Below are 532,662 nucleotides of genomic sequence, written 5' to 3' on the forward strand. Positions count from 1 at the left end.
AATATAAAATAAAAGAAAAAGAAAAAAAGAAACAACATCCTAGAACTGATATAAAAAGATGAACTAGGGCCATGGAAGCAATGATGTCAAGAGACAATGAGGCAAAGAGAGCAGCTCACTCTGTCAAGACTGTGTCTGGAACAGCCCTTGCCCTAGTTTACCTGACATGAAAGCTGAGCCCACACAACAGCTCCTCAGGAAGTCTCCCTGACCAGCAGTGTTTGGGGGCAGAAAGCAATGTTCTCTGAAAAAAGGATCATAAGCTTCTTTCTAGCCCTGAATACCAATCCCACCTGATACACATTGTAAGAATTCAGAGGCCAGGCACAGTGGCCCACACCTGTAATCCTAGCACTTTGGGAGGCCAAGGTGGGTGGATCATAAAGTCAGGAGTTCAAGACCAGCCTGGACAGCATGGAGAAACCCCATCTCTACTAAAAATACAAAAATTAGCTGGGCATGGTGGCGTGCACTTGTACTCCTAGCTACTCGGGAGGCCGAGGCAGGAGAATCACTTGAACCTAGGAGATGGAGGTTGCAGTGAGCCGAGATCATGCCACAGCACTCCAGCCTGGGCGACAGAGCAAGACTCTGTCTCAAAAACAAAAAAAAAGAAAAAAGAAACGACGTGCTTACAACAAAACTTTCCATAGCCAGTTTCCCATTATGTTCTATTTTAACATCACTACTCCAACACCCTCCCAGCCCCCAAGGGAAGGGAGAAAGGAAAAAATATATACAAAGCATATGCAAGGTGGGGATGGGAGGTCCTCCTGCTCTTTTTCTGAATGTCTAAGGCAGCAAAGGTAGAAATGTGAGCCTCTGGTGAGAGAGCTGAGGAATAAACAGGCTGGGATGTGAGTGTGGCTGGGGGTATGATGGGGTGATGTAGGTGTGGAATAAGAAAACCAGTGTCGCAGTGTCCTCTTGGCTCACCCACTTCATTTTGGTAACTGAGGGATTTTACATTGATTTTTTGTATGTGTGCAACAAATCTTGCAGTCTATGCAATTTTGAGAACTTTAAAAAATGCTTTTATTTTTGAGATAGGGTCTTGCTTTGTCACCCAAGCTGGAGTGCAGTGACAAGATCATATCTCACTGCAGCCTTGACTTCCTGGACTCCAATGATCCTTCTGCCTCAGCCTCCCAAGTAGCTAGGACTACAGGCACAAGTCACCACACCTAGCTATTTTTTCTTTTTCTTTTTTTGTAGAGATGGGGTTGCCCTGTGTGCCTAGGCTGGTCTCAAACTCCTGGACTCAAGCGATTCTCCCACCTCAGCCTCCCAAAGTGTTGGGATTATAGGCATGAACCACTGTGCCTGGCCTAAACTCTTTTTGAAAAAGAAGAAATACAGGCTTGTGATGGATTGTTAAAAGCTGTAATAAAGACAGCACTCTGACCAGGTGTAGTGGTTTACGCCTGCAATCCCAGAACTTTGGGAGGCTGATGTGGGCAGATCACTTGAGGCCAGAAGTTTGAGATAAGCCTGGCCAACATGGTGAAACCCTGTCTCTACCAAAAACACAAAAATTATCCAGGTGTGGTGGCGTACAACTATAGTTCCAGCTACTCAGGAGGTTAAGTCATGAAGATCACTTGAACCTGGGAGGTGGAGGTTGCAGTGACCCGAGATTGTACCACTGCACTCCAACCTGGGCAATAGAGCGAGACTCTGTCTTAAAAACAAAACAAAACAAACAAAACAGCAACAACAAAAAAAACAGTGCTCTGATTTCATTTCTTATATATTTTGACTAATGTGAAAGGAAGGATTACATGGTGTATATTCCTGGATACCCAAGTCCCAAGTTTTTCCCTGATTTCCTCTGATCTTTGGGCTAGGTGAACTGCCTCCTCTGGTCTCTCATGGCACCCTGTGATTCCCTCACACTGTATTGCTGTTTACCCTATACAGACTGTAAACTCCCAGAGATGAAGACCATGCTGTCTCCCCATTAATCATGTAGAGCCTGGAATACAAGCGGCCTTTAGCAATGTTTGTTGAATGAATAAGTGATGTAATTATTAAATACATTTGTGTCAACAAGAAATATGTTTGTGTTAATTACTTCTTTTTATGTTTTGTTTTGTTTTGTGTTTGATATAGGGACTCACTCTGTTGCCCAGGCTGGAGTGCAGTGGCAGGGTCTGAGCTCACTGTAACCTCCATCTCCTGGGTTCAAGCGATCCTCCCACCTCAGCCTCCCAAGTAGCTGGGATTACAAGCATGGGCCACCACACCTGGCTAATGTTTGTATTTTTCAGTAGAGACAGGGTTTTGCCATGTTGGCCAGGCTGGTCTCAAACTCCTGGCCTCAAGTGATCCGCCTGCCTTGGCTTCCCAAAGTGCTGGGATTACAAGCATGAGCCACTGAGCCTGGCTTTAAGATTACTTCTTAATCTTACATTCCTTAGTTGACCTGTTACCCTGCTTGGAATGTTACCTCAAATAAATTTGTGGTAACCCTGAAGGCCTGGGCAATAAGAGCGAAACTCTGCCTAAAAAAATACATATATATATATATATATACACACATATATATATACACACTTTTTAAAATTGTTTTTTATATATTTTTAATACATTTTGGGTTTTTAAATATATTTTGTTTGTTTTTTTGTTTGAGACAGAGTCTCAAATCAATAAACATTTATTAAGAAGCTATTAGATGCTAGTGGTGGTGCTGTCATTATTATTCTTATATTAGGATGAGGCTAGTTCTTTTTTTTTGGTGGTGGAGGGGACAGAGTTTGCTCTTGTTGCCCAGACTGGAGTGCAATTGCATGATCTTGGCTCACTGCAACCTCTGCCTCCCAGGTTCAAGTGATTCTCCTGACTCAGCATTCCAAGTAGCTGGGATTACAGGTGCCCGCCACCATGCCCAGCCAATTTTTGTATTTTGAGTAAAGATGGGGTTTCACCATGTTGGTCAGGCTGGGCTCGAACTCCTGACCTCAGGTGATCCACCCATCTTGGCACTCCAAAGTGCTGGGATTATAGGTGTGAGCCACAGCCCTGGCCATGGATGAGGCTAGTTCTAAAGTCCTACTTAAAGTCCTACTTAGAGGCCTACTTAAAGTCCTGCTTATTTGTTTAAGCAAATCTTGTCTTAGAATTTATATAGAATTGTTTTCTATTCACTCTTTCCACTAACAATGTAAAATTGTTCTCAAATTTGGGCCCTTTTTGGGTGAAGGGATAATTAAGGCTGACAAGATTGGTTGAGGATTAAATGAGCCACTCTAGGTGAGGTGCTCAAAACACAGTGTGTGCTCAATAAATGATAGTTATTATCATTCAAGCAATATACACAATCTGAAAGACTTTCCTCATCTAGAATTTATGGAAGTAAAAGTACAGAGGAATCCTCTTTTCTGGTTTACTTTTGACCCTAAAGTGAAACCTTCAGGCATTATCTAAATAAAATACTAATCTCCTAGACACAGTACTAAGGCATCTTCACAGCATTTGCTACCTGTAGTTCCCTTCTTAATCTAATCAAAGGTCTATACTCCCCACTACTTTCCCTTACTTCCAACACCAGACCCCAAAACTTTCAAGATTAACTTTTGTTTGCCTGGACTCTGTGTTGTTATATCATGTGATACTTAACATATCCCATTTGTTACTTGGTTTCTACTGAAAGCAATTCTCACTTGACTGATGTGCCCAGGAATCCCAAAATTCTGCAATAAAATATGTTAGCGTTCACTGTACTTATTATTGGTTTCATATGTACAGTTGTAAACTAATGAGATGGCAAAACGCAGTGTTTAAATCATGGATGGTACAGCCATCCATGATTATAACCCATTATGCCTGGGTTATAATTCTAGCTCTGTTGCTTTGTGTGACCTTGAGCGAGTTATTTAATGTCTCTGTGACAGAGTTTACTTTTCTGAATAAAGGGAATAATAACAGGCTTTACTTTCTAGGGTTGTTATGCAGATTAGATGGGTTAATATTTGTAAAGCACTTGGAATGGAGCCTGTCATATATGGAGTGCTTAGTTATCTCCAAGGCACAGAACATGTTACTTTCAACCTTCTCAATCATTCAAGGTAGATAGATTATTTACAGTGATGGGCAAGAGCTGGTACTTGCTTATGAGAGCTGAGTGTTAAATTATCAGAAAGTTTGCAAGTCAGTTAAACAGCCATTACTAAAAGTTAAATTATATAAATGTACAATCAAATTATATTAAAAACAAAGACAACAAATTTTCAAATTTCATTACTTCTTAAGTATTTTACTACTATCTATGTTCTTTTTTTGTTTGTTTATTTATTTTTATTTTTTTTATTATTTTTTTTTTTTAAGAGAGACAGATCTCACTATGTTTCCCAAGCTGGTCTTGAACTCCTGGGATCAATGGATGTTCCTGTCTTTGCTTCCCGAAGTATTGGGATTACAGATATGAGCCACTGTGCCTGGCCTATCTATTCTCTTGAGGTTATTTATGTTTATTGTGCCTGTATGGTGGAAATAATGCGGTGATACTGTGCATCTCTTCCTAACTCTGCATTCTATGGCATCAATATCAGTAGCTTGAATTCTGCTATGTGGAGTATTTATACCACAGAAATGCAACCACTACAACTCAGGGCTTTTTTATTTAGCAAGTTTATTATTACACATTTATCTGTACATCACTGGATATTATTATCTCTTCTTTTAAGATGTTCGAAGAGATTAAATGATTTGCCTAAAGCCACACAGCTAGTAACTGGTAAAGCTGGGATTCAGGCCCAGATTTTTGTTTGCTTACTTGCTTTTTAAAAGAAAAATTGTTGGCCGGGCATGGTGGCTCACGCCTGTAATCCAAGCACTTTGGAGGCCAAGGCGGGCGGATCACCTGAGGTCGGGAGTTCAAGACCAGCCTGACCAACATGGTGGAACCCTGTCTTTTTTAAAAAAAAGGAAAAAAAGAAAAAAAAGAAAAATTGTTGCCAAAGCCCACATGCTTTCCATTCAATTACCCTCCAAATTGGAATAGGAATAATCAAACTGAGTAGGCCTTAGACACAGAAATGGAAAAGCTATCTCTTCTCTTCCCCATCCAGCTCTCTCACCTTAATGTACACACCCAACCCCCAGCCTACCCAATCCTGTGCAGAGCTGTAGTCATTCCTTTCTAGTCCCATTATCCTAACCCAGATTTGGAGATACCTTTCATTACCTATCTTGATTTGATAATGCAATTACTGCCTTGCTTTGTGCCACTTTTGCCCATTATCCCTTCTTCCCAGAATCTCCTTTCTTTTGTCCAAGGTTAAGATTGAACCCTTTCTTTCTAATACCTCTACCAATTTTCTGTTTTCCTAGTTTGAGAAGGCTTGACACTGTAGTTAAGATTCCTCAAATGATCAATGTCCTTAAACTTTTGATTAATGCAAACATCCATATAGAAAACTATATGTACATATCAAAAGTATATACCCTCAAATCATTTCCACAAACTCAACACACCCATGTGTTAAAACACGTGCTCTGAATGAAGAGACCCCTTAAACAGGCTTTGTGTGAACAACATGGCTATTTATTCATGCAGGTACAGGCAGGCTGAGTCTGAAAGGAGATTAGCAGAGAGTGGAGTGATAGGAATTGTTTTTATAGGTTTGTGGTAGGCAGTGGAAAGTTACAGAAGTTACAGTTCAGGGCGGTTTTTGCAAGCTGGATGGGGGTCATAGGGTCTGGAGTCATGAGGTTTACCAAGGTCAATTACAAAGTCCGGTTGCCTTACCAGTTGAGGTGGGAATAAGGAACAATAGAAGAATGTCTCAAAGGTAATTAGATGCCACAAGGGTTGATCATTTCTTCTCCTTTTGTGGTTTTCCAGTTATTTCAGACTCTCTAATTCTAGGAGCTCATCTGGAGTATATGTGCAGGTCACAGAAGTTATCATGCCATCCATGGCACAGTCAGTTGGTCTAAAAGACCTTACAACTCCCTTCCAGTTTCTACTCTCCCAAGGTAATCACTACTCCAGCTAGGTCATGCAACCCTAATATTGGCGTGTCCATTGGATTGGGCTGGGTACTCTAAACAGTATGATTGATATAGGAGTTAAGAAGAAATCACTTAGGCAGTTAGTAAGGGTATGAGAGTCCACAGTAAGACTTTTCTTTTTAATGAAAAGCAGACCCAAATCATTTCTAACAAAGAACAGCCTGTAAAATTGAGCTGCACACATAGACAAGCAAGCTGGGAGCTTGCATGGGTGAATGGTGACGGAACTAGGGACTAGATATGTTCAAGATGGCAACACCATCTTCCCTTCTGTGCCAGTGAGGAACAGATCAGATGGCCCTGGCCAATGAGAGTTCATTTGCATCATAAGATTAGGGTGGGGCTACCAGCCTTCCCCCTGGGCTATGTAAATGTCATACCTGATCAAAGCAATCTGTGAGCCCTACATAAATTAGACACTACCTTCTCAAACTGGACTATAAAGTCTAGTGCATCTGCCAGGGGTGCTGGGAGACCCCTCTCTCTCTACAAAGAGAGCTGTTTTTCTTTCTCTATTAAACCTTCACTATTAACCCTTCCCTCCTAAGCTCTTTGTGTGTATCAGTGTCCTAAATTTTCCTGGTGCCAGATGAGGAACCCCAGAGTATATACCCCAGACAACATAGCCACTTCATTGTCATCTGCTCCCTTTGGCATAGGGATAGTATCAAGACTTTTCCCTGGCCAATTATCCTGACTTAACTGCCCACTCCTGTGGAGCATTGACAAGAGGTTTGAGTTCTGATCCCACAGCAAACACCTAATAATCCTGGAAAATCTACTCTCTCTGAGCTTTAGCAATCTAGTCTCTAAAATACGGACAATGACCAGGCCCAGTGGCTCACACCTGTAATCCCAGCACTTTCGGAGGCCAAGGTGGGCATTTCACTTGAGGTCAGAAATTCAATACTAGCCTGGCCAACAAGGCAAAACTCCCTCTCTAACTATAAATACAAAAATTAGCTGGGTGTGGTGGTGGGCGCCTGTAATCTCAGCTACTCTGGAGGCGGAGGCACGAGAATCACATGAACCTGGGAGGCGGAGGTTGTAGTGAGCAGAGATCATACCACTGCACTCCAGCCTGGGGGACAGAGTGAGACTCCATCTCAAAAAATAAATAATAAAATAAAATAAAATATGGACAATATAATACATTTGCAGTATTGCTATGAGGACTAAATGAAATATTGCTCTCAAAGTACCTGGTACAGTGTGTTGGGTACATAATAATGCAATAGCCAATGATTATAGATTTTATTGTGTGCAGGTACTGCATGAGGGTTTTATGTTTATTATCTTATTTGTAACTGACCGAATAGAATTATTTGATTTTCTCATCTGCTTCAAATCTTTCATATCTCACTCAAGGGAATCACCATTTACCTAAAGATTTATATTCCAAATCTAGGTATTTTCCTTGATTCCTGTTTTTCCCACATTCCACTCATCTAATTAATCAGCAAGTTTTGCTGATTCTGAAAGAAAACTCAAGTCACTCAGTTCTCTCAGTTTCCACTACCACTACTCTATTTTTTAAAATTTATTTATTTATTTTTTGAGACAGTGTCTTACCCTGTCACCCAGGCTGTATGCAGTGGTGCAGCCTCAACCTCTCAGGCTCAATCTATCCTCCCACTTTAGAGTTGGGACCATAGACCACAGACTTGAGCCACCATCATGGCTTTTTTTTTTTTTTTTTTGGTAGAGAAGGAGTTTCACTATGTTGCTCAAGCTGATCTCAAACTCCTGGGGCTCAAGTGATCCACTCGCCTTGGCCTCCCAAAGTGCTGGGATTACAGGTGTGAGTACCATGCCTGGCACTGTTACCCTATTTTTATTTATTTATTTATTTTGTGCAGGAGTCTCACCCTGTTGCCTAGGCTGGAGTGCAGTGGCAGGATCTAAGCTCACTGTAACCTCCGTTTCCCAGGTTCAAGTGATTCTCCTGCCCTCAGCCTCCCAAATAGGTGGGATTACAGGTTTCTGCCACCACACCTGGCTAATTTTTGTATTTTTATTAGAGACAGGGTTTTGCCATGTTGGCCAGGCTGGTCTTGATCTCCTAACCTCAGGTGATCTGCCTGCCTTGGCCTCCCAAAGTGTTGGGATTACAGGCGTGAGCCACCCCGTCTGGCCATTTTATTTTTAGACTGAGTCTCACTCTGTCACCCAAGCTGAAGTGCAGTGGCATGATCTCAGCTCACTGCAACATACACCTCCTGGATTGAAGTGATTCTCCTGCCTCAGCCTCCAGAGTAGCTGGGACTACAGGCACGTGCAACCACGCCCGGCTAATTTTTATATTTCTAGTGGAGACAGGGTTTCACTTTGTTGGCTAGGTTGGTCTCGACCTCCTGACCTCAGGGGATCCACGTGCCTCGGCTTCCCAAAGTGCTCCCAAACAGCTGGCACGAGCTACTGTGCCCAGCCTGCTACCCTATTTTAAACCACCACTATCCTTCACTTAAATATCTCAGAATGTAAGTAAGCTACATGTGAACAGGCTTGGTTTATTATTGCTCACAGCTGCAGCCCCAGCACCTCGGCACTCAGAAAAGTGCTTGGCCTTTCTCAGGATTTTGCTATGCCTTGAATGAATGCATGTTGCAACAAGCCTTTGAAGTAGGTACTGTTATTATTCCCATTTTATAGATAAGGAAAGTTTACACAACAAATAGCAAAATCAGTATTCAAACCCAGTAAGTCTGACTCTAGAGCCCGCTCACTTATGCACTACGGCTACGGTACTGAACTGTACCGGCTTATACTGAAGTTATTTATTAAAGACTTTTTGGGGGGTGATACTAGGAGAAATTTGAGTTGAAATTCCCCAACCTGACAACTTTTCTCCAAGTTTTCCTGAGAACACAGCTCATGCATCTCTTCACAGTCTCGTAGGTACAACGATTTGGTTTCTCCCAAATCTCTTTCATGCGCCTCTTCCAACATTCCAGCGATATAATGAACTCTCTTCCAGCAGCAAATGCTCCTGCCTTCTATCCGAAACAGTCCCCGTCTCTCATCCCCTCTGGAAAAACCCTCCCTAATTTCTCAACTCTGAGGGGTTATAACAGGCAGTACATTTCCCCAGTTGGCAGCGCTACTAAAATTTCTTGTTTTCAGTACTCTACCCTGCATCGGGGCTTTCCCGGTTTCAGTCACCCGCGAACAATCTCGGTAGGGAAATATTATAACCAATAACATATGTTGAGAGAGGGATCATATTAACTAATGTTTATTACAGTCTTTCATAATAGGCATGAGCCACCGTGCCTGGAGGAGTCATAGAAAACTTTCTTTGAGCCATAATATAACCTAAATATAATAATTGTTCTATTTTATCGTTAATTGTTTTTGTTAATCTCTCACTTTGCCTAATTTATAAATTAAATTTTATCGTAGGTACGTAGGTATAGGAAAAAACTAGCCAGGAGGCCCCTCACTTGCGTGTTTCCTACTTGCTCAGCCTACTTCAGCCTGCGCCGTCTCCGTGACTATTTTGACCCTCCGAGGGCCGCCGTAGTGCGTCGCCTCCGTTGCCGGGGAAACGACCCGGGACCTGGGAGGGAGCAAAGACGTTTCCCGCCGGCGGGAGCTGTGGCTGTGGTTGAGAGAGGGGCTAGAGGCGGGTCCCAGCGCTGCAGCACCATGGCGGACCAGCTTTATCTGGAAAATATAGACGAGTTCGTCACGGACCAAAACAAGATCGTGAGCAGCTACGACTGGGGAACGCGGGCGTGCGACCGGGGTCCTGGGCCCGGCCAGGGCGGCGGGACCTTGATTCCTTCTCTGCTTGTGGCTTCGTGGGGACCAGGGGGAGACAGGCCCCCCTGAGGGGACCTGGGCGAGCTCTGTGCCCCAGGGCGAGCGAGGACTAGCCGTGGAGGTCCTTCGGCACACACGGAAGTCCGCGTCCCTTGGGTGGAAGTGCTTCGAACACAGCCTGGGGCTGGAGCCGCCGAGACCGGGCGCGGAGGGAGGGCCGTTGGCTGAGAGTATTTCTAAGGTGTCCCTACACCTGCCTTTTAAGGTGGTTGGCGTTTAAAGTTTCAGGTTTACAGTTGAGGAAATCGTGTCTTAACCGTGTTAAGTTACAAGCTGTGTAACCTCCGGATACTGTTTCCTCTTCCTGGAAATTTAAGCATTGATAGAGGCTTGACCCGCCTCACAGGGGTGAGGTAAAGATCGAGCGAGATGATGGATGTGAGTGCGCTTTGCAAACCGTGATGATTGGCCTGCTGTGTGCCAAGGCACTTTAATCTTTACAGTGACCTCCCCGCACCCCATCCCAGGTCAGTGGTGGTATCCCGAGAGGAGGAAGTGGAAGCTGAGGGGCCAAGTAACTTGTTTATTTGCTGTTGGTAGGGATAGGCAGTTTTTCAACCTAGGTCTGTTTTCTTACTACTGCTTTCTTCTACATTACACTGCCTTTGCCTAACCTGTGCAAGTCTTAAAACTATTGGAATCTTGGCATTTAGAATTGGAAGAGACTTTGAGAGAAGAGAGTGCAGGCATCCTGGGTCCAGGGAAGGATGAAGGCTTGATGTTGGTAGTTCCCAGTTCAATCTCTTATAAAAATATTTACCCACTTTGTTCATTCATTTCCTGACACCTGCACCACCTGCGCTCTTTAATGTTTACGTGGCTGCAACTTTCTTTAGAAGTTTCTGAGACATCACACTTCAAAGTCACCTAGCTTCTGGATGAGCTTTAGGATAGCTTTGACTGGTGGCCCCAGAAAAAGACATCCATGAGGAAAGGGCCTAAGTAAAACGAGGAATGTGAGGAAAATGAGAGCTTTTTCTGTTATATATGTTTAATCTGTCTTTTTAGATTATTTTTCACTAGTTCATGAAACAAACTGCTTAGCATTTTTAAGATAAATAACTTGGTCCTGCCTACCTACATAGATGGTTCTTGGCAAAACTGCAGTGACATTTATTGTAATTTATGAGGCGTAATTATCTACGAATAGGAATCTTTAGGAACAGGCCCTCGGGACTGATCTGCACTCTGGAGTCATCTAATAAAACATTGAAAAAATTTCTTCTTCTTACAGGTGACGTACAAATGGCTGAGCTATACACTAGGGGTTCATGTAAACCAGGCCAAACAGTAAGTCCAATTTACTACCAATTTTAATCACATTTGAGTTTTTTTTTTGTTGTTTTTTGTTACGCTTTGCTTTTAACTCTACAGATAGCCTCTAGGCCAAACTGATTTTCTGGGTAAATGAAAATAATAATGGTTTTACTACTTTTTACTACTTTTTGTATCTCTTGAAAGATTGGTGGACTTGTATTAGGTTGGTGCAAAAGTAATTGTCATTTTTGCCATTGCTTTTGAACCAACCTAAATATATAAATGTGTGATGGTAAATTTACTGGATTTATTTGCAGCCTTGGGCTCTGGTTAACATCTCTTTGTTAATTCAGATTTATTAAATGGACTGCCCCGTTCTGTTTACATCTCAGATTTGTATGTTTGTTTCTTACATCTTCACTATGTTTTCACATGTTCTCCTTAGGCTCAGTTTTGGATGTTATTGAAATACTTCCATAATGAGGTCAACAGGTGTTTGACACAAGCTGTATGACAATATAAGACATTGGAGAACTATTTAAGTAAAACTAAAAAGAGTATGTTTAGGATGGTGCAGAACATTGTTGTTCTTGAATTTTGCCACATCACTTTTTCTTACTGAAACCTGTGATCCAACTTGAGATCAGAGGGGAAAAGGCAAGCATTTGAATTAACTTTAGAATTTTTTGACCTGCATAGGTACAGTATCATGTGTATCCCAAGAGAGGAATTGGTGAACAGGTTGAGGACACAAATATTGGGTTAAATGCTCATGTAGTTTGTTTCATTCCTAAGGATGGTCTGAGTTTTCCCTATTCTTTGAGTCATAGGAACTTTCTTTTTCTTTTTCTTTTTCTTTTTTTTTTGAGGCAGAGCCTCGCTCTGTCACACAAGCTGGAGTGCAGAGGCGTGATCTTGGCTCACTGTAACCTCTGCCTCCCAGGTTCAAGAGATTCTCCTGCCTCAGACTCCTGAGTGTCTGGGAATACAGGTGCCCACCACCACACCTAGCTAATTTTTATATTTTTAGCAGAAATGGGATTTCACTATGTTGGCCACACTGATCTCAAACTCCTGACCTCAGGTGATCTGCCTGCCAAAGCCTCCCAAAGTGCTGGGATAATAGGCATGAGCCACCGTGCCTGGAGGAGTCATAGAAAACTTTCTTTGAGCCATAAGAACATTCCACAAGTCTTAGAAAGTTCCTGGTCTCTAGAATGGGTTGATCTGACTTTATCTGGTTAGTGTTAGACAGGTTTAGGAGTCTGATTTTGGCGGTGATGTTTAGGCTTTCAAACCTGAAAGTCTTAGCTTAGGGATAGATTGGGACTGGTTTTTACTAAGATTGCCCAAGACCAGTTCTGGCCCAAACCCAAGAAATTCAGGAAACTTTGGGAATGGACACCTGTGAGTTATTGTTCATTGTGGCTATAGATGTTTAAATGTCAAATTAGGCAACTATTTATTACTAAGCCTATTGGAATTTAAAAATGCATACTGTGGACTAGAGTCCCTAAATGTGAAATGAAGATGCCTGCAATTATACTGTAGCTATCCTGATTGCCTGTCATTTTTGTAGCATTAATGCATTGTCTAGCTCCGGCCTATCTACCCAACATCATCCCATACCACTTTCTACCTCAGTTATTATATTCTAGCCATATTTGCCTTTCTGTTCTCTGAATATATCAAGCTTATTTTCTCACTCTAGGATCCTTCTGCCTGGAATGCTCTTTCAGCTGTCCTCATCCTTCAGATTTCAGCTCAGATTTTATATGATACCACTTGTAAGAAGTCTTACTGATCCTCTATTTTAAGTATCTCCACTCCTCCTTAACTCTGTCATATCATTCTGTTAATTTCTTTAGTAATTCTCCCTTAAAAAAGATTTATTGAGATATAATGTGCCCATTAAGGTATATAATTAAGTGGCTTTTAGCATATTCAGAGTTTTACCTACTATCAGTCACTTACCATTTCTCCCCAACCCCCGCAGCCCTAGGCAACTGCTAATCTTTCTATCTATAGATTTGCCTATTCTGGACATTTTGTATAAGTGGAATCATATATAGTCTTGTAATGTCTATTTTTAGTTTTTTTTTCAGTACTTAATTTGTTCTTATGGCTAAATAATATCCCATTATACAGTTTATTAGTTTCCAAGGGCTGCCATAGCACTATACTTCAAATGGGTGACTTAAAACAACAGATATTTAATATCTTACAGTACTGGAGACTGGAAGTTAAAATCAAGGTGTTCTCAGGGCTGTGCTCCCTCTGAAATCTACAGGAAAGAATCTTATTCCTTGCCTTTTCCCACATTTGGTGGTTTGCTGGCAATCATTGGCATTTCTTGGCTTGTAGCTGTATAGTGCCAATCTCTGCCTTCATTGTCATGGCATTCTCCCTGTGTATCTGTATCTTTCCATGGCCATCTTATATGAACACCAGTCATACTGAATTATGAGTCCACTCTATTCTAGTATGACCTTGTCTTAACTAATTACATATGCAATAAGTATTTCTTTTTTTTTTTTTTAGATGAAGTCTCACTCTGTTGCCCAGGCTGGAGTGCAGTGGCATGATCCTGGCTCACTGCAACCTCTGCCTCCCAGGTTCAGGCAATTCTCCTGCCTCAGCCTCCTAAGTAGCTGGGATTACAGGCGTGTGCCACCACACCCAGCTAATTTTTGTATTTTTAATAGAGATGAGGTTTCACCATGTTGATCAGGCTGGTCTCGAATTCCTGACCTCATGATCCACCCGCCCTCGGCCTCCCAAAGTGCTGGGATTACAGGCTTGAGCCACCATGCCTGGCCGTGTAATAACTATTTCTAACTAAGGTCACATTTTAAGGTATTGGGGGGGTTAGGGCTTTAACATATCTTTTTGGAGACATGATTCAGTCTGTAATATGGATATAACAAATTATGTTTATTCATCATTAATGGACATTTGGGTCATTTCCATATTGACTCCTGTGAATGATGCTGTTATGAACATTTGTGTATCAGTGTTTATATGAACATATACTTTCAGTTATCCTGGGTATATGTATTAGTCCATTCTCATGCTGTTATGAAGAAATACCTGAGACCGAATTTATAAAGACAAGAGATTAATTGAGTCACAGTTCCTCATGGCTGGCGAAGCCTCTGGAGACTTGGCAGAAGGCACGTCTCCACAGGGTGGCAGGAGAGAGAATGAGTGTCGAGTGAAGGGGGAATCCCCTTGTAAAACTGTCAGATCTCATGAGAACTCACTATCATGAGAAGAGCATTGGGGAACTGCCCCCATGATTCAGTTATCCTCACCTGGTCCTGTCTTGGACATGTAGGACTTGTTACAATTCAAGTTGAGATTTGGGTGGGGACACAGCCAAACTATATCAGTATCTATACCTAGGATTGGAATTGTTGGGTCATGGGATAATTCTGTATTTAACATTTTGAGGAACTGACAAACTATTTTTCAAAATGGCTACACTGTCTTACAGTCCTAACAGTGTATGAGGATTTCAGTTTCTCCACATTCTGGTCAACAGCACTTTTTTTTTCCCTCAGATTTCTCATGGATGAACTCTTTTTTTTTTTTTTTAAGATGGGGTTTTACTACGTTGCCCAGGCTGGATTTGAACTCAAGGATCTTTCCACCTCAGCCTCCCAAGTAGCTGGGACTACAGGTGTATATCACCACACCTGGCTAAAATTTTTTATTATGTCTTATTTTAGACATCCTAGTGGATATGAGGCAGTATCTCATAAATGATGTTGACTTGTATTTGCCTAATGACTAATGATGCTGAATATCTTTTCATATGCTTATTGGCCATTTGTATATCTTTGGAGAAATAGATATTCAAAACTTTTGCCCATTTTGTCATTGGGTATTTTGGTTGTTGTTTTAAGCATTTTTTATATATTCTGAATATAAGAATCTGATCGATATATGATTTGCAAAAATTTTCTCCTATTCTGCGGATTGTCTTTGTCCTTTCTTGATGGTGTGCTTTGACCCACAGACGTTTGTTGTTGTTGTTTGAGACAGGATCTCACTCTGTTGTCCAAGCTGGAGTGCAGTGGTATGATCTCAGCCCACTGCAGCCTTGACTTCCTTGGACTCAGGTGATTTTCCCACTTCAGCCTCCTGAGTAGCTGGTACTACAGGCATGTGCTACCACACTTGGCTAATTTTTTTAAGTTTTTTGTAGAGATGGGGTGTCGCCATGTTTCCCAGGCTGGTCTTGAACTCTTAGTTTCAAGTGACCTGCCCGCCTTGGCCACCCAAAGTGCTAGGGTTACAGACATGAGCCACCATGTCTGACCCATGGAAGTTTTTATGGCTGAGGAAGTCCAATTTATTTATTGTTTCTTTTGTTGCTTGTGCTTTTTTAAGTTTAAATTTTAAAAGGATTAAACATTTTTTAACTTTATTATTATTTTCTTTAGTAGAGACAAGGTCTCACTATGTTGCCCAGGCTAGTCTCAAACTCCTGACTTCAAGTGATCCCCCGCCTCAGCCTCCCAAAGTACTGGGATTACAGATGTGAGCCACTGTTCCCAGCCTAAAATTTTTTTTTTTTTTTTTTTTTTGAGATGGAATCTTGCTCTGTTGCCCAGGCTGGAGTGCAATGGTACGATCTTGGCTCACTGCACCCACCGCCTCCCGGGTTCAAGACATTCTACTGCCTTAGCCTCCCAGGTAGCTGGGACTACAGGCATATGCCACCACGCCCAGCTAATTTTTTTGTATTTTTAGTAGAGATGGGGTTTCACCATGCTAGCCAGGCTGGTCTCGAACTCCTGACCTCAAGTGGATCTTGGATCTGCCTGCCTTGGCCTCCCAAAGTGCTGGGATTACAGACGTGAGCCACCATGCCCACCCAAGATTTTTTACATTGACAAATAAAAATTGTATGTATTTATTGTGTATAACATTATGTTTTGAAGTATATATACATTGTGGAATAGTTAAATCTAGCTAATAAATGTATTACACAGTTATTTTGGTAGTGAGAACATTTAATGTCTACCATCTTTGCATTTTTCAAAAATATATCATCATTAACTATAGTCACCATGCTGTACAGTAGAACTCTTGAACTTATTCCTGTCTAACTGTAATTATATATCCTTTGACCAACATCTCCCTATTTCCCCTCTGCCAGCCACCTCAGTCTATGGAAAGAAAATTCTGCTTTTCACTTCTGTGAGATCAACTTTTACAGATTCCACAAATGAGTGAGATCATGTGGTATTTGTCTGTGTCTGGCTTATTTCGCTTAACATAATCTCTTCCAGGTTCATCCATTTTGTTGCAAATGATAGGATTTTATTCATTTTTATGCCTGAATGGTAGTCCATTGTGCATATACACTATATTTCCTTTATCCATGTATCCATTAATGGACACAGGTTGATTCTTTATCTTGGCTATTGTAAATAGTGTTGCAATAAACATGTGAATGCAAATATCTATGACATACTGATTTCATTTCCTTTGGATATATATCCAGTAGTGGAGCTGCTGGATCATATGGTAGTTCTATTTTTGATACTTTGAGGAACCTCCATACTGTTTTATATAATGGCTGTATTAATTTACATTCCCACCAACAGTATATAAGCATTCTCTTTTTTCCATATCCTTGCTGTGTTTTCTTTTTTATGTGTTGCTTGTGCTTCTGACATAGTATCTAAGAAGGCTTTGCCTAACCCAGGGTTGTAAAGATTTACTCCTGTGCTTTTTTTTCTAAGATTTTTTTTTTTAGTTTTTGCACTTAATATTTAATTGTATAATTCACTTGGAGTTTTAAAAAATCATTATCACTATATTTAAGTTTTCTACAGATCACGTGCTTGTTAACATCATTATTACTACTATTATTTTGAGACAGGGTTTCACTCTGCTGCCCAGGCAGAAGTGCAGTGGTGCAGTTTTGGCTCACTGCAACTTCAGCCTCCCAGGCTCAAGTGGTTCTCCCTCCTCAGCCTCCCTACTAGCTGGAACTACAGACGCATGCCACCACACCTAGCTATTTTTTTTTTTTTTTTTTAGAAACGGGGTTTTACTATGTTGTACAGGCTGGTCTTGAACTCCTGGGCTGAAGCCATCCTTCTACCTTGGCCCTCCAAAGTGCTGGGATTGCAGGCATGAGCCACTGCACCTGGACATGTACTTGTTAACTTTAGAAATGCTTCAGTCGGCTGGGTGTGGTGGCTCAGTTGTGTAGTCCCAGCACTTGAGGAGGCTGAGGTGGGAGGATTGCTCAAGCCCAGGAGTTCAAGATGAGCCTGGGCAAAATAGGAAGACCCCCATCCTTACAAAAAGTTTTTTTCAAACATGATCCTCAGGTGGTGGCATGCACCTGTAATCTTAGCTACTCAGAAGGCTGAGGCAGGAGGATTGCCTGAGCCCAGGTGTTCAAGGCTGCAGTGAGCTATGATCACATCTAGGTGATAGAGCAAGACCCTGTCTCTAAAAGAGAGAGACCCTGTCTCTAAAAGAGAGAGAGAGAAGGAAGGAAAGAAAGAAGAAAAAGAAATCCTTTAGTCCCTACAGTAAGACTATACTAAAGTTTTCAGATTAGGTGTTAATTCCAGCTAATTTTTAAATGAATCACTGGAATGTGTAAATATTGACTGTATCTTCTAGGAATCACTTGGATTTAATTTTTTGTTTCTGGTATAAGGAAAGGGTCCAGCATCATTTTTTTGCACATGGGTATACAGGTATCCCAGCATTTTTAATTCATACTATTGTCTTGGCATTTTCTTTGCTTATTGTATCTTTCCCCTAGAATATAAACTCTATGAAGGCGGGAAATTTGTCAGGTTCATCACTGTTCTGATTACTATTGCCATGTCAGAAATCACCCCAAAATGTAGTGCCTGGAAACATTTTATTATGCACATAGATTCTTTTGGTTTGGAATTTAGATAGGGCACAGTGGGAATGGCTTATGTCTGTTCATGATGTCTGGCAACCGTGCTGGGAAGTCTTAATAATTGGAACCTGCTCATCTCTAGGCATCTTTATGCACATGTCTGGCAGTTGATTCTGGCCATCTGCTGGGACTTTAGCTGGGGCAATGGACTAGAGTGCTTGCATGTGGTCTGTCTATGTGGCCTGGGCTTCCTCATAGCCTAGTGTCTCCAGGTATTCGGACTTCTTACATAGCAGCTCAGGGCTCCAAAAGCTTGTGTTCTAGCACCATGTAGAGCCAACTGCCTTTTCTGACTAGCCTCAGAAGTCAAGCATTGAATTGCTGGCTCTACCAGATTCAAGGGGTGGACTCTACTTCTCAATGAGAGAATGTAGAAGAGCATATGGAGTGGAAGATGCTGTCTCAGCCGTCTTTGGAAAATACGATATGCCACAATTAGTGTGTCTTCAGTGTCAGGTACACAGTGAATGCCAATGCGTATTTATTGAATGAATGCTAAGCACTATGGTTTATGTTTGTTTGTTTGTTTTGAGATAGAGTCTCACTCTATCACCTAGGCTGGAGTGCAGTGGTTCAAACATGGCTTCCTGTAGCCTTGACCTCCAGGGCTCAGCCTCCTGAGTGGCTGGGACCACAGGTATGTGCCACCATGCTAGTTGATTTTTTTTATTTCATAGAGATGGGATCTTGCCATGTTGATCAGGCTGGTCTTGAACCTCTGGGCTCAACCAGTTCTCCTGCCTCAGCCTCCCAAAATGCTGGGATTATAGGCATGAACCACCATGCTCGGCCTCACTATGGTATCTTCACAAACATTTCTCTCACATAATTTTTATAACAATCCATGATGATGGGTGTTATCAACTTTCTACTAACATGAGAAAACAGACTTAGAGATTCTCTTGTACCCTTTTTTGTTTTGTTTTTACATATAGTGGAAGCTTTCATCACTCTTTGCACTAAGGGCAGTGACTGGGCATGGTTGTTAATAATTTGCTTGGATTCATTCAAGAAGTGTTTTTTCAATTCATACTGGGTTTTTTTTGTTTTTGAGACATGCTCTTGCTCTGTCGCCCAGGCTGGAGTGCAATGGCGTGGTCTTGGCTCACTGCAACCTCTGGTTTCCAGGTTCAAGCAAATCTTGTGCCTTAGCCTCCCGAGTAGCTGGGACCACAGGCACATGCCACCATGCCATGCTAATTTTTGCATTTTTAGTAGAGACGGGGTTTCACCATGTTGACCAGGCTGGTCTTGAACTCCTGACCTCATGATTCTCCTGCCTCGGCCTCCTAAAGTGCTGAGATTATAGGTGTAAGCCCCTGCGCCGCACCTCATACTGTTTTTTAGCATTATTTCAGGCTATGTCATACAACAGTAAACCTGACAGATGGGGTCCCTCCCTTGATTGATTTAAATAAGATAATTTGAAATTGTGAAAATGCTGTGAAGGAATTAAATTGGGTTAGAGAAACCAGTATGGACAACACACTGTACTCATCCTGGGGGAAATTATGGGTGGAACTGATCAGGAGAAAAGATTAATGAATTAAAATGAGAAGCTATAGTTAATCATATGTGTAGAAAATACATATTGTAAGAAGTCATGTATGTTGTCATTCTTTTTTTTTTTTGAGACGGTGTCTCACTCTCTCGCCCAGGCTGAAGTGCAATGGTGTGACCTCAGCTCAGTGCAACCTCCACTTGCTAGGTTCAAGCATTTCTCCTATCTCAGCCTCCCAAGTAGCTGGGACTACAGGCGTGCACCACCATGCCTGGCTAATTTTTTGTATTTTTGATAGAGACAGGGGTTTCACCATGTTGGCCAGGCTGGTCTTGAACTCCTGACCTCAGCTGCCCGCCTGGGCCTCCCAGAGTGCTGGGATTACAGGCGTGAGACATCGCGCCTGGCCTGTTGTCATTCTTATTTAAGAATATTTTACATTTTGTTTATTAAAAAATGTTTGGTTCGGGCTAGGCGTGGTGGCTCACACCTGTAATTCTAGCATTTTGGGAGGCCAAGGCAGGCGGATTGCTTGAGCTCAGGAGTTCAAGACCCGCCCAGGCAACATGGTGAAACCCCGTCTCTACTAAAATACAAAAAAATTAGCCATGCGTGAGACTCCATCTCCATACACACAAAAAAGTTTGGATTAAATTAAATAAAACATGTTTTAAAGACTCAAAAAGTAGGTAGGAATTCTTTTTTTTTTTTTTTGAGATGGAGTTTCGCTCTTGTTGCCCAGGCTGGAGTGCAGTAGTATGATCTCAGCGCATTGAAACCTCTGCCTCCCGGGTTCAAGTGATTCTCTTGCCTCAGGCTCCTGAGTAGCTGGGATTACAGGTGCGTGCCACTATGCCCAGTTAATTTTGCATTTTTAGTAGAGAACGGGTTTCTCCATGTTGGTCAGGCTGGTCTTAAACTCCTGACCTCAGGTGATCCACTCACCTCGGCTTCCCAAAGTGCTGGGATTACAGGTATGAGCCACTGTGCCTGGCTGCAGGAATTCTTTTCTAAAATAAGAGTTTGCTTTGAACTTTATGTTAATAATATAAGAGAGAAGAATTGGGGTCGACTTGGGGACACATGTGAATAAAGGATAATGACTGATGATATGGGCAGGTCTATTACTTGTGGATAAAAGATAGTACATTTGGCCAGCAAGCTTGAGAGCATCTTGGGCATGGTACCTGCCTATCATGTCTTCTTTTAGCATGGTCCAAACTAGCATCAGTAAACCAAAATGTTCATGATCTGTTAGCTCATCTGTCCTAACACAGTCATTGCAATGGAAAGAAACAGAGGGCAAGGAGGAAGAATCAACAAAAATCCTGAATAGAACACCTTTTGTATTCAAGGAGTTAACAGTCTGGAGGGGATGGCTCATATGTAAAATAAGTAGTTAGAATACAGGGTGATAGGTGCTGTAATAATAGATATGGGACAAGTTTTGTTAGCGCTTAGAAGGCAGAGACTCATTGTCTAGGCATGATGGCTCACTCCTATAATCCCAGCATCTTGGGAGGCCAAGGCAGGAGGATCACTTGAGCCCAGGGGTTTGAGGCCAGGCTGGGAGATATAACAAGAGCCTGTCTCTACAAGAAAAAAAAAAAAATTGCCAGGCATGGTAGTGTGCACCTGTGGTCCTATCTACTTAGGAGGCTGAGGAAGGAGGATGGCTTGAGCCCAGGAATTCAAGGTTACAGTAAGCTCTGCCACTGCACTCCAGCCTGGTCAACAGAGTGAAACCATATCTCTTAAAAAAAAAAAAAGATTAGAGTTTTCTGGTGACCTGATGGTGTTGGGGAAAGGTTCATACTTCGTAGAGGAGGTTATAACTGGGCTGCTGTCTTGATGAGAAATTAGGTAGATGAGGCCTGAGAAGAGCCTTCTAGGCAGAAGGAGGGGCATATACAAAGGAATAAACAGAATTGTAGAATGTTTCATACGGATGAAAGTAGTGTAGGTATGATGGGGAATGGTCAGAGATACAGGACCCAGAACAAGAAGGGTCTTACCTATCATTGCTAGAGATTTGAAGTTGATCCTTAGGGGATGAGAAGCTACTAAAAGCTTTGTAACAAGGAATTACACTTCAGACAAGACTCGCCAGCGACCTTTTCAACATCAACAGTGACTAATAGGCATTGCATATTTAACATGCCCCAAAACCTAACTCCTGACTTCTCCCCTCAACACCTGCTTTTCCTGCTTTTCCCCCATCTCAGTGAATTACAGCTTCATTCTTTAACTTGCCTAGTCCAGTCATTTTTGACTTTTCTTTCTCTTAACCTCACCACAGTATATCAGCAAATCCTGTTGTTCCTCCCTTTAAAATATGCCCAGAATTCATCCACTAATTGCTACCTGCACTGCTACCACCCCAGACTGAGCCACCAGTCATCTCTAGGCTGGGTTATTGCAATAGCCCCTAACTGGTCTCCTTGCTTCCTCCCTTGCCCCTCTACAGTATATTGTCCACACAGCAGTCAGGGATCCTTCTGGAAGGTGAGATCACATTACCTCTGCTCACAACTTTCTAATGGCTTCTTAAAGTCTTGTGGTAGCCACAAAACCCTGTGTACCTGGCATTGCCCTCTCTCTCCTACTACTGTCCTTATTCCACTGCAGCACAGTGGCCTCCTTTCTGTTCTTTGGACCTCGCTGACATTCCTGCCTCAGAACCTTGGCATTTGCTGGACCGTCTACCTAGAACATTCTGTCCCAAGATACCCACTGTGCTGGCTCTCTCCCTTCCTGCAGGGTTCTGCTAATGAGGCCTTCCCTTATATAAAACAGCAAACTTCTCTCTCAGGTACCCTCTGTCCTCCTTACCTTACTTAATTTGTTTCCATAGACTTACTGTCATCTGAGATTATATATTATATGTTTATTGTGTGCCTCATTTCTAGAATGTAAGCTCTAAGAGGGTAGGAACTTTGTTATATTCACTGTTCTTTCCCAAGGCATAGAACATAAAGTAGCCACTCCGTAAAGCTTTGTTGACTGAATGAATTGGTTTGCATTTTTTAAACTTCACTCTGGCAGCATCATGGATAATGAAGATGAAGTGGGGAGGAGAAGAGGAATTGATACTTGGAATTGAAATGTCTATTTAAGAGATTCATTTGGAAGGCATGGAGTCAAGAATTACTTGGGAAGGAGAGCTGATGCGACTTGGCAACTCACTGGATAGGAAGAAGTAAAGGATAATGACTCCCAGATTTCTGGCTTGGGTGATTTGAGCAGATGATGTTGTTGTCAGGGATGGATGAAATAAACCAAGGAGAATATGTAGTAGGGTGATCAGCCACCCTGGGTTTGACCAGGACTGTCAGTTTTGTCACTGCAAGTTCCACATCCCAAGAAACCCCTCAGACCCAGGCAGACTGGGATAGTCAGGCACTCTAATACATAGAGTAAAGGTAGCTGAAGACAGGAACACCGACAGTTAAGGAGAGGGAGGAGGTAGAGAGGTCTATTCAGAAAGTGAAGCAGAAGCAGTGAGAGGGATAGCAGGAGACTCAGGCGAGCTTGGTTTTGTGGAAGCTGAGAGGGGAAGCTCTTCAAGAAGAGAGTGAACAGCAGTGTAGGTTGAGCTGCTCTGGGGATTTTTTAGTTTCTAGCTGTGCTTGGCAGAAGTATGATATCATAGAGAGACTGCAAATGTTTCTCGAAATAAAAGACACAAATGTTATGTCTCTTTGGTGTTTTTAAACTGGATTGTTGAAGGGAGCCAATGTCTGATACTTGCTGGGTCATAGGGTAAACATGAATTTAGAGATTTTACTAAAAGCAACATTATGTCTGCATTTAGTATTTGACTATCTTCAGGTTAATGAATTATTCTGAATACTGGGCAATGTGAATAAGCTGTTAGATTCTGCAATTCCTAACTAGCATTAAATCTAAGTAATCATAAAATTAGAATTTCAGAGCTGGACATTTGTGATCATATACTTAGTAGTACTTAATGTTTTGAAGTAATTCACTCTTCAGAATTAATTGAAACCCCTCACCTATCTCCTCCCAAAAAAGCACATTAACATTTGCTGAAACTTTAGGGTTGGAGGGTTATAGATGGCCACCTGAATCCCAGGTTAAAAGAATCACTAATCTAGTATAACCCTCCTATTTATACCTTGGGAATTAAGAGGCCTAGAAGTCCAGGCAGGGTGGCTCATGCCTGTAATCCCAGCACTTTGGGAGGGCAAAGTGGGCAGATCACAAGGTCAGAAGTTTAAGACCAGCATGGCCAATATGGTGAAACCCCATCTCTACTAAAAATACAAAAAAATTAGCCAGGCGTGGTGGTGCATGCCTGTAATCCCAGCTACTCGGGAGGCTGAGGCAGGAGAATTACTTGAACCCAGGAGGCGGAGGTTGTTGCAGTGAGCCAAGATCACGCCACTTCACTCAAGCTTGGGCAACAGAGTAAGACTCCATCTCAAAAAAAAAAAAAAAAAGGAGGCTTAGATATTAACTTATCCAGAGCTCAGACAGTTACCATACTACTTCTTAATTCAGTGTTCTATTCATTATGTATCATTGCCATTGTTTTAATGCAAGTTCAGTCCCTCTTGGTTTATTATTAATCTTATTTCAGTTAATGTACTGGTCACTGTGTCAGCTCCATACAAGTTGACTCTAATCCCCATGTCCTGTCTAAAGTCCATCTTTTTTTTTTTTTAACTCTGTCCAAAGGCCAAACAAAAATGCTACTGTTCAGAAAATTTGAGGGACTATCAGATTTCATATATCTTTTAAGTCATTAATTAAGAGTTGATCATGTAAAAACTCTTACTGATGACTTACTTGTACCTTCTTTTTTTTGGAATAGGATGCTGTACGATTATGTTGAAAGGAAACGAAAAGAAAATTCAGGAGCCCAACTGCATGTCACCTATTTGGTGTCTGGCAGTCTCATTCAGAATGGACATTCCGTAAGTTCTCAGAATCTTGTAATGAGCTTAAATGTGTTTGTGTTATGAAGAGTATTTTAACATAGTTCAGGGGAGAGAAAAAAAACCAAGATTCTGTGTTATAGTAGTTTTAAAGAGCTATTTGATGGTGATGATTATTTTGGATTTTTAGACTAAATCTAAAACAGAAGTTTGGGTAATATCTTGGCTGTGATGCAGAGACTGTATCATTATTATGCAATCAGATGTTAGGAGACTGCTTCTGTTATTTCCTATACCTCTTTTTTCTTCTTGAAAGTATATTGAGAACAATGGTGCTTAATTTTCCACCTCTTCAAATTTCACACCGCAAATACAAGTGTTCAAAAATTATAATTTTTTTTTTCTTTTTTTTTTGAGACGGAGTTTTGCTCTTGTTACCCAGGCTGGAGTGCAATGGCGCGATCTCGGCTTACCGCAACCTCCACCTCCTGGGTTCAGGCAATTCTCCTGCCTCAGCCTCCTGAGTAGCTGGGATTACAGGCACACGCCACCATGCCCAGCTAATTTTTTGTATTTTTAGTAGAGACGGGGTTTCACCATGTTGACCAGGATGGTCTCGATCTCTTGATCTCGTGATCCGCCCGCCTCGGCCTCCCAAAGTGCTGGGATTACAGGCGCGAGCCACCGCGCCCAGCCAAAAATTACAATTTTTTTAACTGAACTTCATTTTAATTTTGAACATTCGTTTGGTAGGCTTATGTCTAAGTGCTTGAAGGGTAGGAGTTGTTGGCAGGAGCATAGCTGATGCAGTGCATAGGCTGGGAACATTTTATTCTCCTTCCTCTTCTTTTTGTAGTCCCACCTGGTATCTGGTCATCTGGCAACACAGGTGACTGCTGGATTTCATCATCCTAACTGTAAAGCTTTCTGAGGTCAGCTTAACTTTTCTCTTAGCTATTTTCATGTTCCTGTCAGGCACAGGGATCATTCTGTTATTCTCATGCCTTGTTGGGGACCAGAAGCTCTGCTGAGATATCTTGTTCCTTCTCCTGCACCAAACTGGGCCTTGGGAACTTTAATAATCCTCCCTCTCCGGCTTCCCCCCAAAAGTAAGGCGTAGCTCCTCTGTTCTCACTTCCTCAGACTTCCTATCTGAAGGTTCTTTTGGGCATAAAAAGCCCCGAGGGAAGTGGCCCAAAGGTCAGGTGGCCCCTTCTCAGAGATCGACTGTTTTCCTCTTTCCTTTGATTTTTCCCTCAGAATCGTAGGTTCAGTGCCCTGATTTGTCAAAATATTGACTGGATTTTTTTTTTTTTTTTTTAGCAATTGAGTCCCCAAGCATGTGAGATTTCAAACTGAAATGTCAGGCTGGGTACAGTGGCTCGCTCTTGTAATCCCAGCCCTTTGGGAAGCTGGGTTGGGAGAATCCCTTGAGCCCAGGAGTTTGAGACCAGCCTAGGCAACTTAGCGAGAAACCCCATCTCTACAAAAAATACAAAAATTAGCTGGGCATGGTGGCATGCGCCTGTAGTCCCGGCTACTCAGGAGGCTGAGATGGGAGGATCACTTGAGCCTGTAAGGTCAAGACTGCAGTGAGCCATGATTGTGCCACTGCACTCCAGCTTGGATGATAGAAAATAAAACTGGAATGTCAATTTAATAATTTACAAGGAGCAACAAAACTACTAGCAGGATCAGATCCTTATATTCTCTAGCTAACATACTCTTTTCTTGTTTGCAAGCTATTGATAACCAAAATATGTGCAAGTGTAAAATAAGATGTCATTTATATCTCTGAAGCAAAATTATACAGATGTGACTCATTTACTTGCAGAGATAAACCTGCCTCCAGAGTTCTGCCACTGTAAGAGCCCTTGAATGGATACTGTCAAAGTTTATAGCTGATTGTCATATTTTCTTCTGTTACCAGGGTCAACTAACCTTCTGTCTCTTTCTTTAGTTATGTCAGTGCCTTCAATGTAGTCATATTTTGAAGCCTTTACTTGGGAATCATAAAAGCAGTGATTTTTATTCTTTTTTTTGGTCATTGATCCCCTTGAGAATCAAAGAAAAATGCATATATTGACATTCATAAAATTTGAGTTTATGGATCTTCTGGAATAGGATCCAAAAGAATTTGTGTTTTAAGATAATGCAGATTTTTACTCATACTGACCCATTATAACAGGGGCTCTTAATTTAGGATTCTTAGATGGTCTTCATGGTTGGTCTTCAGAGTCCAGGGTTTTCTTGGATGACATTGAAAGTTCAAATTGTGTTCCTCAGTACGTATTTCTGATACCATTTTTCAAAATGATGTGTAACCTATAATCAGTTAAAAACTTCTAAGCCATGGCTTGCTTATAAAAAGGCCTTCTGTTTGTAAGTGTAAGATGGGATTTAAATTCTGCCCATCTTTTTTTAGCAGGAGAATGCTTTTTCAACCGAAATCTTAACCAGAGTCCTGTATATAAAATTTATTAAGAGTGGGGTTGCTGTGGTTGAAGTGGTTGTGAGGATTTCTGAGTCCTGGACTTGCCCTCCTAATAGCCTTGCTGGGAAGCTCTGTGGAACCCTGTAAAATTAACTGACCAAATGTGGATGCTTACTCATGCTTTTTTTCCTTAAAGGGAATCCTCCTAAGGAAAGACAAATTATTAAGCATTACGATCAGGCTTTGTTCTTTTAATTCTTCTGTTAATAATTTCTTTTTAAAGTTTTTAGTGTGTCTAGAAAGAAAAAAGGCAAGGCTTCATATGGAATTTTTAATTTTTTTAATTTTTATTTATTTATTTTTGAGACAGGGTCTCACTTTATCACCCAAGCTGGAGTGCAGTGGCACAATCTTAGCTGACTGTAGCCTCGACCTTCTGGGTTTAAGCCATCCTCCTGCCTCAGCCCCCCAGGTAGCTGGGATTAATCTTTGTATTTTTTGTAGGGACAGGGTTTCGTCCTGTTGCCGAGGCTGGTCTCAAACTTCTAAGCTCTACCTCCTCGGCCTTTTAAAGTGCTAGGATTGCAGAAATGAGCCACTGTGCCTGGCCTGAATTTTTTTTAATGTAAATAATTTTTATTTTTTGAATGATTATTATAAAAAATGTTTAACAATATATAGAAAGTGAAAGCTTCCTTCAAATCTTTCTTTTTCTGTGAACTGTTCATACCTCTTGCCCATTTTGTTTCTTTCTTTTTTTGTTGTTGTTTTGTTGAGATGGAGTCTTGCTCTGTTGCCAGGCTGGAGTGTGGTGATGCTCACTGCAACTTCTGTCTCCTGGGTTTAAGAGATTCTCAGCCTCCCAAGTAGCTGGGACTACAGGTGCGTGCTGCCATGGGCAGCTACATTTTGTATTTTTAGTGGAGATAGAGTTTCACCATGTTGACCAAGATGGTCTCGATCTCTTGATCTCGTGATCCGCCCACCTTGGCCTCCCAAAGTGCTGGGATTACAAGCATGAGCCACTGTGCCTAGCCTGTCTTGCCCACTTTCTAAAGAGTTGTTAGTCTTTGATTTCTTTATTTTTAGAAGTTGTGTATTAACCCTTTGTGATATAAGTTGCAGATTTTTTTCCACTTTATCATTTGTTTTTGTACTTAAAGTTTTTTTTCATATAAAAGTTGGTTTTCTTAATACATTATTTCAGTTATTTCTGGATTTTGAATTATACTTAGGAAATGTTTTCTCTTTCTTGAGTTATAGCAGATTATAGAATTCACATATGTTTTTATGTGCATGTATGTTTTCTTTTTTTTTTTGAGACTGAGTCTCACTCTGTCACCCAGGCTGGAGTGTAGTGGCATGATCTCAGCTCACTGCAACTTCTGCCTCCCAGGTTCAAGCGATTTTCCTGCCTCAGCCTCCTGAGTAGTTGGGATTACAGGCACTGCCACCACACCCAGCTAATTTTTGTATTTTTAATAGAGATGGTGTTTCATCATGTTGGCCAGGCTGGTCTCGAACTCTTGACCTCAGGTGATCCACCCACCTCGGCTTCCCAAAGTGTTGAGATTACAGGTGTGAGCCATCATACCTGGCCTCATTTTTTACATTTAAATCTCTGATCTGTTTAGAATTTATTTTGGTATATAGTGTGAGGAACAGATCCAATTTTTAGCTGGTTTCATGTGATTATACAGTAATTCTTATTAAATCAGTCACTAAAAAGCCTTTGCTCACATTTATTTGAGATGCTGTATTTTTTTAGTTGCGGTACTGAAATCTGTACTAGATCACTTTCCTTAACCTTATTGAGATGTTTTAAAATAAGCAAATTATTATTTTTTTCTTTTTTCTTGAAGGTAAGCAAATTAAAAGTGAGTCTGACTTTATTAAATTATAACATATTTTGAGGAGTGCCTGGTGTTTTTCTAATTTCACATCTAAGCACAATTGAATTATTGGGGCAAGAAAACTAAAACTGCAAATTCTTACATTAAACACTAATAAAGTGTTATTTTTTTACAGTGCCACAAGGTTGCAGTAGTGAGAGAGGATAAATTGGAAGGTAAGTGTTTTAGTGACTTAGCAAGTTTTTCCTCTTATGGCATCAATTTAGGTTCAATAAAAAATCTGCCTCTAACATCTGCACATAATATGCTTAGCTATTTAACTGAATAGCCCAATATTAATTTTATTAGTAGTTTTTGAAGCATGTTAAAATATGATACTACATCTGCCTAACTTCCCATTTTTAGGGCCAATAGCTGCTGACATTTATAAAGCACTTTTATCATGGAATTTCAAAACTCATGACACATGCAAAAACTGTTATGAATACTCTGTGAGCTACCTCATCAACTGTAAAAAGACAGTGGCAGTTTTTTTAGGAAGCAAGTTAATGCTTTTCTGGAAGTCAGAAAGACTTCTAAATTAAATAACTTCTAAATTAAATTTGTCTAACTGTTTCAAGACTATCAGTGCTACTGTTCTATTGTTTAAAAACCCAATTCAAAGGAATTTAATAATAGTCAGGGTCCTCATGATCTTGGACCTATATCTCAAGACAAAACCTGTACTGTTGTACTTCATGTATAAAGGCTCCTTGGCCTGAAGGCCCCATTGCACAGACTAGGGCTGAGGAGGGTGGGGGGCAGCCACATCAGGGACAAAAAAAAAAAGGATCTATTTTAAAAAGAAAGAGCTCCTGCCAATGGGGTGGGGGTATTTTCTTACCAAATGTAACTCTGAAGTTTACAGAGTGGTGTGTTTGTCCACTTTGTACTTTCTGAATTACCACAGTGTTAAGCAAAGCAAAATTTCTTTATTCTATAGATATGTAATGATTATCTACTATGTGCCAAGCTCTATACTAGGCACTGGGGACATGGAATAAGTTAGTCACAATCCCTTCCTTCACAGAATCTAACATTTGTTCTCTTGTGTTTTTCCTCCATAGACTTATCTAGTTAGTAGTGTTTTCATTATAGAGTTGCTTTCTTTAAACTAAAATTGAAATATATAAGTGAGTCTTCTCAGATAGAAATTGCGTCTCCTCTTTAATTATATGCTATAGTGTAAGGCTATTTTCTGAGTGAAAGAAAAAGAAAAAGATCATTGTAGTCATCATCAATCATTAATTAGTATTTACCGAGTGTCCACTGGATGAGTGATACCCTCACAGGTGCTGTACTTAGAAATGACTCACCACCACCTACCTTGTCATAATATCCCCATTGCAGACAGAAGGGTTGATGTTTTACTGTATATGTGGCTATTTGGCCTTTTAGAGTTTTTTGGACCACCACAGATTACAAATGCTTTAATGCAGAAGGGTTTCTTGTTAAAGTCCCCACGTGTTATGAAGTTTATGTATTAACAGACTGCTTTTCCTGTTGACTTGTAGCAGTGAAGTCCAAGCTAGCTGTGACTGCCAGCATCCATGTGTACAGCATCCAGAAAGCCATGCTAAAGGACAGTGGGCCTCTGTTCAATACTGACTATGACATCCTTAAAAGCAACTTGCAGAATTGCAGCAAGTAAGCTTCTTAATGTTCCTTGTGGGCTTCTTTACGAATTGATTTTGTAAGATGTTTACACAGTGGCTGCCTCTTAAGAGTGAATGCCAAGTCTAGTAAAACCCCATTTATCTTGCAGTAAGACACATGCCTGGTTTTATTAGTACATCATAAGGTGAAAAATAGCAGCCACAACCCATATTGAAAACCCCAGTGGACTCCCCATAAATCTATTTCTCATATATTTATCCTGTCACTGCCACCAGAAATGTTTGCTGTGCCCGTTCTAACTCCCTTACCCAGTCTCTGCTTGTCTAAATCCTACCCATCCTTCAAGAACCAGTTCAAATATTGTCCTTTGAAAAACAATTCCTAATTTGATATCCCTCTACTTTTCATCCAAAAGCAACTTTTTCTTGAGCTTCCATAGCTAAGATCAGGTTTTTTAAATCTTTTGTGTCCTTAACAGCACAAAGAGGTAATGGACTATACTGCATGCACATTTGGAAATTGGTGGTCACAGGCTTGAATTGTGGCTTTGCTGCTTAATAGCCCAGTGGCATTGGACAGATTAAACTCTTTGAGCTTTGGTTTCTTTGCCTTTAAATTAGATGTAATAATGCCTACTTCGTGGGGTTGTATTGAGAGTTTAGGTCAGTTCCCTAGACATATATTGAATACCTACTATATTGATAGGTACTTAGCAAAATTATTTAAATTAATTCAGTAAATATCTCATGAGTACCTATGACATACCACACAGTATAGAGTGAATGTGCCCATGTACCTTTTCATAGAACAGGCAGTTATGGTACATTGGGAGACAGGCAGTTATGGTATAGTGTAAGAGTGCTGTAATAGGAGGAATAGTGTGGGAAGATGTTGGTGGGGACACTTACCTCTTACTTTTGGATGGATAGAGTGAGGGGTCAAGACAGTTATGACTTAAGACAGTGAAGGTTATGACATCTCAGTTGAGGCCTGAAGGCCCAGTAGAAATAGCCAGGCAAAGGAAAAATGAGAGACTAAGCACAGAGCTAGGAGAGAAAACATGCTTGTGCAGAACCGTGGTAGTTTTCTATGGCTGCAACTTAGAGTGAAAGGTAGGAAAAATTAGATAGAAGACTAAAAAGGCCAAGTAGGAGTTACATTATTCTTTGACTACTAGGATAAAAATTTAGACTGTATTCTGAGAGTAGTGGGAAGCCACTCAAAATATTTAAGCAGATGGAGTGAAATGATCAAAATTGCATTTTAGAAAGATTGCTGTGACTGCAGTATTGAAGATAGATCAGAAGAGAATAATCTGGAGGCAAAGCCATCAGGGAGGAGAAATGTGGCAGTGATCTAGGGTGGAGATGACAGTTTTCTGATGTAAAGTAGTGCTTTTGATGATGGAGAGGTACGAAGGTTAATGAGGCATAACCATCAAAAAACCTCAATGTATGGTAATGGTTGGGGACAAGGTGTGTGGGGCTAGGGGATGAGGGGAGACAGCCTTTCTTGGTATTAAAAGGATGATACCCATGCTTCTGGCTTGGGCAACTGGGTACTAAGAAGGGGAATATAATAGGAGGAGCAGGCTGTAGGAGAGATAGAAAAATGACAAATTGGGTTTTAGACATGTTGTGTTTGAGAAGCCTGTGAGAAATCCAAGTGAGAATGTCCATCACAAAAGATAGGTGAATCTAGCTAGAGCTAAGGAGAGAAATCTAAGGTAAAGGTAGAGATTTTGGAATCAAAAAGAATAGGTTAGTAACTGGGCCATAGAGTTACGCAGAGAGCATGTATAGAATGAAAGAAGGGCAGAAAGTAAAACTCTAGGCCAGATTACTAGCTGTGTGACCTTGGGCAAATTATTTAACCTCTCAGTGTCTCAATTTTCTTATCACTAAAGCTGACAACAGTACCAGCCAAATAGGGTTGTAGAGGATTAAATGGACTAATATATGTTAAGCACTTAGAATAGCACTTGGCACATAGTAAGCACTATTTAATGATAACCTCTTTTGAAGGGAAGAGCAGAAAAAGAGGGGCCCAAGAGGGAGCCTTCAGAGATAAAAGGAAAATCACGAGAATATATGGGGTTTCAGCCGCTAAGGAAAGAGATTCAAGTAGGAGGAACTGGTCAACAGTGTCAGACATTGCTGAGAAGCCAAATAAGTTAGGAAGTGAAAATTGTCCATTGGATTTAGTGATGGCCTTGGTAAGAGCATTTTCAGTAGAGTGACCAGATTCTGGTCAGCTAAGTAAATGGGGACACAGAAAGTGAGACAGCAAAAATGGACAGCTCTTTCCAGGAGATTTGACTGCAAAGCAGAAAAGAGGGTGGTATGGGCCAGGTGCGGTGGCTCACACCTGTAATCCCAGCACTTTGAGAGGCCGAGGAGGGTGGATCACAAGATCAGAAGTTCGAGACCAGCCTGGCCAACATGGCGAAACCCTGTCTCTACTAAAATACAAAAATTAGCTGGCATGGTGACACGAGCCTGTAATCCCAGCTACTCGGGTGGCTAAGGGATGAAAATCGCTGGAACTGGGAGATGGGGAGGTTGCAGTGAGCGGAGATTGCACTACTGCACTCCAGCCTGAGAGAGTGAGACTTCCTCTAAACAACAACAACAAAAACCCACTAACACTGATAGCAGTGAACTAAAAAAAAAAAAAAAAAAAAAAAAAAAATTGCAAAAATATCTTATGATGTTCGTTGTGGACTATGAATTTTTTGAAGAGAAGAATTAAGAAAAATAAGTTAAAAAAAAAAAAAGAAAAGAGGGTGGTAGCTAAGGAGGGATTGAGACGGGGGAGGGATATATGCATTTTTAAAGTTGAGAATGACTTGAACTTAGGTTGTTAGGAAGGTACCATAGAGAAGAAAAGGTTGAAGATCCTGGGGAGGTGAGATGACTGATAAAGATGGGTCCTCAAGGAGAGAGAGATACAGAATTGCTATAATTTCTATAAGTCCCATAAGAATAGGAATTTGGTCTATTTTGTTAGCTATATACCCAAAATAGTGCCTGGCACATGGTAAGGATTCAAAAAGTAGTTATTGAGTGAATTAACAATAGACATTAGTTCTTTTTTTTTCTTTAGCTCAAAATCTTGAGTATAATAGGTGTATAAATATTTATTAAATAAATATATAGCCGAAGAGTAATAATTTACAAGTCTCTTTTCTTTTAGGGAAGGATTTCAAGAAAATATTAACACCCTGATGTTTATTTGAAATATATTACTAGATTTCAAAACTAATGTGTCTTAGAATCTAGTTGGGTGTTTCAGGCTCTAAAAATCTGTTCCTTTGTTGTATCTAGCAAGTAAGCAAACAAGAATAAAAGTGACGCAAAAGTTCAAAATGAAATTTGCCAGGCCCACTAAAATAAACATGGCAAGTAGAAATGTGGTAATAGGAAGCACTTCAGTGAAACTACCTAAATACTTAAAGTATTCTCAGTAGAAAAGTGATTTTATCTCCAACAGATGAGTTTGTATTTGGTCCTGAGAATTATGGGCCAACTGAGATCTGACTCATGATTTCGTGTGTTTTAAGAAGTGCTGTGACATGAAGAAAGTTAAAATTTTAGGATTGAGCAGAGATCTGTCATTAGACATGCTCCCAGCCTAACTCAGTCTCTTCCTCATTGCCAATTCCTGGTCCTGACCCTAAGGTGTGGAATGCAGACCAGAAGGAGCAAGAGTTGTTTTAAGGCCAACTTTAAGACATTGACAATGAAATAAAACATTACCCTTTTTCTTGTATGTGTAAGCACCACAAGGCCAGAGAGGAAGAGCAGTGGGTGAAAGAAAATGATTTCCATTTGTTCTTAACTCTGATGCACAAAAGATGTGTGTAAACAGAGAGTTTTCTGATGAAGACCATAATAAATCAGTGGAAGATTTTGGGAGCTTTTGACTCTAGCTTTGGGGCTGCCCAGTCTAAAGTTTCTTCTGAGATGATGTATCAGGGATTTTTTTTTTCATTAAGCCAGGTATTCTAGCAGTTAATCTTGAAGTTGTGCCTGGTTGATCTCTAAGATAAATACTATCATCATATAGTTTAGAAATCTCCCACCCCAAATTGAAGGTGATACACTAAAGAAGGGAAGGAAGCCAGAAGCCTCACTTGCATTCACTTAGTCATTCTTTCAACATGTTGTTCCTAACACTTTTCTATGTTCCTAACACTTTTCTATATTTCTGGGCGCCTGAAATATAAAAGATAAATAAGACTTCAAGGAGGTCTTACTTATGCTCAATAAGCAAGACTGGGAAAAATAAAATATTTTTCTTTGTTAGAAAAAGCTGGGAAACTTTGCTTTAAGTATAATCCTTTGGGAAGGCTAAATCAATTACCCATTCACAATGTGGAATGTTACATTATGGATTTGTGTGAAAGGGCACTTCTGTAATGATTAGACAGGAGATGTATGTTTCCTTTAATATGCCACGCAAGCTGTTCCACCAACTTTCTTCTCTTGGCCTTGGGCATACTTATTTGTTTGGTGCCGTTAGTATTATTAGAAATTATTAACAAATGGCTGTAAAGGGCTATAGGTTATAGGAGCCAGTGGCTCTGCTCCCAGCTTCTCCCATGTTTTAAAGCATTATTTATTTATATATTTTGAGACAGGGTTTACTCTGTCCCCTAGGCTGGAGTTGAGTGGTGAGCTCATGGCTTACTGCAGCCTTGACCACCTGGATTTAGATGATCCTCATACCTCAGCCTCCCGAGTAGTCGGGGCTATAGGCATACGCCACCACACCCAGCTAATTTTTGTATTTTTTTGTGGAGACAAAGTTTCACTATGTTACCCAGGCCAGTCTTAAATTCCTGGGCTTAAGTGATCTGCCCACCTCAGGTTCCCATACTGTTGGGATTACAAGCGTGACCCAACACACCTAATCCTACAGCATGATTTACTCTGGCCAAGAGAGTTACCAGGAAATTGGTTAATTTTTAAAGCTTAGTTTTGATTCAGTCAATATTTATTGCAAATCTAGCCCTTGTAGAGGAAGGTCTTTAAAAACAAAGACTATTTCATTTCCCAAGGATAATAAAATTACGAAATCTTTTATAATTGTTGGTTGCATTCTTATTCTTTTGATTAGCATACTTTTTTTTCAAAAAAGCAAGAATATTCAATTTGTTGTGGTAGAAGATGCCTAATTCCAACCCTGTCTATTACTAACTAGATGTATAACCTCGTACAAGTGACTCACTTCTCTCCAATATTTGTTTCTTTATGTAATACAGGGTTTTGTACAACGTTTTTCTAAAAATGATTCTAAACAATATTAGAGTTAAGTATTGTGTGGAAGAAGCAAGAGTTTGAAAATAAGGTTTTATATTGACATTAGTTTTATTCTTTTTTTGTTGTTGTTGAACCACCCAAGAATTGCATATACTGACATTAACTTAATGCAACATTCTTGTCCCCAGATTTAGTGCAATACAATGTGCAGCTGCAGTCCCTAGATCTCCTGCTGAATCCTCTTCATCTTCCAAAAAGTTTGAGCAGTCACATCTTAACATATCAAGTGAGACACAAGCCAACAATGAGCCGACCACCAATGGTCATGGCCCCCCTCTGTCCAAGCAGGTTTCCCAGCAGCCCAAAGGAATTATGGGACTGTTTGCCTCCAAAGCTGCTGCTAAAACCCAAGAAATCAACAAGGAAGCGAAAACAGAGGCGAAAGAAGTAACAAATGTAAGTCTTCTTTGAAGATACCCCTTCACTGCAGCTCAGAGTGGGTAACTAGAAAAGCATTAATAGTTCCAGTGTTAGTAGTTTATTAATATAAGGTTCTGATATCAGTTCTGATTTTTCTACGTTAGTTTGAACCCTTTAATACTTGATACTGTTATCTGAAAGAGTTCTTTTGCTTTTGATATTATTCTCGCCAAGCCTTAGATTTCCTTTGTAAAATGGTAATGTCTACCTTGTGCACATCACAAGATTGTTGTGAGACCCAGATGAAAAAATGCATGTGAAAATACCTTGAGAATTGTTATGTTAAAAAAAATGTTTGTTTGCAATATATCATTCTGAGGAACATCTTATATTTCCCATTCTTATTCTACTTTATGCGTTTTTTTTGTTTTGTTTTTTTGCTTCATTTGCTTCCCTTAGTTTTTTATTGTTCAATCATCTGAACTAACTTAAGGGCATTGACATAAGAAAAGTATCATTAAGATACTATTTTTAAAATCCAGAAGAGTATAATTATTGTTACTATTATCACTGTCATTTTCAAGCTTCTGTCTTGGGAAGGGAAAGGGATGGAGGAAAACACTAACGTTTATTGAATTTCAATTGTGTGCCAATAGTTTGGTCTTTGTTTAAATCCTCTTATCAGTTCTGTGAGGGAGATATTAACTATTTCCCTTTGCATATGGTAAAACTGAAACCTAGATTTAAGTAATTTACCTGGAGCCCATATTGCTACTAAATGGTGGAACCAGGAATTCAGATCTACTTCTGATGACTAAAAATGTAATGTTTTAGGTTTTTCCCCCTTTGTGTACATACTGCCTCTGATCTGTTTTAATTCTGTCAAAATAAGTAGTTTTAAAATGTGGTCAAGAAAAGTTTAGACGGGAGCCGCGGTGGCTCCGGCCAGTTGTCCTGGCGCTTGAGGAGGCGAGGCTATGCGTTCAAGGCCAACCTGGGCAATATGAGAACCTCTCATTCATTAAAAAAAAAAAAAAAAGAAAAGTTTAGATAAGATCTGTAAGAAACTAAGCTTTAGAGATTAACACCAGTTACTATCTGGTCTGGATTATCGTTCTAGGTTTGTTATATCTAATGCCTACACATTTTGGCATGATTGTATAGAGACTATACCTTCACAACAGTGTGCTATGCTGTTGAATAGATTGTTTGAGACTGCTACTTCATGAACAGCCTAAATGCTAGCAAAAAGTTATGTGTGTTTTCTATGCTTGTAGGCATCTTCGGCAGGCAACAAGGCACCAGGGAAAGGGAATGTGATGAGCAACTTTTTTGGAAAAGCTGCTATGAGTAAGCATGTTCTTGCCTTACTTTGACTAATGAGTGAATGTTAATGTAATAACATACTATATCTGAAGTGAAAGCCACTTTGTCTAGTTTTTGCCTATCCAGGAGACTACCTGCATCTAATATAAATTTGCAGTGTACTGCCCAATATATTGATGAAAGTAACTCAGCTGGAACTTTATGGATGAGTTAGGCTCAGTTAAGATCACTTTGAGAGCAGTTTATTATTCCTGGTTTAATTTCCTGCCTTGAAAAGAGAATGAGATGTTTGCTTCATAGGGCCCTTGAAAATGGATGATTAAAATAAAAGGAAGGCTGCCTGACTAAGCAGTAAAGTGTTGAGGTTAATAACATGGATGCTAGAGTCAGTTTGCCTGGTGTGACCTTTATTTCTTCTGTCTCTTAAGGGGCCACAAAAGTAAATCTTTTGCCTTTCTTCAGTTATTTTTTGCAGATTACTTCCAGTGTGAATTAGAAGGGCTCAAGTAATAATGGATATTTAAAAATCTTTTTTGAGAAAGCAAAAGTCTTCTTGATTTTTAAAAAGATGTTTAAATAAGAATTCTTTCATATGGAAAGAACCAGTAGTCACATATTTTCATACTTCTCATATCAAGTGTACATCCCCAGAGAGTATGTGGTAGAATACCAGGAAGAATGCAGGAGCCACAGGATAATTATGGAACACTCTCTTGGAGCATCCGTTTTACAAAGATTTTTAAAGGAGGCATTTTGTTACATGCCTATGCAAGCAAAATTAGCCAGAATTCTGCCTTTCTGTGATGGCTAAATTGGTGGTCATGGGAGGGATTGGAGTGGCTTTTTTTTTTTCATATTCTGCTTATGTAAGGGTGACAGTTTTTGTGTTTACCATAAAAGCTATCAGAGAACATTTTTGTGTTCTTCCAGCTCAGAATGTGTAACTAGAAAAGCACAGGTAACCAGAAAAGTATATGGAAAATGTGCTACTTAAAGGTTATTGGGAAGCATTATTGTATTACTGCAGGCACAATCGGTGCACAGGCAATGCTTCCTACTTCTGTTAAAACGGATTCCCAACCCACAGGCCACTGAGGGCTAGCAGTCTGTGGCCTGTTGGGAAAGGCTGCACAGCAGGAGGTGAGCGGCGAGTGAGCATGCGTTATTACGCATGAACTCCGCCTCCTGTCAGATCAGTGGTGCCATTAGATTCTTATAGGATTGTGAACCCTATTGTGAACTGTGCATGTGAGGGATCTAGGTTGTGGGCTCCTTATGAGAATCTAATGCCTGATGATCTGAGGTGGAACAGTTTCATCCTAAAACTACCCCCTCACCCACCACCACCCCTGTCTATGGAAAAATCATCTTCCATGAAACTGGTCCCCTGGTGCCAAAAAGGTTGGGGACTGATGTGTTAAAGCATCATGCTGTCACTGGCCTGCCTGGTATGGGCCACTGTACCCAATCAGATTATGGTTTCTTGGCAACTTTGATGAGACCTGCCTGTTTGTTGATATATATTTTTTAATGCATTTGTAATCTTAAAAACCCAGTGAATTTAAAAATTCTTATTTTTAAAATACATAAAACAGTGATTATTTGTGAATTGTAAAAAAAAAAAAAAATCTTTACAGAAGTATGCTTATTTAAGTCATGTGTTTAGTTAGCAAATAGATTGAGCACCTGCCATGTGCTTGGCATTGTTATGCATTGGTGATACAATAGAGAAAAAGACAGAGTCCCTGCCTTCAAGCCCTTACATTCTACTGAGACAGACAAATAAAATGGAAAAAAAGCCAGGCATGGTGGCACATGCCTGTAATCCCAGCTACTTGGAAGACCAAGGCAGGAGATTTGCTTGAGCCCATAAATTCAGATCCAGCAATAATAAAGCAAGATCCCCATTTCTCAAAAAAAAACAAAAGGAAAGGAAAGAAAGAAAACATTGAAATAGTGGATGATTTTAATTGCTAGGTAGGAATAATAGGGTGTTACGATAGCATGTAATACAGTGAGGGTGAAAACCTGGATAAAAGAAAATACTATTAAATATTCATCTAAAAAAAAGAATTGCTTACAAAGTTAATTTATTTAACAGACATTTCTTGAAGGCTGAATGTTCAGAGTAAAATTATGACTTTTTTATTGTATTTGACACAAGACAAGATCATTACAATGAAAATCAAGCTTGAGAGTTGGATGAAGAGAGTTTATTGTGGGGACTTGAACCATTTAAAACTTAATACTGGACAGTAACAAGTGTTGGCAAGGATATGGAGAAATTGAACACTCATACTCTGCCAGGCATTAAAAGATAGAATATAATAGAAAGTAAAGGTCTTGCTACAATTCTGTTATTACCATTTGTAAACTCTGTATTGTTGGGAAACATCTTGTAATACTTCTGATTCTTGATTTTCCCCATCTGAAAAAGGAGAAGGATAATATCTCATAACATTGTATTTGTTTTTTCTGAGCCTTCCTTTTACTATCATTTAGCCTGGGGCTGTGATATAATGAGGGATTAGCAGGAGGCAGAAATGAAAAGTTACAGTTAGAGTGGTGGTTGGAAAGGAGAAATGTTTTCTGGATAATCCATGAGCTCCTTTTTGCCCCTGGTCCTAACGTATTACCTGGCACATGGTAGACTGTCGAAAGAATGAAGTATTAATATTGCATGATGGGGTCATATGTCGTCTGCTTTATTTTATTTATAGATAAACTTAAAGTCAGTTTGGACTCAGAACAAGCAGTGAAAGAAGAAAAAATACTGGAGCAACCTACAGTGTCTGTCACTGAACCAAAGCTGGCAGCTCCTGCAGGCCTGAAAAAATCCAGCAAAAAAGCAGAGCCTGTTAAGATGCTGCAGAAGGAAAAAAAAAGGTAGGAAAATTTTGTTGCTTGTTGGGGAAGAGTCTCTACTGAGGGTGAGAAGGTCTGTTTGGGCTTATTGACAGCAGGCAGTTTTCACTTAAGTACTAAATCCCACTTAATGCCTTAGGGACACAACTATACAAGCAAAATGGAGAGAGAAGCCCAGTAGCTTATCTAGTGAAGTAGGACTGTGGAATCAGCCAGTTTGGATGATTTAAGGACCAAAGTCATTTTTTTGGTCTTATTGCTCTAAATTGATTGTTATTTTTTGTTTTATTATTATTATTATTTTTGGTTATTTTGTTACGTAGCACTTTCAGTACTTTTTGTTTTAAATTTGTGGTTGTGGCATAAGTATGCCTAAGTGTGTGTGTGTGTGTGTGTGTGTGTGTGTGTGTGTGTGTTTCACTTCAAATTGCCAAATGAAGGGTTACTGTTTCCAGTCAAATTTAAGAGAAAAAGTTCTTTTTTTTTTTTTATATCAATGAGTTTATTTTTCAAGTGGTAAAATGTAATTAGAAAAGAAAATAAAAAGCACATAAGCTGTTAAAACTAGATCCAGGAATTGGAGACACTACCTCATAGTTGGTAGAAATAGTCTGTTGAAAGAAATTCTAAAGGACACTGTCAACACTGATAGGCCCAGAAAGACGACTTTTGTGGCAAGGTTGGGACTACTCTTGTTGAAAACATCAACAAAATGGTGAAATTGCAGAGGGTTAAAGTTCTGTCCAGTGGACCTCACCTCCTAGGAACATATGACTTGGGTGGATTAAAATGTCCCCAACCATGAGTACAACACTCACTGTTGATTCTTATTGCCAGGAATGCATTCAGTATTTCACTACTAAATGTGATGTTAAATGTAGATTTTTAGTAGATGCCCTTAACCAGATTGAGGAAGTTGTTTTCTGTTCCAAGTTTACTAAGAGGTTTTATCATGAGTGGGTGTTGAATTTTGACAGCTGCTTTTTCTGCATTTATTGGATGCTCAGATGGTGTTTTTATTAATGCGGTGAATTACACTGATTTTAAAATGTTAGGCCAACCTTGTGTTCTTGGGATAAACTCCACTTGGTTATGATGTATTATCCTTTTTTATATATTGCTGGGTTAGATTTGTTAATATTACACTAAGCATTTGTTGCTTGTTAATGAGGACTGTAGGTCAGTTACTTTCTTTTCTGGTAATGTCTTTATCAAGTTGCTGTGTCAAAATTGTACTAACTTCGTAAGATTAGTCACACGTTGCATAACGAAGTTTGGGTGAACAATGGACCACATATACAACAGTGGTCCCGTAAGATTATAATGGAGCTGAAAAATTCCTGTTGCCTAGTGTCAGCATTGCTGTCATGACATGGTAGTGCAACACATTTTTCACGTGTTTGTGTTGATGCTGGTATAAACATACCTATTGTGCTGCCAGTCATATGAAAGTATAGCATATATATTAATAGTTATGTGTACATAATACTTGATAGTAAAAATGACTGTGCTCCTGTATTTACTGCACTATACTTTTTATCATTTTAGAGGGTTGTCTTTCTACTTATAAAAAAAGTTAACTGTAAAACAGCCTTGGGCAGTCCTTAGGAGATATTCCAAAAGAAGGCATTCTTATCACAGGAGATGACAGCTTCATGTGTGTTATTGCCCCGAATAAGACCTCCCAGTGGGACTAGATGTGGAGGTGGAAGACAATGATAATTGATGATCCTGACCTTGTGTAACCAATGCTAATGTGTGTTTGGGTCTTAGTTTTCAATAAAAAAAGTTTAAAAAGTAAATGAAAAATTAAAAAATTTAAAAATAGAAAATAGCCTATGGAATAGGGATATAAAGAAAATATTTTTGTACAGCTGCACAATTTTTTGTGTTAAGCTGTGTTATTACAAAGAGTCAAAAAGTTATAATTGAAAATAAAGTTACAGTAAGCTGTTTATTATTGAAGAAAAACATTTTTAAATAAATTTAGTGTTGCCTAAGTGTACAGTGTTTATAAAGTCTGCAGTAGTGTACAGTAACATCCTATGGCCTTCACATTTACTCACCACTCACTCACTGACTCATCCAGAGCAACTTTCAGTGCTGAAAGCCCCATTCATGGTAAGTGCCCTATATGTGTGTACCATTTTTAATCTTTTTTATACAGTATTTTTACTGTATCTTTTCTATGTTTAGATATTTAAATACACAAATACCATTGTATTACAATGGCCTACAATATTGAGTACAGTAACAATGACGTACAGGTTTGTAGCCTAGGAGCAGTAGGCTATACCATCTAGGTTTGTGTGCATATACTCTATGACGTTCACACAGTGAAATCACCTAACAATGCATTTCTCAAAATGTGTCCTTGTCATTGGATGACATGGTCCTTGATCCATGACCACAGTTGGGAGAAGTTTCCTCTGTTTTCTGAAGGAGTTTGTATATATGTATATATTTTTTAAATGTTTAATAAAATTTGCCAGTGACTCCAGGGCTGGATTTTGTTTGTGGGAATGGTTTTTATTGTGACTTGGATTTAACTAGAGCTGTTCAAATTCTCGAGTACTTCAGAATATGTCTATTTGATCTAAATTGTTGAGTTTATTGGCATAAAGCTGTTCATTATATAACCTTATTCTTTGAGTTTATAGAATCTGTACTCAATGCAGATTTCTTCACTGTTTCATTCCTGATTGGTAATTTATATTTTTCCCTTTTCAAAATGGGTTTTATAAAAGGTTATTAATTTTATTAATCTCTTTTCCAAAAATAACAACTTTGGCTTTGTTAATTTTCTTTATTTTTCATCTCATTGATTTCTATTCTTATCTTTATTATTTTCTTTTACTGTGGGTTTAGTTGTTCTCTTTCTAGTTCAAGGTAGAAAGAAGAGTTGATATTTAAAGTTATATAAGACATAAGGTACTTGATGGTAAAGATTATGTTTTGTATATATTTGTGTCTCTAACATACAGTAGGCCTTTGATAAATTACTTGTTGGTTGCATGAGGAGTATGATGGAGTGTCCGTCTGTCCAGAGGAGCTAAATAATGTCAAGATGGAGTCTAGGTTTTTTTTTTTTATGTCATTAGAATCACCTTAAAAGGATATCTGTGCCTTTGCTTATGTTCTTTCTCTTTAAAATATTTGTTTCCCCTTTCTACATAATGAACTTCTACTTAGCTTTTAAGTTTTTCAAATATGAATTATATTCCATAAACATTTTATTTGTCCAGTTAAATCTACCACATTGTATTATAGCCAGTGGTGCTTGCCAGAGCTTCTTGGAAACAGTATTTTCTTCTGTATCGTTGCATTCTCAGTGGCTAGCAAAGAGCCTTGTATGTATGTAGTAGCTGCTTATTTAATGATTGTTGAATAATTGAAAGGCCAATCAGGGAAGTAAGAAGGAATTTGGAAAGATTCTTGATAACCTGGTTGTAGCTTCCAGTAGTCTTTAGAGAACTACAGAAATTTTTTATTCAAGTCACCTCATGACATGACCTAGTTGTGGTCAGGTAGCAGAGTATCCTTAACAAGAGTCCTTATTGGACTATCTGGCTATTCTTTTCTACCCTCTGGAATTAAGACCACAAGTTATAAAGCAAAACCCATAAGAACATATGAATACTTACATTTTTGTTCTGTATAACATACTTAATTTATTTCTGGATGGCAACAGGGGGAAGCGAGTAGCGTTATCTGATGATGAGACAAAGGAAACTGAAAACATGAAGAAAAAGAGGAGAAGAATCAAACTTCCTGAGTCTGATAGCAGTGAAGATGAAGGTGGGCATTACCATTCATTTTTGGGTAGGGGGATCAATTTTACTTTTAATGCTCAAGGAGCTAAAAACGTAATGGATTAAGGATCACAATGAGAGTAGTAATTCTAGCATTGAGAGACACCGTAGCACCTCTTTCTGTTTGAAATCTGCTTTAGCCTTTTGGCCAGAACCATGATCTTTCAGCAATTTGTCAAAATAACACAGAGGGAAAGAGGATAAGAATTAATATTATATATGCTATCGAAGACATTTTCTTTTCTTTTTTTTCTTTTAAGGGAAGGGGATATTCCTTTGGCTACCTTCATGTGAATCTTTTAAGAATTGTGACATTCTAGGCAGCCAGGGTATTATTGGTGGCATTCCACACAGGTAAAACTAGGGTTAACTGGAACAATCTGCAGTGTCATTGTTGGAAGGGAATGACACTGTGGACCCTTCTAGTTTTAGGCTGTGGGCAATGTTGTAAGATAAGCAAACCTAATAAGGGCAAGAGTCTTACCAAGAACATTAATATGCTTTTTAAAAAATATCAAGTTTAATGAAGAGCCAAGATCTTGTCCCAAATTTTATAAAGTGTATAGAAAAAGAAGGAGGCTAAAGAGAAAGTTAAATGAGTTGAACTGATGTGCTGGATGACTCTGCCCTGAAAAGCCTACTTTGAGAAACAGTGGTGAAAAGTTTGAACTGCTAATCAATTCTCCATGAATTCATGGCATAATGGGTATAAAACATTTTAGGTAATGAGGGGAAATCTATCCAAAGGATTTCAGTATCACATGAAGATACAGAGACAAACACAAACAGATACTAAAAGGGAGGGTAAAGAAGAATATTGTATGCAAAAAATGAACCTACTGTGCTATCAAAGGACAAAATTAAGATTCTACTCTTTCCAGAAACTTCTCTAAGAGGAATTGAAAATGGTAAGAGAGACTTTCGAAAAAAGGATATTAGCTCAACTATACAAGTGAGTGAAAGAAAAAAAACAAATTATATATACATATGACAGTAATGCAAAAGAAATGAACAAACACAAGAAATAGTAGGAGGAAGTTGAATCTGTGATAGAGGTATAAAATCTTTGACACTTCTGTGAATTTAGAGTCTACCATTCATGCTATGTGTTTAGGATTACAGCCTCTGATATCCTGTGAGAGGTACAATGTTTTTCATGGTTTTTAGTGGCTCTTTAGAATGGGTAGGAGTAAGACCCTGTGAGCATCCCAGAGAGGCAAATGCTATGTTTTCATTCCCTTGTCATTTATCAGAATGCTTTGGCCACAGCTAATGAAAGGAACAACTCCATGTGGACACATGGGAAAATAATTAGAAAGTAAATTTAGGAATAGGTGCTAATTGGAACAGTTTTCCCTATGTCCAATCAGTAAAAGACCTTGGGAAGATTTTGGAAAGGTCTTTGAAGCCATCAACCTCTAATATACGTTAAAAAGGTAAACTAGATACTCTAGTATTAGTTAAGGAGTCAGTTCTAAGTTAAGGAATTACTGTGGTTGGTTGAGCACTCATTATATCCTTCTGAAATAGTCTCTGTAGTTCTGATCTGTAGCCTACAAAAATAATACTGTTGGGTGATTAGAAATCTGAGTGGAGTTATTTCGTTTTGAAAGGAATGTGAAGAAATGTGATAGAGGTGCACAGCCTATAACAGATGATATAGAGCAGAAGCTCTTAGATTTTTTTTCCTCCGGCAAAGATAATTTTTGGCATTTAACTTAATTTATAAACTTCTGCTATTTTATTCTTAAATTTCATCTTTGTCTCAAAGCCAGTGGGATTTTATTTTAAACCTTTACACAGTCTCTAACTTATTATTGCTTTATTTCTGTTACAGTGAATATGTCATATTAGTTCAATATGCTGTCTTTAGTTAGAAGTTAGAAGAGGAACAGCAGGAGTAGAGAAAATACAAGAACTTTGGAGTCAGGCAGACCTGGGTTTAAATTTTACATTGACCACTTATTGTGTGGCTTTAAGAAGATGAGTTAACTTGTTTAATTCCTTGTTTTTGCATCTCTAAAATGGGAATTTTTATCACAAATGGTATAGGCTTTTTATGAACATGAAATAAGATGATGTGCCAAGACAGTGCTTGGTACATGGTTTTCTTGTTTTGTTTTGTTTTTTCTTTTTACCTGTGTCTGGAAACAAGTTCAGTTAGTTTTCGTATTACTCACTCTACTCTTCTAGCTGAGATGCCCATACTTGCAAGTGCCTTCAATTTTCTCAAAAAATTCCCTTCAACTTCTGTTTGTAACTCTCTACCCAAGGGACTGTTCCTTTCTCCTTTGCCCCTGCAGGGTGATAAGCACCATTAATAGTTCTACATATTCTCTTTGCAAAGCAAAAAAAAGGCCAGACCCAGAAATAAATAACATTAAGAATAGTATCTATATTGCCAGGAAGAAATGTAGTTTCAACTGATATATTTAAGGCTTTGCTAATATTTTCAGTCCTTGCAAGTTGCTTATGGAGAATGTTAAGCAAATGATCCCCATTTTTAGGTAGAGATAGGTATTTTTAAAAAATACTGAGTCCTAGGAAGCTGTGAATGGTTTCCGGGAATTCTAACTACCTGTCTCTGCCAGAGAACTCTTTGACACACTGGATCCCTGAAATTAGTTTTATTGCAGCTTTTATTCTGTCCCAATAAAGGTTGCTTTCCTGAAATAAGTGATATCTCCTTACTTGACTTTTGCTTGAAGAGCTTCAGATTTGCTACAGATATGTTTAAAATACGCCAGTGCATCGAACATTCTTTGTCAGCAAAAATGTATTGAGTCAGGATGTTTGGCTTGGTAAAGGCTAAGGCAGACAGGCATATATTCTAGTACATGAACGGGGGCAAGTTTAAACAAAGTAATAGATATTTACAATCTTAAAAGTCAGATAAAAATAGCAGTTTTATAATAGATAGTAATCTCTACTATCTGACTCATCTAATTTAACTGATGCTTCTTTTGTCAACTTTCTCCCATCTGCCTTCTATCTTCCAGGGATTTGTTGAAATTCCTTAATCATTAAGGGCTTTTGACTCCTCTACTGTTCTCTTCCCTGTTTGGGGGAGTTACAACATTTTACTCCTTTATTATCACAGTGTTTCTCTCAGGGAGTGTGTGGAAGGAAGAGAGAAATACATGTTGTCTTCCTTGACCTGGACATTCTTCATCCCAAATTTAGTTCAAAAAGTGGTGGTTTTCCGTTACTTATATATGTGTATATTTACTCTGTGTTCATGATGCCAGGGAAATCGTGGTGTCTCTGCCTTTTTGGAGCTTAGAGTCCCGAGTGGGGCTCTAGATAAGCATTTGCATACACAGTGCTGTGAGAGGGATCTTAGAGGGTGTCACTAGAATTGTTTTCTTTGGTTAAGTCAGCTGGTTTCAGAACTGGAAGTAGAATAAGAATGCCTCAGTTTATTACTGTGAATCCTAAAATTCCTTCGTCTTCCTCACTGCCTAAACTTTCCTCCTCCCAGTATAACACATCTACCATTGTGGCCCAGGTTTCTTCATAGCTGTTCCTTCAGAACAATGGGGGCTTGCTTCTGGGGTTTGACTTTTCTCTTGCCTGAGCTCCCATCATGTTCTAGCCTCCCAGAGCTGCGCTAATAGCTGGACTGCTTTCCTTTTATGTTTCTCTCTCTTGTTTCCCAGAGCTTATAAAGTTTTGGGGGCCCATTTTATACTTAAAGTGTATAATTTATTGTTCTTTCTGGCTCTTGTTCTACTTCACCTCTTTAGGTCATTTGGCTTTGAACTCGTCACTGTCATAATTTTTAACACTGACCTAATCAGTTGGGAGAATTTCAGATCCAAGACTTGTATTAAGAATTTGAATACAGCCAGGAGATTCAAGGAGCAGGTGAGGCTAAGCCGCTACCCAGTCCCCTGACCAGCACTTTCTTTGTGGTGGTTAAGTAATAGGTCAGTTGAGGATTTTCACTTCCCCTCTCATGGGCCCTTTACTAAGATCACCAATTCTGCAATTGTTGAGAAATGATGGGATCCCTCTGGTGGTGCTCATTTCTTGGGTGATGCCACTTCCACAGCAGTATTTTTTTTCTAAAAGTGTTCTTTCCTATTAACCTCAGTGTAGCTGAACAAGCCTTATCAGTGGAGCAGTCACTAGAAATAGTTTCCATGCAAAATATTAAGCAGGTCATAGTTGTTAGAGCTTTAATTATGATAATCATTTAAAAGATGATTTCCCCCACCTCCAAGTTTATACTCTAAATATCAGCTGGAAATTTTTAGTCTAGCAAGCATCTCAGGTGTTTAAAAGTAATCCTTAGGTCACAGCGAAAGACTCTGGCATGGAACATTTGTTATAACCCGAGGATTATCTCCACTTAGATCTTGAGAGAAAATGTCTTATTCTGAATGATAAGGTGGCATAGTATAGTTGGAATAGCAAGGCTGTAGAATTGGATTGACGTAGGCTTAAAACCTCCTGTCCCAGTTATAAGCTGTGTGACCTTGGCAAGTTTAGGAACCTCTCTGAACCTCTATTTACTCTAATATGCAAGTAAGAAAATCTGTCTCTTAGCGTTTTAAGAATAAAGCGAAATACATGGCATATGGAAGATGATGATAGGATATTCATAAACCAACTTCATAACTTGACTTAGCTATGAAAGAAAACATTTAGCTAAGATACTTCTGGCTGTAATAATTCTTGATTCTCTGATTTTATTTGTATAAAATTAATAAAATATATATTTTAAAGATAACTATATAACTGCAAAGTTATTTGTTATCAGGAATTACTGCTTGCGAAATGCCCGTTGCTGGACATGTAAATTTAGAGAACCAGTGGAGAAAGCATTGTACTAGATAGTGCTTGTAGTTTTCTGATCTAAGTCTGTTTCATTATTTCAGTCTTCCCTGACTCTCCTGGGGTTTATGAAGCTGAGTCACCATCCCCACCTCCTCCTGCGTCTCCACCTCTTGAACCAGTGCCAAAGACTGAGCTCGAACCTCCTTCTGTCAAGGTAAAATTGTACTGGGATGCTTGCATATCCATGTGTCCTTTATGTCTGAAGGACCTGCAACCACTGTGCTAAATCAGTTCCCTTGCTGTATACTTCACAAATGCCAGTAGATGGCTCTTGTCTCATTCTGCTCTCCTACAGGTTGTACAGAATGACATTCCCTCCATTCCCACCTGAAGGGAGATTTCGCTATAGGGTATAGTCTCAGGAACGTTGCAGAGGTGGAACCTGGGAGCTGTTCTGTTTCCATGACCTTTAGCATCTCTGCTGTGCTGTACACCTCCTGTTAGAATGGTGCAAAAAGAGATCCCCTCTCCATCAGAGCAATACATAAAAGACAGAGGGGAACAAACAACTTACACACATTTGTTGCTCTTCAGAAGCAATTCTGGAAAAGGGCTCATGTGAAAACTGGCAATCAATGGGGAAATACAGCTTTGAACGCTCTTCAGCTGCATCTTATCTACATCCATTAGTGTAGATAAGAGTTGAAAAAAATAAGTGGTGACAATTTTTTTTCCTTTGAGGCTATTAGTTTTTCTTAATTCTTTGTGTTAAGACTGTCCTTTAAATATTACACTGATTTACTCATTAGCTAAAGAGAAAATGGGATGAAAGAGACCAGTGGAGATAAAAGGAAGTTGGTATTAGTAATACCTTTTGAGACTAAATTAGATAGGTGTAATGTTGAAGTGTCAAGGCTGGCCAAGCATGTTGGCTTACACCTGTAATCCCAGCACTTTGGAAGGCTGAGGTGGGAGGAATGCTTGAGTCCAGGAATTTGAGATTGGCCTGGACAACACAGGGAGACCTTGTCTCTACTTTTAAAATATCTGGGCATGTGTTGGCTCACCCCTGTAATCCCAGCACTTTGGGATGCCAAGGCAGGTGGATCACTTGAGGTCAGGAGTTCAAGACCAGCCTGGCCAACATGGTGAAAACCCATCTCTACTAAAAATACAAAAATTAGCCAGGCATGGTGGCTGTCGTCTGTAATCCAAGCTACTTGGGAGGCTGAGTCAGGAAAATTACTTAAACCCAGGTGGCAGAAGTTGCAGTGAGCCAAGATCGTGCCACTACACTCCATCCTGGGCAACAGAGTGAGACTGTTTCAAAAAAAAAAAAATCTGGGCATGGTGGGGCGCATGCCTTTTAGTTTCAGCTACTTGGGAGGCTGAGGCAGGATGATCATTTGAGCCCATGAGTTGGACTGCTGCAATGAGTTGTGATTGCACTTCTGCACTCAGCCTGGGCAACAGAGTGAGATCCTGTCTCTAAAAAACGAAAAAGAAAAAAGAAATGTGAAGACTGATATAGCAGGTGTCTACAGCAAGGGCATATACCACAGAAACTCCTTGTCTGATTTAGGGGCCATCCCTTTGTACTCCCATAATATCTGCCTCAGCCCTCCATTGAAGCCACATTGTATTGCAGTGGTCTGCTTTCCTTCTGTCTCTCCTCCACTAAGGTCCTTGTCCTATCCAACTTTTTAACCATTTTGCCTTCTCTACCCAACAAAAGTTTGTTGACCGAATGAACAAAACATAGTTCTTTCTTCAGCATGTTACTTTCCTTCTTATGATTAATGAAATATCAGATCTGTGTAACGGGGTTGGTTCTCTTAAAACTAATGTAGTATTTCTCTTTCAACTTTTTATCATAATAGAATACTGGAGGGTGATTAGTATAGATTTAAAAGCTTTTGTTATTTTTCTGTATAACATAATTGGTCAGCTTAACATTGTATCCTCTGATCTTTTAGAGCTCAAGTGGAGAAAACAAAAGAAAACGAAAACGTGTACTAAAATCTAAAACTTACGTGGATGAGGAAGCCTGCATAGGTAAGACAAATATTTGGTTCCAAATCCAGAGATAGAATCTCTTATTACCTCTTATTATAGAGGCACCATAATCCCTTATAGAACAGGTACATCTCAAAGTTTAATGTACATGTGAATCATCTTCAAGTGGTGCTAATGTTATTTGTCTGTGGCACACACTTTGAGTAGCATAGTATAAGTCAGAACACCTTGGTTCTTTTTAGGTCATACACTATAAAAATAAGCACTGAGATCTTGGCTAAAAGTTATATTGTCTCTGTTGAGGAGTTTCTTATCTGTGAAATATCCATTTTGCCTATATGTGGGGTTGTTATGAAGAGTCAAGTGGCATAAATATATCTAAAAACACTTTCAAGATGGAAACCACAGTACGGACTCAAGATATAAAGGTTGAGAAGCTTTTTTTTTTTTTTTTTTTTTTTTTTAATTAAGAATGTTTGTTTTTATAAATTTGAACAGTGGAAAAGAAGCTACAGATGATTAGACTGTATCAAGAGTCATCTTTGGTATTTGGTTCCATTTGTTCTTCAGAAGGGTATGACTCATCCAGAATGCTTCCTTTATGTTTCCTATTTGTAAGCCATGTTAGGTAAAAGCATGTGCTTGTTATGAAGGCTTAGGGAGGAATTAAGAGTTCAGACTTTGGGTCATTGGCTGATTTTTCAGCCAGCCATGTTCTAGCTTCTTCTACCCTTTCCATAATCAAACCAGACTTCTGTGGAGCTTTTAAGATAGCACTTGAGGTTCCATGGGATGCTCAGATCCTGGTATTGTGCTTTTGTGTTTGAAAAGAGTTGTGGGTTTAGGCTCTTAACTTTGTCAGTTGGATAGCCCATGGTTGTCATTTTGCCTTTTGTGGCACCTGCCACAGGTTGGCTCTTCAGAGGTTATTTTCCCCGTTCTCAATTTTTTTTTTCTAGTTCAGGTTTCTGTTTTTAAAAGATTGGCTCTGAAGAATCAACTTTTCCTGGTTCTTAAAACAAGTGCAAACGTTCTGTCGGCTGTTTCCCTGTCCCACTATTCCCCACCTCCCAGTCCTCTGAAAAGGCCTCTGCCATTTTAATTGTAGCATGTGATTAGGGAGTAGAGTTCTTTACATGTGGGAATTCTGTCTTTTCAGTGCCAGATTTCTTGTGAACCTGTGAATTCTGGACTTTGAATGGGTTTTTTTTTTCTTTTCCTTTCTTTTTTCTTTTTTTTGGCTTTCAGTCTTTTAATAGTTGCCATTTTTCAAAAAATGGCAAGCCTCTTGGTTTGGCCATGGGTGGTAATATATGTATTTACTGTTGAATTTCTTAATTCAACAGTACATTTTTTAAATTTAAGAGGACAGAAGCATTGGTGCCAGTTTTTTTTCTCTTCTTTCTGCCCTAAAAGAAAAAAGTCAGATGTCTTTGTAAGAGTTCATTGGGAATTTGTGGGTAATTATTTACTGCTTTGTTTAAAACATAGTACTCGAGTTTTGGCCAGGTGTGGGATGTGGACTTTTTTGCACTCCTGTCTTCAGACAGGGCTGTTAAGAGCCTTGGATGCAGCAGTGAAAACTGTGCTCACATTGCACTTTTTTTTTTTTTAAGTTTTTAGTCCAAGCTGAACCTAATGAATCTTGGCTTTGGTTACCAACAAAGGAGTTCTGCTTTCCTCTCTACTCAGACAGTTCTAAATGTACCAGCATAGGGGGCTTGTCCTGTCCTGTGCTGGATCAGATTTGTTCTGTGGGTTTAGAAAACTCATCTTTCCCTCTTTGTGAGTTTGCAGCAGAGACTGGGGAGTTGAGCCCCTGAGATAAGTTTGGAGTAGACTCATGGAAAAGAGGGTGGGTTTCTAAGAGCAAAGCAGTTGAATAGAAAAGAAATCTGATGTTACCCATGAAAACCAGGTTTTTGGGTTTTTTTAATGGCAACCTAGAAAAGCGGCATGTTGTTCAGCTAAAATAAAGGACCTATATTTTTAGTGGAAACCTCCTTTGTCCTGGGATTTGAGGTAGCTATAGCTGTGAATATAGAAATATTTCTTTTCGCTCTTACAGTATACTGAATATGCCGCTAAAGAAATTTTGTTGGTGCCGCCCTGTTTTTTTAACTCCCCCAAGCAATGTATTACACAAAATTGGCAATTAGCCAGTGGTTTCATTAATGATATAATGAGCTAATTGATCCTGAAGTGTAATGTAGACATGCTGCTATTTGAACACAGAATATAGCTTATGAAGGAGCAAAGTCTTATACCACCAACTAGTAGAAAAGCATTTTCTTTCTTTATCTGTAGATGACTCTTCAGACTTTTCTAATTGAAGATAATTTATTGAAGATATTCAATAAATAACAGCTTGTAATTTTGTCCCATTAATTCAGTTACATGCTTTTGAAGATGCATGTGAAATGGATGTGGTGTTTTGAGATCTAATTGTTGAATGAATAGGTATGCCATGGGAATTCTCTAAGTATCTTAGAGCAACATTTTTCAAACTTTGCCGACTATGAGCATTACTTGAAGATCTTGGTAAAATTGAAATTCTGCATCAGTAGGCCAGGAGTGGGAACTGAGAGAGCATTCCTAATAAGCTAATGGGAGATTGTGATGCCTCTGGTGTGTGGAGTACAGTTTGAGTAGTAAGGCCTTCAGAATACTTACTACATACCTAAAGTTCATCAATGTTTTTTAGCCTCTAAGTGAGCATCAAAGTGAATTCTGGGCTCTTACAAAATTAAAGACAAATTCCCGGAACTCTCTGGGAAGGGATTGTTGATTAGCAGTCTTAATGGGATTAGCTGGATAACAGTGAAGGAATACTCCAGTGGCAATTGCACTTTAACATTTAAAACAGAAGGAAAGAACATTAATTCCTAGAGTGTGGTCCCAGACCAGCAGCATCAGCATTATCTAGGAGCATGTTAGAGAAGCAGATTCTCAGGTCCCACCCAGACTTGCTGAATCTGAAACTTGGGAAACAGAATCTGGCAATTTGTGTTTTAACAAGCCCTCCAGGTGGTTCTGATGCACACTAAAGTTTGAGATGTATCTAAGTAGCAGAGTAGGTTATTAGGACACAGATAAAATTGATTGCTAAAGCTTATGCCTCTAGAACAATGTGACTGATATATTTTATTAGAAAGAATTATCAATAAGAGCTTGAGACTATCATTGTTCTTTAATGGGAAAAAAAACCTTTTACTTTAATCATTTGAGCATTTATTATGCATATTAGGTCACTCTTTTCAGCTGAGAATGAGATCTTTTCCTTCAGTGTTTCTCTATCACTTGCTGCAACCAGGAAGGCTGAGAAATAATTTAGATGGTATTGGTTATACAGCTGCCACAGCTCTCTAAAATTATAGAAAGGTGGCATGCTGTTTCTTATGGTTGGTATATGTGTTGCAGTAGTGTAAAGTAGACCCTCCTCGGTTTTGTGACATCATGGCTGGAAGCCACTATCTGTACCTGTGCCCTTCAGGGCTTCCTCATAATAACTGCTTACTGGTATAGTTCTTTTCCAGGTTTTCCTTGGGAAGGGTTCAATGAATTTTAATAGAAGGGGAAAGGCAAATTATGCCTTTGGCTGATAGGGAGTAAGAAAACTGGTAACTTTGTTTCTCATTTTATCACTGTCATTCCTTAAAACTACCAAGTGTGTCATCTGATAGAGTTTGCTTGAGATAGTTAACCTTCATGATATAGACTACTACTAAATCTTGGGTTAATTTGCAGCCATTAAGAACTAGGAACTGAACAGCTGAGTAACTGATCTTCAATTCTCTGTACTTGGGATGTGCAGAGAGTGGGTGGCATCAGGATAGAGCTAGACGGGAGGGTCCATGGTGAGCTTGACTAGACAGAAGGGAGTCAGGCAGATAGACCAGAGGTTTAAGACCAGCAGTGGGAATAGACAGGCGTTGTAGGTCAGAGAGATGAGACTTACTAAGCTAGTCAAAGCATGGAGTTAGAAGTAAGTGTTTGAGATACATCTCAAACACTTCTGATAATAGACAATTCTGATAATAGAGTTCAGGAAGTTAGCTAGCATAGGGCAGGACCCAATTAAAGGATTTAGGCAATTAACTGATAAAGGGCCATTAAAGGCTTGGGACGTAGCAGTGAGGGAGAAAAGTGAATGTTAGTTAATTCTAAGTATCAAACAGGCTGCATGAGCTCAGGATTCCACATACTTACCTCAGTCTAGATCTGATCTCCCAGTGGGAGAAAGATTCAGTCCTAAGTAATCGTATTTGCCTTGATCAGAGTCTGAAATGATTGGGTTAGCAAGACATTCCATTTTCTTGTTAGAGTAAATGATTCAACCCCACCCATGTTCCATTTTTTTCTTATCCTACCAGTGACTGAAAAAGTCTACGAGAGTGAATCCTGCACAGATAGTGAAGAGGAGCTTAAGATGAAGACATTCTCAGTACACAGACCCCCTGCCATGACTGTGAAAAAAGAACCCAAAGAGGAACGAAAGGGCCCCAAGAAAGGGACTGCTGCTCTGGGCAAAGCCAACAGACAGGTGTCCATTACTGGCTTCTTCCAGAGGAAATAAACTGCCATCTCTGGTAGATCAGAGACTTGGAGTGGTCAAGGGAGAAGACCAAGAAGTGTACTCCTCACTTACTATGTAAGTTCATCTAGATCTCCACCTCACCTGTATCAAAAGACTGTTCTTTCATCCTGTGAGGTTTATACTATTTCTGGTTTTTAACCAAAGGGAAATCATCTGGAAGCAGGAGGCAAAAAGCTGTTACCTTCTAATGACATTTAAAAAGCACAATCTTTGACCTGTCCAGGAGAAGGATGTACTCCAAAATTATACTGGAACAGGTTTCAGAATCCTCACTGAAGCCATTTAGTGGCTGATCTACTGTGCCCCACTCACCCTATGCCCTGGTCCACATATGGCACAGGAATGATTCCTTCTTGTTCCTCCATATTCTGAGAATTGGTGTGGGTGTTTCTTATCCTTAAATTTTACTGGATGTGTTTACCCCTCCTGTCTTCCTTCAGTACCACACTTCTGTCCCTTAACCTCCTGAAGCTGTTCTCTGTAAGTCTTTTAAGTCTTGGTTGGACTAAAGGCTGAAGCGGAAATCTTGCCGTAATCCTCTTCCTCCATTATGCAGTACACGGACACCTGGCTACAGACCAGGACATGGCTTGTGTTCTGTCCCTTTTGCAAAAGCTCTCTGGGACCTTCACTCGAAATTAGTGGTTAGGGAAAAGCCTCAGGCAGAACACAAATAGAAATTTAATGATATGTTCAACTCCACCAGAAATTACCTTGAGTCAGCATTGACGATGTTGGAGGAGCTGCTGTGCTGCTCACACGGGGTGTGCTTTATGCTGCTCTTTGTGGTTTGTTGGTCCCCCTCCCCCACTTTCAATACCTAGAGAGTGAAACCCGTACAGTGAGATAAAGACTAAATAGAGAAATCCCTTCCTATATACAGTGTACTACATTTACATAAAATTTCTCCTCAAGAAAACAGGATACTCAGAACCAGCACTTTTCTAGGAAGTTACCGAGGAAGATAAGGCATACATTTATACATGGATATTGTTCCTTTGTATTTTTAGCTCCACTGTTTGCTTTAAATTACAGGCTCTCCAAGAGGAGATGGACTGAATTGTTGGTAGGTCTAAACAGCAAAGAAAACATTTTTATTAGTTACTTATGGAAAATCATCTATTCCAATGATAATCTTCAAGTGACTTCCATTATGGCTGTACAGGTAGTGAGCTCAGTGGATTGTGGTGGTATGCGGTGATCTTGCACCGTGAGCTCTATGGAAGGGGTCAGACTCCACTGCTGATGTGTCTCACGTAGCAGACAAGGGGTGTCTGACCAGCTCCTTCCTCCTCAGGCTGGTGTATGTCGTAAGTCATGCAATCAGTTGTCTCTGCTTTAAGGCTGGGATTGTGCTGACCTTGGGATTAACATGAGCTTCTTTAGCAACCAAGCATGAACTTGATTAAGACCAGAAGTTTGAGAGATGAGTCCTGGCATTATGTCTAGAACTAAAGCAGTGGCTTTGTATAGCAAGCTGAGTAAAGGTTGACATACTCCAAAACCCTTTCTTTTTAAAATGAAAAAGGATGGAGAGAAGGATGGAAAGCCTGGACTTAAACCTTTACAAAAAACTTCTGGAGAGAAATCCCCTTTAAACAGTTATTTTTGTCATTGCCTCTGGTCGTTTGTCTAAATAGGAATGGAAAATTAAAAGCAACGATCAAATTTTTTTTTTTTAATTACTATGCTGGGGTCTTGACTAAAACTGAATTTGAATTGGAAAATTCTGGTGCTGGCTGGAGTTCCATTTTTCGAGGGATAATACAAATGCCCAATACACTGCCTCAACTCTCAGCTGTCTGCAAGGCTTAGTAAGTATTGAGTGGTGGGTTTTTTTTTCTTTTTGTACAATACCATGTTATCCACAGGAGTTAAATAAATTTGAGAAGTTGTTTTAAAACAGTGCTTCAAACTGAATATCTGATGAGTCTATTATTTGACAGACGGTAACAGTGTTGCAGTTATTTGAACTCTGAATGGGAAGAAGGCTGCTTTTCAGTTTATATTGTTAAAACTGCAAACCCATAGTCTGAGATGAACAAGTTATTTGCTGCCTTCATCATTTTTCAGCCCTGGGGAAATCTTAGTTTCAGCCAACCTCATTTTTTAGTTCATTTAGAAGAAAATCTAGCACATTGTATTAGTTTGGCTTCATCACTTGCTAGCCGTATAACCTTGGGCAAATTTCAGAGCCTCAGGTTCTGTATCAAAACCAAAATGAGTTACCAAGGGTTGTCAAGACTAAAGTCAAGTGTATGTAGCATGAATTCAGTACCCGATGGCAGTTGCATAGGTGCTCTACAAATGAGGGCTTCCTTTCTGATGTCATAAGTGACGTAAGCTAGCAACTTCCTGAAACATTGTCAGTTATATGACCCAGGTGGTATGCTCTTCAAAGTCATTCTGGCTGTACATGTGGTAAAAAGGGGAAGATAGTTGTCCTATTTCATGAAAGATTTAAAGAGAGTATTTTCCTGTTGAAAGAGTTATGGATGGCTATATTTACTATTCATTTATTGTTTATCTACTGTGTGTCAAGCCCCTGACCTGGGCACTAGAGGATATAATAGAAACCATAGAATTTGGCACTTGATCCTCACAGTTTAGTAGAAGGGAAAGCCAGTAAAATGAAATGACAGTGCCATATGTGAATGCAGTGACAGATAGGTACAGGGTCCTCCAAGAGTTCATAGGAGGATAGGTAGGTATCAAGGCAGTCCTCCTGGAAGAGAGGAAAGCAAGCAGTTCTTTGAATGATGAGCAGGATTTCACCAAACAAAGAAGAATGGAAACGATTTTCCAGGGAGAGGAGCATGGTTTTTGGGAGAGGTGAACTGTAGAATTTGAGAATAGGGAGGGAAATGTATTGAGAAATGAAATTGGGATCTTGCTAAGCAGTTTGGATTTGATTTGTAGATAATGGGGGCCAACTGAAGAAATTTGCGAAGAGGAGTAACATTAGGAATTGGTTCTCAGTTAAGAGTGACAGCTAGTATTCACTTTGATTTTGTATCCATGATAGTATTTCTACCCTTGCATATGCACATTGTATCTTAAAATTCTAGCGGGATTAAAGAAAACCATAGTGGTTAAAACAACACTGCTTAATTCTGGCAGTCGGCATAGACAATTGCAGCATCTCCCTTGTCTTCTCCCATCAACATAGATTTCTGTAGCAGAAGCAGTTTTTTAAAGTGATTTCAAAAGCTGGTATTTCTTCTTTGACACTCTCAGTGATGAGCCTTCACTCACCTCCCTGGAAAAAAACCGAGGGAGTTTGGGGGCAGAGGGGGCTGGTAAACGAGTGAAACAGTTCTCTATTCCTTTTCTATCTTTGTTTCTTTAAGAAGACATTAGTTATTATACAGGAGAGAGCTGAAGAGAAGGGCCATATAAGGAAACTAAATAGTTTCTCCAGGACATGAGTAGAATGAGTGCCTAATAATGTATTTGCCAGAAACGTACTCTGTGTCAAGACTCATTTTGGTAAACTTGTCTCCTTTCATTGGTTCCAGGATCTCAGTATGCTGTAATACAGCTTTTACCACCATGAAACATTCTGGGGCTGCCTCGTTCTGTTGTGAGAAGGCAGTATTGCTTTCTGAGTTATTGCCCTGGCAGCTCTGTAAATTAGCCCATGCTGTCACCATGCCCTCTCTGAAGGGCACATTGTACCCAAATGACTGCATTTAGGATTGACTCTTACCACTCCCTGCTGCATGACACTTCTCTCCACTTGTATCTGTGTCCAGTTTTTTGTGTTCTTAAGTGCGGACCACCCACAGATTGCCACCCAGGCTCATTAGCCAGAGAAACTTGGTAAGGCTTCTGATCCAATATTTTTCCATTGGATCAGAATCCACCTTAACTCTACAATTCCCCTTCTCCTTCGAACGCTGTTTTCTGAACACCCACTCCCCTTAATTTTTCTCATTTTCTCTTTCCAGACTCCATGTTTCTTGAGGTTTCACCTTGGCTCCCCCCACTTTCTTTTTTAATACTCAGTCATGGCTAGTTCTTCAGCTTCTTTCTTTTGGTGTTTTAGGCTTTCTCAAGGCTCTTCATGGCATGTCTTTTACTGAACTGCTCTTGAAGAATGGAAAAACAACTTTGTTTAGTGTCTGTTTGGAATCAGTCAGATCCAAAGCATAAAGCAGTTATTGGAAGCTAGTTATGTTTAGTCCTGGATAAGATACTTTGGGGATTGTAAGAGCCCAGAAGTTACCATTTTGGAGTGGCAAGACAAACATACTGAATAGCATTTAGCATCTGAGACAATGCTTAGATGAGTGATAGACAAGGGAGGTAATAATTCAGGAAAGAATTAGTATAATCATAATGGGCAAAATGTTATAATCCTATGCAAAAAAATAAAATTGAGGAAAGAAACAGGCTAAGGTAGGCTCACCATTTTACTGGGTGTTATTTAGCTATTTGAACTTCACTTGTCACTTATACATTCATGGTATAAGTGAACCATGATTTAGTGAATCTTTAGTTAACGGAATTATTTCTGTTGTGCTTTAAGCATGAGAGTATTGATGAGAAAGCAAGCAGTTACCGGGGATTACTTCAACAGGCAGTTTATACAATAAAAAGTCAGCATAGGCTTCACTCAGTTTGGTACACACTCAACAATTTTGACCTACTAGGGAGGCAGGATGCCGTGATAGAAACAGCATAGGCTTGGGAGACAGAGGGCACTGGATGCAAACCCTGTCTGAGGCACTGACTTTAAGCAAGGTATGCATCCTCTCTGAACTTGTTTCCTCATCTTTAAAAATGAGCTACCCACCTACCTTAAAGGGTTGTTTTAGGGGTTTAATGAAATAATTCATGGAAAGTCACCAGTATTTTGACACATATTAAACTTATGCAAAGCAGAGTAACTCACATTTACCTCTTTTAATCCTTATAGCAACCCTGTGAGATAGGTACTTTTATTCCCATTTTGCACATTTGGCTTCACAATTTGGCTTCATTACCTACAGTCTTAACCACTGTGCTATATTGCCTGTTGGCTATATATTAGTTCACATTTCCATACTGTCCAGTGATGATTGATTTTTTTTTTTTTTTTTTTTGGAGACAGTCTCACTCTGTCACCCAGGCTGGAGTGCAGTGGTGCGATCTTGGCTCACTGCAACCTCTGATTTCCAGGTTCATGTGATTCTCCTGCCTCAGCCTCCCAAGTTGCTAGGATTACAGGCACACTTCACCACACCTGGCTAGTTTTTGTATTTTTAGTAGAGATGGGGTTTCACCATGTTGGCCAGACTGGTCTCCAACTCTTGACCTCAGATGATCTGCCTGCCTTAGCCTCCCAAAGTGCTAGGATTACAGGTGTAAGCCACCACGCCCAGCCTGATGTTCATTTTCATAAGTGAAAGTACAGGTAGTTGTTATGATATTAGACTGTCAGATTTGAAGGCAATCTTAATGTTTATCTAAATCAGCCACTCATCTGATGTCTGCATCTTCTCTACAGCATCCCTGCCAAGTGGTCTTGAATCTATAAACAAAGATTCAATTATGTTCAGTATACTATACTTCCTAAATTACAAAGTTAGATTAGTAGGCTAATAAATGTTAAGAATTTAAGGAGAGGTTGGAATAAAATTAAGTTTTCTGATTAATTTTAGATCACTTGGAAACTTCTAAATAGAGCATACTGACCTAAGCAATCTATTTAATTGGTTTCAGTTTAAGTCAAAAACATTGTTTTCCTTGAAAAAGTTTGTCCAGTTCTTGGCTTTGCCTCTGACTTAACCTTTATAAGTAAATCAAGAAGACTTTTGGCATTTGTGCCCTATTTAAGCCATGCTGTGGGTTCATAGGTTGAAAAGTGGTCCTGGGGCACTTGCAAGTGGGTTAGGCCAGGGTGGTGGTCTCCATTTTGAATATCAAGACTTTGTTTTCTTATGATACTTCGTGTCAAGCTTATAACGTATGTGACGATTACATAAACATAGCATAATGAATGATGCTATAGTTCAGTGGTCCCCAACTTTTTTTGGCACCAGGGACTGGTTTCATGGAAGACAATTTTTCCATGGCCGGATAGGGGAGATGATTTTGGGATGAAAGTGTTTCACCTCAGATCATCAGACATTTCTTAGATTCTCATAAGGAGTGCGCAACCTAGATCCTTGCAGTTCACAATAGGGCTTGTGTTCCCATAGAATCTAATGCTGCAGTTGATCTGACAGGAGGTGGAACTCAGGCAATAATGCTCTTTGCTTGCCTGCTGCTCACCTCCTGCTGTGCAACTAGGTTTCTAACAGGCCACAGACCAGTACCAGTCTGAGCCCGGGAGTTGGGGACTCCTGGTATAGTTCTTTTTAAAATTCTATCCTGGAATGGGATGTACAGAAGGAAGAACCATTTTCCTGTAAACCATAAAACCTGATAGGAGTGTTTCCTTGTCCCTTTTAATTGTATTCTATGTGTATTTACATGGTGCTTTACTTTCTCTTACTTCATCCTTATGGGAACCTGCAAGATCTTTCTCTCCCTCATTTTGCAGAAAACAAGCCCAGGGAGTCAAGCCAGTATGGCCAGCATCTCACAGTAAGGAAATAAACCAGGGCTAGAACCTAGGTCTTGAGACTTTGCGTCTTCAGGCTCTGCATCATGTGACTTTCCCACAGTATAGCAACCCCTAAGAAAAATATATTGGTCCATTTATAAGTGTGGCTTGCATCCTTAAACGCTAACTTATTTGCCTAACAACTTTGGTGGCTACTGTGGATTCAAGAAAAGTACATGACAAGTTCTCTGCCTTTCTGGGACTGACCATCTGTTGGGAAGGCAAAAAAAAAAAAAAAAAAAGTATATATTTGTACATTTCACAGATTTTGACTAAAAGTTTACGATGTGCCCAGCACTGATGCATTAAATACTGGGGATACAAAGATGAATTTCTTTCTTTTTTTTCTTTTCTTTTTTTTAACCTCTGGACAAAGATGAATTTCTTGCCCTTGATAAATTTACTATCTAGTGAGGAGAGAGACAGACAAATATGCTATAATTTTATTATAATAATATTTGTAGGAGTGCTTACCATGGGCCAAAATTTTTGCTAGATATTTAAATACACTTTCTCTAATACTCACAACACTTTATTTATACATGAAGACAGGAAGGCTCAGGGAGTTTAAATGATTTACCCAATAAGTGGCAAAGGTGAGACATGTCTCTGTTTAATAATTTATAGTGAAAAGTTACAGAAACTAGTATATTTGGATGCTTGTGATTAGCAAACCTGCATGAATGTCAACTTCCCTTCAGGTAGATCAAAAGGAGCAAATGAATTATACCTTTAAAGTTGTCTTTCTCTCTCATCTGAGTCTAGATGACAAAAAAAAGAAAAAAAACAATAAAATAAACTTGTCTTTCTCAGGTAGGCATGATCTTGCCAATGAGTCTGTGTCTTTTGGCTACAATCCTGAGCTTCTATCTCCACATAAGGAAACCCACACCAGTGGACTACACATTAGGCTAGAGATGAAGGCTTTCTTCCCTCTGCTTGGTGTTCCAGCTGGCCTGGAGAGAGGGCCACAATTTGAACTCTAGTCTTTCTGACTTGAAACCTATATTCTGACTACGATACCATATCCCTCCTCCTGTGTAAAGGAGGTATGTGACCATAAGTCAGTGTGGACCCAGTAAAGGGTTGCCTGTGGCTGCCTGAGGGATTAAGGGAAGATTCACAGAGGAGGAAGTGCTTAAACAGGTCTTGAGAAAAATAGAAGTTTGCCAGATGGAAAGTGAGAAGGGCATTCCAGGCAGAAGGAACAGAACATACAAAGGCATGGACATGAGAAAGCACGGACTGTTTAGAGAGTTATAAGTGGTTTAGTGAGCGGCAGAATGGTTGGTTATGAGGCCATATAAGTAGGCAGAGGCCAGCTCACAGAGGTCTATGCTAAGTAGTTCAGACCTTGCACTATAAGCAATAGGAAGCCACTGAGTTTTAACATGTCAGATTTGCACATTAGAAAAATCAGTTTTAGTACCCTGAAGAATTATTGGTATAAAGTAGATCATAAGTAAGAACCAAATTGAACCTACATCTTGAGTTAGAGCAAGCAAAGGAAAATCATTTGAAGTTAGATCTAGTTCCATTTGAGGCAGGTGACTCCTTTGATCCTCTTGGAAACTCAGGAGAGGAGACTATTAGGAGTGACTTCAAATGTGGAATGATTAGTCTTTTGCTAGGTTGTCTCATGCTTGGAAATTCTCTGGCTCTTGCCTGAGCCATGGTCCTAGTTAAACCATGGAGATGGGATTGGTTCCACGGTTCCACTAAGGATTCATGTAGGCCATTCTGTGACGCACATACACACACTGATTCAGACCTGGAACTGACTGCATCTCCCTGGAATTCTTTGGGCCAAAATGACCCATAGTCCTAGACTGATAAACTAAATTCATCCTAAATCCTATTATACCCCTGATCTATGCCAGATGCTTTCATATACTTTATATCATTTGATCCTTAACAACTTTGTGAGGTATAGGTATCAGCCCAATTTGATGAATTAGGAAATTCAGTGCTAGAGAGGCTGTCCAGCTAGTACATGGTAGAGCTGGGATTTGAGAGGCAGACAGAGTATCTTATTGTCATCCATTCTTAGTGTAAGAGTTTTTTCCAGTGATGTAAAGTGTAGTAAACACTCTTGCATATCATAATGGTGGACATTTGTATTAGACATTGAATGACCATTATACTTGAGCATGTACCAATGATTTGATTCTTCTCTAGCAGTGTTACTGTGAACTCCAAAGCTCACCCCTAAAATACCTAGCCTGAAGCTCCTGCACGAAACCCCCGCTTTTATCTTAGAATTGTGCATAGTTCATGATATGTGTTATGTGTCTTCCTGGCCTGTACACTTTAGAAGCAGCAGAGCAGCAAGAGACAAGTTGCTTTTTGGCCACATGTAGTAGCTCATGCCTGTCATCTCAGCACTTGGGAGACCAAGGCAGGCAGATCACTTGAGGGAGGCCAGGAGTTCAAGACCAGCCTGGCCAACATGGTGAAACCCCATCTCTATTTTAAAGAGGGAGAGGAGATTTATATTTTGGGAAGTGTACTCTGGCTGCAGTTGGAGAGCAGACTGGGTCACTTTTTGGTGTTGTATAAAGTCCTTGGACTTTAGAGCCAGACAAACTGGAGCTCATGCCCTTTTACTATCAGTGTGACTCCCAGAAAGTCACCAAATTTCTCTGAGCCTCAGTCTGCTCATCTGTAAGATGAAGCTTGTGTCTACCTCAAGGTTATCCTGACGATTAGAGATAATAAATGTAAAGTGCCCAGTTTATAGTTGTTAGTCAGCAAATGCTATTATTATTTCAGAGTAATGCTTTGGGCTTTAACCTTACCTGTGTGAGAAAAATGAGTTGTCATACTTTGTTAATTTTTTTGCCTACTAACCTTTATTGGAGTGCCCACTTCGTAAAAAACACAACGGACTGTCAAAACTGAGTCTCACAAAGTGAGGAGGGAGGGCTAATGGACCCAGTGTTTTAGTGTGTGTCCTTGAGGAGTCACACAAAGGGGAGTCGAATTCCTGACTCCCCTTTGCCCCACCAGCACCCCTTCCTTTCAGGTGGGCTGTGTCATTCTCTGTGCTACACACACCCTTGTTTCAACCACGTTTCTACTTGAAGTAGTTTAGAGGAAAGCCAATGGTCTGAGTATGCATTCTATTTCCCCAAATACAGACATCAGAGAATGCTGTTATTAATGAAAAAATAAACAGATCTTTAGCAGCAAAGAAGCCTCTCCCAATGATGTATGGGGTGCTTGGGCTATAGTCACGCCTGCAGTTTGAGCCCATCTGTTTTCTCTGTTCACCTTCTGAGCGCTGTCCCCTTGTGGTTTGCATCATTCCCCAAGACCAGCCAACTCCAGCCCTCCTCAGTCCACTCATTCAATAGCTGTCTTATTTAAACACACACTCTCTCTTTGGGTGCCAGATGTGAAGTTTCAAGGCAGCAGAGGCCTGGCTGGCTAGTGCCACGACACCTGCTTTAGCAGGCAAGCCAGTCAGCTGCTGCTTCTGATGATGTTGGCTCTTCTTCATGGACAGCATGAGGGTTTTACCCCACCAAGTGCACACACAGGCAGCTGAGGGAGCCTCATAAATTATGGTTTTGTTTGTTTACTTCGGGCAGACAGCATGGTGTAGTGGAAAGAGCCCTGCACTTGGAAGCAGAAAGCGCGGGTTTGAGTGCTTGCTGGTTATGTGCTTTCTGTCTACAGAGCACCTCTTCATAGCACTTATCACTTTCTCTGCTAATTGTATATCTATTTGTTTATCTTCTTATTGGCTATCTCCTCCACCGCAATATAAGTTCTAGGAAGTCAGGGACTGTAGTCCATCATTCTATCTCCAATACCTAGGACAGTGCCTAGGACAGAGTAGGCTCTTAGAAAATATTTATTGAACGAATGAATGAATTATTAAACTCCCTCTTCTACAGAACCTCCCCTCATGGAGTTTTGAAAAGAGACAACAAAATAAATAATCACATGAACAGTTATGTAATGACTATTGTGATAAGCCTTACAAAAGGATCTGTACAGGGCACTAGGAGAAAAACCTCATAGGAGAGCCATGTTGGGGGTTATCAGGGATTTCTTGGTGAAAGTGACATTTAAGCTCAGACTTTACAGATAAGTAGGAGTTGACCAGACAAAGGTGCTACAGTATTTCAGGGAGAGGAAAGAGCGTTTGTGAAGGTCCAAGGTGGGCATGTGGCTGGAGCATGGTGACCATCAGGGAGGTCATGGTCAAGATGAGGCTAGAGAGGGAGGCTGGGCCAGATAGTTCAGAATCTTGTGGGCTATGCTAAGGATTTTGTCATATCTAAAGATAATGGGAAGTCATTGAAAACATTTCCTATCATTACAAAGGCTTTACTAGCACATACAAAGGGGAAAGCTGGACCCCACCTTACCTGGCTGTCAGAGGTAAATAAAGCAGATAGTACCTCCATTTTGTAATTGAGGAAATAGGCCCCAGGAATGATAGGTAACTTACCAAGACCACAGGCAAGTCAGTGGTAGAACTTGATCTCTAAAATTTTATTCTACTCCTCTCAATACTATATCACATTACAAAATTGAGAGGGTTTTTTCCCCTTCATATACTCTAAATGGCTAAATTTTAAACCTAAACACCTTGTAATAACAGCTCTCATCTGCAAATTGAATGTTTCGTAAGCAACTTTTAAGCAGGTGTGTTAGAAACAAATTCCTCCAGAGCATTATGCTTGCATTTTGGATAACTGCAACCATATCTTTGATGCCCATTTTAGATTATTGTTAGGATAGATTGTTAGGAATAGAATTACTATGTCAAAGGATATACATTTTAAGAAATTTTTCATACATATTGCCAATTTGCCTTCCCAAAGGTTGCTTATCATCACTATATGACATTGACTTTCTCAGTGCTTCAAGTAATTGAGACCAACTCTAAGCAAAACAGAATAGAGCTTACTTTCTAATCTACTTATTTTGTTCATTTAGAGACAGGAAACACAACCAGGCTTTGGCAATTTGAATTGAGGAAGAAGATGACGCTATAGAGATAGTGCCCAAGGGAGGCAGGAAACTCCCAGAGGCACATAACATAGATACTAAGGACAGGAGAGTGAAGGCAAACTATTGTATTCTACTAAAGGAAGAAACTTCAACATTGTGACATTTCTGCTGAAAGTAACTCCAACTTTGAAAAGCCCTTCTTCGGGCTTGCTAGAAAACTAATTGGAGATTCTAACTTGGAGTTTCTTGCCATGCTAGCTGTTGCCCCACCAGAGGTCATGGACCAAGCTTTGGCAGCACAATATAGCATGATTTACAGGTTGTTCAGATAGCTGCTCTCCCAGATGAGAATGAAGATCTGTGAGAAAATGAAGCTGGAGCCCAGTATCAGAAGTCTAGTTTTATAGGGACCTATGCTGTGCTGTCAGTGGCATGATGTGTTTGCCATGTTATTATGTAGCTAAGCAAAATATTTGCTTTGTTTTTGGGATGCTGAAGGAGATGAATGGACTTCAAACATACCTTTGGCCAGGCGCAGTGGCTTACGCCTGTAATCCCAGCACTTTGGGAGGCTGAGGCAGGCAGATCACGAGGTCAGGAGATCGAGACCATCCTGGCCAACATAGTGAAACCCCATCTCTACTAAAATACAAAAAAATTAGCTGGCCATGGTGGCACGTGCCTGTAGTCCCAGCTACTCAGGAGGCTGAGGCAGAGGAATCGCTTAAACCCGGGTGGCGGAGGATGCCATGAGCTGATTGTGCCACTGCAGTACAGCCTGGATGACAGAGCAAGACTCCATCTAAAAAAAAAAAAACTTCAATTTTTGAACATGAATATTTAGTTGTTTTGGTTGTTTCCTTCTGGAGTTTCATATGTATTAGGTTGGTGCAAAAGTTATTGCAGTTTTTGCAATACTTTGGCAAAAACTGCACTTACTTTTGCACCAACCTTATATTTCACATCATAGTATTCAGTGGTGAAATCTTGTTTGTTACTGCCATTCCCATTCATTTAGAAACAGAATAAAGTTGTATTTCAAATACCTGAAATACACACACACACACACACACACACACACACAGTGGTCTATAACATAAGTAGAAATAAGATATTTGACAAAACTAGCACAAAGAATGGGAGGAGGGAGTATCGAAGTACAGTATACTCTTCTCGTGTTATACTTGAGGTGGTATATTATTTTTAAATTAATAACTATTTTTAAATAATTTTACTGTTATAAGTTAAATACGCATATTATAAATCTGAGAGCAACCACTGAAAACAACAATGTAACTCAGAAGTATAGTTAATAAGCCAATAATGGAGATGAAATGGAATACTAAAATTACAAACCAATGAACGTTAGAAAAGGAAAAAAGGACAAATAATAGATGGGACAAATAGAAAGCAATAAAAAGACATCAGACTTGACCATATCAACATTCAATATAAATGGAATGAACAATTAAGGCAGAAATTATCAGGCTAGATTTTTTTTTACAAATAGTTACAAATATGCTGTGTGCTAGTCTGTTCTTGCCTTGCTGTAAAGAAATACCTAAGACTGAATAATTTACAAGGAAAGCGGTTTAATTGGCTCACAGTTCTGCAGGCTATAAAAGCACAGCAACAGCATCAGCTTAGTTTCTGGGAGGCCTCAGGGAGCTTTTACTCATGGCAGAAGGTAAAGCAGAAACAGGCATATCACATGGCCAGAGGAGGAACGAGAGAGAGAAGGGGAGGGGAAGTGCCACACACTTTTACTCGACCAGATCTCATTAGGACTCACTATTGGGAGGACAGCACCAAACCAAGAGTGATTCCCCCACCATGACTCAAACACCTCCCACCAGCCCCCACCTACAAGATGACAAATCACATTTCAATATGTTTTGAGGGGATAACATCCAAACTATATCATGCTGTTTACAAGAAAGCATGTTAAACATAAAGATGCAGATAGGTTAAAAGTACATACACAAATCATAAGAAACTTGGAGTTGCTGTATTAATATCACATGAAGTGGACTTCAGAACAAGGAGTATTACCAGATGTAAAGAGACATAATACGAGAATTAATCAAGAAGATATAATACTCGTAAATGTGCACACACTTAATAACATGAAATAAAACTGATGGAACTAAAAACAAGTAGATAAATTTGTAATTTAGGGGAATATAGGATGATGAGGCAGGACTTCTGGAATGACAGAGTAAGAAGCTCAGAAAATCCTCTTTAAAAAGAAAAATTTAAAAACTGGACAAAATTGTCAAAAACAAATTGATTAAAGGCTTACAACAAATTGAGAAGCATTTATGCATGAAAAACTACTGCCCCTCAGGTAGAAATAATAGGAGTCTGTGGTGTTTTAGCCTGAGGCTGCTTCCAACCCACCTCCTCTTCTCTGCTCCCCTCCAGCTTGGTCACCACAGTAATTGTTCTACAATGAAAGACAAATCACATAAACCTGCAGTTTTGCTGTGGGAAGGGACTCACTTGATTTGGAACAGAATTTGAAAAACTGCATGTCCAGGGGTATTGAAAGAAAGAATAGCAGTCTCAGTGACAAACTAACAAAAAAACAAGACCAACAATTCAGCTAGCCTGAAGTTGAGGTCCTGGTTGGAGCAAGCAAGGGACCAGGGAGATATTGGGAATGAGAGCCATAATGAGCCTTGATAAGCTGCCACATATTCCTGGTAGAACTTGAGGCCATGCACACAGGTAGAGGAAATGTGAGAGTGCCCAACAGAAAGGAAATGCTGGAGCAAACTTGTGAACCGCCTGAATTTTTATTCATTTCCCAAACCACATGTAGATGTGTGACATTGTGGAAGTTAGAAGTCTTACTGGCTCAAAGTATTTGAGCACAAACTCTGATCAGTCATTGGCTGACCACTAAGCAATGCTGACATGAGTGTAAGCCCTTGTAGCAAGGCTTAAAAATAAAGACAAGAATTTAAGAACAAAAATGAAACAAACAAGAGACATTAATGGTCCCGCACCACAGACTCCACAGGTTTAGTCTAGGCAAGTTACTAACAAACAAGCAAAAACAATCCTTAGATGATGTCAGAATTCATAATTGCTAGAATATATTATTTAAAATATATTATTTAAAATATTCAGTTTTCAACAAATACTATGAAATATGCAGAGAAACAGGAATGTGTAACACATACTGCGGGAAAATAAAGTTATATGCAAGACTTGAAAAACTTACCAATCAACTTGACCTAATTGATATTTACAGAACACAACAGTATCTGCAGAATAACTGTTCTTTTCAAGCATGCATAGAATTTGACCAAAAAAAAAAAAACTATTAAAAAACTAGGAATAGAAGAAAACATCTTCAACCTGCTAAATGGAATCTGCAAAACACTAAATACCATATATCATAATTTTTGATGAAATATTGAAACTTTCTAAGTTTGGGAGCCAGGCAATGATGTCTGGTATCAGTTAAGGCGATATTATGTGACTGGAGATTTCAGCAAATGCAATAAGACGAGAAAAGTAAAAGTCATATAGATGGTAAAGGAAGGCATAAAACTGTCTTTATTTTCAAAGAACACCATCATGTACATTAAAAAAACTTAATCTACGAAACAACACCACAAATCTACTAGGGGTAATATGTGAACTTAATAAAGTGACAGGAGACGAGGTCAATATACAAGATCCAATTCTTTCGTATACCAGCAATAAGTAATTATAAAATTAACATTTAAATGCCATTTATAATAGTGTCAAGAACATTAAATATGTAGGGATAAATTTAATGAAATATGTTCAAGACCTCTGCACTAAAAACTAAAACACTGATGACAAAAACTAGGTTATTTGCAGTTTTTCTTCTTTTTTGATGTGGGTGCTCGCTATAAACTTCTCTCTTAGTACTGCTTTTGCTGTATCCCATAGGTGTTGTATGTTGTGTTTCCACTGTCATTTGTTTCAAGAAATTTTTCAATTTGTCATTTCTTCATTGACTCAGTGGTCATTCAGGAGCATGTAATTTAATTTCCCTGTGTTTTTGAATACTTTCCAAAATTCCTTTTGTTATTGATTCCTAGTTTTATTACATTGTGGTCAGAGAAGAAACTTGATATTATTTGTTTGTTTGTTTGTTTGAATGTTATAAGACTTGTTTTTGACACAACATATGGTCTATCCTTGAGAATGATCCATGTGCTGAAAAGAAGAATGTATATTCTGGAACCATTGGATGAAATGTTCTCTAAATAACTATTAGGTCAATTCTGTAGTTCAGGTTAAGTCTGATGTTTCTTTGTTGATTTTTCTGTCTAGGAAATCTGTCCAGTGCTGAAAGTAGGGTGTTGAAGTCTCTAGCTATTATTGCATTGGGGTCTATCTTTCTCTCTGTAGCTCTGATAATATTTTCTTTATATATCTGGGTGCTCCAGTGTTGGGGGCATATATATTTACAATTGTTATACCCTCTTGATGATTTGATGCCTTTACCATTATATAATGACTTTCCTTTCTCTTCTTAAAATTTTTGTCTTGAAGTCTATTTTTTCTGACGTAAGCATAGCTATTCTTACTCTTTTTTAAATTTCTATTGGCATGGAGTATCTTTTTCTATCCCTTTATTTTCAGTCTTTGTGTATCTTTATAGATGAAGTGTGTTTCTTATAGGGAATAGATTATTGTGTCTTTTTAAAAATTCATTCAACCACTGTGTCTTTTGATTGGAGAACTTAATCCATTTACATTCAATGTTATTATTGATAAGTAAGGATTTACTTCTGCCATTTTGCTGTTTTCTGGTTTTCTTTTCCTTCTTTCCTTCCTGTCTTTCTTTTAGTGAAGGTGATTTTCTCTGGTGGTATGACTTAATTTCTTGCTTTTTATTTTTTGTGTATCTGTTGTATGCTTTTTCATTTGAGGTTATTATGAGGCTTGCAAATATTATCTTATGATTCATTATTTTAAACTGATGACAACATTGTCATCCATTTGCATAAACAAACAAGCAAAAAGAAAACTACACTTTTTGTCTTCCCACTCGTTAACTTTTTGTTGTTTTCATTTATACCTTATTGTACTGTCTATGTCTTGAAAAGTTATTGTAGTTATTTTTGATTGGTTCATCTTTTAGTCTTTCTGCTTAAGAGTATGTTATACACCACAATTACAGTGTTACAATTGTCTGTTTTTCTGTGTGCTTACTATTACTAGTGAGTTTTTTATCTTCAGATGGTTTCTTTTTGCTCATTAACATTCTTTTCTTTCAGATTGAAGAACTTCCTTTAGCATCTCTTGTAGGGCAGATCTGGTATTGATGAAATCCTTCAGCTTTGAAAGTATTTATTTCTCCTTCATATTTGTAGGATATTTTCACAAGATATACTATTCTAGGGTAAAAGTTTTTTTCCCCCTTGGGACTTTAAATATGTCATACCACCCTCTCCTGACTTGTAAGGTTTCCACTGCTGCCACATATATTGGAGCTCCATTTTATGTTATTTGTTTCTTTTCTCGCAGCTTTTAGGATCCTTTCTTTAATTCTGACCTTTGGGAGTTTGGTTATTAAATACCTGAAGCTTCAAGTTAAATGGACTTGGTTTTCTAATAACCTTGTACTTGGGTATTTATATTAGTTCATTTTCACACTGCTGATAAAGACATATCTGAAACTGGGAACAAAAAGAGATTTAATTGGACTTAGAGTTCCACATGACTGGTGAGGCTTCAGAATCATGGCAGGAGGTGAAAGGCACTTCTTACATGGTGGCAGCAAGAGAAAAATGAGGAAGCAAAAGCAGAAACCCCTGATAAACAGATCAGATCTCATGAGACTTACTATCATAAAAATAGCACAGGAAAGACCAGCCCCATGATTCAATTATCTCCCCCTAGGTCCCTCCCACGACATGTGGGAACTCTGGGAGATAAAATTCAAGTTGAAATTTGGGTGAGAACACAGCCAAATCATATCATTCTGCTCCTGTCCCCTCCAAATCTCATGCCCTCACATTTCAAAACCAATCATACCTTCCCAGCAGTCCCCCAAAGTCTTAACTCATTTCAGCATTAACCCAAATGTCACATTCCAAAGTCTTATCTGAGACAAGGCAGGTCCCTTTCACCTATGAGCCTATAAAATCAAAAGCAAGCTAGTTACTTTCTAGATAGAGTGGGGGCACAGGTATTGGGTAAATACAGCCATTCCAAATGGGAGAAATTGGCCAAAACAAAGGGATTACAGAGCCCATGCAAGTACGAAATCCAGTGGGGCAGTCAAAATTTAGAGTTCTAAAATGATCTCCTTTGACTCCAGGTCTCACAGATGCAAAAAGCAGGTTCTCATGGTCTTGGGTAGCTCCGCCTCTGTGGCTTTGCAGGCTATAGCCTCCCTTCTGGATGCTTTCACAGGCTGGCATTGAGTGTCCATGACTTTTCCAGATGCACAGTGCAAGCTGCCAGTGTATCTACCATTTTGGGGTCTGGAGAACGGTGGGACACTGTGGCTAAGCTGGATGTGTACTATGAGACCTTTTCTCACAACTCCACTAGGAAGTGCCCCAGTAGGGACTCTGTGTGGGGACTCTAACCTCACATTTCTTTTCTGCACTGCCCTAGCAGAGGTTCTCCATGAGGGCCCTGCCCCTGCAGCAAACTTTTGTCTGGGCATCCAACATTTCCATACATCTTCTGAAATCTAGGCAAAGGTTCCCAAACCTCAGTTCTTCACTCCTGTGCACCCACAGGCTTGACACTACATGGAAGCTGCCAAAGCTTGGGGTTTCTATCTTCTGAAGCCACAGCCTGAGCTGTACATTGCCTTCTTTCAGCCACAGCTGGAGCAGTTAGGACGCAGGTACCAAGTCCCTAGGCTGCAAAAAGCACGGGAACCCTGGGCCCAACCGGTGAAACCACTTTTTCCTCCTGGGCCTCCAGGCCTGTGATGAGAGGGGCTGCTGTGAAGGTCTCTGACATGGCCTGGAGACATTTTCTCCATGGTTTGGGGACTAACATTAGGCTTCTTGCTACTTTTGCAAATTTCTGCAGCCAGCTTGAATTTCTCCCCACAAAATGGGTTTTTCTTTTCTGTCACATTGTCAGGCTGCAAATTTTCCAAACTTTTATGCTCTGTTTCCCTTTTAAAGCTGCATTATTTTAGCAGCACCCACGTCACCTCTTGAATGTTTTGCTGCTTTGAAATTTCTTCCGCCAGATACCCTAAATAATCTCTCTCAAGTTCAAAGTTCCACAAGTCTCTAGGCCAGGGGCAAAATGCCACCAGTCTCTGCTAAAACATGACAAGAGTCACCTTTGCTCCAGTTTTCAACAAGTTCCTCATCTCCATCTGAGACTACCTCAGCCTGAATCATATTGTTCATATCACTATCAGCATTTTCATCAAAGCCATTCAACAAGTCTCTAGAAAGTTCCAAACTTTCCTGCATTTTCTTGTCTTCTTCTGAGCCCTCCAAACTGTTGTAACCTCCATCTATTACTGAGTTCCAAAGTTGCTTCCACAGTTTTGGGTATCTTGTCAGCAACATGCCACTCTACTGGTACCAATTTACTGTATTAGTCCATTTTCACACTGCTGACAAAGACATACCCAAAACTGGGAAGAAAAAGAGGTTTAATTGGACTTACAGTTCCACGTGGCAAAAGGCACCTCTTACATGGCAGCAGCAAGAGAAAAATGAGGAGGAAGCAAAAGTGGAAACCCCTGATAAACCCATCAGATCTTGTGAGACTTATTCACTAGCACAATAATAGCACAGGAAAGACTGGCCCCCATGATTCAATTGCCTCCCCCTGGGTCCCTCCCACAACAGGTGGGAATTCTGGGAGATACAATTCAAGTTGAGATTTGGATGTGGATATAGCCAAACCGTATCAGTGTTGATATCTTTCTCTAGGTTTTGGAAGTTCTCTTTTATTATCCCTTTGAATAAACTTTCTACTGTTATACTATCTCTTTCTCTACTTCCTCTTTAAGGTCAGTAACTTAGATTTGCCCTTTTGAGGCTGTCTAGATCTTGTAGGCATGCTTCATTCTTTTTTATTCTTTTTTCTTTTGTCTCCTGATACAGTTTGGATTTGTGTCCCCACCCAAATCTCTTGTCAAATTGTACTCCCCATTGTTGGAGGAGGGGCCTGGTGCAAGATGATTGTATCATGGTGGTGGATTTCCCCTTTGCTGTTCTCATGACAGTGAGTGAGTTCTCATGAGATCTGTTGTTTAAAAGTGTGTAGCACCTCCCCCTATGCACTATTCCTTCTCTGGCCATGTAAGGTGTGCCTGTTTCCTCTTCATCTTCTGCCATGATTATATGTTTCCTGAGACCTTCCCTGCCATGCTTTCTGTACAGCCTACAGAACTGAGTCAATTAAACCTTTTTCTTTATAAGTTACTTAGTCTCAGGTAGTTCTTGATAGCAATGCAAAAACAGACCAATCCATCTCCTCTGACTGTGTTTTTTTAAGTACCTGTCTTCAAGCTCACTAATTCTTTCTTCTGCTTGATCAGTTCTACTATTAAGGGACTCTGATGCATTCTTCAGTATGTCAATTGCATATTTCAGTTCCAGAATTTCTGCTTGATTATTTTCAATATTTCAATCTCTTTGTTAAATTTATCTGATAGAATTATGTATTCCTTCTCTGTGTTATCTTGAATTTCTTTGGGTTTCCTCAAAACAGCCTTGAATTTTCTGTCTGAAAGGTTATGTATCTCTGTTTCTCCAGGATTGGTCCTTGGCACTTTATTTAGTTCATTTGGTAATGTCATGTTGTCCTGGATGGTCTTGATACTTGTGGATGTTTGTCAGTGTCTAGGCATTGAAGAGTTAAGTATTTATTGTAGTCTTCACAGTCTGGCCTTATTTGTACCTGTCTTTAGGAAGACTTTCCAGGTATTCGAAGGGACTTGAATGTTATGATCTGAGCTGTACTGCATTAGGGGAAACCTCAAGCCCAGTAACACTGTGATTTAGACTGATAGAAGTACCTCTTTGGTGGTCTTAAATAAGGTCTGGAAGAACTCTCTGGATTACCAGATGGAGACTCTTGTTCTCTTCCCTTACTTTCTCCCAAACAGAGTCTTTCACTCTCTGTGCTGAGCCACCTGGAGCTCGAAGTGGAATGACACAAGCACCCCTGTAGCCACCCCCGGGACTGGGCTGGGTTAGGCCTGAAGCCAGCACAGCGCTGGGTCTTGTCCAACGCCCCCTGTTACCTCTACCTGGCTTTCACCTATGTTCACTCAAGGCCTTAGGGTTCTGCAATCATCAGGTAGTGAAGCCAGCCAGGCTTGTGTCTTTCTCTTCAAGGCAGCAAGTTCTCTTAGGCCCCAGGTGGGTCCAGAGATGCTGTCTGGGAGCCAGGGACTGGAGTTAAAAAAACTTTATAAATCTACTTTGTGCTCTATTCTACTGTGGCTAAGCTGGATGTGTACTATGAGACAAAGTCCTTTCTGCTCTTCACTTCCCTTTCCGCAGGCAGAGAAGCCTCTCCCCATGGCCACCACCACCACAGGCCCATGGGGATTGCTGCCAGTCTACTACTGATGTTCACTTACAGCCCAAGGGCTCTGTTGTCAACTTATGGTGAATGTTGCCAGGCCAGGGACTTGCCCTTCAGAGCAGTGGGCTCCCCTCTGGCCTAGGGCAGGTCCAGAAATACCATCCAAGAGCCAAGTCCTGGATTTGGGGATCCCAAGAGCCCGCTTGGTACAGTACCCCACTGTGGGGAAGCTGATTACCTAAGGTGCAAGACAAAGTCCCCTTTACTTTTCCTTCTTCTTTTCTCAAGTAGGAGTCTCTTACCATAGCCACCACAGCTAGGAATGTGCTGGGTCTCACCTAAAGCCAGCATGTCTCAGTCTCACCAAGGCCCATGATATACTACCTGGTTATTGCTGCTCATTATTCAGGGCCCAAGGGCTCTTTAGTCAGCAGGTGGTGAATCCTGCCTGACCTGGGTCCTTCTCTTCAAGGGAGTAGGTTTTCTTCTGGCCCATGGTGTGTCTAGAAATATCATCTGGGAGCTAGGGCCTGGAATGGGGGCCTCAAAACTGTTCCCACTGCCCTATCCTGTGATGGCTGAGCTGGTATCCAAGATGCAAATCAAGTTTCATTTTACCCTTCCCTCTCCTCAAGCAGAAGGAAGGAATCACTTTCATTGCAGAGAACTGTGGTGCTTGGAGTTGGAGGAGTGATACAAGCACTCCATTAGCCACCCCAGGTGGTGTCTCACTAGGTCACATTCCCCCAGGTCCGCAGGCTCCAAGCCCAGCACAACACTAAGACTTGCCTAGGAGTTGCAGCCCTTATGGCACAGACTGCCTTTCAGGTTTACTTAGGACCCCAGAGCACTTTAGCCCATGGTGCTGAGGCTTGCCTAAACTCAAGTTCTGACTGCTGGGATAGGTGATTCCTCTCTGGCAGTGGCTAGTCTAAGTGTTCCTTCCATGGACAGACATCTTCTGAGTCCAGCCTAGTTTTGCTGAGTTCAATACAAAGTCCTACAATTGCTGCACTCTCCCTTCCCCAAACATACAGATTCTCTCTCTGCACCACAGGGTACTGCAGGGGGTTGGGGGAGGGGTGGCATTGGTGATTCAAGACTATCATTTTTACTCTCTTCAGTGCCTCTTTCAGTGATACGAAGTTAAAACCAGGCATTAGTTTTAACCAATACCAACTTTAAATTCCTTAAATTTTGCATTTCTATATAAATTTTAGAACTTCAACTTAACCAGTTGTTGGTTTTAACTTCGTATCAGAGTTACGAAGTTTGAGGTTACTCACCTGATTTTTGGTTCTTATAAAGGTGCTTTTCTTATGTAAATAGTTGTTAAAATTTGGTGTTCCTTTGGGGAGGATAATCACTGAAAGCATGTATTCAGCTATCTTGCTCTGCCTCTCTGGTGAGGGAAATTAAAGAAACTAAATTAATGGAGTGATATGCCACATTCATAGATTGGAAGAATGCAATGTTTTTAGTTTGTCACTTCTCTCCAAATGGATCAATAGGTTCAGAGCAAGGCCAATCAAATTTCCAGTAGTTTTTTTATAGAAATTGATAAGTTGAAGTTCTAAAATTTATATGGAAATGCAAAAGATGTAGTATAAAACAGTCTTGTAATAAGACAGAGGTGAAGAACTTACATTTGATTTCTAGACTTACAGTAGTGCTACAGTAATCAAGACAGCGTGATGTTGACATAAAGATAGAAAAAAATAATGGGACAGAATAGTTAGTCCATAAATAGTGGTTGATTTTTTTCCAAGGAGGAAAAGCAATTCCATGTGGAAAAAAAAGTTTGTTTAACAAAGAATGCTGTAAAAACTGGCTATGAAAATGTTTTTTAGAAGAAAATATATAGAATAACATCTTTGAATACTCAGAGTTCTTTTAGGACCCAGAAAGCAGCAACCATAAAAGAAACATCAATAAAATAGAATTCATCAAAATCTAAAGCTTCTGTTAAGCAAAAGATACCATTAAGAAATGAGTAGGAAAACCACAGAATGTGAGTAACTTATCACCATGCATATATTTCGGTCTCTCTATGTCTATATATTTGACAAAAGCTTTTATCCAGCATATATTAAAAACCTCTGCAGCTCAATATTAAGAAGACACAATTAAAATCTAATTTTTAGGGGCTGGGCACAGTGGCTCACGCCTGTAATCCCAGCACTTTGTGAGGCCAAGGTGGGTGGATCACCTGAGGTCAGGAGTTCGAGACCAACCTGACCAGCATGGAGAAACCCCGCCTCTACTAAAAATACAAAAATTAGCCAGGTGTGGTGGCGCATGCCTGTAATCCCAGCTACTCGGGAGGCTGAGGCAGGAGAATCACTTGAACCCTGGAGACAGAAGTTGCAGTGAGCCAAGATCACACCATTGCACTCCAGCCTGGGCAACAAGAGTGAAACTCCATATCAAAGAAAAAAAATCTTATTTTTAGAAAATGGGCAAAATATAAGAACAGGCATCAAATAAAGGAAGATATGCCAAGGGCCAATAAGCACATGAAAGTGTTGTAGTAGTATTCAACAAAATGTAAATGAAAATGACATTGCAATATCACTACATGCCCATTAGAATGGCTAAAATCAAAGGGGGCAACAGCTTAAGTGGTAAGGCTGTAGAGAGTAAGCAAAAGTCTCATACATTGCTGGTGGGAGCGATGCAACCACTTTGAAAATTGGTCTGGAACTTTCTCATAAAGTTACCATGCATCTACCAAATGATCCAGCAATTCCACTGTAAATATTTACCCAAGAAAATGAAAACATACATCCATACAAAGATGTACGCTAATGTTTATAGCAGGTTTATTCTAAAACTGGAAAGAACCCAAATATCTATCAACAGGTGAATGGATAAATAAATTGTGATATATTCATATAATCGAGTACAGCTCAGCAATAAAAAATATAAATTCTACCAAACACTTAAAGATTTAATACCAGTTCCTCACAAACTCTTCCAAAAATTGGAAGAGAACATTTCCCAACTTATTCTATGAGGTCAATATTACTCTGACATCAAAACCAGACAAAGACATCATAAGAAAACTACAGACTAGCCGGGCGCGGTGGCTCACGCCTGTAATCCCAGCACTTTGGGAGGCCGAGATGGGTGGATCACGAGGTCAAGAGATTGAGACCATCCTGGTCAACATGGTGAAACCCCGTCTCTACTAAAAATACAAAAAATTAGCTGGGCATGGTGGCGCGTGCCTGTAATCCCAGCTACTCAGGAGGCTGAGGCAGGAGAATTGCCTGAACCCAGGAGGCGGAGGTTGCGGTGAGCCGAGATCGCGCCATTGCACTCCAGCCTGGGTAACAAGAGTGAAACTCTGTCTCAAAAAAAAAAAAAAAAAAAAAGAAAACTACAGACTAATATTACTAATGAATATGGATGCAGAAATTCTAAAAAAAAAAAAAAAAAATCACCAAGCTGAATCCAGTGACATATAAAAAGGATTTTGTACTATAAGAGGAATTTATCCTAGGAATTTAAGGTTGGTTTAATATCTGAAAAATCAATTAATGTGATAGACCTTATCAATAGAATAAAGGACAAAAAAACACATAACCATCTCAATAGAGTCAGAAAGAGCTGGGTGTGGTGGTTCACACCTGTAATCCCAACACTTTGAGAGGCCCAGACAGATCACTTGAGGCTGGGAGTTTGAGACTAGCCTGGCCAACATGATAAAACCCTGTCTCTATTAAAAATACAAAAATTTGGCCGAGTACAGTGGCTCATACCTGTAATCCCAGCACTTTGGGAGGCTGGGATAGGTGGATCACCTGAAGTCAGGAGTTCAAGACCAGCCTGGCCAACATGGTGAAACCCCATCTCTACTAAATATACAAAAATTAGCCAGGCATGGTGGTACATGCCTGTAATCCCAGCTACTTGGGAGGCTGAGGCAGGGGAATCGCTTCATCCCAGGAGGTAGAGGTTGCAGTGAGCTGAGATTACACCACTGCACTCCAGCCTGGGCAACAGAGTGAGACTCCATCTCAAAGAAACAACAACAAAAAATTAGCTGGGCATGGGGCTGCACGCCTGTAGTCTCAGCTGCCTGGGAGGATGAGGCATGAAAACCACTTGAACCCAGGAAGCAGAGGTTGCAGTAAGCCAAGATCATGCCACTGCACCCCAACCTGTGCAATAGAGCGAGACTCTCAAAAAAAAAAAATGAGATTAATAGAGTCAGAAAGAGCATTTGACAAAATCTAGCACCCTTTTATAATTTTATTTTATTTTATTTTATTTTTGAGAAAGAGTCTTGCTCTATCACCCAGGCTGGAGTGCAGTGGCAAGATCTTGACTCAATGCAAACTCCTCCTCCTGGGTTCAAGCAAGTCTCCTGCCTCAGCCTCCTGAGTAGTTGCAATTACAGGCGTGCACCACCACACCCAGCTAATTTTTGTATTTTTAGTAGAGATGGGGTTTTGCCAGGTTGGTCAGGCTGGTCTCAAACTCTTGATCTCAGGTGATCTGCCCACCTTGGCCTCCCAAAGTAGTGGGATTACAGGTGTGAGCCACCATGCTTGGCCCCTTTCATAATTTTTTGAAACACTAGAAATAGAAGGAAACTTCCTCACCTGATAAAGGGAATCTACAAAAACCCACAGCTAACATTGTACTTAATGGTGAAAGACTGAAAACTTTTTCATAGGATCAAAAACAAGACAAGAAAGTCTGCTGTCACCACTTATATTCGACATTGTACTGGAGGCTCTAACTAGGGCAATTAAGCAGGAAAAGGAGCAAAAGGGATTCATTTTCGAAAGGAAGAAGTATAACTATTTCTATATTCAGATGAGATGATCTTCTATGTAGAAAATCCTAAAGGATCCACTAAAAAACCTATTAAACCCAATATGTAAGTTCAGCAAGGCTTTAGGATACAAGCCCAGTGTACAAACATCAATTATATTTTTACAAACTAGAAATGAACATCTGAAAATGAAATTAGAAAACAATTGCATTTACAATGGTATCAAAAAGTTTAAAAGTACTCAGGAATACATATAATGAAGCGCAAAGCTTATATTCTGAAATCCACAAAGCAGTGTTTAAAGGGCGCAGTGGCTCATGCCTGTAATCCCAGCTTCCTGGGATGCCTTTCCTACCTTGTTTGTCTAGGAAATGTCTTCTTATCTTTTAAAAAGCCATTTGAAGGCCAGATGCAGTGGCTCACGCCTGTAATCCCAACACTGGGAGGCCAAGACAGGTGGATCACCTGAGGTCAGGAGTTTGAGACCAGCCTGGCCAACATGGTGAAACCTCATCTCTACAAAGAATATAAAAATTAGCTGGGCGTGGTGGCAGGCACCTAATCCCAGCTATTAGGAAGGCTGAGGCAGGAGAATCACTTCAACCCAGGAGGGCAGAGGTTGCAGTGAGCTGAGATTGCACTCCAGCCTGAGCAACAAGAGTGAAACTCTGTCTCAAAAAGAAAAGAAATTAAGACTGAGCTGAGATTGCACTCCAGCCTGAGCAACAAGAGTGAAACTCTGTCTCCAAAAGAAAAGAAAAGAAAAGAAAAGAAAAGAAATTAAGACTGAGCTGAGATTGCACTCCAGCCTGAGCGACAAGAGTGAAACTCCGTCTCAAAAAAAAAAAAAGGAAACTAAGATGTAAATAAGTGGAAACACATCATACGCTCATGAATCAAAAGACTTAGTAGTATTCTTAAGATGGCAATACTCCCTAAATTGATCTACAGATTTAATGCAATCTCTATCAAAATCCCAGCTGGAATTTTTTTTTTTTTTTTTTTGGAAATTGACAGGCTGATCCTAAAATTCATATGCAAATGCAAGGGACCAAGAATAGTCAAGACGATCTTGAAAAAGAAGAACAAAGTGGAGAAATACTTCTTGATTTCAAAACTTACTGCAAAACCACAGTAATCAAGACAGGCTGATATAGCATAACAGTAGATACCTAGATCAGTGAAACAGTTGATAGTCCAGAATTAAAACTTACATTTATGGTCAATTAATGTTTAAAAGTGCTAAAAAAAAAATAAAATCGGGGGACCCTGGGCATCAATGGGGAAAAGAACAGTCTTTACAACAAATGATACTGGGACAACTGGATCTCCGTATGCAAAGGAATAAAGTTAGGCCCCTTTCTTTTTTTTTTTTTTTTTTTGAGATGGACTCTTGCTCTTTAGCCCAGGCTGGAGTGCAATGGTGTGATCTCTGTTCACTGCAACTTCTGCCTCCTGGATTCAAGTGATTTTCCTGCCTCAGCCTCCCCAGTAGCTGGGATTACAGGCACGCGCCACCACGCCCGGCTAATTTTTTGTATTTTTAGTAGAGACAGGGTTTCACCATGTTTGCCAGGCTGATCTTGAACTCCTAACCTTGCGATCCGTCTGCCTTGGCCTCTCAAAGTGCTAGCATTACAGGCGTGAGCCACCACAGCCAGTTAGGCTCCTTTCTTAAACCATGCATAGAAATTAATTGGGTAAGTGAGGGAAGAATGAAGAGTCGTTCAATATACATAGAGTTTCAGTTTTGCAAGATTAAAAGTTTTAGAGATTGGTTGCGCAACAATGCAAATGTTCTTAACACTGCTGAACTGTATATTTAAAAACAATTAAGATGGTAAATTTTATGTTATAGATATTTTACTAAAATTTAAAATTTTTTAATAAAATTTAAAATTTTAGCTAAAAATGGACCATAGTCCTGCATGTAAAAGCTAAAGCTATAAAACTCTTAGAAGAAAGCAGGGGTAAATCTTTGTGACCTTAGGTTAGGAAAACCTTTCTTAGACACAACAGCAAAGCATAAGCAACAAAAGATAAATTGGACTTCAAAGGACACTCTCAAAAAATGAAAAGACAACCCACAGAAAGGGCAAAAATATTTGCAAATCATTTGTCTGACAAGAGAATTATATCCAGAATCTATAAAGAACATTTAAAACTCACAGCAAAAAGACAAGCCAACTGAAAAATTGTCAAAGGGTCTGAAAAGACATGTCTTCAGAGAATATATACAAATGACCAACAAACATCAAACATCAGCATTGTTAGTCATTAGGGAAATAAAATCACAACTAGAATCACAATAGAATGGCTGTAAACAGAAAGAGACAATAATAAGTGTTGACGCGGATGTGGATAAATTGGAACCTTCATCCCCTGCTTGTGGAAATATAAAATGGTGCAGACACTTTGGGACACTTTGGCAGGTCCTCAAAATGTTTAATAGAGTTACCCTATCACCCAGAAATTTCATTGCTATATATGTACCCCAAAACAATAAAACATACATTCGTGCAAAAATTTTGTACATAAATGTTCATAGCAGCATCATTCATAATAGTCAAAAAATAGAAACAAGCCATATGTCCATAAGGTGATGAATGGATAAATATGATATATCATTAGAATGGGATACTGTCCAGCCCTAAAAGGACTGAAGTATTGATACATACATTACATGGATGAACCTTGAAACATCATGCTAAGTGAAAGAAGCCAGACACAAAAGACTACATATCACATAGCAAGGGGACCCAGAATAGTCTGGAAAAGTGTAGCACACAATCAGTATTTGCTGGATGAATAAATGTGTTAAGTAAAATACCCAGGACAGGGCCAACTGGATTTAGAAGGTGAAGGAAAAATAAGACTAAGATACTACTGAGCTTTCTAAGCTGGGTGAGTAAGGGATGGCTGGGAACATTAAAGGGGCCAGGAGGAGCCAGGAGGGAGAACGGGGTCAGGGGTTATCATGGGAGAACATAGAAGATACATAGAGTCTTTCTTTCTGTCCTGTGTTGTTTTTGTTACTGGTGCTGGGCGTGCAGCACTCACCAGACATTTTGAAGCCCTACATGGAAATGGCTAGCCAGCAGTTAGGTAGGATAGGGCCTGAAGATCTCAGGCCTCAGAGGGAAACATAGATTTGGGAGTCACTGGCTTAGAGGTGATAGTTTCAAGTGACGTGATGGTTAAGTTCATCAAGAGAAAAAGTTTAGAAATAAAAAGAGCTAAGCCTTCTGCCCTTTCTAAGAAGAGGGTTTCTGAGACCCTGGGCATTCAAATGGTAAGAGGGGTGTGTGGTGCAGGGGCAAGACTTGAGTCAGAGGACCCAGGGTCTCTGCTTTAGCTCCATCTTGCTGCATGACCTTGGGCAGCTGACCTTACTGTCAGTGCCTCAGTTTCCTCACCTGTAATCAGGGATGCCAGCCCTCTCTCCCTCCCAAAATTATTCCACGGACCAAAAGGGAGAATGCATAAGAAAGTGCTTTGTAAACCACTCAAAAGACTCATCAAATGTAAGGAATTATTATTATTGCAGTGGGAGATGCAGGAGTCCAATAAAATGGATTTGGTTGCAGTAAGTACAGGGGTTACTTTCTGTTTCTTTAAAAAAAAAGAAAAACCAGCAGCCACAAGTACTGCCAGGTGCAGGGCCTAGTTTTTCCAACTCTGAGAAGCAAATAACAGAGAGGGGCCAACTGGCTCATCCCAGGAGGCCTGTCTTCACCAATTGAATCTGAAATCACCACCCAGGGAATGGCTGCAGGCACAGGCCCAGGACAGCAGGCCCTGTCCTGGCGGGATGGGACCCAGGGAGTACAGGGCCAACTGAGGCTGTCCACATGGCCAGAGACCTGGGCCCTTCGCCCCTGCGGTTTGGAACTTCCATCAGGCCCTGCCCAACCAGATGTTCTCCTCAGAGCCCCAGGTGGCCCATGAAGGGTGCTGCCCAGCCCCCAAGCCATGTTCAGGAGCACCACCTCAGGGTCAGGCAGAGAAGAGACCATGGCTTTATGGCAAAATTGGCCAGGCCAGGTTTCTATGGCTCCCCAGTTGGCCAGCCTCATAAATGCTGAGGGCCACATTGGGCCTGCCAGAATCACAGGACAAAGTCCAGTGCAGGAGGCTTGGGGAAACTGCTTCCAGTTCTTTCCAGGCCCAGAGACACATCCCCCAAATACCTGGCTGGATATGAGCCCCAGAAATCTGTGTGCCAGCCCCAGGGCAGTCCTCTCAATTGCACCTTTAAAGTGGCTACATTTTCCCTGAATCTTCCTGGCCAGGGCTACAGAGGACCTTAGGGACCTTCTAGTCCAGCTGCTTCATTTTCAGTTGAGGAACCTGAGGCCCAGATGGGGCAGAAACTTGGCTAAAGGTTAGAGTTGGGGAGCTTCTCAAAGGCAGCACAGTGGAGCTGGGAACAGAAATCAAGTCTCTGGCCTCCCAGCTGTCCTACCCTCCCATCCCTGCCCTCTTTCCTCCTGGCTGATATTTTCCAGTCTCTTCCCCTTGGGGCTGCTGCCCTCTCCCCTTCCCTTCCTGGCTGGCCCTACTGCTCTGAGGTCCCCGCCTGAAGCTATGATTCTGCTCCCCAACTCTGCTTGGTGCCCACTGGCCAGCTCCAAGAGCATCCCCTGCCCTGAGCTGCCACAGAGAAGCTCCCAGGCAGCAAGCAGAGGGCAGAGCCCAGTAGCTGAGGCTGGGCTGGGAGCCACGACTCCAGGCCCAGCTCTGCCACTGTGGGTCTGAGAGGGACAAAGAGAATGCTACTTTTTGAAAAACGACTTTTCTACTTTTCTACCCAGGCCCTGTATTAGAGCTTTTCCTGTCCCTCCTAACGCTTCCTCCTGGAGCATTTGTCCCTTCAATGCTCATCCTCCATTCAACACCATCTTGCTGAGGATTTAGACTCTATGCCATGCCCTGTCCAGGTGCTGCAGCACAGACACCCCTTACCAACACAGCCTTGCCCTCGGGAGCTCCTAGATGGGAGGAGGAGCTGTCAGAATGGGCATCTGCCACCAGCATAATGGGCACATGACAGAGGGAAAAACAAGGGGACTCCAGGGGCCCAGAAGATGCCCCCTCTCCCCACAGCTGGGGTGGGTTAAGGGAAGGCCTCAGCAAGCTCAAATGGCTATTGGTTTGTTTGTTTGTTTGTTTGTTTTGAGAAGGAGTTTCGCTCTTGTCGCTTATGCTGGAGTGCAGTGGCACGATCTTGGCTCACCCCAACCTCCACCTCCCAGGCTCAAACAATTCTCCTGCCTCAGCCTCCTGAGTAGCTGGGATTACTGGTGCCCATCACCACACCCGGCTAATGTTGTATTTTTAGTAGAGATGGAGTTTCACCATGTTGGTCAGGCTGGTCTCAAATTCCTGACCTCAGGCAATCTGCCCACCTTGGCCTCCCAAAGTTCTGGGATTACAAGCATGAGCCACCAAGCCTGGCCATCCAATGGCATTTTAAAAGATGAGAAGACATTTCCTAGACAAACAAGGTGGGAAAGGCATCCCAGGAAGCTCATGCTAAGATGAGAGGTAACAGGGATGACGGGCTCAGGGAACAGTGCTGAACTTGGAGTGTCAAAGGTGAGGGAGTGGAGTCGGCAGAGGCCATACGTGAAGGGTGCTGATGGCAGGTTAATGTTTGGACTTGATCCCGTCCGTGATGGGGAAGCCATTGAAGAGTTCTGAGCAGGGGAGATATGATCACATGCGCCTTTTAGAAACACCCTCCTAGCTTTTAAACACCAGAGGACAGGGGACAGAGGAGCGTCCCTTTTCTCTCGTGTCCTGGGCTTCTGGAGAGGTGACAGGGCAGGCCCCATGTGCGCGTGTTCTTTGTGGAGTGCCAGGCCTGGTACTTCTTTTCCTTCCTGGGGGTGAGGCTTCCCATCCAGCAACAGGAAGGATGAAACCCAATCCTATCTCAGGGTTTTTCACCCAAGGATGAATCAGACTCAACCATGGAATTTTCTAAATGACAAACACTTGGGCCCCATCCCAAGTTTACTAAATTATGCATTCATCCCAGAAACGTTTGTCAAGCACGTAGCACATGTGGACACTGTCCTAGGTAGTGGGGCCACAGTAATGGGCAAAGCTCCTGCCTTCATGGAGTTTACACTTGGAATCTCTGGGGAGCGCCCTGATGTCTGTGTTTAGAGAAACTCCAGTGGTGACCCCAAAGCCCAGGATTATGGACTGAATTGTGTTCCCCCAAATTTACACATTTCATTCCTAACTCCCAGTTCCTGAGGATGTGACTATATTTGGAGACAGGTCCTTAAAGAGGTAATACATTAAAATGAGGTATTGGGGTGGGTCCTAATCCACTATGACTGGTGTCCTTATAAGAAGAGATTAGGACACGCATGGGCACAGAGTGAAGACATGTAAGGACACAGGAGAAGATGGCCAACTACAAGCCAAGGAGGGAGGCCTCAGAAGAAACCAGCGCTACCAACACCTTGATCTCAGACTTCCAGCCTCCAGAACCGTGAGAAGACACATGCCTCTTGTTTAAGTCACCAGTCTTTATCATGGCAGCCTTAGCAAATGAATACGCCCAGCCTCACCTAGGAACCACTGCTTAAAAAACCTGAGAGGATACAGAACGCAAATAGAAAGCACCTCTGGGCAGTGTCGGCTGCATAACCCAGAGCTTAGAGATCTCTCTATATGTTTGTCCCTGACAGAAGCCAGTTCAATTCACAGAGGCACCACTCTCCTGGAAGTGTGGGTGTTTCAGAGCAGCCTCCTGCTGGGGCCCTGCCTCAACCCCTGACTGGCCTGCTAGGGATCCTCCTTATCCACAAAGGGCCACATCCACAGAAATGATAAGAAAGGGCCCTGAGGTTCTTGCCTTCCATGAGGAGGCTCCAGTGGGAACAGGCCTTGGGAACCAACAACCTGTGTTGCCCAAAGAGATCCGGGATGGGCAAGGAGCCGGCCAGAGGTCACACAGCCTGAAGGACAGCATCTGAGCTGGATTCTCACCCCCTGCTCTGGTCCCAGCTGCTTCCTTCTCCAGCCCTGGCACCTCGCCCAAATCTGCTGCCACCCGCTTTGCTTTCCCAGCCTCTCCCCTCCACCTCTCTGGCTCTGACTAAGGCCAGAAGCATGATTTCAAATGATGAAACCCAGCTCCTGAGGTCATGCCGGCCTCGTCGTCGTGGCTGTAATTTTGCACGGCCTCATCTCCCCCCGGTAGGCTGGGGACGCTGCCAGCCTTTGGCACATGTTTGGGGGGAATGTGAGGATGACACAGTTAGAAGAGATCACTTCAAGTCAGGTCAAGAGGAATTTTTGTTACATACCATCTCCTGCCCCAGCCCTGGTCTGGGAGACACAGATTGATAATGCAACCTTTTGCTCACATCATGCCTTTGGCCATCATCCCACTTAACCCCCTTTATATGCATGGTTTCCAAGCCAACACCACCAAGCTGCCTGCACCTCTGTCCCCACGCTGTGCTGATTCACATCTCTCGGGTTTTGCTTCCGCTGTTACCTCTACTTGGACTACTCTTCTCTCCTCCTCCCCGACCTTCCTTATCTGCTTTGCTAACTCAGGCTTATCCTTTAGGGCCTAGCTGTGCTGTCACCTTTCCCAGGAAATCTTCCCTGACCGTGCCCCCAGCAGGTAGGCCTATATATTTCTCTCTGTACTTGTAATCATCTGTCTTTATGACCTTGCATTGTTTGTGAATTATCTTCTCACATATCTGTTTCCCCATTCAGAACGGGAGCTTTTTCTTCCGTGGGATGGGGTTGGGACTAGATCTGGTTTATCTTGGTGTCCCAGCCCCCAGTTCAGAACTGAACATAGAATAAGTCAGTAAGTGTTGATTGAATGTCAGCCCACTCCCCCCCACCACCACCACGCACCCAACACACACAAAGATCGATAAGGCAGGGAGTGTTTCCCTCCATTTACAGAGAGAAAATTAAAGCCCAAGAGTAGTTTTTTGACCTGTTGAATGTCCCAGGGCAAGTTAGTATCAGAACAGGGATTAGCATCCAGCTCTTTGGGAGCTTAGACTAGTTCTCTTATGCATGAAGGACAGCTTTCATGAGCAGCCAGCCAAAGGGACCCATTCAACACCTGTGAAAAGAAGGGGGTGGGGAAGAAGAGAAACAAAGGGATCACTGAGCCTGAGCCAAACTGGGCATATTCATTTTCAGTTGCTGTTGTAACAAATCACCACTTACCAGCTTAAAACAACACATATCTATTATCATACAGCTCTGAGGGCAGAAGTTCAAAGTGGGCCTCACTAGGCTAAAACCGAGGCATCAGCAGGTCTGCCTTCCTTTCTGGCAGCTGGAGGGGAGGAGGCTCCATATCCTTGCTTTTTCTAGCTTCTAGAAGCTGCCCGCATTCCTTGGCTCATGGCCCCCTTCCCTCATCAAAGCCAGTGGCGGGTAGGGTAGTTCTCACACTGCATCCATCTGGCACTTCCTTTTCTGTCTCCTGTCTTATTTTATAAGGATCTTTATGATTATATTCGACTCACCCAGATAATCCAGGATAATCTCCTCATCTCAAGGTTCAGCTGATCTACAGCCATAATTCCCTTTATCACATGACCTAATATCCTCAGGTTCTAGGGACTAGGAAATTGCCATCTCTTTTTTTTCTTTTTTTGAGATGGAGTCTCGCTCTTTTGCCCAGGGTGGAGTGCAGCAGCATGATCTCAGCTCACTGCAACCTCTGCCTCCCGGGTTCAAGCAATTCTCATGCCTCAGACTCCCAAGTAGCAGGGACTACAGGTGCCCACCACCACACCTGGCTAATTTTTGTATTTTTAGTAGAGACGGGGGTTTTGCCATGTTGGCCAGGCTGGTATCGAACTCCTGATCTCAGGTGAGCTGCCTGCCTCGGCCTCCCAAAGTGCTGGGATTACAGGTGTGAGCCACAGCACCCAGCCATTTGAGGGTCATTATTCTGTCTACCACACTGGTGGGCAAGGAGGTAATGGAATAGATCTGTTGAGGGTGGTGGGACCAGACTTCCAGTGTGCTTAGAACTATCTTGGCTTCAAGCTGTCATCCTGAGAGTGATTGTACATCCTTTTGCTCTCAAAAACATTCTGGCTTGAAGAATAAATTATATGATTACTCTAGTCACAGACTATTAGAGCAGGAAGGCCAAGGCTTCCATTTTGCAGATGAGGAAACTGAGGCAGAAAGGGGAAAGAACATGCCTAGTGTCATATAGTAGAGTTGAGACTAGAACCCAGATCTTTTGCCAGGAGGAAGACAAGTTGGTGCCCAGTTCAGATTGAAATATTCTTGCATCAAGTCAAGAATTCCTAGAGGAAGTGATAGGCACAGTCATCAGTGATGATAATAATGAAGATGATAATGATGACAGTTTATTAAACACTTACTGTGGACCAGGCATTGTTAATTAATGCTGAATGCTTTCAACGTATTATTTCATTTGGTCTTCACATAGGGAAACCAATTTATAGTGGTTAAGTGCCCAACCAGTAGGCACTGAGGCCAAGTTTCAAACTCAAATCTTTCTTATTATAAAGTGAATCCTTTGCTCTGCACTTAGAGGGTTGTTGGGCCTGGGGCCTAAGAGGATTAGAAGCTTGACTTTGGAGAAGCCCAGCTTTCAGGTGGAGATGGAGAAGGATGGCGGGGTCAGGGACTGATTGAGCCTGTGAGTCTGAGAGAATGGGTATGAGCACGCAGTGACTCAGCAGCTTGTGTTTAATTTCCACTGAAGACTGAAATTATGGTCATAGCAGGAGTAGATTATTTTTAAAGATTTATTTTTTTCCGTATCTGCTCAATGTAGAACATTTGGAAAATAACAGAAGGAAAGAGAACATAATAACAATCATTATAATTCCATACTCCCAAAGAACCACTGATAACATTTTGGCAAATTTCCTTTCAGGGATTTTTTTTTCTCTTTTTCTTTTTATCTTCTTTTTCTTTTTTTACTTCCCACTCACCCAGTATCACAGAGATTTTTAAAAATAAAATATTTTAACATATGAAAAAGTATAAGAATAATATGATCAACACCCATGTACCTACCCTCCAGCTTAAGAAATGAGATATTCCATATATTATTGAAGTCTGGCATACCTGTTACCTAGTATATTCCCTTCTTCCCTGTCAAGAGGTCTTTCTAGGCTTTTCTCCATGCATATTGCTTTTGCCTAGTTGACGTCGCTATGATTTTCCAGTTTGATACCCGAAGAGCTCAGGAGAGACATCAGCAGGTCCCCAACCCTGCCACAGTCAGTAGATCCAAAATATCGTCTTGTGAAAAAAGCAGCTTTGGACTGGCTCCTCCTTCCCACGTTTGGTGCTGGGTGACCCAGTGATGTCACTCTACCCTTGGGAGTTCCTGCCCCAGGTGTGCACTGCGGGCCTGGCTTGGTATGGCTCCTTGCTCTTCCTCTTCCCACCCGTCTGACCTCTGTGCCCTCCCACTTTCTCGGCCTCTCCCTTCCTTGTAGCTCAGCTTCTCTGCCTTGTCACATCAGTCCCCATCTCCTCTTTGCTCCAGCTCCTCTTCTATGGGCAAGCAGTGGCCCAGGTGGAGAGAGCAACTCTACTTTCTGCCATAGGCCCTGATTCCTGAGGATTCTAAAGCTCCCCTATCTTTCCCACTAATGCCTGGCATTCCTTCATTTCCATTGTATTCATAAAGTCATGGATTACAGGATTGGAATCACACTTAGAGGCTACCTAGCCCTCCCCCACCCCCATTTTCCAGCTGAAGAAGTCGGCTGGGAGAGGACAACCAATCTGCCGCATGTCATCTGTCATCTAGCAGAGTGGACAACGAGCAAAATCAGAAGCCAAGTTTCCTGCCTCTTATTCCAGTGCTCCTGAGACCTCCCATGGGGGAGCACCCACCAGGGCTGGATCCCACCCCTCCCTGCCCCGGCCCCTGGAAGCCTGCTTCGAGAGGACTGGGCTGTTGTGTAAGAGCACATGGCGTTGGTCACTGCTGTTGTTTCATCTGGAGCACAGGAGCTCCAGGGCATGGTGGGGTGGGAGAAGACCTTGCGGCTGCTTCATTCAGCGGAAAAAGTGTCAGGGCTGGCAAGGCCCTGGAGATCATCCAGAGCCCACTCCTTCCAGACAGGAGTAAACAGCTGCTTGTACAGTGAAGAGGGAGACTAGTCTGGTTGATGCTTTTGAGGTCATCCTGCAAAAGGTTCTTGAATGCCAGATGAAGAATTTAATCTTCACTCAGAAGGCTGCAGATTGAGGCCCACCTCCATCAGGAACTAGTCGTGCGACCCTAGGCAAGTCACTAAACCTCCCTTAGCCACCAGAGCTTCATCTGTAACACTGGATCACAATAACATTTCATGTGCAGATGAAATGAGACAGTGCAGGGGGAATACCCAGTGCAGAGAGTGGTACACACGTTTAACCACGGTAGATGGCAGCTGTGTGACGCCTATAGGTGCCCTGGGCTCACACTGGGTTCTGTTGGCTAACACCTTGAACTGCACCCAGTTCCTCAGACCTGGCTAAGCCTCCCGCCTCAACCCCATGAAGGGTCAGAGGTTAGGGGATTCATTCTCTCTATCCTGTCAAATATGGAACACACAGTCTTTTCTTATTTTTTATTATTTATATATTTATTATTTTGAGACAGGATCTCACTCTGCCACTCAGGCTTGAGTGCTGTGGCATGATCATGGCTCACTGCAGCCTTTACCTCCTGGGCTCAAGTGATCCTCCCACCTTGGCCTCCCAAGCAGCTGCGACTACAGGAACGTGCCACCATGCCTGGCTAATTTTTAAACAATTTTTTTTAGAGACAGGGTCTCACTGTGTTGCCCAGACTGGTCTTGAACTTTTGTCCTTAAGCCATCCTCCTGTCTCGGCCTCCCCGAATGTTGGTATTACAGCCATGAGCCACTGCACCTGGCCGAGCTCATAGCCTTTTTGAAGACATAGCTGCATACACATTGGAGATACAGTTCTTGCTGGTAAGGGGTCAGCTGTGCCAGGATAGGGGCTTGAGACACTGGAAGCTCTGAGATGTGTGCACCACAGGTTCCTCAGGGGTTAAAGCTCAAGATTCTGTCCTGGATGCCCATGCCCAGCACAGGGCCAGTGAGGGACTGACTGTGAGGCAGCGCCCCCCACCCAACGCTCTTTCAACAGCCTCACAAGGAGCCGGGGGTGCTGGAAAGACCACAGGCCTCAGACTCAGCTCGTCCTGGGTTCCAGCCCAACTATGACATTGGACAAGCCTCTCAGCCACCTTCCTGAGCTCTGTTTCCTCATCGTAGACTGAGGGCAGAGGATAGCACCACCAAGCGATGGGGTTGGTCTACTGATGCTAGCATTATGTATACAGTACTTTGCTTGGGGCTGGCATTGAGTCGGTGCACCAAAATACGGCAGCGATTATGTGTGTGTGAATCTCATCATCTCAGACAGACTGTGAGCCCTGGGAGGTTGTGCTGGGGTCTTGTTCTCTTAAACTCCCCTCCCGCCCCAAATGGAGTCAGGCGCCCAAGGAAGACTCTCCTGTATCGATTGACCGAATGGCCTGAGGGAGGGCAGAGGCGAGGATTTGCCATTTGGTGTTTTTGTGCACATAAGGTCATAAATGACGAATCACTTGTAACTGGATGCTGAGTCTCCATGTGTTTTCCAATTTGTGATCTCATTCTATTCTCACAGCCCCTGCCTCCTGCCGACATCATGTCTTGTGGGAGGATATGGAGAAACTGAGATTGGTCTCCCCAGTTTCCAGATGGGAAAATTGAGCTTGGGAGAGACTGAGTGACTTATTCAGATCACCCTGCAGTTAATGCCATAGCTGGGGCTTCTCCCTTCTGGACCAAGGGTTTTTGCAGGAGTCCAGGGGCAAGTTTGGGTTGTTCAGGCTGCAAGGAACAGAGAGCCACTGAGGTACTGCGGGGACAGTGAGGGAGCACAGGACTTCTCAGGTGGCACAGCCTTTTGATGTCAGTGTCTAAACTGCAGCCCTACTGGCCTGGTGGCTCCTCAGTGCCCTCCAGAGCAGCAGCAGCCCTGGCTCCTTCCTCAGCCTCGCACCGGGTCTGCTTCTCTTTCCTTCATGTTTACTGGGTCTCCCACTGGGATCTGATTTCTCTTTGGATCCCACAGATCCAAAGAGAAAGGATCTGTTTGCTAGACCAGCATTTTGGATGCAAGGGGCACAGGCTCTCTCAGGGTACCTTGGGAGTAGTTCTGGGGACCTGTGTGGCCTGGAACTGGGGAAGGCTCAGACACCAAGGCAGCCCTCCACTCCCATCGGCCCAGTGCTCTGAGCTGGCCCCAGGCCAGATCCCTGGAGGAAGCACAGCAAGCTCATCGCCTCACTGGCAGATCCTTCCCAGGGGCCTCTTTGGGCTCTGGGAGCCTGTGAGCTGGGACCCTCCCCATCTCTAGCTGATCAGTGGCCTGCCCGGGGCAAAGACCTGCCCAGCACTGCTTCTGTGAAAGGGAGTGGGGAGCTGTTTCATGAGAACAAAATATTAGGGAAGGCATGGCTACCAACATGCTTCATGCCCTCAGGTTAAGTTTTGCCTCTACTTACCCTCAGTGTTCCAGAGCCGGGCCGCCTCGCAGAGCACACGCCTCTCTTAAGTCTGGCCTAGAGATGTGGCCTTTGCTCAGGTGTGGCTAGGGTGGAAGGGGCATCTAACTCAAAATGACAATCATATGTTCAGAGTGGCCACTTTCATCACATGGAGCTGTGCAGGGAATGGGTCTTCTGAGGCAGAGAGAGCTCTCTGTGGCAGATGGATCTCCAGAGTCTGTGAGCAGAGCAGAACAGCTAGCTACTCGCTGGGGCTGCGGTCAGGGCCCTGTCAGCCCACAAGGTGTATGATGGATGTGAAGACTCAGGCAAGCATTGCATCATGGTGTGATGGAAAGTTCTGGGCAGCAAGCAGGGAGGTGTAGGTGCAGGGATGTGCCCCTGTGGGTATGGGGGCATGGTTGGAGTGGATGTGCAGGCTCCACCTTGAATGAACCCACTGCAGAGAATTCACCATGATGCCAGAAGGAGGAGAAAGGATCACAGGTCCTCACCGAGGGTGAGCCTGGGGTGTCTACAGAAAGAACACAGATGGGCATTTCCCAGGGGTGGTTGTGAGGGCCCAGCACAGACAGGTGCCCTTGAGGGAGGTCAGTGGCTTCACATCTACTGACCGCTATGCCCCTCCCCTCCACAGACCCCGATGGAGCCTGTGTGAGGGCCAGGAGGAAGACGGCAGCTCTTGCCTTATTTTCCCACCCCAGGAGTGGGCATTTGTCTGTGGCCCCTGGAAGGATAGGGAGGACTACTAGAAGCTACCCAATAGGGAGCAGCAGGGCTTCCCCATGAGCTCTGCGAGGGCAGGGGTCTACCTATGTAATGTGTCCAGGGCTGTCACTGAGCCCAACCAAAAGCAAGGTGCTGCAGCAGAATTGTGTGTTTCCGGTCCCGGGGCCTCCAGTGCCCTCTCAGCTCTCCTCTGTGGTGGCATCCAGGAGAGGAGGCTTCCAGGAGCACGACTGGCCTCCTACAGGACTGTCCCCACTGACCCGAAGGCAACCTGAGGCCTCCTGAGGCAGCATGGGGAAACTTCAGCCCCAACTTTGCTGATGACAAAGTTAGTAACTTCCCTGATCCTCAGGTTCCTCAGCTATAAGCTGGGAAACTGTTCGATTCTGTGAATCTACATGAATGCACAGCAGAGCTCTGTGCACACAAGCAGGTGTTGCCATTAGCCTGAAAAGCAGCGGCCTGCCTGTCCAGTTCAGCTTTGTGGGCCCAGTGTGTGGCACATAATAGGTGCTCAGTAAACCTTTTCTCAATAAACTGACAATGGAAAAGGAGCATTCAGAGAATCATTAGTAATGGTCATTCCATCAGCCAGTGGAGAGGGAGGCCCAGGGGCCTGGTAGAAATGGCATGAGGCCAGCAGACCCGTGAGAAGGGGCCTGGGGAAAGGCTCAATAATCTGGGCCTCAGTTTTCTCATGTGTCCAATAAAAGGGTTGGACAAGGTGAGCTTTTGGGTTCCTTCCTGGCTCTGAGGATTTGCTGGGGGGTGGCCATATGCCCACCCCCACCTGGGTCCATAATGATCATGGAACAACTCTCCTGGCTCTGCCCTCCTCCCCACAGGCTTTCCTTCTACGTTTTGGGCTATTTTCATTTGCAGGAATTTAAATGCTGCTTTTGTCTCTTTCGTACATTTGTGTCCTGCCCTCCACCCATTTTGAGAGCTCCCTGTGGGCAGTGCCACCTCCTCGATCCACCTTATCTCCAAGACTGTCCTCCTCCCGGCATCACACATCCTCCCTCTCCCCTCATCAGTTTGGGACAAGCCCCATCTTCGTGAGGGTCTCTCCCCTGGATCCCACCCAAGGCTGTGGCTGCCCTGTCCCCTGGGGGAAGAGGGCAGAGTGACATGTCTGCTGACAGACTGATGGCCCACACTCCAAGGGGAGCAGGCCAGCAGCCGCAAAGGTGCAGTCTGTGCCAGGTGGGCCTTGCCAGCCAGAGCTATTTTTAGAAGCCATGTTTGCAAATTTTGTGTTAATAGTGTCTCTGTCCAAGCTCTGGCTCCCAGGGCTTAGGGAGGGGGAGAGCCTTGGAGAAACCCTCCCTCCTGCCTTGTTCTCCTCCTCACAGGTGGCTGGGATCAGTGGGGGCCTCCTATCCAGGTCAAAGCCCTCCTAGCCAGCCATCTGCAGAGACAGGGCAAATGGGGGTTGGGGGCTAGGTCAAGGGAGGAAGAGAGACACAGAGCTGAGACTACCAGAGGACCAGTCTTCGAAGGGAGGCAGGACCCCTAGCCACAGGACACTGTCGGTGCCATGTTACTGGATGGGCACTGTTAGCTGCCTTGTCAGTTACTTACTTAGGCAGTGAGCCGGGGCCCCCCTCAGGCTTCTGGATTTCTCTGACCATGCCCACTCTCATCCCAAGACCTCCAGCCAGGCCTTGACTGAGCTCTGATCTGGAGGCACCAGAGGAAACACTCCCCCCACTGCATCTTCCTGGGCCCGTTTATGAAGGGAGGGACCTGGTGGCAGAGACGGGAGCAAGCTAATACAGTCCCATCCTCAGGGCTCTGGGTCTGGCAGAAAGGGCCAACGCCTTGAATGCACCATTACTACCGTGATGGGTATGAAGTGATGGGTGCTGGGAGGGTATAACTTGCTGAACTGAGAACTGAAGGATGAGTAATCCAGTGAATAGTGAGTGGAAGAGAGAACCACAAGGCGGGTGCAAGTGCAAAGGCCACTAAGATTTGGTGATTCAATGACTGTAGAAGCCAGGAGATCCTTCCGACCATGGGGGCTCCCAAGGAGGAAGTTCCCATCTTTTTTTGGTTCCCACCCATCCACACAGACCTGCTCCTCGGCCAGCACTAGTGATACTCGGACCCCACCCTCAATGTCCATGCAGCCCAGAAAAGGCAGTGCCACTCCTGCACACTGAGGGACCCCAACTACCCAGGCTAGAAGGAAGCTCAGAGAGCCCCCACTGTTCAGTCTAAGGCTCGGCTTCAATACCCCCACGCTGGGAGCTCACTCTCAACGGGCAGCTTGATAGGCAGTGAGTGGGCTCTGAGCAGGCACATTCTCCCCGCGACACCCACCTCCTGTGGCCCAGCTGCCCCGAACTCTGCTCTCCCTCTGCTGCACTCTAGGCCTTGCTCTTTCCTTTAAAACCGTGAGAACTTGGGCAAGGTGTTCAACCTCCCCGGGCCTCTTCTGTAAAATGGGGATATTAATAGAGCCGGGAGGATGACATACAACCAAGTGGGAAATGTCCCAGCCCAGGCCCTGGAATACAGCAAGCGCCCGATAAGCGTTCATTCCTAGAGACACCGCTATTATCCTGTGAGAGAAGGGGAAGCTGAGGCCCGAGTGGGCAGGGTCTTGCCCAGGGTGGCCCCGGGGAGCGAGCGCGGCTGGGCGGGGGCCGTGGCCTCAGGGGCCCTCCCCGGGCTGGGCACCCCCTCGCCGCCCGGGCACCGCTCTCGGCCGCGCTTTACGAGCGAAAACAAACACGGCCCACAAGCAGCCCCTGTGCGACGCGGCCCCGCGCCCGCCAGCGCCGCCGCCTCCCGGTCAAAGCCGGCTTTGTGCCCGCCCCGCCGCCCCCGCGGCCCAGGCGATTTTAATTAGCGTCTGGGTCTGCGCCGGGAGATGGGAATCAAAGCCCCCGTTCTTCCAGCGCCCCCACCGCGGCCCCCGCCTCCCGGATCCCCGCGGCTCCGCGCACCCCTGCTGGCAGCCGCGGGAAGTGGAGCTCTCCAGGGGCGGCTGTCTCGAGTTCGAATCTCGCCTTTTACAGCGGAGGAACCTGGGGCAAGTTACTGACGCGCTGAGCCTCCGTTTTCCGTTATTAAGAGCATTCCCCCGAGCCAGGCCTTAGAGCGTTGCTGGGAGATTTACATAAGAAACCGAAGCTCAGCAGGTATGCTAGCTCTGGGGCAAGGGACAGAAAGCCTTTCTAGGGGACGGGGGCGCTGCGTCTTAGGTGAGGTTGAGGAGGGGTCCCCGGTGCACAGGAAAAGGCAGCCCAGGCAAAGGGAACGGGGGAGCAAAACTCAGGTGCGTTGCTTTCGCTAGACCCGGGAGCTCAGGTGGGGGAGGCGAACTTCCACCTGTGTGAGATGGAGCCACAGAAGGAGTTTCAGCTGGGCCGTGGAAGGCCAGCTTTGCTCTGGAAAGTTCACTTGGGCTGCTGTGTGAAGGAGGGGTTGAAGGGCTGAGGCTGGAGGCAGTGACTTGATGAGGCCTGTGTTGGGCTGAGGCACCCCCAGAGAAAGGGGCAGGACGGAGTGACCCTCAGAGGTAGGGCTATATCATGGGCAGCGTCCTCCCAAAGGGGTTTGGACCTTACACCCTTGAGGGCTTCCTGAAGGATAGACTGGCCCTGGGTCACAGGGTCCTTGTTTAAAAAGGCCAATTGATGGCCCCACCTCAAATCTGCTGAATCGGAACCCTTGGGTTTAAGGCCCTGGAATCCACAGCCCCCTGCTGATTCTGTTACGTGAATGAGGGTGGATGAGGCTTAATCTGTAGGAACAGTATAATCGCTGGTCCCCAGGCCCCCAGCACCAGGACTGAAGTGCGACATTTGTTCCCACCACTGAGCCTCGTTACCCTCACAGGGCCCTGTGTCTCCCAATGAGCCTCAGTTTCCTCAGTCAAAATGGCCATGGCTTCACATCAACCCTCTCCCCTAGGGATATGAGAGGCTCTCAGGTGCCCTTAAGGGGGAAATGCTATCAGAGGCAGGAAGACCCTAAACAGTCCTGTCTTCCACACACTGCATTCACCCTCAGAAAGGCATTTTTGTGCATGGCTGCTGGGCTCAGCACCCTTTGAGAGCTCCCTGTGGGCAGAGGAGGGGGGTCACTGGACTGTGGCTCTCCGCTATCTTCAGAATAAAGCTCTGACCCTTCAGCCTGGTCTTCCAAACTGGGACCTGGCTACATCTCCAGCCTCCTTTCTCAGTGCCCCCAAAACTACCCTCCACCCCTGTTCAATCCCAAACACCCATGCTTTCCTGCTGCTTTGCCTTTGCCTAACCTGTCCCCTCCTTGGAAATATACTTTCTCCCTTCCCTCTCCCCCATTTTCAAATAGCCATATGTTGTTATTTCTTTATGACCACGTCCCACCCTGCCCCAGTAGGGGTGCTGTTTGTCTCTTGTAAACTCCTGTACTCTCTACTCCTCTGTTAAAGCACTGCCTTCTACACTGGTTAAGATCTTGGGTCTTGGATGTGAGGGCAATCTGGCTGTGACCTCTGTCACCTTAATGATCTCAGGGTTGATTTGGCTGGTCTGGCTGGCTAGGTGGGTGTCCCCTTCCTCCCTCACCACTCCAGTGCATCCCTCCTGAAGCTGCATGCTTTGTCAAAGAGGATGACCTTCCTGATAGAGGAGGACCATTATTCTGTCAAGGGTATATGAGGAACTATGCTCCCCTGTTAGAACCTCCAAACAAGCTCTCAAGATCTTGGGTTTGGAGATTTATTTTTTTTTTTTTGAGACGGAGTTTCGCTCTTGTTACCCAGGCTGGAGTGCAATGGCACAATCTTGGCTCACCGCAACCTCCGCCTCCTGGGTTCAGGCAATTCTCCTGCCTCAGCCTCCTGAGTAGCTGGGATTACAGGCACGCGCCACCATGCCCAGCTAATTTTTTGTATTTATAGCAGAGACGGGGTTTCACCACGTTGACCAGGATGGTCTCGATCTCTTGACCTCGTGATCCACCCGTCTCGGCCTCCCAAAGTGCTGGGATTACAGGTTTGAGCCACCGCGCCCGGCCCGGGTTTGGAGATTTATAAACCTCATTTATGGCCCCGACTTCATTACCGTGTGACCTTGGAAAAGTTCCTTAACCTCTCTGAGCTTCCGTTTCCTCCTTGTGATTTTCAAGGAAATTTGGGGACATAAGGGAATGTACTTGGAGCAGTGTTTGGGCAGTGCAGAGTAACAGTTAAGAGTGCAAGCTCTTTCTTGAAAGGGGAAATGGGTGAAAAAAAAAAAAGTGCAGGCTCTGACCTACAGTGCATGGGTTTGAAACTGTACTCCACCCTCACTCATTGGCAGTATGATCTTGGGTAGAATTACTAAACCCTTCTTTGCCTCCGTTTCCTCAACTGTACAATTTGGATAATAATAGTGTGGCAGACAGATCCTAGTCTGGCACCCATAGTGTTCACACCCTGTATTATCCCTGTTTTTGAATGTGAGCAAGACCTGTGATTTGCTTCTGACCACTGGAATATGGCAAAGGTAAAGGGATTTTGCAGATGTAATTAAGGTTCTAAATTATTAGATTCTGATTTGCTCAAAAGGGAGATTATGCTGAGTGGGGCTGATTTAGTCAGGTGAAATTCCTTAAAAGAGGAACCAGACCCTCCCTGGAGTCAGAGACTCTCTCTGAGTTCTGATTTTGAAGAAGGAGGCTGTTATGCTGCAAGAAGGCCTATGAGAAGGCCACATGGCAAAGCTCTGGGTCACCTCTAGGAACTGAGAGTGGGCCCTGGCTGTCAGCCAGCAAGAATACCAGGGCTTCAATCCTGCAACTGCAAGGAGGTGAATTCTTCCAACAACTTAAGGGAGTTTGGAAGTGGATCTTTCCCCGGTCAACCTTCTGATGAGACCACAGCCCTGACTGATGGACTGTAGGCTGGTGAGACCCCAAAGCTGAGAACTGTCTGTGCCCAGGCTTCTGACCTATGGAAGCTGTGAGACAGTAAATATGCTAAATTTGTGGTAATTTGTTACTCAGCATACAAAATTAATACAAACAGTATACACCTTATAGGGTTCTAATGAAGATTAAATGAGGTCACAGAGGTGAATAAAGCCTTGGCCTGGTGCCTGGCTCATGGGAGATGCTCAGTAATCAGTAGTAATTAGCTGCCAATGCTATTATGTTTAGGATGTAGCACTTTACAAAGATACAGTTTTAATCATCAGCTTATTAGCATGTTTTAAAACATGGTAGATTTTGTAGGCAGGAAACCTACATCAGAAGCATAGCAAAAGTGCTATGAGATCTTTACCTTGCTGGACCTGTTAGAATGCAGTAGGCTGCAAGTACAGAAAACTTGACTAACAGTGGGCTGTCTTAGGTTGGGATTCCTAGAAGCAGACATTGAGATGAGGAGTCATGTGAAAGTGATGTATTAGGAAGTGTTTCCAAGACAAACCAGTATTAGGGGAGTGGAGAAGTGGGAAGGGAAGAAGGCAAGGCAAGGGTGTGATTCAGGCCAAGTCCCACAAAGGGGAGCTTAGCTCAGAGTTGCAGGGGAGCTCCGGGAACCATGCAATCGCTCCTCAGAGTCATCCACATCGGTGCAAGGGAGCTGGAGGATTGGCACCTCCACACTCCTCTCTCTGAGCTAAGGGCCACCTGGGCTGGAGTTGGGGTGGACATTCTCAGACTCTTCTGGTTTTCCATGCTCGCTGGCAAAGTGGGCTCGGACAGCCTGAGGGCAGCCCTCTGACAAAGAGAAGCAGGTGCTGGCTGTTGGGAATAAACGCTCACTGGAGCTGGTGTGCATGGCAATTGTAAAAGGATAACAGGCATTGTGTGTGGGTGATTGGCAGCACTGCTACAGTGGCATAAACCGCAAGGACATCTGTTATTTTCTTAACAAGAAATGTGGAGGTATGTGGTCCCCAGACTGGTTGAGTGTAGGTCATCAAGGTCATTGAGGACTCAGCTCAGGACAGCCTTCCTCAGCATCCTGGCTTTTATCATTCTCAAGTCTCAGGGTCGCAAGATGGCTGCTGCAGCACCAGGGCTCATGCCCTTAACTGATAGCACCTGAGGCAGGAAGAAAAGGGAGGGCAGCAGCAAAAACGCTTTCTCCTCACATGACTCTCCCCTACAGAAGGAAAATCTTTCCTGCTCACTCCACCAGCCCTGGGTCATGTCACCAGCCCCAGACTAGTCAGCGACAGAAGACAGTTGGATTGCTAAGGCTGGCTTAGGTCAGTCCTGGTTCACCTCAAGTGCTGAGCACCCATCCATATGGGGTTCTGTTAGCAAAGAGGAGGTGGGGGGATGGCTGCTGCGTGGGCAGCCAACAGGGTCTGCCACTGGGCATCAGTTTTCCTCATCTGAGAATTATACCTGCCTCTGAGATTTGTGGTGAGGATTTAATGAGATCACGTGCGTGTGAAAGGCCTTTATAACCTGCGAAACACAACAATGCTGATTTTAATTGCTATTGAAATCCATGCCTTTCCTTCCCCTTTGCACTGTCAGGGGCCATGTGTGACTCATCGTGGCTTCATGGCTTCATTGATTCTGTCTTCTAAATAGCTGGCAATCCCACCCACTTCTCTCCCTCTCTGTTGCCACGCCCTAGTCTAGACTGCCACCATCTCTGTCACTGGTAGCTGCAATAACTTATTAATACTAACCAATTGCCCTGCTTCCATTCTTGACTCCTTCCAAGTCTTTCTCCCACAGAAACCTCAGGGATCTTTGTAAAACACAAATCTGTTTGAGTCACTCCCTGCTGGAAATCATTCCAAGCTCAAAAATAGGGGAGATATTCAAAATAACTACTGGTTTGGAATAGGCCCTGGGCAATCAGCATAGGCCCTGGCGTTGCCAGCCCTGCCAGCCTGTCCTTCCTGAATATCAGCCCTGTTCTGGTGGCCCTAGAGAAACTGAGCTCTGCTGCCTCTGCAGGCTTCTCTCTAGAGCCCGTGCCCCTCACCCCCACCTCCTGCACTACCCACCTCCACTGCCCAATACTACTCTCTTGCCAGGCCAGACTTCTTGCTGTTTTCCAGATGTCTGGCATACAGTAGGTGCTCAGTTAATGGTTGTTGAGCTGTGGGATGATCACTGCTACCACTGTTACTCCCAATACCACTGCTACCACTACCATTACTGCCTCTACCACCACCAGTGCCACCCCTCCCATTTGCAGGGCCCAGGCAAGAATGCAAATGGAGACTACATATCATAATATGTAATAGATCACATGTGATGTGACATGTAGTCTCCGTTTGTATCCTTGCCTGTCACCACTCTTGCGTGTTGCCAGGCCTCTGACCTCACTGTTTCCTAGGCCTGAAACACAACTTCTCCACTTTCCCTGAATAATTCCTTAAAGTCTCTATTTGGATGTCCCCTCATCCAGGAAACTTTCTCTGACACCTCTCTGCCCGCCCCCTGGCCGTGGTTTCTCACAGCCCCCCTGCACCTTCTTCTGAGTGTTTGTCACTCTCTCTTGTCATGGTTTGCGTCTCTCTTTCCCTCTCCAGACTGGAGGCTTTTGAGGACGCAGCTGGACGCAGAGGACAGTTACATCCCCTGTGCTGGTAGTAGTAGGTGGTGATGGTGGTGAAGGAGGGCAGGACCACCTTTAAGCCCAGGAAAGAGGGACCCCAACCCTGGGCCATGCCCTCTGGAGGGCCCCAGTCTGACCCATTTTCAGCTACATTCCTACCTACAGCCCAAGAAGTCCATGGAATTGAAGGGATGTGTACCCCACCTCCCTCTGGACCACACTGGGAACCTAGGATCCTGGAATTCTCTGCCCAAGCAGCCCTGAGTCTGCTTCTTATACTGCACAGTCCTCTTCCCTAGGTCTGTTCTCTAAGCCTGAGGGGTAGCTTGCTGGGGCTCTGGATAAAATTTGAACAAGTTCCATTTGCTTTTGCTGCATAAAAAATTACCCCAAAATTTAGCAGCTTTAACAACTTATTTATTTATTTATTTTTGAGGGTCTTGCTCTGTTGTCCAGGCTGGAGTGCAGTGGCACGATCATAGCTCACTGCAGCCTTGACCTCCCGGGCTCAACGATTCTCCTACCTCAGTCTCCCGAATAACTGAGACTACAGATGTGCGCCATCATGCCTAGCTAATTTTTTATACAGGCAGGGTCTTGCTGTGTTGCCCAGGCTAGTCTTAAACTCCTGGGCTCAAATGATCCTCCTGCCTCAGCCTCCCAAAGTTCTGGGTTTATAGGTGTGAGCCACCATGCCCAGTAACAACTGTTTTTTAATGCTCATGAATTCTGTGGGTCAGTGACTCGGGCATGGCACAGTGGGACTGGTTTGTCTCTGCAGGGGAGACTCTAGGCTGGGGGCTGGAGTCCCCTGGAGGGGTCTTTATTTTCATATCTGCTTGCTGTTTCTGATAGCTGGCCAGAGTTCAGCTGGGGCTGTTGAGTGGAGCACATATGTGTGTCACCAGTGTCATCTTGGCTTCCTCACAGTATGGTGGCCTCATAGCAGGTGGACTTTGTACAAGTGGCACAGGGCTCCAAAAGCAATTATCTCTGTAAACAAAGCTGCTGCATTGCCTTTTCTGACCTAGCCTTGGAATTCACCCCTTATAATTTCTGTTTCATTCTATTGGTACAAATGAGTCACAGCCTACTCAAAGTTAAGGGGTGGAGACATGGGCCACACATGGGCTATCTCTCAAGGGAGGAGCATAAAAGCATTTGTGGACGTGTTTTAAAACCACCATAGACATACAGATTGGGGTGTCCATACATGTGTGTACAGGACCCCTTACAGTAGAGGATGGAGGTGAAATGGGGAAAGAAGTGGGCCAACAGCTGGAAGCCAGGGTCAAGGGTTGGCTCTCCCTGGGTTTATATATTCTGGCCAAGAATTCATAAAATTTTACATTTGAATTTGGCCTTCTAGGCCATCAAGAAGTTATATTTGTCAAGGTAGGAATATAAAACATATTCATGTAACAGTGTAAATATTTAGGATGTAGTAGGTAGTCTCCACGTGCATTCTTGCCTGGGCCCTGCAAGTGTAAGGGGCGGTCCTGGTGGTGGAGGGGGCAGTAATGGTGATGGTGGTGGGAATGGCAGTGGCAATGGTAGTGGTGATCATTCAAGGGTTGAGCAACCATTTATTAAGTGCCTACTATGTGTCAGCAGTCAACCACCTCTTACCACGGCTGCCTTTGTCATCACTGTCATGCTTACTTCCTTCAGCTAGCATATATTGAATGCCTCTTGTGGTCTAGGGACCATGCTAGGGGCCGGAAGTGCAGAGATGATAATGTGTGGTCTCTGGTTCCAGACACTTACTGTCCTGTGGGAGAAACAGATCACTGCAATATAAAAGGATGAGTTCCACTGGCGAGGAGCTGAGGACTAGGTAGGGCTTTCCTTTCTTTCTTTCTTTTTTTTTTTTTTTTGAGATGGAGTTTCAAAAAAGGAAAGCCCTACCCCTGCAAAGCCCAACCTCTTGTTGCCCAGGCTGGAGTGCAATGGTGCGATCTCTGCTCACTGCAACCTCCGCCTCCCCGGTTCAAGCGATTCTCCTGCCTCAGCCTCCCGAGTAGCTGGGATTACAGGTGTGTGCCACCACGCCTGGTGAATTTTGTATTTTTAATAGAGACAGGGTTTCTCCACGTTGGTCATGCTGGTCTCGAACTCCTGACCTCAGGTGATCTGCCCGCCTCAGCCTCTGAAAGTGCTGGGATTATAGACATGAGCCATCATTTTATCTTTCCCATCTTGAAAGATAAAATGAAATTGTACAGGCATAAAACAGGGAAAGGCATTCCAGAAAGAGGAAATAGCTTATCAAAGGCATGGAAGAGAGGACACAGGTCCAAGAAAGTTGTAGCAGGCCAGGCGCGGTGGCTCACGCCTGTAATCCAAGCACTTTGGAGGCCAAGGTGGGCAGATCACCTGAGGTCAGGAGTTCAATACCAGCCTGACCAACATGGTGAAACCCTGTCTTTAAATAAAAAAAAGAAAAAAGAAAAAAGAAAGTTGTAGCAGTGGTGGTCTGGGAACAGGGCTCCCTTTGGTGACCACTCCCTGTGTTTGCCACCCACTCCCTTACTTTTGGGGTGCTGCTCTTCCCCCACTCCAATCATGTGATGCTAGCACCTCATCCCTAACTACCCAAGACTGGCTGTATGTCACTCAGTATGGACCAGTCAGAGTTCCTCCCCAAAGCATTTCTATTGGAGTGGGAAAGGAAGGTCCTTTGTACCCAATCTGGTTGGAAGCTCTTAGGATGCTCAACAGTGCGTAGTGAGTTGTCTTCTTCTTGAAAGAGTTGGTTGGAAAGAAGGTGTGGCTATTCAGGGGCAACAGAGTTGAGAAAGAGAGGGAGCATTCTGATAGTGTCAGAGTCCATTATTCAGGTCTTCCTGGAGACCAGATCCATTCTATCTTGGTCAGATGATGCAGCAGGACTCTTAGGTGTTGCTGGGAGATAAACCCAAGGGTTGGACTGAAAGGTGGCAGGGATCAGATCATAAAGGGTCAGGGAGTGCCAGGGAGCTTTGGTGTCATCCTGAGGACAAAGGAAAGTCATTTAGAGAGGGGCTTAATAAGGGAGAGGCGTGGTCAGATTTGTGTTTTTTGAAAGACCATTCTGATAGGCAAGACTTCCTGGGAAGGGGCAGGATTGGGGGAGGAGAGGCTGGTGGCAGGGGAGCTGGTGAGAAGGCTGATCTCATCCTCGGCCCAGATGTCACCGGGCAGGAGAGGCCCGGACTTTGAATTGAGACCCTGTGGGTTCCAATCACAGCCCCATCTCCCAGTTGCTGTTTGACTGGGCAAATATGTGAGCTTGAATGTATGCTGGGGGAAGATAAAGGTGGGATTGGTGAGAGAAATCAAATTTTATGTGGTCATTAAATCAATTTTGAGCTGGGTACCAGAGATCCAGGTTCTAATTCTAGAAAGTCTGAGAAAATGCCCTATACATAGAAATCCATGCCAACCCATCCCCTTTCCAAACTCAGCCAGCCTCCTACAGCAGTTCCTGCTCAAATTCCATGAACTAACTCTGATGGAGGACGTGGCAGGCAGGGGTGTCTTCCTCGGACCAGAGTGAGGGGAAGCAGGGTGGCTGAGCCAGCCCCAGAGAGAGATGCCATTGTGCCTGGTGGGGCCCCAGGCCTTCCCTCACCCCCAGGCTAGCCCTAAACCACAGGCCACGTCCTGTTTCTCAGAAATACTGCCATTTCCCAGAGCCCAGCATTCGTGGGGGGACAAGGGGAGGTGACGTGACAGCTGCCGGAGGAGGAGGAAACATCCCCAGGAACCCTGGAGGCCGGGCCTGACATCATGAAGGATGATCACATTTCAGGGCCAGAAGGCTACCTGGGAAGGCCGAGCGGAATGGGGGCTCTGAGCCCAGGTCTGTAGTGCCTGCCCCTGCCCAGGACCCACAAGGATACAGATTCCTATCACATAAAGGTAGAGAGTGGAAAGGTGGATGACAGAGACTGGGAAGGGTGTGGGGAGTGGGAGGATCAGGAACACTGGGCTGAAGGTACAGACACGCAGTAAGACAGAAGGATTCAGTTTAGCGTTTGATAGCACAGTAAGGTGACTGTATTTAACAAAAACGTATTCAGGTGATGGACACCCTAAATACCTTGACTTGATCACTACACGTTATATACTTGCAACAAAATTTCTTATGTCCTCCATGAAGTTGCACAAAAAAATTAAATAAAATTAAGTCTTTAGGAAATAGAATCGTAGGCCTCCATTGGAATCGAACTGCCCATGTTATTGTGACCTTCTCTCCCTGGAGCCTTACTTAGTTCCCTCATCTGATATGGTTAACAAGCCCCACCTCACTGGGCTGTGTAGGGATCAGATGAGACAATGGATTTGAATGTGCTTTGTTAACCAATGGGCGGGATATCACTACCCCAGCTGGAGCCCACTCTGTGCCCAGCCTGGCCACCAGTGGGACAGTGGATCCCATGGGACGCCCTGATGGAGCCTTGGGAACCCCATGGGGGGCAGGGCTAGTCAGCCCTAGCAGACCCCCACTCCCCTCTCCCTGGTCACACTCATGGGGAGGTGAGCAGGGTTATGCAGCAGGTTAAGGCCAAGGAAGAATGGATTTAACTCATCCCGAAATCTTGTCTTCCTCCATCCTCACTCCTGTTTCTCCTGACTTTCCCTCTCCTGGGGCATCGCCTCATCACCAAGACTTGCTCCCAGCCGAAAAGCTGTCTTCCTCAAGCCCATGTGCACAGTAGCCATGGCCCTGCCTCTCTTCTTTATTGCCAGCTTTTTCAAAACACTCGTCTGTTTCCTCACTTCCCAGAAGCCATCTCGGCCCCTAAAACCCAGCTCCCACCTCTCAGCTCTCCTGACTTAGCTCCCTGCTGTGGCCATTGGAGCCTCCTTGTCTCCTTGAAGGTCACATTTCCAGCCTCACTCCTGGCCCTCTCAGTGCCCTGCTCCCCCACCTGTTCCCTGTCCACCATGCCGACCCTTTGCTGATGCTCCGGGTCCGTCCTGCTCCTACTCTGTTTACTCCTCCGTCTCTCCCAGGCCAGTACACCCCCTCTCCCAGCTTTAGTTACCACCTACAGGCCAATAGCTCCCAACTCCCCACCTCTAGCCCAGCTTTCTCTCCAGACCTATCATATACGCAGAGGGCGGTGGATACTTCCTGAGCCTCAGTGTGTGCTCAGCTGAAACTTCTGGCTTCTCCTCCCAGAAGGTGTCACCAAGTGAGAGGCCAGGTACACACTTGCTCCCCACTCTCCCTCAACCCCAAATCTAGTCCAGTCAGCAGACTACTGTCCACCATTTCTGGGGAGGGGATGGAGGAGCCATGGTTGTGAGAGATTTGAGACCAGCTGTCCTGAGGAGGAAACCCCGCCTGGCGCCGGGACACCTGAGTTCTAGCCCTGGCTTCAGCACACCACTGTGAGGCTTTGGGGAAGACATGTGGTGTTCCTGAGCCCATCTCCCTCTCTCTAGAGTATGGGTAGTGTCTCTTCTGTTCGCCTTTAGTGAAATCAAGGGCATTAAAACATCTTTGAAATTATAAGGATTTGTACACGTGTGCAGGATAAATAATTGATGGTGTTTTTATTTTATTAGGATTATTTTTTGAGATGGACTTTTCCTCTGTCACCCAGGCTGGAGTGCTGTGGCATGATCTCAGCTCACTGCAACCTCTGCCTCCTGGGTTCAAGCAATCCTCACGCCTCAGCTTCCTGAGTAGCTGGGATTACAGGCATGCACCACCACGCCTGGCTAATTTTTTGTATTTTTAGTAGAGACGGGGTTTCACCAAGTTGGCCAGGCTGGTCTTGAACTCCTGACCTCAGATGATCCGCCTACCTCGGCCTCCCAAAGTGCTGGGATTGTAGGCATGAGCCACTGCGCCTGGCCCTAATGGTGTCTTTAATTGTAACTGTTGGGCCTTTTTCTCAGAGCATGGTGCCAGGCTGGCAAGCTGATCACCCAGTCTTGGAAATCCTCTGAGGTGAGGCTACCTGGGCTTGTGACACTGGCCATGCTGTGGAACTGGGGACAGAGTGCTAGCCTGAAGTGAGAGATCTGGCTTCCAATTCCAGATCTGCTGCTCAGCAGCTCTGCAGCTTCGGGCAAATGACTGCCTGCTGCTCCTCCCTAACTCCGCTTCCTCATGTAGGGTGTGAAGACAGTGGTGAGGATCCCAGGAATCTTTGTTGGGAAAGTGCTTTAAGGCTCCGTGAACGCCCTCCCCTGGCTAATTAGAGTCATTCCTCTTTCTGAGGCTCAGTGTCAAAGAGCTGTGGGAGGGGGGCTGCCGGGAAAAGCAGGAGGCGCTGCAGTGGGGGGCCTGGGTGAGGGGGCTGGGGGAGCTGGCCCTGGCTCCGGTGACAACTCACTGTGAGGACCGGGACCATTCTCTGTCCCTTCTGGATCTCGCGGTTTCCACCCCTGTAAAATGGGGATAACCAGGCCTGCCTTGCAGAGTCTCTGGGAGAGCATGCAGGAGACTGGATATGAACCCAGAAGGCAGGGCTGAGGGTAATGCAACTTCTTATTTATTAATATATAATAACAACAATGATAAAGCTCATATCTGCAACTGTTTAGGTCTTTGTTATAATGTCTTGGTCACTTTGTCTGGACTGGCCGTGACCTTCAGCTCCGGGGTCTGGGCTAGGAAGACGTTCCAGTGACCTGCGTGGAGGAGGGCAGAAGAGAGAAGAGGCGCATGTGTCTGCGCGTGCACAACAGAGGCAGTGCTAGGGGCTGGAAAAGCCCCAGGCCGGGAGGAACTGCAAGGGCCAGGGTTTGGAGCCCACAGGGAGCGTGGAGATGACTGTCCCATCCCACAGCTGGGGCACACGACCCAGCTTTCAAACAACTAACACTGGGGGACAGAGCTGCCTTCCTGACACCTGTTGGTAATACTCCCCCTCTGGGACCTCCCCTCCCTGACGGGAAGCCCCACCTGGGTCCATCTTCCTATGAGTAAGGTATAGGAGGAAAGTGGGAAACGTTCCAGTAGAGAGGGAGGGGGCAGCACCCAGGTTTGGGGGCTTAGATCTCCTCTCTCCACAGCCCTGTCTCCCCCCACCCCTAAGACCAAATCTAGCCAGCTCTGCTTCACCTTCCCGCTCTGGAGTTGGGAAATCTCTGGCGCAGACACCCACTGGATTCCTGTGCTGGGAACTGACGTCTGTGGCTGACAGCCCCTCCTCCCGGCACTAGCAGCCTGGGAACTCCCAGAGAGGCTCTGGCCTGTGTCCCTGCCTTCCTCCCCAGGCCCCGTCCCTCAGCCCAGGCTCCTACCTTCGTGGGGGCCAGCGAGCAGCCGGAAGTGCTGTGCCTCTTTCTGGAAGTCTTGCTTCCTGACTTTCTTGATCTGAGTCAAGTGGAAGATTCCTGAGGGCAGAGACAAGGTCGTGAGCAGGAAAGGCAGAAACTTAGTGAAACTGTGTGACTTAGCACAGAACGGACCCAGTCACTCCTTCCCCTACCCATATTCTGATCAGACACAAAATCCTGCTCATGACATTTCCTCAATCTTTTGAATCTATTCTGCTATCTCGCTGCCACTATCCTCACCCAGGCCCCTGTTGTCTTGTCTGGGTCACTACACTAGAGTCCTAACCCCTTTCACTCCCCCTCTAATCTGTAATCCTAGCTGTGATCATTAGCACACGTAGCACCACCCTGTCATTCCCCTTCCCTGATGTCCTGTCGCCTCCACAGCGAAGCCTATGTCCTTCCGTCTGTTCTCTCTGCTGACCCTGCTCCTGTCACCAGCACCACCTGCTCTCACAGCACCCACTGTCCCCAGTGCAGGGAGGGAGGGAGGGGGAAGGCAGGAGGGAGAGAAGGGAGAAGGAAAAAGGAAAGGAGGGCAGGAAGGGAAGGGAGGAAGGAAGGTCAGTTGGCCCCTGTGGACTGGTCACGCTTTTCTCGGGGCGTAGAACGTATGATAAAAATCAATAGGCGTGCTTATTCAGATACCAAAGAACTAGCAATGGCAGAGTTACACTGCCTTGCCTGTGCCCTAGCCCTAACCAAATACTGGACATCCCCCGAGGAGGCCAAGTCTTTTCAAATGCCATTCCCTCTGCTGGAACACTTTTTACTATTGCCTTCTATTTCTACTTTTTTTTTTTTTTTTTTTTGAGATGGAGTTTCACTCTTGTTGCCTAGGCTGGAGTGCAGTGGCATGATCTTAGCTCACTGCAACCTCTGTCTCTCAGCTTCAAGCGATTCTCCTGCCTCAGCCTCCTGAGTAGCTGGGATGACAGGTGACTGCCACTATGCCTGGCTAATTTTTTTTTTTTTTTATCTTTAGTAGAGACAGGGTTTCACCTTGTTGGCCAGGCTGGTCTTGAACTCCTGACCTCAAATGATCCACCTGCCTTGACCTCCCAAAGTGCTGGGATTACAGGCGTGAGCCACCATGCCCGGCCACTACTCCTACTATTGACACCAAATGAAAGCCTTAGCTGGGAGTGCTCCAAACCTTAGCTGGGAAGTCTTCCCTAATCCACCCGAGGCGATTCCTCCTTGGAGCACCCACAGCACCTGGCTTCTATCTGTGATTGTGCCTGTTTCTAATGTGCTCTCATTGTGTCTACTCCTGCCTCCTCTACCAGACTGGGGACTCCCAGCTGGCTTTCTTCTCTGGGTTCCTTGAGCCTGGCCCACATTAGGCATGTAGAATGAATGAATCCCTGGATGGATAGATGGATGGATGGATAGATGAACCCTAGGCCAGGCCCCAAGAGGGAATGAGGTACTAGCTGGATCCCCTGATGTTTGCATCTCATGGGGAGCTGGCCACTGGCACCACACATGGCTCTGAAGCCTTGAGCACATGGGCTGTGAGGTCGCACCAGCTGTTACCCACCAAGGTCGCTGGCCAGAAAGAACAGATGCAACCAGCAAGGCCTTTGCTAGGCCAGCACTGCCTTAAAGAAGACCAAGAACTGACCCTGCTTATGGGAATCAGCGTGGGAATCCCACCAAGGGGAACAGAAAACCCTGATCCTGGCACTGAGTTCCAGGAATCAGGAAATGTCCAGCACTGTCCATGGTCCCCCAGCCCAGATGGCAAGGACCAGGATATGGAAGCAACTCCAAAGACCCAGGGGCTCTATCATACAGCAGGCAACAAGCATGAGATGAGATGGGGATGGGTCCTTCTGCACAGGCCTGCCACTGCATGCTCCCAGATCACAGAAAAATTGAAGAGAATGTGGGAGGGATGAGGGTGGGTTCCCACACTGTAGTCTGTAAAGCGTAATTGAAAAGACTGGGTCTCTGGCCTGGATTCAAGAGCTAGCCTGAGGGTCATGGTTGTGCCTCTTGCCCTTTGAAGGGCTGTGCAGGTCTGAGGGCAGGTAGGCTCTGTGGATCCTCAGTGCAGAGCTGGCACCAATGGGTGAGTCCAGGGACACAGGATAGGCTCAGCTCAGTGTGAAGTCAGATGCCCTTTGGGTTGAGCCATTCACAGTGTTGGAAGTGAAGTCACTTGTCTGGAGTGGGAGTAGGGGTGTGTTCAGTCAGGTGCCAGACACCATCAGGCCATCAGGAGGCTGCAGGGGGGCTTTCTTCTTAGGCAGGGCTTGGAATTGAGAACCCTGACATCTTTTCTACTGTGAAACTTTAGAATCTAAAAGATCCTTAACCCTAAGCCAACTATCTGCTTAGATTCTAGTGTCTGGGGCTGACCCCTCGTGGTGTGGCCTCACCTAGCATCTGCTTGCTCACTTTGTTTCCTCGGATTGGGGAAACAGTGAGTGGTTCCCACTGACAATCAACCGTGGAGAGTGTTTGTTTTAACTCCCATGGTCTGGGACAGGGAGGGAACAGGGAGGGTGATGGGGCATTCAGGCAACCACAGTGTCAGGAGATGGGGTGCAGTTTGCTAGTGACAGGATGGTAGGGCCTGGCATTGTGACGTTAATTATTTTTCCTTTTCTGCTGGGCCTGGTGACGATGAGATTGGCCATGAGCTATGCCCCCACTGTGCCATCTTGGCACACCTTGACCATCCTCAGGCACCTCCCTAAAAGCACAAGGTCACCTCTGTGGAGGTGTCACTGGGGACAGTCAGATCTGGATTTGAATCTTTGCTTTACTGCTTAAACCGTGTGACTTTGAGTAAGTCATTTGACCTCTCAGACTCAGTTTTCTTACCTGCAAAATGGGGGCATTAATACGTACCCCTTGGGTTTCTTGAGGATTAAATGAAATACATTATACATAGTGCCTGCCACACACCAATTTTAGAGCCCAGGGCATATGGGCGTGAACTCTGGAGCCAGCGTTTGAGGTTCTCACTGCCATCCTGGCTGCAGTGTACCCTTCTTGCCTATTTATTTTAATTTTTAGTGACACTATGGTCATTGCCTATTTAAATCATTGAGGCCCGTCCTCCATGAAGCCTTCCCTGACCAGCTCAGCTCCCAATAAGCTCCTGCTGGACCCAGGTCACTAAGCCATGACCTCCTAAGGACAGAGGCTGGCCCATTATGCTCTGTGTCCCAGCACTTAGTTGGGGGCAGCAGAGGGAGAGAGGCCACAGTAAACATGTGACCAAAAGCTGCTCAGGGACTGATGGAATCTTTTTCTTTCTTTGTTTTTTGAGAGGAGTTTCACTCTATCACCCAGGCTGGAGTGCAGTGGCACAATCTTAGCTCACTGCAACCTCCTCCTCCCAGGCTCAAGTGATTCTCCTGCCTCAGCCTCCCGAGTAGCTGGGATTGCAGGCACCTACTACTGTGCCTGGCTAATTTTTGTATTTTTAATAGAGACGGGGTTTCACCATGCTGGCCAGGCTGGTCTCAAACTCCTGGACTCAAGCGATCCACCCACCTTGGCCTCCCAAAGTGCTAGGATTACAAGCATGAGCCACCAGGCCCAGCTGGGGCTGATGGAATCTTAAGCCTCAAAAAATTATAAGGGTTATTGAATCTCTAACTGCCCAGCTACAGACAGAATCCCCACCAACCCCTGCTTGCATGCTTCTCGTAAGTGGAGCTTGCTCCTTCCCTTCCACTGACAGAAGGCTCTAAGTGTGAGCAGGTTCTTCCTCTCATGGAGCTGCAAGCTGCCTCTGCATTTCTCACCAACCCAATGTGGTGGAATGAGAAGACTGACATTTTTAGTGCCTACTCTATGTCAGGGGCTGCACCGATGTCATGTCAGTTAATCCTCCAAAAACCCTCTTTCCCACTTCTGGACTGAGGCCCAGAGAGATCATGTGATTGCCCAAGGCCACACAGCTAAGATATAGCAAAGTCTGGATTCAAACTGGCAGAGGTGGGATTCAAACTCAAAGCCCTGCTTGTTGTTTGACCCTTGCGGTCACTCAGAACACGCCTGCTCCCTCTGCCTGGGGCAGCCCTTCAGAGCCACGAAGCCAGCAGTCCTGTCCCCCTGAGTCTTCTCTTCTTCAGGCTGAATAGCTCCACTTTCTTCGTCCATTCCTCCTACGACAGGGGGCAGAGTAGAACAGGGAAAGAGCCGCATCTGACGCCACAAGACATGGGCTCTAGCTCCCGTCCTCCACTTACTGGCTGTGTGGCCTTGGGCCAGGTACTTCACCTCTCTGAGCCTCAGTTTCCTCATCTGTAAAATGGGGATAATAATACCTAACTCTCAGGATCGTTGAGGATCAAATGAGATAGTGAATGTGAAAGCACTTTGTAAACTCCAAAGTGCTACACACATTGGTTATTGTTATCAACGTCATTTTCTTATCATCATTCCCTCTTCCACCCCCACCCTGCCAGCCAAAACCATCAGTAGAGGAAAGGAACGTTAGAACTAATTCACACTTAAAAAGAGTTTAGTTTGGTTCATGACTTAACAGTTCACTCTACCCAGAGGACTTATGTTTTACAAGAAAGGTCACGAAACTGAATTTTCAGTAATTCCCTTATCAATGAAACTCCTCTCTGGGCGTGCTGGCTCATACCTATAATCCCAACACTTTTGGGAGGCAGATGTGGGAGGATTGCTTGAGTTCAGGAGTTCAAGACTAGCCTGGGCAACATGGCAAACCCCATCTCTACAAGAAATACAAAACTTAGCTGGGCGTAGTGCCTCACAACTGTGGTCCCAGCTACTCAGGAGGCTGAGATGGGAGGATCGGTTGAGCCCAGGAGGATGAGGTTGCAGTGAGCCAAGATCATGCCACTGCACTTCAGCCTGGGTAGCTAAGACCCTGTCTCAAAAAAAAAAAAAAAAAGAGTAAGAAAAACTCCTCTTTACCTTCAACTGGTGATAGGAGCAGACTGGTGAAGAGGGTGGGTTTCTCATAGATTGAGAACTATGGTTCCGATGTCCACTTACCTGGGAATGATAAGATCCACCTCTTAAAAAAGGCTGAGCACAGCCAGCCTCCAGGCCCTCCTACTTTGAGGATGCTGTGAGGGCACTCCTGCCTGAGAAGACCCCCCCCGCCCCCTCGGGTGCTGAAATCCTGCCATTAGACATCTGTCTATTTCGCCAGGGATACATCACCCTGCCTGGCTCCTCGCAAGGTGCAACAGCGCCTTCACCCCAGGAGAGGGAGCACTATTGAGCCTTGGCAGCAGTGAGAGGAGCTTATCAGAACTGTAGAGAACCACAGTCTGGCCCATTATCTCTCTGCATCTTGGAATCGGGGGCTCTTAAACCTGGAGGGGCAGTTAGAGGCACTTGATCAGCAAAACGTCTGCAAGGCCCCTGTGGGGTCTGGGGCACGGGAGTGGGGACCGGCCACCCTGCTGGGAGTGGGCCAACGCTCACCTTTTACCAGCTTCCAGAGGTAGATCTCCACCAGGTCTGAGGCCTCATGTTCCAGGGCAAAGCGACGCAGGTTGTCTGGGCTTGGGGATGCTGATGTGTGGACAAGGACCCGGCCTGGCGCCTTGGGACACCTGGTAGAACTGATCTCACTGTGGCCAGGGTCCGCCTTGTCCTCTGGAGAGACAAGAAGCTTGTGAAATATTCAGTTCCATACACATTGGCTGTACCTCTCAAAAATTCTAATATTCGGCTGGGCATGGTGGCTCATGCCTGTAATCCCAGCACTTTGGGAGGCTGAGGTGGGTGGATCACCTGAGGTCAGGAGTTTGAGACCAGCCTGGCCAACATGGTGAAATCTCATCTCAAAAAAAAAAAAAAAAGCTCTAATATTCTAACATTTTGTGACTTCATGGAATCCAGAATATTATTTGATTCTGTCTATGTTAACAACCTCTGAATCTATTATCGTAACACTGCATGGTTCTATCCATTTAATATTTTCATCTGGCATTTTCCACTCCTGTGTTTCTGACACACCCTGCATCCTGTGACACTGATGTATGCCCCCTTCCATGTCTGAAATGTTCTAAGTGTCTGTGGCCCTGAGGAGGGAGACCCAGGGCTCACTCTGACCAGCACCCTCCCTGCTCCCAGTGCCCCTGTGTACCTGGGCAAATCTTGCAGCATTTCCCAGCCACTTTCTCGGGGTGACGGCAGGGGTACTCGGTGGGGCAGGTCACACGCTGGCAGTCCTGGTGGCCATCCTGACAAGTGCATAGGATGCAGGGCAGGGGGCCGAAGGCACGAAAGGCTGGGTGCCACACCTCCCCGTGGGAGTACGTCTTCCCGCCATGCACGCAGGCTGAACAAGGAGGGTGGGAAGCGGGGAGGATCAGAGCCTCAGACCTGGCCAGGGCCTCTGGTCCAGCAGCGGGTGGGGTGGGCCGTTAGGGAGCCCTTGCTTTACCAGTCCAGCCCAGCCACACTGCCTGCAAAGCACAGGTTAGGGTATAAAACCGTCCCCTCTCCCCAACACCCCCCACCGCAGCACTCAGAGCTGAGACGGGCCCAGAAGGAACTTGCTGAGATGGAGAGTCCTCCCCTGCCCTTCAGGGCACTTTTGTGGGAGCAAAGAGAGTGCTCATCTTGTGGTAGAACTGAGATCAACTTCTGTTACCACCTGGCCATGTGAGTCCTGGCAGGTCCCTTCCTCCCTTTGCCTCAGTGTCCCATCTGAACAAGGCAGGGCCAGCACTCAGTAGCCCCACAGCTCTTCCCTCTCCAGCAATTGGGGTGTCCTGCAGTGAGGTCTCTTTTCTCACCTTCTGTGGCCATGGCTGCCCATCTGGCCTCCTTCTCTACTTCATCCCCACTGTCCTCCTGCAGCCCAGCTCTGCTCCCTCCTTCCTTTGTCAAAATCCTTCCCTCAGCACACTTCCTTATATTAAAGTCATTTATTTACATGTCTGTCTCTCCAACTAGTCTATGAGCCCCTCAAGGGCAGAGACCATTTTCCATTTCCCATTTCCCATCTATCTGTTCTGTCTCCCCGTCTTCCCAGCAAAGACATGGTAGATACTTAAAAAAAAATCTTGTAGGCCAGGCGCGGTGGTTCAAGCCTGTAATCCCAGCACTTTGGGAGGCCCAGGTGGGCAGATCACTTGAGGTTGGGAGTTTGAGACCAGCCTGACCAACATAGAGAAACCCTGTCTCTACTAAAAATATAAAATTAGCTGGGTGTGGTGGCACATTCCTGTAATCCCAGCTACTCAGGAGGCTGAGGCAGGAGAATTGCTTGAACCTGGAGGTGGAGGTTGCAGTGAGCTGATATCACACCATTGCACTCCAGCCTGGGCAACAAGAGCAAAACTTTATCTCAAACAAACAAACAAATAATCTTGTACTATTTCCAGGACTAGTTCTGTCTCTAAGTCAATACTCTGAACCTCAGTGTCCTCAACTGTCAGATGGGGGTTTGAACCTGGTGATCTTTAAGAGTACCTTCCTTCGGTTTTGATGTTCTTCGAGTCTGCAAGCTCATGGCCAAGTTGGAATTGGGGAACTGCTGAGTGGAGGGTGCAGGGGGCTGGGGGCGGGAAGTGGGAGCAGTCAGGGCCCCACTTCCCTGCCTCACAGATTGGAGGAGGGTCTGGTCCCCACCTTTCTTGTGTTTCTCCTTCAGGACAATCTTGACAGTTGTGCTGCCTGCCCCCTTGGGTCGAAAGTGGCGAGGGATGAAGCTCAGAGGGGCGCTGAGGCCAGTGGGGGCTGGGGTGCCTGGACCTCTCCTTCTGCCGCCATTGCTCGAACACGGATCCTGAGGATGTCTCTGCAAGTAGAAGGAAGGATGAAGGTCACTGACTGAGCATGGCAGGCCCCAGCTGGAGCCAGAACAGCAAGACAGGCTGCAGCAAGAGGATGTGGGGAGACCTCAGCATGACTTCCCAGAGAAGAGAGGGCAGAGGCCAGGGATAGAAAGATCTGGATGAGGTCTAAGATGTTTTCAGACAGTCTGACCTTTGAAAACTCTCAGAGGATAGTGATTTGGAAATCCAGCCTCCATGAAGCCCTTCTTGAGCCTTGTCAGAGCCAAGGCTTTGGGGCTGGGGTGGGCAGAGGTGGGCAGAGCATGCTGAGGTCTTAATCTGGCAGATATAACTGATCAGGCATGTGGAGAACTTCATATTTGAATGGCCCAAGTTAGAGGCCATTGCCTGGGAGGAAGGTGCCTGGACTAATGGGAGACACAGGCTGTAGATGGAACAGTGTCAAAGTGTTCCTCGGGAGGAAAATGAGGAAGTTTGGGGCCTGCTGCTGCCCTGCGTGGTGACTTGCTTCCCCCAGGCCTTACCTTGCCCATCAACCATGATGGGACCCATGACGGGAGGCTAGAGAGAGGGGCTGGGATATAGTGGGGGCTCATGTAGCCGACCCAGGGGACAAACAAGAAATGAGGACAATAACTGGTATTGCCTTCCCCAGAGTCATAAGATTTAGGCCCTAGATCACAGCCCCCTGACCCCACCCCATCAATAAGGCTGTGCACTCACCATCCCGTGGAACGACTGTCCACTGTCCTCTTCAGCCGATTGCTCACTTGCTTCATCTGAAAACTCAAAGGGAAGCTGGATCAGCTTCAGGCTCCCCAGCCTTGCTGCCTAGAGCCCTGAGGCCTCCACCTATAGGCTCTGCCCTTTCCCAAGGCCTACTGCCACAGCTGCAGCCCTAGCCCACGAGCAGGCTCCTTTGCCCCAGAGGTGACTTCTACTTCTCATTACAGCCTCTCTTCATCCTGGTTGGGTTGATGAAGTCCCTACAACTGAGTTGCTGCCTCAGTTTCCCTGTACTGACCTCCTGGTCACCATTAGGACTGAACTCCTTGAAACAGCATTTTGTTTGGTCCTTACTGAGAGCTCACCTCTCTGGGACACTGGGCCATACCCTTCAGTATTTACCATGGATGGCCAAAGGCACAGAATCCCATCCCTGCGGACTGTACACAGCCACACTTGAAGTCACCAGGCCTTGGTTTATACTCCTAGGAACCTACACTCCAGCCCCTTGGCCCTTCCAGCCTGAGCACTCTGCCAGTCCCCATTCCCCTGGGAAACCAGCACAGAAAGCCCTTTGGAGCCCTGCAGCTTCCTAAACCCGAGTGGGCCTCTCTCCCTAGCCCTTGCCTCACTCCACAGTCTGGCTCCCACCAATCATTCCCGCTTCAAAGACCCAGAACATTGGAATTAGACTATGTTAGCAATCACAGGGTACAGCTAAGGCCCAGAGAAGGAAAGGAATTTGTGGAGTTAGCTGGAAGAACCAGGACTAAACTGGAGTCACCTGACCCCTAGTCCAGTGCTCCTTCCAAACTCTAACATCTGGGGATGCATCCACTATGGAGCACTCACCTACCTGAGTGCCACCTCCTCCAGGAGGCTTTCCTTGACTACCCCAGCCTGCAGGGAACAGTCTGTCTACTTCATTCTGCTCAAGCCTAGCCTGCCCTTCACTAATCGATGTGTTGCCTTTCTGTTTTATACAGAGGTTCTACCTGGGTTCCGTATAACAGACATGTTCTGAGCTCTGGCGAGCCCAATACTGTGACCAGCTCTGCTGTGAGGAAAGCAGGATGAGACGGAGTCCCTACCTATACTAGACCCCTCTCATATGCCACTTATGGTCCTCTCAGCTCATCTGATGGCAGGGACTTTGTCCCTCATGGCAGGCACTGCAGCAGCAATCCCCCCACTTCCCTCCAGCTCAGCCTCACAGTGCCCTCCTCAAGCCCGCAGTTCCTATCCACATCCCCTGCCCCCACACCTTACCCCAGCCCACTCCTGCCTCTGCTCCCAGGCCTACTCAGCACCCACCCATGCATGCACAGCAGGGAGGTACCACCCATGGATGAGCCTTTGAGAGAGAACCAGTGGCATGTGGATATATTCTTACTGCTTCCTCTACCACTCGCAGACTTGGCTGAGAAGCAGAGACTACCCAGAGCAACAGGTCACACTTGCTTAGCAAGTGGAGGCCAGCCCCTGGACACTGTCCTATATTGCTTCTCTCTCCTTCCCTGCTTCACTCCCCTTTTCCGTCTTTCCTCTCCCTAGGACTGCATTAAAAAATAAGTGGCCCATCGGCTTCTGCCAGGCTCTGCTTTCTTGGGGGTGCAGGCTCAGCCACCACCCTGGAGGAAGGAGCAGTCTGCTACATGCTGGGTGTCCCCTGCAGTTCCTCACAGCTCTAACAGTCTATGGCCAGGCCCATGGAGTGAGCACTGCCAGATGGAGGGACAGACTCACCTTTGCAGGCCTGGCAGCAGGAGTCTGGCAGCGGGAGGGGTGCAGGGCAGCCTGGTTCAGGGCAGGTCATGAGGCCACAGTAGATCTGGCCCTCCTGAAAGATAGAGCAAACTGGCTGGGAAATGAGCTCTGATGAGGACTAGCTTTGCGGGCTAGGAACACCCCCTTCCTTGGGAGCAAATGGCCTTGAGGTCTCCCCTAAGGTGGGGAGAGGAAGCAGCAGCATCTCCTGGGCAAGGGGCGGCCAGCTCAGAGGGGAGGGGGTCCCCCATGCCCTCCCAGCCGTATTTCCAGGCCCTGCAGGAAACATCCAGCCTTCAGCTTCTGACTTACAGCCAGGCTGTCCCTAGGCTCTCACTGCTGACTGTTGAGGTGGGATTCTCCCCATCCTACAGATGAGGAGCCAGAGTGGGGCCTGAGCTGTCTGTCTCAAGTCAGAAAGACAGTCAGGGCCCAGTCTTCAAGCTTTTCCTACTGAAATCAGTGTCATGGGAGGGGGACGGGTGGGTGATACCTGGGCTTATCTTGCTCTTTACTGAAAGCCCTTGGTCTCCAACTTCGGGATCCAGCCTTGAAAGGCAAGACTGCAGGGGAAGGGGCTTTTGGGGGTCAGGAGTCAGGTGACCTTAGGTGGTCACTTCTTTCCTCTGGGCCTGAGATTCCTCCTCTTGAAGTGGGGGTCACCCCCATCTGGAGGGTGCAGATCCAGCAAGGGAATGGTTGTGAAAAGCACAAGGCACAACGTGCCTGGGAGGAGGTGCTATTGCCTTGAGACCTTTCCCTGTTCCCTTTCCAGAGTGTCTGAGAAATGAGGATTCTTGTCCTTTGGGTGAGGCCAGAAGTCAAGGCATCCTCATATAATCAGGGATGAGGAGAAAGAAGGGGAGGCCCAAGCACCCAGGGAAAATGAACAGAAGAATCCTGAGAATGCTCTCACCACCCACCACCAGCATTTCTGTCTCTCCCCACAGCCTCCTCCTCATCCAGGCCTCATCCCACCAGGACAGGCAGCAGGATGTGGGGAGAAGAACATTGGCTTTGAAGCTAGGTGGCCTTGGGCCTGAATTCTAGCTCTGTCACTTACTAGCTGTTGATCTCAGGCAAGTCACTTAACTGTTCTGAGCCCCAGTTTTCTCATCTGAAAAATAGAAATAGTGATATCCTTCTCCTAGGGTCATTCGGAGACTGTATATAAACCAGGCATTTCTATGAACCTGGTGACACAATAGACTTGTGCAAAAGGCTCACACTCTGCAAAAGGTAATTGCTTACTGGGTTGATTTATAAGTAGTCACTCATTATTTGCAGGCTGTTTGCTCTACAGCACAGAAACTTTAAGATTCAGAGACTCAGACTGATGGGACTCTGTCACTGAAAAGATGGGGAGGCAGGCCCAAAAGAAGTGACTTGCTCGAGGTCACACAGGGAACTGGGACAGTGATGGAGCTCAAACACAGGTTTCTGATGCCCAGTCTGCAGAGAACATTAGTGATCACTTGGTCAGACTCCCTTACGCACTCAGAGGAACTGAGGCCCAAGTGTGGTGATCAGGTGGTAAGGAAATCAGGAGGGCAGGGGTGCCTCCTGCCAATTCATGGATGAGTTGCCAAGCCCAGGGTTAAAAATGACGTGCTGAAAGCCACCTGCAAACCTATAGGAAGGCCATACCTGGACCCCAGCTCCCCTACAAGGAGGAGGCTAAAGACTTTCCAGAGCAGGCCCTGCTCAACTTCAGTCTCTGTCCCATGGTAACAGTGTTGAGTCAGCCCTGCCTGTCCCAGGGTCCAGCTCTAACAATAGGAAGAGTTTAAGTAGCTTCAGGTTAATTTCCATTTGCTACAGATAATCAGGCCCTGTCTCTGTCCCCTAGAACTGATAACTGATCATTTGCGCATTCATTCTTTCATTCAACAATCATTACAGATGTCTTCTGTGTTTTAGGCCCTGGACTGACAGCAGCAGAGGATAAAGAAATGAAATGCATATGTTTCCTCCCCTCAAGGAACGCAGCATCTACTGGGGGAAACAGAGGCTCAGGAAGGTATGGCAGCTCAGAGAACGGTCACCTGACCCAGCTAGGGACAGGACATTCCAAACCCCAGATGTTCCCTTCCCCCTGAGCCCATTCATTTTGCTTTGGCCAGGAGGAACAATCCCCCCAGCCCACAGTTCACGCTGCTGTGTTCTTTGCAGGTCCAGAGTGCTGGCCTGTGTCGCAGGAAAGGCAGGAGTCCTTACGGTGCAGCTGCAGAGGACACACTGGTTGGGCAGGCGGGAGGGGAACAGCTCATGGGCACTGAAGATCTCTCCGTGTTGGTACATGGTCCCATTGTGCTGGCAGGACTTTGGAGGGGCCCGGAGCCCAGAGGGAGTATGAGGTTCTGCAGTAGGGGAGGGCCAGGAGGAAGAAGAAAATGAGGTTTCATGTGAATCTAAAAAAAAAAAAAAAACTTTGCTGAAATTAAGAAGGCCACTTTTCTGAAGATTTTGCATTTGACCCCAACCTGACATTTAAACCAAGCTCTGGCCTGGGCCTTGCTAGCCATTCCCCATATCAGCTAACTAAGAAGTCCCTCTGATACCTACATCTGGCTATGTCCCTCCCTCCCATGGCTCCTACCACAGCCCTCCAGCCCCCTCAGTGTCTGAGCCAGCCCCAACCAGAGCAAGAAGAAAGAGCCAGCAGCCTCAGCTTCTGCTCAGTGGGGCCTGAGTTAGTTCATCCAGCATTGAATGAGGGCGCATGAAGCACTTCTCAGTGCCAGGCACTGTTCTAGGTGCTGGGAATACAGCAGTGAGCAGAAGAGTCCCTGCCCTCACGGGGTTACATTCTAGTGGCGCTGGCTGAGATGATTGTCCCTGTGATTGTATAAACTTCTGTCATTCACTGGCCCCTAGAGCCCCCCTCTCCATGACCTGCCTCATCCTGCCAGGTGGAGGGGTAAGCCTCTGGTCCTGAGAGAACCCACTCATTCATTCAAGACCCCTTTACCAAGCACTTCTCTGTTCCAGGCACCATGCTAGGCAATAAGAATGGAGCAATGAGTAAGATTCAGCCCTTGCCATCAAGAAACTCAAACTCAAAAATTAGGGGTGTGGTGGCTCACACCTGTAATCCCAGCACTTTGGGAGGCCTAGGTGGGAGGATTATTTGACTCCAGGAGTTCAAGACTGGCCTGGGCAGCATAGTGAGACCCTATCTCTACAGATTTTTTTTTTTTAATTTTTAAAAAAGAAGTTCGAAGGCTAATTAGGCAGAAAGATAAGCCACAAGAAATGATGCTGTAGCAGGTAAGGGCTAGGGCAGACGAAGGCACAGAAGTTGTGGCAGCACAGAGGAGGAGCCTCTAACTTAGCCAGGGAGGGGTGGCCCGCGAAGGCTTCCTGAAGGACAATGGTTGGGAGAGTCTTGAAGAACTAGTGGAGCTGAGCAGGCAGAGGGCAGGGGATGGAAAGAGAGAGGGAGTGAAGAGCATTTGAGCCACAACAGGCCTGGGCCTAGCACAGGGGGAAATCCCAAAGTCAGCAAGAAGAGCTAAGGCCCCTGGAGTTAGCGTCAGACACAAGGACACTCCCCTACTGTGCAGGATGCAGCTGAGAGCCACGTTCCCCTCAGGGACATGGAGCCAGGAATCTCTATGACCCATGTCAGGACCACGAGTCAGATCCCTACTGGGCTCCCCCTGGAAAAGGAGTCCCACTCCACACCAGCTCACAGGAAAGCTCTGATTCCAGAACCCGGAGCCCAGGCCAGAATCTGGAGCCTCCTCTTCGCCACTTTATGCTTCTAAACATCAGTTTTCCTCTCAACCTCCCCTCCCACCTCCAAGTTGGCCTCCCCTCTGCCCGCTCCTCACTGGACACTTGGTTTTGCCAGTTTCCTTCCCAGACTACCTCTCCTTCCTCTGACCTCTTCTTCCTAGAATCTCATTCTCAGAGGCTCTTAGAATCTTAAAATCATGAAATCATAGACATTTAGCATCAGGACACATAGAGTCCCTGAATCTCAGCACCGGGAGAATTCTCAGAGAACAGGACCCACCTCCTTTTGTTCTTCTCAGCCCCTGCAGTGGTAATTCTAGGGTCTCTCCATAGGACCTTCAAGCTCAAGATCACTTACCTTCACTTCCCAGACTGCGCCCACGCCCTCCAGCTCTGGGCGGCCCGAGAGAGACTGGAGCCCACGTGTGCCAGTCAGCAGGCCAGGTGAGCAGGCCTGTTTCCTGCAGCTACTTCCTGCATGTCCTCCCTCCCTTGCTATGCATGCCTGCTTAAGGACATGATGTCTCTGCTACCCCAGCGCTGCCTGGGGTCTGGGCTATTTCCTCCTTGAGCACCTTTGTGTATCTACACCTCTGCCCTTCTCCTTGCAGGGGTCTCCCTCAGCTAGAAGGCCACATTGGGAGTAGGAGAAAGGCCAACGGGTGGTGGGGAGGAGCATGACTACTTACCCACACACCTGGGACAGCACTGCTGTGGCTCCGTCACGGGCTGGGGGCAGTGGACAGGCGGGCAGTGGAGGCGGTAACAACTCACATGGGCGCTCTGAAGGGGACACAAGGGTCAGTCCTGGTTCAAATAACCATTGTCTCCCACCTGTACCTGTCCTTTCCCAAAACTCCCACCCCAACTGCAGAACTCCGTACTTGTCATAAACCTGTGATTGGACTGAAAACAATTAAGTTTGCCCAGTCCCTCCACATCCCTGGCCGCCAAGGGGATCTCACTTGGCCCTCACGTCCATGTGCCTCCCTGTTCATGGACTTGCTCAAACACTGTGTCCCCTTCACAGAGAAAGACATGTAAAAGCCTAGAACTGTTTGACATTGATCTTGATGCTTTGACTGTGCTATTTTAACTCTGGGGCTTGATCCTTTTAACTGTGGGGCTGAGCCTTGTGGTTCAGAAAGGAATGAAACATGAGGACAGGTGACCAGGAAGGAGTACGAGACTAAAAACCTGCTGTAGAGAAGACAGACGGCTTTATGATCCACCCCCTAGATCTCTAAGAGGTTTGGGCAATTCTGGACAAAGCCTTTGGAGAGGGCACCAAAGAAGGAGGGGCCTGAAGTTCCTTCTCTTTTCAAGTATAGCAAGTGAGAGAACTGGGCAGGGGAACGTACGCAGAGAGAGATGAGCAGAAACCGAGGGAGAGCGGCCACCACCCCTTGTGAGGGTCTTCCCAGCTCTTCAGGCAGGTTTTTGGCCCCTCATCAGCCTTCCTGCACTTTGTTCTTCGTTGTGTTACAAGGGTCACTCTGCTGTATTGTGATGAACCATTTATACCTGTGTCACTGATTCAACCAGGAATTCCAAAGAATAGTCAGCATGGGGCCTTGCTCCAAGTTAGTGGCTGCTGGCGTCTGAATGAATGCATGAGTGAGTGAAGAAATGAGAGTAAGGAAAGGAGGGGTCAATGGGCCCCTCCCAGATGAATCGAGCCTGCTTTGTTCAAAATTCTGAAGTTGGCAAAGTTTGTTTCTAGCCCCGCCTCTTGCCTCCCCACTTGTTCCTTCCCCCTGTCCTCTCCCTGGACCTGAGTTCCCTGGTAGTACTTCTCCCAGAGGGAGACTCTTGCCCTATGGAAGACCCTAGACTGGCCCTGGGCCTTCTGGGGTCACTGCTTCCCAGGATGGCCAGAGGTAATCGTGAGGACTAGTCAGTGCTAAGGGGCATCCCAGGATCCACAGGATTGGTCTGAGCTCTAACAGGCGCCTTCTAGGGGCCCAACACACATGGGTGCTTCATAAATGTCTAGAGGATAGACTGAGGCCCCCAGATGAGAAACTAGGATGGAGTGTAAGGAACTGTGTGGCTTGAAGAGTTAGAATCAGTTCTCTGGATTCTGACCTTGGAGGAGCCAAGGATGGTGATAATTATTAGCACCACGAAGCAGGAAATAAGATGGAGACAGGCTAGCAGCAAAAGGGCAGGTGGGGCCCTTGGAAAAGCCCTTTGCAGCCACAGGGAACCTCTCAGGAAACTCATAGCCTCCATTTATTGAGTGGCTACCCAGGTAGGGGCTTTACATTATATAAAAATCATCCCACTTAATCTTCTCAACACCCCTAGAGGTAGGTACCATATTATTAGTCACATTTTTTAAATGAGAAAAGAGCCTTTGAAAGGTTAAGTTGCCTAAGATCACACAGCAGGTAAAAACTGTCACCAGGGCCTGTGCACTTTCCATGATGCTGAGCTGCCTCTGGTGGGTAGGCGTGGACTCATTCATGCTCAATATTTGCTGCAGATCTACTGGGTGCCAGGCCCTCTTCTGAGCAGTAGGGAGGCAGCAATGAGTGGGACCGACAAGGTTTTCTGCTCTCCCGGAGCTCATATCGTAGCAGTGAAAGGTAGACTTATTAAACAAGTAAGCAAGGGCCGGGCGTGGTGGCTCTTGCCTGTAATCCCAGTGCTTTGGGGGGCTGAGGTGAAAGGATCACTTGAGGTCAGGAGTTCGAGACCAACCTGGACAACATGGCAAAACTTCATCTCTACAAAAAATACAAAAATTAGGCAGCAGTGGTGCGCCTGTAATCCCAGCTGCTTGGGAGCCTGAGGCAGGAGTATTACTTGAATCCAGGAGACGGAGGTTGCAGTGAGCCAAGATTGCGCCACGGCCCTCTAGCCTGGGTGACAGAGCGAAACTCCATTTCAAAAAAAGAAAAAAAGTAAGCAAGTAGGAACAAGAAGGTTTCAGATGTTAAATTTATGATACATAATAAAATAGAGGGCCAGGCGTGGTGGCTCACACCTGTAATCCCAGCACTTTGGGAGGCCAAGGCAGGCGAATTGCTTGAGGTCAGGTGTTTGAGACCAGCCTAGACAACATAGTAAAACCTTGTCTGTACTAAAAATACAAAAATTAGCCAGGCGTGATAGTACATGCCTATAATCCCAGTTACTTGGGAGGCTGAAGAACAAGAATCACTTGAACTCAAGAGGCAGAGTTTGCAGTGAGCCAAGATCGTGCCACTGCACTCTAGCCTGAGTGACACAGCAAGACTCTGTCTCAAAAGAAATAAATAAATCGAGGAATATTATTTCATTAACAGGGTAGACTATTTTAAAAACAGCTGTCAGAGAAAGCCTCATAAGGAAGTAACATGTATGTTATGAACTGGGAGATGAGAAGGAACTGTTTATGAGAAGATCTGGGGGAAGAACATTCCTGGCGGAGGAAACAAGTGGGAACAAGTTTCAAGTGTTGGAACAACCGACAGAGGTCAGTGTGGCTGCAGCGGAGTGAGCAGGTATGAAATGAAATTGGAGAGTAAGGCCGGGCGCGGTGGCTCATGCCTGTAATCCCAGCACTTCGGGAGGCCGAGGCAGGTCAGATCACAAGGTCAAGAGATTGAGACCATCTTGGCCAACATGGTGAAACCCCATCTCTACTAAAAATACAAAAATTAGCCAGGTGTCATGGTGCACACCTGTAGTCCCAGCTACTCAGCAGGCTGAGGCAGGAGAATCTCTTGAACCCGGGAGGTGGAGGTTGCAGTGAGCTGAGATTACACCACTGCAGTCCAGCCTGGAGACAGAGCAAGACTCTGTCTCAAAAAAAAAGAAAGAAAAAGAAAAAGAAACTGGAGAATAAGAGAGAAGCAGAGCCCTCACCGGGGATTTGAATTGTTTTACTGTAGGGCCAACGAAAGGCTATTGGAGTTTTTTTTTTTTTCTCTTTTCTTGCCTTTTGTCCCTGAATTAGATCATGACAATCAACACACAGTCTCTGTATGCCTGTCAATGAGTTCAGCATCTGTTATTGGAGGGTTTTAAGAGTGGAATGACATGATCAGTTTCATGCTGAGAAAAGACCATTCTTGCAGGGTGTGGTGGCTCACACTTGTAATCACAGCACTTTGGGAGGCCGAGGCAGGTGGATTTCTTGAGCTTAGAAGTTTGAGACCAGCTTGGGCAAATCCCATCTCTGCACAAAATACAAAAATTAGCTGGGCATGGTGGCACGCACCTGTGGTCCCAGCTACTCAGGTGGCTGGCATGGAGGATTGCCTGAGCCTGGAAAGTTGAGGCTGCAGTGAGCTGAGACTGCACCACTGCACTCTAGCCTGGGTGCCAGAATTAGATCCCGTCTCAAAAAATCCAAAAAACAAAACAAAACAAAAAACCATTCTCACTCCACATGGAGGATGGATTTAGAGGGGGAAACAGGAAAACCTGTTAGGAGGCTTGTGTGGCAGCCCAGGTAAGAGATGACGGGTGACGGTGGCGTGGATTACGGGGAGCAATGATGGTGGAGAGAAGTGGAGGGATTGAGGGTTGATTTTGCAGATACCAGCTAAAGTCCTCTGGGTTGAAGAAACTGTATGTGAACTCTGAGAAACGAATTAACTCCAATGGCTCAAAACACTTGGACTTTGTCAACTGGACCACATGATATGTCTGGAATTTTCTGTTATGATTTCCTTTCTGTTTTCTGGCTATATTTCATAAAGTTTTTCTTGAAAAGGCTGATTGGCCTCAGATGTGCTAAGGAAAACTGAGGGGAGACAGTCATGGTGGGGGTTGTGTCCCCATTTCTACTTGGGGCCAACACTGTAGAAGCAGTGGGGAGTCAGAGGAAAAGATCCCAGGAGGAGTAAGACCCCAGAGTCAAAGCCAAGAGGGGGCTAGCCCCCCACTCCACCTCCCCACAGGGTCTCCTCCAGAGCTCTTCTCTGCTCCCACCCCAGAGGGTTGTGTTTTAACAAGGGAGACTCTTAGAGGCCTTCTGCGTTCCTCTCTCAGCTCTGTGTGAAGAAAGAGAGGGTCTGGGATGCTGGCTCTGGCTGGAAGCTAGCTACCCCTCCCTCCAAGCACCAACACCCAGACAAAGAAAGCTGGGGACATCTAGACTGGGCGTCAGGCAGCTGAGCTAAAGCCAAGGGTTTTTCAAGCCTCCTAAGCCACTTCCTCCTCTTCCTCCTCTCCAATCTCATGCCTTGCCTATGAATTCTGGACCACGTGGAGGTCTCATTTATTCTACCCAGTTGATTTTACAAGGCCCTGTGGAGGTGCTGGATTGGTGGGGTGTGGTGGGGCAGGAGGAGACAAAAAACAAAGACATGGTCTCTACCCCAGCTGGTTCAGCCTTTGGCAGGGAATCGTACCAGGCGTGAGTGAGGGCCCAGCAAGTCCTGGTCTCAGGGGTTCAGTCTGGGAGGGGCAGTAACCATGCTACCTGGCCAACAGTGATCAGGGAAAGGGGCAGAGAAACTCATGTGGATCCCAGAAGAAGAAGAAACTTCCAGTGGAGGTCATTTTCCCATTTGGGCAAATCCTTGAGGAACAAGTAGTTGGGCTAGTGGTGTTGGGGGAACACATCCTAAGGCAGAGCCAAGTGGCTGGAGGAAAGATACGTGAAGAGGAAGGAATGAGAGATTAGGTCCAAAAGGCTCTGTCTTGGGCTGCGTGGGAAGCAGGGAGGCTGGCACCAGCACAAGGTGGAAAGAAGGCTGGGATATGAGACAGGAGACCAGGGTCCTCATCCCAACCCGGCCACTGATGTTTGTGTGACTTATCTTTGGGAGGTACACTGTAGCCATCTAATCCTATATGTTGAGTACTCAGTAGTGAAGTGGCTTGTCCCGAGTGCCTCAGCTGCTGCTGACAGCAAGTTCTAGAAGGCATGCATGGTCCTCCTTCTGAGGTGATTCTCTGTAGGGTTCTCACATCCCTGACACAGGTGGCCAGGTGGCCAGAGGAACCTACCTCCGAGCAGGTACAGCGCAGGCAGTACATCAGGCCTTGTGGCTCCAAGTAGGGGTGCCAGCTCTCGCCAGGGGAGTATCTCTTCCCATGGAAAAGGCAGAGCATGTCTGGGCCTGGCAAACCAACCAGTGCCATGTTAGTCCCAGGAGGCTCCAGCCCAAAGACCCTGTCTTACTTCTCCTTCTTTCTGGCTCTAGAAGAGATGTCATCTGGGCCACTCAGGCAAAACAGAATCTGTGGGACAACTGGGCATGCTCTCCAGGCAGGGGGCCGAATGTCTGAGTCTGAATCTCGGCTTGACCACACCCTTACTGTGCGACACTGGGCATGCCACTGACCCTCTCTGAGCCTTAATGCTTATCTCACAGGGCAGTTAGGGAATCAAGCAGTGAAATGCTGTACATATTTATGTGGTATCAACGTTAGTTATGATTAGACGAATGAGGCCCAGAGAGGATAAGTTACACCTGAGGGCCACACAGCAAGTCAGTCACCAGGCAGGGATGACAGCGCCAGTCTCCTGACTCAGTCCTGTGCTCCTCTGTCTTCACAATCATACTTATTTCCTTTTTATTTGTCCCATTTGGCCTATTATTTAGTACATTACCACATTCTTCCCTCCGTCTCCACCCCTCTCTTCTCCCATCCCCCTCCCCCGTATACACACACAAACACACACACGCACACAGACAGACACACACACACACTCTCTCTCTCTCTCTCTCTCTCTCTCGTTTTGGGTCCTGTGGCCCACCTTTTGAACAAAGCCCTCCTAGTGTGAAGACCACCAGCCCCTGTATAGAGGAGGGTTGGCAGGGATAGGCCCAAGCCACGCGCTGGGAGCTTTCTTGGGGACATGTACCATGTCCTTACATTTCAGTGAGCCATGATGGAAAGGTTGTTAGGAAACTAACTTTCAAGTAGCCTTAAAAATGATCGTTGCTACTACCGTGATTTGTGATTGGCATATCAATGGACTTTTTTTGCAACCATACATCAGTTGTCAATATTTGGATGTATGCTTCTAAGAACTAGAATTGTTTGTTCCATGGGTTGGCTATCTCTCCTGCAATCCTGCTTTCCTGAAACCTCTGCCTCTCTCACCTCCCATAACCCGTTGATCCACTCCTGCTCGCACCTCCTATCCACTCATCGCCCAGCCCCGGGTCACACCTCCCAGCCTAGCTCTGCAGTCTCATGCCCTGCCTCTCTGCCTCCTGCCCCATCCTCACCAACCCTCCTCTGCACAGGTACCTGGTGCTCTTCACACCAGCAGGGAGAAACACGCCATTGCCTGAGCTCTTTTCAGGAGGAACTGGGAGGCCCAGCACAAGCTAAGTTTTGTGGAATTAAATATGGAGAAGGGAACCAACATTCATTGACTATCTTCTCTTTGCCGAACTCCGTACAGAAGTTAGGTATCTCATTAATATTGTTATTTTGACCATTCCTCAAGTGAGATGAGTACCCAAGGCCATGCCGAAAATTAAATTGAACGCTTGTAAAGTGCTTACCGAGTCCAGTTTCTGACCCTTAGTTGAATGCTATTATTATGATAATTGTGGTAACAGTCACAAAGCCGCTGCAAAGTGGACGTTGTCATCTGGAAGAGATGATAGTATGCGTCTTGCAGTGGCTTTGTGACTGTTACCACAATTACGAGAAGGCTCACAGAGACTACGCCACTTGCCTAAAGCCCTCTGCTAGGATTTCAACCCAGGGCTCCTGCCTCCAAAGCAGAGCTCCTTTCTCTTTACCTCATCTCCTACGGCTTTTCACCCAATCCCAGGGCCTAAAGGCTCAACTGCCTTCTGCTCTCTCTGCCATCGGCCACCATCCCTGACTCCCTATCTTATTCTCTTAGTCCCCTGTTGGTCTAAAATGTAGAAGTTGCCTCTCATGCTTCCTCCTTCTCATTTTCCAGAGTCAAGCATCTTGGAAACATGGGCTCTCACATTTCCTAAATCACATTCTCTCAGACCTTGAAACAGAATCGCAGAGCATTGAAAGCAGTAATGAGAAGGGTGTGGTGAGCAGGGAGCTCACATTCAGGGCAGGAATTCCTTCTCCATCACACTGGGGGTTGGGCTGGTGTGCAGCCCCCGCTTGACACATGCCTCCAGGGAACAGGAGCTCATGGGCCATTCCTAACCATTAGGAAATTTTCTTTGTAAGGAGCTGGAGTTGGCCTCTCTCTGGTTCATGACATTGCTCCTGCTCTGCCCACTTGGGCTTCCCAGAACAAAGATTTGAGACTGCTGTCATGATGCCTTCAGTCTGTGCTTCGTGGGCTGCTGGGAGTAGGAACACATGGTTTAGTTCCCTCACCGTTCCCTGCCCAGCTCCCCAAAGTGGAAGAGCGATCAAAGTTTGTCTCTCACATTCCCAGCAAACCAGTAAGGCCCGGCTGGCCCGTATCAAATGAGCTGTGTTTATCTCTCAGCCTCCACTGGCAGAGAGGGTGGGACACAGGCCCAGCTGGGGTGCTGGTCAGAGCCAGCCCAACTCTCCAAGGAGTGAATAATTTCCTTCTTCCTCAGTCTCCTCCTCCCACCAGGGAGGGGGCGATTGCAACACTGCCACCACCTTAGGTCCCAGCCTGTTGCTGAAGAAGCCTTGTCCTACCTTCCTTGGGGCGGCCCTGTAGCTGAGGTCCCTGTGCCACTTGGCACCCCCTTTACCTCACTGCCTGCTCAGAGCATGAAGACAGAAAGAGTGTCTCAGCCAATGCCCAGGCAGGGGGCCCCTTCCCCCCACCAATAGACCTGGCAGAGGCTGAGAATGTGGGGGGCCTGGCAGGAAGCCTCTGGTGGCCACAATCCCCACCCCACCACACCCTAGAAGGTGACAGGCACAAGGGTGGCATGGCCTGGAGTTCTCCCCTCCTCAAGTGAGATGAGTGCCCAAGGCCATGCCAAAACCAAGCAGGAGGAAGAACTGCCAGGCGGTGACAGGCCGCCTCTGTTCCTGCAGTCCTGGCACTAGCCCCAACCCTTGAACATGGCTAGTGGAAAGAGCTTTAGTTCTTTAAGTCACAAATTCACTGTGTGACATTCAGAGACTCATTCTCTCTTCTCTGAGCCTCAGTTTCCCATCTGCAAAATAAGGGGAGGGGGTAAGCTATGATCTTCAAAGATTTTCTGCATAGTTTATGAATCCATGATTTCAACATTGGAAGACTCCAAAATTCTAGGATTCTAAGCTTCAGGATTTTGAGAATGCCACAAAAGGTTTCTAAGAACCTATATTTCCTTAGAACACAAAGCTACCAGAATTGTCCAATGCTGTGGTTCTAAGATTCCATCATTCCAAGATGCTATGATTCTTGGATATGTTGATAGTCTCCTAGGCTCTCAGAGGCTCCAAAGTGGGTTAGGATGAAGTTCAGGGAGCCAGTAGGACCAGTCCCAAGTGACGCTGTGAAGGAGGTAAAGTGTGTCTCTCACATCTCACTCCCTTCCCATACACTCCCTTTGGTCCTCTGTGGCTTTCCCACCCCTGCCCTGGCCTTGGGCCTGCCCTGATTCCTCTCCCACCCCACCACCATGTCTCATCCCACCTGTGCTCATGCCTCTCTCCCCATCTCAGAGGCCAAGCATGCCTTTTCTCAGGGGCCTTTTGGAGTCAGATCAGCTGGGATTCAAATTGTGGATTTGGCTTTTATTTGCAGCCTGAATTTAGACAAGTTACCTAACCATTCCAGTCTTCTGTTTCCACATCTATTAAACGGAACTAGTAACAATCTCTACCTCTCAGAGTTACTGTAGAATTAAGTCAGATAATATATGTAATACACCTAGTACCTAACATACATTATGTGCTCAACTAAATAGTAGGTTAAAAAAAAGGGGGAGGATCCAAGATAGCGGAATAGGAACAGCTCCAGAGTGCATTTCCCAGTAAAAACAACGCAGAGGGTGAGTGCCCACTGCATTTCCAAACAAATTTTCACTGCCCATAGACCAGGAGTTTCCTGGGCTGAAAAGCGCCATGAGTTTTCAGCATGGTGGTTTCAGCCGATGCCGGCTTGGCACACAGAAACTTACAAAAATCTGGGCGGCCATTTCAACTGGCACCTGGAACACCTGGGAGACAGAGCCACCCATTCAACTGAAAGGGAGGGGGCAGAGACAGGGAGCCAGGAGATCTGGCTCAGCAGGTACCACCCCCACAAAACAAGCAATCTGAAACGCTCTGGATGGAGAGTTTCCCAGCAAGGACAGCTGGACCCAGGAAGGTCCAGCTCAGTGCGGGGAAGGACGACCACCACTACCAAGGCAGTCCACACAGCAGCTGGGCAGAGCCTCTGCTGGCAGACTGTAACTAGAGTACTCCATGTGGGGCACGGCATCTATGAAAAAAGGCAACAGCACAACAGGGACTTATAAATAAAGCTGACCTTCCTAGGACAGAGCACCTGGGAAAAAAGGTAGTTATGAGTTCCGCTGCAGCAGACTTAAACGTACCTGCCCAGCAGCTCTGCACAGAACAACAGAGCTACAGCACTTGAGCTCCTATAAGAGACAGACTGTCTCCTCAAGCAGCTCCCTCACCCTGTATACCCAAAGAGACACCTCATAAAGGAAAGCTCAGGTTGACATCTGGCAGGTACCCTTCTGGGATGAAGATAACAGAAGAAGAAATTGGCAGCAACCCTTACTGTTCTGCAGCCCCTGAAGGTGAGCCCCAGGCAAGCAGGGTCTGGAGTGGACCTCCAGCAGTCCTGTAACAGAGGGACCTGACTGTTTGTTAGAAGGAAAACTAAAAAACAGAAAGAAATAACTTCATCATCATGAAAAAGGACGTCCCCTCAGAGACCCCATCTGAAAGTCACCAACTACAAAGACCACAGGTAGATAAAGCCACTAAGATGGGAAGAAACCAGTGCAAAAAGGATGAAAACACCAAAAACGAGAATGCCTCTCCTCCTCCAAAGGATCACAACTCCTCACCAGCTAGGGATCAAAGATGGATGGAGAACGAATCTGATGAATTGACAGAAACAGGCTTCAGAAGGTGGATAATAACAAACTTCTCAGAGCTAAAAGAACATGTGCTAACCCAATGAAAAGAAACGAAGAACCTAGAAAAAAGATTAGATGAGATGCTAACTAGAATAAACAGTTTAGAGAAAATATAAATTATTTGATGGAGCTGAAAAACAGCACGAGAACTTCACAAAGCATACATAAGTTTCAATAGCTGAATCGATCAAGCAGAAGAAAGGATATCAGAGATTGAAGATCAACTCAATGAAATAAAATGAGAAGGCAAAAATAGAGAAAAAAGAGTGAAAAGAAATGAACAAAGCCTCCAAGAAATATGGGATTATGTGAGAAGACCTAATCTATGCTTGACAGGTATACCTGAATGTGACATAGAGAATGAATCCAAGCTGGAAAACACTCTTCAGGATATTATCCAGGAGAACTTCCCCAACCTAGCAAGCCAAGCTGCCATTCAAGTCCAGGAAATACAGAGAACATCACAAAGATATTCCTCAAGAAGAGCAACCCCAAGGCACATAATCATTAGATTCACCAGGGTTGAAATGAAGGAAAAAATGCTAAGGGCAGCCAGAGAGAAAGGTTGGGTTACCCACAAAGGGAAGCCCATCAGACTCACAGCAGATTTCTCCGCAGAAACCCTACAAGCCAGAAGAGAGTGGGGCCCAATATTCAAAATCCTTAAAGAAAAGAACTTTCAACCTAGAATTTCATATCCAGCCAAACTAAGCTTCATAAGCAAAGGAGAAAGAAAATCCTTTATGGACAAGCAACTGCTGAGAGATGTTGTTACCACCAGGCCTGCCTTACAAGAGCTCCTGAAAGAAGCACTAAACAAGGAAAGGAACAACCAGTACCAGCCACTCCAAAAATGTACCAAATGGTAAAGACCATCAACACAATGAAAAAAATGCATCAACTAATGGGCAAAACATCCAGCTAGCATCAAAATGGCAGGATCAAATTCACACATAACAATATTAACCTTAAATGTAAATGGGCTAAATGCCCCAATCAAAAGACACAGACTGGTAAACTGGATAAAAAATCAAGACCCATCAGTGTGCTGTATTCAGGAAACCCATCTCATGTGCAAGGACACACATAGGTTCAAAATAAAGGGATGGAGGAAGATTTATCAAGCAAATGGAGAGAAAAAAAAAAAAAAGGCAGGAGTTGCAATCCTAGTCTCTGATAAAATGGACTTTAAACCAACAAAGATCAAAAGAGACAAAGAAGGGCATTACATAATGGTAAAAGGATCAATGCATCAAGAAGAGCTAACTATCCTAAATATATACAAACCCAATACAGGAGCACTCAGATACATAAAGCAAGTTCTTAATGACCTACAAAGAGACTTAGACTTCCACACAATAATAGTGGGAGACTTTAACACTCCACTGTCAATATTAGACAGATCAACGAGACAGAAAATTAACAAGAATATCCAGGACTTGAACTCAGATCTGGACCAAGCGGACCTAATAAACATTTACAGAAATCTCCACCGCAAATCCACAGAATATACATTCTTCTCAGCACCGCATGGCACCTACTCTAAAATTGGCCACATAATTGGAAGTAAATCGCTCCTCAGCAAATGCAAAAGAATGGAAATCATAACAAACAGTCTCTCATACCACAGGGCAATCAAATTAGAACTCAGAATTAAGAAACTAACTCAGAACAGCACAGCTTCATGGAAACTGAACAACTGGCTCCTGAATGTCAACTGGATAAACAATGAAATGAAGGCAGAAATAAAGATGTTCTTTGAAACCAATGAGAACGAAGAGACAATGTACCAGAATCTCTGGGACACATTTAAAGCAGTGTCTAGAGGGAAATTTATGGCAATAAATGCCCACATAAGAAGCAAGGAAAGATCTAAAATCGATGCCCTATCATCAAAATTGAAAGAGCTAGAAGAGCAAGATCAAAAAAACTCAAAAGCTAGCAGAAGACAAGAAATAACTAAGATCAGAGCAGAACTGAAGGAGATAGAGACACAAAAAACCCTTCAAAAAAATCAATAAATCCAGGAGCTGGTTTTTTGAAAACATCAACAAAAGGGGATATCACCACTGATTCCACATAAATACAAACTACCATCAGAGATTACTACAAACAACTTTATGCATATAAACCAGTAAACCTGGAAGAAATGGATAAATTCCTGGACACTTCCAGCCTCCCAAGACTAAACTAGGAAGAAGTTCACACCTTGAATAGACCAATAACAAGGGCTGATGTTGAGGCAGCAATTAACAGCCTACCAACCAAAAAAAGTCCAGGTCCAGATGGGTTCACAGCTGAATTCTACCAGACGTTCAAAGAGGAGCTGGTACCATTCCTTCTGAAACTATTCCAAACAATACAAAAAGAGGGAATCCTCATAAAAATCATTTTATGAGACCAACATCATCCTGATACCAAAACCTGGCAGAGACTCAACAAAAAAAGAAAACTTCAGGCCAATATCTACAATGAACATAGATGCAAAAATCTTCAATAAAATACTGGCAAACCGATTGCAACAGCACATCAAAAAGCTTATCCATCACGATCAAGTAGGCTTCATCTTGGGGATGTAAGGCTGGTTCAACATATGCAAGACTATAAATGTAATCCACCACATAAACAGAACAAAAGACAAAAACCACATGATTATCTCAATAGATGCAGAGAAGGCCTTCTACAAAATTTGACAGCCTTTTATGCTAAAAACTCTCAATAAACTAGATATTGATGGAACGTATCTCAAAATAATAAAAGCTATTTACGACAAACCCACAGCCAATATCATACTGAATGGGCAAAAACTGGAAGCAGTCCCTTGGAAATCTGGCACTAGATAAGGATGTCCTCTCTCACCACTCCTATTCAATATAGTATTGGAAGTTCTAGCCAGTGCAATTAGGCAAGAAAAAAAAAAAATAAAGGATATTCAATTGGGAATAGAGGAAGTCAAATTGTCTCTATTTGCAGACGACATGATTGTATATTTAGAAGACCCTATCATCTCAGCCTCAAATCTCCTTAAACTGATAAGCAACTTCAGCAAAGTCTCAGGATACAAAATCAATGTGTAGAAATCACAAGCATTTCTATACACCAATAACAGACTAACAGAGAGCCAAATCATGAGCAAACTCCCATTCACAATTGCTACAAAGAGAATAAAATACCTAGGAATACACCTAACAAAGGATGTAAAGGACCTCTTCAAGGAGAACTACAAACCACTGCTCAAGGAAATGAGAGAGGACACAAACAGATGGAAAAACAGTCCATGCTCATGGTTAGGAAGAGCCAATATCATGAAAATGGCCAAGTGCCCAATGTAATTTATAGATTTAATGCTATCACCGTCAAGCTACCAATGACCTTCTTCACAGAACTGGAAAAAACTACCTTAAACTTCATATGGAACCAAAAGAGAGCCTGCATAGCCAAGACAATCCTAAGCAAAAAGAACAAAGCCGGAGGCATCACGCTACCTGATTTCAAACTATACTACAAGGCTACAGTAATCAAAACAGCATGGTGCTGGTACCAAAACAGAGATATAGACCAATGGAACAGAAAAGAGGCCCTGGAGGCAATGCCACACATTTACAATCATCTGATCTTTGACAAAACTGACAAAAACAAGCAATGGGGAAAGGATTCCCTGTTTAATAAATGGTGTTGGGAAAACTGACTAGCAGTCTGCAGAAAGCAGAAACTAAACCCCTTTCTGACACCTTACACTAAAATTAACTTCCGATGAATTAAAGACTTAAACATAAGACCTAACACCATAAAAACCCTAGAAGAAAATCTAGGCAAAACCATTCAGGACATAGACATAGGCATAGGCAAGGACTTCGTGACTAAAACACCAAAAGCATTGGCAACAAAAGCCAAAATAGACAAATGGGATCTAACTAAACTCCAGAGCTTCTGTGCAGCAAAAGAAACAATCATTAGAGTGAATTGGCAACCAACAGAATGGGAAAAAATTTTTGCAATCTACCCATCTGACAAAGGGCTATTATCCAGAATCTACAAAGAACTAAAACAGATTTACAAGAAAAAAACAAACCCATCCAAAAGTGGGCAAAGGATATGAACACTTTTCAAAAGAAGACATATATGAGGCCAACAAACATATGAAAAAATGCTCATCATCACTGATTATTAGAGAAATGCAAATCAAAACCACATTGAGATATCACCTCACGCCAGTTAGAATGGTGATCATTAAAAAATCTGGAGACAACAGATGCTGGAGAGGATGTGGAGAAATAGCAACACTTTTACACTGTTAGTGGGAGTGTAAACTAGTTCAACCATTGTGGAAGACAGTGTGTCACTTCCTCAAGGATCTAGACATAGAAATTCCATTTGACCCAGCAATCCCATTACTGGATGTATACCCAAAGGATTATAAATCATTCTGTTATAAAGACAAATGCACACATATGTTCATAGCAGCACTGTTTACAATAGCAAAGACCTAGAACCAACCCAAATGCCCATCAATGATAGACTGGACAAGGAAAATGTGGACATATACACCATGGAATACTATACAGTCATAAAAAATGATGAGTTTGTGTCCTTTGTAGGGACATAGATGAATCTGGAAACAATAATTCTCAGCAAACTGACACAAGAACAGAAAATCAAACACCACATGTTCTCACTCATAGGTGGGTGTTGAACAATGAGAACACATGGACACAGGGAGGGGAGCATCACATACTGGGGTCTGTTGTGGGGGGCCAAGGGAGGGACAGCGTGGGGTGGGGTGGGGACGTCAGGGAGAGATAACATGGGGACAAATGCCAGATGTAGGTGATGGGGGGATGGAGGCAGCAAACCACATTGCCATGTGTATACCTATGCAACAATCCTGCATGATCTGTACATGTACCCCAGAACCCAAAGTACAATTAAAAAAAAAAAACACATCTGGGCGCTGACCCCAAACTTCCTTAATAGTTGGTTTCCCATGGTGTTTCTTTGACTCCCAGAACTCTCTGTAGTCATCCCCAGGCACCTATTAGGGGATGAACATCATAGCACACACTGAGGCCAAATCTTCCGGGTCTCATCTACAACAGCACCAACCCTGTTTCTAGTGGCCCCTGCACTCTTCCAGCCCCACTCATAAGCCAGATCAGTCTGCCTCAACTCGCCTCATGCCCACAGACCTTGGGCTGGGATACAGAGATGAAAGTGACTCCGAAATTGGAGGAGAGAATGGGAAGGCAGGAGTGAGAGGCAAGAGACCAGTCTGGAAAGAGAAGCAGAGGCTCATGGAGGGCTTTGAGAGCCCGGGAGGCAAAGGAAAGCCACGGAAAAGCTTTAAACTAGGGAGTACCATGATCAGATTTGCATTTTAGTCATCACTTATCCCACAGGAATGGAGAACAGATTGGAGGGCAAGACTGGAGGCAGAGAGACCAGGGAGGGGCTGTTGCAGTCATCCTGTTTTGGGATCATGCCGGGCCTGGACCAAGATGGAAGCAGTGCTGATGGCAAAAATACAGATTTGGGAAACGCTTAGGAGGTACAATGGGCAGGCTTTGGGACAGACTGGATGGGATATGGGTGGAGAGGGTGAAGGAACAGTCAAGGACAGGATTGAGGTTTCTGGACTGAACACATATGAGTGTGAGGCACTTGGCATAATAGGCATTAAACATTATTATCATTAGTAATACAGTAGTCCCCCTCATCCTTGGCTGATGCATGCCAGGACCCCCAGTGTGTGCCTGAAACCACAACGCGTACTCAACCCTATGTAGACCATGCATGGATTTCTTTTCCCTTCCTTACAATTTCACAGATAGAGAAGTCATCTTTACTGTAGATCTTAGCAACTTCAGTATGCCATTTTTTTCCTTTCCCTATTGAGAATTTTTACCTTTTTACTTAAAGAAAGCACTTGATGGCTTCTCTTTGGCATAACCAAATTGCTGGCATTGCTGCTCTTGTGCTTTGGCACCATTATGAAATAAAATCAGGGTTCCTTGAGCACAAGCCCTGCAATACTGCAGCAGTTAATCTGATCACTGAGACAGCTACCAAGTTACTAACGGTCAGGGAGCATCTACAGCGTGGACATGCTGGACAAAGGGATGACTTACGTCCTGAATGGGACAGAGAGGAATGGCAACAGAATTCCCCATGCCACTCAGAATGATGTGCAATTTAAAATATATGAATTCTTTATTTCTGGAATTTCTGATTTAATATTTCAGACCAAGGTTAATCACAGGTAACTGAGACTTCAGAAATTGAAACCATGTATATGGCGGGGACTGCTACAGTAATATTACTTCCTGTTTATTGAACTTTTTGTATGTCAAATATTATACACATCCATGGGCCTGGTACATGACTTAAATAAAACAAAGTCACCTCCTGAAGGAGCTCATAGCCTAGTGAAGAAGACAGATAGATGGAATACATACGGTCTGACAAATGCTATGATGGTGTGAGCACAGGGTCTTCAGGCGAGGCTTTTCTAGGAGCATGCCTGAGCTGGATCTTGGAGAAATTAACAAGATGCAGGAGGGGAAGGACTTCTCAGGCAGCGGGCACTGGATGCAAAGGCACAGAGGTGGGAGTGGATGTGGTTCATGAAGGACATGGAGGCGGCCTTTCCCATGTGCTGGATACTATCTCCCTTTCCCACGTGAAGTGTCCACTTGGATAGGCCACAGCAAAAGTGCTTTACCTGTCTCAACAGACTTAAAGTGACTGGACTTAGTTGATCTAATCTGAATTCAGGACAGCAATGTTTACCAGATTCCAAATGTCACTGTGTCATCTGCAGCCTATAATCAGCTGGCTCCTGCCTGGTCTTTCAGCAAAACTCTTTGTGGTGGCCCTGTTTTCAGCCTCACCTCCTCTTGCTAAATTCTTCACTCTTCCACCAGCCTCCCCAGCCTCCTCCCACTGTGCCTTCATATATGCTGTTTTCTCCACCTGGAATGGGATTCTCCATCTCCAATGTTTGACCCAACTCCTTCTCATTCTTCAAAAGCCAGCTTAGATGCCATCCTTTCCATGAAGCTGTCCCAAACTCCCAGCCACTGGCCTTTCCTGCAGAACTGAGTTCAGCCCTCTATTACAATTTTCATCACAAATGGATTAGAAGTACTTGTTAAATAAGCTTTGCTTCCTAACTAAACTGTGAGCTTCTTGAGAGCAAGGATCAGATCTCATTAAATTTTGTGCTCAGTGCAGAGCCTACATAGAGTTGGTGCCTAATGAATGAAATCAATGATGAAAGAACAGAGTTAACAGAGAGGGAGAGATTCTGGAAGAGGAGCCAATTGACAGTCCTTAATCCTGGAAGCCTCTTTCTTTTTCTTTTTCTTTTTCTTTTTTTTTTGAGACGGAGTCTTGCTCTGTTGCCAGGCTGGAGTGCAGTGGCATGATCTCAGCTCACTGCAACCTCCGCTTCCCGAGTTCAAGTGATTCTCCTGCCTCAGCCTCCTGAATAGCTTGGACTACAGGTGCATACCACCATGCCTAGCTAGTTTTTGTATTTTTAGTAGAGACAGTGTTTCACCATGTTGCCCAGGATGGTCTCCATCTCTTGACCTCATGATCTGACCTCCTTGGCCTCCCAAAGTGCTGGGATTACAGGTGTGAACCACAGTGCTCAGCCCTGGAAGCCTCTTCGACAACAACAAAAAAGTAGTTCATTATATGGGAAGAGGACCAATTCCCTTTCAGCACTTTTACCTTGCCACCTAACAGAAATTAGCTTCTGACACTCCCCCACTTTCCAGCTCCCTGCCATCTGAACGCTCAAACCACTGGCCAAACCAAATGACAACATGTACAAAAAGATCAGAAGCCCAGAGCAGCTAATGGGATGAGTGATTCCATGATCTTCACGCATAAGTCAAAATTTCCAAACTGTCTCCATCCAAGTTCCAAGTTCATCCCACAGTCTGGCTTGAAACTCTCATGCTGTGATAAAAGGTCTTTTAGGGGGTCAATCAGGAGGGGATAATGCGGTTGGGAATTCTTCCCCAATAGGAAGCAGAAAAGACAACTAGAAAGAAGCTTCTGGGCTGGAGGGGAGGCTGGACAAGACCATGGAAAGGGCATCAGGAGGGGCCGGAGTGAGAGGAGAAAGGTCTGGAATTGTGGCTGGCCTGTCCCCAGCCTGCAAGAACTCAGGAAACCCAAGTGAGCCAGGCTGCCCAGGAATGTTGAACGTTTACGTCTCTTCCCTCACACCCACACAGCCATACTTTCTCTATTTATTTATAATCCCCTCTTCACACAAACAAACTTGCTCCCTTCTGAGACATAAGCTCTGCTCTGGGCTCTGGCACCCGATGGGAGAGGCCTCTTAAGAAAATCAGAAGAAAAACCTCAGCTCCTCAGTGGCTGAGCTGTGAAGCCCAGGGAAAGGAACTGCATTTCTCTGAACCTGACTTCTTCCTCTGGCAAATGACAGACATACAGGAGCATAGAAGAGCCTCTAAGGGGAGAACTGTCAAACCAGGCAAAGCAGCTCTGTTACCTAAGGGGCGGGAAGCAGGGAGAAAACTGTTCACATCCTCTTCTGCTTTGGACATATATGCTTAGATTCATAGAATCATAGAAAGCTAGGGATTCTGAGACATCTAGTCCCCTGTTTCCTCTCTGGGAAATTGAGTCCCAGAGAAAGATCAAGACTTGACTAAGCTTGATTGACTCCAGCGCAAACTTCAATGCCAGTCGTCAGATCTGGAGAGAATGCTTACAGGGACACCCACCCACTAGACAGGGCTAGAAGAAATGGCTTTAACTTGTAAACAGAAGGATTCTGGTGAGATACAAGGGAGAACTCCTGAGTACAGGAATGAGGATGGGGTCATTCTTTACAGCCTGGACAGAGGCAGGGGGACGCCTGAAATGATCTCTGCACTACACCTCCCGGGGGCACCACTGTCACGCCAGTCTTTTCTTTGAGAATCCGAAGGATTCAGGGTCCCTCTCCCAGAGCCCGGCGCCATGGTCGGCGGCTGGGGGAACTTGAGAGGCCAGTCCTGGAACAGGTGCAACAGCTGGAGCAACTGCGCAGCTGTTGCCGGGCTCAGGCTCAGCAGCCTGCACGCCAGTGAGTGAGGCAGCGACCTCTGCTGGTGGGAGAGGAGAGGTGCAGAATGGCCCAGTCAGACCCAGAGAGAAGTCGCCTGGAGCTGGACTTCAGGCCTTCGCTTGGTTGCTCCCCACCACCCTACACACACCTGCACAGGGAGATGGGGATGCCACTAAGCTGAACAGAAGAGCAGGGTCCCCGCTGGCCAGTCTCCCACTACCTCCACTGCCCCAGGCCATCGAGGCACTTTTTTTCTGGTGTCTGAGCGTCTGCCTGTCTACTCCTCCCTGGCAGGGCAGGAGTACCCTCCCCCCAATCCCTATTCCAAAAGCCAGAGTGGACTCGGAATCAAGGCAACCACATCTTTGGATCTTGGAGACTTAGGATCACGAGGTGTGACAACTAGAATGGTCCTCAATAATCATCCACTTGAGTCCCACCATCTCACTTTACAGGGGTGAAACTGAGTTGCAGAGAAAGGCAACTTGTCCAGGGTCACAGCTGAAATTGATGGCACAGCCAGGGCTGGATCCCTGACTTTCTGGTTCCAGGTTTGCCCTCTGCATCACATCCGACCAGGGGAGCTCCCTTCTTGTCCCATGCCTGCCTCTAGGATCTGGAATCCATCACCTGGGAACGAAAGCTTCGATTTCCATAACATACAAAACGCTTGAAGGAAAGAATAGATGAGTTTTGTTTTGTTTTTTTTTCTGAGCAGGGTCTCACTGTGACACCCAGGTTGGAGTGCAGTGGTGCAATCACAGCTCACTACAGCTTCTATCTACTGGACTCAAGCAATCCTTCCACCTTAGCCTCTTGGGTAGCTGGGACCACAGATATGTGCCACCATGCCAGGCTAATTTCTTTATTTTTTCTAGAGGCAGGGTCTTGCTATGTTGCTCAGACTGGTCTTGAACTCCTGGGTTACCCATCCACCTCAGCCTTCCAAAGTGCTGGGATTATAGGTGTGACCCACTGTGCCTAGCCTCATATTTTCACTTGGTAACTGACTCTCTCCTGAAAGCAGGATTGGATGGAGGGAGGGGAGAGAAAGCAGAGCATACTGGACACCTCCAAGGGACAGTTAGGGAAGAGAACAAAGAGAGGAGCTGAGAGGAGTAGGGCAGAGGGTACTGCAAAGAGAGGTAAGAAGCTAGTAGTCCTCCGGTGGACACGCATCCACAAAGGGCTGAGTGTCTAGAGTGACCAGCATCACATATGTCTGGCTCAGCCCAGGACTGGGACCAGTACCGGTCAGTAACCAGGTCAGGGATCCAGACTGGGAAAGGGATCTTGTCTGGGGGTGGAATTGGTGTTCAACCTGTGGCCAAGGTTGGAGGATTAGGGCTTGGTTTGTGGCTGGAATTGAAACTTAGTCTGTATTGGGATTAGGGCTCAGTCTATGGCTGGAAATAGAACCAAAGAGAATAATTTTTTGTTTGAATTGCTTTGTACTTCAACTGTCACCTGTGCTCACAGGAGGAGCAAACTGTCACCTGTGCTCACAGGACTTTGGCATTCTTCAGGGCTTGGACACCTCAGGAGCCTCATACCACACGGACTTGAAATTTCCATCTGTTGGCACTGTTTCTGAAAGCACCTATCACCAGATTTTCGACCCACAACAGGCTTGAGATCTCACTTAAACTAAGATGAGGACCTTTGTAAGAGACCTCCAGATAGTATCTTGGCAAATGACTACAGGAGCCTCTCTAGATTAATAGGTTATCAGCACTAGACAAAATGAGGCTCAGATAAAGAAGCGGTCTGTCCCAGTTCACACAGCCAATAAGTGACAAATTGGAGTCCAGGATCCAGGTCTGTTCTGTTTTTTTTTTCTAGGTGTGAATTTTTATTCTCACAAAAGACAACAATGTCTTCTCACATACAAGTATTTGCTTGTTTGTTTATTTTTTCAAGAGATGAGGTCTCACTATGTTCCCCAGGCTGGCCTTGAACTCCTGAGCTCAAGGGATCCTCTCCCTCTCAGCCTCCCAAGTAGCTGGTGATTGGAAGTACAGGTGTGTACCACTGTGTCTGACTTTTGTTCTTTTCTTTAACAAATTTGCTGTGTGACCTTGGGCAAGTCACTCTTCTTTTCTGGGCTTCAACTTAACTGTAAGTATAGGTAAATCAATGGGTAGAAGCAGATGGTTTTTGATGGCTTCGCCAGCTCTAACAGCCAAGAATCTTAACATTCCCCAATAAGGGCCAGTCCACCTCACCCTAATGAGTTGGCTCCAAGTCTTTTTCTCACATGTCTGGAGCTCTGTATTTACAAGGCTGTAGGGGAGATGGAATACTGGCACTGGCAGCACTTGCTGAGAGGTACAGAGCTGAAGGCCAGGGAGGCACAGAAGAGGGAGATCAGTGGATCAAGTCACCCGGGAGAGTTTGCTTGAAGAGGTGTGACCTAAGCAAGGCTATGAAAGGCCGACAAGATATGGGAAGCAAAGAAGCGGGGTGTGGGTAGGATAACAGTCTGGTTCTAGGACATCTTTCCAAGTTGCATCCAGGGCGATGATACCTGGAGAAAACATCTCAGAGACTAAGAACAAGGTGTCAAGTGGATGGGAGGCAGGCATGGAGGACATCCTGTGCAAAGTCACTTTTAAGAAATAGAAGGCAGGTGTTAAGAGGAAACCCTCAAGGTTCAAGGAAGGGGAAGAGACATTTATTGAGTACACAGTATTGTGCTGGGCACTTTAACCTGTTATCTCCTTTAATCCTCCCAAGAACCCTTCAAGTTCTGGATTAGTATCTCTCTTAGACAGATGAAGAAATTGAGGCTCAGGGAAGTTATGACTTACAAAAAGTTACACAGCTACATGGGGCAGAGCCAGGACTTGAACCTAACACTGAGCTAATTCCATTACTTGTTCTATGTAATGGAAAGACTTCTATGAGTCTCACGCTGCTGGCAGGCCAGAGACACTCAGCCTGCTCTCATGAGCAGAAACAAGACCGAAATGAAGTCCAGCACTACTAGCTCTAGAACATCACATGCAAAAGAAAGGCATAGATGGAGCAGCTGAGCTGTGGAGAGGAAAGAGCACCATACTGGGAGTCAGGAACTCGGGGTCTTAATCGCAGGTTGTGCCTTGTATGACCTGGAGAAACCCGCTGCCCCTCCTTGGCCTCAGTTTCCCTATGGGTATTTCAGGGTTTGAACAAAGCCGTTTTCTTCTGATTAAGAGAATCTGGTTTGGTTTCTCATCCTCACAGCATTCTAAGAGATTGGCCGGGCATGGGCAGGGGGCCCACCAGCCTATTGTGGGGGCAGTGAGGAAACTGAGGCTCAGATTGATGATATAACCTGTTTGATGTTACACTTATCTATGCAGAAAAGCATAATTAAGGATTTTTTTTTTTTTTGGAGAAGCTATCAAGTGCCAGTCTTGTGCTAGCTGCTTTACCTATTTTTTCTAATTTAATTCTATCATCTGTCCTAGGATTTTTACTTCCATTTTATATATTAGGAAACCCAGGGTCAGAGAGGTGCTCTCCATGACCGCCTCTCAGCAGCTGGCATTCCCAGGGCTGGGGTGGTGAAGACCCTAGTCTGTCTCACTGTGCCCTGCTGCCTCCCAGAGTCTCACGCTGCAAATTCAGGGTTCCTTCTAGACACCGTGGGGCAGAGAGTAAAGCATAGGATCTGGAACTAGAGTCCCGGCTTTGGATGGCTTACTAGCTCTGTAAGTTTTAGCAAGTTCCTCCTCCTTACTCAGCCTGTTTTCTCATCTGTAAAGGGCGAATGATAATACCTACTTCACTGGAGGGTTACGAGGATCAAAAGAGAGAAAGAAATTGGAAGCTTATCCTAATTACCCTCATTTCTGTCCAATGACTCTTTCCAAAGGCAAAACGCCTTTTCTTCTCCATCACACTCCTTACCTGTAGCCAGACATACCCAACTCCCTCCTAGGAGCAATAAATCCTACCCCAACCCAAAGCACGGTGCCCTGCCCTCTCCCGCGCTGCCCTCGGTGTCCCTCCTCAGGTCCCTGGCAGCAGCCCTCTCTCAGTTCTGAGTCATGCCGAGTTCCTTCGGTCCCCCGGCCCTTACGGGTCCTCGCAGGAGTCTCCACCCCTCCAGCACAGGTGCTGCCTGGACGGCTGTCAGAAGAACTTGGGGTCCGGGTCCTGGCGCTGTCCTGCACATGCCAGGGGCCACGTCCCTCCTCTGCCCACCCAGCCTCCGGGTCTACTTACGGGCTCGAGCGTGGGAGTCCAGGGGGAACCAGAGCAGCGCGAGTCCCAGCAAGAAGGAGAGGACCCTCACCTCGGGAACCATCCTTCCTTTCCCCAGGGTCAGGCCGCTGGGCGCTGGGCCGGGAGCGGAGTCGGGAGAAAGTGAGACGAAACGGACACTGGGGTACAGGGGCACAGATCAACCCACAGACCCCGGGAGGGCTGCTCCTAGAGCGGGGTCGGAGAAGCGTCGAGAAGCAGCGGTGAGCAGGAAAGGAGGACGGAAAGAGAGATCTAAGGTGGGAAAAAGAGAAAGGTGGAACGAGAACAAGGGAAAAGAGGAAGGGAGATGGAGATGGAGAGACGGAGGAAGGTCGGGTAGAAGGGAGAGGCGATCAAAGAAAGGGGGAAGGTGAGAGGGAGAGGAGGAGAAAGCAGGAGAGGACCGGAGTCTGCCTAGCGCACAGCGCCCGGCGAGGCGCGCGGGACCAGCGGGTGTTCCAGGCGCGCGGGCTAGAGGCGGCCGGCGCCCCCTGCTCGGTGGGCTCGGGGTCGGGCCGCGGGGTCCTGGGGCCCGGCGGGGCGGCGGTCCGGCTGCCGCGGAGGGAGGCTGAGCGCGGGCCGGCTGTGCTCGCCAAGGGCGCCAGGCGCCGCGCTCGGGCTCATTTGTACTTTGCCGCGGGAAGCAGGCAGCCCGGCCTGGCGCTGGCCTAGCGCTGGCGCCTCCTCTGTGGCACCGCGGGCTCGGTGGATTGGCCACCCGAGAAACAGGCCCACTTTTTCCCCTCCTATCTCGTGCGGGTCTCCAGGACGGACGCTCCAGGCGGGGCGCCGAGTGGAGGCGAGGGGGCTGCGGAGGGGGAAGGGGCCACCCGGGCCACGGGGTTTAACCCCTGACTCCCCGCGACGCCCAGAATGCAGGAGGGCAGAGTCGAGGGAGACCTCAGGTGGAACTTTCAGGTGGGGAAGGCTGAGCTGTCGGGGCTGCGGGTACCAGGAAAGCTCTGGGTAAGGTGCTCGGCTGTCTGCCCGGAATTCGGCAGATGGCTAGAATCACAATACTGGCATTCTTCAATCAGTCTGTGGTCTTCAGCACGCCACCTGAGAGTCTGTTTCCCTAGCTCTAAAATGGGTATTTTAAGATTTTAGAATATCTTTACTATCTTCCCACGATTGTGCTAAGATGAAATGAGATAATGAACGGCGAAGCACTCACCCCCTCCAATTAGAAGGGGTCCTAATTCCAGGTGCCTACAATACCAGTTGCCCCAGTCCCCCCTCCGTCTGCCCATGCGCCATTCCCAGGTTGAAAGCCAGCCCAGAGGGATCCTGTGCCTTCCCCTGGAGGTCTTCCTCTGTTCCCCACTCCCACTCCCAAAACAAGGCAAGATCTCTCCTTTGCCTTTGCAGGTGAGGCCTGCATCTCTCTGGGAGTGATGGTCACCTTCAGTCATCTTTAGGGAGAGCTGGTTGTCAGTTGTCTTTCCCGTCAGAAAGGGAGCTCCTTAAGGGCAGGGCCCTAACACCTCCCAGCCCACAACTGGTGCTCCAACTCTTGTGTTGAATGAATACCTGCACTAAAAGGATCCTAAGAAGAGAATAGCCAGCTCTGGCCCGACCAGAAACACACAAGCTCTGAAATCAAAAGGGCAGAGTCATTGTCCTGACTCCATCCCTAACCTGTTGGGCCACTTTGACTAAACACATCCATCCTTGCTTTGGACCTCAGCTTCCTGCCCAGCTTCTCTTAAAGAGCTACTGGAGACTCCAAAGAGTGCCGGAGGGGTGGGAAGGGATGTTGAGCCATATCCCACACTGGTAGGAAATCATATTTCCAAGTTTAAATAATTGGCTGGCTGACTGTAAAGGTATCTTTCTGGCCCAAGGCTGGGCTCCCCGTTGCACTGTGCTTTCAGGATATTACCCTCCAGATCCCCACCCCCCAACAGAGAGCAGTAGGAGGAACCAGTGATCCCCAAACTGGCCCTTCCCAGGGCTCTCAGATTCGGGGACAAACATGATCTGCCCAGTGCCCTTCAGGGTTAACTTCTACTCTAATCTGGCCAGTCTCTTCCTTTCCTTTGGGCATTCTTTATTTTAACAGATAATGCAAGCTTATGCATGTCACCATGCTTCCCTTTTTGCCTTTGCTTTCAGGGAGCTCAGAGTTAAACCCCGTGCTGCTTAATTGCCTAAACAATCTCATCCCAAGGGTCTGGGACAGTGATCTTTTTCTTTCTCCATCTTTGTTTAAAATGTGCTGTGAACATATATTCATGTCTTAGATGTAAGAAGCTGATTAAGATGGGTTCCCCTACATCCTGCTCATCATACTTCAGAAAAGGCCTCCACCATCTCAGCCCTCCTGTCAATCCCCATTATCCCGAGTTCAGGCCATCTTCATTCCTTTTTTTTTTTTTGAGACAGAGTTTCACTCTTGCCACCTATGCTGGAGTGCAATGGTGCTATCTCAGCTCACTGCAACCTCTGCCTCTGGGTTCAAGTGACTCTCCTGCTTCAGCCTCCCAAGTAACTGGGATCACCATGCGCCACCATGCCCATTAATTTCTGTTTTTTTAGTAGAGATGGGGTTTCGCCACGTTGGCCAGGCTGGTCTTGAACTCCTGACCTCAGGTGATCCACCCGCTGTGGCCTCCCAAAGTACTGCGGTTACAGGTGTGAACCATTGCACCTGGTCATCTTCATTCCTTACTTGAATGTTCCCGTCTTAATAGGTCTCCTCCTCCTAATCTGGATCCCTCCTATCTATTTTTCTCACATGTGCCGTGAAAACTATGCTGATCATTTCTGCTGACAAATCTGATCACATTACTTGCCTACTTAAAACCTATTATTAATTCCTTATTGTTTATAGATTACAATCTAAAATTTTCAGCACTGAATTGAACACTGCGCATATTTTAGTTCCGATCTACCATTGCCACCTACCCTACACTTTCACCAACCGCTCACTTCCCCAAACTGGCCATGTGTCATCGTACCTCCATATCCTTGTACGAACTTTCCTTCTGCCTGGACTCTTTCTCTTCCTCCATCTAGTGAATCCCTTTTAACTTTCCAAGGATAAGGATCAGCTGAGTCACCTCCACTCTGAGGTCTTCCCTGGGTTCCCCAGGCAAAGTCAATGTTTAGTCTTTGTATTTCCCATAGCACTTTGAATTGTAGCTGTTGGAGTGTAAGTATTTATTTGCATTTTTACCCTGCACTGTGAGTGCAGGTACCTTTTAAAATTTATACCTGTATTTCTATCAGTTAGCAAAACCTAAATTGCATTTATCACACAAAGATACTGAATAAATAATTGCTACGTGAGTGAGTGAAGACCTCAGTGATTGGAAAAGCCTTCAGCCCTCTATTGGCCTCAGCTTTAGTCAGTGGTTGATATAAGAAACAAACACTTGAAAGTTTCTGTGTCAGGCCGGACACAGTGGCTCACACCTGTAATCCCAGCACTTTAGGAGGCTGAGGTGGGAGGATTGCTTGAACCTAGGAGTTTAGGACCAGCCTGGGCAACAAAGTGAGACCTCCTACTCCGTCTCTACAAAAAGTCAAAAAATTAGCTGGGCATAATGGCACACACCTGTAGTCCTAGCTACTCTGAAGGCTGAGGCAGGAGGATTGCTTGAGCCCAAGAAGTTGAGGCTGCAGTGAGCCGTGTTCGCACTACTGCACTCCAGCCTGGGTGACAGAGCAAGATTCTGTCTCAAAAAGAAAGAAAGAAGGAAAGAAAGAAAGAAAAAAGGAAGGAAGGAAGGAAAGAAAGAAAGAAGAAAGAAAGAAAGAAAATTTCTGTGTCTTCTATAGAATACTATTGAAGAGAGTTGTCCATATGTTATTTAATATCCTTTTAAAAAGAAGACTGAATAAATTCTTCCAAAATCTAGTCAGGAAAAAAAATGCATCTATCCATAGCAATTTGTTGCACCAAGAGTTTATCTGGCATCTGCTTGCTTCCTTCATAGGAACTTGCTCATTGCCTGCCAAGGCAGCCCATTCCACTGTTGGACAGCTCTGTTAGAAAGTTCTTTATATTAAACTGAAATCTGATTCTCTGTGACTGCCTGCTTTGCCCCTTGCTCTGTCCCTGGGGCTATACAGAACAAGCCAAGTCCTTTTGTCTTTTCGAGCTCTCTAGAGATTTGGAACAGAGAACCCCTCTCCTATACCTTCACCTTTACCAGTCTGGGTCCCTGGACCCCTCATGCCACATTAGACATTTTCTTCAAATGTGCCAAGCTCTTGGCCCTCCATGCCTCTGCATACACTATTTCTTTGGCCTGGAATGCCCTCTCTGTACTCACTCTTATTTGTCTGGCAAGCTTACTTATTTTTCAAGGGTTAAGGTAACTGCTAACTCCTTCATTCAGGCAACAATTATTGAGTGCAAATTCTGGGCCAGGCATAGTGCTAGGTGCTAGGGACACAGTGGAGAACAAGACAGACACTGACATGTATATTCTAGATTCTCTGAATCGTCTTTGCTGGTCTCTGAGTTAGCTCCATTTCCCCTCCATACTTCTTCCTTATAGCACTTATTACATTGCATTTTCAATAGGTTTTGTGACACTTCCTCTAGAGTGAGTTCTTTGAGAACATAGACTACTATTTATCTAATATCTTCCCTAGCCTTCAGCACACAGCTTTGCACATATTTGCTGCTAAATAAAGGTTCATTGAATAATATCCTAGATCCTTCAAACAGTCCTCTTTCGACATGCTATTTGTGACGAAAAGGCCGTCTCCTCTGCCGCAGTTGCTTAATTACGTAAACTTAGCATAGCGATAAGGATCATAGGGATCAGTGTCAAGGAGAGACTTAGCCGGGTCTGCTTAGCTCTGTCCATAAGATTCTAAAAGAAGATTCACCACAAGAAGATTACATAATAAAGACTCTACATCAGTGGTATGTTGGTAAATGTTTAACAACTGGTTCTCCAGGGGAAAAAAGTTGTGTTTTTTACAGTTGCCAATGTCTGTGGTGTAAATACTCCCACTGTGGCTAATTCACGCTACAAATGTGACATCACTGAAAGCGCAGTGGAGAAGAGGCACCTAGTGAAATACCGTTCTACGGCAGTTCTTACATATCAACATAGTAGATGTAAATAACTTCAAGAACATTGAGAGTAGTAAAGTAATTAGGAAGTGATGACTCAGTTTTTATTACCCCTGTTTTAAATGTAACTTATTTAATTTTTAGGAATGACTGTGTTCAATAACCAGCTTGCAACATTTCTGAAAATTTAACACCTGGCTCTCCTTAGCTGGTTAAAGTCAGTTCTATGATACACTGCTTTTACATGATTAGGTGCTAAAAAGCAATGAACAAATAGACTCTTTAAAGCTGGGTTCAGCCAGTGATGGCGGCGTGTCTGTAGTCTCAGCTTCTCTGGAGGCTGAAGTGGGAGGATCACTTTGAGACCAGGGCAGTGGTGTGAAACCCTGTATCATTTAAATGAATAAATAAATAAGTAATAAAGAAAGAAAGCTGGGTCCAATTTATTTACATTAGGAGGAAAGTCTTATTTAAAGGACCTTCAAAGTTAATTTATTTGTGAACAATTCCTACCCTACTCCCACCCCTCAACTGAGTCAGTTACTCACCTATATAACAAATATTTATTTAGAACCTACTATCATTTTACTATTTATTTGGCTCTCCAGATATTGTACATATAGTTGGCCTAAATAAAAATGTTTGTAGAATGGATGAGTCAATCCTCAACACCTCAAATAGTGCCTGGTGCATTGTGGGTGTTCAGTAAGTATCTATGTGAGTGAGTGAATGGATCTTCTTAAAATAAGGCTCATCCGTATTTATGTGGGTTTCCATATGACTATGTGAATATTCCCAAGTCTTTTTTCTCCCTCATTGACCCTCTGTACCCAGGACAATCTGTACACAGAAAGAGGAGGAAGTATCAGGAAACCAGAATGGGGAACACAGCCCTTACTGTCAGAGAGCCCTCATGAGGAAAACTGAGTGGGGACATGGTGTTTTCAGCAGAAGACATGGAGTGGGATCATCGTTCTTCTAGAGCCTTAAGCTCTGCCATTGGCCAGAGGCCTCCTCTATTGGGGCATCCTCACTTACCAGGTATCAAAGAGAATGGATCTTGCTCTCTCACCTCCTCCACGTTTGGGGGACTTCTGTAAAGCAGTTTGTTCTCAGAGACTTCTGTCAGTAGGTCTGTGAGGATGCAGTTAGGGCACCAGAAAACAGTGCCGTACAACTTGGGTCACACAGTCGGAAGGTGGCAGGCCCTGTATCCAGTCAAAGGTGGGAATAAGGAGCCACCAGAATTATCTTTTACAAACGTAAATCAAGCCAGGTGCCATATATCATGCCTGTAATCCCAGCACTTTGGGAGGCTGAGGTGGGAGGATTGCTTGATCCCGGGAGTTTGAGACCAGCCTGGGCAACAAAGTGAGACCCAGTCTCTATAAAAATAAAACTTAAAAATTAGCTGGGTATGATGGCATGTACCTACAGTCCTAGCTACTTGGGAGGCTGAGGCAGGAGTATTGCTTGAGCCTGGGAGGTCGAGGCTGCCGAGAACCATGATTGTATCACTACACTCCATCCCAGATGACAGAGTGAGACCCAATCTCTGAAAAAAAAGAAAAGTAAATTAGTGAAGTCACTTCCTTGCTTAAAACCTTTCCATTGCACTTAGAATAAAATCCAAAGGCCGGGTGCAGTGGCTGATGCCTATAATCCCAACACTTTGGGAGGCTGAGGTGGGAGGATCACTTGAGTCCAGGAATTTGTGACTAGCCTGGCTAACATTGTGAGATCTCCATCTATACAAAAAATTTAAAAATTAGCCAAGCGTAGCAGCACATGCCTGTAGTCCTAGTTACTCTGGAGGCCAAGGTGGGAGGATTGATTGAGCCTGGGATGTGGAGGCTGCAGTGAGCCTATATTGCACCACTGCATCCCGGCCTGGGCAACAGAGCAAGGCCCTGTCTCAAAAATAAAAATAAAGAATAAAATCCAAATCCTTTGCCAAATATGTAAATCCCTCCATGCTCTGGTCCCATCTACACTCTGACTTCAGACCACTCTCCCTGTGCTCACTATGCTCTAGTACAAGAGCCTTCTTTCTGTCCCTGGGATACCTCAAGCTGCCCGGTCCCTACTCAGGGTCTTTGCCCTTACTAGTTCTCCTGCTTGGAATGCTCTTCCCTCAACCTTTTCTACAGATAACACTTCATTCAGCTCAATGTCACTTCTTTAGTGTTGTTTTCCTGGTCCAACCTATGTAATGATGCCTGCCTTTGAGTAATTTTCTATCATATTGCCTTGTTTTCGTTCCTTCATGTCACTTATCATTCTCTTGATATATATTTTTCCACTTGTATGTTATGTGTCTCACCCATGAGCATGAAAACTCTGCAACAGCCTAGACTTAAATCTTTCTTTCTTTCTTTTCTTTCCGTCCCTCCCTCCCTCCCTCCCCCTCTTCCTTCCTTCCTTCTTGACAGCATCTTGCTATGTTGTCCAGTCTGGTCTGAAACTCCTGGACTCAAGCCATCCTCCTGTCTTGACATCCCAAAGTGCTGGGATCACAGGTATGAGCCACTGCATCTGGCCATGGACTTTAATTTTTGGTCATTGCTATATCCCTAGTTCCTGGAACATTGCCTAATACATAGCAGATTTTTTGCATGTGCATATGAACTTGACTTCAAGATTTTATTGTCTTCACAATAAAAAAAAGATAAAGCTTTGAACTAGATCACTTGGCTCTTTTCTTTCTAACTCCCCGCAGTTGAAAATGCTTGTATCTCTTAATAGTCAGCCTTCTCTTAGCTCTGTAGTTGGGCTCAATGCACTTAAGGCTCAGCACAATCTTTTTTGTAGTTTTAACCCTTTTCTGGAAAACTGGCTTAGCCTGCCCACCATAGTCACTCTGCTTCTTATAATGGCGCTTTCCCTGGACATACACAGGATCTTTACCCTTCTTGAACTGCGTCAGTTTGTGGGGCTGGTGCTTGCCTCACTTAGTAAGGAAAGTCTGGCAGGTTTTAGGAATGTTCACCATGTTTGTAGAAGTGCTATTGACATAGAAATGAATTTTTTAAAAAAAGAAATGGAGGATGGAATATTTCTCTGTATTATCTGATTCATGTGAGGAGTGAACCCTAGATTCAAGACCCCAAATCCTTGGAATTCACCCACATTAGTATTTTCATCATTATTATGATTACCCTCACTTTTATTCTTATCCCACCACCATCGTTATCAACAACAGCACTGCAGTGCACGTGGGAGTATTTAATGTTTGTTGAATGACAGAATAAATGAATAGCAACTTTACAGCTGACCTCAGACTTCCTTTTAAGTCTTATTTATTCCTCCTCCTCTGCCCTGTCCAGATTCTTATCTATACTATGTGTAGCTACTCAGAACCAGTCATTTTCACTGAACACATCATGTCTTCATGCCTTCATGTGTTGGCTTACTCTGCTATTCCTTCTATTTGGAATTCCCATTTCCCTTCTCTGATGAGTTATCATTCTTCCTTTAGGACCAAATTCTGTATCCCATTCACCTCCTCTTCTGGGCTTCCATATTGCCTTTTCTATACCACTGTTAAATGTTCATCTCCTAAATTATAGGTGTTTGTTGGTGCATCTGTCTCCCTCCCTAGATAGGGAGTGTCTTGAGGGCAGAGATGGTATATTTCATCTCTGTGTTATCAAGAACCATCACTGGACTTGCCACATAGCCATTTAACAATATTTGTTGAAATCTTCCTTTTTGCATTGGGCATACAGGTTGCCTGCAGAACAATGTGCTAGAGGAGACGATGCACAATGTTGGTCAGAACATGGTCCCTTGCCGCAAGTTCTTATAATCTAATTGGGAGAGAATCTTTTCATAGAGAGATAGCATTAAAACTCGATGTATTCTAGAATTAAATATGAGACGGGAGAAAGCTTGGTGTGGAACACGTGTAAGAACTGGAGTAGTGTGTCAAAATATTTGTTTTCTAGTTTCTACTTTACCAATCACTCACTATATGGCTTCAGCAAATTATTTCCCCTCTTTAGACCTTGGTTTTCTTCTCTTGAAACAAAAAGTTTTGATTGGAAGCCTTGGATGATTTCTAAAGCCAGTTCTAGCTAGCTCTGACATTCTGGAGTTTGGAAATCTGAGTGGAGACGACATAGGCTCAGTTTGCCCCCTGGTGGTAAAACTGAGCAACATCACAGACCCAGTAGACAACTGCAGGCGTCTCCCAGGGATGGGATTGCAGAGCAAAAAGCCAAGTAAACGAAGGACTGTGGGACGATGACCATTCTAGAACAGAACCCATCAGGTTTCTCGTTGATCACTAGTAGATTGGTACAGAAGCCTGTCTTCCTTCAGGACAAAGGAACTTGGGAGATCATGCTTCCTGTTCTCAGCCTCCGGATGAACCCATCTCTCCCATTTCTTTCTGCAGTAGATAAAGGCAATCTCTGAGAGTCTATTTTGTAGCTCCTATAACTTTTTCTTCTACTCCCATCACAGTGCTCTCTTCTGAGGCAAATTCTCCATTTTGCTCAATGTAACTATTCGTCTATTTTTTTATGACAAGCAGAGGTTTTCACTCTTCTCATTCTTTTCCTGGGGCAGGTCCATGACCCACTCCATCTTGGAGACTTCGACCAAAGTGAAGGTAGTAGGATTTCTTTGAAGAGACTGGGAAAATAGAGACTCTGCAAGAATAAGAAGTGTGATTTACACTGTAAAAGGTGAGCAATACTAGCAGACAAAGGTTTGTCTTCTAGATATTTCACTCTGAGTGCAGTTGGGTAAGGCCCTTTGCCCATTCTTTTCCTTCATATTCTCTATATCTTGAACCTAAAAGATTTCTTAAAGCCAGCTCTATCCTCTTAAAAAACAAAAAAGAACAACTATACACTATAAATATATACAATTTCTATTTGTCAACTAAAATTTAAACAACAACTAAATCAAAGAGGAAACTAACTGGTTGCTTGGAACTTGGGGCCAGAGCCTAGAGGAAGAACATGGGCCCTGAGTACTGGGAAAAGAGGAAGCAAGACTGAGGGGAGGAGAGGGAGGTGCAGAGAGGAGGAAGACTAGTTGCCAATTATAAGTGGATTTATAGGCATCTGGAGGAGAAATGTAAATAAATTTTAAAAATATTTTGCATCATCAATGTCCTTGTTTGTTAATTAGAATGTTTTTTTTCTGACAATGAGTACTTTGAAACTCACTAAACTTGAGAGTGTAACTAAGGTGATAATATTCATTCACTCCACAGCAGCTGGAATGTGTCAAACACTGTACCTAATGCTGTCCCTTCTCAAACTGGCTAGCATCCAGACTTTGCCTTCCGTGTTTGCTGCTGAATTCTCAGCACTTACATAATCCTGCCACATAGTAGGTGCTCAATAGATATTTGTTGAATGAATGACTGAACATTAGCTGCACCATACTCTCTCTAGTGATAGCTCAACTCTCTGGGGGTGGGATGAAGTCTGCTTAGATTCTTTTTATTATTCACTGATAATTATAGAATCAAATTTATTCTTATAGAACACAAATCCAGGCCAGGCTTGGTGGCTCACACCAGTAATCCCAGCACTTTGGGAGGCCAAGAAGAATGGATCACTTGAGGTCAGGAGTTTGAGACCAGCCTGGCTGACATGGTAAAACCCTGTCTCTGCAAAAATACACATACACACACATACAAAATTAGCCAAGCGTGGTGGTGCATGACTGTAGTCCACGCTACTTGGGAGGCTGAGAGGCAGGAGAATTGTTTGAACCTGGGAGGTGGAAGTTGCAGTGAACCAAGATTGTGCCATTGCACTCCAGCCTGGATGACAGAGCGAGACCCCATCTCAAAAACAAAAACAAAGACAAAAAGAACACAAATCCATTATCTACCACTTCCTTGGACCAAATATTAAATCTTTCAATAAGCCCCTAAGATCCTGAGTGTATTCTTTTGTAAAATGGTGATAATAATATACTTACTTCACAGGTTTAATTTAGGTTTAAATGAGAGAGGTATATGGTTGCCTAGCATGGCACTTGGCACATGGTAGTTGCTCAATAAATTCTAGCTTCTTTTCTTCTCCAATTTTCTAGCCTCATCTCTAACCTGATGTTCTAGCCACATCAAATTCTTTATCAGTCCCACACTGGTCTCAAACTTTTATGTCTTTGTGCCTTGGCTCTTATTTTCTCTCTGCCTTCCCTTGTATCCACGTGGTGAACTTCCTTCCCTCGACCTTCAAAACGGGGCTCAAATGTCCCCTCTTCTCTGAAACCTCCCCAACTTCCTCTCACCTTTGTTCCCTGCTTCCACGGCACTCTGTTTATGTCTGTTGTAGCCCTTGCAATTCTTCTATAACTCTTCTGTTTTCTGTCATATTTATTTCTACTTTTGCCTCTCTGTTAGGTTTTGACTTTGGGGGGCAAGGACCAAGTCTTATTGTATTCATAGAGTGTTTGGAAAGAGCCTGGAGGAGGCTAGGAAGATGACATGACACACACAGGTGGAGGGATTAGATTTGAAAAAAGAATTACCTCTTCCTCTGAAACAAAAGGGAAGGAACTGAAGATGAATGATAGTAAGAAGGTAGAAGAATCTTTAAAGCAAAATGGAAGGGGCCAAATCTCAGGGGGAAATCTGGCTTGAGGAAGGGTACAGGAAGAAGATGCCACCAAAAAGATGAGGAGGCTAATGGAGAGGTGGCATTGGTGTGGTCTGAGGGGCTGAGCCTTCTCCTTAGATGTGTGAGGTCTCAGGATGGACCCAGCAGCACTTAAGCTGGAAGAAGGGGTCTTGGGCCTGTGAGAAGAAACAGCCTTGTTTCCACCTGGAACTAGGCTGAATGGCCTTGCTTATATCTGAGACTTTCAGTCCAGCAAGGAGAATCTGGAGCCACTAGCTGAAGGTTTGCAGTGATATGGATGAGGAGTGAGGAAGGGGTAGTGGTGGTGGTGGAACCATGCAGGGCTATCTGGGTAGAGGTGCTGTGAGAAGGATGGCAGGGAATTTTGACATCATCGCAATCTTCAGAAGGCAGCTGGAGGGGAAGCACTGGTACCTCTAGCTGCACTGATGTTTGTTCCAGTTGGCATCCTGCATTAAAGTGAGTCTGTGAGTCCTTCTGCCCATGGTGGTCTGTGGTGCAGGTGGAGGTTTACAGAAAAGCTATTTGGCTTCGTTCTACTCTAGGCTGGTGGCTTAAGCTTCTTGTATCATTTTATAATCTACCAAGCACCCTTGACAACCATTTTTAGGTGACACTTCAAAAACAACAAGCTAATGTCTCAGTTAGAGTACTTTGATGTAAACAACAGAGATTGTGAGTCATTTAAGAAAAAATGAAATTTACTAAAAGGATACAAAGAGTTGACAGGAAAACTGCAGCATCAGATATGGAGAATGGACTATATAACCTAGCAAGCTCGGCAACAGGAACCACAGCCAAGTCTGTGTCTCAGGTACAGCCTGGGATGGCCACCCTCACTGTTACAGGGCCATCCCCCACTCCCAACCCTCACCAGGGCCCCACTGCTGTTGGATACCTACTGTCTCTGTTGCTATGAATACTTCTGAAATTGTCTCTGTGTTTTCATGTCACTTGCTGAAGATTCCAAGCTCAGAGAATAGTGGCCAGGTGGTTGAGCCTGGGTCATGTGTCATGTGCTAGCCGTTAGCGGGCAAGAAGAGTAATATCCTTTCAGCTTAGGCCAGGCGTGGTGACTCACACTTGTAATCCCAGCACTTAGGGAGGCCAAGGAGGGCAAATTGCCTGAGCTCAGGAGTTCAAGACTAGCTTAGTCAACATGATGAAACCCTGTCTCTACTAAAAATGCAAGAATTAGCTGGGTGTGGTAGCAGGTGCCTGTAATCCCAGCTACTCGGGAGGCTGAGGCAGGAGAATGGCTTGAACCTGGGAGGCGGAGGTTGCAGTGAGCTGAGATTGCATCTCTGCACTCCAGCCTGGACAACAGAGGGAGACTCTGTCTCAAAAAAAAAAAAAAAAAAAAAAAGAGAAAAAAAGAGAAAAGAATATCCATTCAGCTTCAGATTTCCTAGCCTCATCAATACTACACAGAATGGGGAATTCCACAAATAGGAGGTTTGGGCCAGGCATGGTGGCTCACACCTGTAATCCAGCACTTTGGGAGGCCAAGGCAGACAGATCACTTGGGCTTAGGAGTTCAAGACCAGCCTGAGCAACATGGTGAAACCCCGTCTCTATAAAAAAATATAAAAGTGGCCAGGCGTGGTGGCTCACGCCTGTAATCCAAGCACTTTGGAGGCCAAGGCGGGCGGGCGGATCACCTGAGGTCGGGAGTTCAAGACCAGCCCGACCAACATGGTGAAACCCCATCTTTAAAAAAAAAAAAAAAAAATATATATATATATATATATATATATATATATATATGTTACCAAGTTGTGGTGTTGTGTGCCTGGAGTCCCAGCTCCTCAGGAGGCTGAGGTGGGAGGATTGCTTGAGCCCAGGAGGCAGAGGTTGCAGTGAGCTGTGATTGCACATTGCATCACTGCCATCCATCCTGGGCAAAAGAGTGAGACTTTGCCAAAAAAAAAAAAGGCCAGGTGCAGTGGCTTACACCTGTAACCCCAGCACTTTCGGAGGTGGAGGTGGGTGGAGCACCTGGGGTCGGGAGTTTGAGACCAGCCTGACCAACATGGAGGAAATCCCATCTCTACTAAAAATACAAAATTAGCTGGGTGTCGTTGCAGGTGCTTGTAATCCCAGCTACTCAGGGGGCTGAGGCAGGAGAAGAACCCGGGAGGCAGAGGTTGCAAGGAGCCGAGATCGCACCATTGCACTCCAGCTTGGGCAACAAGAGTGAAACTCTGTCTCAAAAAGAAAGAAAGGAGGTTTGGATGTGTTTTTGTCAGTTGTCAATTTTCATCACAACCCCAGGCTGCTAGGCTTGAAACTTTAGCATCATCCTCATTGCCATTACCTTCCCACATAGTGACTCTCTAGATTTATTAGGTTTGCCTTGCTCTCTGTCCCCACTATTGCTTTAGTAAGATTACTCAGCAACAGCATAGAGGAGAGAAGAGGCTGGAAATTGGGAGTTGGACTTCTACAATGTTAGGGCTGGAACAGTCCTTTGAATTTATCTATTGTAGTGGTCTTACCTAGGAATGTTCATTAGAATTCTTACGGCATTAAAAAAAAAATACATATCCTGGTATCCCCCAGCTGGGTTTCTGGGTTCACTAGATCTGAGGTGGGACCTTGATATATACTGGTGTTTCTCAGGTGCGTCCCAGGTTGAGAACTGATGAATTTCAATACTCTTGTTTTAAAGATGAGGAGATTGAGACCCAGAGGGAAGTTGGCTGTTTGAAATCACACAGTGAGTTTAGAAGGGGCCAAGACCAATTCGTCTTCTGGTCCAGTGCTACTCACACTTCTTGCTTTTTCCCTCTGCTAAAGGAAATTTTCTATATTTATTTGTATCCAAGAAAGCATGCTATGCTTCTGTGGCTCAGCTCCTCCAACAGTAAACAGATTAAAAGATCCAAACCATAGAGAGCGAACAGCCTGCAAAAACGGCCCCATTTCTAATGATGGTAGGCTTGATCTCTGGATCACAGACTTCTTTTGTCAGAATCCAGGAAAAATGTCCTCAAGAACCTTAAGTTGGGAGGGAAGTGGGGAGGACCCATCGATAAAGGATAGCCCAGCCAAGGCCATACTTCTATGACTGGCAAGATTCTGTCTGGGCCTCTGTGCAAACCGGTCTTTGTCTCAATCACTCATTGGCCTTTCTTCAACTCTTGACTGTCCTTTAGCATCTGGTTCTCATCTTGGGAATCAATCTCTCTCGCTCTCTTTTTTTCCCCTCTGCTCTCTGAGTTAACCAAATACTCTGCATTGGATTGGTTTACCACTAGCTCTGGGCAATCTCATCAAAACCCAGGGGTTCTAATGCTTTCTATTATACATATTTTTATTTATTTTGAGACAATGTCTTGTTCTATCATCCAGGCTGGAGTGCAGTGGTGCCATTATGGGTCACTGCAGCCTCGACCTCATGAACTCCAGTGATCCTCCTGCCTCAGCCTCCTGAGTGCAGGTGAGTGCCACCATTCCCAGCTAATTTCTGTATTTTTTTTGTAGAGATGGGTTTTCACTATGTTGCCCAGGCTGGTCTTTAACTCCTGAGCTCAAGTGATCTGCCTGCCTTGACCTCCCAAAGTGCAGGTGTGAGCCACTGCCCCCAGCCTATGTTGCTTTTTTGATTTTTTTCTGTTTACAAAATTTGTGTTATCCTATAAAGATTCCCACTAGGAAATGCCATTTATTTAATGCTTTCCTGCTCCAAATCTATCCCTAGGGCAAAGAAAGCAAAGAATAGGAGAGCTACTGTAGCAGAACCACCTTTCCATTAGAGAGGAGCCCTTCTTTCTCCCTTAACCTTTGCATCCAGAAAGGGCACTAGCATCAAAGTCCAAGCACCTCTCCCTGGCTCAAGCAGGGGTGACATGGTCAGAGCTGGCCTTTAGGAAGCAACTGGAAGAGTGTGGAGGATGGATTAGAAGAGAGCTTGAGAGAGGTGAGACAATCAATCTATATCAGCTACTTCAATAATCTAGGTGACAGATGATAAGATCTGAATTGAGCAGTGGGAATGGGATGAAGAAGTGGAGAAATAGTCATTTTGACAGTGGAACTGACAGGACTAAGTAATTGATGGTATGTGGGAGATGAGGGAGAAGTTCAAGATGACTAGGTCTGGAGCTTGAGTTCCTGGGAGGATGGGACCTTTAATAGAATGAAGGACATAAGAAGAGCAGTTTTGAAAGGAGGGTGGGAGACAGTGACATTAGTTTCATACATGAGGGATGCAGGGCTCTAAGAGGACGTTTCCATCAGGCAGTTGCATATGCAGGGCTGGACTCAGGAGACCCGGGCTTCAGAGAGCAATCTGGGAGCTCTCGAGGGAAGAAAATGTGGACTAGGGCAGCACGCAGAGTGAGAAGGGGACTGGGGCCTGAGCCTAGAAAATGGAAGCCCCAAACACGGGAGACGGCACAAGGAGAGCCTGAGAAGGAGCCAAGGGGCTGGGGAAAAAAACAGCAAAGTGTGGTTTTACCAGCTAAGGGGGGCAGTTTCAGGAAGGGATGTGGAGAGGGGGGATGAGGAGGTAGGACTGACAAGATGCTGCTCCTTTTGGCAGTTAGTTACTATGGTGGGCCTGGTTTCAGTCACAAAGCTACCCGCCATTCTTAGGAAAGACGGAGGACCTCATATCAAATGAACACTAAGGTATGTTTCTGAGTAACTCATATACTCCCCACTCACTTTCGCCTCAGTTATAAAGGTACTGCAGGATGAATGTATCAAAGTTTAACATCACTCACAATTGCCAATAAAGCCCCTCAGTTCTCACCTCTTTCAGTTTAGTGAGAGGAAACTGCAAGGATTTGAGAGTGTGACTGATGATCTAATATATAAAGAAAAATTAATAAATATTAATGAAGTGTCCCCTCTAGCCAATCAAGTCTAGGGAGAACCCTCTTTGGGCTCACGGTAGCCTCGCCCCTCATGAATATGTAGATAGCGCTGCCCGCCGCGCACTGCCCCGCCCTCCACTCTTCTCCCTCGCAACCGACTCTCCCTTCAAACGGGAAACAAGATGGCGGCGGCAGGTCCGAGTACTCGGGCCTCTTCCGCGGCGGCAACGGCCGCTCTGAGTCGGCGGGGACGACGGGGCCGCTGTGACGAGATGGCGGCAGCTAAGACTGGGGCCCCGGGCCCGACTTCTGGACCTTCGCTGTTGGTGTTGTCGCCGCCGTTGCTGCAGCCGCCACCGCCGCCGCCGCCGCCGCGGCCGGAGGAGTCGGGCTGCGCCGGGTGCCTGGAGCCCCCGGGGGAAGCGGCGGCCCTGCCGTGCGGCCACTCGCTGTGCCGAGGCTGCGCCCAACGTGCCGCCGACGCGGTGGGGCCAGGTTGCCCGCGCTGCCGCGCCCGCGGCCCAGGCTGGGCCCGCCGTCGGGCCCGCAACGACGGCCAGGCCGACGCGGAGGTGCTGGGCGAGCGCGCCCGCCGCGGCCAACCTGAGCGCTGCCGCCCGCGCCGGGACGGGGGCGCGGCTGTCGCGGGGCCCAGGCCAGAGCAGGAGTCGCGTGCAGCGCCTGCGGAGCCAGGTGGAGCTTCCCTACTTCCTTTTGGGGTCCGGAGCTAGGCCGAGCGCGCCCCGGCCCGGCCTGGTGAGCGGGTGGAGAGTCCCGGGCCCTACTCAGGCGGGTGTGGAGAGTTCTCGTGAGGTTGGAACCCGGGCTCTGCCCAGGTGCAGTGTGTGTTTGTGAATTTTAAACTTCACAGTGAAGGACGGGCACGTTGCAGCGGAGGGCGGTGAGGGCACCCGGTGCCTTACGTAAGTTCGAAGTTTGGAGGGAAACAGAATTGTTGGAACAAGTTAGGGGCAGGTTGGAATTGGTGTGTGGGAGTGGGAGGGGCCTTGGAGGATCAGAGAAATGTTTGGGTTGATGTTGCATGAAGAGTTTGGGGGTCATCTTGCTTGGAGACATGTGGCTTCTGGCCCCGAATAGGTCAGTGAAGGGTGTGGAGTATCCGGAGTTTAGGGAACAGGTTGAATATGAGGATGTGAAGGGAGCTTTTCAGACTCGAGAGCAGAGTGGTTGGGAGCACACATGTGCAGTTGTTTTCATAAATCTTGAAAAATGCATGCTTAGCACAAAACTTGGCACATAGTGAGGAAGCAATAAGTGACCGCTGTTTATATTTGTAATACTACTACTACTAAGTCCAGTAGTGCCTGAGAAAAAAACTGGCTTGGGTTTAAAAGTTTTGGAAACAAAGATTGGGTTGGCAGGGGGTGCTACTTTCTCTTTGGCAGTGTGGGTTTCCTACTGGCTTGCTGGCAATTGAAAGTCTGTTGTAGGACTCTTGCCCTGAACTTCTTGCCCTGAACTTCTTTCTCTTAACACTAGCAGCCTACTATTCCTTGGTTCTGAGCTTTGAGATACAAAGTGCCCTGTTTAAAATACAAGACTGTGTTATAACTTAGGACTCTTTTGGGGACACACCCAGACAACGTAACATCTACTTGATAAAAAACGTTTACATAGAATGAGATTTTTCAAGAAACATAAACTAGGAAAGGCCATATATTTGCACCTTCTGTTTTGGGAATTCTACCATGTGTTATTTTCGGTACGGACAGAGGCATTGCTTTTGTATAGAAGTGCAGCCTCTGGAAACCACAGGTTCCAGAGTGGACTCTCTGTTCTGATTCAAGCTGCCAGAGACACCTGTCACTGCCCTAGGATAGATCTTGGGCTGTTATTCCTGGGGTTGAGAGGGACCTGCATTTCACTTTCTGTGTTCCTCGTTACTCCTTTTTGTTTGTTTGTTTGAGACAGTCTCACTCTGTCGCCCAGGCTGGAGGGCAGAGGCTCAGTCTCTCAGCTCAGTGCAACTTCTGCCTCCCAGGTTCAAGCGATTCTCCTGCCTCAGCCTCCCGAATAGCTGGGACCACAGGCGCATGCTACCATGCCCTGCTAATTTTGTAATTTTAGTAGAGACTGGGGTTTCACCATGTTGGCCAGGCTGGTCTCGGACTCCTGGCCTCAAGCGATCCTCCCGCCTCTGCCTACCAAAGTGCTAGGATTACAAGAGTGAGCCACCGCACTCAGCCCTCTTTATTCCTTTTAAGCTTCACAACATCCCTATGAGATAGGTACTTTTATTTCCATTTTATAGATAAAACTGAGGTACAGCGAAGTGAATTAACTTGGCTAAGGATGAAAACCCAGTTCCATCCTATTCCTGCATATCAGGGTTGAAAACCTCCCCAAACATCTTTATTTTGTCGATGTAGAGTGATGGTTTCATATGCTACTTAATTTGCTTTAAATTCTGAGATTAAGGTCAAAATATAAGACAATATCTGGTCTCCCTATTAGTACTATTGATTATATGATCAAGTAGGATAGAAATTTTCATTTGATTTCTAAGCTTGGAGACCACTGTAAATATCAGGTCTGAATTTGAACTATGAGAGGGAGTTTGTTTGGTGTTATGATTTGTGCAAACTTTTTCCCTTGAAGAAGTTTTTGTCATAAAATGTATCAATGATTAAGTGAAATTATCTAAAATGAGACTTCAAATTAGAATTTATTGAATCACTTAGTATTCATCAGTTATTTTATATGTTTATATGAGGACCATAATGAAAAATGTTTTTTTAAATGTTCTTGTTGTTGAATTGTTTTGTGTTTACAGTTAGGTGCTTATTCAGCCAAAGCATTTTAGAAGAATACAAAAATATTGCCAAAAGGCTTAGGATGTATCTTTTAGCTTCAGTGGATTATCCAATCCTCTTGAAGTTATATATAGTATTTTTAAATTAAAAATTTTAATAGGTAGTGCATTCACAGGATTCAACCGAAAATGTAGCAAAGTATACAATGAAAGGATTCCCTTTGGCCAGGCGCAGTGGCTCACGCCTGTAATCCCAGCACTTTGGGAGGCTGAGATGGGCTGATCCTGAGGTCAAGAGATGGAAACCATACTGGCCAACATGGTGAAACCTTGTTTCTACTAAAAACACAACAATTAGCTGGCGTGGTGGCGTACGCCTGTAGTCCCAGCTACTCGGGAGGCTGAGCCTGGAGAATTGCTTGAACCTGGGAGACAGAGGTTGCAGTGAGCCAAGATCATGCCACTGTACTCCAGCCTGGCGACAGAGCAAGACTCCATCTAAAACAAACAAAAAAAAATTGCCTTTTACCTCTTATTTCTCATTCCCATCAAAGATTCTTGGGCTGGGCACGGTGGCTCATGTCTGTAAATCCAGCACTTCGGGAGGCCAGAGTGGGCAGATTATTGAAGTCAGGAGTTCAAGACCAGCCTGCCTAACATGGTAAAATGTTGTCTCTACTAAAAATACAAAAATTAGCTGGGTGTGGTGGCGCACGCCTGTATTTCCAGCTACTGGGGAGGCTGAGGCAGGAGAATTGCTTGAATCCGGGAGGCAGAGGCTGCCATGAGCTGAGATCATGCCACTGCACTCCAGCCTGGGCAACAGAGCAAGACTCTATCTCAAAGGAAAAAAAAAAAGATTCTTGTTTATTCTTCCACAGTTTATGGAGCTACGTGAAAGTTCAAGTACACTTAGTTTTTGCCATTTTTATACAAAAGGTTGTACATTATACACACTGTTTTGTAACTTGCTTTCTTTTTTTTTTTTTTTTTTTTTGGTTTAACAATACATTAACAGAGTCCATAGCAGTATGTTGTATGGAATTTTACTGAATGGATGGGACATAATTTACTTAACTACCTATTGATGTACATTTTGGTTGTTTCCTGTCTTTTGCTATTATAGATAATTGTTTATAAAATTGTTAAGTAAATGTGTATGTGCATTTTTATGGAGAAGTCACCAGTAGCTTTCACCAGAATCTGAACCATTATTTTCATCTACATCTCTCATTCTACAGAAGAGAAAACTGAGGCTCAGAACAGATAAGAGAGTAAGGGTTTACATGAGTTAATAGTAGATTAAAAAGAGTCAACAGAAACAGCCTAATTCACAGTGAAAAATGTTCCTAATAGCTTTAATAAAGAAAACTAATAATACCAGTTTTAAAAATATTTACATTGTGCTTTTATGAGTGGAAACAGCAACCGAATTACTAGGTTGGCACAAAAGTAATTATGGTTTTTCCCGTTACTTTCAATGGCAAAAACTGCAATTACTTTTGTGCCGGCCTAATAGCAATTTTAGTAATATTTGGAGATATATTGCTTATTGTATTCTTATCGCATAGTTAGGTCAATTGATAAAGGAAATGTCAGGCCTGCTGGAAATGAAGTTTTGTAGTAAATGCATTGGTATTTAAGTGAAATTCTTAATTTGTTTTTATTTTGTTGAAGTCCAGTGCCTCTTTAGGAATTGCTTTGTTTATGGAAAAAGTGTATTAACAGTTTTGCTTTTGGATATAGTATCAGTTCTTATTGATTTGTGAAACACTGTGTGTAAAGGCTATATCAGTGATCATTTCAAAATGAACTCAGACTTCATATTCTTTGAGGATCTGCAGCTCATTGTATATATTGACATATTAAATATTTGGACCATTTTGAGCAATATTCAGGAATTATGTAATAAGTACCTACTCTGTGCCAGGTCTTTGGGAAACATCAGTGAATGAAATATCAAAGATTTTTCTCTCATGGAGCTTATATTCTAAAATTTAGAGACATTCCTGATCTGTTGATTTAAAAAACATACTTCATACAAGCTTACATAGGTAGAGTTTGAACTATACATAGCTACACTTAAGGTTCATTTAAAAATGATTAATGAATTTTAAGAATTAATTTAGTCTGTTTGAAATCAAGGATGATTATTCCAAATCATACTGCTTTTGAATTTGAAACCAAGACTGTTTTACTTTTTAGGACATTCTTTTTCTTCTGCTATGGGTAATGACTGAAGAAAAAAGCTAGACAAAGGCTGGTGAATCTTTTAAATTGGCAGTTTAATTTTTTTTCTCTTTGTGGTGTTAAAAGTGCTTTTCAAAAATTGAATAGATAGGTCAGGCTCACATCTGTAATCTCAGCACTTTAGGAGGCAGAGGTGGGCAGATCACTTGTGGCCAGAAGTTCAAGACCAGCCTGGCCAACATGGGGAAACCCCATCTCTACTAAAAATATAAAAATTAGCTGGGCGTGGTGGTGCACACCTGTAGTCCCAGCTGCTCGGGAGGCTGAGGCAGGAGATTTGCTTGAATCTGGGAGGCGGAGGTTGCAGTAAACCGAGAGCAGATCGCGCCACTGAACTCCAGCCTGGGCAACAGAGCGGAAATTGAGAAACAAAACATGAAAATTGAATGGATAAAAAACAACTGAATAGTGCCTCATTTATCCCTTCTCATCCCATCTCAACTTCCCTGTTCACTTAAGGTTAACATTTCTGCATTAAAAAAATTTCCCCTTTCTGTGAAAAGCAAGTAGTTCTGGTTTTTTACTCAGTTGGCAGACAATGTTTGCTATGTGTGCAGCCTAAATTACATTTAGGGCTAATGAATAATGAAACCATGTGATTGTAGTGTAAGAGGACAGGAATTCCCTGGTCTGTAAGGATTTGTTTTAGTGTAAAATGACTCATTTCTTTATCCTTAATGACACATATCCGAGAATTTGAGAGTGTCCTTATGTGTTATACCAATACAGGAAACATTTGCCTTGTGCTTAGATGTTTTTTAAAGTTCTTGATGATTACATGCACTCTACCAACTAAACATTAGTTACTATTGAGGAATAGCTCCAATATATAGACTTCAGGATTGAGCAGCAGGAATTTAGGAGGTATTTGTTTATTCATATTTCCATTCCCTAACTTCTAGCTAAACCTGAAAGAGTTGCCTACCTTGAATTAATTTATATCTGAGTTTGCTTGAGTATCTGATGTAGGATATGTTTGTTAAGTTTCATTCCACTAATTCAGTGAGCATTTTTGGGGGTACACTTTGTGCAAGATGATGCAATAAAAAAAGATGAATGAGACATGGTACCTTTTCTTTAAGACTTCACAGTGTGGTTGGGGAAACATTCAAATAACAGCACAATGTGTTAAGTGAGGTAAACAGACAAGGCCAGCAGAGTAGAGGAATGGGCTAACAATTTGCAGGAAACCTGAGGAAGGCATTTGAATTGTATATTGAAGAAAGAGTAGCAATTCACTAGGTGAGGAAGGAGGGGATGTCCATTCTAGGTAGAAGAGCCTGCAAGTGCAAAGGCACTTGTAGGCACTTGGGATGTTCACTGGCAAGATGCTAAATACAAGTGGAGTGTGGACTGGAGTGAGGAAATAGAGAAGAGACTGAGGAAGTCTGATTATGAAGGCCATTGTGTGTTAGGCTAAAAGAATTTTGGACTTTATCCTATAAACAGTGTGGCACTCTTAAAAGATTTTTAAGTGGTGGAATGACATAATGTGCTTCAGAAAGACAATATATATAGGTTGGAAGAGGAAAGATGTGAGTAGAAACTGGAGGCGGGGACTCGTTAGGGGACTGTTTTAGTAGTTTAGGCAAGCAATGAAGAGGGTTTTGACTAAAGCATTGGCTATGGCAGTGTTAACTTCAGTCATTCATTAATTTAGTAATGATTTGAGGGTCTTCTGTGTGCTGTACCTAGGCACTAAAGCTGCAAATAGAGGTAATGCATGGTTCTGTCTCAAAGTGTAGTTGGGAAGATTGGGGTGTAAATATGCAACTGAAATGTGGTATGATAAGTATTATAATAGCTGTCATGCAAGATATAATTGTGGAAGGCAATATGGTATATATTAATAGAGGAAAATCTAGAGACAGACTACCTGGGTTCAAATTCTAGCTTTGCCATTTATAGCTGTATGTTATTGGACACTCTGTATCTTAGTTTCTTCATTTGGAAAATGGGAATAGTAATAGTATTAAAATCATAAGGTTGTCTTTAAAGACTAAATGAATTATTACGATGCTTGGCATATAAAGAGCCAGCTCAACAAATGTTAGGTATTTTCACAAAGAAGATGATCTAGTTTGGATGGCTCAGAAATGGCTTCAGTGAATGCCAGACATTTGACCATGAGTATTCATTAGGTGGATGAGGTCAGAATAAAGATGAAAGAGGGAAATCAGTACATTTAAAGGCATAGGAGCATGAAACAAGGAGCATTCTAGGGATTGTACGCAGGAGCGGTTAGAGTATAGAGTGCACGTGGGAGAGTGGAAGCATGTGGGACTGCAGAAATGGGCAGTTGCTAAGTAATAGTGGACTTCGAGTGCATGCCAAGGAATGAGGTCCACTGAAGAGTTTCAAAGAGGAATTCATCTTTGAACTTTAGAGAGATCACTCTCACGGGAGTGTTGTAGCAAATGAATTGGAGAGCCCAAATTCTCTTTTTAGTAAGATGGCTGAAACTCCTGACACAAATATTCATAAAAGGTGCAAAATAAAGAACCACAGTTCTTTTAAATGCATTCTTGAATATACAGGAAAGATAAGAAAATCTCCAGTTTCCAAAAACAAAAATGGAACTAAAAACCAAAACTGTAAGCCCTTGAACCTATGCTGTATTGCCCTGGAGCAGAGTGAAGGAGTGCGACGTCCTCACTCCTTCACTCTTCACTTATTTCAGGTGTTCTCTTCCTAGCAGGTTGAGTTTTAACCATATGTGAAAAGGAACCAGAACTAAGATTGCTGCATAAACCTGAGATTTTTGATGTGCTGCAGTCTAGGTGAAAGGGTGGGCTAGAAAAAAATCTTCCCTATTACACAAGGAGACAACAAGAAATCTTGTTTTCATTTGCTTGGGCTCTATGCAAAGAGAAAATGAAAAAAGTTTGCCTGAGAAATTGAAGCACAAGATCTATGCTTTGCTTACATTTGGGATCTGGGTTTATATTATATGGCTCAGAAATTAATATAAAACCAGGCTTTAAGCTAGTGATACACCTGGGTCACCTGGAGACAGGAAAAACAAGACTCTGAGAGGTACAACCATACCTCAGACCAAAGGGATTCTTACAGAAGAAATAAGCCCAACTAAAGGTGAACTTATGATTAAAAATGATGACACATGAGGAAGTGGCTTTCTACCACAAATGAGATTCAGCAGATAGAAGAAACAGGAGGATTATGGCTCTGAGAACTGAGATGATAGAGTGACAATTTGAGACATAATTTAAATTAGCATAGTTTATTTTATTTTTTATTTTTTATTTTTTTTTAGAAAGGAAGAGAAAGAGAAAGGGGGAGAGAGAACAGGAGTCTTGCTCTATTGCCCAGGCTGGAATGCAATCTAAAAATAGGTATTAAAAACCTCTTTTATGCCGATAATTGTGCTTAACAGCGGAGACAGGAAGGAATAAGGGAAGAAAATAACAAACAGCCAACTAATATTTCATTTAAGTCTGTGAAATGCTATGCAAATACTGAGGAGTGATTTACTTCCAATTATGTGGTCACTTTCAAAATAGGTGTAATGTGATACTGAGAAAAATGTATGTTCTGTGGACCTGGGGTAAAGAATTCTATAAATATTCACTGAGTTTACTTGTTCCAGGTCTGAGTTCAAATCATAGATGTCCCTGTTAATTTTCTATCTCGTTGATCCGCCTAATATTAACAATGTGGTGTCAAAGTCTCCCGCTATTATTGTGCGGGAGTTCAAGTCTCTTTATAAGTCATTAAGAACTTGTCTTATGTGTCTGGGTGTTCCTATATTGGGTGCATATATATTTATGATCATTGACTCCTGTTGTTGCATTGATCCTTTTACCATTATGTAATGTCCTTCTTTGTTTCTTTTAGTCTTTGTTACTATTAAAGTCTATTTTGTCAGAGATGAAAGTTACAACTCTGTTTTTTTTTTTTTTTTTTTTGCTCTCCATTTGATTGGTATGTCTTCCACCAACCGTTTGTTTTAAGTCTTAGTGTGTCCTTGCTTATGAGATGGATCTGGATACAGTGTACCAATGGGTTTTGACTTTTTATTCAATTTGCCTGTGTCTTTGATTGGGGCATTTAATCCATTTAAATTCAGGATTAATATTGATGTTTTTGAGTTTAATATTGTCGTTTAATGCTAGCTGGCTATTTTTCCCATTAGTTGATATAGATTCTTCATTATGGAGATACTCTTTACCTTTGGGTAAGTTTTTGGGATGACTGATACTGGTTGTTCCTTTCTGTGTGTAATGCTTCTTTCAGAAGCTCTTTTAAAGCAGGCCTGGTGGTGATGAAATCTGAGTGCTTACTTGTTCGCGAAAATTTTATTTTATTTTTCCTTCATTTATGAAGCTTAGTTTGGCTGGATATGAGATTCTGGGTTGAAAATTCTTCTCTTTAAGGATATTGAATATTGACCCCCACTCTCTTCTAGTTTGTAAGGTTTCTGCTGAGACATCTGCTGTGAGTCTGTTAGGCTTCCCTTTATGGATAACCTGACCTTTCTCTCTAGCTGCCCTTAGAATTTTCTCCTTTATTTCAACCCTGGTGAATCTAACGATTATGTATCTTGGGGTTGCTCTACTTGAGGAATATCTTTGTAGTGTTCTGTGTATTACCTGGAGTTGAGTATTGTCCTGCCTTACTGGTTAGGAAAGTTTTCCTGAATAATATCCTGAAGAATATTTTCCAGCTTGGATTCATTCTCTTGATGACATTCAGGTACACCTATCAAATGTAAATTAGGTCTTTTCACATAGTCCCTTATTTCTTGGAGACTTTGCTCATTCCTTTTTACTCTTTCTTCTCTAATCCTGTCTTCTCGTTTCATTTCACTAAGTTGGTCTTCAACCTCTGATATCCTTTCTTCTGCTTGATCAATTCGACTGTTAAAACCTGTGCATGCTTTGCGGAGTTCTCGTATTCTTCAGTTCCATTAATTCACTTATATTCCTTCCTAAATTGTCTATTTTCGTTAGAATTTCGTTAAACCTTTTTTCAAGGTTCTTAGTTTTTTTACATTGGGCTAGAACAGGTTCTTTTAACTCACAGAAGTTTCTTATTATCCACCTTCTGAAGTCTAATTCTGTTAATGGAACGCACTCGTTCTCCATCAAGCCTTGTTCCCTTGTTGATGAGGAACTGTGATCCCCTGTAGAGGGAGAGGTGTTCTGATTTTGGGTATTCTAAGCCTTTTCACGCTGGTTTCTTCCCATCATTGTAAATTTATCCACCTGTCGTCTTTGTAATTACTGACTTTCAAATTAGGTCTCTGAGTGGACATCCAACTTGTTGATTCCCAGCGCCAGAATCTGAGCAACCCACTGCGCTGGCTAAAACAGCGGCGTTAAGGTTCATGGTGCTTTTCTGCCCGGGAATCTCCGGTCTGGCTTCCTTCTTGAGTCCCTCTTTCAATCAGCTGAATAGGTCAGGAGTTTGAGACCAGCCTGGCCAACATGGTGAAACTCCATCTCTACTAAAAATACAAAAGTTAGTCAGGTGTGGTGGCATATGCCTGTAGTCCCAGCTACTCAGGAGGCTGAGGCAGGAGATTTGGTTGAACCCGGGAGGTGGAGGCTATAGTGAGCTGTAATCACGCCACTGCATTCTAGTCTGGGTGACAGCTAGAGTCCGTCTCAAAAAAACAAATTTGTAAATGGATTAAAGGTCAAACTGTAAAACATGGAAAATGCTAGGAGTGTCTCTAGGAAAATGGAGTAGAGAAGGACTTTCAAACAAACACAAAACATAGAAAAGATTGATAATTTGACCACATTAAAATTAAAAATTGGACCGGGCATTGTGGCTCATGCCTGTAATCCCAGCATTTTAGGAGGTTGAGGTGGGAGGATTGCTTGAGGCCTAGGAGTTCAGCACCAGCCTGGGCAACATAGGGAGACCTTGTCTCTACAAAAAAATATGAAAATTTAGGCAGGCATGGTAGGTTGTGCCTGTAGACCCAGCTATTCAGGAGGCTGAGGTGGAAGGATACTTTGAGCCCAGGAGTTTCAGGCTGCAGTGAGCACTCTAGCCTGGGTGACAGAAATGAGACCCTGCCTCAAAGGAGACAGAAAACAAAACAAACACACTAAAACAGAAAAAGAGATTAAGAAGAGCAGCCAGAGGCTGGGAGAAGATATTTGCAGTGAAATAACTGACAAAAGATGGGTATCCAAAATATATGAACCTCAAATCATTGTGACAGATACCTTATTAGAAAAATGGTGAGAGGATTTGAATAGGCGTTTCATAGAAGAGGGAAACTGAAAGGTCAGTAAACATCTGGAATGATACTCAACATCATTAGCAATCAGGGAAATGCAAATTAAACCAGTGAAGAGATGCCGTCAGACTACTATAATTTGTGATTGATTAATTATAATTAATGGGCACCTATATACTGCTGGAGGAGTATAAGTTGCCATACAACCATGATGGAGAAAAGTTTGGCCATATCTAGTAAGGCTGAAGAGAGAGATTCCTTGCTATGCAGAAATGCCATCAATAGGCGTCTGCTATAGTGAAACTCTTGTGTACGTATGCACATATACAATGATGCTCACATTACAGCACTGTAGTAATGGAAAATGTAGTAACAGCTGTCTTTGATAGGAGAAGGGATAAATTAGTTTCTACAGCTGTTACAATGAATGAACTGGGTATTTATATATCAACATGGATAAATCCGGACAAATATTTGAAAAGTTGCAAAAGGATATGTGTCCTTCGATGCGGTTTATATAAGTAAAAGTACAAAAAAATAGGAATTATTTCAGTAGGTTGAGTGAGGAATGAAGAAATAATCTGCCAATATAGATTCGACTCTCCCCCGTACCCCCCGACAGGGTCTCCCTCTGTCATCCAGTCTGGAGTTTGGTGAAATCATGGCTCACTGCAACCTCTACTTTTCAGGCTCAAGCAACTGTACCACCTCCAAAGTAGCCGGGACTACAGGCATGTGCCACCACACCCAGCTAATTTTTTTGTATTTTTAGTACTATACAGGGTCTCACCATCTTGCACAGGCTGGTCTTGAACTCCTGGGTTCAAGCAATCCTCCTTCCTTGGTCTCTCAGAGTGCTGGGATTACAGGTGTGGGCCACCGTGCCTGGTTTTAGACTGTGGTTTCACAGTTTGAAAATGAAAGGAAGGAAATAGAGTGCATGAAAAAGGGAAAGTACAATTGTACAGAACCAACAGCAGAACAGATTTTACTCAGAATTTGAATTCAAGGTACTTTTGGAGAGCCCAATCCTGGGCTTTGAGCAGAACTTGAGAATCTAAGCGATAGTCATCATATTTCTTTTTTGATGTATACTGCAGGAACAGTAAGCTGCCAGTTTACTTTTAAGTTGCCAGTAGCTTTTCCATGGGCTGCAAGTATTTATCTCATCTTGGTAGAAAACAGGTCATAGATATAAGAGTTATAATTCATAGGAGAAGGTAGAGGCCAGGCCTCGTATTACTGAAGCGATTTGTTCATTTTAGCTGTAGATATGAAAGATAACTGGTTTTTTTTAACCAGTTATTTCTTCCTGCTTTTGCACACTACCATGTGCATTTTCTTTCTTTTTTTTTTGAGATGGAGTCTTACACTGTCACTCAGGCTGGAGTGCAATGGCACAATCTTGGCTTACTACAACCTCCGCCTTCTGGGTTCAGGTGATTCTCCTGCTTTAGCCTCCCGAGTAGCTGTGATTACAGGCGTGTGCCCCCCATGCCTGGCTAATTTTTGTATTTTTAGTAGAGACAGAGTTTCACCACATTGACCAGGCTGGTCTTGAACTCTTGACCTCAGGTGATCTGACCTCAGTCTCTCAAATTGCTGGGATTACAGGCGTGAGCCACTGTGCCTGGCCTTCATGTGCATTTTTGATACTTACTCATACTAACATTAAGGTTACTTGTTGGGGAAACACTAGTTGTAGTAGTGCTTTTGCCATCACTTAAAGTAAATTTGGGCTAGTTTTATGTAGTTTTGGACTTTGCTTGCTTTTGAGTCTTTGGCTCTGTCTACTACAGATTGAGCATCTCTAATCTGAAAATCTGAAATCCATAGTATGCCAAAATCTGAAACTGTAAGTACTGACATGACGTGACAAGTGGAAAATTCTACATATAAGTACTTAGCACAGACTTTGTTTTATGCACAAAAGTATTTTAGTTGTTAGGTGGTCGCAGTGGCTTGTGCCTGTAATCCCAGCTACTCTGGAGGCTAAGGTGAGGTGATCACTTGAGACCAGAAGTTCAAGACCAGCCTGGCCAAACTGGCCAATATAAGGAGACCCTTGTCTCTACCAAAAAAAAAAAAAATTATTCAGGTGTGTTGGGGTGCACGCCTATAGTCCCAGCTACTCAGGAGGCTGAGGTGGGAGGATTGCTTGAGCCCTGGAGTTTGGGACTGCAGAGAGCTATGATTGCATCACTACAGTCCAACCTTGGTAACAGGGCAAGACTTTGTCTCTAGAAAAAAATAAAATGTACAAAATTACCTCCAGGTTGTGTATATAAGGTGTATATGAAACATAAATGGGCTGGGCATGATGGCTTATGCCTGTGTTCCCAATACTTTGGGAGGCCGAGGTAGGATTGCTTGAGCCCAGGAGTTTGAGAACAGCTTGGGCAACATTGAGACCCTTTCCCTACAAAACAATTTAAAACAAGAAAACATACATCAATTTCATATTTAGACTTGGTTTCCATCCTTAAGATAACTCATTGTGTATACACAAATATTACAAAATCCAAAAGAAGTCCGAAACACTGATGGTCCCCAACATTTCAGATAAGGGATATTCAAGTCTGTATTCAGCATTGTGGAAAATGCCTCTGTAATGTCTAAACTAGTCTGGAAAATAGAGAAAGCTTTAATTTTCTTGATGTAACTTGAATTAGTTCTATGAATGATTCTTTTACCTGATCTAAGGGAAAGATGTTTCTTTTTTAAAAATCACTTTTATTTATGCAGGTTATGTATTTTAGGGAAGGGAAGTGAATTTGAAATCAAAATCTGGATTTGAATTTCAGTTATGTCACCTTTTTCTCATTGACCCTGACAAAGCTGCTTAACATCTTTGAGAGGTTTCAGTTTTCTGGTCTGTAAAAAGTAAATACTACAACCACACAGGGTTGTTGTAAGGCTTAAATAAGAATATGTGTGGAAACCCCTAGCACAGTGCCTGGCACTTAACCCTTTGGTAAATGATAATTTACTAGGGATGCTGGGTTTTTTTGTTTTGTTTTGTTTTGTTTTTTAACTTTATGTATTGAGCTGTGGTGGGCCCTATACTGTAAAGCTCTTTTTCTTTTTTTTTTGAGACGGAGTTTTGCTCGTTACCCAGGCTGGAGTGCAATGGCGCGATCTCGGCTCACCGCAACCTCTGCCTCCTGGGTTCAGGCAATTCTCCTGCCTCAGCCTCCTGAGTAGCTGGGATTACAGGCACGCGCCACCATGCCCAGCTAATTTTTTTTTTTTGTATTAGTAGAGACGGGGTTTCACCACGTTGACCAGGATGGTCTCGATCTCTTGACCTCGTGATCCACCCGCCTCGGCCTCCCAAAGTGCTGGGATTACAGGCTTGAGCCACCGCGCCCGGCCAAAGCTCTTTTTTTTTTAATCCTGTGGGTTGCATAGCCAACTGCCTGGTTTAAATTCTGCTCACTCACTTACTTAGGTAGTTTTTTGACCTTGAGTAGAGTGTTTAGCTTTTCTGAGCCTCAGCTTCCATATTTGTAAGTGGAGATAATAATGGTAACAGCCTCAAAGGATTGTTGTAAGGTGTAAATAAGATAATCAATATTAAGTGTTTCATAGTGATATTTAAACAGTAAAATCAGATTAATGGGATAAGGTTAGCAGAGTTTTTTTTTTTTAAAGGAATAGGATAGATATTAGCATAATGAACTGTTTGTTTCGGTTTTACATGTGTTTGATCATGATCTGGGGAGTGATGTATAATGTATTTCTTACCGTGGATTGTGTTAAAAGTTCCAAAGCTATTGGCTAGGTACTAATAGTCCACAGTATGTCATCAGTAAATGTTAGTGACAATAGAAATATTTAATCTGTAATGGAGATGTACTGTCAAGAGAGATATATATTGGTTTGGGAATCTAGTCATACAAGTATTTTATCACATTTGCTAATGAAAAATTAAGTGGTTTTTGTACTTTCTAAGAAGTTAAACTGAGCTTTTGGTGACTAGGAGATTTGGCCTGAAATGCTGAGGCCTGGGAGAGGATTTGGGGAGGATAGCCTAGATTCCCATGGTGCTGCAGTACCTGACATATAGTAGATTCATAAATATTTGTGCAATAAATGACTTTATTGTAGCCTCAGTTCAGGATTTCTCATCTAGTCAATTTTTAACACCAATCCGATCAATTCGTGGACTGAGATTTACTGTCCTGTTGCATTTCTTTCTCTAATGCCTCTCTGAACCTTCTTAGATGTATTTATCAGCTTAGATGACTTGATTATAGCACTTAGGATATTATAAAGTAAGGTGATAATTGTATGGTAGTATAAGCTAAATATGAATGAAAGGAGGGAGAAAGATGGTCATTTCTGCAAATGCACCACCAGGCCAGTTTTCTTCTCAAGTTTGCCTGGGTGTTTTACCTACTGAATCCCAGACACAATAATATTCTTACATGTTTACTTTTCTAATGAGGTCAGAAGGATTGTAAAATGCCTGCAGGATAGATAAAATTTTTCACTAAATACTTCAGTGTAACAACATTTTGCATCCTAAATAGCATTCTGGAAAGGACACAGGATTGGAAGTTAGTGGATCTGAGTTTGCATACTGGTTCTACCACTAAGTAGCTGTGTGGCTTTGGGCAAGCTTCTTAAATCTGTGTACCTAAATTTCTTCCTTTTTAGTGTGAGGATAATAGTAGCTATTTTGCAGAGTTGTGAAGATTAAATGAAATGATATGTGTAAAGTGCTTATAGAAAGTAAATACCTAATCAGTGTTAGCTGTTATTATATGCAGTCATTCATTTTGTACACCCTTACGGAGCACATACTACATATTGCGTGCCAAGTACTCTGCCAGGTTTTAGGGATACAAGGATGAATAAAACACAAACCTCCCTGAAAGAATGTTAAGAAGCTGAAACTGTCCAGGTGTAGTTGCTCATGCCTGTAATCCCAGCACTTTGGGAGACTGAGACAGGCAGATCACTTGAGGCCAGGAGTTCGAGACCAGCCTGGCCAACATGGTGAAACCCTGTCTCTACTAAAAATACAAAAATAATTAGCCAAGCATGGTGGCACACACCTGTAATCCCAGCTACTCAGGAGGCTGAAGCACCAGGATCACTTGAACCCAGGAGGTTGAGGCTGCAGTGAGCCGAGATCATACCACTGCACTCCAGCCTAGGTGAAAGAGTGAGACCCTGTTTCAAATAAACAAAAAGACTGAAGCTGAGCCAATTTATCCCAGGTTGATAAATAAGGCTAGTATTAGATATTTTAATTTTAAAGATGCTTAGTTCTTAGGCTAAGTAAAGATTCCATTTGTATATCAGATTCAACTTATCCATTGAACTCTTTCGTGCTTGTATTTGTATACCTCCCTTGGGGAACCTTGGAAGTCTTTCTTGATGACTTTATTTAGAGCAGTTTTGGGCCGGGCCTGATGGCTCATGCTTGTAATCCCAGCACTTTGGGAGGCTCAGGCAGGTGGATCACCTGAGGTCAAGAGTTCGAGACCAGCCTGACCAACATAGTGAAACCCCATCTCTACTAAAAATATAAAAAATTAGCTGGGCGTGGTGGCAGGTGCTGGTAATCCCAGCTACTTGGAAGGCTGAGGTAGGAGAATTGCTTGAACCTGGGAGGTAGAGGTTGCAGTGAGCTGAGATTGCACTATCGCACTTCATCCTGGGCAACAAGAGCGAAACTCTGTCTCAAAAAAAAAACCAAAAAAACAAAAAAACAGTTTTGGTAATGTGGTAGGACAAAGAAAAGGCCCTAATAGAGTAGGTTAAGGTGAGAATTAGAAATGAGAAAGCAAGGTCGGGTACGGTAGCTCACGCCTGTAATCCCAGCACTTTGGGAGGCTGAGGTGGGCATATCATTTGAGGTCAGGAGTTCAAAACCAGCCTGGCCAACATGGTGAAACCCTGTCTCTACTAAAAAATACCAAAAAAAATTAGCCAAGCATGACAGTGCACACCTGAAATCCTACCTACTTGAGAGACTGAGGCGGGAGGATTGTTTGAACCCGGGAGGTGGAGTTTTCAGTGAGCCAGTGTACTCCAGCCTCGGTGACAGAGTGAAACTCCATCTCAAAAAAAAATAAATAAATAAAAAAATGAGAAAGCAGAAATAGTGCATATAATATTTAGACAATTCTTTGGAGGAAGTTGCTGTAAAAGGGGGCAGGTAACCGGGTCAGTACCTACAGCGGGGACAAGAGCTTAAGAATGCTTTCTTTTTAAGATAGATGATATCAAGTCATGTTTGTATTTTAGATTTGTGTATTATCATAGTAGAGAGGAGGAAATTGATGGTGCTAGAGAGAGTGGAGGAAATGGAATGAGCTAAGTCAATGAAGAGATAAAGGAAGATGAGGTCTGAACACCAGTGGAAGTATTGATCTTATACATTCATAGGGATGCTTCTCCCATTCTGATGACTTTGTACTCATTGCTCTCTATTTTTGGACAATTTTAATTTTTATATTTTTTTGTTCTAGTCAGAGGAATATTTTTGGACAATTTTAATTGTTTGAAAATTTTTTAGTGGATCAAAATCTGTTTCTCTAGTTTCAATATTCAAATTTTTAGAGACCATGATTACTTCTAAGTTTTTAGATTAAACTTCTCATCTTCATCTTTTTGTTCCATTGTTTTCTTTCCCCAAGATTCTGGTCATACAATACTATTCAGAGTTCTTGGAATACGGTATGGTTTTTGAAGCCTTTCTGATATTTCTCACCTATGATTATTATGTCTGGACTATTCTTCCCTCTTATCTACTTGGCAAATTTATACTCATCCTTTAAGACCCAAGTGAAACATGACTCTGTAAAATGTCTTCTCACTCAGATGTGAGTTGATTATTCCTTCATTTTTGCCACCATTTGATCTTGTGCATCCCTCATTTCACTGGATTAAAATTCCTTATTTATATGTCTGTCTCTGGCACTACACTGAGCTCTTTGAGGTCAGGGATTATGTCTTTATGTATTCAACACTTAATATGGTACCTGGAATGTATTAGACAGTAAATATTTAATGAAGGAAAAATTCCTAAAAAGCCGGAAAGTTTTTCTTTATGTGTCATGATTCCTTAACCATTCTAGTCATCTTTAAATACGCCACTCAGAACTGAACCGGATACTTTAATGCCTGACCAGAGCCAAATATAATATGACTTACTGCTTTCCTATCTGAGTGCTAAATTCTTATTAATGCTGCTCTAGGTTGTATTGGCAGGCAGAACAATAATTGCTTTTTTTTATTTTTTGCATAAACTTCATCAAGACATTCTTTCTCTTCACATGTATGTACAACTAAATTTTTTTTTTTAATTGTACTTTAGGTTCTGGGGTACATGTTCGGATCATGCAGGATTGTTTCATAGGTACATACATGGCAATGTGGTTTGCTGCCTCCATCCCCCCGTCACTGTATCTGGCATTTCTCCCTATATTATGTACAACTAAATTTTTAAGCCTGAAGACAGTTTATGTTCAGTTTTGTTTTTTATGGACTTACTTTCCCTTCCTTTTCTTTTGCCATTTCTCTTGTAATTTTCTAGTGGTTAGTACTGTAAAACTATTATAATGCAACCTCAAAAGATTGGAGTTTATTAATTTAAAGTTGATGATAATAAGACTTCGACTTTAGTAAGTTCACCTTTGCCTTAACTATAAAGAAAAGCATTACAAAATGCAGCTCCCTTCAGAAAATGAATTCTTTAAAAGACCATAATGCAAAACGATGCTGTCATGAAAGCAGACTTTTTCATTGATTCATTCAGCGCGCGCGCACACACACACACACACACACACACACACACACTCATAAGTCATTGCTGACACTGAGACTCAATACCTAGAGATCATCCGTAACTTCAAGTTAGGATGTCAGAGGCAAAGTCAAGTAATTATAACACAAGTAGTAAATGTTCCTACAATTGAGATAAGTGCAGAATGCCATGAGGGCCTACAGGAAGCTAACATAAGTCTCTCTGGATTAGTGGGAAAACTTTGCAAAGAAGAGGGCAGTGAATAGGGTTTTGAAGTATGAATAGCAAATCATATAGTGAAAAGGGAAAAAAATCATTCTGGGAGGAGGAAGTGGCATTTATAAAGTCCTGGCAGAGATAGGGTATGGCATATCTAGGAATAGCGAGATGTGTGAGGGCTGGGGAGAAAAGGAGTATTGAAGGAATGTAGAAGATTGGCTAAAGTGGCAGATAGGGTCCTGTTTACAAATCTTGGAGGGAGTGGGAAACCAAAAGTTATTAAGTGGGAGGGTGATAAGGTTAGTTCTCTTTATAAAGAAAGGAAAGCAATATTGAAAATAGATGGAAAGACAGTCTAAGACACAGGGAGGCCAGTTAGTGACCATTGAATGCCCACAGAATCTATACCAAGTAGGTATTGGAGGATTAGGTGAGATAAACAACTGTGTTGAGGTAAGTGTTACTCCTGTTTTATGAATGAGGAAACAGTTCTTAGCAAAGGTAAATACTGGTAGGCACATAGTCACTAGGTGGTGGATTTCAATGCAGGTGTGTCTGGTTCCAAATCTTGCATGCTTTCTAATTCTGGTATCATCCTACCTTGTGGACTAACAGGAATGATTTTTTGACTCAAACAGGACAAAACCATGTACAAAAGGATTTTGTACCATGGTGGTGATAGATGTGGTAGTGGGGACAACCACATGGTGTTGGTCTGGCTAGGATAGAAGGCCTTAAGGTCCAAAGCCTTCATCTTAGCAGCATTCTTATGCCTGTGTTTGATTCTGTGACCTCCTTTATCACATGCCTCTTGCTGCTTTGACGATGCTGATCCAATGTGGGTTGCCTAACAACAAAGCCTTGTTGTTGGGGCCATTTCTGGATTCAACAAGAAACCTTATTCACTTTGACTCTACCCTTATCTGATACCTGCTTTTGCAAAGCCTGTTGATCTTGATTGTCTTAATTTTTTTTTTTTTTTTTTTTTTTTTGAGACAGGGTCTTGCTCTGTCACCCAGGCTGGAGTGCAGTGGTGCACTCAAGGCTCACTTCAGCCTTGACCTGGGTACAATTGATCCTCCCACCTCAGCTGGAACTAAAGATATGCACCACCATGCCTGGCCAATTTTTTTATTTTTTGTGCAGATGGGGACTCACTGTGTTGCCCAGGCTGGTTTCAAACTGCTAGCCTCAAGAAATCCTCCTGCCTTGGCCTCCCAAAATGATGGGATTACAGGCACGAGCCACCACACCCAGCCTCAGCTGTCTTAATTTGTCTTTCTCTCTAATCCAGTGATTGGCAAACTAGGGTCAATAGGCCAGATGCAGCTTCATCTCATCTTGTGAAAGCATTGCCTCTCCTTCTCAGCCCTGTTCTCTTTCTCCTGTGGACTCTCAGCTGCAGCATTTGTTTGTAAGATTCATTTGGCAATTGTTTATTTTGTGACATTGCATCTGTCATCGTCTCCCTAGTTATTTAAAACTATTTTTAAAGCTTTTTGTGAATTAGTCTTAGCTAATAAATTGTATTAAATGTTTTCTGGAAAGAGTTTCATACCTTTTTGATGTTTTCTCTTTCTACAACACCTCCCTTCTTCCTCATTGCTTGTTCCCTCTTTAATCTATTAATCTCTGGTGACTGTTTCTATCATTCTTACACATTTACATATGATAACTTGATATGTTATCACGAATATCTTTTTCCAAATGTGAGTTTTACAATTATATCACTGTTTCTTTTTTCCAGTATGTTATTGCCATTTCTGTGTTTAATGGTTTTTCATGTTTGAGATTATAAGGTATACTTAATCTGGTGATGTTGTGCCGAATCCCCATCAGCTCCAATGGGGATAGCACCAGGTTCAAGAGGCCAAAGAATAGACCCAGAGTCGGCAAACGAGACATGGAGTTTTCCTGGGGGCTTTACATACAGGGAGAGACTCCAGTGGTGGCGGGCTGGGCAGAAGAACTGCCACTTTAAAAGGCCTGCAGTTTCTATAGCATTTCCACGTAGCGCCCTTTCCCTAACAGCCTCCACCTGGCACCCCTCATCCAACTCAAAAGTCTCTATGTCCTCTATGACCCATGTTCCACTTGACAGGGGCTCAGATGTTCCTCATAGACAAGAAATTAATTTCTGAGTTGGCCACTCCCAGATTTTCCAGCTCGGAACACACATTGAGATGTGTTCGCCATATCGGTTATTCTCAGGATATGCTTAAGTTATTGCTATCAGGTGCATTTACCATATAGGTGACTTGCGTCTTTCACTAACCTAAGCAGTTTCCCATTTTATTAAAGTAATACTGCATATTATTTTTAAAAGTGTACAATTTTAATGACTGAATAATAATACAAGTGTATGGTTGGTTCATAATTAGCCTAACCAGTTTCTCAGTATTGGACAGTTAGGTATTCTTGATTTTTATCTTGCAGTTGTTAACAATGTTGCAATGAAAATATTTTTATGTAAAAGTTTTGCTATATTTCAGATAACTCTCTTAGAGTCCTAGAAATTACATTACTAGATCAAATGTTACAAAGCATTTCATAAGTTCTTGTTGCGTGGGCTGTGGCATTTCAGTTTGATTAGTACTTTGCCAAAGAATAGTTTAAAAGCACAGTAGTAGTAGTACTGCTACCATAGTAGTAATCGGTGGCATAAATTATGGAACCCAAGTAAGCAGCCTTAAAATCTGATGTTACATTTTATTAGCTTACTTTAAACTTCTCTCTGTGTATTTCCTCTTCTTCCCAGGTAAAGACTCTTTATATTGCCTACTGTAAATTGTTACTTGTCTTGGGCAAGGGGGTGGGTGAAAATTGCCTTAGTTTAAGACAGTTGGTACTTGACTATCATCCATATTCTTGGAGAATCAGAAGAAGTAAACCAAAAAAACAGATAAAATGGGAAACACTTTAGTTTGGTTTTATTTTAATTTAATTTTTGGAGGAGTTTAGTTACAGCTGATTGTATTTCCTTCTCAAAATAATTATTTACAGTTGTTTGGTTTTAGAATACATTTATGGTTCACTCCTGTATTTCTGCCTTCCTACTTTTAAGTGGTGCGTTTATTTTAAAGTTTCTCCTTTGACTTACTGCATTTGACAGTGGTTGTTCAAGGTTTAGTGGATAGTATAAGCAGGTAAATTTGATTGGCTGCTTTTTTTTTGGAGATGGAGTTTCCCTACTTTGCCTGGGATTGGCCTCAAACTCGCGGTCCTCCCACTTCAGCCTTCTGAGTAGCTGGGACTACAGGCACGTGCCACTGTGCCTGGCTAAGCAGGTAAATGTAATACTAATAGTGATAATTGCCTCGTTTTTTGTGTATCTCTGCACTTAACATATGTTTCGTTGTGAAAGATGTGCTTTGATTCATTGCCCTCCTTTTGCTGTTGTGCACCTCCACCTCTTGCAGCACTTAGGTATTGAGTTTTATAACTCTTTTGACATAGTATAGTTGTTTCACCCAAGTTTGGTTTTCCTTTCCTTGTAAGATTATAAATTTGTTTAGGACTTGGATCATCCACATTCTGCTTTTTATTATGTCCTTTTCTTGACTTTCAAAGGAATGCTCTCTTCTTTTGTTTTCTTCCTTGCTCTTTCTCCCTCTTTACCCTCCTAATCTGTGGTGACTACATCTTCAAATGATCTGTTAGCAAGGACTTCCTTCTGGCCACATTGATTTGATTGCTCTGCTATAGTTGATAAACAGTATTGCTTCCCCCCCCCCCCCTTTTGAACTATGTTGGCTTTTTTCTCTTACCTCTTTTCTGGTTTCTTACCATCCTTTACCTGATTTGGAAGTCCCTTAAATTCCATGTGTAATACTCTTTTTTTTTTTTAATGTTGGTTATTCCTTTGGAGGTCTCATCTAAGCATATCTACTCTTACAGCTTTTGGTAACTTTTCTAAGTGAAACCCCCAACATATGTATGTCTAACCCTGTTCCAGTGCTAAATTCAACTGCCTGAAAGATATCTGTACTTCAGTGTCCTTTTTCATCAGAACTTCAGTATGGATAAGACTCAGGTAAGATCTCTTCATTAGTGTTTTCATTTCTGTCCTAACTATCCTCATTTAGTATTTTAAAATTTTCAATACTATTCCCAAAGAATAGCCAAACATTTTAGTTCTTTCAGCAACAACTTCATTCTCTTTCCACAGTTTTTCATTAGACCTGTTTCCTCATTCTTCTTCTTTCATTCTTGTTACCTAATATCTTTATTATTACATTAGATCAACAACTGATTGCCTTGCCCTCAACTCCATTCCATCATTATCACTTTTGGATTAAGCTTAGAGAAGAGTTTCATACCTTTCAATTTAGGAATTTACAAGTAATTATTTTGTCTCTAGAATTATCCTTAGGCTCCAGTACTAGGCATTTAGGCCCTCTGACCAAGTGCTCCCATCTCATCTATCCAGCGTTACTGCCCACCCACCCTAACCCAGTCCATCTGACACAACATAGTCATTTCTGCCTTTGCTCATGAAGTTTGCTTTGCCAGAGTGGCTTTTTCCTTGCTAGTACTTGTAACGCCTAACATAATTCACCTCCTCCAGGAAGCCTTGCCTTTAAGAATTCAGCCTCATTGATCCTTTTTCTTTTCCTCAGATTTACTTATATATGCACACTTGCCTTGTGATGTGCGTCATCTCATACTTTAAAAAATGGTATTAATTTTTGACTTGTAGTTGCATCATGAAAATCTTATCTTCTTCACTGCTTATGAAATATGTAGATTTTTCTTCTGGGTATGATAAAGCAGATTGTAGCAGACAAAAACTCCTGCTGAGAATAACTAGAAAAGCCTGATTTAAAAAAACTGTATGAAGGCATTGTATGTTACCAAGGCAGCCAGGATTTCAGATGTTTGTGGATTTTTGGCAAAATGAGACTGCAGCTATTAAGAGGCAAAAACGTCAGCGGTGCTTTCTTCATGAGACTGAGGATACAAAAATTGTAGTTGAGTTGCCAAGGCAACCAGAACCTGAGAGTCCAAGATCCCAAAGAGAGAGATGTGTAGCCTCCTGCCTCCTCCACCTACCTGCCCCCTCCACCTGCCTCCCTCCTCCTAGGTCCCAAGGTGTTTGCTGATTCTTAATTGTGCGAGGTAAAAGGCTAAGAAGCTTCTCAGAAAGCTATGAAAAGCAAGGCAGACTCTTAACAGTTCTCCAGTGTTGAGGAGAAAAAGTTCATGATCTTTCAAGAAAGATAGACTTGGAAAACACTGGGCTCTCCGTTGGATCCTTGGAGGGCTACAAACTAGGGGAGAATGAGCTGTACAGGCTTTATGCTGGCAGCCAGCTTTGAGTCAGCTCATGTCATGTTTGGATTGTGAAGTGATCTGCCCCTCTCATTCTAACTGCCTGTCAGAGAACACGGTGACTCCTCTGTAGGAGTATAACATCACCCAGGGCCTTTATAGTTTTTCATACACAATGAATGACATTCTAACAAAAATTACAGATAAACCCAGAGACCACAACATGAATAAAACCAGGCAGTATAGAAGTAGATCCATGTGTGTCTCCATCATCTAATTATTTAATCAGTCTTTATTTGAAGGACATTTAGGTTGTTCCCAGTCTTTAGTATGGTGAGTAATCAGCAGTGAATATTCTTGTATGTATATATTTATACACATATATATCTTAAAGCATAGCCTCGCTAACTCTTGTCTTATGGAACTTTTTGTTTTTTGCCAACTTGATACAAAAGTGTTTTGTTTTTATTTTTTATTCTTATTTATTTTTTTGAGACAGAGTCTCCCTCTATTGCCCAGGCTGGAGTGCAGTGGTGCAATCTCGGCTCAGTGCAGCCTCCGCCTCCTGGATTCAAGTAATTCTCCTGCCTCAGCCTCCTGAGTAGCTGGTACTACAGGCATGTGCCACCACGCCCGGCTAGTTTATTTTTTTGTATTTTTAGTAGAGATGGGGTTTCACCATATTGGCCAGGCTGGTCTGGAACTCCTGACCTTGTGATCTGCCCACCTCAGCCTCCCAAAGTGCTGGGATTACAGGCGCGAGCCACTGCTCCTGACCTAGTTTTTATTTTTTATACTGTAAACTGCCTATGCATGTCATTTATCCATTGTTGTGTGGAGTTATTAGGCTCATACATATATATAAGGCATAGTGGGTAAGTGCGCAGACAGACCCTGGATCTAGATTGCTTGTGTTAAATCATAGCTCTTTCACTTATATTGCCTTAGCAAGTCAAGTTAAACTCTTTGTACCTTAGTTTCCTCATCTGTAAAATGGGGCTAACCATAGCACCTTCCTACAGAGTCAATTATGAAGTTGAGTTAGTTAATATTCAGGACTTAGAAATGGACCTTGCATGCTACATAACTGCCAGCCACTGTAATGATGCTGCTGGTGGTGATAGAGATGGAAATTAGTCTTTTATTATGTGTGTGGCAAATACTTTTTCCAAGTTCATCTTTTGGTTTTGTTTCATTATCTTATGCTTTGTAGAAATTGAAACTGAGTTTTTTTTTGTTTTGTTTTTTTTTTTGAGACAGAGTCTCGCTCTGTCACCAGGTGTCAGGCTGGAGTGCAGTGGCGCGATCTCGGCTCACTGTAACCTCCACCTCCTGGGTTCAAGCAATTCTCCTGCCTCAGCTTCCTGAGTAGCTGGGACTATAGGCGTGCACCACCATACCCAGCTAATTTTCGTATTTTTTAGTAGAGACATGGTTTCACCATGTTGGCCAGGATGGTCTCAATCTCTTGACCTTGTGATCCTCCCGCCTAGGCCTCCCAAAGTGCTGGGATTACAGGTGTGAGCCACCACGGCTGGCCTAAACTGAGTTTTAAAGATGAAGTTTTTTTAGCTTCCTATGAAGTGGCTGTGGAGAGTAAGAGTGGAAAGCGAGGGCATTTCAGGCAGAGGCCTAGAGGCAAGAACCATAGCTGTTCAGGGCAAGAAGCATAGCTGTTGATGGAATGTAAAATAGGCAGGGAATGAAGTGGAATGAAGATGAAGAGGTAGACAGATCCATGTCATATAGGTCAGGGGTCCTCAACCCTGGACTGGTACCGGTCCATGGCCTATTAGGAACATGGCCACGCAGCAGGTAAGCGGTGGCATTAGATTCTCATAGAAGCAGGAACCCTATTGTGAACTGTGCATGTGAGGGATCTAGGTAGGCTGCGCTGTCCTATGACAAGCTAATACCTGATGATCTGAGGTGAACAGTTTCATCTTGAAACTATCTGCTCCCCCCGCAACCCCCGCACCAGTCAGTAGAAAAATTGTCTCCCAGGAAACTGGTCCCTTGTGCCAAAAAGGCTGGGGACCACTAATATAGATGGTCTCTTATGTCATGTTGAAATATAAGTGGTATAGAATCAACTCTTGTGATTACAGAAAATTATCTCTGTATCTTTAAAGAAAATACATTAGTTCTCAGTTAACCACTTTATAGCAGATATAACAGATATTAATATAACTATTATATCTATATATTTGTATCGTGCTAAATAATTTGCCAAACAATAGCTTACAAGCTTTTGAATTCATCATAATTTAATCTTGTCTACAGTTCTGATATATGGTTGTATTATTAACAAGTTACACATGAGGAAATTCATGTGCAAAGAGGTTTTTTTTTTTTAATTTTTGTTCAACGATAAATAGCTAGTAAGTGGGATTATTCAAAGGTCTTGGGACTCAGTAGGTCCAAAATTCTTTTTCATTCCGCTGCACTCATAGAAACCCAATCTACAGGGGTAAAAACTCAAGCATACTCAGGTACCAAGGGATGCTTTTCTTCGGATTTGAGAGTTTTTGGGATGGCATCTTCCCATCACAGTTGAGTGAGCTTCTTTTTCAATTTTGCATTGAGTATGGATGCTTTGACAATGACACTTCATTCCTGATGGTTTGATGCAATTAGCAACATGTCTTCCTTGTAGTTTGTTTTGTTTGTTTGCCTTTATTAACAAGTAGTCACCCCACCCGGAAGAAAATCCTTTTCAGGAAGGATCTTCAGGGAACTGCATCTGTTCCTGTAATTCACATAGGATTCATTTTAGGTCACTGGCCACAGGTGCATGTCATTCTTAAGGCATTATATCCTTAGAGAGTTTCTTTTCCTCTTAAGCGTAGTAATAGTTAAAGGATAGGTATTAAGGAAGTACTTCAACCATTGGATTTTATGAATGCTAAGATATTCAGCATCTCAATGACACCTGAAGTAGTTTCCAGCATTTCTGTTCTGTGAGGTGAAGGAAGGAAGGGTGAGTTAGTGTTTCTGTGCTACTGAAGACTTAAAAATCCCTGTAAAAGCTGGTAGAGGTATTGGTAGGTTTGTGACTAACTCCTCTGGACTGAGGAAGATGATGTTGCCTTTTCTGGTTCTGACTTGACATCTTGTTGCTCTGTTTTTGGTAGTGGTAGTATTGCTGTCATTTCAACCACAGTTTCCTCTTTTAGGGTAGAGGAAGTTGAAATGTGACCCCAGGAAGGAAAGGGAAGTAAAGAGAAAGAAAAGTCAAGTCTCACATCGTCAGATAACAATTGTTTTGTTGTATGTGATTGCTCTTTCTTTATTAAAAATCTAGGAAACTAAAAGATTCATAATAACTGTCTTAGCATAATTAATACTGTTGAATGCATACATGTTCTCCATTCACCTTTAAGATATATTATGAGACTTTAATTTAAAAAGGGGAGATCTTCATTTTTCTGACCTTTTTCTAGCTCCTTTCTCATAATAGTCGAGGTGGATTGAAACACCACATTTCACAAGACTTCAAATAAATTATTTTGATGTCATACATACTCTCATAAGTTTGAAATCCTAATAGCATTTTACCTGTAATATTATTCTTTAATGGAGATTTACAGAATTTAGAGAAGCACATTGAGTAGGAAATAAAAGTATTGTTACTGAATCGCTAACTTTAGAAGTTATCTGATGTGTTGCCTTCATTTCTGAGATTGAAATTATGCTCTAAAGAGATAATTAAGTTCAAGACATGTGTTATATGTGTGTGTTGGGAGGTCTCCAAGACCATCCACAGGTCCCCCTAGATTTGCTAGGGGGACTTAAAGTACTCAGTGTGTAGTTATATTCTCTACTATGATTTATTACAGTGAAAAGACACCGAGCAAAAGCGGTTGAGGGAGAAGGCATGTGGGACAAAGTCTGGGGAAAACCAATTACAAACTTCTGAAGTCATCTCTTAGTGGAGGCACACAAGGTGTCCTTAGTTCCCCTAGTGAGGAGTTGTGACAACCTGTGAAGCGTTCCCAACCAGAGAAACTCATTAGAGACTTAGTGCTTAGGGTTTATATAAGCTGATCACATAGGCACCCTATACCCAGCACTTGCCAAAATTTCAGTTTCCCTCAGGAAAGCAGATGTTTGGCACAAATTATTTTGTTTCTACAGTTTAGGTATAGTGAACAACTCTTATCAGTTAAGGAGGGTGGGAACCCTCCTGATACCCAAGTTTCTGGGCACCAGTCAAGGGCCAGCATCGGAAGCAGGCCTTTTTAAGGATAGACATGCCTGCTGTGTCAACTGTTTTCTGCTGTGTGTGTGTGTGTGTGCACGTGCGTGTTTGTGTGCGTACATGTGTGCACTTATGCATATGCATCCTTGCAACATTTAGCATAGAGTGTGCTCTCATTAAACGTTAGCTGTTTTTACTTATTTATTATGGGGATTCTTCATTGGTTACTACTATTGTTACTTTTAATTGTGGTCTTCCATCATTCCTGTGAGGTAGTTTGGCCCGTATTTCGATTCCCATTTGGTAGACAAGGAGACCAAGGCAAAGAGAAGCTTCAACATGTATTTTTATAAAATTTCCCAAGTCTCCATCATTCAAGTTTTGACATTCCTAAATACTCTCACTTAATTGACAGAGCAGGCATCTGAACTTAACATTATGTTCTTTTTGCAAGCACACACACACACACAACACACAAAGGATTTTTTTCCTCCTTCTTGGCATTTTTAGAGGGTACTGCTAAAATAGGACATAGGATTAAATGTTTAACTTAATATCACTTTGGACCAATTCACAGCCTTTTATGCTTAACTGTTTCAGTATTCAGGAAGTACTTTACTTTCTATGTAATTTTTGAGCTTTTGGGCATGGTGTCATTTAATGTAGCACAGTCCTGTTGGGCAAAAAATGATCCTTAAAGCATTAAACATTGTTCATCTTAATCCAACTAAACTTGATTAATATCAGTACTAATTTTGGTACATATAAATTAGTACCCTACCTCTACCTCTCCTCATCACCTTTTGCTGTCAAATAAGCCAGAGGCATAGTAAGATTTCAGTCATGCTGAGTTCTTCCTTGGTCTCATATGAACTTTGAGATTTCTTAATAAATATCCCAAAGTGAATTTAACTTTTTATGTTATATATATATATATCAAAATAGTTAGAACATTATCTCTGTTTCTTTTTTTGTTTTTAAGAGTTGGAGTTTTACTCTGTTGCCCAGGCCAGAGTTCAGTGGCACAATCATCGCTCACTACAGGCTCAAACTCCTGGGCTCAAGCAGTCCTTCTGCCACAGCTTCTTGAGTAGCTGGGACTATAGGTGTGCACCATCATGCCCTATTAATTGTTGGGGTTTTTTTGTTTAATTTTTGTTTGTTTGTTTTTTGCAGAGATGAGGTCTCTCTGTGTTGTTCAGGCTGGTCTTGAACTTCTGACCTCAAGAGATCCTCCCACCTTAGCTTCCCAAATTGCTGGGATTATAGGCGTGAGACACCACACCTGGAGATTATCTTTGTTTCTTATAAATTATACTTGCAAGTAAATTGAACCAAACCACAATTTAAAGAATGTTATCCCACCAATAGCAGAGACAATTTCATACTTAGTAAATTCTGCTGCATGCCACTCTACTGGCTAAAATAGTTTGCAAAGTGTTTTTACTTTTGTTACACTCATTTGATCCTTATAATAACCTGTGATGATAGGTATTCTGATTTTACAGAAGAGGAAGTTGAGACAGACTTATCCAAAGCTCTGAAACTTCTAAGTTGGGGATCAGGCTTACTTATGTAAAAGATGAAGATGTTAAGCTCTTGAGACATTTTGTACTAATTATCAGTGAAGTATTTTGGAGCAAGCAAATTCTCCAATAATAAGTGAAAATTACCATTTCTACCAGGGTATTGCTAAAATATTTTTGGTTTCTTGTGTTGGATAGTATACTTATTTATAAGCCTGGATAAGATTATGCTCCTTATGTTGCTTCTCAAATAAAAATAAAGATTTAGAATTTTTAAAAAGTAAAACTGAGAAGAATATTATGCATTCTACCAGAAAAAAATATGATGGAATTTGTTATTATATCTTGGCCTGAAAGAAAGTCTTTCCAAATACAGTAAAAAATATAGAAGCCATAAAAGTTTGATTAATATAACTACATAAAAATAACCACTATAAACAAAGTCAGCACAAATGATAAACTGGGAAAAGTATTGCTATTCATGTGACATAAAGCCAATTTTTCTGATATAGGGAGCTTTGACAAATCAAGAAGAAATGTTAATACAAGTAGGAGTAAGGAAATGCATATGCATTTCATATCAAAGGAAATGGAAAATTATTCTTAACCGTATAAAAGTACTCAGTTTCACTCAGAAAATATAAGTGTATAAATGCAAAATTTTATCTATTAGATTAGCAAAGCTCAAAGGTTTCAGCACTCATGGTGTTGGAAAAGATGTGAGATTGGCTTCCTGGGAGGCTAAGGCAGGAGGATCACTTGAGGGGCTGGAGTTTGAGGCTGCAGGGCACTATGATCGTGCTGATGAATAGCCACTGCACTCCCTCCTGGGCAACATTGTGAGACTTCATCTCTGAAAAAAGTGAAAAGGAAGTGTGAGGAAAAAAGGAGGTGTGAGGAAACGGCACTGTCATGCATTGCTGGTAGGACTCTAAATTGATACAGGCTTCATGACAGAAGGGCAGTTTGGTGAACCTCTCAAAAAGCACATAACCTTTGAGCCAGGGATTCTGATTCCAGCAATTTATCCTATGGATACACTTGTAGACATGTAAAATGATACATATGCAAGATATTCATTATAGCATTCTTTTAATAGTCTCTGGAGTTTTAAACTAAACTCACCTTGACATCTGTATTTAGAACTTGCATTTTATTAATATCATTTTATATTCTCTCTTTTCTTTCTTAATCAGTTTTACTAGAGACTGGTTTATTGATTATTTCAGGGTACCATGTAAAAAATTGAATCACTAAGGTTGTTGGTTGCAATTGACAGGAATCTACTCTGGTAAATTTAATCAGAAAAGGAATTTATTGAAAAAGAGTATTAGGTAGCCCCAAATTACCAACTTGGTAGCTAGAAAACTAGGCCTGGAAAATGGCAATCAGGATCAAAGAGCAAGTATGTGTAATACAAATTCTTTGAAATTTTTGGAAGCATCTTTATGACCTAATGTATCATCAGTATTTTAAATTGTTTGCCTTAAGAGATATACATTCTGTTCATTGGGGGTTTATATATACATAAACATACACACACATATATGCACACACATGACTAAGTTAATGTTTATATACACACATGACCACATTAGTTTTATTGTTCAGTTTTTCTATATTTTTGTGACCTTTTGGTCTGCCTGGTCTGTTTTGTTTGTTTGTTTTTTGAGATGGAGTCTCACTCTGTCACCCAGGCTGGAGTACAGTGTCACGATCTCGGCTCACTGTAACTTCCACCTCCTGGGTTCAAGGGATTCTCCTGATTCAGCCTCCCAAGTTACAGGCACCCACCAGCACGCCCAGCTATTTTGTTGTTGTTGTTGTTGTTGTGTTTTTAGTAGAGATGGAGTTTCACTATGTTGACCAGGCTGGTTTTCAACTCCTGACCTCAAGTGATCTGCCTGCCTTGGCATCCCAAAGTGCTCGGATTACAGGTGTGAGCCATTGTGCCCCGCCTGATCTATCTGTTTTTAATTGCAGTGTGCTAAAAAATTTCTTACATTAAATGTTGATTAATTTCTCCATATAGTCTTATTTATTTTTGCTGTGTTGTAGGTTCATACAGGTTTTATCATTGTTACATCTTCTTGATGGGTTGCTCTTGTTATAAAAAAAGATAGTAAGGAAGATATATTCAAGGAGGGCTACTATAAGGGAGTTTGTAAAAGGGGAGAGACTGGGCTCAACTCCAGATGGGGGTTACCTTTTTAATCGTGTATTTCCTTCCTCATTCCTGTTAAATCTTTTCTCCTTGTTTTGCCATGCACTAGCTTTATAACGTTGGGCTAAGTCATTTAATCCCTCAGTTTTCTTATTGTAAAATGGGCATAATACCTATCTTACCAAGTTTCTGTGAAAATTCACTGAGAAAAAACTGTATATTTACATTAATATACATGTAATAGGTTTTCAGTAAATGGATGTAAAGTATTTACTTTCCCTAAGGCTTTCTACCCCTTTCTTTTTTTTTTAAACATCTAATTTTAAACGCGGTTTGCCTATAATTCTAAATGTGCTTAAGGAACTAAAATAGTCGTCAGGAGTTTTTTTGTTTTTTTTGAGACAGGATCTTTTTCTGTTGCCCAGGCTAGAGTTCAGTGGCACGATCTCAGCTCAGGGCAGCCTCAAACTCCTGGCCTCAAGTGATCCTCCCACCTCAGCCTTCCAAGTAGCTGGGACTACAGGCAAGGCACATGCTACCACACCTGGTTCATTTTTTATTTTTTATAGAGATGGGGTCTTGCTCTGTTTCCCAAGCTGGTTTCAAACTCTTGGATACAAGCAAGCTTTCTGCCTCGGCTTCCCAAAGTGTTGGGATTACAAGCATGAGCCACCATGCCCAGCCTAGGACTTTTTATTCAAGTGGGTGAAGGTGATGGAATGTTTGCCTCCCAAACCTAGGTCTAACGATTCTGTAGTGGTTGGTAAAGGTTTATGCTACTGTTTTGTATATTTGCTTTAGGTCCAATGTGTCCAGTGTTTCTATCTAAATATCTCCTACATTACTCAGTATACTAAATAAAAGTCTTTCTGAAATAGTTGATTCCTCTGTGAGGGAAATACAGGAAAAAAAAATAAGATAGTTGAGACAACTGAAAAAGGACAAAAGGCAACTTTTTGGGGAGACTCCTTTTTTATAACAAATATTTATCAGCCTCAGTGGGATGTACAGTTATTAGTAAGTCTTAAAAATTAGTATATATTTAGACCTCAAATATACATTGAGGGCATAAAGAAGTGTCATGTACATTTAAGGAGGCAGAATTGTGTACTTTACTCCACCTTTTTGATAGTATTTAAGACTTAACCATTTATTCTGTTCTTAGCTTTGATTTTTATCATCTATTTATATAACCCACATGTACTGTACCTCCTATGACCAGAGAGCTTAGATTTAAAAATATGTAGAAAAGGGGAGAAGATAGAATTTCAGTTGAGAAAATAGCATAAAAGGTTTTAAAATGCTGTATGTATGTTGTGACTAGACAGACAGGGTTGATCTGTACAGTGCTTTAGAAAGTTAAAGTTGTGGTCAGTCTCTGAAAAACCTTGAATGACATGTTGAAAAGTTGTGACATTATTCTATAGGCCAATCAAAATCACTGAAGGCTTTGAGGACAAAAACAAATCAGGTTGTATACTGAAAATACATACAAGAGTATATGCATTTTATATACAGGAAAATACTTTGGCAGTGTTGAGAAACGGAAAATACAGTATTGTGAATAAAAACTTCAGCTCGTTTAAAATGTCAATCAGTAACATTGAACTCAAGAGCTTTAAATGTAATTTTTCCTTGACATCTTTTAACATGTTACTTTATTAGTTAGCCCCTTCTAGACAACCCTATATATATATATATCCTACACTTTTCCCCCATAGCACTTAGTACCCCAGTTGTAGCACATATATACACGCTTCTTTGTTGTCTGTTTTCTTCCACAAGATGATAAGCTGCAGGAGAACAAGGACTGTATTGTGCAGTGCTTCTCCTCAATGCTTAGAACCATGTCTGATTTGTAACCTTTGATAAATATTTGTTAAGTGAATGAATGCATATTCAAATTAAGATGACCACAAATTTTAATGTGATTTATAGTACGAGGGGAGCAGTAGGACAAGATCTTGGTTCCTTCCTAGAAAGTCCTGTTAAAAAATATTTTCTTTTCCCTTTCTTCCAGACTTTATATTCAGAGCACCAATCAAATTAAGCAAGACTGAGGAACTTCGTGAAGAATATGAAAGCTTGAGAAAGGTAAAGTATTATCATGTCATTCATTTTCTTAAAGTAGGTTGAAATAATGACATTAAAGAATGCTTAGTGGGAGTCTTGATTTACCAGGTTTTAAAAAATTTATAATACAGAGCCTTTCTTCACACTACCTTATACCAGCCTAGTTAGATTTGGAGCTATAATGAAAGTAGAATAAACTGTAACACAAGATTCCCTTAGTTGTTTTTTTAAAGACGAAGATGCAGTTCACAGAGGCTGTCACATGCCAGTAGCAATAACTGGCCACCAGAGAGGTATTCTTGATACTTTTAACAGGTGCCCTTGCTAATAATTGCTTGTATTATTTTTCTTTATCTTGCAAGGTTCTTCTAGTTACATGTAGCTGTTGTTATCCATTATTGCTCCTTTAAATACTCCAGAAGAACTGTAACATAGGTCATTAACGGGATAGTGAAATAACTTCCTAGTTAGAAAATATTTACCATTGGGAAAGCTTTCATCTGTGTCCATATCATTTATGATGTTTTCAAACTAATTTTCTGGGAATCACCTAGAGAATTAAGACTTTAAAAAGGCTGATAATAAGAAGTATGTTGCTAGATGTGTATCATTCTTTCCCACCCCTCTCCCTGCACCATCATTCCTCACCCAGCTTTATAATTGATTAATCATTCTACATGTGGGCATCTAATAGTTTATAAATGTAAGTGATCCACTTAATCTGGATCAAGCATCATCACAAAATAGAGATGAGACAATAACGCTATTGTCACAGGATCCTTGGCATGTTGTTTTGCCAACTGGAAACCACTGTGACTGGTGACCCCTTTGCCCAAGTTTTGCTCGGGCCTCCTGGGCTCATTCTGCTCACTTGTTCTTTCAGGCTGTGCTTGCGCTACTGGCTCGGATCCCACGCCTGCCAAAGGCAAGCCAGGCACAGAGGGGAGGGATGTGTGAGCAAGTGAGCATGGGGTCTGGCTGCTGTGCACAGCCAGGCATGCTGGCTGTGACTGGGTGGGGAGCTCCAGGTACTGGCACGGGTGCCAGATCCTGTGAGGCTGTGGCTGGACCAGGCATATCACAAGCGGCTTCCACTGCTGGCACTGGAGAATGCGGTGGTGCCTGAAACTTGGATAAACCAGGAACCACAGTGCCCCAAAGAGGGTGTCACAGCCCTGGCTCGGGATCACCTAGGTCTGAGCTTCCTGAAGGGCTACAGCTCTTCTCTTTTTCTCATTGCCCACAACATGGTGAGCGAGGGGTGAGTTTCAGCTGTTTTTGTTACTGCTCTCTCTGTCCCACCATTCAGTGAGTCCCAAGTTTTTGTCCTGTGTCCAGAAAGAATGAGATATGTGGACGTCTGTAGGGTGAGTAGGGTGAAGAGGAGCTTTGTTGAGTGACAGTACAGCTCTCAAGAGACTGAAGTGGGTAGCTCCTTTCCACAGGCAGGTCCAGACATCTGCTCAGCCCTCAGCTGAGAGGAGATCCACAGTGGGTATCTCCCCTACACAGGCAGATCGTCCCCGTGTCTGCCTGTCTGGCTGAGTCCAGGGCTTTTATGGGCTTCAGAGGGGAGGAAGTGCATACTGGTTGGTCCATGGGCAGCCATGGGCAGGCCCCGAAAAAGCACTGTAAGTTCTCACTCTGGTCTGCAGAACTGGCAGCCCAGCCCCCAGCTTCGGGCTGTCTCCAGCTTGAAGGTGGGGCTTCATGGGGGATCCACCCCTTTCTGTCCAGGAGCCTGTCTACCTCCTGCTACCATCAACCTGCCCTCCACTGTACTCACAGTGCCCAGGCTGTGCTGTGGGACACCTGCAGGCCTCAGCCAAGCTGCCGTCAGCACTCCCATGACCTTCCTCCCGTCCTCTGCTGTGCCCAAAGTCTGGAGGGGGCCTAGGTGGCAGGGGGCTGGCATGTCAGTACCACCCTGAGCGTGCTCCCACCTGGCTGGGTAGTGACAGCACCTGGGCTCAGTCACAACTTTTCTGTAAAATTGGTATGGGTGCTAGGAGTGGGGAGAGGCCAGGCTGTGGGAGCAGGTACTTCTGAGCCTCTGGGGGTGGGAGATGAGGGTTGGGGGACTTCCTGGGCCCTCAAGAGCACAGGGATGCCTGTAGCCATAGCTGGGTGACTGCAGCTGCACCCAGCGTGGCAGGGCTCCTACCCCTTCAACTTGGAAATGGGCATGGCTTCTACCTGTTCCCAGCTCCTGTTGACTCCTGCTGGCTCCATGGAGCATGCAGCCCTAGATGTCCCTTTCCTACTGCAGCCAGCATCTTCACAGTGCCTGCTCCAGACAGGCTGCTGCTACCATTACTTGTGGTATTTTTCACTGAATGAAAAATCAGTGTTTAGAAGGTCACATTAAAGAGAAAAGATAATAGGAAACTGTGGCTAGTTACTGTATATTCTTTGATCTTCACTTGTAAATGAGGGTGTCACATGTTGACTTGGATCTTCATGCTTCATTTATATTGGCATTGTGTGGTTTTTGTCTCTTTTAAAATTACTTTCAAAGCTTTTTTTTCTGTTTAAAAAGAAATTACTTTCAGGGACCACATAAAAAGAACAGGTTCTTTTTTGATAAAAATTTCAGAATGTACAGATACAGTATTCTAATATATCTTTTTAGACATTTTGAAAATGTGGAAATTTTGACGCTATCGGTTTAAAGGTAATTTTAGAGAAAACAAGGAATAGGAGGTACAAAAAGGAGGTAAAGCAGAAGGCCTAGTAAGAGAGGGGTTTTTATAAACCTTGGGAGAGAGAAGGACACCTTGAGGAACTGTGATTTATGTTCCTGTTAGAGGAGAGGTATGGAACAGTGGTTTTAAAAGGGTCTGATGCCATAATGTTGTTGAGTGAAGCTAGGATAATCTCATCCTGTATAAACTAGATTGGGTTTGAGAAACATTCATGTCATTTGGCTTAAATAAAAGTTAGCTACTGGTCATTCCTCTCACAGCCCAAGTAACCAAATCATCCTTTATCCACTGTACAGCCTGGAAAATACAAGTCTAAGCCATAACATCAAAAGGCAGTAATACGGCATATCCATACAATGGCATACTATTCAGCAATAAAAAGGAGTGAACCACAGATAGATGCTACCACATGGATGAACCTCAAAAAGATACTAAGTGAAAGAAGCCAGATATAAGATATCATATATTGTGATCCCATTTATAGAAAATGGGCAGAATAGACAAACAGTAGCAACAGATAGTAGATTTAGTGGTCGATTGGGATAGGGTGTGGGAACAGGGATTAAATGGGAATGAAGGATTGTATTGATGATTTCTAAAACAGATCTCAGTAGATCTTCAAAAGTTTGTATTGAGCAAAGGAAGATAAGTGGAAATTAATTCTACACAACTCATTACTAATTTGATGTGTGATATGCTACTAATACACTTTTCATTTACTATATTCTGTTACTTTAAATGACAGTAAAAACCTTTATAAAGGCTGTAAAAAGTTAACAAAAATTTTTATTCCCCTAATTCTAGTTATTTTGGAAGGTATTACTTTATTTAACAATCCTGGATTCTATTACCTGTGGGAGATTTGGGAAAAAACCAGACTAGGGTAAGGGATTACTGTGGAACAGTACTGAACCAGGATTGAGGGGCCTACCAAGGACAGGGAGCTGGTGTTCTTAATGTCCTTTCTAGCCAGAGGCTTTTGAGTTAATATGCTTACTGAGGTCACAATGAGTTTCTAAATTTTATATTTCTATGAATAGGCTTGTATTTCTAAATATATTTAGATTTTTTTTCTTTCTGCATGTGTTGTTTGTCTTTTCAACATAAGAAAAATGCAGAAATATCAGAGCAAAATGTGAAAGTCCCTTTTAACCTTTCTTCCCACTGTCCTTCCCAGAAGTACCTAGAATCAATAGTTTAATGTATATGGTTAATGAAATATTTATTGTCCCCCTAGTATATGCTGGGCACTGGGATGTCACAAACCCTCTAGCTGCTAGGGAGGCTGGGAAGCATGGTGTTTTAGCTAGGAACATTAACTTTCTAAGTAAAATCAGGGTTCTCTTAGGAAGGAGAAAATGGATGTTGGGTTGGCAACTAGCTGCCTCTGTCTCCTGGGACAACAGTGGAAATAAGACTAGTTAGGAAACTTTTAGAGTAAGCAATATGTTGGGTTCAATCGGGGTTGGGATTTTGCCAGAAGTATGATGGGGAGATGCAGTAGATGGACTTGAAGATGTATACAAGGAAGTTGTTACAGTTTTGGGTGATGGATCTAGGTTGTTTAAGGGGAAAATTGAGGACATGAGGGATATAATAGTGAAAGAGTTGTAGGGTCAATGAGTTGGAAACTTTGATGGTGAAGATGGTAAAAGTAGGATCACAGGCATATATAAATAAAGCTGGAAAGCTAGGAAGTGGTACTCTCAATGTAAAAGGCTAAGATAGTTTAGTTATGGATATCACAAAGTTTAGGGTATGACCATGGAGTAGATAGCTGAAATAGGATGGAGAAAGAGATTTATTTAAGGAGGAGGTGAAGGAACACAGAGTACACCAATATTGAGACCTTTGGGCATGATCACTGGAGTAGTTGGAGAGAAACTAAAATTTAAGTGCCAAGTCTTTCTGTGAATGAGGGAGAGTGACAGAGAGGGGTCATGAGTGTTACAGTCTAAGGGTAAATACTCTAGGAGGCTAGGTTGGTTAGTTGTTTGAAGAGAGAGATTCTCTCTCTCTTACCCAGACTGGAGCGCAGCGGTGCGATCGTAGCTCATCGCAACCTTGGACTTCTGGACTCTAAGTGATCCACGTGCGTCAGCCTCCTGAGTAGCTGGAAGTATAGGAGCATGCCACCGTGCCTGGCTATTTTAAAAGTTTTTATTTCTGTAAAGATGGGGGTCTTGCTGTGTTGTCCAGGCTGATCTTGAACTCCCGAGCTCAAGCAATCCTCCTGCCTTGGCCTCCCAGTGTCAGGATAACAGGTGTGAGCTACTACACTTGGCCAGAAGGTGGGATTTTTGAGGAATAATCTGATTTATTTTGTGACTTGTTTTTTTCCACTTAACAGCATATTTTTTTGGGCTGGAGTGTGTGTGTTTTTAATATAGGTACTTTTCTTTTCTATTTTTTTTCATTTTTAAGATAGGGTCTCACTCTATCACCCAGGCTGGAGTGCAGTGGTGTGATCCCAGCTCACTGCAACCTTTGTCTCCTGGGCTCAAGTGATCCTCCCACCTCAGCCTCCCAAGTAGCTGAGATTATAGGCACAAGCCACCATGCCCAGTGTGTTGCCCAGGCTGGACTTGAACTTCTGAGCTCAAGTGATCCTCCCTCCTTGGCCTCCTAACATGTTGGGATTATAGGCATAAGCCAATGTGCCCAGCCCATTTCCCCCAGTTTTAAAGGAATGCTGCACTGAGCACCCATGAACATATGGGAGCAAATACAATCCCTTCAGTTAAATTCCTAGAAGTGAAAGTAGGAAATGATAAGAGGCTGGGCACAGTGGCTCATGTTCATAATCCCAACACTTTGGGAGACTGGGGCAGGAGGATCACTTGAGCCCAGTAGTTTGAGACCAGCCTGTGCAATATAATGGGACCTCATCTCTACAAAAAATAAGTTAGCTAGACATGTGGCACGTTCCTGTACTCCTAGCTACTCAGGAGGCTGAGGCAGGAGGATTGCTTGAGCCTGGGAGGTCATGGCTGCAGTGAGCTGTGATTGTGTTACTGCACTCCAGCCTTGGTGACAGAGTAAGACTCTGTCTCAGAAAAAAAAAAAAAAGAGAGACAGGACATAGTTTCGCTGGATGTTAACAGATTGCCTTTTAAAAAAACTTTTTCAACTTATTCTCTCTACAAGAGTATCGAGAGTCCGTTTTCCTCAAATCCTCATCAAGCCTTTTTCTTTGTTTTGATATTTTACTATCTGCTTAATATAAAAATATCTCGTTTTATTTTACATTTCCTTTATTACTAGAGAGGAGTAGCACTTTATGTTAATTGACCATTTGTATGTTTTCTGTGATTTCTTGTTGATAAGACTGAAATCTGAAAACCAGTTCTATCTTTTGGGTATTTGTGATCTTGACTGCTAATGGCATGCTTTTTTGTTGTTTCTTTCCCATTCTATTATGTATTTATTCTATTAAAAAGAAGTGTTGTGGCATTTTATGGTGTTTTTAAATGGAAGGAGAGTGTTAACACATTCTCAGTCCTTCATCTTGATGTATTGCTTAATGGAAAGAATTTTGTAGTATTTGTTATTCTTACATAAGGATGTGCCGTAAATGCACGTTGAAATGAAAAACATTTAGGAAGAAATTAGTAGTATCTTTTTATGTTTTCATTCAATAGAAGACTTAGCCATCTTGTCTTTTGAAATAATTGATTTATCTCTAAAAGTTATATTTTTTGGTTGAGTTAAGCTTATCATTTACACCATTGTTTCTTCTGCTTTGCTTGTTAGATGCTTAACTTTGACTTTCTGGTTCAATAATAGTTGCTTTATTTTGAATTGGGAAACACATAATCCAGGATGGTCTTGTTCTTCTTCTTAGAATGATTGGACTCTGAAAGACTGAAGGTGGGGGAAAAGATTGAAGGTGGGGGAAAAACAACCTTGCTTCTAGACTATTTATTTTTTTGGTTTCTATAGTGGGAAAGATGAACTGCTTTCAGTTATTCTGTGGAGCATATGAGTCATTGAGGCTTTCTTTGGATTGGTTTGCTGACCTATCCATTTTCTTTTTTACTTCCTCCATTCTAGTTCTCTTTTTAAAAAATAAATAGGGTCTTGCTATGTTGTCCAGGCTGGAATGTAGTGGCTATTCGCAGGTATACACTACAGACTCAAACTCCTGGCCTCAAGCAATCTTCCTGGCTCAGCCTGCTGCGTAGGTGGGGATATAGGCACGTACCACCTAACCTGGCCTTCTGGTTCATTTCCGAGGAGTATTTTCTCCCCATTGTTGGCTGAATTATTCAAGTGGTAAGCATGCAGTTTTCTAGTCCTTAGCCAGAGAACAGACTAGTTAGATATAGTCAATGGGTTACTGAAGTGATTAGTAGCTCTATAAGGCAGTCATTAACTTGTGAAAGGGATATTGTAAAGGTAAGTAAACTTTTAGGACCTGATTATCTCTGAAATTACACTTTAAAAATTCCTGTTATTATCTTACTGCCTTGAACTGTAAAATATTAATGTAAAGTACTTTATTAAAACGAACATTGCACTTAAATCTGTTTGGCTGTACAGTATATCATGAACTGAATGTTGAGTTCGCGTTTTTCTTATTTTTATTTATTTATTTATTTTTAAGGTAGCTTTATCTAGAAAGTTTAAAGTATGTTGTTAACCACACAAGCAGATTGTTTATTTTTAAAAGCTTTTTCTTACTAGATTATAAATCTTTCAAGATAGATATGGTTTTAGTCTCTTTAACTCCACTTTAATGTAATGTCTTGCACATAGCTCTTCACCAAGTTAGTTACTTATTGAATTTCTAATCATCTAGTTTCACAGCACCCGCCCTGCTTTTTTTTTTGTGAGGCAGGGTCTTGCTCTGTCACCCAGGCTAGAATGCAGTGGCACCATCTCGACTCACTGCAACCTCTGCCTTCTGGTTGAAGTGATTCACCTGTCTCAACCTCCCAAGTAACTAGGATTACAGGCATACACCACCACTCCTGGCTAATTTTTGTGTTTTTAATAGAGACTGGGTTTACCATGTTGGCTATGCTAGTCTGGAACTCCTGACCTTCAGTGATCCGCCCACCTCGGCCTCCCAAAGTGCTGGGATTACAGGCATGAGCCACTGGGCCAAGCCCCACAGCCCCCTTTTTTTAATTAGAAATGACTTGTGTAAGGATGTATATGGCTGGTTCATGGTACAGCTAAATATGTCTTAAGATTTCTAGGGATTTGGCTAGGTACAGTGGCTCACATCTATGATTCCAGCATGTTGGGAGGCTGAGGCGGGAGAATCACTTGAGCCCAGAAGTTCAAGACCAGCCTGGGCAATATAGTGAGACCTCATCACTATGAAAAAAATTTTTTAAAAATTAGCTGGGCGTGGTGGTGCATGCCTGTGGTTTCAGCTACTTGGGAGGCTGAGCTGAGAAGATTGCTTGATCCTGGGGGATTGAGGCTGCAGTGAGTCGTGATTGCGCCCCTGCCCTCCTGCCTTAGCAACATAGCAAGACCCTGTCTCAAAGAAAAAAAAAAAAAGATTTCCAGTGGTGTTTTTTTTTTTTTTTTGCTACACTATTATCATTTTTTCTTCTTTCTTTTGAAATGTTATATGATGTTTGAAGAAGTGCCCACTTTTAGCAAGTGTTGGCACATCTCTTTCTAGAACCAGAAAGTAAGTACAGAATCTTTTAGTACATCTTTAAGATGTACAGGAAACAGGTATGGTATTAAGGAGAAGGAAACATTCTCAGTAGAATGTTTAAATTTTAACTATATGAGGGAAGAACAGTTAATTTATAGTTTGTTCAAAATCCAAGAACATTAGATATGGTTGTTGTCTCCTTTTGCTATTCATAACTACCCAGATGAGGAGAAACAGTTTTATCAAATAATGTGCTTCTCAAAGAAAAGAACACACTTGGAGAATTCAAAACATGACCAAATTCAGTTAGAATAGCAGGTTACTCAGGTTATTTCTGCAATGTGCTCTTTCTCCTTGTCTTATTGATGAGGGTCAGGATCAGTAGTTTTTTTGTTTGTTTTTTGTTTTCTTTAAGTTCTGGGGTACGTGTGGTACATGTGCAGATCTTGCAGGATTGTTACATAGGTATACACATGCCATGGTGGTTTGACGCCTCCATCCCCCCATCACCTACATTAGGTATTTTCCCTAATGTTATCCCTCGCCAATCTCCTCAGCCCCTGCTATCCCTCCCTTAGCCCCCAAGCCCCCAGTAGACCCCTATATATAATTGTATTTATGGTTTAAATATTAATAAAATCATTTAAATACGACTTGAAAGCCAAATTAAGGAATTCTTCAGAAGCAGCTGCAACTATTGTCTCTACTATAAAGTAAAATATTTTGTTAAAAATATGTGAAGAGTGAGACTTTTAATAAATTAGAATAGCTTTTTTTTTCTGCTTATGAATGTAAGCAGAATTATGCATTTCTGTTAATTGGGGAAAAAAATTCAGGTTATCAAGAAGTTCTAAAGCAGAAAGGAAAAATCACCAGCAATCCTGCCATTTAATTAACATGTTTAAATGTTTATTAAAAATTTAAGGTTTAAGACTTTTTGAAAAATAGAATTATGAGTACATGATGTATGCCACTTTTACTGCCCTTTTAAAATTTAGCATATCACATGAAGCTTTCTATATTAATACAGATCTATGTCAACATTTTAATGGCTATCTAGACTTATAGAAAATATTGTAATATATCACATATATGCCACTATTTTCCCTAAATCCAAAATCAGAGTCAGAAATAACTTTTAAAAATGTAATATGTAAAAAAGATTCCATAAGATTTAAAAAATACCCATCTCTAGCCAAATTTGTTTAAAACCTCACTAGTAATCTGCTTTCATTGATGACTGTTCCTCTAAAATTGCAAAACTTTGTTAACATTTTTCTAGATTTAAATGAGGGTTTAAGGTCTCATTTGCTGTTTACATTTGAGAGAAAACTTTTTTGTTTATCTCAAACTTTTTAAAAAATGCAGGTGTTCAACAAGTCATAATACAGATGTTGTAGATATTTAACCCTAAGCTGAGAAACAGTAGTGTGATTAAGAGCTGACTGCTTGAGTTCTAGTGTGAATTTGGGCAACCTATTTGAGTTCTCCATGTCTTAGTTTGCTGGTCTGTAAAATAGACACCATAGCACCAAACTTACAGAGTTATTGTAAAATAGTCCATAGTAATCTGTATATAAGTATTACTTATTAAAATTTAGTAATTGGAATTCTAAAATATCTAGCACAAAGTAATTCCTACTGTTGCTGGCATTTTTATTTGCTGCCTTCGTTTGGGTAAGAAATGGAAAACTGTCAAAAAGTCATAGTTGGAGGCTGGCAAGTTACTGATATGAAACACAAATGAATTCTCAATTTTCTTGAATTTGGACATTGAAGATGTATTTTGCCTTTTCACAATTGATGACTTGGAGCTCTTTTGGCTTCCTATAAGCAAGTGGCCCCCTCTTATTCAGCCTTTCAGCTTGGCAGCTAAACATATGACTGATAAAATATCTGCTGTTTCAATTGATGTGTAAACTTGGATGCCTGTATTCATTTCATATGCATATCTACAAAACGCATGTAATAATTTAAAACCTGTATTGAAGTAATTTTAAATATCTTATTACATAAGGAGAAAAATGGTAAAATACTGTTTTGGCATAAATATTTAGATGTGCTTAATTCTAAATCTAACATTTAATTTGAAAGTGGTCTAGAATTTGAAGTGAAGAGAACATGGTGTCATAAATGAGATTTCTTTAAAATTCTGAATCATAAAAGCAAGTCAGATGCTTTGGTACTATTTATATGATTTATCAAGTAAAAATTAGCCTTGTATGCAAGAGAGCATTTGCTGTGAGTTCAGGATGCCATAAATGGGAGCTGAGAGTAGTTCTTTTACCCCAATACATTGTTTTTGTGGACACCATCAGCAGTAGTCACCAGTTAGCCTCTATAGAAGCCATAGGTATTAGTGCCAAGTGAGAGTCTAGGAAACAGAGGATACATATAGAGCATCAATTGTTGTAGACACTGAAGTAAATTGAAATGTTATGACACCAGTTAGATTATCTAACTAGTTTATGTTCTGAGTCAATGGTTCTGAAGCAGTGGTCTCCACCTTTTTTACCAGCTTGTATTACATTCCTTTCGTGACCCCCATACAAATTTAAAGTATTTTAATAGCTCTATTTAGGAATAAGCTCCAGATATCAACAAAAAAATGTGTTCAGCCTTCTTATTAATATGGTGATATTTAAGCTGGGCACAGTGGTGCATGCCTGTAATCCCAGCTACTTGGGAGGCTGAGGCAGGAGGATCACTGGAGCTTGGGCAACATAGTGAGACTCTGTCTTTAAAAAGCAAAGAGGGTGATATTTATTAGATACAACCATATAGACTGTAAGTATCTGCTTTATTTGATTTTTAAAAATATATTGAAAATTAACTTGAAAGATTCCCATTATTAGCTCATGAATCCCCCTTAGAATCTAGGGTCCCACTCTGAGGACTGTTGGCTCAGAGGTAACCAGAACATGAGTAAAATGTTCATAACTCATAATTTACTGAGTGTTTCATGTGAATCATTTTATTTTATAAGAAGGACCTGTTACCCCTTGTCAAGAGAAAGATTAATTAAATACCATGAGATTCTATGGTTCTACAGCACCCCCAAATTATTTCTTTAGTCTACTATTATTGGATGATGGTCCATTTAACCAGTTGAGATAAGAAAATAAGAAAATTCTGGATATATAAGCTTCTAGTCTTCATATAAGCTTCTAAAGTACCATTGGGCAGCACACCTCCCATAAGCCTAACACCCATGGCACTGTCTGGTTGGTTACCTTTTATGGTGGAATTGAGATTACAGTGATTCCTCACAAAGCATGGAATAGTCACCACAGTAGTAGTAGATATGGTTTGTGTCAAGGAATATATTTGTTGGAGGGACCGCTTATAAAAATCAATTAGTCCAGGCCAGGTGTGGTAGCTTACACCTGTAATTCCAGCACTTCAGGAGGTAGAGGCGGGCGGATGGCCTGAGGTCAAGAGTTCGAGACCAGCCTGGCCAACGTGGCGAAACCTCGTTTCTACTAAAAAACACCTGTAATCCCAGCTACTTGGGAGGCTGAGGCAGGAGACTGGCTTGAACCAGGGAGGTGGAGGTTGCTGTGAGCCAAGATCGTGCCATTGTGTTCCAGCCTGGGCAACAGAGCGAGACTGTGTCTCAAAAAAATATTAATAATAAATAAAATAAAATAAATAAATTAGTCTAACCTCATCATTCACTTCAGTAGCATTCTGCTTCTAGTAAGCCCTACATGAGCAACTTTGTCATTTTTGATCAGGACTGTATCCTCTGCACTAAAAATTTGCCTAACGTATAGAATCTGATGCACTGTAAATATTTGCAGAACTGAGCTTATTGAACACAGACCCTGTATCTGCAACTCAAGTAGGGGAGTGGAAATCAAGGATTAAAAGAAGATCAAAATATCTGGGGGAAAAGGGATTTGAAAACAAGTAACTGAACACAAGTAATTTATATTAGAAGTCTATGATAGAGACTTGAGATATGTTCTGGGTGTTATGAAATGTATTTTAAAATGCCTTATTTGAAATAGTGTGGCATGTATATATGTTTTAGTCTATATTCTGAGAATGGCTAGTTAACATCTTAAGTACTAACAGGAAATATACACTCTGGAGTAGTTACTTAGCATGTGAAAGATTATAATCAGAACTTTCACTTCACAGGCTCCTATAAGCCCATGAATTATTTTAATCATCACCCAGCACCTGCAGTTTAACAGACATAACAGGTGTTATAAATGATCTTGAAATTTTTTATTTTTATAATATTCAACAGACAGAAAAGTGGGAAGAACAAAATGAACGTCCATATATTCATCACCTAGATCCAGTAATTATGTTGATAAACAATTATGAAGATAAATATTAATAATTTTTCATGAGGAAATAAGCATTCAAGCTATGTGGATTGGCAGTAAATACTGTACAGGCATTTTCTGCCCTTGCATGAAGAGAGTTAAGAATACAGTGAGAGAATGAAATTGGACCCATATCATGTACTATATACAGCAGGTCATCATTGTTCAACAATGATGTCATTTTGTTCAACATCATTTCATTATGACATCGATGAGAGAAAAAAATCACTTCCCAGCCAGGGCCACTGTCTGCGTGGAGTTTGCATGTTCTTCCCATATCTGTGTGGGTTTTTTTCTGGATACTCCGGTTTCCTCCCACATCCCAAAGATCTGCACATCAGGTGAAATGGCATGTCTACATTGTCCTAGTGAGTGAGTGGGTTTGTGTGTGAGTGTGCCCTGTGATGGAATGGTGTCCAGTCAAGGGTTGGTTTGGCTGCTGGAATAGGCTCTGGCCACCTGTAACCCTGAACTGGAATAAATAGATTAGAAAACAAGTGAATACATGATTACAAATTTTTGTAAAATAACAATTTGTGAAGTACATGATAATCATACAAATGGAGAACAATAAACTATGAAGTATGAGCCTAGCATATCTGTCACTGTTTTTGAACTGCTTGGTGGTAGGAGGTGCTCTTTGCAGTTTCTCTTTGCAAACATATATTCTTTGATTTAACCTACCACCACTGCAACCACTGTCAGCCACTGATTCACCAAAAATTGGGTAAATAATTATCTTGCTTGTTTTTATCTTTTCTTAAATGTGTGTGTAGCTCTCATTTATTTCAGTGTTTAATATTAGAAGTAGTTGGGTCTTTATTTAGAAGTTTGGTCATTTTTTTGTGAATGGAAATATGCCACAGGACTTTAACTCTTTTATGTCAGTTAGCCTGTGGTAAAATTGGTTTTATTATATGCTGTTTGCTTGAAGTTTGAGTTTCTGAGAACCTATCAATGATGTTCAGAAATGTGTGTCTAACAATGTCCAGAATATATAAAGAACTCTTGCCAATCTAACTAATAAGGTTAAAAAAAAAAAGAAGGACAAAAGATTTGAACAGACACCCCACAAAATGAGATATACTTTCATGCAGTGGTAGTAGGAGTATAAAATGGTATAACCATCACTGGAATGATGATAGAACCATCATTGGAAACATTTTGGCTGTTGTTCCATAAATTAAAACATACACTTACTATGTGATCTAGCAGTTCCACTTGTAGCTATTTAGCCAACCAAAACAAAAACACCTGTCCAAAAAAATGACATAAATGTCCATAGTAGATTTATTCATAATAGCCCAGAACTAAGTAACAACCCAAACTGTGGTTTATTCATACAATGGGTTTTATCTTATCCATATAAAGGAGTGTATTAATAGTAAACTCAATAACATAGATGAATCAGTCTAGAAGTATCATGCTGACAATGAAACTTGACATAAAGAAACACATGCTGCATATTTTTATAATAGGCAAAACTAATAACATATAGTAATCAGATTACTGTTGCTAAGTGGCTTGAGAGATTAATTGCTAATAGGTTCAAAAGGACTTTCTGGGGATGGTAGAAATGTTCTATATCTTGATTAGCGAAATGATTACATGGATATGTGTGTTCGACAAAACTCATTGAGCTATACATTCCATATGTGTCATATGTGTCATACTATATGTATGTTATGTCTTAACATAAAAAATCAATTCTAAGCACACTGAAAGGCCAAATAATAAGCTTGTTAAAGATAACATGGGAGAATATTCTCATGACCTTGGGGTAAGCAACATTTACAAATGTGATAGAAAAAGGACTACCTGTAAAATAAAAAGATTGATAAATTGAAATTGCATTAGAACCTTGTACATCTTGTCTTCTTCGAAAGAGTACAGTTGACCTTTGAATAACAGAAATTTGAGCTGCGTGAGTTCACTAACACACACATTTTTTTTTCAACACTACAGAATGAAAATACAGTATTCATGGAATGCAAAACCCACAGATACAGAGGGCCAACTTTTTATTTAGGTGGGTTTTGCAGGGCCTACTTTGAGACTTGAGTATGCATGGATTTTGGTATATGCGGAATCCTGGAACCAATCTCCCACATGTTCCGAGTGACAGCTGTACTAAGACAGTGAAAAAGGCAAGCTTCTGTGTGAGAAGGAAAAGGATACATGTGTATATATATATATATATACACACAAACACAAACACACACATACATACATATATGCATACATATGTATTTATATATTTTTTCCTGACAACTGCTTCATATCCAAAAAATATGAAGAACTCTTGCAAATTACTAGAGGAAAAACCATCTAAAAGAAAAAAGGGCAAAGATATTAACAGCCACTTGATAAAAGGATTTCCACATAATAAACACATAAAGCTGTTGTACATCTTTAGTCATTAGAGAAATGCAATTAAAATAATAATGCAATGCCCGTATATACACATTGGAATGGCTAAAGTAGACAAATAGTACTGAGTGTCAGCAAGGCTGGGAGCAACTGTCATTCTACACTGGGGAGGCAGGAGTGTAATTTGTACAACCAATTTGGAAAACTGTGGCTGCATGCCCATACCTTATGACTCAGCAGTTTCTGTTCTAAGATATACTCCAGAGAACAGTGTGTATACCAGCACACATATTCAATAATATTTTTAGCACCCAATTTATAAATAGCCAAAAATAAAAATTACTTAAATATCCACCAACAATAGGATGGTTAAATTGTTTTGTTGTCAAACAACAGAATACTATAAAGCAAAACAAGAAACAATAAACTGTACTTACATGGATGAATATCACAAGTAGAATGTTGAGTGAAGGCAGAAAGATTCAGTAACCATGTAAGACTGCACTTACATAAACTTGAGAAATAGGTAAAATGATTTTTTTGGTGTTAGAAGCCAGGCAGGATCATGGTTTCTACCATAGTTCACTCACTTTTGGGTGAGAGGTAAGCAGAAGGGGTCCTGGTAATAATAAACTGTTTCTTGATCTTGGTGGTGGTGAATGGATAATTTATCATGGCTTACACTAATTATTTGTATACTTTTCTGTGTGTATATTATACTTTGATTTTTAAATTTTTAGTTTTAGAAATTGAGGGAAAAGTAAAGGCATTTTCAGGAAAAAATTGCATAGTATTCCTGGTAGTGTGGCTGAGTATGAAATTAATGTACAGATGACAATAACTTTTCTCTAGTAATTAGCATCTGAAAATGGAAGCAGTAAAAATGATCTCATTTACAGTAGTGGAAGTTTTCATTCTATCTCCTTGTTTAGGGTCCTGCTGCTTTTTAGCTCTATGGCTTCTCTGTTGTCTCTGTTGCAGTACCTACCATGGGAATGTACTCAGGTTGTACAAGCCAATCAATGTGGAGTATTTAACACTCCATAGGGCACACTTTGGTCAGTGGGATGTGGGAGCCAATAGATACATCCTTCCTTTTTTCTCACCTCCGACTGACAGTCTTGAGATACATTTCATATACCTGTAGCCAACTAGTGGGCCAACTATTGTAGTATTTTATATTGGCCCTCTGTCTTTTTTGGTTATGCTGTTCTGTCCTTAACTTCTGCTCCCTGCTGAAGTATTCATGCCTTCTTAGACTGCTCAGGCCCTCACAACAAGGAATTATTACATAGGCCGGCATGTCAGTTGTGCTGAAGCTGAGAAACTGGTGTCTGAAGCCAATGGTTTGCTTTAAAATCCAAGTTCAGTATTTAATGTCTATGATTTGAGAGATAACCACCAAGTCTTAGTTTTTGTCTCTATGAAATAGTAATGATAAGTAAATATAAACAGAGTCCTTAAGGATTAAATGAGGGAAGTTTGATAAACTTAATGCGTAGAACATAGAACAGTTCAATAAACGACAGCAACTGATATTTTCATTCAAGTTTAAAATGCTACTTTCTGACTCTCCCATAGTCTTTTTCAGTATAAAAACTCTCTTCTAGAGACCAAGTTCTCAAATCCTTATAAATAACAACCAAAAGCAACGAAAACAAAGAAACAAAAACTTGTACCAACTCTATATTAAGAAAACACCAACATGCTTCATCTGAATATTTAAATGGATACTTTTTTTCACTTTTGTAAATTTTTAGCTAATGGTCTGTTAACAGTGACTCAGCATTGCAATGAAAAGGTTGTTTGCCAGCAACACAAGTACATGTCAAAAACTTTGAGAGCAGCAGTAAAGCTATTAGGAAGCGGGGCACAGTGGTTCACGCCTATAATAATAGCACTTTGGGAGGCGAGAGGATCATTTGACCTCAGGAGTTTGAGACCAGCCTGGGCAACATAGTGAGACCCTATCTCTATTTTTAAGAAAATAAATTATTTGGAGGCAGAAGGATACATTTATAAAACACTAGAAAAGCCAGAGAACATAGTATGTTAACACCATTAAGCACCAAATAAAATAACACTAAGATATATAAAACAGGAAATTTAGAATTTAGTTTTCTTAAAAATAGCAATATTTACCTACATATTGGAGGGGGCTATCCTGTGCATTTAGGATGTTTAGTAGCACATAGACTTTAGTCCCCCAGTGGTGACAATCAAAATTGTCTCCAGACTTGCCAAATGTTCTGGCAGGTTGGGGAGGGAGGCAGAATAATTCTTGGTTGAGAATTGTTGAGATAGACCTTGATTTGCATTCCATCCCCATGCCTATGGCATTGTGATTTTAAACATGTTACCTAACACTTAAATCTTAGTTTTCTTAAGTGAGATAATGTAGACATAGTGCTTGGCTCAGCACCCACACAGAGTTCAGTAGATGATCATTCCCATGATGCTAAAACCTGTTCTCTTTTGAACCATTGTGCTTCTGTATCCTCTGAAAGTAAACCACCCCTTTATATAGCTTGTAGTCAAGTTATTGAATAAGGTCTTCTCATCTAAGATCTTTAAAAGACCTTAAATCTTTTATGTGGGCAGTTAGTGTAGACTATAGTTTTGTTTTCTCCCCAGCTATGGATTTGCTTTCCCTCCCTCTGTGTTCCTGTTTGGGTTGGGCAGAGTTGGTAGTACTTTATTTTATTTTAACCTCTTCCTGGCACAGCACTGTGTTTGGTATTCTTTGCATATTCATAACCTCATGAATTAGACTAATATCTTAAAGATTTGTTCAGGCTTACAAAAATCAGACCTGTAGAAATTGGAAAGGTAAGACTTTGTTGTTGTTTATTGTTGTTATGGGTTTTTTTTTTTTTAACCCTGAGGCAACAACCTATCAAAAATATTTGTTTTTAGCTTAATTTCTTTCCATATGAATGATTAAAAATATTAGTAGCCTATAATGCTTTGCTATACATCATCTTATTTAAGTGTTATTAAAACTCTAGACATTGAAAAAGGAATAAAAGTAGAAATGAAGTATTGACGTACTGTGGGTACACAGCAAGACTCTGTTAATAAATACTGTTATATTGTTATCTCATTTACTCCTGCAGGGTAAGTAGCATTATTCCTCTTTTGGAGACAAGCAAATGATGCTTCATTTGCTCAAGGTTACCAAGGTTTTTATTCTAAAGCCCATGCTTGATAATGCCATGCCACCTCCCCAGAATAAAGAACATATTTCTCTGCCATAAATTTCTTTGTACAGCCAGGTGCAGTGGCTCATGCCTGTAATTCCAGCACTTAGGGAGACCGAGGCAGATGGATTGCTTGAGCCCTGGAGTTCAAGACTAGCCTAGGCAACATAGTGAGACCCCATCTCTACTATTATAAAATTAAAACAAAATTTCTTTTTAAACCATGTATCTTGACTTATCCCGTCATAACAGGATAAGAGCATAAAAATGTAGGACATTAGAACGGCATTGTCATTCTTTCTGTTGCTAAGGAGGCCTAGTCCAGCTTCTCTGGCTTTCTGTGGCCATCTCTGCTCTTCTCCTAGTCCAGTGCAGTTACATCCGGCTTATGGGAATAAGGAAGGTTTTCAGGCTTAGCCTTTTTTGGCTATGTGACTATACCTTATTTTTTGATAATGTGTATTATCTTAGCTTTTATGATTTTGTATTGCTTAAGAATGCAGAGCAGTTAAATCTTAAGCTCTAAAGAGTATGTTTGGCAAGGGCCAAGTAAAAGCAGATTTACTTAGAAATCAAGAGGGCTCTATAGCTGAAAAGAAAAATTAGTCTCAAAACTGCCGTGTGGTCTGTTTGTTGTAATAAACTACAGAGTAAAAGATGTTTTAAAGTTTATAGTTGCCTAAAACTCTACTCTGTCTGTGTAATTTATATTTTTAGCTGAGAGAAGAAAAGTTACAAGAGGAAAAACCCTCTGAAGATCAAATCCACAAGCTGTTACCAGAGGATACAGAAACAGGGAAAAGGAAAATGGATGAACAGAAAAAAAGAGATGAGCCATTAGTACTGAAAACAAATCTGGAACGTGTAAGTAAATCACCTTTTTAATGGACATCTGTCTCAAAAATCAGTGGTTAGCCCAGGTGAGCTGGACCCAAAAGACCTATGTTGGTGAACTGTGAGACCAGTAACAGTCATTGACTGTGCAGCTTAAGAGTAGTGAAGAACTTGTGTCCAGGCCGGAGATTGAGAAAATAATTTTTGAATGGGATATTGAGACTTGTGGGAAGATTAAGGAACAGTGGAAAAAGCAGGTGAGTGAGAGGAAAAACCTAGTATAGTTTACTACTTGTGATAAGATTTATATATATGTTGTTATTTTGACTTATGTGTTATTTGACATTTAAGTTTTGTACATTGTCTTCTGTCCTCAACTAGATTTTCTTAAAGTGTGTATTTTACTTTCCTTTATTCATTGTAATACCCTAAGCAGCACAATGTGGCTATAAGGTAGGTTTAGATACTTAATCTAAATTTAATTAGACTTCTAATTGAGCCAAATCTTGCCTGAGTTTCTTTCATTACTTATTTACCGAGTAAATTACTAGAAAAGGTTGCAAGTTGTGTATTTAACTTACTTAAGTAACCCCTTTTGGAGGATCCACTAATTATACGCAAATGGATAATTACAATTGAGTTTTATTTCTTCAGTATGTCATATTGGATTGGACATATATTGTTTGCTGTATGTTCTTAGCACATTTTTGGACTCCTTTCTTTCAGAATACTTTGTGATTCAGGCTTGTTAATATTTCAGGTTATCTTTCTAGTCAACTGGAATTGATAAAACTTTACCATATATAACTATAGGAAACATAGAGTGGCGGGGGGGAATCTCTGGATCAGAAGTCTACCCCTTACACAGGTCCCAGCATTGTAACTGTTGTACAATTTTGACCAAGTTACTTAATTTCTTTATGCTTCTGGGTTTATTTATTTTTATTTTTCTGAGGCAGGGTCTTGCTCTGTTGCCCAGGCTGGAGTGCAGTGGTGTAATCACAGTTCACTGCAGCCTCGACTTCCCAGGCTCAAGCAATCCTGCTACCTCAGCCTCCCAAGTAGCTGGGACTACAGGCTTATGCCACCACACCCAGCTCATTTTTGTATTTTTTATAGAGATAGGGTTTCACCATTTTGCCCACACTGGTTTTGAACTCCTGGGTTCAAGTGATCTGCTTGCACTGGCCTCCCAAAGTGCTGGGATTACAGGCGTGAGCCACTGCCTAGCTTTGGTTTTATTTTTGCAAAAAATGAAAGTTTTCCTGAAACTTAAAAGGGAAATTCTTTAAGCTTTCTTGGACAGTAATGTTTACTGAGTGCCACATACATTTGGAGCTTCTGATTCTAGTTGTAATTATTGCTATTTAATTATTATTAAAAACAATCACTGGGTTTCAGCCTTCCAAAAGGTCCACTTTACAGGCATGAAGTGCTTGTGTACTCTTAATGCTTTGAACATTAGGAACCACAGAGGGCAACAAAGACTGCTACTAAAAAGGCTATAATTTAGCTAGGAAAGGTAGAATAAGCTCTGTGATGGTCTTATGCATGTAGTATGCTGTGGTCTGTAGTTTCTGAAGACTGCAGCTCTACCTCTTCATACTGACAGTTCTGCTGCCCATTAGGGTCCTCAGGCAGAACAACCCAGAAGGATAAAGTAGTCTGCTAGAGAGTGCTTACCCCGAACTATGGTCCTTTGATAGAAATAACCTGCTGTTCCTAAGTCATGCCAAGACTGGGAAATTTCTCTAATTATTTTTTCATTTGCCACTACCATTTTTGAAATAGAAATCAAGTGCATCCACCTAATTTTAATCTTAAAAGGAATCAGAAAGTACAAATTCTGATTTGTTTCTTGGCAACAGCCAGTTTTAGAAACGCGTTGAATAAAATCTGACCTATGAACGTGTCAAGTTTTAGATTTTTGTGGTTTTTGCCTTGTTTTCTGTTTGCTTTTATAGTTTTTATTTACTTATTTGGAGACAGGGTCTTGCTCTGTTGCTGAAGCTGGAGTGCAGTTGCACAGTCATGGCTCACTACAGTTTTGACCTCCCAGGCTCAAGCAATCCTCTCGCCTCAGCCTCCCAAGTAGGTGGGACCACAGGTGTATACCACCATGGCTGGGCAGCTTTTATTTTATTTTTGTTATTTTGTAGAGAAGAGGGTGTCCCTGTGTTGCCAGGCTTGTCTCAAACTCCTGGGCTCAAGGGATCCTCCCACCTTGGCTTTCCAAAGTGCGGGATTACAGGCATAAGCCAGTGTGCCTGGGCTGCTTTTATATTTTTGAAGATTTTTAAGTGGCTCTAATTTAAGAGTTTTTGGTGTTGAGCAAATAATTCCATTTAGTTTGGCCAAGACTACATTCATATTGAGACCCAAAAGAATCTGAAGAAAGCTGACTAAAGGATTATTTTTTTATATAGAAACTATTGTGGTTAGAGCGAGACTGATCATCACTTTCCTGTCCTTAAAAACTTTAGCGACATCTTTTCCTGTGAAATTAAAAGAGGACTCTTTACTCCAACATTTAGGTCCTCAGTGTGATTCTAGCTTGTCTTTTTATCCTTGCTTATACCCCAAAACTCTAAGGAGTATATATTTGCTTTCCACTAAATGCACACACTCTGCTTTCCCTTTTCAAGGTCTTTGCTCTTGCATTTACTTCTCATTGAAATGCCATCCAGCTGAACTGTGAGAAGGCTATTTATCTCTCCATGTCCAGTTCAAAAGCTGTCACATTCATGAAGCCTATAGGGATTCCTCCTCTGTTTCTCCACTCCCATCAGCCACTCTCCCAAACCCTCACTTTGTAACTTTTACAAGAGTTCTCTCATTTTCCTTTCCATCATGGTTTTTTGTGTGTTTCTGTTTCTCTACTAGATTGTAAGTTTGTTGAGTATAGGAAATGCCTTACCCATTTAAAAAATCTCCTGTAGTACCCTGCACATTGGAAGCGTTTGATACATGTTTATGAAATTAAATTTGAATGGAAGAAGGAAGGAGCTTACTCTAGGAGCAGATTATCATCTGTTATTTTTTTAAGAATGGAAATAAAATGGGCACAATGTTTAATTTTTTATAATTTGTTATGGTACATTTAATCCAATAATAATGCAGATTATTAGAAAACAATTTGATACAGCAGTTATACTAAAGATTGTAAAGCAAAAAGTGAAAAATTATTTGTCATCCCACAACCTAGAAATGATCCCTATAAACGTTTTGGTACATATCCTTATAGACTTCTTTTTTAAGAACATGTAAATACATACCATATATTGTTTTTCTTTTCAGAAAATGTAACCTAGTATACATACTGTTTTGTTGTTGTTGTTGTTTTTGAGATAGAATCTTGCTCTGTTACCCAGACTGGAGTGCAGTGGTGCTATCTCGGCTCACTGCAACCTCCGCCTCCCGGGTTCAAGCTACTCTCCTGCCTCAGCCTCTCGAGTAGCTGGGACTACAGGCATGTGCCACCATACCCAGTTAATTTTTGTATTTTTAGTAGAGACGAGGTTTCACCATGTTGGCCAGGATGGTCTCCATCTCTTGACCTCATGATCCGTCCACCTCAGCCTCCCAAGGTGCTGGGATTATAGGTGTGAGCCACCATACCTGGCCTGTTTTTTTGTGTAAATAAAGAATCTGGTGATCATTATCCAGTGGTCTCCTGATATTCTGGACTGTAGAATTTAAGTAATTTTTTTTTTTTTTATTTTGCTATCTTAAACACCATTGTGATGGAATCTACTTGTCTCTCTCTCTCTCTTTTTTTTTAAATTAGTTCCTTAAAATAAATTACTAGAAGTAAAATGACCAGGTCAAAAGGAGTGTTTCTTTTTAACATTTTTGGTGTTTATTACACAGTTGCCCTCCAGAAGGTTTATATTTCTTAGAGATTTATTATGCTTCCACCAGTAGTATATGAGGAGTACTAAACTAATTTCCCCACACGTTGCCAACTTTGAATATTATCATTCTTTTACTTTTTTTCGGCACAACATTGTTTTAGATGCCACTGCAAGGATTTAATTTATGCATGCTTTGTACAACTTTAGGAATCCATAATAGTGCTTTGGGGCTTATTTTTATCAAAGATGAAAGATGAGGGGTAAATATTGGGAATAGAAATGTAGATGAGTAGGATAGCTTTTGTCTAAACAATTAGTTATTTATTTGTAATGTAATTTATTTTGCAATAATTGAAAGGAACTTGGCATATATCTATTATAAAACTGAATTGTTCTTAAAAGATTAATAATTTTGAAGTTAATACAAATAAAATCTATCTTTTTGAGCACTTAGTTATTAGCTAATATACTCTAGGTGTTTTTAATGGCTTCTCACAATCTGTATAGTAGACAGAGCAATCTTTATTTTACAGATAAGGAAACTGAGGCTCAGAAAGATAAGGCAACTAACCCACAGTGACAGGGATAGCTAACTGAGCTGGGATTTGCATACTTTTTACTTGGTACTGAATCAATTATGAAGAGAGGCTTATATAGACAGAAATTGCCATTATTTATTCCCTGTTGAGTCTATTGGTATCAAAGCTTTTCTTTTTTCTAGAGTTGAGAAGAGAATATTATAAAATTTGATAATGGGTTAGTACTATTAAAGTTTCTTCATTGCATATTTTGTACAACAGGGTTCTCTGAGGAACAATACTCTACAAAATTGAAAGGCCTCTCTGTAAATTGCAATTCTTCAAATCTCTCTCAAAGGCCAACTGTTAGGAAATATAGTCTATTGTGTTGCTGTGCCTATCAGCCTAGAGAATAACAAAGCAATTCAGGAATGCAGGGTACTCGGAGCCATATGATCCATATGATGCCTTGCGTGCTTACATCTACAAGTCTCACTTTGATAATCATTTGATCATTAGATAACTGGTTGATCTAATCAGTTGATTAGACAGTTTTTATTTACACACTATATAATGGATTGGAAATTTTTTAAAAAGAGGGCCACTTGCTCTCACAGGGCTCATAGCATAAAGCAGAATAGACCCCTAAATAGGAAGCTACATTTCATTGTGATTAGTTGCTATCCATTAAAAGAAAAAGACTCTCATGTTGAATAATGAGGCAAAACTTCATTGTATTATATGTAGAAGACATACCTATAAAACGTTTCTAATGTAATTGGAAAGACTCTAAAAAGGGATTCCAAAGTAAAACAAAGATAAATGAATGGATATAAACAAGATGGAAAAACTAACTCTAGGATAATTTGGAAGCCTTTGCAGAAAAAGTGGCATTTTATATGACTCTGAAAGGCCAATGAGTATTTTGTAGGCAGAGAGTGCAGACGAAATTTTAGACAAAGGGTGTAGCATATCCGAAAGAGTAGGTAGAGGTCTTGAAAGACTGTGGTACACGTGGAGAGTAAAAAGTAGTTTGGTTGTACTAGAGCTCAGAGAGTTCCATGTGTGGGAACTGGTGGGGGGAAAAGCCATGAAAGGTTAGGTCTAGTTTGTGAAGGTTATAGTATCAGGCTGAGGCATTTAGACTTTACCCCGAAGTTACTAGCAGTTAAGCAGGGGAGTGATGGGGTTCTGTGTGCTAGAAAGATAATTCTTGGTGGTATGGAGGGTATTAGAGAGAAGAAAGTCTGAAGAGAATGAGACCAGTAAGACAATTATTGCAGTAGTCCAGGCAAAAGATGATAAGAATCTAAGGTAAGGCAGTTACAATGAATATAAATGGGAAGAGTTAGATCTGAGAGACATTTTAGAAGTAGAATAGACTAGAATAGAATAAAGTGGAAATAGCATGGAGACAATTTGGAGACTAATGCTCTTAATTTAAGAACCAGTTTTATCCATTTATTAACCCTGTAATTCCAGGCAAATTAACTACTCTGAGCCTCAGTTTGCTATCTGTAAAAGACAGATAATCATCCCTGTTTTTAATGGGAGTGATGTAAACAGTAAATGAAATAAAATATTTAAAAGTGTTGGAGTACCTAAAGCTGCTATCCAAATGTTACCATGAATTAGAAGTAAGGGACAGAAATAGATAGCATTTAGTTTTCTAGATTGGTTGATGATGGGGCTTACAGAAGAGAAATATAGTGAGTTTGATTTTGGATATATTTGATTTGAACTACATTTGAGATTGGTATCTCCAGGAGGCTGCTGGAAACTTACGTTGGAGCTCACAGAGAAGCAAGATTTGAACCTATAGCTAGAGTAGATCTTCCTTGGGACTCCAAATGGACAGTGTTGTCTCTCTTGTCTCCCTGCCAGTGTCCTGCACGTCTCTCAGATTCAGAGAATGAAGAACCTTCTCGAGGCCAGATGACACAGACACATCGCTCGGCATTTGTTTCCAAGAACAACTCCTACTCCCTAGCTTTCCTGGCAGGGTAAGAGACTGATGATGAATTCAGTCAGGGTTCTTTGGTTTTGGGGTATGAAGTAAAAGGGACTGGAGGAGCAAAGGTATTCATTGTAGCTACTTCGGTGGGAAGGTGGAAGGGGAGAAAAGAGGTAGGAATTGGTTTTCAAATATGGACTAGGGAGACAGGGCTGACCTGAAATTTTCAAAAAAAGTAATATTTACCCATTTCTGACATCCTCAGGGTAGGATTGTGCTAACTGCTGTACTGCCAAGTGTGACCCTTTTATTTTGGGAGGAAACAACAAAGTCTTCTTCAGTCTGACAATATCCATGGACTCTCCCTCTGGACTTTAAAGTTCTTAGGAGGAAGTGAGGCCAGAACTGATTTTCTTTTCAATGCCTAGACCTAAAATATATCTTTATAGGTTTCAAGAGGGCAAACTGAAAAGTTTTCGAGACCCTTGCCAAGGAAAGTCTTGATCCTTTAGACTTTGTAGGCCCTGGAAAGAAAGGAAGAAGAAATTTGGATAGATGATGGGTGCTAGAAGGATAATGAAGGACTAGGAGGAAGAAAGGAAAGATGAATAGATAGAAGGGAGCAAGGAAGGGAAGGGAAGAAGAAATGGAGGAAGGAAGGAAGGAGTCATGCATACATTCATTCAGCAGACATCTTGTGAACTGCTGCTACATGCGATGCTCTGTTTTAATATACACATGTAAAGATACAATCTGTTTTTTTTTGTTGTTGTTGTTGTTTTTTCTGAGACAGTATCTCACTCTGTTACCCAGGCTGGAGTATAGTTGGGTAGTCATGGTTCACTGTAGCCTCAATCTCCTGGGCTCAAGCAATCCTCCCATTTCAGCCTCCTGAATAGCTGAGACCATAGGTGTGTGCCACCATGCCTGGCTAATTTTTGAGAATTTTTTTTTATAGACAAATTACTGCCTGTGTTGCCCAGGCTGGTCTTGAACTCCTGGGTTCAAGCAGTCCTCATGCTTAAGCCTCCCAAAGTGCTGGGATTATAGGTGTGAGCCACTGTGTCTGACCAAAGACACAATATTTACCCCAGTTCATTTTCTTTTTTGCTTAAAGCTCTAGGGTTCAGCCCTTCCTTCCCATCAGTATTATTTAGTAGATCTCTCTCTCTGGCTGCTCCTGTGAATACACAACCGGACCTTTTCTTTTTTTTCTTTCTTTTTTTTTTTTTGAGACAGGATCTCTCTCTCTGTTGCCTAAGCTGGGGTGTAGTGGTGTGATCATAGCTCACTGCAGCCTTGCCATCCTGGGTTCAGGCAATCTTCCTTCTGAGCCTCCTGAGTAGCTGGGACTGCAGGCATGTGCCACCATGCCCAGCTAATTTTGTTTTCTGTATTTTGTATGGAGATGGGATGTCACCATGTTCCCCAGGCTGGTCTGGAACTCCTGGGCTCAAGAGATCCACCTGCCTCAGCTTCCTGAAGGGCTGGGATTATAGGCGTGAGCCACTGTGCCTGTCCACACCTAGATAGACCCTTTCTATCATAAGGCTTTTACTGCTAGTTACTCATAAGTATGACAAAAAGAAGCTACCAAAGTTTAAAAATATTATAAAATGCTTACTATTATGATCCTTTGTGTGGTTTTAATTTCAGAATCTTTTTTTGTATATGTTCTTTGAGAGTAGTCTGATTTTCCTGTTATTTCTGAGAGTAAAACTCACTGAATCTCCCTTTCCCTTAAATGCTTCCCCTTCTCTAGGTAATGACAGCTCTTTTCCCAAGAAAGTACCTCCCAGAATATTTATTCACTCATTTGACATTTGTTAAATGGCCACTGTAGCATAGCCACTTAGGCTTGCTTGATGTAAACAGGGCCCAGTAAGTAAGCCAACGTCCTTTCTTCTATTCATGATGAAGATGGGACTCTTGCATTGTATGAACTTGAACTATAGATGCCTTCTAAAGTTAAAAAAAAAAAAAAATCAAGATTGCTTGACTAAGAATTGTCAGCTCCTCGTTATATGTCTGGATTTTCCCCCAATATATAGAAGACATATTTCAGTGATTCTAAGAGGGATCTACTGAAAAGAGAAAAAGATCAAATTTTTCTTTCCTATCAAGTGACAATAAATACTCCCTGAAGCCAATAAATATTGTTTTATGAAATCTGTGATTAATTAATATCTCATAATTTAAAACAACTTAGAAAAAAATTTATATTAAAATGCAAATATGATACCAAGGGATGATTGCCCCAGTTAGTTGCAGTAGATACTGATGGGCAAATTGCTTTTCACTAATTCCAGTCTCTTATACCCTGTAATTCATTCTTTTAAAAGAGGGGCAGCAGGTTAATATTTCATTATTTAGAAATTCCTACCATGAAAAATTATTTTCTAATGAACAAAATTTCAAAGCCTATGTGGAGGAGTGTGCTTTTGATTATAAGTGGTTCTGGAATATCTCTTAAAATATCTTCTTTTCCTCTTCTAGCCCATCCTTGTCCTTACCCTATATCATTGAGCCACAAAGGAACTAATAGGAAAATATTCGCTTAAGATTTTGCTGTTAAGAAATGCTTATAATCAGTATTACACATTTTTGGGTTTCAGGGCTCACTTTCTTCCAAACAACCGAGGTTTAATTGTTAGTATAGTTATCAAGACAGCTGGGTTTAGTAATAAGGGTTTCTTTTTAGGAAATAGTTTGCTGATGTCATGGAAACATTAGTTTGCAAAATCAATTATAGTAATACTGTAAATTTCATCTCTTATTTAGAATATGCCCTTTCCTTAAATAAGAAAACATTAAGTTTCAGTTCCAAATTATATTTAGGAAAACAATACAGAATTACTAATGCTGACAATGAGATGTAGCAGAGGGACATATTAAAAAAGAATTAGCATAGTGATAGTTGTACAATAATGTAACTGTATACTTAAAAATGATTAAAATTATAAATTTATCTCTTATCACAGTTAAAAATTTAACATCGTTTATAGTTTTTGGATATTTCAAATGCATTTTTTTCTGTCTGTTAAAGCAACAACAATAGGTTTTTTTTTCCTGCAAATTCTTCTCCTAAAGAATGTGTAAAAACTGAAAGGTTTTATACCTGTATTTGAATCAAATGAATCTGCCATTGTTTTTCCTGTTTACTTTATAAACTTTTCTTTCTTAAGCACAAAAGCCTGGAGGTAAGGGTGAATAGGCATGACTGATGAGGTGATTGTTTTGGAAGGAATGCCTCAGTAGCTTCTGTAAGTCTTGCCAGTGGGTCAATCTGTTTCCATTTGAAAAAAAAAATCAAAGTAAAGAGGGCTTTGCAGCCATATTAATGAAGTTCTACATCCCTTTGAAAATGAATTTTTTTTTCCAAATAGGCAGATAGAATAATAGTTTAACCAAGATTATTGCTAGGTTAATCACAAAATATGTGTTAATTGAAAAAAAATGAATGTGAACCGTAAGTAGGATATATAATTGTAAAGTTAAATGTTTAAGTATCTGAAAACTGGTTTAATTAATTATTTTAAAAAATTTTTTTCCCTTCATTTCTCACTTCCTGCTTCCCCATGAGAAACAAACTAAACATATGGTTGCAGTTCATCTTATATCTCAACGTGAAAAAGATTTTTTTGGGCTAGTGTCTTCTCTTAAGAGCTCCATGTGTAGTTGCATTTCCCTCTTTGCTTTGGCTGTCAGGCAAATTAGGTTTAGGATAGGATTCAATTCAGTCACCATGGCTTTCAGACATGGCCTGTTAACTTTTAAAAAGTAATTTTTGTTGTACCCTTCTTACATTTATTACTTAATGTGGTCTTTATTTCTCATTAAGGCTTAGTCTTTATGTATTTTTACCATAAATCACTTTAGATTCTTCTTGTAAATAGAGTATAACTGTACAAAGAAATGTAATCAAACCAGTCTTCCTTTTCAGTTTTTTTCTTTTTAAAGTGATGTAGTAATACCAGTAATACCACTTCATACAAAAATTGAATCTTAAGTAAATGGTTTCTAGCAAGATTTCTGGCATATGCTAAGTCTTCAGTGAATATTGCTGCTGCTGCTGCTTCCACAATTTTGTCTTCTTTTGGAACATGGACTCATAGCTGAAAAGGACCTTAAATATCATCTTTTTAGTCCATTTGTTTTATAAATGGAAGACTAAAGCCCAGAGAGAGAAGATGGCTTGCCAAATCTTAGACTGCTAAAACTGGAGGAAACTGAGTTAGAGCTGAGGCTTCTTGGCTCTGAGTTTACTGCTCTTTCTACCATACTCCATACCTTCTTATAGATCCTCATGCTGCCTCTGTTCATCTTCTTCTCTAGACTTTAAACTCGTTGAAGGCAGGGATAGCATCTTGTTCATCATTAAAGTACTTAGTACAATGCCTGGCCCATAGTAAGAGCTCAGTAAATATTTACGGGATGTCTGAATAAGACAGGCCTTGTGCCTGTTGGTAGGTTATACTGGGTCTTTGTCAGAACCGACTGTCAAACTTGCACCAGAGCGCCTCTGGGAGGGAGGGCTCTAGGAGCATTGAAGGGACAGATTGGCTGATGGCTGTTTTTTAGATTAGATTCCATAGGATTGTTATGGGATTTAGGGGGAAGTCTGGTTATCACATTGATAAAATTTTTATACTCTGAAGTTGCTTTTTAGCCTCTGAATGCTTTAGCAATAGCTTATGTTGATACTTTTTATAGATGCTATAAAAGAAAGATCTGTGTTCTACTTAGTAAAATTAACCATAGCTACATCATTTTGTTTCCTAATGTCCAGATACTTTTAAACCTGAGTCTCTGGTGGCTCAGAGTGTGACAATTCAAAGGACTTGAAAGTGGCCGTGCTTTCTATAAGGTGTATGTATAAGGAGAGATATAGACAGAGACTTACTGGCAGACTCAGAGATATAAACACAGGTCTAATCAGTTGTAGAGTGAATTGAAATATGAAGATCCTCTGGGAAATAGGTCCCTTTTCCTTAAAATTTACAAATGAACTACAGAAGCATTCAGGTAACAGTAACCAAGCAGACATGTAAGTGACGTGATGTTGGAAGACTAGTTTCAGGATTGAGGAAAAGAAACAGATTCAGAGAACTAAGGGGCGCAGTTCTAGGGAAGAAGTAGCAGTGTGACCTTGGGTAAAATCAGTTGGCTCTCTTTCAGTCTCATCTGTGTAAAATGCAGAGGGTTATGCCTTACCTACAAGCTAGGGCAGGAAGGTTGCTCTACGGTTTCTTAAGATTCATCCTTTAAAATGGAAATGTCTAGAGGTGGCTTCAACCAGAGTTTTGAAGGATGGAGGAAATGAGGTCAGGGCATGAAAAGAAAGGGGGTGGGGGACAGTTAGGAAGTTGTAACAGTAAAGATCAGACTTAACAAATTGTGTGTTGAGAATAGTCAAACAGTGGCTTGAGGAAGAAGAGATATGAGAAGAAAATGAAGCAGTGAGTTGAAATGGCGAAGCTTGATGATGGCTCTGTGTGTGTGTGTGTGTGTGTGTGTGTGTGTGTTTGTTTTAAGGGAGAGATAAAGGAATTGTTCCGGAACAAGTCAAGTGTGTGTGTGTGTGTGTGTGTGTGTGTGTGTGTGTGTGTGTGTGTGTTGAGGGAGAGATAAAGGAATTGGAACAAGTCAAGTGGTTACCAGCCTGCTTATTAAGAGGACAAATCTTATTTAAAGTAATAGAAAATGACTGGAAAAGAAAGATAGCTTAAAGAGAAGCAATGTGGAGCTTAAGGAGAATGGCAGATTTTAGAGGTGTCAGTAGTATCTCTGCCATTTTAGAAGAAAAATATTCTCATAGTCTTCAGAAAAGCCTGGAATTTTCGTGAGGGGTAGTGTCAGGAGGTAGCCTTTTCCCAGTGCTTCCTTGGACTCTCTGCCATGTTGAGTTCTTAGCATACCTTATGTCATTTAATTCTCACATTCATTTTGCAAAATATGTAATATTACTATTTTACAGTGAAGGAAACTGCAATTCAAAGAGGTTAAGTGACTCACCCAAGAACCTTTCAGCTCAGTAGAGTACAGAGATGGAATTGGAACCCAGTTCTCTTTTTACTCCAAATCTATATTCTTTCTGTCAGACTATTATCAGAGCTCTGTGACAAAAGGCCCTGCACTTAAATATGTGTCTTGAAATTATCTACCTTTGCAATAGAAGGCTGCTTTCCTTCCGTTTAAAAAAAAAGTAATTTATACCCTTCATTGTTCAAAAAAAATACATGGTTGCTACAGAGGAAAGTGAGACTCTGTCCAGTTATTTCTTATTTAAGAGAATTCAAATCCTTTTGCATTATGTTAGGCCTTTTCAAATAGAGCTATGGAAACAAGTGTTCCTATCCATCAGTAAAAGAATACTAGTGTGTGTCCAGAATAGGCAAATGCACAGAGACATAAACTACATGAGTTGTTGCTTAGGGCTGGAGGAAGAGGGGTTTGAGGGTGATAGCTAAAGGGTATGGGGTTCCTTTTGAGGTAACAAATGTTCTAAAATTAATAGTGGTAATGGTTAAATAACTGTGAATGTACTAAAAAACATTATATTGTATACCTAAAAATAAAAAGAATACTAGTATAGTATAGGCGAGGCAGATAACCTAGATTGTAACAAAATCGTACCCATTTCTGGATGCATAGCAGCTGCTCCAAGGTCTAAGAAAGCCTCTGAAGCCTCTGGGTTTCACTCCAGGGTGTGTGTGTCCGTATGTGTGTTTGTCTGTGTGTGTGTGTGAGAGAGAGAGAGAGGAGAGGGGACAGAGGGAGGGAAGGGATGGGGGAGAGAGAGAGGGAGTGGGAGAGGGAGGGGGGGAGAGGGAGAGGAAGGAGATGGAGGTGTGTGACAGGGTGGAGAGGGTGGGAAGAGTCTTTCAGGTCAGAGACTGGAAAAAGAGGGTCCTCTCCAACCTTTAGCTTCTTGGTGGGACTCAGCTCTCTGTCAGACCTGAAGGCATGATTAAGAAACTAGTATGTTGTAGGTTTGTGAGAGACAGAGAGAGTAATGAGCTAGCAATTGAGAGCATAAACTAACCTTTTATGTCTTGTATAGCCATTTGAAACCCTATGGCCATTTGAAACCCTCTAAGCAGTGTTTTGTAAGCATTAAATCTTCTAGCTTTCCAGCTGCATGTTTATGCGGGCTACCTCTGCTTTTCTTTGTTTGTAAATCAAACTCATTGTGGGCGAGAATATTTTTAGCCTAACTAGACATCCCAGAAACCATCTGGTCTCTTGGCAGTGGAAATTTTAAGCAAGTTGCTTTTCAGACAATGCTGCTTTCTCTTGTTTATGACTTTATTGTATGTTCAGATAGACAGAGCTTCTCTAGATGTTTTGAGTCTGTTCTATGGCAGAGCAGAGTAAGTTAGATCAGTATGCTGTGATGCAAACAGCACAGGCCTTAGAATTACAGAGATACTATAGGTTTAAATAATTCATCTCAGCCGTGTGAACTTGGAAAGATCACTTCTCTCATTTCTCTGTCTATAAATTGGGGATGATGATACCTATGTTATAGAGTTTCTGTGTTCGTTTAACGAGATGCAATATATTTAAAACACTTAGCGCAGTGCCTGACAGATAATGGGTTCCTAATAAATGTTGATGTTTTCTTTCTTTCCCTTAAGGGATAGAAATTTCTTTCTTTTCCTTAAGGAATGGAGAGAGGTTATTTTTATGTATTTATAAGAAATTTCTTGAATATATTCACTATATGCCAGGCACTATGTTAGAGTTTGAGGATACAGAAATGGTCTCTGTACAAAAGAGGAAGGAGTAGTTACTGCCTTCATTTTTTTAGTGAAATTATTGTTTAGGCACTTTAAATCCTAAGAACATTATCAGGTTTATTGCTCTTGACTATTCTGCACCAGCATTTTGAAGACTGTTCCCCTGACCAGATGCTACAATAACAACAATAATATTATCTGTGTATTATGTTTATGTTTTATATAATATTTTTACATTCATGATTTTAGTGACTGTTAGTGTCCAGATTTATACTGCATGTTGCTAGAAGTACTGCTTGGTCTTTTGAGTAGTGCCATGGTAATAAAACACCTTTTTTGCTTTATAATTTAAATATATCTCATCTGTTTCTTAAAAGATACTTTGCATGATGACAGCAAAATTGGCAGAGCAGGGAACTCCAAAAGCCTTCCATAAAAGCAGTAATAAATTGGTAAAAACAGCCAGCATCACCTTTATTGGAACTCTAGAAACTAATCAAAAGTTTACAGCAAATAAACTGTCTCAATCTGCAAAAAAACACCTGGCTGAGCATGGTGACTCATGCCTGTAATCCTAGCACTTTGGGAGGTGGGAGGATTGCTTGAGCTCTGGAGTTTGAGACCACCGTGGGCAACATACTGAGACCTTGGCTCTACTAAAAATTTTAAAAATCAGCTGAGCATAGTGATACATGCCTGTAGTCCCAGCTATTCAGGAGGCTGGAGTAGGAGGATCTCTTGAGCCAAGGAGAGAGAGACTGTAGTGAGCCATGATTATACTCACTGCACTCCAGCCTAGGCAACAGAGTGAGACCCTGTCTTAAAAAAAAAAAAAAAAAAAGAAAGAAAAGAGAAAAAACACTGGAATCTTTGCATCTAAGGAAACTGTCAGATCACTAACTGACCACTAAGCTAACAACAGAAAATTCATTGGCTACATGTGAGAAAAAATAGACTTCATAAAATTAGTTCAAAAAAGTCACTGAACAAATAACAGCTACAACAGACAGCAACAACAAACCCAGGAGAGGGAGAGAATCTGATTTTCATAGTTGCCACCTTATAATATTCAAAATGCAAAAAATCTGAGGCATGATAAGAAACAATGACCCATACACAAGAAAAAAGAAACAGATAGAAACTGTCCCAAAGGAAGCCCAGACATTGAGATTTTTAATGTGCACTTTAAATTATATGCTCAAGAACTAAAGGAAACCATGAAAAACAATGTCCTAAGTAGACAATATCAATAAAGAGATAGAAATTACGAAAAAGCAATCAAATAGAAATTCTGGAGCTGAAAAGTACAGTGACAAAGAACAGATTTGAACAGGCAGAATAATCAACTAATTTGAAGATAGGTCAATTGAGATTTTCCAATCTAAGGAACAGAAAGAAAAAAGAATGAAGAAAAATGAACAGAGCCTAAGAAATATGTGAGAAACCATTAAGTGTACCAATATACACAAAATGGGAGTCCCAGAATGAGAGACAGAAAGAGGCAGAAAGAATATTTGAAGTGATGACCAAACACTAACCAAATTTAGTGAAAGACATAAGTATGAATATATTGTGACTCCAAAGTAGCATAGACATTGAAACCAAGACACATTATAATCAAACTGTTGAAAGCCAAACAGAATCCTGAAAATAACAAGATAGAGTCAAACCGTTAACTACTTACGAGCCTTAACAGCTCATTGGTTCAGGCCATTAGATCAACAGTTTATGAAATTAACAGCTGGTTTCTAATCAGAAATTATGGAGGCAAAAAGGCAGTGGTGACTGGATGCCATGGCTCATGCCTATAATCCTAGCACTTTGGGAGGTCAAGGAGGGCAGCTTGCATGAACTCAGGAGTTCGAGACCAGCCTGGGCATCATGGGGAAGCACCATCTCTACTAAAAAGAGAAAATTAGCTGGGCATGGTGGCACGCACCTGTAGTCCCAGCTACTCAGGAGGCTGAGGCACAAGAATTGCTGGAACCCAGGAGGTAGAGATTGCAATGAGGTGAGATGGCGCCACTGCACCCCAGCTTGGCAACAGAGTGAGACTCTGTCTCAAAAAAAAAAAAAAAAAGTTAGTGGTGTGATACATTCAAAGTGCTGAAAGAAAAAAAACAAAGCTGTAACTGTCAACCACAAATTCTGTATTCAGCAAATCTATCCATCAAAATTAAGGGAGAAATTAAAAGATTCCCAGATAAACAAAAACGGACAGTTTCTCATTAGTCGACCTACTTGCAAGAAATGCTTAAGGAAATGCACTGAAATGACAGGATGCTTTCTTCAAATACACACAAAGAAATAACACCAATAAAGGTAATTATATAAGTAAATCTAAAAATAAATATTAACATGGTTAATACTTGGTTTGTAACTCCTTTTTAAAAATAATTCAAAAGATAACTGTATAAAATAACAATTACAGATCTTTTGATAGGCACACAATGCATAAATATGCAATGTGTTACAGTAACAACATAAAAGAGGTCAAGTTATATAGGAGCAACTTTTTTGTATACTATTGAAACTAAGTTGCTGCTGTTAATTTCAAATAGATTATATTAATGAATTAAGATGTTCATTATAATTGGGCAACCACCAAGAAAATAAAAAGCATGCATAGTAAAAAATTTAAGAAGGGAATCAAAATGGTACACTGAGAAATATCTAACATAAAAGAAGGTACTAATGTAGGAACTGAGGAACAGAAAAGGTCCAGGCATACCTCAGAGATACTGCAGGTTCAGTTCCAGACCACTGCAATAAAGCAAATATTATAGTAAAGTGAGTCACACAAATTTTTGGGTTTCCCAGTGCACATAAAAGTTATATTTACACTATACTGTAGCCTATTAAGTGGGCAGTAGCATTATGTTTAGAAAACATACATACCTCAATTTAAAAATACTTTATTGCTAAAAAATGCTAACAGTCATCTCAGCCTTCAGTGGGTCATAATCTTTTTGCTGATGGTGGGTTTTGCATTGATGTTAATGGCTGCTGACTGATCACAGTGGTGGTTTTTGGAGGTGGGGGTGACTGTGGCAATTTCTTAAAATAACAGTGAAGTTTGTTACTTCAATTGACTCTTCCTTTTACACAATTTCTCTGTAGCATGTAATACTATTTGATAGCATTTACCTGCAGTAGAACTTCTTTAAAAATTAGAGACAGTCCTCTCAAACTCTGCTGTTGTTTTATCAGTGAAGTTGGTTTAACATTCTAAATCCTTTGTGGTCATTTTAACCGTCCTCACAGCATCTTTACCAATAGTAGATTCCATATCAAGAAAACACTTTCTTTGCTCACTCATATGAAGCAACTCCTTATGTGTTCCTGATTTGATCATGAGATTGTAGCAATCCAGTTGTATCTTTAGGGTCCACTTCTAATTCTAGTTTTCATGATACTTCTATCATATCTGCAGTTCCTTCCTCCACTGAAGTCATGAACCCCTCAAAGTTGTCCATGAGGGTTAGAATCACCTTCTTCCAAACTAGTTGTCCATGAGGGTTAGAATCACCTTCTTCCGGAGAGATCCAAGATGGCTGACCACTAGCAGCTCGGGATTGTAGCTCCCAGCGAAAGTGCAGAGAACGAGAGGATGCCACACTTTCAGACGAATTTTTGTTGCTCATGGACCAGGAGATTCCCAGCGGAGGAGCCCCACAGGTCACCAGTGCGACTCTTGTGACCGGCGCGGCGGTTTTGCTGGCGCCTCAGCGCAGCAGTTCTTGGTGCAGAGTGAGTGGGACTGGATCCCCTTTTGGCCGATTGCTGGGCAGAAAAGCACCATCAATCTTAACACCGCCGTTTTGGCCAGCACAGTGGATTGCTCAGATTTCAGCACTGGGAATCAACAAGTTGGACGTCCACTCAGAAACCTAATTTGAAAGTCGGAAATCACAAAGACGACAGGTGGATAAATTTACAATGATGGGAAGAAACCAGTGTAAAAAGACTGAGAATACCCAAAATCAGAATGCCTCTCCCTCTACAGGGGATCACAGTTCCTCATCAGCAATGGAACAAGCCCTGATGGAGAACGAGTGCGTTTCATTAACAGAAGTAGGCTTCAGAAGGTGGATGATAAGAAACTTCTGTGAATTAAAAGAACTTGTTCTAACCCAATGCAAAGAAACTAAGAACTTTGAAAAAAGGTTTAACAAAATGCTAACGAGAATAGACAATTTGGAGAGGAATATAGGTGAATTAATGGAGCTGAAAAACACAACACAAGAACTTCGCGAAGTATGCACAAGTTTTAACAGTCGAATTGATCAAGCAGAAGAAAGGATATCAGAGTTCGAAGACCAACTTAACGAAATAAAACGAGAAGTCAAGATTAGAGAAAAAAGGATGAAAAAGAATGAGCAGAGTCTCCAGGAAATATGGGACTATATGAAAAGACCTAATCTACGTTTGATAGGTGTACCTGAATGTGACGAAGAGAATGAATCCAAGTTGGAAAATACTCTTAGGGAGATTATTCAGGAATACTTTCCCAACCTAGTAAGACAGGACAATAGTCAACTCCAGGTAATACAGAGAACACCACAAAGATATTCCTCAAGAAGACCAACCCCAAGGCACATAATCGTCAGATTCATTAGGGTTGAAATGAAGGAGAAAATACTAAGGGCAGCCAGAGAGAAAGGTCAGGTTACCCACAAAGGGAAGCCTATCAGACTTACAGCAGATCTCTCAGCAGAAATCCTACAAGCCAGAAAAGAGTGGGGGCCAATATTCAACATCCTTAAAGAAAAGAACTTTCAACCCAGAATTTCATATCCAGCCAAACTGAGCTTCAAAAGTGAAGGAAAAATAAAATCTTTTGCAAACAAGCAAGTACTTAGAGATTTCACCATCACCAGGCCTGCTTTGCAGAAGCTTCTGAAAGAAGCACTATACATATAAAGGAGCAACCAGTATCAGCCTTTCCAAAAATATATCCAGGTAGCATCAAATGGCAGTATTAAACTCACATATATTATTAACTGGATAAAAAGCCGAAACCCATTGGTACGCTGTATCCAGACCCATCTCACATGTAACGATACACAAAGACTCAAAGAGATGGAGGAAGATTTACCACCCAAACGGAGAGCAAACATAAATAAATAAATAAAAAGCAGGAGTTGCAATTCTCACCTCTGATAAAATAGACTTTAAAGCAACAAAGATCAAAAGAGGCAAAGAAGGACATTACATAATGGTAAAAGGATCAATGCAACAAGAAGAGCTAATGATTCTATATATACACATACCCAATACAGGAGCACCCAGATACATAAGACAGGTTCTTAATGAGTTATAAAGAGACTTAGCCTCTCACACAATAATAGTGGGAGACTGTACCATCACACTGTCAATATTAGACTGATCAACGAGATAGAAAATTAACAAGGATATCCAGGACTTGAACTCAGACCCGGAACAAGTAAACTTAATAAACATTTATAGAACTCTCCACTTCAAATACACAAAACATACATTCTTATCAGTACCCTATCACACCTAAAAAAAAAAAAAAAAAAAAAGAATCGCCTTCTTCCAAAAACCTATTAATGTCGATATTTTGACATTCTCCCATGAGAAATCTTCTTCTTAAAGGTGTCCAGACTGGTGATTTTTTTTCCCAGAAGATCAATTTACTTTGCCCAGGTCTGTCAGAGGAATCACTATCTATGGCAGCAGTAGCCTTATGAAATATACTTCTGAAATAATAAAACTCAGTTGAAATTATTTCTTGATCCATGGACTACAGAATGGATATTGTGTTAGCAAGCTTGAAAGCATTAATTTCCTCGTACATCTCCATTAGAGTTTCTTAGGTGATACGGTTTGGATGTTTTGTCCCCTTCAAATCTCACGTTGAAACGTGACCACCAGTGTTGGAGGTGGGCCTAGTGAGAGGTGTTTGGGTCATGGGAGTGGATCCCTCATGAATGTCTTGTTGCTGTCCTTGGGTTAATAAGTGAGTTTTCACTCTATGAGTTCACACAAGATCTGATTGTTTAAAAGAGCCTGGAACATCCTCCCTCTCTCTCTTGCTCCCTGTCTCACCATGTGACACACTTGCTCTCGTCACCTTCCGCTATGATCGTAAGCTCCCCTCAGGCCCTCACCAAAAGTAGATGCCAACACTGTGCTTCATGTACAGCCTGCAGAACTATGAGCCAAATGAACTTCTTTTCTTTATAACATCCAACCTCAGATATTTCTTCGTAGCAATGCAAATGGACCCGGTACACTGTCAATGAGCAACAATGTTTTGAAAGGAATCTTTTTCTCTGAGTGGTAGATCTCAACAGTGGCTTAAAATATTCAGTAAACCATCCTGTAAACTGATGTGGTGTCATCTAGGCCTTATAGTTCTATTTATGTAACACAGATAGAATAGATTCAGCATAATTCTAAAGGGACCTACAGTTTTTCAGAATGATTAATGAGCATTGACTTCATCTTAAAGCCACCTTAGCCTTAGGACTAACAAGAGAGTTAGCCTTTCCTTTGAAGCTTAAAGCCATGGATTGACTTCTCTCAAGCTATTGAAAGTCCTAGATGGCATCTTCTTCCAATACGCTGTTTTGTCTACATTGAAAATTTGTTTTGTGTAGCTTTTATTTTCTCTCTCTCTTTCTCCCTTCCTCTCTTCCTCTCTCTCTCTTTCCTCCTTTCCTTTCTCTTTCTTTCCTTCTTGTCTCTCTCTCTCTCTCTTTTTTTTTTTTTTTAAAGAGACAAGGTCTCACTCTTTTGCCCAGGCTGGAGTGCAGTGACATGATCACAGCTCACTGCATTCTCAAACTCCTGAGCTCAAGCTATCTTCCTGCCTCATCCTCCCAAGTAGGTAGGAGTACAGGCACATGACATCATACCCAGCTGATTAAAAAGAGGTTTTTTTTTGTAGAGATGGGGTCTTCCTCTGTTGCCCAGGCTGGTCTTGAACTCCTGGCCTCAAGTGATCCTGCCACCTTAGTCTCCCAAAGCGCTGGGATTACAGGTGTGAGCCATCATGCCTGGCCCTGTTTTCATCCATGATCTTAGCTACATCTTGTGGATAACTTGCTGCATCTTCTCTGTCAGCACTTGCTGTTTCATCTTGTACTTTTATGTTATGGAAACCTTAAACCTTGTGAACCAAGTTCTGTTGCTAGCTTCAGACTCTTCTGCTGCAGCTTCCTCAATTCTCTCAGCCTTCATACAATTGAAGAGTTAGAGCCTTGCTCTGGACTAGGCTTTGGTTGAAGAGGTTGTTGCAGTTGGTTTGATCTTCTGTCTAGACCACTAAAACTTTCTTCATACCAGCAATAAGACAGTTTTCTTTCTTACCATTCATGTCTTCATGGGAGTAGCACTTCTAATTTCCTTTAAGAATTTTTTCTTTGCACGCACAACTTGGCTGTTTTGCCCAAGAAGCCTAGCTTTTGGCCTTTCTTGGCTTTTGAGATGCTTTCTTCACTAAGCCTAATTATTTTTAGCTTTTGATTTAAAATGAGATAAGTGGGAATCTTCCTTTCACATGAACACTTAGAGGCCATTGTAAGGTTATGAATTGCCCTGATTTTAGTATCATTTTGCCTCAGGGGATAGAGAAGACTGAGGAAGGGGAGAGAGACAAGGGACAGCTGGTCAGTGTAGCATTTGGAACACACATAACATTTATCAATTAAGTTCACTGTATTGAAAAGATCCTGTATGGGATGTCCTTGAACAGTTATGATAGTCACTAATATTAAGATCACAAATCACTATACCAGATATAATAATCATGAAAAAGTTTGAAGTATTGTTAGAATTACCAAAATGTGATGCAGTCAAGAAGTGAGCACATGCTGTTGGAAACGTGATGCTAATAGACTTGCTTGATGCAGAGTTGCCATGAACCTTCAGTTTGTAAAAAATGCAATATCAGCAATGTACAATAAAGCAAAGGACAAGAAAGAAAGAGATGCCTGTTTAAGACCTAGAAAACAAATAGCAGAAGTCCTTCTTTATCAGCAGTTACATTAAATGTAAATTGATTAAGCTCTGCAATTAAGAGGAAGAGATTGGGAGAATGGATTTTTAAAAAAATGATTCAGATAGGCTGGGAGTGGTGGCTCACATCTGTAATCACAGCACTTTGGGAGGCTGAGGTGGGTGGATCACCAGGTCAGGAGTTTGAAACCAGCCTAACGTGGTGAAGCCCCTTCTCTAAAAATACAAAAAAAATTAGCAGGGTGTGGTGGCATGTGCCTGTAATTCCAGTTACTCAAGAGGCTGAGGCAGAAGAATCACTTGAACCCAGGGGCAGAGGTTGCAGTGAGCCGAGATTGTGCCACTGCAACTCTGTGCCAGGCAACAGAGTGACACTCCATCTCCAAAAAAAAAAAAAAAAAAGATTCAGATATATGCTGAGATGCATCTTAGATCCAAAGGCAGAAACAGCTTAATGGTGGAAGGATGGAAAGATATTTCATACAAACAGTAAACAAAAGAGCTGGAGTTGCTATACTAATATCAGTCATTATAGACTTTACGTTAAAAATTGTTACAGAAGACAAAGAAATACATTATGTAATGATAAATGGGTCAACTCAACAAGAAGAATCAATTCAAAAAGGAGATATAACAATTATAAACACATATGAAGCAAAGCCAGGCAGAATCGAAGGGAGTAATAGATATATCAACAATATAAGTTGGGAGACTTAAATGCCCACTCTCAATAATGGATAGAACATATGGATTAAAGATAAATAAAGACATAGAAGACTTGAACAATAATGTATAACTATACCAGTTAGACATAACAGACAAATGGAGCACTCTACCCAACAACATCAGAACACACATTCTTCTGGAGTGCATGTGGAATATTCTCCAAAATAGACTGTACGTTAGGCCATAAAACAAGTATCAATATATTTTAAGGGTCAGAATAATAAAAGCTATATTTTTGACCACAATGGAATGAAACTAGAAATTGGTAACAGGAAGAAAACTGGAAAATTAACAGATTTGTGGAAATGAAACAACACATTCTTTAAAACCAGTGGGCCAAAGAAGAAGTCACAAGAGAAATTAGAAAATACTTTGAGAGGAATGAAAATAAAAACCTTCCTGGATATATGCACCCTTAAGACTGAACCAGTAAGAAATTGAATCCCTAAATAGACCAATAATGAGTTCTGAAAATGAGGCAGTAAGGAGTAGCCTACCAACCAAAAAAAGTCCAGGACAAGATATTCACAGCTGAATTCTACTATAGGTATGGTGAAAAGTTGGTGCTATTTCTACAGAAACTATTCCCAAAAAATTGAAAAGGAGAGAGTCCATCCTAAATCATTCTGAGGCCAACATCATCCTGATTCCAAAACCTGGCGGAGATAGAAAAACAAAAAAAGAAAACTTCATGCCAGTATCCTTGATAAACACCGATGCAGAAATCCTTAATAAAATACTGGCAAACCAAATCCAGCAGTACATCAAAAAGCTTATCCATCATGATCAAGTAGACTTCATTCCCTGTGTATTAGGCTGTTTTCACACTGTAGTAAAGAAATGCCTGAGACTGGATAATATATAAAGAAAAGAAGTTTAATTGACTCACAGTTCCATGTGGTGGGGAGGCCTCAGAAAACTTACAATAATGGCAGAAGGCAAAGCAGGTACCTTCTTCACAAGGTGGCAGGAGGGAGTGAATGAATGAAGGGGGAGGAGGCCCTTATAAAACCATCAGATCTTAGCCAGGAGCAATGACTCACACCTGTAATCCCAGCAGGTGTGGGATCTGGCCAAGGTGGGTAGATCACTTGAAGTCAGGAGTTCAAGATCAGCCTGGCCACCATAGTGAAACCCAGCATAGCAAAACCCCATTTGTGCTAAAAATAAAAATAGCCAGATGTGGTGACAGGTGCCTGTAATCCCAGCTACTACAGAGGCTGAGACATGAGAATTGCTTGAACCTGGGAGGTGGATGTCACAGCAAAGATTGAGCCATTGCACCCCAGCCTGGGCGACAAGCAAGACCCCACCTCATAAATAAATAAAACCATCAGATCTCATGAGAACTCACTATCACGAGAACAGCATGGGGAAAACCATCCCCGTGATTCGGTTACCACCACCTGGACTCTCCCTTGACACATGGGGATTATGAGGTTTATAATTCAGGATGAGATTTGGGTGGGAACACAAAGCCTAACCATATCGTTCCAACCATATCATTGGGAGATTGACTGCTCCTAAGTCTCATGTCCTCACATTTCAAAACACAATCAAGCCTTTCCAACAGTCCTCCAAAATCTTAACACATTTCAGCATTAATCCAAAAGTCCAAATACAAACTCTCACCTGAGACAAGGCAAGTCCCTGCTACCTATGAGCCTGTAAAATCAAGAGCAAGTTAGTTACTTTATACATACTATAAGGGTATGGGCATTGGGTAAATACACCTATTCCAAATGGGAGAAATTGGCCAAAAGGAAGGGGCTGCAGGCCCCATGCAAGTCCAGAATCCAGCAGAGCAGCCAGATCTTAAAGGCCTGAAATGATCTGCTTTGACTCCATGTCTCACATCCAGGTCATGCTGATGCAAGAGGTGGGCTTCCATGGTCTTGAGCAGCTCTGCCCCTTTGGCTTTGCAGGGTACATTTCCCCTGCTGGCTGATTTCATGGGCTGGCATTCAATGTCTATGGCTTTTTCAGGTGCACAGTGCAAGCTGTTGGTGGATCTACCATTCTTGGGTCTGGTTTTTTACAGCTCCATTGGGGACTTGGTGTGGGGGCTCCAATCCCACATTTCCCTTCCACACTGCCCTAGCAGAGGTTTTCCATGAGGGCTCCACCCCTGCAGCAGACTTCTGCCTGGACATCCAGGCATTTCCATACATCCTCTGTAATCTAGGTGGAGGTTCCCAAACCTTATTTCTTCACTTTTGTGCACCCACAGGCCCAAAAACCACATGTAAGCCACCAAGGGTTGGGGATTGAACCCTCTGAAACAATGTCCTGATCTGTACATTGGCCCTTTTAAACCACAGCTGGGGCGTGGGCACTAAGTTCTGAGACTTCACAAAGCAACATTTTCTCCTCCTAGCTTTCCGGGTCTGTGATGGAAGGGCTTGATATAAAAACTTTGACATGCCCTGGAGACATTTTCCCCACTGTCTTGGTGGTTAACATTTGGCTCTTCATTACTTACACAAATTTATGCAGCTGAGTTTTTGTTTTCTGTTGCTCTATCAGACTGCAAATTTTCCAAACATTTATGCTCTGCTTCCCTTTTAAACATAAGTTCCAATTCCAGACCATCTCTTTGTGAATCTGTTACAGGGATTATAATTCAAGATAAGATTTGGGTGGGGACACAAAACCTAACCATGTCACCTGGGATGCAAGGTTGGTTCAACATAGTGCAAATCAATAAATGTGATTCTTCACATAAACAGAACTAAAGACAAAACCATATGATGATCTCAATAGATGTAGAAAGGCCTTCAATAAAATTCAACATCCCTTCATGTTAAAAACTCAATAAACTAGGTATTGAAGGAACACACCTCAAAATAATAAGAGCCATATCTTGCCAGACCCACAGCCAATAGAATTCTGAATGGGCAAAAGCTGAAAGCATTCTCCTAAAATAGGCACAAAAGAAGGATGCCCTCTCTCACCGCTCCTATTTTGTATAGTATGGGAAGTTCTAGCCAGGACAGCCAGGCAAGAGAAAGAAATAAAGCGTATTCAAATAGGAAGAGAGGAAGTCATACTGTCTTTGTTTGCCAATGACATGATTTATATCTAGAAAACACCATCATCTCAACCCAAAAGCTTCTTAATCTGATAAGTAGCAAAATCTCAGGATACAAAATCATTGTGCAAAAATCATTAGCATTCCTATACACCAGTAGCAGGCAACCAGAGAGCCAAATCATGAATGAACTCCCATTCAGAATTGGCACAAAAAGAATAAAATACCTAGAAATACAGCTAACAAGGGAAGGCAGGACCTCTTCAAGGAGAACTACAAACCACTGCTCAGAGAAATCAGAGACGACACAAATGGAAAAACATTGCATGCTCATGGATAGGAAGAATTAATGTCGTTAAAATGGCCATACTGCCCAAAGCAATTTATAGATTCAATCCTATTCACATTAAACTACCATTGGCATTCTTCTCAGAATTAGGAAAAACCAGTTTTAAGTTCATATGGAACCAAAAACTTTTAAAATTCGTATGGAATCTGAATAGTCAAGACAATTCTAAGCAAGAAGAAAAAAGCCAGAGAAATCACACTATCAAACTTCAAACTATACTACAAGGTTATTGTAACCAAAACAGCTTGTATTGGTACAGGAACAGACACTTAGACCAATGGAACAGAATAGAGAATCCAGAAATAAGACCACACACCTACAACAATCTGATCTTAGATAAACCTGACAAAAACAAACCATGGGAAAAGAATTTCCTGTTTAATAAGTGATACTGGGAGAACTGGTTAACCAGATGCAGAAAATTGAAACTGGACCCCTTCCTTACATCATATAAAGAAATCAACTCAAGATGGATTAAAGACTGAAATGTAAAACCCAAAAGTATAAAAACCCTAGAAGAAAATCTAGGCAATACCATTCAGGACCATATGTATGGGCAAAGGTCTCACGACGAGTATGCCAAAAGCAATTGCAGCAAAAGCAAAATTGACAAATGAGATCTAGTAAACTAAAGAACTTCTGCACAGCAAAAGAAACTGTCATCAGAGTGAACAGACAACCTATAGAATGGGAGAAAATTTTTGCAGTCCATCCATCTGACAAAGATCTGACATTCAGCATCAACAAGGAACTTAAACAGATTTTTTTTTGAAAAGTCACCTCATTAAAAAGTGGGCAGTGGATGAATAGATACTTCTCAAAAGAAGACGTACATGGACATACATGTGGCCAACAAACATATGAAAAAGAGCTCAGCATCACTGATCATTAGAGAAATGCAAATCAAAACCATAATGAGATACCATCTCATACCAGTCAGAATGGCTGTTACCAAAAAGTCAAAAAACAGATGCTGGCATGGTTGTGGAGAAAAAGGAACACTTACACTGTTGATGAGAGTGTAAATTAGTTCAACCATTGTGGAAGACAGTGTGGTGATTCCTCAAAAATCCTAGAGGCAGAAATACCATTTGACTTGGCAATTTCATTACTAGGTATATACGCAAAGGAATATGTATCATTCTCTTATAAAAATACATGCATGTGTATGTTCATTGCAGCACTGTTCACAACAGCAAAGACATGAAACCAACCTACATACCCTTCAGTTATAGACTGAATAAAGAAAATGTAGTACATATACCCCCAATAGAATACTATGCAGCTGTTAAAAGGAACAAGATTGTGTCGTTTGCAGGAGCATGGATGAAGGTGTAAGGCGTCATCCTCAGCAAACACAGGAACAGAAACCCAAACACCGCATGTTCTCATTTATAAAGCGGGAGCCAAATGATGAGAACTCATGGACACGTGGGGAAACAACACACACTGGGGCCTGTCCAAGGATGGGGTGTGGAAAGAGAGAGAGCATCAGGAAGAATAGTTAATGGATGCTGGGCTTAATACCTAGGTGATGGGATGATCTGTGCAGCAAACCACCATGACACAAGTTTGGCTATGTAACAAACCTGCACATCCTGCACATATACCTTTGAACTTAAACAATGGAAAAAGATGAAAGTAAAAAGAAAACAAAAACCAGTACATCAAAACTTACTGAATGTAATGAAAGCAGTGCTCAGAGGGAAATTTATAGCTGTAAAAGTCTATATTATAAAAGATCTAAGATTAAACACACAGACTAAATACAGAAAATAAAAGGAAGGAAATAATAAAGATTACATTGAAGATAAACAGAGAATAGGAAAACAATTGAATGAATGAAACTAAAAGTTGTTTCCATTGGTAAGATCAACAAAATTGACAGACTTTTAACTAGACTGGTCAAGAGAAAAGAGAAGACTCAAATTACTAAAATCAGGAAGTAAAGTGGTACCATTACTGACCTTATAGAATTAAGAAAGATTATAGACAAAACTGAACAATTTTATGCCAACAGATTAGATAATTTAGATGAAATGTACCAGTTCCTAGAAACATCTAAAATACCTGAACTTAAGTGGAAGTTGAAAATATGAATTGACCTATATTAAGTAAAAAGGTTGAACCCATAATTTAGAAAACATCTAACAATGAAAGCCCAGGATCAGATGGCTTCACTGGTGATTCTACAAAACATCTAAAGAAGAATTAACATGAATCCTCAAACTCCCCCCCAAATTAGAATAAATATTCTATGAGGTAAGCATTACCTTGATACCAAGCCGGACAAAGATTTCATAAGAAAACTATAGACCAAGACCTCTTGTGAATGTAGATACAAAATTCTTCAGCAAAAATACCAGCCAACAAAATCCAGCAGCATTTTAAAAGAATTATGCACCATGACCAGTGGGATTTATCCCAAGAATGCAAAGGTGTTTCTACATATGAAGATCAGTGTAATGTACCATTTTAGTAGAATGAAGGGAAAAAAATTTAGTACACAAACACAAAAAAAGTGACAAAATCTTATACCTTTTCATGAGAAAAATGCTGAACATGTAGGAAGATAACTTCATCAACCTTATAAAAGGAATCTATGAAAAACCCGTAGCAAACATCATACTCAATGGTAAAAGACAAAATGTTCCTCCCAATAGCAGGAACAAGATAAATGATGTGTACTCTTGCCACTTTTGTTCAACATTGTACTATCTCTGTTTACACATGGCCTGTTATTCACAAAAAAATCCTGAAGAATTCATGAAATAATTGTTAAAGCTGATAGACAATTTTATCAAAGTTGCAGGATATAAGCCCACCAAACAAAAATCAGTTGCATTTCTATACACTAGCAATGAGCAATCCAAAAAAGGTAACGATGAAAACAATTCAATTTATGATAGCATCAAAAAATAGAATACTTATGAATAAATTTAACCACAGTAATACAAGACTTATATGCTGAAAACTACAAAATGTTGCTGAAAGAAATGAAAGAAGATCTAAGTAAAGCAAAAGACCTCCTTTGCTCATGGATTAGAAGATTGTTAAGATGGCAATACTCTTGAAGTCATTTTACAGGTTTAGTGCAACACCTATTAAAATGCCAGTGGTCTTTTTGCAGAAATGGACAAACATACTAAAATTCACATATGAATTTTCAGAAGATCCCAAATAGTCAAAATAATCTTGAAAATAAAAAAAGAACAAAGGTAGAAGACTCACAACTCCTGATTTCAAAATTTACTGCAAAGTATAGCAATCAAAACAGTTTGGTAGTGGAATAAGGGTAGACATCTATATCAATGGAATAGAATTGAGAGTCCAGAAGTAAACTCATACATCTATGGTCAATTAATTTTCAGCAAGGGTGCCAAGACCATTCAGTGACGATAGAATAGTCACTTTACATATGGTACTGGGATAACTGGATATCTACATGCAAAAGAATGAAGTAGGACCCCAACCTCATACCACATACAAAAATGAACTCCAGATGGATCAAAGACCTAAATGTAAGAGCTTAAACTATAAAACTCTTAGAAGAAAACACTTGAGGAGTTCAGTTGTATGATAACTGCTCTCTTACAGCACTTAAGCTATAGAGTGGTGGACCTCAGTGACTAGATGCTTCTTTTCAGTGAAGGTTATTTTTTGATGAGTCTGTCTCTAATGCTTTGCACAGAGTTGGTGCTCAGTAAAGTCTGTTGATCAGATGAATGGGAGAGGTAATGACAATTTCAACTATACTAAAGTTTACCAAAAAGATTTTAGATTGTCAGAAACGTCTTTAAGATTTCTTCATTGCTTGGTCACTGCAAGTGTTTCCTCCCTGAGCCTTTTCTTTTGCCAAAATGGAGTTTATGGGGCATGTGAAGATGTTCTCCCCGACTACAGGTAGTTGTCATTTGTGTATCTGGTAATGTAGGCTTGAAAACAGTGACTTTCAATTTGACTGTTTTACACCTGAAAAAATGGATTTATAGTCTGTTTTTAAAAATTATATTAGGCTGTTTCTTAACTATGTAATATTTGGAACTTAAGGTCTAGATCCAGCCTCAGTTTGAATACCTCTAATGGCATGGAGCTCAGTGTCTCCCCAGGCAACTGTCAGTGAACTGCTCTGACTATTGAAAGTTACAAAGGTCTTTTTTAGGTTGATCAGAAAGCTTTTCCTCTTATTATCTACTTGTTTCACCAATGGAATCACACCAAACAATTCATATATTTGAAGTAACAATGCTGTCTCTCTCAACTTTACTTCACTTCTAACCCAAGGTATATATTATTTACCACAGCATTTTAATCTGCCATACAGTATGCTTCTCTGGGTGGCTTAACACCACTCACAGTTTCTGTGACTTCTAGGGATGGAAATGAGTATCAATTTACATATATATATATTTTATTGCACTTTAGGTTCTGAGGTACATGTGCAAAACATGCAGGATTGTTGCATAGGTACATACACAGCAATGTGGTTTGCTTCCTCCATCCCCCCATCACCTGTATCTGGCATTTCTCACTCTGTTATCCCTCTCCAACCTCCCTACCCCCTGCTGTCCCTCCCCTTTTCCCCCGCAACAGACCCCAGTGTGTGATGCTCCCTTCCCTGTGTCCATGTGTTCTCATTGTTCAACACTCGCCTGTGAGTGAGAACATGTGGTGTTTTTCTGTTCTTGTGTCAGTTTGCTGAGAATGATGGTTTCCAGTTTCATCCATGTGCCTACAAAGGACACAAACTCATTGTTTTTTTATGGCTGCATAGTATTCCATGGTGTATATGTGCCACATTTTTCTTGTCCAGTCTATCATCGATGGGCATTTGGGTTGGTTCCAGGTCTTTGCTATTGTAAACAGTGCCACAATGAACATGTGTGTGTGGGTCTTTATAATAGAATGCTTTATAATCCTTTGGATATATACCCAGTAATGGGATTGCTGGGTCAAATGGAATTTCTATTTCTGGGTCCTTGAGGAATTGCCACAGTGTCTTCCACAATGGTTGAACTAATTTACACTCCCACCAACAGTGTAAAAGTGTTCTTATTTCTCCACATCCTCTCCAGCATCTGTTGTCTCCAGGTTTTTTAATGATCGCAATTCTAACTGGCATGAGATGGTATCTCAATGTGGTTTTGATTTGCATTTCTGTAATGACCAGTGATGATGAGCATTTTTTCATGTTTCTTGGCCCCATAAATGTCTTCTTTTGAAAAGTGTCTGTTCATGTCCTTTGCCAACTTTTGAATGTGTTTGTTTTTTTCTTGTAAATCTGTTTTAGTTCTTTGTAGATTCTGGATATTAGCCCTTTGTCAGATGGGTAGATTGCAGAATTTTTTTCCCATTCAGTTGGTTGCTGGTTCACTCTAATGATTGTTTCTTTTGCTGTGCAGAAGCTCTGGAGTTTAGTTAGATTCCATTTGTCTATTTTGGCTTTTGTTGCCAATGCTTTTGGTGTTTTAGTCATGAAGTCCTTGCCTATGCCTATGTCCTGAATGGTTTTGCCTAGGTTTTCTTCTAGGGTTTTTATGGTGTTAGGCCTTATGTTTAAGTCTTTAATCCATCTGGAGTTAATTGTAGTGTAAGGTGTCTGCTTTCTGCACATGACTAGAGTGTTTTCCCAACACTATTTATTAAACAGGGAATCCTTTCCCTATTGTCTACTTTTGTCAGTTTTGTCAAAGATCAGATGGTTGTAGATGTGTGGCATTGCCTACGAGGCCTCTGTTCTGTTCCATTGGTCTATATCTCTGTTTTGGTACCAGTACCAAAAAATCTGTTTTGATTACTGTAGCCTTGTAGCATAGTTTGAAGTCAGGTAGTGTGATGCCTCTGGCTTTGTTCTTTTTGCTTAGAATTGTCTTGGCTATGCAGGCTCTCTTTTGGTTCCATGTGAAATTTAAGGTGTTTTTTTCCAGTTCTGTGAAGAGTGTCATAGGTAGCTTGATGGGGATAGCACTGAATATATAAATTACTTTGGACAATATGGCCATTTTCACAGTATTGATTCTTCCTAACCATGAGCATGGACTGTTTTTCCATCTGTTTGTGTCCTCTCTTATTTCCTTGAGCAGTGGTTTGTAGTTCTCCTTGAAGACGTCCTTTACACCCTTTGTTAGGTGTATTCCTAGGTATTTTATTCTCTTTGTAGCAATTGTGAATGGCAGTTCGTTCTTGATTTGGCTCTCTTTAAGTCTGTTATTGGTGTTTGGGAATACTTGTGATTTCTGCATATTGATTTTGTATCCTGAGATTTTGCTGAAGTTGCTTATCAGTTTAAGGAGATTTTGGGCTGAGACGATGGGGTCTTCTAAATATACAATCATGTTGTCTGCAAATAGAGAAAATCTAACTTCCTCCTTTCCTAATTGAATACCCTTTGTCTCTTTTTCTTGCCTAATTGCTCTGGCTAGAACTTCCAATACTATATTGAATAGGAGTGGTGAGAGAGGGCATCCTTGTCTAGTGCCAGATTTCAGAGGGACTGCTTCCAGTTTTTACCCATTCAGTATGATATTGGCTGTGGGTTTGTCATAAATAGCTTTTATTATTTTGAGATATGTTGCCGATATGTAGTTTATTGAGAGTTTTTAGCATAAAGGGCTGTTGAATTTTGTCGAAGGACTTCTCTGCATCAATTGAGATAATCAAGTGGTTTTTGTCTTTGGTTCTGTTTATGTGGTGGATTACATTTATAGACGTGTGTATGTTGAACCAGCACTGCATCCCCAGAATGAAGCCTACTTGATCGTGATGGATAAGCTTTTTGATGTGCTGTTGCATTAGGTTTGCCAGTATTTTATTGAAGATTTTTGCATCTATGTTCATCGTGGATACTGGCCTGAAGTTTTCTTTTTTTGTTGAGTCTCTGCTGGATTTTGGTATCAGGATAATATTGGTCTCATAAAATGATTTGGGAAGGATTCCCTCTTTTTGTATTGTTTGGAATAGTTTCAGAAGGAATGGTATCAACTCCTGTTTGTATGTCTGGTAGAATTCGGCTATGAACCCGTCTGGACCTGGGCTTTTTTTTTGTTGGTAGGCTGTTAATTACTGCCTCAACTTCAGCCCTTGTTATTGGTCTATTCAGGGTTTTGACTTCTTAGTCTTGGGAGGGTGCAAGTGTCCAGGAATTTATCCATTTCTTCCAGGTTTACTGGTTTGTGTGCATAGAGTTGTTTGTAGTAATCTCTGATGGTAGTTTGTATTTCTGTGGAATTGGTGGTGATATCCCCTTTATCATTTTTTATTGCCTTTATTTTATTCTTCTCTCTTTTCCTTTTTATTAGTCTGGCTAGTGGTCTGTTTATTTTGTTGATCTTTTCAAAAAACCAGCTCCTGGATTTATTAATTTTTTGAAGGGTTTTTTGTGTCTCTATCTCCTTCAGTTCTGCTCTGATCTTAGTTACTTCTTGTCTTCTGCTCACTTTTGAGTTTTTTTTATCTTGTTCCTCTAGCTCTTTCAATTTCAATGATAGGGTGTCGAGTTTAGATCTGTCCTTGCTTCTCATGTGGACATTTATTGCTATAAATTTCCCTCTAGACACTACTTTAAATATGTCCCAGAGATTCTGGTACGTTGTGTCTTCATTGTCGTTGGTTTCAAAGAACATCTTTATTTCTGCCTTCATTTCATTGTTTATCCAGTCAACATTCAAGAGCAAGTTGTTCAGTTTCCATGGAGTTGTGTGGTTCTGAGTTAGTTTCTTAATCCTGAGTTCTAATTTGATTGCACTGTCATCTGAGAGACTGTTTGTTATGATTTCCATTCTTTTGCATTTGCTGAGGAGTTATTTACTTCCAATTATGTGGTCAATTTTAGAGTAGGTGTGATGTGGTGCTGAGAAGAATGTATATTCTGTGGATTTGCAGTGGAGAGTTCTGTATATGTCTATTAGGTTTCCTTGGTCCAGATCTGAGTTCAAGTCCTGGATATCCTTGTTAATTTTCTGTATCGTTGATCTGTCTAATACTGACGGTGGAGTGTTAAAGGCCCCCAACTATTATTGTGTGAGAGTCTTAAGTCTCTGCAAGTCGTTAAGAACTTGCTTTATGTATCTGGGTGCTCCTGTATTGGGTGCATATATATTTAGGAACGTTAGCTCTTCTTTTTGCATTGATCCTTTTACCATTATGCAGTGCCCTTCTTTGTCTCTTTTGATCTTTGTTGGTTTAAAGTCTGTTTTATCAGAGGCTAGGATTGCAACTCCTGCTTTTCTTTTTGCTCTCCATTTGCTTGGTAAATCTTCCTGCATCCCTTTATTTTGAGCCTATGTGTGTCCTTGTATGCGTTTCCTGGATACAGCACACCTATGAGTTTTGACTTTTTATCCAATTTGCCAGTCTGTGTCTTTTGATTGGGGCATTTAGCCCATTTACATTTGTTAATATTGTTATGTGTGAACTTGATCCTACCATTTTGATGCCAGCTGGTTGTTTTGCCCATTAGTTGACGCAGTTTTTTCATTGTGTCGATTCTTTTTACCATTTGTTACGTTTTTGGAGTGGCGGGTACTTGTTATTCCTTTCTACGTTTAGTGCTTTCAAGAAGGAACTCTTGTAACGCAGGCCTGGTGGTGACGAAATCTCTCAGCAATTGCTTGTTCGTAAATAATTTTATTTCTCCTTCACTTATGAAGCTTAATTTGCCTAGATATGAAATTCTAGGTTGAAAGTTCTTTTCTTTAAGGATGTTGAGTATTGGCCCCCACTCTCTTCTGGCTTGTAGGGTTTCTGCTGAGAGATCCGCTGTGAGTCTGATGGGCTTCCCTTTGTGGGTAACCTGACGTTTCTGTCTGGCTGCCCTTTGCATTTTTTCCTTCATTGCAACCCTGGTGAATCTGACGATTATGTGACTTGGGGTTGCTCTTCTTGAGGAATACCTTTGTGGTGTTCTCTGTATTTCCTGGACTTGAATATTGGCCTGCCTTGCTAGGTTGGGGAAGTTCTCCTGGTTAATATCCTGAAGAGTGTCTTCCCGTTTGGATTCATTCTCTCTGTCACATTCAGGTAGATTAGGTCTTTTCACATAATCCCATATTTCTTGGAGGCTTTGTTCATTTCTTTTCACTCTTTTTTCTCTATTCTTGCCTTCTCGTTTTATTTCATTGAGTTGATCTTCAATCTCTAATAACCTTTCTTCTGCTTGGTTGATTCGGCTATTGAAACTTGTGTATGCTTTGTGAAGTTCTCGTGTTGTGTTTTTCAGCTCCATGAAGTCATTTGTATTCTTCTGTAAGCTGTTTATTCTCATTAGCAGTTCATGAAACCTTTTATCAAGGTTCTTAGTTTCTTTGTGTAAGGTCTGTTCTCGCCGAGGACGAAATGAAGAAACTGAGGCCAGCACGAAAATAATCCAATGCAAGGGGTTTTATTCAGGCTCCCGGACGAGGTTCTGCGGCCCGGACAGGAAGGGCCGGAGAAGTCGCGCAGACTCCTCTCAGGCACGGGGTTTTATAGGGAGTGGAGGCGTCCGATTGGCTTTGGCCAAGGTGAGTGGGACAAAATGGAGGGGAGTGGGACCCGGATGAAACAAAATGGAGGGGAGTAGGACCCGGATGGTGGGGAGTGGGGCCCAGATAGGACAAAATAGTAGGCAGGGAGTGGAGCCTGGATGGGACAAAATGGTATCAGGTAAGTCCTGATGGGGCTTTTTTTCCCGGGTTCCCGGGGGGGGGGGGAGGCGTGTCTGAGCTCCCGGCAAAGGAAGGAGGCGTGTCCGAACTCCCCGCGAGGGGAGGAGGCGTGTCCGAACGCCCCGCGAGGGGAAGGGGCGTGTCCGAACGTCTCGCGAGGGAGGGGGCGTGTCTGAACGCCCCGCGAGGGGAGGGGGCGTGTCCGAACGCCCCACGAGGCAGCCAACCTTACATTCCGACCTTTTGATGATAGATAGAGGGCGCCGCTCTTTCTGACTACTTCCTGCTGAATAGGGGTGAAGTAAGGGGGACAGGTCAGTCGGCTGGCACCTCGACTGAAGAGGTGGACACGTCTAACTTCTTGCATACGAACTGGTAGCGTTGTATTGGGTTCTAGTGGTAGGGCCTTGTTTCCAGGATTCCTGCAAGTAGAATCGCCAGGCATAGTAGGGGCTGGCTTTAAGGGGAGATATTAGAAGAAATGTTACAAGGAGAATTTGAAGGATCAGGAGTTGACGGGCAGGGGCAGCGGGTGAGGCGAAGGCGAATGGGGCCCAGGGATTTGGATTTCCACTGGTCATTTTGCGGTGCTGGTTTAAGGCGGGACACATGATACCATGGGTTGTGACCCAGGAGCTTGGCAGCCGTGGGGGTGGTCAGGATAACAACGTGGGGTCCTGACCACCTGGGCTGCAGAGATCCTGGCTGGAGCTCCCGGAGGAGAACACTGTCACCTGGCTGAAGGGGTGCTGCCGGGTGCGTGTCTCCAGGCCCTGGAACAACGGGGAGAGCACGATCTGCATGCTCCCTGAGTAAGTGGCGGAGGAGAGACAGATAGGGAAGGTAGGTGGCTAGGGGAGGTGGTTCCACCGGGAAATTATGAGAGACCAGAAAGGGTCGGCTGTACAGCAACTCAAAGGGACTAAGGCCCGTTGGTTCCCGTGGGGTGGCTCGGATCCGGGCTAGAGCAAGAGGTAGGAGAGTAGGCCAAGAAAGTTTTACCTCAATGGTCAGTTTGGCCAAATGGTCTTTGAGAATGCCGTGGGCCCGTTCGACCTTACCCGATGACTGAGGGTGGTAGGGGATGTGTAGTTTCCAGGAGATGTTGAGAGACTTGACGACCAGCTGGACTACCTGGGCTATGAATGCTGGACCGTTGTCTGACTGGATGGTGGCAGGTAGGCCAAAGCGGGGGATGATCTCTTGAATAAGAATGGATGCTACCGTATCTGCTGTTTCACGAGAGGTAGGGAAGGCTTCAATCCAACCTGAAAAGGTATCTACAAAGGTTAGGAGGTAGAAAAAGGAGTGAGAGAAGGGGTGTCCCTTGAGGAGACAGGTTAGGAGAGGGGTTTGGTTGGGATAGGAAAGCCTTCCATCAACTCCCATGACCAAGACCTGGGAAGGTATGCTAGGCCCTGAGTAGGAAGGTATAAAAGGACTTACCTGCTACCTGTAGCTTTACCCTGGACTCGGCAAGGGTGATGGGAGTCCTCAAGTCCGGACTGCATCAGTCATCCAGAAGGCCAAGAAATTTAGGTGAAGGGACTGCCTCCTGCAGACCGGCCTGCTCTCCACATAGAGGTGCAGGGAGTGGGCCTTTGGTCCGGGACGGGCAATCAACCTTCCAGTGTCCAGTTCGTTTGCAATCTGGGCAAGGTCCAGGGGGTGGTCGAGGACGGGGCACTCCCGGGCCCAATGTCCTTCTCGACCACATCTATAACAGGACCCGGGCGGGGCCCTTGAAGCATTTCAGAAGGGTTTCAATGGACCTCCCTCACCAGATGTTCGGTGGGCTGCCGGCCTCAGGGCCGCTACAAGAGCTCGGGTTTGGAGGCCAACTTTCTGCCTTAAGTGGGCCTGTCGGGTGGCCTCATCCTTATCCTCTTGGCCGTTAAAAACTTTAAATGCCATGTTTACCAGGTCTCGCATGGGAGTCTGGGGGCCCTCCTCAGCTTTTTTAAGTTTCCTCCTTATATCAGCCGCCGACTGGGAGATAAAGTGGGTGGCTAGGACCGTAGCTCCTACTGAGGAGGCCGGATCCAGCCGTTTATGGAGGATCATAGCATTAGTTAAGCGGTCAAGGAAGATGGCTGGGTTTTCATCAGGTCCCTGAGTTATTTCCCTTAACTTATCATAATTGACTACCTTTTGGGCTGCGTTTTGCATGCCCGCCAGGAGGCACCGTAGCATCTGGTCTCGGCGGCGGCGGCCATCTCGACCGTCCTGATAGTCCCAATTAGGGTCAGCCTCTGGGATCGCTGCCGCACCTACTGGCATCTGGTTATCAGTAAGATGTTCCTGATTAGCATGTTCCCGGGCTGCTGTAAAAATCCGGTCACGCTCGTCTGGGGTGAGGGTGGAGGATAGGATGACAAACGTGTCATGCCAGGTTAAATCATATGTCTGAGTAAGGTAACGGAATTCCTTGGTGTAAGCAGTAGGGTTGGTGGAAAAAGAACCTAGGCGTTTCTCAATGGCCGATAGGTCAGAGAGGGAGAAGGGAACATGCACTCGGACAATGCCCTCTGCTCCGGCCACCTCACAGAGGGGGCAAAGGAGGGAGGCCTCATCGTTAGGAGCACTGCGCGAGCGGGTGTGAGCACTAACAGGTGAGGCCAGGTTGTAATTAGGAGGTGGAGGAGCTGAAGGGGTTTGAGGTTTATCATAAGGTGGAGGATCATTGGGTCGGGCCAGTGGAAAGGAAAGTTCCTCAGGCGCATCGGGGTCAGAAAAGGAAGAGGAGGGTGGAGGGGCTAAGGGCAAAGAGGAGGTTTCTTTGGCTAGAAGTACCTTGGTGGTGGTGCAAGAGGAACAGAGGGTGGGTTGGGAATGAAGATACCAGAAAGCCTGCACGTTTATAATAATCATAATTAGACAGAAACCAAGAAGAGACATGGCCAGGGCTATGTGCCACATGGCTGCAATAAAGACGGTACTACATGCAAGACTGACAAACAAAGGGTGGGTGTCCCCCAGATGGGAGACCAGTCTGATGCTTTCCTGGTCACGTCCCTGTGGAACCGCAGGTTGAGGCCCACACAAGCCCAGTAACTGTTAGGCCACGGGACTACACATACATTCACTCACTCACTCACTCACTTACTCCGGAATTAGGAAGAAAAAGGAGAAAAATAGAGTTAAAGTAGAAAGCAGGAGATGGTAGAGTTAAAAGTAGAAAGCAGGAGAAAGTAGAATTAATAGAAAGCGGGAAAAAGCAGAGTTAATAGAAGGAATTAATAGAAAGTGGGAGAAAGTAGAGTTAATAGAAAGCAGGAGAAAGTAGAATTACTAGAAAGCAGGAGAAAGTAGAATTACTAGAAAGCAGGAGAAAGAGTTAATAGAAAGCTGCCGCCATCTTAGGTGGAAGAGAAAGCTAAGTGCGAGAAGCGGCCGCCATCTTAAGGGCGTAGTACAGCCACCATTTTGAAAGGGAGAAAGAGAGAAAGCTAAAAGAGAGAGACAGAAAAAGAAAAAAAGCCGAAAATACAGTTTTTTTTAGAAAACGGGAGCCTTTTATGCCAAATGGGCTAATTTACAACAACAAATTTGGTATGAGCCGGGGGTTTGGCTCTGCCGTGAGGCAGGGCTGCTTAAACAAGGCTTCTGAGTACCCACACCTCGGTTGCTGGTGAGGGTTCAGGAAAGTGGGGACGTCTCCCTCAAATTCCTGACCCTAAATATACCCCTCACGGGAAGAGAACAAGAGTGTAGGGACGTCTCCTCTTACACTCAGGTCCTAAACTGGAGTCACGGACTCGTGGGGAAGGAAGCCGGAGTCCTCACGGACTCGCGGCGGGAGGCCTCCTGGGGTCACGGACCCGTGGGGAAGGAAGGGAGGGAAGCCGGAGCCACGGACTCACGGCGGGAGGCCTGCCGGGGTCATGGACCCGTGGGGAGGGAAGCCGGGGGTCACGGACCCCGCAGCAGGGAAGCCGGGGGTCACGGACCCCGCGGCGGTGGGAATCCCTGACGCTGCGCAGCGGTTTCCTGACAGGGACTCCCTGAAAGCAGCAGGTGGGGTAGTGGGTAACAGAAGTCTTACCTTGTGGTGAAACAAACAGCAGCTTCCCGGTCCGGCTCTGCATGGAGGAGTCAGTTTCCCCGGGGAGGGGTCTTACAACTCCTTCCCGGCCAATGCACCATCTGTAAGGTCTGTTCTCGCCGAGGACGAAATGAAGAAACTGAGGCCAGCACGAAAATAATCCAATGCAAGGGGTTTTATTCAGGCTCCCAGACGAGGTTCTGCGGCCCGGACAGGAAGGGCCGGAGAAGTCGCGCAGACTCCTCTCAGGCACGGGGTTTTATAGGGAGTGGAGGCGTCCGATTGGCTGTGGCCAAGGTGAGTGGGACAAAATGGAGGGGAGTGGGACCCGGATGAAACAAAATGGAGGAGAGTAGGACCCGGATGGTGGGGAGTGGGGCCCAGATAGGACAAAATAGTAGGCAGGGAGTGGAGCCTGGATGGGACAAAATGGTATCAGGTAAGTCCTGATGGGGCTTTTTTTCCCGGGTTCCCGGGGGGGGGGGGGGGAGGCGTGTCTGAGCTCCCGGCAAAGGAAGGAGGCGTGTCCGAACGCCCCGCGAGGGGAAGGGGCGTGTCCGAACGCCCCGCAAGGGGAGGGGGCTTGTCTGAACGCCCTGCGAGGGGAGGGGGCGTGTCCGAACGCCCCACGAGGCAGCCAACCTTACACTTTGCATTGTGTTAGAACATGTTCTTTTGGCTCAGAGAAGTTTGTTATTACCCACCTTTTGAAGCCTATTTCTGTCAATTCATCAGACCCATTCTTCATCCAGCTTTGTTCCTTTGCTGGTGATGAGTTGTGATCCCTTGGAGGAGGAGAGGTGTTCTGGTTTTGGGTGTTTTCATCCTTTTTGCACTGGTTTCTTCCCATCTTTGTAGATTTATCTACCTGTGGTCTTTGTAGTTGGTGATTTTCAGATGAGTTCTCTGAGTGGACATCCTGTTTGTTGATGATGAAGTTATTTCTTTCTGTTTTTTAGTTTTCCTTCTAACAGTCAGGCCCCTCTGCTGTAGGACACTGGAGGTCCACTCTAGACGCTGCTTGCCTGAGGCTCACCTGCGGTAGCGTCTACATTGTTCTCGCTGGGAACTGCACTCCAGAGCTGTTCCTGTTTGTCCATCTTGGATCCACCCCCATCACTTTTATTTTTTCTTAAGTAAACTACCAATCAAGCTGACTTCAACACAGCTGCTTTTGTAGGAGAATGTTGAAATATTCTACCTGTTCCAAAATGTCATTTCCCACTAGATAGTACAACTTTCACATCTTTCATTTGGGTTAAATGTTGAATTTCTGGGTAAAATGCAAGCATGTGATATAGGCTGGCCACCTCTTTCTCCTGTTAACACTTACGTGGTTATAAGACATAGGATGGGAGGAATAACAGAAATACTGGAGTAGAAGTCCTTATGAGTGCGTAGGACATGCCTTCACTAGAGATGTAGGGAGAAGAGAGGCATCTTGGGAAAGTACTTTATCTGCTTTACAAGTTTTCTTTGAGCTAATGCTGGCATAGTGGAACTCTGAAAACAAGGCTTTTGCTTCAAAAGAGTAGATATGATGCATTCCATTCCAAAGTGAAATCAAATCATTTGAAGAAATAATTTCTCTTTGAGATTATCTGCATAACTATGAGACTTATTAACTATTGACTGCATAATTATTTACTTATGGCAAATTCCTGTTTATCCTTTGAAATGAACATGCTTACAGGAAGGGATTTCCAACCCAGCTCTCACTTCATCCCAGGTTATGAAGAACTCTCTCTTTTATGCCATTTCTGCTTCCTGTGCATACTTCTTTTGTTGTGCCCATTGACTGTATTGTATTTATTTATTTGTCTCTCCACTGGACTCTGATTCCTTGAAGACCTAGAGTGTGTCTCATTCTTCTCTGTATTCCCAGTGCCTGGATAGTGGCCATAAGTGTCTGGCATACATATAGTAAGTATATGATACGTGCTTGGTGAACAGACATATATTTATGCAGGTGACAGTCAGTCATCTGCACATAATTCTAACATATGTTCACATATGATCCTGGGACAACTGGATAAAGTTGGACTCAAACTTCACACCATTTTGAGTTATAAAATTTAACTCAAGATGGACCAAAGACCTAAACTTGAGAGCCAAAATTATCAAACTCTTAGAAGAAAACACTTGGAAAGTTTAGCTGCATAGTAACTGCTCTTTTATGGCACTTACTGTGCTATAGTGTAGTGGACTTCAGTATAGAATACAAATACTGTGGAGTTTGGTTTGGGTTATAAACTCAATGTGATAAAGACAAAAATGTGTTCTTTAAATCTCTGAAATCCCTAGGATTTAGGCTTTTGAAAGCTCAATTGTAATGGATTAAAGGAGAGACTACATTTAATTTTACTCTGTACATAAAGATCTAGTGCACTGCTGTGCATTCATGTAAGTACAATATTTGTTTTGTGTTTGATTCAGATTGTTTGAGGAGAGGTTTGGGTCTAATAAACAAAAAATCTGTTGCTTGTAAAGGTGATTTAATATTGTATCCACCCTATTAAGGATAGTGAAGTATCTCTACATCTCTCTAAGCATGTTCAAAATAGCCATTGGTTCTGCCTCCTTTTGGCAGGGTCTAAGTTGGAAACAAAAGCTTGAATCAAATATTCTCTCTGGAACACTCTCTTTTGGCAGAGTTTGTTCTTAGAATGTATTTTGTTAATAAATTAACTCATTTTCTATTGTAGCTGCCCAAGGGAATTCTTTCTTGGTGAGTGGCTTAGAAAGCAAAAAGAGATTGTTATCCTTTTTTCTTACCTAGTATATGGACTAATTTTGACTACTTGTCTTTTATTTATTCTTTTTTAGGAAGCTAAACTCCAAGGTGGAAAGGAGTCAGAGCTGTAGTGACACAGCCCAGGAAAGAGCGAAGAGCAGACTTAGAGTAGCTCCAGCCAACAAAGCCAAGGTACACCTCGGCCACAGACCTCCAGTGCTTGTGAGGCCTGCCCCGTCACCTCCTCTGCACATGGTCATGAAAGAAACTATTCCAGAAGAGAAGCAGAATGAGCTCAGGCATACTAGTTATGTGGGAAAAGTCCACAAACAGATGTGAAGGAAGAAAGTTTGAATTAGTAGCCAGATGGGTAGAATTAGAGCTACTAGAGAAACCACCCCCCTCGGTTTTTTTTTTTAAGAGACAGAGTCTCACTCTGTCACCTAGGCTGGTGTGCAGTGGTGCAACCATAGCTCACTGCAACCTCAAACTCTTGAGCTCAAGTAGTCTTTCTCAGTACTGAGTAGCTGGGACTACAGGCACATGCCACTACACCCAGGTAATTTTTAAATTTTTTGTGGAGATGGGATTTTGCTATGTTGTCCAGAGTGGTCTCAGTGATACACCTGCCTCAGCTTCCCCAAATGCTGGCATTACAGCACTTTGGGAGGTGTGAGCCAGCATAACTGGATGAGAAACCTTTTTTAAAGCTCTGGATAAGTTTTTTTTTCCCCTGCAGATTTTCAGTTTTATTAATTGTTTCAAGTATGTAGGATTTTCTGCTAAATGGTGTGCTTTCTAAGTTAGGGATTTTCTCCCTTCTTAGTCTCACATTACCCTTCATCCCTCTTCTTGTCCTTCCCTTCCCTGTCCCTCTACCATCATAAAGGAGTGATGAAGGAAAATGTATATGTATGTGTGTATGAATGCATAATCTTTTAATCTCTTTCAGGTCACAACTATTACTCCAGCCTCCAACCCCATCATTGGTGTCCTGTTGTCTACTCAAAACAACCGCTGCCTCTCAGCCCCTGACTTAACCATCGAAAAGCGTCTACCTTTCAGCTCCCTTTCATCCTTGGCTTCCCTGCATAAGCCAGAGCGTTCTGTCAGCCCTGAGAGCAATGACAGCATTTCCGAAGAACTAAACCATTTCAAGCCCATTGTCTGCTCACCATGTACCCCTCCCAAGAGACTCCCTGATGGCCGTGTGCTAAGTCCCCTCATTATCAAATCAACGCCACGCAACCTAAATAGAAGCCTGCAGAAGCAGACTTCTTATGAGGCCAGTCCACGGATCCTCAAAAAGTGGGAACAGATCTTTCAGGAGCGGCAGATCAAAAAGACCCTTTCAAAAGCCACTCTTACTTCCCTGGCTCCTGAAATGGGGGAAGACTTACTAGGCTCTGAAGGGATCCATTCTAGCAAGGAGAAGCCACTCCTGGCTGTAAATACAAGATTATCCAGTGGGCAGGTCCTCTCTGAGTATACTGGACCCACCTCTGCTGATCTTGATTATTTCCCCTCTGTTAGCCAAACAAAAGCAGAACAGGACAATGATAATAAAAGTAGCACTGAGATCCCACTAGAAACCTGCTGTTCCTCAGAACTCAAAGGGGGAAGCAGTGGGACTTCTTTGGAAAGGGAGCAGTTTGAGGGGTCACGGTCAACTCCAGATGCCAAGTTAGACAAAACCTGTATAAGCAGAGCCATGAAAATCTCCGCAGTTAATTCAGTGCTACCCCAAAACAGTGTTTTGGGTGGAGTTCTCAAAACAAAGAAACAATTAAAGACATTAAATCATTTTGATCTGGCTAATGGTGTTCTAGTCGACAGCCTAGTTGAAGAGCCACTTCCTTCTTTGCGTCGAGGCCGGAAAAGACACTGCAAGACCAAGCACTTGGAACAAAATGGCTCCCTTAAAAAACTGCGGCAAGCCAGTGGTGAGGTGGGTCTGGCCCCAACAGACCCAGTCCTGCGAGAGATGGAGCAGAAACTTCAGCAAGAGGAAGAAGACCGACAGTTGGCTCTGCAGTTGCAGCGCATGTTTGACAATGAGAGGCGGACTGTGAGCCGGCGAAAAGGAAGTGTGGATCAGTATCTCCTACGGTCCAGCAACATGGCTGGGGCCAAGTAGCACCCAATGAACAGTGTTACCTATTTTTAAAAGGTCTTCAGCCTTGATCATTATCCTGAAGTGCTGAGTGTTGCTCACTTTGGTTTTATTTTAATGGCAAAACACTGTCTAATATGGTTCTGAGAGGTTCTAGGGCCTTTGTAGTCAATATTCAAGGGAACTGCATCTCCATTTCTCTGTGACCCAGGCCAGAAGCCTGAGTGACCCATCCCTAAGGGCTTCTGGGCCACACTTGGCAGCACCCACTTGGAATGAGATTTGGAATGGCCTCATTCAGGAGCATAATGGCAACAGGTGGAAATGGTAAAGAGGGGATACCTTCTGAAACTGATAGACCTCCTGACTTCTTTCAGCAGGGTATTGTTTTAAATCAGCCTTGCAGATAAAAATTAATTCCATCTTTTTCAAAGATGTGAACAATTTAGTTCCTTGGCAGATCCAAAATGATAGATGGTTATGTTCTTCTTTCTCCCAGCCCTTGCCAAAAGTAAATACCTATCTGTATCAGTTAGGCTTGTGCCTTTACAAAAGTTAATTTACATTCTCTGTTTAAAAACTAACATTTGATGAATGCTATATAGTTGAAAGAGTACATTTACAGACATCATTTAATTTGGTCTTTTCAAGAGACCTGTCGTGTAACTGTTATTAGCCCTATTTTTAGATGGTGAAACTGCAATGCAGATGTTCCGGTTCTCTCAGCTACTGAGTGGCATAACCCATGAATATTCTACAGGTTTTCCAAATAGACCACAACCTAAGGGCATGCCAGGGGAACCTAGGGGACACTAGGCTGGGCATTGAACACTGATAATGCAAAATCCACTTGCAAACAAGATCGACAGGATGGATAAACATGTGCTATGCATTATCCCCATCCCCACAGTTGACAGCCTTCTGTTTTTCTGGGGGTTTCAGCCTATGAGACAAACTATAATCAGGCTTCATTATTACTTTTCACATGGCCAAGGATTATCTGCAATGTTGATCTAAAATCCAAAATATTCACCCTGAAGTTGGGCAAAGAACAATACTTAAACTCTAATACTATGGAAACAAGGTATCTAGCTGGATGCAGCTGGTAAATTCAGTCCCATGGACCTTTGGGGTTTTATTTTCCTTAGCAGCTGACACCATGTGTCTTTTGCATCCCTGGTGGTGCTTGGTGCTTCTGCCCATCTGGGCTCATTGAGAATAAGGATCAAGATAAGATTTTAGCGAATTTCAGATGGGCTGGTATTCCCTGTGTATGTATGAGCTGTTACTATAAAGTCATGTGACAGGCATTTTAACAAACCTTCCAGAGCTTATATATCCCAGTGTATGTTGTCCCACTTGAGTAGCCTCCCAGCAGGATACTGCTTAGTTTTTCCAGTGCCATTGTCATTGGGGAAAGCATTTCTGGAACTGTCTTCAAAGACTGGAAACATCTAGAAACATTGACTCCCAAAATGCAAGAACTGGAAGGGACCTTAATGGTTATCTGTTCCAGCCTCCTTCCAAGGTCCTCCTCAGCTTCTGGACCTAGAAGCTAAAGTCCAGAACAGTGACTCACTGATCAAGGCAGATAGTATAACTCCTTTTAGTCCTCTCAGATTTGCCTTCTCAGGGCAGATCTTCAGTGTTATTTGTGGTTAGGAAAGAGAATTTTAAGTCTGAGACTAGCCAGTAGTTATTTGAAGACTCTGGAAAAGAAGGTGGCTTATCAGTTGGGTTTGCAGTAATAAATGGGGTGCTGCTGTAAAGAAGTCAGAGCCATTTTCTTGCACAGCTCATAATTCCCAAACAGTTCCCAAAGAGAAGTTCCAGAGATGTCTTAAGCATTGTGGTCATCATTGAGATAGGTAGAATCTCTTTGGTGACTACTTTGGTGGGGAACATCACTCACCTGAATGTATGTATTCTGTGCTCTGTGTGTGCGTGCACATGTGCAGATGTATGTTTTAAAAACATATATCAATGTCATTACTTTATGGTCACACTACTTCAGTTCTAGGCCCTACCAACAATTATGTCCTCCAAGGGGCTGCTGGAGGGCATGGTATTGCCCAAAACTGAAGAACTGGCTCTGGTTTACAGAAGACAGGGGAGGCGACCTTACTCTAAATGCCCTTAGAGGAAACTTACCAGTTACTGCCATTTCCTGCATTTCCTTTTTGATCTTAGTATTATTGGAAGGCTAGTCTTGTTGGTAGGAGCAAAGACACTTATTTTTCCACTTGCCATCTTTTTCTATATCTCCAGTAATTGGAAAAACACTTTTCTTTTGGAATTGATTTTTGTCTTTGGTAGAAAGAAATATTTTTAATAGATAAAAGATATATATTTTAAATATTTCCCCAAATTCTTTTCATTTTAAGAATTGCATAGCAGTTGCAACAAGTGCAGAGTGAAGAACAAATTCTTGTTAAGCAAATATTCCAAACACTGGGTTCAGCTTACTGCCTTTCCCCCTTGTACCTACTGTGATGCCTCGAATGGTATTGACAGTTGTTTTTCTAAACTTCTGCTGAGTAACAGTCCTTCAAATATAGGTAGAGTGGTCTAGGTTAAGGAGGGAGGAGATTTGATCTTGAGTCAGCTTGACTGGAGGAAGGAAAAACCACCAAGGTATTATCTGTATTTTAAGATGCTTCCCATCCTTAGTAACTAAAACCTGAATGCTTTTTCTTTCTGAAAAGTCTCCCTGTCTCCTTCCATGGTTCTGAAGTTGGTCACAAGTCGAGTTGTTGAGATGGATTTTTTGGAGGAAGAGAAAAGGACGAGGAAGGAACTAGATGATGGGGAGGGTTTGTGAGTTAGAATAAGAGATGCACAATTTCACAAAACAAATTCCCCACAAATCATTGACGTCCAGTTCACCATACAAATTACCCATGTCTTACTAACTCTGTTCCTTGTATATATGCAGTCTATGGGTTTTTTCCTTATTAAAGGGGAAGTTATGAGAGGTGGGAGGGTGAAGGTCAATCTGAGGGGAAATCCAAGAAATGTGCCCTCAAAAGGGGGCCGTCAGCTCTTTTCCATAGAGAGGGAAAGATACTTTGAGAAAATGTTCTTGACCTGTTGATTGTATCTGCTGGAAGAAGTCAGCTGGGGGTGTTGGGTTGGCATAAAATCAGGGGATTATGCATCCAGCCTCTGGCCCCTTTCATATAATTACCTCTGTTTTAAAAAGGTTAAGTCTTCTTGGGCGAGGCTTGCCAGGGAAACTCCTAAGAGGCTTCACTTATTTTTTAAACTTCTAATTTAATTTTTACATTTTTGCTTGGAAGAAGCACTGGTGATAAATGTTTTGTTTTTGTTCATTTTCCCTAAAGGAAAAATGCCCTTAAGAGATTAAAGCTTCTTAATTAATTACTGTCCGGTTACAAACTGGCCAACTGACTAAAATGGGAAGCTGTCACTGTGCCTGACTCGTGCAGCTGATGACCCAAGGCTGTTCATCTTTTCTTTTCTATTTGACAAACATTTCCTGAGCTTCAAACGTGTGCCAACCCTGATCTGGATTGTGGAGATAAAGCAGTTCACACTCTTGAGGAGCTCAATGTCAAATGGAATGCATTTGAATGTATGTGTCGCTGGAGAGTTTATGGTTTTAGGAAAGCCATTTCTGGTCCCATTTAGGATACTGAGAGGCACCCAGCAGGCTGCATTCTACATTTTAGAGACCCCAGCAGTATTTGTGAATTTGATTGCACCACTGCTTTGCTTTTACTAAGTAATGTTATGGAAAGAGAATGAATTTTCTCCGCTAGTGATTACAAGACATTAACATCTCTTCAAAAACTGCTTTCAGCTTAAGCCCCAAGAAGTGAGGTGGATTGTGGATCACTGACATGGTCAGAGGAGGCACACACCTCAATTTAGTAACCACCTAATCCCTCCCCCAACCTGATCTCTTATCAGAGCTGGCAGCAACTTGGGATTCCTTTACTTTTTCCTGCCTAGCTTTAGTAGGAGAGCACGGAAAGAGACGAATCAAAGGCTGGATCACAATCATAGAATGTATAGCTGGAATGGGCATGGAAATCATCCAAGTTAAACAGCTTCTTCCCCAACCCCCTTTTTTAGCCAAACAAGGAACTTGCAATCCAGTGCCCTATTTTATAGTGTAGTTTTCCAGGGTCTGAATAAATAATCATTAAAGTTTGATACACACAGATGCACACACGAATGATGGGGATACCCCGAAATGATTTAGGAGGCTATTTTAATAGCTTTTTCTTCCTGGTTTTTTCAGTTAAGAGTTAAATGTACCTATATCCCCTGAATACATGCTCAGGTAGAGAACGTCTCTGTAGTATAAGTAATATGAATGTGGAATCTTGGAAAGTGATATATTTTGATTGATTGGAATAATTTTAAGTGTTAAAAGCCACCTAGCCAAATTTTCTTTAAAAATTGGAAATTCATTAGGGTCTTAAATTTTTCTCAGCCAGCCTTTTCCTCATCAACTCATAGAGTGGTCTTTTGAACTGGTCTATAAACATAGTTGGTTGTGAATTCTCAAAGAGAAAGCAGGTCTGGGGTGGGGTGGAAGGTACAGATTATAGGGAACGTGCTGAATAGATTTTCTTCTGAAGATGATCCAGGAAATGCATCTTTATACGTGATTGTTACCCACTATAGCTTTCTGAAGAAGATCGTAGAAAAGAGACTAAGGTATTTGCAAGGGTCACCAGTTTAGAGATAGACAGATTAGATGAAGGAAAAAGTGCCAAGACTGAATGTGCAGGTTATTCTATGTATTATCAGTATTTTTTTCTTCCTAAGAAAAAAGTTGCTCTTCTCCTTTGTGAGTAAATTTTTTTTTAATGCCTTGTCAGTAAGGTGGCAACTTTTTAACCTTCATCACGTGAGAGGCAACCTCAAACTCTGAGCAGACTGACTCCCTTTCTGGTGTCTTAAATCAAGAACTAGTATGAAGCCAAGGCAATGCAAAGTTTGTTCATCTTCCTTTCCTATCATTTACTATAAGGTAAAACAGGCAATGAACTCACTCTTCAAATACAAGATTTCAAGAGTAGCTATTGGCCCCAGTTCCAGATTAATATGGCAGCAGGCAGATTCCCCCTTGCTGGGACCACCACCCTCCAAAGCTGTCCCGCCAGTGAGAGCAGGGGTTCTTACTCATAGGGTTCAAGTTTGCATCAAACATTTTACCAACGCTGAGCCTCCAGCAGAGTGCTTAATGTCCTAGTGAGAGAAGAATAGATACTATGCAAGGGAAAAAATTATTTTAAATGCCAATGAATGGTTGTTTTTTCTTTTGAGCCTGATAATACTGTTAACTCTCAACTCTTTGTACAAATATAGTTGTCCTAAGGGCCTTGTCCCCTCCTGCCTAGAAAACAGGTTGTATATTGGTTTTATTCAACCTGCTCTCTGCTTTAGAATTGGAGAAGGTACCTGGATCCCTGTGGACTGCCACTGCTGGCTGCCTCCTCTCCAACTCATCAGAAGAGCGTTTTGACAAAGAGGACTTTGAACAGGGCATGCCCTGTCGGGGATGCTTTTGCCAGCAATGACGTGGCATGGAATCAAGTGGGATGATGTGTTATTATTTAAACAGTACCAAAGTGCATTCTTCTATGTATGTTTGCCTGCTTGAGGCAAGGCCCACGTTGAGCATACAGTAAAGGAAACTCGTGAATGTTCCGTTTCTAGTCGTCAAAGTCTTGTCTCTGGAGAACGATTTCAGACAGAAACATGGGTTAAGTTTAGCCTGTCTGTGGATTTTGGGTGCTGTTTGTGCTCTGGGAGATGCCCCATGCCGAATGTCTTGCTTTGGCATTCAAAATAATAGTGGTAGAAATTAGGAGCTGGGATGGGGTTTCCCTGGTTACAACTATGTCTTTTGGCATAAGTTATCTATCTTCAGTTTACAGTTTACTCCAATTTACTGTCATATTCACATTCAACTATTCATGTTCCTAATGAAGGAACCAAGAAAGAGTCAGTAAAGAATGAATGTACGGGATGACACTCCCTGCACATTAGGGATCTACTCACAAGATCTGGTTTTTAAAAATACCCTTTTTGGAGCCATTGTTCAGGAGTTTAAGATCCCCTTGGTGTCAGTTTCTCATACAACAGAGAACAAATGTATACCTGTTGCATCTGAACTAGAAAACCATTTTTAGAGGGAAGTGTGACAATACTGCTGTGGCCAGGGTTCCAAGAAAGAATGCATGTGGCACCCAGTCTGTTCCCCTGTGCACCCACTCTTTATTGCCACTGGGCAAGGCACCAGGTCATGCATGGCCCAAGGAAGGAAGATCCTCATGGGGAGGCCAGTTTGTGGCCAGTGAGTGGAGCCCAGCTGAGCTGAGGCCTGTGGCCGGGTGGTCAACCTCGAGGTACAGTCCAGGGCACAGAGCCCTCGGGGAGAGCTGGGGCACAGGCCAGGTGGTGCACAGCCCTAGCTTTGTGAGTCGCTGGTTGTGGGGTCCTGGCAGAACTCGTCCATGAACTTTAAGAAGCAGCCGAACTTGGGCTGGCTCTCACTCAGCGGTGGGCAGGCTGGAGGGAACGGGGTCGTCCCCAACACTGTCTGCAGAGAGCCACGCACCAGCCGCTGGTAGCGTGCCTGGAACTCCTTCAACAGCCTCTTGGCCTCCAGGTACTGCTTCTGGTTCATGAGCCGCTGCTCTGTCCGATGGCGCAGGACAGCGCCTGCAGGAAAAGAAGCGAGGAAAGGCACCAGTTCATGCTGGTTCCCACCCCGCCAAAAGCAGCAGGATTTGGTCCAGAGACCCTTGGAAAGTGGGATGGCGTGGCAGGAGGATGGTAAGGGGCTAAAAATGGCCTTTCCAGCTTGAGGCAGTGGGAAGTCAGTGGTATGCCCTCCTGACTCTTCTATCTTAAGCCCTGGTTCAGGACCTTAACATGCTGTATGATTTTAGGCAACTGCCTGCCTCATGCTGGGTCTTCGTTTCTCCATCTATATAGAGAGACCAGTGAGGGCAGTTGCACTCTAAGGGCCTTTCCTGCACTGATACAAGCCGTTTCTTTGCCTTTAGCCAGCAGATGAGTGAACTGCTGGATCTGGGATCCTGGCAGCTGTGGCAGAGCCATACCTAGTGGAACCTCTGTAATGTTCTGGGGATCCCGTAAGCGAATGAAGATGTCATCCAGCAGCTGGGCTCTAGTCTTCCGTGGCGGTGGAATCGGGATCCTCTGGGCCTGGCAGAAGGTCATGGAGGAGGGTGTTATCCCAGGTTTATGCACAGACTTTCCTGGCCTCACTTGATACAATCAGCAAGCTGGGGAGCATCTAGGGGTGCTGGGAAAGCATGGCACTCAGAGGGTCCCAAGGTGACAGCCACATCTGTACCTCTGGGGGGTGGGTACTCAGGGGTCCTTTACACACTCAGCTGGAATTTTACCCGTTTTTCTTTGGGAACATAGGATTTCTGAAGAGTGTCCAGCTTGGGCTTGGAGGAGTGGTACAGGAGTGGGTGCTTCAGCATGTGTTGCAGGGCCTGTGCATTCTTCTGGATTCCTAGGGCAAGAAGGCAAGACTGAGTCAAGGTACTTCCCCTTCCTCTTCCGAGATGCCTCCCCTGATTGCTTCATTCCTCAGTTCTCACAGCAGCTGTATGTAAAAGGGTTTGAGAGTCCCCAAAAGAAAACACTACTCCCAGGTTTCTCCTGGATCTTTTCCAGTGCCTGAAGTTCCATCATTCTTGAGTGAGTATTTGTCCCATATTGCAATGGAAAAATAGCACAGACTGTAATGGGAAAATAGTATTGGAGTAGGAGAAAAGGTTGGCTCCAATGTGACCCTATTAATCTCAGGGTTATATCACAGGGACTGACACCCAGAACAGCCCAGCTGAATGCCAGTTGCTTTGTAAGTACAGATTAACACAGATGAAGCTGCCTCCTTTGCCTCAAACCATATAGGAAGGATTGTTCAGTTTGGGACTTACCTGGGCTGGGCAAAGCTCGACAATCTGGCCAGTCTGGGTGTTCATTCATCAAACCTTTCCCGAGGAGGACTTTTCCATCCAGAGCAGCTAGACCGAGACTGATTGGAATCTGAATAAACTGTGGTTTCCCATCAGCCAGTGAAGGCCCAAGCCAGGACAGGGGTCCCAATATGTGGGGCTTCAAATACAGGATGCCCTAAATGGAGCCCTTTGACAGGTGTTTAGACAGAGGACAGCACCCCAGTTGGGAAAAGACAGGTTGGCACCAGCCTCGGTTCAGCCCTGACTTGCTCTGGCCCCTTGTCCTAGAGCAAGGATATGCCCTCGCATACCCTTTGGCTCAATGAAGGCTGGATCAGGCTTGGCTGTCAGCAGTTCTTCATAGCCGTGGTACTTGCTGGGAAGAGAGGAAGTTGAGAGCTTCCTCCGAGTCCCTTTCACCTCTCTGGGTGCCGTTGGTGGTCTCTTTTGATCTTTCTCCTTTAAATCTTCCCTATGGATGATGGAGGAAGGCAGCTGACTCACCTGTGCCCAGGAAGAAAACACACTCATTCATTTATTCCATGAACATTCCAAGCATCATCTCTGTGCTGGTCTCTGCTGGGCCCTGTTAAGGACAAGGATAAGAACAAGACTGGGAGGGAAGGAGGCAGACATGAAAGCAGACAAGAACCACACACTTTGATAAATGCTTTAACAGAGGGAATACAGTGGTTTTGGGTGATCCCAGAGGAAGCCGCAACCTAGCCAGGAAGCTCCCTTGGAGGAATGCCTTAGCCTGAGCTAAGTCTTGAAGAGCCAGTAGAGCTATCCCTACGGAGCAATGGGAGGAGGCGTGGACTGCAAGAGATGAGAAAGGATGATTGTTGCAGACAAGGAACAACATGAGAAAAGGTGCAGAGGTAAGAAACATTAAGGTGCATTTTGGGGGAACTAAAGATTGGTACAGTTAGAGTACAGTGTGAAGAGATAGGCAGCTCCAGTGGTAAGCAGGGCTCCGATCAGTAAGGGCTTTTATATGCCAAGCTGAGAGTGTTTTATTTTGTATTTTATCCTCACTCTGATGGCAAGCCATAGAGGATTTTAGTCTATCCTAATGGCTTTGTAAGAAATCTGTATGTCATGTAGGGATGTAATTATTTATTAAAATAACTCACCAGGCATGGCGACACACGCCTGAGTCCCAGCTACTCAGGAGGCTGAGGATCTTCCGATGGGAGGATCACTTGAGCCCGCCAGTTCTGGGCCATAGTGCATTATGCTCCTTGAGTGTCCACACTATGTTTGGCATCAATATGGTGACCTCCCAGAAGTGGGAGACCACCAGGTTGCCTAAGGAGAGATGAACTTGCCTAGGTAGGAAATGAAGCAGGTCAAAACTCACAACCTGATCAGTAGTGGGATGATGCCTGTGAATAGCCACTGCACTACAGCCTGGGCAACACAGTGAGACCCCATCCTGTATGTACGTGTGTGTGTGTGTGTATATATATATATACACACACACATATATATACACAAATACACACACACATATATATATATATACACACACATATATGACCTATAATCAGCAAAAAAGCTCAATTAGCACGTTTTAAACTTCCCACAAAGAAAAGCCAAGGACCAGATGGTTTCACTGGTGAATTCTACCAAACATTTTAAAAAGAATTAACACCAATACTTCACAAACTCTTCCAAAAATTAAAAGAGGCTTATTCTCTGAGGTATTACCCTGAAATCCAAACTAGAGAAAGACATCACAAGAAAGGAAAAATATAAAGCAATATCACTTATGAATGTAAATGCAAACATTCTCAAAAAATATTAGCAAACTGAATTCAGCAACATGTATAAAGGATTATATACCATGACTAAGTGAGATTGATCCTAGGAATGAAAGGTTGGTTTAACATCTGGAAATCAATTAATGTATATATCAATAAAGGATCAAAACCATATGATCATCTCAACAGACATAGGAAAAGCCCATTCCATCATGATTAAAAAACACTCAATAAACGAGGAATAGAAAGTAAATTCCTCAACCAGATAAAGAGCATCTGTGGAAAACCCTCAGCTAATACCATAATTAATGGTGAAAGACTGAATGCTTTCCCCTTAAGAACTGGCACAAGACAAGGAAATCTGCTCTCACCGCTTCCATTCATCTCAAAGGTTATAGCCAGGACAATTAGGCAAGAAAAAAAAAAGATTTTTTTTTTTTTCCTGAACAATATGGGGATTGCTTTGGCTGCTAGGAGCTCAGAATTGCATTTTGAAAGTACATCTTTATTATAAAAGCAGAAGTGCATCATGTGCACGTTTAAGTGATAGAATTACCCTTGTACTCACTAGTTGCTTCCCTGTCCATATTTTCTTTTCATCTAATACTTGTTTATATTCTGCATTGCTCCAAAAAGGTTCTGAGATGGTTCTTTAAAATACTTTTATACTGTATAAATTTATATGTCACTAAAAGTCAACTGGTATAAAGAAATAGATAGATGGATGTACATCCTGGAAAGATCTGGCAGTGAGCAGACTGGAAGGGTAAGACTGGAGGCAGGGAGATGAGGGAGAGGGATGATACAGCAATAAAGTTCAAGGGGGCCCTGCCAACTCTTCTAGCCGTATATTAACCTTTCCCACATGCCACCCTCCTGCTGATACTAAACATTTGTGGTTCCTGCATGTATCATTTTCATTTCCCTCCTCTTTCCCATTTCATGCTGTTTCCTCTGTCCAGAATGACCTTCCTGCTATATCTTCACCTTTTTAATTCCTACTCAGCCTGTAAATCTCAGCTGAGTTGAGCCTCTTCCAGGAAGCCCTCCTGGGCTGGGGCAGAGGCATCTCTCCTACCTCCAGACTCCTAGCCTCTGGGTTTCCGTCAGTCTCAGCACTGATTGCATGAGCTGTTCTTGTCTGTCTTCCCCTTTATACTGAGAGCACCTCAAGGGCAGGACCTGCATCTGATCTATGTGTGTTCCCAGGATACAGAGGCAGCATCAAAAGTGAGGACACCTGAAGCAGAGAGGTATAGACAACAGCAAACCCTTCTGAAAAACCAGTTGGAATCACACCCCAGTCAGACCCCAGATCTTGTCTGTGCCACAGAACCATGATTTGTCCTCATGTGTGTCCCTCTCAGTAGCCTCAGACCAGAGATCTTCCAGAGGCTTGTAAGCCCTGCCCAAGGTGCTCGACTTCTTTCCAGGCCTGCCACATGCTTGTTGCTCCCAGCCGTCCACAGCAGTCGAGCCTGCTAAGGGCTGCGCAGGAACCTGTGGGAGCTAGCAACAAGTGGGCAGGGGCAGCTGGATACAGGTACCTGGGTCAGGAAGACGGACTCTGTGCTCATGGAGTTCTCATCTGATGGGTGCTCTGGGCTGAGGTGGACAGCTATGTCACTCAGGTGGGACAGGGTCTCTCCGCTATGCACAGTGGAGTCGGAGCAGATGGGAGGCAGTGGCACGAAAGTCCGGCAAGACAGGGAAAGGGCTTCCAAGCTCTCAGAGGGCATCTCTGGCTCCACAGAAGTGCTTTTGGTAGTGGGCAGATCTTCAGCCAGCTCTGCCTCTGGCTCTAGCATATCCATTGAGGGAGACTTGGTTGTGGCCACATGTGGGTGATGGAGCACCCGCGGCTGCTTCGTCACCTTTGGGATTTCGGTTTTCACCTGTCATGGAGTAGGGCCAGAATGGGTTTGCTTCCTATTCAGGAGTCTCTCCTCCTGGGCCTCACTAGCCTAAGGCCACTTGTATAGCAGCCAGAGCACTGGGTAAGGACTGAGGGGGAGGCAGAAAGGGAAATCATACTTGTTGGACATCTATCATGTGCCCCATGCATGACATAAGTTGTTTATTTCTACCTTGAAACTACCCAATGAATAATTATCCTTAATTTTATAGATAAGGAAACAGGAGCTTAGAGAGGTAAAATGACCTGTCCAAGTCACAGAGTGATTCGGCCATAATGCCTCGATGATGTAATTCCAGTCCTGGGCTCCAGGCTTTCTGCTGCATCTCTGACCATATGTTACTCTGGCCCTCAGTAGTTTTGCTTTTCAGATCAGGGTTTAACACGGTGCCCTTGGGCTTTCCCCAGGGACTCCAGAGAGGTCTCTCCTGAAGCAGAGACCTGTACCTCTCTGCTTCAGGTCTCCTCACTTTTGGGGAATGGTCCTGTATTTTCTGGAAGATGGCAGCACCAGGCCCCTTTCAGGATGCTGGTCCCTATACCTTTTATATAAAGATTGGAAAGCTCTCTCTGAAGGTTCAGGACCAAGAAAATAACTTTCTTAATTAGTAAAAGCCTGTGGCCATTCTCTCCCTCCTCCTCGGCCTCAGCTGCCAGGAGCTGTCCATGTGCCCAATTTACCTCAGCTGGGCTTAGTTATTTCTCCCTCCCACTTTACACAGTGGATTGTTTTCACTGTTTGTCAGAGGTATTTGGTTCACTTATATCTGTACTTTTACTGAGAGATGTTAAGTTGTGTAGTGGAAAGATTCCAAGCACTGCAGTTAAAAATGTGGGCTGGAATACAGTTCTATCCTCTGAGCTCCCATTTCCTCCTTGTGCCTCTCTCACAGAGTTCCGCCAAATAAAATGGTGTGTGCAAATGTACCTAATGGACTAAGGAGGGCGAAGGATGGCTGTTTTATAACATACATTACTTTTTAGGAAAATATTTCCTTTAGGAAAATATGTAGAACCTCAGTGTTTATACTTGAAGCCTGAGGGATCCAGAGTCTTTTGTCTGAATCCATGCCACAAGGCATAGGGCACGGCACAGCACCATGCCTCAGCATCTAAAACACCAAGCGCCATGGCTTGGCAGCTGGCAGGAAGGGACATTTCCCCTTCCCTCTCATGGCTATGTGTGAGAGAAGTGCTAGAGGGAATGCTCTTTCTCTAGCCCACCGCTACTTTCCCCACCCCTTCCCAAGGGAGGAATGGGTAACCTAACTGGTCAGAAGTTGAGTCACTGGGCCCTGCTTCAGTGGTGGGCTGGATTACTGCTCATCAATGAGACCAGGCTGTTTTATTTTCCATTTGTGTCCTCACAAGCAAAGGGCTCACATAGCTTCTTGATTACAGGCCTGCTCTGGCAGGTTCTCCATTCTCCTCTGGTCTGTCCATGCCTGGGTGTGAGGGGAGGCCTGCAGCCTTTGTCCGAATAACCCCAGGAGTCTAATCTGCATCTCTAGCCCCATCTCTGTATGCCCACTGTGGACATGCAGGCATCCCCAGTCTGACTTAGGACTAAGCCACATTCTCCAGTCTAGGATAGAGGGTGTTTACCTACATTAACAAAGCATTGATTTGTTTCTCATTTGGCCACTGGCATCTGTGTTTATTTAACTTATTTAGCTCAAAAGTTAGAACCTTTTATGAAAGGAGGTGTGAGGGCGTCCCCTAGGATCCAACACTAACTTTTAACAAGTCAGTTCACCTCTCTGAGTCTGTTGCCTCATCTGCTGTGAGGATTATGGGATAGCACAGATGCAAGTGCTCCACAGAGTCCTGGGCACAGGGCTCTGTAAAGGAGAGAGCGGATTATGTCCCTCCCCAGCTGGCTGATGGGAATTGATGGGGCAGATCCTTTAGAGGAGGTAACAGACAAGGAGAAAGATGATGGAAACCTTGGAATTTCTATTTCTGAATTCAAATGCTTGTCCAGTCCTCTGAGGACTTCGGACAAGAGCCTGGCTGGACAGAGGTGAGCTGCAGAGTGGGTGGCAAGGAAATACCTGTATTTAACTTTTGGGATCAGCAATGCTCAGCCCACCTTTTGCCTGTAGAAAGACTAAAGTTCAGGAGGGAGGAACATGTCACAGAAATTATAAGAGGGATTTGGCTTACTTTATGGCAAAGAAAGCAGACGTTTCTCAACATAAGGAAGCACTTCCTTAAGATTCAGGCAGGAGATGTATTCTGGTCCTGGCTTAGCCTTGTTTTTTTTTTTTTTTAATAGAGACAGGGTTTCACTCAGGCTGGTCTCAAACTCCCGCCCTCAAGCAATCTTCTTGCTTTGGCCTCCAAAGTGCTGGGATTAGAGGCATGAGCCACCACACCTGGCCCATAGCCATTCTCAATTACTATAGGTGACTATAACTTGCATTGCTAAGGGTTTTGGGAGTTTAAAATATATTTTCATATCTGTTGTTTCATCCAATGCTCTTCCCAGAGCAAGGAAAGAAGAGGCAATGCTGAACCTAATGGAGAGATTCCAGGCATTGTGAAGAAAGCCGCTCTACAGCCAGGTTGGTTTGCATACATTATAATAGGCTGCACTCTTCCTGGGGTGGAGTCCTGCCTTGGGAGCCCTACCTTCCGTGAAGCCTTCTGAGGCATCAAAATATGATGCTTAGACTTTACTGTCTTCCTTCGAATTAAGTGGATTCCCAGTCGCTCCTGGAGAAAGCTCTTCAGCAGTGGAGGGACCCCTGGTGCCGTGATGGGAAAATAAAATTACTATTAGCTAAAATTTATACCGGGGCTTACTATGTCCCAGGCACTATAAAAACTGGTTTACATGTATTAATGTAACTTATTCTCAACCTAGGAGGTAGGTGCCTCATTATTTCCATTCAACAGGCAAGGAAACTGAGGCAGAGAGTCTAAGGAATTTGTCCAAGGTAATAAAGACAGTATGGAGCAAGGATCAGAGCTTCACTGGTGTCACTCCAGGGCCCAGGGCTCTAAAATGCCTCCAAGCTCCTGTATCTTACACAGTGGCTCCACTGCTGACCCAGCACCACTGCATTTAGTGTCCTCTAGGAAGGAGGGTCCTGCAGTTGGGCCTGCATCCTCTGCAACTGAGAAGTAGGAAATGAGGTCATGACAGGACTGTTTCACAAAGCAGGGTGTAGTTCAAAAGAGCTCATATAGGATCTACAGAATTCCACCTTCCATTCCCAACTCAGATTCTTTCTTGCTGTGTGACCTTGGGCAGATCACAAACCTCCCTGAGCCTCAGTTTCTACCACTGGCTATGGGGACAATAATGCCTGCCTCACAGGGTTACTGTCAGGATGAGCTGGTACAGAGCTGTTTCCTCCATCCCCCAATGTACCATGAACCTTGTCCACCTGACAGAGAGTAGATCCCAAGATTGAGGTGGGGATGAAGGTGCCACGCTGCTCCTTGGGCACTGGGTTGATAGAGGGCAGGTTTGCAGGTACTGTACCTCGTGTATGGGCCACCAGAGGGTTGTTATGAAAGACGAACTCGCAGAGAGATGGGAAGAGAGCTACTGGCAGGACGGCATCCTCCTTTGCAATCTGTAATGAATGCAGGAGAGACTCTCAGGTTGCCACCACCCATCACCTCTGCCCAGGTACGTCTAGGCCCCTCACTGCAGGGCTACATGCTTGCTAGGATTGGGGATGGGATTGGGTAAGACATGCTGCTGCGGATGGCACTCGCTGCTGGGTGATGCCTTGTCCCTGCAATATCACTTGCCCATGTGCGGAGTACTTTGCCTCTCCTGTCTGAAATTCCACCATCAGTGTTGCGTGTTTGAGAGCTAAGAGTTTTTCTTTCTTCTCCATGCTGGATATGTAGCCTATATCAAGTATTAGGGAAGCTGATGGCAAAACAATAAGAACAAACACATTTGTCACAAGAACAAACTCTTTGCTCATAAAGAGTTTGGAAGGTTGGCAGGGCATTGACTTTGACTTCAGGATACAATTCGTCTGACACTTCATCTTCCTCAACACAAACCTCTACACACTCCTGATGGCTCTTTCACTGAGGCCAGTCCTGGACACTGATCTGGGGATGGAGAAGGGGAAAGGAGGACCCACATCTAAGGGATAAGTAGAGTCAGTGTTAAGGGAGACCTCACGGCTGTCTGGGACACAGAGAATGCCCTGTGAAGCCAGCCTGCAAGTGGTGGCTTACTGGCCAACCCAGCCTCTGAAGGGCAAAAAATATACAAGCTTTGTTGAGCAGACTGCCTGGAAGAGCTGGGGACCATTTTGGTGAGAGTATCTATTAGCAATGGAAAAATATCAGGGACATCACGATCAAAGTGGCCAGAAATGGGGCAGTGGCCTATCAGACCACTGCACACACTGGAAGGTATTGGGTCAGACGTAGGACCCAATGAAGATACTAAAATCCAGCGACTGGAAGAGGGAGGGCACGTCAGTCTAGCTTCCTCCGCAGCCTTACTGGACAGCACTAGATTTCCACTGAGCAACTAACTTCACTTTCATTATTACTCATTCAACCAACAAATATTTACTGAATACCTACCACGTGCCAAGCACTTTGTTGGGAATGAGCAAAACAGGACACAATTCCTGCCCTCAAAGAGCACTGTCCAGTGGGAAGCAAGCACTGGTGACAGTAACACAGGAGAATAGATTTACAATGTGATCAGTGTCACAAGAGAGGCGCTTGAAGTACCAGTGTGATCTGACCTAGTCAGAGAGAGTAAGAGGTGTCTCTGAGACCTGAAGGAGGGAGAGGAGGTTTAACTAGTGAATGCAGTGGGGGATGGAGTGTGTGGCAGAGAAACTTCTGTATTAACCAAAACGATTTCTCTACCTCTAGCACACAGATTATATCTCCCAGCCTCCCAGGCAGCTATGTGTGCTCATGTAACCCAGTACTAGCCAATGCAACTTGGGTGAAAGTAGTAAATGCTACTTCTGTGCACAGTCCGTACCCTCCTGTACCTCCTCCACTTTCCTCCCTCTACCACAGTCCCCCTGCTCGACCATCTAATGAGATACATAGGATCCAGGTGAGTACTGTTAAGACCCTATGAGATGACAAAACATAGCCAGGGGGAAACTGGGTTTCTGATCATGTGGAAGGCCACCTGCCAACCAGGAATATCCATGATGGACTTTGTAAAAGCAAGAAATACACTTTTATTGTGTTAAGCAATTAAGATATTTAAGTTTGTTGCAGAGAGGAAGTGTTCTATACAAAGAGAAAAATGTGTGAAAGGCCTCATAGCCTGCTGGAGGAGTTTAAAGAAGGCTAGTGTGACTAAACGTATATAGAAAGAGGGCACCTGGTGCAAAATGAGGCTGGAAATGCAAGTGGGGGCAAACCAAAGGTAGTTTAAGATTTTGGTCTCTGGAGGAATCTGGGCACTGATCTGGGGATGAACAGGGGAAAGGAGGACCCACACATCTAAGTGATAAGTAGAGCCAGTGTTAAGGGAGACCTCACGGCTGTCTGGGACACAGAGAATGCCCCGTGAAGCCAGCCTGCAAGTGGTGGCTTATTATAAAAGTAGATGGCTTTTAGAAATATGAGGACCTAAATTTGACAAGACTTGGTGATGAATTACATATTAGTGGGGGCAGGGGTAGATGGGGAGGTGCAAAAGAGAAAGAAGTATCAAAGGTGACAACCAGGTTTTGGCTTGAGTAACTGGATGGAAGATGAAGCTATTCACTAAGATAGGGAACAATGAAAGAACATAAAATTTGAAGAAAAAATTTATTGATTTGCTTTGTGTATTTGTATGTTGGCGGTACCTTTGAGGCTTCCAGGTAGAAATGTCAAATAGGCAGTTGAATACATTGGTCTGGAACAAAGAGAGGTCTGCATTAGAGTTAGAAATTTGTGAGTCACTGTTCATGGGCCAATGGGTATCTGAAGTCATCCCTGTGGAGACAGTAGGGAGTGAGAGAAGAAAAGGGACTAGGAGTAGGCCTTGAGGGACTTTAACATTTGATCTTCTAGACCAGGGGTCAGCAAACCTTTTCTGTCAAAGACAGTAAGTCTAGTAAATCTACTAGTCTAGGCTTTGCAGACCATATGGTTTCTGTTGCAGCTATTCAATTTTACTATTGTTATACAAAATCAGCCACAGACAATTCATATATAAATAGGTGTGGTGACTCTTTTCCAATAAAATTTTATTTATGGATTCTGAAATCTGAATTTCATATAATTTTAATGTGTCATGAAATTTTAACCTTTTGATTTTTTTCAATCATTGAAAAAATGCAAACACCACTCTTAGCACACAGGCTGTACCAAAACCAAGATTGGCAAATACAGCCCACGGCCCAAATATGGCCCATGATCCATTTATTAAAGTTTCATTAGAATATTGCCTTTCTCATTTGTTGCCATATTGCCTTTTTTCCTACAAGGGCAGAGTTGAGTAGTTGCAACAGAGTAAAATATAAAAGAAGTCTGCTGCCATCTTATCTAGACCTCAGAGATAGAAGACGAACCTAAAACGGTGCCAAATATGTTTTGATAAATCATATCATGGTGGTCAAAGTGGGTGCACAGTCTCTTGGGTGCAAATCAGGGGATCAAGAGACAATCACTAAAGAATGGGAGATGCAGAATTTAATTTTGTCAGGACGCAAAGTTACATTTACCCAAACCAGGTGATTAAAAAGAAGTTGAAGAAAGTTACAATTAAAAATTGATAAAAATTTGAATGATACTCAGGTCATGTGTGTCATATTTTTCTGTGAAATTAAGCTCAGCGAAAGGTATGGGCTTAGGATTCTGGCTGACAGCAAGCGGAAGTCTGGCCACGGGGCTAGTCTGTTCCTCTAGGGTGAGCTGAATGCTTCTGGAGATACATTCAGGTTCCGATGGATAACTTTACATTTCTGCTCAATCTTGTTGCGTTAAGGAGAGTATAACAATCTGTCACATTTATGAACTAAGTATTAAAGACCAAGTGAAAGTTATTATTTTACTTTTGACATGAAATTTCTAGTGAATATTCTGAGTGATTTTCTGATGAAGAAGATTCTAGATGTCTAAGTTCTGTTTAAAGGCAGAATTTATTTTGAAGTTTGTAACTAATAAATTGAATATTAATTTCAACACAGGTAGTTGTAATATTTGACATGATGAAAACATCATTCATAAGGCTGGGCGCGGTGGCTCACACTTGCAATCCCAGCACTTTGGGAGGCCAAGGCAGGTGGATTACGAGGTCAGGAGTTCGAGACCAGCCTGGCCAATATGGTGAAACCCCATCTCTAATAAAAATACAAAAATTAGCCAGGCGTGGTGGCAGCTGCCTGCAGTCCCAGCTATTCGGGAGGCTGAGGCAGGAGAATTGCTTGAATCTGGGAGGTGGAGGTTGCGGTGAACTGAGATCATGCTACTGCACTCCAGCTTGGGTGACAGAGCGAGACTCTATCTCAAAAAAAAAAAAAAAAGAAAAAAAAAAGAAAAATCATTCAAACTTATTGAACACCTATCATGTATCAGGTAATATTCTAGATAATGAGCATATAGATGTAAGCAAAACGAAGTCCTAGTGCTAAAAAAAGAAAAGCCCATTCTGGTAGTAGATATGTGACAATAGACAAAAAGACATAATACGTAGGCCGGGTGCGGTGGCTCACACCTGTAATCCCAGCACTTTGGGAGGCCGAGGCGGGCAGATCATGAGGTCAAGAGATCGAGACCATCCTGTCCAACGTGGTGAAACCCCATCTCTACTAAAAATACAAAAAGTAGCTGGGCATGGTGGCACATGGCGTGCCTGTAGTCCTAGCTACTCATGAGGCTGAAGCAGGAGAATCACTTGAACCCAGGAGGCAGGGGGCTGAGATTGTGCCACTGTACTCCAGCCTGGTGACAGAGCCAGATTCCGTCTTAAAGAAATATAATATGGAGGCCAGGCGCGGTGGCTCACGCCTGTAATCCCAGCACTTTGGGAGGCCGAGGCGGGTGGATCACGAGGTCAAGAGATCGAGACCATCCTGGTCAACATGGTGAAACCCTGTCTACTAAAAATACAAAAAATTAGCTGGGCATGGTGGTGCGTGCCTGTAATCCCAGCTACTCAGGAGGCTGAGGCAGGAGAATTGCCTGAACCCAGGAGGCGGAGGTTGCAGTGAGCCGAGATCGCGCCATTGCACTCCAGCCTGGGTAACAAGAGCGAAACTGTCTCAAAAAAAAAAAGAAATATGTTAGGTGGTAACTATCATAAAGAAAAATACCATTTAAAAACTCAGGTGCAAACACAGAAAAATGGAAAGAATGCTGAATAACAAGAAAAAAACTGCATAACTTATAAAATCATAACTTTTCTTGAGTTCAGTAGAGAGCTAAGGTCTCAGGACAATCATGTGGCCTATAATCTAAGGAAATACTGGCACCTCCAAGGAGAGATGGGACACAGACACTGGCCTGCCTATGGCAGAATGTGGCACTTAAGAAGAAATCATATTCTTACACTCTGAATTTACAGTCCTGGAAAAAAAAAATAGTCAGCTAACAATTTTAGTGAATTTATAAAGACCAAGCTTGGCCTAGAGTAAACTCCTTTAAACTGCAGACACCCAGGGAGTTCACGCTCACTAGTGTGAGAAAGATTGGAGGCAGGAGAGGGATGGATGACAGCCTTCTTTGGTGCTGCGGGCCTGGAAGAGGCGATGGCTACCACTAAAAAAAGGCAGGAGGCCTCACCAGCCCTTCTCCATAGTGAACAAAAGCCAACAGCTGAGGAAGATCAGCAAACCCTGTCAGCCTGGGGCATTTCATCTTGGGTAGGGAAAAAATTAAAACCTACTACTCTTGGGGTTGGAGCCAGAAACCAGCCTGGGCCTAGTACATTAGAGGTCTCCTACTGCTGGGAGGTAGGACCACTGAGAAAAGCCCATCCTGGAGAAACAGGGTTGTTCCCAGGGCTGCCTAAGACTGGGGCTAAAGCCTCCCTTTGGCCCCTACCACCATGTGTTACTTAGAAAGCACTAAGGAGCAAGCAAAAGCAGTCTACTGCTAGGGGAAGGAATGACCGTGTGGAGAGAAACTCTGAGGTACAGGCACTCAGGGAAGGATGAAAGCTGAGGACAAAACAGGAATATTGAGAAAAACACTCTGGCACTCTAGGAAAAACCAACTATATGGTGTCTAAAAGAGACACAGCTCAACTACAAAGATATAAATAGGTTGCAAGTAAATGGATAGAAAGAGATATACCTTGCAAACAGTAATGTAGCTGTATTTAAATCAAACAAAATAGACATCAAGACAAGGAGTATTATTAGAGGCAGAAAAAAGGCAATTCATAATTAATTATAAAAGTATCCATACATTAGGTAGATATAACAATTCTAAATGTATGTGCATCAATAGCAGACTTCAAAATATATGGAGTAAAAGCTGACAGAACTAAAGGGAGAAGTAAGCAGATTCACAACCACATCTGGAGATTTTAACACACTGCTCGCAGTAATTGATAGAATAAGTAGACAAGGGTACAGAGAAGATCCAAGTGACGTGACCAACCACCTTACCCTAATATTTGTAGAACATTTTATTCCAAAACTGCAGAATAAAATAGCTTTTGAAATGCACATGGAATGTTCACCAAGACAGACCAACCATAGGGCGAATCATAGAACAAGTTTAAATAGATTTCAGAAGAATGACATCTTACAGATTATGTTATCTGCACACAAGATAATTAAATTAGAAATAAACAGTCACAAGGTACCTAGAAGAGCCCCATATATTTAGAAATTAACCCACTTCTAAACAACCTGTGGATCAAAGAAATCACAGGAAAAAGTGAAAATATTTTAACTGAATGAAAATAAAAAGAAAATATATTACAATTTGTAGGATGTAGCTAAAGTAGTGCTTGGAGAAGAAATGTAAAGCTTTACATGCTTATATTAGAAGAAAGGTCTACATTATCTAAAATTATACTGCCTAATATGCGAGAAAGAGAGGAGCAAATTAAAATCATTGTAAGTAAAAGAGAAGTACAGTTATGAGCAGAAATCAATGAAATGGAAAACAGAGATATCCAGTGAAACCAGCAGTTAGTTTAATAAGAAAAAGTCAATAGAAGAGGTAATGTCTAACTATTTTGGATCAATAAAAGACATAAATTACCAATTTCAAGAAGAGGGACCCATGATACATCTATGGTCCACTGATTTTCGGCAAGGCTGTAAAAACCTTTCAGTGGGGGAAAGAATAGTCTTTTCAATAAGTGGCATTGAGAAAACTGGATATCCACATGCAAAAGAATGAAGCCGATGCTTCTCTCACACTATATAAAGATTAACTTGAAATAGAACAAAGACCTACATGTAAGAGCTAGAACTATAAAATTCTTAGAAATGAACACTTGGGGAGTTTAGCTGTACCAGCTGCTTGCTATGGAAGGAATGTAAGCAGAATATCTTACAAGTTTCCTGCATTTCAGACTTGAGTAGGGCTCAATTGAGATTTTACAAAAAACCAAACAACATGGATATTGGAAAAACATGTTAAATCTGTCCCACGGACTTTATATCTGCTGTTCCCCTTAGGCTACATTTCTACCCTCACTTGACACACCCTCTTCACCTGATTAAACTCACTGATTCAGATCTCAGCTTAAACACCACTTTCTTGAGAACCTTCCTTGCTCCCAAGTATTAGGTTAGACACCTCCCCTTCATCATTTACACAGTGAATTTCTGCATAACACTAAGCATGCTTGTATTGTTATGATTTGTCCACGTCAGTCTTCCTTCTAGGTGATAAGTTGCAAAAGGGAAGAGGCCAAGTCTCTTTCCACAGCTGTATACCAGTGCCTAGCACAGAGCCTGACACTTGGTAAGGGCTAAGTAAATATCTGTGACCGAAGAGATGGACTCCTACCTTGACCTGAACTCCCTCCACTTTCCCCACCCTGAGAATTCCTGAGCCCTTGTACCTATAATGCACGGAATTGAATGGAGGGTCGGTCTTTAGACCAGAGCAGCTTGCATCCCACCCCTCCCATCTGTGCCCCTGAGGAAAGAGTAGAGGAGCAGAAAGTCACCTTGTTGTAGGCCAGGCTAAGGTGTCTCAGCTCTGGGAAGGGTGGGGCCAGCGTCTGGTTCCTGGCCTTCAGTGACTTCACAGGAAGAATCTCAAATATGGGAGGAAGTGAACATATCTTGGTTTTCTTGGAAAGAAGGAAAAATCAAAATCAAAGTGCCCAATAACAAATAAGGCCACTAAGGGCCAACAGACCCTTTCAATGGAATATGGTGGAATGAATGACCTTCCTAGAGAGACTTGGCCAAAAGAGGCATGTAGGGTCATAAGGGTAGATGTCACCATCAGCCCAGAATTCTGGGTCCAAGTGCTCTTAGGTCACATGATGAGCTAATTTTGGAGCATCCAAAGTTCCATTTTCAAGTTTTTTGCGGCCACAGGATACTATAGCACTGGTGCAGACATCAGAAGTACTTGGTCCCCACCCCTTCCCTCTGCCCTACAGCAGCGTACCCTGAATTGGCCCTTCTACACAGTTGGGCTAATTCTCCAGAAGGCCAAGGGGCAGGTGCTTGTGTTGTTAAGGGAATTTTCCTAGTGGGGAGAGGGAGAAGGAGGTGTCTTGAGCCTTGGACACATGCTCTGATGGGCTAGCCCCCATTCTCCAGTGGAGGTTCTTCATTTGAGGATGAAACAACAGTCTGAGTGACTTCAGCCGGCCCATGGGGGCTGAATGTGGCATGCTGCATCTGAATCCTTTGCAGGGTCATGTTCTTTTCATACAACCCAGACTGCTACAGGTTCAACATATTTGATCAAGCAGAAAAAGGTAATTGTTAATTTAACTATACATAACCCAGAACATTCACTGATTCCTGAGTTCGATGGGACCAAAGGGTACATGTTGGGCTAATGGTTAGGTTCAGATGGACTAGATTCCGTTCTAAGTTCCATTAATCACTATGGAATGTTGAGCAAGTCACTTAAATGTGGCTTGTTCATTCAGTGAACATCTGTGGGGCATTTACTTTGGGCCAAGTGTTTTGTACCCTTCTGGGTCAACTTGTAAAAACCACACAAGTGGACATGGCAGTCATGGGTGAGAATAAAACAAAAGCCAGTGATGGTGTTTGGGAACTCAGACGACTCGCCTCTCCCAGTGATCCCAAGGCAATCTCTGAGACGCAAGAGTGGAATGTTGTGGCAGTCTCCTCCACTAGTAATTCCCTACTTGGAGCAAGGCTATGTGAACTGAAGTAGGTAAGTCAGACTGGAGCACAAAAAAGGAAAAGCCAGAGAGTCAGGATGAAGAATTTTCTGAACCAAGGGCATAACTGGCCCTGCTCGGGGCAGAGAGGGCCCTGTCTAAGAGGGGGATGCATCTGATTTTAACAGAGAAAGGCCACTAAAAGTCTCAACTATCCAATTCACTTTCTAGATTTTCAGATGTCAGAGAGCTGATCTGAGCACTGAGCAATCCTACAAATTACTGGCTCATGTCTGTAATCCCAGCACTTTGGAAGGCTCAGGCAGGCAGATCACGAGGTCAGGAGATGGAGACCATCCTGGCCAATGTGGTGAAACCCTGTATCTACTAAAGTACAAAAATTAGCTGGGCATGGTGGTGCACACCTGTAGTCCCAGCTACTCGGGATGCTGAGGCAGGAGAATCGCTTGAACCCACGAGGCAGAGGTTGCAGTGAGCTGAGATCGCGCCACCACACTCCAGCCTGGCAACAGAGCAAGACTCCATCTCAAAAAGAAAAATAATTATCTTTGACTTCTGTGGTAAACTGTTAATTGGCCACAAGTGTCTCCATCCCACATACATGCCCTTTTGCAGTGTGACCTGGTTGCTCCTCCCATTCAGAGGTGAGATCATGTCTCTACCCTCCTTAGAAATTACACTGGCTGTTATATAAGAAACAATTTGGCTGGTCTTTGTCCCAGGTTCCTGGCACTGAGCTTCTAAAACCCTTGGAATTTTTTGAGTGATAGGAGTATCTTTGTTATGCAAGACCCCTTGAGTCACACCTGAATTTATGGTAACGAGATGACTCAGGATGGAGGCTGGCCATGCCAGAAAGACTAACCACGTGACTAGAGGGTTGGGGCTTTGTGCCAGCCTGACCACTGGGAAGGATAAGGGACAGGAGATTGAGTTCTATCAGGTGGCCAGTGAGCCTCCGTTAAAAGCTCTGGACTCTGAGGTATGGGTGAGCTTCCTGATTGGTGAGCACATCAATATGCTGGGAGGGAGACATGCCCTGATTCCATAGGGAGAGGGAATGAAAGCTCTCAGACCCTCTCAGACCTCACTGTATATGCCTTTTCATTTGGCTGGTCCTGATTTGTATCATTTATAGCTGGGCAACCCTCGGGCCACAAACTGGTGCCAGTCCCTAGCCTGTTGGGAACTGGGCTGCACAGCAGGAAGTGAGCAGTGGGTGAGTGAGCGAAGCATCATCTGTATTCACAGCTGCTTACATTACTTCCTGAGCTCCACCTCTTATGGGATTAGCAGAAGTATTAGATTCTCATAGGAGCACAAACCCTATGGTGAACTGGGCATGTGAGGGATATAGATTGCACACTCCTTATGAGAATCTAATGCCTGATGATCTGTCACTGCCTCCCATCAGGCCAAGATGGAACCATCTATCTACTTGCAGGAAAACAAGCTCAGGTCTCCCACTGATTCTACATTGTGGTGAGTTGTACGATTATTTAATTATATATTACAGTGTAATCATAGAAATAAAGTGCACAATAAATGTAATGCACTTGAATCATCTGAAACCACCCACCCCATCCCAGTCCATCGAAAAATTGCCTTCTACAAAACTGGTCCCTGGTGCCAAAAGGTTGAAGACTGCTGCAATATAGTAAAACTGTAATTGTGAGTATAACCCTTTCCTGAGTTCTGTGAATTGTTCTAGAAAGTTACTAAACCTGAGTAGGTTGTGGAAATGCTTGAATTTATAGACAGTTGGTCAAAGTCTGGTTAGCCTGGGAACTCCCAAATTTGTGGCTAGCCTCTGAAGTGAGGGCAATCTTGTTGGGAGCTACCCTCACTTGTGGGGTCTATGCTTAATTTGTGGGGTCTGCACGAACTCAGGGGTCAGCGTCAGAATTGTACAGCAGTATAACAGTGGGCTTTTGACTTGCTTTGACCAAAAGAATGTGGAGAAGTGACACTATTTCAATTTCAGAACTTTCAGTTTACCCTTGCTCTCTTGAAACTCTGATGCTGTAATGCAACCATACTGTAATGAAGCCCAGGAGAAAAAGATCATAAAGAGAGAAGATGCCAAGCCATGCCAGCTGTGTACCTGAACCCAGCCCCCAGCCCCCCTGCCAGCTAAATGCAGCTGTATGAGTGAGCCTTGGCGAAGTCAGTAGAATCACCTCATCAACTCAATTGTGAGTGGTGAAAAATAATGAATTGTTATTGGGTTGGTTTGGTAAGCAGCTATAGTTAACTAAGAGAATTTCTCACACAGTTGTATCTGTGGGGAGGTTGTATACTGAGCTACCTCTCAAGGATGCAGGTTGGCTAAATGAAGAGATGTTCTATTTATTGTAAATGAGTTAATCAATATTTAGTTTACGTGCACCAGTTTCCATGAGCATCTGCCATGAGAGGGAAAAAAAAAAATTTCTGTGCTGACAAAAATCAAGGGTCTAAGTCTGTGACATCAAGGATTAGGTCCTGGATAGTGGTGTTTCTGGCAAGGACTTTGCCAGCTTTGGGGGACTCTTGTTAGGGAGCTCCTGGTAGTAGCCCCACTTCAATGCCAATTTTATCACTTGAGGCAGCTGCCATTATTACGTTATGCTAAACAGCATGTAAGAACAATGAAAGAGTAGGCAGGTAAGGTCAAGACTTGTCTGTCTGTGGCCAGCACAGGACCTGGTACATGGTAGGTACTTGGCAAATATCTATTCAATCAATGGGCTTCCTCAGTGTCATCTACAGAAATGACTCTCATGGCTCCATTAACTTATTTGGTCTATTAAAATTAATATTCTAACTCAGGAACACAAACATAAAGTAGTCAGCTCCTACCTCTGAGGTTGAAAATCCAGGGTGAGATGAGAACACAACCTCTGAAACAGAAGAGAAACAGCATGAAGGTTGGTGAGAGCACTGACTGACGCCTAGAGCACCCAGGATATAGCTCTGCCATCCACTGTGTATAGCAGGGCACCTCCTAGAGGGAGTCCTCATTGGTCCTCAGCTCAGTGCTAACTAGGAAGAGGAGCTGGCTGTGACATGCACCAGGTAATAAGTCCCTTTGCACTTAGGATAAAATACAAACTGCTTATCCAGACCTCTGAGGTCCTGCATGATCGGGCCCCTGCCTACTTCTTCAATCTTGTTTCATGCTACTCTCTCCTTCACTCACTGTATTTCAGCCACACTGACCTTTCTGACTTTAAAACACACAATCACTTTCGAGCCTCAGAATTACTGGGGAGTCCATACTGAACAGTAAGCTAATCAATCGTCTTAGAAATGTATATAGAAGACATTCTGTCAGAGGACTTGGAAATAATATTTGTTATATTAGAAGAAACAGAATGTGTTAAGTCAATGAATTCAGGAGAGATACCAAGAACGACCAGCATACAGTCATAAGAGGAGGCTGCAGAGTGATTTCATTCTTGGGACCGTCAGAATGAGATGAGCCAATAAACAGCTGAGTTCAACCTAATATAGCATAGCATCTGCTGGGACTAGATCCTGTGCAGATGTTGCTCACCTTTAGCCTAGTTAAGCGACACCTTCTACATGTTAATGATATTATAATGAGAAGGGTCACATGAAAATGAAGAAAATAGTAATAGGGGATGGAACAACATATGGCATAAATAACTTCTCCTGTGAATGAGGGTCTGCAAGGGAGTTTGGGAAAGCTTTGTGTAGTGAACAAAGTAGGAATTCCTTGGGGGAAGGGCCATGGTTGCAAGTGTGAGTGCTAAGCAGTGAACCCTGGAAAACACCTCTACACAGCACCTCTAGAAAGATAGGCATGCTGCCTGAATGTGCATCCTGCTTTCCCCACAACCACAGGAATTACTGCATTTTAAGCTTCTGATTGAGTATTGTTACACAAAGGAAGTAAACAATCAAGAATCTCCTAACATTTGAGGAAAACTAACAATATAAAAAAGGGAAGAATTAGCACCTGAATAAAAAGTTTATCTAACAAAAGTTATAAAAATTTCAAAATAGAATAATTAGTATTCTCTGAGAAATTCAAAGTTATTTAACTCCTAAAACAAAAGCAGATTGTTGTGGAAACAAAGCTACTAACAAAGCTGTAAATTTATAATATAATTAAAAGAACTCATAAATATGCTGAATGGCAGAAGGGACCCAGTTGAAGAACTAATTTATAATATGGAAGACTGAGTGGAGAGACTCTCAGAATGCAAAAGGCAGAGAGAAGACGGTGGAATAGAAGGTAACCCACTCATATCCCCTCACAATAACAAAAATTCTGCACCTGCCCACAGTCAAATGTCTCTCTGCAGGAGTCTCAAGATTCAGGTAGGAGTCTGTGAAACCCTGGTGGAGCCCAAGACCTTGAAGGATTGTTTTGGGAGTGCAGACGACATCCAAGTGGCTGATCCACAAAGCTTGCTCCCTAGTTCAAGACTAGAAACAGCCTAGCCTTCCAAGGGCCTGGGCTACAGCCACTTTTGGCCTGAGCCTGCAACCAAAACCATCTGCAGAGAGGCCCAGAAGTTGTACATGCTAGTGCCTTGGTGGAAAGGCTTGTCTGCCCACTGACATCAGTCTTGGCAGTAAGCCTGAAAGTTGCCCGGTTTGTCTGATCCAGGCTGTCTCAGCTGAGGTCCCTGCTCACAGTCTCTTGTACAAGGACCCAGGAGACGACTCACCTATATCTTGCACACTGAGGCTCCCAGTTGAGTTCACCACCCTCTGTCCCACAGCAAATTTCACCCAGTCTGAGATCTGGTCCCTCCAGCTGCAATCAGAGAGCTACTCAGAATTTGCAAAGACTTGCTGGAAGACACATGCCCCTCTGAGCCAATGAGACTGGGCTTTCTAGCCTTCACCCTACAGCAAATCCTGAGAGGGCACAGTCTCAGCTCTGACCCCTGCCACTACAGTGGAGAATTATCCTGTCTGTGCTGAGACCTGCTGAGAGACACACGCCTGCCTGGGCCAACAAGATGGGCTCTCTAGCCTCCTTCCCATAGCAAATCCCAGCGGGTTCCAGTGTTAGCCCTGGCCCCTCCTGCAGCAATCAGGCAACCATCTCATCTGTGTAGGGACTTGCTGGGAGACACATGCCCCTCTGAGCCAATGGCCACTACCTCATAGCAGATCCTGAGGAGGCCCAGTCTAAGATTTGGTCCCTCCTGCTGCAGTCAGGGAACTATTCTTAGTGTGCAAGAACTTTGCTGGGCAATGTGCACCCCCTGAACCAAGACAGGGCTCTCTAGCCTCTGTTCCATAGCAGATACCAAGAGGGCCTATGGTCAATTCCAGCCCCTCCTGCTACAATCAGGGAATTATTCCACCTATGCAGAGACATGCTGGCAGATGTATGCCTGTCTGAACCACCACGCCAGGCACACCAGCCTCCAGCCCACAGCAGATCCCGAGGGGTGCCAGTCTCAACTCTGGTCTCTTGTTGCAGTCAAGGAACTACTTTTGCAGGGACCTCCTAGGTGACATACACCTGTCTAAGCCAATGAGATGGACCACCAGCTTCATTTCCTGCAGCAGATCCCAAGATGGCCCAGTCTTTTTTTTTTTATTTTTTGAGATGGAGTCTCACTCTGTTGCCCAGTCTGGAGGGCAGTGGCACCATCTTGGCTCACTGCAACCTCCACCTCCCAGGTTCAAATAATTCTCTGCCTCAGCCTCCTGAGTAGCTGGAATTACAGGCACCTGCCACCACGCCCGACTAATTTTTGTATTTTTAGTAGCAATGGGGTTTCACCATCTTGGCCAGGCTGGTCTTGAACTCCTGACCTTGTGATCCACCCACCTCAGCCTCCCACAGTGCTGGGATTACAGGTGTGAGTCACCGCACCCAGCAATGGCCCAGTCTTAAATCTAGTCCCTCTGGCTACAGTTGGGACCCATCCTGCCCATGCAGAGACCTGCTGGGAGGCACACATGTCTGGGCCGCTGGGACAGTATTCTGGACTCAGGTCTCCTTGGCCTGCATTCTCACATAGCCCCAGTCCTGTCTTTGAGTCTTCCCAGAGCCACTTGGGCCAGAAAGCCACATCAATCTCAGTCTTTGCAAGACTTGAAGCAAGGCTGGGTTTAAACCACTCCCGAGTACTGAGATGCCAGTAGTGGTCCCAGGCTCAGGAAACATAACAGTCAATCTGCTTAGAATCCCTGGAAGTCCCTCTGAAGAAGGACAGACACAAAGCCAGACTACAAAGGCAAAAATAAATACCTAATATTTCAAAGCACAGACATCATCACACTTCTACAAACATCAAGAACACTCAGGGAAATATGACCTCACCAAACAGACAAAATAAGATGCCAGAGACCAACCATAAAGTAATAGAGATGTGTGATCTCTCAGACAAAGAATTCAAAATAACTGTTTTTGGGGTGTTTTTTTCCTTTGTTTTTTGAGACAGGCTTTCATTCTGTCACCCAGGTTGGAGTGCAGTGGCATGAAATGGCTTATTGCAGCCTCAACCTCCTGGGCTCAAGCAGTCTTCCCACCTCAGCCTCCCATGTAGCTGGGACCACAGGCATGCACCACTATGCTTGGCTAATTTTTTGGTAGAACTGGAGTCTCACTTTGTTGCCCAGGGTGGTCTTCAACTCCTGGGCTCAATCAGTCTTCCTACCTCAACCTCCCAAAGTGCTGGGATTATAGGTATAAATCACCATACCCAGCCAAAACAGATGTTTTAAAGAAGCACAATGAACTTTAAGAAAACACAGAGAATCAACTCAGAAATTTACCAGAGAAATTTAACAAAGGGATTGAAATAATTAAAAAAAAAAGAAATCCTGGAATTGAAAAATATAATGAATAAAAAAGGCAATAGAGAATATCAACAGCAGAATAATTAATCAAACAGAAGAAAGAATCAGTGAGGTCAAAAACTATATGAAAATACACAGTCAGATGAGAAAATAGGAAGAAGAATGAAAAGGAATAAAGAAAGCTTGCAGGATCTATGGGACAACATCGAAAAAGAAAATATTAGGGTTGCTAAAGTTAAGGAGGGATATAAGAAAGACAAAAGGAGGCCAGGCACGGTGGCTCACGCCTATAATCCCAGCACTTTGGGAGGCCGAGGTGGGTGGATCATGAGGTCAAGAGATCGAGACCATCCTGGTCAACATGGTGAAACTCCGTCTCTACTAAAAATAAAAAATTAGCTGGGCATGGTGGCGCATGCCACCTCAGCCTCGGGAGGCTGAGGCAGGAGAACTGCTTGAACCTGGGAGGCGGAGGTTGCAGTGAGCCGAGATCACGCCATTGCACTCCAGCCTGGGTAACAAGAGCGAAACTCTGTCTCAAAAAAAAAAAAAAAAAAAAAGACAAAAGGAGTAGAAAGGTTATTCAAAGGATAACAGAAAACTTTCCAAATCTGGAGAATGGGTGGGTGTGGGTGTGCATGTACCCCACCATGCCATTACTGCCAGGATAAGCACACCCACTTCCACTGCCACCACATTGCCAGCCTGAACATTGAGCATGGACACCAGTGACCCTGCACCCTGGCCCATGCTGCCACTGGGCCATCCAAAGATTGAAAGAGTATCAGTCCACACAGATGAGAAAGAAGCAGCCAAGAACTCTGGCAAATCAAAAAGCCAGAGTGTCTTTTTACCTCCAAATGACCACACTAGTTCTCCAGCAGTAGTTCTTAAACAGGTTGAAGTGACAGAAATGGAATTCAGAATATGGATGAGAATGGAGATCATTGACATTCAGGAGAAAGCTGAAACCCAATACAAGGAATCTAAGGAATAAATAAAATAATACAGGAGATGAAAAATGAAATAGTCATGTTAAGAAAGAAGCAAAGTGAGCTTATACAGCTGAAAGACTCACTTCAAGAATTTCAGAACACAATTGTAAGTGTTAACAGCAGAATCAACCAAGCTGAGGAAAAACTCTCAGAGCCCAAAGACTGGCTTTCCAAAATAACTCAGTCAGACCAAAAAAAAAAAAAAAAAAAAAAAACGCAAGGAAGAATGAACAAAACCTCTGAGAAATATGGGATTATGTAAAAATACCAACAATATTACTCAATGATATCCCTGAAAGACAAGGAGAGAAAGCAAATAACTTGGAAAACATATTTCAGGATATCATCCATGAAAATTTTCCCAATCTTGCTAGAGAGGCCAACCTTCAAATTCAAGAAATGTAGAGAACCCTTGTGAAATACTACACAAGAAGACCATCCCCTAGAAACATAGTAATCAGATTCTCCAAGGTCAAAATGATAGAAGAAATGTTAAAGGCAGCTAGACAGAAAGGGCAGGTCACCTACAAAGGGAACACCATCAGCTAACAGAAGACCTTTCAGCACAAATCAGAAGAGAATAGGGGCCTGTATTCAGCATTCCTTTTTTTGTTTTTGTTTTTGAGACAGAATCTCACTCTTGTCATCCAGGCTGGAGTGCAGTGGTGCAATCTTGGCTCACTGCAACCTCCACCTCCCAGGTTCAAGGGATTCTCATGCCTCAGTTTCCCAAGAAGCTGGAATTACAAGCATGCATCACAATGCCCAGCTAACTTTTTATGTTTTTGGTAGAGACAGGGTTTTACCATGTCGGCCAGGCTGGTCTTGAACTTCTGGCCTCAAGTGATCCACCTGTCTCAGCTTCCCAAAGTACTGGGATTACAGGTGTGAGCCACCAAGTCAGCCTCAGCATTCTGAGAAGAAAAGAATTTTCAACCAAGAATTTCATATCCAGCCAAGCTAAGCTTTGTAAGTGAAGGAGAAATAAGATCCTTTTCAGACATGCAAATGCTAAGGGATTTTATTAACATCAGACATGCCTTATGAGAGGTCTTGAAGAGGGTGCTACACTTGGAAAGGAAAAACTGTTACTGGCCCACTACAAAAACACACTTAAGTAAACAGACCAGTAACACTATAAAGCAACCACATGAACAAGTCTGCATAATGATGAGCAAATCCTCACATATCAATATTAACTTTGAACGTAAATGAGGTAAATGACCCAGTTAAATGGCACAGTGATAAGTTGAATAAAGAAACAAGACCTGATGGTATGCTGTCTTCAAGAGACCCATCTCACATGTGATGACACCTGTAGGCTAAAAGTAAAGGGATGGAAAAAAAAAATCTACTAGGCAAATAGAAAACAGAAAAAAAGCAGTTGTTGAACTTATTCTAAACTCAGACAAAACAGACATTAAACCAACAAAGATAAAAGAAGACAAAGAAGGACATTATTTACATAATGGTAAAGGGCTCAATTCAATAAGAAGACATAACTATCCTAAATATATATGCATCCAACAGAGGAACACCTAGATTCAAAAAGCAAGCTGCCTTTAGAGACATACAGAGACTTGGATAAACATACAATAATGGTACAGGACATCAACACCCCCATAATAATATGAGACAGATCACTGAGGCCGAAAACTAACAAAGATATTCAGGATTTGAACTTGGACTTGATCAAATGGACTCAATTGACATCTATAGAACACTCCACCCCAAAACAACAAAATATACATTCTTCTCAGCTGCACGTGGCACATATTCTAAAATCAACCACGCAATCAGATAGAGAACAATCCTCAGTTAAAAAAAAAATTTTAATGAAATCATACCACACTCTTGGACCATAGCAGAATAAAGTAGAATTACTAAGAAAATTGCTCAAACCCATATAATTACATGGAAATAAAACAACCAGGTCTTGAATGACTTTTGGGTAAATAAGGAAATTAAGGGAGAAATCAAGATATTCTTTGAAACTAATGAGAACAGAGGCAACATACTGATACAGGAGGTAGAAAGAAATGATTTAGGCAGATAGGGTAAAAGAGTCCTCAGCAGAGTTTCCCTTTTAGCAAGAAGCAGACCAAGAAATTATTTTTTTTCCAACGAAGAGCAGCCTGAAAAATTGAACTGAAAACATAGATAAACAAGCTGTAAGTCTGCACGGGGGAATGCCAGCAGTTGTGCCAATAGAAAAGGGCTACCTGGGAGCCAGGAATGTCCAACATGGAGGCTCCATCTTCCCTTTTTTTGTTACTACAGGTACAGTAAAGGAAAGGGCAACATGGTACAGGCCAGGTAAAGGACCTGCCTGCATAACAAAAGATTAGTGTGGGGGTGACCATTTTTTGTACCCTATGCAAATGACACACCTAGTCCTAACCAGTTTTTCACATCCTATGCAGATGGCATACCTGGTCCAACCAATCTTCTACACCCTATGTAAATCAGACACTGCCTCATTAGACATCTACAAAAGCCCCTGCATTTAACCACAGATCCTACAAGCCACTTCTCTGGGATCCCCCTCTCCAGGAGAAAGGTATTCTTTTTTACCTATTAAACTTCCACTCTTAACCTCACTCTTTGTGTGGCCAGTCCTTGGTTTCCTCGGCCATGAGACAACGAACCTTAGGTATCACCCCCAACAATGAGGCCACTTCATTGTAGGGCCCATCTGGGATCCAAGGTAGATTCATTGGAAGGGTGAGTATAGGAGCAGACCCCAAATCTTTACTTTCATGTTAGGGCCTTCTGCCCTCCATTTTAAAATCAAACCAAAAACACTAGGTGTCTAATGGCTACCTAGATGCTCTTAGGGCATGCCACCCATCTCAAGACTCAGATGACAGGCTTGCTGGGGAGAACTTAGTGAATCTCTCAGTACCCTCAGGGTGCTGGGAATGTTGACTCTGTTTCAAACCAGTTTCCTTTCATAGAGAGACTAGCCATTGCATGGGGCTGGAAGAGGTCCAGAGGCAACTGTTAGTTCCTGGCCAGGGCTACATCCAGGTGTTAACCTGAAGGCTTCTATATTAACCTCAGACTCTGACTTCCCATTGGGCATCAGTAACAGGATCTCCAAGCTTTTCCTATTGCATTTTTTCCTTCTTTTCTGTCCACGACTGCCATGTCTCCTATCTCTCTCTGTATGCAATGCTGCAGGAATTTTACACTTCAGGGAAATAATCCTGTTAGACAGGATCAGCAAATGCCATAGTAACCAGGAATATAATACAAGTGATTGCCATTTTTTGTTTTGAGATGGAGTCTCACTCTGTCACCAGGCTGGAGTGCAATGGCGTGATCTTGGCTCACTGCAGTCTCTGCCTCCCAGGTTCAAGTGATTCTCCTGCCTCAGCCTCCCAAATAGCTGGGACTATAGGCACGTGCCACCATGCCCAGCTAATTTTTATATTTTTCAGTAAAGACAGGATTTCACCATGTTGGCCAGGATGGTCTCAATCTCTTAACCATCGTGATCCACCTTCCTCAGCCTCCCAAAGTGCTGGCATTACAGGCATGAGCCACTGCACCTGGCCAGGGATTACCATTTTTGTGATTTTCTAGGAATAGAGGGTCTCCCCTTCGCCAGCAGTGAGCATCTCTCTTTACCCTTGGTCTGGAGATCACATGGTATTTCAAGGCCTACAGCGCCACCTAGTGGAATAGGAATCTTCTCCATGAGGTACTTGGCAGCCTAAACACTCTAGTTCCCCAATTCTCCTCCCCTTTTGTACCCCTCTACTAGAGAACAGGCTTTATGCCCCTTCTGTGAATGAGAAAACTCAACAGTGAGGAGGAAAATGTCCTCTGAAACCAAGTTTTAGTTTTGATACTGTCCCATCAGCAGGAAAACTACGATTCAGTTCCTACATTCTTTTAAGGCACCTATTCTTCCTCCCATTAAAATGGTACTTAAATAGTAAGGGGATTTTATATCTTGAAGTTAACTAGAACCACTGCCTAACAATAAATACTTTAGTCCAGGCCATAATAACAATACAGAGCTCAACCCAGTACACTCTCTCCATTAAGGGGCTTTGCCCAAATACAACTGTTACATAGTCTTTCCAAAGATCCATCTATCGGGGAGCCATATGGATCATACAAGTCTGGGAAGTCAAAGGGAAATCACCAGTGGAGGATTAGAGTTGTATGGGTAAGTGTGACTAAATCCATCACTTAGCTCCTCTAGATCCATGGCTGAGGGACACGACTGCATCCAAGAGTGGCACCTTTAATGGATGCCGCAGCCCAGGGAACCAAGGAGGGAAAACAGTTGGGGGGATACTCCCATTGTCTTCCTCTCTATCTTGGACCATTCCAAAGGAAGGAAAGGAATGAGGGACTCTATCTCCTCTATCTTTCTAACCATCTTTAGCCTACACCCCTCTCAAGTGCATTCTGAAGCACTGAGACACCTTTAATCCTGAAACTTTGCTTTTGCACAAGGGCATGGGCTTCTTATTAGACCTTTGCAAACACTGCACAATCAACCAAGCTCTTTTAGCAGTCATATCAGGCAGTCCCAAAGGGAATGATTCCCCAAAACTAAGAAAGCAACTTTAGGCAGCTATTGAGTGTCTTGGCTCTTCTTGTCCCCCTTATTTGGTGTGCCCTCCAGTTGTGCCATCAGCTCCTCTAGTTCCACTATCTCCAAAACTCCCCATTCTCCCAGCTTCACTCTTAACCCTACAGGAAATGCCCAATGGAGGTGATGCCACTATAGCTAAAGTTCCTGTCTCATTGCATGACCTTAGGCAAATAAAGGGATACTTAGGCTGATTTTCTGATGACTCCGATAAGTATATAGAAGCTTTACAAAATTTAACTCAGGTGTTTGACCTCTCGTGGAAGGATGTTATGCTGCTCCTAAGCCAAACCCTAACTGCAGCTGAAAAATAAGCAGCTCTGTAGGCAGCAGAGAAATTTGGAGATAAGCAGTATGTCTCTTATAGTAGGACAAAAAGGAAAAGAGAAAATAGGGAAGGTGAAGAGATGGGGAACCATCATTCCCAGTAGGGAAGAGAGGCAGTACCTCTTGACAACCCTAATTAGAACCCCGATGACTCCATAGATGAATGGAAAAGAAAACACTTTTTAATGTGCATATTGGAGGCCCTATGAAGAACTAAGAGGGTCAGACCTCTTGATTATTCTAAACTGTCCATGATAAACCAAAAGCCAGATAAGAATCCTGCAGCCTTTATGGAAAGGCTGAGAGAGGCCCTAACAAAACACACCTTATCCCCTGGTTCAGTCAACGGACAGATATCCCTAAAGGACAAGTTTATTACACAGGCAGCTCCCAATATTAGAAGGAAACTGTAGAACCAGACTATAGGACCAGATATATCCTTGGAAAACCCCTGAGGGTAGTTACCTCGGTCTTTCTTTCTCTCTTCTTCCTAATCCAGGCCTCCCCTTTTTCCATAGCATGACTGGATGGGCATCTCAGGAAAGTTTCTAACCTGATATTTTTCTCAATCCCTTAGTTGTAGTTGGGAGGACCTATTATTTACACATGCCTTTTTGCTATGGCTGAAAGTCCCACTCCTTTATTAAGCAGAGACATTTTTGCTTGTATGGGGGGGCCAACATCCTTACAGCCCCAGGACAAACTGTCTTCCCCTGGTAGAAGCTATTATTAATCCAGAAGTGTGGGTAACTCAAGGAAGAATAGGTTGAGCTATGACCACTAGACCAGGAGGAGGCGCTGGATAGAGACAGGGAACACAAGCGAAGGACAGAGCCTCTAGAAGCTGCTTTGCAGGCTTGCAAAGTCCAGGATCCCCAAGCTGTATCCATTAGTTGCTACCAGTGTGGCAAGTCAGGGCACTTTAAGGAGGAGTGTCCAGGCAGCAAGTGGAAGCCACCTCGACCCTGTCCAGCCTGTGGTGGGGACCACTGAGATCAGAATATCCCTGCAGACAGAGGTCACTGGGTTCAGAACCAGTCTCACAAATGCTCCAACAGGACTGATGAGTCCTGGGCCTCAGACCCCTGGCTCCAGCAGCTCAAACTGTCATTACTGCACAGGAGCCCCCAAATGATTCTGAAAATTGAAGGAAAGAAGGAAGGTGAACCTCCTTCTGGACATTGGAACAGTCTGTCTCTTCTCCCTAATCCAGAGCTCCCCTTTTCCCATAGCATGACCATGATGAGCATCTCAGGAAAGGTTCTAACCTGACGTTTTTCTCAACCCCTTAGTTGTAGTTGGGAGGACCTATTATTTACACATGCCCTCTTACTCATGCCTGAAAGTCCCACTCCTTTATTAGGCAGAGACATTTTAGCTTGCATGGGGGCCAGTATCCTTACAGCCCCAGGACAAACTCTTTGTCTTCTCCCGGTGGTGGAAGCTGTTATTCATCCAGAAGTGTGGGCAACGCAAGGAAGAAGAGGTTGAATTATAACCACTAGGCCAGTCCAGATCCACCTTAAGGATCCCACTTCTTTTCCTAACCAGAGACAATATCCCCTAAGGCCAGAGCTAGGAAGGGGCTAGAAGCCATTATTAATAACCTGAAAATCCAGGGCCTCCTCAAACCCTGTAGCAGCCCCTGCAACACCCCAATATTAGGAGTGCAAAAATCCAATGGAGAATGGAGACTAGATCAGGATCTGTACCTCATTAATAAGGCCATAGTTTCAATTCATCCAGTGGTCCCCAATTCCTCTACCTTGCTAACCCAAATGCCTGAGGTAACTAAATCATTCACAGTCCTAGATCTAAAGGATGCCTTTTTCTATATGCGATTACATCCTGACTTTCAATACCTGTTTGCCTTCAAAGTTCCCTCTGGCCAGATGCCTAGTTAACATGGACAGTGCTGCCTCAAGGATTTTGAGACAGTCCCCCTTGTTTGGACAGGCACTGTCAAAGGACCTCTCTGAGTTTTTGGGGTCTTGCAATATGTAGATGACATACTACCTTGTGCCCCAACTGGTGAGGCTCCTCTAATTTCCTAGCCAACAAAGGATATAAGGTTTCAAAATTTAAGGCCAAGCTTTGGCAAACCTCAGTGAAATACCTCAGTGTAATATCTGAAGAGACCAGAGCATTAGGGGAAGAAAGGATTAAGCCAATTTCTTCCTTCCTCCTTCCTAAAACCTTCAAGCAACTAACAGGATCTTGGGGCATTACAGGATTTTGCAAACTATGAATACCTGGGTATGGTGAGATAGTTTATCCCTTATATCACCTCAAAAAATAAACTCAAGTGGCTAAAACTCATTTCCTAACCTGGGAACCTGAGGCTCAAAAGGCCTTAACCAGTTAAAACAAGCCTTACTTAACAGATCAGTCCTCAGCCTTCCTATAGGGAGGATCTTCAATCTTTATGTATCAGAAAGGAAGTAAATGGCCCCAGGAGTTTTAACTCAAGCCAGAGGACCAGCTCAACAGCCAGTGGGCTCCCTAAGTAAGGAACTTGATTTGGTGGCTAAAGGATGGCCATGATGCCTCTGAGTCATTGCCACAGTAGCCCTACTGGTATCAGAGGCCATCAAATTAACCCTAGGGAATGGCTTAACTGTTTATACCCCACATAACATAGCAGGATTGCTGTCCTCTAAGGGAAGTCCTTGGCAAACAGAAAGCTGACTCCTTAAATAACAGGCTCTGCTATTAGAAGAGTCTACAATCCAGTTAAAAATTTGCTTTTGCCTAAACCCAGCCACTTTCCTCCCCAAGGAAACTGGGGAACCTGAACATGACTGTGAACAAGTTGTGATACAGACCTATGCAGCCAGGGAAGCTCTCAGGGAAACTCCCCTAGAAAATCCAGACTGGACCCTCTTCACAAATGGAAGTTCCTTTGTGGAGCAAGGAGTCTGTAAGGCAAGATATGCAATATACACTCTGAATGACATTGAAAGTGCATCCCTCTCCCCAGGCACAAGCATTCAACTAGCTGAACTGACAGCTCTTACAAGAACACTTGAATTAAGCAAGGGAAAGGCAGCTAACATTTACGCTGATTCCAAGTATGCTTTCTTAGTTCTTTATGCTCATGCTGCCATTTGGAAGGAAAGGTACTTTCTTGCTACCAATACCCTATAAAATACCATCAGGAAATTAACAAGTTGTTATCCTCAGTTTTCCTTCCACAAGAGGTAGCAGTGACACATTGCAAGGGACATCAGAAGGGAACAGATGAAGTAGCCAAACGAAACAAGTTAACTGATCAGGCAGCCAAGTCAGTGGCAAGACAGCCTCAGGGCCTCAATGCACTTGAAGCCTCTCTAATCTGGGAAGGCTCCATAAGAGAATTCAGCCTCAGTACTCCCCTGCAGAAGCAGAATGGGCCATTTCTCAAGGGTATACTTTTCAGCCCTTAGGATGGCTACAGTCAGAGGATGGCAAACTCCACTTGCCAGCCTCCAGCCAGTGGAAAGTCCTTAAGATCCTTCACCAAGCTTTTCACTTGGGAAAGGATAAAACTTATCAATGTGCCCAGAGATTTTCAGGAGAGACCTTATTAAAAACAGTCAAGCAGCTTGTTAGTGCTTGTTAAGTCTGTCTTAAAAATAATCCCCTCAGCTGGGCGTGGTGGCTCACACCTGTAATCACAGCACTTTGGGAGGCCAAGGCGGGTGGATCAGTTGAGGTCAGGAGTTCAAGACCAGCCTGGCCAACATAGTGAAACAAAAAAATTAACCAGGCATGGTGGTGCATGCCTGTAATCCCAGCTACTCGGGAGGCTGAGGCATGAGAATTGCTTGAACCCAGGAGGTGGAGACTGCAGTGAGCTGAGATCATGCCACTGCACTCCAGCCTGGGTGACAGAGTGAAACTGTGTCTCAGAATAGTAGTAATAATAATAATAATAATCCCCTTAACAGGCATCTCCTTCCTCCTCAAACCCAAAGGATAGGAAGCCATCCATGGGAGGACTTGCAGATAACTTCACCCACATGCCAAAGAAGAAGACATCCAATACCTCCTGGTATGGGTAGATACTTTCACTAACTGGGTAGAAGCATTTCCATGCCATACAGAAAAGGCCTCTGAGGTAATAAAAGTGTTAGTTAATGAAATAACTCCCCACTTTAGTCTACCTAAGTACCTCCAAGTGACAATGGCCCCTTGCTTAAGACAATTGTCACATAGGGGGATCTCAAAGGCACTAGGCATACAGTATCATCTCCATGGTGCTTGGAAACCCCAGTCCTCAGGAAAGGTAGAGAAGACAAACAGTTTATCAAAAGACATCTCAGAAAACTGTCCCAAGAAACTCACCTTCCTTGGGCCACTTTTCTTCCCATGGCTTTACCGTGGATAAGAAATACCCCTTCAAAGTTAGGTCTGGCCCCATTTGAAATGCTGCATGAACAGCCTTTCCTTACAAAGGATTTGCTATTAGATCAAGAGACCTCTAAATCCTTAAGCAGGTAACCTACCTACCTCACTTCCAACAGGAATTAACACAACTAGCAGAAGCCCAACCCCCCAAAATAAGACCACTATTATTTAACTCAGGAGATTTGGTATTAATAAAGACTCTGCCCTGTCTCTCTCCTTCCCTAAGCCCAAATTGGGAAGGGCCCTACACTGTTCTTTCAACCTCTCAGCAGTAAAAGTTACAGGAATTGACTCGCGAATACATCACTCAAGTCAAAGGCTATAACCTGAGAAAGCAACCCCGACAGCCCAGAGGAATGTCCTGTATATCAGTGCAAAGAATTAGGAGATCTGAAGCTGAAACTCATAAAAGATAAGTAAATAGGTGAGGGCTACTCATCCTACTCAGTCCCACTCCCACCTTAACGGATACTTTCAGTTATTTCTACTTTTCCTCTCGAGATTCGTTGTCAGGTCCTAGAACTTCTTTTTGATGCATACTTGTGGAAAGATTTTGATTATCCATGAGATTACACTTGTAACTTCACAGACTTCCAAAAGGAAATTATCTTGGTGATTGAAATTTTAGATAGAAATTATCTACTAGACTACCCTTGCGGGAATAGTTATACTTACTCTGCTGTTTGCAGTAGGACTATATACTGTAGCACCTGCAATGTAGAATTCTGGATGGAAAATTCTAATTGCTGTAATATTCTGCCCAATTATCATCTTTATAACAGGATTAAATAATTACAGGAAAGATTGAGCCAAGATTAACACTAAAGTTACTCTAGTCACCCAATAATATATTCCTCCCAATCACATCGCAAGTCCTAAAAGATAGCCCAGGCCTAAAATTATCTCCTAATAGCAAGTCAAGGGGGAATATATGTTTTTTTTTCAAACAAAAATGTTGCTTTTATATTAACGCTTCTGGTAAAGTACAGCGACATCTGGTGGAGGTAACTAGTATTACAACCCATCAAAATGGCTACAGGTCTCAAACCCTGCTGTCATGGTTGTGGCCTATAGCACCCCCACTAATAATGGGAATCTTAATACTCATATTCGAACCCTATATTCTAAACTTTCTTGTAAAATTTATCTCTTTTTGCCTAGAAGCTATTAAACTCCAAATGGTGCTGCAGATGAAACCACACACGGACATGCCTTTCTTCCAAGAACCCTTAGATCAACTCCAGAAGGAACCTTAGCTTCTGTTCCCCAAATGATGCCCTCTTCAGCAGGAATTAGCCAGAAAGAGTTGTCCTCCAACACCCCCTAACAGCTTTCGGTGTTTCCACTCCTCAGCGGGGAAACATGATACAGGAGGTAAAAAGAAATTATTTAGGCAGATAGTGAGGGTAAAAGAGTCCTCAGCAGAGCTTCCCTTTCAACAAAAAGCAGTACAAGAAATTTTTTTTTCCAGCCAGGCGCGGTGACTCATGCCTCTAATCCCAGCAGTTTGGGGGCCAAGGTGGGCAGATCACTTGAGGTCAGGAGTTCAAGACCAGCCTGGCCAATATGGTGAAACCCCATCTCTACTAAAAATATAAAAATTAGCTAGGAGTTTTGGCACACAACTGTAATTCCAGATACTCAGGAGGCTAAGGCAGGAGAATCACTTGAATCCAGGAGGTAGAAGTTGCAGTGAGCCGAGATCGTGTCACTGCACTCTAGCCTGGGTGACAAAGCACAACTCTGTCTCAAAAAATATAGACACATATTTTTTCCAACAAAAAGCAGCCTGAAAAATCAAGCTGCAAACATAGATAAGCAAGCTGGAAGCTTGCAAGAAAAATGTCAGCAGCTGTGCCAATAGAAAAGGGCTACCTGTGGGCCAGGCATGTCCAACATAGAGGTTCCATCTTCCCTTTTGTTACCACGTGTACAATTAAAAAATGGGCAACATGGCACAGGCCAGGCAGAGGACCCACCTGCATAATAAAAAATTGGGGTGGGGGTGATCAGTTTTTCATGCCCTATGCAAATGGCACAGCTGGTCCAAGCAATCTTTTGCGCCCTATGTAAATCAGAGACTGCCTCCTCACCAGGCACCTATAAAAACTCCTGCATTTCACTGCTGATCCAGCAACTATTTCTTGGGGACCCCTCTCTCTTAGCAGAGAGCTATTCTCTTTCTTTTGCCTACTAAACTTTCACTTTTAACCTCACTCTTTGTGTGTCCATATGATTGATTTCCTCAGCCATGAGACAATGAACCTCATGTATCACTCTAGATAACAAGGTTTCTTCAATACCAGAATCTCTGGGCCACAGCTAAGGAAGTGTTAAGCGGGAATTTTATAGCACTAAATGCCCACATCAAAAAGTTAGAAAGATCTCAAATTAGCCGGGCGTGGTGGCTCACACCTATAATCCCAGCACTTTGGGAGGCTGAGGTGGGTGGATCACTTGAAGTCAGGAGTTCGAGACCAGGCTGACCAACATGGAGAAACCCCTTCTCTACTAAAATACAAAATTGCCGGGTATGGTGGTGCAGGCCTGTAATCCCAGCTACTCAAGAGGCTGAGGCAGGAGAATGGCTTGAACCTGGGAGGAGGAGGTTGCGGTAAGCTGAGATTGCACCATTGCACTCCAGCCTGGGCAACGAGAGCAAAATTCCATCTCGAAAAATAAAAAAAATCTCAAATTAACAACCTAATATCACAAAAAAAAAATCCATCTCGAAAAATAAAGAAAATCTCAAATTAACAACCTAATATCACAACTAGAGAAACAAGAGCAAACAAACCCCAAAGCTAGAAAAAGGTAAGAAATAACCAAAATCCCAGCTGAACTGAAGGAAATTTAGATGCAAAAAACTATACAAAAGATCCACAGCCTGGACATGGTGGCTAATGCCTGTAATCCCAGCACTGTGGGGGGCTGAGGTGGGATGATTTCTTGAGCTCAGGAGTTTGAGACCAGCCTGGGCAACATAATGAGACCTGTCTCTACAAAAAAATTAAAAAATTAGCTGAGTGTGATGATGTGCACCTATAGTTCCAGCTAGCTAGACTAATAAAAATAGAGAAAATACAAATAAAAACAACCAGATATGACAAAGGGAACATTACCACTGATCCCACAGAACTACAAAAAACATCATCAGAGAGTACTAGGAACAAAACCTAGAATAAATGAATAAATTTGTGGACACATACAGCCATCTAAGATTGAACCAGCAAGAAATTGAATCCCTGAATAGACCAATAACAAGTTCTGAAACTGAATCAGTAACAAAAAGCTCGCCAACCAAGAAAAGCCCAGGGTAAGAGTCATAGCTAAATTCTACCAAGTGTATAAAGAAGAACTGGTACCATTCCTAATGAAACTATTCCAAAAATTGACGAGGAAGGACGCCTTCCTAACTCATTCTTTGAGGCCAGCATCATCCTGATACCAAAACTCTTCAGAGATACAACAAAAAAAGAAAACTGCAGGCCAATGTCCTTGATGAACATAGATGCAAAAATCCTCAGCAAAATACTGGCAAATCAAATCCAGCAGTACATCAAAAAGCTTATCCATGATGATCAAGTGGGCTTTATTCCTGAGATGGAAGGTTCATTTAACATATGCAAATCGATAAATGTGATTTATTACATAAACAAAACTAAAAACAAAAACCACATAATCATCCTAATAGATGCAGAAAAAGCTTTTGATAAAATTTAACATCATTCATGTTAAAAACTCTCAACAAACTAGGCATTAAAGGAATATACCTCAAAATAATGAGAGCCATCTATGAGAAACCCATAGCCAACATCATACTGAATAGGCAAAAGCCGGAAGCATTCCCCTTGAGAACTGAAACAAGACAGAATCTCCACTCTCACCACTCCTATTCAACATAGTACTGCAAGTCCTAGCCAGAGCTCAGGCAAAAGAAAGAAATGAGAGGCATCCAAATAAGAAAGGAAGTCAGACTATCTCTGTTTGCAGACAATGTGATTCGATACCTAGAAAACCCCATGGTCTCTGCCCAAAAGCTCCTGGATCTGATAAACAACTTCAGCAAAGTTTCAGGATACAAAATCAATGTACAAAAATCAATAGCATTTTTATACACCAACAACGTCCAAGCTCAAAGCCAAATCAAGAACACAATCCTGTCCACAATAGCCACAAAAAGAATAACATACCTAGAAATATAGCTACTAGGAATATGAAAGATCTCTACAGCAGGTGTTATAAAACACTGCTAAAAAAAAAAAAAAAGCAGAAATGACACAAACAAATGGAAAAACATTCCATGCTCATGACAGGAGGAATCAATACTGTTAAAATGGCCATACTGCCTAAAGCAATTTATAGATTCAATGCTGTTCCTATCAAACTACCAATGCCATTCTTTACTAAATTAGAAAAAAAAAAAACTTTTAAAATTCATGTAGAACCTTAACAAAAGCCTAAATAGCCAAGGCAGTCCTAAGCAAAAGGAACAGAGTTGGAGGCATCATGCTCCCCAACTTTATACTACAAGACTACAGTAACAAAAACAGCATGGTACTGGAACAAAAACACACACATAGACCAATGGAACAGGCTAGAGAGGCCAGAAATAATGCCACACACCTACAACCATCTAATCTTCGACAAAGTTGATGAAAATAACAGGGAAAAGACTCCCTATTCAATCAATGATGCCGAGATAACTGGCCAGCCATATGCAGAAGATTGAAATTGAACCCCTTCCTTACACCATCTACAAAAACAAACTCAAGATGCATTAAAGACTTAAATGTAAAACCTAAAATTATAAAAACCCTGGAAGATAGCCTAGGAAATAAACTTCTGAACACAGGACTGGGCAAAGAGTCCATGACAAAGATGCCAAAAGCAACTGTGACAGAAATAATTGACAAATGAGACACAATTAAACTAAAGGGCTTCTGCAGAGCAAAAGAAACTATCAACAGAGTAAATAGATAAAGTATAGAATGGGAGAAAGTATTTTCAAACTGTGCATCTGACAAAGGTCTACTATCCAGAATCTATAAGATACTTAAATTTACAAGCAAAAAACAACCCCATTAAAAAGTAGGCAAGGGACATGAACAGACACTTTTCAAAAGAAGACCATACATGCTGCCAACAACATATGAAAAAATGCTCAACATCACTAATCATTAGAGAAATGCAAACCAAAACCATAATGAGATATCAATATAATGTACGCCAGTCAGAATGACTATTATGAAAATGTAAAAAAAAAACCCAACAAAAAACAGATGCTGGCAAAGTATGGAGAAAAGGGAAGGTTTATACCCTCCTGGTAGAAATATAAATTAGTTCAGCCATTGTTGAAAGCAGTTTGCAACTTCTGAAAGAATTAAAAAACAGAATTACTATTCAATCCAGCAATACCATTATTGTGTATAAATCATTCTACTACATATATTCCAATACAGCAATACCATTATTGAATATAAATCATTCTACTACAAAGATATATACACACGGTATGTTCACCGCAGTGCTATACACAATAACAAAGACATGAAATCAACTTAAATGCCAATCAATCAACCCTTAAACCCGAAATAAAATAAAAGTTTAAAAAATTAAGAATTTCCCTTAAAAATGTCATCTATACTACTATACATAAAGTTAACACAGGTAATAATAAAAGAAGGTATTAAAACTGTCCAGGGATATGAAATACCAATTCATAGAAGTAGAAAAACAAATAGCTAAGTAAATGGAGAATGCTTAACATTGACAGCAGATAGAAAAGTGCACATTAAAACAAGTAACAGTAACCTAGAAGGGCGGAGCAAGATGGCAGAATAGAAGCCTATACCATTTGTCCCCGCCTCCCCTAAACACCAAATTTTTAACAATTCTCTATACACAGAAGAGCACTATCACAAGAACTAAAAATCAGGTGAGCCATCGCAGTAACCGGTTTTAACTTCATATCTCTGAAAGGGGTATTGAGGAGGGTAGGAGAGACAGTCTTAAATCACCAATGCCACCCCTCCTCCATCCCCTGGCAGTAGCCATGCGGTGCAGGGAATCTGTGCATTTTGGGGAGAGAAAGCACAGCAACTGAGGGACCTTACACTGAACTCTGTGCTTCCCTGTCACAGCAGAGAATAAGGCTGTGCTGGGCTGTTAGTGCTGGTACACAGAGACAGAATTTGGACCAGCCCCTAGCCAGAGGGGAATCACCCATTCCAGCTATTGGAACTTAAGTTTCTTGTCTAGCCTTGCCACCATTGGCTGAAGTGCTCTGAACTAGATAAACTTGAAAGGCAGTCTAGAACACAAGAGCTGCAATTCTTAGGCAACTCCTAGTATTAGGCTGGGCTTAGAGTCAGTGAACTAGGGTGGCACATGACCTACAGAGACACCAGCTAGTGCAGCTAAGGCAGTGCTTGTGCCACCTCTCCCTTAACCCCAGGCAGTGTAATTCACAGTAATAACAGTGTCTCCTTCCTTCTACTTAAGGAGAGGAAAGCAAAGAGCAAAGAGGATTTTGTCTTGTATCTTAGATACCAGCTCAGGCACAGGAGGATAGGGCACTGGGCAGTAGGATAGGGCACTGGGCAGACTCATGAGGTCTCCATTCCAGGCCCTAGTTCTCAGATGACATTTCTAAACACACCCTGGGCCAAAAGGGAACCCACTGTTTTCAAGGGAAGGACTCAGTCCTGGCAGGATTCATCATCACTGGATGAAAGAGCCCTTGGACCCTTGATAACCCTAGCTCCCTGACAACATTTCTAAATACACCCTCCGCCAAAAGGGAAAACCAGCACACCCTGCTGTTTTGAAGGGAAGGACCTAGTCTTGGAAGGATTCATCCCCTGTTAACTAAAGGGCCCTTTGGCCCTGAATAACCAGCAGCAGTACTGAGGGAGTACACTATGGGCCTTAAGGTCTGAGATGTCCTGGCCTCAGGGGTGATGCAGCACATTTCCTCCTGTAGTGGTTATGGTGAAAGACTCAAACAGAAGTTTGAGAAAAGAAGAGGGAAAAGTAAAAGAGATTTTGTCTTGTACCACTGGCACTGGCTCAGCCACAGTAAGGTAAAGCAACAAGCAGACTCTTAAGGTCTCCGAGTCCAGGTCTAGGCTCCTGGACAGCATTTCTGGACAGCCATTCCTGGACAGCCCACTCTGGGTCAGAGAGGAGTCCATTGCCCTGAAGGGCAAGTCCCAGGCCTGGTAGCATTTACCACGTGCTGAGGAAAGATCCCTTGGACTTTAAGCAAATATTGTCAGTGTCCTGGCAGAACCTCCCATGAACTGGTGGTGGTGGTGGTAGCCACAAAAAGCCTCCTCTACCGGTGGAAAGAGGAGGGAAGAGTGTGAAGGCCTTTGTACCATGGCTTGAGTGCCAGATTAGCTGCAGTAGAATAGAATATTGTGTAAATCGCTAAGGTCCTTGACTCCACTCCCTGGCTCCCAGACAGCATCTCTGGACATACCCAGGGCCTGGAGAAACTTGCCACCCTGAAGGGAAGGGCACTGGGCAAGGCCCAGTACTGTGTTGGCTTCAGGTCTGACCCAGCACAGCACCAGTGGTGGGGCCCACAGGAGTGCTTGCATCACCACACCTTCAGTTTCAGGTGGCTCAGAACAGAGAGAGATTCCATAAGTTTGGGAGAAAGTATGGGAAAAGAACAAGAGTGTCCACTTGGTAATCCAGAGAATTCTTCCACATCTTACCTAATACAACCAAGGTGATGCATCTACAAGTCTGCAAAAATTACAGCATTATTGGGCTTGGGGCCCAAGTCCCTTCAAGTACCTGGAAAGCCTTCCCAAGAAGGACAAGCACAAATAAGCCCAGACTGCAATGACTATAATAAATCACTGAAGACACTTATAAGCATCAACATAATCCAGGAAAACATGACCTCACCAAATGAACTAAATAAGACACCAGGCACCAATCCTGGAGAAACAGAGATGTATGCCCTGGAGACAGATAATTCAAAATAGCTATTTTGAGGAAACTCAAAGAAATTCAAGATAACACAGAAAAAGAATTCAGAATTCCATTAGATAAATTTAACAAAGAGACTGAAATATTAAAAAGAATCAAGCAGAAATTCTAGAGCTGAAAAATGTAATTGATATGCTAAAGAATGCCTCAGAGTCTCTTGATAGCAGAAAGGATTAAGAAGAAGAAAGAATTAGTGAGCTCGACAGACTACTAGAAAATACTCAGAGGAGACAAAAGAAAAAAGAATAAAAAACAGTGAAGTATGCCTCCCAGATCCAGAAAATAGCCTTAAAAGCACAAATCTAAGAGTTAATGGACTTAAAGAGGAGGTAGAACATGAGATAGGGATAGAAAGTTTATTCAAAGGGATAATAGCAGAGAACTTCCCAAACCTAGACAAAGATACCAACATTCAAGTATAAAAAGATTATAGAACACCAAGTAGATTTAACCCTAAGAAGACTACTTCAAGACATTTAATAATCAAATTTCCAAGGGTCAAGGATCCTAAAAGCAGCAAGAGATAAGAAATAACATACAATGGAACACCAATATATCTGGCAGGGGACTTTTCAGTGGAAAGCTTATAGGCCAGGATACAGTGGCATGATGTATTTAAACTGCTAAAATAAAAAACAAAAACAAAAAAATCCTTTTACCCCAGAATAGTATATCCAGCAGAAATATTCTTTAAGCATGAAGAAAAAATAAAAAGCTTTCCAGACAAACAAAATCTGAGGATTTCATTAAAACACAAGATCTGTCCTACAAGAAATGCAAAAGGAAGGTCTTCAGGCTCAAAGAAAGGATGTTAATGAGCAAGCAGAAACCATCTGAAGGTACAAAACTCACTAGTAATGGTAAGCATACAGAAAAACACAAAATAGCATAACTCTGTAGTGGTCATGTGTAAACTTTGCTTGACTTAAGTAGACTAAATGATGAACCAATCAAAAACAATAATTACAACAACTTTTCAAGACATAAACAGTAAAAATAAGACATAAATAGAAACAACAAAAAGTAAGTGGGGGACAAAGTTAAAGTGTTGAGTTTTTGTTAGTTTTCTTTCTTCATGTTTGTGCAATCAGTGTTAAAGTTGCAATCAGTTTAAAACAATGAGTTATAAGATAGTATTTGCAAGCCTTATGGCAACCTCAAATCAAAAAATATACAATGGATACACAAAAAATAAAAAGCAAGAAATTAAAACATATTACCAGAGAAAACCACCTTCAGTAAAAGGAAGACAAAAGGAAGGAAAGAAGAGAAGACCACAAAACAACAAGAAAATACAAAAAAATGGCAGGAGTAAGTCCTGGCTTAATAATAACATTAAATGTAAATAAACTAAACTCTCCAGTAAAGACAAAGTAGCTAAATAGATGAAAAAACAAGATCCAATAATTGGCTGCCTAGAGGAAACACACTTTATAGACTGAAAATAAAGGCATGGAAAAAGATATTCCATGCAAACAGTAACCAAAAAAGAACAGGAATAGCTATACTTATATCACACAAAATAGATTTCAAGACAAAAATTATAAGAAGAGACAAGACATTTATAATGATAAAGGGGTCAATTCAGCAAGAAGATATAATTATTACAAATATATATTCATATATTCACCCAACACTGGAGCACCTAGATATAAAAAGCAAGTATTATTGGAGATAGAGTTAAAATCCAATACAGGAATAGCTGGAGACTTCAACACCCCACTTTCAGCATTGAACAGATCTCTCAGACAGAAAATCAATAAAGAAACATTGGACTTAATCTGCACCATAGAAAAAAATGGACTTAATAGATATTTACAGAACATTTCCTCCAGTGGCTTCAGAATACACATTTTTATCCTTAGCACACAGATCATTCTCAAGTATAGACCATATGTTAGGTCACAAAAGAAGTCTTAAAACATTTTTTTAATCCTGAAATAATATCAAATATCTTCTCTGACCATGGAATAAAACTAGAAATCAATGACAAGACAAATTTTGGAAACTATATAAATACATAGAAATTAAAAAATATGCTACTAAATGACCAGTGAGTCAATGAAGAAATTAAGATGGAAATTTTAAAATTTCTTGAAACAAATGATAATGGAACACAACATTCCAAAATCTATAGGATATACCAAAAACAGTACTGATAGGGAAATTCATAGCTACAAGTGCCTACATCAAAAAAGTAAAAAAACAGCTGGGCGAGGTGTCTCAAGCCTATGATCCCAACACTTTGGAAGGCCGAGGCAGGCAGATCACAAGGTCAGGAGTTCAAGACCAGCCTGGCCAACATGGTGAAACCCTATCTCTACTAAAAATACAAAAATTAGTTGGGCATGGTGGCCCATGCCTGTAATCCAAGCTACTTGGGAGGCCGAGGCAGGAGAATTGCTTGAACTGGGACCTGGGAGGTGGAAGTTGCAGCAAGCTGAGATCACGCCACTGCACTCCAGCCTGGGCTACAGAACAAGATTCCATCTCAAAAAAAAAAAAAAAAGTAGAAAAACTTAAAATGAATAACCTAATGATGTGTCTTAAAGAACTAGAAAAGCATGAGCAAACCAAACCCAAAAGTAGTAGAAGAAAAGAAATAATAAAGATCTGAGCACAAATAAATGAATTTGAAATGAAGCAAAAATTACACAAGATCAATGAAACAAAAAGGTGGAATTTTGAAAAGATAAATAAAATTCACAAACCTTTAGTTAGACTAAGAAAAAAAGAGAGAAGACCCAAATAAATACAGTCAGAGATGAAAAGATATTACAACTGTTACTATAGAAATTCAAAGGATATTAGTGGCAACTATATGCCAATAAATTGGAAAATCTAGAAGAAATGAATAAATTCTAGGAATATATAACCTACCAAGATTGAACCATGAGGAAATTCAAAACCTAAACAGACTAATAACAAGTAACAAGATTGAAGCCATAATAAAAATCCTCCCAGTAAAGAAAAGCCTCAGATGTCATGGCTTCACTCCTGAATTCTATCAAACATTTAAAGAACTAATACCAATCCTAGTCAAACTGTTTGTAAAATAAAGGAAGAGAGAATACTTCCAAATTCATTCTGTGAAGCCAGAATTACCCTGATACCAAAACCAGACAAAGACATATTTAAAAAAAATAATATTTCAGGCCAATATATCTGATGAATATTGATGCAAAAATCCTCAACAAAATACTAGCAAAACAAATTCAACAGTACATTAAAAAGATCATTCATCCTGACCAAGTGGGATTTATCCCAGGGATGCAAGGATGTTCCAGCACACACAAATCAATTAATGTGATACAGCACATCATCAGAATGAAGGACTAAAACCATATGATCATTTCAATTGATGTTGAAAAATTGATTTAATATAGTTCAACATCCCTTTATAATAATCCCCTCAAAAAACTAGGTTTAGAAGAACCATACCTCAATATATTAAAAGCTATATATTACAGACACATAGCTAGTATTGTACTAAATGGGGAAAAACTAAAAGTCTTTCCTCTTAGATCTGGAACATGACAAGGATGCCCAGTTTTACCACCATTATTCAACTGATTACTGGAAGTCTCAGCTAGAGCAATCAGACAAGAGAAAGAAATAAAGGGGATCCAAACTGAAAGAGAAGTTGAATTGTCCTTGTTTGCAGATGAGATGATCTTATATTGGAAAAATCTAAAGATTCTACCAAAAAAACAATTAGAACTGATAATCAAATTTGGTAAAGTTGCAGGATTCAAAGTCAATATACGAAATTGGTACCATTTCTATAAGCCAGTGAACAATCTGAAAAAGAAATAAAAAAGGAATCCCATTTACAATAGCCACCAGTAAAATTAAATACCTAGGGATTAACTTAACCAAAGAAATGAAAGATCTCTACAATAAAAACTATAGAACACCAGTGAAAGAAATTGAAGAGGACACATAAAAATGGAAAGATATTCCATGTTCATGGACTGGAAGAATCAATATTTTTAAAATATCCATAGTACTGAAAGCAACATAGAGATTCAATGCAATCTCTGTCAAAATACCAATGACATTCTTTACAGAAATAGAAAAAACTATCTTAAAATTTATATGGAACTACAAAAGACCCAGAATAGCAAAGCTATTCTGAGCAAAAAGAACAAAATTGGAGGAATCACATTACCTGACTTCAAATTATACTATAAAGCTATAGTAACCAAAACAGCATGGTACTGGCATAAAAATGGACATAAAGACCAATGGAACAGAATAGAGAACCTAGAAATAAATCCACACACCTACAGTGAACTCATTTTCAACAAAGGTGCCAAGAACATACATTGGGAAAAAAAACAGTCTCTTCAATAAATGGTTCTGGGATAATGGGATATCCATATGCAGAAGAATTAAACTTAAGTCCATCTCTTGCCTTATAGAAAAATGAAATCTAAATAGATTAAAGACTTAAATATAAGACCTCAAACTATGAAACACCTACAAGAAAACATTGAGGAAACTCTCCAGGATACTGGTCTGGGCAAAATTTTCTTGAGTAGTACTATCCCACAAGCAGAGGCAACCAAAGCAAAAATAGACAAATGGGATCATATCAAGTTAAAATGCTTCTGTACAACAAAGGAAACAATAAACAAAAGACAATCCACAGAGTGGGAGAAAATATTTTGCAAACTACCCATCTGACAAGGGATTAATAATCAGAATATATAAGGAGCTCAAACAACTCTACAGGGAAAAATCTAATAATCTGACTAAAAAATGGGCAAAAGATCTGAATAAGCATTTCTCAAAAGAAGTCATTCAAATGGAAAACAGGCATATCAAAAGGTGCTTAACATCACCGATCATCAGAGAAATGTAAATCAAAACTACGATGAGATACCATCTTACCCTAGTTAAAATGGCTGTTATCCAAAAGTCAGGCAATAACAAATTCTGGTAAGGATGTGGAGAAAAGGGAACCCTCGGTTGCTGGGAATGTTAATTAGTACAGCCACTATGAAGAACAGTTTGAAGATTCCTCAAAAACTAAAAATAGAGCTACCATATGATCTAGGAATCCCACTGCTGGGTATATAACCAAAAGAAAGGATATCGGTATATCAGAGAGATATCTGCACTCTTAAGTTTGTTGCAGCAGTGTTCACAATAGCCAAGATATGGAAGCAACCTACATATCCATCAACAGATGAATGAAGAAAATTTGGTACATGTATACGACGGAATACTATTCAGCCAATAAAAAGAATGAGATTCTATCATTTGCAAGAACGTGGATGGAACTGGAGGTCCTTAGGTTAAGTGAAATAAGCTAGGCCCAGAAGAACAAAAATTGCATGCTCTCACTAAAAATCAAAACAATTGAACTCATGGACACAGAGTAGAAAGATGGTTACCAGAGGCTGGGAAGGATAGTGAGGGCCTGGGGGAGAGGTGGGGATGGGTAATTGGTACAAAAAAATACAAAGAATGAATGAAGACCTAGTATTTGGTAGCACAACAGGGGGACTATAGTCAATAATAACTAAAAGTGTATATTACATGCCTGTAGCAAAATATCTCATGTGCCCCATAAATATATACGTCTACTATGTACCCACAAAAATTATAAATTAAAAAGTTTTCAAAGGTAAATATCACTTTACACCTACCAGAATAAAACTTTAAAAAATTATAAACTAAGATAATACCAAGTATTGATAAGGACGTAGGAAGACAAGAAACCTTATGTACTACTTGTGTGAGTGTACACTGAAGCAACCATTTTGAAGAACAATCAGGTGGCAGTTTTTAAAACTACATATACATATACTCTGTCATCCATCAATCCCACTCCTGGGTAAATATTCCAAGAAAACCCTGGCACAGTGGCATATGCAGAAGATGTTCACAAGGTTGTTCATTGTAGCACTATTTGTAGTAAGAGAGTTATAAGCAACCTCGGTGTTCATCAATAAGGGAAGAGATGTGTGAAATGTGTTTAGAGCATATATTGTAGAATACTATGCATTAGTTAAAAGCCAATAACTAGATGGACATACATCAAGAAGGAAAGGTCTTAAATATAATGTTGACTGAAAAAAATTAAGTAACAGAGCTCAAGAGCATATTACCATTGTGTAAATTACAAACACATTATGCACAAAATAATATATATTTTGCAAAGATAAATACATATATCCAGGAAAATATATCCAAGATAAGTGTAGACATTTATATGAAAATAGGAAATGGGAGCAGGAATTAAGGATGAAAGAGAAAAAATAAGAGGGCAAGAAGAACTTTGAAGAGACTAAAAATTATACCATATTAGGACCTGAGTTGCATTATAAACAGGAGTCTCTGCTCCTAAGTTATATATATGTACACATGATAAAGAACTTAAGTATGAGGTTCAATCTTTCTGTCTAAAGAATTATTGATACATAATTTTAAAAATTCAATCTAAATTATGATTAGGATTTATCACATTATGAGAAGTGATGGGAGTAGGGTAGAGTAGATAGATGCATATTAAGATTTTCTCAATATGGTTGATTCTAGGTACTGATAGACAAAAGTGAGTTTTAAAATGTGAATTAGAAGTTGTAGGGTGTAGCCAGGTGCAGTGGTCCCAGCTACTTGGGAGGCTGAGGCAGGAGGATCGCTTGAGCCCCAGAGTTCAACCATGCAGTTTGAGCACGATGGTGCTACTGCAGTTTGGCCTGGGGTGATAGGGTGGGATGCTGTCTCTAAAAATAAAAGTTTTGGGGTAACCATTAGATATATAGACATGAGATTTATTGCTTTAAACAACTGGTGAAAAATTTGGAATTGAAAGAAAACTTAGTGCTCACAAAAAGAAAAATAAAAAGCATAGGTAAATAGAAAACATATTAATGGTAGAAATAGGTAAAATATATCAATAATCACCATGTGAGTTAAATTCTTCTATTAAAAAACTCATATTAGGACAACTATGCAATGCTATATTGTTTTTGAGATATCCTAAAATAAATATTCATATCATATGAAATAGAGGCCCAAGTCAAAACCAAATTTATCTATCTGGAATATTTTACAATGATTAAAAGACAAAATCTACCAAGATAAAAGTCACAAACCTAGTAACCAAGAACCAAACCAACTTCATAGAAAAAAAAAAATGCCAGAAGTGCAAGGAGATACTGACAAATCCACAATAGTGGGGATAGACTTTAATATACCTATTTCCAAAGTTAACAAACCAAGTAGACAGAAAAGTATTTTTAGGGAGAATCTGAATAACGTCATTGTGCCCTTTATGAAGTTGTTATTATTATTTTTAGAGACAGGGTCTCACTCTGTTGCCCAGATTCAAGGGCAGTGGCACATTCATAGCTCACTGCAGGTTCAAGGGATCCTCCTGCCTCAGCCTCCCAAGTAGCTGGTACCACAGGCTACAGGCATATGCCATCACCCCCAGCTAAGTTTTACATTTTTTATAGAGATAGGGTCTCACTCTGTTGCCTAGGCCAGAGGGCAGTGGTGTGATCACAGCTCACTGCAGCCCCAAACTCCTGGCCTCAAACAATCCTCCAGACTTGGCCTCCCAAAATAATTGGCACTGTGCCTGGCCAGTTATTAATATATATTTTTTTACTTCGAAATCCATCTTTATTTATTCTGCTTTGGAATGCTGGAGCTGAGGCTCTCAAAACCATATTTCTGCTTTGGCCGCTGGTTTCCTGTTAGACTCTGACAATATGGGTGGTGCTAAAGGGAGACTACAAAGCTAGAAGAAAAAAAAGGAGCTTATTTCTTCCTACCTGCTTCCCCTGGGTTTCCTGACTGCTTGTGATTCCTGTGAATGTCACTAAAATAATATGGTTTCTGGTTTTTTGTTTTTTTTTTTTTTTTGCTTTAGTCTAGCAAGTCTTTCCCCAGCAGTAGCTGAATCCAGTTTGCAGTTTTTCCAATTTTTATAAACTAGTTTCATTTTGACTTCTTCATAGGCACCAGCACCAGCTGGCCAGTATCCTCTTCTCAGAGATCTCGGCCTCAGCTACATGAAGCCCATCACAGCACAGAGAAACCAGCAGCTAAGCAGCACCTCTTCCTCAGAGGTCTAAATTTCAGATGTCAGGGGGTCCTCCTCTAAGCTTTTAGATTTGCATACTTTCAACCTCATTCTATAAAGAAAACTTCAGGCTCATGTGATCTCATGGTAAATTCTTCCAAAATTTAAGGACAAAATAATAATAGTATATAAACTTTTCTAGGAAACAGAAAAAAAATGAAACTTCCAAACACATTTTATGAGGCAAGCATAACCTTGATTATAAATCCTAACAAGAATTCTGTAGCAAAAGAAATCAATACACCAACATATCTCCCAAAGATAGATGCAAAAATCCTTGACAAAGAATCAGCAAATTCAATTTGTGATATTCATCCTGACCAAGTGAGACTTTTAGAATAAACTCTCAGAAGTGTGTTTTTACTATGGGGCTAGAATTTCAGGAACAAGAGGTGTCACTCACCTGTCTGGTCAACATCCTCTCTCATGGGCAGTACAGTGTAATCCAGTTGCTCATCTGAGTCCTCAAGCATCCATGGCTTGGACTGCAGCATGAATTGGGGCTCTCTCTGGGGACTTTCCCTGCCTCCAGTCCAATGCCCTGACTCATCGTAGAGCTGAACTTGCTGTAGGTATGGGATCCGGATAATCCTGTTTTCGTCCAGGCTTAACTTTTTCAGTCTTCAATTAAGGAAAGTGAATACAGAATCATAGCAATAATGATACCTCAGGATTGTTTACCAAGCAACGATAGGGAAAAAACATGGAATCAGGCTTGGATACTTATTTCTCTTGTGTGACCTTGAGCCAGTGACTTACTCTCTCTGGGCTTCAATATCCCTGTCTCTAAAATGGGGATAATATTTAATAACCTTTCAAGGTTCTTGCAAAGATTAAATGAGGGAATAGGTAAATGGCCTGGCACAAAGTAGTATTCAGTAAATGGTAGTTGAATCCAAAGTAAATTTTCCAGGGATGTAAATGCCAGTATTTTCTTTACTTCAAACAGTTAGAACTCAGGAGTTAAATTTATCTTTCTAATTCTCATTATTTAAAAAAATTTTCTGTCTCCACTATCAGGGTCAGGATCCTATCTTGGGTAAAATCTCCTGTTTTCCTTTCTCTTCGCTGCTTCTAATTCAGTCATGTGATCAGAAATGTCCTCACTGATGGCCATGTTTATGGAGGAGCTAAAGCTCAGAGGGAAGAAATGACTTGCCCATGGCCACACAGTAGAGGTAAATTGTGGAGCTGGGATTTAAACCCAAGCCATTTGGCTTCCAGAACAGCCAGAAATGCAAGGAGGTACTGAGTATGAGAAAGCCTGTGGTTTAGAGGAGGCCCAGCAGAGAAAGGCTTATGGATTTACCTCCTGAGCCCAGCCAGGCTGGCAAAGCAATTGGGGTTGGAGAGTCTGTTGTCATCCAGCATCAGTGTCTCCAGTGCTGGGAACCTCAGGATGTACCTCTTGCTTGTCAGTGATGTTATGGATGCCTCCCTGTGAGTGCAAAGATCTTGGGTAATGAGCAAGGTCGGGTGACAAACTCCACCATTCCCAGGATGCTGAAGAGGACAAGGAATCAACCAGGAGGTCTAACCAGCTTAGGAACTGCTCTAGTGCCCAAAAGAGGTCTCTGCAGGGATGCAGAGAAAGTATAATTCTCTCCTCACCTTCTCCTTCCCCAAACTCTATTCATACATACCATATCGTCTTCTGTATGGAGAAAGGTTACACACATCATTGAGACCAGGTTAGGCCAGGGCGGGAGATTGTATAGGTAGTGCTTATAGAAAATACCAGGGTGAAAGAGGCCAAACTAGAGGGAGCATTCTGCAGGTAGATCACTGCACAATTTTGACTCAGGAAGACTCTTTGTTATGCTGTGTCACCTAGTAGACTGGTAACTATGGGAGCACCAGGAGACAATGCCCTTGTTGTAGACCACAGCTTTGCCAACTAGTAGGGAAAAGTAGGGTGGATTAAGGGCACCATCCCTGGCTGCAGTGAGGTTCACTTATCAAGTGGCTTCATAAAATGAACACACGAGTAAGGAGTGGAGAAATTTCTTCTTAAACTCAAACTCTCTGAGGATTCCCAGAAACACCTAAGAGTGAGATTTAAGGGGGTGATGCCCCGAATTACATGGGTGGGCAGAAAGTGGTGGCATTTTAAGTATTGCCATTAATGTGATCTCATTTGTGTCCTTCAGGTAGATGAGACCTAGGTAACTCTCTTCCACACAGGCAGATGATGCAAATAGCATTTTCAGTCTTCCCTCCACACTGTATGCCACCCACATACCCAAATAGTACACATAGGCACAAATGCATACAGTATACACATATATAAGCCATAACACACACACACACACACACACACACACACACACACACACGGGGAAGGGAAACTAACATTTCCTCAGTACCTACTGCATTTCTGGCATTGTGCTACAGTAAATTCCCCCCTGCCTTTTTTTTCCCCTGTATCCTAACACTGATAGACTTCTACAGATAATAACAGTTCTGACTGCAAAAAAGGACAGGTCAGGGCCAGGTGTGGTGGCTCACACCTGTAATCCCAGCATTTTGGGAGGCCGAGGCAGGTGGATCATGAGGTCAGGAGATTGAGACCATCCTGGCCAACATGGTGAAACCTGTCTCTACTAAAAGATACAAAAATTAGCTGGGTGTGGTGGTGCACGCCTGTAGTCCTAGCTACTTGGGAGGCTGAGGCAGGAGAACTGCTTGAACCTGGGAGGTGTATGTTGCAGTGAGCCGAGATCACACCACTGCACTCCAGCCTGATGACAGAGCAAGACTCCATCTCAAAAAAAAAAAAAAAAAAAAAAAAAAAGGACAGGGCCCTGGCAGCAGTGTGCGGAATAGGCTTGAAGTCCAAAGACCAGAGACATGTAACAGAGAAGGCAGGAAGCCTTTATAGTTCATATTATTTCAAGGTCACGGATGTGTCCTTTCCTCTTCCTGGAAGGACCAACTTTCGTACACTGAATTTTTAATCTCTGAGAGCTATTACAGAACAGTGCACAGCAGCTCTGTTGATTTATAATCGATTGGCCAATCTTTATTTTACTCCAGTGAAATATGAAACAGCTAAGAAATAAGCCTTTAAAAATTTCCTCTTAAGCTCCATAATGTAGAAGCTGGCTCTGTCTTGTCTCTTGTGACAAGTTACACTTTGCCTTTTTAAAGTTCCACCCTAATTATAGCATGGGAAAGTTTCATTTTTTTTGTCTCTAAAATAGATGTCTTAAAATAGAGGGGCAGTCATAGATGGGTGAGAAGACAGATGCCTAGCTTCAGAGGAAAGCAGCAGGCTTTCCCACTGAGCCTCTCCTGAGGCAGTTTTGGAAGAAGAGTTCTTTGAAGTGGTAGTCCGTCAGTAGTGGAGAAGCTGGGGTTTCCAGCTGTTCAGAGTGGTGCTATTTTTATGATCACTTCTTTTGGCAAACAGAATTAAAACTTTTTAAAATCTGAGAGATTTAATGAAAGCTTTTAGAAGCTAAGGGTATGTGCAGTGGTTGAATTCAGCAATGGGAATTTGTATATTATATTAGAAGATGTATGGGAAGGGGGGCAGGATCGCTGAGCTCTGGCTCCAGTGCTGCTGCTGCTGCTTTGCTTCCTGTGTGACTTCACAATAGTGTTGAGCATCTCTGGGCCTAGATCCTCTGTCTATATGGTACAAGGGGATTTCTTTTACTTTATACTGTAAGACTTTGGATTAGGCTAAAAATATCACTCAAAAGATTGAACCAAGGGCTGCAACAAACACAATGAAACTTAGCAAGCACCTACATTAGGACAAATGTCAGATTAGCTTCTGTGTTAAGATACAGAACACCAACTGTGCAAACACACAGGATAAGGGAGAAACGGCTTAACAGATTGTGTGTGTGTAAAAGAGGATTATGATGTGGCTACTAAAAAGCTAGTGTTCTTTTAGGTGGCATTATTTGGAATACAATGACTAAAAGAAAGGAGGTAACAATTTATCCTCTGCTTTGTGCTAGTCATGCCTGCGAACCCCGACTTGTATGGTTTGAAGCAGAAAGGGAGTAGGCCTAATCAAAGAGCCGAAGTATCAGATTCCAGCTCAAAACAAGTAATAGAGTAATCTAAAGATAGAATGGGTCAAATATGATTCCCCTAACTCACCCAGACAGAGAAAATAACGAGAAATGGAGACACAAATAGTTCAGAATAGATGAGGTATATGATGAATGGAAAAAGTGAAAAGAAAGGAGGATGAAGTAGGCAGAGTCAGGCCATGAAAAGCCTCATGAGTGATGTTAATGGAGTTTATCTTTAGGACAGTGGGAACCTGCTGAAAGACTTTAAGCAGGGCAGTGATAGAATCACATGTGCATTTCAGAAAGATCACTCTGGCTGACAGATAGGAGGATGGGTTGGGAGTCAAGAAACTGCAGACTGAGACCAAACAGGAGGATAACAGGAATGAGCAGGTTTGAGAAGAATTTAGAAAGTACAGTTCACAGCATCTGGTGATTGAACAAATGTGTGGAATGAGGGAGTGCAAAATTTGGGCTGATGCCCAGGTTTCTACCCTGGACAACTAAATACTAGATGGGGAAAAGTGCCAGTCAATGAAGCCAGGAAAAGAAAGAAAGAAGGAGAGAACAAGAAGAAGGACTTATTGGCATGGGGCTGTGTGTGAGGAATTGGATATGATAAGTAGGCTAAACGGGCTTATAGCTCAGAAGACTTGCGAGGAGAGGAGACCACCAACAAAGAGTATAAAAATTAAGAAAAACAGTAGGTTGAGGGTGGATGACTGGGGAGCACCAACATTTAAGAGGTTGGCAGAAGGGAAACTCACACAGCATATTGAATCTAGATAGACGAGTGGGAAGAAAATAATGACATTGAGATTTGTCTGGAGCCCCACATCTTTATTTTTATTTTTGTAGAGACGAGGTCTCACTATATTGCCCAGGCTGGCCTCGAACTCCTGGGCTCAAGCAATCCTCCTGCCTCAGCTTTCCAAAGTGCTGGGATTACAAGTGTGAGTGACTATGCCTGGCCAACCTATAGCTTTCAAAGCATGCTGATTTCAATTGATACTCTGATGCAGGTAGGAATACATTTATTTTCTCTCTCATATATGAGGACATGGAAGTGCAGGGTGGGGAGACTTGCCTTATTTTCTTTAACTAGGCTTTCCACTGAAAACAACTAGAATGATGAAAAAAATATAAAAATAAAAAAATACATAATTTTATTTATTTTCTTTTGTAGAGATGGTGTCTTGCTATGTTGCCTAGGCTGGACTTGAACTCCTGGCTTAAAATGATTTTCCCCTCTTGGCCTCCCAAGTAGCTGGCACTACATGCACACACCACCATTCCCTGTGGTGGTGGATCCATCATTTTAATATGTATAAGAGATGTGAAGACAGTAAAGAAGCAGTAGGCCAAATCTAAAAACCCAGAGGGAGAAACTGAACATAGGAAGCCATTCAAGCCTTGAGGGCATTTACTAGTCCTGTTGAAACTGAACTATGATTTGACAGTATCATGGGGCTAGAGAATCAAAGCCCAGGGAACACTGAAGGTGGGGCATTTAATCAGAGACCCTTTGTACTTATTTGGGATCTGAAAGGGATTCACCCTCAGGAGGAATTAACCAAAACTAAACCCATTCTTCTTATCCCACAGCCAGGAGAAAATGGTCTTGGAGTGAACAGAGGAGAAGGGCAGACTGGTCCCCTTGCAAAACTATAGCCCAAATCTGTATCATCAGACTGGTTCAGAAAACACCCAGTCAGGAATTTAGTTTAAGCTGATTACATACTGAGCGCCCTAGGTACCTGGCCAAAATAAATAGCAAGGTTTATAGTATCGCAAACTAAATAATGTGGGCCAACTCTTCCCTGAGTAAAAAATCTAGAAAACCCAGATGAAATATACATTTAAAAACAATCTGCCTTAAGATAACTGGGAACGAATAAGCTGTGAAGAATTATGGGGCTAAGATTTGAAAAAAGAAGGAAATCCAAAGGGGTTCATGCAACTTTTCCCCTAAGACTGCTAACTCTAGAAGTGGCAGAGAGGCTGAAAAGTTGGGCAGAGAGGCTGAAAAGTTGAGCAGAGATTCCAATAACCCTGCTGGGCCAAGAGCCAAAAATTGTAATCCAAAGCATGCCACAAAATAGAAGCCTGACTACTCATGCTCTAAGTTAGATCATTAAAAAACCTAACCCGGAGAGAGATCCAAGATGGCTGATCACTAGCAGCTCAGGATTGTAGCTCCCAGTGAAAGCGCAGAGAATGAAAGGATGCCACACTTTCAGACGAATTTTTGTTGCTCACAGACCAAGAGATTCCCAGTGGAGGAGCCCCATGGGTCACCAGGGCGACTTTTGTGGCCGACGTGGAGGTTCTTGGTGCAGAGTAAGCAGGACTGGATCCCCTTTTGGCCAACGTTTGGAGCTCTGGGAAGGCAGAGTCGCCTATTCAGCTGATTGAAGGACAGACTCAAGAAGGGAGCCAGACTGGAGATTCCCAGGCAGAAAAGCACCATCAATCTTAACACCGCTGTTTTGGCCGGCACAGTGGATTGCTCAGATTTCGGCACTGGGAATCAACAAGTTGGACGTCCACTCAGAGACCTAATTAGAAAGTCAGTAATTACAAAGATGACAGATGGATAAATATATAATGAAGGGAAGAAACCAGCCTAAAAAGGCAGAGAATACTCAAAATCAGAACGCCTCTCCCTCTACTGGGGATCACAGTTCCTCATAAGCAACGGAACAAGGCCTGATGGAGAACGAGTGCATTCCATTAACAGAAGTAGGCTTCAAAAGGTGGATGATAAGAAACTTCTGTGAATTAAAAGAACTTGTTCTAACCCAATGCAAAGAAACTAAGAACTTTGAAAAAAGGTTTGATGAAATGCTAACGAGAATAGACAATTTAGAAAGGAATATAAGTGAATTAATGGAGCTGAAAAACACAACACGAGAACTTCGCGAAGTATGCACAAGTTTTAACAGTCGAATTCATCAAGCAGAAGAAAGGATATCAGAGTTCGAAGACCAACTTAACGAAATAAAACGAGAAGACAAGATTAGAGAAAAAAGGATAAAAAGGAATGAGCAAAGTCTCCAAGAAATATGGGACTATGTGAAAAGACCTAATCTACGTTTGATAGGTGTACCTGAATGTGACAAAGAGAATGAATCCAAGTTGGAAAATACTCTTCAGGATATCATTCAGGAAAACTTTCCCAACCTAGTAAGGCAGGATAATATTCAACTCCAGGTAATACAGAGAACACCACAAAGATATTCCTCAAGAAGACCAACCCCTAGGCACATAATCATCAGATTCATTAGGGTTGAAATGAAGGAGAAAATACTAAGGGCAGCCAGAGAGAAAGGTCAGGTTACCCACAAAGGGAAGCCTATCAGACTTACAGCAGATCTCTCAGCAGAAATCCTACAAGCCAGAAAAGAGTGGGGGCCAATATTCAACATCCTTAAAGAAAAGAACTTTCAACCCAGAATTTGATATCCAGCCAAACTAAGCTTTACAAGTGAAGGAAAAATAAAATCTTTTGCGAACAAGCAAGTACTTAGAGATTTCACCACCACCAGGCCTGCTTTACAAGAGCTTCTGAAAGAAGCACTACACATAATAAAGGAACGACCAGTATCAGCCTTTCCAAAAATATATCAAAAAGTAAAGATCATCAACATAATGAAGAATTTACACCAACTAATGGGTAAAACAGCCAGCTGGCATCAAATGGCAGTATTAAACTCATACATATTATTATTCAAATTGGATAAAATGCCAAAATGCATTGTTATGCTGCATCCAGACCCATCTCACATGCAACAATACACAAAGACTCAAAACAAAGGGATGGAGAAAGATTTACCAACCAACCAGAGAGCAAAAATAAATAAATAAATAAAAAGCAGGAGTTGCAATTCTCACCTCTGAAAAAATAGACTTTAAAGCAACAAAGATCAAAAGAGGCAAAGAAGGACATTACATAATGGTAAAAGGATCAATGCAACAAGAAGAGCTAACGATCCTAAATATATACGCACCCAATACAGGAGCACCCAGATACATAAGACAAGTTCTTAATGACTTATAAAGAGACTTAGACTGCCACACAATAATAGTGGGAGACTGTAACATCACATTGTCAATATTAGACAGATCAACGAGACAGAAAATTAACAAGGATATCCAGGACTTGAACTCAGACCCGGAACAAGTAAATTTAATAAACATTTATAGAACTCTCCACTTCAAATACACAAAACATACATTCTTATCAGTACCACATCACACCTATTCCAAAAGTGACTACATAATTGGAAGTATATCACTCCTCAGTAATCGCATAGCATTTCATAGGTTTAAATGAAATATTGATTGGCTGCTTGTTTGTTATTTGCTTCCCTTACTCCTTCCTGTCTCCATTGTTAAGCACAATTATTGGCATAAAAGAGGTTTTCAACTCCCATTTTTAGACTGCATTCTAGCCTGGGCAATAAAGCAATACTCCCATTCTCTCTCCCTCTTTCTCTTCCTTTTTCTTCCTCTCCTTCATTCTTTTTCTTTCTTTCTTTCTTCCAAAAAAATAAATAAATAAATAAATAAATAAATAAACCCTTGTAGAACAAATACACTAGAAATAGTATGGACCTTGCAGAGACTGAAGACCAGCTTCAGATAATTTCTATTTCTATAATTGAATGAAGACTATTTGAAATTATTAGTGATGTAGATAACCAGAACACCCTTGATCTGGTAAGAAAAAAATGATTTGAGTTGTCCAAAGGAAAAGCCATGGCCTCTCATTCAGTTCCTATTTACATTTAACTTAAAACTAATTAAGCTTAAAGAAAATTGAACATTCAGTTCCTATATCACATGAGCTACATTCCTAGTGCTCAAGAGCTCAATATACCTAGTAGCTACACTATGAACAACACAGATATAGAACATTTCCAACATTGTAGGAAGTTCTACCAAACAGTGCTATATTAGGCCTTGTAAGGATTACTAGACAGTGTCTGCAAACTGGTGCCAGTCTCTGGGGATATAAAAGGCATGGTGGTTCATCACTCAAAAGTGGGGGATCATAAAGATCAGATGACAGAATGAAAATTTAGCCAAAGTCTGCTTCACAATGGACCTAGTGGAGTCATAAGTCTACCTTGTGCTTTCTCCTCAGTCCCTGAACATGTCACTGAAACAGACATACTAAACAACTGGCAGAATACCCACATTTGTTTACTGAGCAATAAAGTAAACATCATTATGGTAGGAAGTGTCCAATTGAAACCCCAATAACTTTTCTTCCCAATAGTAAACCAAAAATAACACTGAATCTCTGAGGTAATTGCAGAGATTACTGCCATCACTAAAGATTAAAAAGATGGAAGGATAATGATTCCTATGATATCCCTGTTTAACATCTCGTTTATTTAACTTGTGTAGAAGATATCCTTTGTTTATTTAGCTTGTACAGAAAAAAAGGTTTTGAAGAATGATTGTAGATTACTGTAAGCTTAATCGAGAGGTGACTCCAACTTTCAGCTGCTATTCCAAATGTGGAATCTTTTTACTGGAGCAAATCTACATAGCCCCTGGCACTGGGGATACAGCTAAAGATCTGTCAAATGTTTCTTTCTCTTTATCAATTGATGAGAACTACCAGAAGTAATCTGCCTTGGCCTGACAGGGAGAACAGTACACTTTTGTCCTCTTCTCTTGGGGCTTTATCAACTCTGGGATCTTATTATTTTGAAAATATCCTAAGAATATCATGCTGACTAGACCTGGCAAGCAGGAAAAGTTGCAAACACCCTAGATGCCTTAGTAAGATATGTGTGTTACAGGATGGAGATAAACCCCCTCTACCATCAAAATTCAGGGGACTATGATATGGATTAATTTTTTTTGTTGTCCAGATATCTGAAGCATGTTGGTATATACTTCTAACGTGAAAGACATAATCCTATACCTTGCACTACTTGTAAAAAAAAAAAATCACAAAGCTTCATTGGTCTTTTTGGATTTATTTTTATTTATTTTATTTTTTTATTTTTTGGGATGGAGTCTCCCTCTGTTGCCTGGGGTTGGAGTGCAGTGGTAGGATCTTGGCTTATTGCAACCACTGCCTCCCAGGTTCAAGCAATTTTCCTGCCTCAGTCTCCTGAGTAGTTTGGATTACAAGTACCCACTACCACACCTGACTAATTTTTGTATTTTTAGTAGAGATGAGGTTTTGCCATGTTGGCCAGGCTGGTCTCGAACTGCTGACCCCAAGTGATCCACCTGTCTCAGCCTCCCAAAGTGCTGAGATTACAGACATGAGCCACTGTGCCCATCCCCTTTTTGGATTTTAGAAGTGACACATAAAACATTTGTGCTGTTCTAACTCATTTACTAAGTATTCCACAAGGCTGCTAGTTTTGAGTGAGGCCCAGAGCAAGGCAAGGTTCTACAACAGGTCCAAACTATAATGCAAGTTGCTCTTCCATTGGGCATATGACTTAGCAGGTCCAAATGGCTTCTAAAGGACTATGGCAAATAGGTGTGCTGTACAGACAGGGTACCATAAATCCTGGATTTCAATGATATCCTGAGTTTTCACCTGTTATCCCCAAATAATTATTAATACTGTCCCTTTTCCCTCTCATTTATATCCTCGTTTGGATGATAAAGTACATGGTCATTCTATGAATAGAGCCTTTTCTAGGTACCTATAGCAGATTCATTTTTGAACAAAGTTGTGCCCTATTCTGAAGATATGATTTTTATTTGAAAAACAATTTCTCACTTACTGGCATATTGGTAGAGACCAAATACCTGACCACAGGATACTAAGTGATCACGCAACCTGAGCCACTCATCATGAACTGAACATACAACAGAACTCCCCCATCAAGCGAAAGCAATATTTGAAATCAGGTTCCAGCAAGTCTGGAAAAGTTGCAGGAATATATGGCTCAGATTCCTATGGTGCATACTCTTGGTGTACTGCTACCTCTCCATCAACCCTTAACTAAGGTCCTATGGCCATCTAATATAGGAAGAAAAACCTCCAGCTGGGTTTACAAATGACTTAGCATGATATGCTGATACCTTCCCAAAGTAGACTATTACAATATTACAGCCCCCCACAGGAGTGACCAAAAAGACAGGGGAAGAAAAATCTTCTAAGTAGGCAGAACTTAAAGCAATATATCTGACTGGCCACTTGCTTGGTCAGAGAGACAGCCAGAAGTACAGATCTACACTGATTCATGGGCAGCGGCTGATGGTTTAGCTGAATAGTCAAAGCTTGGAAAGAATATGGGAAAGCTGCTGAGAGGAAAATACTCAGAAAAATTATGTGACCTAACTTCTCAGAATAGATAGAGTATTAAGATTATTTGTGCCTCATGTGACGTTTGCCCAAGACTATTCCCTGCAGAGGAGACTCTCAATGGTCAGGAAGATAAGGTAACCCATTCCATGAATGTCAGTTGCCCTCTTTCCCTTGGCGACAGGGATGAAGGCTACACACTTCCTTTCACCAAAGCAAATCTGGTTATGAACCCTGCTGAGCACTCAACCTGCCAATGGCAGAGGCCACTGCTGAGCCCCTCATATGGCACCATTTCTAGAAGGATTATATAACCATCTAGTACGAGGTTGACTTTTAAAAGCAGCAACAAGTTTTCCTTACTAGAATAATTATAAATGTATTTTTGGACACAGATTTGCCTTCCCTGCCCACAATGTTCTGTAAGTGGAATTACAAACTGTTGTTACAATAATACTAGCTTTTGTAATTGCCCATGCATTAACCTCTAATGAGAGCTTTATTTCTTCTTACAGCTTTGAGTTACTGTCTAGCATCCTTTCATTTCAACCTGCAAGACTCCCTCTAATATTTATGCAGGGTGGGACTGGTGGTAATGAACTTTTTTAGCTTTTGTTTATCTGGGAAGTCTTAATTTCTTCTGTACTTTGGAAGGATACTTTTGCTGGATGTAGGATTCCTAGTTGACACTTTTTTTTTTCTTTTAGCACATTAAATATTTAATATATCAGTCCACTGCCTTCTGGCCTTGAACGTTTCTGACAAAAAGTCTGCTGATAAACATACTGAAGATTCCTTGTATGTGATGAGTTGCTTCTCTCTCACTGCTTTCAAGATCCTGTCTTTTAACTGTCTAATTATAATATGACTCAGTGGAGGTCTCTCTGAGTTCATCCTACTTTAGAGTCCACTGAGCTCCATGTATGTTTATATTCATGTCATTCATCAAACTTGGGAAGTTTTAGGCTATTATTTCTTCAAATAATCTCTCTGTGCTTTCTCTCTTCTCCTTCTGGGACTTTCATAATACATAGGTTGGTTGGTTTGATGGTATCCCACAGGTCCCTTAGGCTTTGTCTCAAGTCAATCTTTTTTTACTTTTTCTTTCTCTGATTTGATTTAACTGTTCTATCATCAGCTTTGCTGATTCTCTCTTCTGACTGCTTGAATCGGCCTCTGAATCTCTCTAGTGAATTTTTCATTTCTTTTTTTTTTCTTTAGATGAAGTCTTGCTCTGTCACCCAGGCTGGAGTACAGTGGCATGATCTCAGCTCACTGCAACCTCCACCTCCCAGGTTCAAGCAATTCTCCTGCCTCAGACTCCTGAGTAGCTGGGCTAACAGGCACATGCCACCATGCCCAGCTAATTTTTGTATTTTTAGTGGAGAGGGGATTTCATTGTGTTGGCCAGGCTAGTCTCGAACTCCTGACCTTGTGATCCACCAACTTGAGCCTCCCAAAGTGCTGGGATTACAGGCATGAACCACTGTGACTGACCTCATTTCTTATTCTAATTTTCCGGTTTAAAATTTCTTTTTTGTTTGTTTGTTTTCTTTTTAGGTTGTCAATCTCTTTGTTGATATTTCCTTTTTGTTAATACATCATATTCTTGACTTTTATTCATATTTTCCATTAGTTCTTTATAAACCTTTAAGACAGCTATTTTAAAGTCTTTATCTAGTAAGTCCTCCCTTTCTCAGGGATAGTTTCTGTTGGTTAATGTTTTCCTTTGGATGGGCCATATTTTTCTGTTTCTTTGTATGCTTTGTGATTTTTTTGTTGAAAGCTGGATATTTGAATCTATTAAAATGGTAACTCTAGAAATCAGATTCTCACCTTTATAGGGTTTGCTATGTTTTTTTGTTGTTGTTGTTTTGTATTTGATTATTGTAGGCTGTCTCTGTGTCAAGGATCAGGCTGAGGTGTAAATGTAAGGTCTTCTCACGTCTTTCTAAGCCTGTGCGCTTCTCTGGGTGTGTGTGGTGACATTCTAATTTCCTTTGTATATGCAGTTGTTTTTGAATGTCCCATACTTTAATGTCTGGCTCCCAAAAGTTGGGGGGGGGGGTGGGGGTGGAATGGGGATTAAGAAAGGAAGTCCTTTAAATTCCCTGGAAGTCTCTTCAGCTGGAGCAGAAGGGGCTTACAACAGTTGTAGATGGTATACAACTATGGTTGTGTGCCTCTGTGTCTGCACCTCAATGATCAGAAGTAGCACTCAGTGATCAGAGCACAGATCTCTAAAATTTGGAGGACAAAGATCTTTTTGCCCACCCCGGCTCCTGCAAGCTGCATGTGAGTTGCCCCAGGAATATATTTCTTATTCTAATTTTCAGGTTTAAAATTTGAACCATGAGATTGGGAGTTATGGGTTAAGAGCTGTAATTGACTGAAATTAGCTGCAGTTTGTCATCCAAATCTTCTAGCAGATGCAAACTTTTAATAGACTCCAGAGTTTCAACATTGTTTTATCAAACTGATTCTGCCAATGAAATTGTTGTCTAAATTAGGAGACAGATTCTTGGTGCTTCCTACTCTATCATCTTCCCAGAATTCTCTAGTGAAATAGTCTTTGATGATTTATCTACTATACCAGTTAGATATAATTAGGGAAGTTGGGATCCTAACTTAACAGCATAAGGTGTCATGTAAACCAGCAACCAAAACTGATACTGTTTTTCTCATTACCACAACCTAAGTACCTAAGAATTAATGGAAATGAGAGTAGCTCCTCTTACAATTATATCTAATAGTCCACTTGCAGAATTTTGATTCTCATTCTACAATTTTGGGCACTTCTGGTTTATAGGTCTTAGTTCCTAAGGAGGTACTTTTACCAGGAGACAATCATAGTTCCACCGAAGTGGAAGTTGTGATTGCTACTGGCCACTTGCGTTTCTCATTCCTCTGAACCAATAGTCAAAGAGGGATTCATCCTACTGGCTAGGTAACTGATACTGTTTCTAAAAATAAATATAATTGCTTTTATACCTTGAGGTCAAAAAAGAGTATCTTTGGGATCCAGAGCACCAGATATGGTGCTCCTCTAAGAAGTTCCATGTCTTTTAGTCTTTTGATGAAGACTACAGCAACCCAGTAAAAGCAGGATCTTTAAGGACTCAGACCCTTCAGGAGTGAAGGTTCAGAGGACCACATCAGTTAAAGAACCCCAACCAGCCAAGGTGCTGGACGAGGACAAAGGAACATTGAAGAGGTGATGGAAAAAAGTATTTACCGATATCCACTATGGCCTCCTGACCAGTTAGGAAAAGATGACTGTAGCAACTATGCATATTTTCATGTGCATTTTCTTCCTTCCTCTGTGTGTGTGTGTGCGTGTGTGTGTACTTGCATGCACACTTTAACTGCTAGTGGTGACTGACTTTACAACTTAGTTTTTAGGATATAAAATATCCATAAATTTATTTAGAGGAGAAAATAATATCATCCAGAGACGGCTACAGTAGCTGAAGAAACTGTGTCTCATCCTTCTTGAGAGGATGGTGAAAGTGTCTTCAGTGTAAGAGGAAGAGTTCCTTCGTGTTAGGTAAAAGCATGTTGTGGTTGCTATTGTTGCATGGAAATTAAATATGGAGGGAAGTAGGAGAGCAGATATTGGCGTTCCAAGGGTTGAATGGTGCCAGTCATCTGCCTGTTTGCTCTCAGCCTTCATCCTTTCCCTCTGTGTTCTTCTATGTATTGTAAGAGGCTGGAGCCAGCTCCTTACCTACACTTCCCAGACTGCCTTTCCAATTAGTTTCCAGTTGGATATTGCCAATAGAAGGGATTCATGAGAGACTGGAAGGCCAGAGCAAGGGAGAAGAAACTCTCTTGTTTGGCTTCTGATAGCATTTCTGTAAGAAGCAGCAGTGATAGTGCAGTAGCAATGGCAGCACTAACCATGGAACTGTGTTGGCAGAGATTCCAGCCTTGGTTGAGGCATCACATCTTTAGCACATCCAGAATTACAGCGACACTCTCCCTAAAAGCCCAGCAGTGGGTATAGACTTGGTGACTTCAGTTTAGCGGTATTGCAGTTTCTGATCTCTGGTTATCAACCATTCTTCCTCTTTGTTCTTCCCATACCCCTCTTCTTCACTTAGCTCTTCCATCCCTTCTAACAGCCATGTAACCAATTCCCTTTCTTTAACACTGGTGATATTTTAGGTGGAATAATGGTTCTCTGGGTATGATTTTTAAGAGTGTTTATCTTTTAGAGCTACAAACTGGAATATTTATAGATGAAATATTTATGGCTATGTATGAGATTTTTCTTAAGAATAGGCCGGGCGCGGTGGCTCAAGCCTGTAATCCCAGCACTTTGGGAGGCCGAGGCGGGTGGATCACGAGGTCAAGAGATCGAGACCATCCTGGTCAACATGGTGAAACCCCGTCTCTACTAATACAAAAACTTAGCTGGGCACGGTGGCGCGTGCCTGTAATCCCAGCTACTCAGGAGGCTGAGGCAGGAGAATTGCCTGAACCCAGGAGGCGGAGGTTGCGGTGAGCCGAGATCGCGCCATTGCACTCCAGCCTGGGTATCAAGAGTGAAACTCCGTCTCAAAAAAAAGAATATTCTAGGATGGGATGTGGCAGGGGCATAGATGAAACAAGATTGGCCATAACCTTGATAATTGTCAGGTGATAACTGTTGGTGATAGGCACCTGGAGTCAATTTTAAGATTGACTCTAATTTTATATGTGTTTAAAAATTTCCATGACAAAATACCAATTACCCCCCTACCAAGAATAAATGAGTAAACCAATCAATAAACCAATAAATCTGATCTGTTTGCAATATCTTTTTTTTTTTTTTCTTTTTTAAAGAGAAAGAGAGAGAATAGGAAGGAGAAAAAAGGAAGAGAAAGAGAGAGAGAGAATGGGGAGGAGGGAGAAGGAAAAGAGAGAGGGAGAGAGAATGGGAGTATTGCTTTCTTGCCCAGGCTAGAATGCAATTTAGTAATGGGTATTGAAAACCTCTTTTATACTGATAATTATACTTAATGATGTAGTCAGGAAGGAATAAGGGAAGAAGATAACAAACAAACAGCCAACCAATATTTAATTTAAACCTATGAAATGCTATGCGATTACTGAGGAGTGATTTACTTCCAATTATATAGTCACCTTTGGAATAGGTGTGAGGTGGTAATGTATGTTTTGTGTATTTGAAGTGGAGAGTTCTATAAATATTTATTAAGTTTACTTGTTCGGGGTCTGAGTTCAAGTTCTGAATATCCTTGTTAATTTTCTATCTCGTTGATCTATAGAATCGTTAGCTCTTCTTGTTGCATTGATCCTTTTGCCATTATGTAATGTCATTCCTCGCCTCTTTTGATCTTTGTTGCTTTAAAGTCTACTTTATCAGAGGCGAGAATTGCATCTCCTGCTTTTTGTTTATCAGTTTATTTTTACTCTCTGTTCAATTGGTAAATCTTCCTCCTTCTCTCTGAGTCTTGGTGTATTGTTGGATGTAAGATGGGCCCGGATGCAGCATACTGATGGGTTTTGGCTTTTTATCCAATTAAAATATATATTAGTTTAATACCGGCATTTGATGCTAGCTGGCTGTTTTGCCCATTAGTTGATGTGAATTTTTTATTGTGTTAAAGTTCTTTGCTTTTTGATATATTTTTGGAAAGGCTGATATTGGTTGTTCCTTTATATGTATAGTGCTTCTTTCAGAAGCTCTTGTAAAGCAGGCCTGGTGGTGGTGAACTCTCTAAGTACTTGTTTGTTCGCAAAAGATTTAATTTTTCCTTCGCACATAAAGCTTAGTTTGGCTGGATAGGAAATTCTGGGTTGAAAGTTCTTTTCTTTAAGGATGTTAAATATTGGTCCCCACTCTTTTCTGGCTTGTAGAGTTTCTGCTGAGAGATCTGCTGTAAGTCTGATAGGTTTCCCTTTATGGGTAACCTGACCTTTCTCTCTAGCTGCCCTTAGTATTTTCTCCTTCATTTCAACCCTAATAAATCTGGCGATTATGTGCCTTGGGGTTGGTCTTCTTGAAGAATATCTTTGTGGTGTTCTCTGTATTACCTGGAGTTGAATATTACCCTGCCTTGCCAGGTTGGGAAAATTTTCCTGAATGATATCCTGAAGAGTATTTTCCAACTTGGATTCATTCTCTTCATCACATTCAGGTACACCTATCAAACGTAAATTAGGTCTTTTCACATAGTCCCATATTTCCTGGAGACTTTGCTCATTCCTTTTCATCCTTTTTTCTGCATTCTTGTCTTCTCGTTTCATTTCTCTAAGCTGGTCCTCGACTTCTGATATCCTTCCTTCTGCTTGATCAATTCGACTGTTTAAACTTGTGCATGCTTCGCAAAGTTCTCGTGTTGTGTTTTTCAGCTCCATCAATTCACTTATATTCTTCTCTAAATTGTCCATTCTCGTTAACAGTTCGTCAAACCTTTTTTCAAGGTTCTTAGTTTCTTTGCATTGGGTTAGAACAAGTTCTTTTAATTCATAGAAGTTTCTTATCACCCACGTTTTGAAACCTGCTTCTGTTATTGGAACACAGGTGTAATCTATTAAGCCTTGTTCCGTTACTGATGAGGAATTGCAATCCCCTGTAGAGGGAGAGGCATTCTGATTTTGAGTATTCTCTACCTTTTTACGCTGGTTTCTTCCCTTCATTATATATTTGTCCGTCTGTCGTCTTTATAATTACCGACTTTCTAACTGGGTCTCTGACGTCCAACTTGTTGATTCCCTGTGCCGAAATCTGAGCAATCCACTGAGCCGGCCACAACAGCGGTGTTAAGATTGATGGTGCTTTTCTGCCCGGGAATCTCCGGACTCTGCACCAAGAACTGGCGTGCTAAGGCACCAGCAAAACCACCACGCCGGCCACAAGAGTCGCCCTGGCGACCCGTGGGGCTCCTCCACTGGGAATCTCCTGGTCCGTGAGCAACTAATATTCGTCTGAAAGTGTGGCGTCCTCTCGTTCTTTGCGCTTTCACTGGGAGGTACGTGCCCGAGCTGCTAATCATCAGCCATCTTGGATCTCTCCCTGTTTGCAATATCTTAAGTGGTTTTTGTATTTGTCTACAGCCTGACTGACTCGCGGAGAAAGCCTACCTACAAATGAAGCCAGGATTCCACAAAGAAGGTGGCAAGAAGGAAAAGGGCCATTCTGCCATCAACGAGATAGTGACCCGAGAATACACCATCGACATTCATAAGCACATCCACGGAGTGGGCTTCAAGAAGCATGCCCCTCAGGCACTCAGACAGATTCAGAAGTTTGCTATGAAGGAGATGGGAACTCCAGATGTGCACATTGATACCAGGCTCAGCAAAGCTGTCTGGGCCAAAGAAATAAGGAATGTTCCATACCTAATCCATTGTGTGATTGTCCATAAAACATAATGAGGATGAAGATTCACCAAATAAGCTCTATACTTTGGTTACCTATGTAGCTGTTACCACGTTCAAAAATCTACAGTCAATGATTGTCAAATACATCAAATAAACTTATAAAATTGAAAAAAAAAAAAGAATGAAGCCAACACTAAGGAAAACAAAGGTATCTGCATGTGTATGACAGAACAAGTGACAGAGTAACGGAAGTCGCACACATGCTCAAGAAATAGAGATGCACACAGAGACCTGACAACATCCTGTGCACCTATATCCAGCCAAAGCATCCAGCAGATTTAACTTAGGATTTTTCAGATACATGAACCAATAAATTCCCTTTTTTTGTTTAAGCTACTTTGAACTGGATTTCTGTTACTTTCAAACAAAATAACCCTAACTAATGAAACCCCTATTAAATGATCACTACTATTATCCCAACCCCCTTGAGTAACTAACCAACCATCATTACTATATAAAATCTATCTAAGTAACTTATTACACATATACATATATACATTAGGCATAAGTCACAATAGAATATGCTAAGCACTAAGTTAACTAAGAAACACTAAATTAAACTGATCCTTAGAGAAGGGATTAAGAGGCATGAGCTAAAGCAGTCAGAGAAGGCTCCTGGTAGGGAAAAGGGGAAGGTCTGAGCTGGGCCTTAGAAAATGTACAGAATCTATGTAAGAATATAATATAATGGTCATGAGTATGGTCTCTGGAGTCCGATCAACGTGGTTCAAATCCTGGCTCTGTTACTGACTAGCTTTGCAACTTTGGGCAAGTTACTTAAATGTCTATACTTATTTCCTCATCTAAAAAATGGGGATAATAATAGGACACCTACCTCATAGAGCTGTTATGAGGATTTAATGAGTTAACATATATAGTGCTGAGAATAGTGTCTGGCACATAGTAAGTACTACACATGTGTTTTTACTACTATTAAGAGAGGAAGGACCAGCCAGAAGGAATAGCCTCAGCAAAGGTGCAGAGTGGGAATGTACAAAGCTTGTCTAGAGACCAGGGAACAGACTTACTGAGCTGAAGCAGAGGGCTCGTGAAGGAGAATCGTCTGGCAAGACAATCTACAGATGACCAATCAGAGGCAGGGAAAGTTGCTTTCCAAACACCTGGATCTCTCCTAATAGCACAAGGGAAATTGGGGGCACATGTCTGAGGCCTTTCTGGGAGCTTCAGTAGGTGGCATTATCCCTGCTTTGAGCACTTACATCCTATCTTTATGGCACTCCCAAGCTGCCATGGGTTATTTCCTTGGATATTTGTAAACAAAAACACAGAACAGCCTCCAGGAGGTAGAACTTACTGCTCTGCGACAGCCAAATTGGGTGGCAGGGAGGTGAGGCCATTGCCTGTGAGGAGCAGGACACGGAGGTGTGGCAGAATCCCCAAATCACAGATGGCTTCCGCAGTCAGGCTGTTGAAGGAAAGGTCCAAGAACTGCCATGCAAAGATAAAAGATGGGGAAGATAAGCACTCTGTGTCAGTGTCACAGTGATGCTCATATATGAGGTGGGAGCTACTTTCTAGAGTGCCCCATCGCCTATAGGACAAAAACCTCCTGGCTCTCTGGATTAACATTCAACGTCTACTAGAGTCAGTAGAAATCAACTGATTTCTAGCCTTAGTTGCCACCACAAATCTTTGTTTATCCTGTAGTGCTAGGCAAATAGACTCCTCCCCTCATCCACCTATAGATCTCTGCTTGTGCTTTTCGCTTAAACAGCAGTGCTCTTCTTCCATGTATCCTAATCCAAGCCCCAAAAAGACAGTTCAAAAGCAGCTGCTTCCTTGTAAAACTTTCCCAATTCCCCAGACGGATGGAATCTCTACCTCCCCTAACTTGAAGTGCTTTATCTAAACTGCTCTCGGGGTACTTACCAAAGTCTGCCAGGTATCTGGCATATGGATATGCCTAGCATAGTGCCTGGCACACAGTGGTGGACTAGATCATAAACTGGCACTTGGAGGACTGTGAGGTCAAGTGCCATGCCACTGCAACACTCTGTCCTTGTAACTTAGCATAGGACCTGGCACAAAGTAGGTGCACATAAAAAATGAGCTGAAATAAACTGGCTTATGAGGACAATAATCCCAAATTGTCAACCTATTATTGGACAACTTCTAACTGGCCATCTGGATTCATGAGACAGTTAACTGGGGTCAAGGGGCCAAGGGTTCAGTCAGAAAACTGTGTTTCTCTCCCGAGACAAAGACAATCATGATAAATGACATCTGTCCAATATTTGTTTTCCTTCTCCTAAGCCTCTGTAGACACTCGCTCTATATACAAGTTGGCCCCCTTCCATGCACCACTATTTCTCATGTGTTTCCCTGTGCCCCTCTCCTCAACATACATTGAAGTCTATTGAATGGGATCAGTTTCAGCATCTTACTCAATTGATAAAGGAGCAAGTCTTTGGTCAGCCACATCAGTGTTACATAGTCAGACATATATGCGCTGCAGGTTACCATCAGAGAAGGTCTGGGTTTGGTCTGACTCTGGAGTAATAATCAACTGATGGGCTCTGCAGACCTGAGCTTAAGTCTTCACTAACAATGTGATATTAGGCAAATTACTTAATCTGAGTTTCCTTATCTCTAAAGTAGAAATAAATGGTTCTTATGTAGATAAAGCCTTTATCCTGGAGTCTAGTATACAGTAAATACTTAGTTTATGTTGGCTGTCATCATCATCATCACCACCATCCGTTCATTCCTCAACCCTATGCGTAAGGCTTACTTTGTACTTGTCCCTGCCCTTTAGGAGCTCCCAGCCTACTCTGCTAAATACATGTATATGTTCATTACGTAACAATGCTGCTGGGATATATGTCTGAAGGCAGACCAATCAGGGCACAAAGGAAGGAAAAGTTCAGGTCTATCAGAGGATCAGGACAGGCTTCACAGGGTAGGTAACATTTGAGCTGTCCTCAGAGATCAATAGGTATTTACCAAATTGTTAAGGGCAAAGAGACATTCAGGGCAGCAAGTGGCATGTATAGAAGCCAGGAGGCAGGAGGCAGCCTTGCTTGTTCTGAGAACAGTGAATGGTTTGGGTGTGACTGAAGTCCATGGTATAAGAAATGGCTTGGTAAGACTAGCCAAGCACTACAGAAGCACTGAGTTCATGCCAACATCAGCACTTCCAAGGTTTCAGGATTCAGACAATGAGGCGATCCCACTTGGCTGGAGCAAACAGAGAAGCCTACAGGAGGAAGACCCAGAAAGGTGCCTTAGATAGGCACAGGGAAATGTAGGGAACATTCTCTCCCTCATACTCATATGTGAACAGTCAGCCTATGGATTCTATCTACCTCCTTAATATCTCTTACACTTGTTCTCTCCAATCTATTTTTTACACAGAAGCCAGAATGGTTTTTCTAAATGCAGTTCTGACCCTACCACTTAGCTTAAAACCCTTCAATGGATCCCTAGTCTCCATAAGGTTTAAACTCCTCAGCAAAGTTTCCAAGGTTCTCCCCAGTCTCTTTTCTGTTACCTCTCCAGGTTCACATATCACTATACTCTACTATGTCTCAGTCTCTATTCCAACCATACAGAGCCATTTCCTTAGGGTTCTAGCTCAGAAGCTGGCCAGTTGGTATTTTGTATAACTCATGAACTAAGAATAATTTTTGCTTTTTCCTTTTGAGACAGAGTCTCATTCTATCACCCAGTGGTGTGAACATGGCTCACTGAAGCCTCAAGCTGCGGGGCTTAAGTGATCCTCCTGCCTCAGCCTCCTGTGCAGCTGGGACCACAGGTGTGCACCACCATGCTAATTTTTTGATTTTTGTAGAGACAAGGTCTCATTTTGTTCCCAGGCTGGTCTTGAACCCCTGGGCTCAAGTGATCCTCCTGCCCTGGCCTCCCAAAGTGCTGAGATTATAGGTATGAGCCACCCTGCCCAGCCAATTTTTACATTTTTAAGTGGTTGAAAAAAAATTTAAAAAAGAATAAGAGTATGTTTCATGTGCAAATTATGTAAAGTTCAGATTTCGGTGTCATAAATAAAGTTTTAGGCTGGGCACAGTAGCTCATGCCTATAATCCCAGCACTTCGGGAGTCCAAGGTGGGCAGATCACTTGAGGCCAGGAGTTTGAGAATAACTTGGCCAACATGGTAAAACCCCATCTCTACCAAAAATACAAAAATTAGCCGGCTGTGGTATTGCACGCCTATAATCCCAGCTACTTGGGAGGCTGAGGCACAGAATTGCTTGAACATGGAAAACGGAGGATGCAGTGAGCCAAGATCGTGCCACTTACTCCAGCCTGGGTGACAGGGTGAGACTGTCTCAAAAATAAATAATTAAAATAAATAAAGTTTTATTGGAACACAGCCATGCTCATTTCTCATTTGTTTATGTATTGTCTATGGCTGTTTTCCATTACCCAACAGCAGCATTATGACTAGTTATGACCATATGAACCACAAAGCCTAAAATATTTACTGTCTGGCCTGTTGTACAGAAAAGGTTTGCTGACCTCAGTCTAGCTGCTTTGGCTATTTCATGTAGGATCCAAACTTACTTTCTATAGAATTAAGGGCAGCTCAAATAAATGAATAGCCTTAGAATCATGGGCTACAGAATTTCAGAGCTGGCCCAGAATTTACAGAGGGGAAATGTTAGTCCCAGAGAGGGTACGATGTTTGGCCAGGTAGCCATGGCAAAGTACTGGCAAAATCAAGACAAAAGAAGGTCTTCTGACTGCCTGGGCAGAGCTCCAGCTGAACCTTTTTCAGATCTGTAAGCCAAGAATCAAATCATGGCAAAGTTAAGTTTTTCTAAATTGACTCCTGAAGAATTCTACCCTGGTTTTTCCTCCTAGGGCGGCCTTTTTGGCAAACAAGAACAGAAGATTCCTAACCTGGCTACTATATCTGCTGAGTCACATCAAGTTTTATTACACATCAAAATATTCATTACTGTGAGCTGCAAATTCAGGATACTTGACAGGTTTATCCTTCTTCTTAGGGAGCCCTTGCAAATCACAGACAGATGAAAACAAATGGCTGGGCGAGAGATTTCCTGTTTTCATTTATATTCTGCATCTTAACTTTGGTCTGCTCTCTTATGTAAATAAATACCCTTTTGTAAGGGTAGGTCTGCTGGATAAATCATCTTCATCAGATGCGATCACACTATAAAGTAAGGTAAGGCCTCCAAAAAAGTCACTCATGATCAACCAATAGATCCAAGCTAATCATTTGTAGGGTCAGAGCCTGTAGTCACATCTCTTTCCCCAGCCCATTGGCACTTGAAACAGGGGTTCGAAATGGCAGGGGTGAAGAAGACAAGATGTATGGCACAATGCACAGCACAGGAGCTCAAAGACTACTCTTTGAAAAAGTAAAGAACAAATAAATGGAAGTTCTTAAGAAGCTCCCAGGCTCAAAGATCAGGGACATGGCTCCCTGTATCTCTAGACCATCTGAAACCAGTTTCCCACTGTCTATTCCAAAATCTACTATTAAATATTTATTAACATAGCAAAAAAAAAAATGCATCAGTTGTTGTAAATTTACTTTCTCTCTATTTTATTGGACTTTCAAGAGCTTTGCTTCCTGGACAAGTATGAGGACTACTTTTGTCCCAAATCATAGTAAATTACTGTTATCTTCAATATGACTTGAGACCATGGAGAGAAGGTTCCATTACAGTCAGCAGAATATGCTTTATCAATGCAAAGACATATAAGCCATTTTGGGAAGACGGCTATCCAAAGAGGTTACCTTTTAAAACTTTGGCATATGAAGGCCATCAACTCTGAAAAACTCACTCTTGTAGAAGGTCCCCCTCACTGACAAGACCAGGTTAAGTGAGGCTTTTGTGAAGAATGGCTGACCCTTGATGTTTGCAGATGAAATCATTTAGGTCAACAGCTCTTTGGGGTCGACCTCAAGGCTCATAACATGCAGACATTTTGCTGAGATTAGACTCTGAAACACTACTCCAGCATGTGGAGAAGAGTCTGTTATTCAGTGAGTGAGCTTATCAGATGCCCAGCCCCACATGTGGCTTCACCTCTGTTGTCCTTTCCTCTCCACATGTGCAGTGACTCTCAGGTAGTGGCAAAGCATTGTTCCTTTGTGAAAAGTGGCCCACAAGTCTTCATGAAAGCTGAAGGAGTAATCAACTTGAAGTATGAAGACATGTATGGAAAATGCATGATTATGGGAAAATTTAGGAGAAAACCAAGAATGCAAACAAAATTTTCTGTATTTTCTAATTTGGGGTTTGGAGAACAGCTGTGAATGTACAAATGTTCAAGACTCTGCTGTTAATCCCATAAGATTCCCATTCATACTCATCTCTGAGCTTATAAACTAGGCTTACATCCTGCTCACTTAGACCAGGATGAGACTCTGGAATCAGTCTATCATGTCTCTAGTTAGCCGGTCCAATCTGCTACACCTAGCTCTTAAGCTCCATGGCTCCTCAACCCCCACTAGATCCAGATCTCCCTTCAAGCTCTCCCTCCTATAATACTCTGTTTTAAAACTCACTTGTCTGCACAGACTCCCTTGGACATGATCTTTGGCATTTATTTTCCAGGACCATGCACAATGGTTAAGTCTTTGGTATCAACTATTTGCTGTAACTTCTACCATCACCACCACCTCCATCAATATCACTACCCTTACGACTCCACCCCCACCCTCCCTGGAGGCCAGAAATAAAGCGAGGTCCTGGATGTACTGGCCCAGCAAGCCCCTTCCCAATAGTTATAATCAGTAAAACTCTATACTCATTCCTTATAGGGGAAGTGGTGGGCACCGAAAACTCCCTGCCTCCAACTTACCTCCAACAACTTAAAGTCTCCATATTTCACGTAGATTGTTTTGATGCCATTAAATGCGAGATCCAGTTCCTTTAGAGCTGGAAACGTGTGAAATGCCTCTACATGGGGAGGAGAAAGAGAGTGTCTGCAGCTTGTAAACCACTTAAGAGAAAGATATTAATAATTACCATTTACTGTGTCCCTACTAGGTTAGGTACTTTACATACATGGCCTCTAAATCTCTAACCCAGAAAAATAGGGATTACTATTTCCATTCTATGACTGACTAAGGCTCAGCCAAGCTAAGTAATTTGCCAGAAATGGAATTGCTGGTAAGTGAAAGAGCCAAGGATTGAATCTAAGTCTGCTCAACAGCAAAGCTCATTTAAAAAATTATCTTTATTAATCCTGATTACAAAAATTAAAACATGACTACCAAAAATAGTCAAACATCATAGAAAAATAAAAGCTGTTTAATCCCAACATCCAGAGACAAGTATTAAGTTTCATAATGGCACTCACTTTTTTCTCATGTATATATCAAAATACACACATGTACTTCTTTTAACAAAAATAGTCATACTGTACACATTGTACTGACTTGCTTTTTCCCTTAACAGTATGACTTAAACATTATTTCATGTCAAAGCATACAGATATGCCTAATATCTTCTGATGTTCTACACTATAGACATATCCTAGTTTACTAATCAATTTTCCTATCAATAGCCTTTAGGCTATATGAATAAAAAGTAAGAAAACTTTTCTCCCTTTGAATAAGAACTGAACTTTCTCTAGCCCTGTTCCTCTGGTAACCTGGAACAAATGGTATAGTAACTGCATTTCCAGGTGGTATCACTTGCGGTTAAAATCACCCTAGGTTGGTAAATTGTATCTGGGCTAGGAGAAACTGTAAATGAATGATAAACACCTGAAGGGGGCACCATAATTTTGGGCTTCCCTGTGTGCAGTGACTCCTACAATTGGACATAACCTTTGCAAAACTCTAGGAGCTATGCCTATAAGTGTTACAACGTATATTGGTTCCTGTGGGCAATGAAATTTCTAAGCCAGAGTGGCTTTCGCATCCACCCAATGACTGTCTTGTACCTGAGCTGACACTGCAGGTGGGGAGAGCACAAAGAACACCTCATGGATGGCTTTGGGGAACTCCACTGAAGAGAAACTCCTGATGCTGTTGTACTGGCAAATGGCGTGGAATTACTCAGAGCCTTCTAAGTAAACCTGATGTTAAATATGGCCCATGGTAGTCTTGTGAGTCAGAATGTTCAGTAGAGCCTAATAAAAAGGCTGCTTTGCATTTCAGGATGTTTCCAATGAACATCTTTGTACGAGTGTTTTCTATAGAATAATTTCCTGGTAGTGAAACTACTAGATTAAAGGCAATGACTACTTTAAATTTAGGAAACATTACTGAATTACCTCCAAAATGTTATCCCAGTTACTATACTTCCCCAGTTCAATGCAAGAGTATCCATTTCCCTACCAATACTGACTGCCATCAGTCCTTTTCACTTCTGCCAATAATTGACATGCAGAAAACAGTATCTTGATCCATTGTAATTAGTGAGGTTGAACACCTTTTCATATACCTATTGGCCTTTGCATTTCAAGCCCAAGCTCCTGACAGACCACACTGTCTCCTTAAGGGCAGGGACCTCGTCATATGCTTCTTTGAAAACAATCCTCAAACTCAATGCAACAAAACAACGTACCCATTTCCCTCTAACCTGCCTTTTCTCTAGTGTTCCCTGTCTCAATGAAATGCCCCTTGATTCCTCCCTCTCCCTGCATTCCTATCAGTTACCAGGTCCTGTGGTTTCTACTCCTCCTGAATCTCTCAATCCCCTGCACTCTTCTTGCCACAATCCTGGCTCAGGCCTCAGCTCCCCTACCCTAAAAACCTGAAACAATCTCCCAGGTTTCCTGGCCCTCAACTTCTTCTTTTATAATCCACTCTCCTCACAGCTGCCGCTGAGCTTCTTTATTTAAAACCCTTCCAAGGCTCTCTTTTGCCTGCAGCACTAAGTCCAATTCACTCCTGGCCCTTGATAATCTAGTCCCTGCCAATCTCTTTAGTTTCAGTTGTCCCCCATATGCATCCCTTGCAAACATACAAGTCCTCTTCAGTCTCCTGATCAGGCGCTGCCATTCCACATCTGCTCCAGCAGCCTGAAATGCCTTCTTCCCTTCTAATTCCTGAATCATTTTTTTTTTTTTGTCTCAACTTAGGCGCTCCTCTTCTCAGAAGTGCCTCCTGACATTCTGGCCTGGCTTGAAGTCCCATGTATATGCTTACATAATATTTCCTAATTCTCTCTTTCACTGCTCTCCTCTCATCCTGCTCTGTCTGTATCTGAGTTCATCTCTCTCAACAAACTATGAGCTCACCAGAGCAGGACTGGATGCACTCATTTCTAAAAGACAAGTATTCACATAGTCCTAATACCCAGCAGGGGTCGCTATGGATTTGCTGAATAACAGAGGTTTTATGCTCCCACAGTAGCACTTTATACGCTTAGAAACATTTTTTATACACCTGTCTCATATGAGCCTACAAGGTATCCTGCAAGGGGAGGAAAAAAAGAAGGGGATTATCCCCACTGACAGAGAGAAGTAGCAGATCACAGAAAAACGTTCTAAGTAGGTAGTGCCAGAGGGGGGCTAGAATCAAGGTCTTTGTGCTCTCTAGCACCCAGCCTATTGCTCTCCAAAAAAACAGATGTGTGGCCAATCATGGATGGATAGGCAAATCCTAACACATGTGAATGGCTGTACTGGCTAACAAGAGGAAGATAGCTTTCAAGAAAGAAAAAGCTTACCTAGAGGCAGCAGGTTTTCTGAGGCATTGATATAAACCACAGAATGAAAATGCTTGAAGTCATTTTCCTTAGCCTGTAGGAAAGCATTTCAAAAAAAAAAATATTAATTCCCTGTCTGGAAGCCTTGCTGAAGCTCAAAGCCACTGTCAGAAGGAACAAAGACCTAAAGGAAAAAGGGGCATCCTTAGCACAAGAGCAACCACTTGTTGAGGGCTACCAGGTTTTCCTGCTTCTTTTTTTCCACTATATTTCAAATGTACAGAAAAGTATACCGAATGACATTCTGAAGACCCATATAACCACTATCCAGATGTATGTATTTAATACAGCTGAATATTTTGCTGTCTTTGCTTTAAATAAATTTCCTTAAAGAAGGAAAATATTATATAGGGTGAACCACCACCATTATCACTCCCCTCCATGTATCCCTCCCTAATCCCATAACAGCTATCCTGAATTGGTGACTATCATTCCCATACTTGGTAATTTTAGTTTTTTTTTTTTTTTTGAGAAAGGGTCTCACTACCATTGCCCAGACTGGAGTGCAGTGGCACAATCTTGGTTCACTGCAGCCTCGACTTCCTGAGCTCAGGTGATCCTTCCACCTCAGCCTCTCGAGTAGCTAGGACTGCAGGCACACACCACCAAGCGTGGCTAGCTAATTTTTTGTATTTTCAGCTGAGACGGGGTTTTGCCATGATGCCCAGGCTGGTCTCGAACTCCTGGGCTCAAGTGATCCACCAGCCTCAGCCTCCCAAAGTGCTAGGATTACAGGCATGAGCCACTGCACCCACCTTCCATACCTTTTTTGGACTTGTATTATATATGTGTGTACGTATGTGTGTATCTATCAACTATATATAATGCTAGATACGGGTAGTAAAACTTCACGTTAAATGCAATAGTATTGTAGATCTCATTCTACAACGTGCCTTTTCACTCAACACTGTTTTTGAGATTTACCTCAAAAACAGTGAGGTAAACTGATACATATTGATTTATGTATCAGTACATGCAGCTTTATTTTATTTTATTTTATTTTTGAGACAGCGTCTTGCTCTGTCACCCAGGCTGGAGTGCAGTGGCATGATCTCAGCTCACTGCAACCTCCACCTCCCCGGTTCAAGCCATTCTCCTGCCTCAGCCTCCCGAGCAGCTGAGACTACAGGTGTGCACCACCACACCCAGCTAATTTTTGTCTTTTTAGTAGAGATGGGGTTTCACCATATTGGCCAGGCTACTGGTCTTGAACTCCTGACCTCATGATCTACCCACCTCGGCCTCCCAAAGTGCTGGGATAACAGGCGTGAGCCACCATGCCCAGCATATGCAGCTTTTAAAATTTACTTATGTCAACAGATGTAGTTCTAGTTTGACTTTTTTTTTTTTTTTTTTTTTTGAGACAAAGTCTTGCTCTATCACCCGGGCTGGAGTGCAGTGGTGCAAACTTGGCTCACTGCAACCTCTACCACCTGGGTTCAAGTTATTTTCCTGCCACAGCCTCCTGAGTAGGTGGGATTACAGGTGCCCACCACCATGCCTGGCTAATTTTTGTTTTTTTAGTAGAGACAGTGTTTCACCATGTTGGTCAGGCTAGTCTCGAACTCTTGACCTCAAGTAACTTGCCTACCTTGGCCTCCCAAAAGTGCTAGGATTACAGGCATGAGCCACCATGCCTGGGCCTAGTTCAACCATTTTAATTCCTGTATAGTATTCCATTGTTCGAATATATGACAAGTTTATTCATTCCCATTGTCTGTTTCCAAATTTTATTATGAACAATGGTGTAATTAATATTCTTATACATACCTCCTCATCATAAGAGTTTCTTTAATGACATACTCCTATCAAGCTGTGGGGAATACACAGCTTTGTGAGATGGCACCACATGGTTCTCCAAAGTAGTTAAAACAATTTACAGTCCCACCTGCAGTGTACAAGAAGTCCTACTTTTTTTTAAATCTTTGCAATTGGCATTATAAAACTTTAATTTTTGCCAGTCTGATTATTGTAAAATGGCTCTGCATTTTCCTGCTTACTTACGAAGCTGACTATCTCTTCCTATATTTACTGGCCTTTCAAGTTCCTCTTCTGTATAGTAACATATTTATCTGCTGTCCATTTTTCTACTGGGTTTCTCTTTTTTCCTATTGTTTTGTAGGAGCTCTTGACATATTCTGGATCCTAATACTTTTTGGTTATATTACTTGCTAATATCTTCTCCCAGTCTCAGCTTATCTTTTACCTTTGTTTATGCTAACTTTTGTTAGACAGATATTTTAAATTTTATTAAATTTCATAAACATTTTCCTTTATGGTTTAATCACAAAGCTAGCAAGCATCCACTCATCCTGTGGGTCTCAGCTAAGCTACCACCTGTTGAGATTCACTCGGGGTGGCTGGCAAAATATTAAAGAAATATTAGGAAAAGTTATAGATTAGTCTCAAACCTTTTGGAAGGCTGAAAAGTTTTATTGGGACAGGCCAAAGGTGGCAGGTCCATTAAGTTAGGGAGAAGACAGGGATGATACGAGGCTTTCCCAGTTTGTCTGTTTACCCCACATCCCTTTTCCTCTACTGTTTACCCATGTAAACTTTGTGCTGGATGGCTCTCTTGGGGGAGATCAAAGGGGAATCACCTGTTAACAGTGTTTACTCTGGGCCTGGAACCTAAAGCTTTTATCATTTGTATAACCACTCTTCTAACCATGTTAATTATCCAGAAGTGTGTTGACTTAGAAATTCTGTTGTAAAATCTTTTACTGAATAAATATAACCATGGAAAGGGAGTCTTGGTCGATTGGCTGCATTTCACCCTCTGAAAGCAGCTGACGACCATTCCTAGCCCACCTGAATCACTGTAATGGTGTGAGAGTGCATTTATTCTGTTGTCATTGAATCAGGGTCTGCAGGCTAGACCTCCGCAGCCACCTGGTCATCTCAGGTGGTGACCCTGACGTGATACCTGTCACAGCAGGTGCTCGAACATGGAGTGAACCAATGTGACAAGCACTGTGAAGAAGAAATGACAGACCTCCCGAGAACTGGAAAAAAAGAGGACTGTGTGGTCAGGTCAAGTAATAAGTCATTGGTACCCACTGGGGATTGCCAAGCTCGGGGAGTCATTGTTTCAGGCTAGGGATTCATCATAGGACAGCAGTTATCAGCTCAGCAGATAAAAGTACAGGACATAATTCAAACTGCTGTTTCCCAAAGCCCGCAGTTCTTGGTAAAGAGCACACTGGAGGTAAAACTCTGGGAACAAGTGGGGAGAAATCATGCACAAAGGCAGCCAATGAATAGGAAATAAAACACAGGAAACGCTACAGCTGTACGAACTTGTCTTAAGCAAGCAGCATTACAGAAGGAACTCTTAGCCCAGTAATTAATAATCAGCAAGGCAATCAGGTGTATGTTGATAAAAAGAAAAGAAAAAGGCATTACAGGCCAGAGCCGCATGGCTGAGTGAAAGGAAAAAAAGAGAAAAAAGGCTCCAGCAGAGAAACTCTGCCTGGGAAGGGGGAGCGAGTAGCACAAGCAGAAGGCAGCATGCAGCACCTGGGCGGGACCAGCATGGCCGCCGTCCAGGGACCAGCGCTGCTGCCGCTGCTGCTCCTCTCCACAGGTGTCTCACAGTGAAATTCCATGTGTTCTTTGTATACAAACAGCATCCCAAATTATAATTCTCTGCTAAGGTTTAAGTAAAGTTTAAGGATTTGTAAAACCTTTTTCTGATATTAGCCACTGTTGTTATTCCAACCTTACTTTTAACGTAGCTCTTAAAATCTAACAAGTAAAACAGTAACCTCTGAAAGGAGAAAAATTACAGCTAGCCTATGAATTAGTAAGGAGCAATTAAAAGCCAGCCATATAGCCTTGCTCCTCAGTAGAAAAGAATTGCCTAAATAACTGATAAGTTGCAAAACCTATTTTCTATCTTAAAAGGCAACATTAGCACAAGCCTTATTTACCCTTAATTTTGTAAATTTAAATAAATTTCAACCAGCTATAAAAGGCCCACAAATTAGTCGAAAAGCAATTAAAAGCTAAGCATGTAAAACAACACATTATGCTTTAAAGGAAAACTTTAAGCCAAATTAAGTATTTGTTGAATTAAGAAGTAAAAAAGTTGTGCCCATTCTCAGAAAGTAAAAGAAAATTGTATGTGAGTGTGGTGAAAACATATGCATGAAAGACTGATTAGAGATAGTCTTTGCTCAGCCATTAAGTCATTGTTTTCAAAACAGTTTTCCAGTTGAAAGTCCACAAATTTGGTCAGCCTGAAAACTCAATTGCAAGATTTAAGCTATTCTGCCTGTGGCTTTAAGCACAAGGTTAAAGTATATTCTTTAAATCTCTGCTTCGAAAGGTGCTTTCTAATTTCCTTTTAAACTTCATGTTACCAATTTCAGCTTGCCATGTTAATGAATTATATAGTCAATTGCTAAGTTATAACCCTGATATCATCAAAATTCCTTTAAGGAAAGAGATAGTGTAAAAAAACAAAGTCAAAAAGAGAAAGACGTAAGGAAGGCAAAGGACAAAAGAGAGAAAGAAGTAAAGAAAGAAATATTAAGAAAGCTATAAGATTGACCTTTAGTGAGGAAGGTTATAAAACAAAGTTAAAGCATGTCTAAGTTTGAGGGCGAAAGTTGTAAAAAATGTTATAGAAGAAAATTTATGCAAATAAGTTGTATAAATTTTGTTTTGAAGGTTTGTTTTAAAACATTAGCTGTAAAAAAAATTCTCTGTGTAAACATATTAGTTAAAAGTTAAAGAAGTATCCAGTTTTAGGCAGGGCACGGTGGCTCAAGCCTGTAATCCCAGCACTTTGGGAGGCCGAGGCGGGCGGATCACGAGGTCAAGAAATCGAGACCATCCTGGTCAACATGGTGAAACCCCATCTCTACTAAAAATACAAAAACTAGCTGGGCATGGTGGTGCACGCCTGTAGTCCCAGCTACTCGCGAGGCTGAGGCAGGAGAATTGCTTGAATCCAGGAGGCGGAGGTTGCAGTGAGCCAAGATTGTGACTCCAGCCTGGCGCCTGACAACAGAGTGAGACTCTGTCTCAAAAAAAAAAAAAAAAAAAAGTATCCAGTTTTTCTGTGAACTGGACATTAAGATAAAGCACAACAAGTTTTTCTTAAAGCACTAACCTGCTCTTTTACAAAAATTATAAAAAGTCTCTTAGCACAGGCACAACTCCTAGAATTTCCCGTGTACCAGTACCAGCCAAGAAATTGCATCCTCATCAAAGGATGGAAAGAAGAAAAACTTAAGCCAGCCTAAAAGAGACCCTGCAAAACGATGCAGGCTTCTCAAACCACACAAGCCCCGGACCACACCTGACGAATGCTGAAGAGGACAATGCAAAAGACTAAGCAAATCCAGTTTAGGATTTATTTTTTATTCTTTCACTCTGCCTGCAACCTGTACTTGCTACACTCTATCAAGCTCATCTTCTAATCTACATTTTTCTGCCCTGTAACTTAAACTAACACACCCTTCACAGCTTCTAACAATGCAACTGCTTAACTAAAAGAGATTAACATACCTCCAGTGAAGTTCCTCAGTAACAGCATATAGTAAACTGAAATGCCAAGTAACACTACAGGTCAAACACAAAAAATTCAGTTATACTTATGGCTTTTATAGTCTCAGCCATAGTCATCCTGGCTACAGCCAGAGTTACAGTGGCATCTATTACTGAGTCAGTACAAACACCTGCTTTTATAAATAATCTGGCCAAAAATGATGGAAAGGTGTGCAAAATCATCTCTCCTGGTTAAACCCCCACTCCTCGGAGTCGCTCTTTAACTGGAAAAGACTGAGGCTAATTGTACTCATATTTGTCTTGTTATTTGTTAATCCTAGGATGCAACGCTGGAATAAAAGCAAGGACCGCCTCACCTGATAGTTCCATAGCTAAACGAATCAGTGGCCGGCAGACAACAAAGCCTGATATTGTTGAAAAAGAAGGGGGAAATGTTGAGATTTACTCAGGGTGGCAGGCAAAATATTAAAGAAATATCAGGAAAAGTTATAGATTAGTCTCAAACCTTTTGGAAGGCCGAAAGGTTTTACTGGGACAGGCCGAAGGTGGCAGGTCCATTAAGTTAGGGAGAAGACAAGGATGATAAAAGGCTTTCCCAGTTTGTTTACCCCACATCCCTTTTCCTCTACTTTGTTTACAAATGTAAACTTTGTGCTGGATGGCCCTCTCAGGGGAAGATCAAAGGAGAATGACCTGTCAACAGTGTTTACTCTCGGCTTGGAACCTAAAGCTTTTATCATTTGTATAACCACTCTTTTAACCATGTTAATTATCCAGAAGTGTGTTGACTTATAAAACCTCTTACTGAATAATGTAACCATGGAGAGGGAGTCTTGGTCGATTGGCTGCATTTTGTCCTATGAAAGCAGTTGATGACCATCCCTAGCCCACTTGAATCACTGTAATGGTGTGAGAGTGCATTTATTCATCCGAGTCAAGGTCTTCAGGCCAGACCTCCACAGCTGGTGGTCAACTTCTCAACCACCCTCTTCAGAGTGTGTTTTCTGAATGTAAGGCTGAGTCAGGGGACTGTCCTCTGGGGTCGTATTCAGCACTCTTGTGTTTCCCTCATTGACTGCATTAGCTAGTCATGTCTATCTCCATAACCATCTAAGCCCAGCCTCCTCCCTCCCTACTGGACTATATACTCCAGAAGGTAGGCAGTGTCTGAGCCACCTCTGTGTCCTCCAGTAAGCAGCACAGAGCCATATCAGGCCTCAGTAATATTTGGTGAGCAGGTGAGTGAATATGTGAAAGAATAGACAGTATCCAATGAGGGGACTGAGCTCTGGCCAGCCATGTTGTAGCCCTCAAAAGCTGAATTGATAGAGATATCTGAACTCTTCCTCTACCACTTTGTCTCACAATTATATGTGAACTATATATTATAATCTCTGGGGACCATGTGCTGGCCTAGAATGGAGGACCTCTCAGCCACAAGATGAATGTATTTCTATGGCTAACCTGTCCCTATGTAACTCAAGTCTGAAAATATGAGTGCTAAATGAAGTGAAGCAGAACCCTGTTAAAGGAACAGTCTGCTCTACCACTAACGGGGCCATCCTGTGGCTTAGAGCCCGTACTCTATGGTTTATACAAGTAATCTATCTTGGTATGCCATGAAAGCCTATATACCGAAGATGTATGTTATAATATCCTGTATATACACTGGCTAGTGATAGGTCACAAATATGGCTCCAAGCTGCCTATAAGCCAACACAAAGAAAGAAACATGATTCATTGCATGAGTCACAGTACCTGCAAGTTAGGAACAAACCAGCTTCTTGGGAGAACCATTACAATTCCTGGCATTGAAACTTGAAAAATGTCTCTTGTAGGCTCTTGTGATGGAAACTCAGTGTCACACGATGAATTATGTACCAACAAAATTACACAGCAAATTCAAAACCAGTTTCATAAGGCAATTTTCCTTAATTCACATCAAATGGGACAAGGGCAATACGAAGTTTATAGCAAAAGTTTGTGTCTAAGTATTATTTCTACCCAATAAATCCTAGTCTGACCCTCCTCTCCCTCCTTCTACATGACCAGATTTCCAGTCCCTAGGGACTCTGGAAGTGCAATAGACAAACCAGAACAGCCAGGTGTGCCACCTCAAGTCTGGCTCACCCCAATTACATCTTTGCTGGCTGGCCTCACCTTGGAGAACTTCAGGCCACTCACATTAATGGTGCACAGATCTGATGGCTTCCTCACACAGTGGTGCTTCAGCTGGAACATAATACAAAAAGTTGGCTCTTAAGGGCCCTACAAAGTTTAATTTATCTATTATTGTTCAGCCTTCTCTTGTTGGGTAATCTTATATATTTGTCATTATTTGTTTGCTTGCTTGTTTATTCATTCGTTCATTCATTCATTATTCATCCATTCATTCACCAAATATTTACCAAACACTGCATTGGGCCATATGCTTTGCTAAATACATTAACAAACTTTCTTCTAATCCTAACTAAACCCTTTGACATAAGTAAGATTATCTCCCCTTTTTGATGAGAAAAACAAGGTTAAGAGAGGTAATGTGCCTTTCCAAAGGTCCCACAGTTAGTGACAGATCTTACTAATCCAAATCTGTAATCGCTAAACTCTATGCTCTTTTGACTACCATATGTCACCCCACATAATTTAAAAGTTAGAGGTAAATCTTAGCTTTGGAGCTTCTATTTATGTTTAATAGAACCTCATTCCTTTTTTGTTAATCATTTATTTATGGTACTTACTATGTTTAGGCACTGAAAGGCATTGGGAAGACAATGAAGAAAAAGCAGAGACATTCTATAACCCCATAGAGTGTACAGTGTCATGGGAAACCAAGTAGCGAGTATATATTTATAAATGTGATAAATATTTTAAAGGAGAAATTCAAGATGCTATGAGAGATATAACAGAAGGTCCTAACCTCAGTCTGAATGAGGAAATACTTACTTGAAGAAGTAATATTTCAGAGACCTAAGACTAAATAGGTCTCATGAAAGTGGGTGGTAGGGATTATGAAGTCTACCAAGGCAGGAAAAGCAAGGTGCTTTTGAGAGGATGAAAAACAAGATAAGGTTAGTGAGGCGGCCATTAGATCTTATGAGTCCACGCTGGCTCTGTAAAGGAGTGTGGATCTTATCCTACAACAAATAGAAAGCTGTCAGAGATTTTGAGCAGGAGGCTGATGGTAATTCTATAAAAATTGTAATGTCTGATGCATATAGACATATCAGAGTATATCATGTAGATGAGAAGACAAGAGAGGAAGAGGAAAGACCAGTGTACCAGATTGGTTAATTACTTTCTCAATAACCACTATCCCTTCCTTGTTAAAAAACACTAATGTTATTCACATTTCTCCAAATAGAATGTTCTTAAGCCAGAGCTCCAAGGAATAAGTCTTGATCTGTGTAAACTTATCATGCAGGTTCCATTCCCCTAACTCATGACTGTTTGGGCATGTGATATAGGTCTGGATAATGACATACTGGCTACTTGGGGTTGGGGAAGGGGACCAGTTTTGGAAAGCATTTTCTTACTTCTAAAAAGACATTAGACAGTGACAATCCCTTCTCTATTTCAGGATGTTATCCTCTGCATGTGATAGCCAGAATTGCTGCAGCCATCTCAAGATCATGAAGGTAATCAGCCCAAGAGGATGAGGTAACATGCAAGATGGCACAGTGAAAGACAGAAAGAACCCATCTTGCAAGATGTCATTAAGTCAGTAAATTAATCTACCCTAAACAATGCCTCTGGCTTCTTCTTATGTGAAATAAAAGCATCCTAATTGGTTCACAATAGATAGAAAGTTTCTGAATTAGTCCAGTAAGAGATGATGGTGGCCCAGATGAGGGTCACAGCAGTTGAGATGAGAAGACAGGTTTGACAACTATTTAGTAAAAGTTTGGGGACTTGGTAAAAGTTGGGGTGGAGTGAGGGAGAGGCAAATGTCCAGGATAACTTCTAGTACTGGCTCGGGGACTGGATAGATAGTAGTGCCACCAGAGACAGTAAAGTAGATACTGGAAAAGAGCTCTGTTGCACTGGTGCTGTCATTCAATATGAACTGTCAATGAAACATTCAAGTGGAACTACCCAATAGGCAGAGTGGATACCCCATGACTCTGAAAAACATCCTTCTTGCTCCTGCCTCCTACAGTGGCAAAACAGGTAACAAGCCATATTTATTGAATGTGGGAATGCCTATGTATCTGGAAACAAGGGGGGGGAAAGGCCATTATGGAAAGTGTCTCTGCCCCTCCTCAGTATTGTTGTTTCAGTCCTCCTCATTCCCAATGAGAAGTGGACATAATAATGAAACTGATTCCACAGGACTGCAAAAAGCTTATACTACCCACTTGAGGTACAATGAAACCAACGAAGTTCTCTTTCAATCTCTGTTCTATGCAGACACCCATCTCTTGGGAACCATAGCACAATCTGGAAACAAAGTAGGCAGCTACAGAGTTCTTAGGGAGCTATGAGAACCGGACTGCACATTAATATTGATTTACAGAATGCGTCCTTCTTAGCAAAGCCACTGAGGCATTGCACAGAACAGATGTGAAACTACCTGGCTGGTCTCTGGTGCAGTCACCCCAGTCCTCTTTGTAAAGCCTGCCCCAGGCACTAAGTAATATCTGGTCAGCTTCACTGGTTTTCAGCCAGACACTAAAGTCAAAGGACAAAGGCTGGGGGAGAGCAGGACTTCCCCAATCCCCCTCAATCCTGTAGAAATTGCCCCAAAGAGCGGAGCAGGCATCTCTCAACCCTACTAGGTGCTGGAATGCAATTTTCAATTGACTGTTTCCCCTGACCTGCTCCTTTGCCTCTCCAACTCAATAACAGTTGTTATCTCATATAATGTAAAAGTACAGGCTTTGGAGTCAACAGACCAGAGTTCTAATCCTGGATCAGCCATTTACATGCTGTGGAACCTCAGCTAAGGCCAATTACCTCTTGGAGACTCAGTTTTCCCATCTGCCCAATGGCAACAATACAAAAGGGATGACAATACCTATCTTACTAGGTAGAAGTCAAGAAGGCTTTACATGTCAAGAAACTCTTTGGTCCCTTCATTATCCTGGCTGTACTCAATTTGCCAATAGTTTGAAGTAGATTGGGGGTAGTTGTGCCAGAGCAGGGCAAATCCTTCCCCACCCCCTCCCCACCCTGACTCATGTGCCAGCCACTCCAGGATGCATTTACTCTCACCAGAAAAGCCTGGTCCAGGATACGTCCAGGAAGTTCCACCTGATTTCCCCGCTGAGACCCTTTCTTCCCCCTGAGCTCAAAAGAAGTCACCTTCGGGCTTTCCTGATGTTCAGCCCGTGCTCCAACCAAACCCTCGGGCTTCTTCTTGACGCTACCTTTCCGAGCTACTAACCAGTGTCCTCGGCCTGTTGAGAAAATTAGAACAGTGAAAAGAGGAAAACTCTAAAACTACAATGAGTGCAATTACAGACTATTCGTTTATAATACTAAAACCAAAAATAGCTTCTGATTACCTAATGTGCACCAGATACTGTACTACAGCTGGGGGTAGGGGAGATGTCTACCTATCTATGTCATTTAATTGTCACTTAAAAGGCCAGTTAAAAATATGTTACCATATTTTTATATTTTAACCATATTTTAACCCAGTGAAAAATATGTTACCATCACTATTTTATAGATGGAAAGGCTTAGCCAAAAAGAGGTGGAATGACTTGCTCAACTCCTTCCTTCACATGTTTATCTCCCAACTCTATTATTCCTTCAAAAACTAAGATCAAGTATTTCCTGTTCTGCAAAATCTTCCCTTTTGCCTCTCAGTAGAGCTGATCGCTCTTTCTCATGCATGCCAGTTACTCTCCTATTGGTCATCTCTTGAGTAAAGCCCAATGTGTGACCTCAACTCAATGGGTTCCATCTTCCCAGACCTCTATCAGTATACAGAAAAGATGGTATTAGAAACTCGGAATAAGAAAATGTAGGACAGTTGGCATTAAAAAAAAAAAAAACTAATAAACTATGTCCACTGTAGAAAGAATTTTGAAATATATATAAGCAAAAAGAGTATCAGGTTTACTAGCAAGCCCACCTAACAAAAATCATTAACGTATTTTGGACTTTGTTCTCTCTTGCACCAGCAGTTTATTTAGTGCATGGTATTCATTGCAATCTGTAATTATTTGTTCACTTATTCATTGTCTGTCTTCCTCTCTAGAGTGGAAGCTCCGTAAGAGCAGGGACTTTATCTGACTCATTCATCTCAATATTCCCAAGGCCTGCACAGAGATACCACATTGTGACCGTTGTTGAACAAATAACTGAATGAACTCTGTCCTATAACCTGTGCCCACACAGTTATCCATTCCAATCTTTTCTGAGCATCTGCTTTATGCTGGGAACTGGGAGTATGAGATCGAATAAAAAGGAAGCCCTAACTCAAAGGAGTCATAATCATATAATATCTTATATCTTATATACAATAGTATAATAATAATATAAAGGGTGCTGTAGGAGCCAGCTTTGTGCCTCTAACCACTGACTGTCTTCTGGGGAAGCCCACTATCCCTGCCTGAGGGGCTTATCCTGGCTTATAGACCACTGCTGCCAATCCTGCTTCTTGGATGCAGTTCCTGCCATGTCTCATATGGGCCATTTCCCATTTCCATTCTGGGTATAATACTCCAGGTGCCCCACTTCCCAAGGCTGCCCAATCTGGGGCATGGACTTTGCTTCTACTTTATCTTATCTTCATATCCCTAACTCCCAGGGACCTCAGTCTGAGTTGCTGCCAAAACCCCCAACATGGCCAGAAAGGAAGGCTTTGAGTGTGTCAGGAGATCAACAGGAGAGAAAAGAGATGAGGCTATCCAGGTGCGGTGGCTCACACCTGTAATCCCAGCACTTTGGGAGGCTGAGGCAGGTGGATCACAAGGTCAAGAGATCAAGACCATCCTGGCCAACTTGGTGAAACTCTGTCTCCACTAAAAAAAAAAAAAAAATTAGCTGGGCATGGTGGCGCATGCCTGTAGTCACAGCTACTCGGGAGGCTGAGGCAGGAGAATCGCTTGAACCCAGGGGGCAGAGGTTGCAGTGAGCCGAGATTGTGCCACTGCACTCCAGCCTGGCGACAGAGTGCGATGAGGCTGAAAAGATCAGCAGAGTCAGATCACAAAAGGTCCAGAGAACCAGAATAAGGAGCTTGAGTTTTAGCATGGAGGAAATCCATGGGGAGTTGGGGTTTTTTTTCATAATTTTTCATTCTGAGATAACTTTAGACTTCCAGAAAAGTTGCAAAATAGTACAGAGTTCCCATGCAGCCTTCACATAGCTTCCTTCATGTTATCATCTTTTATAACCATAATACAATTATTGAAACCAAGATATTAACATTGGTACAATATTAGTTATTAAATGTACACCTCTTTTTTTCCATTTTACCAGTTTTCTCACTCATGTCCTCTTTCTGTTCCTGGATCCAATCTAGGAGGTCACACTACATTAGCTGTCATATTTCCTTAGTTTCTTCTAATCTTTGACAGTTCCTCAGCCTTTCTTTTTCTTGTGTAACCTTAATATTTTTAGAGTACTGGTCAATTATTTTGTAAAACTATGCCTCAAACTGAATTTTTTTGATGCTTTCCCATTAGATTAAGGCTTTTCACTTTGCCAAAATGTCCACAGAAGTGATGCTTGCCTTTCTCAGCTCATCAGACCAGGAGGATCATGATGGCAATATGCCTTACTACTGGTGATGTTAATTTTGATCACTTGGTTAAGGTGGGGTCTGCCTGGTTTCTCTACTGAGAAGTTACTGTATTTTCCTTTGTAATTAATAAATATATTTTGAGATTATGCAAATATCCTGTTTCTCATCACATTTTTAACCAGTTATTCTAGTATCTGTGATGGTTAATTTTATGTATCAACCTTGCTAAGCTATAACATGCAGTTATTCAATCAAACACTGATCTAGGTGTTGCTGTGATATATTTTGTAGATGTAATTAGTATTTACAATAAGTTGATGTTAAGTAAAAGAGAGTATCCTTGATAATGTGGGTAGCCCTCACCCAATGAATTGAAAGACATTAGGAGCAAAACAGGTTTCCTAGAGGAAGAAGAAATTTTGCTTCAACACTACAGCTTCAGCTTCTCCCCAGGGGTTTCCAGCCTGCCAGCTTGCCCTACAAATTTCAGACTTGCCATCCCCTACAATTACATAAAGCCAATTCCTTGGGAAAAAAAAATATGTCTACCTACCTACCTGTCTATCTCCTACTAGTCTTGTTTATCTTCTACCAGCTCTGTTTCTCTGAAGAACTCTAATGCAACATCCTATAGCAGTTCTTACCTACAAAAATTGTTATTGTAGTGTTTGAATAGTGATTTTCTATTTCCCTCATTCCTTCTACATTTTCTAGTTGGAATACAACTATAAGAAAGAGCTGGCCGGGAGTAGTGACTCATGCCTGTAATCCCAGCACTTTGGGAGGCTGAGGCGGGCAGATCACCTGATGTCAGGAGTTTGAGACCAGCCTGACCAACATAGTGAAACCACATCTCTATAAAAAATACAAAAATTTGCTGGGTGTGGTTGCAGGTCCCTGTAATCCCAGCTACTCAGGAGGCTGGGGCAGGAGAATCACTTGAACCTTGGAGGCGAAGGTTGTAGTGAGCCAAGATTGTGCTGCTGCACTCCAGCCTGGGCAACAGACAAAGACTCTATCTCAAAAAAAGAAAAAGAAAGAGCTATTTTGTTTCTCCCATATATTTACATATTCAAATATTTATTTATATTAGTAGACTCATGAATATTTATTTATTCTATGGTCTACAACCCAATTCCACCATTTATTTAATTGTTCAAACTGTCCCAGCTTTGGTGATTGGGAGCACCTTCAAGTCATTTGTGTCCTTTCAGCATTTCCCCATTATTTTCCTGAGCACTTCTTTACTTCTGGCACCACAAGATATTCCAACTCAACTTGTATTTTTACCACCCTAGTCCTGCAAACAACTATTTCTCCAAGAAGCCCACGCCCTTTTCATTGGAGAATGGTATTTAGAAACCAAGATCTAGATGCCAGGTATGCTTTTTGCTGCTGAGGTGTCATTGCTGTCAGTGGACTAGGAAATATTCATATGTACACTAATCCATATAGATACACACAACTATATTTATTTCTGTATCTATCCATCTACATGTGTCTGTGTGAGACAGAGTGAGAGAGAGAGAGAGAGAGAAAGAGAGAAACTATGAGTTCACACTGATAGCTCCATTTGAAGGTGTCTAACAGGTAGGTGGCCAGGGAAAGTCTCTATGTGAAAAATAAAATCACTCTAGAAAAGCAGAGAAGACAGGCAGGAAGAGAAGTTTCTTCCAATATTCCATATACACAGTGACCAGAAGTTACAACATCTGGAGTAAACAAGGTATGATTCTCCTTTGCCCTACCCTTTCAAAGCAACAAATCCAATCCAGAGAACCCATTCTTAGCATTCCACCTATAGGGCTCTGCTCAGTACTATGACAATTCCTTGCTCCAGGGGAGTTTTTAACTAGATAAATATTTGAAAATCTACCTAGCAGAGTTGAGTTTAAGCCATTTGATTTGGCAGACTATGATCACTCATCAAATAAGAAATACAGACAGGAAGAGAGCTCATGAGAGGATAAGCCCTGAGGACTAGGGTAGTCAGACATGGCTTATTGGAAGAAGTAGGAGAAAAGCTGGGATTTGTGGGATGGGAAGAGTTTGACTAACAAGGGTGAGGGCTGGAACATTCAGGACAAATAAAAAAGCTATGTGAAAAGAGAGCACCATGGAATAGAGCATAAATAAAGAAATAGGTTGTCGCAGGGGATAAGAGCAAGTGAAACTCAGAATGACACAGAATGAGAGGTAAAGGAGTTAGCAATGAAAAGTCACTGAACAGAAGGAGCGCTATGGTTACATGTGCACTTTAGAAGTCCCACAGAGGCTACTGGGACTGAGGGGAAAAGACTGGGTAGAGCAGGGGACAGTAGTGAAGGGGTTGGAGAAGAAGTAGATGTGAGACAGTCTAAAGCAGGAGCTTGGTGTGAGGAAAGGTATCAATTTGAGAAGTTACCTGACCTTCCTCTGGCACGCAAAGCAGATTTCTGGCTGGAAAGCAGTTGTTGAGGTAAGGCTTCCCATCATCCAGCTTGTAGATTCCTGAGGAGGCCATCTCCCTGAGAGCCGGGCAAGGAAAGTAAGGAAGCAGAAGAGTGAAAAGGCACAGCAGAGTGCTCTTGCTCCAGTGCAGCTCAGGAGCCCACCAGGACCACCACACCCTGCACACACCCTGCCTCTGACACCCTGAAGGCCCCACTGCCCTTGCTTCAGAAATGGGTTGGCTGTTTATATGAAGAGGGACACAAGACCCTGGGTTTTCAGTTCAAATCAATCCTAACCCAATGGCACCCTAGAAAGAATGTTATTTCCAGGTTCAAACAGACTTGGTTTGAATCCCGACTCTGTCTTTCCTTGCTCTATGGCTGGGCAAGTTACTCTACTCCTCTGAACTTCAGTTTCTTCACCTGTAAAATGGGGGTTATAACACCTACATTAAAAGACAAATAAGAAAGTCAAGTGAGAAAGACAGTGCCTGATACATATTAAGTCTGTGCTAGATGTTTTCTTTAACAGAGTTCAAAGAAAAAGGGGCTCACATTTTAGAGAAAATAGTGTGCAAATAATGAGACTTAAACTGGATAAATAGTATTTGAGGGATGAATTGAGTTTTCTGATAGAGAGAAGGATAAACGTTCCAAACAGCAAGGGCCACAGGAAGACATAGTTGTGCACAGTAAAGAAACAGTGTGACCCAAGAAGGAGAAGGATGTGTGTTTGGGAGTCTTGAACAGTAAAGCTAGACACAAAGGATGGTACCTGCTCCTGAAGGGCTCGTGGCACCAGGCTAGGAGCTCAGCCTTCATCTTGTAGGTGACTGAGAACCATGGATAATTTCTGAGCTGGACAGAGTCATAATCCAAGCTGTGCTTTAGAAAGAGAGATCTGACAAAAATAGCACTAAGTGAAAGTGGCACCCAGTGGCAACTAGGATTGCAGTTAGGGGAATATTGCAGCAACCCAGGGATGAGCTGATGAAAGTTCATGTTAGTAAACTAAAGAATTAAAAAAAAAAGATGGACAGAAAAAGGGAATGAGAAAGGAAGGGAGAGAAAAGAAAAAGAGGAGCAAGACCAATTAGAAGTATTAGCATTTAATGTGTGGACACAGTCTAGGCAACACAGTGAGACCCTGTCTCTGCAAAAAAATTAAAGAATTAGCCAACATGGTGGTATATGCCTGTGGTCCCAGCTACTTGGGAGGCTGAAGTGGGAGGATCGCTCAAGCTCAGGATGTCCAGGCTACAGTGAGCTGTGATCATGCCACTGCACTCCAGCCTGGCTGACAGAGTGAAACCCCATATTTTTTTTTTTTTTAAAAAAGGGTGGACAAAGTGGGAGAGTCCCCTGAAGGATTCAGAAAATAATTTTAGAGAAGTAGGAGAACTGGGGGGTGGACAGTGGACGCTGCCAGGTAAGCCAAGGAAAGAGAAAACTATATGAAAGAGGCAGGAAAGCCAGGCAAGGTGAGGACTGAAAATAGGCCATGAGCAAGTAGGAAGTCAGTTTTAGAAGAAAGGTGGAGTCAAAGTCAGACTTTATGTATGAAAGAGTGAATGGAAGGTGAGGGAATGCAATAAGTGAATATAAGCAAGTTTTTCAAGAAGCTTGATTGTGAAAAGGAGGAGAAAAGCAAGACAGCAGTGAGATGGAAGGTAAAGTCAAGAGATGGGTGAATATCAGGGAAGGTGCCTGAGGAACACCTACAGGGGCATGTGCTCTCTCTCAGGGTTGTGCAAATGCAGTGTCAGCACTTGGCCTCCACCCTAGTCCCAGCATTGGTAGACAGAGTCACTACAGAGAACAAATTTTGGAAGCTCACTGCATGGGTTCAGATCCTAGTTATGCCACTTACTAGCTGTGTAGCCTTGAGCAAGTCACTTTTCTATGCCTCAGCTTTTTCCTCTGTGAAATGTAGACTATAAGTTCACCTACTTCATAGGTCTGTTTTGATGATTACAAGAGAAAATGCTTGTGAAAGGACTTAGTATCTGGCACATGGCTAACTCATGCTGCTCATTTTCCATTACTCTGCTATTAACAGGATGAGAAAGGCTTGACTACATCTATAGACTGAGAAGGAGCCGGCAGGGGAGGAAAGGCTGACAATGCAGGAGAAAGATGGGCAGACCCACAGAGGCATCCCTGAGGAGGCAGGAAGAAGGGCACCCAGCACCCAAGGGTGGGGTTCCCTCACTGAGGGTGAGGGAGGCCAGGCTCCCTCGGGGACAGTTGTGATGGGGGAGAGATTTCAAATATCCTGAGTGTTCCATTTCCCTAATACCTAGAGAATAAAAAGAGCACAAAAGAAATAAGCTTTCATTTTCTATCTGCTATGGAGTGGCTCCCAGAGACTCTCCAATATCATCTTAGAGCGAGTCAGAAATTCTTTAGGGGTGTGTGTGTGTGTGTGTGTGTGTGTGTGTGTGTGTATGCACCTGTGCATGCATGTACATGAACAAAAGTTGGAAAGAGAACAGTTTTGACTCTCAGGTATGACTCAGTCTTTTCTTCATCAAATTATTATTCTCTTTAGAGAGACAGGCACAAAAATGCTTCCTCAAAGGAATGGATAGCCCTAATCACAACTGCACATACCATTTGTCATTCACAGATTCTTTGCCACAGTCTGATATCAAACCTTGCAAAAACCTACATTTTAGCCAGGACTTGCAAACACAAATGGTTACAGGAGTTGGGCAAGCTATGTGAGTGAAGAAATCTGGATGTGAGAAGAGAGTAGAAGGAGGGTGTGTGTGTGTGTGTGTGTGTGTGTGTGTGTCTGTGTGTGTGAAAGAGAGTGAGTGAGAGCACATGCTCATAGAGGCAGCAATTAGTCAGCTCTCACCAGTTGCTGCCATATAGAAATATAAGTCATTATTGCCAGATCTTCACATTTTTTTCAAGGAAAGTCTGCCGTATACATGAAATCTCCTAATTATTTGAGTGTCGGCAACTAATTTGCCATTTTAAAACAATATGCTGGCCAAACCAAACACCTGAGAACCAGATTCAACTCCAGGTTACAATTGTTTTTTCTAATTTTTTTTTTTTGACACAGCATCTCACTTTGTCACCCAGGCTGGAGTACAGTGGCACAATCACGGCTGATTATAGCCTCAACCTCCTAGGTTCAAACAATCCTCCCACCTCAGCCTCCGGAGTAGCTGGGACTACAGGCACATGCCACCATGCCTGGCTAATTTTTTGTATTTTTTGTAGGGACAGGGTTTCATCATATTGCCCAGACTGGTCTCAAACTCCTGGGCACAAGCCATCTGCCTGCCTTGGCCTCCCAAAGTACTAAGACGACAGGCATGAGCCAACACACCCAGCCTGATCTTCTATTTTCATGGTGTGGAAATTTAAACAGTGAGTCCCATTCAATTAAACAAACTCCCACTACTGGGATTTCCAAATTCAATAACATACATTTCCTTGAAATGTATGTTATGAAATGCACAGCACCACCAATGCAACCTAAACATACTAGACCCAGCTCTTCTTTTCTTATCCCATACATCTAACGGCCACTGAGTCATGACAATTTCAGCTTGGAAATACTGTTCCAATAGTCTACTTTTCTCCATCTCTACTGCTTTCATTAAATCATTCATCATCTCCCACTTAGAATACTGCAACAGTTTTCTGACTGGGTTCCCACTAAACATGAAGGCCAGATGCCTAAGCCTGATCTTGAAAGTCCTTGGAGTCCTATGTTCTAACCTTTCCAGCTCCAGTTAGTTCTACCCATTCAGGCCCAGTGTCATTTTCCACTCCCAAAACACATCATTCACACGTAGTCCTCCCTGCCTCTGTTCTTGGTGTTCCTTCAGCCTAAAATACCCTTCTTCACCTTGTTCACCTGGTTGATCTCATCCTTTATAATTCAGCTCCAAGACCACCTCAAAGATTAAGTTTCTTTAACCTTGAGCTCTTAAAATTTGTCTTTAAAGGGATCTAGCCATTTCTAAATATGTGTTGAGATAGCTTCAAGCAATTTGAGGTAGCAGAGATTGGGGAACCTGCAAGCTGCTGGCCAGGGGAAGGGAGGTCACACAAGGTATGTGAGATGAGACCACAGTATGAAGGGTCTGGGAAGAGTTCAGGGAAAAAAAGATCAATGTGGAAAGCTGGGATTGAGATGTCCCGGGAGAAGGTTTCCTGGCAGTGATAAATATTCTATGAATATAGAATGGTGTAATAGGAAGGGCAACAATTTTTAAATTTGACTCTAGTTTCTACTATCAAGCTGAGTGACGATAGGCAAATAACTTTACCTCTTTGTGCCTCAGATTTATCACATGTAAAATGAGGATAAAAATTCTGTGCCTCCGAGAATTGCAGTAAGAAATAAATCAGGTAATAATGGACAGAATGGATAGAAAAAAAGCATCTTTCTAGACTCTACCCAGATGCCAACACTTCCACAAAGCCTTCACTGAACCTGCCAGTGGAAATAACTGCTGCTTTTGCTAAGCTGTGAAGTCTTTCATCAGTATTCCTTTCATGGCCCAACCTCATAAGATTTTCAATGATCACGAAGGAGTACCTTCAATGGACTATGAATATGCAAGTCTGGAAACACATCTAATTCACTGTTTCTCTTCCACCCTTGGGACTTAGCTCATAGGAAGCATACAATAGATGTGTGAGCCAAGTGAAGGATATGATGGCACTCCTGGAACCAAGATATATATATATCTGTTACACACACACAGACACACACACACACACATATCCTCAGTTAGACTCTAAAACCTTCCTAAGAAAGGGCAATATCAATGGCAGTCATCAATTCATTCCTAACAAATCACTTGGCATATAACAGATTCCATAAATATTTGTAGAATAAATGAATGAATGCTGGTACATCCTGTGGTCCAACACAGGGCACTGTGAGTTTTCTGATCCCTGATCTTCCCTGCAAAGCATTGGAGGCTCTTCTTATGTGTTCCTACAACAGTCCATACTTTGCCTAGTATAGTACTTATCACTTTATTATAGTTGTTTGCTCCCCTCATCAACTTCTCACCTGCTGTGGGGCCTATAATCACCTTATTCACCTATGTAATCCCAGAATGTAGCACAGAGCCTACAACTCACTAAAAATATGTTGGGAAGATTAATAGATAGATGGATGGATAGGGACAAATTTATATTCAGTCAATATGTCTTTCAGGAACTCTCTCGCACAAGACCAATCACACACATCTGCTAGAGAGGTGAATGAAGGAATGAATGAGTAAATTGCTGGTTGGAAAATGTTAGATATGATAGCTGTTGGAAAAGCCTTCAGTAACTCACAGAATATGGTGACCTGGCTTCAGGTTGGCAGAGTACTTACTTGATCTTTGACTTTGAGAATGGCCCCTTGACTTCCTTTTTTTTGTGTTTCTTCACTTGTTTCTTTGCCTGTAAAATAAATATTATATTCCTTCTTAGCATGCTATTCAGAGCTCTTGAATTTTCTCATTAATTATATTCTACTTGAGCCTTCTGCTCCAAAATTTGTCTTGCCTTTAGTCCTTGCCTGTAAAACTAAAGATTCAAGAAATAGATATAGATACAGAGATGGAGATAAAGACAAACATAGATGGAAAGGTGGTATAGGAGAATGTAATTATGATAATGGGGTATGGCTGGAGTGCTTAAATAAGACACATGAAGTACAAATCTGAAAGGAAGGGATTGTTTACATGATTATTTATACAAAATTAATTTCTGCCAGACAAAAATAGCAAAGTCAAAGTTGAAAGATAAGTCACAGTCTGGGAAAAGTATTTGCCATGCATATAATACAAAACATGACTCACATTCAAGCTTGTAGGAGGCACACAGACCTGGATGCATGTAGAAATTCCAGTCCCCTATTAGGAATATTAGGTGAGAAGGTGTGGATCTACAACTAATGGGCCAAGAAGGGCACATAACCCCTAGGTCACATTATCTAAGACAAGTATAAACTTTACATGGTAGAAAAAAAGGTCAAAGTTGCAGGCTTGGAGGCTGACTGCCTGATTAGTTTAGTTACCTCTGGTCTCTATCTCAAACTTGACACCACCAATACCAATCTGACTGTAGTGCTTCCTCCAAAACAAACATTCTCCCTTTCTCCCACACCCGCCCCACACAACACACACATGCAGTAATGCACATATTTGCTTGTTCCATTCCTTTGGCCTATCACATTTCTGCCCTTCTTCCTTGCCCGGTTACATACAGATTAGCTTTCCTGTATCTCCCTCTCCTCAGGTTGACCCTCCTGAAGCCCACTTCTTTTTTTTTTTTTTTCTTGAGACAAGTTTTTACTCTGTCACCCAGACTGGAGTGCAGTGGCATGATCTCAGCTCTCTGCAACCTCCACCTCTCAGACTCAAACAATCCTCCCACCTCAGCCTCCCAAGTAGCTGAGACCACAGATACGTGCTACCATGCCCAGCTAAATTTCTGTATTGTTGATAGAGACTGGGTTTCACCATGTTGCCCAGGCTGCCGCAAACTCCTGAGCTCAGGCAATCTGCCCAACTTGACCTCCTAAAGTGTTGGGATGCAGGTGTGAGCCCCCTTACCTAGCCATCAAGCCCACTTCTTAATGGAGGCACTAATACGGTTAGGCTTTGTGTACCCACCCAAATCTCATCTTGAATTGTAATCCCCATAATCCCCATGTGTTGAGGGAGAAACTTGGTAGGAGGTGATTGGATCACGGAGGTGGTGTCCCCCATGCTGTCCTCATGATAGTGAGTGAGTTCTTATGAGCTCTGATGGTTTTATGTGTCTGACAGTTCCTCCTTCACACTCTTGCTCTCTCTTGCCTGCTGCCATGTAAGACTTGCCTCTTCCTCTTCTGCCATGATTGTAAATTTCCTGAGGCCTCTTCAGCCATGTGGAACTGTGAGTCAATTAAACCTCTTTCTTTTATAAATTACTCAGTCTTGGGCAGTTCTTTATAGAAGTGTGAAAACAGACTAATACAGGCACTATACCATACCATATTATAATGCCTCTTCTTTGTCTGTTCCCCACCTCACCAGGCTGTGAGTGTCGCCAAGGTCAGGTCAGGCCTGGGTCCTACTTATCTCTCTATACTGCATCTCATACAGAACCTGGCCTACTGAAGGAAGAGTCTCAATGAGCGTTAATTGAACTAACCCAACCCATGAACAAAATGCAATAGAAGCACTTCATGTCGTCTGTGAAGAAAGAAGCAGTGAGTATCAGGGATAGTTTCACAGTGTAGGTGACATTAGAGCTGGAACTTGAAAGAGGGGTAGTTGGCCTGGCACAGTGGCTCATGACTGTAATCCCAGCACTTTGGGAGGCTGAGACGGACTATCACTTGAGGTCAAGAGTTCAAGACTAGCCTGTCCAACTTGGCAAAATCCTGTCTCTACCAAAAATATAAAAACTAATCAGGCATGGTGGTGTGCGCCTGTAGTCCCAGCTACAGGGACTACAGCTTGGGAGGCTGAGGCATGAGAACTGCTTGAACCCAGGAGGCAGAGGTTGCAGTGAGCCAAGATCTGACCACTGCACTCCAGCCTGGGCGACAGAGTGAGACTCTCTCTGAAAAAAAGGTGGGCGGGTCGGGGGCGGGGCAGGAACTAGGGCAATGCTATATCATCTTATTGAAAAATGAGAAGTTGTAAAAGATAAACAGCAACAACAAGCTACAGGGGCATCTGACTAGAGTGTCCATGGATGGCTTCACAGAGGTAATGAAATCTTACCTGATGTTATTGTTATTTAGTGATAATTATTTTCTTTTTAGTGATAATTTAGCTATTTAGCGATAATTATTTTCTTTTCTTTCTGATCTGGGCTCACTGTAACCTCTGCCTCCTGTGATCAATCAATTTTCTTGCCTCAGCCTCCCAAGTAGCTGAGATTACAGGCACCACAACCACGCCCAGCTAATTTTTGTACTTTTAGTAGAGATGAGGTTTTACCATGTTGGCCAGGCTGGTGAACGCCTGACCTTAAGTGATCCGCCTGCCTCGGCCTCCCAAAATGCTGAGATTACAAACATGAGCCACCACACCTGGCTGTGATAATTATTTTCACATGAATTTTAGCTTTGCCAAGACAACTTTTTGTCTCTTTTATTCATGGATATATCTCTGGTGACTAGAAAGGGCCTGCGACATAGTAAGCAACTCAATAATATTTGTTTAATTATTTAGACACTTATGGGGGCTATACGGGAATTTAAAAACACTTAACATAATGTAATAGAGCATAGTATAATACAATGCTCTGTCATGATAGAGCATATTGGATAACTCTGTCATGGAGTAGGAGTTCCACCAGAATAGTGACCAGGTCTATCTTGATCCCCTGTATCCGTTAGTACAATATTGGTGCTCAGTATATATATGTGAAAAAATTTATATTTATTAACTAAAATCTAGAATACTATTACATCCTAGAACCGTAAAAGCAGTGTCAGAAGGGACACATATTGGTTTTGGTTTTTTTTTTAACATCGGCTTGAAAACGGAGTTCAGATACATGCTATCTGGCCTTGGGTAGGTTCTTTAGTTTCCTCATCTAACAGGGCTGTTGTGGAACGCAGTGAGAGAGAGGATGGCTGGAAGTGCACATAGGATACTGCCTGGCAGACAGTAGGCACTCAGTAAATGTGAGTTCTCCGTAACACGAAAGCATTACTAACCGCTAAAATGACAGCTGCTTGAGAGAATAATCGGTAAGTGCCATAACCAGTCTAGAAAAGGATGAAGGACGAGCTCCTCCCCAACCCTTTGGAAACTCCACTTCTGGGCCGGAGAAAGACTCGAACTCGAAAACTAGTTTTCAGTCGCACCTGCCTCCGGCGTCGCTGCCGCCTCCGAGGGGTCCGCGGAGGCGACGTCCCAGTCAGGAGGGATGAGCGCCTGCGAGCCTCCCGGAGATCTCGGAGCCGCTCCACGGTGGTACTTGCCACGACCTTTCACATCCCTTAGTAACCGCTACGCGGTGACTGACAGTGTTAGGCGGCTACTGGTGGCCGGGGCGTCTAACCACAAGTCCCAACACGCTCCGCGGCCACGTCCGCTGACTACCTCGCGTCAGCAAGCCCCAAACTACGGATCCCGATAGACTCTGCGCGGCGCGTCACACCGTCAGCTTCAGCCAATCGGCTTCGGACAAGTCGGAGGGGAGGGAGACGCAGAGGCGGACAAGATGGCGGCGGCAGCTGCACAGGGCGGGAGAAGCGGTGGTAGCGGAGGCAGTAGTGGGGCTGGCGGTGGTTCCAGCTGCGGGACAGGTATTGGCCGTAGTGGCTTGTTGGATAAGGTGAGGAGCCGGTTCTTGGGAACAGTCGGATCCTGGGGAGGCCTGGGAGGCGGCGAGCCCACCTTCCCATCCCCGTCTCCCTTATTTTCTGCGGTCTTTTGAGGGGATCCCTTGTGTGACCACCATGAGAACCCTACGCACGCTTGTTTGTAGCATGCCCTCATCACACTTCAAACCTGGACCCTCTCCTCTTTAGGACTTCTTTCCTTCTCGCAAATGTTCTGGTCCTGGCCACTACGGCTTTTTCAGTAATTTTATTCTTCCATACTTCATCGTGTCCATCGCTTTTATGGGGTGCTGGGTGCACTGTTGCCTGTGCCCATTTCACGGACACAGAAAACCGAAGCCCAAAGATTAAAGAATCAGTATCCCCCAAACTCCCTACCACCATCACCCTTGCGTGCTGCTACAGATTCTAAAGTGTTGACTCTTCATACTGGGCTGACAGGAAGCCTTTAAGATTTTTCTTTTTTTCTTGTTTTTCCCCTGCCCTCTCCTGTCTTCCCTCCACCTCCCTGTTTGCCACCAAGTGCACTCCTGCCCGCTCACTCTAGCCCCTTTCCTGCTCTGCTCATTCATTTTTTTTTTAACTGTAGTTCTAGCAACAAGGGCTTAAAAGAAAAGAAAAAAAAGGAAAACTGTCCCTGGGTTGGCCCTTCTTGCTCTTTGCACAGCATCTTGGAAGAAACAGTTGCATGGAGAACTTCATCCTGTTGTTGGTTTTGCCTCTAACTAGCTTTGTGACCTTGAAATATGCTTGCTGCCTCTGTATCTGTTTTCTCAGCTGCAAAGTAAGAGATTTAGCCTTAAAATGAGGGACTTAATCCTAAATTCCCTTCCAGTTCTCTCATTGTAGGGCCCTGGGCTGGTTTGATGAGAATTGTTAAGCATGGTGTCTTTAATGTAGTAAACAGGATTTTTGACTTTAATTGAAAACAACTTTCAGACTTTCCTATGCATAACACATGGTAGGTGCTTAAGAAATGAATACATGATTATGCTGAGGCGGTCAGATCCAGATCTTTTTACTTGTCTTTTTGAGTGTCATTGGTTTTGAAAGACATGGTTCTCACAGTCTTCTCTTGTGGGAGGGGTCTCACTCCGTTGCCCAGAATGTATCTCAGTTCACTGCAGCCTTGAACTCCTGGGCCCTGGTGATCTTCCCACCCCAGCCTCCGGAGTAGCTGGGACTACAGATGTGCACCACCACGCCTGGCTACTTTTTTTGCTTTTAACTTTTCTGTAGAGTCAGGGTCTTACTGTGTTGCCCTGGCTGGTCTCAAATTCCTTGCCTCAAGTGATCCTCCTACCTCGGCTCCCCAAAGTGCTGGGTTACAGGCATGAGTCACCATGCACCTGGCCTCACACTCAAACCTCAAGATACAGAAACATATTCTGGAGGTTGGGATGGTAAATTGCTTCAAGACCTGTGAGAGTATGGGGGTGTTGATGGTCATTTGTGTACACAGATCCTTTGGAAAGCCTGTGCTTACCTTCCCCACTGACTGCTCTTGCTCTTCTTTCCACTTGGATTTTCATCAGCAAACATTAAGCATGGGCATTCTACTAAGGCAGTATGGAATACTATTATTATAGAATAGTATATGGCAACATTGTGTTATTGAAAGAACCCGGATTTGGGGATCATAAGATTTCAGCTTTGAAGTATTTCTGCTACTTGCAAACAGTATGAAGACTGGCAAGTCAATTAACCTTTCTTCATTTGGAATTTTAGGATCTCTGGCACCTATATCACAGGGTTTTGGGGAAAACCAAATAAGATATTACACATTAATGATCTCCCTTACCTGTAGTGACCAGTACAAATATGTAATGGTGGAGGAAGAATCCTGCTGTCAGAGAGCACTCAGAATAGCTGAATATAGGAGATGGGGTAATTAAACTTATTTGAGGAACTATATGGTATATTCAAGTGTGTACTTTTTACAGAAGTTCAAATGAGATAGAGTGATCCCTGAGATCTTATTGATAAGAGTGAGAGTCTCAAGGAAAGGCCTCATTTCTGAGAGTGGAGCTGGCACCTTATTTGGGGGGAGAAAGAGAGGAAAGACATGTCAGCTAAAAAAGTCTCCGTGAGTAAAGGTACACAGATGTGATGGTGCTTAATGTTTCTCAGGTATTGAGTTGACTAGAAGGCTCTCTAAAGGAGCTGTAGTGACAAGTAGATAGAATCCAGTTAGGGAGGTCATGGATTACCTGAAGTGGGTCAAGAAAGCTGTTGAAGGGTTTTGAGACTGTAAAGTGGTTTTTAGGAAAGCAGATGGTTTGGAGACATAGAAAGTAGAAGCCTTCTTAATAAGGCCATATACACAGTAGTGAATATATATATTGAAAAGAGACAAGTTTGAATTGTAGTGCAGCATGTTAATTAGGTTGGTGCAAAAGTAGTTGTGGTGTTTGCCATCAAAAGTAATGGCAGGAACCGTGATAACTTTTGCACCAACCTAATAAAAGCCACATGACCTTGGATAAGTTGTGTGATATTACTGAATTTAAATTTCCTTATGTAAATACTGTGGACATTCATACGTATTATAGGCTTGTTGTAAGGATCAAATTGTTTAGTGCTGGTAAATGCTTTTTGAGTTTTTTTGTTTTATTTTCTCTGCCCTTTTTATTTTATTATTATTATTATTATTTGTAGAGACAAGGTCTCACTATGTTGCCCAGGCTAGTCTTGAACTCCTGGCCTCAAGTGATTGCCCCACCTCAGCCTCCCAAAGTACTGGGATTACATTCATGAGCCACCACACCTAGCTCTTCTCTGTCCTTTGGAATCTACTAGAAGTAAATGTTCTTTGTAAAGGGCAGTCTGTTATAAAAATAGAATGACAAGGTGATGAGAACCTCAACATGAGTAGCAGAAATAGATAAAAGGGCTCACAAAAGAGTGCTTGGAAGATTTAACCAATAAGTGGGGACAGAAGAGACAGAATAGTCAAGAGCTGCTTGAGTGCTTTTTCTTGGAAAACTTGATTTCAGCCTTACATTGAACTGTTTCCTCTCTGAATTCCTCTAGCACTTACTCTTCACATGAGAATTAAGCTGTCACTTAATATGACATACTGTTTTGTATTATTTCACCAATTCGTATTTGTCTGTTTTCCTGTGACTGCTTCTCTGTAGTGATCAACACAGAATAAGTACTTTTAGCATTGACTTTTGCAGAGAAAAAACTTGGGATCTGCCACCTCAATCTTCAGAAACAGCTTTAGAGGATGGTGCCTCTAATTGTTTGAAGACTAAGAGTACTGTGGGAGAGAACTTGGGGAAAAAATGTTATTCTCAGTGGAGCAGGATCTGAAAGAGTAGAGAGGCTTTTGCTCTATGGGAGTGAGAAGCTGTTACCTATAATATAATTTCTTTTTTTTTTTTCGCCTGGGCTGGAGTGCAGTGTTGCAGTCTCACTCACTGCAACCTCCGCCTCCCAGGTTCAAGCAGTTCTCCTGCCTCAGCCTCCTGAGTAGCTGGGATTATAGGCATGTGCCACCATGTCTGGCTAATTTTTGTATATTTAGTAGAGATGGGATTTAACCATGTTGGCCAGGCTAGTCTCGAACTCCTGACGTCAGGTGATCCAACCGCCTTGGCCTCCCAAAATGCGGGATTTACAGGCATGTGCCACTGTACCCAACCTAATACAATTTCTTTAATTTGTTGTATCTTGATTTGGGAGGGGAGGGTTTTTATTTTATTTCTACAGCTGTAGTTTCACTTGCGGTAAAGAAATGTAATAAAAGCTTCCCCTAAGCAGATGTGAATTTCTACTCTTATGAAACTGACTTTAAGAACACTGCAATTCTTGTTTCCTGATTTTAAAAATAAGTATGCAAATATAATCTTTCCGCCTCCATCACAGAATGACTTGACTTAGATCATTGCACGCTATTTTGCCCCAAATACATCAAAGCATTTTGTTCTGCCTGGCAGTTATAAAGAAAAGCTGCTTGCTTAATTTGTTTTGGCTATTAAAGTTTATATGTGGTGTTAAACCATGCTTTCCAAAAGCTATTATCTAGACCCTTTTAGCCTTATACCTGGATTTCTGTCTCTTGGCTGGCCTGTCAGCCTGATCTTAAAGCACAACTTTTATGTCTTAGTTGGGAACATGAGATTGGGAGCTAGGCTGTCTGGCTGGCTTTGAATTATGTGGTTCTGTCACTTACGAGTTGTGTGTTCTTGGGCAAGTTAATACATCTCTTTGTATCTCAGTTTCCTCACTTGTAAAATGGGGTAATATTTACCTTAGAAGGTAGTATCTGGCACATAGTAAACACTTAACAAAATATATACAGTTACATATATATATATAGAGAGAGAGAGAGCTATATATACATAGTTACATATATATGCAGCTGACTGTAACATATATATATATATATATATATATGTAGCTGGCTATTCTGGGCTTCAGCTTCCTTAGGTAAATATTTTTTAGAACATGTTGTGAAATTAGTTTACATCAAACTCCTTTGAGTATTAAGTTAAATCTAACAGATTTTTGGACCTTTTCTTAGGCCTGAATCAGATTCTCTGGAGTTAGGGCCTGGATATCTGCATTTTTTCACACATCTCTATTACGTTTGCATTTTAACAGTTACCTCCGTGTTGAGGACTACTGGCTTAAATGATTTTTTTTAAGTCTCTTCTGGTTCTGACATTTTAAGGTTTTTGTTTTGTTTTCAAAAAGCTATTCTGCTTAATCAGTAGATTTCTTTAAAATGTTTATAATGAAGAGACCTTGAAACTCATCTGATATTTCAAGCTCATTTGGTAGACATGGACACAGTTGGAGAGGGGAAGGCAAAGCAACTTGCGCCAGACCATACAGTGACTTAGTTAACACAGAACCTGGCTCTTTCCTTACTCAGTACATTGCTTCCCATCCGTATGCTAGCTAAGGTGCTAGCTAATGTAGTAGTGAGATGAGCATCTGTTGTGAGGTAGAAGACCTAGGCTGCAGTCTTCCTTGGCTTTGTCACCTACCAACCATATGTCCTTAGGTATCTCCTCTTTTACTCTACTGGAAGGTATCTTAGCTTGCCACACTTCCAGGTGATATGCTTGTGCCTTGTTACCTACCTCTGACAAAGAAGATGAACGGTTTTATGACATTAGTATAATTGTTTGTGTTTGTTCAATGAAACAAGGTGCTGGCCTTTTAACACTGTTTTGCAAACTGAACTTTATTAGCATCTCAAAACTCATTATTTTTTATTTCCTCAAAATGAAAAAGGCCACTTTCCATTGTATAACCTTGTGTGTGTCAAAGGCCACTATCAAGAAAGTGAAAAAAGACAATCCACAGAATGAGAGAAAACATTTTCAAATCATGTATCTGATAGGGGTCTAGCATATAGACTATATAAACAGTTTTACAACTCAATAATAAAAAGACAGCAACCTAGTTTTTAAAAGGGCAAAAGATGTAAACAGACATTTCTCTGTAGAAGATACATGAATAGCCCGTAGCACGTGGAAAGATGGGCAACATCATCAGTCATTAGAGAAATGCAAAGTAAAACCACAAAGAGAAACCACTCCACATCCACTAAGATTGCTATAATAAAGGAAAAAAAGGAAAATAACTTGTTTCGGTGAGAATATGGAGAAATCAGAATATTCATATATTGCTGACAGGCATGTAAAATGTGGTGGCACTCTTGGAAACAGTTTGACAGTTCCTCAGAAAATTCAACATAAAGTTACCATATGACCCAGCAATTCCACTTCTAGGTGTATACCCAAGGGAACTGAAAATGTATGTCCACAGGAAAACTTGGCATACAAATGTTCATAGCACAGTTATCATAATGGCCTAAAGGTAGAAACAACCAAAATGTCTGTCAGCTGATGAATGGATAAATAAAATGTGATACATCTATACAATGGAATATAAGTCGACCATTAGAGAGAATGAAGTATTGATACATACTACAATAGGGATGAATCTTGAAAATGTGCTAAGTGAAAGAAGCCAATCACAAAAGGCCATGTATAATATGACTGCATAAAATGTCCAGAATAGGCAAATCCATAGAGACAGAAAGTAGATTGTTAGCTGCCGGGGTTAGGGGATACGAATAAGATGTAACTGCTAATGGGTATGGAGTTTCTTTTTGAGGGTATGCATATATTGTAGAATTAGATAGTGGTGGCGGTTGTATAACCTTATGAGTATACTAAGAACCACTGAATTGACATATTTTTAAGTAGTGAATTTTATGGTGTGTGAACTATATTGAAATTTTAGAAACTTACTTTTGTCTTTCCATTCATGGACTAACCCTTAAAGTTTCAAATTACTTTTTTATTTAAGTGTATATTGTGTTACACAGTGGTATCACAGATACTGATTAATACTCTTACTTTAATTACTAATTAAAGGACTCACTAAAAAAAAAAAAGAAAAAAATTGGGCCCAGGTCCCTTTTTCAGCCGTTGCCAGCACTATTTCTCTGCTCTGATCTCCATCTTATCAAACTTTTTTTTTTTTGAGACGGAGTTTTGCTCTTATTGCCCAGGGTGGAGTGCAATGGCACGATCTTGGCTCACCGCAACCTCCGCCTCCCAGGTTCAAGCAGTTCTCCTGCCTCAGCCTCCTGAGTAGCTGGTATTACAGGCATGCGCCACCACGCCTGGCTAATTTTGTATTTGCAGTAGAAATGGGGTTTCTCCGTGTTGGTCAGACTGGTCTCGAACTCCTGACCTCAGATGATCCACCCGCCTTGGCCTCCCAAAGTGCTGGGACTATAGGCGTAAACCACCATGCCCAGCCTTTATCAAATTTCAGTAGTAGTTTTTTATATTGCGTAGCCTTTCAGTAGCATTTGACTTATTGGTCACTTCTTTCTTCTTGAAATATTTTCTTTATTTGGCTTCTAGGACACCACTTGCCCCCAGTTTTCCTCCTCCTTCAACTAGTCTCTGTTGTCTTCATTGTTCTTTGGTCTTCTTCCTGACCTGTATAAATATTGCCAGTCCCTGAGCTCTTATCCCAGGCCCTCTCCTCTGTCTATGCTCATCCTAAGGTGAGGTGATACCCAATGTCATGGCTTAAATAACTTGTAGAAGTTGCTGATTTCCACATTTATATTCTCTACCTGGACCTCTCCTATAAGCCCCAGACTTTTATGTCTAGCTGCCTACTTGTCATCTCCACTTACATGTCTAATACATATATCAGGCATGAATAGCTGGAGCCAATCTCTTGATTTCTGCTTACCCCTCAAAGTGTTTCTCTCCCATTCTTCCTCATTTCAGTTTGACGCCTCCATTCATCTAATTTATTGAAACAAAAACCTGAGAGTTACCCTTGATTCTTCCTTTTGCCTCGTATTCCATATTCTTCCCATCATTGTATTTTCCTGGCTGTACATCCAGAATCTGACCACTCTTACCTAGACAGCTGTAGTACCCCTTTCAACTGGTCTTCCATTTTCTGTGCTTGGCTTCCTTACATTTTGTTCTCCACACAGCAGCCAGACTGGTCTTTTAAAACATAGATCACCCACTCTTCTGCTGAAATCTCTCTAGTAACTTCCCACCTCAGCTCAAATCCAAACCCCTAATTGTGGCCTATTTTGTAGCCCCTAAATGTCCTTGATCCTGCCTGTTTCTGTCACCCTCACCTGTCAGTTTCTACTTTAGTCATTATACTCTGGAAACCCTGGCTTTTCTGCTGTTCCTTAAACATGTTAAGCTTGGGGGCTTTTGGTGTTCTGTTTTTCTGTTTTCACTGGGACGCTCCCTATTTTCTCATGGGTTATTCCTTTATTCAACTCTGCTCAGATGTTAACTGTTTGCCCTCAGTGTCTTTTAATCTTTTTAAAAAACTCTATTGCATTTTTCTGTATAATATTTTTTACAACCTGGATTTATATGCATATTTATTTACTTATTCTTTATCTCGCATAAAAGAAGAAGCTCCTTGAGTGCAGAATTTATCTTGTTTATGACTATATCCCTAGTGACTACAGTAGTGCTTGGTACATAGCAAGCACCCACTCAATATTAATTTAAAGAAAATAAAGAATTACAATTGCCAAAAAGGTTGTGTTTTAAGAGTCTCGTTCTGTCACCAGGCACCAGGCTGGAGTGCAGTGGCGGGATGTCGACTTGCTACCACCTCCGCCTCCCGGGTTCAAGCAATTCTCCTGCTTCAGCCTCCCGAGTAGCTGGAACTACAGGTGCACACCACCATGCCCAGCTAATTTTTGTAATTTTTAGTAGAGACAGGGTTTCACCATGTTGGCCAGGATGGTCTTGATCTCTTGACCTCATGATCTGCCCACCTCAGCCTCCCAAAGTGCTGGGATTACAGGCGTGAGCCACCGCGCCCGGCCCCGTGTTTTAAAATATTATTTTTTTTCTTTTAAAAGATTGTCCAACACTGGAATGAACCGCTATTGAGAGACTTGGCAGTTTCCTTAAAAAGAAAAAAAAAAAAAAAAAACAGAAAAGTCATATAACAGTTAATGCTTTTCCAGGCAGTAGGAAATGGATTTCAGATGAAACAGCTGTATACTCCTATCCCTGAATTTGCACTCAGCTGGATTTTTTGGAACTGATTGCATGTAATTCTTAAATGGAGTATGTGAACTGCCACCTCTCTAGAATAAGGACTCATTTCACATCTGTATCAACGTAGTACATTCCCAGCCAGTCTTTGTACCTTGACAACATCCCTCTCTCTCTCATCCCTCCCCAGTCAGTTTTGCTGCAGATTGATTTTCCTGAGATTAGGTAACATTTTATCCAAAATCTTTTTTGCAGATCCTTAAACCTGTAATGTGCCCTTACTCTAAGCTATTTTCAGCCTTAGAGCTCACACTCACTGGATTCAGTGGTGGGATGTTTAAGTCTTGGGTCTACTGACTGGCCTGGCCCTCAAAGAACTGCGGTCATGTAGGCTTCTCTATTCTTGGGCCAGGTTGATTTAGAAGCTGTCACTGCTAAGTACAGTTTGTGGTGCAGTAGAGAAGGCAGTGTAGAATCTAAGAATCAGTTTCTCTGGGGTTGTCACTAATGTTCATGCTCATAATTTAATCAACACATGGTAATTTCCTTCTAACTCCAGTGATGAATGCAGTCAGTAATAAGCACTGTTAAGCCAGTAATTTTCTTTGCAGTATATCTTGGCCATTTTTATAAAAAGTAGATTGAAATTGAAGCTTCAGTGTGTTGCTAAGAGCATAATCTCTTTGAGATATCATGTTTTTGCTGAATTGGGATCTAAATTAGATGACAGTGCACATTCTTCAGATAGACCTCATTTTCTCCCCAAACTGAACATTTTCTTTTCTTGCTAAATATGGGGGTGGGTATGGGTACATATATATTTCCAACTGAAATTGTAATCTCAGCTTCTGAGTTTGCCATTAGTTTTTTATTACCTTCTTATTTTAGTTTAGAACTCCACATATGCAAATGGGTATTTATCCTCTTCCCTCCTGTATTCCTTCTCTTGGAAAATGACATGATGGCTCAAACAAGTCATCCAAGCCCTAATTCTAGCAGGTAGTCATCTCTCTCTCTCTCTCTTCTCTTTCATGTTCCTTATAACTAGTCTGTTACTAAGTCCTGCCAATTCTACCTCAGAAATACTCCCTTTCAATCCCCCTGCTGCTGCTTTATTGAGCGATGAGGCTCTGCACTTACATCAGGCCCCATCTGCATCTCTATCTCCAGTGTTACTCCTCTCCAGATATCTGCCAGGTTGCCACTAAAGTGACTTAAGAAAAAAAAAAACAACTTAAATTTGATTGTTATTCTCTTGCTTAAAATTCTCTCCATTGCCTGCTTTAGAATAAAATTCAAGTTCTTTAGCCTAATAACTAGGAAATGGTTTCTCTCGGATGCCTCATCTCCTACTACTTTCCCCCATTGCAGCTTCTGTCTACTTTCTAAACTGGGATAAAGGAGAGAAAAAGTTTATTTTTCTTAGAGCCATGTCAGTTCTGTCTAATTCAGAACATGGTCACCATTGACACCACTCTCATCCCTGGTAATTCTTCATCTCTCTAGTGTGAACTGAGGGATCCCTTGAGTCTTATTGTCAGGCTAAGGAACTTTATGAAGCAATTCACTGAGGTCTTTTATATCACGCATAACTTCTGTTTTTAGTGATTAATAACTTCTGTTATTAAAATTGAAGGTATTCATGTTGTTATGTCATACTCAAAACATTTGTTTTGCTGGACATATCCTAATGACCAAGGATTTTGTCCGTTTGTTTTTTTTTTTTTGAGATAGAGTCTCACTCTTGTCCTGGCTGGAGTGCAGTGGCACAATCATGGCTTACTGCAGCCTAGACCTCTCGGACTTAAGCCATCCTCCTGCCTCAGTCTCCCAAGTAGTTGGGGCTCTAGATGGGCACCACCACGCCCGGCTAATTTTTTATACTAAATTTTTTTGTAGAGGTGGGTTCTTGCTATGTTGCCCAGGCTGGTCTCAGACTCCTGAATTCAAGTGATCTTTACATCTTAGCCTCCCAAAGTGCTGAAGTTATAAGCATGAGCCACTGCACCTGGCCTATTTTGTCCTTTTTTTGATCCCACCCTATCTCTTTAAGTCTGGTGATGCATGGGGAACAGAAGGCTGTATTCCCCCAAATGACTTAATTTGGAAAATACCTTCCTGCACTGACTACATAGCCTTCAAACCTGAGTTGTGTTTAACATCCTTCCTAAGCACTTACGGCGTTCATGATGCCATACCTGCAGTGAAATGTGTTTGTAGAACTTTTTATTATTCAAATGTGCAGTGGAGAAACATAACTGAAATGAGTCTTTGTAATGTTCTATTAAAGCCATCAAATGCCTATTTTCTTTGAACTGGTTAGCCAGCCAGCTCTGGCATCAGGTACGTTAGTTTGATAAAAGTTGTCTTTATCTTGGCCGAATGTGGTGGCACTTTGGAGGCTGAGGTAGGTGGATCACTTGAGGCCAGGAGTTCGAGACTAGCCTGGCCAACATCGTGAAACCCCAACTCTATTAAAAAATACAAAAATTAGCCAGGTGTGATGACACATGCCTATAATCCCAGCTACTCAGGAGGCTGAGGTTGAGAATTTCTTGAACCCAGGAGGCGGAGGTTGCAGTGAGTCAAGATCACACCACTGCACTCCACCAGCCTAGGCGACAGAGCAAGACTCTGTCTACAAACAAACAAACAAACAAACAAACAAACAGTTGTCTTTATCTCTTCAGTGGGTGGTGTAGGGGACTAATTTCTTTAAAATAGTACTTTTGAGCTCTGTTTTCAGCCAAATTGCAGTTGGTTTTAAATTGAGGGGGGAGGTTCAACATTTTTGATACCCTGTGGGTTTTGTGGTCCTATTCAAGATTAAAATTTTTTTTTTTTTTTTAGGTTTCTTAAATGTTATTAACTAGAGCTTGTTAGGAATCAAGATAAATTGTATAGCTATCACTTCAGGGATCTCTTTGCTTCCTGTTCTTTTGTGTTTTTGATGGCTAATAATTTCTTTCCTTGCACTTCATGGGAAGGCATTGTAGAATAGTGAGAGAGCATAAGTTTTGAAGTCATAAAAACCTGATTGAGTCCTGGCTTTACCACTTTCTACCTTTCACCTTTGGCAAGTTTTTTAAACCCCTAGTATTATCTGTAAAAGGAGGATTTTAACTGTTCTTACCTTGTAGGGTTATTGTGGGGATTATGCACATGTTAGGCATTGAGGAAATGGTGGCTATATTTATACCTTCTGTCTGCCCTCCATCCCTTGAAGAAATTCTGTGAATAAGAACCAAGTGAGATCATTCTGACCGTGTCTACATTTGCTAAACTTAAACTGCAGAGTAACATTTTAGAAATCTCTTTCTTCCCTTTTTTTCTTTATAAGGCTTTAGACATTTAAAAAAATTAAAAAAGCTATTGACAGTATATTGTATTCCAGTCTCTGAGAATACGAAAGTGTGTAGTCCCTGTTACCTAATGAGGGAGATAATACATACAGTCAGGTAACCATGATGCAGTGTGTTATATACTTTCATATAATTAATAGCGACAGCAATAGCTAATTTTTATTAAGTGCTTGCTAGGTACCAGGCACTGTGCACTGTGCTGTGTTTTGTAATTATACTTTTTATTTCTCATACCAACCTGTGAAATAGGCACTTTCGCCATCTTCATTTTACAATTGAGCAAACTAATAAGGCTTTAGAGAGGTTAAATTATTTGCCCAATGCCTTCCAGTATTAAGTGGAAAAGTGAGGATAAGAATGCAAGTAGCCTGACTCCATTCTCCCTTGGATAATAACAACTCACCTTGTTGGGTAAGGAAAAAAAAAGCATTTGCCTATATACATTTGTATTTAGTCTAAATTCAGTCAGCTTGATTTTTTTTTGTTTTTTGGTTTTGAGACAGGGTCTTCCTCTGTCACCCAGGCTGGAGTGCAGTGGCGCCATCTTGGCTCCCTGCAACCTTCACCTCCCAGGTTCAAGCACTTCTCCTGCCTAGCTAGGATTACAGGTGTGCACCACCACACCTGGCTAAGTTTTGTACTTTTAGGAGAGACGGGGTTTCACAATGTTGGCCAGACTGGTCTGGAACTCCTGACCTCAAATGATCCACCTGCCTCCACCTCCCAAAGTGCTGGGGTTATAGGTGTGAGCCACCACGCCTGACCAAAATCCAGTCAGCTTGTGATTGGAGGTACAGTACACCTTTGAGAATAAGGCCACAGTCTGCCTTGGGATTGAATTCAGGGATTAAGGCAAGTAAAAATAAGTTTGTCACTGAAGAAGAGATGAGTTTTTTAGGTTTTTGTTTTCTTTCTTTGTTTTTTGAGATGGAGTCTTGCACTGTTGCCCGGGCTGGAGTGCAATGGCATGATCTCGGCTCCCTGCAACCTCTGCCTCCCGGGTTCAGTCGATTTTCCTGCCTCAGCTGGGATACAGGTACACACCACCATACCCGGCTAATTTTTTGTATTTTTAGTACAGACGGGATTTCACTATGTTGGCCAGATTGGTTTTGAACTCCTGACCTTGTTTCTTGATCCACCCGCCTCGGCCTCCCAAAGTGCTGGAATGGCAGGCGTGAGCCACCGCACCTGACCAGAAGAGACGGTTTGATAATGAGCCATGTATTTGTCCTGTAGCCCTAAAGAATTTTGTTGACTTGTCATTTACTAGATGTGTGGCACTTAACATCTTTGAACTCTAGTTTTCTAATCTGAAGGACATTGGTTTCTGGATTGAGGGTCTGCTTAGTGCTGCAATAAAAATATGAGTGTCTACAGTTTTACAGTGAGTGAAAATTGACCTGTGTAAGGGATATCATCTTGAAATTTTAGATACTGGCAACATACAGAATAAGTTTCTCTAGATTTCCAGAAGGAACGGTGTTCAACATAAATCACATCACTTATACAGACAGTTGAGGCACAGTGAGCCACTCTTATCACTGAGGGAATGTATTTATATCAGTGTAGGAAACTGTTTATCAGCCAGTTTGTCAGATGCCTGCCAAGGGCCAACCTTGCAAACAAGCCTTGCTAAAGATGGCAGTCTCAGACCCAGGTTCATTTATTTCTACACACTGCTCTTCTTTGTAATTCATCCTGTGAGATCCCACGTAGAAGAAACTAACCTATGCTTTCTCTTTTTATTATTACAAAAGGAAAGCAATTTTGTGCTTAGTGTTGAGGAAGACAAAAATAAGGCCAAAAAAAAGATAGCTTCTAAAATACCAGATAGTAGTAGAGAGAACATGAGCATGATGAGAAGTAAAAATCAGAAAAATAAGCACCTAATAGCAGCTCCCCTTTTTCCAAATGGTTCTCTGTACTGTAGCAGAGATACTACTTGCTTTGAAATGGGCTGTGTTACTGTGAGGTCACCTTTCTTGTGATTTCATATAATTCACTGGAAATGTTTCTGTTCCACTTACTGAAGATTGCTTCTAAGTACCAGGCAGTGAAGTTAGAGCTGAGGCTATTTCAATACATTGTAATGGCTGCTTCTGCATTTTCTTTCCCTAAATTGCTAACACGTTATCCTCTGTCTTATAAAGGCAAGTTTCTTTTCTGTGGTGCAGTGCAGGCAGTGAAATGTGGCTAGGTCTCTGAGAATATGATTTTCCTGTTTTTGAATGACCCATAATTTTTAAATGACTTTATTTCACAAATAATTCAAATTCTATTGTGAGTTTAGCTCCACAAGTTGGTTCTTTTGTTTGTCTTCAAAGTGAGATTTACTTGACAGTGTAAATAAGCTATCTAGCTGGAAAGCCTGCTAATTTCTTTTTTGTTCAGTTTGTATCTTTAAAATTAGATGTCATGTTTGATTTGTAGGCTGGCAGTCTATGGCAGTCAATATTACAGCATGCTGCCATGAGTAATTTTCTCAAAACTTTTTGCTTTTATAAGGCACAAAAGGGAAAAAAAACTTGATTGACTTTTAATCAGTTTAAGTATGGCTATTTTTAGCTTATGTTATTTCTCCCAACAAACTTCACAGAACGGGTTTTCTCTTTTGTATAATAATATATAGAACCACAGTAAAAAAAAAAAAAAAAATTAAGGTTGATGAATTACATTTCTACAGTTGTTTAAAATCTTTGCAATTATTTTTTATCCCATCTCTCCCTTTTATTATTATTTATTTATTTATTTATTTTTAGAGACATGCTTTCACTATATTGCCCAGGCTGGACTCGAACTCCTGGGCTCAAGCTATTCTCCCACCTCAGCCTCCCAAGTATCTGGGACAGCAGGTACTCACCACTGCCATCTCTTTATTTCTTATAGGCAGTATCTCTGTACTTGTGCTCAATCAGAAAGATAAATATGGCATTCCCTGTCTTTCAGTAAAGTAATCCATTCTTAATCCAAATGAATTTCGGATTGCTTGCTGGTTTGTAATCTTTATGGAATATAATATTTGTTCACTTGATCTAAAAAATTAAGAGTTGGCCATTAATGATCTACAAAAAAACAGGTTTATCAGATTATTTGTAGCACCCTGTTCCTCTTAAGCTACATTCACTTAAATACTTGGATTTGAGAAAATTTTTTGCTGTGTAATACATTCACATGGTTGAAGCATTTTAAAGGCACACATAGAGAAGTCTTACTCCTCCCCATATTTCTCTACCCTGATAAGATATCTGGATGTACTGTAGCTTGTTTAACCAATCCCCTTATAAATGAGCACTTGAGTTACTTTAGCTTTTCACTGTTACAAACAATGCTGCAGCACGTAGGCTTGTATATCATTTCACATGTATTCAGTTACAGAAAAATTCCCAGAAGTGGGAGGTTGAATTCAGGGTGCTAAATTCCGTTCGTAGGTGCTGTAACATTTTGAACTTTTACATGAGCAGTGAGTAAGAATTATTTGCCTCTGAATAGCAGTGTTTGGGAAACTTTCTAAACCTCTGTAGATAAGGGAAATAGAAGCAGAGTTTGTCCACACAGTTCCTGATGGGACTGTGTCTGAGACTAGATTTGTAATTGAAAATTAGCATTGTTTCCAACAGTCTATACTGGAATTGCTATCTTAAAGTTAAGACATGCTGGTAAAATAATAAAAGTTGTTAGCTGACAAAGTGATATTAAAGGAGATCCTCCCTATTTTGTTAGTGTCTGTAAATTCATGTATCTGTATTTTCTAAAGAATGAACAAATAGAGTAATTTTCTATACTCACATTTGGATAAAATGAAGGTGGGAGATGCAGGTTTACACTTACAGTCTCTGCAGCCCATATTCGTGTTCTGGTTCTGGACTCGTTTTTGTATTCTCTGTATGGAGACTGGCAACCTCAATATCACGAGTACTACCTGACTCTAGTGACCTAGTCTCCTTCAACCTGATTTTTAATTGTTTGGTCTTTTTTTTTTTAACTGCTTCTTGCAGGGCTACTCCATAGGAGTGTGCCCAGAATAGACAAGACTTCTGTTTTGTCTTTTAGTTCTGCAACATCAGAAGACAAAGAGTAAATATTATGTATGCATGAGGGATGCTCTTAAGAAACTGGTTCGTTTACTTTTGCTAAGATGCCAGATTTCTAGATGCACAACTTTTCTGTTTGTTTTACAGTGGAAGATAGACGATAAGCCTGTAAAAATTGACAAGTGGGATGGATCAGCAGTGAAAAACTCTTTGGATGACTCTGCCAAAAAGGTACTTCCTTGAGGAGGGGTTGATTAGTATATACAACCCCCTATACAACTGATGGCCATCTCTCCTGGAAGATCTTTTCCTTTTGTAACTTGGAGTGAAGTTTTCAGTGTTAGAAATTGAGTCAGAAAGCAGTTTCTAAAATTTCTCACAGAAAAAGTCAGAGGAAATGTGTCGAAATATAAATGTTGACTCTCTCAAGAAAGCTGGTAATTTTTTGTTCCTGAGATTCATTAGCCTAGAAGAGAAGAAGCCTTGAGAGAAGATAGGACATTCATTAGCCTTAAGAGAAGATAGGACATTCATACATGATTAGTCATCTCTCCATTTTAAAAGGAAAAGAACATTTTAGCTGTGGGAAAAGTTGAGGAGTTTTAAGTTTTTATATGAGGGGTTGATGAACTTTTTCTCTTGATCTTTAAAGAAGGCTTGAGTCTTATTCATATGATTCTTTTATCATGGAAATCAAGAAGAAAAGCAGGAACTGGGAAGGAAGTATTCCTATTAGCCTGATTCCTTCTTTTCCTCGCTAGGTACTTCTGGAAAAATACAAATATGTGGAGAATTTTGGTCTAATTGACGGTCGCCTCACCATCTGTACAATCTCCTGTTTCTTTGCCATAGTGGCTTTGATTTGGGATTATATGCACCCCTTTCCAGAGTCCAAACCCGTTTTGGCTTTGTGCGTCATATCATATCCTTTACTTGTGCTCAGGTTTGCTTCCTAGTGACCATTTTTAAAAATCTGCTGATACTTCTTCCTACAAAAAACAAAACAGACTTTCATAACCGGGCTTGCTAATGTTAGAATTTAACATTATGAGCTGTGATGTTTATATAGTAAACATCTATCAGTTTATATAGTAACTGTCATTGATATTTTATGTTTAGTATGGTTATTTTATCGTAATTCATTTTTGTTATTAATGTAGAGGTCATTATCCTAATATGAGCACTTAATAGCACAACACATAGTAACACTGAACCCAGCTCTTCTCATTTCTAACTCCGAACTTTTCCCACTAGACCTGGCTGCTTCAAGCCACTCATTTTAGGATATTATAAGTGTGGTTTGTATTACAGTGAAATTAAGAACTTATTCTGGAACTAGAGAATGTGGGTTTGAAATCCAAGGTATTTGTGATCTTGTGCTAATGAAAATTTACTTATTTTTGGATTATTTGAATACCACTCATTTATAAATATGAGTAGCATTCAGAATTATCATAAAGATTAAATGAGAGATTTTATGTTATATTTGATATATAATCGTTTCCTTTCCCCTCATTTTTATGATAAATGTAAGATCGTGGTTGTTGCCTACACAGCTTGGTTTTTTTCTCAAGAAGTTGAATATAAAGAACTTAATTATATATCACTATTAAAACAGTTAATTTTGGCAGGCAGTTTACTTTTTTTTTGGAGACAGAGTCTCACCCTGTCACCCAGGCTGGAGTATAGTGATGCAATTTTGGCTGACTGCCACCTCCGCCTCCCAGGTCCAGGCAATTCTCCTGCCTCAGCCTCCCAAGTAGCTGGGATTACAGGTGTGCACCACTACACCTGGCTAATTTTTTAAATCTTTAGTAGAGATGGGGTTTCACCATGTTGGCCAGGCTAGTCTCTAACTCTTGACCTCGTGATCCACCCGCCTCTGCCTCCCAAAGTTCTGGTATTACAGGTGTGAGCCACTGTACCTGGCTGGCAGTTTACTTTTTTAAACAATGTTACACTACCTGAATTTTCTTTTTTTTTTTTTTTTTTCCTGAGACAGGGTTTTACCCTGTCACCCAGGCTGAAGTACAGTGGTGCGATCATGACTCACTGCAGCCATAATCTCCTGGCTCAAGCAGTCCTCCCACCTCAGCCTTCTGAATAGACAGGCACATGCCACCTTGTCTGCCTAATTTTTATATTTTTTATAGAGACTGGGTCCCACTGCGTTGCCCAGGCTGGTCTCAAACTCCTGGGCTCAAGCAGTCCTCCCAAAGTGCTGGAATTACAGGCATGAGCCACTGTGCCCAGCCAGCCTGAAATATGTTTTAAAACTTAGTGTTGGGGATTTATCTTCAGAGGCAGTTAGCAAACCTCTAATAAAGCAGATCTTAGTTAAAAATTGTATTATCCAAATTGAATCCCAAATCATAGCCCCCAGAAGTGGCACCAGGTGATCCTTGACTTCTTTCAGTCAGATTAATCATCCCAGTATGAATTTTTCACTATTAAGGCAGTTCAAAGGAAGAATATGCCATAGGTTCTAGAGTCAGGGGAATTCCCAGGGGAATTCCAAAGAGGTTTGAAAATGATAGCAACATTATTACAAACATCTGGCTTCCCAAGAGAAATACCTTGATAGTAATTCATTTGTTTGGTTATATTTGTTGAATAAAACAAGGTCTGATTTTTAGTCATGTCAGTTTTATTTATAATAGTAGTGACTACCATTATAAATGTCTTCTGTTGCTGGGCGTTGTGGCTCATGCCTGTAATCCCAACACTTTGTGAGAGGCCAAGGTGGGCAAATCACTTGAGCCCAGGAGTTCAAGGCCAGCCTGAGAAACCCTGTCTCTACCAAAAATACAAAAATTATCTGGGCGTGGTGGTGCATCTCTATGGTCCCAGATACTTGGGAGACTGAGGCACAGGAATTGATTGAATCCAGGAGGCAGAGGTTGCGGTGAGCCGAGATCCGCTACTGCACTCCAGCCTGGGCGATAGAGCAAGACTCTGTCTCAGAATAAATAAATAAATTAAATTAAATAAAAAATAATTAGCTGAGCATGGTGGTGCACACCTGTAATCCTAGCTACTCAGGAAGCTGAGATGGGAGGATCACTTGAGCCTGGGATGTTGAGGCTGCAGTGAGCTGAGATTTTGCCACTGCACTCTAGCCTGGGTTACAGAGTGAGACCCTGTCTCAAAAAAAAAAGTGTCTTCTGTATCCTAGACTACATGTATCCTTCATCTCTAAATCTCATGATAATCCTAAAATGTCAGTATTATCCCAATTTTAGAGGTAAGGATACTGACTTGGGGAAGAAAGTAGTTTGTTATTATTATACTGATTGAGGGCCAAGATATGTGCTACCAAAGCAAGCACTGTTTATGACATTTATTTTTATTTTAATTTTTTGAGACAGGGTCTTACTCTGTCGCCCAGGCTGAAGTGCAGAGTTGCGATCTTGGCTCACTACAGCCTCCGCCTCCTGGGTTCAAACAATTCTTCTGCCTCAGCTACCTGAGTAGCTGGGATTACAGGCCTGCACCACCACATCCAGCTACTTTTTTTTTTTTTTTTTTGAGACAGAGTCTCGCTCTGTCACACAGGCTGGAGTGCAGTGGCGTGATCTCCGCTCACTACAACCTCTGCCTCCTGGGTTCAAGCCATTCTCGTGCCTCAGCCTCCCGAGCAGCTGGAACTACAGGCATGTACCACTACAGCTGGCTAATTTTTGTATTTTTAGTAGAGACATGGGGTTTCACCATGTTGGCTAGGCTGTTTTTGAACTCCTGACTTCAAGTGATCTGCCCATCTCAGCCTCCCAAAGTGCTGGGATTACAGATGTGAGCCACCACTCCTGGCCTTAATTTTTGTATTTTTAGTAGAAATGCGATTTCACCATGTTGGTCAGGCTGGTCTCAAACTCCAGGCCTCAAACAATCAGCCTGCCTCTGCCTCCCAAAGTGCTGGTATTATAGGTGTGAGCCATCGTGCCCAGCCTTGTTTATGAAATTTAAATGGCACACTATACACAAAGATCTTATGCCGGTTTTTGGCAAACTATAAGTGTTCATATATGATACTTAATCCTGTCAAAAACAATATAATAAGTCTATATGTATACGGGAAGTAATCGTAGTATTATTTGACATAATCTCTTATAGTTAACTATTTGGGTCACTTTTCTTTTCTTCTGATGATCTTTGAAAGCAGTTGAATGTGGTCAAGTCCACTAAGACTATTAGTTGTATTTTTTTTTAATAAAGAAATAAGCACTGTTATAACAAAGTCTTGACAAACTAGGTATCTTCTTATACATGTCTTTGAACATAAAGATGAAAGCTAGTTTATGCTCTGTAACTTTTTCTCTTCTTTCTTTTTGAGATGTTTGCAGAATTAACCAGAGAGAGCCTTACTTCTCTTGATGTATAAACATAAGGATGAAAATGAAATAGCTAAGTTTTCAGTGTTTTTGTAGCAAGACAAAGCTATCTTCTTTAGGACTATCATTATGAAAGTTTTTATACCTCTTGCTTGTCAATTTGTGTTTCTTCTCTTTTATGTTTGGGTATTTTCCCCTTAACTTTATTTGAACCTATTTTGTGATGATGGGGATTCTGACCATTTATACCTCATATAAAGAGAAGAGCATCTTTCTCGTGGCCCACAGGAAAGATCCTACAGGAATGGATCCTGATGATATTTGGCAGCTGTCCTCCAGTCTTAAAAGGTATGACTATCCTTACAGATTTTTAAATCCTGGTGTTGGATTTGCCCTGGCATATCATCATTATACAGAAGACTGTTATGTGCCTACTCTATGTGAATCATAGGGCTAGTCATATAAAATGAAGAAAGGAGTATGAACGATCTGGAACATTTGTCCTAGCCCTGTAGTTCTGAGATTGCATTATCACAGAAATACTCTGAGGATAAACTGTGCAAGAATGAAGAATGATTCTTTTTTCTGTAGCCAGTTAACAGAGACGATTAAGAGTACAAAACTATAAAGGCCAAAGATGGGAGATCAGTTATCTTTGAAGAACTCCATTAGCTTCTGTATCTTTTATGATCCTGTCTTCTCTTCATGAGTACAATCAAGAATCTCTGAAGCAGTGCACTGGGCAACTCAAAAAAAGCACAATCTAGAGTCTGTTTCTGAGTAGTGTTAGGTATAACTTTGTGCAGCTGACGCACATGTGTTTTGTAGGTACCAAGAACTAGGTTCATGTTCCAGTTCAGTTTCTTTTTAGCTGTATAACTTTGGATAAATCATATAAATTGTCTGAGCTTTAGTGGGGTCAAAAATGACACCTAGAGTTGCTGGGAAGATGAAACGCCAATTATAATAATAGCAAATGTTTATTGATTACTGTATGTTAGGTATTCTGCAAAATGCATTGTCTCATTTAAGTTTCAGAACACCCACTTTATAGATAAGAATACAGGCCCAAAGGTTAAATCAATTCTTCCAGTATCATATAGCCCAAAAGTGGTAGAGCAGGAATTCCAGCCCAAGTTTGAAACCAGAATTAATACTCGTAGTCACTATCTTAAAACATGTTATACTTAACTAGTGCATAGTAGCCCCACAAATTATAAGTACAGTTATTTACATATGAAGTTAAATGTAGCAACTGTGCCATACAGATTCTCTCATTGTCAACTTGTAGAGGCATCTATGAGGAAGGGTAGCAGAGTTCTTGCTTATCTCCTGACAGGGCTCCTAGCTGCCCTTTGGCCTCAGCCATCATAATCTGCATTCTCTACTAGGCCACTGAAGCAGAGTTGCAGAATTCTAAAACCTAGTGGCATTTTAATTTTATTTTTATTCTGACTTTTATATTTTTTAACAATTATTTAATTCACCTATCATACAGTTCACCCATTTGAAGTGTATAGTTCAAAAGTTTCTAGTGTATTTACAGATAATTTGCAACCATTATGACAGTCAATTTTAGAGCATTTTCATCACCTCAAGAAAAAAAAACTCTGTACTCTAGTTAATCCCTTCACTGTCCTCCCACTTCCTCGAGCCCTGGGCAACCACCAGTCTACTTTCTCTGTTCTCTTTTATGGACATTTTGTATGAATGGAATCATACAATATGTAGTCTTTTATAACTGGCTTCTTTCACTTAGTGACATGTTTTCAAGGTTCATTCATGTTGTAGCATGTATCAATACTTCACTCCTTTCTGTGGTCAAATAATATTCCGTTGCATGGGCCGGGCACAGTGGCTCATGCCTGTAATCCCAGCACTTTGGGAGGCCAAGGTGGGCGGATCACCTGAAGTCAGGAGTTCAAGACCAGCCTGACTAACATGGAGAAACCCTGTCTCTACTAAAAAATACAAAATTAGCCAAGTGTGGTGACACATGCCTATAATCTGAGCTACTCGGGAGGCTGAGGCAGGATAATCGCTTGAACCCAGGAGGTGGAGGTTGCAGTGAACGAGGATCACACCGTTGCACTTCAGCCTGGACAACAAGAATGAAACTCCATCTCAAAAACAAAGTATATATATATATATATATATATTCCATTGCATGGATATTCCACTAGTTTGCTTATCCATTTGTCAGTTGACAGACATTTGATTGTTTTTACTTTTTGGCTATTATGAATAATGTTGCTATACATATTTGTGTACAGGTTTTTAAGTAGACATATTTTCATTTCTCTTGGATGATACACCTAGGAGAAGAATTACTAGATCATATGGTAACTGTCTTTGTTTGAGGAACTGCCAGACTGTTGTCAAAAGTGGCTGCCCTATTTTACAATCTCACTAGCACTGTACAAGGGTTCTGATTTTTTCACATTTCCTACTGATTTTTACCAACAGACATATTGTCAGTGGAGTGGAAATGTGAATGTTCTTGCTCTGTTCCCCGCTTTCTGCTGATGTCTTCTCCCTCCCCTACTTCACAAACTGATTTAGTAGTTTAACAGTGGCTGTTTTTGATGTCTTGTCCCTACTGCCAGGTCATGTGATGTGAAAATGGCAATGAAAGGTTTCACAGACTATCAGTTGCCATGGGCAGACGACACAAGCTATTTGTAAAAAGTCTTTGATTTTGTTGCTCCCAGCACGTTCATTATACAGTGTAAACTCCTTCAGCATATGATCAGCATTCATCCCCTAGTCTCCAGCTTTCTTTTATGCCCCTCTCAAAATAGATTCTCTTACTCTGGCAATTTTATGGAATTTGCAATAAGCTGAGTTGCCCAAGTTTCCCAGTGACCCCGTGCCTTTAAACATATTCTTCTATCTGGCTTAGCTATCTTTCTATAACCTGGCTCACTCCTACTTCCAAGAAGTCTTCCCTGACATACCTTATCTAAATGAGGTAGTCCTAGGTTTTTGTTTTGTTTTGTTTTGTTTTTTGATGTGGAGTTTTATTCTTTTTGCCCAGGCTGGAGTGCAGTGGCATGATCTGGGCTTACTGTAACCTTTACCACCCGGGTTCAAGCAATTCTCCTGCCTCAGCCTCCTGAGTAGCTGGGATTACAGGTGCCCACCACCACACCTGGCTAATTTCTGTATTTTTAGCAGAGGTTTCACCATCCTGGGCAGGCTGGTCTTGAACTCCTGACCTCAAGTGATCCTCCCATCTCAGCCCCTCGAAGTGCTGGGATTACAGGCGTGAGCCACCACGTCTGGCCGATCCTAGTTATTTTTAAGAGCATTTTATGCTTACCTCTGTTAGTTACTACATGGAGCTGTAATTATTTACTGTCTGTGTCTCCTCCTGGGCCTGCCCCCTCCTCCAAAGTGTGAGCTCCTTTACCATTCACTATACACTAGAAACCTAAGCCCACGCAGGACTTTCTCACTCACCCCTTGGTAACCAGACCCAGCCCAGGGCTTGGCATGGCATAGATGTGTTAGTTTGTGAATGATTGACGTTCATCTGGGCTGGGCTGCAGCCTTGGCCTCCTAATTAGTCTCTGCCTGCAGCCAAGTCATTGTCAGCCATCCACAAAGTCCCCTATAACCTAGCTCTCTCTATGAACATTCCCTTCTCTTTCTTGCCCTAAGTGAAACCTGACCATAACCCCTGAGGACATATTTCCCCTGCAGACTGCAAATGGTGGCTAATGTTTCTCTCACAGCCTTCATTACTCTGGTACTACAAGTAGAGATGAGTCTCCCCTTTGCAGTTTCCAATGCCTCCTCTTCCCTAAAACCCCCAATTTGAATGCATGTTATTACACTGTGCCACTTCTATGCCTCTTTCTTGCAGCTAAAAACAGACCTACTTTTTTGAAGATAATTCCTGGCTCATTGGCACTCTCTCTAATGTTTGTCCTTTCATAAGTCTTGGTGATTGCCATATTTACATAGATGGTTATTCTAGTAACTTGGCCTCTCAGTTTTACTCCCTCTCTTTCCATTATCCTGTTTCCTATCATGTCTTAAACACTTATTTTCATAGACATCCCCTAGTAGACCTTGCAGTTACTCAGAACAAATTACCTTCAATAATTTCAGTTTTAAGTATCCCACTCTGACCATTGCTTCCTGTTATTCTAATTTATTTCCTTCTAGTTCTCTTGTCCCAGCAGTTCTTCTGTGCCAGTGGCATCTGTAACCCACTTCATTTCCTGGCTTAGATTCCATGGTACTTGTATAGTCTAGTTACTCTGTCCCTGTCCTGGAGGATCTTTCGTATCTTCCCTATTCTCAGACCTCCTAGGCCTCCTCCCCCATCTTACTCTCAGGTTTTTGTTGTTGGGAAGATAGAAGCCATCTTAAGTCTACCATCACTACTCACCTCCTTCCAGGTACCTATCTAAGGCCTTCCCTCCCTTGGTCCACTGGATTCTATCCCTTCTCCCTTGCTTGATGTTCCCTCTCTGCTGGATCATTCCTTCTGACATACAAATATACTGTAATTTCTCCCAACTGAAAAAAAAAGGTTTTCTTTCCCCTTCTGCTCCTCACACAGTCTCCTCATTTCTCTGCTTTTTCCTCTTGAGTTATCGCCTAGATCTGTTCTTGTCTTCTCTTTTCTCCTCTTACTTGACCTGTCAGCAGCATTTGACACAGCTAATTACCCTTACCTTGTAATACTTTTTTTTTTTTTAACTAGGCATCTCGGATACCACACGCTTCAAATTTTCTTCTTACCTTAATATCTGTTTCTCAATCTCCTTTGTGATTCTTCATCTCCCATTTCTTTACATTTGAAATGTCACCAGGGCTTGTTCTGGCCTCTCTTCTCTATGTGATGAAAATCTCTAAATTTGTATTTTCATCCTTGACCTCTTCTCTGAACTCTAAATATATTCTGGCATTCTATCTGATGTTAGATCCTAATAGGCATCTCAAAGTCAACATATCCAAAACGTAACTCATCTCTCTCTCATCCAGACCTGCTCTTCCCTCAGTTTTCCCCACTTCAATTGATGGCAGTGCTGTCCTTACCAAACTCTGGAGTCATTTTGACTCCTCTTTTTCAGTCCTTTAGTCAGCAAATCCTGTTAGCTCTACCATCTAAATATATTGTCTGACCATTTACCATCTCCGCTGCTATCATCCTCTGTCACTTATATTACTGTAATGATGTTGTAATGGACTTCTGCAGTTCTCTCCCCATCCATAGTCTATTCCCAGGACAGCAAGCAAAGTGATCCTTTTGAAACATAAGTCACATCAACTCAGTCTTTTGCTCAAAACTCTCTCAAAGAAATCGCCGAAATCCTAAGGATAGCTTGGAAGTCCGTACATAACTGTTCCCTGCACTCCACACACACCTATGCAAACATACCCCTCATCTCCTATGGCTCTCATCATCTCCCACTTCATTTTGTTCACATTAGCCCCCTTTCTGTTCTTTAGACATTTCAGGCATGTTCTTGCCTCAGGGCCTTTTGCACCTTCTACCTGGAACATTCTTTTTCCAGATAGCTTGTTCTCTCACCTTTCTTGGCTCTGCTCAAACATCTGCTTAGTGAAGGCTTTTCTGCCCACCTATTTAAAAGAACATCTTATTTTTTTTATACTGTCTGTTCCTTCACACACACTAAAATGAAAGACCCAAAAGCCAGACTTTTGTATTATGTTCACTGCCGAATATCTTTACCATCTAAAACTGCCTGACACATATAGGTAGGCTCAATAAATATCTGAATTAATGAGTATTTCTAAAATGTATCAGGTCACAACTCATCAGATCATGGACTGCCATCAAAGGCCATGTAACTGCCAATTAAACTGGGCACAGAAGTCTAAAAATTACAGTGATAATAATTAGCAGCAGTTGGTCAGAACTTGAGAAAATCTTTTGAGGTGTTGAAAATAGTTAAAGGAGCTTTACTACTAGCTCTCCAAGTTGGAAGTTACTGCCTAGACCAACAATTATTGAGGAGCTGTGATTTTTTTGAGCACTAGTTAATGGTAGGCACTGTTTTCATCCTGACAGTAATCCTAAAAGCAGGTGGAAGTTCTCCCATTTTAAACAAGCAGAAATAGAGGCTCAAGAAACTGCTTCATCTAAAGATAATATTAGCTTGACAATCCACTGCATATGTCCTAATAAATGGAAACAGGGTGGGGGGATGTCAGCCTACCAGTAGTTGGTGTCATTAAACCCTCTTGAATGGATGGACATAGTAGTGGCCTTCAGGGTACCTTAAAGTACAGCCAAGGAATCTCTGGAGTTCGTTTAGTAAAGGAGTTGGCATCCCTGGCCCGGGATCAGAGTAGAACCTGGAGCTAGGTTGATTACAGAGTGCAAGGACTAGGCAGCCTGGGATTGGACAGCATCCTTGAAAGCAAGGGTTCTTCATTTATTTATAAAAATTTGATTGCTTATTAGAAAACCAGCTAAGAGTACAAAACAAGACAAAAATCTTTGCTTAAGAATCTCCTAGATAATCCTGATTAAAGCACCAGAAACAAAGAAAAAAAAAAACACAACAAACCAACTCCCAGTCTAGTGAAGAACACAAGTACACATCATGTCAACAGATAATTTTGTTGATACCATAGGAGCCTATTATTAGACCTGGCATATGATAGGAGGTCAACATTTGAGTTGAATATTGATTGCTGGTGCTATGGAAGACAGAGGAGACACATCTGACCCAGACTGGGAGGCTTTCCCAGAAAAGTTTATGCCCAAGTATAGTATTAACAAATAGGAACTTGTCAGGTGGAATGGGGAGAAGGGTCTTCTAGGAAGACCTGTCTAGCATGGTAGATGCAAAGTCCAGAGATGAGAGAAGATGGTCCACATGGCTTAAAAGTCTACAACAAGGTAAAGGAGTTACACAGTAATTAAACCAGGGAGGATATGTAAACACCTAAGAATCAGAACTAGAATCTTGAAGAGTTAGGAGCCCTGGGGTTTGGTTTTTGTTTTTGTTTTTAAAGGATGTGTGTGTTCCCTATATCACCTGTGCCCAGCTAACTACTTTACTTTGGAAACACTGGTGCTGTGTTGTTACTGGTTGAATCTCTGTGTTTGGATTTTGATTTGTTATCTTTGCCCCCATGTTTAGGTTTGATGACAAATACACCTTGAAGCTGACCTTCATCAGTGGGAGAACAAAGCAGCAGCGGGAAGCCGAGTTCACCAAGTCCATTGCTAAGTTTTTTGACCACAGTGGGACACTGGTCATGGATGCATATGAGCCTGAAATATCCAGGCTCCATGACAGTCTTGCCACAGAAAGAAAAATAAAATAGCCAATTCTAAAAGTAGCCCCCTTTCTGCTGGATCTTGCTGAATTACTGGTTTGGGGGGTGGGGGAGATTAAAAGAACTTAAAATGGGTAAAGTAAGAAATGTTAAAAAAAGTCCCTGTTTTGTCCTGAAATTTTAGTCTATTCTGGATACATAAGATTTTCTGACACAGATATGAGAAGTTGTAGTTCTGATGTCTAGCTGTAGTCTCCGTGGTCTGCTATTGCATTATTTTAATTTGCTTTTTTGGGAAAGCAGTTTTGCTAAAAGCTGTACAGACTTTCCTTTGTGCCTAGCAGTACTTTATATAGTATAGCTTTGGGCTATGTAGCATATTAAGGCTCAGTTTTAAAAAATTATTAATCTGTTGCTGACTCTGTTAATTCCTATTTCAACATGTGTTTCCTTGAAGAATTCAGGATACAACTTCTTGTGTATGACAGCTTTCCTTCACATACTATTTTTGTGGGTGTGTATATATCTGATTTGGGGAGAATTTAAAAAACACATAGCTTTTTAATTTGTTTGAAACAGATCTGCCTGTTACATTTTGTGCTCTTAACCAATTAAAGAAGCCAATGGCATTTTAGTTTTATATTGTGTTTTCCACTAGTATATCCCTATTGATTTGTTTGTGCCTTTTATTAACTGCCATTTTCTAAAATTTTTTTCAATAAAAGGAAGGAAGATGTGGAAAAAAATGGAGTCATAGTCTTGATGAAAAGAACAGAGCAGCAAGTGTTAACATCTTTCTACTATAGTTTTCTTTTGTTTTCAGGCTATTTTACTTGTCAGAGACCCCTGTAGCTGAGGAACTCTTAGCTTTCCAGTGATAACAATAATAACAACATTCCCTACTTTGTGCCTGAAAGTGCTCCAAGTACTTTACATGTGTTAACTCAGTAATGCTCACAGCAATCTTAAGAGGTAGGTACTGTTATTATCCCCATTTTACACACGAGGAAACTGAGATACAAAAGTTAAATAATTGTCACACAGCTAGTGATAGAACTGGGATTCAAACCTGGTGAGTCTGACTTCAGAGTTTGTGGTCCTGCAGAGACAAAACAGCAGCTTTTCCAGTATTTTCCTAGTATGTTCAGAGAAGACCTGGGTGCTTGCCAAGATCTTTTGACCTTCAGGAATATTTCCCTACAGCCTTACAAAAATTCAATTCTAGCTAAGCCTAGTACCCAACACTATATTCAGTTTGTAAGGAATTACCCTTATCACATTTCCTGTTTGTCTTGGGAAGGTTATCCTATCTAGCACCACACAGTAGGGAATTGTGAACAACACTGGACAGAAAGTTAAAGCCTTGAATTCTGTACTGTTCGTTCCTATAAACCTTGGGTAAGTCACGGAATTCTCTCTGAGCTTCCAGTTTCCTCTTCCTTTCTCCTGCAGTCCTCCCGCAAGGTGATCATCCTAATCCGTGAGTTTCTTAAAGTTTTTGAAAGCATAACCAGATAATTGTATTTTTACAATGGAGGAGTTGCAGTCGTCTCGGTATTTGTGAGAGATTGGTTCCAGCATCTCCAGGCATACCAAAATCCAAGGATGCTCAAGTCCCTTATATAAAATGGTGTAGTATTTGCATATAACCTACACACATCCTCCCATATACTTTTAATCACCTCTGGATTACTTATAATACTTAATACCATATAAATGCTATGTAAATAGTTATACTGTATTGGTTTTTTAGTTTTTTTTATTGTTATTTTTAAAAATATATTTTTAATCCATGGTTGGTTAAATCTGTAGATATAGAGGGCCAACTGTACTGTTAGACGCAAGGCTCTCAAGGCTTGCCGATAGAGACAGTGAGTAACCCTCTCCATGATGATCCCTTAGAGTTCCCTCAGTGTGCCTTTTTCTTTACAGGTACTTGTAAACATGTATCTCTACATATGCTTTTTTTAAACAAAAATTGAATTATGCTGATACATGTGCTGTAATTTGTGTTTTAAACTTAATGTATCTTAGGCATTTTCCCTGTCTGTGTATGTGTATAATGCAGCTATTAAAAATGAGTCTGAGGCCAGGCACAGTGGCTCACACCTGTAATCCCAGCACTTTGGGAGGCCAAGACAGGTGAATCACCTTAGGTCAGGAGTTTGAGACCAGCCTGGCCAATATGGTGAAACCCCGTTCTACTAAAAATACAAAAAATTAGCTGGGCATGGTGGTGGATGCCTGTAATCCCAACCACTCGGGAGGCTGAGGCAGGAGAATGGCTTGAACTTGGGAGGCAGAGGTTGCAGTGAGCTGAGATCAGGCCACTGCACTCCAGGCTGGGCAACAAGAGTGAAACTCTATTCCAAAAGAGATGTATATAAAAGAAACTGTCCTAAAATGCCACAAGTGCAAAGGTGGGGGACCAATTGCAATAAGTAGCTGGGCTGATACACACACACACACACACACACACACACACGTACGTCAGACTCATTTTTAATAGCTACATAATATTCCATAGTATAAATGTTTTTAATTTATTGCCCTATTGATAAGTTTTTCAGTATTCCAGGAAGGAGTGTGGTTAAAGAGAGGAGAAGAAAATAGGTCCTCAAATGAGAGACAAGAAATCTGGGTTGTTGACTACTTTTTTCTAATTTGTGACCTTGAACACATCCCATTCCTTTTCTAGAGTGAAGTCTCTTGTTTAAAAAAGTTTTAGAGAATGTGTTCTTTTGAGATTATGAAGACTCCTTACTCTCTAGAAAATATAAAACATCCTTTATGATTATGAAGAATGTTGGGTGCCATATCCCTAAAATCTGTCTATCAACTCCACTTGTGACTTCTTGGACTACATGAATCTCTTTTAAAGTTTTTCCCTGACTCCAGAAACCAGCTGAAGCAATTTAGATTTGTTGAGGAAGTGGGCTGTCAGCCCAGCTACATGTCGCAATTGGTCCCCTGTCTTTGCACTTGTGGCATGTTAGCAGTGTCTTATCACAGGACCAAAAAATACCCACTGTAGGCTCAAGTGTCAGCATGGACACACTTTGTAGAGCTGCAGCGCACCCCTGGCCAGCTTCTGACACATGCGTCTGCTGAGTAGCTACTTGAACCCTGTCCTGCTTTGTACCCTCTAGTAGATCTGTAACACCCTCACCGCCAGGAAACCCTGACACCCATCACATCATGAGTGAAGTTCTCAGTTCCTCACACTTACCTCAGATGGACTTCTTTCTAAAACATAGAGGGCCACTGAGGACAGTGGAAAAAGATCCTAATATTTTTCATTATTTGCAAATTTCAGCTGCTAATGTGTATTTAATGTCTGTCATGCTTTTATGTAGGTGTGGAAACAATCTTTGCTTCAGAACACTTCAGGGAATGGAAGAAGATGCAAAGTCCCTTTGCATACACATAAGTTGTGTTTTTCTCTGGACACAAGTTCCTCCCCAGCTTAGAGCCCTATCTTTCACTAACTCTCTACCTTATCCACTCCTGGCTAGCCCCACCATACCCCAAACCTTTCTCCATGGTGGAAATCATCAGAGAAAACTTACTATCACGTTAATTTAGACTTTTAGAATATATTCTGTCCCTACTGACAGGCTTTTTTGTTATTAACCCACCCTGAAAGCATTCTGGTATTGTCTATGGTCCCCTTCTCAGAATAATGTTTTAAATGCATACATATATCATTGTCTTTTAATAAGGAACTGGGGAGGTGGTTCCAGAGTACTGGAACAGATTCAAAGACAGTTGCTGAAACTATGTCCTGGTTGTTGCTTACTCTCCTCTAGAAAGAAGTACTTCCCCACTAATCTGGCATTCAGCCTCAGGTCTGCCTCATTTTAACTGTTGCTACTAACATTCTTCCTATATAGGCAGCAGGTTCTTCCTCCTTTCAGGTAACAGTCACAGAGACATGTACTTACATAGCTTGAAAGAAGGGAAATTCCCTACTCCTATGGACAGAAACCAGGTGAATTGTTGGAACTTTGGCTTATTCACTTGGACATAGAGGGAGTCAGGGTACATGATGCTTGTTAAGAAAGAACGGCAACTGTTGGGCTGTCTTATAGCCAACCCCTCCTACAGTCTATCATGCCAGCCTTAGACCCATGCAGACACAACAGGAAAGGTCTCAGATTTTTCTTGGCTGCTATAAAAGAGCTTTAGCCCTTTCAGAGAGATTTCCTTGTGACAGACTGTTCTGAGAAGCAATTGATGAGGATTGAGTAGTAGTCAGGCTCTTAGTACCCCAGAGTTTGTTGAGAATACCGGTGAAGGTGACCCACTGGAGAAAGAGAAACTGCTGGGAGAGGCAGTCCCCCATGAGCCCTGAATGTTCCTGCATGTATGTTCTTGCTTCATGTGAATGAAGCTGCGCCTCAGTGTTCTGTTGGGAGTAAGCTACCTTGGGCTGTACCTCGGTGTTCTGTTGGAAGTAAGCTACCTTGAAGTGAGGAAGTTTGCCTATTGCTCACTGAAAGTTTTGAGCACCTTCCCCACAAGCTTGGGGTCTGCATATGTAGGCATCCATCTAGGCCTATCCTGTGGCACTTTTGGGGGTGTAGGCTGTGGTCAGCTGGTACAAACATGCTCATGTTGCTGGCTGTTACCATAAGTAATAAAGTTGTTTGTCTCTGAGCTAGGAATCTCATGTCTTCTGCCAGCATCCATGAAAGCATAGCAAGCTAGCTGGTTAGCTTACAAGTAGGATTAAAAGTCACAGATGTGAAATCCTGACCAACATGGTTTTCTAGAATAGAAAGGACAAAGGCCTTTCATGGGCTGGGTTAGGGGATACGAGAAATTCCCTGGGATCTGGTAGCAAATCAGATATTCCCAAGTAAGGGAGGAGGAGAGAGTCCATCATTGTTCTACCTGAGAATACTTTGAGGCTAAGCAGCAAAAGGTAGGATTGAAACATGCTGCCCAAATTGTACTTAGCTTGTTGCTCAGTCTCTGGGCAGGAGGCTGAAAGGATGTTTTGACAATGAGGCGGCAAGCTGATGGCTCCAGCCATGGCTGATGAACGATTTCCCAAAGATAAAATAAATGATGGCAGCAATAAGGACGTAGAACTTTGAATGGACTAAAACATTAGCCATTTGTTGAGTCACTTGAATCGAAAGTAAATACATGGCCTTGCTGACTGACACAAAGCCATTCTTATGACCTACACCCCAAAAAGTGCCACAGGGTAGGTCTAGATGAATGCCTACACATGCAGACCCCAAGCTTGGTGGTGGGGGTGGGGTGCTCAAAACTTACAGTGAGCAATAGGCAAACCTGCTCATTTCAAGGTAGCTTACTGCCAACAGAACACAGGTGCAGCCCAAGAAGAATGGTTATGGTCTTAAATTCATATGAGGCAAGAACATACATGCAGGAGCACTCAGGGCTCATGGCAGATTGCCTCTCCCAGTAGTTTCTCCAGTGGGTCACCTTCGACAGTATTATTAGTCAACTCTGGAACTTCCAATACCTCTCTCTACAGCTTTAAGGAAAGAAAGCTGTGTGTATTGGGCAACTTTGGGGAGGGGAGGAATGCCCCTTTTACAGCTCTGTTCAATATAGGCATCCAAATCACCATCCTACTTGGCCCCTTGGGGACAGGGAACTCTGCACATAAAGATGGTCAAAAATCCCAGAAACCATGGGGCAGATCTACAATAGCATGAAGGAGAGCAGTGAAAAAAAAAAAAAAAAAAAAAGCCCTGAGCCCTGGGGGTGCTTGTCAGAGCCAACAGATATTCGAAGGAAGAGGCAACACTGTTCTGGGGCAAGGAGTCAAAGTGAGATTACTTCCCAGTAACAACTGTCCCCTGCAGGCTAGCCTCTTCCACCTCCTCCTTCCACCACCTCTCACACTTTTGGCTGCAGAAATAACAACATTTCTTGGCTGTGATCTCTAACATACCTGTCTTAAACTGCTTGGTTTGGGTTCCCATAGGGGAGAAAAAGTACCTGCATTCAACTTGTAGGTCTGGAGCAAAGTTTGCATGGGAAAAGAAAATTAAAGTGTCCTGTGGATGGAGCCTCTAAACATTTAACATACTGCTGTTTTATGGCTTTAGCATCAAAGTGTGTTGTTGATATCAATATACATTTAATCGAACTAGGAAAGTTTGTAAGTCTCCCATTTAGGGACTACTGCAATATAGAGATGTTGTCTAAAAGAAACAAAACCCCAAGAGGAAAAGGAAAAAAAAATCACAGCTTTAGTTGAAAACTTGGTCACTCCTGTAGTATTCAGGCCATTTCCCATTATAACCAGCTATGTGGACTTGGCAGTCACCAAGGTGAAATAGCCTGAGTACTCCAAGAGTGACCTTTAAAAAGATGGGCACCTCAGGCTGGGCGCAGTGGCTCATGCCTGTAATCCCAGCACTTTGGGAGGCCGAGGCGAGTGGATCACGAGGTCAGGAGTTCAAGACCAGCCTGGTGAAGATGGTGAAACCCCATCTTTACTAAAAACTACAAAAAAATTAGCCAGGTGTGGTGGCAGGCACCTGTAATCTCAGTTAGGAGGTTGAGGCAGGAGAATCACTTGAACCCGAGAGGCGGAGCTTGCAGTGAGCTGAGATCATGTTATGCACTCCAGCCTGGGCGACAGAGTAAGACTCCATCTCAAAAAAGATGGGCACCTCTTAGACTGCTACTGAGCTCTTGAGGAAGCAACAGCTGTCAGAGGAGCTTCCTGGAGAGGTAACTAATTCATTTATGCATACTGCAGGCAGTTATCACTATCTTGAGAGTCATTCCATTGGAAATGTTGATATGGAATTTGTTCTTGACTTTAGCTGCAGTCATCAATGACACCACCTCAGCTCTGGATGGCATTTAAGTCAGTCTCAACTCATTGGCCAGGGTGGTTATGGGTGATAGAATTGCTCTTACTCTTTGTGGGCCAAAGTGGAGTCAGTGCAATCACTAATACATCCCCACTGTGATTGGATTAATGTCTCTGACTGAGTACAAGGTCAGTACAGAAACTTGAGAATGCCACTTGACTTTCTAAGGTAGATCCTAGTGGCTTATGATTGTTGATTTTTTTTCCTGCCTGGTTGGATACAGACCCTTGGATATGGTTGAAGTCAATACTGATTGGTGTCATCCTGTTACATGAAGTTCTGTTGATAGTATCTTTAATTAAATGCTATAAAATACTTTGAATTGACTGGGTTCCAGTTTCTGTCAGTTTAATCAGAGTGACAGGTGGAGTGGAATACTCATGAGAGAATTCATCAAAAGCCGAGATGGCGTAGAATGAAAGATGCATATCATTGGGAGACAGTTCTTCATGGGTCTCTAGCATTTCTGGGATATTTTGCAAAGAGAGGTACTGACTATCTTTATTCCAGACTATTTGTCTAGTAAAGTTTTTATAGCAAACAACTTTAGAAGGTATCAGAGCAAAGGGCGCACATACTTACTGCCCATTATTGAAGATTCCTAAGCTCAAAGTTCCTCTCCTTCAATGCACTCTATTGCATGTGCAGGTATCATCTGGCTCTCTTTATGTCATCCTATGGGAATTGGGGTTCAGAACTGGCACAAATGCTGGTACTCTGGCTACTGCTATTGCTGTAGGTAAGCTATCATTTTTACAGATAGTAACAAGCAGGCTACCTTGTTAGCTTGCAGGTAAGATAAAAATCTGACACCCTCCACAATTCTTGACAGCCTCACTCCTACCTCTGCCTGTCCCATATCTTGGAAGCTCCCTAGCTTCTGTCACAGGAAGTTCCCCCAATATTCCTGTGCCATCTTACTTGATCATATTACTTCTCAATACCCTTCTGCATCCCTCTTCCTTCAAACTTTTACATAATTCTGCTCTGCTAACACCTGCGCCAGGCAGTCCTGATCCCCTTGTTTTAGTTATCCACAGTCTGGTGAGAGTGTCAGACACTCAGACAATCTGAACACAATAGAAGGAGGTGCAAAATGCTAAGGGGGCTTGAAGAGGAGTATTTGTTCTAGTATGGAGGTCTGGGAGGTCCTCATACAGGAAGTGAAACCTGTTTGAGCCATGAATGAGGAGTTGGGCCATTTTACAGATGAGGAACCTGAGGCACAGAAGTTAAATAAGTTGCCAAGATCACTCAGCTAGGAAGTGGAAAGAGAGGATTGGAGCCAGGATTCTCTACCTCTAAATATAGAAATTGCTCCTTAACTTCACTGTCTCAGGCATAAGATGAGACCATCCAAATTTACCTCAAAGAATTCAGAAAGATTTGGTATTAGCTTTGGGTCTATAAAATTTGAGATCCACAGAGTTGGTGATTGTGAGCTTGGAGAAGTCTGATGAACCCCAGGACTTGAGTGACCCAGTTTTTATAAAGGAAATATTTCAGACAAATAAGGCTTACAGAATAATAAGATGAATACTTGGGAACCTACTGCTACTAAAAAAAAAAAAAAAAAAATGTTTCCGGAGAGATCCAAGATGGCTGATTACTAGCAGCTCAGGATTGTAGCTCCCAATGAAAGTGCAGAGAATGAGAGGACGCCACACTTTCAGATGAATTTTTGTTGCTCACAGACCAGGAGATTCCCAGTGGAGGAGCCCCACGGGTTGCCAGTGCGACTCTTGTGGCTGGTGTGGCAGTTCTCGATGCAGAGTGAACGGGACTGGGTCCCCTTCTGGTCGACGTTTGGAGCTCCGGGAAGGCAGAGTCGCCCATTCAGCTGATTGAAGAGAGGACTCAAGAGGGAAGCCAGACCAGAGATTCCTTGGCAGAGAAGCACCATGAATCTTAATGCCACTGTTTTAGCCAGCGCAGTGGGTTGCTCAGATTCCAGTGCTGGGAATCAACAAATTTGACGTCCACTCAGAGACTAATTTGAAAGTCGGTAATTACAAAGACGACAGGTGGATAAATTTACAATGATGGGAAGAAACCAGCGTAAAAAGGCTGAGAATACCCAAAATCAGAACGACTCTCCCTCTACAGGGGATCACAGTTCCTCATCAACAGGGGAACAAGGCCTGATAGAGAACCAGTGCGTTCCAATAACAGAATTAGGCTTCAGAAGGTGGATAATAAGAAACTTCTGTGAGTTAAAAGAACATGTCCTGGCCCAACGTAAAGAAACTAAGAACCTTGAAAAAAGGTTTGACAAAATCCTAACGAGAATAGACAATTTAGAGAGGAATATAAGTGAATTAATGGAACTGAAGAATACAATACAAGAACTCTGCGAAGTATGCATGGGTTTTAACAGTCGAATTGATCAAGCAGAAGAAAGGATATCAGAGGTCGAAGACCAACTTAATGAAATGAAATGAGAAGACAAGATTAGAGAAGAAAGAGTACAAAGGAATGAGCAAAGTCTCCAAGAAATTTGGGACTATGTGGAAAGACCTAACTTACGTTTGATAGGTGTACCTGAATGTCATGAAGAGAATGAATCCAAGCTGGAAAATATTCTTCAGGATATTATTCAGGAAAACTTTCCTAACTTAGTAAGGCAGGACAATACTCAACTCCAGGTAATACAGAGAACACCATAAAGATATTCCTCAAGTAGAGCAACCCCAAGACACATGATTGTTAGGTTCACCAGGGTTGAAATAAAGGAGAAAATTCTAAGGGCAGCTAGAGAGAAAGGTCAGGTTACCCATAAAGGGAAGCCTATCAGACTCACGGCAGATCTCTCAGCAGAAACCCTACAAACTAGAAGAGAGTGGGGGTCAATATTCAATATCCTCAAAGAAAAGAATTTTCAACCCAGAATCTCATATCCACCCAAACTAAGCTTCATAAATGAAGGAAAAATAAAAATTTTCACAAACAAGCAAGCACTCAGAGATTTCATCACCACCAGGCCCGCTTTACAAGAGCTTCTGAAAGAAGCAGTATACACAGAAAGGAACAACCAGTATCAGTCATCCCAAAAACTTACCAAAAGGTAAAGAGTATCTCTATAATGAAGAATCTATATCAACTAATGGGCAAAATAGCCAGATAGCATTAAATGACAATGTTAAACTCACAAATATCAATATTAATCCCAAATTTAAATGGATTAAATGCCCCAAAGACACAGACAGGCAAATTGAATAAAAAGTCAAAACCCATCAGTACGCTGTATCTAGATCCATCTCATAAGAAAGGACACACAAAGACTCAAAATAAAGGATTGGAGGAAGACTCACCAATCAAATGGAGAACAAAAAGAAAAAAAGAAGTTGTAACTTTCATCTCTGGCAAAATAGACTTTAATAGTAACAAAGACTAAAAGAAACAAAGAAGGACATTACATAGTGGTAAAAGGATCAATGCAACAACAGGAGTCAATGATCATAAATATGTATGCACCCAATATAGGAGCACCCAGATACGTGGGACAAGTTCTTAATGACTTATAAAGAGACTTGGACTCCCGCACAACAATAGTGGGAAACTTTGACACCACATTGTTAATATTCGACAGATCAACGAGATAGAAAATTAACAGGGACATCTATGATTAGAACTCAGACCTGGAACAAGTAAACTCAGGGCATATTTATAGAATTCTTCACCCCAGGTCCACAGAACATACATTTTTCTCAGTATCACATTACACCTATTTTGAAAGTGACCACATAATTGGAAGTAAATCACTCTTCAGCATTTGCATAGCATTTCACAGACTTAAATGAAATATTGGTTAGCTGTTTGTTTGTTATTTTCTTCCCTTATTCCTTCCTGTCTTTGCTGTTAAGCACAATTATCGGCATAAAAGAGGTTTTTAACACCTATTTTTAGATTGCATTTCAGCCTGGGCAATAGAGCAAGACTCCTGTTCTCTCTCCCCTCTTCTCTTCCTCTTTCTTTCTTTCTTTCAAAAAAAAAAAAAAAAATGTTACCAATACAATTGAAGTCCTCTGGATATCCTTAATCACATCTTACTTAGAAGTAATTACCACCTGGAATTTAGTATTTATTATTCCTACACATTTTCTTTATTCAAATATAATGTGCCCATTATATATGAATATATACAGATATACAGAGATACATTTGATTATTTTTTATTTTTACCTTCTTGGGAGCTCTTATACAATATATATGGTTATTGTTTTACCTGTTTTTAAACTTTATATGTGGTATTTTATTGAGTGTCTCCCAAACCACCCCTATGTTCAGAGATTTGCTAGAAGGACCCACAGGACTCAGCATATATATTACTATGACTAAGACTTATTCTCCGATGTAATAAGGATACATATCTGGATCATAGGGGAAAAGGACACTGGCAGAGTCTGGAGGAATCCATTTACAGGCTTCCTTATGCTCTTCTTCCCATGAGGGGTTGCAAAGAGCCCATTTTGCCCCGCAACAGAAATGCAGCAACATGTGTTCAATGTTTCTGTCCAGGAAGCCCATTAGAGAGTACCCACAGTTTACTGAGGTTTGGTTATGTGGGCACCATCTTCCTAGCACATAATAAAGACTCCTAGAAAGCAAGCAGGTATTCAGCATAAATCATGCTTTCCAAACTCCTAGAAAGCAAGCAGGTATCCAACATAAATCATAATGCATTCAGTCTACATAGTCAACTACCCTTTTCAGTTAACTGGTGACTGGGAACACTTTGAGAGCCAAGTTTCCAGACACCAGTCAAAAAAGGCCAACCTTGCAAGCAGGCATTTCTAAGGATAGCATGTTAGGCCTGCTATGGTAAATCTGCACAAGTACCATTCTCTCTGTACTGTGCAACTTGCTTTTTTGTTCAATATTGTGTTTGTGAAGATAATTTAGATTGATACCTGTAGCTACAATTTATTCTATTTCACTGCTGCATACTGTTAAACATGACAGTTTATTTACCCTATTAATGAACATTTAGGTCTTTTATGATTTTTCACTATTAAACACTTGCTGCTTTGAATATTCTTGTATGGATACATCTAATATAGGTAGTGGGATTCCTTGGTGGGAGATGATATACATTTTTGCTTTCCTAGGTATTGCTAAATTTTCCTCTAAAGTGACTGTACCGATTTAGATTCCCTCTATTAATAAAGGAAATACAAGATTGGAATAATTGTGATAGTTGTGTTATCTTTGTGAATAGATTTTTAAATACTGATTTAGATTTTTAAATAGTTGTAAGACTTCACATTTTCCATATCTTAGTTTGGTAACTTTTTCTAAAACTATATTAACTTTAACTAGATTTTCAAACTTAATAAAGTTTGTATAATATTATTTTATTATTTCTAATCTCTGTTGTATCCCTGTTTATGTTCTCCTTTTCATTAATATTGTTTATAGCTTTTAAAAATGAGTCTTGCCAGAGGGTTTGACCATTTTATTAGATTTGTCAAATAACTAATATTTGCTTTTGTCAATCCCCTCTATCGTACTTTGCTTCTTGTTTCATTTATTTCTGTTCTTATTTTCATCATTTCCTTTTCTGCCTTTTTGGGATTTATTCTGTTGTTCTTTTTCTACATTCTTAAGTTAAATCCTTAACTCATTACTGTTTTGTTGTTCTTGTCTCCTGGGATAGGGTCTTTGCTTGGGTTCTCCCAGAGGCAAGTTCTGAGACCAGGATCTGAGGGCAATAGTATATGTGAGAGGTGTAGGGAGCACCATAATGAGGTGGGAAAGTAGGAAGGGAAGAAAAGGTGAGCAGTAAGCGTGCAGCTTTTAGTAGCTGTTGATAATTGCTATCTAGATTAATTATGTCATTAAAGGTTACAAAATGATAAAATTCTATCATTCATTTGGCATTTGTCAGTTAATTGTTTTATGAAGGATAACTTTTTCCCATCAGCTATTTAGTTACCCTGGAACACGGTTTGTACAGGAAAGGCAGAATACAAAGCTGCTTTCCTTGGCAAACTCTGTGGTGACCAAAGTGACTTTTTTCTCCATATGTCAACATGAACTTTCTTTGCAGTCCTTGTTCTTTTTGGTGTTCAAACTTTTCCATATTTGGCCAGTGGGATCACCTTCAAATTGACTCTTATCTTCTTTTGACATGACCTGAAATAGTCTTTTATGGCTTTCTTGCTTTCTGTTAAAACAAGATGTTCTAGGATAATCTTATACATTTTCTTCTCTGCACCTAAAATCAGCCATTTTCCCATGGAAGCCTGGTTCCTTTGGGGACAAAATAGTATTTTAAGACCCATTATTTGGGCTTACTGTTACTGAGTTGGTCTGTGGTTTAGGCCTTTTTAAATTTAATTTCATTTTTTTTTAAGAAAAATACATCAGGTTGTATTGAGGTTGGTTCCTATGATCTTTCAAATAACCCTCATCATTTTGTGAATTCTTTATGGCACCACGATGCTCCAGACTCATATTCTATGTTCCCTGCCTCAGCGCAGGGTTTTTTTTTTTAATGAGAAAAATATCACGAACTCAAATTTACAGAAGCTTTACATTTTTACATCCTCCAAGTTAGCAGTCTGTCTTTCCTTTTATTGGCGTTTGTAAAATTTCTTCTTTTTAAAATTTTTATATTTTAGAGACAGGGTCTCGCTCTGTCACCCAGGCTGGAGTGCAGTGGTACAGTCACAGCTCACCACAGCCTCTAACTCCTGGGCTCAGGGCATCCTCCCAAAGCGCTGAGACTGCAGGCATGAGCCACCAGGCTCAGCCTATTTCCTTTATGTTGAACTTAGTCCCAGATAAAAAGTGACCTTAGATCAGTCCTTTCCTCTTTGGTTGGGGAGTGGGGGGCTTAGATTCCGGTACTGTGAAACGGAAGAATGGACTCTGTGCTATGTGACAAATATATGTATGTAAACGTGTGTTACACACACATAAATTATATATATGAATATATTTTCGTTTTCACATTTTGCAAGGAGGGTAGCCAATGCTCTGGATCCCCAGTTCTTTCTGTAGAGTACCCTCTGAGACCCGGAACCTTTGTTCAACTCTCAGGCTGTCCGGGGAAGTTTTAGGTGGTGATACCGAGCTACACACCAACAAATATAAGAGATCGAGGCTGTGGGACTGAAGAAAGGCAGTCGCCGTTGGCAGCTGAGGTGGGCGCAGGGTTTGAGCTGAGCTGGCGAGGGTGGAGTTGGTGCGGGTCCCACGCCGTGGTTGGGACCGAACTGTGGGCTGGAGAGAGGGGCGGCACCGAGGGGGCGGGACGGGGCGGGCTCGCGGAGGAGGCCCGCGGTTGCCCCAATAGCCCCGGGCTGCAGCCTGCGCCCGCCTCCTTCGTTTGCTGCTACCTCTTTCCGGCTGTTGGCCGCTCTTGGCTTCTCGGGGCTTGTCTCCGGGTCCTCCGTCTCAGCTGTTTCTCTGTGTCTGTCTTTCTCTGTCTCCGTCTCCCCAGCCTTGGGGCCGGTGCCTCTCCCGGGCTTCGGCGAATGAGACCTGGGGACCTGCCCCCGAGTCCCATGGAAGAGTCCCCGGCGCCCAACTCTGCCCAGACAGAGACGGAGGAGCCGGGGTCCAGTGCAGGTGAGCGGAGTTGGGAGACAGGAGAGCTCCCCGAGGAGGATTCAACTGTGGGGACAGGTTGAACAAGACCATCTGCGCTTGGGAAATCCAGACTTGGAATATTGAGACAGAGCCACCCAGTCGACTAGGATCTGACCTGGCCAGAGTATTCTTGGCTAGCCCTATTTTTAATCGTTCTCACTGAAACCTTAGAATTAGCATTGCAGAGATGAAAGGGAACTGAGGCCGGAAAAACCCTTCTTACCAGAGGTCTGTGGGTGGCAGAAAGAGCCCTGAGCTTCAGTTTGAACTTAGGAGACCTGGGGTCTTGGTCCAGATTTTACTGTGGAGTGGTATTCAGTAAGCTTTGCCCCCATTCTGGGCCCGAGTTTTCCCATCTATACCATGAGAGGGTTTAGAGTACAGACCTTCAAAGGTCTGACACGTGGTAAGTGCTCCTTAAATATTAGTTGTTAGGAGTGAATAAACGAGACAGGGAGACCTCCTTCTGGGACTCACTGGAGGCTCATTGGGTTAATTGGGGGGCTGTGGAATTACGTTATTATAGTCTGAGAAGTAGACGGTTTTATTTCCATTTTATAAGTGATGAAACTGAAGCTCAGAGGTAAAGTGACTTGCCAAGTCAAACTTCAGAGTTCATGCTGCGTTATACTCTCTCCCAGTAAGAAAGCAGGGAGGACTTGATGGGAAAGTGATTATATTCAAGCAGCAATTATTTGAATTCTGTGCTTAAATGACCCCTAGAGCAGGCCCATATCTGATTCTTTAGTATCCCCATTTTCCAGGAACTGATTTGTGTGAAATAGTTTGGGTAGCAATGCCAGAATTACCTTCTGTGTTACTTAATAGTTTGGGTAGCAATGCTAGAATACCATCTGTGTTACTTCTGTCTTCAACACGATTAGCATAATTATAAAAATTAATGTCTCTAATTGTTATAGTGATAATAAAGCATAAGTGAAATTGTGAAGACATCAATATTTATAATTAAAACACCTATTAAAACAGCACTTTAAAATTTATAAAGCACTTTTGAGTGGTTCTTCATATTGATCTGCTTAGGTAGGTGTTATTATCCATAGTTTACAAGCAAGGAATCCAAGACCTAGAGGTAACCATCAAAACCTCATGCAGCAAGAAACAGAGCTGAGACATGAATCTAGCCCATATGACAAGTTGTGCTTCTCCTTTGGTGATTTCTCCATTTTCTCTCCCTTTTTTTTTTTTGAGAGGGAGTCTTGCCATGTCGCCCAAACTAGAGTACAGTGGTGCTATCTCAGTTCACTGCAACCTCTGCCTCCAGGTTTAAGTGATTCTCCCGCCTCAGCCTCCTGAATAGCTGGGATTACAGGCACGTGCCACCATGCCCGGCTAATTTTTTCTTTTTTTTTTTGTATTTTTAGTAGAGACGGGGTGTCACCATGTTGGCTAGGCTGGTCTTGAATGCCTGACCTCAAGTGATTGGCCTGCATCAGCCTCGCAAAGTGCTGGGATTACAGGCCAGGTGTGAGCCACTGCACTCAGCCTCTTCCTTTCCTGTTGAGTCCTCTCCCACTCCATGCCTATCCTGTGATCTATTCTTCTTATCACTGGGAGAATTCCTGTTTAGATTTAACTAATAGTCACATGTTGACTGATGATAGTGTTGGTTTAACTTGTAATTAAAGTGTTAAGAGTTTAAAGTATGATCTCTTTCAGCAGTAAAGAGGGATTTAAATGTTTTTAAGAAAGGGAGTTATAATTGTTATTACCGTCATTGTTATCCACAGGATTCAAGGAATTAAATCAGAATATACAATAATTGGTAGTTTAGTAACTATCATATATTGCACTCATACTATGTCATAGGCTTTTTAATAGCCACTGTAATTAAGCATTTTAATTTATTTCTATCAGCTACTGTCCTGAATTGTATAGGCGAGGAGTCTGAAGCATAGAGAAGTTGAATAACATGCCCAGGGTCACATAGTCCTGGCCTGGTCCAAATCCTATGTTCTTAACCATTACACCAGCCTGGCTCTGGCTCAGAGACAGATTATTTGCTTAGAACAAAGCCTGACCCTCTCAGGGAGGAGAACCTGAATTGAGGGGAGAGAAGTGTGCTCTGGTATTGGGTGAGAAGATAGTCTACCCTTGCCTATCTTTTGATTCTGCTGTTGAGAGCCTGGGATTGAAACGAAGGGAGGCTTTTCTTCTGAACTCAGCAAGGCCACTCCCCCAATTCCCCTCATGATACTGAGCCATAGTTCTTTTCCTTTCTTTAAGTTAGGAACAAATGACTAAGTATTCATATGCTATTGATAAAAGTTTGTCTTGATTGACACTAGGAGGCTGTAGCCAAATGCAGTGCAACTTTGCCCTATAGTTCATTGCCCCAAAAGCTGCCAAAAGATTGGTTCAAAATCATCATGCCATTCCTCTGTCAAAAACTCTTGAGTGGTCTTCCATCTGTGGAATAAACACCTTAATAAGGTATCTAAGCCTCCCAGAATCTGGGCTGTGCTGACTCCTTCAGTCCCACCTCTGCCCCATCCCTTTACTCCACCTTACTGTAGTCACACTAAACTCCTGAGAGTCCCCACAACTCACTGTGTTTTCTGTCACCTATAGGCTTTTCACATCCTCGTCCTCTGCCCTTCTCCTTTTTATTCTCAGTTGGCTAACCCACTGTTTATTCTAATATCCAGCTCACCCATTCATTCAATCATTCATCAAAAATTTATTGAGTGCCTATTATGTACTAGGCATGGTTCTAGGCGTCATGGCGGAGCAATAAGAAAAAAGACATACTCTAGCCCTATGGAGCTTCTATTTTGTAGTATGTATTAAACAAATGTAACATAGGACATATCAGAGTGTGATAAGTGGTGTGGAGAATGGAGGAGGGAAAGAGGATAGGCTGGGGCAAAGAAGTTGACAGAGAAACCTTACTGATTGGATGATGTTTGAGCAGAGCTGAAGAAGGTGAGGGAGTGTTACGTGGCTAACTGAAACAAGAGTGTTCCAGGCAGAACATGTGACTATATGAGGCAGAAGCTCTTTTGGCTCAATCATTATTCTCTCTAAAAATCCTTTTCTGGTGCCTTGATCTGGACAGATGCCACTTTTCTGATTTTCTACTTGCTGTTGTGTATATTTCTAAAGTAGCACTTATTACATCATATTATAATTGTCCATGTGTATGTCTGTTTCTCTCACTTGGATTGGGTTTCTTGAGAGCAGAAACCTCTGAACCTTCTCTGTCTTCTCAGCACCTGTTTTAGGGCCTGACACAGAGGAGGCACCTAGAAATATTTATTGAATAAATCGTTCTTACAGCCTGATAATAGTTACAAATGCTTTGTAAGATTGGGTTTGGATGACAGAGGGCTTCAGGAAAAAGTAAAGGCTGGTTTTTGTCTGTCTGACTTGATTCCCCTTTTGGGCCTCTGAGAAGTGGAACACCTGGTTTTCTTTAATAATACTTAGAGATTCCATTGTGAGCATTATGGCAGGCTAGCCAACCTGTAAAATGGTGGATAAAATATAACAAAGCCAGCTGGGCACGGTGGCTCACGCTTGTAATCCCAGCACTTTGGGAGGCCGAGGCAGGTGGATCGCCTGAGATCAAGAGTTCGAGACCAGCCTGGCCAACATGGTGAAACCCTGTCTCTACTAAAAATGCAAAAAATTAACCAGGTGTGGTGGTGGGCACGTGCAATCCCAGCCACTCGGGAGGCTGAGGCAGGAGAATTGCTTGAACCCAGATGGCAGAGGTTGCAGTGAGCCGAGTGCACGCCATTGCACTCAAGCTTAGGCAACAAGAGCGAAACTCTGTCTCAAAAGAAAAAAAGAAGAAAATATAACAAAGCCCTTTATAGCTGAATTTGTGAGAAAGTAAGAGAAATCTCAAGGGACCTAGAAACCGAGAGTGAACTGAAAACCAGAGTGGTTAGCTCCTTAATCTGCCCTCAGCTATACTGTATGTCTCACCTAGAAACTTGGACTTTAATAGGCTTGTTGTTATACCAAATGAAGCTACAGGTCTGCATGGGTTAAATTCTAGTTTTTGACAGATGAATGGCATGTGAAATCCTCACATGAAACTAGGTCCCTTGAAAATCTGCACCCTGTGGAGGATGTATACCTTCTGATAGGGTGGACTAGTATCTTAATTCATTTTCTGTTGCTTATAACAGAATATCTGAAACTGGATAACTTATAAAGAAAATAAATTTCTTATAGTTGAGAAATCCAGGGTCCAGAGGCCACATCTGGTGAGGGCTTTCTTGCTGGTGGGGACTCTGCAGAGTCCGGAGGCAGCACAGGAGGCTGACTATGCTAGCTCAGATCTCTAGTTTTCCTCTTATAAAGCCCCTAATGCAACTCCCATGATAACACATTAATCCATTCATCAATTCATGAGGACAGAGCCCTCATAACCCAATCACCTCTTAGAGGCCCCACCTCTCAACACTGTCATACTGGGGATTAAGTTTCAACATGAGTTTTAGAGGGGACAAATATCAAGCCAGAGCAACTAGGAAAAAAAAAAATCTCCCTATTGACACAGAGAGAAGACGAAGAAGATTGCCTTTTATCTTAGGCTCTCGTACAGAAAAAAAGTTTTCCCAGAAAATTCTTTACCACAGGCATTCACTCATGCAGATACCCAAATGGCCTAGAAGCTCCACGCCAAGAAGTTGACATTAAAAACTATCTCAGGCTGGTAGTACCTCTGGATGCTTGGCAGAAACAAATGCAAAACCTCTTTGCTCCAAGATACATACTTGACACAGGCCACATAGGATTCACACAGGGTCTGGAGTTAATGAAATTCTCATTTGTTAAGTGAGAATGTATATTGCTTGCTTTGTGCTATTGAAAGCATATGTTATCCTTGTGTTAATAAACATTTGATTATATCTGTGCCTCCCCTTTGCTCTCCAAAAGTGAAATGATGAGGCAGAATTTATATGCAGGCCAGCATCTGGGTGTAGACCCACATTGAGCTGCCTTCTATCCTTGCAGAGGTCATGGGAGAAGTGACAACATGCTCCTTCAACAGCCCTCTGTTCCAGCAGGAAGATGACGGAGGAATTACCTACCGGATCCCAGCCCTGCTCTACATACCCACCACCCACACCTTCCTGGCCTTTGCAGAGAAGCGTTCCACGAGCAGGGATGAGGATGCTCTCCACCTGGTGCTGAGGCGAGGGTTGAGGATTGGGCACTTGGTACAGGTGACTCCTCATCCCAGATCTGAGTCTGGGCCTCAGTTTCTCTCTACAGAGCTCAGAGTTCTTCAAGATCTGTGCCTTTTCTCATCAGTATAGGAAAGCTCTGTGTGGGGAGCAGAGGTGGAAAAAACAGCAAAAATAATGGCTCTCACTGAGTGCTTATTGTGTGCCAGGGGCACATTGGATCCTCACAGCCACTCTGTGTCGTAGGTACTGTTGTCAGTCCTATTTTACAGACAAGGAAACTGAGACTTAGGTTGCCATTTGCTCAAGGTTATATAGCTATAATGCAGCAGTAGAAGCTGGCTTCAAACTCAGTCACTGACTCCAGAGACCTCCACAGTTATTTAGATTCTGCTAACATATGATGTGCTTTTCATTTATATTCCCTTTAATTCTCATAAATCACCCAGGAAAGTAAGCATTGGTAGTCCAATTTTGCTGATGGGTGAGTTTCATGGAAGGCTTTATAAAGGAAGTGACTTTTGAGTTGGGTATGGAGGATGATTTGGAAATCTAGATGAAGTGAGGAAGAGCATTCCAGACAGAGGGGACAGCTTGTACAATATTTAGCATTGTCTCTTTCCAGCTTTTTAAGTCATCCTGTAATATTTGAGAATTTAGTGATTAGTTAGGCCTTCATGATTTTATAGATTTCAATATCATTTATTTCTTATTTATGAAAAATACTAGTACTTTTAATGAGCTTCATGTTTTCCTATTAGTATCTCACTCCTATTCTCTCTCTCTCTTTTCCTTGTATAGTGGGGGCCCTTGAAGCCACTGATGGAAGCCACACTACCGGGGCATCGGACCATGAACCCCTGTCCTATATGGGAGCGGAAGAGTGGTTGTGTGTTCCTGTTCTTCATCTGTGTGCGGGGCCATGTCACAGAGCGTCAACAGATTGTGTCAGGCAGGAATGCTGCCCGTCTTTGCTTCATCTGCAGTCAGGATGCTGGATGTTCATGGAGTGAGGTGAGGGACTTGACTGAAGAGGTCATTGGCCCAGAGCTGAAGCACTGGGCTACATTTGCTGTGGGCCCAGGTCATGGCATCCAGCTGCAATCAGGGAGACTGGTCATTCCTGCGTATACCTACTACATCTCTTCCTGGTTCTTTTGTTTCCAGTTACCATGTAAAACCAGGCCTCATTCTCTGATGATCTACAGTGATGATCTAGGGGTCACATGGCACCACGGTAGACTCATTAGGCCCATGGTTACAGTAGAATGCGAAGTGGCAGAGGTGACTGGGAGGGCTGGCCACCCTGTGCTATATTGCAGTGCTCGGACACCAAACAGGTGCCGGGCAGAGGCTCTCAGCACTGACCATGGTGAAGGCTTTCAGAGACTGGCCCTGAGTCGACAGCTCTGTGAGCCCCCACATGGTTGCCAAGGCAGTGTGGTAAGTTTCCGGCCCCTAGAGATCCTGCATAGGTGCCAGGACTCTAGTAGCAAAGATGCATCCACCATTCAGCAGAGCTCTCCAGGAAGTTCACTGAGGCTGGAGGAGAAAGCTGGAACACCATCAGAATCATGGCTCCTGTACTCACACCCAACAAATAGGAAACGGAGGGTTGACCTAGGTATTTACCTCAACCAGACCCCCTTGGAGGCTGCCTGCTGGTCTCGCCCCTGGATCTTACACTGTGGGCCCTGTGGCTACTCTGATCTGGCTGCTCTGGAGGAGGAGGGCTTGTTTGGGTGTTTATTTGAATGTGGAACCAAGCGAGAGTGTGAGCAGATTGCCTTCCGCCTGTTTACACACCGGGAGATCCTGAGCCACCTTCAGGGGGACTGCACCAGCCCTGGTAGGAACCTGAGCCAATTCAAGAGCAATTAATTGGCTTAGGACCCAATTTCCATAGATAGAAATAGTAGTTACAGCCAGGTTAACAGAAGCTACTGAAGTCTACAGAGAATCAAAAAACTTAATATTCTGTTCCCTACCTTTTTTCTCTTCTCCCCCTCCAAAGAGCAAAATGAAAATTTTGCCTTAGCTACTGCAGTGGAAAGAGCACTGAATGAGGAGTTGGAAGACAAGAATGTGGTTCTGGCTCTGCCACTGGCTTGCTTTTGGACCTTGGACGTGTCACCTGAATTCTCTGGGCCTCAGGTTCCTATCTGTAAAATGAGAATATTGGTTCTAAGATTTCTTATCTTCCCATCCCTAGGAGAAGCAGAATGCCTACATGCTTCATGATCAGTAAGTCATGGCTGCATAAAGGACTCTGATGCCAAAATGAAAATCAGAGGACTTATCTTTTCACACGACTCACCCCTCATCCAAGTGTGAGGTTACAAGCAGGTGTCATGGCAGGAAGGAAGATCAGATCTGCATGATTTGTTCCATTTTTAATAACAAAAATATCCACACCCTTCTAATCATGCTCAGAGCTCTGTAGGCTCTCTATCCTAGAGGAATTGAGCAAAACAGAAGAATCATGAAATCTCCTACCTCATGAAAAACTACAGCTTTGTAGTTCTGCTTACCTTCTCTTCTTCATCCAGAAAGTATCATTTTCTAGGGAGAACAATTGGAAGTTCAATGCCAGTAATACTGGATAATAGTGCGTATTGCTTCTGGTGGTATTACCTTGATGAAGGATGGGCTGAAGTTCAGAATTCAGTCGGGGCCTCTCTTATTGGGATGGTTCCTGATGAAAAAGGACATGGATTAGAACTTTAAAACAATGGACAGAATTTCTCACAGTCTCTGCCCTCAAGGAGTTTACCAGTTTATGGGGCTAGAAGAGGGAGAAATTTCAAGAAAATAAATGTAGCTGTTAGGAGGGTTTGTAGATGTTGGGCTATACCTTGGGGTGATGGTAGCTGCTGATGTAATTTTCTTAGTTGCGTCTTCAGTGCGCCTGGAATCATCTGTCCAAGGCTTGATCAGGCTTCTGGATTTCCCTTAAGTTTGTTTTTCTCAGGATATTGTCCTGGCCCCAGCTACCCTTTACATGTGAGAAGATCTTCACCATTAGGAAGATCTCTGGACCCCCAAACCTCAGAATTAGGCCTGTTTGTGTAGACCCACAGAAATCACTACTTGTGAAGTAGGGATGGCTTTTTGTCTAATGGTTTTCGTGCTGAACTTAGTCCATGCTGAGTCTCTCAAATGCCACATTGGTTGTGCCTATCTTAGATTGTTTCCCCATAGCCTGTTATTGTGACAGAAATTCTGTCATGAGAGATTTATTTTTTGTCCCTATTTTAGGAGGTTAATGCTTAAACTGGTATCAACTAAATATATTTGGTGTTGTGTAATGACCATGGAGAGCAAGTCTTAGTCATGAAATAATAGCCTAGGAGGCTAGGGGTTATAGTTGCACTAGTTGGGTAGAGAAAGTCCTGCAGGATAAAAGTGGAGATTAACTTTACCTACTTTAGCCGATTGCTTAAGTCATGGCTTAGAGTGACTTAAAAATTCCCTTCGCCTCTCCTACATTTGCCAAAGTAATCTTCCCAGTACCCAATTATTTATTCACTCATGTATACATTTATCTAAATATTTCTTGAGTCCCTAATACAAGATACTTTCTACTGCCATTCCTTGGCTCAAAATCATTTGTGGTTCCCCATTGCCTATTAAAGGATATTTACATTTAGCCTGACTTGTAGGCCCTTCCAGCGGTTGGGTGAAATAATGCACAGATACTTTCCTTTACTTCCTTATATGAGGCCCACTGTCAGGGAAAACCTCTTTAAAGTTGGCAAGTGGAGGAATTGGGGAAAGGGAAAGGATTAAAAGAGTAGCCTCCTCCTGAGTGTAGAAACTCATTATTCAGCAAAGCTTTCCTGAACACTATGCTGCAAGTGGATAGGAATAGGGAGGATGGCCAAGTCCTACGACCAGGGCTAAAGGATGAAAAGAATGAGAATATCGACTTCTTTAGGACTACTCAAGAAGGGAGTCAAGGCAGGGACCTTCATCCTGTGCAGTGTGACCCAGAGATGTCTAATACCAGTACTAATAAGAGGTCTATTTCTAAATTGCCCTTCTCTTAACTTCTTCCCCCGCCTCATGTTTTTTCCCTTTAATGACTAGCATCAAAACTCTTTAACTGGGGCAGGCCTCTGGGCTATTTCAAGAATAGTAAGAAAAGGGGGTTGGGAACAGGGGAAGTCCAGAATAAGGACCTGAGAGAGGAACAGAGTAGGTGATGGCAGCTGTGAAAAAAAAGAACAGATCAGAAGAATACTGACACCTTAGGAAGAGAGAGGAAGTGTCACAGACATGAGGCCTAGGCTAGAGAGAGAGTGTAGGTGGTAGCTGCTGTGAAGAAGAAATGACAACAGGCTGGAGCTGTTCCCTGAAACCTGTGGGAAGGAAGAGAGACCTGCACAGGCCAGCACTTAGCTTGTGGAAAAGGTTCTCATTCAACACTGCAACTTTTAGCTGGCTTAATTTGTCCACATTCCAGATGACCAACAAAGACAGCTATAGACACTCCAACTCTGTGCCAATTACCCAAGGCCTTCAGGGTCCTGGGACCTATTCCATGATAATGGTACCCTAACCCATTTCGGCCACCCTCAGATTGGTAGAGTGGGAAAGATAGGGCAGGTGGTAACAGCTGTGAAGAAAAGAGGAAAGCGGATGGGAGGCCTATAATCTATAGGCATGCAGAGAGGACTACCTATATAGGCTGTGTTCCTTGGCCCTCAGGAGCTCCCATCCTGTCCCTTGGACTCTTAGAATGGATCCATCCAGCACACGTGGCCTAACACTGGGAGTGCAGGAAGCATAGGTAGGGGCCTTCTGCCGACACAGCCTAGTGGCTGTGTTCATGTTCTTACTGTTCACCTCAGGCCATTGTCTGGGTACTTAATTTGGACTTGTTTCCCCTGGTCACCAGTCTCCCCTCAGATATCCACAGGACATGAAGCAGCTTCAGCCATGGATAAGAGGCTTTTCACTCTGCCTGTTGGGTAGCCCAAAGGACCCACGAAGGTCAACCTGAGGCTGCATGGCCTTCTCCCCAGGGCAGTAGGAATTGATATCTCACTTTCTCCAGATTGGGCTTCTCATTCTTCTCCAGGAGGTCATAATCCGCCTCTCTAGTAGGCCATGCATCCGTCTCTGTGGTGCCAGAATCCAGTCAGGGCCTCCCTTTGGTCCTTACCATAGGCTGCTGTGTGTTATTGTCTATGTTGTGCCCTCTAGGCCTCTGCTTGACTGTGAACTCCTTGACTGACTTCTCACTGTGTCCTTTTTACCTTGAATCACAATGGCTTATCTAAAAATATGTAATTTTTTCTATCACATTCTGAATTCCCTGGAGGTAAGGACTATGTCTGATTCCTCTCTTTGTCCTTTGCACCCAGAGTAGGGCCTGAAACAGAGTAGCCAGCAGTAAAGATATGCTGAATGAATGAATGAGCCAATGATCCTTGCCCTTTGAAGCTAATTGAGAAGGCCAGGGAGAGTTCCACTGTAGGGTGGAGAATGTTGCATCCATTTGTAGATTATGTGGCATTTGGAACCTGCTGAACACTTACCCTCACTGTGTATTCTCTGTTCTGACTTGCTTCCAGGTCAGTTACACTGCTTCCTGGGATTGGGCCTTTCTCTGTCTTGAGCTTGGTTGTCCCTGGCTTTCCCAAAGATCACAGCCCAAAAGGTGCAGTGGGGAAAATTTATGGCCTATTGGAGAAGAGTGAGCAGCCTAATCAAGCCAAGCCTTGATTTGGGTTTCTCACTTCACTGGCATTTTCCCTCTGTCCCCAGTTGGATTTTCTATAATTAATAGTTTTCCAGGCCTCCATAGGAGATGCTGAAGCTCAGTGTGTTCTGACTGTGTCTAGCTTTGTGATGCTGAGTACCAGAAATACTCTATGCCATAAAAACTACCATCGTTCTTTGAAACAAGAAAGAGAAATAAAGAGCTTAATTCTGTGACTATTTTTTTTCTTAAACTATATGATGATTATTATACTAATATCTAGTTTGTGCCCAACTTCTTTTAAAAAATGAATTTGAGGCAGTTTCTTGGTTTTCATAAGAACTTTTACTTTCAGAAAACTTTACTAATGATAATCCTTTGTACCTTTACACATTGTTATTTGAACATAATTACCTATTAAGGGAAGCACAGCAGGGATTTCCATGCCTGGTTACGGAGCACAGTGTCATACACTAGCTTTTAAGAGGAGGAGCCAGAGGCACAGAGGCACCACTGACACCAATGCTGGTGCTTGCCACTGCATATCTTATCCTTTTTTCAAAACACTTTGAGATTATTCTCAATTTGTAGCTGAAGAGGCCACAGATATTTATTAATACCCAAATCAAGTGGAATGATAGCTTTAACTTAACTGCTGATTTTTATTTGACTTAGTTCCATTGAGATGTTTAAGGCACTACTGAATTTGGCCAGATGTTTCAGCATAACTCCTTAAGCTCTGTCAGTAGATCAGTCTGCTCTCTTAAATTTACTCTTCGAAAGCTTTCAGGCTGAACGTGGTGGTTCATACCTGCAATCCCAGCACTTTTGGAAAGCTGAATCACAGAAAAACATCCTTGGCTGGTGGAGAATGCCTCTTTTGTAGAAACCTGAAAGAATGGAGCCAGGCAGAAACTGATAAGGGTTGAGAGGCGGCGAGAGTCCTAATGATAGCCAGTAGGGTCCTTCACTGTTGTGACCTACCAGCCTTTATTTCTTAAGCTAGTTTGAATTAGATATTTATAGCTTTCAACCAAAAGAATTTAAGTACCCATCCTCACAGAAAATTTGATTAATGGGTACCTCAACCTGTCAGTCACTACCTGGAACTGAAATACAAACCATGAGGAATTAACCTTTTTTTTTTTTTTCTAAGTTTGCATGCACTATCTTGCCTCTATCACCTCAAGAAGCCTTGATAGAATCCCCACTTGCTCATTGCCTGACTTGGGCATTACAGCTACCTTGATCTCCTCTCTGGTTACAGCGTGTGCAGCTTGTAATCCATCTTCATCTTCTTTGCTTATAGGTGCCTTTTTGAGGGGTGGCTTTGAGACTGCTTTATCAATATCATCATCTGGCAGTTTGGACAGATTCCTTGGTTGGTTGATAGTCCCTGAATGACATGTCCAGTTTCTGTTTGCATGCATTTACAGCCTTTCAGAGGTTTGGGAACTTAGCAGGTGGTAGTTCCTCACGTTCTCGTAGCCTAAATGCTTTGAGGAAAGGAAATAGTTCCTCACCATGTTCCTCAATCAGGCGTCTTTTGACCCTCAGGAACCTCATGATGTCATGACCTACACCAGGCAACAAAGCTGCATGGTTGAAACCTTCCTCAGTGAACCTATGCATTGTCACATATGGTGTAATTTCAGAAAATGTGGCAATGAGTTTAAATTGGCTTTTAAAGGCACACGGGGTCATCCCTAGGCTTGGATCAGCATCAAGTTTAAAAAGAAAATATGCGATTTTGATGTCAAGGCCTTTGCATGCTAACCATGATGCAACCTCTTTAAAGTCAAGCGCGCGCACACACACACACACACAAATAAAGTCAAGCACAGATCGACCGACCTAGACACCTCCAGATCTGATGGCAGATAGTAGAGCATTAAACCTGTTGGTGATTTGTTGCATTGGATTGCCACTCAGCTTGCACACAATGTAATATATCAGAGAGAAGGCAGCTTTAACGACTTTGTGCTTGTATGGAAGTTGCTCATTTTGTTCCAGTCATGAGCCATGGAGCATTTCCACCTTCTTTTCCCATGATTGATCTGTCTGGAGTGATGAATTCTTTAAGCTCTGGAACAAGGGTATAAAGTTGATCAAAAGTAACAACGAGCATTGTGATTGCACAGGACCTCCCAAAGTGAGAGTTTGCTCTTGGAATTGAAGCAAGAGCCATGCAGCAGGTAGCATACACATCTTAAGTGGTAGGCAACACAATCACAGGTTCAACTTTGCTAAGTTCTAATGGCATGTTTGCAGGTTCCAATCACTATGAGCTTTAATAGCTTTGTTAACCTGTTGATGATGTCGCATGAAGATTGTCCGATAAATTATTTTAAATACAGTCTACTAAAGTTTGATGAACAGTATTACTTAACAGTACATTACCAGGAGAGGCACTGGGCTAGAACAGAGAGAGGACTGGACTAGGAGGAGCCAGGAGTTCAAGGTCTTGTCCTAGAGCTTGTCAGTAACCTGATGGATGACTTTGTGCAGGCCACTGGCCCCCTTAGGAACCAGTTGATTCGGCTCTGTCATGAGCATAACCCTTGCCCAGCCCCCTCACCAGAGGGTGGTATGGATCTGATATGCTAGTGAATCCTCAAAAGGGTTTAGCAAACAATGAAGTGTTGTGTCAAGAGGAAGAAGATAAATTGCCATTATCTTCCCTTTGATTTCCATTATCCTTCAGCCCTGGCAAGGTTTGACAGTTGGATGTTGGTAATGAGAGTGATGCAGAAGAGGGGAGGAAAGCGGGGCCCACTGAGGAGAGCACTCCAAGGTGGACAGCCATCATGCCTTGCCTCAGCACACCCTTAGCAACCTGCAGAAAGGCCCAGTGATTTTCACTGACCTTCTGACTGTGCCCCAGACCTTCTGCTCCCCTGCTATGAGGAACAACCCAGCCTGGGTATGGAAGAGGGAAATCTCAGCCCCAGGTAATTGGGAAGGGACTTGGTCTGAGTGGTCTCTGTCCTCTGTGCCCTCCGTAAGGCCAGGCATATTACAGTATAGGAAGAAGAGTGCAAGGGGAATAACATTCGTAAAGTGCCTACTGTGTACTCTGGGTTATACATACATTCGCTCACTTAATTCAGCAAGCCTGTTTTAGAGCTAGGACAGTTGAGATTCAGCAAGGTTACACAATACGTTCCAATGTCACACAACCAGTGAGTGTGACAGAAACCTCTGCTTTTGTCTACAGCAAAGAAGAGGCAGAACTGGGGTGGGGGCAATCTTACCCTGCAGGTTGATATGAAGCAGAGATAGTGCCTCTTAAGTCCTTGGAACATAGTGGGCATTCAGCAGCTGGTAAGAGGCAGCTGATGAGACAGCTGTAAAAGTGTGTCTTACAGTGCACTTGAGTCACCTCTCAAACCAAAAGTCTTCCTGTTCTATTTTATCTAAGAGAAATGCATTTGTTTTTCTCCTTGGAAGCCCAGACCTAGCTGGAGATTGTTTTCCAGTGCCCTCAACCTTCAGATCAGATGGCTTCCAAGACTCAGAGTCATCCTAAACATAGTTTCTGTTGTCATCAACTAGGAATAGAATCAAAAATGAGAACCTGGATCCTCTTAAGAGGTAAACAGAACTTGATAGCAGAAGCTGACTTAGTGCCAAGTGAGACCAGGGGCCAGCAGGCACTAGGCAGATCTCTGAGTCACAAGTTGGAGATAGATTCTGTTTGGGACTACAGCCAGTAACCCTGTCTCTGCATTTCCCCACTATGGGCCAGTCTCTGAAGTTGTACCCAGTGGCTAGGTCTCGGTCCACCCTTGCAGTGTGGATGGTCCATCACACATTATCCCTAATCCTCACAACAATCAAAGGAGCAAGTCATTGTCCCCAACCTGCAAATCAGGAAACAGAGCCTTGGAAAGGTTAAGTTACTTGGGAAAATCTCTTTATAGGTTTTTCATCTGTAAAAGCAATAATAGGCTGAACATGGTGGCTCACGCCTGTAATCCCAACACTTTGGGAGGCCAACGTGGGTGAGAAGTTCAAGACCAGCCTGGGCAACATGGCAAGACCCTGTCTCTACCAAAAAAACCCACAAAAACAAAAACAAAAATTAGCCGAGTGTAGGGGCATGTACCGGTAGTCCCAGTTACTCGAGAGGCTGAGGTGGGAGGACCACCTGGACCCAGGAGGTTGAGGCTGCAGTGAGCCATGATCATGCCATTGCACTCCAGCCTGGGCAACAGAGTGAGACCCTGCCTCAAAAAATACAAAAAATAAAACAACAACAACAACAAAAAACAAGAATAATAAAAATACCTTTTATCTAAAAAGGTTTAAACTTTTATCTAAAAACAATAAAAGTGTTTTAGATAGAAGTTTAAACCTTTGGTACATCGAAGATGTTCAAAACATGAGAACTGCCCTGATTATTATTTTTTCCTACAGTGATCAATTAGCCCAGAATGTGTGCACAATGTATGTATGATGTGTCCTCTGCAAATTCATATGTTGAAACCTAACACCCAAGATGATGGTCTTAAGAGGTGGGGTCTTTGGGAGGTGATGAGGTCATGAGGGCAGAGTCCTCATCAGTGGAATTGGTGACCTTATAAAAGACCTGAGGGGGCTTCCTAGCCCCTTTCCCCTTCATTCATGTGAGAATGCAGCAACAAGGTGCCGTCTGTGGGACAGAAAGTAAGCCCTCACCAGACACCAAATCTCCTGGTAGCTTGATCTTATACTTATCAGCCTCCAGAACTGTTGAGCAATAAGTGTATGTTGTTTAATAAGTGTCTGTTGCCTAGTCTGGCCAGGTGTGGTGGTTCACGCCTGTAATCCCAGCACTTTGGGAGGCTGACAGGGGCGTGGATCACCTGAGGTCAGGAGTTCGAGACCAGCCTGGCCAACATGGTGAAACCCCATCTCTACTAAAAATACAAAAAGGAGCTGGGCATTGTGGCTTCCACCTGCAATTCCAGCTACTTAGGAGGATGACACAGGAGAATCTCTTAAAACCAGGGAGGCAGAGGCTGCAGGGAGGCAGAGGCTGCAGTGAGCCAAGATTGCACCATTGCACTCCAACCTGGGCAACAAGAGTGAAACTTTGTCTAAAAAAAAAAAATTGCCTATTCTAAGGAGTTTTTGTTATAGTAGCCTGAGCTAAGATGTGTTAGTAGTACCTTTAAATTTATGTGTGCATATGAATCACCTGGAGAGGATTTTATAAGAAAAAGATCCTGGCCCCACTGACCCTCAAGCCTCCCCTTCCACAAGAATTTAATTCTGTAAATCTGGGATGGGACCTAAAAATTTGCATTTCTGACAAGTTCCCAAGTAATACCGATGCTGCAGGTGCACAGACCACTCTTCAAGTAGAATTATGTTATGGTACTTACTTCTCTATCTGTTGCCTTACCTGCCTCCTACTCACATTCTTGCCAGCCCCATGTGGTAGGAGGAATAGAGACTGTTACTACTACTGTTTTGTGGAATCAAGCTTCACTTCCCAAACAGGTGTCCAACTTGTGTCTCTACCTGCCAGTAAACTATATCCTTCCTGGGTCAGAAATTTAGCTTTCTCATGACATAGTCATTACCTGGGATTCCTACTGATATTCTTTCCAATAAAGGTAACATCATAGCGTGGGTACAGACCTGGACAAGTGGGCACAGGATGCTTCACCACCCATACAGCAGATTTGCAAGACTCTGGGCTCAACCAAGGACTGGGTAGACTATGGATACAGATACTTCAAGTTTCTTGGGCTGCCAAGGACTCAAGCTGTGTGAAAGAGTCTTTTTATCCTTGCAAAAGGGAGAACAAGGGTCAGAGCCCAGAGTACGGGCTTTGCCAAACTAGAGATTGCTGAACTCCATGGGTTTGTGGGTCAAATATGAGATTCAAGGGTGACATGTATGGGGCTACATTGCACTCATCATCCAGACAATAACCTGACCCTATGTCTGATCTGGACTCTCATGTTTTGCCTTTGGTGGCCACACTGTGGCCAAAGTCAGGTGTTTCTTGATATCTCTCTCCTAAGCTCCCTCCCCTAAGTGACCCCAGATTCAGGTTTCTTTGGGGTCAAGGCCTTGAAAAATCGTCAAGAAGCTGCAGTGCCTTTCCTGCTACTCTATGTGCCTGGTTTAGAAGCTTGGGTTTCTGTTTTGAAGTTGAGTTATGGTTATAGGCCATGCATTTTGGGTTAAGGCCAAGTCCAATGGGCAGGTATGAGCTTTGAGGAGAGGGTGCCAAGTCCGTTTGTTTACCATATTATTCCATCCCCTAACATAGCGCCATCCCCTAGCATAGCGGGGCTCAAGTATTTGTTGAATGAATTAATGGCCATTCTACTTTTAATCACCTGGAGAGCAGAGATCTTCCAAAATTGGAAACTCAAAGGTAGGTCCTGGGCACGTTAGGACACTCTTGCCTTTCTTGACCCACTTGATCCTCAGCAGCCCTAGTTAAAGTGAGCCCTGGATTTAGGAAGGTGTCATTAAGAGAATCCCACACTGGAGCTGAGGAAGATCTACTTTGCCATTTCAGTCATCCAGGTTCATAACATGTTATTTGTTGCTTCTCAGAAACCTTTCCTAAAGCCTGGTCTAAACACTCTAGCCTGGCATCTGCTGTGTCAATGGCTGTAAGGAGTAGTTGAGTGAGCACCTCCAACCTAGAGCCCTGAAAGTGGCTAGTGAGGCTCCCAAAGGCCAGCATGGTGGTGACAGTAGAAATCAGTGAGGGAAGACCTAACAGGAAAGATGAATCTTGAGGCCAGAGTCAAGAATCTCCACCCCTCATGTGAAGATGCTCACTTGAAGGGGGCTGATGACTTCAACTCCGAGACTCTTAGCCTGGTTTATATAAGGGCTGCCACTGCAGTTTCCTTACAACTCTTGGGAGGGTAGTCTTCCATGTTTGCTTACAAGGCCAGTGAGTATCCCAGTGCTTCAGGTGTTCCAAATGGGAGGGCACAGTACTTGTCCTAAGCCCAGAGTTGGGGCAGATCCTTGTCAGACTTCCCTGAGTTTGATGGGACTGTAGACGCACTATACTTGCTAAGGAGTTGAAGCTGATCCCACCAGCTAGGGACAGACGGGTTCCAGATTCAGGGGCTCAGATAGGTGGATGTGTTTGAGCAGGGCTGCTATTGTTGGTGCCCCATACAGAAGTACCTAGCCAAGAGGCAAATGAGGCCTGAAATCCAGCCAAGAGTGGAGCTCCCAACCCTTGAAATCATAAGGCTGCAACTGTCAGAAGGTGCATCTTTTCTAATTAGCACAGGGAAATCCTAGTTGGGGGTATCTGAGGTGGGGCTAATCATGGCTGCCTGAGTACACTGAGCTGAGAAGTCCATGCCTGACTTTTTTGGGGATGCTCGGCGAAAGGCTGGCTCTCCTTGCACTGTCTGAGAGAGGTTGACCTGGGCCTGTGGGCCAGGCTGAGTTCTCATTCATGGTTCTTGGGGGATGCCTTTGGGACATGCCTGCCCTGCCTAGAGCATGCTAGACCACTCTCAAAAGAGACATCTTTACTGGACAATGGGGCCTCTGGTTTTGGGGTAGGAATTAGTAAAATCTATTTTCTGTGACAAGACTGGGAGGTAGGAAGGAAAACACTTGAATGACATTTAGAAGAATGTCATTTATTAAATAGAACTTTAGTGAAGAGAGAAAAATATTAAGGTTATGCTTGCAATAAAGAGGAAGCTTGGAGCAGAAGTGACAAGTCTTTGTCCTAATTCAAGTTTTAGCACTTTTTTTAAAGCCCTCCCCTCCCTCCCTCCTTCCTTTCTTTCCCCACCCACCCCCTGCCTTTTAAAACTAGCTGAATGAGAACTTGGGCAATTCACCAAATTCTGAACCTACTTTTCTTCCTCAGTAAAGTGGGCACAACAACTCTCACCTCTTAGGTTACTGAGAGGATCTAGAATGCATCCGTGTAATGGGCTTGGGATGGAGATAAGGTGAGCTTGTTCTCCTCCCTGCCTTCTTCCCAGTTGTGATGGTTAATACTGAGTCAACTTGGTTGGATTGAAAGATGCAAAGTATTGATCCTGGGTGTGTCTGTGAGAGTATTGCCAAAGGAGATTAACATTTGAATCAGTGGTCTGGGAAGGGCAGACCCACCCTTAATTTGGGTGGGGATCATCTAATCAGCTGCCAGCACAACTAGACTATAAAGCAGGCAGAAAGATGTGAAAGACTAGACTGGCCTAGCCTCCCAGCCTACATCTTTTTCCCATGCTGGATGCTTCCTGTCCTCAAACATCAGACTCCAAGTTCTTCAGTTTTGGGACTCAGACTGGCTTTATTTGCTCCCCAGCTTGCAGACGACCTATTGTGAGAACTTGCAATCATGTGAGTTAATACTTAATAAACTTCGCTTTGTGTATCTATCTATTCTATTAGTTCCATCCCTCTAGAGAACCCTGACTAATACAGTAAATTGGTACCAGTAGAGTGGGGTTGCTGAAAAGATATCCTAAAATGTGGAAGCAGTTTTTGAACTTGGTAACAGGCAGAGGTTGGAACAATTTGGAGGGCTCAGAAGAAGAGAGGAAAATATGGAAAAGTTTGGAATTCCCTAGAGGCTTGTTGAATGACTTTGACAAAAATGTTGATAATGATATGGACAATGAAATCCAAGCTAAGGTGGTCTCAGATGGAGATGAGGAACTTATTGGGAACTAGAGTAAAGGTGACTCTTGTTATGTTTTAGCAAAGAGACTGGTGGCATTTTGCCCCTGCCCTAGAGATTTGCAGAACTTTGAACTTGAGAGAGATGATTTAGGATATCTGGCAGAAGAAATTTCTAAGCAGGAAAGCACTCAAGAAGTGACTTGGGTACTGTTAAAGGCATTCAATTTTATAAGGGAAGTGAAGCATAAAAGTTGGGAAAATTTGCAGCCTGACAATTCGATAAAAAAGAAAATCCCATTTTCTGAGGAGAAATTCAAGCTGGCTCTAGAAATTTGCATAAGTAATGAGGAGCTGGGTGTTAATTCCCAAGACAATGGGGAAAATGTCTGCAGGGCATGTCAGAGGTTTGCATGGCAGCCCCTCCCATCACAGGCCCAGAGGCCTAGAAGGGAAAAATGGTTTCATGGACCAGGCCCAGGGTCCCCAGGCTGTGTGCAGCCTAGGGTCTTGGTGTCCTATGTCCCAGCTGCTCCAGCTGTGGCTGAAAGGGGCCAATGTAGAGATTGGGCCATGACTTCAGATGGTGCAAACATCAAGCCTTGGCAGCTTCGACAGTGTTCAAAACATGAGAGCTGCCCTGATTATTATTTTTTCCTATAGTAATCATATTAACCCATAACGTGTGCACAGTGTGTGTGTGATAGTCCCTGCCCCATGTGTTGTTGAGCCTGCCGGTACACAGAAGTCAAGAATTGGAATTTGAGAACCTCTGCCTAGATTTCAGAGGCTGTATGAAAATACCTGGATGTCCAGGCAGAAGTTTGCTGCAGGGGCGGGGCTCTCATGGAGACCCTCTGCTAGGGCAGTGTGGAAGGGAAATGTGGGGTTGGAGCCCCCACACAGAATTCCTACTGGGTCACTGCATAGAGGAGCTGTGAGAAGATGGCCACTGTCCTCCAGACCCCAGAATTGTAGATCCACTGACAGCTTGCACTGTGCACCTGGAAAAGCTGTAGACACTCAATGTCAGTTTGTGAAAGCAGCCAGGAGGGAGGCTGTACCCTGCAAAGCCACGGAGGCAGAACTCCCCAAGATGATGGGAATCCAACTCTTGCATCAGTGTGACCTGGATGTAAGACATGGAATCAAAGATTATTTTGGAGCTTTAAGATTTGACTGCCCTGCTGGATTTTGGATTTGCATGGAACCTGTAACCTTTTTGTTTTGGCCAATTTCTCCCATTTGGAATGGCTGTATTTACCCAATGCCTGTACCACCACTGTATCTAGGAAGTAACTAACCTGCTTTTGATTTTACAGGCTCATAGGTGGAAGGGACTTGCCTTGTCTCAGATGAGACTATGGACTGTGTTAGTAAGTTAAGACTTTGGGGGACTGTTGGGAAGGCATGATTGGTTTTGAAATGTGAGGACATGAGATTTGGGAGGGGCCGGGGTGGAATGATATGGTTTGGCTGTGTTCCCACCCAAATCTCATCTTAAATTTTTACATGTTGTGGGAGGGATCTGGTGGGAGGTAATTTAATCATAGGGGCAGGTCTTTCCCATGCTGTTCTGATGATAGTGAATAAGTCTCACGAGGTCTGATGGCTTTATAAGGCAGAGCTTCCCTTCACAAACTCTCTCTTTGCCTGTTGCTATCCATGTAAGATGTGACTTGCTCCTCCTTGCCTTCCACCATGATTGTGAGGCTTCCCCAGCCACATGGAACTGTAAGTCGATTAAACCTCTTTCTTTTGTAAATTGCCCAGTCTCAGGTATGTCTTTATCAGTAGCATGAAAACAAACTAACACACTGCTCTCATGTTTGGGCAGGGCCAGTGGGCTGGGGAGGCAGAGTCTGTCAGTGGGAATGGGGCCATAAGGGTCTCTCTTGTGTCTGAGGGAACCACAGTGACTCACTGAGGGTGCCTAGAGGCAGTGAGGGCTGTGGGCCTGCCACATCTTGTCAAGACTGCTCAAGCAGTTCCTCACTGCTCCTCCAGCTCCCTGCCACCATCCAGTCCATTCTCCCACTTAATGGCTCCTTTGCCAGGAGAATGAAGCCTTTTTCTTGGTGTCCAGGGCCCAATCTGTCTACCTCATCTCCCACAGCAGTCCTTCATATACAGTTCAATGTTCCTGAACAGCTCATAGCATTTATGCCTTTGTGTGTACCTTGCTTTGTCTGAAATGCTCTTTCTCCTTTGACAGAATTCCTCCTTTTTCCTCTCAGGATCTAGCTTAAATGTGCCATTCACTGGGGAGCCCCTTTTGACTCCAGATCATGATAGGCCCTACTTCTAGCCTCCCACTCTGTCCCCTCTAATGTTGCACTGCCCATTCTGTGTGGAATGTTCTGTTGCTATACATGACTCCTTTTCTAGACTGAGTTCTTCAAGGACAGGGACCACATTTGATCCTTTCTGTGTTCTGAGTGCCCAGCCTGGGGCCTGGCACAGAGTATGGGCCTCACAGAACTTGTTGAATGAGTGTGTGTATAAGTGAAAATAATAGGGTAGGCAGTTGTGGGTAAGTGGTGAGTGGCAAGTAGCTTTGTCCCCAAGCCTCAGAGGGTCACCTGGACTAGGTAGAAAGTTGAGAACTCATCATTTTGGTCTCTTTTACCAAAAGAGATTAGGTCTGAATTTGTTTCCAGAAATTAGGACATGTTATCTATAAGACTGTCTGGGGCTAGCAGGACAAAAGACTAAAATCTGAGGTATCTGTAAGGAGAAGTCGGAGGGGACCATGGGCCCTGCACAGCTCTGTCCAAGGCTCAGGAACAACTTCAGGTGGCTAGGTATGGATAATAATCCTGCAGTCAGTCCTTCCCATGTGGGAGTGAGGCTCTCAGCCAATAGTCCCACAAGTCACAGAACAGTTCCTCTAGTGAGTGAGAGATCTGGTAACGTAGAAGTCCTCAGATTGTCTACTCCTCCACCCAAGACACTGAGGGATCACGCTTTCACTCAGTTTCTTATGTTGCAAGTCATCATCTTTTTTTGTGTGTGCAAAGCTTAGAGTCTTCCCCAAGATCCTGAGAATTCCTGGGAGCTTATATTCTGATCACCTCTCACTCTTCATTCCTGCTGCTATTGCATTCTTGTGACTGAGTTGTTGTGCTCCAGGCTCTGATGCTGCCCTTGCCACCTCATTCCCCAAAGCACCAGGCACAAGCATGTACATGTAACAGATTTTCCTTCAAGAGCTGAGGGTAAGGAAGTGAGTTATAGCACAATGCAGAGCCAAAAGGCAGAGCAGGAATCATTACCTGCTTTGTACAAAAGAGGAAACCAAAGCTTAGACATTAACCAGGGTGCTTGACTAAGACTCTATGGCAAGTTAGTGACAGAATTGAGTCTGGAATGAGCTTTTCTGATCCAGAGACTCTAGAGTCAGCATTTCATGGTTCTGAACTTCTGGAATCCAAAGAGCTGTCTAGGTTTAGGTTAAGAACAGTTCCACACACACAGAAATTATGGTCCTGGGTGGCAGGCAGTGAAAGAAACCTGGGGAGCTGGAGATCTCCATGAGTGTGGCTCACCTCCCCTTCTGTCTCCTGGGGCTGACCCTTGCTCATATCCTGCCAGAACAAGATCCAGGTGGATCAAAACTTTACTGAGGGCCTGCTCAAGACCGGCACAGTAGTGCAATGGGTTTAATCCTTACTATGGTTCTGCAAGGCTGGTATCATTATTCCATATTAGTTGAGAAAACAGGCTCCAGGAGTGGAAGTGACTGGCTCAAGGTCATACAGATAAAGTCAGGCCTGGCTCTGAGTCTGAGGACTCCCAGTCCCAGGCTCTGCTGTAGCTCCGTGGCACTGCCAATGTTGACCACCAGGTGGCAATCTCCCCCAACTCCCCTGGAATTTTAAGCAGTGATGCCTATGGTTGGTGGCAGAACACCAGTCTCTGCCCAGTTTTGAAACTCCATTGTCCCCAAGAGGAAATTCATACCCAAGAGGGATGGCAGCTTTACATAGGATGAAGTTCCATGTTTATGTGCATGTGAGCATGGGATCTGCTTCTGGTTCCAAGACTGGTGGACTCTGCTGACCTGTTGTTAGTTGGAAGCTGGCAGGCATGACTTCCCTGGCACAATGTTCAGTTTCCCTTCTGTGCCTGTTGTTGCCAAGACCCGCTCAAGAGATAGGCAGCAGAGTGTTCCTGGGACTCCACCAGAGGCCCAGGCCTCAACCTGTTTTTAGGTGGGGCGCATGCTTACCTGGTCTGAGGCCATCTGAACAGCCCTGTGGATCCTTCCCACATTTTAATCTATGTGCTTCTTTGTATGGAGCCATGGAAACTCCTGTGATTTTCCATGCCTGCCTACAGCCAGGAACCACTGGGGGAGAGTCCTGTGAATTCTTCCTGCAGTACCACACTGTGTTCCCTTCAAGCTCTGCTGGATGGACCAGACCCTGTCTGCAGGCTTCCTGCCACTGGATACCCCTTTACCTCTGTGCTGCTCAGCAGCTGCCCCAGGGTGGGCCTGTGAATTCTCAGCACAGCAAGCTTTCTGCCCAGATGCCAGGGTGAGGCTCCCTTTCTGGCAGGCACTCCCAGCCTCTTTGCAGGGCTTGGGTACACTCTCTACTCCCCATCATGGCAGTGACTTTCAGCACAAACACCACACTGTTCACAAGGCCACCCCGGCTTCTCCCCCATTCCCTCCTATGTCCTCGCTTTGTGTGTGTGTGCACGTGCACTCTCCTTCATGTCTCTCTTTGCAGGATGTGGTCTTAGAGCCTCTTGTCCTCAGCTTTGCACCTTCACTGCAACTCCACAGATCAAGACCTCAAGGAAAGTCCTGCTGTCCATCCTGTCAAGCAAAGGTAGGACAGCTCCCTTGCCAGATTCAGAGGATAGGTGGACTGGGAGTTCCTTGAAGGCAGGGCTTCCATTGAGCTCTGTGCCCCCATCACCCAGCACAGGGCCTGCATGGGACAGGCCCCAGGGGGAGGCAGTTAGTTCTCACATGAATGAAGGGCTCTGTACTAGAGCAAGTTAGCCTCTTAGAACAGAATGAGTCCCCTCCCTCTGTAGCGCACCACACACCCCTCTGCGGGAATTGAGGGAAGGTAGAAAACAGAGCAAATATTGATGAAGGCAAGCAGCACAAAGCCATTATGTCAGTGTTTCTCAAGTTTCTCTTCTTCATATGCCTCCTCCATGATTTTTGCTAAATCCATGGATTCTTAATAATTTTCTTTAGCATATTTTATGAAAATACCTAATTCATGGTCTCCTAAGGAATAATATTCATGAAATCACTGATTTGATGTATCTTTCCTAATATACTTTAAATTATATACATAGCTATTAAAAAATAGCAAAGACCACTGAGGTAGGTTGTACCTACCACCAGTGAGATGTATACTCCACTTGGGTTATTTAGTTTTCACAAAACCCTATAAGGTTAATAATGCTATTTCTGTTTTATAGGTGAAGATATTGAAGGCCAGAGAATTGACTTGGCCAAGGTCACACAGTCTTCTGATCTTTGCCCTACAGCCTAAAGATGGGAGAGGGGAAGGGAGGAGCAGGTGCTTGGGGGATGATGAGGGATGATGGGGGATGGGGGCAGCTGCCACTGAAAAATGAAAGAAGATGGGGAAGATAGGAGGTGGGGGGCAGGACTCCATGTCAGAAAGGCAAATGACCTGAGTCCCAATGTCCTATGCACAGTAATGGCCATGAAAATAGCTGCAGATTTGCCTGCATTTGTGTGACCAAGATTTATTGTGCCAGCAACTCCGGTAATTGGATGATGAAAGCACTGCAGCTGGGACTGTTGGCTGGAGATTAATTATTAGAGAGAGGAGGTAGGGTGGGGGTAGCCTGGATGGTGCCCAGCTGTGGAGAGACTGGAACCTGCTAGAAGAGCAGGCAGGCAGACCTGAGACATCTAGTGGACCCCCTCCTCACTCAGCTAAGACCCGGAGAGGGAGGCAACTGGACTGGGCCAAGGCCACAGCCATTCTAAAGCAAGGCAGCATCAGGGCTTTTCTCTGAGTGAAGCTGATTTTCCAGAAACGATAGGCAGCTACAACAGCAGGAGGGGCCTGCACTTGGAGTCTGAGACCAGAGGGGAAGCCTCAGCTATGTCTCTTACTGGCTATGTGGCCTTAGGAAGGTGACTTAACCTCTTCAAACCAGTTTTCCCAGCTGTACAATGGAGATGATAGTGCTGACTTTACTAGGAAGTCATGAGGCTCCAAAGAGATTATTGGATGCTATTTAGACCTAGGACCCACTCAGGAACAACTTTAATTCTCACCTGCTCTGGTCACGTCTGGCCCTCATCCCTCCTGCCTGGGTCCTGTGAACCCCTTCCCTGCTCTCTCATCAAGCCCTAAAACTTGATGCTTCACCACTGTGGGCACTTTCTGCATGAATGTCAAGTCTCCCAAATAGAACCTAAAAGGGACTGGGAGAAGGGGGCAGGGGTGGATCCCAAGAAGAAGTCCTTTTCCCTCTCAGCCTTAGTTTTCTCATCTGCAGAATGGGAATGGGCTTTATTTGGGTTTCTTCAGTTGCAAAGAACAGTAAACCACTTGAGCCCATTTAGACCAAGTGGGGTTAGGGGAGGAGCCAATTATGGGGACTGGAACTGGAACCTACACATTGGAAGAAACAAAGGCCGCTTGGGGGTAGCTTCTCCCTCCATCTGTTTGTCGATGGGTCTCTTTTGCTATCTGCCCACCTTCCACTACTCGTAGGTGGATTCTTTCCCTCTCTCTGTCTTACAGCTTCTGCTTCCTCGGAATCTCTGTTCTAGCACAACATTTTCTTACATGTGACTGCTCATGGCTACAGCTCAACTCCATAGTTCATTCCTCTGGGCTCCTTTGTAGAAACTACCAGTTTCTCCCCATCCTGCTCAATTCACATACATGATAGAGGGAATCTGATTGGCCCTCTGACTTTTCCTGCCCAACCTTGCCAGAGATTTGGGGACTGGTTTATGGTCTGCAAGGCGTTCATAGATTTGTGGGACTGACAGGTCCTGGATGGGGAGTGGGGAGGGGTTGAAGTTGGATTACCTCGTGTATATACCTCGTGCAGTAGTGCCTGGCATACTATAGTACTCAGAAAAGTTTGATTGACTGAAACTCAGAAATCTTCCTCTCCCACCATAGACCCTTCTCCTGGCCCCTCCTCTTCCCCTCACCTTTGCAGAAGCTTGCAGCTTTGGATCCCTCTTATTCCTGCAGATTTTCTTGGCTTCCCTTCTTTCCCTGGCCAGCCTGGACTTGGGGTAGGGTGATCCTCCCACCCTGATCCTCTACAGCACCCTGCACTTCAAAAAACTTGGCACTTACATCTTCCAACCTCGGCTCTGCTCTCCCCATCAGCAGACTCCCTGCCAAGGTCTGTGTCACCGGGAAGGGAGTAGGAGAGCTTTATAAGTAGCTGTCATTCACTGAGCACTTCTAGGTACCTGGCCCCATGCTCAGTGCTTTACGCATTTAGGTTTTGAACTCTTTGCAATCTTCCCTTGAGATGGAGCTTTTCCAGATGACAAAACTGAGATTGATCATGGTGAAATGGTGTGAACTCAGCTCTAACTCCAAATCCTTGACTGAAGAGCAAAGCTGTTGATGTGAGCTCTATCATCATTTCTCCCTTCCAAGTGGAGTTTCCACAGGCCACACCAATATTTTCCCCTTGCTTTCTGGCTTTACAAAATGAATTAGCTAACAGCTGATTTTTATTACCACTAACAGATAATCTTTGTCAAGAACTTAACATGTGCTAGGCACGTTCTGAGCACTTGTATCAACTCATTCAATCTTCATAACAACTCTATAGGATAGGCACTATCAGGATCCCTGTTCTGCAAATCTCTGCCTTAGCTTAAGGCAGGACCAAAGTCACATGGTCCTGGTGGAGCCAGGATTCAAAGCCTCACTCCAGGTCAAAGCCTGGGAGCATATTTTCTGCCTACTTCCTCAGGGAACTGCTTCCATCAATCCCTCCCTCACCTCTTTAAGCTACCTCCGTCCCCTGGCTCCTTAGTATTCGATGTGTTTCCAACTTTCTCATCTCAAAAGTGTCCTCAAACCCATGTTACTCTGCAGTCACTACTCTTCCTTCCTCACTGTCAAAGCCCAATTTCTTGAGTTTCTCTTCTGACTAGCTATTCTTCCTTACCCCTCTTCAAACCAGCCTCCACTTCCCTGTCCCCTCTGCCTAAACTGCCCTAAGCATAGGAAGATTGTGCCACCAAATTTCCAAAGGAAAAAAATACTCCCTTCAGTAGTCTAAAAATACTGTCAATCAAATGTGAAATCAGCTTTGTAAATTGTAAGACATGTCATAGCTCTAGTAGTTCTGAAACAAATTTTTTATCAAGATTAAAAAACAAACAAAGATAGGGCCAGGTGCAGTGGCTCAAGCCTGTAATCCCAGCACTTTGGGAGGCCGAGGCGGGTGGATCACGAGGTCAAGAGATCGAGACCATCCTGGTCAGCATGGTGAAACCCCGTCTCTACTAATACAAAAAATTAGCTGGGCATGGTGGCGCGTGCCTGTAATCCCAGCTACTCAGGAGGCTGAGGCAGGAGAATTGCCTGAACCCAGGAGGCGGAGGTTGCAGTGAGCCGAGATCGCGCCATTGCACTCCAGCCTGGGTAACAACAGCGAAACTCCGTCTCAAAAAAAAACAAAAAAAACAAAGATAAATACTGAATGCTTTAGTATAAATTGGTGATGACACCTCAGTTGAGCCTTCTCTATGTAGCTGGAGTTTTGCTTTTCTGCTCAAATTTCCTCTAATGTTATATCTAGCCAGGGTGTTATTCAAGTATAAAGACAACAGTTAAAGTGTCCTTAAAGGCAACAGACCAGTACCTGCACTGTTCTATTTCACTTTGTCCACACGGTTTTTATTCTTCTTCACCCATTTAACATTTCAGCCACGGTGGATTGTCAGTTCTTTCTTGGTGACTAAAATTATTTGAAAGCAGTATTAAGGCTCCTATTTGCCTTCTTGGTGGTTTCTCAGTTGTCATACCCCAACCTCTCTTCTGTTTCCCTTCCTAATACGGCTACTTCCCTCACCTGGCTAAGGATTTCTGGGAGAGGTTGGATAGGAGTTAGTTACTAGTGTCCCAGGGTCAAAACACTCCCCATGCCCAGAGCCCAGAGATAATTCAGAGCCACAAGTAGAGTGTGTATAGGTCCCTCCAACTGTTTGTTAACACTGTGCCCATGAAGACTACCTTGCCAGGGTTTCCAGTGACTGCTGCATGGAGCTCTACTGCTCCACTGCTGTTTGCTCATCTCTAAACCCAGGTGAAGTTTTTAGCTTTCACCTTACTGACTGCTAGGCAGCATCAGCGACCATCTACTCCTTGACCTTCTTGAAGCAATTTCATTCCTCCTCAGCTGATTTCATATCGCACCACTCTACCTCCTTATCTGTCCTCCTAAGTTCAACCTCTAAGGTCTGGAGTTCTCCAAGGTCCCAGCCATGATCTTCCATTCACCATACGCAATCCCTTTAATGACCTAAACCACTCACGCAATTGTGAGTACTCATTTGTCCGCAATTTCCAAATCTCTTATTTCCAGGCAGGTCCTGGCTCCAGACCCAAATATTCAGTTGCCCTCCAATTCAACTGGCCAAAACAAAACTCATCCGTTTCTCCCAAGCCTGCTCCTCCTTTTGTGCTCTCTCTCTGTCCACCCAGTCTCCCTGACCAGAAGCTTGCACATCATTCTTAAATGCTCTCTGTCTTTTGCTTTCCATTTCCAAAGATTAATAGAAATCAGATGGAGTCTGCCTTTGTCCATTTTGTGTTGCTATAAAGAAACATATGAGGCTGGGCAATTTATAAAGAAAAAGGTTTATTTAGTTCATGATTCTGGATGGCTGGAAAGCTCAGCATTCATTATCTGCATCAGATGGTGAGGGCCTCAGGCTGTTTACACGCATGGCTGAAGGTGAAGGGGGGCTGGTGTGTACAGAGATCATAGAGGGGAAATGAGAGGGAGTGGGGAGGTGCCAAGCTCTTTTTAACAACCAGCTGTTATGAGAACTAATAGACTGAGTACTCACCCCCAAGGGAGGACATTCAGCTATTCATGAGGGTCCACCCCCATGACCCAAACGCCTCCCATTAGGCTTCACCTCCAATGCTGGGGATCAAATTTCAACATAAGTTTTGGAGAGGACAGATATCCAAACCATGGTAGAGTCTAGGCCCCTTTAGGCTCTCTAGAAACTGTGCCTTCCTTTATAGGAAGTAGAACACAGTAGAAAGACCTGGGTTGGACAGGTATAGGCTGTAGAGTTGGACAGACCTGGGTTGAAATCCTGCCTCTATCAGTTATTGGCTGTGTGACTTTGGGCAACTCTTTTAATACATTCAAGTCTTAATTTCCTTATCTACAAAATGGGGATGATAATCTATTTTGAAGAGTTATTTCGAGAGTTAGAAACAATGATATACATACTTAGGACTATGCCTGTCCCTGGTAACACTTAGCGTTCATGATAACGATGATAATGATGATGATGATGATGATGATGACTTCTGGCTCCACTGTTATTGCTTTATCTAGGGTATGGTCTTCTCTCTCCTGGACCATCACATCAACTTTATCACTGGACTCTCTGCCTTCACTCCGTTACTACTGCTAGATCTGCTTTTCACATAGTAGAACAATTTTTCTAAAGTGCAAATCTGATCGTGACACTCACCTGTTTAAAACTCTTTTCTCCCCCGATTCCATCCACCCTATGCCCCAGCCATACTTGCAGGTCTCTGAGCACACACTGGTTACGCACTCCCTTCTGCCATACTTTATTAAAGAGTTCCCTCTGCCTAAGCCTGAATGTATTCTCTCCCTCCCCTCCCTTGCATCCCACCTGGCGAATCCTCATCCATCACACCCAATGCCAATGAATGCCACTCCTCCTGAGGATGTTGGTTTACTCTGAGTCGAGTGCTAGCTCCTTGAGGGCAGGGATCAGGTCAGATTCTTCTTTGTGGCCCCCTGCCTTCCTGCACAGGGCTTGGTATAAAGAAGGCCTCACCGAATATTTTCAGACAGTTGCTCAAGGTTGCACATGGGGTCAGCAGCAGGGTCAAAGCTTGAACCCAGGTCTCTCATCTTTCTGCTTAGGATTCTCCTTTACATATGCCATTTTGCCCCAGTGGAGAACAGGAGTGCAGGCCTAGTGGGTTGGGGGTGGGTGACCTCCCTATGTGAGGGCAGCAGGCAACCTGAGGACATCCCACACCCCATCTTGGTGCTGCATCTGCTACACGGGGGAAGGATACACTTACCCACTGACCATGTCATGTATCTCCCCATCCAACAGGGACAAGAGATAAAAAATGAATGACACAAAATCCAATCTTGCCTGGTGCAGAGGCTGGCAGGGGTGGGGGTGGAGCTGGCGGCCCAAGCAGCCGCTCATCGCACAGTGCATCTCATATTTATTGGCTCATAATTGAAGGCAGCCTGGAGGTGTCCCAGCATTGGCCTCGACAAAACAGATGAGGGCACAATGACTGTGAAGGCAGGGTGTCAGGACACAGACTTCCTCACAGGACTGCAGCCACAGAAGGGAGGCGGTGATGGGGGCGGGGGTAGGGACAGCTAGCTGGCAGTTGCATTGGCCCCCGGGGTCTGACTCGGGTTCCAGGTCCTGCTCTGCTACCCACTTGTGATTACCTTGAGCCAGATCCTCCCCTCTCTAGGCCAGTAATTTTAGCCTTCTTGATTTCATTACCAGGGTTTAGGAAAACCGTTCTGGGAGTTGGGAAAATCTGAGCTACTAACTTGCTGTGTGGCTTTAGGTGACTCTCTACCTCTAAGGGCTCTAAATCTCTTTAAAGAGGAAAGGATGCCTCCCTCTTCTACATAAAGATTGAGGGGGTTGGTTTGGCCTAGGAGCAGCCAGTTTGTGCATTTTAGCAACTGGAAAGCTTCTGGTTGGGGGAAGGCAAAGAAATAAGAAATGCTGCCTAATATTAAGAACCTGCAATGACTCCTAATTGCTCAAGAAATGGTCCAAATTCCCAGGCTTGGCATTCAAGGCTGTGAAACCTGCATAGTCCTGCCTCTAGTATTTGTGTCATTATGGGGAAAGTGTCTGAGGCTGACAGCTAGGAGACCTGGGTTCTGGACCAGTCTCACCACTATCTAGCTCTGTGATCTTTGGCAGGTTCTTGATAATCTCCAGGTCTCAGTTCCCCCATCTGTAAAATTTATGAATCTATGAAGTAATTAGGGTGCCCAACCCCAGAGCAAGTCAGTTGCCAAGTTCTGTCCTCTCTCCCTCTAAGTATTCCCTAAATCCTTTCTTCCCTCACCCCTATTCCATTCCAGTTATGACCACTGTCTCACCTCAGTACTCCTTTCTCTCTTCCTGACCCGTGCAGTAGCCTCTTGTCTCCCAGCCTCCATCCACCTGCTCCATACTCCAGTCAGAGTGACTCAGAAAGCAGGTGTCTGACCCTGCCCCTCGCCCGCACCAAACTCTTCTCAGTCGAGCTCCTGAGTGTCACATGGAATGTCCTGCATGATCTGGTCCTATCTTGTCTCCCACTCTTCCTGTGCCCCAACTATCTGTACCATTCAGGCTGGCCTCTTAACCGCCCTCTCACCAGCTCAGACTCCATGATGGGGCTTTCCCAAGCTGGCCAGGAGGAGGCCCTGTGGCCCTGAACACAGCAGTAGGTGGGTCGGTGTTGTGCCTAGATTCCTGTTCTGCCTTTCCAGAAACGTCTGGAGTTCCACGACCCACAGGCGTCCTGCTCCATGGAGTCCCCAGGGCATCAGGTGTGAATGATGCTGCCTGTTCTCCCTCCTGCTGCTGACAACCAGAGAATGTCTGAACCAAAAGGGCCCCAGAGGTGACCTTGACCTCCTAAAACCCCACATTGTATAGATGGAGAAACTGGGGCCCAGGGAGGAGCTATGGTCACACAGCAAGTCAGTGTCTAGAGCAGGGCTGGGGTTCTGCCTTGTGCCTGCTCTATGGGGTCAGGGAGACAGGGCTGGAGTAGGGTAGCCATAGAGAGAACACTCCATGCGCTGGGGCAGGAGGGGCCATTGGCCCTCCCTTTAGTGGTGGAAATGAGATACTCAGCAGGAGACTCAGGGCAGGGGAAGAGGCATCTGCTGGTCTCATTCCCATCCTCAGTGCCCCCTGCTGGTTCTGTCCCATTAGGGCTTCCAGGTCTCTGTACTTTACCTCCTGGCCACATGTCCAGCCTTCCTGAGGAGGGATGGGGAAAAGGGGGTGATCAAGGGAGCCAAGGCAAGCATGTGTGAGCATTTATAGTCAGAGCTGTGAGGACCTCTGCAACATCCAGCCAAGTGCCCATCTAGTATGCTTCATGCACCACAGTTACAGGGACTCACTTGCTCCTAGAACGGCACCACCCTTTGGGAGATGTTTGGCCTAGGCTGAAGAGACTCCTCAGGAGAGCCAGGGGTTATCTGCAGGGTGTGCTTCTGGACCCAGCATCAGATGATATAGAAAATGAGAGACGGCCCACCCCCTGGATAGCTTTTCTCCGTGCCTAATCAATTATCAGTTGTTGTGGTTTTGGCCCCCTCCCAGGGCACAGGGTCCCTTATCAGAGCTTTTAGTCCACTGAATAAAATCCTTTGAGAGTGCAGAAGGGAAGACTGATGCCCGGGGTAGGGGTAGGATTTGCCTAGTTCCCCCAGCATATTAGGGCTGGGCCTGAGACCAGAATCCAAGGCCCCAGGTCCTAGCTGGGAGCTCTCCCAGCATACTGTATTACCACTCTATGACATGAAGTGTTGAGTATTGGAGACTTGCACAGAGACAGAGAGGAGTAACTGCTGAGAAGGGAGGTGATAGATAAAAAGAGGCCTTCCCTGCAGGAGCTCAGAGTCCAGAGAAAGGGCCACAGGCAGGGGAAGACTTCCTTGTCCCTCCCTACAGGATAGTGCATGGTTCATCTGGGAGGCAGCAACAGTTGTGCACAAAGCCCACCATCTAGCCCTTATTTACCCAGGAAGTCCTCTGTGCGTGTGTCTGTCTGTGAACTGCCTCTGCCCTCAATGGACATCATTTCTAATTCATTCACCAGGAAAGAGGGCTTTTTTTGCTATCCATCTGCCATGAGGGGATTTGCATAAATCCCCTCTTTGGTTGTGGTATAGGATAGTGGTGGCTTGGGCCATGTGAACACCAGCAGATTGGTAGTTTGGAGCTAGGATAGATGGCCTTGAATGCCAGACAAAGGAACTCAGACTTTGACCCACAAGAGATGAGGATACAATGAAGATTTTCAAGTACAGAATGTCATGGTCACATGTGTTCTAGGAAGATCTCTGATGTGTAAAAAGGAAGGTGGGTTGGAGGAAGCCACAGAAGACAGTTGGTCAGGAAGGATGCTGGGGCCATGATACCAGGGAAGGAAATGAGGTTCAATGTGGGAAGAGGTTGTGAGGATGGACTTGAGAGATCTGACAGTTGAGTCCAGCCCCAGGTGAATAGCAGATGGGGTAAGAGAAGAGGAGTTAGGGTATGGCCTACGTTTGACTTGGGGGATGAGGGTGGTGGCTAGGAGAGTGCTAGAAAGCAGGCTTTCTTATAGGTGAGTGCTCTGGGCCCAACCTTAAGGGCACCTCATTCACCTCTTTACTTACTCATCTACTCATCCACCTGCCCATCTACCCACCTACCTACCCACACATGGGGGTTCAGTCAGGCTGGTGGGAGAAATTTTACTTATAGAGAATATACACAAACCCTTTTGGAAGGCCTAAGGGCTTTTACTATGGTACTTGGTTGAAGGCAGCCTTGTCCCCTTAGTTAAATAAATTAGAGTAGAAGCAAAGGAATGTGAGGAGTTTACTTACTAACTTGTTTACTCATGTGATCCTAAAATTAACCTTTGATCATTCTGGATGGGTCTCTCAGGGGGAGGTTGACCAGGGATATTACCCACTAATGGTTTTTGCTTTAGGCTTCAGAACCTGGCCTTTAATCTTCACCCTCTAGTGGTGTTGACTCACTGCCTTTGTCATTTAATGTGTGCTGAATAAAGGCTGGGGGGCAGAGGGCAGCCTGTCATGGCTGGTGGCTGCTATCTTTTTACAGCATTCTCCTTGAGTGTCTGTGAGTGGCCATGGACATCTCAGCCCACTCTTTCACTGTATTCTGTTTGAATGAATTTATTCATCCATCATTGAGTCAGGGTCTGCAGGATAGACCCCCCCACACACATCCATCTGTATCTCAGCAAAGCCTTCCCCTTTGCCAGGCTTCCATGTGCCAGGGACTCAGAAAATAATCAGTGCTGATCTCTGTTCCTTGTGGGCTCAGAGAAGGATCAGCTCTCCTTCACTCTAGTAGTACGTCTGGTTGCTGGCCTCTGCCCATGGAGAAGGTAATATATATAACTGGCTGGCATTTCTTCCCAGAAAGTTATTATTCATGCAGGCTTGGGGCTGGGGAGAGAGCATCCGTCCTGATGAGATCAGTATTAGAGTTACAAGTGTTAGCCATTGACAGCTTCATGGCATTGTATAGGCACCAATTCACTAGGAAGAGGCTCAACTTCCTTCTGCTGGTTTCCCTATTGGGCTTGTCCTTGCTGAAGCTCCCAACCTTATTTCTGTCTCTGATGAGGACTCGCCCCTGCCAGGTTCAGCCACCCACCCATTCAGGAACATGAGCTCCTCTGCTGGGTATCAGGGACACTTGGTCTTTGACCTCTCATAGCTTATAGGCCAGGAGATGGGAGACAGAGACCCTTAAGCAGGGGGCAGATGAGGCTAAATCATTGCAGTGGTGTGGGTAGAGAGGAAGGCAAGGATGCTGTAGAGGTAGAATTGGCAGGAATTCGTGACCAACTGTAGATAAAGAACGTGAGGTATTCAGGCTCCTGGGTACACAGGGGTGAGGGTGGCCAGTTAGGAGCTTAGGATACATCTGACCTCATGGGTTGTTTCTGAGGCCCAGGCCCAAGGACATTTTAAGAGGATGACTTCTGGTTAGAAAGACTGGCTTCTGCCTGAGGAAGGGCCTGTGTGAGTCTCCATAGGACCCTCTCCACCTCCCGGCCAACCATCAGAACCATGGACTTAGGTCAGAAATCGCTGCTTTGAATGAAAAGCTATTTCATGCCTCAGTAGTAAAGAGCAGGCACAATTGATGCTTGCATTAAGTCCCACCATTAGGGAGCTTTTCCAAGCACGAGGTTATTAGTTTCTTAGATGCAATTTCATAGAAGGAATTTGGCCAAAATGGAACCTTGTTCATCTCATAGCTGAAGCAACCTATTTAAAAAGCAAAATTAAATGTTACCTACAAAGCCTGTCCGTCAGTGACATCACAAGCCCTGTGTTTATTCCATGAATAATTGTCGAGCACTGTGGCAAGGCTCAGTGCCAGGCTTAGGAATCCAGAGGCCCTGCCTACATTTTCATTTTTTTCCTCATTTAGTTTTCATAGTTTCATCTTCACATTTAATTATTTAACTCACCTTGGATTTGTTCTGGTGTACAGTATGAGGTGAAGCTCTAAATTTTCCCCCAATTGGTCTGGGTACATATGAGTTGTAATTTAGGTTAGAATTTCCCAGAGTGATTACATAGAATACTGATCCTATAAGATACTCAGGAATAAAAACGATTCTATGGTCAAAAAAAGTTTAAGAACTGTTGCATACCCACCACCTTCTTAGAGATTCACAATGTATATTAACACAGTAGTAAGGAAACTTTCATGTCTTGGTTCATAATTTTGAGTACAGACTCCATTTAAAAATAACGGCTATGAGCACACCACAGAACACTCCTCTTTGGAGTAAAGATGGCACTACAGCAGAACTGACATTGAGGCCTCTGCTTCAGATCTGGCTTCCACATGCTTATGGATCTGGGGTCTGGCCAGGAAGTGTAATACATACACTGCCAGTTCTGCTCCAGAGCCTGCAGTGCTAAGAACTCTGCCAGGAGCCACAAACCATGGATGCCCCCAGTGAGGGTGAGGCAGCTTGTCTGGCACTGGGCTAAGACTTGAAAGAGGAGTGGTTGCCCTGGGCCTTGAAAGATGAGCAAAGTAGGTGAGGTGGCCCTTGTGAGGGCGGAACCCCCTCCAACAGGGACACACTGCCACAGCAGTAACCCAGAACACACCTCCACAACTGCAGGACATAAATTGCTATATGAACAGAGATGCCTGTGAGGAGCTAGGTGACAGCAGAAATGCCTGTAACCTGGGGCAAAGGTGGATGTGAGCATGGTGCTGGAACTCTCCTGCAGGTGTGAGGGAAGGGCATTAAGTATTCACTTTCAAGAGCTGGGCCCTTGGTGAGGCAGGGCCTCCTGGGACCTCATTACAACACCCAGCACAGACCATACATGTGGCCCTCTCCTAAGGCCTCTCTTTCCCTGGGGAGTCTACAAAGTTTTTTTCTTGTCTGGAACAAATAACTGGGAGTTGGGGTGGGGTGAGAGGAGAAAGTGGGGACCCAGATTCCTAGGGATTAATTAGGGCTTTCCATCAGTGAAATGTTTCTCCTTTGGAGGCCAATTAAGACAACTGGAAGCTTGGAAGGTGGGGAGAGGGGAGGTAAGTACTTGAGACAGGCCCATTTTCCTCTGCTGGGCTGTGCCCCTCAGGGATGGGCAGACCTTGGGGGCACCCTGTCCATTTACAGCAAAATGCAAGGGCAAAGACAATCACAGGATTGTTTTTATCATCCAAGAGCAGAACTTTAGTGGTGCATTGTATAAAGTGTGTTATCTCAGAAGTTACCCTCACCTCTGTAGTAACTGTCTTATACTGAGCACTCACTAGGGGCCAGGCCTTAGGCTGTGCCTTTACAGTCATGACTTCATTTTTAAAAACAGCTTTACTGAAATGTAATTCACATATCATACAAGTCATTCATTTAAAGTGTACAGTTCTATGGTCTCTAGTATATTCACAGAATTGTGTAACCATTGCCAAAATCACTTTTAGAATATTTTCATCACCTGTTAGTAGTGACTTTCCTTGTCCCCTCCCCAGTTCTTCCCAGCCCCAGGAAACCATTAATACATTTTCTGTCTCTATAGATTGCCTATTCTGGATATTTCATATGAATTAAATAATATAATATGTGCTTTTTTTGTGATTTGCCTATTTTACTTAGTGTAATGTTTTCAAGGTTCATCCATGTTGTGGTAAATTTATCAATATATGTCATTCCTTTTACAAGACAGCTTTATTGAGATGTAGTTCATACATACAATTCACCCATTTAAGGAGTACAATTCAATGGTTTTTTTATGTATTAAATTATTAACTTTTAAAAACTTTAGTAAAATTGACATATTAGCCATTTTAGCCATTTTAAAACATTAATTACATTCACAATGTTTTGCAATCATCACCACTATTTATTTCCAAAATTTTTTTTTATTATTTTAAACAAAAGCTCTATAAACATTAAACAGTACCTCTCCATTCTATCTCCCCTTAGCTCCTAGCAATTTCTAATCTAGTTTTTGTCTTATAAATTTTCCTCTTCTAGATACCTCATATAAGTGGTATCCCACAATATTTGTTCTTTTATGTCTGGATTATTTCACTAAGCATAATGCTTTCAAGGTTCATCCATGTAGCATACATCAAAATTTCATTTATTTTTATGACTGAATAGTATTCCCCTTCATATATACTCCACATTTTGTTTATCCTTTCATCAGTGGGTGTACATTTGGGTTGTTTCCACCTTTTGGCTATTGCGAATAGTGCTTCTATGAGCATCCATGTACAAATTTGTATTTTGAATATATACCCAGCAGTGGATTTGCTGGGTTATGTGGTAATTCCATGTTTAATTTATTTGAGGAAATGCCAAACCGTTTTTCTAAAATGGCCACATCTTTGACATTTCCCTGAGCAATGTATAAGGGTTTCAGTTTTTCCACATCCTTGCTAACACTTGTTATTTTCCCTTTTTGATTATAGCCATTTTAGTGAGTGTGAGGTGGTATCTCATTATAGTTTTGGTTTGCATTTTCCTAATGGCTAATGATGTAGAGCATCTTTTCATGTGCTAATTGTACATTTGCATATCTTCTTTGGAGAAATATCTTTTCAAGTCCTTTGCCCATTTAAAAATTGAGTTGTTTGTTTTTTGTTGTTGAGTTGTAGAAATTCTTTATGTATTCCAGATACTAGTAATCTATCAGATAGACAAATCACAAATATTTCCTCCCATTTTACAGGCTGCCTTTTTACTTTCTTGTGTCTTTTGGGGTATAACATTTTAAAATTTTGATGATGTCCAATTTATTTATTTTTCTTTTGTTGCTTGTGCTTTTTGTGTCATATCTAAGAAATCATTGCCAAATCCAAGGTTATGAAAATGTACCTCTATGTTTTCTTCTAAGGGTTTTATGGTTTTAGCCCTTACACTAGGTCTTTGATCCATTTGGAGTTAATTTTTGTATACAGTATAAGGTAAGAAACCAAATTCACTTTTTTGCACGTGATTATTCAGTTGTTCCAACACCATATTTTGAAGAGACTATTATTTCTTCATTTAATGGTCTTGGCACTCTTGTCAAAAATCAATTGACCATAGATGCACGGGTTTATTTTTTGGAGTCTTAATTCTATTCCATTGACCTATACATTTATATTTATGCCAGTACTTCTCTCTCTCTCTCTCTCTCTCTCTCTCTCACTCTCTCTCTCTGTGATATCTTGTTCTGTCACTCAGGTTGGAATGCAGTGGCAAAATCATAGCTCACTGCAGCCTTGAACTCCTGGGCTCAAGCAATTCTTCTGCCTCAGCCTCCCAAGTAGCTGGGACTACAGCCATGCACCAACGCATGGGTTTGGATTGTTCTCGTTTCTCCAGTTACATGAGATGTGACCTTAGATTGTCCATTTGTACTCTTTCAGACTTTTTGATTTAGGCATTTAATGCTATGAACTTTTCTCTTAACACCGCTTTTGCTGTATTCTAGAGGTTTTGATATGTTATGTCGCCGAAGCAGGAAAATAGGGTCTGGAGGCAGGGAACATAAAGCTAATTCATACTTCAGCTATGACAGAAATATCCTCTCCATAGAGTGTATGCTGTAAATGACTTTGTAACTTTATTCATTCTTTCCATTTACGTAGGGTATACCCAAGATAACCAATGGAATCCTCTAGGGGGTATTTAAACTCCCAAATATTCTGTAACAGGGCCTTTGTGCTCCTATGCTTGGTCCTGCTCCCACACTGTGGAGTGTACTTTCATTTTCAATAAATCTCTTTTTCCTTTCCTTGCTTTGTTTGTATGTTTTGTCCAATTCTTTGTTCAAGATGCCAAGAACCTGGACACTCAGCACTGGTGACATCACTGTTATTCAGTTCAAAGAGTTTTGAAATTTCCATCTTGATTTCATTGTTGACCCAATTATCATTTTGGAGCAGGTTATTTAATTTTTATGTATTTGCGTGGTTTTGAGGGTTCCTTTTGGAGTTGATTTCCAATTTTATTCCACCATGATCTGAGAGAGTACTTGATATAATTTCAGTTTTCTTAAACTTATTGAGACTTGTTTTGTGGCCTATCATATGGTCTATGTTGGAGAATGTGCCATGTGCTAATGAATAGAATGTATATTCTGCAGTTGTTGAGTAGAATGTTCTGTAATTATCTGTTAAGTCCTTTTGTCATAGAATATAGTTTAAATCCATTGATTTTTTGTTGACTTTCTATCTTGATGACTTGTCTAGTGCTGTCAGTGGAATATTAAAGTCCCCCACTATTATTGTGTTGCTGTCTATCTCATTTCTTAGGTCAGGTAGTAATTGTTTTATAAATTTGAGAGCTCCAGTATTAGGTGCATATATATTTAGAATTGTGATATTTTCCTGCTTGACTAGTCCTTTTATCATTATACGTTGTCCCTCTTTGTCTTTTTAAACTGTCGTTGCTTTAAGGTTTGTTTTGTCTGATATAAGAATAGCTACTCCTGCTCACTTTTAGTGTCCATTTGCATGGAATATCTTTTTCCACTTCTTTACCTTAAGTTTATGTGAGTCCTTATGTGTTAGGTGAGTCTCCTGAAGACAGCAGAAGCTTGGTTGGTGAATTCTTATCCATTCTGCCATTCTGCATCTTTTAAGTGGGGCATTTAGGCCATTTACATTCAATGTTAATGTTGAGATTTGAGGTACTATTCTATTCATGATGCTCTTTTTTGCCTGAATACCTTCATTTGTTTTCATTGTGTTATTGTATATAGGTCCTGTGAGATTTATGCTTTAAGGAGGTTTTGTTTTGGTGTATTTCATAGATTTGTTTCAATATTTAGAGTTCCTTTTAGCAGTTCTTGTAGTGCTGGCTTGGTAGTGGCAAATTCTCTCAGCATTTGTTTGTCTGGAAAAGACTGTATCTTTCCTTCATTTAGGAAGCTTAGTTTCACTGGATACAAAATTCTTCGCTGATACTTCTTCTGTTTAAGGAGGCTAAAAGTAAGACTACCCTTCTAGCTTGTAGGGTTTCTGTTGAGAAATCTGCTGTTAATCTGATAGGTTTTCCTTTATGGGTTACTTGATGCTATTGCCTCATAGCTCTTAAGATTCTTTGTGTTGTCTTGACTTTAGATAACCTGATGACTATGTGCCTAGGCAATGATCTTTTTTTGATGAATTTCCCAGGTGTTCTTTGAGCTTCTTGTATTTGGATGTCTAGATCTCTAGTAAGGCTAGAGAAGTTTTCCTCAATTATTGCCTCAAATATGTTTTCTAAACTTTTAGATATACCTTCTTCATTGAAAACACCAATTATTCTTAGGTTTGGATGTTTAACATAGTACCAAACTCCTTGGAGGCTTTGTTCATTCTTTTAAATTCTTTTTTCTTTGTCTTTGATGGATTGGGTTAATTCAAAAGCCTTGTCTTTGAGCGCTGAAGTTCTTTCTTCTGCTTGTTCAATTCTTTTGCTGAGACTTTCCAGTGCATTTTACATTTCTCTAAGTGTGTTCTTGATTTCCAGAAGTTGTGATTGTTTTTTATTTATGCCATCTATTTCGCTGAAGAATTTTCCTTTCATATCCCATGTCATGGTTTTGATTTCTTTAAGTTGGACTTCATTTTACTCTGGTACCTCCTTGATTAGTTTAATAATCAACCTTCTGAATTCTTTTTCTGGCAATTTAGAGATTTCATCTTGGTTTGGATCCATTGCTGGTGTGAAAGAAAAATACATCTTGTAGCTCCTAAATCACTAAGCTAAAGGGAAAAGTCAAGCCGGGAACTGCTTGGGGCCAAACTGCCTCCCATTCTATTCAAAATCACCCCTCTGCTCACTAACATAAATGCATATCTGATTGCCTCTTTTGAAGAGTCTGATTAGAAACTCAAAAGCATGCAACTGTTCCTCTCATCTATCTGTGACCTGGAAGCCCCTTCCCCACTTTGGGTCTTCCTACCTTTGTTTCAAGTTGTCCTGCCTTTTCAGACCAAACCAATGTACTTCTTACATAGATTGATTGATGTCTCATGTCTCCCTAAAATGTATAAAACTAAGCTGTGCCCCAACCACCTTGGGCACATGTCATCAGGACTTCCTGAGGCTGTGTCACAGGTGTGTCCTCAACCTTGCCAAAATAAACTTTCTAAATTGAGACCTATCTCAGATTTTCTGGGTTCACACTGGTAAGCTGGTATGATCTTTTGGGGGTGTTAAAGAACCTTGCTTTGTCATATTACCAGAATTGTTTTTCTGATTTCTTCTCATTTGGGTAGACTATGTCAGAGGGAAGATTTGGGATTCAAGGGCCGCTGTTCAGATTATTTTGTCCCACCAGGTGGTCCCTTGATGCGGTGTTCTCCCCCTTTCCCTAGGAATGGGGTTTCCTGAGAGCTGAACTGTAGTGACTGTTTTTGCTCTTCTGAGTCTTAGCTACCTAGTGGAACTACCAGGCTCTGGGCTAGTCCTGGGGAGTGTCTGCAAAGAGTCCTGCGATGTGCTCTATCTTCAGGTCTTAGAGCCGTAGCTACCAGCACCTGCCCTGGTAGAGGTAGCAGGAGAGTGAAGTGGACTCTATGAGGATCCTTGGTTGTATTTTTGTTTACTGCACTGGTTTTGTGTTGGTTGGCTTCCAGTCAGGAGGTGGCACTTTCAAGAGCGGACCAGCTGTGGTTTTATAGGCAGGATGAAAACTTGCCTAGGGACACCTGGTTAAGAATTTCAGTTTCTTAGGCAATGGGCAGGGCCACAGAGCTCCCAAGAGATTATAACTTTTGTCTTCAGCTAGCAGGGCAGGTAGAGAAAGACTACCAGGTGGAAGCAGAGATAGGTGTGTCTGAGCTCAGACTCTCATTGGGTGGGACTTGCTGTGGATCCTGTGTTGTATGGGGATGTGGCTCCCAGTCCAATGGAGTTATATTCCCAATGGGATTATGGCTGCCTCTGCTAAGTCATACAGGTCACCAGGGAAGTGGGGGAAAGCTGGCAGTCACTTATAGGCCTCACCCTGCTCCCATGCAGCCTGCAGTGCTAAACACCAGTCTTACTCCCGCTATGCCACCACAACAACACCAAGTCTATTTCCAGGCAGCCAGTGACCTGCTGATAACTTGCCCCAGACCATGAGCCTTCCTGTTGAGAAAGCAAGCAGACTCATAGTTTTTTGGCATCTCAGGGAGCCTGCAATGGTGATCTAGTTCCTTCAAAGGATCTGTAGCTTTTCTTGGCTTTCCTGGTATGTTTCTGTGGTAGTTCTTGAAGCAAAAGTTTACAATGTGAGTCTCCACATGCTGCTGTGTCCATGCGAGTAGGAGCTGCAAGCTGGTCCTGCCTCCTATCTGGCATCTTTCCCCACATGAGATTTATTTTGATATACTTTAACATTCAATGTATTTGTCTTTGGATCAAAAATAAGTCTTTTATAGATAGTATATAGTTGAGTAATAGTTTTAAAAAAATACATTCCTCTAATCTCTGCTTTTTAACTGGAGAGCACAATCCATTTACATCTAAAGAAATTACTGATAAAGAAGGGCTTGTTTCTGCCATTTTGCTATTTGTTTCTTCTGTCATATCTTTTTTTATTCCTTAGTTCCTTCACTACTGCCTTCTTTTGTGTTTAGCTGATTTTCTTGTAGTGTGCCATTTTGATTCCCTCCTCATTTTTTTTTCTGGATATCTTAAAGATATTTTCTTAATGGCTACCCTGAGAATTACAGTTAACATTCTAAATTCATAATAATCTAGTTTGAATTGATACCTACTTAGCTTCAATAGCATACAGAAACTCTGCTCCTGTACAGCTCTGTCTTCCCTCCTTTATGTTATTGTCACAAATTATATCTTTATAAATTGTGTTCCTGTTAACATAGATTAATACTTTTTCTGGTGTTCATTTGTCTTTTAAATTATATAGGAAAAAAGAAGTGATATATAAACCAAGCATACAATAATACTGGATTTTTATATTTATCTATATAGTTATTTTTACCAGAGATCTTATCTTTATTTCTTTATGTGGCATCAATTTATTGTTTAGTGTCCTTTCATTTTAACCTAAAGAACTCTCCTTAGTATTTCTTATAGGGAAGGTCTGCTAGTGATGAGCTCCTTCAACCTTTGTTATCTGAGAATGTTTTAATTTTGATTTCATTTTGAAGAATCATTGTGCCACGTATAGAATTATCGGTTGACAGAACTTTTTTTCATTATTATTGCATTAAATATGTCATTTAATTGCCGTCTGGTCTCTGTGATTTCTGATAAGAAATCAGGTGTAAGTCTTCCTAGTCAGGTCTCTCTTGCTGCTTTCAAGATTCTGTCTTTTGACAATTTGATTATAATGTATCTTGGTGTGAATATCTTTGATTTTCTCCTACTTGGGGTTTGTTTAGCTTCTTGGATGTGTAGACTGATGTCTTTCTGCAAATTTGGGAAATGTTTGGCCATTATTTCCTCAAATATTCATTTTGTACCTTTCTCTCCTCTCCTTCTGGTACTCTCATAATGCATATGTTGTTATGCTTGATGGCTCTGCTTATTTTTCTTCATCCTTTTTCCTTTCTGCTCCTCCAGTTGGGTAATCTCAATTGGCCTATCTTCAAATTTACTGATTCTTTGTACTGCCTGCTGATATATGCTGTTGAATCCACCTAGTGAATATTTCATTTCAGTTATGCTTTTTAACTCCATAATTTCTACTTAGCTCTTTTTTATAATTTTTCTTTCCTTATTGATATCCTTTATTTATTGAGACATCTAGTTTTATTTAGTTCTTTGTTCATAGTTTCCTTTAATGTTTTGAACATACTTAAGGCAAGTGATTTAAACTCTTGGTCTAGGAAGCTCAATGTCTGGGCTACCTCCAGGATAGTTTTTGTTAGTTAATTTATGTTTTCTATAAATGGGCCATATTTTAATGTTTTTTTTTTTTTGCATGCCTTCTAAATTTTTTTGTTAAAAACAGGACATTTTGAGTATTCTAATGTGGTAACTCTGGAAATCAGATTCTCCTTACTCTTTCCAGCATTTGCTGCTATTGTTTGTTATATGCTGCCATAATCTTATTTATTTATTTTGGTACCAAATTTCTTTATTCGAAGGAATGATACAAATCAAAGAACTTAAGTGGATGTTTTGGTACAACTTATAGAAAAGGTAAAGGAAACCTTAACATGTATGCATTGCCTTGGTGATGAGGGAAGTCACCCCGTGGCAATGGGGAAATTAGCCTAAGGCTTAGCTTTCATTATCACTGTCTCCCAGGATGTGCTTGTCAAAGAGATATTCTGCCAAGACAGATTCTGGTGCTCCCATCTTGTGCAAGTTGGTCATGTGGTCACCCAATTCTTTGATGGATTTCACCTGCTCATTCAGGTAATGTGTCTCAATGAAGTCACACAAATGGGGGTCATTTTTGTCAGAGCAGTTCCAGTAGTGACTGATTCATATTTTTTCCCAAACATAAATCCATCGCATTCAGCCTGCTCTCCCAGTCATCATGGTCTAGTTTCCTGATATCCTGAAGGAAGATTTGGTCACCTCATTGATTCCGTAGCTTCATCAGTTTCTTGTCATGTTCCCTCTCCTCATGAGACTGGTGAAGAAAGTATTTGGCAAAGTTCTTCAAAGCCACATCATCAAGGTAAAAGTAGTAAGACATAGACAGGTAGACATAAGAGGCGTAGAGCTCCAGGTTGATCTGGCAGTTGATGGCAGCCTCTGAGTCCTGGTGGTAGTTCTGGCACACCTGCGAGGGGGACGCTGTCATCTCGGTGGCAGCTGAGGAGAGGCGGTGGCGGCGGCTGTGGCTGTGTGGTGCTGGAGCGGCGGTGGGGGCCTTGGTGCGGTCGGAGGGTGCAGTGAGGAGGTGACAGAGGACTGGCTATGGGCAGCTGGCCAGGGTGGGGGATGAGCGCCGGTTCCATCTAAGCACTATTGAAGCAGGAAACTGCAGCGACTCTTGAGGAAGAATGTCTCATATGCTGCCATAATCTGTTTCTTTAGTGACTTTTTCAAACTGTTTTTGGCAAAGATTGTATTCTTTGTTGTGGTCACTGAATTCTCCATCTCTTAGCTCAGTGGTCAGCCAGTTTCTTGAAAGAGATTTCCTTAAATGCTAAAATTTAGCACCTCTTTCTTCATAAAATACTCCATGTTGTTGCATGTGTGTTTTTTTTTTTCCTTAATTGGATCCAGGGTTTTAAAAAAGGTTGATTCTGTTAGTTTTTGCCAACTCCAAGGTGGCTTCATAGAGAGACAAATTCTTGGCACTCTCTATTTCATCATTTGCAATGATGTTACTTTGTTGATTTTTTTAAAGCAAATTACTTGATTGGACTCAAACTGTAAGTTTGGTTTTGCTTGCAGTCAGTTGTAACTAAAATATCAATTAAGTTTTTTTAGACTTAGCTGCATGCTGCTTTGAGTTTTCCCTGGACATTCACAGTTCAGGGTCATCCAGGGAATATGGGAAGAGTTTATAGATAGAACTCAATCTTCTTTCCTTTCTGGAGAACCCCATCCTACTCCTGACTTTTCAGAGGTGATGGTTGTTGTCGCTGTCTTCTGGTTCTTCTGGCTTGAGGGACTGTAGATTTTCTATTAAAGTGTTAGTCACTGTGCTTGGAATGGTAACTGTAGCCTGTAAAATCAGGAAAATCATCTTGTGCTTATTCCTTCTTTCAGGTTTTTGACATCTCTTTAGGCTCTGCCTGCTTTTCGTTGCTCTCCAGAATATTTAAGTAGTTTTAAAAAATTTCCCCTGGAGTTTATAATTGTTATCTGTGGGGAAGGGTGGAGAGGAGAGGAAGTCTGATAGGAGCTCTCTCTACCATACCTGTAGTAGAATTGATTAGAACAGGTTTGAAATCCAGTTTTGGTGCTTATTTGTTTATATGGTCAACTGCAATTAGTGCTTTCCTAAGAGAACAGGAGTTTTTAATAATTGTGATGAATCTATATTTTTATATATACATATACACACATATATATAATTTTTTTCAACAACTTTAATCATTTTCAACTGCACAATGTAGTGGAATTAAGTATATTCACATTGTTGTATAATCATTACCACTATCTATCTCCAGAACTTTTACATTTTCCCAAACTGAAAGTCTGTATCTATTAAATACCTTTTATTTTACTTAACAGAAGAAAAAAGAACTAAAGCGAAACTTAGGAAACCAGTGAACTTCAGATAAATATATTTTCAGCTCAAGAGATGTTAACTCCTTAAAGAAGCATAAGGATTAAGAAATAAAAAGATTATGAAAAACACTGAGATTGGACTCATTATTTTTTAATTTCTCATTTCAACTTCAGAAGAAACAGTCATGCATGAATAATGCTTCTGTCAATGATACACCACATATACAATGATCCCATTAGAGTATAATGGAACTGGAAAAGAAATTTTTTTTTGAGATAGGGTCTCATTATGTTGCTCAGAGTAGAGTGCAGTGGAAAATCACAGCTCACTACAGCCTCAGCCTCCCAGGCTCAAGCAATCCTCCTTCAGCCTCTCAAGTAGCTATGACCACAGGCACATGCCACCATACCTGGCTGATTTTTAAAAATTTTGTAGAGACCAGATGTCACTATGTTGCTTGAGCTGGTCTTAACTGATCCTTCTGCCTCAGCCTTCAAAAATGCTGGGATCACAGGCATGAGCCACTGTGCCCAGCCTGTAAACTTCTTTTTTTTTTTTAATTTTTAAAACCAGAACATTTATTGCATGACTAATCATTGAAATTCTTAAGATGAACTGGATGCTACAACAACTGTCCTCTTGGGTTTAGTTGTCATTCCTTCACAGAATCCATAGTATACAATTTTTAGGTGCCTCATTGGACTAGCCCTGGTGGTATTTTGTCTTTTAACCTTGGCACTCCAGTTATACTTTCTCTTGTGCTTGGTGGGGTAGCCACATTTGCCACAGGTCGACTCCTGAACGTGGTAGGCCTTAGAGCCACAGCGGTGGCACAACGTGTGCATCTTATTGCGACGCTTCCCAAACGATGACGTTCCCTTCGTCATCTTGCTTCTGCAGCCGACACCAGAGAGCTTTTTTTGTCTTTTATTTTTTTAAAATTATACTTTAAGTTCTGGGTTACATGTGCAGGTCGTGCAGGATTGTTACATAGGTATACACATGCCATGGTGGTTTGCTGCATCCATCCCCCTGTCACCTATATTATGTATTTTTCCTAATGTTATTCCTCCCCTATCCCCCCACCCACTGCTATCCCTCCCCAACCCCCATCAACCTCCAACAGGCCCCGGTGTGTGATATTCCCCTCCCTGTGTCCATGTGTTCTTATTGTTCAACACCCATTTATGAGTGAGAACATGCAGTGTTTGGTTTTCTGTTCTTACGTCAGTTTGCTGAGAATGATGGTTTCCAGCCTGTAAAATTCTTATTACCTAGTGACATCGTAGCCGTCATAGTGCAATGCATTATTCATGTGTTTGTGGTGATGCTGGTATAAACAAAGCTACTGTGCTGCCAGTGATATAAGAGTATAGCACATACAATTATCTATATTATATAATACTTGATAATAATAAAGGATTATGTTACTGGTTTATGTATTTACTATACAATGCTTTTTATCGTTATTTTAGAGTGTACTTCTACTTATAAAAGAAGTTAACTATAAAACATTCTTAGGCAGGTCCTTTGGGAGGTATTCCAGAAGAAGGACAGCTCAATGCATGTTATTGGCCCCTGAAGATCTTCCAGTGGGACAAGATGTGGAGGTAGAAAACAGTGATATTGATGATCCTGATCCCATGTAAACCTAGGCTAATGTGTGGGTTTCTGTCTTAGTTTTTAACAAAAAAATTTAAAGGTAAAAAAGATATTTTTAAATAGAAAAAATATTATACAACAAGGTATAAAAATATTTTTGTTCAGCTGTATGGTATGTTTGTGTTTTAAGCCAAGTGTTATTACAAAAGAGTCAAAAAGCTTTTAAACATTTAAAAGTGTATAAAGTATGGATAAGTTTGATGTTGGTATAAAAAGAAAAAAAAAGATAAAAGAGAAAAAAAGTGTATAAAGTAAAAACGTTGTAGTAAGCTAAGGTTAATTTATTATTGAAAAGGAAAATATTTTTTATCAAATTTAGTGTAGCCCAGTCTACAGTATTTATAAAGTCTACAGTAGTGAACATAATGTCCTAGGCCTTCACATCCACTCACCACTCACCCACTGATTCACCCAGAGCAACTTCCAGTCCTGCAGGCTCCATTCATGGTAAGTGCCCTATGCAGATGTATCCTTTTCATCTTTTATACCATGTTTTTACTGTACCTTTTCTCTTTAGATATGTTTAGATAGACAGACAAATAGTTACCATTGTGTTATAATTGCCTGCAGTATTCAGTATAGTAACATGCTGTACAGGTTTGTAGCCCAGGAGCAATCGGCTATGCCGTATAGCCTAGCCGTGTAGTAGGCTGTGCCATCCAGGTTTGTGTGAGCACACTGTGACATCTCTCAGAAAATATCTCTGACTTTAAGTGATGCATAACTCTTAACTTTGTATACTTATTCTCACTTTCTTTTGATCCTCAAAAATGTTAGTTATATCATTAATTTTATTTGGTCAAGGTTTAAAACATTGATTTCTACTGTGTAGTTATAATTCCCAAAGTTCTTTAGTCTTAATTCTACATTTAAATGGATTATGTAGTGCTCATCATCATTCGTTTATCACTGCTTCTGTATTCCATAATGCTTTATTTTGACTTAACCACTGGTTTTCTGAATTTCTTTATGTAGTAGATTTTTTAATGAAAAACTCATAGGTGCTGTACTTTCTGAGTTCCTGGGAATATTTGCCTTTGGGTTTGAATGACTTCAGGGACATTGTTCCACAATTTTGTGACATTGAATAATGCCAAGGAGAAGAGTTTTCCTTCTTAAGTGCTTGTAATATTTTATCTTTATCCTTGAAGTTTGATAACTTAATCAAGGTATGTGTAGGTATTGATCTTCCTGCACCAATTATTCTTGAAATAAGAATAGGTTCCCTAGAGTGCTGCAGAATTCTTTATTTCATGGAACTTTCCTGCTGTTTATCTTTGAATACTCTTTCCATTGCATTTACTGGTATTTCTACTTCAAGGACACCAAATAACCTTCTGGTAAACAGTTTTCTTTTATACTTTTTGATTTTCCCTCCAGTTAGGTATTGGGAAGAGGGAGAGCCTCTCTCTTTTTTGTAACCTGGAAGCCATGAGTAAATTAATCCAAGAAATATCTCTATTAAATGAGTACATTTGTAAAACCAATCAACCAACATCCACTTATGACCCGCTATTCACCATACAATTCATTCAATCACAAGATTCAGCCCCTGTTCTGTGTCAGACTGTGCTGAGTCCCAAGGACTGAGCTGACTTACACCTGGTGTATTAGGCTGTTCTTGCATTGCTATAAATACTTGAGAGTGGGTAATTTGTAAGAGAAGAAGTTTAATTGGATTATGGTTCTGCAGTCTGTACAAGAAGGATGGCACTGGCATTTGCTTCTGGGGAGGCCTTAGGAAGCTTATAATCAAGGTGGAAGGTGAAGAGGGAGCAGGCATTGCACATGGTGGGAGCAGGAGCAAGGGAGGTAGAAGGTGCCACACACATTTAAACAACCAGATCTCATGAGAACTCGTTCACTATGATAACGATAGCATCACACTATAAGGGATCCACCCCATGACCCAAACACCCCCCTTGCCCCCCACCTCCAATATTGGGGAAAACATTTCAACATGAGATCTGGACATGGACAAATATCCAAACCATATCACCTGGTCTCCAGCTCCAGGCCTTGCAGGGTGATGAGAGGACACAGGCACAATCAAGATGAAGCAGAATTGAGATGAGCAAGTAGCCCAAGAGCAAAGTAGGGGCCATACTCAAATAAGGCAGCTGATACAGATCTGAAGCATCAGATTTGTAGGGTAATACAAGACCACTAGTGGGAAAGAAAATGAAGTGTCAGTATCTTCAGAATATAAGAATCAGGTTGGGAGTACAAGATAGGTTGAGACAGGATGGTGGTGGTGAATGAGGAGATGGTGCTGGCTGTGTAGCCATGGGGCAGAGAGGCCACTTTACAGGCACTTAGACTAAATTATAGGTCTGAGTCTCCCGAGCCCCTCCCTTGTTCTCCCTCCACATTGTTCTTGGGTGCATTTCCTCCTCCTGAGCTTTTCTCCATCAGCTGCTTGTCCTAGCAGCTTTGTCCTTGCAGCTGGTTCTGATTTTGCCCCCAGGTCCATCAATCTAGGCAGTCTTGGAGACACCTTTCTTTTTTTTTTTAATTGCATTTTAGGTTTTGGGGTACATGTGAAAAACATGCAAGATTGTTGCATAGGTGCATACATGGCAGTGTGATTTGCTGCCTTCCTCCGTTTCACCTATATATGGCATTTCTACCCACGCTATCTCTCCCCAACTCCCCACCCCCCGCTGTCCCCCCCCACTCCCCCTCAACAGACCCCAGTGTATAGTGCTTCCCTCCCTGTGTCCATGTGTTCCCATTGTTCAACACCCGTCTATGAGTGAGAACATGCGGTGTTTGATTTTGTGTTCTTGTGTCAGTTTGCTGAGAATGATGGTTTCCAGGTTCATCCATGTCCCTACAAAGGATGCGAACTCATCGTTTTTGATGGCTGCATAATATTCCATGGTGTATATGTGCCACATTTTCCCTGTCCAGTCTATCATCGATGGGCATTTGGGTTGGTTCCAGGTCTTTGCTATTGTAAACTGTGCTGCAATGAACATTCGTGTGCATGTGTCCTTATAGTAGAACGATTTATAATCCTTTGGATATATACCCAGTAATGAGATTACTGGGTCAAATGGAATATCTATTTCTAGGTCCTTGAGGAATCACCACACTGTCTTGCACAGTGGTTGAACTAATTTACACTCCTACCAACAGTGTAAAAGTGTTCCTATTTCTCCACATCCTCTCCAGCATCTGTTGTCTCCAGATTTTTTAATGATTGCCGTTCTAACTGGCATGAGATGGTATCTCAATGTAGTTTTGATTTGCATTTCTCTAATGACCAGTGATGATGAGCATTTTTTCATATGTTTGTTGGCCTCATGTATGTCTTCTTTTGTAATGGGCTTGTTTTTTTCTTGTAAATCTGTTTTAGTTCGTTGTAAATTCTGGATATCAGCCCTTTGTCAGATGGGTAAGCTGCAAAAATTTTTTCCCATTCTGTTGGTTGCCGATTCACTCTAATGACTGTTTCTTTTGCTGTGCAGAAGCTGTGGAGTTTGATTAGGTCCCATTTGTCTATTTTGGCTTTTGTTGCCAATGCTTTTGGTGTTTTGGTCATGAAGTCCTTGCTTACGCCTATGTCCTGAATGGTTTTGCCTAGGTTTTCTTCTAGGGTTTTTATGGTTTTAGGTCTTATGTTTAAGTCTTTAATCCATCTGGAGTTAATTTTAGTGTAAGGGGAGACACCTTTCTTACACTTTCCTGTGGGAGAATGTCTATGGTGCCTTTGGGTGGGAGAAATAAACAAGCAAAATAATTTTTCTTTGCACCCCCTCCTCCTAAAGATGATGTCAGAAGGAAAGTCCTGAGTAAAGAAGAGTCTGGAGTCTGGGAGAAAAGGGACAGAAGCATTAAGGAGTCTTGACATCACACTGCCTTTTCAAGCTGTGCTCTACAGCTATTCTGGTTCCTGTGATCCTGTCCTGGGTAGGACTCACCCTGACCTAACCTTTCTCGAGGGACAAAGCAGATGGGCTGTTACAATTGATTGGCTCTGAACCCTGAAAAAAGGGTTGGGTAGAGGAGGGCTCTGCTGTGTATTAGTCAAAACACTTTTAGTGTCCAGCTCAAACTAGCTGTACCACTCAGCATCTTTCAAATAGCAGAAAACAACTCTGGCTGGCTTAATCAGCAAATGATTTTACTAGAGGATATTAGGTATCTCACAAAATCTCTATGGGGCCAGAGATCTGGGTCATATGTCTGAGCTCTACTTGCAAGGGAGGCTGGAAAGGAAGTAAAGCCTTCTTCAGTGGGAGGAGAAGGTGGGAAACTCCTCAAACACAAGAAGCTTCTGGGAAGCCAAGGGAATGACAATGTCCAACACACCAGCTTGAGTAAACAGAAAATTCATTTGTTCACTTAACTGGGATGTCCAAGGGGTAGTTTGGCTTCTAATGTGGTTGACTCAAGGATTCAACTGATCATTCTGTTCTTGCTCCATCTCTCAAAGATATTTTCCCCATATTGGTTTCATTCTCAGATAAGTCCTTTCCAGAGTCACATTGTAACTTGCATGGGCCCTTAGTCCGTTTGCTTTTTGGTTTTCTTCCTCCATACAACCATATTAAAAATTACATTTTTGGCCAGGTGCGGTGGCTTACACCTGTAATCCCAGCACTTTGGGAGGCCGAGGTGGGTGGATCACAAGGTCAAGAGATCAAGACCAACCTGGCCAACATGGTGAAACCCCATCTCTACTAAAAATACAAAAATTAGCTGGGTGTGGTGGCATGTGCCTGTAGTCCCAGCTACTCGGGAGGCTGAGGCAGGAGAATCTGGTGAACCCAGGAGGCAGAGGTTGCAGTGAGCCGAGATCACACCACTGCACTCCAGCCAGGTGGCAGAGTGAGACTCAAAAAAAAAAAAAAAAAATTACGTTTTTACAATTGCATGGGTATAAAGTTGAATACAATCCAGGCTAGACTGTATTCCTTTTCTTCTGATTTTAAAATAAATTAAAACATTTTCCTGGGCTCCTAAAAGTATAGTGGACCCTACGCGCTTTCCTGCTGTTCCTAATGAATAACTCAACCCTGGCTCTTTTCACTGGATGAGGAGTTGGCCAGTAGCAAATCCTGACTCTCCAAGCTTGCTCCATCCTTACAGCTCCTGATCCCAAGTGATGAGAGTGCACAATACCCTCTCTCTCATTGTATGTAGTGTTGCTTGAAAACTCCCTTGGCTCATTTGTGGAAGAATTGCTGTGTTCAGGACATGGGAATTTTCTAGTTAGACCTGGTCACATGCCCATCCTTGAGGTGGAGAACATGGTGCTGTGTGGTCGCCAGCCCCACTGGAGTAACACGGAGTTGGGGGAGTTGCAGATTCTAAAAAGAAGAGCTACTGGGCACATAGAAAAGTAATAGGTATCCACTCCAGCAGCACAGTGAAGATGTTGCAGGTGGAGAAAGGTTCACCATCGTAAATGATCTGGGCTTACCAGGAAGTGACTGAACCATTTGGCAGCTATGACCTTCATTTAGGTTTGCCCCTGAGTATCATCTTGAAAGTTGCCAAGCACTTCCTGGTAGGTGGGCTGGAAAGTTGATTTATTTGTTCAGGTACCACCAGTGAATAGGTATAAACTCATAGAGCTAAAGATCCCAGATTGTTAGACCTTTAGACTTAAAATTTTAAGAATTTCGAATCATAGAAACTTAGATTCTAAAGATTTTTAGCATGTTCATCTCCAAAAATCTAAAATACATAAAATCATGAAATTTTATATTTTTACATTCTTCCCCTTGGAATCTTTGTTTCTAAATTTTAAAACTTTACAATCTCAAACCATAGACCTCAAATCGGAGAACTGTAGAATCTTCTACTCTAAGAATGGTTTTAACATAATAGAATATTAGGACATTGAGCCTTTGGAAAATCTTGAATTGCAGAATCTTGCCTTGGGGGTCATGAGTCCTTTGAATCAGAGAAGCTTGTGCTCAGACCCCTGGTCTCCTGACCCTAGGATCTCTGAGCTGTCAGGGACTTAAAGTCAGGAGAGAACTACATTTGGCAACTCAGATCTTTATAAAGAGTTACTGGGGTGGATGGTGAATTTAGAGTCCCAGGGGTCAGTTTCTGTTCTGGTTGTCTTATCTTGAACCTGGCCTGATCCTTGCCCAGGGACCTCCCAGTCTCCCTCAGAGCCTAGAATACACATCTGCCACACCCCCAGCCCATGCCACCTATCTTCTTGGGATGATTTTTTCCTTCTTGGGGCTAGGGTGCCCCTGCCTCCCCTGGTGACCACTCACATGAATAGGATCCCAAACTGGACAGATGAGCTCATTGGAGAGGGCCATAGGTTCCTTCCTCAGAACTTTTCCTAGGGCTCTCTGAGTAGGGCTCTCTGAGCCTTCTGGAGGCAACGACTTATTCTCTGAATGTTGTGCCTCTGGAACCTAGAAAAGTCATCCAGTAAAATATAGAAATGCCATTGAAATCCCACCAGGCTCTTGCAAGATGTCATAGAGCAACTGTTGGTTTTGTCTAGGGTCTGATATTCAGTATCACCCTAATGCTTCCTTCACACTACTCAGGTCTGATAGCCACCTCTCCATGAGGAGCATTAATTAAGCGGCTCAGGGACAGGAAGATTCCCTGAAACTAGAGATTGTTCAAGACTGAGAATAAAGGTAACACAAAATAATGTTTACTCCTTGATGTGGTTTGGATCTGTGTCCCTGCCCAAACCTCATGTCGAATTATAATCCCCAATGTTGAAAGTGGGGCCTGGTGGGAGGTGATTGGATTACGGGGGTGGATTTCTCATGAATGGTTTAGTGCCATCCTATTGGTGCTGTTCTCATGATAGTGGGTGAGTTCTTGTGAGATCTGGTTGTTTAAAAGTGTGTGGCACCTCCCCCTCGTTCTTACTCTTGCTTCTGCTCTAGTTATGTAAAGTGCCTTCTCCCCCTGGCCTTCTGCAGTGACTGTAATTTTCCTGAAGCTTCCCAGGAGCCAAGCAGATGCCAGCATCATGCTTCCTATACAGCTTGTAGAACTGTGAGCCAATTAAGCCTCTCTTCTTTATAAATTACCCAACCTTAAGTATTTCTTTGTAGGAATGCAAGAATGGACTTAATACACACCTGAAGTTTTTCTGGTGGTCATTCATTTGTTTTAAGTAGATGTCTTCATAATTATATGTATGCATTTATATGTAATACATATACATTTATTTATATTCTATGTAGAAGAAGGATTTGAGATTCCTTTAAAAACTAAAGACAAAGTTAAAAATAAAGGAAAAAAACATAAAATATAATTAGAGAGAGAGAGAAGAGCAATTGATATTTTAAGGTACTTGAACAAGAGAGATGCAAAAGATGAGAAGGAGGCTGAATTCCTGTCAGCTAAGGCAAAAAAGAATCTGGCTGGGTACAAAGTATTTCATTTCCCAGCAAAAGAAAGAAAAATAGTTTGCTTTTATATGAAACATTTTTCTTTCACTATTTTTAAGGAGAAATTTATTGGGCAATGTTGAGTAATATGGGGATAACATTAAACTCATGAATTCTGTACAGTAATATTAAAAGCTAATAATATTAAAATAATATTAAAAGCTGGCCAGGCGCGGTGGTTCAAGCCTGTAATCCCAGCACTTTGGGAGGCCGAGGCGGGTGGATCACAAGGTCAAGAGATCGAGGCCATCCTGGTCAACATGGTGAAACCCCGTCTCTACTAAAAATACAAAAAATTAGCTGGGCATGGTAGCGCGTGCCTGTAATCCCAGCTACTCAGGAGGCTGAGGTAGAATTGCCTGAACCCAGGAGGCGGAGGTTGCGGTGAGCCGAGATCGCGCCATTGCACTCCAGCCTGGGTGACAAGAGCAAAACTCCGTCTCAAAAAATAAAAAAATAAAATAAAAAAAAAATAAATCAAAAGCTAATGCTTACTGAGTGTGTACTATGTGCTTTCTTGTATCAGAAATACAAATCCAGCTGGGTGTGGTGGCTCGTGCATGTAATCCCAGCACTTTGGGAGGCCGAGGTGGATGGATCACCTGAGGTCAGGAGTTCGAGACCAGCCTGGCCAACATGGTGAAACCCTGTCTCTACTAAAAATACAAAAATTAGCTAGGTGTAGTGCCTGTAATCCTAGCTACTTGGGAGGCTGAGGCAGGATGATCGCTTGAACCAGGAGGCAGAGATAGCAGTGAGCTGAGATCCCACCACCTAGATGATAGAGCAAGGCTCCGTCTCAAACAAAACAAAGAAAAAAGAAAAAAAAAAGAAATGCAAACCCTTCAGCACCACCCAAGATCTATGTGATTGAAAAATCAGGATAGAGCCTGGGCACCTGTGTTTTCATGTCACAATGATTTCTGTGCACACTAAAGTTTGAGAACCCCTGGTGTAAAGGATCAGGCACTGAGAGAAAGGGCATCATGGAATTCTGTGTCGCCATGAATCACCCTCCAGGTTCTCAAGCCTCTTGAGGAAAATCGACCTTTGACTTGGTTTTACTCATTCTTCTTGTAAGGCTAAGGGGAGGGGCACTTAAAGAGCGGAGACAGCTTAATGGAAATGAAGTGGACTTCAGCCAGGAAGCCAGGGCCATAGCTCAAGGTTTTCTTTAATTTCTCTGATCCTCTCTCTCTGGACATGAATCTATCCATCCATGCAATGTAGGAGCTGATGAGATGATTGTTCAGAGACGGGGAGGGAACTAATGCTGAGTGACACCATGGGCCAAAGCTGTACTAATTAAGCCACTCTGTGTTCCAGGCCCTCTGAGAGGAGCTGTGGATACAGAGATGAAAAAGAGGCCCAGTTGCCATCCTCACATGGCTTCATTCTTCTCATGAAAAACACATATGAGTAACAACAATGTAATTATAATTCAGTATGATAAGGGCAGTGGTTGGGAAGCAATATACTAGCTAGAAACTGGTTTTCTTTCTCTAGCATAACAATTAGAAAACAATAATGCTTTTCACAATAGTAACATAAATAATAAAGTTTATGCTACCAAAATGACTACCAAGTTTGTTGAAAAAAATTAAAAACTTAAAGAAGATTCAAATAAATGGGGAGCTATATCAAATAAGTGGGAGGGATAGCATAATGCAACCCCTCAAAAATTATTGCTAAACGTTTGAGAGCTTGCAAACTTATTCCAAATTTTATTTATTTATTTAGAGATGGAGTTTTGCTCTTGTCATCCAGGCTAGAGTGCAATAGCATGATCTTGGCTCACTGCCAACTCTGCCTCCTGAGTGCAAGTGATTCTTCTGCCTCAGCCTCTCGAGTAGCTGAGATTACAGGCTCCCACCACCACACCCAGCTAATTTTTATATTTTTTGTAGAGACAGGGTTTCACCATGTTGGCCATGCTGGTCTTGAACTGCTGACCTCAAGTGATCCATCCACCTGGGCCTCCCAAAGTGCTGGGATTGCAGGCATGAACCACTGCACCTGGCCCAAAATTTAAATGAAAGAATAAAGACAAGCAAATAGCTAAGTCAATTTTAAAAAACACGAAAGGATTGAAGGGGCTTCCAGTATCAGCTAGGATAAAAGACATTCTTCAAAGCTATAATAATAAAATAATGTTGTTGTGGCATAGCAGTAGACAAAATAATAATAGTTCAGAGGTAGATGAGGTGTGCAGGAATTTGATATTGATAAAGACGGTTCTATAAAACAATGAGGAAGGACAGTTTTTTTTTTAAAAGATGAATTTGAGAAAAAAATGGCTTCTGATATGAAGAAAAAGAAAGAGGAATTTCTTCCTTATACCTTAAACAGAGAGGAATTCCACATGGTTTTAAGATATAAGTGTGAAAAAATAAAGCTAGGAAGCTAATGAAAAAACTTCTGGAAAATACTTTTATGATGTAAAAGGAAGAAAAGACTAAAACCCTGCAGGCCATAAAGTTTAAATGTGATGGATTTGACTACATCAAATAAAAGATTTCTGCTCAATGTAGGATAAATTATAAACTGGGAAAATATATTTGCAATTTAAAGTTGACAAGGCATAAACATGTGGAAGTCCTGCAAAACAATACAATAAGATAGAAGATCTGAAGAAATGAGCAAAATTTCTCAATAAGCAATTTGCAAAGGGGGCATGCTAAGTGCTAACAAATTTTTAAAGACTGTTTATATTTATTAGTAATCAGAAAGGTGCATATTAAGCAGAATGAAGTAGCTCTTTAGCTTGATAATAATGGCAAAAATTAGAAAGCTGGATAACAGCAAGTCTTGGTGAAGATGTGGAAAGATGGGAACTGTTTAGGCCATTATTGCTGGGACTGTAAATGGCACAGCCATTCTGGGAAACAACCTCAAAGTACAGTCAACTGTCATTATTTGCAAGAGTTATGTTCTGTAAAGTTTCCACAAACACTGAATTAGTGAATACTGAATCATTTCTCTAGGGGAAATACGGGATGAGGGTTCTGTGAGCCTCTGGTTACAACATTTTAATCAATCAAACAATGCATAACCTGGTTTTACATGTGTTTCTGTCTAAATACATTGTATTTAACATGTATTATTGATTTGTTGACATTAAAGTCCAGGCCAACAGCACTATAACTCATGCCTGAACACAGCTTATCTAACACATATTTTTTTTCCACAGCCTTCTTTCATTTAGAAACACTAGATAGCACTTCAGCACCATGCTTGGAAACATTTTAAACAGCGAAATAACCAACAAAAAGAGCACAAAAGTGTGGAAAACGTGGCTCTAAATAGCCCGCCAAAAGGACACTTACTTACAGAGCTGAGGCACGAAGGCAGAACGTCATCTTGTTCGACCTCAGCTGGGAACATGCTCATAGGGTGACTCGGATTTTTGGCCACTCTGTGCATGTTTGAGAATGACTCTGAAAGCTCTGTGAGTGTTGGGGTTAGCAAGCAGGCAAATTTGCAATCTTCAAACAATGAGGATGAACTGTATTTAGCTAAAAGTTATGCATATTCTATATATTTCACTCCTTGGTATATATTTCAGGAAAATCCCCCATGAGTCTGTAAAGGGACATACATAAGGACATTCATCAAGACATAAAGGTAGCAAAGAGTTAGGGGCAATTTAGGTGCTTCCGCTAGCATAAAAGTAAAATGTGATCAAATCATACTATGGAATATTATGCATCAGTTGAAACCAATGAAACGAAATGTATAAATAACAACATAAATATATCTTTAAAAAGTAGAATGAGTAAAAAAAGTAAGAAATAAATTGAGACATGAAACAATTATGTTATCGTAAATTAAAATTACACATACATGCACAAAGCAGCACTATGCTTTGTGCTTATGTGAGGAAAGAGGATTGAAAGATAAAATAAGTAAAACAAGCAAGGGGCCTGCAGAAAATAATGAGTATACTGTGCTCTGAGCTCTTTTCTCCTAATGTTGAAAAAAAGAAAGGTCCATGATGGGGGAATTATAAAGTGCTACAGGACACCAGCTGGGTGTGGTGGCTTACACCTGCAATCCCAGCACTTTGCAGGACTGAGGTGGGAGGATTGCTTGAGGCCCAGAGCTGGAGACCAGCCTGGACTATCAGGGAACCAGTCCAGACACAACCTAGGAAGTCATTAAAAGACAAAAGTAAGAGTGCATAAAAGTGGGCTCCCAGGGGGCCGAAGCGAGTAGGAGGATGCGAAAACCCCAGCACTGGAGACCCACACTATTTATTGAGTGTTTAAACAAAAAGCATGTGCTCAGAGACGTGGGGGTGAAAAGGAAGCGAAGCATCAAGCAGATGATCTACAGCTGTGACGATTTGGCATTTCCTTTGGAGGTATAGAGCATGCTCTATTTTAGATACAATCGATAAACAGAGAAAAAGGCTGTAGCTAGAGCTGGCAAGTCTGGCCACATTCTGGTGCTTCAAAGAGGTCTTCCTTGCTTTGAGCATAGAGCATGGTCTTCCATTAACTCCCACCCTGTGCCAGGTAAGCAGGTCATGCATCGGCCGTCTTTTCCCAGCACTGGACAACATAGTGAGTAAAATGTAAGCAAGTTAGATGAACAAGGAGGAAAAGTGCTTCAAGAAGAGGGAAGAGTTTGCTACTGCTGAGAAAGAGAACTTGGTGTATTTGAGAAACTGAAAAGAAATTCAGAATTGCCATGCAAGAGACAATGGCGAGACTTGGGGCCAAAGAGATGGTTCAGGGCTGGATGAGAGAGTTTTAAGTCACATGGAGGGCAGTAATGCGACCAGATCTGTGTGTCAGTCTGCTCTGGCCACTTTATGTATGGGAAGGTGGGCACACAAGCAGAGGGATCCGTGAAGAGAATGCTGTGTTCATCCAGAAGAGATCGGATGGTGACACCTGCACCGGGTCAAGGATGTGGGGATGGAGAGGAGCCAAGGTTTCTAGGGACGCCTTCATAACCACCCCTCAGGTTCACAGGGGTGAAAAGACTCCACCAAGTGTATAGGGCTTCAAGTTCCCTCCCACTCACCCTTCTTTTTAAGACAGACTGCTCCACTGACTCTTTCTTTTTGTAGATAATTTATTTCTTTTAATCAATAAACAAAAATTGTATATATTGGCTGGGCGTGGTGGTTCATGCCTGTAATCCTAGCGCTTTACGGGGCTGAGGCAGGCAGATCGCTTGAGCCCAAGAGTTAGAGACCAGCCTGGGCAACATGGCAAAACCCCATCTCTTTTTATTTAAAAAAAAAAAATATATATATATATATATGAAAAAAATTAAAAACTGTATATATTTGTGGCATACAACATGATATCTTGAAATATGTATACATTTCAGAATGGCTAAATCAAACTAATTAACATGTATATAACCTTATTTTTTTGTCGTGAGAACACAAAATCTATTCTTTCTTAATTTTCAAATATACAATACATTGTTATTAATTATAGTCATCATGCTATACAATAGATTTCTTGAACTTATTACTCCTGCTTAGCTGAAATTTTGTATCCTTTGATATCTTCCCAGTCCACCTCATCCTCCCTCCCCTAGCTGCTTTCTTGTTAAATCATATGATTGAACTCGTACATTTCCCTCTGGCCACAGCTAGTTTGGTCCAGAGCTGGCATCTGACAAAAGGCAGCCAACTCCTAGGCTGTGACCTGTAACCTATGGCATGGCTTGAAACTATTTAACTTTAAATAAATTATGATAAATATACATAACACAATATTTACCATTTAACCATTCTTAAATATAGAGTTCGGTGGCATTAAGTACATTTACAATGTTGTCCAGCCATCACCGCTATCCATTTCCAGAGCCTTGTAATCATCCCAAACAGAAATTCTGTATTTATAAAACAATAACTTCCCATTCTCCCCTCCTCTCAGCTCCTAGTAACCATTGTTCTACTGTCTGTCCCTATGAATTTGACTATTCTAAGCACCTAGTCAAATAATTTAATAATTATCCTATTGTGCCTGGCTGATTTCCTTTAGCATAATGTCTTTAAAGTTCCTCTGTGTTGTAGCATGTATCAAAATTTCATTCCTTTTCAAGTACGAATAATATTCCATTTAATGTATATACCACATTTTGTTTTCCCATTCATCTGCCATTGGACATTTAGGTTGTCTCTACCTCTTGACTTTTGTGAATAATGCTGCTATGAACATAGGTATAAAACTACCTCTTCAGGACCCTGCTTTCAATTCTTTTGGATATATACCCAGAAGTGGAATTGCTGGGTCATGTGGTATTTCTATGTCTTATTTCTTGAGGAACTGCCATATTGTTTTCCATAGCAGCTGCACCATTTTATTCCCACTAATAATGCACAAAGTTTCCAATTTTTCCACATCCTTATCAACACTTATTATTTTCTGGTTTGCTTATTTTACAGTAGCCATCCTAAGGGGCATGTGCTGGTATCTCCTTGTGGTTTGATTTGCAAACCACAGTGGTCTTGATTTGGTTTTCTTTAATGGCTAGTGATGTTGAGCACCTTTTCGTGTGATTATTGATCATTCGTATATATCATTTGGAGAAATGCCCATTTAAGTCTTTTGCACATTTTGATTTGTTGTTGTTGTGGGCGTTCTTTATATATTCTGGTTATTAATTTATTATCAGATATGTGATTGGCAAATATTTTCTCCCATTCTGTGGGTTGTCTTTTCACTCTCTTGATAGTGTCCTTTGATGCACAAAAGTTGCGGCGATTTTTTCTTAGTTGGGAAATACTGAGAGACTACGAATTAGCAAGTATAGCTACAAGTGAAAACATTGTTGTTGGTATGATTTCATGTCTACTCATGATAAAGGTTTAGGAGAAACCACAGGAAATAGTGACTGAGGGTAGAACTAGCCTGGGGTTCCATATCACTACCATTCACTTAACGTGTGATTAAGTCTTTGTTCTTCTAGAAGGGGAGCTGAAGATGAAAAGATGTTGTCATCTGGAGACACAGCAAACCAAAGCCCTGACCTGAAACTGAAATTGATACCAGAAGTGAAGTTCTGAACAGATAAACCCCAAACAGAACTTTGGTAGTAGTACTGCAGTACTTTTGGACTTGTTTATTGGGGGGTAGTGGAGTCTACAGTGAAAAAATTTCCTCTCTACATCCTTAGGTTAAATTCTGATAGTACATGGAATTCAGGGGCAAGGAGACTTACAAAGCTGTCTCTTTTAAACCTTGAGGAAAATAAAATAACATGAATCCCAATCCCAGCTGCCCAGGGTCGGTAAACAAGGAAACTCAAAGCCTTTATATCACCCTGTTTCAGAAAGCTGTTTCTGACCATAGTAGGATCTCTGAGATCACAGAAAGCTGAGTCCAGGAACAAATCATAACCTTTGTTGAATTGCACCCATTGAGTTCCCATTTACATTGGGTCTTATGCAATGAGAAAATGGTTAACGGTATTGCCTTGATTGACAAAAACTGGGACTCTAAAAATTGAAATGAGGCTATCTGTGAAGAGCCAGAGATGAGGATGTTTGTCACCTGTGTTCCCCCTTAACACTATTCACTGTTCTACATCTCCCTCACCGGACACACCTGACAGGTCTTCAAGAGGAAATTTGCCATAGGAGAAGGAAATAAGGAGCCTGGGCTCACCACTGGGGCCAGAAAGAGGAATATCTAAGACCATATTTCAAGAAAGGGTGGTGGCCACAGGAGCAGCATACTTCTGATAAGGAGAAACTTCTCCACTCAGCCACCCAGTGTCTCTACTTAGCCACTGTGGGGAAACTATAAGTAAAAGACTGTAATTTTTTTACCCAAATAGGTGTGCACCGCTTGCCTGAGCATAAGCTGGTGAGAGGCATGCTCTGCCTTTAGGACATCATGGGGTCTAGATAGTAGAGGCAAATTTCCTGTGTGGCTGGCATTGAAAATCAGTGGTGACAGTGAATTTTCAAGCAATAAGGATTGAGATGGGAGCAGTTTCAGAGTTTTTCCATTGAGAGGTATCTCTATCTAAGTTTCTATTTCAACAAAAAGGGCAAGAATAATTCACATCTAATAGCCAGCAATGCTAGGGATTTTCAGAAACATTGTAAGAAGAGATCCAAGGGAAAAGAGAGAATTTCTTGCTAATCAAATACTTGGAATCTCTGAGAATCAAAACTATTTGAATTAATGGTAATGTGACCTCAGTTATATTCACAGTCTTGTGAAATTTGGGGTTCACTCCTTAAAAATTGTATTTAAAGATCTTGTTCTTTTTTTCTATGAATTAAGAAAAAAAGTCATTATTTGATTACAGTGAAGGACTACCTAGGACTATATTTTGAGAATGAGTGTTCTAAGTACCGCGCTTTCTAAATTTTCCACTTTTCCGTCTATGTTATTGATATTTATGAGAGAAGATTAAGTTATTTCTGGGAATCAGGGTTTCCTAGCATTCTTTGGCTCCTGGGGACATGAAATGTTGGTGATGGCTGCTTTGATATCCTTGTTCCTCAGCGTGTAGATGAGAGGGTTGAGGACAGGTGTGAGAATGGCATATACCACATTGCCCATGATGTGGAAGTCAAGGGGCAGGTCAGCCCTGTAGGCCACATAGGCTATGGCAATGGATGAGTAGTAGGTGCCCACCACCAGGAGATGGGAGCCGCAGGTGGAGAAGGCTTTGGAGCGTCCTTCTTGGGAGTTGATGCGAAGCACAGATGTCAGGATGTGGGCGTAGGAGAAAAGCACCAGGAGAAGCGGGAGGAAGGACACCACCATGGCGATGCAGAAGCCCATGAAGGTCTGGGGGGTGGTGTCAGAGCAGGAGGCCTGGACCACAGCCAGATGGTCACAGAAGCAGTTGTAGATGTGGACAGTGCTGTCAAATGCCATCTGTGAGGTCTGTACCACTGCTGGAATGGGCAGGAAGAGTGCAGTGAGCCAGGCACTGGCTGCCAAGACAGCACTGGTCTGTGGGGTCATGAGGACAGGGTAGTGCAGTGGGAGGCAGATAGCCACATAGCGGTCATAGGCCATGACCACCAGGATGAAGGCTTCCGAGCAGGAGAAGCTGTGGAACAGGTACATCTGCAGGAAGCAGGCAGGGAAACTGAGGAAGCGGTCCCCAAGCAAGAATAGGGACAGCATCTTGGGGACAGTGGTTGTGGTAACAAGAATGTCCAAGGTGGAGAGGTTAATTAGGAGGAAGTACATGGGCCTGTGGAGGCTGGGCTCTGCCACCACAGCCACCAGGACCAATGCATTACCCATCAGGATGAGCAAATAGAGGAGGAGAAAGACAAAGAAAATAGGAAGGAAGAGGGATTTGGGCAGAGAGGGGATGCCCATAAGGTAGAAGATGGTCGAGGAGTCCCCTGTTCCATTACAGGTGATTGTTTCCATGGTGAGTTAAAGCTGGATGCTCCGAAGATGAGTACGGGGAACATCTTGGAACCAGGCCCATCTGGAAGCCAAAACAACCAGAGATTCTGGAATGAGAATTACGTAATGGTCACTGTATAATAGATGATGGGCTCTATCTTATCTCAAAATTCTTCATCCTATCCCAGAATTCTCTCTTTCCTTTTTAAATAAAGTATGGAAAAAGTACCTACAATATATAAATCACATGTTATTTGCTGGATATATAGTAGACGAGTTAGTGGGGCTGAAGAAAGACCTTAAGCAATGAATCATATAATTATTTAATTGCAATTGTGTTAAGTGCTTTGGAAGAACTTCTAGTCCTCTTTTCCATGTCCCATATGATTATCCTGGGGATATCAGATCTCTTAAAACAGAACACTAAGTTTCTTTTTCTTTTGGCATTTGCTTTAAGTTTTAATTTTTCCATAGGTTCTTAGGGTACAGGTGGTGTTTGGTTACATGAGTAAGTTCTTTTTTGTAATATCAGACTTTAAGTTCTGGGGTACATGTGCAGAACATGCAGGTTTGTTACATAGGTATACACGTGCCATGGTGATATGCTGCACCCATCAACCCGTCATCTACATTAGATATTTCTCCTAATGTTATTGCTTTAAGTTTTTAAAAAATGACATCTTTGTTACCATATTGAATAGGGAAAGCTGATTTCTACCAGGTTTACTGCAATATGCTGTCTTTCCATCATAATTATTAACTAGGGAATGGCTCCTTTCTCTCTTGTTTGCTTGGTGCAGTGGTTCTGTTGTTTCCATCTAAGCTGAGTTCTTTGTATCCCGTCTCTGACTGTGGGGCTCTTTGTTATGTTACAGTGAAAAGAGTGACACTGAAATACTCTTGGGGGGAAAAGTCATTCCTGACTGGGTTTCTGATAATGGCATCTTCCACAGCTGGACAATGGCAGAGAATCCAAGACAGTCTTTGTAACTCCATTGAGCTTCCCTCCCTGCAGGCTGCTGCAGCTCGCCATGCTCCTGTTTGACCACTGCACTCCCGCTACCCAGGAGGCTTCTCTGCTTCTTTGCTGGTCAGAAAATGTCATGGTAACCTGGGAAAACTTGGGAGGTACGATTCATAGAAAAGAACTAACTGGAGATCTGTTTGCAGTAGCTGCTCCGAGTCAAAAGAACCCCTTTTGGAACCAGGAATGAGTGCTTCAGCCCACAGACACGGGGATTTGAGCTGATGTAAAGTACTGATTCACCCTCTACTTTAGGCTTTTCTCTTGAGCTAAAGGACCCCTGTCACAAGTCTTTGTTGACATTTGTATTACTGCCTCATTAATCCCAATGACTCCATGGGCAGTTTCCACTTAACTTTTCTTGAGGCACTTTGATTTTCCCATTCTTCTAATGAAACATCTCTCGTGGATAAAACCATTAATGTGAAAAATGGAAAAGATGTTTACTTTCAAGTCCCACTAATTTCCCCCCCATAGTCCAGAGACTGGTCATGGAAAGGCCAGGGCCTTTCCCGGGTGCCACAGCCAGCTGGCTGCAGAGCCAGAAACACTGTGCCCGGTCTTTGATTTCCAGGATAAGGCTATTTCTTCTATACATGTTTCCTGGAGAATCCAGAAATCCAAGTTTCCAAGGGGAAATATTTTAAGACAAAGGTTTCTATTTCCTTTTTCTGTTTTTTAGTTGATAACATCAAACAAAACTAAATTTCAAATTTTCCTCTGGGTCTTTATACGGTAGGTTCGAAATCACTGTCTCGCAGTGCATATGCTCCTTTAAAATAATGTCGCAGCACCTGGCAAAAGAGTGAACTCTTGCTTTGTCCCAAGTTGAGAAGGTTCTCCCTCAGTTAACCAGAACCCCATCCCAACAGATTCAGTAGCTAGGTTTTCTCATACCCAAAGGGGGCAAACTGCACTTCCCTGGACATGCTGCACTCAGAGAGTGAGTCATGGGCTGACTGACCCCAAGTTAGGCTGAGTTGGAGGCTCTGAGGGACAGAAACTCAGAAGGTCAAAGCCAGAGGGGCCCTTAGAGGCCATCCAGTCCAGCTGCCCCTCCTCCTCTCTCCTCTGTCCACTGCTTTGCAGAGGGAGACACGGATGCTGAGACCACCCCCTCTTCCGGGGGAGAGACAGCCTGACGCTTTTCACAGCCAGGTGGTGCTGTACTACCCAACAGGCAGACGAGGCTTGGGTCCCCAGCAAAGCAGAGGCACCAAAAATACTTCCTGAGAGAATTTAACATGTATTATGTCAAAGCACCGTTCAACTAGCCCATCGTAGGAAATATCAGAATTTGGCTGGACTTTCTGTACAATTTGGAGTGATTTTGAATTATATGCTATCTCTAAGTAATGCAGCCCTGTGCTTAGGGCTAAAGGACACTGTTTTCCATGGCACAGAACTTGCCCCAGCAGATCTTTCTGGTTATGTTTCTCTATGAGCCAGTTACAGTGCTGGTTAAGGAGAGAGAAGGACAGAAAAACTGATCACCCGAATGTCATCCTGCACTTTCTGTCCATCATCTCTCCTCATCAGACAGCTCTGCCAGGGAGTGCTTATGCCCCTTCAAATAATGAAGAAACTGAGGGTCAGAGAAGGCCAGGCCCTCCTTCAAGGCCACAGCTGGTGAGGGGTGAAGGCAGAGGCTGCTCCTAAAGCCTGGCAACCCACAGTCCTGCCCTCCTGGGCCAGCTCTGACACTCACTTGCTGTGACCATGCATCTTTGAGTCTTGATTTTCTCATCTGTATGGTGAGGGGTTTGAGGAAATCATCTCTTAGAGGTTTCCAGTTCAATGAGCCATTTTCTGAGTTTCCCTCTGCATTGTGCAGAGTGGGGGCTCAGAGACAGATGTCACATGCCCTATGCCCCTAAGAGAGAGGGTGAGGGCTGTCCCACTGAGGGGGCACCTGCTGCAGAGCCAGGTTCTTGACCTTCATTATGTCACATGCACCTTAGTGGTTACGTGTTTGGATGTGGAAGTCAACCCCTGCTCCTAACTCCAGCTGTGTGACATCGAGCAAGTTCACTTTCCCTTCTCTGAGCCTTTTGCCCCTGATCTGTGACCTCATGGGGTTTTCTTTATATAGAGCATGCTTAGATATGCTTACAAAGAGCCCCGGAACATGGAAGAGCTCAAAGTTTGCTAGAGTTTCCAGAGGTTCCTGCTATCATCAGCCTTTTCTCCCTGTGGGAAGGCCTTGGCCAAGAAGGTTTGAATCCATTGCCCAGGCCTGCCAGGATATCTGGCCAAAGGCCTCACAGCCCACACATGCACCTGGATCCCAGGTACCTGCCAACCTGGATCCTGGGTGCCTGCTCTGTGCATACCAAATCTATCTTCCTGACCTCTGGCCCAGGTTTGTAGTCCCTGAATTCCCTGTCCCTGTCTCCCCATCCCAGATTTCTTTACCTATCTCTGGGTACCCCGTCTCCAGCAACTTTCGCCTGTTGAGCCTGGTCCACACTGGCATCTCCTGTGTTTCTCCATGCAAGGCCTTGGTGGAGGTGACAGGCCGGGGCTGAGCCATGGCCCATTAAGCCCTCAGGCTTTTCTAGCAGGCCTCCTGAGGTACTTTCTCTCAATGGTGCTTCCATGGGGCACCACACCCACCATCCCTCAGGGATGAACTCCCTGGCATCTCCTTGCTTGTATGTGAGAGAAGTAGTATTTGTCCCTGGGCTTTGCAAATAATGATAAGATCATTATTAACAGCCCTCAAGGGCCCAGAACTTTACACCAATGGTGTAGACTTTACCCTCATTACCCTCTCTGATTCTCACAATAGCAGAGAAGTCAGGAATTAACAATAGGGTATACAGGAAGTCCAAGAGAAAGAAAACAAGGTCTAGGAAGTGAAACAACTTGTCCATTTTAACACTGGTGGCGAGAGGAAAGCTGGAATTTAGACCTAGGGCTTTATTCCCTGCCTAGTGCCTTGACTGCTACAACAGAATTATATAATGATAAAGAAGATGGGGCCTGGAGCAATTAAATTTAAAGATCTTCCTTTATTGGTTTGCTGGTTTTCCACTTACTTTTCTAATTGTATACAGAAATACAAATATGCACTTCAGAGCAGTGCTTGGTCCAGAAATACCTCTTCTTCCTCCCATTATGTAGTCACAACCCTATTTTCTCTTTCTAATCATATGTACCTTTCTTTGCCAGTTAATTGTACCCTTCTTTGCCAGTTAATTCAGTGGCATGGGGAGACCCAAAAGTTAAGGTGGCAATCTCAGCTTCCAGTTCAATGAAATGATTATTTCACTTCTGATACATATATTCCATGCTTAGGAACTAAATTGCATAAACTGGCAGAATCCAAAGTTAGGAGAAGGAAGCTCATACTTTGATTCTCTCTTTTTTTTTCAATTCCCTTTCAGGTTCTATGTATTTTAGAACTGGGTTCTTAGGGTTAATAAGAGGAAGCACTCTCACTTCCTACCTTGGTTCTCAGACCTGTGTATTCTGGCCAGATCAGAAACTGCTCTAAATTTTGGTTACTGGTTACAAGCATGTATTTCAGCTTATAAGACAACGACCAAGCCCTTTGAGGTATTATTATTCAACCAACACCCAAAACTGAGTCTCAATAAGTTATTCTTCTAGTCTAGCAGGCCCCCTGCTTCTGAGTGATGGGGTGCATTGTAATATTAGTGATTCATTCCATGGGCATGAGACTTACTACTTCACTTATTTTGCCATAAAATGGATTTTTTTTTTGTTAAAATCATGGCCATATGAGATAGTATCATGATGAATAAGGTATTTATTAAATCTATAGAAAGTGATAATAGAAGAAACATTGTAAGAAGGGCAAATTCATATCCAGAATAGGTTTCTAGTCCAATAAAGATAAACCACAGCCCTGTCAATGATGGAAGGGGTCCAGTGTATTCATCCTGCCACCCACAGCTGGCCAGTTTCCTTGGGCAATGGTTCATATCCTGGGCCCAGTGTTGGTCTTTGTTGCTGACATACTGGATACTTGGCAGAAGCTAAGCCAGACCAGCCTTTATGAATCCATGCATAACTTCTTTCCTTGTCACTGTGCCTTTTGTTCATGAATCTATTGAGCAAACACTGAAGCATCTAGGAAAGAGAGTCTAACTGATTTTCATGGATGGATCGTCTTGTCTACCTGATTTTGCCTACTCTTGTTGATTTTGGAAATCTTTTTCTGCCATGATACCCTCTGGTAAATAGTCACATGGCACACAAATATCTTCACAATTTGTGCCCATTCTTAGAGGCCTACCACCTTAAACCTTCTCCATACCTCCTCTCCACCAATCTTCTTGTTCTTTCCAAGTATTTGCAGATCCCAGCAAAACGATTAGCATTTGCTCACATTCTGGTATAGATCCATACCTCTTTCCATTTCACTTTTCAGGTGAGATGAACTTACCAGTGAAAAAACAGATGCACTGCCAAAGGTTCTCCTCGCTGACAGGATTCACCTTGTTGGCCATCCTTCAGGGCCCTCCTAAATGGGGCTGTAATGCAGTAGCAGTCCACTCAGATGGCCCCAGCATATTTTGAAGAAACATTTGTAAGCCAGGCTTGAATGTTTTCATTCATCAGGGAATTGGTTATAGGGAGCTTCCCATGAGGCCATATGTTAGAGCTGATAAAAAGATGCCAACACAGCAAGACTGGGTGTCCTGGGAGTGTGAGCTTCCTACTCACTCAATTTCATTGCTCCTTTGAGATCTGCTTGAGCCTAATAGGATAACATTTATTACTTCCATTTGAAGAAGAGATGTTTCTGTACATGTCCAATTTTATATTTGGTTTGTTCAAATTAATATCCAACTCAAAAGGAACAGCGTGGAACTCATATTCATTCAGTGTTCCCTGGTCAGGCATTCAGTCTGTTCCAGGGCCAGGAACTATTTTCATAAGGAGAATAGTTAACTATGGAAAAAAGTACGGATGTGCTCTAAAACCCAAGTGGGCTGTGCTGTGATTCAATAGTGTATGTTACTTCAAAAATTCAAAGGGGACTTTTAAGTTTTGACTATGACAGTTTGGCTTGTTTGGGACTAAACTTTCGGCCAAAAACAACTGTAAAATCTCAACAGTATGTAAAACAATGGTCTGAAGACCCCAGAGAGCAACCAATGGCAGGTCTGGAAGGACTGCAGTCCTTAAAAGGAGAGTCACATGAGGTAAGTTCCACCCAACGCCAGCTTTTTTTTTTTTGAGACAGAGTTTTGCTCTTGTTGCCCAGGCTGGAGTACAATGGCATGATCTTGGCTCACCTCAACCTCCGCCTCCCAGGTTCAAGCCATTCTCCTGCCTCAGCCTCCCAGGTAGCTAGGGTTACAGGCATGCACCACCACACCTGGCTAATTTTTTTGTATTTTTAGTAGAGATGGGGTTTCTCCATGTTGGTCAGGCTGGTCTCGAACTCCTGACCTCAGGTGATCTGCCCGCCTTGGCCTCCCAAAGTGCTAGGATTACAGGCATGAGCCACCACTCCCAGCCTCTAGCTTTTTACCTTAAGGTGTTTCCCAGCTTACAGAATGGTAAAGTAGAGCCCAATTAGGAAACACAAGTCCCACTGTTTGGAGTTTAGATTTAGCAAAGTGACTGGAACTTAAGAGGCAAATTCTATGAGAGGATGACACTGCAGAGAAGGAAGACCAAAACCTGTGTGCAAATTACCTCTTGCCATTGACCAACTCCTAAGGTGCACATATGCAGGGAAAGACTCAAAGAATCAGAAGAATACAGCATCTGGGAAGCTAGAGCGCTGAAGAAAGATTGTAATAACCACATGATGTTGGAGATTAGATTCAGTGGTAGGAGTTTAGCCCCATGCAAATCAAGGGGCCTTTGTAAGTACTCCAGAATTTCAGTTGGGACCCTAGAAATTCCAGGCTTTAGGAATAGGGTTAAACCCTAAAAGTAATAGCAAAATTGAAATAAACATGACATAATATAGCCTAAAACCAAGCTGCAACAAAGATAATCCATTAATACTCTTTGCTAGAAAAATATAACTTTCTGGAAAAAACTAAATTATCCAGAGCTTTAAATTTTTAAACTTTTTGATATGAGGTAATCAATCAAAAAGTGTGAGGCATAGTTAAAACAAAATAAAATGAAAGATCAAATGAGCAAAAACAAGAGGAGAAAAAGAGAATAGAAGCAAATGCACAGATAATTCAGATATAATTATCAGGCAGGGACCTTAAAATAACTATGATTAATAAATATATTATAAAAAAGAGGAAAAGATAAATAAAATATAAGAAATGGGGAATTAAAGAGAGAATTGGAATTTATAGAATGATAAATAAACATTCCATAACTGAAAAATATAATATGTAAACTTAAAAACTTTTTGGATGAGTATAAATAATAAAGAATGAGTGAACTGGAAGACAGATTAATTTTGAAAAATCCAAACTGAGTCATAGAGAAAAAAATAATTAAAAATAAAAAAGATCCACCTTCTTTGGGTATAAAAAATAAAACTAAATTTTAATAGAAGCGCATAAAAGATTGTAGGACCTGGTTAAATGTTCTAATGTGCATGCAACTAGAGTCCCAGCAGTAGAGGAGAAAAAGAATGATGCAGAAACAAGTTAAAGAGACAATGTCTGAAAAATTTCCAAAGCTGATTTTTAAAAACCAACTCACATATTTAAGAAGGTCAGCAAATTCCAAGACAAAGATAAACAAAATACAAAGGAGCCACACCACATCAAACTGCTAAAAACCATAGAGAAAGGGAAAAACTAAAAAGTAGCAAGGTAAAGTAAGATACATTTCTTTCAATGCCACAACAATAGGACCGATAGCTGTCTTTTCAACAGAAACTATGGGAGCCAACAGACTGTATGATGACATTTTTATAGTGCGAAAGAAAAAAGCCTGGCTGGGTGTGGTGACTCACACCTGTAATCCCAGCACTTTGAGAGGCCAAGGCAGGAGGATCACTTGAGCCCAGGAGTTCAAGATCCGCCTGGGTAACATGGCAAGACTTCATTTCTACAAAATAATAATAATAAATTAGTTGAGCAATGTGGCATGCACCTGTGGTCTGTGGTCTCAACTACTCAGGAGGCTAAGGAGGGAGGATTGATTGCTTGAGCCCACAAGGTTGAAGCTGCAATGAGCTATGTTCATGCCACTGCACTCTAGCCTGGGGCAACAGCATGAGACCATCTTAAAAGTGCTACATAGCCATAAAAAAAGAATGAAATCATGTCTTTTACAGTAACATGGATGCAGCTGGAGCCTGTTATCCTATGCGAATTAATACAGGATCAGAAAACCAAGTACTGCAAGTGGAAGCTAAACACTGGGTATTAATGGTCATAAAGATGGCAACAGACACTGGGGACTAATAGAGGGTGGAGGGAGGGCATCGAGATTTGGAAAACTAACCGTTGGGTACTATGCTGACTCTCTGGGTGACAGGATCATTCATATCTCAAACCTCAGCATCATGCAATTTACCTGTGTCATAAATCTGCATGTATACCCCCTGAATCTAAAAAGTGGAAATTTTCTTACAAACTGGTAAAATTGAAGGGAGAAATGGACAAATCCATAATTATAGTTAGAAACTTTAGTATTTTCCTTTCAGGAATTGATAGGACAAGCAGATAGAAAATTAATTAAGATATAGAAGGCCTAAACAGCACTATCAAACAACTAGACTTAATTGGCATTTATATAATACTCCACATAATAGCAGAATACACTTCCAAGAGTGAATAGAATATTCACCAAGATAGATCATATTTTATGTCATTAACCAACAAATTTAAAAGAATAGAAAAGCTTTTTAGAGAATCGTAATCATACAAAGTATATTCCTGAACCATATGGAATTACAGAATAGTAACAGAAAGTGATTGGGAAACTCTTCTACATGTTTTGAAATTAAATAAAAACACTTTGAAATAACCATGGTTCAATTAGGATGTCTTAGGGGAAATTTAAAATACATTTTGAATGAATGAAAATAAAAATGCAACATATCAAACTTTGTGTATAGTTGCTAACGCAGGAGCTATTGGGAAATGTACAGACTTCAATGCTTACACTGAAAAATAAAAGTCTCATATCAATGATCTAATCTCCCATGTCAAGAAACTAGAAAAATTATCAAATTAAACCCACAGTATGTAGAAGGAAAAAAAGTATAAAGATTAGAGGAAGAATCAATAAAATTGAAAATAGGAAAACAATTGAGAAGAAACAAACTAAATGCTGACTCTTTGAAAAATCAATAAATTAATAAACCTATAGCTAAACTGACCAAGAAAAAAAATCACAGAAAATACAAATTACCAATATTAGGAATGAAAGAGGAGATACCACAGACATTAAAAGGATAATAAGGGAACAGTACAAACAACTCTATGTTTAAACATTCTAAAATTTGGACAAAATGGACACATTTCTTAAAAGGCAGAAGTTGCTAAATTTCATTCAACAAGAAATAGATAATTGAAAACTTTCTATATCAGTTAAATAGTTGATTTTGCAGTTAAAAACTTCATGAAAGAAAATTCCAGGCCCTGGAAATTTTACAGGCAAATTCTACCAACTATTTAAGGGAGAAATAGCACCAATTCTACACAATGTTTTCGAGAATGTAGAAGAGAAGGGAAAACTTCCTAACTCATTTTATGAGGCCAGCATTTATCTAATACCAAACCAGACAAAGAAATTACAAGAAAACTATACTCTGGTGTCTCTCATAAACATTGATATAAAAATCCTAAACAAAATATTCACAAGTCAAACCTAGTAATATATAAAGGGCATCATATATCACAACCAAATGGGGTTCATCCTAGGAATACAGTTTGTTCAATGTTCAAAAACCAATTAAAAAGTCATCATCTTAACAGGCTGATAGAAAAATATACTTAGATAAAGGTATTTTTAAAATGTAAGATTGTAGACTAAAAACTACAAAATACTGATGAATAAAATCAAAGAGCTAAGTAAATGGAGAGATACATTATGTTCATGGATTGGAAGACTCAACATTGTTAAAAGGTCAGTTGTCCCAAATTTAATCTATAGATTCAACATAATCCCTCCCCTTCCCAAATCCCAGTAACTTCATTCTAAAATTTATATCAAAAGACAAAGGAACTAGAATAACCAAACAATTATTTTAAAAAATTAACAAAGTCTGAGGAGTCACATTATGGAATCTTAACACTAACTATAAAGCTACAGTATTCAAGACTGTGTGGTGTTGGTAGAGGGAGAGACATATATATCAGTGGAACAGAATAGAGAGCCTACAAATAGATACATACAAATATAATCAATGATATTTGACAAAAGTGTAAAGGCAGTTTGATAGATAAAGAACAGGCTTTATAACAAATGGTGCTGGACAATTGGATGTCCATAAACAAACAAAAAAAAAATTGAATCTCAACCTAAACCATCACACCTTATCCAAGAAGTAACTCAAAATTGTTCGTAGAATGAAATATAAAATAGAAAACTTTAGGAACTTTGTTTTCTATAGGGCAAAATCTGCACGATCTTTGGTTTGGTGATGAGTATTTAGATATTTTATCAAACAGCATAATCCATAAGGGAAAAAATGACAAGTTAGGCTTTATATGAATTAAAAACCTTTGCTCTGCAAAAGACAATGTAAGCGAATGCAAAGACCAGTCATTGCCTGAGGAAACTACTTGTATATCAAATATCTAATAAAGGATGTATATCTAGAATATATAGAGAACACTTGAAATTCAATGATATGAAAACAAACAATCCAGATTAAAAAGCAGGCAAAAGATCTGAACAGACTTCACCAAAAAAGATATATGGATGGAAAATAAGCACCTGAAAGATGGCCAACACAATTAGCCATAGGGAAATGTAATTAAATTGAATTACAACCACAATAAGATACTACTACATACCTGTTAGAATGACATCCCCCACCAGAGTGGTTACATTTGTTACATTCAAACCTACATTGGCAAACCATTATGACCCAAAGCCCATAGTTTACTCTTGGTGTTGTACATTCTATGAGTCTTGACAAATATATAACATGTACCCACCATTGTCATACAGAACAGTTTCACTGTCCTAAAAGTCCTCTGTGTTCTGCCTATTAATCCCTCCCTTCTCCTAATCCCTGGCAGCCACTAGTCTTTTTACTGCCTTCATAGTTTTGCCTTTTCCAGAATGTCATACAGTTAAAATCATACCATATGTAATCTTTTTAGATTGGCTTCTTTCACTTAGTCATATGCATTTAAATTTACTATTGACTCTTCAAAAGTGTCAAGGTGGCAAAAGACAAGGAAAGACCAATAAACTGTCAGGCAACTAAGAAGATATGATAATAAAGTGCAATGTGGCATTCTGGATTGGACCCTGGAATGGAAAGAAGACATTACTGGAAAAACTGGAGAAATTTGGATAAAGTCTCTAGTATAATCAATGGTATGTATTTTACCAATGTTAACTTCTTACTTTTGATAAATGTGTCATGGTTATGTAAAATGTTGACACAGAGGAAGTTGGGTGAAGGACGTATGGGAACTCTCATACTATCTTTGAAACTCTCTGTAAATTTAAATCATGGCAAAATAAAATGATAAAAATGGTTTTGATTATAGAAATATGTAATTTATATCTAATATATATTAAGGAACTAAAAATATAATGTGCATGTTTTTAAAACTCCTTTAGCTGGGCATAGTGGTGCATACCTGTGGTCCCAGCTACTCAGGAGATGAGGTGGGAGGATCACTTGAGCCCTGGCGGTCAAGGCTGCAGTGAACTGAGATAGCACCACTGAACTCCAGCCTGGGTGACAGAGCAAGACCTCTTCTTAGAAACAAACAAACAAACAAACAAACAAAACTCTTCAACGCAGTTTAAACCGTGATTTTTCTTGTCCTTATAATATATCCCTTTTATAATATATTCTTTTTAAAACGTATAGTCAAAACATTGTATAAAAGTCACTTATAGTAATTTTCTGTGTGGTCGTGCCACTAACCTGAGGGACAGCCGGGGTCAAGTGCTTCTGTTTATTTTAAATTGGGGAAATTGTAGGCTTTTTCTTTCTGTTTTCTTTGAACTGTGTAAAAAAAATTACATATATCTAGTCTTGCTTCCATTCCAGTCCCGTCCTCCCTGTTTCCTCCCTCTCCTTATAGATAACCATCTTTATGAGTTCACATTTTCCCCCTAGTTTTTTCCTGAAATGTTAAGCAAACTATCTCCTTTCCTACAAAAACACTTTTCTGCAGCTTGCTTTTTTCACTTAACACTTATCCTCCAGATGACACCATATCAGTAAACAGAGAGCTTCTTCATTTCCTTTTTATTACTGCATCATGCATTTTTATAGTTTATTCAATCAATTCCCTATATAGTGATGAATAAGTAACCTAATGGATGATTGACAATGACTCCCTGGGATAGGTCCCTAGAAGTGATATTGCTAAGTCAAAGGGTAAATGCACATGTACTTTTGGTACATATTGTGGTAGTGTTATACCAATTTGCATCTTCACAAGCAAGTTATAAAAGTTCTGTTTTTCCACATGCGTCTTGTCAAAATATTGGATTTTTGCTAATCTGATTAAATGAAAAATAGGATTTCAGCACAATTTAAATTTGTATTCCTTTTATATAGTAAAGACTCATTATTTAAAGGCCATTACAGTTTCTTGGTGATCTGTCTACACATATATTTTACCCATGTTTTTACTGAAATGCTTATTTTAGTCTTCTACATTCTTAAGAGCTCTTTGTATAATATGAATATTTGCCTTTCCCTGTGATATGTCTTTTATTTGTTTTTTGACTTTGCTTATAAGAATTTTTTTGTCATGAAGATGTTTTATTTTAGTAAAGGTTTCTTGAATTACTAAGTAGTAAAATTTTATACAACGACTTAAGATTCCTATAAAAATTAACATTATTTCATTGGTGCAGGGAGAAAACCCTGGAACAAAGTATGAGAACCACTGTTGGAGCTGTCTGCCCAACTGGATTTTCTTTTACCATTCTGTATTCATTAATTTATTTATTCAACAATGTGTACTGAGTCCTTACTCTGTGCTAAGCACTGTTATTTAGTGTCCTGGGAGCAGAATTAGCTGCATTTAAAGGTCAAATGCTCCTGTCACAGCCTGGGTCTTAAGACATGATTTTGGTGATGGCTGCCTTTACATCCCTGTTTCTCAGAGTGTAAATGAGGGGGTTGAGAATTGGTGTGAGAATGGCATATACCACATTGCCCATGATGTGGAAGTCGAGGGGCAGGTCAGCCCTGTAGGCCACGTAGGCTATGGCAATGGAAGAGTAGTAGGTGCCCACCACCAGGAGGTGGGAGCTGCAGGTGGAGAAGGCTTTTGCCCGTCCTTCTCTGGAGTTGATGCGAAGCACCGAGGCCAGGATGTGGGCATAGGAGAAAAGCACAAGGAGAAGGGGTAGGAAGGACACCACCATGGCGATGCAGAACCCCATGAGGGTCTGGGGGGTGGTGTCAGAGCAGGAGGCCTGGACCACAGCCAGATGATCACAGAAACAGTGGTAGATGTAGGCAATGCTGTTATATGCCATCTGGGAGGTCTTTACTACTGCTGGGATGGGCAGGAGGAGGGCAGTGAGCCAGGCACTGGCTGCCAAGGTAGCATTGGTCTGTGGGTTCATGAGAACAGGGTAGTGCAATGGGTGGCAGATAGCCACATAGCGGTCATAGGCCATGACCACCAGGATGAAGGCTTCTGAACATGTAAAACTTTGGAAGAGGTACATTTGCAGTAAGCAGGAAGAAAAGCTGAGGAAGCGGTCCCCAAGCAAAAATAGGGACAGCATCTTGGGGACAGTGGTGGTGGTGAAAAGGATGTCCAAGGTGGAGAGGTTGATTAGAAAGAAGTACATGGGCTTGTGGAGGCTGGGCTCTGCCACCACAGCCACCAGGATCAGGGCATTACCCATCAGGATAAGAAGGTAGAAGAGGAGGAAAATAAAAAACACAGGGAGGAAGAAGGTCTCTGGCAGAGAGGGGATGCCCACCAGATAAAAGATGGGTGAGCTTGAGCCATCCGCTGATTCATTACAGGCTGTGGCATCCATGGTGAGACAGAGCCGGATTTCTCAGAGATGAGCAGCTGGAACATCTAGACACTGGGAACATCTGGAAATCATAGAAACAAAGGATCTGGAGTAGCAATTCTATAATGTTTACTCTGTAGGTAATATAAGCACAATTATTTACAACCAACTCTAGAGGACTGGTGGTGGACTAAGATACTGACTTTTACCATGTGAACCCAAAATTTGTCAAATATTAATCATTAATGAATAACCTACCAAAAAGAAGTCTGTAGGCTTTGTTTAGGAGATGAAATGATCAAAATGAAGAAGGCAGGCAAAGTTCCTGTCTCCTTAGAGTTTATATTTTACTGAGAAAATCCGATCTAAACAGTTTATGGTTGAATTATGATTGTGAAAGTGCTTTGGAAAGACTTCCGCTGGTCTTCATCTTAGGTTCCATGCTGTGTGGTTTGGGTTGATGTCAGATCTCGTAAATCAAGTCCTTGAGCCCATGTCTCTACTTTTGCACTCACTCAGAGTTCCACTAAGTTCCGCTGAGGGGCTTCCTTCTCCAAGGCTGTCTGTAATGTACAGCTGCTCACACTCTTATTATGTTTCTTTCTTGTATGTCTTTCTTGTATGAGTAGTGGCTCTTTCTGACTCCATTTAAGCTAAGTGTCTGGACTTCTGGTCCTGCATAGATTGTAATAGGTTATGATAGCCCAATACCTTCACTTCAATGACTAGGGAAACCTGGATAAATTACACAAATCACATTTTTAAACAAATTGGGGAATAATGGGTTCAATAAGGATGAGATGAAGTCAAACTCCAAGGGGTGGGAACCCTTCAAAATTAACTAGTAATCACCAGCTCTTTTGTTCTCTGGGAGTATTTGATTTGGGGACCATGGTGTGGCTTAGACTTGGACCAGGCAGAGAGTCATAGATGAGAGAAAGAGAAACCAGTAAGACTTGTGATAGTCAAAAAAGGCTTACAAAACATACTGGAAATTTGAGGCACTGCAACTGCATAACTTTTCCCATGGGATATCTTCTGAATTCTGGCTATGCAAGGGAGGCTAGAAAGCTGGGCTGAGGACCTCTAAAAGACAAAATCTCCCGTAATCCCTTAAGAGAATGGAGGAAGAGGGATTTCCTCACACAAATATTGATATTCCCCTCAAAATATTTTACAAAGATTTGAGGCTATGTGTATATGTAGTGGGAGGGAAAAGGAAGGATGGGGAATGCAGCTAATGACTTAAGCTCAAAATCACCAAGGGTAGATGCAAATCTCCCACATTCCTTCAGGGCTAAGGAGACAAGGATCAACCAGGCTATCAACCCAAAACTCAGAAGGGCCATACCTTAAGAAGAACAAACCAAAGTTGGACTAAATCTTACTAGAACTGAAACTCAGCCCTAACCTAACTCAAGCTGTAATTGGCTTTAGGTAGCTAGCCTACCTTACTCTACTTGCCTAACAAAGAAAAGGGAGGAATCTGTCTGGTGAGAGACATCATCTGGGGCTTCTGTGAATCTAATATAAATAACATTCAGTGCACAACATGAATTATTGCAAAAGGCAGGAAAATGTGACCAACAATCAAGAGAGAAAATATACAATAAAAGTTGACATACAGATGATCCCATTACCTGAGTTAGCAAACAAGGACTTGAGTATAACTATGTTTATATATTAAATAAAAGAGAGGAAATGTTGACAAAATGGATTTAAAAATGGGCAATTTCTAGAAAATTGGAATCTATTTTAAAAAGAATCAAGCAAACATTCTTGAACTGAACTATCCAATATTTGAAATTAAGAATTCACTGTATAGATATAATGGCAAACTGCACACAACAGAAGACAGAATTAGATATTGGAAAATAGATCAGTAGAAAATATCTAAAGTTAAGCCCAGAGATAAAAGAGTATATATTGTATGATTTAATTGATATTAAGTGTCAGGCAAAACTAATCTATGATATTATAAATCAGTGCAGTGATTGCTTATGGGTGTGAGGACTGACAAGAAGCAGGCAAGAGCATACTTTCTGGGGTGATAGAAATGTTCTGTGTATTGAGTTGAGTCTTGGTTACCTGTATATTTATGAAAGTTCACTGAACTATATACATAAAATCTGCCCATTATCTTCTGTGTAAATTTCACTTCACTTAAAAAACACAGTAATAAATACAATACAAAGAGAATAAGAAAAGGCAGGAACAAGACTAGGAGAAGATATTTTCCTATTTTCAATACATTTATCAAAGGCATGTATCCAGTGTATATAAAAACCTCCACAACCATTAAGAAAAAGATAGATGACCTAATAGACAAAGGATCAAAAGACTTGAATAGGTGGGCACTTTACAAAAGAGAACATCTGAATGGCCAATAAGAATATGAAAAAATTAGCCATCTAGAAATGTAAATTAAAGTACAGGATGTTAATAGTACATACTAATATGGCTAAACTTAAAAGGACTGCCAAGTGTTGGTGAGACATGTAGTAACTGGTACCCTCATACATTCATGGTAACTAATACAACCACTTTGGATAACAGTGTGGCAACATCTTCTTAAACAACTTATATGACTCAGGACATATAACCAAGAGGCAAGACAAGGTATTCAGCTATTTTTGTTTGTTCATTTGTTTAAGGTACTCAGGTACAATAAAGCCCACAAATATTTGGGATAGATAATATATAGATATCTAGAGATATAAATATAAATCTGTATAGAGATAGAGATCAGCTAGAGATACAGCTAAAGATACAGCACATTTCCAGCAACCCAAAAAGCTCCCTTGCACCTGATCCAATAAATTTCCCTACCACTATTGTTGTGACTTTTGTCACCATGGATTAATTTTTTCTGTTTTTGATGTTCATCTAAATGGTTTTTGTTAGGCTGGGCATGGTGGCTCACACCTGTAATCCTAATACTTTGGGAGGCTGAGGCAGGCAGATCACTTGAGCCCAGGAGTTCGAGACCAGCCTGGGCAACGTCACAAAACCCTGTCACTACAAAAAATTTAAAAAATGAAAAATAAGATTAAAAAATAAATTTTTTGTCATATTACAATAAAAGGAACGGCAGAACATGCCTTTCGTGAGATGACTTGCGTCCAGATTGACTAAAGGCATATTCTACCCAATAGCAGAAACAGAGATTGTAGGATTCCCTGTGTAAGAGCATGACTTTTCTTCTCTCCTGTCAGCTACTGCTGTTCAGCAGGTGTTCCTGAGTAACCATTTCATTATCACTATCACCATCCTGTAGTCTTCCCCAGCCCCAGATAAGATGGTACTATAGAAATCTGGAAACTTGGGAGTCTTGGGATTGTTGCTAGAGAAGAAGTCATCTTGTGACAAGTGCCCAAAGGCAGAAGACCCCATCCTACAGGTTGTTATCCTCCTGTCAAGGAAGAAGAGATGTGTCATCTGCCCATAGAACTGGAAATCTTTAATTGAAGGAGAATATTGACTGTTCTACTATGTTGTGCATGTCTCTGAAGAAACGATCCAGGAGCAAGTTCACGTTTATGTTTACATCATTGCCTCTTGAACCCTAATGATTCTAAGATTACTTTCTCTGATTTTCCCTATTTCTCTTACCTCTAATAAAATATCTCTCATGTCATTGAATCGTAAAAATACCAAACCTGGAAATATCCAGTCAGTTTTTCCTTTTTTCTTTTTCTTTTCTTTTCTTTTTTTTGGGGGAGGATGGAGTCTTGCTCTGCCTCCTCAGCTGGAGTGCAGTAGTGCCATCTCGGCTCACTGCAACCTCCACGTCCTGGGTTCAAGCGATTCTTGTGCCTCAGCCTCCTGAGTAGCTGAGATTACAGGCACGTGCCACCATGCCCAGCTAATTTTTGTATTTTTAGTAGAGATGGAGTTTTACCATGTTAGCCAGGCTGGTCTCGAACTCCTGACCTCAAATTGTCCACCTGCCTGGGCCTCCCACAGTGCTGGGATTACAAGCGTGAACCACTGCACCAGGCCAGCTTTTTCTTTTAATATACAAAGGGAAAAAGACAAAAAGATCCAGGGCTTTCCTATACTGTCATGGCCAGCGAGCCACAGAGACAGTACTGGAGCCCAGGCTCTAACCCCCAGATCAGCATTCTTTCTTCTATAGTTGGTTCCCTGGATAATTTGGAAGCTCAAGTTTTCATGAGGGGAGAGACTGAGGCAAAGGTTTTCTCTTCTTCTCCATATTTTTGGCTGATATTGTCAGCAGCAAACTATACATTTCAGAGTTTGTTCTTTAGTTTCCTAAGTGTGGGGTGGCCTGGTTCTCTGTCAGAGAGTGAAGGCTGGTAAAATGTCTTTCCAAAAGACACATGGGGCAGGGCACAGAGGTTCACACCTGTGATCCCAGAACTTTGGGAGGCCAAAGTGGGAGGATTGCTTGAGACTAGGAGTTCAAGACCAGCCTGGGCAACATAGGAAGACCCTGTCTCTACAAAAAATTAAAAAATTAGTCAAGCACAGTGGTTCGCACCTGTGGTCTCACTACTCAGAAGGCTGAGGCAGGAGGATCACTTGAGCCCAGGAGTTCAAGACTGCAATGAGCTATGATCGTGCCACTGCACTCAAGCCTGGGCAACAGAGGGAGACCCTGTCTTTTAAACAAAACAAAAATAAACAAAAAGACACATGGAACAGACCACTCCATTGTGAATGCTCTTTGAAAGAGTGTTCTACAGATCAGCCCCTGTTATGCAAGCAGGAAAGCAGTACTGCTGCTCCTCCACTTAAGAGATCACCCTCCGCTGGGCGCAGTGCCTCACGCCTGTAATCCCAGCACTTTGGGAGGCTGAGGCCGGTGGATCACAAGGTCAGGAGATCTAGACCATCCTGGCCAACATGGTGAAACCCTGTCTCTACTAAAATATAGAAAAAAAAAAATTAGCCGGGCATGGTGGCGCATGCCTGTAGTGCCAGCTACTCGAGAGGCTGAGGCAAGAGAATCGCTTGAACCTGGCAGGCGGAGGTTGCAGTGAACCAAGATCGTGCCACTGCACTCCAGCCAATAGAGCAAGACTCCGTCTCAAAAACAAAACAAAAACAAAAAAACACAGAGATAACCCTCAGTTGACAAACCCAACCTGCCTAAGCAAATCACCAGGTTTTTCTAATACCCAAAGAGATGCCAACTACATTATTCTGAACATTGTTACTGCCCAGGGAAGTCAATTATGGATTGAATATCACTGAGTTAGGCTGAGTTGGGGCTTGAGGGGTAGAAATTAAGAGCCATCGAGCCTGACTGAACCTCTCCTCCTGCCTCCTCCCTCACTTATATTAAACAGCAGGAGAGACAGATTCTGTGTCTGAAGTCCAGAAACAGTGTCTTTTCAAGGTCAACCAACAAAGTCATAGCAGAAGTAGATCTTAAACCCGGTGTTCTGGCTCTCACCCAGTCTTCGTAGGATTTTTCAGGAGAGAGGATAATTTCTTAACCTGCTATTCAAAGCCTATTATCTTGCAGCCTTGTTTCTCCTTATTCTAGTCAAACGGCAACTCCTGGCTCTTGCCTTGTGCTTCTGCCAAACTCAGCTCAAATATTACCTCCTCCAAGACATCTTCTATGGTCCTGGCTGGTTCAGGAGCCTCTTTCCTGGCCTCTTGAAGTTCCTGTGCTTCTGTTTGTTATCATTATGATTACACTGGGTTGTCTCTGTCTATTTTTACGTGTCCACCCCACCAGGAGCACTTTCAGGGCAGTAATGGGGTCTGATTGTTTCTGTTTAATAATGCACCACCACCCTTCCCAGGAGCTTAGTGGTCCAGAATGCAGCTTCCCAACTTGGCTTGTTTTGCTGATAAATCATCAAATAGGAATGACAGGGCCATTAGTGATTAAATAGTTTTCACCTAACCTTTTTTTTTTTTTGAGACTGAGTCTTGCTCTGTCACCCAGGCTGGAGTGCAGTGGCATGATCTCGGCTCATTGCAACCTCCTAGTCCCGAGTTCAAGCCATTCTTGTGCCTCAACCTCCCGAGTAGCTAGGATTACAGGCACGCACCACCATGCCTGGCTAATTTTTGTATTTTTAGTAGCAACGGGGTTTTACCACGTTGGCCAGGCTGGTCTTGAAGCCCTGATCTCAAGTGATCCAACTGCCTTGGCCTCCCAAAGTGCTGGCATTTCACCTAACCTCTTTATTATATAGATGGGGACAGAAAAGGGAGTCCTAGAAATGGGCTGTGACTTTCCCAAGGTCATACAGTAAGTGGGCGATAGAACTAGAATTAGACTCTCCACAGGGCAAGATTATCAACTCACCTTGAGCCAGGGGTAACTCGGGGATGAGCCCAGGCTGCCCCACCTACATGAGGCCACAGGACAGACCAACCAGTTGAGGTGTGTGTGCTCTGCTCAGGTCAAAGGCCCAGAAGCGCTTCCTTCCCCTCAAATTGCTGTCTTTGCAGAGCAGGACTATGCAATGGAAAAACAATGTGCTTAGGGCGCCAGCTAGATAGAACATTAAAAACAAAAAAAACTTTTGGAGAGAATTCAGGGCAAGGCACAGTAGCACTTTGTGAGGCTGAAACAGGACTATTGCTTGAGGCCAAGAGTTCAAGACCAACCTAGCCAACAGAGCAAGACACCATTTCTTAAGAAAAAGTTTTAAAAAGAAAGAATTCAGTATTTGATATTTTTAAAAAGCATTAATGTGTAGCATCTTGGTAAAACTCAGAAAATGTTGGACTTCTTTACATTTGCTTTGTGGTTTAGTTAAGTAATTTTAGTTTGAATTACATATTATAGGGATGTTTTTAGTGTGTTCAGTCACTGAAAGGATAATTTAGTGGACCATTTCCTTAGGAGGACCCTCCCTGCTAGGACTGCCTATGAGTCAGTTATAGTGCTGGTTGAGGAGAGGGAAGGACAGAAAAAGCAATCACCCCAATGTTCAACCTGCATTTTACGTACATCATCTCCTCACATCACACAAATCTGCCAGGGAGTGGTTATGCCCCTTCAACTAATGAAGAAACTGAGGGTCAGAGAAGGACAGCCCTCATTTAAGCCTGTGGCTGGTGAGGGATGACAGCAGAAGCTGTTCCTGGAGCCAGTCTGCTGCAAGGCATCAAGCCTCACCAGCCTCCTGGACCAGCTCTGCCATTCTCTTGCTGTGACACTGGGTCTCTGAGCCTCAGTTTTCCCATCTATAAAATGAAGACTTTGGAAGCAATTATCTCCAGCTTAATAAACACTTTTGAGTATCCACTCTGTTTAGCTGAATGAGAGATTCGAAGCCCGATGTGTTATGACCTCAGCCTCTCAAGAAGGAGAGCAAGGGCGCTCCCATTTACTAAGCCTCTGTTGCATGCTTGATTCTTTACAGTCATCATGCCATTACACATCATTACAACCCCCAAACTCGTGCAACTGTCTCAGGATATCCTCACCACCCTGCACTATTGCCATAGAAAAGGAGCAGGATATATGTGTAGCACAGAATTTAGGTCTATTAACTTTGGAGTTAGAAAGAACCGAGTTTCCTTCCTGGCTCCACCACTTTGCACTTTCCTCCTATGAACTGCAAGTCCCTTACAGATTATTTCCACTTCTCTTACTGTCATCAGCTTTGCCTCCTTGTGAGGAACTCTCTTCCAAGATCATCAGCCTCTTGCTTGTGACTGCACAGCCCTGCCCCTGCCTGCCAGGGTGTCTGGTGTACACTCACCTGCTCTCTTACTCCTGGGCTCAAGAGATCCTCCCATCTCAGCCTCTCAAAGTGTTGGGATTATAGGCACGAGCCACCACACCTGGTTTAGAACTTTCATTTTTGACTCAGTAAAGCTCTGTATTGATTAAAATGTTTTACATTGATTCTGTTTATTACCTCTGACATTCCCAGGTGCTTTACTGTGGTTGTACATGCCCCTAGCCTCACTGAGCCTGTCTCCCCATCCCAGCCTCTGCCTGCTCTGGGCACTCCATCCCCAGCCCAGCTCACCTGCCAATCCTGGTCCACTCTGATGTCTTGTGCAGAGTAGTCACACTTGGCCTTGGTAGGAAGACAGGTAGAAACTCAGCCATAGCCCTTTAAACCCTCAGGCCCCTCTCGGCAGCCAGGCCTGCTGGGGCTCTCTCCCACAAGATGGCTCTCCTATGGGACCAGAGACCTGCCAGTTGGCTGAGAACAACTTCCTAGGGTGAGTAGGGGACTTTGTTCTGGGCTTTGCTGGTAATGAAAACAACATCGTGAACAACTCTCATGGGTCCCAGAATGTTATCACCAGTATTATTCCTGTTTTCCCATCTGGTCCTCACAACAGCCAGGGAAGACAGGCAGAGTCAGGATTATTTCCACTATTTTACATTTGAGGAAACTGGGATCTATGGAAGTGAGGTGATTTGCCCAGAGTCACATGAGTGGCTGGCAGCAGAACTGGGATTCATACCCAAGGCTCCACTTCTGGTTCAGCGGTTTAGCAACATGTTATCTAATGACTGAGACCTGAGTTATTCCCAGTAATATCACTTTGAACGAATTCCTTAACCTCACTGGGTCTTCATTTTGTCATCTGTAGAATGGGTATAACTCTCACAGGATGACTGGGCAGGTTGAGGTGCTTCACCCAGTTCCTGCCACTTATTAAGCATTCAGTAAGTGAGAGCTATTATTTTAATGAACCAAAGCAGTAAAGCCCTGTTGAATGAATACGTGATGCTTCTGCTGCTGTGCAATGAAAACTTGCAAAGGTTTTGTGGAAAGAGTGTGAGGGTGGAAGTCTCTGCCCCAACTCCAGACAGGACAAAGTCAAGAGTCACAGACACTTTCTGCCTCAATCTTTCTGATTCTCTCTTTTGGCTCCAATATTCTCTGTTTCTGACTTGACTGACTTGGTCACTCCTACTAATACATATAAAATTTAAACTTAAAAAATTTTTTTTCACAACTAATAAACAGAACCTCATTGTAAAACATTTTAATCAATACAGAGCTTTACTGAGTCAAAAGTGAAAGTTCTAGGCCGGGTGTGGTGGCTCATGTCTGTAATCACAACACTTTGGGAGGTCGAGGAGGGAGCATCTCTTGAGCCCAGGAGTAAGAGACAGCCTGGGCAACATGGCAAAACCCTATCTCTGCTGAAAAATACAAAAAATTAGCTGGCATGGTGGTATGCACCTGTAGTCTCAGCTACCAGGGAAGCTGAGGCAAGACAAACACCTGAGCCTGGGAAGTTGAGGCTGCAGTGAGTCACAGTTGTGCCTCTGCACTCCAGCCTTAGCAATGAAGTGAAATCCTGTGAAAGAAAGAAAGAAAGACAGAAAGAAAGGAGGAGGGGAGGGGAGGGGAGAAGGGAAAAGTTCTCTTCACACCACTTCTTATCCACATTTTCCTTCCCTGCCCCAGAAGGAATCATTATTACTGATTTGGTGTTTTTTTCCAGACTTTTCTAAGCGTGTGTGTGTGTGGTTTTGCTTTTCTTTTAATGTAAATTGAATAATTCTGTATTTATTGTGTAGCATATTTTCATTTAATAAATCTTGGAATTTGTCTGTGTCTGATCTACTTCATTCTTTTTATCTGATATTTGGCATTTCATAGTACAGATACAACATAGTTTGTCTAATAATGCACGTGTTGATAAACATTTAAGTTGTATGTCATTCTTGCTGTTATGAACAGTATTATAATTGATTTCCTTTTAATATGCATTTGGGGTCACATGTGCTCAAATATTTCTTTGAGATAGACAGATCCTTAGAAATAGGACTTCCAGGCCAAGCAATCAGCACATTTTCAAATAGAATGGGGTGTGCATGTGCAGGGACATGGGATTAGCTTCAAACCCAGAGGATTTGAGGATACTGAGTCACAGTGATGACTGAGATGAACCTGTTACACCCGGCCTGATGCTTCTGCCCAGGATCAGGGGAAATCCATGCATGAAGTGTTCTTTTCAGCCTACAGAAGAGACTTCCCTAATAGACCTCTGCAGACTGTAGACTTTCAACTGCAGACTATGAGATTACTAAGTCCTTGGCAGCTGAGTACAGAACATGATGGAAATGAAAAAATGGTACAACAGAGTTTACAGCCCTCTCCTGGCCTAACAAACTTCATGATGCAGCTGAAGATTGTTTGGGAAGTTTCTTTGAATCACAAGCAGGACTGTATGTGCTGTCTCCTCCTGTCTAGATCTACTCACTACTTACTCAAGAGAAGAATTTTGGTTTGGGATAAATTTGTATATGTGGATCTTTGCTTTGGTGCAATAAAGGTAAGTGCTAAAAATGTTTCTGGGGGAGAAGACTAAGCCAAAGTGTCCTGCAAAATCACCAGAATGTTAGGTGGATTCTTTTGTTATTTTCTGTTTCTCAGACATGACAAGATCCTTAATAAACCTTAAAAAGCCATCTTTTGGCAGCATAAGAATGACTTAAGGCTTTTGAGATGGTGTGTATGAAAGTGATTAATAGACTTGGGTTCTTGGGCCAAAATAACCCATATGGAGTGCAACAGTTAAGAGAATTGCAGTAAGTAGGAGAAAACAAACAAAAACTAAAATTTAGAATCCTTTTGGATTTCCTATTTTGTTTTAAAGAGAACGAACCAAAATAGGAGAGAGTAAAACTGTTGGCTGAGATTTCTTTGTATAAAAGCCAACATTCTAAGACTTGCGTTTATAACATTATGGGATAAAACAGGATTTATTTTATTACCTCTGAGAATAAAACTGTCCTCATCCTGCTAGGAAATGACTACTATTCTACAGTCATGGTAACAATGATCAGAACTTGTCTGAAACATGCTTAACTGGCTGGGTGTGGTGACTCAGTCCTGTAATCCCAACATTTTGGGAGGCCAAGGAGGGCGTATAGCCTGAGTTTGAGGCCAGCCTAAGCAACATGGTTGAAGCCCTGTCTCTACTAAAATAAAAAGAAAAAAAATTAGCTGGTCTTGGTGGTGTGCACCTGTGGTCCCAGCTACTCAGGAGACCGAGGCACAAAAATTGCTTGAAGGCAGGAGGGGTAGGTTGCAGTGAGCTGAGACTGCACCACTACACTCCAGTCTGGGCAATAGACTCTGTTTCCAAAAAAACCAAAAAACAAAAAGAAACATGCATAATTGTTTAATTAATTGTTTAATTGGCTTTGAGCCAATACACACACTTCTGAAAGTCAGACAATCTAAAAGTCAGTCACTCAGCAATAGTTTAAGTCTAATAAGCACACTTCCATAGCTAAAGGCAAACTAATTCCTAAATACTCCCACCTCTGAAAGTCCACCAACCCCAGATCACCACATTTCTGCAGTCCTGTGTAAGATCAGCTCCCTGTGTTTCTCAAAAACAGATTATATCATAAACCATAGCATCCTGTGCTTATGCTAGTGATAGATTCAGTCTTTTGTTTCTAATACTGAGTGGTGATCTGTTCCTATAACATTTCTTATTTATTTCCATATGGTCTGTAGTAATGTCTGCCCTTTCACTTCTGATTTTAGTAATGGGAGTCTTATCTCTTTTTTTTTCTTTGGTAGACTAAAATTTTAGCAGTTTTGTTGATATAGTCCAGGAACCAACTTTGGTTTTGTTGATTTTCTCTATTTTTCTATTCTCAATTTCATTTATTTCTGTTCTAATCTTTGTTATTTTATGCCCACTTCTTGTTTGAGTTTGCTTTTCTTTTCTAATTTCTAAAGATAAATAGTTAGGGTATTGATTTGAAATTTGTTTTCTTTTTAATGTAGGTCTTTACAGCTACAAATTTCCCTCTCTGTACTGCTTTAGCTGCATCCCATGAATTTGGGTATGCTGTGTTTTCGTTTTCATTCATCTCAAAATATTTTCTAATTGCCCTTGTTATTTCATCTTTTACTCATTGGTTATTTAGAAGTCTGTTGTTTAATTTCCACATATATGTGGAAGTAGCATTCAGTGATAAAGGTTTTATTATTTTAAAGATAGCATAGAAAAAGTGGACAGGTTATTTAAAACATATATTGCTTAGAACCAAAAAAAATTTTTTAAAGCAAGTTTAGAAAAAAATGAAGCCCTCAAAGTTGAAATTAGACGAAGTTATGCAGATCATTCTGGGAATAAAAAGGAGGATAAAAGGAATTAAATTGAATTATGCTATTTGAAATAGAAACAAAAAGCACAAAATAAGAATTTAGTGTAAATATTTTATTTTATTTACCATTAAGAATATATTAAATTGGCTGGGTGTGGTGGCTCATGCCTGTAATCCCAGAACTTTGGGAGGCCAAGGCAGGTGACTTTAAAAATTATGTACTGTGCTGGGTGTGGTGGCTCACACCTGCAATCCCAGCACTTTGGGAGTTTGAGGCAGGAGGATAACTTGAGGTCAGGAGTTTGAGACCAACCTGGCCAACATGGTGAAACTCTGTCTCTACTAAAAATACAAAAATTGCCAGGCATAGTAGCGCACACCTGTAGTCACAGCTACTTGGGAGGCTGAGGCAGGAAAATCACTTGAACCTAGGAGGCAGAGGTTGCAGTGAGCTGAGATCACACCACTGCACTCCAGCCTGGACAAGACAGGAAGACTCCGTCTCAAAAAAATAAAAATAAAAATAAATCATGTACCCTGCTGAGTTCCCTAGGTCCCCCCTCTTTCTGTGTGCAGGCCTCTCAGGCTTTTGTGAAAGGAGGGGCAAATGCCTTCTACTGAAGAACTCACTCCTGATGGAGTCTAAACCGAAGGTAGACCTTTCCAGTATTGTTCCAAAGCAGAGACTCCAAGCACATCCCTGGTTGCTTTTATCTTCCTTCCTCCCAGTTGCTGCAGCCCAGCAGGTGTTCTGTTTAGTTACTGTTTGCCCACTCAGCTGTTGGCTCCACCTCCTCAAAGCCACAAGGAGCAGTCACGAGGGCTATTGTTGCTAGGGAGGACCCAGAGAACTGAAAGCTGTAGCTGCCCAAAGATAAGAGAAGCCTCTATCAGGGATTGTTATGAAAACTCTGACATGTGCTCACTACATGTGTGCTCGAGTCAGCCCTGGACTGGTGCATTGGAGCTAAGGGAAATACTGGCTCAGCCTACTTCAGGAGGAGTCTCTGATGGGCGGTCCTGCCAGCTTCACGTTCACATCCACATTGCTCCTCTTTGAACTCCAGTGATTCCATGGGCAGCTTTTCTTTGATTTTCTTGGAACTACATCTACATTATTTTCTAAAACAAAAGCATTCATGATGTGTAAAAAAAATCATGATTCATACTATATGATCTCAATATCATAAAACTGGATGTTTTATCTATATTTACAGAGGACCTAGAAACTGTAAACTGCTTGTGATTGTGGATGACTTTGTTCTTTACTTCTTGTGTTTTTAAGTTTCCTAAAATGCACATATTAACTTAAAAAATAAAGGTTATATCACTAATCATTAGAGAAATGTAAACTAAAACCACAATGAGACACCATCTCGCACCAGTCAGAATGGCTACTATTAAAAAGTCAAAAAATGGCACATGCTGGCAAGGTTGTGGAGAAAAGGGAATGCTTATACACTCCTAGTGAGAATGTAAATTAGTTCAGCCATTGTGGGAAGCAGTTTGGTGATTTCTCAGAGAATTTAAAATGGAACTAAGATTATAAGTCCAGCAATTCCATTATTGGGTATATACCCAAAGGAATAATCATTCTATCATAAAGACACATGCACACACATGTTCATCACAGCGCTATTCACAATAGCAAAGACATGAAATCAACCTAAATACCCATTGATGGTAGAATGGATAAAGAAATATGGAATACTATGCAGCCATGAAAAAGGAACAAGCTAATGTCCTTTGCAGCAACATGGATGGAGCTGGAGGCCATTATTCTAAGTGAACTAATGCAGAACAGAAAACCAAATACTGCATGTTTTCACCACTTTAAGTGAGAGCTAAACATTGAGTATACATAGACACAAAGAAAGAAACAATAGACACCAGAGCCCTCTTGAGGGTAGAGGGTGGGAGGAAAGTGAGGATCACAAAACTACCTATCAGGGCCAAGCGCAATGACTCACACTCATAATCCCAGCACTTTGGGAGGCCGAGGCAGGCAGATCACTTGAGGCCAAGAGCTTACTACCAGCCTGGGCAACATGGCAAAACCCTGTCTCTAGTAAAAATACAAAAATTAGCCAGGCATAGTAGCATACCTGTAATCCCAGCTACTCAGGAGGCTGAGACAGAAGAATCACTTGAACCCGGGAGGTGGAGATTGCAGTGAGCCAAGATTGTACCACTGCACTCCAGCCTGGGTGACAGAGTGAGACTCTGTCTCCAAAAAAAAAAAGAAGGAAAGAAGGAAAAGAAAAGAAAGTCTTGGGTTGCTTGTTGCTCTGTGATTGATTGTGTAGCCTGGCTCCCAGATTTGGAAGTGGTGACTGGAAAATGCTTTGTCTAAAATGAGCATGGGACAGATGACCCTCCTGTGTGAGAGCTCCCTGATAAAGAATCTCAGAGGTCACCCCATGAGCAGTACAGGAGTTGAACCTGGGCTATCATCATTCTAAAGGGTTAATGCTCAGTTAATTAGAGTCCCATCCCAACAGATCCAATAGATGGTTTTCATTGCACCTGAAAGGATGCAAACTGCACTCTCCTGGACACTGCTGCACTCAGAGAGTGAGTCATGGGCTGACGGTCCCCAGGTTAAGCGAGTTGGGGGCTCTGAGGGACAGAAACTCAGAAGGTCAAAGACAGAGGAGCCCTAAGAGGCCACCCCATCCAGCCCCCTTTCTCCTCCCTGCTCCTCTGCCCGCTGCTTTGCTGACAGCCCAGTGGAGAGGTAGTCCGAGTCTTTTCACTGCCAGGACTTTCCAAGGGTCACATCAGGCTTGGGTCACCAGAAAATCAGGGCCACCAAAAATACTTCCTGAGAGAATTTAACATTTGATATTTCAAAACACAATTCAACTAGTCCATCATGGAAATCAGAATTTGGCTGGACTGTCTCAACATGTATTTTATAGGTTAGGGTTCTTGTTTAATTTTGAATGATATACTACATCTAAGTAATGCAGCCCTGTGCTTAGGGCCAAAAGACATTTTCCCAAAACAAAGAACTTGCCTGAGCAGATCTTTCCTGTTGGGTTTTTACAGCACTGGTGGGGAAGAGGGGTCAGAAAAACCAATCACCCGAATGTCATCCTGCACTTTCTGTCCATCATCTCTCCTCATCAGACAGCTCTGCCAGGGAGTGCTTATGCCCCTCCAAATAATGAAGAAACAGGGTCAGAGAAGGCCAGGCCCTCCTTCAAGGCCACAGCTGGTGAGGGGTGAAGGCAGAGGCTGCTCCTAGAGTCTGGCAACCCACAGTCCTGCCCTCCTGGGCCAGCTCTGACACTCACTTGCTGTGACCACGCATCTTTGAGTCTTGATTTTCTCATCTGTATGGTGAGGGGTTTGAGGAAATCATCTCTTAGAGGTTTCCAGTTCAATGAGCCGTTTTCTGAGTTTCCCTCTGCATTGTGCAGAGTGGGGGCTCAGAGACAGATGTCACATGCCCTATGCCCCTAAGGGAGAGGGTGAGGGCTGTCCCACTGAGGGGGCACCTGCTGCAGAGCCAGGTTCTTGACCTTCATTATGTCACATGCACCTTAGTGGTTACGTGTTTGGATGCGGGAGTCAACGCCTGCTCCTAACTCCAGCTGTGTGACATTGAGCAAGTTCACTTTCCCTTCTCTGAGCCTTTTGCCCCTGATCTGTGACCTCATGCAGTTTTCTTTATATAGAGAATGCTTAGATATGCTTACAAAGAGCCCCGGAACATGGAAGAGCTCAAAGTTTGCTAGAGTTTCCAGAGGTTCCTGCTGTCATCAGCCTTTTCTCCCTGTGGGAAGGCCTTGGCCAAGAAGGTTTGACTCCATTGCCCAGGCCTGCCAGGATATCTGGCCAAAGGCCTCAGCCCACACATGCACCTGGATCCTGGGCACCTGCCTACGTGCACATCCCATCTGTCTTTCTGGATCCCTGGCCCAGGCTCCACATTCCCCCACCTCTTTACCTCGTTTTTCTATCCTAGTCTTTGCTCAGCTCTGGGCACTTTAACCCCAGCTCACTCATCTGCCGAGCCCTGTCCACCATGGTGTCCCCTTTGTGTCTCCAAATCTGGCCTCAGAGGGAAGAGCCAGGTAGGTGCTGAGCTGTGGCCCATTAAACCCTCTGCCCCTCCCTTCAGTTAGACCTGCTGGAGCCTCTTCCTTAAGATGGTGCTCCTTTGGGCACTGTGCCCCCAGGCACCCAGGACCAACTTTCTGGGCCCTCCTGGGGCATATGTAGGGAGGAGACTTGCCGCTGGAATTTGCCAATAATAAGAACAACATCATTAACAGCCCTCATGGATTCTAGAAATTTATAACCAATGGGGTAGCTTTTACCTACATAATTCCATCTGGTCCTCAAAAAACCCAGGGGAGACCGACAGCCAAGAGGAGAAAAATAAGGCCCAGAGAGGTGAAATGACGTGCCAATACTAACACAGACGTGTCATATCAGGGCTGCAATTCAGATGCAGGGCTTCATTTCCAGGCCTGTGTGCTATAGTATTCCATAGAGGTTAAGGACATAGGGTCCAGAGTTAGAAAGCCCTGGGTTGGAATATCAGTTATAATACATTTTAGCTATGTCACCTTAGGTAAGTTAGTTAGCCTCTCTGAGTCTGAGTTTCTCCTGTAAAATGGGGAGGACCTTCTGGGGCAAGTTCTTTGCCCTAGAAAACTGTCTTTTTGGCTGTAAGCACCACATTGCATTACTTAGGATCCATCATATAATTTAAAATAAAACAAGAACCCTACTCCGTAAAATAAGTGTAAGCGAGTCCAGCCAAATTCTGATATTTCCTATGATGAACTAGTGGGATGGTGCTTTGAAATATCAAAGGTCAAATTATCTTATGAAGTATTTTTGGTGCTCCTGCTTTGCTGGCTACACGTGCATGTGCCTGGCCAAGTCATCCTGTCCTCTTGGTTGTTTCATGCCTCTTTTCCTGTGGATGCTCTGAGAACTGAGGTTTCTCCAAAGTTCTAACACTTCTGTGATTAAGCCCTTTGCTTAGTCTTCAGCTCAGTCTGCCCTCTGCAGGAGATGCTGTCAAGGAGCGCCTCTGACTCTCACACTTTGCACTGGAGATTCATAGATCTGAATCTGTTGTTTTCTCTCTATCCTTCGATAATCATTGTCCCTTTAGCAACATCCTCCAATCTCACAGTTCTTACAGTTTTTACTTCTGCCATACCTCTAAAGCACTAGAGATGATGCAAAGCTGTTGCAGCTGCTTTATCTAGGTCCCAGCCAGCTTGAAGCACGTAAAAGTCTTAGCAATCACATTCCTATAGTATAAGCCACAATCTCTTGCTTACCATCAGTGATAGTGTCCTCATTGCCATCCAGATAGTGAGCAATCCATTTACAGAATCTCATCCTCAGAGTCTGTTTTCTAGAACTACTACTGGCACCAACTTTCTTGGGCTGGGCTTCCCAGAAGCAGAGCCAGAGAAAAGGATTCTTATCCAAGTGATTTATTGAGGGAGTATTCTCAGGTGAGACCTGTAAGGGAGTGAGGGCAGCAGGGTAGTGCAGGAGAAGTTAGCCAAATATGAGTTTCAACTGAAATTGAATCTCATTCCACAGGTGCTCTGGAGTGTGAAAGGCACTATAGCATTGTTCTACCTTGGGGTGGGGGGATACCTTTTATATCCCCTCATCAGTTAGTCATCACTATAGATTATCCCTGGGGAAAAGGGGTAAACTGCCAGACATTTTTCCTGGCAGGAAAAATTAGTTGAAGGCAACTCTCTATAGAATGATATAGCTGTGAGCTGTTGGATTAACAACAGTGACTTCTACATTATAGTATTTACCCTTCTGTGTCTGTTTTTTGTTTAGTATTATGTTTATTATATTGTTGAGTTTGTTTTATAATGTATAGTATACATTATAAAATGGTGTGACTATACAATTTATTTAGCCATTATATTGTTAATGAACATTTAGCTGGATATAAAACTGTAGATTAAAGTGTTTTTTTTTTTTTTTCAGTAGTTTGAAGTTATTGCTCCTATGTGTTTTTGTATCCAGTGCTCCTAATTAGGAAATCTGGTGTTAATCTGAATCTCACTTCTTTGTAGATGATCTGCTTTTTCTTTCTGGAAGTGTTTATAGTTTTAAAAAATTTGTCAGTAATTGATCCAGAAGAGACGTTCATAGAGATGAACTTTCAAAAAAAACCTTTAACAACAGAAAAAATAAAATAAGTGATGTAGACTTCTGCTTTCATGAAGATGGAGTAGATATACTTTTCTCTGTTCCTCCTACTAAGTACAACCTAAAATCCTGGATATTATGTATAAATCAAACAAAAGAAGACTATCAAAGGGGAAAAGAAGAAGGCAGAATGACTTGGGAACTTGGGACACAAAGAACAGGATGGAAGTATGTTCCAGGAATTTTCTCTTTGCTTCATAAATCTCAGACTTGGAGCTTAAGAAGCTGGCAATCTGGAAATGTCAACAGACACAAACACACAAAAAAAGAAACAAAAAAGGCAATGAAAGGGTAGTGTGTTTAACCCCAAAAGGCCAGAACAGGGGCATTTAGTGAGACAGGAAATTTTTAGGAAATCACTTTTGTATACTTACCAAATGCCACAGAGAAAACTGTACACCTCCCCCACCAGCAAAAGCCAAATGGGGAGCCTAAACTTCCACCAGTTCCAGGGTGATATTAGGCACTTCAAGCTCCCCTACAGCCCCTTCACCATAGTGTCAGAGAATTATCTGACAAAGATTTTAAAAACATTCATTATAAAAATGCCTCAATGAGAAGTAACAAAGGCATTGGAAACAAATGAATAAGTAGAATTTTTTTTTGAGACAGAGTCTCACTCTGTCACCCAGGCTGGAGTCCAGTGGTGGGATCTCAGCTCATAGCTGCCTCTACCTCTTGGGTCCAAGCGATCCTCCTACCTCAGCCTCCCAAGTAGCTGGGACTACAGGCATGTGCCACCACACCCAGCTAATTTTTGCATTTTCATTAGAGATGGAGTTTCACCATGTTGGCCAGGCTGGTCTTGAACTCCTGACCTCAAGTGATCTCCCCACCTCATCCTCCCAAAGTGCTGGGATTACAGGAGTGAGCCACCATGCCCAACCAAAAAATTGAAAATTTCAATGAAGAAATAGAAGATGTAAAAAAGAACCAAATGGAAATTTTAGAACTGAAAATTGTAGTAAACAAAAAATTCAATGGATGGACTCAACAGCAGAATAAACAGAGGAAGAATGAATAAAGAGAAAGAATAGAGACAGAGATCCAAGATGGCTGATCACTAGCAGCTTGGGCTCGTAATTCCCAGTGAAAGCGCAGAGAATGAGAGGACGCCACACTTTCAGACGAATATTTGTTGGTCACGGACTAGGAGATTCCCAGCAGAGGAGCCCCACGGGTCGCCAGGGTGACTCTTGTGGCCGGCGTGGTGGTTTTGCTGGCACCTTAGCGCACCAGTTCTTGGTGCAGAGTCCAGAGATTCCTGGGCAGAAAAGCACCATCAATCTTAACACCGCTATTTTGGCCGGCGCAGTGGATTGCTCAGATTTTGGTGTTGGGAATCAACAAGTTGGATGTCAGCTCAGAGACCTAGTTACAAAGTCAGTAATTACAAAGATGACAGATGGATAAATATATAATGAAGGGAAGAAACCAGCGTAAAAAGGCAGAGAATACTCAAAATCAGAATTCCTCTCCCTCTACAGGGGATCGCTATTCCTCATCAGTAACGGAACAAGGCTTAATAGATTACGAGTGTGTTCCAATAACAGAAGCAGGTTTCAAAACGTGGGTGATAAGAAACTTCTGTGAATTAAAAGAACTTGTTCTAACCCAATGCAAAGAAACTAAGAACCTTGAAAAAAGGTTTGACGAAATGTTAACAAGAATGGACAATTTAGAGAAGAATACAAGTGAATTGATGGAGCTGAAAAACACAACACGAGAACTTCGTGAAGCATGCACAAGTTTAAACAGTCGAATTGATCAAGCAGAAGAAAGGATATCAGAAGTCGAGGACCAGCTCAGTGAAATGAAACGAGAAGACAAGAATGGAGAAAAAAGGATGAAAAGGAATGAGCAAAGTCTCCAGGAAATATGGGACTATGTGAAAAGACCTAATCTACGTTTGATAGGTGTACCTGAATGTGACGAAGAGAATGAATCCAAGTTGGAAAATACTCTTCAGGATATCATTCAGGAAAACTTTCCCAACCTGGCAAGGCAGGGTAATATTCAACTCCAGGTAATACAGAGAACACCACAAAGATATTCCTCTAGAAGACCAACCCCAAGGCACATAATTGCCAGATTTATTAGGGTTGAAATGAAGGAGAAAATACTAAGGGCAGCCAGAGAGAAAGGTCAGGTTACTCATAAAGGGAAACCTATCAGACTTACAGCAGATCTCTCAGCAGAAACCCTACAAGCCAGAAAAGAGTGGGGACCAATATTTAACATCCTTAAAGAAAAGAACTTTCAACCCAGAATTTCCTATCCAGCCAAACTAAGCTTTATAATCGAAGGAAAAATTAAATCTTTTGCGAACAAACAAGTACTTAGAGAGTTCACCACCACCAGGGCTGCTTTACAAGAGCTTCTGAAAGAAGCACTATACATATAAAGGAACAACCAATATCAGCCTTTCCAAAAATATATCAAAAAGCAAAGAGCATTAACACAATGAAAAATTTACACTAACTAATGGGCAAAACAGCCAGCTAGCATCAAATGGCAGTATTAAACCTATATATATATATTCTAATTGGATAAAAAGCCAAAACCCATCGGTATGCTGCATCCAGACCCATCTCACATGCAACGATACACAAAGACTCAAAACAAAGAGAAGGAGGAAGATTTATCAACCAATCAGAGAGTAAAAATAAACAAATAAACAAAAAGCAGGAGATGCAATTCTCACCTCTGATAAAGTAGACTTTAAAGCAACAAAGAGCAAAAGAGGCAAAGAAGGACATTATATAATGGTAAAAGGATCAATGTAACAAGAAGAGCTAACGATTTTATAGATCAACGAGACAGAAAATTAACAAGAACATTCAAGACTTGAACTCAGACCCGGAACAAGTAAACTTAATAAACGTTTACAGAACTCTCCACTTCAAATACACAAAACATACATTACCACCTCACACCTATTCCAAAAGTGACTACATAATTGGAAGTAAATCACTCCTCAGTAATCGCATAGCATTTCATAGGTTTAAATGAAATATTGGTTGGCTGCTTGTTTGTTATTTTCTTCCCTTATTCCTTTCTGTCTACATCAAGTATAATTATTGGTATAAAAGAGGTTTTCAATACCCATTACTAAACTGCATTCTAGCCTGGGCAAGAAAGCAATACTTCCATTCTCTCTCTCTCTTTCTCTTCCTTTTTCTTCCTCTTCTTCATTTTTTTTTCTTTCTTTCTTTCAAAAAAAAATTAATAGTAAAAACTTTATATGCCTTTAAATAAGTTAATATATAAGATCACTGATAATCACCTGGCATATATTGGTATTATTATAAAAAAAAAGAGAGAAAGAATAACAGAAATCACCAGTCTCAACAGTGATAAATAGACTGAAATAATAAGGCTTTGGAGACCTGTGGAAGGATAGCAAAAGATCTAGTGTCATTGAAGTTACAGAAGAATAAAAGAAATAAGGTAGGACTGAAAAAAAGAAAAAAAACCCTACAGAAATCATGGCTAAAGACGTCCTGAGTTGGGCAAAGAATATAAATATACAGCTTTAAGTAACTAAATGAACCCCAAATAGGATAACCCCAAAGAAATCCGCCCTAACACACATCATAGTCAAACTTCAGAAAACTAAAGACAAAGAAGAAATCTTGAAAGCAGCAAGACAGAAATGACACATTACCTGTAGGGAAAAAACAATTAAATGACAGTAGGTTTATCATCAGAAACTATGGAGGCCAAAAAGAAGTGTAACATTTTTGAAGTTCTGAAAGAAAAGAACTATATAGCCAAGAGTCCTTTATCCAGCAAGAATATTCTTTGGTAATATAGAAAAAATTAAGACATTTTCAGATGAGAGGAAACTAAGATAATTCATTGCCTGAAGAATGACCAAAGAAAATTCTCTAAACAGAAAGGAAATAATAAAAGAACGACTCTTGGGACATCAGGGAGGAAGAAAGAAAAATGAAAATAGTAAAGATACTGGTGGCTAGATTTTTCTTCTCCTCTTGAGCTTTCCAATTATGTTTGACAATAGAAGCAAAAATTATAAATACTGCTGATATGGTCTCAAATGCATATAGAGGAAATATTTAGGACAATTATATTATAAAAGAAGGAGTGTAAAGTAAAAGAAATTGAGGTAAGATTTTTGTGAGACAAAGTAACAAACATAAGAAGCCACAATTGCCCATTTCTGCTTGCCAGCATAATTTCACAAAGCCCCTGACTCTATGACAAGTGCAGCTCTCCAGAGAGAAGCTTTGAAAACAAGACGGGCATACTGGGGTCCAGCCATCCCCAGCACACATATCAGAGGTAGTCAGGCCTTTCCTGCTGGTGCCCAGCTTCAGTAAGGAGGACTTCTGCTTAAGATGGCTGAGTAGGAACAACTCTGGAGAGCAGTCTCCAGTGAGAGAGATCCAGAAGGTGAGCGATCTCCACATTCCCAAGCGAGGTACCAGGTTCATTTCAATGGGACTGGTTGGACAGTGGGAATAGCCCCAAAAGGGTGAATCAAAGCAGGACAGAAGTAATCCCTAAGAGGGCTAACCGAAGCAGGGCAGGGCACTACCCCACCCAGGAAGTGCAACTGGCCCAAAGGATTGGGGACCATACCCCCCAGCACCCCAGTCCAGATATTGTGCTTCCCCCATGCCCTCTGCAACCCACAGTACAGGAGAATGCCACTGGGCTGAAAAGTGCGAGCTATCAACATGGATCTGAGTGGCAGCTCCAGCCCACCTGGCACCGCCAGTTGTTGGCACAGACCTGGGTGGAAGTTTTAGCTAACGCTGAGAATGTTTGTGGGATGGAACTACCGATCCCCCAGAAAGAGGGAGAGTTGAAAGCAGGGAAACAGGTGATATGGCTTGGCAGGTCCCATCCCCACAAAGTCCAGCAAACTGAAGCCCTCTTGCTAGAGTTTTGCAGCCAGCACACAGTTTGAACTCAACCCGGGATGATCGAGCTTGGTGAGAGGAAGGACACCTGCCATTGGGAAGGTGAGCCTAACCTCACCTGTGTAAGCAAAACCCAGAGGAAACCTACCTAGCAGCTGCGTTGAGCCCAAGGCAGCCCAGCAGCACCTCTGCAGGCAGACAAGCAACAGACTGCCTCATCAAGTGGCTTCCTGAAAACTGCATAACCAAAAAAACGCCTCAAACAGGAGAAATAACTTCAACTTCAACAGAAAGGACATCCACTCAGAGATCCCATCCGAAATCACCAACTTCAAAGATCAAAGGTAGATAAATTCACAAAGATGGGAAGAAACCAGCGCAAAAAGGATAAAATTATCAAAGACCAGAACACCTCTCCACCAAGGGACCACAACTCCTCACCAGCAAGGGAGCAAAACAGGATGGAGAATAAGTTTGATGAATTGACAGTAGCAGGCTTCAGAAGGTGGGTTATAACAAACTTCTCTGAGCTAAAGGAACATGTTCTAACCCAATGCAAAGAAATTAAAAACCTTAAAAAAATGTTAGACGAAATGCTAACTAGAATAACCAGCTTAGAGAAGAACATAAACGACTTGACAGACCTGAAAAACACCACACGAGAACTTCATGAGGCATACACAAGTTTCAATAGCCAAATCGATCAAGCAGAAGAAAGGATATCAGAGATTGAAGATCAACTCAATGAAATAAAACGAGAAGGCAAGATTAGAGAAAAAAGAGTGAAAAGAAATGAGCAAATCCTCCAAGAAATATGGGATTATGTGAAAAGACCACATCTACATTTGATCAGTGTACCTGAAAGTGATGGGGAGAATATAACCAAATTGAAAAACATTCTTCAGGAAATTATCCAGAAGAACTTCCCCAACCTAGCAAGGCAGGCCAACATTCAAATACAGGAAATACAGAGAACACCACAAAGGTATTTCTTGAGATGAGCAACCCCAAGGCACATCATTGTCAGATTCACCAGGGTTAAAATGAAGGAAAAAATGCTAAGTGCAGCCAGAGAGAAAGGTCAGGTTACCCACAAAGAGAAGCCCATGAGACTCACAGCGGATCTCTTAGCAGAAACCCTACAAGCCAGAAGAGAGTGGGGGGGGCCAATATTCAACATCCTAAAAGAAAAGAACTTTCAACTCAGAATTTCATATCCAGACAAACTAAACTTCATAAGCGAAGGAAAAATAAAATCCTTTACAGACAAGTAACTGCTGAGAGATTTTGTCACCCTTAGACCTGACCCACAAAAGCTCCTGAAGGAAGCACTAAACGTGGAAAGGAACAACCAGTACCAGCCACTGCAAAAATGGACCAAATGGTAAAGACCAACTATGCAATGAAGAAACTGTGTCAACTAATGGGCAAAACAACCAACCAGTAACAAAATGGCATGATCAAATTCAAACATAACAATATTAATGTTAAATGTAAATGGCCTGAATGCCCCAATCAAAAGACACAGACTGGCAAACTGGATAAAAAGTCAAGACCCATTGGTGTGCTGTACTCAGGAAACCCATCTCATGTGCAAAGACACACATAGACTCAAAATAAAGGGATGGAAGAAGATTTACCAAGAAAATGGAGAGCAAAAAAAAGCAGGAGTTGTAATCGTAGTATCTGATAAAATGGACTTTAAACCAACAAAGAGCAAAAGAGACAAAGAAGGGCATTACATAATGGTAAAAGGATCAATGCAGCAAGAAGAGCTAACAATCCTAAATATATACAAACCCAATACAGGAGCACCCAGATACATAAAGCAAGTTCTTAATGACCTACAAAGAAACTTACACTCCCGCACAGTAATAGTGGGAGGCTTTACCACTCCACTGCCAATACTAGACAGATCAATGAGACAGAAAATCAACGAGGATATCCAGGACTTGAACGCAGATCTGGACCAAGTGGACCTAACAGACATCTACAGAACTCTCCACCCCAAATCCACAGAATATGCATTCTTCTCAGCACCACATCACATTTACTCTAAAATTGACCACATAATTGGAAGTAAATCACTCCTCAGCAAATGCAAAAGAATTGTTAATTGCGGTACTGTTTACAATAGCAAAGACCTGGAACCAACCCAAGTGCCCATCAATGATAGACTGGACAGGGAAAATGTGGCACATATGCACCATGGAATACTATGTAGCCATAAAAAATGATGAGTTTGTGTCCTTTGTAGGGACATGGATGAATTTGGAAACCATCATTCTCAGCAAACTGACACAAGAATAGAAAACCAAACACTGCATGTTCTCATTCATAGGTGGGTGTTGAACAACAAGAACATGTGGGCATAGGGAGGGGAACATCACACACTGGGGTAGGTTGGAGGGTGCTAGGGAAGGGATAGCATGGGGTGGGGAGGCTGGGGAGGGAAAACACTGGGAGAAATGCCTGACATAGGTGACGGAGGGACGGAGACTGCAAACCACCATGGCATATGTGTACCTATGCAACAACCCTACAGGATGTGCACATGTACCCCAGAGCTTAAAATACAATAATAAATAAATAAATAAATACACTTAAAAAAAAAAACAAGATGGGATAGAGTACATGGCCCCTCATGTCTCTTGCCTGAGGGACTGTATTCCTTAAAAGATAAATGACTGTAATAGTCCGTTTTCATGCTGCTATAATGAAATACCCAAGACTGGGTAATTTATAAAAGAAAAGAGGTTTAATTGACTCATAGTTCCCTGTGGCTGGGAAGGCCTCAGGAAACTTACAATCATGGCAGAAGGCAAAGGGGAAGACAGGCACCTTCTTCACAGGGCAGCAGGAAGAAGTGCCAAGCAAAGTGGGGAAAGCCCCTTATAAAACCATCAGATCTCATGAGCTCTCACTCACTATCACAGTAACAGCATCGGGGTAACTGCCCCATGATTCAATTACCTCTTCCTGGGTCCCTCCCACAACAGATGGGAACAACAATTCAAGATGAGATTTGAGTGGGGACACAGCCAAACCATATCAATGACCCTAGTGCTTACCTTTTCCTACATATAAGATACATCTGACAGGGTTAGTGATTATGCTTCTATAATATATAACCAGACGTACCTTAGTAATCTATAACCAAATGTACTCTTGCCCCTAAATGCCGATGTGATTTTGTATGTACTGAATCCCCCCACCCACTACCTGTATGTACACTCTGAGCTAAAACACTTTCAGTTCAGCCTAACAAAACCTCTCTGTACAACTCCTCTAAGGCTGTAGTCCTCCTTCTACAGTCCTCAGTATTCTGAATAAAACTAACTTTAAAAGCTTGATTTTTTTCTTTAGTCAACAGTTTCTCTACTTCACTCAAACTGATAAAATGTCAACAGCAATAAATTGTGATAAGTAGTGTATAATGTAATATTTGGAGCAACCACTAAAACTGCCCACAGAGAGATAACACTCAAAAGCATTATAGAAAAATCAAAATGTAATGCTTAAAAAATGTTCAGGTAACTCACAAGAAGACTGGATAAAGAAAACAAAGAATTGAAAAAAAGAATAAACAGAAAACAAAACATAAAATGGCAGACTTAAGGCTACCATGTCAACAATTACATTAAATGTGAATAGTCTAAATAGACCAATTAAAAGACACGGATTGGCAGAGTGGATTTTTTTAAATGACCTAACTATATGCTGCCTACAAGAAACCCACTTCAAATACAATAATAAAGGTTAATTCGAAGAAAATAGGAGGTCAGGCATGGTGGCTCAAAACTGTAATTGTAGTGCTTTGGGAGGCCAAAGTGGGGAGATCTCTGGAAGTCAGGAGTTCGAGATCAGCCTGGGTAACATAGTGAGATCTTGTCCCTACCAAAAAAAAAAAAAAAAAAAAAAAAAGCCAGGTATGGTAGTGCACACCCAGTCCTAGGTACAGGGGAGGTTGAGATGGTAGGATATCAAGTCCAGGAGTCTGAGGCTTCAGGAAGCCATGATTGCACCACTGCACTCCAGCCTAAGCAACAGAATGAGACCCCATCTCCTTAAAAAAGAAAGAAAAAAGAAAAAAAGAAAACAGGAGTGGCTATACCAATATCAGATAAATTAGACTTCAGAGTAAAGCAATGATCAGAAGCAGAGAGGGAAATTACATAATGATAAAAGGATCAATCTACTAAGAACAGAAAGCAATCCTAAATGTGTATGCACCAAACAACAGAACTGCAAAAAGTGATAAAACGGCCGGGCACGGTGGCTCACGCCTGTAATCCCAGCACTTTGGGAGGCCGAGGTGGGTGGATCACGAGGTCAAGAGATCGAGACCATCCTGACCAACATGGTGAAACCCCATCTCTACTAAAAATACAAAAATTAGCTGGGCATGGTGGCACGCGCCTATGGTCTCAGCTACTCGGGAGGCTGAGGCGGAAGAATTGCTTGAACCCAGGAGGTGGAGGTTGCAGTGAGCCGAGATTGCACCACTGCACTCCAGCCTGGCGATAGAGCAAGACTCCATCTCAAAAAAAAAAAAAAAAAAAAAAAAAAAACTGATAAAACTAAAAGAAATAGACAGATCCACAATTATAATTATATACTTCAACACTCCTCTCTCAGCAATTAATAGAACAACTAGACAGAAAATGAGTACAAATATAGAACTCCAAATCACCAAAAGGGTCTACTGTGACATTTATAGAATGCTCCACTCAACAAGAAAAGAGTGCACATTTTTTTTCAGGCCAGGTGTGATGTCTCGTGCCTGTAATCCCAGCACTTTGGGAGATTGAGGCGGGCAGATTGCCCGAGGTCAGGAGTTTGAGACCAGGCAGATCAACACGGTGAAACCCCATCTCTACTAAAATGCAAAAAATTAGCCAGGCATGGTGGCACACACCTGTAGTCCCAGCTACTTGGGAGGCTGAGACAGGAGAATTGCTTGAACCCGGGAGGTGGAGGTAGCAGAGAGCTGACAATGTGCCACTGCACTCCAGCATGGGCACAGAGTGAGACTCCATCTCAAAACAAAACAAAACAAAGCATAATAAAAAAAATTTTTAAAGTGTTCACAGAACATATATGAAGATAAGCCATATCACGAGCCATAAAACAAATATAAAAGAATTGCAGTCATACAGAATGTGTTCTCTGACCACAACAAAATCGAACTAAAAATCAACAACAGAAACATAACAAGAGAGGCTTCAAACACTGAAAATTAAACAACGCATTTCTAAATAATTCATGGGTCAAAGAGAAAATCTTAAGGGAAGTCTTAACAAAAAAAATTTTTTAACCTGGTTTCAACATACTGTACCAAGGGAAATTTAAAAATACATTGAACTGACAGGGTGCAGTGGCTCATGCCTGTAATCCCAGCACTTTGGGAGGCCAAGGGGGTGAATCACTTGAGCCCAGGAGTTTGAGACCAGCCTGGGCAAATGACAAAACCCCATCTCTACAAAAAATACAAAAATTAGCCAGGCTGAGGTGGGAAGATCCCTTGAGCCTGGGAGGTGGAGGTAGCAATGAGTTGAGATTGCATCACTGCACTCCATCCAGCCTGGGCTTGAAAGATATTTTCACTGGGCTAGAATTCTGGCAGTTATTTTTTCTCAGCATTTTATAATTATTTCTGGAAGAAATAATTCCAAAGCCTCTGGATTCCAATGTCACTATTGAGCAGTCTTCTTCATTCGCTACTTTTAAGATTTCTCTCAGTTTTGTTGGTTTGTTTGTCTACACTGTCATTATTATGTATCTAGATGATATATTTCTTTTTATTTATTGTGCTTGGGTTTTCTTTTTTGAGCTCCTTAAATCTGTTGTTTGGTGTTTCTATAGTTATGAAAATTCTTAGCCATTTGCTCTTCAAATATTATCTCTATCCATTTGTGATGGTTAATATTGGGTGTCAACTCGATTGTATTGAAGGATGCCTAAGTAGCTGCTAAGTATTGTTTCTGGATGTGTCTGTGAAGGAGTTGCCAGAGGAAATTGACATTTGAGTCAGTGGACTGGGAGAGGAAGACCCACCCTCAATATGGGGGCATCATCCAATAGGCTAGAACAAAGCAGGCAGAAAGGCTGGGATAAGCTGGTTTCCTGAGTCTTCTGGCTTTCTTCTTTCTTTTGTGCTGGATATTTCCTTCTGTTCCTTCTGCCCTTGGACATCAGATTCCAGGCTCTTCAGCCTTTGGACTATTGGACTTACATCAATGGTTTGCTGGGGGTTCTAAGGCCATTACTACAGACTGAAGGTTGCTCTGTCGGCTTCCCTGTTTTTGAGGCTTTTGGACTCAGACTGAGCCACTACTGGCTTCTTTCTTCCTCAGCTTGTAGACGGCCTATCGTGAGACTTCACCTTGTGATCATATGAGTCAATACTCCTTAATGAAGTCCCCTTCATATATACATATATCCCATTAATTCTGTCCCTCTGCAGAACCCTAATACACCATTTCTCACTTTTGGGGACTATGATTAACATATATCAGACCTTTTTACTTGAGTCTTAGATCATACTCTTTCTTTTGTACTTTTTATAGTTTTTGTCTTTCCAAGCTTCATTTTGACCTGTCTTACAGTTAACTCTTTGTTCAGTTCTATCAAACTTACTATTAAAGTTGCTCATTGAGTTTTAAGTTTATTTTATTAGTTATTTCTAAAAGTTCTATTTCATTCTTTTTTTCAAAAGCTCTAGGCCACTTTTTTATTCTCTTGTTTTATTCAAATATTTTCAATCATCTTTTATCTATTTAAACGTAATAAGAACAGTTTTGTATGTGACTGTTTATTCCAATACTCATTTTGTTTTTCTGCTTAATCTCACTCTGGTGCTTTTATAACCTGTGGGCCTCGTGGATCCCTTGAGCCCAGTAGTTTGAGACCAGCCTGGACAACATGGTAAAACACTGTCTCTACCAAAAAATAAATAAATAAGCTGGGCATGGTGGCATGCCCCTGTAATCCCAGTTGCTCCTGAGGCAACTGAGGTGGGAGGATCTCTTGAACCAGGGAAGGTGGAGGTTGCAGTGAGCCAAGATCACAGCACTGCACTCCAGCCTGGATGACAGAGGAAGAGGGATACCCTGTCACAAAAAAAAAGAAAAGAAAAGAAAAGAAAAATAATTTAAATCTAGGGATGAATCAAATTTTTTTCTAACAGGATTTATGTTTGTTTTTACCAGGCACTTGGGGACACTCCAGGATCTCCTTAAGCAAAGGTAAATTATGAGGTTCCTTAGAATACCCAGGAGATATGATCCTGGGATCCAGATCTTCAGAAGGTCTATCACACTTCTGACTCACTGTCACCAAAGGGTGTAGCCCTTTGAAGTTCAAGATTATCGTGGGGAAGTAACTCTTCATTAAATTCTCCACCTTAAGCATGTTTGGTCTTTGACTTATGTTCCCTCCCACTTCCCCATCCTATGAGGCAAACAAGTAAAAATCTTAATTTTCAAGGTTAGAAAATTGTCTCAGAGAAAATTCTCCTTCTCTTCTCCTTTGCCGGTCTTTATTCCCTCCAATTTTGGCCTAGTTGTTCCATAGTATCTTGTCAACTCTATAATGTCATTGATAAATTTAAATACATAATCTAGAGTTATTCATTCTTTTCACTGGGAAGTTTAATCTGAATACCCTAATCCACCAGAACCCACCACTGAACAATTTCAAAAGAATAAAAAAACTTAAGGATCAAACTGAGTTAGTTTACTTTTTACAGGCTTAAGTGAAGAACATTTAAAAGGCAGGGAGGGAACTGGGATTACAGGCTCATGCCCGTAATCCTAGCACTTTAGGAGACCAAGGCAGGCAAATCACCTGAGGTCAGGAGTTCAAGACCAGTCTGACCAAAATGGTGAAACCCTGTCACTACTAAAAATACAAAATTAGCTGGGCGTGGTGGTGTGTGCCTGTAATCCCAGCTATTCAGGAGGCTGAAGCAGGAGAATCACTTGAACCTGAGAGGTGGAGGTTGCAGTGAGCTAAGATCATGCCATTGTACTCCACCCTCGCAACAAGAGTGAAACTCTGTCTCAAAAAAAAAAAAAAAAAAAAGGCAGGGAGTACAGCTGGAAGTAGATAAGAAAGTATATACCTGTCATGCAAACCTACAGTATGATTGCTAATGCCCAAATTGGAAATTCATCGCATGCATTATAGAAACTGCAGCTTAATCAAATACTTCAAATACCCAAAGACGGTCTGTTTTATGGTCAATGTTGCTCTGATTCACAAAGAGTGATATTGTGGCAATTGGGTGGGGATATATGGGAAGAGCCAGAGGAGTTGAGGATGCTTGACTCTCCAGGCTCCTCTGAAATCCATCCTATCCTATCCTCCACATTTGCTTACTTGATAAAGGTGGCAGTGCCTTTAATTATGAAGCCAGCCCAATGTTTAATGTTGAAATTCCAGAGTTTGCAGTGGAAGTGGCAATATGCAATGACAGATTAGGAAAGACAGGGATTGGTTCCCCCATTATCTTGCTTCCCCACCCACATTAGCCTGTTCTGCATCAGGGCCTGAGGCTCAGTCATTAAGGAAAGGATAACAGTCATTAAGGTATGGAAGGAGCAAGGGTTTGGTCAAGGAGGTTGACACTAAGTAAACGTAATCTTGGGGTTTCCCCACTGTGGACCAAGAAAAGCTCTGAAAAAGCAGCATTCTTCCTGATGGCCCAAGCTTCCCCTTTACCAAATTATACTCCTAGAGATGGGCAAAGCAAATTCTATGTTAGCCTTTTTAGATTATGGTTTTAAGGACTTGAAGGTTCAAATTATGACATTTTCTAGTGTGGTAACTACTTGAAAACCCTAATGCATAGTATAGTCATCATATGATCTCAGCTCTGTGAAGCCTTGCCCTCTAGGTTTGGTAACCCAAGACCAAGATGACTGGTTCATTTTCAGCTGACACTTCAAATCAGACAGGTTGTGTGGTTTTGGAATCAAGTATATTCAGTGACTAGTTGTCAAGTTAACTGTTGAGGGTCATTGAGGGGGCCCAATTACTGACACCTCTTTTCCCCACTTTGTGAATTGTGGGTCTGAACAAACGTATCATCAGAGGGCATGTAAATGTCACTAGGTTGAAGGACATGGCATATATCTGCGAGCAAAGGATTTCTTGAAACTAAACTCCAAAATTAGAGAGATTCCTGTGCAGCCCTAGGCATTGTAGAACCACCCTAAACATCCCTACATGAGAAAAAGCCTCTATGAAATGCCCAAATAGAGGAGCAGAGAAGCATGTGAGGGCAGAGGTGAGGGAGAAGAGAGAAGTTATGCTAAGCATATTCAGATTAGTCTTCCCAAGCAGACTTTAGGTAAGTCACTCTAAATGTCCCCGAATACGGTGGCCAATGGGACAGAAAAAGGTCAAAAGCATTCCATGAATTGAATTCCCTCCACATGGAAGAAACATCAGGAAGAATCATTTCCTCAGGGCTGGCCACTTCTTTTTGAGCTATTCAGTACTTGTATACGGGGGGATGCAATAACTTGTTGGTTGACTAATGGGTTTGCCTTTTTATTTTGGCTGTTCTCAGTGCTATTTAGGAATCAACTGAATTATTTCAGGTACTTGTTGCTAAGATAAGAGAGACAACATCACTATCTGGGTAAATGAAGGGTTTTACATTTCAAATTATCTCTTCTTGGGAGCGTTGTTGACATAGGGACAGATTTGATCTTACACAGACAGGGCATACATAACAAATGTTCCATTTTGTTCCCCAATCCATTCTCTCTGGTTTGGGAGAAACAGCTAAACTTGCAACTGGTTGTGTTTCATATTGGGAAACTGATGTGTACAACCTTCTAATGGCTGAGTCTTTGGGCAGGTTTCAATGAGTACTTCTTGGTCATAGTAAAGAATTGACAAAGGAAGTTTGGGAATCTTATCAACCAAGACAGAGAGACAGTTCTGAAGTCTGACACAGTCTGTCATTAAACCTAAGATTACACTTTTGCCCAAGTTTACTCCTAGTCATTGTAATATTCCGGATATTACAATGAGATCTGTTTTGGAGTCTTGGCTCTGGCATTGACTTCTTGTGTGACATTGGGCAAGTCGTATGAGCCTCAGTTTTCATAACTGTAAAATGGGAAGGGTAAAACCAGATGATCTGTTTTTTCCAGCCCTGATGTTCTGGGACTCCTCATTCTAACTAAAAGGTTCTTAAATGTATCCCAGTGATGATGGGGGTGAAAGTCATTCTGCTCCCTGTGAAACAGATATGCCAACATTTCACCCTGTCATTCTCATGAGGTATTAGCTCCCTTGTACAAGATCTTATTGTGCAGGGACCATATAAAATTACAACCAAGAACACATATGTAATTAAAAAGGAAAATTTGGCTGGGCATGGTGGTTCATGCCTTTTTAGTCTCTACTAAAAATACAAAAATTAGCCAGGCATGATGGTGTGCACCTGTTATCCCAGCTACTAGGGAAGCTGAGGCAGAAGGATTGCTTGAATCTGGAGGCAGAGGTTGCAGTGATTTGAGATTGCACCACTGCTCTCCAGCTTGGGCAACAGAACAAAACTGCCAAAAAAAAAAAAAGGAAGAAAGAAAAGAAAGAAAGAGGAAAATTTTTAACTAAGCCTAATTGGCTTTCCATATTTTCTTTTCTTTCTTTCTTTCTTTCTTTTTTTTTTTTTTTGAGACATGTTAACATCTCACTCTGTTCCCCAGGTTGGAGTGGTGGCATGATCTCAACTCACTGCAACCTCTGCCTCCCGGACTCAAGCAATTCTCCTACCTCAGCCTCCTGAGTAGCTGGGACTACAGGCACGCACTACCGTGCCCAGCTAATTTTTGTATTTTTTATAGAGGCGGGGTTTCACTATGTGCCCAGGCTCCTCTCAAACTGCTAAGCTCAGGTGATCCACCCATCTCAGCCTCTTCCACATTTTCCAATTAGTATATATTTGCTATTTATTTATTCCTCATCTTCACCACTGACATGCCATATAGCATATCCTAGTAGATGTAATTTTGGCTAAGAGAGTGTTCTGGAAGGAAGTGAAGAGACTGGTTATTTGGTCTGTCCTACCATGGGCATCAAACTATTAAGAGTGACAGTCAGATGGTTTCCACACAATGCAAAAATCTGTCTGTGATGCCTAGGTTAATTCGTTAACTGGTACATTAAAAAGCTAATTTGAAATTTAGCTTGGGAATAATTGAACCCATACTCTGAACTGAGAATTATATGTAGTTTATTATACTGTTGACATAACATAAAACTATGCCACAAAACCTAAAGGAAATACTAATTGCAATTTACAGCCAGGCACCTGTAATCTTAGCACTTTGGGAGGCAAAGGTGGGAGGTTGGCTTGAGGCCCTGAGTTCAAGACCAGCCTGGGCAACATAGTGAGATTCCCATCTCTACCAAAAAAATAGCCAGACATGATGGTGCATACCTGTGGTCCCAGCTATGTGGAATGCTGAGATGGGACGGTCACTTGAGCCCAGGAGTTCGAGGTTACAATGAGCTATAATCACAGCCCTGTACTCAAGTCTAGGTGATAAAGTGAGACCCTGTCTCTAATAAAAATAATAATACTTGCAATTTCCTCTGACTAAGAACTACCAAGAATCCATGGCTCTAATTAAGAAAACAGGCTTTGATCTTAGACTCGTCTGTATTCCTCATCTCTCACAAGAGTCTGGTTCTACAGATGGCATAGGTTTGTTGCTCATGGGTCTGCAGGATGTCATTTCCTCATATAAATACCCTTATTATTGGGTTTGTGAAAAATTCTCTTTTCTTATCCACTTATTCAGTGTCCGGTTAAGTGCTGAGGCTTTCTTGCAGATTTATTTCCCTACAATATGCACTGCGAAGTGCCAGCTTCCTGTTGTGTGCTGTGTCCTGGCAATGGTGGTCCTTTCTGCCTCATTGGGATACACTGCAGTTCTGTCCATCTCACTCTGATTCTTGTGTGATTTCTGAGGAGAACTAAGATTTAAAATCCTTTGGGAGGGGCCAGGTGTGGTGGCTCATGCCTGTAATCCCAGCACTTTGGAAGGCTGAGGCAACCGGATCACAAGGTGGGTGGATCAGGAGTTCTGGGCCAGCCTGACCAACATGGTGAAATACCATCTCTACTAAAAATACAAAAACTAGCCAGTCATGGTGGCAGGTGACTGTAATCCCAGCTACTTGGGAGGCTGAGGCAGGAGAATCGCTTGAACCCAGGAGGTGGAGGTTGCAGTGAACTGAGATTGCACTACTGCACCAGCCTGGGTGACAGAGTGAGATTTTGTCTAAAAAAAAAAAAAATTCCTTTGGCAGGAAGCATCCTATTTTTTTGAGATAGAGTTTCACTGTTGTTGCCCAAGCTGGAGTGCAGTGGTGCAATCTCAGTTCATTGCAACCTCCACCTCCCAGGTTCAAGTGATTCTCCTGTCTCAGCCTCCTGAGTAGCTGGGATTACAGGCACCTGCAACCACACCTGGCTAATTTTTGTATTTTTACTGGAGATGGGTTTTCACAAGGTTGGCCAGGCTAGTCTTGAACTCCTGACCTCAAGTGATCCACCTGCCTCGGCCTCCCAAAGTGCTGGCATTACAGGCGTGAGCCACTGCACCTGGCCATAAGCATCCCATCTTGATGGTCATCCAAGCTGAATATGAATCCTTCCAACTGGGTGGGAACATGGACAGTGTGGCGACTCCCCGGCTGGAGCGGCTAGTGGTTTGCTTATGCAATCTCTTCAAGCTCCCCAACCCTCCACTGTCCATGTTGCTGATACGTGAGTACTTGCTAACAAAGAAGCGATACTCAATGCCAAAAATAGAATAACTTATAGGAGAAAATGTTCACATTGAATTAAATGCTAATTTCTGAGCTTCTTCAACCCCTTTTGCTTTGTCCTATCACCATATGTTTTTTTCTCTCTGGGTCTGACTCCTACATTCGACTGTAGATACCTTCAGGAAAGCAATT

At 42.2% G+C, this 532,662-nt stretch overlaps 9 protein-coding genes, 1 non-coding gene and 1 pseudogene across 19 annotated transcripts; 4 read left to right on the forward strand and 7 right to left on the reverse strand.

The window, feature by feature from the left end:
• Positions 1-9,586: 9,586 nt before the first annotated feature.
• On the forward strand, positions 9,587-77,996 carry POLD3 (DNA polymerase delta 3, accessory subunit). 2 transcript variants are annotated; one of them, XM_012469662.3, is made up of 12 exons: positions 9,587-9,723; positions 11,075-11,130; positions 24,382-24,484; positions 28,908-28,947; positions 30,286-30,418; positions 35,841-36,108; positions 37,350-37,422; positions 40,119-40,284; positions 43,955-44,061; positions 48,959-49,071; positions 50,834-50,912; positions 55,247-77,996. In XM_012469662.3, exons 1-12 carry the CDS (start codon positions 9,664-9,666, stop codon positions 55,447-55,449), a joined length of 1,401 nt encoding a protein of 466 aa, XP_012325085.1. In that variant the 5' UTR covers positions 9,587-9,663; the 3' UTR covers positions 55,450-77,996. The 2 variants fall into 2 exon arrangements, with proteins under 2 accessions (XP_012325085.1, XP_021527478.1); XM_021671803.2 differs by lacking the exon at positions 24,382-24,484.
• A 32,633-nt stretch (positions 77,997-110,629) lies between these two features.
• On the reverse strand, positions 110,630-150,321 carry CHRDL2 (chordin like 2). Of its 4 annotated transcripts, XM_012469678.2 has the most exons (12): positions 149,704-150,321; positions 131,380-131,492; positions 126,120-126,213; positions 123,907-124,049; positions 121,669-121,762; positions 119,920-119,975; positions 119,030-119,198; positions 117,537-117,731; positions 116,870-117,043; positions 115,651-115,705; positions 111,401-111,493; positions 110,630-110,785 (listed from the first exon to the last, which is right to left on the reverse strand). In XM_012469678.2, exons 1-12 carry the CDS (start codon positions 149,783-149,785, stop codon positions 110,695-110,697), a joined length of 1,359 nt encoding a protein of 452 aa, XP_012325101.2. In that variant the 5' UTR covers positions 149,786-150,321; the 3' UTR covers positions 110,630-110,694. The 4 variants fall into 4 exon arrangements, with proteins under 4 accessions (XP_012325101.2, XP_012325102.2, XP_012325104.2 ...); XM_012469679.2 differs by lacking the exon at positions 115,651-115,705; XM_012469681.2 differs by lacking the exons at positions 117,537-117,731; positions 149,704-150,321 and having other exon boundaries at positions 131,380-131,959.
• On the reverse strand, positions 129,370-129,432 carry LOC135270310 (small nucleolar RNA SNORD43). Its single transcript, XR_010338470.1, has one exon. It is a non-coding gene; the product is annotated as a small nucleolar RNA SNORD43 (small nucleolar RNA).
• Positions 150,322-166,343: 16,022 nt separating the features above from the next.
• RNF169 (ring finger protein 169) lies at positions 166,344-270,100 on the forward strand. Its single transcript, XM_021671804.2, has 6 exons — positions 166,344-166,886; positions 200,594-200,667; positions 219,599-219,745; positions 225,972-226,090; positions 262,391-262,490; positions 263,251-270,100. Exons 1-6 carry the CDS (start codon positions 166,376-166,378, stop codon positions 264,433-264,435), a joined length of 2,136 nt encoding a protein of 711 aa, XP_021527479.2. The 5' UTR covers positions 166,344-166,375; the 3' UTR covers positions 264,436-270,100.
• A 448-nt stretch (positions 270,101-270,548) lies between these two features.
• On the reverse strand, positions 270,549-374,531 carry XRRA1 (X-ray radiation resistance associated 1). 2 transcript variants are annotated; one of them, XM_012469661.3, is made up of 19 exons: positions 374,410-374,531; positions 370,930-370,997; positions 365,545-365,642; positions 360,651-360,835; positions 357,600-357,671; positions 349,884-349,956; positions 347,062-347,159; positions 341,559-341,692; positions 322,845-322,973; positions 321,939-322,156; positions 291,166-291,206; positions 287,158-287,283; positions 279,568-279,661; positions 278,709-278,824; positions 275,707-276,054; positions 272,705-272,897; positions 271,827-271,942; positions 271,518-271,623; positions 270,549-271,113 (listed from the first exon to the last, which is right to left on the reverse strand). In XM_012469661.3, exons 3-19 carry the CDS (start codon positions 365,636-365,638, stop codon positions 270,860-270,862), a joined length of 2,397 nt encoding a protein of 798 aa, XP_012325084.2. In that variant the 5' UTR covers positions 365,639-365,642; positions 370,930-370,997; positions 374,410-374,531; the 3' UTR covers positions 270,549-270,859. The 2 variants fall into 2 exon arrangements, with proteins under 2 accessions (XP_012325084.2, XP_064221362.1); XM_064365292.1 differs by lacking the exons at positions 321,939-322,156; positions 322,845-322,973; positions 347,062-347,159; ... (4 more) ...; positions 370,930-370,997; positions 374,410-374,531 and having other exon boundaries at positions 341,559-341,684.
• Positions 374,532-374,736: 205 nt separating this feature from the next.
• SPCS2 (signal peptidase complex subunit 2) lies at positions 374,737-403,059 on the forward strand. Of its 2 annotated transcripts, XM_064365293.1 has the most exons (6): positions 374,737-374,882; positions 389,548-389,640; positions 390,967-391,050; positions 391,581-391,740; positions 395,363-395,498; positions 402,281-403,059. In XM_064365293.1, exons 1-6 carry the CDS (start codon positions 374,769-374,771, stop codon positions 402,465-402,467), a joined length of 774 nt encoding a protein of 257 aa, XP_064221363.1. In that variant the 5' UTR covers positions 374,737-374,768; the 3' UTR covers positions 402,468-403,059. The 2 variants fall into 2 exon arrangements, with proteins under 2 accessions (XP_064221363.1, XP_064221364.1); XM_064365294.1 differs by lacking the exon at positions 389,548-389,640.
• Positions 403,060-416,356: 13,297 nt separating this feature from the next.
• NEU3 (neuraminidase 3) lies at positions 416,357-424,333 on the forward strand. Of its 4 annotated transcripts, none has more exons than XM_021671805.2 (4): positions 416,377-416,436; positions 416,736-416,863; positions 421,874-422,085; positions 422,848-424,333. In XM_021671805.2, the coding sequence occupies exons 2-4, from the start codon at positions 416,770-416,772 to the stop codon at positions 423,925-423,927; spliced, it is 1,386 nt and encodes a 461-aa protein (XP_021527480.2). In that variant the 5' UTR covers positions 416,377-416,436; positions 416,736-416,769; the 3' UTR covers positions 423,928-424,333. The 4 variants fall into 4 exon arrangements, with proteins under 4 accessions (XP_021527481.1, XP_021527480.2, XP_064221365.1 ...); XM_064365295.1 differs by lacking the exon at positions 416,377-416,436 and having other exon boundaries at positions 416,675-416,863; positions 422,848-423,060; positions 424,061-424,333; XM_021671806.2 differs by lacking the exon at positions 416,736-416,863 and having other exon boundaries at positions 416,357-416,436.
• Positions 424,334-462,087: 37,754 nt separating this feature from the next.
• LOC135270120 (ferritin heavy chain-like) lies at positions 462,088-462,619 on the reverse strand (annotated as a pseudogene).
• A 1,988-nt stretch (positions 462,620-464,607) lies between these two features.
• On the reverse strand, positions 464,608-464,889 carry LOC110568458 (large ribosomal subunit protein eL37-like). Its single transcript, XM_064365297.1, has one exon. The coding sequence runs from the start codon at positions 464,887-464,889 to the stop codon at positions 464,608-464,610; it is 282 nt and encodes a 93-aa protein (XP_064221367.1).
• A 16,577-nt stretch (positions 464,890-481,466) lies between these two features.
• Positions 481,467-482,456, reverse strand: LOC105729051 (olfactory receptor 2AT4-like). The gene has a single exon (XM_012469675.2). The coding sequence runs from the start codon at positions 482,430-482,432 to the stop codon at positions 481,467-481,469; it is 966 nt and encodes a 321-aa protein (XP_012325098.1). The 5' UTR covers positions 482,433-482,456.
• Positions 482,457-495,606: 13,150 nt separating this feature from the next.
• LOC105729061 (olfactory receptor 2AT4) lies at positions 495,607-496,548 on the reverse strand. The gene has a single exon (XM_012469684.2). It carries the CDS (start codon positions 496,546-496,548, stop codon positions 495,607-495,609), a length of 942 nt encoding a protein of 313 aa, XP_012325107.1.
• Positions 496,549-532,662: the final 36,114 nt, after the last annotated feature.

This window comes from Aotus nancymaae, unplaced genomic scaffold (genome assembly GCF_030222135.1).
Source record: "Aotus nancymaae isolate 86718 unplaced genomic scaffold, 86718_ANA_hifiasm-v0.15.2.pri h1tg000059l, whole genome shotgun sequence".
In the NCBI taxonomy this organism is placed as follows: Eukaryota; Metazoa; Chordata; class Mammalia; order Primates; family Aotidae; genus Aotus; species Aotus nancymaae.

Bases quoted from the DNA above. Each gene is read 5' to 3' on its own strand.
- LOC105729051 (XM_012469675.2), bottom strand. From the start codon at position 482,432: ATGGAAACAATCACCTGTAATGGAACAGGGGACTCCTCGACCATCTTC.
- LOC105729061 (XM_012469684.2), bottom strand. From the start codon at position 496,548: ATGGATGCCACAGCCTGTAATGAATCAGCGGATGGCTCAAGCTCACCC.
- POLD3 (XM_012469662.3), top strand. From the start codon at position 9,664: ATGGCGGACCAGCTTTATCTGGAAAATATAGACGAGTTCGTCACGGAC. The intron at 24,485-28,907 runs GTAAGTTCTCAG...ATTTTTTTACAG, and splicing joins TCATTCAGAATGGACATTCC to TGCCACAAGGTTGCAGTAGT. The intron at 37,423-40,118 runs GTAAGCATGTTC...TTTTATTTATAG, and splicing joins TTTTGGAAAAGCTGCTATGA to ATAAACTTAAAGTCAGTTTG.
- SPCS2 (XM_064365293.1), top strand. From the start codon at position 374,769: ATGGCGGCGGCAGCTGCACAGGGCGGGAGAAGCGGTGGTAGCGGAGGC. The intron at 374,883-389,547 runs GTGAGGAGCCGG...ATTTATTTTTAG, and splicing joins GTAGTGGCTTGTTGGATAAG to AGACATGCTTTCACTATATT. The intron at 391,741-395,362 runs CATATCCTTTAC...ACTTTATTTGAA, and splicing joins TTTGGCTTTGTGCGTCATAT to CCTATTTTGTGATGATGGGG.
- CHRDL2 (XM_012469678.2), bottom strand. From the start codon at position 149,785: ATGGTTCCCGAGGTGAGGGTCCTCTCCTTCTTGCTGGGACTCGCGCTG. The intron at 119,976-121,668 runs GTGAGTCTGTCC...TTGAGTTTTCAG, and splicing joins CTGCTGCCAGGCCTGCAAAG to ATGAAGCAAGTGAGCAATCG. The intron at 117,732-119,029 runs GTGGGGACCAGA...CTCCTTGTTCAG, and splicing joins GAAGGAGAAACACAAGAAAG to CCTGCGTGCATGGCGGGAAG.
- NEU3 (XM_021671805.2), top strand. From the start codon at position 416,770: ATGAGACCTGGGGACCTGCCCCCGAGTCCCATGGAAGAGTCCCCGGCG. The intron at 416,864-421,873 runs GTGAGCGGAGTT...CTATCCTTGCAG, and splicing joins GGAGCCGGGGTCCAGTGCAG to AGGTCATGGGAGAAGTGACA. The intron at 422,086-422,847 runs GTGACTCCTCAT...TTCCTTGTATAG, and splicing joins GGATTGGGCACTTGGTACAG to TGGGGGCCCTTGAAGCCACT.
- XRRA1 (XM_012469661.3), bottom strand. From the start codon at position 365,638: ATGGCCTCCTCAGGAATCTACAAGCTGGATGATGGGAAGCCTTACCTC. The intron at 341,693-347,061 runs GTAAGTTGGAGG...TTTGCATGGCAG, and splicing joins GAGACTTTAAGTTGTTGGAG to TTCTTGGACCTTTCCTTCAA. The intron at 287,284-291,165 runs GTAGGAGCTGAC...CTTCTTTCCAAG, and splicing joins CTGGATTTTCAACCTCAGAG to AAAACCAAGATATGTTCACT.
- LOC110568458 (XM_064365297.1), bottom strand. From the start codon at position 464,889: ATGACGAAGGGAACGTCATCGTTTGGGAAGCGTCGCAATAAGATGCAC.
- RNF169 (XM_021671804.2), top strand. From the start codon at position 166,376: ATGGCGGCGGCAGGTCCGAGTACTCGGGCCTCTTCCGCGGCGGCAACG. The intron at 166,887-200,593 runs GTGGAGCTTCCC...CCTTTCTTCCAG, and splicing joins TGCAGCGCCTGCGGAGCCAG to ACTTTATATTCAGAGCACCA. The intron at 262,491-263,250 runs GTACACCTCGGC...AATCTCTTTCAG, and splicing joins CTCCAGCCAACAAAGCCAAG to GTCACAACTATTACTCCAGC.